Here is a 576,716-nt window from a genome sequence, read left to right on the forward strand (position 1 = left end):
GTCTAGGTCAGTAAAGTCATGTGAGCCTGGTGTAGGACTGACACATCAGGGAACAACAAATGGGAAGGTACCTGCTTTGCATATGGCTCCAGGTGCACTTACTGGTTTAGCTCCCCAGTAATGCTCACATCTCTGTGCTGTGCTTAATATCCCCAAAGTATATATACATCCCTCTTTATATAGCATTCTGGCAGCCTTGTGCTTGCTTTGGGGAGTGCTGAAGTCATGAATCTCAGGCTTCATAGTGAACAAGTTTCAATTGACAGCTGAGAGTAGGTGCTATTTGGGGCACTTGACTGCTACAGATTGCTGTGAGTAAGTTGTCTGCAGATGAATTAACTCTCCTAAGAGGAGCATGAAGAGATGAGACAATTAGTGGATTCAGTGCAAGGTTGAAAAACTTCCTGCTGTCCATTCAGACTCTCGTTTGAGGTACAGCAAACAACTTGAACTGCTACAAGTATAAAATTTGGATATTCCATTTTCTAGGTTATTTAGCCAGAGGTGAGTGGCTAAGAGCAGTTAATATGAAGTTGAATGCTTTAATTATTTATCAACCAGAACATGCATTTGTAGTTCACCAGGGGCAGATGTTCAGATTATATGGATTTTTCCTTGAAAGGAAGAAAGAATATGAGTTATTTTTTATCAGGTTCTTCACACTTTGTCACAAATCCCTTGCTTTCATTAAAGGGAGATGAAAAAAATGTAAGTTGACCCTAAAAGAAAATACTAATTTTAGGTAGTTTAGAGTCTTCATTGCAGTTGGAGTGGCAAGACATATGACACAGTTTCACTGGAGAAAGCAAAGAAGACTGCAGGGAAAAACCTGCCTGGGAATAGCATACACTGTATAAGTACTACACTTGCATTATTTAACTAATGCTCTAATACAGGAAGCTTTCAACAAAGTAGTTTATTCCTATGCAGTAGCTTTAATTGGTTCTTGTATTTGAGGAGTAGCTATCAATTAATGCTCACCTAAGGTAAGTAATTTCAGAGGGTATATCAGTCTGTATTAGCAAAAAATAAAATCATGACAGTTTACATTTGGGGAGAAGTGAGATGGTGGGGTTCCTAATTTTCTGAAGTGGAATTTGTAAGTGATATGATTCATTCCGCAAAAGCAAAGTGGAAGTGAATAGTAGGCAGCAAAATTATTCTGTCTAATGATTTTGAACTCACTAGCTGTTTTTCTCATATGGTTGCCTTTTTTTTTTATCTTGAGTAAAATGAGGTGCAAAGAACTATTCTAAAGTATCAGTTGAAAAAAGTGCATTAGAGATGGTTACTTACTCTGTTCTTAAAAATTAACTTCCCATGTCTTTGTAAGAAGTACAGGGTTTGGGGTTTTTTGTGAGATTCTTTTGTTGGTAACTTCTGTCCTGATCTAAATATTTGTATCTCATTTTTTGGACAGAATTTTTTTTCTGACTTCCAGTTATGTGGGAGATTGTCCTCCTTAACAAAAATAAATAAAAACCAAGTTCTAGTTCTGCTTTCTCCATTATTTTCAGACTACTGACCAATTAAGAAATTTGATAAATTAACAAATTTAAAAAAAATCAACAAATTAACTGGCCAGTCCTATCTCTGGAAAATACTGTGAAATTAATGAAACTAATGAATAGCAACTGTGAAAGCATTCCCATTTTATGTCCAGGGCTGTAACATCACACATACAGGAGCATATTTTGTCTGTTTACTTACAAAGCTTGCTTTACCTACTGAATGGTATTTGGAGGGATGAACAAAGGACAGGGAAAGGCAAATCTTGTAATGCTGCTCAGTTTGTTGTTTACTTATACTGAAAATGGCAAGCTAAGGAATGTCTTTGGAGACTGCCTTGCAGCACAGCACCTGGATTGATGCTCAACTGCGCTAGGAAGTTTTACCTGATACTTCGTTCTTTACCCTTCTTGATATAGCAGACTTAGGCACAGGTCCACAAAAAGACCCAGTAAATCCAGGTATCTGCCTGTGCATGAGTGCAATTTTCAAAACTTTTACTGGCTTATGGTGGGGCATGGGTAGAATGGAGACATAAGAACAAGGGCACAATTCACAAAATCTTTGCCTGATCTCCTAGATTATTTTAAAGGTAAAAATTCATTCTGCTGTGTGTTTGGATTTCTGCTTCCGCGTAGGTAGAAAACTACTTCCTTGTTGCAAGGTCTTGGCTTAGTTTAACACTGAAATCAACAGATTGGGTATCTGGTGTCTCTAAAATCCCTGAAAAGCTTAATTGGTAGCTGTGGTTGTAGGGTGCCTCATCAGCCTTGGTGTGAAAATCCCAATATCTAGCCTGCTACTCAGATGAGACTGGCGATGAAGCTGGGCTGAGGAGAAGGCACTGACTGCTTCTTTGCTGAAGCTGCCCCTTGCTGCAGAATGGGAGGTTCATAAGCCTGAGAGAGATCTCTCTGGGCCTGAGTACTGAGCTCCAGTCAGCTTAAGACCTTGAAATGATGGACCTTGAAATGATGTCAAAACAACTTAAAGAAATTCACCAGCTGAAGTTATTACTGGCTTCCTCAGGAGCCTCACTTTCCACATGTTGGGCTTTAGAACCTTTCCTTTAATTCACACTTCCGTGAGCTTCTGCCAGTCTCTGACTTTGACAAACAGCATGGTATAGTGGCACTAAATCGCCAGCAACACCTTCCAGAACTTAGTTGAATGATGACAAAACTATTATTTTCCTTGGGTCATAAACAGAAAGTGGTGGTGTGTAGGTTGCAAAGGCATATTTGTGAATCGTCATCAACCAGCACAGAATTTTTAACGTTGCTTTTTAACTTCATCCTTTCAACGATTGCTCTCAAGCAACAGTGTGTGTGTGTGTATCGGGGAACCGAGCGGGGAATGGCTCTCGAGTAATACACACACACAGGGGTAGTGAACACTCAAAGGTCTTTATTTCCTGGTTGGGACCAGCCTTAACGGTTCGGATAAGGGAGTGGCTTGGAGGGGATTGGGCAGTACATCTGAGGCCAGGGTTAGGCTCGGGGACAAGGACAGGAGAGGCTTAGGTACTGGGAGGAACCACACGGGGACACCCAGGGTGGGGGAGGAACCACAGGCTGCGAGCAGGGGGCAGGTGGGCACACTGCTGGTCCTGCCAGGGCTTCAGGAACAGCTGCCGCCCTGTGCCACCTCAGGAGTAGTGGGGTCTGATGCAGCAGGTCAGGGGAGGGGTGCAGGACCATCTCAGACTCAGGGAAACCATCGAGGTACCTTTGTGGCATGGAAAAAACACAGAGAGGGGGAAGGAACATGGTGGGGGAGGGTGAGCCTTGGGGGTTGACTCTGACAAATATACACTTATGTATAAGGACATATATGTTTATACACATACACACAGGCTCCTCTGTGGAAATTTTCCATCTGTACTGGTACACACTTTTAAAAAATAACATTTTTGTTTTGATTTGGTTTTAGTTAATTTTCCAAATCAGATCAAGACAGCAAAAATAATGTCAAAGTAAATTACAGGTCTTAATTTAATTACATTGCATAAATAGGAAGTCAAGAAAATAAAAAGGGTCAAACAACACAGACCACCCAAATGTCTCCAATTTATCCTCTTAATATATTGAGTTTATACTCAGTTTTCCTCTGGTATAGATACATAGGATATAGTTATGAATCTTTCAAAGAAAAAGTGACACTGTTCTTGTGTCATCATAACTGTATTTGTACTAGATCCGTGTACCCAACTTTTTTAAAATGAGGCAAATATAAAAAATGTCAGAGGTTTTTGGGATGTTGCCCAAATAAAGTTTTCTGCTTGCAAATGATTAAGATTTCAGCTACATTTAAAATGTATTTTTGTATTTTACACTGGGGGCATTAAGTAGGGGGGAGGGAATTTTAAACCATTATTTGATGTCTTACTGATTGCTAATGGTCCAGAAACCCCTTTCGTGAATAACTTGAATTGTCAGCCTATGTGGCAATACACCTTCCTTTATTATTAGGAAATCACAAAACTATACTTAGAATGAGAAATATAATTTTGACAGTAGTAGCATCATCCGATTAATATTCTTAAGACTTTTCGAGTTAGTTATGGTACAGTGTAATTGCTGTACAGCTTCATGAGATATTAAACCCCTCTACTATGCTATTATGGTTTCCTTATTTATATACTAACTTATACAAGGAGAGGTTAATTAGGTGGATTTTTTTCTTTTAACATAGCAAGTATTGCATCTACTAAACTCCAGTTTTAAATAGTGGCAAAGTTCTCCAAAATGATTGTATGATTTAAATGTTGCATAAAGCATGGTTCTGAGTGTAGTGATTTCTCCTGACTATTGGATTTAATGTGGGCAACTTGGATGTTCCTTACATCTGGCAGGTGCATGTACAGTTTGTGTTGCAAAGAACAGTAAAGGTCCTAAACGTTCCAGTGAATACAATTTGACTAATACACTATTAGGAAGAAATTCTTCACTATGGTAGTAGTGAGACACTAGTACAGGTTGTCCAGAGAAGCTGTGAATGTCCTATCCCTGAAAATGCATTTCAATGCCAGACTGGGTGGAGCTTTGAGCCAACCTGCTCTAGTGGATGGTATCCCTGTGCATCTCGGGGGGCTTGGACTAGAGGATCTCTAAGGTTCCTTTCAACCCAAACCATTATATGATTCAATGATATTATGAAAGAAACAAAAAATTCTAGTGAAGAACTCAATAGGTAAGAAGTTGTCTGAATGGCAGGAGTCAGATGGAAGTGGTTGAGGGGTCTTACTCTGTGCAAAGGCTTGTTTGTCTTGGATCTTTTCCTGTTCAACAAATTTATCAATGACCTGGAGAAGGAGACCGAGACCTATCTCTCAAATGGTACCAAAGGGCATGAACCACGCAATACTGTGGAGGCAAGGCCTGACATTCAGGGCAACCTGGAGAGGCTACAGGAATGGAGTGACAGGACTCCTTTATGAAATTCAACAAGGACACTTAGAGAGATTGGTATCTGGGAAGGAAGCACCCCTTGCAGTGCTAGAGGCTGGTGAGAGCTGGGCTAGGGAGTGGCTCTGCTGAAAGGGACACAGGGCACAGCAAGAACAATAGCCAGTGGCACATCGTGGTAGCAGAGAGGGGCATCAGGTTCCCAGCTGTGTGAACAGGAGTGTGGTCATCAGAACTGAAAGAAGCAGCTCTCCCCTACTTGGCCAACCACTCCAGGTCTGGCAAAAGGTGACCCCAGTGCTTGGGGGCTGGAGTACTTGCCCTGTGAGGAGAGGAAGAAAAAGCAAAGCTTGTTCACCCTGAAGAAGAGAGGGCTGCTGGGGAACTTCAAAGCATCCCCCCAGCATCCTAAGGTCATAGAGAACATGGGTCCAGGCTCTCCATGGTCATGCATGGTGAGAGGTTGATTAAAAATGGGCTCAAATTGAAAGGGGAGGTGCAGGCTAAACATAAATAATACTGCTTTGCCCCACAGTCCAGCAGTGACAAGGGTTGCCCAGAGAGTTTGGTGCATTCTCCTACCTTGGGAGTTTTTAAAGACCCACAGGATAAAGTCCTAAGCAACCTGCTCTAACCCTGCAGGTGGCCTTCCTTTGAGCATCAGGTAAGACTGATGACTTCCTGATGTTCCTACGAATCTGATTTGTTCTGTGCTACAAGATCCAGTGGAGAGGACAAATGGCAAAGATAGAATAGCAAGAGTCACATCAGGGAAGTATCCTGCAATGGTTCCTATGTGTGTTTTTTGTTTTGTTGCTCTTTATAAAGTTTGAAGTACAGCTGAACTTACATCATAGTTAAAATAGTCTTGAAAATTTAGAGAGCCGCACAATACAAAATATTGGTGTTTTAATACCACTCTGTGTTGGTGTCTTGGAGCCAATGCTCCAGAGGACTCTGGGTCCAGTCCTGGTACTATTGGTCAGGTCAGTCATTTGTTCTTAATCCTGGGTGGTGGGAAGTGTTCTAATCGCCACTGGGCCATTCTGCCTTGTAAAACTGCCAGGGGCCTAAACAGACAGAAATATCTCCCCAGATCATGAGCACCTAGTTAGCGGGTTCAGCAGCGGGCCAACCCATAATTGTTTAGTGCTTCCCTTACTGGCGTCAGTGGGAATTTCTGTGGTAGGAACTGCTGCAGGGGACAAATTGATCAGCTAAGAGAGGCTTAAAAGATCTGAGTGCTGAGGTTACTGACAGCAGTTCGGGTTTCTTGAATTAAGTAGAGGACTGCCAGATTCCCAGTTAGATTTATTTTACTCACAGCTGGGGAAGAAGCAGTATGATTCCCCTTTGAGAAAAAAAGTAATTTGCAAGCTCTGATGTGTTATGTTTCTCCTGATCTTAGCATATTATTTAACCACCAGCCCACATTGCTTTCAGCTGCATGTAGGTACCATTTCAACCGGGCCGCAAATACCCAGGAGACTGAGCTGGGATCCAGGTGCTGTGCCACACAGCAACATCTGCAACTTGCTTACATGCTCAGTTGGCATCTCCATATGTTGATATTACACAATTAAATATTTCAGTCTTTGATGAGTTGCCTTCAGTCTTTTCCAGCACTCCCATCAGTAAGATACAATCCTGCAGATGTTTCCAGGGCTCCTGCCTTCCCTTCAAGCCATCTTCTCAGTAACAGTGAAAGTGCCCTCAGTATCTGTCTTTTCCTCAGTGCAGCCACTCTACCTCCAGTGTTCAATAATTCATGATCTTGCAGGAGGTGCACCAAAATGATTTTAGCTACCTCCAACTTTTTTGGACAGAAGGATAATAAAAATGATTTCACAGTAACTAAAGTAACTTAGTTCATTGTGAAAGCACTTAAATATAACTTATTAGCTATTCAGGAGGAAGGTTTTACTGAAGGTACAATGCATTTATGTATTAAAGTGCAGCTCAGCTCCTGAAAAATGACTACGTAAATAAGCACTTGTCACATCTTATTTTTGTTGATTTTTTTTCTTCTCCCTCTAAATTTGTTTTCTGCTGTTAACTCTGTTGCTGACTTGATTTTAACCGTGAAGTAGCTGGATCCTAGTCCCAGTGGAGTTAACTGCCAGTAGGTTACAGTTGTGTGTTGCCAAGGGGGAGGCAGTGTTACCTCTATTTGTTCAAGACAGAAGGCACATGTCATCCAAGGCACAATCTGACACAGACACTTTTTGAATGTGATGCTTGAGATTGAAAGATGAGGTTATGGTCCAGTTTTCTAAGTCTGCGGGGAAAAAAATATAACTGAGGATACTGAGGTAAATCCACAAAATGTTTTAAACTCTTAAGTTCCACTAGACTTGACAGTGTGCCAGAATGTCCAGTGGGGGATCCAGAATCACTTTGGCTTGAATAGCATCCACAGGTCATCTAATTTTCTAGTTTCTTAGTGTCTGTTGGGCATAGGGACAGTTAGCATTAATAGACTTGCACTGTGCAGCAGCAAAACATAGTTCTGGTGAACCAGAGGTTAAATCAAGCAAAAATATAACTAACTGCAGTACTTTTCAGAACTGAGGTGAAGAAGCAGCTAGGGAGGCATTTCTAGAGTATAGGTCTGATTGCAGACATCGCAATTCAAGTTACTCAAATTTTTGTCTCCTTTTATCTATTTTGGATCTAGCTGTTAGCATCTTGCTACTTTTATACAAAGAATACTTGATAGCACAATCACAAAAGCAACAAACAACCATACAAAGGCATAGATCTAAGGTGACTCCTTCAAGTGGAATCTTACTTTAAAAACTATTTCAATGTCGTGTATCATAATTGCATCTAATATTAGAGACTGACTTAATATAACACAATGCCAATGACAATATAAAGGCAATCATGAACAGAGAAGATAAGACTGTTGGGGAGATGGATGGAAGAGAGGATTACACTATATGAAGTCTTCTATAGAGTTTACAAATATTTTCTGGCAACACTCAGAGGGATTTTTTTTTTCTCCTAAGCTTCTGGACACTTTATTCCTGTTTCCATTTTGATACTGGAATCAGCCTGGAATCTCTAAATGTGATTTAGGTTTTTTTTCCCTTCCTCAAACTTGTGAATCTATCTACTGCTAAGCAGTGAAGTTACATATGTAAAGTTGGTTAGCTAGTTGAATAGATTACTAGGTGCTGAGAATTAAATAATTACGAAAGGGTTTTCTTCTTCCTCAGCAGCACATATTCCCCCACCCTCAAAGGGCTATAGTTTAAAAGGCATGAAGCTAGACTATTTTGGCTCTATTGGAGTCTGAAGGCAGAATGAAAATGTCACACATCTTCCTAAATGGCCAGGAGTCTCTGTCAGATTTTCTGTGGATATAAGGTTGTACCAGCATGACCTGCTTATACCAACTTAATAGCATGTAGCTACTGAAGGTCTCCTTGGCTTGCACGTGGTTCCTTCTTGCATTAGTGTTTGTGATGGGGTCTGTAATTTCAATGAATTGAAATTGCATCAGGTGTACTGCACAGTCTCTGGCTTGCCCTGATGTGAATGCATAGATACACACAGAGGTCTCACTGGTTTGTCATGAAAGCCAGGTTGCTACATCTGAATCTGGGGAAAGCTTTAAAAGCTATCCTACTGAAGTCTAGCAACAGCTGAGTTATCAGGATCTCCTGCTAAAGATCTGAATTTCCTTTTTATTTAACTGGGCTTGCCACTCTAATAATACTTTGGATGTCAGCAGTGATAACTATTTCTAATTAGTCCTTCCACTTCAGGGAGGGAGGGAGGGAGGGAGGGAGGGAGGGAGGGAGGAAGGAAGGAAGGAAGGAAGGAAGGAAGGAAGGAAGGAAGGAAGGAAGGAAGGAAGGAAGGAAGGAAGGAAGGAAGGAAGGAAGGAAGGAAGGAAGGAAGGAAGGAAGGAAGGAAGGAAGGAAGGAAGGAAGGAAGGAAGGAAGGAAGGAAGGAAGGAAGGAAGGAAGGAAGGAAGGAAGGAAGGAAGGAAGGAAGGAAGGAAGGAAGGAAGGAAGGAAGGAAGGAAGGATACAAAAGGAATTATAATGAGGGACAAAACTCTTCTTCTAAAAAATGTTGCTTCAAGAGCTGCAGAGACTTGCCCCACTGGGACCTGTCTGACACTTTAGTTTAACACTCGAGAGTTTAAGTGACCCTACAGAATATAAATCAGCTTGTGCTGCTTCAGCATTAGCTGCTGAGCCACCAGTGCATGGGACAGTTGACCTGTTTACTCAGGTTGGCTTGAAGCTTAGCTGGAAAAACAGCCAGGTTTTGTTGGATTAAGAGTGGAAGTGGGGAGGGCTCATAATTTGGTTATATATTATTAAAACTTATTTCTAAAGCCTGATCATAGATGACAAGAAAAAAGCAGAATGCTGAGGAGTCCTTGCTGCATGCTAAGCTCATGGTTTGGGATTTCTGATTGCAAGTCATTTTAGTGAATAAAGGTAAGCTGAAGAATGCAGGGTTTTTTCCGTTGCCCCTTCCTGCTTCTATATCCCTGCTTGCACTTGTGCAAAGACATTGAACAGGTCTATATGCTCTTCATATGTGATACCTGGTAGCCTGTAGCTGTAGGGATGAAGCCTGGTAGAAGGCGGCCTTGCTTTTGTTGCTTTATTAAATACTCCACTTTTATTTTTAGTTTTTCTGCAACCAGAAAATTTCTAAATGCCTCTGACTGGCAAGTAAGATTCCCTGATCCTCATTGCTGAAGTTCTGCTACCAATGCCCAGGGCTGAAGAGAATTTTTAACAGCATGAGAGACAGGCTGAATATGTCTCAGCAGTAGATTTGAGTTTGGATTTTTTTTCCTCAGGACTTTATTTCGATTTCTTATGTGTCATTATTTCTAGGCTTGCAAGTGAGTAAAAAGTTTTTGTTGTTTGTTTTTTGTTGGTTTTTTTTTTTAAAAAAGAAGAATTTATCTTTCCCCTTCTAGTGATTGACATGGTGGACTGTGTTTCCAGAGAGATATCTTTTTAGTTTTCTTTTCTTCAGCGGCCTGTTGGACACCTTTGTGGAGATTCAGAAAACTTCTGTTTCCAGTCAAAAAGAATGGCTACAGCTGCAATCTTAAAACATGGGGTATTCTTAATAACACAGTATAAGCTGCAGAAAGTGAAACCCAAAAGATTATCAGATCATTAAAGCCATGGTATTTCCCATATTTCACATCATTTGAATGTAATAATGAAATCCAGCAACCATCACTCTTGATGCATAAAGAGCAGGTAAGCACTTTAAACAAAAAATACACTGCAAAGTAATCTCTACTATAATGCCCTCAGATTCCCTGGAGTTACAGTGGAGATTAATTTGCTTCATGATGTTTGAGTACTGGAGGAAAAATGAGTTAAAGCTTTCTGCCAGAAATTCCAATCAGTGTTGAAGAGTTGAATGAATACTACTAATCATAAATTTAAAAACCCCAAAACAAACCAAAACAAAAAAACCTACGCCAAACCTGCTCTTACCTGCTCAAACGTTTAAATGGATGTTTCTTATCCATATTTTTCTGCGCAGTGGTTTCGCTTAGTGAAAATTTTACTAGCACAAAAATATTGGAAAAATGAACTTTTGAGCCAGGCACAAGTGTTTAGAGCAAACAATTGGTTTTATTCATAAGTGAACATTTGCTGAAGAGCTCTTGAGATTAACCTCAGTTTAAGTATTCTGCAATAACTGCTAGTTGCAACTACAAAGTAAAAAGAAATATTAGTGAAATAAGTAGAAAAAAAAGGAAATTGCAGGGTGCTTGTAGTTATATTTTTGAGAGCAAAACTAGAAAGTAATTTGTACACATGAATTATTCACTGTGAATTACTCACAAGATTTGGCCCACTATAATGAATTAAGATGAAGAACTGATATACTGCTTTGAAACATGTGCTGTCATTTGTAACCTATTCCAATCAAAATGGAACTATTTTGAATTTTTCTAAACATGTCAATTATGAAATCTGTGACCAGTCGCCTGATGCTAAAAGACCAGTGGGAAACACTGATGATTAAGCTACTTTACGAGCACAGTACTATTCAGCAAGACAGTGGCAACAAGCTTTAGTTTTCGGTGTGGTGCTGTGATAAAGAAAGTGCAATATTCTGTATTGTCCATCTCCTACAGATTCCTTTCTCATGTTCATAATTGAAAAAATTGCTGGAAATTGCTCCAGTATTTTCCTTCTTGGTTTGGGTTTTACCAATCTGCTGAATAAAATACACTGAAATGAGTGGTTTTTTCTAAATACTTTTGACCTTTAAGGTAAAATAACCCCATACATAATCTTCAGTGCAAATTTTTATAACTGCTAAGCAATTTTCCAATGCAGCTGGCCATTTTTATATCTTGAAAAACTAGTCATGATACAAACAGTTGATTATGGTTTACAATGGCAATAAACCTCTCAGTATTGGTTGTTACCAAAATAAATTGCCATTCTGTTAAATGTTAAATAACAAGTCATAAACTGCTGAAAACAACCAATTTCTTGTAGATTATTGCCTGAATAAATTTTAGTAGGAAGTGCAGGTCATGAAGTGATCAGCAGATCAGGCCTAATGAAATTTTATATATTTTAAAAAACTGAAGGATCTTCAGAACACGATGCAATCTGTAACATACGTTAAACAACAGAAAAATTAAATTGGCTGATAGTTTATTTTTTGTAAGACTATTTTTATCTTCCAGCACCAGCTCTTGCTGTTTCCTTTGTTTCTTCAGGTGTTGAAAAACCTAATCCATGGCAGCTCGTTGAGCCCACCGAGAAGGCAGAGAGGAGCTTGTTTAAATACAAAGCATCTATATGAGATGCTGCACAGAAGTAGAGGGGTTAGTATTTGCATTGGAGTAATTATTACTGCTCATATCCAAAGCAAAAATATCATCCAGCATTCATAGCGCAGGCGCCATCTTCCCAACAGTGAGTGACAGAAGATGTCTTCACCATAGCAACGAGTGTTATCTCCCAAGAATAACATTAACCTCCCTTGTTACTAGTTTTACATCCTTGAGTATAAACAGCAGTTGCAAGGCATGTGTGTGTTGATTGTGCATTTTCATTACTTAATAGGTACTGAGTGCATATTAGCTGCAGTAAGACTAAAAAAGACATCACCAGAAGAGGAAGCAATTAAAAGGCTGGAAATACAACCACTAATAATCCAGTCCTGGAAACATGACCAGGGAGAGGTCTCCTGTTCACACTCATGAAAACCAGACATCTCCACAGAAAAGCCTGGCAGAGAGCACTTTTCAGCAGCGACATCCTCCCTGCTGATCCACAGGCTGATTTTGAATTTGGAGAGTGGTAGGAGAGCTAAAGGAGAAATAAAAGAGAGTTATTTCTATTTCTCTCCTTTTCCTTCTGCACCTTCCTCCATGCACACTTTTTTCTCATTGTCTCGGTTTGAGGGGAAAAACCAAAATGTTTTACCCACAAGCAGGGGAGGGGCCTCCTCCTCAATAATCACACCACTCTTTATCAAATTTAAGAAAAGGAATTTTAATACAAGAAGGATAACTGCTATATATATATATATATATATGTAAACAGACTAGTGCAACCCACTTCCCCAACACCATAAGAGGAAAAAAAAAAACAACAACAACAAAAACCCAGCAGGTTTTCCTCCGGGAGAAAAGGTTATACTTAAGTGTCCTTGTCACAGCCCGCTGGCTGCAGAGTGAGTTTCAGTCCCTCTCCAGCGAAACAGACGAGCAGTGGGCTTTCAGATGGACTCAGTCTCTTTCCCTTGTGTTCCCCGTCCAAGAAGCAGACAGGTACGAGCAACCAGCAGCAAATCCAAGGCAGGTAGCAGCACGGCAGGAAAAAGTAATCCGAAGTAGGCAGCGGCAAGACAGCCAGGGAAAACCCCAGCAGTAACCAGCAGGGCAGCCTGCCTCCTTGGAGCCCCCACTCCCCCGTTCCGCCGAGCCAAGACTGAGGAGAATATCCAAAAAAAAACCAAAAGAGACAAACCTGCCCCCACCCCAGCGATCACAGTTAACTACTTCTTTTGTTAACCGCTGGCCTGGGCAGTTAAGTGGCAGGGGAGAGAATTTACATAATAATCCCAAACTACAACATTATCCACCCCTAAATTCTCTTCCATGCCGATACTCTACATTAAACTTAAATTTTCTTTCAAATAATTAAGTGTTTACAAATACAGTAATATGAGTCGTTTACCCAGAGATAAGTTCCCCTTGAGGTACACATCGTGTCTCTCCATCTTCCTGCATCACCCACCAGGTGGAACCAGATCCTTGAGCAAAGACAACCCCACGAATGGGTTTGCCTTTGCCTGAGGCAGGGTTGATCCAGACTGTTTTCCCTAGCATACCTCTCAGGTGTATTACAGGGACTTTGTCTCCATCTACAGTGTGAAGGGGTTCTGATTGGGCAGGGCCGGCTCGATTGACAGAGCCTCTAGTGTTGACTAGCCATGTAGCCTTTGCTAAGTGTTGATCCCAGTGTTTGAAAGTCCCTCCACCCAACGCCTTCAAAGTGGTTTTCAACAGTCCATTACACCGCTCAACTTTCCCGGCAGCTGGTGCATGGTAGGGGATATGATACACCCACTCAATGCCATGTTCTCTCGCCCAGGTAGCAACTAAGCTGTTTTTGAAATGAGTTCCATTATCTGACTCAATTCGTTCTGGGGTGCCATGTCGCCACAGCACTTGTTTTTCCAGGCCTAGGATGGTGTTCCGAGCAGTGGCGTGAGGCACTGGGTGTGTCTCCAGCCACCCTGTGGTTGCTTCCACCATGGTGAGCACATAGCGCTTGCCTTGGCGGGTCTGTGGCAGTGTGATGTAGTCAACCTGCCAGGCCTCCCCGTACTTATACTTATCCCAGCGTCCACCATACCACAGGGGCTTCACTCTCTTAGCCTGCTTAATGGCAGCACATGTCTCACAGTCGTGGATAACCTGAGAGATAATGTCCATGGTTAAATCCACCCCTCGGTCTCGTGCCCATTTATAAGTGGCATCTCTGCCCTGATGGCCCGAGGCATCATGGGCCCATCGAGCCAAGAACAGCTCTCCCTTGTGCTGCCAGTCCAGATCTGTCTGTGATACTTTCACTTGCGCAGCTCGGTCTGCCTGTTGGTTGTTGAGATGTTCCTCATTGGCCCGATTTTTGGGCACGTGTGCGTCTACGTGGCGGACTCTCACAATCAGCTTCTCTACTCGGGTGGCAATATCTTGCCATATATCGGCAGCCCAGATGGGTTTCCCTCTGCGTTTCCAATTGGTTTTCTTCCATCGGTCTAACCATCCCCAGAGAGCATTGGCCACCATCCATGAGTCGGTGTAGAGGTAAAGCTTTGGCCATTTCTCTCGTTCAGCAATGTCCAGGGCCAACTGCACGGCTTTAAGCTCTGCAAACTGACTCGACCCACCTTCTCCTTCAGTAGCTTCTGCAACTTGTCGTGTGGGACTCCATACAGCTGCTTTCCATTTGCGATTAGTCCCTACGATGCGACAGGAGCCATCAGTGAAGAGGGCGTAGCGTATTTCCTCTTTTGGCAATTGATTGTATGGTGGAGCTTCTTCCGCACGTGTCACCTGCTCTTCCTCTTCATCTGCTAGACCAAAATTTTCACCTTCAGGCCAGTTTGTGATGATTTCCAGGATCCCAGGGCGATTTGATTTTCCTATACGGGCGCGCTGCGTAATCAGGGCAATCCACTTGCTCCAGGTAGCATCAGTGGCGTGATGTGTAGAGGCAGCCTGTCCTGACAACATCCACTTCAGCACTGGTAGTCGAGGTGCCAGAAACAGCTGTGCTTCTGTGCCAATCACCTCTGAGGCGGCTTGGACTCCTTCATAGGCGGCTAGGATCTCTTTCTCTGTGGGGGTATAGTTGGCTTCAGATCCTCTGTAGCCTCGGCTCCAGAATCCAAGTGGTCGGCCTCGAGTCTCACCAGGCACCTTCTGCCAAAGGCTCCAAGACAGGCCATTATTCCCGGCGGCGGAGTAGAGCATGTTCTGTACGTCTGGTCCTGTCCTGACTGGTCCAAGGGCTACAGCCTGAGCAATCTCATGCTTGATCTGGTCAAAGGCTTGTTGCTGCTCAGGGCCCCAGTGGAAATCATTCTTCTTACGGGTTACCAAGTAGAGAGGGCTTACGATCTGACTGTATGCTGGGATATGCATCCTCCAGAACCCTATGGCACCCAGGAAGGCTTGTGTTTCCTTTTTGCTGGTAGGTGGAGACATTGCTGTGATCTTATTGATGACTTCTGTTGGAATCTGACGGCGTCCATCCTGCCACTTCACTCCCAGGAACTGGATCTCTTGGGCTGGTCCCTTAACCTTACTCCGTTTGATGGCAAAGCCAGCTCCCAAAAGGATCTGGATGATTTTCTCTCCTTTCTGAAAAACCTCTTCTGCTGTGTCCCCCCACACAATGATGTCATCAATGTATTGCAGGTGTTCTGGAGCCTCACCCTTCTCCAGTGCAGTCTGGATCAGTCCATGACAGATGGTGGGACTGTGTTTCCACCCCTGGGGTAGTCGGTTCCAGGTGTACTGCACGCCCCTCCAGGTGAAAGCAAACTGTGGCCTGCACTCTGGTGCCAGAGGAATGGAGAAGAACGCATTAGCAATGTCAATAGTGGCATACCACTTTGCTGCCCTGGACTCCAGTTCATACTGGAGCTCCAGCATGTCCGGCACAGCGGCACTCAGCGGTGGGGTAACTTCATTCAAGCCACGATAGTCCACAGTCAATCTCCATTCTCCATCAGACTTATGCACAGGCCAGATGGGGCTGTTGAAGGGTGAGTGGGTTTTGCTGACCACCCCTTGGCTCTCCAGTTCACGGATCATCTTATGGATGGGGATCACAGCATCACGGTTCGTTCGGTATTGCCGACGGTGCACTGTTGTGGTGGCAATTGGCACTTGCTGTTCCTCAACTTTCAACAGTCCAACAGCAGAAGGACTTTCTGAGAGACCTGGCAATGAGTTCAATTGTTCAATCCCTTCTGTCTGTACAGTGGCTATTCCAAAAGCCCATCTATGCCCCTTTGGGTCCTTAAAATATCCATTCCTGAGGTAGTCAATGCCCAGGATACATGGGGCGGCTGGACCAGTCACAATGGGGTGTTTCTGCCAATCTCTCCCTGTCAAGCTCACTTCAGCTTCTAGCACAGTCAACTCTTGAGATCCCCCTGTCACCCCAGAAATAGAAATAGTTTCTGAGCCCACATGTCCTGATGGCATTAATGTGCATTGAGCGCCAGTATCAACCAAAGCCTTATACTTTTGTGGGTCTGATGTACCAGGCCATCGAATCCACACAGTCCAATAGACACGGTTGTCCCGTGCCTCTACCTGGCTAGAGGCAGGGCCCCTCTAACACTGATCCTGGTCATAGCGGTCAGAACCTTTTCTCGATGAGTACACCTGGGAGGTGCCCTCCTGTGGGTCAGATTCTTGCCCGTGGGAAACTGGGACTGCACTTACTCTCACTGACCTTCTTCCATTCTCCTTCAGTTCTTGTACTCGGGCTGCAAGGGCACGGGTGGGTTTCCCATCCCACCGTCCCATGTCTTCTCCATGTTTGGCCAGGAAGTACCACATCTCAGTTCGTGAGGTCTGTCCACTTCCTCTGGCTGGGGGGCGTCTGGCTCTGACTTCAGAGGTTCTCATTCGCACTGGTGCCACTTGGAGACTTTCCCTAATTTCCTCTCTGATCGCTTTTACCTCTGCAGGCAGCGTCTTGAGACTCTCAACCAATGTCTCTACAGCAGAAATACGGGCCTGCGTTGGGCTGTGGGTCATGCTTTCATATATCCGGAGCTTATTTGCTACTGCGCCCACTGTTTCATGGTTCTCTTCCCTATACATGGATGCCAGGAAATCGGTGTATTCAGCTGGCCCCGAGCGTGAAAGGTCCCACCACATATGTGGTGTGCATCTGACCTTGTCAGGGTCATTATTGGCTTGCCCACCTCTTCCAAAAAGCACGTCCATCATTGCCATCTCCCTCAGACGTAAAATTCCTTCTTCCATCGTCTTCCAAGTCTTCCTAATATGATGTTCCTGCAGGATTTCTCTATAAACAAACTTCTCTCTTACACTCGTTAGAAGTCGTGCCCAGAGTGAAAGGGGCTTTGATTCCCTCACGAACACCTGTTCAATAGCCACGTCCTGGGCCAGAGCCCCCAAAAACCTGGCTTCAGCACCATCCAGTTGTAAGGTTTCACCCATAAGGTCCCAAACTCGGATCAACCAAGTCAGGATGGGCTCACCCGGGTGTCGAGCAATGTCTTTCCGCAAACTACGGAGATTATCAAATGACAATGACTCAGTGATAATCTCAGGCTCTGGGTCTGCTTGCTGTGGAGGTGCAGCAGCCCCCTCATCGTCTGCTGGATGGTCTAATTTGGTCTTATATTTCCTTTTCTGAATAGGGGCAACTTCCATAGGCTTGGCCTGTCCTCCTGGTTTAGCCTCATCCTTTTCTCCCTTCACTGTGGCATCAGGGGTTTTATTCTCTCGCTTTTCCCCCTTCACTGGGCTAGGTTTCTGAATGCATTCTGGAAAAACCCTGGCCCTACCTTCAAACATTCTGTAAGCTGCAGGGATACAACCCTGCAGAAAAACCATAAAGAGCAAGATATCTCTGGCATCCAGGGAGAATTTAAACATCTCAAAAGCTGTTGTAGCAGACTTGAATGGGGAATGGACAAAGGGTTGGGAGAAGAGATTCCCCTTTGTTCCTTCCCAAGGGTCCGTACTATTATCACTGAATCCCCAGAGGTAGCAGCTTAGGTTGCGGCAGGAAAACAGCCTGGAGAGCACCACCCACATGACATCCAAAGGCATCGAATTCATGGCACCATAAATCCAGAGTAAGAACTCAATAATAATTGCGGCTATTTGAGTTTTGCTCATTGATTTGTTGATAAGACTTAAACCTGCCGCTCCTTTTGGCATGAATTTGTACCAACAAAAAGCCAATATATTATACAGGATGGTCCTGATGAACTCTAAGCTCAAGACCCACATGGTGCCACAAAATAGCAGTTATCCTTCTTTGTTTACAAGCCCCACGTTGGGCGCCAAGAAATGTCTCGGTTTGAGGGGAAAAACCAAAATGTTTTACCCACAAGCAGGGGAGGGGCCTCCTCCTCAATAATCACACCACTCTTTATCAAATTTAAGAAAAGGAATTTTAATACAAGAAGGATAACTGCTATATATATATATATATATATGTAAACAGACTAGTGCAACCCACTTCCCCAACACCATAAGAGGAAAAAAAAAAACAACAACAACAAAAACCCAGCAGGTTTTCCTCCGGGAGAAAAGGTTATACTTAAGTGTCCTTGTCACAGCCCGCTGGCTGCAGAGTGAGTTTCAGTCCCTCTCCAGCGAAACAGACGAGCAGTGGGCTTTCAGATGGACTCAGTCTCTTTCCCTTGTGTTCCCCGTCCAAGAAGCAGAAAGGTACGAGCAACCAGCAGCAAATCCAAGGCAGGTAGCAGCACGGCAGGAAAAAGTAATCCGAAGTAGGCAGCGGCAAGACAGCCAGGGAAAACCCCAGCAGTAACCAGCAGGGCAGCCTGCCTCCTTGGAGCCCCCACTCCCCCGTTCCGCCGAGCCAAGACTGAGGAGAATATCCAAAAAAAAACCAAAAGAGACAAACCTGCCCCCACCCCAGCGATCACAGTTAACTACTTCTTTTGTTAACCGCTGGCCTGGGCAGTTAAGTGGCAGGGGAGAGAATTTACATAATAATCCCAAACTACAACACTCATGAAGTGCTGAAATCCAGGAGACTCGAACCAAATATTTTAGCTATTTTAAATTGCTGCATTATGCATTTTTTTTCAGAATGTCACCAAAGCTTTTTCGAGTAAAGGAGATGAAATTCCCCTCGTAATAGCCCTGTAGGATATGGTGATATCCTGGGAGTGCCATAAAAATACCATTAAGAGACATTTCATTTTGGCTTCCAGGAGCTCTACACTTATCTAGTTTGACTTAAACTCTTTCTTCTATCTCTGCAAGAGAGGAACATGACACAGGAGTTGCACAAAATGAACTCAGATCAGGGAAGACGGATTGTAAATCGAGACTTGCTAGAGCTAAATCATGTTCTCTCTCTTGATCTCTTATCTGATAACTTTTATCTGAAAGGTATTGAGAAAGTTAATTGCAACTGCTAAGATGAATCTTTAGAAAATATCATCCTCCAGGGCCTTCTTTTCCCTGCTCCCCAGACCCTATGTTGCAATTTTTTCAAGGTCTTAGTTATGAAATAGTCATCTTGTGAATTTTAACATCCTTAACCTTTCGTACAGAACTGTTCAGATGAAGAAGAAAACTGCAGCTTTTCATTTGCAAGGTTTAGGAATCCAGACAGGCAGAGCATGAGCGGTAAAGGAGGTGGCTTTCTGAATTCAAATGCTCGCTTTACTTGGCAAGCTAAAGACAGAGGCAGAATAGGATGTTTTCTGTTTAGAGACCGAAGTACTATAGACAGTCTTGGATTAGAAGCAGGATGAAATTCCTGTTGTAAACTTCTAATTACTTTGTGGCTTTTAGATACACTATTTTGCAAAGATAGTGTAGTTGTCAGTATGTGTTAAGACAACTTTATGCATATAAAGAACAGGTGTTAGTAAAGGCTGTGAGAGATCTAGTTACTTTCTGGAAATAGGTATTATAAAATTCTTGGTGGCAAAATATTGCAATTTACCCATTGTCAGTAAGTATTTAAATATTCTTATATCACCAAACTGACAACAGAGCTTGTTGTTACTGAACTGAAAGAACATAGGCACCTACAGACATATGAATGTTTGAAGGAAGGCAAAAATGTAATCAGTAGCTGTGGGGAAAGATCAGGTTATATCACACTCAGAAGGAGAACTCTTCCCTCCTGCTTAAGTCAAATAGTAATGATGGGGTTGTCTGTGTAGGTTACAGTTCTGCTACGCACAGTGGGCATGTACAAAGTGTTTGGTTGTGGTGATGTACAAAGAATTTTATGAAATCAGTTTTGGCTAACCAGCAATGGCAAAGCCTAGTAGTATACACTGGGGAGGTTGGTGTGTATGCAATGAGGTGGGCTAAACACAGGTCACAGGAAGCAGGAGGCCCTGTCTGCTTTGACACCAATGCAAGCACAAACAGCTTTTACTATTTTGCACACTTAAAATCGAGTAACTTACCATCTCGCTGACAACTTCAGTGGCAGCATGAAAGCTGATTGGATTCAGCATCTGATTTTGTGTGTTATCTGCTTCAAGATCCAAGTGGCTTTATATTTTCATGTATCAAAGAAATGGATGAAAGTCTGGATGCTGTGCCAGCGGACACATAAGGATCTTGATTGCTAAGAAGTACCTTACAGTTATGGACATATGGGGATGGAAAGACATTCCTAAAACATTTCTGCTATGTAGTGTAGACATAGGGTAGATAAAGTTTTCAAAAGTAGCATTGGATTCAGTGATCTAGTTTTTTCCTCCCTCATCTTGATAATGTGCACAGTTTTAGGGCCTGTGTGTTTGCTCACACATATAACATCCAGGAAAGATGTGTTGATTGTCCACATGAGGAAGAACAGCCATTGCATCCACTGATCCCAAGCAGAGATCTGTAGAAGTCTAAATTTTTCCCTAGGTGCCGAAGTAGTTTGTATATTCACCTCCAGTATTCATTTAATTTTTGAAATCTAGTTGTATCTGCTGTAGGTACTGATAAGGCATCAAACAGAGTATTGTTTTCACAACACTGCTGGCACGTACAGTGGTTTTGGACAAGAGCATGTTGTTGCTTATAAGCCAAGTAAGATTGTGAGTCCACAAAAACCAGACAGGTAGGGAGGATGCATGGGAAGCAGGCAGGGAGTGTGTGTATGCGTGTTAAAAGTAAGCAGGGGAAAGCAAGAGAGAAGACACTTTTTCTAAAGGAGAAAGATTATCTGGCTTTTATTACAAAAACTTTTCCTTTTGATGTTTTTCTTTTTGCTGAGCACGGCAGAGTCAAGATTTGTTATGGAATCTAGAAAAATAAGTGAGTTTTGCTGAGAGCAGTACGTAATATTTTGTTTGTTCAATGTCTCAAGAGCTGTTCTAAGACTAAGGTTAGAGATCACTAAACAAATGCAGACGCCTGTTGTTTTGAAAAGACTTAATGGCACATATATTTTCCAGTGACATGTTTCTTCTGTGTTGTGTTTTGCACTGACAGTTTCTTCATCCAGAACCATCAATACTTGGGTTGCATGTTTCTTTACATCCAAGTGCAGTCAAGACAAAAACCCAAAATCACAAAAAGTGTTTTTTACAGTTATATTGAGCTGCACCTCTGGCAGTAGGAAGTGAGTTTTCTAGGAGGAAAGCCCTGGATAGGTATTAACATAGTGCCATTTTCTGAATGCTGTTTCTCCATACTCTTTGAAGCAGGTAGATGTTAAAAGGTGAGGCTGGTGAGCCAAATATATTTTCATCTATATATGCAGGTAGGCAATAAAAATCATGTGCTGGAATATTCATTTCCTACCATACATTAGCATTTTTACTGGCTAGTCTGCATTCCTCCTTTGGGGCTCCACCACCCTGTGTTGATATGCAAGGGTGCTCCATGATATGCCATGCCAGGCAGCTCACCCCATTGTAACTTCATGTCTGGTTGAGGTCTGTGGTTCCTCTTGGGAACTTGCATATCCACTGAGGGACTCCTGAATGCGTAAACACAGAATGCTGATAGGGCAGGTGTTCCACCAAGCTGAGCCAGGGTCCTGTCTACCCAGTTTCCAATAATGGTATGTGTATCCCACAACTACAAGTCACGCAACGAGGTACCAGGCAGTGTGCGCTTTCAGTGGAGTTCCAGTAAGAAAAGGGCTTTGCTGTGGAAGCCGAACTTTATGTCCCTTTCCTTTTTTTCATCCATTTTCTCTGTCTTCTCTGTTGTCAGTATCTTTATGAATGCCTCATTCCAGTCCTCTGCTGGATTTCAGAGGGTGGCTGTGATACACAGGACAGGAACTGAAATATATCCTCAGGACCATTCCCAAATTATCCTCATTTTGTGAAGCTGACAGAAACCACAGTAATGGCCTTGCTATGGAAAGGGAGTTTTGAATGGCAGTTTGTTTTATGACTCTTAATTTATTTCTCCTTCAGTTGTTGGTCTTATGACTGACTCCTCCTCCCCTCTCCCACTCACACTGGCCATGTCATTCTGCAACAGCTTTCCTTACATTTCACTGTATGCAACCTTATAATTTTTACCTCTGTGAAATGGTTTGGCATATAGACAGTGAGGAAAAATCTGTGTAAAAAGCCTGATGCCTCAGAAATATTTTGTATGTTCCTCTGCAGAGGATAGAAAGTGTAAAAGCACAGGAGAAACTGCTCTGTGGAAAAGATGTATTGCTGTACGTCACATGAATGCTGTTTCAGAGCTACAAATTCCTGCATGAAAACATAATAAAACACAAAAACCCCACACTCCTGCTAGCAATCTACATGAGAAGACACAGCTCAGCTGCCACGAGGGTTGAGGCTTGGTAGAAAAGGGTCAAGCAGGATATGGGAGAAAGAGAGGAGCCCTCAGACCCTACCAAGCAGGTGGCATTCTGCCTTTCTCATTTGCACGCTCAGTGTATGACATGGGGATCCCACATGCATCCCTGCAAACCCTGAACCCACACTTGAATGACACAAAAAGTTGTAATGGAGATACACCTGACTGTCCCTTTCCCAGGCTTTGCTTGGTAAAAGGAGTTGCAGTTGAGGCTGAGATGTGGTGGGATGGTAGTTTTCCTGTGTTCCTCACTGCATGGCTTCCCTGATGGGGATGCCATCTTGGCCACCCTGGGGCAGGGAGGGAGATCCATCTCCTGCCTGCTCTCTTGCTGTGATAAGGTACCCACCTTTCTTTGCACCATACCTGCCCAAATACCACTTTTTACAGGAAAGCATAGGTGGTATGGGCAATGGAAGTAGACATGGGCTGCTGCTTTGAAGTGTCCTGAGGCTCTTAACTGGTGTGCACACGTCTCGCTCTCCCATCAAACTGTGGAAAGGGAGGTCAAGAGAGCTCAGTTGGAAACAACTGCCAAGTATAGCAAATTCTTACAAATTAGTGTGCCTTTTGGGAAGGAGGAAGTGCAATTTTGATGAGAAAGGCTGCTTTCATTTTGGACTTAATTGTGCAAGGTGCTGAGTGCCTTCAGTCCTCATTCATGTTGATGGGAACTGACTGTCCTCATGCTACCTGGCAGGCATGGCTTCTAGGTCACTTCTCATTCCCCTCTCCCCTGCAGACTGTCACTTCACATCCTAAAGAATGTCTTATTTTATGTCATCTGTAGCACAGGGAATTAATGAGGTTTTCTTTCAGACTCTTCCCATTTATTCCCAGAAAATCAAAGGGACAGGTGCTTTCCTCTGCTAGAAAATAAACCTCTAGGAAGATGAAAGAGAAGAACTGGTGTGTGATGCTTGTACCATCCCCTTCCCAGAGATATCTGAGGGGGTTTGGACCTACTTTGTGTCTCTGAAAAGAAGGGGTGTCTGGTGTCTGACTATCCTTATGAACTGCAGTTCTTCTTTCTCATTTCAAGGTATTGCTACCCCGCAGGGAGCACCTCTGACCACACCATTCCTCAAGAAATGGATGCAAGGCACTGCTTAATGTCAATGACATCTTAATCATCTGGTCTTTGAAAAGGCCAAGACCAGTACTTCTGCTAGCAGAAGAATTGTAGTATTTGCTAAACAAGGACTGCATGCATCTAGTTGAAAATGCCTCTCTGCTGAGCTGTACAAATCATAAAATGTAAATGGGGTGCTTATCAGATGGATTATTTTCTGAAAGCACAGGCAAAATTACAGTAATTACTTTTCCTCCTGCTACATTATCTGTATTCCCAAGAAACTTTATAACTTCATCCAGAAAATAAATAAATATTTACTTAAAAGATCAGAACAGCTGAGTAAAGGTTCCCTTCACTTCCCACAAAATCAGCATTTCTCCTGAACAAAGAGCTGTTCTCGGCAGCATGAGGTTTTCATAGGGGCAGGGAGAAACAGGTACTGTCAGTGGAAACTTTCCAAGGAGAGCACCAGATATTAATCTAGATCTTCAAGAAGCTACAGTTTCCTTAAATTCTCACTTCTATGACATATCTTTGGGTGAGATAGGAGGTTTTTCTATTATTCTTCCTTCAGCAGAATCCTAGGCACAGATTTTTAGATATACCCACCAAGGTTAATACCTGGGAATAATCAATAGGAAGGGCCCACCATTTTTAAGTGAAATAAATCTATTTTGTCAAACCACTTACTCTCCCTTAAGCTGACTCACATACATCATTAGATTATATTTCATGACTTAAAAAGAAAAGTTTGAAAGACTGGCTTTAAAGGAAAAGAAAATCATCTGCCATGGATTGTTCAGCTCATCAAACTGTAGAATATGCTGTTATTCTACCACCAACCAGTTTTACAGTATCGTAGAGCTCTGCAGACAAGTAATAAGCAAACCTTGTAACACTCCCCCATCCATGCCAAATGCAAGAATTTTAATCTGGTTTAGTCACTTTTTTTATTCTCATATATGAAAAGCAAAAAATTTCTTGGGCATTTGTGTCCGTTTTTTACTCCAGTACGATAGTGCCCACAGCCTTTTATGTGTTTGTCCTCAAAATATCCCCCATGCGGTAGAAAGGGCTGTTTTGTTATAACTGAGAAACTGAAGTGCAGAAAAGCTAGTAGACTTTTCTCATGGCGATCTGGGAAAGTCATAAAGGGCCAAAAGCTCAAGCCATGAATTCAGCTGGGACCTTCTCACTTTGTTTCAAGATTGTATTTAAGAAAAATTGTTCACAGCCACTCTCACACATCAGACCTAGGAGTAATGCAGTGTCCTTGTGGGATATGTCTGGATCTAAGACAACCTGGCTGACCATACACTGAAACAGCCTCAGAATGCTCGCCCTGTTGTTATGGGTTTAGCCAGGTGGGCCTAAATTTAGGTTTTAAAGTTCAGCTAGGCCTGGGAATTGTCAGCTGACTTGAGCTGGGCTGAGCTAGCTAACAGCTGACTTCTTTCAGCCAATAATATTGTATTCCATACCATATTGCATCATCTCAAAAGGGGTAAGAGCTGGTGTGTGGGTGTGGCTTGGGCAGTTGCTTCACAGCTGTGGCCTCAGCAAGACACTCTGCTGTCCCAGGAGGGATGGGGAGGCCCAAGCCCGGAGCACCGGCTCACCATCATGTTATCTGAGGGAAGTAAAATGTTTGTTCCTAGCTTTTCTCTCTGCTTAAGTCTGTCTCTGAAGAACCAACTTCTCTAGAATGATTTGTAGTTAAAATGGTAGAATTTGTGTTTACTGAGAAGTAGGAAGTTATTTCTTGTTATACATAACTTGTGTAAGTGTGTGTTACATTGTAGTTTCTTCTTAATTTTCTCTTTTCTGTATAAATACATGTAGTTAGTTTCAGCATAGACCTGGCTTTGGAAGTGTTTTTTTTTTTCCCTCTCTCCCTCTTCTTTTCCCCTTGGCTGGTTGGGGGGAGGAGGAACCCTTTTCACCCTGTCCTGGACAGTTGGCATTTTGCCAGCTCAACCCAGGACACCTGTCCATCACATTCTTCACCTGAGCTGTGAGGATGGGAACAAGCAGCTGGGTGGTGCTACACACTTGAGCAAAAAGACCAGAAGGACATTAATCCCTTTAGTGACAGCACCAGGGTCTGAGAGCTGACTCCAAGTTCTGTAACACTTTGTAGCTGGGCAGAGACTTTATAAGATTAGCAGTGTCATCCCCAAAACACCCATTTGACTTTGAAGAAGTAATCAACACAAAAATTCAACCTCATCCAGTTCAGTCCTTGCTAAGGTCATGGAGGTGTTATGAGAAACATTGCTCTTCTGTAACACATGCGTGCAAATAGCTGGAAAATAGTTCAAAAGATATCAAGTAGCTAATTGAACATCATGATTGCACCATTGCATAAACTCCTTGAAAGAGCAGCAAAGGGTGAAAATTGCTGATGGCAATTTCCACAGTAGAGCAATTTAGCTCAGAGGCAAAGAGAGTGGTGAAGGAGAGAGAGAATATATATGTCAGCGTGGGAGAAGGTGGATTCATACAAGAGGGAGTGCATTAGAGTATGTGTGAGTGTGGAGGAGGGTTTGAAGTGAATTTCTCAGAATTAGGGCAAATTCTGCATCCATAGTAGACCTTGCAGAGAGAAGCTGCATGTGTGCATGTGTATACATATGCAGACATTTGACCTTGGCCATCTCAGGGTCCTTAGTGTTTTTAAGACAATTCTCTGGATTATATTTTCAGTTTTTCTAAGTTTAAGGCAGAAAACCCATGAAGGCAGGATTGAAGGCCAGATGAAAATGGAAAACTCAGAAGATGTAGAAAACATATAAAAGTATTTAGAAAACACATATCAAAGTAGCAAGATTCTTTTTTCAGAGAGAGGAAAGATGAAGAGGGGGAGATGGCAAGGGGGGGCTTGCTATAATTGCCTGCTGGAGAGATGCTGGCTCACAGTCAGCGTTTGTCAAAAGGGGAAATAATAGGGTGGGTGGGCATTCCACCTCCATCACTAGGCAAAGGAAGACATGTAGAGGATCCTGTGCCACTGAGAATAAGGAGTAGGAGCTAAATTGGCACAGATTCATCCTTCCTATTTCACCATACCATTGCCTTCAGGTAGGTAAAAAGAAGATGCTGTTTACTGTAACCCAGGGTTGTTATTGTACTGAGGAGCACACTATTTCTAAAAAATCAAAGGTTAGATCAGTGAGATATGATTTTCTACAGGACTTTAGTAGAAAATGTCTCTTCATTGAGTTGGGCAGTCAAGTAAATCCAAGGTCTTTATGCACACTGCATCTTCCAAAAATGTGTGCCAGGCAGAGTCAGATGTTTAGGCTCTGGTTCCTACTCATTGCTGCTTCCCCTGGTAATCCACTCTAGCAGAATTCCAGCTTTGAGACTCCTAAGCACAAATTTTTGGGCTCCTTTCCAGTCACTTATCTTTCCAGTGGGAACAGTCTATTTCTTACTTCTCCCACTTAGGCACAGCAATGTATACTTCTGATTCATGCTGTGGCAGACCGAGAGGAAGATTTTATAGTGGTAATACCAATTGTCCCTATCCCGCTGTAACTTTAAAGTGCTTAGCAAAACCTCATGAGGTGTGAAAACATATGACAAGAAAATACAGTGTTTATGTAAGTATCAGAATTGTCCTTTACATTTCCCTTAACCTCCAAAAATCATGTTTACAAAACTGAAGTTTCTTCTAATTAAAAAACCACTTCACAAGGCAAGAGTTACTCCTTGAAAAGCTATTTCAAATATATTCATAGAGGTCATTGATCATAAGTCATTGATCCCTTGGTCAGTAGCTGAAAGACTTTCTCTGACCTCAGTAACCTAAGGATGAATTGAAGTGTACATTGAGTTGTCTGTATTTCCTTTTCCATTGCAGTGATTCAGTGCAGTGTTGGCCTAGGATGAACAACATTTATTAGAGCAGTTTGTATGGGAATAGCTATATTCCTCAAATTTTCCACAATTAAAAACTCCTAGCACCAGTAGTTCCTACAGCTAATCTTAGGAACATGTAGAGGATTAAGAAATTCCATCAACCCCTGATTTTGTCCTCCTGTATTAATTCTATAAGGGAAACAGATTACAATTCTGAGATTTGGGCTGTCTGCATGATGACCTTACAGGGTACAGTCAAGTGATTGGAGGTGAATATTTCTCTTCAAGATGCTGTTTTCTATTATCGTCTTCTTTAGGAATGGAAACCATCTGGGATTGACTGTTCAAATGGACCTTGATTTCTAGAAAATATTCAGCTTTACTACGTGTGTGTGGCAATAATTACTTGCAAAATAAAGGCTGTGTGGATTGTGCTTTACCAAACAATTTAGATACTTGAGGTAGATTTTCTCCCTGTTCAAGATTTTATTGCAAATTCACTCTATGCAGGAAAAATATAGAAAAGTATCAACACTGCGTATGTTGTAGTTTGGGATTATTATGTAAATTCTCTCCCCTGCCACTTAACTGCCCAGGCCAGCGGTTAACAAAAGAAGCAGTTAACTGTTGATCGCTTGGGTGGGGGCAGGTTTGTCTCTTTTGGTTTGTTTTTTTTTTTTTTTATTCTTCCCAGTCTTGGCTCGGCGGAAGGCGGGAGTGGGGGCTCAGAGGAGGCAGGCTGCCCTGCTGGTTACTGCTGGGGCTTTCCTCGCTGTCTCGCTGCCGCTGTACCCGGACTGCTTTTCGAGCCGCGCTGCTGCTGCTGCCTACCCTTGACTGCTTTTCGGGCCACGCTGCTGCTGCTGCCTGCCTTGGATTTGCTTCTGGTTGCTCGTACTTTTCTGCTTCTTGGACGGGGAACACAGGGGGAAGAGACTGAGTCCATCTGAAAGCTCACTGCTTGTCTGTCTCGCTGGAGAGGGACTGAAACTCACTCTGCAGCCAGCCGGGCTGTGACATTGACACTTAAGTATAACCTTTCCTCCCGGAGGAAAACCTGCTGGGTTTTGTTGTTGTTTTGTATTTTTTTCTTTCTCTTTTGGTGTTGGGGAAGTGGGTTGCACTAGTCTGTTTACATATATATATATATATATATATATATATATATATATATATATCTCAGTTATCCTTCTTGTATTAAAATTCCTTTTCTTAAATTTGATAAAGAGTGGTGTGATTATCGTGGAGGAGGCCCCTCCCCTGCTTGTGGGTAAAACATTTTGGTTTTTTTCCCCTCAAACCGAGACAGCGTAACTAAGGTAAACATTTCCCAAAGATTGCTTAATTGGTTTCCACTGTTTAAATGTCCTCTTGACTGAGGGCTATCACAATCTCTACATATCAATTTTTAAATTGGTTCAAAGCATTAGGCCACAATCTCTTTGGAATAATTAAAGGAATAATTTAATGGTAATGAAGTTAAAGATAGCACTCAAAATAACCACTTAAAGATGCCAAATCATTAACGCACACTTGCATTAATTCCACTTCCAAATAAAAGCTTTTACAAGATTCTGAAAAATTTTGCATGCTAGTAGTGCCTGAATACATTCATGCACAACTGAAGTGTGACACTGTATAAAATAAACAAGTGATGGAAAAGTCAGCAAGACTCATAGGCCAAAAGATACAAGAACTTCAAAGCACTTTTTGCCTATGGATAAAACTAATTTTTTAAATAGTCTGAAAAACTAAGTGGCTCTCAATTTCCACCATGACTCTGGCAGGCAGATATGGTCCATGATAGTCTAAGCTAAATCCCACACAGATTAACTCATAGGTGTCTGTGTTATAGTTTCAAAATCTTTCATGGAATTTTTTTCTCTCCCTTACCAACACAAATGTTTGAGAACTAAAGCCTTGGTCCCGCTACCTGCTCCTAGAGCCTGCTAACCAAGGATGGCTGATAGTTCTGCATTCTAGCTTGATGGCTGGGGAGGACTGGGGAAGGTGGGTGGAATGGCGGTGGGGAAAGAGGTTTTTTCCAGGTTTTTTGCCACACTTTGCTGCTCAGGCTGTTGTGCAAGTGTGAGTCACTGTTTGCTGGGCTGGTGCAAGCACTTGGAGGGAGCTTCTGTAACTTGGCCCCTCAACTCCCTGTGTCCTGGCTTATTCTTTGGAGGGAGAGAGAGCAGTTACCGCTACCTGGATTTGCTAAAGACTCCTGAGGGTCAATGTCATTTGCAGGGAGTTGCAAAACCCCCACCCCTCAGACACTTTTAGACAAAGGACTAGGAGAGAGTCTCTGCCCTGCCCATGGGAAAGGTTTCACCCTGTCCCCCGAGACTGCTATTTTCCCACATGAGTTTTGAGAACCAGCCTTGCCGGAACTCAGGAGTGACTTTTGCCACTTCTGCCTCCCAAGGCATGGTGTCACCTCCTGCTGTCTGTAGATATAACTGCACTGAAAGGGCAGAGATAGGGCTTAATTGGTTTGAAAGTTTTGGTTATGGTGTTGTTGTTTGGTCTGTTCTGGGTTTGGTTATATATATATTTGTAGTTAAGAACTGTTAGCCTTTTCTACACATTTTTGATTAAAGTCTCTTAATTTCAAATTTTGTGGTGCTTTTTTGGAAGAGGCCACATTACTAGTCTGGATAGATATCTTAGTTTTTTTAAACTGAGACTGTAATGAGGATGACTAAGATCCTATCATACATAGTGGAGTTTGGGGAGCCACTCAGCTGCCTGGATATAGAAATACTTCTCCCTAAAACAGGTATCTGCATAGCTGTACTGATTCTTTCAGTCTGGGTTAATGAGTTGCTTTTCTGTGCCTGTAATTGGAACGTAGTCACTCTGCCCACACACTAACCTTTGGGAGCGTAATCTGGAGTCTCATCCTTTGCAGAACCTACGTGTCTTTGAGCTAGGTGAACAAAGGCTTCTGTTGTGTCTCTATGACTTGCTCCTTGTAGACATGGATGGGTTTGGGTATCATCTGAAAGACACTGCAGTGTGACAGAAACTGAATGCTGTGCCATGCAGTTCCCATGGCCTGACAGCTCCTGCACTAGGGAGCACTAAACCTTAAGGTTCAGATCCCCAGATTCCTTTCCAAGAAAGAAGGAACAAGCAGATCCCAAGTCTTCAGACTTTGTCTCAGGACTCTCTATTTTCTGGTTGGGTTTAGGCAAGCCAAGCTGCTTGATGCACATTGCTGAAGTGGGACTGCTGGGCAGTCCATAGACTAGCTCCAAGTCAGTGCTTCAGAAGAGAGCTGAGGATTTCAGAGAGTCATGAAGATATTTCAGAGTTGTTCTATGGCCCTGAGAAAGGCTTCATGAATTTCTTCCACGTTTTTGTCAGCCCACTCTTTCAGTTTTTGTTGCTGAACTGAGATATTGGCTTCTCTATTGAGAGCAGTGGAGAAGGATACCAACTTCTCTGGAGACTAAGGTCTGACCTTCATATATGGATATACTGAATCCTTATAGAGTTATTTGTTTTACAATTGATTGTATTTTGGTACTTTAAAAAAGGAAACATTCAATCTATCTTGCATGTTGGGACTAGTTCAAACAAATGTGCTTATAATGGTGAGATTGTGATCGGCCTACTTAAAAGGCAGCAATTTGGCAGCAGACTTAGTACAATCGGCTTTGTAACAATTTTTTACGTTGATCAACCACATCTAGTTACATCCAGACTAGCCATTAAAATCACTTTCATTGATCAGATTACCTGCAATGACACCACTGATGTTAGTTGGAAGACCTCCTCACCCTCACAGGGATGAATCATTGCTGGTGCACGTGATGCCTAAGGATTTTAGTATATATTATGTGGATTTTGGGGATTATATAGGTTACATGGATTTTCCTGGGTTACTCCCATATTAGGTGGTATTAGAAGTTGCTAAAGCTCTTTCTCACAGATTTGTGAACTTTCTCATGCCCTGCTAAGGCCATGGTGTTTGTGGGAAACCACCTCTAGATAGCATGAAGACAAAACACAAGAAGAAGGCCTAGATGCTCCAGAACTTCTCCAAGGGGCAGTTCTGAAGACCCCTATGGATGGGGCACAGAGGGAAATGAGAACCATGGTTGACCATAGATATCTCATATGTTAATTGCTGGAGAGGTTATAAAAGCCGTGACCTGCCTGATCCTGAGGGTGCGTGTGTGGGCCCGTGCATGTGTGTGTGCAGACCTTGGGTGTGCATCTTGAAAGCTTTCAATAAAGGTGTATCATCTATCTTTCTCCATTACTATTGTTTCTGAGTGTCTATTTTCACAGAAACTTAGGCAACAGGCAGCACACATGTGCTGATGTAAAAACCATAACAATCTTTGGCTGTGATGACTGAGAAGAGCAGAAGCTGCTGAAAGGGACTGAAACCTCCCTGCAGCTGACATATTACTGGTAAGATTCACCTGCAGACCAACAATGATCCCCTGATCCTCAGACTGCCTTATGAAGGTGCAATCACTGCTTACTCCTTCCAGGAGCACATCATCAGCAAGTCTCCCTTCAATGGATGCAACAATATCTATCACTGCTGTAAGAGGTCTTCACCCTACTGAGGTCAAGGAGACTGTGCCTGGGACCTCTGCTTTTGCTGCACTCTACCAAGCTGAAAGGCTGCCTTAGAATATGAATGCTGACAGCAGTTGGAAGACCACTAGACCTAAGTTTGAGTTCAAATACCTCTTTTGAAAACTACATTGTTCTGTCAGGGTTAATTTCTATTTCCTGACCTCCTTCTGATGGCTGGCATTATGTTTCCATAGGTAAGCTTTTTTGGTTTTGTTTTTGATTTCGGGGTTTTTTGTGTTTGTTTGTTTGTTTGCTTTTGACGTCCGTGGGTTTTTTGGTATGTTCAGGATCATATTTGAGTATCTGTGACACTCTGTTGTTGGACAGGATAGCTCCCTATGCTGCTTCCACATCAGTGAAGCTCAGTGTGGCTGGTTCGCTTTTAGCTTTTTTCACTAGTTCAGCTTTCTCTGCTGATGTTACAGCAAGGCTCTTTTTCTATCCATACTTGGCACTAGTCAATCACTTAAAAAATAATTAGATTAAATCTAAGGAATGGGAAGGAGTTTACAGAATTTGAGCTAGCACAGAACTGTATAAGGTCATTAAACAACTACTTTAAAATTATTTTAAGACACATTTATGATGCGTATATATAGCTTTTTCCCCAAGTGTCTGGGATTGGAAGCAGTATGAAAAGTCATTTAATGATTAAAATACCATCACATTCTCCTGGCTGGTGATAAAAATGGATTTTGACACAAGGGAAATGCTCCTCTATTAATCTGATCAGCTGTTTTCTTTGTTTGTTTTTTAATTTGTCCCCTTAGAAACATTCTCGTAACCCCTTGAACATAATTTTTTGTTTTCCTCCTCAGAGATCCTGAGATGATATTGAGTTACTTGGGAAATTAGATTTGTCAGCTTTATTTCTGGTTGCTGTCTAAATTAATTTTATAATTAAAACCCAAAGATGTGTGTCTAATATGTATGAATCTACAAAAAGCAGAAAGAGGAAAAAGTATGCTTAAGACCATACAAAAGAAGTAGTTTGACACATGTCAGTGTTACGTTTCAGTGCAAGAAAGGAAATGTTTTTTTGGCACAGAGCTCAGAGAACATGTAGGTAAACGAAGCAAAAACTCATGAATCTGAAAATTAGTCTGTAAAGTGTTTGTAGTCACAGTAATTTTTTGCTAAAACATTCAAATACAAATTACTGTATTGCAGATTTAGTATGCGCTACGAGTTTTGCTCATTTATACATTGATTACATATGTTGCATTTTGTGTATAAGGCTGGGATAGGCAAGGAGAAAAAAGTTAATTCAGGGAGCTCCTCTCCTACCTACATCCTCTGGACTTCATTTTCTCCTCGTTCTGATAATTCAATAAATTTTAAGCAAGAGGAAACACACATTTCCCCTTGTCTCCTCTGTTCTACAATACTTATAACAAACCATTTATTTTGTCTGCATCACCGTGACCTTTGTGTGACTTGCCTTTTTTGGAGATGGTGTGAACCTGCATGCATTTCTTCTTTATAAACTGGAGAGATTGATATTTACATGTAGATTTTTCCTTATGTGCATGTATTTTATTATGTTGCTTGGTAGACATTTTTCCATTGCAATTCACCTTTACATATATGACTTGCAATAAAAGAAACAAGTTATATAATGAAAAACTAAAAGATGTGATGTGCTGAGGAAACAAAAAGCTATAGTCCACTTGAATGGTCTGGAGACCTGACACACATATGCACAAATTCAAACCAATCTGTAGACAAGATGAGAAGGCATAAAGGCTGAATTAAGCAGACCTGAAGAAAGGTCTCCAAGAATAATATCCTACCCACCCATGGGCTGTACTTCAGGGCCTCTATTTCTTGTGTTTCCTTATGTTACACAGAATGTAAGCGAGTGACTCTCAGAACTAGAATTCAGAGGATCGTGTTTCTCAGTCATGGCTATACGAAGGTATGCCTTGAAGACATCTGAGGACTATCTGAAAATCCAGTGTTGAGAGTGCTGAGAAGCAAGATGTGTACCTACAGCTTCAAGTAGGGGATCAGTCTCTCAGGTGTCCTCAGAACGTGCTGGATGGGTAAAAACTTGCACAAAGTGAAGGAAACTGGGACAATGGGACATCTATCAATCCAACAGCTGAGCAGATAAAAGTGCTCATGTGGACATGAAAAAATTAGGATCTGCTCTCTGGGAGATAGTATGAAGTACCTCCAGTGAAGGGATATTTTTCAAAGTTAGTTGAGTGGCTGACATATCTCACATCTTTGGCTCCATGTCCACATTCCAGTGAAAATCGTGGTATCTATGGCTTTTAAAAATGAATTCTTGGTATGAAACATGCACTGCATGGCTGAGTTTTGGAGTCTTGTTGGGTAGGTGTAATATTGGGTTTGGTCACAGATTCCCTTGCTTGTGTGTTTGTTTGGTGACAACTCTCAGACACTCAGTAATTAAAAAAATGAAGATCTGAGCACAAGTCTGTATATCATCATGTAATGTGATTAGCAAGAACCTGTGATTAACAAGAACTTTTTACTAGTGAGTTATACTCCATATCATGGCAGAAAGCAGTAATTTCTCAACATTTTTGCTGGGAGAGGAGCCTTGGTACTCATGTGTAGTTTTAAACTTGTCCACCTCCTGCTTAGCTGCAAAACTGAGACTTTGTGTATCCAGAGTTATTTTCTTACTCAGCTCTTGATGTATGCTGTTATGCTGGGTTCTTGTGGGATTTTCTGTTGGTTTTTTTGCGGGCCTAAACATTCTCATTCGATTTGTTTCACAATGCATCAAATAAAGAGAGTTAATGGAAACCTTACTTTAGATTAGTTACACAGAAGAACAGTAGCATTGACCATGGGATTGCCCACAAGGGACCTTTTTATAACCTCCCCAAAACTTTGAATTACTCACATGACTTAAACTCTGGAACCAATCTTGCTTTCCTCTGGATGTTGTTGCATGCTTGGATTGAGAAATGTGTGACAGGTATGGGCCAAATGGGTCTGGGATGTGAAACCTTATTCAGGTTATTTTTGGAAACATTTTTTGCTGCTCATTCTCCCTTGGAAATTGGCAAATAAAGTAATTTCAAGACTTTAAGCAAATTCAGGAAGAAGTTGTCTTGGTTATTTTTGAATTATGATCCACCCATTCTTGCTGCAGATAATTCACAGTTTCCTGTTCACGGTATTACTTGTTAACTGCCTGAAACAGGGCTTGAACTACTTAAAAATAAACTTGCCAGAAGAATAAACCATGTAGACAGAAGTCCAGAAGAAGATGGCTCACATGGTACCATATTGCTTTACCTGGGAGCATTGTGAGGATTGAAGGAAAAGAATGAGGTCACCAGGTTATATTTCTTCATTTGTACTTCAAGAAAGGCTGCCTTTGCCCCCTCAGTAACTGAATAATTTCCTATCTTCCTTAGGACAGTAGTATATCCATTTCACAGACCAGAAATTCAAATCCAGCCCTGAAACTGAAGTTTCAACTAGCAGAAATTCTGTGGCCTCAAATCAGGGTCAAATGTGCATTCTGCTGACATCTCCTTCCTCTGCAGTTTGGACAGATGAGGCAAGGACTTCACAGTGATGGAAATGAAGTGGCAGGTGATTTCTGTAGGCCTGTGCTGGGACAATATTAGATGCCTTCCCTGTCCCGCCCTGTGGACAAATAAAACACCTGTTTTCAGAGCTGTCAATCAAGAACTTCCCAGGGTAGGAAATGTGTTTTAGAAAACTTGTCTGTTGAGACACCGTCTGGCTTCCTTCTCTCTCAGTATGTTTTATTGAGCAAAACAGGCTTCCAGTATCATCCTGCAAAGCAGCTCCTGCCTTGCAATTCTTTCTGAGACAAAACAGCCTTGAACTAGTGGCATGATGTCTATCCATGGCTGTTCATCTTCTGAAGACAAAAGTGTAGATTCCACCCTGATGGGACTTTAGTGGACTCCACCTAACCAAGCAAGAAGTTCCACCCCAGGGTACACTAGTCAAGAGTGGAGGGGTAGAAATGACACCCTGAAATGAATTTTCATTTCCTGACAAATATTTGCTTTCTATGAGTAATGTATATTCTCACTATCCTTCAAGGACAAGGAAAATGTTTTTGCTAACATCACCATTAACCAGTGAACTGTAGAGAGGCAGATATTTCGTGTGGGGAGGGGCTCCTCTGCAACTGGAAGTTAGTATTGGCTGAGCTTATTTTTAGAATAGAACTAAATGCAGAGTAATTTTGGAAGGTTCCTCTTCACAACACCTGACACCATAGGCAGAACCAGCTAAAGAAATGCACACTCATAAATACAATACCACTGTAGTTTACAATTATTTTTTACTATGAAATCTTATCTCTTCTTCTTCCCTGTTCCCCTTCTTAGTTTATAACAGGCTTCCAGAATGTCCTGGGATTTGTATGGGGTTTTTTGATGGAATGCCAGGTTCTAACAAAATCCCTCCAGTCTCTATTTTTAATCCTATTTTATGGCCTTCTGTTGCTTCTCTCCCATTCCTCTCACAAGCATACCATGTCTTTCCCCTGTGAAATGCAAGTCAGCTTTTAACGTCAGCAACCAGATCTGCAGAGTGTACAAGTTTTCCTACCTCCTCCCCAGACACAACCAAGCTAATCAGCTGTATTCAGTAAGGAGCAGTGATAAGAAACAAAAATGCACCAGAGGGTTAATTTTTAAATACAACTACTCTAATATGGGAACTGTGTTTTGTTTTGTTTTGTTTTTTTTCTGGGGAAAGTTAAAAAACAAAAACAAAGAAACAAAAAGAAGAGAGAAAACGAACCTAGCTAAGTGCATATTACTATTAAACTGAGTCATTTCAGAGCAGCTACTTGAGAATGAATATTTTTTTGGTCTTAAGTCCTGGAGCAGCCCTTTAAATTCATAGCCTATCTTCTTCCAAATTAACTGGTCTTTGCAGACAAGCCCTTGGCTAACTTGCTCTAAAACTCTAAAATAGACAAACCAGTGTAAATGCCAATGCCCAAGGGCTTAACTCAACCAGCTTTTCACATTAAAGGCATTATGCTTCGTCTGCATCAGACTTTTAAAATGTATCAGCTAATATGCGCTAATGACACGCATTTAAACCCTAGTCTAGACAAAGCCCGTGCGATTGCCCTCTGAATGCTTGATGCGATCTGCGAACATCCTGACGGCAGATCTGATTAGCCCCTTTTAATCACGAAAGGCTATAAACATCATAGAGTTATGCGACTTTCTCCACAGCAAAGAACAAGGCCACACTTGGGATTCAAGCCTCAGAATACCCTTGTGGGGTGAGACCTTTGCCCTTGCACAAACAAACCTATCAGTGGGGATGGAAAAGCCAGGTCTTAGCAGACAGAAACACATGTGTGCAGAGGAATCTGTTACACCAGAAGGATGAAGAAAATGATGCAACCAACAATTTACTTGTATTACTGCTTTGACATTGGTGATTGGTGTGATAGGAGTAGCAGTCGAAGAGCTGAATTGGAGCAGAGATGTGACTACGTATCTGTATACCGTAAACTGATCAGTTTAATTCACATAACAGTTTTTCTCCACACATTTTAAAGCAGGTTTTGAAAAAGTGGAAAGGATATTAAAAAAAAAAGGATGCAATGATTTGAGGAAGAGAAGATAAATGCTTTATAGCAAAACACTTAAAAGCTCAATCTGCTTAGTTTATGAGAAGGAATACTGAAAAGTAAACAGACTACAATATATAAATATCTTCACGGGGAGAAAATATGCAGTACTAAAGGATTATTTAATCTTGCCAAGAAAAGCAAAACTGGTTGGAAGAAGCCAGAAAAAATGAAGTTAGGAAGCTAGGGCACAATTTTGACAATGCTTATCTCTTCTAACAAATTATCAACCAAAAAATATTTTTTTCGTCACTTGATAACATTCACTGTGTCTGGGTGCTTTTATGGGAGGTGTATTTGAATCCACCATAGTCTATTAGAACTGCTACAGAATTAACTGTGACATGGCTAAGATACAAGTGCAGGAATCTGAAATCCAGCTTACAGCAAAAAGAGCTAGAAATCTTAAACAGCAAGCCTTGGTCAACAAGGCTGAGAGAAATTCCATCACCAAGAACAGAGGAGGCTTGGTAATGCTCATCTTGAAGATAAGCTGTCTCCTACCTTAACATAAGAAAAGAGTCTAGAATGAATGTTATCAGATTGTGTTGTAATCCCCTGCTGTCTTCCCTCCATAAATTCCTGAAATTACCACAACCCTTCCTACCTCTTAGCACGTGTCTCCCTGAAACCTTAAAAAGTGGTCAAGTGTTCAATAAAGTATTCCAGTTTTCTTCCCCATAGCTGGGATCGTGTAGTTTTTTGACCTTCACATACAAGCAGTCCAAATTGATGATTTTTTTAGGCTTCAATGACATGTATATAAAAGTACCTAAATTGACAAGAAGTACTTACAGGCCAGAAGTCTGAGCAAATGGTTATAGCATGTCTGTGGTAGGATTTCAGGAGTGCTTCTGCTAGGTTTAAAGGATTATATATGTTTTTCCTCTCACTGTCACCCAAACGTCCCTATTGAGAAGGAGAATGACAATGGAGTCAGCCCAATAAGTATGAACAGGCACAGTGTTACCCAATGTGAGACAACACTTAATCAAAGGCACACATGAGTGTATCTATTTGATTTTGCTTACAAACTATGATTTCCATGAATTCAGTGTAATGGGATTATATAGTCAGAGGATCTGCACCTTGTAAGCATAATTTCCTGATTTGTCTGCTTTTTCAATTGACTAACTTGTTTATGAAACATTCAGTTTTAACTCAGTAAGTAAATAGTCTCCTTTTGCAGTCCAAGCAGTCACACTGACTGTGCTTTTGGAGAGTCTGGAAGAAGAAATGGCTTCCTCCAGATTGTGTCCTACTTTATAGGCACTTAATGCCAATAAATTTGTCTTTCCTGAGCAGTTGCTTCCAGAAGAGATTGATACAGAATAGAATCAGAAGAGATTTGCTGCTGTTTCCATTTCCTTTTTGAGGGAAAAGTTATGGTAAATGAACCTCAGATCTTAGCAGGATAACAACTTGTACCCTTTCACAATCGAAAAAAAAAAAAGATAAAAAGCTTACATTTCAAATGCTGAACTCTCCCATATGCTCATGTGTAACACCATGTCCCCATGTCTCACTACCTCACCATATGTGTCCTGCTGTCCTCCCACACCAATCTTTCCATGTTTTCCTGCATGTCCTGCCACACTGCCATGGGCCCATGTGCCCCACCACACCCCATGTGCCCCTCTTTACCCTCATTGTCTCCCATGCCCCGACATGCACCTCCCATGAGTCCCACATGTCCCACTACACCTTCTTGAGTGTCCCCATGTTCCATGCCTGCTCCCCACACCTTTCTGATTTTGGGAGAAGCAACAACATTACCATCTAAGATGAAAGGAAAAAAACCTTTCTTCTTGTGACAGGCACTGCTTATTTCAAGCCCATATGAATATAGCCTTGAGTGTTTTGGTGTAAGTTGCCTGCTTGTGGAAGCATGGGGGAGACGTAGGGGTTTGGGGGCCAAGCTGAACTTGTGAGATGCGTTTGTTAATTGACAAAATGGGCATCAGTCCTATATCACACCTGGCTACTATCGATGCTGGAGGAACAAAAAAAATCTCCCAAACCAACTAATTCCTTTCCCTCTTCTTCTCCCCAAACCTTGTTCCCCAAATTAATTCACATCAGTGCAGAACATTTTTATCTTACTAACACTAACTGTCAAAACCATTCTGATTTTAAATAAAACAATGCCTGCAAGACCAGAATTTTGACTTAAACAAACCACCCAGAATAACAAACCACTCAGAATGCTCTTACAACAAATTTTTCAGCTTTAGATTCCACAGCATTACTGCACATCTTGTGTAGCTAAATGTAGCATAGCTAGATACAGGATTTTCTCCAAATCTCAATATAGCTGCTCCTTAAGTGAATGTGATGCTCTGGCAGTCCTGAACATGCGAGTTTTGCCCAAAACACACATACTTCAATAAACAATTGCCTCCACTACATACAATAGTATGAGCAGATATTAAAAATTTCCTTTTCAGTGATGGGGAAAATGCAGTCTTCATCAAACTGATCCAACTTGAAATATCTCCTGTGGACATAAAATACAGTTTAACATAGAGGTTACTCTCATCTCCCTTTAACGTGCAGGGTGAAGTGCACGTTTGCCCAAGAGGTTTTGCACAGTCGATCTCTTAAGCCTTCAAGTGGAAATCGCATACAGTGCAGTAAGAGGCTGGCCCTCTACACTGATGAAAGTTAACCCTGTCGGAAGTCCAAAAAAATTCAAAGCTGAAGATGGTCTAAAAAAGGTCTCCTGGGAGAAGAGTTCGAGCCAACTGAACTTATATCTCTCTGCAAAATATCCTCAGCATGTTGGGAAGTTGGAAACCAAATTTTCTCCTGCTCCACTAGTCCTATTTGAGCACAGGGGGCACTATAACTTCCTTCCATAACTTGCAGTTGTATGTCAGGCTGCTGCAGTCTCATCTCTTGAGCTCATGGCTAGCTCAATGATGGGATGTCTCTTTGGACTTTCCCTTGGTTTTTTCCCCACTACTGTTGTGAAGATACTGCCAATTGTAAATGGCTCTGAGTCTTTGTCAAATGGGCAACTTCCTTCAACCTGACTCAGCTGGACAAACTTCCTTTAGGTCTTGTGGGGACCTATGAGGATCATCTAGTTCAACTGTGTCCTAGTTGAGCTAGGGGTGTAGGGGTGATCAAAGCTGTGTATTCTACCCCCTCGATTCATTCCCCAAGGACAATGGGCCATTAGCAGCAGCTGCCAAGGGAGTCATTATCACCTTCACACTCAGCCTGAGGGGGCGGAGCTGCTAATGGGCCATCAACAGTTCAATACCCCCTGGCTCCCAGAGTTAATCACCCATTGTGTGAGTCCCTGCCCAGGGGGAGGGACTGGGTGCTCCCTGAGGGTACATAAGTGGTGGATAAGAAGACTTTGGTAACTTCTCGTCGGATCCAGAGGAGCAGCAGGACCTCAACAGGAGGAGATCACCGCTCTTGCCCAGACCACAGCCCTCGCCTGCACCAACAGGATTTTCATTTCCTTTTGCTCTGGACTTGGGGGAGCCACAGGGGTCTCAGCACAAGGGTAAACAAACCCAGAACACTGGGTTATACTGCTGGGTTTTTGTGAGTTGAAAGCAATTTCCCTTTTGTGTCAGTGTTTTTATTGTAATATTATTATTAAATTTTAGGTCTGACTTATAATCTCTCTCTCGTGGTGAGTTCATTTCCCCTGCTGGTTTGCCTTTAAACCAGCACATCTTTTTGGCACCCAACGTGGGGCCACGAGAGAGAAGTCAGAATTACAATTTTATTTTGTGTATTTGGATACAGAAACTCCCTGACTACCATGTTGCTTGATGTATTCATGTGGATGGTGTATCTGGGCCTGTTCATATTTCGACACATGGGGAACCATGTGCCTATTTTGATGCTCTCTTTAATACCAGGGAGAAGGATCAAAATTGCTTTATTAATATACTATGTTTATGTTGTCATAACATCAGAAGCAATGAATTTCATTGTGAATGTATATTCAGTCTGGTGTGCCTGTCCTGGTTTGGGTTGTTACCTCTGGGGTCTCATTAAAAATAGCACCCAGACTGTGGGGAAAACAGGCGGAGATGGTTACTTCCACCTTTTCACCTCTGCTACAACAATCATTGAAAATATTGAGCTTCCTTTTGATGTTAGGGACAGCATAATCTTATTGTTAGTGCTGTTAGTGTTGCTTTGTCTCCTCTGTACTGTATACACCATGTTTAGGATCAGAACTGGGCTTTTTAAGGGGGCTTGCTGGAGGCCTGCCCTGGGAGCAGATGATGTTGAGTGGCACGGGAAGTGGGAAGATATGGGCCAGTATTTGGAGACCTTCTCTCCTCAAATGATCTCGAAATTCACCCCGGAACAACTGCAGGACCCTGCCAAAATGCTGAGCTATGTGAAAGGAAGATGCTCTGGTAGTCCCAGAGAGGTGCAGCTCACTGCAACCTGCTGGGCCCTGGCCACTGCATACCGCACACTGCTTGGTGTGGTACAGCATCATCAGGAGGAGGAGAAAAGGAGCAAATCCACAGGCACCATGTCCACCCAAACCACGGCTGAACCAGAGAGGAAAAGAGATACATCAACCACCACCATGCCCACACAAACCATGGCTAAGCCAGAGAGGAAAAGAGATACATCAACCAGCACCATGCCCACACAAACCATGGAGGAGCCGGAAGGACAACAGAAACCGATAGCAGTTGCCCCTGTCCAGAAAAGAAAATCAAAGACCAAATCAGTTCGTATAGTGAATGATGAGGAAGAGTCAGGACCTTCACCTCAAGCAGAAGAAATGGAGCCAGAAATAATCACCCGGTCCCTATCCCTGGGAGAGCTGCGTGAGCTCCGGAGAGAGTTCACACGACAGGCAAATGAGTCCATCTTGACCTGGCTACTTCGAATCTGGGATGCTGCAGCCAATGATACAATTCTAGATGGGAGTGAGGCAAGGCAGCTGGGATCCCTTTCTCGAGATGTTGTCATTGATCAGGGCATTGGAAAGAGACAGGAAACTCTCAGCCTCTGGCGGCGACTGTTGTCAAGCGTGAGGGAGAGATATCTTTGTAAGGAGGACCTCCACGTACAGCAAGGACAGTGGAACACAATGGAACAAGGTATCCAGTGCTTAAGGGAATTAGCCGCACTGGAGATAATCTTTTCAGAGGATGAGAGATTCCCTAAAAGTCCAGATGGTGTCCAGTGCACATCCCAGATGTGGTTAAAATTTGCACGACTTGGGCCAGAAATGTATTCTCGCTACCTTGCAACATTGCAGTGGAGAGAGGGAGAAGACCAAGGTGGGCGCACTGGTCAGCAAACTCAGGATTTATGAAGACACTGTCACTGCTCCATTACGAGCCCACATCTCAGCTGTGGAAACAAAACTGGCTGAACTGGAAGAGAAGATTAAGGAAGGACTCTTCCATATCTCTCCAGAACAAACGAGAGTCTCTGACATCAGAAGCAGGCGTCTTCTGGCTAAGGAGAAAGGGTACACTCCATGTGGCAATCTGTGGTTTTACCTCCATGAGCATGGAGAAGATATGAGGAAGTGGGATGGAAAACCCACCTCTTCCTTAGCAGCTCGGGTATGTGAATTGCAAAGAGGCACAACTAACACAGGGAATTCTTCAAAGTTGAAGGCTGCTCCAGTCTCTTGTGGGCAAGGCTCCAGACAGTATAGGAATGATGATGTTATGCCCGATCCTCTTGAAGGAACCTCCCGGTCATATTCACAGGGAGAGCACAGTGAATACCATGACCAGAACTAGGGGGGCCCTGCCTCTAGCCAGGTAGAGGAGAGGGACAATCGGGTTTATTGGACTGTGTGGATTCGGTGGCCTGGCTCATCAGACCCACAGAAATACAAAGCTTTAGTGGACACTGGTGCACAATGCACGTTGATGCCATCAGGATGCGTCGGGGCAGAATCCATCTCTATTTCTGGGGTGACAGGGGGATCCCAACAGCTGACTGTACTGGAAGCTGAAGTCAGCTTGACAGAAAAAGAATGGCATAGACACCCCATTGTGACTGGTCCAGAAGCCCCATGTATCCTTGGCATAGACTACCTGAGGAATGGGTATTTCAAAGACCCAAAGGGACTGCGTTGGGCCTTTGGCATAGCTGCTGTAGAGACAGAGGAAATCAGACAGCTGAGCACCTTGGCTGGCCTCTCAGAGGACCCTTCTGCTGTGGGACTGCTGAAAGTTGAAGAACAATTGGTACCGCTGGCCACAGCCACAGTGCACCATCGGCAATACCGCACTGACCGAGACTCTATGACCCCCATACACAAGATGATTCGTGAGCTGGAGAGCCAAGAGGTGGTCAGCAAGACTCACTCTCCCTTTAATAGCCCCATATGGCCAGTACAAAAGTCCAGTGGAGAGTGGAGGCTGACGGTGGATTACCGTGGCCTCAATGAGGTCACACCCCCTCTGAGCACCGTTGTGCGGACATGCTGGAGCTTCAGTATGAGCTGGAGTCCAAGGCAGCCAAGTGGTACGCCACCATCGACATTGCCAATGCCTTTTTCTCCATTCCGTTGGCAGCAGAGTGCAGGCCGCAGTTCGCTTTCACCTGGAAGGGGGTGCAGTACACCTGGAATCGACTGCCCCAGGGGTGGAAACACAGTCCCACCATTTGCCATGGACTGATCCAGACTGCACTGGAAAAGGTGAGGCTCCAGAACATCTACAGTACATCAATGACATCATTGTATGGGGGAACACAGCAGGACAAGTTTTTTAGAAAGGAAAGAAGATAATCCAGATTCTCCTAAGAGCTGGTTTTGCCATTAAACGAAGTAAGGTCAAGGGACCTGCTCAGGAAATTCAGTTCCTAGGAGTGAAGTGGCAAGACGGGCGTCGCCAGATTCCAACAGAGGTGATCAACAAAATAGCAGCTATGTCCCCACCGACCAGCAAGAAGGAAACTCAGGCTTTCCTAGCCGCCGTGGGCTTTTGGAGCATGTATATCCCTGAGTACAGTCAGATTGTAGGCCCTCTCTACCTTGTGACACGGAAGAAGAATGATTTCCAGTGGGGCCCTGAACAACAAGCCTTTGAGCAGATTAAACAGGAGATTACCCATGCAGTAGCCCTTGGGCCAGTTAGGACAGGACAAGATGTGAAGAATGTGCTCTACACTGCAGCTGGGGAGAACAGCCCATCCTGGAGCCTCTGGCAGAAAGTACCTGAGGAGACTCGAGGATGACCGCTGGGATTCTGGAGTCGGGGATACAAAGGATCTGAAGCCAGCTACACCCCAACTGAGAAAGAGATCCTGGCAGTTTATGAAGGAGTTCGAGCTGCCTCAGAAGTGATTGGCACTGAGGTACAGCTCATCCTGGCACCCCAACTACCAGTGTTGGGCTGGATGTTCAAAGGAAAAGCTCCTTCTACCCATCACGCCACTGATGCCACATGGAGTAAGTGGATCGCTCTGATCACGCAGCGAACCCGGATAGGGAATCCTAATCGCCCTGGGATTTTGGAAATCATCACCAACTGGCCGGAAGGTGAGAGTTTTGGATTGTCCTCTGAAGAAGAAGAGGAGCAGGTGACACGAGCTGAGGAGGCCCCACCATATAACCAGCTACCTGTCGGGATAGACCAAGATTTTATTAAATGGCAGAGATACTACAAGCGATGGGTCGACGAGGATGCAGAGATTGGAGAGCCTGAGGCTGTGGGCTCAAGCATTTCATGTATTGATTTCTCCCCTGTTAATGGCGCCGGTCATCAGGTCTACCCATAACATTTCCCTCTAGGAGTCCCTGTCCAAGGTCTTCTTCCCAGAACCCGCTCAGGTTTTTCCCGCCAACCCTACCCTGATTGGTCCCTGTTTGGTGCAGTGCACCATTTCCCTTATATGGTTCTGTTCTCCCATTGGTTCTTCCCTTGTTCCACCCCTTCATTTGCATACCCACCAATCAGATGCTTCGCTCCTCCCTGTCTCCTCCCCTTACTCCGCCCAAGTTCTGGAACCTCCCATGCTCCCCTATAAAAGTCCCGGCACCCCAATAAATCTTGCTTCTCTTTGTGGACTCCTGACTCTTGTAGACTTCTTCCTTTGGGAACCGTCGCCGGGTTGGGAGCGGGAGGAGCCTCCCCCAAGCTTCCAAGGAGCTTGCCCCTTGAGAGCATAAGCCGTTGCTCTTCGAGCCCTGCTCCTGGGAGCGCCATTCAATCTGCCGTATCAGTGACTAATTAATCATCTACTGATAGCTACTAGAAGAGGAGAAGCGATATGCTCTCTTCACAGATGGCTCTTGCCGCATTGTAGGGACAAGCCGGAAATGGAAAGCAGCTGTATGGAGTCCTACACGTCGAGTTGCAGAAGCGACTGAAGGACAGGGTGGATCAAGTCAGGTTGCAGAGCTGAAAGCTGTTCAGCTGGCCTTGGATATTGCTGAACGAGAGAAGTGGCCAAGACTCTACCTTTACACTGACTCGTGGATGGTGGCCAATGCTCTGTGGGGATGGCTGGAGCGTTGGAGAAAGGCCGGCTGGCAGCGCAAAGGGAAACTCATCTGGGCGGCTGAGATGTGGCAAGACATCGCTACGCGGGTAAAGAAGCTGAATGTGAAGGTCCGTCACGTAGATGCTCATGTACCCAAGAGCCGGGCTAATGAGGAGCATCGTAACAATGAGCAGGTGGATTGAGCTGCCAGGATTAAAGTCTCTCAGGTTGATCTGGATTGGCAGCACAAGGGAGAATTGTTTCTAGCTCGATGGGCCCATGATGCCTCTGGTCATCAGGGCAGAGATGTGACATACAGATGGGCTCGGGACCGAGGGGTGGATCTAACCATGGACAGTGTCTCACAGGTTATCCAAGACTGTGACACATGTGCTGCCATCAAGCAGGCCAAGCGGGTGAAGCCTCTATGGTATGCTGGACGGTGGTCGAAATACAGGTATGGGGAGGCCTGGCAAGTTGACTACATCACACTTCCCCAAACACGCCAAGGCAAGCGCTATGTGCTGACCATGGTAGAGGCAACCACTGGATGGCTGGAGACATACCCCATATCTCACGCCACTGCCCGGAATACCATCCTGGGCCTTGAGAAACAAGTCCTGTGGAGACACGGCACCCCAGAGAGAATAGAGTCTGACAATGGCACCCACTTCAAGAACAGCCTCATAGACACCTGGGCCAGAGAGCACGGCATTGAGTGGGTGTATCATATCCCCTACCATGCTCCACCTGCCGGGAAAGTTGAGCGATGTAATGGACTGCTGAAAACAACCTTGAAGGCGTTGGGTGGGGGAACTTTCAAACACTGGGAGCTGCATTTGGCAAAGGCCACCTGGTTGGTCAACACCCGGGGCTCCATCAATCGAGCTGGCCCTGCCCAATCAGAACTCTTGAATATTGTAGATGGAGATAAAGTCCCTGTGGTCCATATGAGAAGTATGTTAGGAAAGACTGTTTGGGTTAGTCCCACCTCAAACAAAGGCAAACCCATCCGAGGGATTGTTTTTGCTCAAGGACCTGGTTGCACTTGGTGGGTAATGCAAAAAGAGGAAGAAACACGTTGTGTACCATAAGGGGACCTAATTTTGAGTGAGAAGAGTTTGTAATGTTTCATTGTATATATGTAAAAGGGGAATTAAATTTGGGAATGACTAGATGGTGTAGACTAAGGGGTGGATAATGTCCTAGTTGAGCAGGAGGGACCAGTTGACACTGTGTAGGGGTGATCAAAGCTGTGTATTCTACCCCCTCGATTCATTCCCCAAGGACATGGGGCCATTAGCAGCAGCTGCCCAGGGAGTCATTATCACCTTCACACTCAGCCTGAGGGGTGTGGCTGCTAATGGGCCATCAACAGTTCAATACCCCCTGGCTCCCAGAGTTAATCACCCATTGTGTGAGTCCCTGCCCAGGGGGAGGGACTGGGTGCTCCCTGAGGGTACATAAGTGGTGGGTAAGAAGACTTTGGTAACTTCTCGTCGGATCCAGAGGAGCAGCAGGACCTCAACAGGAGGAGATCACCGCTCTTGCCCAGACCACAGCCCTCGCCTGCACCAACAGGATTTTCATTTCCTTTTGCTCTGGACTTGGGGGAGCCACAGGGGTCTCAGCACAAGGGCAAACAAACCCAGAACACTGGGTTATACTGCTGGGTTTTTGTGAGTTGAAAGCAATTTCCCTTTTGTGTCAGTATTTTTATTGTAATATTATTATTAAATTTTAGGTCTGACTTATAATCTCTCTCTCGTGGTGAGTTCATTTCCCCTGCTGGTTCGCCTTTAAACCAACTCAAACTGCCTGACAACTTCAGTGTTGACCAAAAGTTAAATCATGTCATTAAGGGCATTGTGCAAATGATTCTTACACCCTTGGGCCATTGATCAGAGGGCAGGAAGCCTCTTCTAGTGTTTGTCCACCACCTCAGTAAAGAAATAGTTCCTAATGTGCAGTCTAGATATCTTTCACAGGTGGCTTCCTTGTTATTCATCTCATTCTATTAACTTCAGGATTCCAAGCTGAATACCCCATGGGTCATCATAAGGACATTTTAGCAGCTACATGATAGAGCTGAGCATTTTAATCCAGTTTCCCCCAAAGCCACTGAGTCAGTTCTGGGCCCCAACCTGATACTCATGAGGATGTCCTCGAGTTTCAGGCTCTCAGTTGATATATTACAATACTACAGGATGTCTACAAGCTACTCATACTGAAAGTTTAGATCTTCTTTGTGGCATCTAAAAGCCAGTGACATAGATTCCCTTTTAGCTGGTACTACACAAGGACTAAAGCTTTGATGGTCTAGACAGAGATGAAACACACAAGAAAAAAAGGAAGAGAAAATACATACAAAGCAAATATGGTGTTTAGGTTACAAAGTTCTGTAAAAATTCTTTTGTGACTATTTGGGTTTGGAGTTGTTTTGTGGGAGAAGAGATGAGCTAAAAGGAAAAAAAGGAGGACACAACAAGGACAGAATTAAATGAGTAAGTATGGCATGAAGTAAGCTGAGGTCAAAGTTTTCTCACATCTATTTCCCCAGCCTAAGTGCCATCCATACACATTTATGTTACAGTACTTAAATAAGAGCTGTCAGACCTAACACATTTTTTCCCAAATTATTCATAAAACTGTATGATCACAAGAGAAGGAGTTGTTACTTGGATTAAACTAGTTACTTTTCATTAACATAACTGGAATATAATTACTAGTTTCACCTGAGCGACTTAATACAGGTTCTGTAGCAACCATAATAGAGATGTACTTTATTTTTTACAATTTTGTGTGTACTGCCTAAAAGCCTCAATTTCTCCCATAACTGACCTGCTAAGTCTTTCTTTTTCCCTTTTGTACACAATTAGCATTTCATTTAATATTTCTATATTCCAGGTAGATGCCAGAAGAGAAAGAGGTCCTAAAGTACTAATCACTAAGGGCCATGTAAGAGTGTTCCTTCATTACTAATTGTGTTTGACACTAATTACTGTTTATTGAAGACCCTGAGTGAAACAGAACTCTGACATGTATCTGGATACTCCCTGAATCTGTTTCAATTTGCCATATTTCCTGCTCTTGGTGCCCCACTTCATAGGGTCACCTCTCTTGTGGCTGGTTCCTCTGCGTACACAAATGTGTGACTTGGAGGTGGCTGCTGTTTCGTAGCTGGCACCATGCTAAATGTTGTACTGATGTGCTTCTTTAAAGCAAGGCTCTAGGAGGAGAAATTCCTTCCTTACTCTCCTGGCTGGGTTGGTACACACATTTTAGCTTTTGTTGGCTCTTACAGGAATGCTGGAGTGCTGTGTGTTTGATAGTAGAACTTACATGATAGTTTATATCAATCGTCCTTCTTCAGGGACACCACAAAAAGTGCTTTATTCCTTTCCTTGGCTGGCCAAAGGCCAGAAGCTTTAGCTGGATGTTAGAAGAAGTCACTAATTGGATGCATTGCCATTATCCAACACAACATGGAAAATGAGATATTTGAAGGTGTTCACTTTTTAGTTTTCTGCTTGTTGAAAAAGATCAAATTAAATTTGTTCAGCTAAACAAATGTTCATGCTGATACTTCCTCTACCAATATTTTGAGTATTTTAATCTTACCTAATATTGCAAGATCTTTTTTGATTTGTAATTAGTTTACCAAGTTATCAGAAATTAGTAATTCAGGTAGGAGAAAGATAAATTCCAGGAAACTCTTGCAGGATTGATTACAATTCAAAAGCATGAGAAGAAAAACTTATACAAACAATATGGTAGAAGTCATATTTATTGATAAAAATTAATATATCTGCTATAAAATTTGTAACAGTAATGCAACTGAATATTCATTTTGATGAATAAACCTGAATGTTACATACCAAATACAATACAGTAACACTGGTTTCCTCCTTATTTACATGTTTATGAAAATTGATATGCAATCCATGTTAAAAGAACTTGTAATGGAGAATAGTTACATTAGAAAAATAATATTCTTGATAAAGCATTCTTGAGGACTCCAATCACATTTTCAGGCCTCTTTCAATAAGGCAAAAATCCCTGGTACAGCATATAACTTAATTTACAAAATACAGTAACTTCAGACACATCTTCAAGTTTTCTTTTGGTATGCTTTTCCTCACTGTAAAATTACTCAATTTTTTTACTAAACAGAAAGAACGTTCTATACCAAAACTTAATGAGTTCTACTACATATTATACATACATCGCTGTAGCTTAGCGACCATAACCGGGCAATCTTTCTCCTTAACTGTTGGCTCAATGAGCTTTTCTTAGATGTAGGACATGTAGTATTTTGAAATCATTATGACTGTGGTATCTTTCTCTAGTTTTCATAGGAAACAATCTGTCACATTTTGAAACTTTTTTTTTTTAAATTTGATTTTATTTTAGGAACTGGTGCACAACTACATTTCCACTCACAAGAGAACGTCACAAATGTAACTAAAATTAGGCTTGGATAACTTTGAAAACATACTACTATGTGCCCAACCCCAAATCTCTTACTTTAATACTTTATAACCCTGCCATGCTCTAGGAATTCTTCTGCATAGCTTCATTACTAGTCACAGTCAGACAGTTTTAATTCCTTCAAAGGCACAAAACTTCCACCTCTTTTCCAGTGTTGCTCCTACACCAGTGAATTCTTGTTTAAACATATGTGGCAGTCTCATCAAAAGCATTTCTATCTCATTCGCAGAGATCTGAAAAAGAAAAAAAAAGGTAAAATAAAGTGAGAAAGCTGCTCTGTAGAATGGGAAGAGGAAACACTAAGAACAGAAATGAGAGGTGGGGCTGGGGGAGGCCAGGAGGAGCAAGGAGGAATCCAGGCCAGATGAAAAAAGCCAACTATAATTACTTTTTTTAACTTTAGCCTGACATGAATTTCCAGGCTCCAAAGCAAGTGCAAATTCCTTGTAGGAATAATTCTGCTCTTGTAAGTGGCATTGCACCGTAAAACAATGTCAACTGCTGTGTTGGGGCTGTGCTTACACAGTGAGGTATGAAGTCCATCTAAGAACTACAGTCATGGATGCCTGTGAGGAGGAGGAAGCAGATGGGACCTTCTTCTTCCTTCTCAGCCTGTAAGCTCTTGAATTCTTCTCCCAGCTCTATCAGTTTTTCTCTTTCAAAAAAGCATTAATCAGTTCCCTCTTGTTGCTTAGGGCTGACTATCCATGGAGCCATCTTTTCTCAGTCTGACCCAGTTCAGCAGCCCCAGGTAAATGAGCAGTAAAGTTCCCAATTCTGCATTGGTCAGGATGTTTTTATCATTTTGAAACCTTAAGGACGGGTGACCTTCCTAATGGGAAAGATGCTGTCATGACAGAAAACACTTCTACAAATGCAAACTTTCTGGTATAGTCAGTCAGTAGGCAAGTCAAGAAATGAAGGGTCATAGAAAGTGAACCATTTTATCCTACTGCTACTGCTTCTACAATGGTGGTCATGAAAGGAATGGCAAGCAAATCTATGTTGCCTAATATCCACAGGAATCTCCATGGTTTGATAGACTTCTCTGGCAATAATGATATTTCTGCTTACTCATATTAGTAGGAACATTCCATGGTGAAAACTTTTTAAAACAGTATATAAACATAAAATGTGCTAATTATACCTGAGTACACTCAAGGAAGGTTAGAAAATACATATTGCCTCTTATTTCCTTGTAGAGGTTAGTGCAGCAGAAAGATTAAATGAGTTGTTAAAGGTGGCACCAAAAGTCAGTGTTGGAGGTTGTCTAAAGCCTCAGAATGATCAGATCCATCTTTTAAGTACTTACACGGCAGTAATGGATATCTGCTTACTTTTGGGTAATATATATGAGCTCTATACTGAGCCCTTAGCCTGCACGGGTACGCTGACCTCATCATTCCTATTCAGGTGAAGAATGACAGGCTAACCATGGAAAGTAACTGAAACTCATCTCTGAGATTGCATCTCTGGATTGCACTATTAGGAAGTAATTTTTTTCTACAAGCAGTTACTTCCAAAATAAACCACCAATGTCAAATTTTGCAGATGTTGTTTATTATGCAGCAGAGAGGTCCATAGGTAGCTGCAGAGATGGAGAAAACACTCCTTCCATGAAGGTTCTGTTTGCAAGTTAAGGGTTTGCTCGTGGCAGCCTCATAGAAGCCAACATGTTACTCACATGAGTAGAAATTCAAGGACAGAGCCTACAGTCTTGCACAAGAAAGGACTGCAGTAGTGCAAGGGGCGAAAGTTGAAGAGCTCAGTGGGCATAAGCAATGAGCATCAGGGCTGGAGCCCAAGGAGTCCATATTTTAGATGATTGCTTTTACCATGCAAGAGATACAGAGCTGGAGGGGTCATCCAGGGGGAAAAGCAGTTCAAACTTAGCCAAACACGGTGCTAAGGAACGACTTGAAAGATAACTGACAGATAAGGGAGACTGCGTGCTGCAGGAACTGGGGGCAAGATGAAGGCAAGTGTGGATGTGGGAGAGGCAGGAAACAGAGAAGCAGAACATGAATGGCTGTAGGCATGACGCTCTGGATGCATCAGGTCTATGTAAAACAGACATTTAAAAAAGAAGTGAAATTCACCAGTTTCTCACCTCTTTCTACCATCCTTATCCCCCTTTTCATTGTGGGTGGCAGTGGACTGTAAAATACTAGCAAATCTGAGTTTTCAAGGCCTGAAGCCTGTGCCTAAGAACTTCACCATCCTTTCTCACTCACCAGTGCAACCTCTCTTATTACTAGTGGGCTTTGGCTCAGGCTCTCCTCTGCTTCTAGCTCTACACTTTTTCATAGAAACAGAGGAAGGATCAAGGATCCTCCAGGAACATGAAGCAGCCCATCAAAGCAGTTAGAAGGTGATCTTAGCTTTGGGCTGAAGATACAAAATATTACCAGCATCAAAGGAGTTGTTTTGCAAGAAGATCTGGGAAAGCACCATCATACAAGTATTGGCAGATGTGAGTCAGAGCTGCGGCTGACTGCAGGGTGACCCCTGCAATCCGCTAGGTGTCTTGAAACCTAGCACCCTGCAGAACTGCTGTTTAGCACTTACAGTAGCATTCACCTGATCAAAAGTGGCTATTTCACAGCTGGGCTTCTCACCCTTGATTTGCTTAATATTCAGTGCAGAGGAATAGGCCCTTCTGGGGTTTGATCTCATCTTATCCAACAGTAGATATTAAAAAGTAAGTCAAAGAATCTTATCCTACAGGTATGTATTAACTATGGACTGTACAAACTGATGCATTAAACACTTTGCACACTGTTGTGTGTTGGCCTCACTTTTGTCTCGGCCACAGCTTCTCTGAATTTAGCAGTAAGGTCACTCAGTTTCTTTATGAGGTCCTCTCTGCCTCCATGTGGAGATAAAGGGCATGGTCCACTCATATAATCATTAAAGTTCCAGTTCAGTGTGACCCATGACTAACACCTTTCCAAAGAATGAGGAGCCATCTCCAAAAGCTCTGCACAGTTTGATGGGCTACACCTGCCTTTTGTTCTGCTTTCTTTCTCCTCAGCTATATTTCAGAATCATTAGTCATAAAATCAGCTGCTAGACTTTGCCATTTAAAGCTCTGCTCTTCTTTGCACAAAGAATAGCTAAGCAGTGTGAGGCAAAGACCTCAACACAAGCACGTGCACTGTAATTTGCAAATGAATAAAGACTGCAAACCCCCAAGCCCCACATCCCATTATCTTTCTAATGGAAACGCATGAAGAGTTTAACCTGCAGTAAAGAATAATACAATATTTCTATAGAGAAAACAGATTTTGATTAAATTTTTTTTACCCTAGAGTCCAACTGCTGCATATAAGACCAAAGATATTCTATATTGGCTCCAAAAGGGTGGACGTGAAGAAAAGTGGATATGATTCCTGTATTAAAAACAAATGCAAACAAAGTATTTAAATTACCTCAGACACCGTATCATTAAAATAGGCAAAATAACTCTCAATAGTCTTTTCTTGTAGTTTTTCAGTATAAATTATGGTTCTTATTTTTCTTACACAACCCAATAAACATAACAAAATGGCACATTTTTAACATAGTCATAGTAACATGCTAAATACAATAGCTCATCTTCAGGAATGACAGAAGTAAGCAAGTAAGTGACCAGGATAATATACTGATGAATAAAGGCATTTCTAAACAAAGCCTTTCTGGAAGCATTTCAACTACCAATTTTATGCTTGATTTACCAATATAAAATTCTGGATATTGTAATGGTAAAATTATTGCTTTTTTCCCCTTCACTGGATGCTGTGTTGTGAAAACGTTTCATATAATTGTGTCAGAAACCTCACTCCCTCTAATTTTTCTAGTAATTACGCTGATGCTGGTTTTGAAAAGTGTTTAATCCGTATTACCTCTTACTGCTGCTGAAGAAAACACAAATCCTTTCTGACATATTTGCTTATTTACTTTCTCTTAAAAGAGAGGCTGTTCTGCCTATTTTTATTGTTATTTTCAGGATAATTATAAAACCTATGAGAATAAAAGTGGCTTGGGAGGAATCAGGATCTAAATATAGAGATTTTTTTCTGCAGTGAAAATCAAGTGACAGCATTAATGGTGATGACCAGTGAAAACAAGATTTGGGGCATCAGTACTGCTATTAAAGGCACTATCCAGTTTCTCCTCTTCTAAACAAACAGTGAAAACAGAAAATGGCATGTGTGTTACTCGCTGTTTGGGGAGAGCTGAACTGTAAGAATCAGAACAAATATTTTCAACTCTCTTTGGATGGGTTTCTTAGCTAAACCACCCTAGGGGAAGTTTCTTATACTTAAATCACAAACACCAGGATTAAAAATGCTTACAAATGACAAAAATGGGTCACTGTATCTTGTGTACTGCAGGCCATACTGCTTTCTTGATGCTGAATGAATTAGGATAATCTTGGATTTCATTTTTCCCCAAGTATTGGCCATGGTTGAAACTGATAAGCAATATTTAACTCATTTTTGACTGGCTTTGCAAAGAACACCTTTTTTACTTCCCTAGTTTTTCAAACAGTGTTTACAGACTTCTAGTCCTACATAGGGAGTGGCGTGTATTTAATTTTATACTATGGCAAGTCCTAGCAGCAGTTACCTTCTTTGTGCTATGGATGACTATAAGCAACTACAGAAGAGCTCTACAAAGCAAAAGCCAAGACTATCACACTTCGATGGGTTGACTGGAAATCCAGTTTGTGCGAAAAATCACATATTACCAGTGTCATTGCATTTGTTACGTAGTTCCCAAGGCTTTTCAATTCAGGATGTTCAAAGCCAGGTCTTCCATAAAATGTAAATAATAAGTAATTTGTAAATATTTTGTAGTTATTGACTGGAACTCTGCAGTAACTTTCTAGTAATTTTTATTTTCTTTTATGCTTTTTTCCTCTAAGACAATATTGTATTTTTAAAAATATACACAGACTTAGTGAACAGATGGAAGTAAGGCCGATTTTTCCCTTGCTGTACCTGAACATGCCTCAGAGGAACAGATAACATGAAAGCCATCTTGAGGAATCTTTTGCCTTTGAACTGTAACAATGAGCCAATTGTGGGGGTATTATGCGCAGTAATATCTGAACAGAGATCATTCTGTTTATCAGAGTGTCTCACTGAACAGCTGATGTATGAGACCACTTTGGGACACTCCCACCCCTTGTTACAGTCAAATAATGAGTCACCCATAAAAAAAAGTTTGTTATTTTGTTCTTAAAATCCCGTCTTTGCTGCACTTCTCACTGAACGACCTTTGAATGCCGCAATCAAAAGTTCCAGATTTTATTATAACAAGCAAAAATTCAATCAATTCATACATTTCTGTAGATCCCACTGTTCTGCATTTCACCAATCACACGGAGTTTGTGTACTAAGTCCTTTAAACATTTAAATACATTCTTCACTTTCAAATGACCTTTTTGGTCTGAACTGAATCTGTGAATTGCTGAATCTGTGCATCAGTAATAGACCAACAACTTTCCTGGTGCTTAGGTGATGCAAATACATTTAAACAAATTAAGGTAGTTTTGGAACTATCACCTTCCAGAATAGTGCTGGATTTGTGAAAAGACCAAACCAAAGAAATTAACCCTGTTTTTTCAGGTCAACATTTCTGTTGCCATGCCACAGGGCACGTTTTGGACCTTCAGGCTCAATAAAAACCTGCCCCACTGAAACCAAACGCAAACTATGCACAAGTATAAATGGGGCATGTTCTCTCCAAGGGTAGCATTGGTCCAGTCAGTTTTGTGTGGCTAAAAGCCTGATACCAGTTAGCTAACCCACTGCCTATAAGCTTTAGCTTTAGGCACTCTTCAAGAGTTTATTTTAATGATTTTATTCTAGGTAAAGGATATGACAGTCCTTGTGGTATTCATTATAAATATTCATATTGCTAAGTCTCTCACCTAATGTCAAAAGCATAAATCTGGCTTGCTTAATACATGTAGTATACATATTTTTGCTTGGTAGTTTGCTAATATTATTTCCGTCCCCTTCTCCCACACTATTTTGTCTAATAATAATATAAGAAGCTATACAATTCTAGGCTGCTAAATCTTGATGAAAATACAGTCTTCATACATTCATGCTGCAAGTCTAAATATAGACACTGCAATTTTCTTCATACCTGAAATCCTTTCATTAAACTCTGCAGAATTTTCAGAAAGGCAAAGTTCACTTATATTTTAGGATTTCTCTTACTAAATGCCATTCTGAATACAGATGAAAAAAAATCTATTTTTTCAAAGTTTGTACTTTTATTAGCACAAAACTGTGGGGAAACATATGCAAACCAGAAACCTGTTAAAAGGAATTTTGTTCTCAAAAATCTCCTTTGGGGTTATCTTACCTATTAATAGTGCCTCTTTCTCTGATTTTAGACCCGGGCTTCGTTTCTCTGAGTTTTTTTCTCTGTCTTGGTTGACCAATGCTACTGTCAATACATTGATTTCCTATAAAGTTTAAAAAAACAAACAGGTGGTCATGTAGATTGCATTTACTTCAATTAAACGTGTCTGCTTCCTTTCAACTCTATAAAAAATCGTTACTTTAATTCACATCTAAAGACAAGACAATTATAAATAATTGATTTGTTTACAGAATATTAAGATACATTTTGAACTACCTTTATGCCAAAAGCTGCCAAGAAGAGAAATTTTGCTTGTGGAGTAAGTAATAACTTTGTTGCTAGTGCTTCTTCATTATAACAGCTTGAGAGATTGTGCCATAAATTGTGGGGAGGGTCAGAAAACTAACATTTTCTAGCTATTAAAGCTGTAAACCAAGACTGCCTCTAGGTAACATATATGGAAACATTCAGTTACAGCCATAAGAATAAATTCAGCAGTCACTGGCAATGTTTCTAGCTACTAGACTACAACCACCTACGCTGTTGCACTCTGACCAGTGTCTGGCATGGCACTGGCCCATCCCAAATAATTCTCAGGCACATTTTTGGGGGTCAACATTATTTCAGGAAGACCATTCCTAACTGGTGGTTTGCATAAAGCTACCTTGTTTAAGGACTGAAAGAACACTGACCTTAAGGGCAAACAAATCAAGCCCTCTGCTCTTGAGCTCTTTTTTCTACAACGAGGTGGTCTGAAGCATTCAAATCTCAGCCAAGCGATCACATGTCAGAAGCTCCACCAGAAGTACCCAGGCAGTTGTGTGATAGACTGTTCTTACATTGGTTATATGTGAAGGAAACAAATTACCTCTATTTCCAAGGTACGTAAGCAGCTTCAAAGAGTATTGCATAATATTCAAGTACATACATGGATAGTTTCCACGGAGCAACTGATATGCAATAACTTGTTCATCGGTGAGGCAGTGACTCACACTGCTGCATCTGCTCTGCAAAATGCTCAGCAGTTCCACACAAAACCTTGCAGGTAGAGAGCATGGGGCTGAATTTATGACGGCATCAGGTGGGACTGTGAAGGAATGGTGCTCTTGTTCTGTTTGAGAGAGGTTGCATGGGACTGGGCAGTCTTAAATGCAAGCAGATTTGTATTATTCTGTGCAATAATGTGGCCCATTTAGAACATGCCCTTGGGCTGATGCCTTGCTCCAAAATTCCTGGCATGAATTTTTGGCAATTGGGCTTGGATTGCTCTAAGACATTTCTGAAAGTGTGAATAATATATGCTGAAAAAAGGCAAAAACTCCAAAATATGTCAAATGTGCCTCGTTATAGATGACTAAAGGCTTCACAATGTGAGATTGGTAAAACGAGTCAGGAATTTCTTCCTTCTCAATTGAAAAATGAACAAAAACCAAAAACAACACAACACACACAAAAAGCCCCCAGTGATGTAGTCTGTGCTCTTCATAGGCTGTCTCCAGGGAACAGCTGCCAGATAGCAGTGCCTCATGGCTCAGATACATCATAGGTTCAAATGCTCGCTTGTGTTGTGAAGAGGAACAAGTTGCCTTGTGTCAGCTAAGAAAATCTATGTACATATGAGTGATATATATGAATATGTGTATCCTTAGTCCCTGGCAACAAGGGGCTCTGACAGACCTTAGCCCACAGTGAAGGAAGAGTGAGATCCTTTGAGTCACCTGGGGTTTGTTGCACATCTCCTGTGAGACATCTATGTGTAGTTGTGTACATGTAAGCTAGTCAGCCTTTGCTGCCTTTTTGGTTAGTAGAAATAAAGTAAGTTTTTGGTTGTGTATTTTAGTTTTGGGAGTCTGCAGTTCAAGAGTTGGCAGTGATCCCCTCTTAAAATAATGGTGTTTCTGAGTGCCCTGGCAGCTACATCACCTTGACATTAACACTCCTGTAGTGTTGTAATATACAGGGCACATTATAGCAGCAGCAGTATGTTCTAAGTTGTTCAGTACTGTTGATTTCCCTCCTGGCAGAGCCAAAGGCTAATGCAAATCCTGATCTACTGCTGGCCATGACATACAAAAACAGTGAAAGAAAACCCAGGCAAGAAATAGAAATAAAAGGAGTGTTTACATGAATTTCTCCAACAGGGCAGTAATGACAAGGGGGTTACAGATCAGAACAGAGCTGGATGACAGATTTCATGATACTGCAGCAGAAGAGCAGAGCAGCATATGCCACCAGAGCTTGTATAGGTTAAGATGTAACTTTGACTCCATCAGAGATAGAAAAGCAGTCTAAAAATAACAATTCCTGAGAGGGAAAGGAGAGAGCAGAGATGTGCATTTGATATAACAGGCCTCAAACACAGCACACTAGTAGTTTCAGGTGGGATTAGAAATTTTGTCAAGCAGTGATGCAGAGAAAGAAACTGTAATCCCATTGGGAGCAATGAACAGATGGATTCTCATTTAATGCCTAAATTTGAGTCTGTGAAGAACATTTTGTATGATTTATAGGACAGTGCAAATGGATGCTAAAGGAAGTCACATCAAGTCTTCCTTAGCTGTATGTTTGTACAGAGGATAAAAGAGGAAAAAACTGTTTATGGAGGAGCCTGAGGAAATAAGTGGCAAAGATAGATACTCAGCAAACCACTGGCTTTAGAAGAAGGTCATGGGTTCTAGGAAGTTTGAAAAGATTAGCTTTCTGCCATCCAAAACTATCTACCTCACAGAAAATGATAAATTAGACTACTCTATATATTCAGCTACCAAAAGAAGTTTGCATAGGCCATAAGAAAATCCAGGGTGCGCATAGTCACATAAAGGATTCAGTAGCAATGCTGCTAGGAATCAACAGTGATTTAAGAGAAATGGCATAGTTGTGTCTAAAAAATAAGTGTGAAATTCACCCAGAAACTGGCTAATTATAGTGTAAGTGAAAGCCTTAAGAATCTCACTACACACTGCAGATACCAATCTGGTACCTATGAAGCCTCTACAACAAATCTTCCTGAAGTTAATTTGCACTTCTTTGGAGGCACTACTTATGTCAGCCCACAGAAACAAGACATTTAAGAGCACAAATGTGAATGAGGCAATACATAATTGGAAAAAAAAGTTAGGTCACCTCTCTGACATGAAAAAAAGCCACTGATCACCAGACGCCTGAGGAAAATTACTTAATATATAGTACATTACAGTATTTTCTTTCTTCCTTCCATTCTATATTTGGAAAATTTTATTTTCTGAGGCCCTAAGCAGTCTCCTTCAGCAGGTCTCATTATAAAAGGAATATTTTGCTACCATCTGTCAGTTACTGAATTAAAGGACAAGAATATAGCAATCCAGTACTTAATAGGAACAAACTGACCTTACAAGAACTCAGCAGATTTATGTGGAAAACTTAATCCAGGTAAAATCACACCTGGAATCATTAGGGACCTAGCCCTATTTATTGTTCATGAATTTTGTCAGGTATTGGAAAACATGGACCAATTTGATGATGACAGCTCCAGAGATGCTCAGTATGAATGCAGCTGTTCTGTGTGATGCTCTTACAGTTGCCAGCTTAGAGCTTTTCCTTGTAAATGACACTTTCATCCATCAGAAGATGATGAAAAGACATGAATTTCCTTAATGGGATTAACAAATTCTGATTCTGCAAATATCCCTTGGGAGAAGCACTTTGATTCAGGGCTCCCTGCTTTTGAAACAGGGAGGGAGAGACAGAGTGCCTTTATGGAAAACTTTCAGGAGAACTTGCTGGGTAAAACAGAGGACAGCAAATAACAATTTTATCACGTGGACTATTCATTTCTATGAGCAGATCTCTGACACTACCCTTGATATGGAGCTGATAGCTGTGGAGTCATACATGGCAGTTTTGCACATGGATATACAATGCCTGGCCATGAGGTGGGAGAAAGGTTTGCTTTGCATTATTCATTCATGTATCCTGTTTTGTTTTGGAAGGAAATACAGAGGCATGGGCAAGTGGATTGCTCCAAAAGGTACCTGGTCTCACTGCCCAGCATGGCCCACAACAGCGCAGTTGGGTTCCACACCAGAGAAACAGCAAGTAAGAGAGTGACTTCTGAGAGAAATGCACTCTCCAGAGAGAGACACAGAAGCCTTGAAGAGTAGAAGAGATGTGATGACTTCCTACAGGGGACAGTCACAGATCCTGTAAGAACAAAAGCCTAGCTCTGCATTTCAGGGCTCTAGCAGATTAGAAATGCCCAGATATTTAGGATGGATGACTTGGGTTTTTTACTCCTTTATTGGTTTCTTTTTTCCCCTCCATGGGAAAGTAGAATATTAAATAAAGAGTTCTCAATCTATATGTCATTAATCCTCTTCAGGTCAGTCTTGCACCAATGCAAAAAAGGCAGACAGAATATAAAATATTTGCCCTTGCCAGGAGTTTTTCTCTTTAGCAGAAAAGTTTCTCTTTAGCCTAAAATGTTCTGTGATCCTGAAAATATATGCTATCCAGCACACTTAAAAATGGGAGGAGTGAGGACTTCCTGTTCCCCATGAACACTGAGTGAGAGCCAAACAGGGCTTGCACAGTAGCTGCCCTACCTGGAAACTCCTCCTGCCAGAGTACAGTCCCATATCACCCATTGTTCACGACTCTGCTTGAAATGCAGAATATGGGATTTAATGCATGTGACATTGAAGACCAAGATGCAATGACAAATATCCAAAGAGATGAAATAGTCCCTTCACTCTTGGGGCAAGCCAAATATTTGATAATCACCTTTAAATCAAGGGGGAATGGTGACTGCTTGTGTACTGTCTTCAAAAACCTCATTCTCTTTGTTGTAGTATTTGGCATTCCGCAGAGGATGAGAGTGTAAAAATAATATTGTGTCTTTTGAAAGACCCAGTAAAAAAAATGCATAAGCTTCTGAAAGAGTTCACAGGATATATTGGCATTTTTGCTAAACGTACAAAGCCAATTGTCTGAGGCATTAAAACAGCAGCAGAATAAGAGGTTTGTCACAGCAGGCATATGACAGAGCCACTGCTGAATGTTGTTAGATGTAAGGGATATACCACGCTTTCTCATCAGCCAGGGAATTTATGAGAGAAAATGAGTGGGAGGAGAAAAAACTACACATCTGAAACATAAGCAAAAAACAGCAGGCCACAGAGATGCTGTAAGCTTGAAAAAAAAAGGTAATTTTATGATTTTCATAGAAGAAAGAGCCATGCACACTGAAAGGCATACTTCAGGTGCATTTGCCCAAACTGCTTATTGATTGACTGTGAACTTGGGTAGAAACTGGCCTGTGACATGAAGACTGTATTTATTTCATTTATTTTAATTTCTCTGTGAATCTCTTAAAAGTGTGGCATAGTTGGGTTTGTTTTGCCGGTCTTTCTGTAAATATACTGAAGACCTATATCTGAAAATTTAATCTTGCTGTTTTAACCTAAATGGAACCTAATTCAATTCCCAATCAAGTGAATGGAGGTCTTGCAATAGTTTCAATACACATCAAATCAGGCATCTTAAAATTATGTGGACATGCAAGGTTGAGATATAGGACAACTTCTTAACATGGTTGTCAGTTGAGAATGGGCTACTGTCCTTGTCTATGTTCTTGTCCACGGTGAATTCAAAATTATTCACTCTAAGTTGAACCATACTATAGCAGAAGAGCTTATTTAAATTTAACCTAAATAAAATTTCCTTGCAAATGTAGCAATGTATAAGCGCACTCACAGACAGTGATTGTGACTTGGATGATCACAGAACCACAAAATCATGCAGATGACCTTGGAAGGTCTCTAGTCTAACCTCCTCCTCAAAGCAGGATCAGCTGAAGTGTGAGAGCACATGGATGTGCAAAAAAAAGGGTAATAGTTCAGTGGCTGGATAAGCCTCAGCAGTTTCTCTGCAACATCCCAGTCCTTCACCCTATGGGTGCCTCCATTTCCTACAGAAGGAACTTTCCAACCAACATCACTTGCTCCATCCTTGTGATAGTTATGATTAAAGTTTTACCTTCACAAGCATAAAGGACAGAGGCACCACTACAGATGGGGGAAGTCTGATAACCTCATCAGAGAAAGCAAAGTCCCCTGACCCAGCTTCTCCCAGGGCTGTCACAGGAAAGCATAAGCCCTGGGGGTCGAACGTGACACCTATCAACAGCAGTCCACCTATCCAAAATATTTTACAGACTGAGGGGAACACTGCCTGTAGGAATATGGGACTTTCCAGGCCATGTAGAAGAGCATCGTGGGGTTGTACAAAATTGAGCATCCTTAGCAGGGAAAGAAAAGGCAGGAAAAGGGAAGGATCATGGTGGTTTGGGAGGGGATAAAAAGGACTCGTTGCATACAGACCAGTTGCTAGTCAGTATACTTGTCTGGCCATGTGTTACACAGCCCTTATTCCCATATGCCCTCTTACAGTGACTGTTTCTGAATCTGCTGACTACTCCTCCAAAAATACTCCAATAACTAGAAATTACTCATAATCTTTGAGTAATATAATTCTTTTGTAACTGCAAATTAATCATCTTCTGCTAGTGAATTAACTACTTCCTAGAAAGATTATATTTTACATGGTCCTGGCTCCCCACAGTCTCACAATTAATTTTAGTAAAGTGGGTAGCATTAAGTTAGGTGGCCTTGTGACATACTGTCTATATGCAGAGAGGTTCCTTGGCCTTTTCCATTTGTACTGGGTTAACTCAGTTTACAAAACAAATTACAGTATTGCATCACATATGAAAAGAATAAGACAAGGAATGAGGCATCCAACCACGTGCCCAAAGCCAGGGATCTCACAAGCAGCTAGTGCTATTGCCAACAATTCAGCAAAAAAACCCCCTTGCTTTTTGGTGCCCTTTTCCAGGGTCTCACAGGATCCTTCTCCTTCTACTATCTGTCTAGTGACACAGAAGGACGTATCTACCATATGCTGCACTGTTGGTGAATATGACTGGTCTATCATTAGAAATGATAGACACCAGGTGTCATCTTTTTATTCAGATCAAGCCTAAACTTGGTAACTTATTTTGTACTGTGCAAGAATGCAGCGCTGGTTTTGTCAGCAATAGCACATTGTAATTACTTTTAAAGTACACTCATATAGAAATTTACTTTTAAAATACACTAATCTAAAATTTACCATTATTGTTATCTTAAGAGTGTGCTGCTATTAACAAAAAAACAGTTGACAAGTTGAAAAATTATCTGGCATTAAAATTATAGGAACAATGATGTAGAAAAATTAGAACAGTGAACATTAAGGCCTTGCGAATGAAAAACTTCAAATGGATGGATCTAAGATTTGTTTGTCTGATTTATTCTACATAATAGAAGCATTTTCAGGAGTGAAGATTAATTGTATTATGTTGCTCTTGACATCCTATTTTTCTGATCCATTTGCAGAGAGATGCTTTTAACTTTTTCATTACAAAGCTTTTACTATTATAACTATCACCTGCTGAGTTTAGGAAACTAGCAATAATCTGAAAATGCTTTTCTCATTAAAACTATCTCTTTATATTTTTCTCATTGTATTTGAGCCCATTTATTTTATGGTAATGTACATATGCAAAATACAGATGACTAATCTGAAAGTTACTTCATCCTTATTTTCAAAAGTATGATCAGGTTGCTTCATTTTTGAAACCTGGATTTATGTGTAGGTTCCTGATGACTTAACACAGATGTTTTATGAGATGTGAAGGTGGTTGCTTTGCAAGGGAAGAGGTAATTGTAATTTTGTACACTTTGTGTTAGTGAATTGCAGCAAACCAATGGCTGGCTGAATGAAAGCATTGCCTGCTCACCAGCTCTGCTGAAGTCATTGTAGGACGGGATATTTCATGCTTACTTGAGACTGAGAATTTGTGAAAACCCTTTCAAAAGGTCTTTAGCACAAATATTGCTCTAGCAATCTCTTCTGGAATGATGCAGTTCTGAAAGAAAAGTTAAAGAGAGAAAAAAAGCAGGCAGTTTGTTTCTCTTCTGGGTCTCTAGAAGTTTTGAAAATGTCTTTGTTGAAAAAAAAAAGTAACAGGCAGGGGAAACCAACCTTTTATGTTTTATGAGAGCTAATGTTTTTCATCATGGATTTGTATTTGAAAGATACTAACTTCAGGTGTCTGGAAACCCCTAGCAACTCTTATATTCACAGCAGTCTCCACATCTGAATTCGCAAAAAGTACTTAAACACTGCATCTCTCACTCCTTTGGAGTGGATCTTGAACAGGATGACAAACTCTTTCTGAGGGGTGTTCCCGAGTGTGACTTGGGGGTCTTGTTTGATAAGAAGCTCACCATGACCCAGCAATGTGTGCTTGCAGCCCAGAAAGCCAAATGTACCCTGGGCTGCATCAAAAGCAGTGTGGTCAGCAGGGTGAGGGAGGGAGTGCTGTGCCCTGCTCTGGGGTCCCCAAAACAGGACCTACTGGAGCAAGGTCGGAGGAGAGCCATGAAGATGATCAGAGGGCTGAGCACCTCTCCTGTAAAGACTGGCCAAGACAGTTGAGGTTGCTCAGCCTGGAGAAGATAAGACTCTGGGGAAGATCTTAGAGCATCTTCACGTATCTACAGGGGGCTACAAGAGAGCTACAGAGAGACTTTTTATATGGGCATGTTGGAGTTTGATGTTGGAGGACTGTTTAGATCAGTTGCAAGAAGAAATTATTTACTGTGAGGGTGGTGAGACACGGCACATATTGTCTTGATGTCTAGAGAAGCTGCGGATGCCCCATACCTGGAAGTGTTTAAGTGCAGGCTGGATGGGGCTTTGAGCAATGTGGTCTAGTGAAAGGTGTCCCTGCCTGTGGCAGGAAATTGGAACTCGATGATCTTTAAGGCCCGTTCCAATGCAAATCATTCTATGATTCTATGAAGAGTGGCTCCTGGGGATACTGAAGTTCCTTACTTACTTCAGGCACTTTTTTCTGTGAAAGCAGGTTGGAAGGAACGTGAATGTGGTGTACAACCCCCAGGACTGCAGAAGCAGGCTTGTGGCTGAATCAGAGATGGCCCATCATCCTTCAGGTGGTTGCGGGGGAGCCTGAGTGCTCTGACAAGCCAATCTGCCTTGTACACTGTGTGGGTTAAGCACACAGCTGCATATGTATAAGGCTGAATCTTATTCCTCACCAGAAATGACAGGATGACTCCTGTATACGTGTGCAGTATAAATACTTGGGGAAAATGCTTTGGGATGAAAGGCTGCACATAATGATCAGATATTATTAAAATGTCAGGTAGCTCTGGGCACTGAAGAGCTGTCTCCCTGTGGAGCTCATAAGAAATTTAAAGTCAAAAAAACTTCTGTGATTTGATGAGTGGGTGGCTGAATGGATTTTATCATTTTGTCTCAGAGTTCTCTTTGTCCTACCTCAGATGACAAGAATTCACTGCAATCAAAAGCCAAGTTACTCTAACACTCTTAATTAGGGACAAGGGAAGTGGTGTGATTTCTTGCTGCCCATTAACAAAGGGGTTATTGCTACTGCCCAGATCCACTTCAGGTAGCATATTCTGTGTCAGAACATACATGGATCTGCTCCACCTTTGCTCCCTGTTCGGTTCTTTCATGGCTGAAACCTCAGAGACTGTGATTTAACCAGCAGAGACATATCCACCATGCTAATGAAACTCCTTCTAACATACCATACCAGGACTGGTGTGGCAAGGTGGGGAACTCAAGGAGACTTTATCTACCAGTGTGTAAGAACTTTTGAAGGCTGAACAGGCTTTTTGATAACATCCTAAACAGCTTGTTAACCTCTGCTACTTTTCAGGCTTTGTGGTATTGAATTGAGGAGGTGGTCATTCCTCATGCCTGCAGCAGTAAATAGGAAACCAGCTGATCTATGAATGGTCATAGCTGCTTGAATCTATCATCCTTCATGTGCTTTAAATTGAAGTAAATGAGAATAAATGAGTGATGGAAGGGATACAAATAAATGCCTGAAATGTAAAAGGCTGGGAGTAGAAAGAGGCACAGCCATTCCTCAGCCTCTGGTCCTGACCCCCACCAAGACAGAAGAATGTGGATATAGACAGCAAATGGGTCTCTAGTCCCTGAGTCCAGTCAGGGTACATGGTCCTTGCACCTTCTTTTAATGACATAAAACACTCATGATGAGAAACCAAACCCCACATCTCTCTCTCCTCAAGGAGCTATCCTCATCCCTGCACTGCACTGTTATTCCTGCTTGTTCTCTTTGGACAGCCCACTTGCAAAGAGGAGCAGTTATCAAAAAAAGGGGCTGGAGGGTGCACACAGACCATGCTCTTCTCTAGAAATGCAGTTTTGAACCTTCTCAGGGTAGAGAAACAAACCTCAACTCCCAGCATCCCCAGGGGATGTCACTCCTGAAATCATGGGTACAGAAAGGCTGCCAGCACCTTCCCCCTACTCTCTAATGCACCCAGGTGCCATCACCTCATTTCCTGCCGTGCCCACCTCCTCCCATGTGCTCCACAAATGTCTTCTGCAAGGCCAGAGGACTCCGGTGGGGGGAGCCAAGGAAGGTTGCCAGTGACTTAAAGTCAGCTTGCTGAGGCAAAGGTCCACAGCTGAAAACCTGGGAAGCACAGACAGGGAAGAAACATACAATTCCTGACATGTGCAAGGCCTGCACTGGGGCTTTCTGGCCTGTAACTTTACACCCAAGTAGCTCTTACATTAGTCATGTTGAGCACATTTTTTTTGCAAGCCTATTCAGCTCTGGGAAGAGCAAGCCTTTTGAAGACTGGGATAGCCAGGTAATGGCTGTTGCATACACAAAAAAAGTGAAGCAAAAGAATCAGCAATCAGTTGGAATCTTCATCAGTAAAGGTGACCAACTTTTGTTGTGTAGTCCTGAACCACTGGGATGATTTTGCCCTATTCTAGCTTCCACTCCTCTCCCTGTGTTGAGGCCCCTTTCCATCTCACTCATCCACACTGCCACACTGTACAGAGGTGCCCCATTCAATGAGAGGTGTGTATAACACATACACTGACAACAGGCACCCTTGGGTGCTTCCATTAAAGTTTTGCATACTGAAGTACAAGAACTGAACTTTGATGAGTTTGACGGAATTACAGACTTTTCAAAAAATTGAAGGGGGTTAGGCTTTTAAATATTTGCCTGGCTTGTTGCAAAAATGAGCCTCTCTTAAGAACTGTCTCATCTCTTATGAAGACTATTGGTGATTAACCATACTCTGTAAAAAGAGAAGACTAGGGTGTAGTTAGAAATAACATCACTTTTAGTGTAATATAAAGTCAGCAATTCAGTGAAATACTTTAAATGCTCGGATTTCAACCCCTCCTCAGTCAGGGATCATCTGGTAACTGCTTCAAAAGCAGATACAGAAGAGAAAAATTAAAGGAAGGATCAACATTAATTGTAAGATGCTTGGTTGAACCCAAGAAATGCCCTGATAACAGATTCAAGCATTCACATGGAAAAATGCATCTGTACTTAATGTTATTGATTTCATATCTGGAGAAAAACCCACAGAGTATTGTGTCCAAGCTGCAGAAAATGCTAATTGAAGGTAGGCAGACAAATGAGGTCAAAGTCAGCGCTCTGTTCAAACAATGAAACTCAAACAGAACAAAAAGCTGGGGAAAAAAATCAGTTTCACTCTGAAATATATTACCTTTATTATGTATTTGTGATAATGAGGTAACCCTGAAAGTCTTTTGGCAAAATCCTGGCTTTTTAACCAGATGGGAATTTCATTATTGCCTTACAACAGCATCAGGACTTCACCATTCAGTCGCAATCCAGGCATTCAAAATGCTTCTGTGACCATGACCCATCTCTTGCTTTGGTCTGAACTTGGAGGACTGATACTCCTGATCACCATTTTACAGCACTTTTGCAAAGGGTGGGAGTTATTCACAGCAGCTATCTAAGAAAGGCAGATAGCTGTCAAGGGAGAGCAATAAACTTCTAGATCACTGAGTAGTTCTAAAAGGAGACTTGTGAAAAAAAAAATCTCCCTTTCTCCATTAACAGTATAGCCATACCATGGATGTTAACCTTCCCACTCCCCAAACAGGGATATATTCACTGAGGCTATATACCTGCATTTGCATGCAGTGCCCTATCTATACTGACCTCAGCAGTGAGCAATAGGAGATGTTCCATCAAAACAAAGAATTAACCTGCGTACTGGAGGCTCCACAGAAAGTCACTGAGCTTGCAGAAAGAGTGGAAAAATAAATTATCTTCGTAGAGTTAGTCACAAAACATGGGATTAGCATTTTCAGTTTGCAAAATGGTCTCTATTGGACCACACATCCCAAACTAGATTATTTTTTCATCTTGGGACTATCCAGGTGCCAAGAACCTGGGAGCATTCTAGAAGAGGATTATATCTGAAATTAAGATTGTCCATCAGTCATTGTTTTCTCTTCAGTTAAGACAGAGATCTAAATGAAATACCCTTATATACAGCAATGAAGATGAAATTAAAAGGGTGGCAGATTAAAAGCAAGAAGTAATCTCTTCCTGACCACAGGGCTGAAGGAAACAAGCACTCAGTGACAGCACCTCTGGCAGTCCTGAGTGTTGAAGTTGCGGTTAACACCAGGCCCATATCTCAGGCTCTGTGTACTGCTTGAGCCCAACATTTGGCCTTTCCTGACACAGAGGATAGCTGGGAAATGTCAACAGCCATAACAAATATTACTGCATGTACCTGGCAAGTCACTCATGAAACACACTTATGACTCTGTACAAAGTCTTGTAAGATGGTTTGGTTTTGCTTTCTGGAAGTAACAGATGTACTGGCAATACACTGAAATTTGGGTGTCTCCTGCCCCTGTAGATTTGTGTGTGAACTCCCACACAAGGAATGTGACATTGCAATTGCTCCACCCTCTCAGTAAACCTAGTTAATTCTTCTGAAAAAAAACAAGAGAAAAAAATGTAGGTCAATTTATAGGTTGTAAACCTATAAATTACTTCAGGAGGGATGTTTTTCTTTTTGCAAAGTTGTACAGATCCTTGTTTCCCTTTCAGGATGGTCTCACATAATGGATATATAAAAGACACAACACGATAGGTTTGAATATGTACTTTCATCCATATCTGCTTTTGCTAAGAAAATATTTCCATGTTTTAAGTAACAACATTTTCTAATGTGAAATATGATGCAGGCTAGTACCATCAGGAGAAATCCTGAAGACTGCAGAAAGTAATCTTCTTAAGATTACAACATGGGCTTTCTTGATATGTATGCAGTGTGCCTAAAGTGTCTCCTGTCCTTTCTAGGAGCCTGATTTTCTGCAAAGTAATCTAAATATGCCATACTGTAAAGATTAGATTGTGTGTTCAGTATACAGACATAAGTTGCCATTTTTCCTTACCAACACCTCCCACTATTGCTAGGCATGTAGAGGTATTTAATTTGCTGAATTCAACCCGTCAACTGTAACAAATATGTCCTAATCCCATTATATGCATCACAGTTCACTAACAGCCACGTAGGAGCCACCAAGCCTTCTTCTCTTTGATCATCCCTGATTTGCACTGTGGCCAGGGGCAAGAACCATGGAGTCTGTTGAGAATGTAGGTGGAGAGACAACCTGCAAGGCACAACACCTAAGTGCTACATGTTTGATATAAATGACAATTGTTTAAAAGGTATCTCAGCTTCCATTTTACAAAGTTCATTATTGTAGCAAATGCTTTAACATTAGTTCTTTCCCTCTATTTCTCTATTTCCATTTTTACTGCTATGCTTTCTCTGATTTCATGGTGGCATTATTGTTGAATACAGGGCTGCGACTGTGACTCAGTAATTGAAACTAATTGGTCTCCTTCTTTGCCATTAATTTAGGTATTGACTTGTTTTCTTAAGAGTCATATATTGCTAGGAGATCAGTATGGGAAGAGCCCATGGAAAAGGGGCAGACAACAGAGTTTCTGCCCTATGGAAAATTCAGGCATTTGAAGAACTCCTACAGTTACAAACTGGATCAAATAATAGATTTTGAAAAATTTAGCATTAATCAAAGATTCTGAAATATTTTTCTTAGATATCTGGGAATTATGTACTGAAGCACTCTCCTTACACAATCAAAATGTCTCCTTTTAATGCTATTTCAACATTTATATCATATAAAAATAAAACTTTCAAGCTGTTCTGTTTATCCAGTTACATATGAGCCACAATGATATAAGTTGAAGCATTCAGGTAATTTTCCTTTAAAACATTTCAATACTGCAGAATGTTGTTTCACCCACATTTTTGGTGAGGAAGCAAGTTCCTTTGGAGAGTTTCTAAACCTTACATTTATCTATTCCTTTAGGAAACCTGCAACCAGCTATTGTGAAATGACCAGTTTTTAGGTAGCGTATATGAGTATTTCAAGATCGTCATTGGATTAATGTATTTTTGATTTGCAAACAGAATCTTTCAAGGAACCAATGGGATGCTGTGCAGACAGACTGCAGTTGCAGGTTTGTTGGAGCTATCAGACAATATTGAATGTCTCCTGTCCAAATGCTGAGAGCTATGAGGCTCTATCGACTTCATTGCGGAAACGGACCACAATGAATGAGATTCAGGAAAGGATTAAAAAAAGGAGGACAACATCTCTTTATCACAAAGCAGTTTACAAAATTTTAGCCTTCCATTCAGGTTTAAAATTAAACTGTTTTTCTGGCTGAGCTGTTAGACAACACATGCACTAAAATAGATGCTAAAATACATTAGTGTTCAAATTGTTGCTAGAATTCTCTTTTCCAGGAGGAAAACATCATATGTAATCAGTTTTGGTTTTCATATATTTATGACAAACCACAAGACTGCGTGGTTTGGATGACAAATACAGCAGGAAAGTTTCCCTTTTTTTCTCTCTCCCCTTACGGAAATTGCTATTTTGACTGCAAGCATTAAGGGAATAGAAGCTCTTTTTTTTTTTTTTTTAGCAGGTTTTAAAAAACATGACCTTAACAGTTCTTTCATGTTGATGGGCAAAATAATGATTCGATGAATTAATTTAGTCCTCTTGTGCAAATTAACTATTTCCAAACAATCACCTCACTCAGAACTGAAATATTGCCCAACTTGCCCACCTGTAAGGTGGCAGCCAGAGAGACAAATGGTATAACTTTGTAGCTTGAGTAATCCTGGACAGGACACTGAGAAAAAGCATTTCTTTTGCAGTCGTTTCCATGGTATCTTTAACACCCACATATAGCAAGTAGGACACTGGTTGTTAAAGTCTCATCCAAATAAATCCTACAAAGTAAATTGCATGGAACCCAATTTATCTACCTCGAAATGAAGTTTGCTGGGATTTGAACCTGTGGCTTCAAGAAAAAAACAGACACTTCAAACCTGATGTGCAAATCATTCAGCCATTCTATCAGCTTTAAGACATAAATAGTAAATTTCAGACCATACACATGCATATATCTAAATCTATACATAGACAGCTGTACCTACATTTGCTTGAGATTCATCATGCCCATTGATTTCTGCTAATTCCTTGGCACTTTTTAACTGCAAAGAATGAACAAAAAACAAAGCAAAACAAGCACATTACTTGAGTACTTTACACAGTTATCTTTGATTTATTTGAAAGAGCATTTTATAAAGCTTCCAATGAGAAAAACAGATGGAGCATATAATTCTAATGAGTTTTTGCTCAAACCATTTTGAAAGCAACATACTTAAGGCTTGATAGGTTGGCAAAAAAAAAAAAAGAAAAATAATAAGATTGGGTCATTATTTTTTAAATAATAAGATTAGAAAGTAGTTTCAAGGCATAAAAAGTGTACAGAATTTGCTCTCAAGAATAATAAACAATTTAATTTCCCATTGTTGTTGCTATTAATTTAAACTTCACAATGTTTGCAAGTTGCTACTAGCTAAATAGTGTTTGGTAACGATTACTTTTGAATGATATATATTGAGTTGTTTAAGATGCCAAAGTGCTACTATATGTGTTATTCCTGAGGAAGCATCTAAATAACTGACATGGCTCCTGGGTATGGCGGCAGAGGAGGTAAGGAGAAAAACAGATCTTTTATTTAACCAGTGGCAGGAAGAACTGAAGAGACACTGGAGGAGACACTGCAAATATATGACCTCAACCAAAACCTTTTTTTCCCCTCCTGGATTAGCTTTTTGGGGAAAATCCAGAATTACACTGGATATTGTAAAGATTGCTCTCAAGAGATTTAAGGAAAGTCCCAGCTCACATCTTGGGTGAATATGCTGTCATTCATCCTGTGATTGAGCGAACAGAGCATGGAGGAGACACAGCAGCATTCCTGAGCTTATAAGCCATGGAGGTTTGTACACTTAAATGAAAATCCCAGAAGCATTTGCTCTTTAGGTAAAGCTCTGAAGAGTCATGCTTTTATTCTAACATAATTCAGAATAGATATGTGGGGGCTTGTGGGGAGGGATGGAGAACAATAAACAGAATTCCTTGGGTTTTGCTAAAGAAACTGGGCTTGATGTAACTGTTGATGCTACAGATGTGGCTCTGCATGACAACAGTCCTAAAATCTGGGTGAAATGGAACTCCATTATGTATCACTTAGGTGTTTGACTCAGAAGTGTTGGCGGATTACCGTCCTAGGGTAGCTACGTTACCTCCGTCATATTTTTGCCATGTGGCAGCAACAGCTGAACTGGCTGTGATTCAGTTTCTGACTTTTCACAGTTTCCAATCTATTAAAGGTAAGGAGTCCATGGTCTGTTTATACCTTATTATGCAGGACTGTAAACTGCACCAGTTCACAAGCTACTACTCAAGCTACTAAACCTGTCCTGATGGAGAGGGAAGGGGACAAAAATTCCTGGTAAAGTAGTACAAAGGACAGCTGGGGACTGCAAATTCATCAGGTCTCCTGGTTCAATTCACCAAAGCTTATCTTTCAATACCCTTGAAAAGTCTGTAATTTATACTGACAGCAGGGTGGTGCACTTCCAATAAAGGCTACATGTTTTCCCTATGCTGAAAAAATAACCATCCAGTGAAACCACCTCACTGTGAGGATGGCTGGCAGGAATGAGCCGAGATAGCTGCTTCCAGCCAAGCACCAGAATTAGGTATTTCTGCATCACCGTGTGACCGAAAGAGCTGTTTCCTGATTCTGCCAAGTCTTCACTATAGAAATTCACCTCCCATGAGAAGTCCTGTTGGGTTCAGCTGAATTACTCATCTGAATATGAGGTCAGGAGAGCATGCTCGGTTATGTAAAACTGTTCGGCATGCCAGTGCCACATCCTGAGTGCTCAAGGAACGCTGTTCATTACTTACCTTTCACCTTTCTTTTCCCTGTTAATAAAGTGCTGTCACCCCTTGGTGACTGCTGGCTCCTTGGCAATGCTTTGCATGCATTCTTCTGGTGACATACCACTCTCTCATCAATCACATTTGTGTTTGACAGGAGAGTGGGCTCAGCCCTTAGCCTACATTGGTCTGGTAGGCTTTCATCCCACCAGTTTCTCACCATCATCATACTGGCACTGCTTCACCAGTTAATATAAGGCAGAGAGGATGCGTGAGCCTTTCCATCTCTTATTGCATGCCACACTCTGAAAAGGATGTCAGAGCTCAGGCAAAAAGGTGCTAGCATACATGACTAGACTGGGACCACTGCAGTAAGAGGTGGAGGTGAACCAGTGGGAATAATGGTGGAAAACTTAAGGGTAGAAAGGGTGCAGGCTAAAGGGATGTAGTCTCCTTTTTCTTTTCAGTATTTTTTTTTCTAAATTAATATTTCAATTATATTCTTCTTTCACATGCTAAATAGAGAAATGTTGGAATAGGAAGCTCAGAAAAACATACAATATTGGAAAAATAGGACTTGCCTTATCCCCTAGGCTGACTCCATCTCAGGTCGGTGGCGAGTGTGATGCTACCAGCAGAGAGTATGCTGAGGCAACACACTGAGCTAGTGCCAGTAACAAACAAAAGCCTACCCAGAAGGAGAAGGGATGAGGAGCCTTACAAATCTAATGCTATGGTGGGGTAGGTCTGACTCAAACAAGTGGGGCATGAATCCCTCAGACAACTAGAGCTTATGGCCAGGTGCTGGATCTGGTTCAGAAGTCTTTTGACTACAGCAGTGCAAAATGGTGCACCAGCAATCGGAACCTCTTCCAGCAGGACAGCCCAACTTGGATGTGACTGGGTCGGTGCATGGAGCAACCATGCTCAGACACAGCTGCACTTCTTTGTGCAAACATGCTCTCAGTGAGGCAAGGTGGGATCCCTTTGCCAACCTGGAATGAAAAGGCAGCTTTTACCAAACCTATCACAAAAACAAGCCATTAAGTCAAGGTCAGAGTCCTGTGCTATTTATTTTTGAAAGAAATGTTCTCTTTACTTGGAAGGATTTTCAACATCAATTGTGGATAAAACACACAGAAGCTGTGGTGCTTGTAAAGGAAAGCTGTGAGCCTTGGCAACTGGGGAGTCATTACTATGAGGGCTTCTGCTGTTCTGGAAAATTTTCAAACTTATTCAGGGTTCTTGGAGAAGCACACTGGCTATCCAGCACCCTTCAGGAATTCTGACTACTTACAGTCTTGGCCTTAGGCGTGTTTCAGAGCTAATTCTCATGAGAAACGCAGATCCATCCTGCCTTTCTTCCAGCTACTGTTTCACCTGTCTGCCTAGCATGAGTGCACATTTGATTTGCAATTAGTAGGATTCTGCAGAGATTCAGAAGTCTGCCCTGGTGGTCCCTACTGGGCCTCACATTGCAAGATCTTCCTATATGTTTTCACAGCATTTAATTGCTACAAAGATGTAAAATATCTTCACGCAATTTCTTGTTTTAAGTACTTTATAATGTTATACTTTGAATGCCATATGGAAATGAGATGCAATTAACTCAAGAGGCCTGGTGGATTCTGTGTTTATAAAGATTCTGTCATTACCAAATCAATTCTTCCTCATGGCATTTTCTGTATTACAGTCTTGCATCAACTCATGTAGGTTATCTCTAACTGTAAGTGCTAAAAACATGTATCTGAACATAAAAGCTTCCAGCATCTAAATTATTAGTTTGCAGAATATTTTTGTCACTAGATACGTTCAAAGACAAACGTTAAATGTGAAAAAATGTCACAGCTTTTATAACAAGCATTAAAAACCTGGAAAAGCTTAATTTACTTTTCCCAATATGCACATTAAATGTATACATCTGCCTGATGACATATTCAGAGATATATGTTTAAAAATCTTGAACAAAGGAATCATCAACATTTTGAATCTCTGCCATCTAAGCAATACAGATCCCATGGACTTTAAACTGCAAATACTTAACTAAGTCATGAAAGATTTTAGCTCAAAGTTTATATAGAAAGGATTAAAATAAGGTCTCAAAGCAGAGACTGTGCCTGTGAAAGGTGGGGATTTGCGATTTCAGTGTGCCCAACTTACATGGTCTACAGAGACAACATGTATTCGTGCACACTGTGCTTGCAGACAATGCACTGTTTCTTCTCTATATTTACAGATTTAGGACCAGACTTTCTTTTTGCTGTGCAAGTATCCATCTTACCTTGTTTATAAAACAATACTATCAAAGGTACTTCTCAGTGTCATAGAATAGCTTAGCATCAAAGAAGGAGTGATAATCAGATTTGCAGAGATTTTCTTCTCACTGCTTAAATAAGTGCATTGATAACTAATTTTTAAAGCCATTATGATAATGCCATTTTAAGTTTTTTATATACTCATATAAAAATGTATGGCACAGGAGATTCCAAAATCTTTTTTTCAAAACTAATCTTAAAAGGAAGAGCTGTATTGTTTCACGTATATTTAATTCACCCAACATTTTTTTAAAATTCAGAGTGAAGAGACACATCACTGATATCTATGTAGAATACATTAAAAGAAAATGTTACTTAAGACATGAATTTCAATATTGGATAGCATAAAATAAGGGTCTCTTCTCACTATGTTTTCTCAAACTCTCGTTAGCCTAATCAGAACAGACATGCAGGCCACATAAGGTTATGTTTTGCTCACAGCATATTCTGTGGTCAGAATCCTATGGATTTTGGAGGTGAAGCCATGAGACTTCCACCCCCTTAGCATGCCTAAGCAAGCATTTTTCTCCTACCAAACCACTCACCTGTTCCTGCAGGACTTTAAGCATTGCTTGTGTATGTGTTTGTTCTTCCTTCGCTTGCTCCAGTTCAGATTTTTTGTTATTTAATTCCTCCTGTATGCTCAACAATTGCTGCACAAAGAAAAGAAGTTTCTGGTTAGCATCATCTGGGTCCAAGGCAGTTTTAAATCCTCAGTTTGATAAATCTTCATTTCAAACCATGTTTTGCAGTCTGCTCCTACATTTATTATTGTTGCATAATCTGCTGTGTCTAAATGGACCAGGGGTAAATTATTTTCATCTGCATCTCTTCTGCAGCAGTGCTCCTCAAGTAATGCATCTGTTAATGTGTATTTGTTACATTAAAGCAGAAATTCCTGGTACAGTACATCACCCACAGAGTGACTGTCACATTCATCTGAACCAAAATCTTATTTGTAGAAGTATATGCTATGGGTTTAATAATACTGGGGTAAACACTATGGTACATAAATAATTTAAAAGCACAGCCCTTTAATATAATTAGTCATTGGCCCACAGCCATCTTCATTCTATGCAAAGCAATATTCTGGAAAGCTTTCAGACTGACTTGCCAAGAAGACAAAAGCTTTCTTTTTTTTTTTTTCTTGTGCTGTGATAGTTTATTAGATCAGGAAGACTGATGCCCTACAATCAATATATCAGCCAGGAATACTGCTGATCTACTGTCAAAACAAAAAGCTATGACCAAAATCTATTTTTATGAAGAGAATTCTGGGATGCAGGAGCATATTTAAAAGCCTGAGTCCCCTGGTCTTGGCTGGCTTTAGGTTCTGCATAGATTTATTGTGACTGTCAAGAACAGGTCAGTAGATTTAATTAATTCTGAAGCAGTTATATATTTTTGTATTGATGTGAAGAATGTTAGACACTGCTGAAAAGCAACAGTAGACAAACACAAGATAAAAAAAGGAATTCATGGCATTTTACCTTAGTGATCACGCAAGGAAACTATGTTTGCTGGGGCAACATATTGCTTGTAAGCATACTCCTTTTTAAGGACTAATTGAATGACTAATTGCTTTACTAACATGCATTACTGATCTAACCATGTACCTGCATCTAAAGCTTAGGTTATGGTTGTGCTTAGGACTGGTAACTGACTCAGACTGATGTTGCAGGTGTTGAACACCTTTGTAAGTTACAGATAGCAAACCTAAAAAAAGTGCTTGTTCCTCTGCACTGGAAGTCCCAGGCATCAAGGACATGGTGTCAGGATTGTTTTCAGAGCAGCTTGGAAGCAGATGACATTTCAGGGACTTGTGGAATTATTGGCAGTGTATTTCTGTTGTAAGTGAACATCAGCATGATGGATTAATTCAGCCACTGAAGTAAAAATACATGTGGGTTTATGTCTGATTATATCTCACACACTCTACAATCCAGCTGGGTTAGTTAGCTTTTTGATGGATCTTACCACCTGGACTGCTCCCTGGGAGCCTTCAAGAGACATTCTGGTATGTGTATTCACTCTACCACAGCAGAAAAACATTTCATATCTCAGTATTTTTCCATGAAATAACTAGATCTCTTCCACTGAGGCTCACACCCAACCAACTTTTATGTAAAAAGCTCTACTTTGGCATTTCTTGACCTCGGATGTGTTCATCTTGCCTGCTGGGTACTGCTTCCTACATTTTCAAATGACACACTGAATCAGTGTATGCTGTCACAGGTCACACACTAACACTTATACAGGTTCTGAGAAGGGACCATTTACAGATTCACATAATACACTAAGTTGAAAGGAAGACACAAGGATCATTGAGCCCAACTCCTGGCCCTGTTCAGCACCATCACATCATGTGCCTAAGACTATCATCCAAACACCACTTGAACTCTGAAAAACTTGGTGCCATGGCCACTTCCCTGGGGAGCCTATTCCAGTGCCAAATCAACCTCTGGGAGGAGAATCTTTTTCTAAAATCCAATTTAAACACAACTGCCACAACTTCAGGCCATTCCCTCAGGCCCTGTCACTGGTCACCACAGAGAAGAGATCAGTGTCTGTCCTTCCTCTTCCCCTCACGAGGAAGATATAACTGCAATGAGATCTCCCCTCAGTGTCCTCTTCTCCAGGCTGAACAGACCAAGTGACCTCAGCCACTCCTCATACCCTTCCCCTCAAAGCCCTTCACCATTTTCATAGGCCTCCTTTGGACATTCTCCAAGAGCTCAACATCTTTCTTACATTGCAGTGCGCAAAACTGCACACAGTATTCAAGGTGAGGCTGCCCCAGTGCAGAGCAGAGTGGGACAATTCCCTCCCTTGACTGGTTGGTGATGCTGTGCCTGATGTCCCTCAGGACACAGTTGGCCCTCCTGGCTGCCAGGGCACTGCTGGCTCATATTGCCATTGACCAGGACCCCCAGGTCCCTTTCCATGGCACTGCTTTCCAGCATCTCATTCCCCAGTCTGTACAAACATCCAGAGTTGCTCCATCCCAGGTACAGAATCTGGCACTTTCCCTTGTTGAACTTCGTATGGTTGGTGATTGCCCAGACCTCGAGGTCTCCCTGCAAGGCTGACCTGCCTTCAAGGGAGTCAACAGCTCCTCCCAGTTTTGTGTCATCTGCAAACTTGCTTAGTAACCCCATTTAGTCACCCCATGTAAATTCATATTACAACACACTATTAAGTTTCTCCTAGGATAGCTCTAGCTCATGTCTACAATTTAGAAAAGAATGGACTCCAGTCCTCAGAAGAGAAGCAGAGAACACAACACTGTAAAGATAGCATATGCCCTTTCAAGGCTTACTAGCTGAAACATCTGAGGTTTGAGAAGCAGATGTCACCTAGTAGCAGCTGATGAAATGTCTTTTCCTTTGCAGCTACAACCTGTTTGACTTTACACACCTGAACATGGCAAGGGTTGTTCTGAGAAAGGAGCCTTTGTCCCTATTTTCAGAGTCTTCTCTGAGCAGTTATGTCTCACCAGTGTGTCCAGACTGTACCTTCATCCTGGTCTACAGATTTTGCTCCAGCTTCTGGGAGAAACCCTAGAGGCCATAGTTCTGAACAATGTAAACTCCCATCTGAAAAGACCCCAAGTGAATTTTCAGTCTATTTTGACACTGGGTAGCCTTTTCACTACTTAATGTCTGTAACAAAGGGGAAACCAAATGTGATTTATGGGTTGAACTTGTTACACAACTGAACAGCAATTTCCTTCCCTATCCTACCCATCCCCTCCCCATGGTTTTTCCATGTGGATCAGCTCACAAACTTACACTGTTTTATTTTCACATCTCCCACTGCAATCTCCCACTGTGATTTAGTCTAATTATAAACCTCTTCCTTTGATCCCGACTTTTGCTGTTTTGTGTTTAAGGCAATTTTTCTAAAACTGTCCAAGCATGGGAGGAATTGGTGTGGAAGACCCTGAGACCTTGAGAGAGATATGTAAATGCTCTGCATCTTTGTACTTGGCTCTGGACCAGCGAGGAACAGGAATCCCAGGAAAATACCCAGCATGTTCAGTTTCCCTGGGGTAAGAGAGTGTGCATTCTCATTGCAGTATGAGCTACAAATCGCTTGATATGACACAAAACCTTCCTGCAGTCAGAGTGATTAAACTACTGAAGGCTTCCTGTATATGCACAGGCTCATACTTTCAAAGAGAGTAAATATGTCCTATTTTCACAGGGGTGGAAAGTGGAGCATCTGTAACTCAGGTACCATATTCCTAGTCATACATAGGGTTTTCTATTTACAGAACAAGGACTTTCCCATCCATCCCTCAAAGACGACAAAATTACTTAAAATTTGTAGACATCTCTTAGGGGTTTACTTTCTTTTTCTCTCCCTCATATTTATCTCTAAAAGCTGTAGAACCCGCTAATCTAGCATGGGCCAGGTTCGAATATTTTTTTTTCCTGAGTGGTTGACTCTGCCACCATGAAGTTGTAACAAGGAGTTATACCTGCCAAACAGCGTATATTTCTCTTCTAGCCTCACTTTGGAAAATGAAGAAATAGATTTGACTGAAAAAAAAATAACAGCCTAAGACAGATGAACAGCCTGAAAAATTTCAGCACAAAGTTAGAAGCAAACAGGAAGAGGATCTTCCACTGGCAGGAACGAGACAAGTTTCATAACAGGGACTGCTGTTATGCCTGCTTATAAAAAACCTCTCCATAAAGATTATAATGAATGATGCCAAGATGATGGTATTAATTATTCAAAATTACTTGGTTTTTCTTATATATGTGCTTATTAAAAATTGATCCTATAGTTAATTCTTCTGCCCTTCAGACTGTTTGCAAGTATATATCACAATAAATCAAAATACCCAAATATTCCTGGTTTTGATGATTGTGCTGACTGATACTGTTCCACTGACTTTGCCATCTCACCCAGCCTTTCTGCCAGTTTCTCGCTTGCCCATCTAGCCACACAGCTAATCCACCACAGCCACACAAGAGTCCCTTCTTTATATCTTGTTTCATGTCTCTGGTCATTTCCTTTAAGCCCTGATATCCCCAGCTTTGTGACACAGCCATGGCATTCACACAGCAGTTCCCCAGTTTCACCAGGCAAAGGAGTGGTTTTGTTGTTACATAGCCAGGAAATACCTGGCTCATTCTTCTGTTGTCTTCCATGTCCTCAGTCTGCAATTCTTTGGGTCTCTGACGGTGCCCTGGAAGTTGTGCCAGTGTCTTTTTCCTGAGCCAAAATCCAAGTCAGGAAGCAGAAACTATGTCCCAGCGTCACTGCAGCTCTGATAACCTTGGGGAGAGACACCTGCAGAGCCTAGATCTCAACCAGTACCAGTCTGGAAGCTCATGTGGTCTACATGCAACCAGAAGCATTTGTCATCATGACTTCCAGGTTGACCCTAAGAGGTGAAGCTAGACCAGATCAGTCTGGTAGACATCACCAATTTTCTCTTGCTAGTATTTCCAGAGAGGACATGGGAAAGCAGAAAGAATTAACCTCCTGGTTGTCTCTCGAGAAATCAATCAATGCATTTTAGACACCCCAAAAAATATAAGTAGTTGTTTCCAGTGGCAACTCTAAAACTGCTCTGTGTAGAAACGGTAAATATCCCTCTCCTATGCTAAGCTTCCTTCATTCATGAAGACTAAATTCTCCCTGTACATAATAAGTGGTTAGCTAATTTCATTTTGGGGGAAGGGGGGGGAAGACAGTGCATGTTTTATTTTGGGGTTTTTTTTCACACTTTCCCACCTCCAGTGCAGAATCTCTGCCAGAGACAGTTCAGTACCACCCATATTGCGTAATCTCAGAAGTGCAGACAGAAAATTACCATCTTAAAACAATCTTCACAGCTTTTGAAACATTAAATATAGATGGCATTATTGAAGCCAGCTGAATTACTCAGGCTGTGTACAATGCAGTACCAGTGTGGCCAAGAATGCTAACAACTGAACAACACACACTGGCTCAGAATACATGATAAGCCCTAAAGGGAAAGTAATAGCTTGCTGTTGTGTACCACTGCATAGCCATGAAATACTCCTTTTCTTTCGTCTCCTCTTCCCTGCTCACAGTTCTTCATTGCTCCTCAAAAGCAGTGTACATTTGAATAGAAATTATGGACATATCTAGAAGTGTGGTCACACACCAAACCAGACAAGGATCTCAGAAGGAAAGCATGATTTCCAGCATGAAACCATCAACTTTGCATGCAAACAAATAGGAGGTAGATCAGAAGCAACCACAGGGCCTGAGGCTGTACTTAGGATACTGTAAGGCTGACAGAATAATGATGAAGAAAACCAGCATTTGTCACAAGTTTTGCAGTTATACTGCTGAATGGTTTGGCCCCTACTATTTAGTTTATGATTTTCTCTACAGTTGCTTAAAATGAAGTATGAAAAGATTACAAAGACCTTAAAAAAAGGGCAGTAAAGAAGAGCAGACAAAAGAACACCTCTGAGGTGGGAGTGCTGACTTTGACCACAGGTTGTGCAGGCAGTTTCACCAAGCCCATGGTATTCAGCTACGGGAAGGAGGGACAGACTCTCCCATTTATGGAGTAGTTGCAGAGTGTCCAGAAATGATCTGCAGTAAAGTCTTCTGAAATTAGTATATCAGTCAAAGAGAGAGAGTCTTATAGAGCCTAACTGAACAAACTCAGCTGAATGATCATCTCAGACACACAGTGCACTCAGGCAAACTGAATTCTCCTATCCCTATAATGTGTGGGAGCAGCATCCTCATACTATATAACCCCATACAGGAAAAATGGGGACATCTGCTTCACCAGGTGCCTAAAAGAAAGGTGCAACTTGCACGTCTGCAATAACGCAGGCCATATCCCAATCAAGGTTACTTTTTTCAGTCCCAATGAAACCAAGGTATTCATGTAAAACAGTAACCCTGGAAAGCAGCTCTCATGTGAGCAAAAAGTGGAGTCCTTTCCCCGAAACTACACTACAATCAGAGATCTGAAAAGTGTGAAACCACAGGCATTGAAACGACCTAAATTGAAATTTAGCTACAAATTAAAGCGCTCATTTACAATAGCAGTTTCTGAGGGTTTACTATATTGTTTGCTTTTTCCCCAAGTAAAACCTTGCTCTGTCTTTTCTAACTTTATTTTATATAAAGAAAAGGAAGTTAGAGTTTGTCAAATGGAAAAACACAAAAATCAACAAGGAAAATAAGTGTTTCAATATTCTTAGAAGCTGTTCAGAAATACAAAGGAGAAAGATGGTAAATGTTTCTTTTCAGAATCTTCTGTAGGTAGAAGGAAAAGAAATAATGAATTAAACTGAAATCAACCAATTGCAAAATAAAAATACAAATCCCTCTCCCAGTACTCCTATGCTCCGTGTGGAACAGTGTTTTTCCCTTTTTGAAAGAAGACAAAATTTCATATCACAAATGGCCAGCAAATGGCAGGCTTGAATAATGAGAAAGTGACTTCCCAGCTGAGCAAATATACATTAGTAACAAGACGCTGATGAGGCCTGACAAATCACCAAGGAAACAGAAGAACGTGAAAGACAAGTCAAAGAAGCTTTAGAAATGAGACCTCAAGGAAGTCAGCCACGTTGCAGGAAGGCATTATTAAAATAGAGTATGATTGTGGATTTTTTTCTTTTTTAAGAGATTACAAAGAAACACAGTGCAATGTTTCTCATCCCTCCAACCTCCCAGGGACTGTGTCCCTGGCTGTGTGGATGGCATTATTTAGATGGATCAAGCTCCTGCTTGATGGGCATTCACCTGCAAAGTGAGTTTTCCTGGCTCTCTGGCCAGAGGCAAAGACCATGCTGAACATGATAGCTCCAAAGCCTTGGAGGGGACCAGGAGGCTGGACACACACCTGATGGATGAGTGAGTATAATGACACTAAAGAACTCTGTCAAGGTGCTTCCTTAAGGACATGTTTGCTATGCTTCCCTTCCCCTGCTATTAGATTGTCTGCAGAGGTCCTACAGCTTTATAGCACGCAGAGTAATTGCAGGGAGGCCTGTATCCTAAGAAGTGTGCCAAATGAGAAAACATTCCAAAATGAGGGTGGCCAACCACTTGAACAAAGGCTCAGAGAAGCCGTGGACTCTCCTTCCATGGGGGTACAGAGACCACAGCTGGATAAGGTCCTGAGCAAAACTGAGACAACTGCAGAGATGTACAAAACAACTAGATGTACTTTCTGACTTCAGTTTGGATAGGATTCTGGAGAATATCTAACAGATATCAGAAAATTGCCTCTCCTTTTCTTTTGCTCCTATGAGGCATAGCAATTAAAGCATACCAATTACAAGAAGGAGTGTTAAGGGTTGGGCAGCAGATGAAAAGAGAACATGAATGGTGCAAGGAATGGCTTAAGAGACAGTCTACAGCTGTCTTCTGCCAAGTAAGTTTCAAGTAGACCTCTTAGCCCTCAAGAAAGACAAGCTTTCTTCAGTCAGCCATGGACTATTGCAGCAAATGAGGAAAAGACCCATGTCCTCAGGAACTTTACAGAACCAATCCCTCCTCTCAGAATTTAAATGCTCCCAATTTACTGATAAACATCTGGTGTTAGCATCACAGATCCCTCTGTAGGATCTGTCTTTCACAGCAAATTACACGAGGTCTTTGATTTGATGGTGGCCCCCGGAGGGGAGAAATCTGACCAAAGCCAATTGCACCTCATCAATAAAGTTCCCCCTACCTTTGCTAAATGAGATGATCAGAATAGTACATAGCTCTTGACTTTGCTGGCAATAGGTGAATGGATAAGGTGGGGTTACAGTTTTCTCTGATCCTGATCAAAGAAAGCAGACTGAACCCAGATGAGCATCATGTTCCCTCTGCCCTCATATCTGTCCTACAAGGCACTTGGTATGATGCACAGTCAAAAGAAGACATGATCATGCATTCATCTTCATCTTCTCCAACTGTTCACCAGTACTGTTCATTGTGGATACCTCCTCACCAGTTAATGGCACTCGAACTGTATGATCCCACCTCTACTTTCATGTGACTGCAAATGAGCATGATACAACATGCCTTTTCTCAAGAAACAAAATTAGATCTTTTAAATTTTGATTTCCTATTCAAGAAAAATATTTTATTTTCTTTGAGGAATAATAAAAATTTAATTAGAAGAATGACATTATGGAAGAGAATCAATTTACCCAGTGTAATTTCCACTGAAACACAATTTCTAATAATGGAAACAGAGTTCCTAATATTGATAGCCTCAAACATATTTGGAAACTAATCAGCAAGCCAATGCTAGTATTTAGGATCTTTTGAAAAATTCATGTAAGATCACTGGACTGTAAAACTTAGGAGATTTTGCCTTCACTGCCACTAGACTATACAAGCATGTTAATGAAGATATTAGCTGATTTCTTTCATATTTTAAGTAAAATGTGTGCACCCAATTATTTTTTTCTATGAACGGTTTATTCTCATTGCCAATCTCAGTTTAGCTTTACCAGCATTAGCACTAGAACAGCTGCTGGGAATAAGGTGATTAAAGTATCTGTGTGCCCTTATTACACTTCCCTAGTATTGCTGAAGTGGTGGTCACAGAAGTGGGAAATCAAACACTACTTTCAATAAAGAAAGGTTGTTAAACAGAGAAGAAAACTGATTTGGCATGTCTGAAATCTGGTAAATAAATAGTACTTAATTGCCAGCTGCTCAGAGTTTTTTTAATATAATCAGAAAGATTAAGTGTTTTCTGGAAGTTTAAATGTGCACAGTACTTTACAAAGCCTTGAAAAGCACAAGAGAACAATGATAAACACTTATGTGAACATTTCTCCATCTCTTGGGAGATATTTCTTAAACAGTTTTCAAATATCAGGAACTGGGTGAGAGAAGAGACAGGCCTGGAAGTAAACATCGGGACACTAGGTCCAGTCCCTTACACTTAACTTGTATCCATTGCCTATAAGGTTATCAGTATTGCCATTACTACTCCAGTGCCACTTTTACATGAAAAAAGAAAGATCTAACTGGGATTCATACTGCAAGAGTAGTAAATAAAAACATTTCCAACTTAATTATTCTGGCCTGTTTATTCAGCAGGTAAAACAAGAGATTTTTTTTAATCTCTTATATTTACTCTTCTTTAAAACTGCATTTGGAGAAGAATCAGGTTACAATTGTGTGTAAGTACATTGGGTGGGTTATATGCTGAATAGATGTTTCATGAGCAAGATGTAGATGAAATAAAAAATGACTAAAAATCTCCTCTGCACTTAGGCTATATTAATAAATATAGCCATAACATGCTCTATCTATTCAACAATGATGTTAATTTCAGTGTTAAAATGCTACTAGAACCTGTACACTTAAAGGTAAATGGTTCTTATAATGGTCATGGCAGTCACACAGCATCAGATTCAGCAATCGTCAGCCAACAAACAGCATCTGTGTCGGTGACTTCTGACATTTCAAAAAGTTTGTATGTGACAGAAAGAAATGGCTGTGACTGTAACAACATGTGTGAAGGATCTTAGAGCTGCAGACCTTAATGGCAGCTGAGGCTTATTGGAACTTAATAGCTCATAGATTGGTTGAAAGATGGATGAGGAAAAACAATCCTGAGGATGCCCTATCCTACTACCTGTTGCAACATCCTGCACAGAAACATGTTTTTTGTCTCTGCCCCACTGAAAGAGTCAGTTCTTTTACACGTAGGAGAAAAAGCTATGAAAAAAGTGCAGGAAGAACCTGAGCAATGCCATCTTTGCTTGTGGAAAAAAAATTCTGCTAGGTCCATGAGGACACCTGAAAATGGACTGGTTCTGTTCCAGTGGCTGGGCATGGTAAAAATCCAACTCATTTCAAAGGCAGCATAGTGGGGCCAACACTTAGCTACCTCTGGCTTTTCCACTCAGAACAGTTACTGCATTTTAGGGGTACATGGCCATACTTAAAAAGCTGATAGGTGACTCTTTACTATCTCACTCAGACAAGGCTCCTAACCCATCTCCCAGTGATGGTACTGTGGAAACTATGTGCACCTCACAATCCTCATCACCAAATTTGTACCCTGACTATCCTCCTTTGAGGAAGCAGGGAGTGTAAGGAGGGTGCTGCAATGGGCTCCAGCAGCTCTTCTCACCCTCCCAATGACAACAGTGAGGCATATCACAGACCAAACTGTCCTACCCTGGATGAACACTGAAAGCCTGAAATGAGGTTTAGGTTGATTATTAGGAAAGGCTCTCCACCAAAAGGGTTGTCAAGCATTGGAACATGCTGCCCAGGGAAGTGATGGATTCACCATCCCTGGAGATATTTAGAAGATGTATGGATGAGGTGCTTATGGACATGGTTTAGTGGTGGACTGAGCAGTACTGGGGTAATGGTTGGACTCAATGATTTTAAAGATCCTTTCCAACTGAAATGATTCTGTGACTTTATGATTGCTAGTGCTTTGGCATTTATCAGAGCCCTTTAAAAAAGGTGTGGAAGTCTCAGGTGCATGTGCTGTTTAAATGATTATTAAACTGCAAAAGTTAGTTCTCAGTAGTAGGAAATGTCAGGAACAATATGGCCTTTGCAGAAAGACCTTGAGTTGCATATTGAATAGCAAGGACAGGAAGGTATCGAATAGGTGATGATTAACTGTGTGGTCTCTGCCTGCGGCACTGAACAGGGAAGGGTCTCTGAGGTACACAAAGCAAAATGCACAGGCACTTGTTCTGGCAGTTCCGGCTTCTGAGTATTCAGATTTGCAATCTGAATTGAGATTCAAGTGAAATTGGAATTGTTTGGGGAGAAAAAAAGACAAGACAAAAGTGGACTTTCATCATGCTGCATCAGAGTGACACTGCTTTGGGTCATCGACAGGGCCAGAGTACATTCAGTCTCCTGCTGAGACATGCCGAACTAACCAAGTCGATGGCACCTGCAGCAGTGTATCAGCCTTTATGTCAGCCCTACACCTATCACGCACGATGGTTCTATTGGTTGTTTCTTTTCACCTCAAGCACTAATTTCAAGAGAGGCACTGCTGTGCATCCCCTGCTCATGTAATAACCCCATGGCTAGGTTTTACTGCATCACCGCCAATGAAGGGGAGCTTGTGCTGTCATTGTGTGTTAGGAGTATGATTCCAAGCTCAGCCAATGAATCAGGCCCCTTAGGTGATGGGGGCGACGAGATGCCTCTTAAATGTCCCAGACACACCCCAGCATGTGCAATAGCAGAACTGTAAGCATTTGTGTACATTTCCTGGACATAGCATAGATGGAAGCATAATTTAAATGGGGATTTCTGGATGACACCCTTGCCTGCAGGAGCTTAAATTCAGCCCATCATGATCAGGGAGTTATGAGCAGAAAGAACGTTATCACACATTTGCATGATGCAATGAAGCACCATGCAGAATTACATGTAAATATAAATGTACCAGCTCAGGAATCAGTACAGCTATGCAAGCACAGACTCACACCTTGGCCAGTTAAGCCTGATGAAGAAGGTAGAGGTAACTTGTTAGAGAGCTGTGCTAAAGGTGTGCTTTGTAGACTTAGGATCAACCTGAGGCTTAAAACATTGCACTGATGGCTGTGCTATAGAAGTGGCTCATGAAAAACCCTGAAACACCAGTAAAAATCTAAAATTTACTTGGACATATGCTAATGAGTGTCATCTCCTATGTGGCAAACTGACATTTTTCAAAGGCTTGCTAACATTATCAATTTCAGACAGATTTTATAAAGGATCTGGAAACCACATCATTAATTCAATAGAGAGTTGCTGTCAAATTCAGAGCCCTTGTTTCAAAGAATAAAGGTAGCAAGTGCATTCCCTCAAGAATTATATTTGATGGACAATGGATAATAAAAGTATATATTTCCTGCTTTGTTCTTTGAATGGCTAAAAGATTTTGTTGGGAATTTTTTTCAAAAGAATTTGGCTTGCTATTATGGAATTTGCTAAATGAAATGGTTACAATTTGGAGAAATTATAGACCCACTGAAAATTGGACTTTATAATTGCAAGCATTAAGCAACACTACTAGGTGATATTTTTCTACATTACCTATAGTCATGTATCTGGTAAAACATTTCAGACTGAGAGACAAGATTAAGAAAATTCTTACAGCTGTGCTGTGAAGTGTTGCAAAAAGTTACAACTAAAACATCCTTTCTTGTGATCACAGATTTTGTTAGAGAATACCAAACACTGCTGGAAAAAGAGCCATTCAAAAAGTGATCTTCTTGGTATCTGTGTTCTCATATAGAAATAAATTGAAGGCAATACCACCTATGCAGCAGTGACAAGTTAATTCAATTTCCATCTCAAAATCAGGTAAAGTATATCTCATTTGTTACCATGGATACGGGACATTATTTCCATTTGTTTGAGATCTCACAGTGAGTATGAAATTAAACTGTGACACAGTTTTATGGAGGAAGTTGACTAAAACCTCCATAAGTTCAATGTCATTAGTCCAAAGGATTTTCTTTTTTCAGACGCAGTAAATAATGAGGTTGCTACTACTGCCCATAAGGTATAGTTCATAAGCGAACATCTGTGTAATTATGCTGATGCTACTTTGGATCAGTGGGAGTCCTGTACATATATGAAAAATCCTGAAAAACATCCAGATGGTAGAAGTACATTAAAAATACATCGGAGTTGCATTATTTGCTATTGTTTGGCACCAAATATCTTAATCAAAAATGTCTTGATTCTGAAAATTTATCTGCTTTTTCTCAGATAAATCTGCTTTTCAGGCTGCAGCTTGAATCACTTGTTCTCTGGTTTTGAGAGTTAGAAGAAGTGTATGAAAAACTGGGGGAGAATGGAGAGAAAAGAAAAAGAAGAAATAAATTTTTTTAATGCTGACATATATGAAGGGTTCAGGAATTCAATGGCATTCAGTTTACCTTGTCTGAAATTAATTTTAATATATACAAAAGGATAAAAGGGAATACAGGTCTTCCTGCTAAATTATTTATACTCAAGTCCTGGATATATATTTAATATTTCATAGTGAGACTGATTTCCATAGATGGTGAGCACCTGCTATACTGATAGATTTCAGCTAAGGCTGTCATCTCTCAACATTTACAAAACCCAGCTAAGATAAAACTGAGTCTACCTAAATCAAAGGTTTATTTCTAAATATTCATGCGTGAACTGCATGAAAATCACAAAGGTTATGGGATGTCATGACTATGGCTAATTATTGAAATCCAAAACCATCATCCAGTTGCTTAACTGACTGAGAATTTCCCACCAAATATTCTGAACTCCACCTCCCGTGCTTCTGTGTTGCTGCTCTCCTCAGCATATTGTCAGAGTGGTTTATCTGCAGTGTCTTCTCCAGCTCCTTGGGCCATCTCTAATTATATCCCATTGGGAGTAAGTAGGTCTGACCTTGAGATGGCAAACTAGAAAAACTGAGAACCTCACAGCAGAACTGTCACGAACATAAACTCTCAGAGGAATAGGGACTACAGTGTCCATGGCTAGTTGAACAGAAAGATAAGTCAGTCACTCTCTGTTATTCATTTGCATTATTAGCATTTGCTTGAAGTTCAATAGAAATCTATTTATATTCTATAGACTTATTATCCTTCATCCAAGACTCCAGGTAGGAAATTAGAATAATGCAAAATGGATGCTAGGGCTCTAACACTTTTATTTAGTAGTATTTTTATGGCAAATTTTCACTAGTTTTAATTGACAATTAGCACCAGGATGAAATATAGCACAATCAAGTATTTCTGACTTAATTCCAAAGTTTGGGAAAGATTTTACTCCTGACTTATAAGTTACTTATTTTCTATTTTTAAAGTATTTTGTTCAAAATTATTCTACTATACAATAGTTTACCCTAATATTGTAAAACTCTGCAGGCTTAAAAGGGCTTATGTTCATATAAATGTATGTGTAGGGCTGTCCTGTGCTCTGTCATTTAGTGTTAGCTGGGATTTGCAAACTAGATGGATTCGATGGGTACCATGATAGTCAAGCAACTCCTAACCCAACCAGGCAGCTCATATGCCAATGAGTATCATTGGGTTTTGTCATACAAAAGCAGCTTAGTACTGTCACAAGTGGGTACAGCTTGTCCCCTTCTGGAATCTAATAACTGGGGGTGACAGAGGAGTGCATGTGATTGTTCAGGTCATAGCTGAAGGAAACAAAATTAACCTCTGCAGTGTCATCTCAAGAAATCCATTCTATACAGAAGCTCAACACACTGTTGTGAGGCACCATCCTTGTGTTTTGTCATATATCAGCTGAACACAAGTGCCTGGGCAGGGAAGATGCTGTGCACATACATGTTGGGTGAGGGTTGCTCATGTGTTAATGATGTGCCAGATAAAGCAGTGGAAAACAGTCTGGATGTGCTTGCCAAGACTTGTCCAGCACAACGTCGTGAGCATACTAACAAATAAGGGGTAATACTTACAGTAAACTGACACCCCTTGCCCCTGCAGTGAAACACTGCAGTTTCTCATTCCCTGGTGTCAGAGAAAAAGCTTTTTTGCTGCACTAAACCACTTAAAAAACTGGCTGAATGAAAAGGTTACTTCCATGGGTCGGCATAAATGATAGAAGCTCAGGAGATAGCACTGAGGTTGCTAGCCATTTGCAAGTTAGCAGGAGGTTAGTCTGGACAAACTGCAAATGTCTCAGTCATCTTCAAATGAGGGCAGAAAAAAAGATGCAGATGAACGGAAATGAAGACACCACAGAACATTGAACATGATTCACTGGACAAACTTTTTTTAACTTTTGTGCAAAAACTAGGGCCAACTGAATTAAGTGGTGAGAGTAACAGAGTAATTTGCTCCTAACTAGCAAATGCATAAGGAGTTTTCTTGAATCTTCAGTGGGTTTACAGTTTGCGAATTCCTAAAGTGAATATCCCTAAATATATCCCAAAATCCTCTTCCCTTTCCCCCCATCCAACGTACCTAAGATTTTTGACTCTGAAAAGAAACCAGGACCTTAATAAATAATAGTCTTGAGTACAGCACAGCCCCATGGTACCAACTTCCCTAAAACAAAAGACCTGTTCTTCTCTTCCTTAGCAATACCTGCTGCATGCCTTGCATGGTCTGCTGTAGGAACTGCAGCTGCTGGTCCTTCGTAAGGCTTTCTTCCGTTCTAAAGAGCTGTCCTTTCTCCTGTTTCAGGAGCTCCACTTCATTCCTATAAGCATCCAGCTGCCATCGAAGACTATCATTCTCTTCCTTTAGTGCATACGCTTGAGCAGCTAGAGCTAAGAGAAAATGAAAAATGTGAAGAAATCAGTAAAATGGATTGTTTCCTTACAAATAATACAAAGGACATTGTCTGGGGAGGTGACAATAGAGCTGAAAGCCAGAGAGACATTTCAGAGCTGAGACAAGATCCAGCAGAGCTGAAAATGATTAGGTTCTGGCAAAGACTGTTGCTGGGAAGTTATTTCCTGGGATGGAAGAAGCCACAAAGTGACCCTAGATAATTCAAATGCTACTTGCAATCTGGCTGCTAAATTTAGGCTTGTATTTTTGGAAGAAACTGGCACGAGGTCCAAGGGTAAGGCACCAACCAACTTTACAACATTTTCCCAGTGATGTTATAGGAACTGATACAGCCATTTAGTATTTATACTAGCATAGTGGCCAGATGTTCCAGTTAAGTCCGTGCTAAGGAATTTTCCCAATGTAAAGTTGCTGAATTTAGTCCCACAAGAAAAGAAACACAGAAACTTCTCTTCAGCCTCCTGATGAACTACTTTGTAGCAACGGTTATGAGGAACCATTTAGACAGAAAAATAATGTAATAGAGTAAAATTATATAAAATGCAAATGCTGAAAAAGTGAGAACATTACTACATTAAAGGCATTGAAAGACACTTAAGTAATTTCCTTAGGAAGCTCCATTTGGCCCCTTTTCAATTTAGAATGGCATTTTTATTATCATAACTGATAGCAGGTGTTTGTGAAGAAATCGATTAGTATGCAGGGATGGAAATTACATTTGCCAAATGACTTGCACAGTCTGCAATATAGGCTAAAATTTGTGTAGCAAAAGGCAGAGGGCTATAAACCATGTAGTGGGTACATTATTTAAATAAATTATCCAAACATAAATACCTATAGGGAAGGGTGGCATTCATTAATTAGGGATGTGGTTATCATCCTACCAAAGACCCCACTCCTGCTAGTATTTATACTTGGCCATAGCAGTGGTCTATTGGCACAGGGAACTGCCATACTGTACTATTTTCCTGCTTGGAACCTGGTAACACAACAACATTATAGAGCAGCTGTAATTAAAAAACAACAATCTACTATAGCCAATTCTATCAACATTTGGTAACTGAGGCACATAACTGATTTACATTCCTGATTAAATGATTTCAGGCTTGGTATCACAGAATTCTTTCTTGCCCACCTACAACAGCAATACGGTTAAACTCCCAATTATAGGAAATTGAATATTAACTCCATTTAATGTTAGGTGTCTCTTGACTAGACCTTGCACAGGTAAAGAGTTCCCTGTTCCCTATGGTAACATGATTCAGCACATTTGTGAAAATTGTATCAGCACTTAAGAGAGAATGTTACAATATTTTGTTAGCAATAAAAATGTTTCATGTTTGGTAGGACAAATCTACCTTGAACTCAGATAATTTTTGCCTATTTTAGAATAGTACAAATGTATTATTCAAAATAAAGTACAGTTAGTTACTATTCAAATATAGACATGGATTGGCTACTGTGCTTATTTTGGATATTCTACAGAATGTCTCTGGAAGATTTAGCAACAGTAACAGTATTGTTACATCAAATTAAATTGCTCTGAAAAACATGCAATCATCCTTCCATGACAAAATTTACCCTCAAGAAATTGCACTGATGAGTCCAATGGGCAAATAAGAGAATGATTTTTTTTTCTAAGAGCCAAAAACCTATAATAAAAGAAAGGAGAGGAGAAACAAAAAGAAATAAAAAAAAGAAAGAGCTTGGGAGCAGTAGTTCACCCTCATCTATTCCAGCTCTTAGAAAACTTCGGAGAGAGCTGTACAAGTAGAGGACATAAGGCCTGTGTATTTCCCCACTGAAATGTGGGTTGTGACCCAGATTCAGCTGAGGTTCAGACTCCCCTACCTGGAAAGGCTGCTTGACTATTTTCTGGGTCACACTATAGCCCAGTTGGAGAACTTGTCTGCCTTTTCCTTCTCCTAGGTGAGTTCAGGCTGTTAAGTAGGGCTACACACAGCAAGAGATATCTGCTACAGGGGCAGCAAAACAGGGGAAATGAAAAGGGCCGCAATGTCTCACAAAAGCAAGTAACCTGTAGGTGATGAACCTGTTAAGAGTTTAAAAAATAACTATTCCAAATTGAACAAGTCACAATACATAAAACCAGTGAAGGTAACTCCATTTTCCCTGTAGGAATACAATACACCTTTTTTACTGCTAAAAAACTCCAGAGAAGCACCTCTGAATCCCATCATTTGATGTCATTATTTAAAAATTGTATTTAGCAATCATATTAAAACCTATATGACAATAATTACATTGCAGTGCTACTAAGAAGTTCCATCAAAGAATGCTGCCCTGCTATTTTTTGCAGACACCAGAAGACAAAGGCTGTGCTGCAATCTATTTTAAGACAAAATGGAAACATCCTAAACAACATAAAGAGAGAGAATAAGACTACAGGAGAGGTAAGTGTGTGATATTAGACAGGATTCTCTGAGGTGTACAATGCCTTATCAACATTATTACACACTTTGGTGATTCTCCTAACCATTCATAGTAAGCAATTAACAACATAGTCCAAGACAGAAATATATCCTTAAATAAGGAAGATGCAACACATATAGCAACAGTGTAACAGAATTGTCACAGGCTTTTAAATGAATTAATTATAGATAAGAGTCCATGAACGATATGACATTAAACACATTTAAAGGTAATAATAGTTGGTTCCTAATATGTGGACAGAATGGTTAGCAGAAAAGGAGAGTAAGTCAAAGAAAGACATCTGATAGACCCCAGGCTGTCCAGCTTATTCAACACTGGTAACAGTTTTAAACAAAATCAGAAACATTCTTTGTGTTGACCCAACATAAGTTTAACATATTTACATTTTTGTACGCTAGGATTAAAAAAACTCTGAATTCAGATCAATGTCTCTTTTGATTCCAAGCAAATATCTGCTATATAAAAAACTACTATAATTTATTTTTAATTATATTTCACTTATATTTATTATATAGTACATAAATAAAGGCACTTCATTTAATATTAAATTAAAAATAGAGGGGAATTTTGGGGAGGAGGGAATCTGCATTTTAAAAAGCAAATTTTTTTCAAATTTTGCATAAATTTTTGCTAAGAGCTCATTGACAAAGATGATGAATGTAGTTTGAGTTGAAAAAAACAGAAGTTTGCTCATCTCATCTCATCTCAAGCCACTTTAAGTTTGGTAGTTCAGATACGCATCTGCAAAATCCCTCCCTGAGGCAGGCTAAAAAGCATCTTAGGATAAAAAGACAATGAATGCTGAGAGCATTTACAGATGAACTATATACAAGGAAGCTGTATCAAAAGAAAATTCTGACAACAATCCTAAATAGCTGCCTGTGCTGCGAATAGAAGAAAATCTTCCTACCTAAACAAACGCAGCTGGAAAACAGCTCAATATTCGCTTTACAGCATTTTCACTGAGGGATGCAAAATGATACCTGCCAGCTTCAGAGAAGTGGCTGAAGTAAGATGACACATATATAAGTGGGGGAAATCTTCACATTGATAATTCAAAGACTTCCAAGAGGTTAGTGTGATTCCTTTGTGCTGAGGCAGAAGTGCTATATACAATTTGGCAACAGCCTCTGTGACAAGATAGATTCAATTCAGTAGACCCACACTAGATCCAAATCAAAATGATACCCTTTTTAAAACAAGAAGTGACTGGTTGATGAGAAATCTACTGAAGTTTAAGGACACACTCACCAAAGGATGCCTCAGAAGAAACAAGCAATTAACTTCACTTTTCTAGGGCACTTATCTTGGATAGTTAGGACAGTGCTTTCTTTCTGACTAGTACTGGTCCTTATCTTTGACTTAGCTGGTACTTAGAGATTACATTTAAACTAATACATAGTAACAACCACTGGAGCCAAAGTAGCTAGGTTTTCACAGTTGATACAGGGTAATTGCAGTCTTTTATGACACACATCAGGCCATTGCGACCAGGAAATAACACCACACATCTCTGAATGTATCTATTTTTTAAGGACATTAGGGAGAATTCAAAATTTTCTACCAGTTCTACTAATGTACACATGCACTGTGTAGTTCTCATTAGATAATGCTCTTATAACATTACAATTAACAATAATGACAGTCTACTAATTCACATACTGAGGACACATTGAGTTGTAGGCAGTAGATTTTTATCAAGAATGTGAAGAAATCTGAAAGTAGTATCTGAAAAATAAATAGGTAAAACCTAAAAACATTAACAGAAAATCTGCCCGTAAATTCAGAGGACAGGCTTTCTGTAGGTACCCCTAGAAGAAATTTTTCTATAGTTTTTATTTCCTATAGATTCTTCTATACTTTTATAGAAATAAATCATAAATCTGAGAACTTCTGTAATGTTTGTCTACCTTCAGACTTTTGGTCTAATCTCTTCAGCAGAATTTTCTGGGGTTTTTGATCTTTGGCTCATGTATTGATATAGTGAGGTAGATGAAAACAAAGAGGACAATTCCCAACTTTCCTGACATCTGAGTTCTACTAAAGCCATTATTCTGACATGAAAATGATGCTCCTTTTGATAACAGCAACCGGAAAAGCATCAAAACCTGTCAAAATAATGGATATTATGGTAATTTTTTTCATCACTTCCATTGCAGAGCATTTTCAATGTCAAAAAAAGCCATTTTGCAAGATGCAGATACTTCTTCAAAGAGTTTTCAGTTTGAGGGACTGAAGAAATATGAGTGGAGAGAAATAAGGACACAAAGTTCACAACTATAAATACAAACAATAAAACTTATCCCTGGCCTCTAGCTAGTCTGCTTGTTTTTCAAATAGGTGAACTGTGAAGCAGTACAACCAGGGGAAAATCAGCAAGGAAAATTGTTTCTGGAGGATGTGGAAGGGCATGAATTGCGTTTTAATGCTGTAGAAAACAAGGTAAGTTATGTAATAATGGCATTTTTTTGTGGTAAGGAAGACGATCTTTGCAGAAGTATAGTGTGGATCATCTTCAGAGATACAGTGGGTGGCATCCCTGCCCTTGCAACCCAAGCCATTCTATAATTCTATGATTATAACCAGATGAGGGCACAGGACCCTCATTCATTTTTACCCTATAAGGCTCTATTTAGTGCTCCAGCCCACAGGAAATTTAATTTTATGCCAGAGTCTGAGGATCCCATTATGATCACACAGTGGCAGGGTGTGTGTGAGGAGATGCCAGTCAGTAACCCACAGGCCTTCAGGTGTATGGGAAGGTTGGGTTTGCACGAGGTCTGTAAGGTGGTGGGAAGGAAGGCACATTGCAGATGGCAAGCTGGATGGCCTGTGAGGTGGAGGGACATATGAAGCAGCTTGAGAAGTGTTAACCTTTATCTCTAGTGCAAACTGTTACAGCTGACCCTCTCTCTGTATTCTCCAGTAGCTGCCAGCTCATGGCACAATGAGTTAAGGCCATTATCATCTCTAACTGCCCAGCTATAGATCTACGTATCTCACATGTGACTTTTGCAAACTCTACCATAAAAACTAAACTCTGAGAACAGATTTTAGTTGCATGTGCTCTGTACACAGTTCAAAGGCATTTGGGAAAGCAACTACCATGAGATCTCCAAAGAAGCTGTCTGGAAAACAGACTAAGGTACACCTTGGTCACTTTGAGGCATCTTCTCAGCCCACTTTACAATAACATCAGGAACTTGAGTCATCCAATATATAAAGTGGTTTTAATTCATTGCCTTGAGTTCCCAGAGGCAACTTTCTTTTCTTTATGTACTTGAAGTACTTGACCACTGGCATAAATACTGTTCAGATGCCTAGGATGAGTGCACAGAACTATGTCTGATATTAGCAGGTAAAAGCCACACTGTTCCTATACCACATTCTTTAAAAACTTGTTCTGTCTTGTTTCTGCAAAATTAGGCTATGCCACTTGACTTTTTTTTTTTTTTAAAAACACCCTTCAGTTAAAACTTGAAAACAGCTAGATAACTATCTTGAATAAACTCTAAAAACAAAATTAGAAAGGTATAAAAATAAATAATTTGGGGCAATTACAAGCTAACCTAGCCACAAACAATTTTTTCTTTCCCCCTTCAGACATAATGTAACCAAACAATGAAGTAATTTCCACATTATTTTCAAATGCTAGGCACACTTCATTTGAACATCTCAGTACCTGAAAATTTAAACTCTGAGGGCACTAATTATCCTATAGGAGGAGGGCTTATTGTCATTAATGTTAGTGGGAGTTAGGCTTTGCACACTGGGAGCAAGATTTACTCTTTTACAAACACTGTTTTATTCAGGTGCAGTTGCTTCAAAGTCCTTTCCTTACCATGCAGGCTATGTTCAATGCAGAGAAGCTCATTATACCAGTTACATTCACGATGAGACCAGATGTTCAAACTGAATACTCATGTGAATTATTTTCAGGCTTCCTATTCACATAAAACTTGCTGGCAAACAATTAGTAAATGGAAGGATGCTGTCAAAAAAAAAAAAAAGGAAGAAAAAGGAAAGAAAAAGAAAAAAGAAAGGAAGCCTATAAGAAAGATGGAGAGTGACTATTTAAAAGAGCACATAGTGACATGACAAGGGAGAATGGCTTTAAACTGAGAGCAGGTCTAGATCAGATATTAGGAAGAAATTCTTTACTCTGAGGGTGGTGAGGCACTGGCACAGGTTGCCCAGAGAAGTTGTGGATGCCCCATCCCTGGGAGTATTCAAGGCCAGGCTGGATGGTACTTTCAGCAACCTGATCTAGGGATGATCCTGCCCATAGCAGGGTGTTGGAATAAGAAGAATTAGCCATTTTATGATTCTATGACTCTATAATTCTATGAGAAGTTGCATCACTTATTAACTGCAATTTTATCCATACCATTCAGCACAGACTTCTGTCACATTTGAGAAACCAAGGTGTTTCTCTGAAGAGAGATTTCCTCAGCCTGCAAAACTTCTTCCTGCTTAGAAGACTTCAGCAATATCACTGCTTTTTCCTAGGTTTGCTACACATGTGTCTGACTAGTAATTTATGAAGGCTTATTATTTCTTGTGTAATGAAGCATACCTCTTTGCAAATACAGAGCAGGTATAAGGAAAAGGAGGGCCTATTAGTGTCCAGCTGAGACTAATAACAAAATTTGCTGGCAAATGCTGGTTCTACAGTGGACTAAAATTTCCCCAGAGAGCAGTGCCACCGTTTCCTGTGGTGTTACGATGAGTCCCATGATATCTGACATTTTATTTAAAGCCCTAGAGAGATCATTAACTAAAAACCTCCACTTTAAGTTTCTGGAATAGTGGCTTGCCAACTTTCTAGACTGTGGATCAGTGTCAGCTCTTCCTATTTCACCATGCTCTCATAAACTGACTTCTAATTAAAAACACTAGCAGGGTAATTTAATCTTGCTGTTTTAGCCAGTACAAGGAATAAAGATGCAGATTACTTACTAAGGTCTTGCAAGTGTTCATTGATTCCAGTGATCAGTTTGGGATTATTTGTCTAGACCTTGTGGCTGCAGAAAAAAATGATCCAATTTTCTCTAAAGGGCTTCAAAGATGGAAGGCTAATTTCCCACCTTAAGCCAATTTTTCTACCCCTCTCTTTATACTTTCCTCTCTTTTACCTCTGTACTGGTTCTGTTCAGACCATCTCCTCCTTCAGCTCTAAATGTATGAGTCCATCTAGTTGTTCATTTCTAATTCCCACTTACCTGACATTTCCAGATGGTTCCCTCACTCCAACTTACTTTGCAGTACATTCTCCAGTCCCCTGTGACCCAGTCCCAGGTAAATTGCAGCACTAAATGTTTTGGACTTTTCCTACAAAGATGTCATATCACATTACTAAGAGGAGTATTTTGAATTTGGAAGAGACCACCTTGCTACAATAATATCAAAGCCTGACACACTTCAGGTCTATTTTACTTGACAGCATCTCTTTGGAGAACAGAAATCTACATAGCTTTAAATGATATTTTGACAGTTCCTAGTTAATCTGCCCCATTGAGACGAGTTTCTCCACGTTACCTCTTTAAAGTAAAGGTCCCATTTTAACTCTACATTTTGGGCTGCACTTCTTCTACCACCACCCATGATATGTACCAAACCCAACTGACTTGGCATATGTATAAGGTGAGACAGACAAGAGAAGAGTTGGTTCCGCACAGAGCTCCGATGGGTGGACTTTAGTTGAGTTGGTTAGGAAGCAAACCATCATAGCAACATACAGGGGATATAACTTTGATCAAAAATAGTCACAATTCTCAGATATTTTCAAAATTCAGTCAAAATTGAGTACAATTCTTTTATCTGCTTATTAGTGTATTTGGTTTGTGATAAGGTGAATTTTTCTGATTCTTTATGTTTACTAGTAACTGCTGTCTCAGTTAAATATATAACTAATCAAGATCTGAATCTCTTTTAGCAGTTCTATTTTTTTTCCTAATTGAGAAATAGGACTATTACAACACTTTTACAGAGACTGTGCTTTAAAGATGCCAACAAAGAAGTGACTTTTTCCTCTAATCAAAAAATTACTCTGTTCCTGTAACACTAAAAATGAACAGAGGAGATTTAGTCTCAAGAGTGAAGGAACATGTTCACTCAAATAAAAAAAGTGCTGGTTACTGGGGAGATACCAAGTGGCATTGATGACAGTCTCCCACATCAGTAATGAAAAATGCTGCTTTTATTAATGGTGCCTTGCAACCAAGGGTACAGACATTTGAACTCTGCATAGCAGAAGAGATGTTGATGAATGCTGAGTGTTTCACATGTTATGTTAATCTTATATATATTGCATAAATGGATTGCAGGTATGTGGGTACGTGTGATACATAAATCACTTGGGATATTCAAGCATTATTTTATACAGGTAAACCTTTGTGTAAGTGGGTCACTGATGGTTACTTAAGAGTCAAAGTGCTTGCTATACTTTTACTCAGACTTTAACAATAGATACTGGCCTTTACAAGACACATGGTTGCATCACTGCTGTTGGCATTTGAGCTAGAAATTGCATTCAGGCCCAGCACCATTGTGACAACTCGAAAAAAATAATCTGTAGGACTTACAAAGAAAATGCCATTGCTACTTGAAAACAAACTTGACAGTGTGCACGTGAATCCCTCAATTTGTCACATTCATTAGGGAAGAAAGGGCTGATCTGAGTGGTTTAAATGACAGGTGTTTTGAGATGTTCTGATTTATAATAGGCAAATTTTGTTCATAAACTTAAAATGCTTTCTATAAATGTGAGGATAAACCACTTTTGTACAAAATTCTATTGCCCCTTAAATTGCAAGAGAGCATTTATCCAATTGTCTCTCTGACCTTGTACTGGATTGGAGGATTGAGTTAATTCTTCTTTGAAAATTGTGCATAATACTGAAATAGCAGTTACTTTCACCTTAGATAAAAAAGGATTTTAAATACGAGAATATATTTTTACCCCTTTATGCCTTAAAAGGCATAAGCAAATGATGGCATGAAGCTTCTAAATTTTTGACTCTTACATTCAGAGACAGCATTTCTTGAGCTATTTATCCCTTACGTGAATGGAAGGGTAGTCAGAAGAGCTGTATCTGCAAGCCAAAACCTCCTTTTCCCCCTCGATTCTACCTCCAGAATATTCAGTATGTGCTACTAGAAGCCATTGTGCTTTTCCACAATTTAACATGTTTAGTAGGAATTTTCTCAGCTTCTCGAAAATAAAACAGGTTGCAAACTTGCAGATGACAGGGTTCTACAGAGCTTAGTTCCAGACCTTTCAGAACCAGACATTTTATTGAAATTTGCAAACAGTGTGTAACTTTGAAAAGTTGTGCCAGACTTTTGGAGTAAGCCACTACTTAGGACTTATCTGTGGGTGTTCAGCAGAACATGAGTGCAAACACTCCAACCAGCAGGGAGCAGTTTGTGGGATCAAGGTCCAACAGCAAAGACATCTCAAAATCTTTCAAGAAAACATGATGAGACAGATGACTATCTCATAATAGAACAACATAGGGAGAGTTATTACTTTTTTATAATGTTCTTCCTTGACTGTTAAAAACTCTCACTTGTCTCTAGAGCTCAGATAAATTTAAGAGGGAAGATAGGCTGTACCTGACACATGACAAAGAAACAATGAAGAAATTGGTGTTATGAACTAGCAAGCACCCAAGCACCTCCAGAGAGATACACGGATGACATATGAGGCGGGCACTTGGCAGTCCTAGAAGCAGCTCAGCAATCATCAAATACAAATGCTGTAAAGATATGCTTGCACAATTCTTGCACCTGATGAAATGTGCAATGCATCAAATATTTGGAGGGTTGAACGAATAAACAAAAAGGTTGTAAACTGTTTTGCCCACTGAAAGGCAAACAAACAATAAAAAAGCAATTAGAATTCCTAATTTAAAAAAAAAGCAACAAAACAAAATCAAAAAGCAACACCAACAAAACAAACCACCTTTTTGTATGCTAGTGGAACTAACTGGAGAACTGGAATAAAATGGTATGATATCTAGTTCTTCACTCTGTCATTTTACATCCTAGAGGTCTGTTGTTTGTTTTCTCTTCTCTCTGCCATGAATCTAAATCCAAGTAAGACTAAAAGAAGATCACTCACCGTCCAGCAGCTTTGAATCCACTTGGCTTTCAACTTTATGAATAAAATACAAAAATATATGGGTCACAAAAATGCTGTACTACAGATATGTGTCATTAGTATGAAGCTTATTTTCTTGAGTTGGCCTTTAAGGCTAAACAAAAGAGCAGGATGTCATGAAGCTTCTCTGAATCTAAGATTCATTCACCCAAGTAAAATGGCATCACTAACTAGCAGTAATTTGGGGGTTTCTGTGGCCACTCAACTTCAAGAACGAACCCTGCTGTATGTATTTTTAACTCTTGGAATTTAACCGCATCACAGACTGCCAGTCAGCTGTACACACAAGGAAGAAGCTTCATCCTTTGAAAAGGAAGCTTTTAATGCTTTGGAAGCTTCAAACAGACTTGCATGTCTCATGACATAATGACACTCCCCAAAAGTGGGGAAAAAGACTCTGCTTTCCGATCGTTATATCTTCGGACGTGAGCAATGGCTGATGATTCTTGGATATAACAATGGATAAGAAGGCTTTTAAATCTCCACCTCAAGCAGTATCTGCAAACTTCTCTAACATGCTGGGGTGAAAAGGACTTCTAAAAACAGCTGGGTGTAAAGGGCAGCATGGTTAAGAAAACCTAAAATCAAGATCTTCCTTTAAACACTAATAGAAATGATCTTTCAGAGAGTTCTTGGAGGTCAGAAATAGTGTTTAGGCTAAAGCCACTCCTGAAGGAATCTGTTCTTTTTGCTCTATTCAGAATCAACCACCTTCACTGTTAAAAAGAGGGCTCATTCTCTTGAAGGCTTAATATGAAAGAAAAAGCACAAAAGTTTTATATTGCAGCAGGCCCTATAAGGAAAGTCACTCTATAGAAAGCATGAAATGTAATTTGGAGAAGAATGTTAATACCAGCTATATCAGATTGTGAGGAAGCTGAAAACAGCATATGTTCTAATATTGTCTTTTATTGATTTTGCTGCCAACATCCCACTTCAACAATGTTACAGCCGCACTTCAGGATTCTTAATGGAGGGGGATGGTGAAAATCAATATACAGAGCTTGCTTCTGCTCCCATTGAAGTCAATACGAGTTTCATTATTAACTGCAATGAGCAGAGGACAGAGTTCAGACTGTTTCATCACTTTGTGTTTGTTTATTCTTTCCCTTTTTATTTAACCTCCTAAGGGGCAATGCGTACTTTTATCCTATGTTTTACAAAAGTCCCATTCAAGTATGGCAATGCCCTATCAAACTGTAAGTTTACATGCACAAAAATGATGCCTTGCTTTATGGAACCTAATGAAAAATTATAGCCTGCATCCTGAACTGAGAAAGTTATAATAAAAGATATAGGATTTGAAATAAATTCTAATAACAAAATCATTTCTTTCTTAAAAATATTTTCACTCCAATACAAAGCAAATAAAAGCAGTTTAGCTTTCACTGACTTGTAAAATATTACTTTCAATGCACAGTGTTTTCTCTATTACAAATACATGGGATGTACCTGAACTTCTTTTCACTATTATTTTAATGCTATTTACACAAAATGAAATACGCTAAAATTATCTCCAAGAATTATAAGCATCATCTTCATTCAAACAACATGCTGTTAATTTTGTTCTAGCATGAATGCAAAACATTTTAACATGCTGTCAAAATGAGACACTAAGAATGTCAATAAAATAACACTAAAATAAATGTAAATTTAGATGGCTGTCACAAGTGCCTGCTTGGTTTTCTGAAGATGTTAGGTTGCTATAGCATTTTCCATAGCAACTTTGCATCTTATTACATAAATAATCCCTCAGTGTCCTTAAAGCTTACTAAAAACAGGATTAAATCTATTCTCATATGTAATGATTCTGCATAAAACCTTATCAGTATGAAATACCCAGAAAACGTGATAAAGTGTAATCGAGATAATAGTATTTCTGGCAGTTAAAAAGCATGAAAGCGCAACAGACTTGTTTTGTAGTAAACAGGACATCCTCCTAAACCCCATATTAGGAAAATGCTTTTGAAGTGTCTGCTTCCTCTAAAATCTGAAAGTTAGATTAACCCCTTCACTGCTGCATCTACAAGACCCACACAGACCTTCATCCCAGAGTCTGTGTTGCACATGATCCAGAGAAACTGACCCAGTACCTGGGACAGGATAAGGCTGTTTTTATTCTCCAGGGAAGACAGGCTGGGCAACTACATTCAGCCCTCATTCATCAAGAATTTTCTGTTAAATTCAGCTGCACAAGAAGCACTATTACAGCCAAATGGACTTAAAATCAGGGGCATAAAATTAGGCTTCTGCCTACATGCTTTCTGACCTTCAGCCTATATTCGTAAAAGCTGTGGGAAAATGGAATGCATTTTATGGCACAAAATTGGAGCCTTCCTGATGATAGTAGCTCTGAACTGGCATACTGTGAAAGACACTAGAGCAGTCTTTCCCCGGCATAGAGGGAGTAATCATCTTGTGCTGCTTTCTAATGATCATTCCTGATGGTCCCAGGGAGCAAAGCTGATTGTCTGCTATGTCCAGGGCATTTCCATTTGAAGAGAAGTTACTTTGCTCACAGAGCTCAAAGGGGTTGTTCAGCTGTCTTCTCTGGCCAGAGAGGGGATCCTGTCAGTACGGCGACAATTCCGAGCTTCACATTATAAATACATTCTTTTCTTTGAGATTGCTTCTAAAACCTGGTTGGTAGCTTCTGTTAACAGGGTTTATTTTCCTCTTCATATGCCTTTCTATGTTTATCACCATAGGCCTGATGATGACACCAGCAGCTGATAGCTTTGAAAATGGTACTAATTTATTTGAGGAAAAAAGGCTATGCCAGCCCATTAAGTTCAAAGGTAAACTCACTTCGTTATTTTATGTTATCTTTATCAGTAAGTGTTTAAAAGGAAAATGGGCAAATTATGAGTTTGTTAAACACCAATATCAATTTAAAAAATCTGACACCAAAAAACTATGAGATAGAGAGGTAATAAAAGAAAAATATATCAGACTTTTGTTTAAAACAAAACATCCCTTAAACCCAAAAAATTAGAATTACAAGAAAGCAAGGGAGAAATATCTGATTCCCAGGATCAGGAGGAAGAAGATCTGTCATGAGATCTGCTGTGACGCTCATCAAGTTGGAAAAAAACAAAGAGAGAGTTCAGTTCCACACAGCTGGGGCTCAGCAATTTCTATTCAAAGTTTTAACAAGCTATATAAAGCTTTCCTACATCTATAAGACACAGTTTTCATTCCACGTGTGCATCACTGCATTCACAAAAGCCTTACAGAAAGCAGAAAGAGGATTGAATTGCAGAGAAAAGATGAATAAGCACCACAGAGATCACTTTGGTGTTGTTTCAGGCTTTCCTTGAAAACTTGCTAGGCAAGCAACTTTCAAGACAGACTTAAAAACAATATCCCAAAGCCTGTTTTATGCTGTGTGGACCAAGGCACGATTTTCAAATACAGACTTTCACAAGGCCTTCTGTGAGATGGGCTGCCCACTATTCATTCTTTCTCTGACAGCATGTGACTTAGCTGATGCTGCAAACAGGACAGATCAGTTCAAGAGAGCATTAAGGATCCAGGCTAGTGGATCTTTAATTCAAGACAGAAGAACTTCAATGTTTTAAGTTGGACACCTATTTTAGGTATGTTTGAAAATCCTGCCATAGGGAATGTCCTTCCTAACTTGCAAAGCAGCACCAATCTTACACGTTCAAACTGGGTTTGTACTACATAGCTTGTGATTTATTATTTGTGTAGTCCTTGAGATATTATGAAACTATTTCATCACAGGTAATACAATGGTGGTGAAATGCTTCAGGGACCCAACAAGTAGAGTATGGCAAGTCTATTGAGGTGGAGAGAGCCCTGGACTTATTATTCACCTGGACAGAACAGGCAGTGGCTGAATAAAAGGAAGCATTGTTGCCTCCACCTGATAGTATAGAACTGAGATAACAAAGTTCATTGATTAGTCCATGCAGGAAGCATGCAATGGAGCTGGGATCTGGCCTAGAGCTCTGGGATCCCAGTCAAAAGTCTTAATCATACAACCATCCTTCCTGCACCCCTCTGCAAGCATAGCACATTTTGTTCTCTTCTGCAGTGCCAGCCTCAGTCTCTTGCTGAAGTTGGAGTTGGTAGAATTAATGGCACATCATTGTGAACTGCAAAAGGAAGAGATTAACCCACCTCTCCTTACAGTAAAATTACAGGTGCCTTCTAGGCATAAACTAAACTCCAGCTCCCCTCTACAAAACACATCTTCACTTCACTAATTCTTAAAATTACTTCGGAGGCTTTTACATGTGGTTCCTTTCTCCCAGTGCCAGCAGGTGGGAGAAGAAGCATCCATAAATCCTGATCATTCTGAAGACTTTTGTATATCCTCTAGACTCCAGCACTGAATCTCTTTCCTCTCCCTTGAGCTAATGCTTCAATAGCTGCACCTAGACTTTAAAATATATTGAGTTGCCAATCATCATTATTATTTTTCTTAGTGATCTTCCAGCTTTACTTAAGCAATCTTCTTGTCCCTTTCAAAGTCCAAATCCATATTGCAGAAAAATTATGGTTTAAAGGCTGAATTTTGGGAAAAAAAAATTAAAAAAGACTGTAAAGTAATAACTGGCCTCATAGGTGAGATTCACTGACTCTCAGGTCAGCTTTATGCCACATTTTCCTGTAATGCAAATGACCTTTAGTCTGTGAAACCAGAAGGATTTCCTATAAACTAGGCACATATGATTGTTCAACCAACTTAATGGATTCCCTAGGCGGTTCTTTGGGATGTCCTTGCAGCAGTGTGAGATGCTCTCCAACCTAATCAAGAAGTAGTGAAACCTTCATTTTCCTTGATGATTCAACTTGCACACGATAAACTAGGGTACTGAATATACCCAGGGAGAACGACCTCTGAAACACCTGGATTAGCAGAGGATCTTTGTGCAGAAGGCAGTGACCCAGCTCTGCAATGTGCACTAGAGCACAGAAAGCAAGTTTAGGAGACTGGAGATTCCAGTTCTCATTTCAGCTCTGCCACAGAGTCACTGATATAGGAAATCAAGTTCATAAATAACTAGGAGAAGCAAAATTTGCAGATGAAAGAGGGTTTGAGTCTAGAATAGAGTGACACATTTTGCAATAAGCCTCCGCTGAGATGCTCTGCACTGTCGCAAGACCAAATCTTCCCAAATGATGATGAGTAGATTTCTAATATGCATCACGACTTGATCTCTTGCATGACTTAATAACTACCATGACTTAATATCTACCATGACTTGAAGAAAAATGCAAACTATTCTTAATAATAGCTTTTGCATCTTCTACCCCAGATCTCCAGATCTTACTATGTAGCAAGGCCTCAGCTACCTGTAACATTCCTCTGTGTCCTGCTTTCAAAATGGACAGAGTTAATCTTGTAGCTGCAACAGTGCTGTGTTTTGGATTTAGTATGAAAATAATGTTGATACCACAGTAATACTTTAGTTGTTGCTTACTCTACGCCAAGAACTTTTCAGTTTCTGATGCTCTGACAGTCAGGAGGTGCACAAGAAGTCAGGAAGGAGCATAGTGGGGACCAGAGACCCAAATTAGTCAAGGGGATTTTCCCATATCGGAGTTGCTGGTATGCTCAGTATGTAAACAGGGGGGAGTTGGCCAGAAGGGGCAAACTGCTGTGGAGGGACAGACTGGGCATCAGTCAGTGGGTGGTGAGCAATTGCATTGTGCATCACTTCTTTCTCTTGGGTTTTATTTTCATCTCTCTCTCTCCTTTTCATTACTACTTCTACTACTACTACTATTACTACTACTACTACTATTATTGTATTTTATCCTATTATTAAACTGTTCTTATCTCAACCTACAAGTTATTACTTTTTTCTGATTCTCCTCCCCATTCCACTGGGCTGGGGGACTGAGCAAGCAGCTGAGTCATATTTAGTTGCCAGCTGAGTTAAACCACATCTTAAACCTGAAGTCCAGCAACTCTGGATAAGCATTCAGGCAGTGAGGTACTTTTCCATAGCCTCAGGGCTTAGAGATGTTGCACTGTGTTTTCAAATGCTGGGGCCGGAATTCGTCCTCTTTTTCTCAGGGTGGTGAATAGGTTTCTCTTCAGATATCAGGAGAGTTTTCATTCTAACCAGTCTAGATATGAGAAGATGTGATACACTCAGAAGAAATTATGCTGGGAGACTCCTGAAACTACGTTTTACCAAGACATAATGAGGTCTTATAACCCAGTCTGAATTGTTGAATTAATTAAGCCTTCTTGTACTAGGGGTGACTTAACCAGTGGAACCAGTGAAAAAAGACCTGACACAGGTGTTGAAGCCTGAGGGAATCTCTGTCACTTGTTAAATATCTGGGGATGATAACTTCCCTGAAGTCTTGTTCTCACTGTCAAGAAGGGCAGGCTGAAAAATAATGTCCTCAAGAAAACTGTTGGAATGGCCGAACAGGCAGTCCAGAGCTCTGGAAACATCCAAATCAATTCATCATGTCTCACTGCTTCAGCCATTTTCAGATTTAAACTTTTAAACCTTTATGTGTGCATGCCATACTTAAACTGAAGAGTGCATTACCTTCTATGTGTTATTCAAGCCTTGCTGTTCCCATGGTTAAGTATTTAGACAAATGTTTTATGAAAAGGAGTTAAAAGTAAAGAAAGTGCCAATGTTTTTCTTACTGTGCAGAATTGCTTCTTTGTGACATAACTCTTTATAAGACATTCTTTGTAGAACAGAGGTTACTGTGAATATGAATAGCCACACCAGTGAGATAAAGTGGTGGTTCTCACATAACATATTCAAAAAGAGAGAAAAAAATAGAAAGACAGGTAACACAAATAGTAATTCTAGAAAAATGCTAAAAGAAGAAAGGAAGAATAACTTTTCTGTACTTAAAAATAGTAAAAAGAAGGACTTATTTCAGTTGATCTTCATTTACCAATGTTTTATATCGAATAGCTCTTTTAGTTTAACTCCAAGTTCCCTCTATTGTCATTGACAGAAGATCCAAATCTTGCTTTAGCTGAGAGTGTAACATTGAAAGAAGAAAGCTGTAACATTAATTTTAGAACTGGATGACCACATATGCAGCAGGATGGATCAAATCCACTGAGATCAAGAGGATGATGAATGGTACAATGCACAGTGATAGACAAGCACTCAAATGGATTCATATTGCTAAATTTTGATTTAGAATGCAACACAATATTGGGTTTGCTACTGTTATCACATTGCAGCAGTACAAATAAACTGAAATTATTTTGGAAGGAATGCTGTGGAAATCTCAGATATAAATAATTTTGATAGAAATATCCTTTTTCATGGAAGAAAACCAAACACACTTTCCCATTTGTGATGTTACAAAAAGAATGACCAGTATGGCCTGCATATGTTAAACCTGGCTGCACTGATAGATGTGACAGTTCATAACATTGTTGCTTCTCTTCTGGCATGCAGGCTGTACGTATTTCTGGCTCTATCTTTCTGTTGTTAATTCTAATGACTTTCCTCCATAAGAATGGACACAGTTTAGGTAAAATGATTACAGTCATAAAAGTTGCTGACTGCGAGCAGTTCCTTGTCTGCACTGACCTACTGTCTCAGCTCCAAACACTCTGGTAATGCTGTCTAGAAAATTCAAATTCACACTATTAGCCAAGCAAAAAATAAGGCTGCCCTTTACAGGTTTTATTGTTGCATTTTTCTTCCAGGAAAAATATTAGATCTCCCCTTAAGTGAGATGTCACAGTAAGAAATTCTTTTCTAGAATGACACTCCTTCCTTTGGTCTTTACTTCTAGAATCATTTGACCTCACGCAGCATCTTGTCACAAGAGGAGCCAAAGAGTTATTCTCTGTGTAAGCTTGAATCCACACTTTTTGACTTGCATAATAGGACTTGAAACCATTTAATGGAGGAAATTCTTTCCTTTCCTCACACAGTGACTGTATGCAAAGGACTAGATTAGGATTACCCTAATGGAGAACATGAATTTCTTTTCATATTATTCCTTCCTTCTTTAACTTTCTTGAAGTTCACTGCTGGCTGGCAGTTTCCAGTAATGCTTCGGCTTCAGCTCGTGTAAATTTTCCTTTTGAAGATAAGTGTCTAAACAAGCAAACTCTTGTTAGCTACAAACTTATTAGCCAATGCCAAGAAATAGAGCAAAGCATCCTTCCAGATCGTGTTACCAGTTAGTAACTCAGGCAGCTTCTGAGACATCCTTTTTGTCCATCCTGGATAGCAGTGCATTTGTAGAAAGCTGAAAAAGTTGCTTTTCTTTATTTACATTGCATACACCCTTGTTCTTTCATTCATGTCACCTACCTAATGAGGTAAATTCACGCAGAATGCGGTGCCAAATTGTGAAATAGGTACCCTTAGAAGTGCAGTATGTACCCAAAAAACCACAGCTAAAATGGTATGGCATATTTGTTATAGACATTAGAGATTATTACGCCTTTGTTGAAAAGAAGGGTAAAGCTTAGAGAATACTGACCAAAGCATAAATTCCACTGGTCTCATAATAAGACATTGTTACAACCATGGAACAAAATACTCTCATGCAAAATGGCAGAGAGTGCAGGCAAAAAGCCAAAGCTTTCAGCCAAGAGCTGAACTGGAGAATTTTCTGTGTTATAGAGCATAACAGGTGACAGACGTCTTCTAGAGACACCTTGCATCATTCAAATAACTAATTTATGAGGGTTTAAAATAAGATACTGTCTTATATAATCAGATATTAACATGTCACTTCTTATATGTTAGTTTGCTTTTAATAAAACAACACTTGTATATACTTGACATTACAGAGGGATTGGGATTTACCTGAATCATCTACTCTCAGCTTTTTACTGGGGTTGTCACCACTGTCATCATCGGACATTTCCATCTCCTCTTCCCGGCGGATTCCCATGAGCTGTTCACTGTGAGCATTTCGGAGCTCCTAAAACCCAAAATTACCTTTTGTCAGTATTAACTTCCATAAAGTAATTATCTATTATTTAGTATCTCTTTTTAATACTGCTCTGACTTTAATTATACATCATTTATCATTGTCATCATATTTATTTGTGTATGAATATTTATAACAACAGAAGCACGGGGAATTCTTTCTGTGAAAAGGCTGAGTTTATCAAAGGTAACACTTAGGGAAAACAAGAGAGGAAGTGACTTTCCATGTCAAGTGATCTTTAGTTCTCCTAAACATAGGAAAATGCTTTAACAGCAGCGATCATAGTGAAAATAGTGTATAAAGCAGACTGATAAAGAGATTGTCAGCCTGCATAAGGTATAGCTTATTTTTGCTTCCCTCTGCCACTTGGGATATGATTTATATGACCAAATGTAGATGTTTCTATTAAACACAGTCATATTAACTGCATCCTATGAGTGCTTTGTTCTCTCTGCTGATGGCAAAGTGATCTGATAGCAGCCAGTACAGATGGAGCACCCTGTATTGCAGGTGCTTAATGCTGGCCAAAGGAATCTCGCCCTCTGCCCCATGTCCACATTGTCTCAGGTTTAAAAGACTTAGTCCTGTAACACTGTCCTGCAAATCTTTGCATCTTGATCCAAAATGAGTGCCAGCATGGACAGCTCGGTCTCCGTGTGACCGCTGCAAGGGCAGGCAGTCCTTGCCCATGCTGCTAGGAAAACAATCAGCAGGCAAGCAGGCTTTGGAGGAGTCTAGACAGTCTTTGTTCTGGGTAGAAAAGCTGGCGGGGGTGTAGCGACTGGCTTTTTAATGGCAGCACTGAGAAGATTGAGAGGACTCTATTTTGTCCTAATAATCCTGTCAGGTGTAACATGGGGATGCTGCACTGTGATTAGTGTAGGCTTTGTCCATCCGCAGACAGCTAATTTTTCTGCCAACAAAGAGCTTAATTCCCAAAGAGGTGGTTTGAAATCTTTGAAACAAGGAAGAGTCGCGTGGAAGGAGGAGACAGCATTGAGGAGTGCGACAACTGCTCCATGCAATTAACAAAAAGCTGTCAGAAAGGGACTGCATGAAAAAAGGGAAGGCGTTTCTCTTGAGCTGTCCCCTTGGTTCATCAGCGGATCTCAAATATTCTGAAAAATCTATCTGTGCCCATTAGTCCCAGCAAAGGCGAGGTAGCTAATTAGTGGGCGTTTTACAGGAGAATTCATTTCAAATTTTTTAAAAAAGTGATTAAAAAGGTAAATTGTCAACCAGTGTATCCTGAAATCAGAAGCAACTCAGGAAGAAATCAGCAAACCATTTCGTAATTCCTTATTCAAAAAGGCCACATGCACTTTTTCCTGGGGAAGTATTACTGCATACATGAGCAGACACCCACTTATATTTATTCCCTCATTAGGGGACAACTGTTCTTTTTGCATCAATGTCTACATTACCAGCAAAGTCAACAATTTTCCATGGAGAATGCCTGTGTGCATGAGTGTTTGCTTTGGGCTTGGGTTTCTAGCAAAGTTGCCCTTAATTAAGGAAAACAAGGGAAGGTGATCAAGTAATTAAACAAATCAGCAAATATTATCATGGTTAGGAAATATGATTTAAATCAAAGATACCACTTGGTATATTTCCAACATATTTCATATCTGAAAAGTAGGCAACTCCAAAATATATTGGTGAGAGCCTTCACATGGTTTTGAATTGTTTTAGTTGCCCTCTTAGAAAAACAAAAGGCAATAATGCTTGAAAAAATGAGTAGAAAATTAACATTTCTGGAAAGCGCAACTCTTATACACCTCAGTTTATTAAATTTTTAGAAACCAGCAAATGAATGACACACCATATCCCTTTATAGAAAGTTATTTTAAGCAGGGATGGTCTTAATATAATTAATGTACTAGCAAATCATATTTTTGTATTTCTCTGAAAGATGGAACAAATGTCAAAACCCCCCAATTTCCCAACTTTCAATTGAACAAAGGCTTTATCCACTACGTATAAGAAATATTTGTGAATAAAATGCAAAATACAGTTTGTACCAATAAATTATGCTAACATGCTATTTTAAGTGTCCCATTATTGAAGGCATTTGCTATTCACCATAATAGCACTGATAATAAAGTATTCATTTGGTATTCATGTGGATGTTACAGTTAGTGTCATTGGTATTCAGCTGTAATTTAGCATTAGTTAATGGACACTTAAAATGTTATCCAAATGATTTATATCACAGCACTTTAGTGTTTCTCTAAGTGTACAACACTTATTTTAAAAGTGTACTACAAAATAATTAAATAAGTGCACCTTACCTTCTAAAGTTTTTATTCTGAGACAGAGAAAAATCATTTAGAAGACTTTGATAACAATAAGCCGTACTATATGAAGAAAAGCCACGTGTATGTAAATTGCTCATATTAAAAAAAAAAAGGAAGAAGAAAGAAAGAAAACAAAGACAGTGGTACTTACTTTTTAAAATACAGGCTCATAGCGTATATACTGAATTAAAAACGAAAGCTGGATGACCAAAACACAGGATGAGGTCTAGTGCTTCCTTTGCTGCCATTTGCAGCAAGGGGATTTAGAATCCCATTTCCTCTGTTTATGCTTATGACAGTCACACACGCACTCTGTGTGGTAGCATGATTACATTTGTACTGGCTTCTTTGCAAGCATAATACTCAAAATTAATACAAGTGATGTATCTACTTCTTTAAAGATAAACCTTAAGCAAATGGGAAGGAATATGTCATAATTCTGGACTTAATATGTTTAAATCATTATTTAGGAAAGAAATTTTCTATTCTATTTTCATTCAAAGTCATCTTATAACGATACTATGATGGGACAATGAAAAAGAATAATCTGTGCTATAGAATACTTTTAAAAACAGATCACGATGACTCCTAAAAAGATATTTTTTTCTGGAATAATTCTTAATTCTCTCCTTGGTTGAAAATATTGTTCCTAATTTCACTACTTGAGTTCATTATTTTAGATAGTAAACATAATCTTCCAATGACTTCTCAAATTTTGCATGAAAAATAAAAATACATTGCTCTCTGTCTTAATGTTATTTAATGACTATTATCATAATGAGAGCAATGGGAGCATTTCATACTTTAGATGAGACTGTAAACGGCCAGTTGATTAACAGCTAAAATGGTAGCTGTAAATATTGCTGAATACACTCTGTCCAGCTACAATCACACTCGTTCTGTGTCAATCCAGCTGTGAGATGATGGATAGAAAGTAAAAATAAAATCACCAACCTCAGAATGCTTTCGCCAAATGTCTATGTTCTTTCGCTGGGCTTTCGAGAAATGGTCCCAAGCTTTTTGTCTGGTAGAAGCGTTGAAAACGGCGACAATCTGCTCAACTTTGGTGAACAAGGAAGTCAAACAAGACAAGTAATTTATGTTGTGATCACTATAGATAAGCAAAGCAAAGACACTAGGAGTCTATGGATGATGTCATTACTGAAACAACATCATCAATATCCATCCAATGATGTGTCTTTTGTACTTACATTGTATCAATGTTGGAGATGATTCCCTTCAAGTCTGTCTCCATAACTTTAGTCTACACAACTTATAACTATGTGCCAAAAACCACGCATGCAGCAGCTTCCCCCTGATGTCTGCTACAACTCCCTGTGCTGGCACATACCTTTGCATGTGTGGCTATAGGGGTGTGACTATAGAAATAACACTGAAGACATAAACCTGACATGTTTCCCTGAGGCAGCTGTGTACAGATGAGCAGGCTGTAGGAACGAAAGTGTCAGAGACAAGCAGGCTCTGCTTTGAAGGGTTACTAGCTGATAGTGAGAATTTGTCAGCAGACAGGGAAGGCCAAACCATACATTAACATTGCATTCTGGGCTGTAGCTGCTGCTTCTCTTCAATCTAATATAAATGGGCTCACCTGTGGTGGATCATTCTGTCCTCTGTCCATGGCCTATGTATGGTTACATAAAGTGAACAGACACATATTTTTTGTATAAGATGAAGAAGAGATGTGAAATAGGCTTCCTTCATTCAACTCTATGAATTTGTTCTGAACCCAAACATCAATATTTAGGTCAATTATCTAGGGCAAATAAGAACCTTAAGTTTTTAGCCGTTTGTCTGTCTCAGTTTAGAAAGTTTTACTCTCAACACTCTTTTCTTTCTCTTCACACCAGTTAGAAGTAACATTGTCCTTCCACAACAGTGACCTGTCTAAAATTGGCCAAGATGCAAGTTGCCTTGATCCCGGCACAGTTAACTGAAGGAGCACCAAGAAATTCAAATTTTCTACAAATGACCTGGGCTGTGTTCCTGAATGAGCAGTTGTGACAAACTATGAAAAACTGAAAAATGCTTCAATTCTTTGACAAAGTTCTTGGCTATTTATCTCTTTAGGTTCCTGGCTTAAAAAGATGTCCCCTGTTTTATAAAGCTGCAGCTTGCAGCATCTCCTGCCCCTTTCACTGAAAAATGGTGGCAGGATTGCTGTAGTGATGTCTTATTTGGCCCCTCATTGAGTTGATCAATATCTGCTCTCTTTCTTCCTGTAAGTCAGAGATGTAAAGAATCTTATACATAGCAACCTATCCTTCCTAAAATGGTGAGCTCACCTACAACAGCAGTTACGTATCTTTCACTTCTAGATCTGAAAATTAACCTCACTCATTTGAATAGGAGCACATTTATTCTATTCTCTATTTTTTTATCACTTTTGTTGGCTCCTTTAGTATTCAGGAAGATTATGTTTTGAATCACACATAGAAGTTTTTCTTTCAGGGATGATATAACTTCTAAAGTCATAGAAAATAAATGTAGTTAATTTTCTTTTAAATTAATATGTATATGTAGTTTTACTAAAGAAAATGCCTCAAAACTCCTGTGATGATCTGATCCACTTGTAATCCATTCAAGTTTTAAAGGTAAATGTAATGAATTTGCTTGGTCTAAAGAGTGGATGTATCAAGGAAATTATGCTGTGTATATTTATTCAATTAATTTGAAAAGAATGAAAATGGTAAAGCACTCTACTATTATGTGTATAGAAACTGCAGCTAGAATGTAATTGCTATCGTTGGGATGATGACCCAGGTGCTCAGAAATTTTTGCTTAATTAACAATCTGTTTTCAGTTTGCAAGTGGAAATTCAAGTAGAAAAGATTCACAAAGATATGAGGAAGGGCTGGTTTGCCATTTTCCACTAATAAGTATTAATAAGATCATCTGAATTTTGAAAAACATTTGAACTTTAAAGTGTTTAATTTCCATTATGTGAACAAGTGCTAAGATTTATCAAAAGTCATTATCTGATCATTTTAGAAACTCTCCTCAATGGAAACACAAGCTAGGAAGATGTCAATGTGTTTTTTTCCTTGCAACTGCAGTAGACAAAGAGAACAGAAGAAGCACCTCCCTCACTTACTTAACTGTAGGAAGTAGGATAGTATGAGTATGACATGCTAAAAATCAAGACATTCAAAGAAACTTTATGAAACAGGCAGCTAGGGATAACAAAAAGTGGAAATGTAGAGGAGAATACTAAATCAGCATGTATCAAAGACCAACTTCCCAGCATTCTATTCAAAGAGAGTGTCAATATATGTACAGCCATTTCAATATTCACAGCTATCTAGGCTATGAAGTATTGCAAATGCCTGCAGGTAATACCCAACCATCACAAAAGGTCTCCAAGCACCACGTCAGAGCTAAAAAGAAGCCAAGACCATGGTCTGACAGTACAGGAAAGTGCCTTCACATATTTCAGTACAGCATCAAAATCCTGCATTCATGTGTTATGAGATGGCAATTCCATACAAACCTATTCTGCCAGCTCACATTTGTTCACGTTGCACCAATATTCATTTGCTTTCCCACAGACACCCAGGAAGCCCAAAGCTGGCATAACGCTTGTGCTCTGGGTAATTGGAAGACAAGATACAACATACCCACTCCTGATCAGGATCAAATTTGAATGGGTAAGCGATGCAGCAGCACACAGCCCATAAGGATGACATATTCATCCCTAAGAGGAAACCATGACAGGTTTATATTATGTGACTTACTCTGCAGTTAATTAATTTTTTGTTTATGTCTGGGTAAGATTTGGCCAAAGGCCCCAGATATTGCGTTGATATCTGCAGAATCTGAGTGAAACAGCTATTCCCAGTCTTGCTGCTGACTGTGGTTTTCAGATTATTTCATCATCGCCAGAAAGAAATTTCCAAAACTAAGTAACAGGTCATATCTATCTCTCTAAGCCACCTTGAACTCTAAGACGCACTATACTGTCAACTGTGATTGGTAAGTAGAATTATTAAGTAACATGAAATATTCATGGTCAAACATCTGTGAGTTCTATGCTATATCAAATTTTCATTGACCATATGCAAAGCCGTTTCCTTACTAAATTAGGATTCAAAAACCCACATTTGTCCTGGAAGGGTCCATAATGTCATTGTTTTTCCTATCTATATAACTTACAGGATGTTAAGTAATTACAGCTTTCCTAATGATTTATTCTGTGACTGGTAATTCGCGTGGCATGTTTCAGACAAAGGATTATTATCTAATTGCTTTCTGCTGTATTATAAATAACTAGAAAGATTCAAACAACTAAGCCTAGAGTGATATGCAAGTGTCAATGTGGTGCAACTCCAATACACTTTATTAGAGGTGCCAGCTCATAGTAAGTATATTAAAAGCAAGTTTAAACCTCAGTTTCTGCTGCCATTAAAGATGCTATCAGGATAAGGTATTGTTATCAAGAATAAATGCAAAAACATCCAGAAAAACTAGGCATAACAAGAAAAGTACTTTAAATGAGGCCTGTAGAAGTTGCATAGAAGATTGTATTAAATGGAAAACTAGAATATCTTCAGGGCAAGAGAATATTTTATACATGTTATTTTAAAATTATACTACAAAAGAATAATAGAAATAAATAAGAACCAAAGCATAGCCTCATCTGTTGATTAAGAGGTAGAGAGAACACTTTTAGCTTGCATTACATTTATCAAGCCAGCTATTTTAAATATATGATTGAGCGAAGGATGAAATTTATCCCTGGGTTCAGGAGAAAAGAAGTACTCTATTTTTCCTTTGCTTATTACATTATAAGCTGTCATACATACTATTTTACAGAACATATAATATATAATAAATAAAAAGAAACAAAATAGAAACTAAAAATAATGTGTTAAAATAACAAAAAATAGTCTTTCCTGGCAGATAAAATCATCAGATTTCATGTATAATTTCACTCCAAATTAGGGATACGGGATCAAAAGGGCTTTGCCCTAAATTACTGTAAGAGTAGAATATATGGCAATTTAGCTCAGAAAAATTCTGTAAGAATGTGACAGTTGACATGAAGGGTAAAAGAAAAATTCCACCCATAAAATTACAGTGTAAAGGAAACTGTTACCGTAAATGTATAACATGCTTTTCAAATATAGATTTGCAGTACAGGGAGGATATGGAGTTGGCATGGTTTGGGTCAGAAGCCTTGTTGTTGAATTCTGACTAAGCTACAGTATGCCAATCGATTTGGCTGCAAGCCCAGCAAACCAAGGAATTACAGTTGTCAAGGCTAGATGCTGTATTGAATGCAGTCTCCAGGTCAGTTTTGGATAGGGAAGAGAATACTTTTGGCAACAGTCCTGAGAAGCATTTGTTAATGAAGTGAACAGAACTCAGCATTAAGTCCAAGGCTAAAATTGCACATAGGTAAACAACATATGACATCAGTAAGAGAAATGGTAGACAGATTGCAGAGTAATGAAACATACATTATTTTAATTAATTTGGACCAAACCCTCAGTCTTTTGGTTATGATACTGTTCACTTTCAAAAAAGAATTAGCCTTTCTCACATTTACAGTTGTAAATGTGCAGCCCCTCCCTGTTATTCAATTCACATGTCACAGAGCGAGAAACAGATGTGATTGCCTTTGACTGGCAGAGGAAAACATAAAAGTTGGAAATATCACCCTGGACAAGACTGCAGGTAATGCAAGGGATGGGTCCTAAAGTAAAGCACATCAGAGGTCATCAGCTGGATACATAAACAAATGCCATTACATATTTGTATAATGAAGATACAGATTTTGACAGCTATGCAAAATAACTCATCTGTCACAAATAAATTGCATAGCTGTTTCACTTTGGTTTCGGTTGAGGTTTTGTGTTTGGCTGTGTTTTTAAAAAAAAAACTTAAAAAAAATCACGGGTATCCAAAAGAAGGTGAATTGCAGTGCAACTCCATTAGAGAAATCTACTGTTCTGTCTGCGTACTGTCTGGATGCCAACAGGTTTCTTAAGATGCAGTGTTAAGATATAGCATGATAAAGGAGAAAAACACTAGACTTTGCCATTATATCCCCAAATTCCACCTTTTAGGACAGACCAAAAGAACATTGCCTCCAGTGATTTATCTCCCAAATCGTTTTGCTGTGAGGGTGGTCAGCTTGCAAGGATGCCATTCCTCAACCTGCCCTGCTTCCAACAACTACATCTGTACTAGCAATCAAAACTGGTCAGGGACCATTCTTATTCCCTGAAACCAAATGACACAACATGTGAGTGTCCCTGCAGCAGCAATCCTTCTCTCTCTCCAAAAAGATGCTTTTCTAGGAAACTACTTGGCCTGCATCAAACTCTAAACTATACCTACATTGTGTGGGAAAACGCCAGCTGGCTCAGGGCAAAATCTCTCTTACATTTGAACAGTGTGGGTAAGCCTGTCCTAGCTCAGCTTAATTTAATCATGCAGAGAGAGTCAGTGGGGTCACCCTCACTAGCAGTCTCACCTTTTCTGCTCACAGAATGATGCAGAGGAGTCACTATTGCAGTGAGAAGTTACAAGACTTAATAGAGGAAGAAGGATGTTTTCCTCTCCCATCTACGGTCTCACCTACCCCATTACTAGAACGCATGTCCTCTCCCTAAATTATTTCTACATTTTCCTTTCACTAGGCCTAGAGTGCTTGAGACCGGCAGGAGGTATGCCTTGGTTGATGGTTATCTCCCTTCCTATTCCACCTGATTTAGACTGGTCCTAGTCAATGTGCTTGCATGGGTTATTAAGAGACTGAGTCAGTGTCAGTGGTTCACACTTGAGTGATGCAGGAAGAAATACTTTTTCATAATACAATAAGCAGATTCTTCCACATAGATAAGGGACAAAAAAGTACTTATACAACAACCATCTCTGGTCTTGCAAGAATATCAAACCTCAGCATCAACAGCCATTGTTTTTCTTTCTTCTTTTTTCAGCTAAGGAACCCAGTGAAGAATAGTGAAAGAAGGAGCATTTTGAGGATACTAAAAATGCCCCATTTTCAGAATTTATCCTGAAATCTGCACAGTAATTTCTCTGAGGCATGTATATCAACAACTAATAGTTCTAGAAATAAAAGAACAACTGTTAAACTTTGAAATAAAAGAAAATACAATTTGATTAAAGAGAGCCCAGTTTGCCCTACAAGGTATTGCTAGAAAATCTGTCTACAATTTAAGCTTTGAAAATGTTTTAGGTTGTGAAACGTGGTTTAAATTACAACAAAGAAACTGACAGCTTTGTGTAACTGCAAGAGCTGGCACCATGCCATGTGATAAATCACTCAGACCCAACAAGACCACTTCACCTTCATGTCATTTCTCAACAAACAGGAGCCTGACATCAGACCAGCACAACACAGTAGGGCAGGTGGAAATGTATAGTACCTGCTCTTTCACTGCCACCATCTTACATCATAGAATGGACTTTACAGACCTTGCGTTGACAACCAGAAAAAAACCAGAAAAAAACCCAATCCACACAACCTTCCCACGCAAACTCAAAGAAAGATTAAGTGAACGCTACCTTCTTCATCAGCTTGACAAGATTATAATGTATCACATTTAATTAGCTGTTGGTTTTTTTTATTTATGATTAGGCAAATCTTTCTTTTTAGCCCTCAGATTTAAAAGTAGCAAAAGCAGGTCAGTCTGTCAAAAATGAGAACCCTAAAGGGAACTCTGTGACGAAGGAACATCATAAATGTGACCATGCTCTGGCAGGTCCCATTAAGTGAAGGGACTCTCTCTCAGTAATAATTACACAAGAATCTTGCAGATTAGAATGTTCCTATGAGATATGTTTGTTTGAGGCATAGTATGGTTTCTTTTGCTGAAGAAAAAGAATAGGGAGGTAGATGAGGAGTTTCAACAGACATAGCCTCTTCTGGTAATTGAAACAAAAAATTGTCTCACTCATCTTATGCGGAAACATTTACTTCTCCATTTGTTGTCATACCTTATGTTACCTTGCCTGCTGTGACTTGTCCTCTTCTCTCTTTGTTTACTGCCTCCAGTCTCATCTTCCTTCTGTATTTTTGTTCCCTCATTCTGTGTGTGTTCTTCTTTCTCTCCCACAGAGTCTATTCCTTTCCAGAACTCTTTTCCTGTCCCTGTAACATCCCTGTCATCATCATGAACTACACCATTTGGGACAAATCCAGGGATTTGACATGACGTGTGACTACTGCATAATGAAGGGAGTAAGTATTTCAATCATTCATAGGATTATTCATATTTATAAGGTTTATTCAATCACTTATAAGCAGTCCAAAGAGTTTTAGATGATTGGACCACATGATATGCACAGCCACCTGAAGAACCCTTTAGGGTGAAATCTCCATCTTTCCTTCCTTGCCCCAATGTTGTATTCTCTTCCCTTATCCTTTATTTCCACAACACATTTGCAGATCTGTTCTGTGAAGCATCACGCCCTTACTTCCATCTCTACTCAGCAAAGCATGTCAAAACCAAGCACAGATTTCCATATGATTAAAGAACATGCTTCTTTGCCTTGAACCTTGTGTCAGCATCTTGGAGATCTTCAGATTCCAGGCAAGTGGCATGAGTTGTCAAAATGGGGCCTGAGACTGAAATCTCTTGGAAGGCAGTGCTTTTATTTTGTTATAAAACATCATGCATATTTAATGACCCACATTAAAAAAAAAGCCAAGTCTTAAAAATAACAGAAGAAGAGCTTCTGTTGAAATTCTGGCCACACTTAAATCAATATCAAGATTCATATTGACTTTAGGTGGAATGAAAGCTACAGATAATGGAAGGAATGCAGAAATTCAAAGACAATGAAACACAAAGGAATAAGCTACGTGAAACACTATGAGTTGCAACCATAAAGGGTTATACTGCCAGAAAATGGGGAGGAACTATAAGAACGCAAGGTAAAACGTAAATGGAGTCTTTCATCTCTATTCTCTGCTACTGCCAGAGCATCCTGGATAGAAATGCTTTTGAGAGTACGTGTACATGAGACAGAAAATGGAAGGACAACTGAGAAAGAACAGAGATACCCAGCTGAGCTTTACTGGACAAATTACCAGTACAGAAACAAGCCAAGAGTGCACCGGCTGAATGAGCTAATCAAAAGTTCATGGGTGGATTGTGGAGGTGATTTTGTATTTATTTTTTATTTTTCAGAAATGCATCAAGGTAGAAAGTAATAGTGGCAACTAATGACATGAATGATTCATGTTTTTATTTGTATTATAGTGGCATTCTATGACACCAACTGAGATCTGGGCTGCAATGTAAAAACACATTATATGACCCAATCTCTTTCACAAGCAGCTTAATGATGACCTAAAAATTGCACATAAAGTAAGCTCATATTTTTGAATTAGTCACTGACAAATGAAAGAAAGACTGTAAGACCAGAGAAAGAGTAGGAAAATCCTTTTAAAAGTTGTTAATAAGTGGAGCAATTCAAAGAATACTTGGAAAGTATGACTGTATAAAAAGCCTGACTGCTAACAGAATTTTAACCAGCAGGTTTTCAATATCTGTAATGAAACTGGCATCATTTTTAGTACTGTGAGAACATACTAAAAAGTGAAAGGATTACTGGGAGAAAGGACTGCAGTATGGCATTTAAAGCAAATCAGATAAGATCATGATTTCAGTAATCACCATCATATCAATGTAAATTCTATCTTTTCTAAAGCAAAAGAACAATGTCTGAAGTGAACCTGTAATGAGAAAAACAAAACTGCTGCCAATCATTTTTGAAGAAACCTCAGAAAGGATTTTTAACATTTTCTTACTTTTTAATATTAAAAATGCACATTGTCTGTGAAGGCACTGATAATGTTAAAACAGATTAAATCATATCCAGGGAGATCAGAGAATGAAAAAGAAAAAAAATTGAAAGGAGAAGAATTTCATTCAGTGTGTTGAGAATGCTTTACCCTTCAAAATTATTTAACTTCAATTTTTTTTTGGGGGGGAGAGGAGGGCATGGGGGGAGAATTCATATCAGATACCTACCAGCTATTTGACAAAAAGTCAGTATACTCTAACATACCACTGAAGTCCTTCAGTAGGAACAGAGGGAAAAGTCGAGGTGACAATTCTGATGTTCCCAAAGAGGGACACATGACATACAATCTTCTCTCCAAACCTTTAATTCTTCTTAATGGACAGGCCTACTGAATCAGCTCAAAGTTGTATCTAGCTTCATATCTTGTTTCACAAACAAAGGCTGAAGATACTTAGCAACAAGCTAAGCAAGTAAAATGTATAATCCCATCATTCACATAATTATAGAATGGTTTGGCTTAGAAGGAACATTAAAGACTATCTAGTTTCAACACCCTGCCATAGGCAGGGACACCTTCCTCTGGACCACATTGCTCAAAGCCCCATTCAACCTGATCTTGAATGCTTCCAGGGATGCTGCATCCACAACTTCTATGGGCCACCTGTGCCAGTGCATCACCATCCTCATTGTAAAGATTTTCTTCCTAGTATATAAGCTAAACTTACCCTCTTTCAGTTTAAAGCCATTACCTTCTGTTCATGTTCAATTGGACATCAAGAATAATTTTTTCCCTGAAAGGGTAGTTCAGCATTGGAACAGGCTGCCCATGGAGTCAGAATCAGTGAGAGTGTTCAAGAAGTCACTGGACATGGTAGTTAGTGCTGTGGTTTAGTTGGCGTGGTGGTGTTCATTCGAAGGCTGGGCTCGATGACCTTGGAGGTCTTTTCCAACTGTAATAACTCTGTGATTCTATGACAAGGAAGTAATCTGGCAAGGGGGTTCCATGACAAAATCCACCCTTCCTCCACAGGCACACAAGAGACTGATTCATACACCCTGACGGGAATCTGTTTCCAAAGTCCATTGCAGAGTCACACTTTAGTAAAATGCAGAAAAATAACCAAATAAGTAGGTGTCATAATCTGCTCAGTAACAAGCCATGGGGCACTTCTTTTCATTATGTTCTGTGTATAATCTCTCAACTTGTATGATGGGACACTTCCATCACCTTGTGTGTCTGACTCTTGACATCTCAAATTAATTTTTGAATATGGGACTCTGGATTTTTATTCACCTATAAGTACTTTTGACAATGTTGTCAAGGAAGATTGCACTAAGAGATCTAAAACCTCAATAAGAAGTAGCAAAAGTTTACAGTACACAGAAAACAAAGTCAGAGGAGAGAACTGCAGCTTTGGTGTGGTCCAAAAGCTGCCCACAGCCCAACATGGATTTTTCTAGGGCTTCCACTTTCCTTAAACATGAGGATTGATGCTGGTAAACATTAGACTGAAAAAGTGATTTGGTGGGAAATGAAAAGGAGATGAACAGGAAGTCAGGGAGCAGTGTTGCAAGTACATAAGATGTGGACATATGGTGGAAGAATTTAGAAATCAAATTGCAAATACAGACCTATCCAAAATGCTGGAAACAATCCTTATTTTAAGCCTAGGTTCAAATCTAGAAAAAATAAGTAATTTAATAAAAAGAAGGAAGTGGACATTTTTCTCTCTTTATCCCTTAAATAACTGAAGAAGCACCTTAACAAGGCTAAGACACCTTAAATCAGGTGCTAGAAAATTTGTGGTGTGACAGCAGTAATACACTTTATTTCACAGATCATCCTGGCACAAGTATCTTGCTCAGTAATTAATTCATGTGCTGAACTCTTGACCCAAATTTTTAGGGGTAATCCGCTTTGTAATCTTCTAAATAACTCCAGGCATAAATTTGTAGCAGGGATTTCAATACCTGTACTTCTTCAGTAGTTGGGCTGTAAGCTGAAATGTACTGGCCACTGTAATCCTTCATTAATAAGAAAACACTTTCTACTTAGACCCACCTAGACGCTCTGTGTGTGTGTGCGCACGTGTGTGTGTATGTGTTCCAGATGACTATACTTGAAGTCCATTTTTTCTTTTCCACTCTTCATAGCTTTTGTTGCTCCAATGCTGACATTTTTATCTAACTCCAAGTTCTTCCCTTACACTACATCCTTCTTTATCAAGGCTATACAGAGTAAGTGGTACTAATCTGCTCTGAACAAGGAATGTAAAAGTTGGACATCTGGTTCAGAGCTAGGCCCTCTGCGAATCCTCTATGGGCAGCAAAGAAAAAATGGCACATCCCAGGGATGATTCATCTCATTGGAAGAGCACCACGAGGTCAGTTTGATGACTCATTCCCTGGAGATTCTTATTTTTCTCTCCTAACTGCAAAGAAATGTCAGAATGGTTGGGTCCAAGTTGGACATCTGACCTAGTTCATGACAGAGGAATGTTACATTATATTTTCAAAATACTGTAGTATTTAGATCAAATGGCCATGCAGCTGCAGCATTACCCTAGACTTTTAGATCCTTACTGCAGAACAGTAGAAGTGATTTTTTTTTTGTCAGGCTGCAAAAGTTAATAGACCATACACACCTATTTTGGACATCTAGTATTTATAAATTCTTCTTCATAAAGCAATTGACACATTGTAACCAATTATGCAGGACTGTGAAAAAACAGTGGAAAAGGACACATGAAAAACATTCCTCAGATCAATTCAAATACAGATCAATTCAAAATCCCTTGAAAAAGGGAAGCTCATTTCAGAGTCTTCATGCTTAGCAATTTTAGGCATGTACATGTGTAAAGCAAAAATATCCATCTGTTCGCATCAAGTTTGTAAGGAATTTTAATAAGATATATTAATGCTAATAATGGCCAATGTTTATAAAATAACCAATGGGGAACATCTGGAAAGCTTGAAACATTTGTTCTTATATAATCCACAGCATGTAATACCTTTCCCTGAGGCCAGTTTTTTGCTGACCTTGTCCTCCTAGGCCAGATCTGTCAGAAACTTTTTTCTTCCAGGCATTACTGTGACTCTGAAACTCATGTTTTGAAGCCAGACCTATTTCTGGTTTTGTAAGTTCAGCATTCAGCACATTACAACAGCAAAACAGATAGTCAAATCTGCAAGTTTCCACCTGAAACTACAGGGATCTCTATTTCCAAAGTGACAGATGTTCTACAACAGTTGGTGACAAATGGGCTAATTTAGACTGATTTAACTAAAGTTCAGCCTGCTGACAATGGGGGATTTTTTTTAAATGCAGCTGAAGAAGGCATTTCTGAATGCTAGAGCTGGCTGTGGCACACAAAACTACAGAGGCCCTGGTGTGAACTGAACAGCATGCCATGCGTGGTGCCTGCGTCTCTGTGCCTCACACTGCCTCTTAGATGCTGAGTGGAAGACAGTATTGCCTAGCAAATTACCAAGGGAATTAGCTATCTTTAAAATTTATTCACTGAACAGATGTCCACAGAAATCAAATGGCTTTGGCCCAGAATCTTTCTTTCTAAGTTCAGGCATCTAAGGTCTTAAATTAGAAGGACATATGCCCTAGGGTGAATTGGCCTTCTGAGATGCTGAGCTTACCATCACATAGGCAGGAAGCCTCAGGGGCTTTTCTCCTAAGCTAGGCAAGTCCATCCAAGCTATGCCATCAGCCCTAACTTTTGAAGGATGTCCACTGAGGGACCAGAAATACATTCCAGAAAAGTATCTAGGGCTTATTTTTTATATAAAGATTAGTGGCATGATTCAGAAATTACAATGCAATAATTGCATTATCCTCCATTTGGTAAATTGTCTTGCTTTTTGTTCTCAACTTCAGGCTTCACCCTTATGAGTATCATAAAGCCTCTTGCTTGAGCAACCATGAGTAGGCACATTAAAACTGAGTACAAACTAAATCAGTTTTCTTTCTTCTTTTTGTCTTGCCTTGTCCTTTTTTTACCCTTTCCTTTCTCTCATACTTTTCACCTCTCTTCAATTCCCTTTGACTTTGAAGAAAACTTCTTTTCAAGTATCCTGATTATTGTTTTACGAGGGAACCTCATTAAGGCAACTTCATTGATTATATTTCTGTACCAAGCAAATTGCTGCCAGCAGTAGATATTTAAGACAGTTTATCTGCCAAATTATTACTGGCATTGTATCAACTAAGTAGTCCTGATGCCAGCAGCAGTAGAGCGTATTCTACTGTGGAGGTGGCCTGTATGCTGGATCCTACTGCCTTTTACTTAACTCAAGTTAAAAATATTACCTAATTGTGCTCTGTTCTGTAATTGACATACTTAACTAGCTGCAACACACAGCTACATATCCCTTCTCTCAAAAAATCCATGATCTTTTCTCACAGCAGTGTGGCTTCTGTCTGGTCCATTCTTGAAAGCGTTACGTCTACACAACAGTAGACGTTATGCATAGAGCACGTCTTTGTCTAAGAACAAAAGAACTACTGAAACTTTGCTCACCTTGAATAATAAGCTCTTAGGAATGGTCCTTGATCCTCCAAATTGCCATAGAGTATGGAATAAGATATGAAGTAGAATATGACTGCATTGCAACTACTTACCCCCAAACAAAATGATAAAAAAACCACTACCACCACCACCACCATCACTATAACAAAACTGGACAAAAAGGGAGTTACTTACATTGAGTGAGGATCCCTGTTAAGGCATTTTTGAAACTCTCCTTGGCTTGCTCCATTTCTTGCTCATGAGCTGCCTTTTCGTTCATGAGCCGGCGGACATGGCTGTTGGCCGACTGCACCATTGAATAAAACTGGTTTGCAGAGCGCCGATTCACCTCGCCTCGCTCAATCCAGGTAAGCAGCACTGTGATGGCCTCTGAAAACTTGCTATCATCTAGAACAATCAAAGCACAGGTTTCAAATTGCAGGCATAAATATCCTGCTGTGAACACATTTTCTGCTCCACATCACATTAAAATCACCATAAATCCTTCTTGCAGTATATCATTTTGGGCAACTTTTGTGTCCTTTGTTCTATCAGATGTAAGAAGCCAATACAGCCATGTGAAACTACATAAATCTTCCTTCAGGACTTGTCTTCTTGTTTTAATAGCTTTCTCACAGCTAAAAGCACCCTCCCCCGCTTCCCTGTGGCCCGAGTCCTTGCTTTCACAATGTCTCCCTTAAGCCATTCAGTGATATGAATGACCTTACAGCAGGAGCAAAGAGACCTCTGTGATACTGGACTCACTGAGGAAATGAAATGTGTCTGTTAATCTGCTTGGCTGAAAGCTCAGTCTTGCAGCTTGGGCTCAGCCATACTTTTGTCAACAGATTTCTCTAACATAAGTAATGAACAGTGTTGAAGTTGAACAATTCTTGCTCAAAACACTGATTAATTACAAAGAACTACTTTGAACAGATGACGTGCCTGTATTTGTTTTGTACTATTTGTCTATGTTTTGCTTCATATATTCTTTTAAAGGATTCCAGATGAATCCAGGAAAACACCTGGATTACAGCTTCATGTTTATCATTCAGGTAACAAATGTTCTAATTCTCTGCAGAAAGACTGCCAAAACTGAAGGCTAGATTTTGTGCACTCCCTCCCCAAGTAATCTTCTTTCCTCTGACAGTGTTCTCAGTTTCCTCAGAAGACTCTTAGCACAGCATCCATTACACTTCAGGCTTCATCAGGATTAAGAGAAAACATTTCTTTTTAAGTCCCATTTAGGCTGAACTTCAAGAAATTGTTACTACAACAGTATCTTCCTGCAGAACCATTTTTGTGCAATTCATTCTCCTTTTTTTTTCACCAGGATTCTATTCTATAAACTTCCATTTCCAACAACCCATTTCAAACATCTAATCTAATCCTTTTTGGTTATATTTCTTTATATATATTTTAGATGGTATGTGTACCTTTCTGTAGGAGAAGGTAAGTGGTTATGGTGGGAAGAAGTAGTATAGCTATAACCAACAGACACTGAAAACAAAATCTGGAAAATGCTAAACCCAGCCAGCTGTGTTACAGGATACAGAAACATGGAACATAATTTGTAAGACTCTGCTCTCTATGTACAAAACATAATTAAATACTGATTCTTAAGTGATAATATTGGCTTTTATTCTGAATCAGTAATCACTTCCCTAAAAGGTGAGGAGCCTAAAGTACAGAAAGGATTACTGACATGCTCGGTGCCCACAGCCCACAGCCTCTGAAGAAGAAATTTTTACATTGCCTGATCTTTAGCATCTTATTAACTGAAACATGCTTTCAGCTACAGCAGTAAGATTTGCTCTCCACAGCTGAATAGGCATGTTAACCCAAGATCCCTGGAAAAAATTTGCATAATAAGAGCATCATAACCCCCTCCCTGTGTACAATTACGTAGTGGTTGTAACTTAACATTAACATGCAATACATTATCATCATTCATTAAGTAATTGCCCATGGGGAGAAACAGTCAGATGAGCATCTTTTTGTTCGATATTGTCCCCTTGGATTACACTCCAGTTCTGAGCTTTGCTGGATACATATGCAGCAGGAATGTATTAAGTGGCTCTGATGAGTGAGGTTGGCTGAATACAAGCTTCACAAAACCCAAATATAAACAAGACTCATACAAAACCTCTTCACTGCATGAAAACACAAGGATAAGTCTCTCCAAAAAACTTATGCAAAATCTGTAGGCTGCTGAAATGCATGGGAACTGGATGCCAAATATTCAATACAGACAAGAGGTCATCCCTGGAACACAGTGTTTACTATAATTACAGTAGTAAATAAGAATAACCTGTAATGGCTTCTGGCAGTGTTAGTATGCAATTTCCCACAGTCTGTACCGTTAGGTCACCCTGTGGACAGCACCAGTATGTTAACTGTAAGCATGGGGCTGACTGTGAGTACAGAGAAACTATGGCAGAATGTTCCTCTTTTTACCTTGTAAACATCATTACCTAGATCATCACACATAATTTATCACCCAACATTGTAGTATCATTTAGAGTGAATTATCCCATTCAATCTAGGTCAAGACATGAACCACAAAGTTGAGAGAAATGATCCACAGAAGAGCCTCCAAAAAGGTGCACCTCAATCTGTGAAGAAACAGTGTGCAGAACTAAGCAAAAATGTTTCACAGAGATGCATGAGGAAAAGCAGTTGCACAGAAACATTTGCCCTTTTTCCGGCTTTAATCTCTCCCCAGGACACATTAGTGTGTTGTTCTGCTGCAGAGTTTCTATGGAATAAGAACACAGTAGGTGTCTGTAAGGGATGTTCGTAAACATGCCATCCTTCTGCCACATAGATCCTTCCCCTTTAAAAGGACACGCTGAAAACCTTTTTTCAACGTACTATACTTCCAGGGAGCTGCAGATGTCTGTGGGACTGTTATAGTTAATTCACGGCTCTGTACTAGTAGGAAAAAATCCTTTCATTGGTAAACATCAGCATCTTCATTGATTACATAATTAGAAGACACATTCAGAAATGCTAGAGGGTAATACATGCACAACAGGAGCACATTAGTTACTAAAACCTTTTCTCTACAGTTTTAAAATTTCCCTATTTCACCTTCATTTTTAACTTCTATATTTTTCATTTTACTGCTCAGTGACTGGCATAAGGTAACTCACCATGAATTAATTTTCTTCGTCCAGAATACAGTGACTCTTTCTGAGCAATCAGAGGATCCCTTAGAAAATCAGATTTTTATATCAGATTGTTCATTTATTTTTTAGTTAGTAGATAAATAGTAGAAGAAATGCAGCAATGGAATCTAATTTAAGCAGAGCATGAGCTGCCTTATGATTGCAGCCATTCATTAAAAAAATAAAACAAAACTCCTAATTCTGTTCAAAATTATTCCCTCATGGTAGAATGCACATAATTATACACTGTTTAAAAACACACTCTTCAAATAAATTCCTTTATATAAGACATGTTCCCATATGTAATTGTTCTTTTAAAATGAACACATGGCAAATTATTTCTTACAGTTTTAACTGTACAGGGTAAACTGTACAGCAAGTCAGGCAGGCTTTATCAGTTCTGTTTTAGTTGCCTTTTTAATAGTGATGAACTGTGCTCTAAAAGTGGCAGCTTCCCTCAACTGGCTGTAAAGGGAGCCTGGGGTGGCCTGTTCACATAAGTATCTCTGCAACAGAGGTATACATTTGGTCAGAGTAATCCCAACCATCACACAAGTGCACCTGTTGCAGAAGAGCTATCAGCATTTCTGCACCTGTGTGTTCTTGTACTTGGGTGTTCAGTTCTAACAAAAGCTGCGATGACACTATGTCATTTTAAGATTACCCATCCATTGAGGATGGCTTGTTGGGTGTCTGTATATAGAGATTTTCAGATGCTGCTAGACCCACTCACAAGGCTCTAGAGGTAAGATATTTCAAATTCCTTTTATATCAACTAAAGATATTTGGCATTTAAATCCCAGTTCACAACTTAGATGAATTGAAATATAAAGAAAAGAAAATGCATCCCCAGAGCTTCCCAGAAAATTGTTAATAGGGATATTTCTATGAAAAAGGGACTAATTGTTGACATATGTTTGGCATTTTTCTGCTTGTAATTTGACCATCTCTAAGCAACCTCAAATGGAATAAACTTTTTAATTGAAAAAGCTATGACAAGACCTGTTACAAAATGGTTTACTGGGGAAAGATGACGGAAATAGAAGTGTTACTTTCAGCTTATGGACTTTCCCTGGTGTAACACATGGCAGAATTCAGCTGAGAGTAACCTGAAATGTGACTCTTTATGTCTCAATGTTTTAATCACCTCCATAAGGTGTTTTCACAACTTGGGTGACGGTGTCAAAGGTCTCAGCCATTAGAAAGAAGATAGACTAACCCATCACTCTGAAGCCAGGCATTCAAACATTCTTATTACTGTAATTTTCACATTTATGGATACATTTCAAATATAGCTTACTTTATATGTGTGACATTGTACGCTGGACTTCTAGCTAGGAGAACAAACACTGGGCTACAGTTGCTTTTAGCCTTGTTACTAGATTTTCAACTCTGGGCTTTCTCAGATGTTTGAAAATTACCTGAAATATTTCACACAACATTTGAAGCCTGTCTAAATTACAATAACCCTTGTATTCTGTTCTGTGGGTCATGGTGTTGTCCAGAGTCAGCACTATCTCTTACTCCTAATCTTGCTTCCCTAATGCAATCTCCTAGGCTTGCAAGAAGATGCTGAGAAGACAGAGCTGTTGCTCTTTACTCTAATGACTACACATAGAAAGTTCCTGTGCTGTCTATGTATATTTTGGGTAGCAGTAATGATCTCATTTTTCCCTGGTCTTTGTGTAGTTCTGCTAATTTCTGCCCTAACCAGTAGAGATCCAGTTAACCACCACCCCTTGAAGGTGCAGCAAGGGGCAAGAGTGGTGGGACATATCCCAGGTACTTTGCCTCTGATTGACAGCTTGTCCTCTGTCAGTCGTAGCAGTGACATAGGAAGATGTGTTCCCTGCCTCATCACCATCTGCTCAGCACTATCCCTTTGCTAATGGTTACACTGCCTTCAGGTCTGCCCAGAGCTACTCGGCTGATCAGACTCCAGTTCCAGTTTGTCAAACTGGGCCCAGTCCAGCTTTCACAGGAAGGTGCTCTAGTTCAGTCCAGGATGCAAACTCTTCATTCCATGTAACTGTAGACAGGGTAGGATGTATGGCCAAGGCTACTGTTAATCAGATTTCTGATTTGATAATTTAGGATAACCATAACTAAGATTTCTAAACTTCAGAGACTGAATTCAATACCAAAAAGAATAAACCACAGCAGGTGACTGCTGTGGGTGAATCAGGTCAGGAAAAAGGTTCAGTAACCTCTCTCACCACCAGACTCAGACCAGCTCCCCAGTGCATCAGAAACAATTTGCTTCTCAGCACACAACCACTTATGATGCCAACATGACAACCTATTTTACTCTTGGCTTAAGAGCTTCTCCTGTACTGACTGCCTGTCACTAACCTAGAAATGCAACTCGTCAGTCTACTACCCTCACCTTCTTTCTTTCCCTGCTCAGATTCCTTATATAATTGTGCCATGCAACACATGCATCAGTCTGGTACTTATAGGATTAGTAACATTTTTAACCCAGTGGTGTTGCATAGTAAGTGAGAAACAAGAAATACAAATTCTTACTGCCAAAGAGCTCTTTTAAATAATGATTAATATCCACCTTGCTATTTCTTATACAGCCTTACCTGTATGTTATAACCAAAAATTGTTTTCAGTTATGCAATAAATGACTAGCTGACACAAGATTTGATAAAAATATACACATATTTTAAATAAAAGATATATTAAAACATACTCTTTCTCCCCTGTATTATAAAACTCTTTCAAATTAAATCACACATGATTCTTCTAGAGGTAGGTGTTTCATGCAAGACACAGAAATCCATTATCTTCTCCTGCTGATGCCACTATCTCCAATAAAAAGTAATTATGAGGATATTGAGTTTCCTCCCTATTTCTCAAAATCACAGCACAAACTTTAAGATCAGTGAGCTGCCATTTCCCAGTTCATAGTAATTAACTTGACTCATTTTGCAGTGTGGTATATTTAACCCTGTGGGTTTATATTAAGACCTTAAAATACACATTGATACAATAGAACTCAGGTGAGGAAGGACAATTTTAGTAATGCACTTAACAGTGACTGTATTTCATGTAGTTTTTGGGAGGGAGGTGCCCAGGTAATTGGGTTACCAGGCTGCCAATAGCTGAACCCACCTTATGCTCTTCTGCCAGCAGACAAAAGTGCCCTCGCACTGTGCCTGCTCACAACCCCTGCGTGAGGCTCTTGGAGCCAGATGTATTGTGTCACAGCAGATGTCAGCAACATATGGAAGAAGGAAGAAGAAAATGATAATCTAAAACCAGGAAGGGTGAGTGAACAGATTTGATGCTAAAGCAATGAAACATGTCTGTTGCAGGACTCTGTCCTGATATACCACCAATAAAAAAAGATTGTGCTAAAAAAAGGTCTGGAGTCTTTTAGCAGCAATTAAACCTGGCATTCACTGAATTTGTTTACAGAATCTCACTTTGCCTACCCTTCTGACATAGCCCGGCACTGAATTCAATCCTCTCTGTGCGAGACTTGCCTCTCTGGATAACTGCACAGTTCCTGCAGTGCTCCACAAGTCTGGCTCTCAAGTACAGGACGGTAATGAAAGCAGCCTGATTTTCTTCTCAGTGAAATATCCCATTTCCTGAGTAATTAAATGTTGTTTATATTTCAAATGATGTGCAAGAATTGAGATTCTCAGACTTGATGTTACCTTGTGCAAGATGCATCCCCTGGTTAGTTCATTCTGCTGTAACTGCCATCTATTTATTTAAATTTCCAATCTGTGCTCTCTTCAGGGGATAATACAGTGCCTGGCAAAGAAGCAGCTTCCCAGTTTTTCAAATTATATTTTTTAAAATTGAAAACCACATGAATAACTTCCTTGTGTGCAAAAAGAAATACTGTATTTAAAGGGAGCTAAATTCCAGAATACTCTATATAACTTGGAGACATTTATGTCTCCTTTGCTCAAAATATTTTAAAAACAGATATTCAGATATAAAGAGATATCTTTGTTAGATGATGGAACTATTTAGCTACCAGGAGCAAATAACACAGATATAGTATTTTAAAGAAGCTTATTTGCAAGAAGTGATTTCTGAAGATGATACCATTAGGTACAGATATGCTTGAATTAAGAAACCCACAGTGTTCAAAATTCTGCTTTGAAACGCAAATGTCTTAAGCACACAGATTAAAATGTTTTGTTCCAATGCACCTGACAGAGAAGCATTCCACTTAAAGATAAAAGGTTCAGCCTATCTCCAGTTGGGTGATGTTCTGGGCACCACAATATTCAACTGTTTATAAAGCACCCAGGAAAACAGATGTCAGAGCATGCAAATTCAATCTTAAATATCTAGTGACACATTTCAGTGTGCAGTAATAATGCATCTGATTTAACACTGAGGAATTAAAATCTCAAAGACATACAGAAATGCTGCAATGAACCAGAAGAAAAGAAGGTCACCTTTTTGTAATGTAATAGCAGAAGACATAATATTCTGCAAGTTTTGTCAAAACAAGAACTCAAGGTCTACTCTCAAAGGCTACTTAAGGAGGCAAAAAACATTTACACTTCACTGTAAACGACCTTGGATTCCCAGAATTCACACCTACGAATTTATTGACATATTTCTTCAAGGAAACACAGATGAGAAGGAGTTCATGTTGTTCTTTATGTTACCCATCTGGTTGGAATGCTGGAGCTCATTTCCTTCCACACTGCCAACACAGAGAGAGTTATGAGTGACTTCATTTGCAGGACCCTGAAGATCTTAATGGATTAAAAAAAAAAAAGGATGAAGCAAATAAAGGAAAGGGAAAGGGAAAAGGAATTGGAAAGGGACATACACATAAACCAACACTGTTTGCCATAATATAAAATGGAAAGTGGTGAAAAATTGCAGTGGTCCATAGTTTGATGGGTTTTCTTAATTTCTGCATAAATCAGGTGTTCAAACCAAGTTCTTTGCAGATTTGAAGGGGTTTGTGGTAGTCCACAGGGAGAAAGGGATGGAGACCATGTCATAAACACTCATGTTTTAGCACGTGTACAAGGTCTCATAAGCACTGGGTTCTCAGTCTCAGTCACCAGGTAATGCATTAGGAGGAACTGGTTCTTTGGTTCAATGAAGCTCCATACCAGTAGAGACTACCTGACCAAAATTTTATAATAGACTTTTGTTTCCAACTGGTGCAAAAGTTTCTGTATATTCTATCACCCAGTTACTTCTCTAGGTGACTTAAGCATATGAGATGAATAGGAACATGCTGACAACACCAGGGCAAGAGTTTTCAGCCAAGTCTGGTACACAAAACCAATGATTTCTTAGTCTTATGCTGCAGTTTGCAGAACGTGAAAACAGATACTGCCACCTCTGTTAGAGACTCAATAGATATCCAGGTTGTATTAGGGGAGTGGCTGATGAGCCTACTTCATCTCTGCTCACCATCAGATTTCCTTGCTGTCAGGAATTTCCAAGGTTATTTTGTCGTAAAACTAGGTTTCCAAGGTTATTTTGACATAAAGTTGCTTGGATTCAGACCAAGTTGTCTACAAAGCAAAGCAGTATCTTGGGATGAGAGATGTTTAGCTAATTTGGCTTGCTTTTCAGCTAGTGCTGCTCTGTGAACTTCTGGAGGCACTGCAGGAGCTGAAACCAGCAGGTTGGGTACCTGCAGCTCTGTCTCATAAGCTGGCAAGAAAGCTCAGGAGTCTTTTGAAGTGGGTACCATGGCAAGGTCGTGACTTTCCTTAAGGAAACAACTGCAAAGTATCTGCTAAAAAATCAATCTTTCAAGGTAAATCCTGACAAGTGCAAATATATTGTGATCCTTCTTCACTTTAGGATGAATTGTCCAGGCTTTTGCAGCAGTGCAAATCTAGTGATATACAGAGACCTGAGATTTCAACTCCAAGTTTTATATATCTGTGTGTATGTGTGTACATATATATACATGTACCTATATATGTTTTTATATATATATACATACATACATATATATATATATACACACATGTTATATATACATATATATGTGCTAGCTTCACTGAAATTCACATTGAAATTGTGAGTGTATGATGATGGTTGGACTTGACTTTAGAGGTCTTTTCCAACTTTAATGATTCTATGATTCTATGACATGAACTGCCCTTTGTTACAGTTAAAGAATTTTCTCCAGTGTTGCTTCACTTCTTTTTTTAGGATGTCACAAAGAGCTCATGTGGTGAACCCAAGTTGCCCAAGGGAGGCCATAATGTTAACCCCACTATCTTACAGATACTGGCTATGATGCTTTAGGAAAGCTAAAGTAGATGAGTAGAATGACTGAACCCCACCTCTGCTTTCTACAGTACCAAGAACAGGAAACAACTCATGCCCAGTGGGAAGAGAGGGGGCTTTTCTGCATTCTCCATCCCCAGCTAACTATACAGATCCAGGGCTGGTGCCATTAATCTCACTACAAGGCAACTGTTAATTAGCAAAGCTTTTAAAATTGCAATGTATTCTCTTGCTGGACTTTAATGATTTTTAACCAATAAATAATAAACTTAATTTTTTAATAATTATGTATGTTTCTGAAAGTTTATTCACAGATGAATAGTCACATACATGGTGTTGGTCTGTATCGCACTCAAAATATCTGTATATTAAACTTGCGCATGTATATCAAGCTCTGGTCAAACTTCCCTCAGAAGAACCAAAGATAAAAATGCTTGGAATAGATTTTAATTATGTAAACTTTCCAGAATGAAAAGGAAAATCCTTCTAAATATAGACATCTTGCAAAAACTCACATTCAGTTGCCTCAGGCAATGACTAGCCGTATGAAAGAAATGGCTCAGACTTACTGGATTTTCTGGCTTAGTTCAGGAAACCTGTGGGCTTTACTACATAAAGAAAACTTCCCTACCAAAGATTAACTCCCAAGATATTCAGCTGAAAATAGATGGATCTAAAACAGCATTGAAAGCTAAGTAAGAATTAAAACTTCTTATATTAGAGTCTCTTTGATTAAGAATGGAAACTTCCCAGAATGAAAAGAAAAACCCTTCTATCAATCCACCTGGGTTATTATACCAATCTGTCAGTTACTTCATGAATTATTTAGTAGAAGAGTGCATATGGTGAGACAGCCAGTCAGCCAAACTAATAACAGACTGAGGTAGCAGCAACAGCAGCAACCAATGCAGTATTCAAAGAGACAGTAGGGTGCATCTCTGCTCCATGCTCCAAGGAGGAAACACTTCGCACTGTCCTTCTTTGGCTTCCCAAACATGTTTCATAGTTAGAACAGAGACCACTGTGATGACAGCTAGATAGCCTAAGTCATCTAGATAATGCTGAAACAGTGGCAAGAATCACAGCTTCTTATGACCTGGCACACAGTGAACTAACGTGCTTGGACATCATGGGGGACAGAATGCCAAACACATTTTAAAACATCTAATGAAAACAAACACAGCTCTAAAGGATGTGAAAAGTTGTTTACTTGATTTTTTTTTAAATTTCCATGAATAACTTTATTTCTTTGCTTTTTACTTTCTGTGTTAACCATTAAAGATGAATACTCAAAGTGCACTCTTGAAAATATTAACTCAGTAAGTGTACCTAGAAAAAAATTAAGAAGAAAACAAACACATACCAAAACACAATGCTATCTTGCACAAGTAATTCTAACCCTAAAGAGGGAATGAAAGAATGGATGGCATGTGTCAGAGATAAGTTGTACCGCTGCATCTGAGGAGAATGTTAAAGTGCAGCCTTTGAGGGCAATTTAAATGCCAGGGACAGTCACATGCATGTGATGTAGTAACTTCTTATGTCAAGGATTAAAGATATTTTAAGAATCAGGCCTCTAGTATGAAGAAGGATGCTTGCAACAGGTTGTCTTATTACGAGAGTATTTCCAAGGCAGTACTTTTGAAGGCTGTGTTTTAGCTGTTAAAGCACAGGTAAGATGGACAGACGTCATATATTTCTAGCAGGTGGGTGAGTATCATTACCATTGGCATAGAAATGTCAGAGAAAGCCATTTCAATTGGGGAAAGCTAACAGGGCAAGTAATGAAATACACTGGAGAGAAACCACCTCCCCTGCTCTGACTTCGGCATGGCTCCTGCATTCAAGGAATAATAAAATAAGAAGTAACAAATGCTGCTTACCTTTCAATTTTTCAGCCAGCAAAGCAGCTTCATGTTCAGAATAATGCATTATTGCCGGAGGTGAAGGAGGGCGCAGTCTGTCTTCTTCCATTTTGCGTCTGTGGCGTTCTTCTCTGGCCAGCATTCTTTGTTTGCATTCCCATTCATAAAAGTCATCTCTTGCCTGAGCAAAATCAACGTGGAGGCGACCTGAATCCTTTTTGTCTGTGCTAGATCCTAATCTCATGCGGTAACCTGAAATCAACAAGCAGAACTAACTGTTGCAGGATTTATTTGCTTAAATTTTTCTTACTTTTTTTTCTCCTCTTCAAGTGCAGCTAAGCAAAAATGTACATTATGAGATTCCTACATATCTAGGCAGGATCTATCAATCACCATATTTACACAACAAGATAAACATTCAACCAGTCATTTTTCTTCAAAATTTTCTGCACCACCTATCAACATAGTAGATGAATTGAAAAGTTGACCCAAAGGTACAAAATCAATATTCCTTTTTAGAAGTTATCAAAATATGTAATTTTTCTGTGTGATGCCCCCAGATTTTAAAAGTGCAAAGGTCAGGTAAAAAAAAACCCAACCACTAAAAAGGCATTTGTTTTGGTCTGAACGTAGAGTTGTTCTTCTGATCATGCTCATTTCAGTGTTTTTCTCCAGTCTGCTAAAGGAACTGGAAGTATGGCGTAAGGCTGAATTTCATAAAAACCATGACAACAGGTAAATTTGAAAATTGTGCTACATAAATTCCTGTGCCCCAAAGAGGGTGGTTTCATAACTATATTCATGCTAGATCTCAAATTTTGAGACTTCACAATTGCAAACATGATTTTCTAATTCCACAGTGAAAATAACCTAGCAGCAAATATAAACCATCTACAAATTAACTGAGGTCATCATTCCTTAAAGTAATATTCAAAGTATGGACAGATTTATTAGATATTTGCAAGACCCCATTCAGTCAAAAACCCAATGAAACCCATTGCGATTCATCTTTCGGGATATTCTGCATACTCTTAATTTGGTCAATGTATCATATGATAAACCTAGCACACTGCAAAGGTTCAAATCAGGGACTATGCAGCACTACAAAAGGGCCCTGCTCTAAACTAAAAACCTTTACTACTGTCAGAGGACAAACAAATCATGCCAAAGCTATAAAACAGCTTTTTGTGACCATACTTAGGCACCTATCTTTTTCCAAGTTTTATTTCCAAGGCTGAAAGATATGCACAGAGTAGTCTGTCTATCTTTTAAAATGCCAATTCAGAGAAAGTGTGAGAAAATACTGTGTAGAAAGTTGCAAAGAGGGTCCTAATTTAACAGTAGAATTAATCAATTTACACAGGATAGCTCTTATTTCTCCATGCCAACCCCCTGCAGTGGACTCCAAAGGAGAACAGCAGAGACTTTCCAAATGATGGGATGCTGCAGAGATGAACTCTGTGCTGAGCGGGCACATATGAGGCTCTTCAGAAACACACACTTCTACAATCACTGCACAGTAACTTCAGAGAGAGGAAACTCTCGTTCCAATAGTCAGGAAAAATGGTGTTTGCTGTTTTTGAACTGCAATCCAAGAGAACCTACCTTTCAGTCTTGTGGTTTGTCTGTGGTTTAAAGAGCTTCAGCACCTCACTACCACAGTTAAAACTCAGTTCTGAACTCCCTTCAGGAAGAGCGCAGCTAAGAGTTGTGTAGTAGATTAGGCACATCTTTGCAAAAATGCATATCTAGGCATGCGCTCTTTGTTTTACTGCTGGGAAAACATCCTGCTTTATGAATACAAGGGACTGTCTGTACTACAGCACATGTAAGAAAATAGCTTCAAACACATGAAATATCCATATATATAGTGATCTTTCAAAAAAACAAAAAAACCTGAGTGCCTTCTGATTTGACATTTTCCTTTCAAATGTCTTGTGGAGTTGAGCTAAGGAGCCTGCCAGTCAGGAAGAGATATGACTTTCATTGTCCAGGAAGGAGTCCAAACCCAGAAGTAAAACTTGAGCTAAATATTTCAGAGGTCCTTCAAAACCAAAATGCATCAAAAACTGCCATGGAACCTAACAATAATTGCAAGAGTGGCAAAGGAGAGGATTATATATATATATTACTTTAATGCCTCCTTTACTTTGCTTTGCTTTGTCTGGATGAGATGAGTAAACACCACTCTTTCCCCTCAACAGGCTTTTTGTGGTCGTATATGTAGCTCTAGTCCCGAGGTGCTGAAGAGTTACAGATACAACATATTCAGTGCAACATAACAAGAAGAGTGTGGGTGGCCTTTCAGAGCTGGGCCCTGAACGAATGAGGGAGTAATTATGTGGTTTTATCAACAGTGGTGTAGGCACAAAGGAGTCATCCAAAAGGGGTCAGTGGTGTAGCTAACCTGATCACTGCTCCCCGCCCGTTTGACATGCCAGCTGCATTCCTCAAACAGTGATTGCTCTGTGCCAGAACAGCATTATCAGCAACGTAGAGGACACTGCCAAGGTGCCAGGTCTCATGAACCTAAAATTAGATCTCCCAGCTGGGCTTTACTTTCCAGGAAGACACAATCTCTCTTCCTCTCCCACACCCTGTCTTTCGTCTCCACTGGCAGGAGCACACCAGGTATGGGCAGAGCCAGAAACACAGCACTGCAGAATGCAAAACTCTTGTGAACTTCAAAGTCCCTCACAATACCTGAATACAGAACTGATGAAAAGGCCTGTGCATCTGTAGATTGCGTGTGCACTGGCAAAGCTGAGTTCTATTAAAGTACCCTGTGTAGCACTGGGCAAATGGTTCCCTTTAGGTAACCAGTTTAAGTGCCTCCAAATTAACAGATTTTTGAAATTGACCATGAATCACACTGAAAAAATCTGACTGCTTGTTTAAAGACTGAAGGTGGTCAGCCAGACAGGTTGTTTCCACCAGCACAGAAACTTAGAATAACCTGGGTCAGAAGGGACCTTGGATGTCACCTAGTCCAATGCCTCTCTCAGAGAAGGGCTAGCTTCAAAGTTAGATCAGATAGCTCAGGACTTGGCATCTTTCCCTTAACAAAAACAACAAATGCCTTTGGGACAGCTTCTTGCACCCTCATAAATTAGGGTTTGCAGACACTACAGGACCCATGGCCTGGCCACTGAAAAACAGACTCCTTGATAGGCTGATAACCGCAAGACACTGCATAGCAAGGGGCACAACTGGTAGGTCCTGTTTTATATGAGATCCTCAGGCACTGATCTTTGCTGAAAACTTTGAGCCACAAGGCAGCTGGGAGGCTCTCCCTTTTCCAACACCATGTCTCCTTATTGATGTTTGATTTGAAGGTGTTTGAATGCATGAGAGAAACACCTGGCACTGCCTCCCCTTTAAGCACGGGCAACTAATTTTTTTACCCGTATCTTTTCTCAGGACTGCAGCTAGCGTTAACTTTATACCTGACTTGTAATTTTTAATTTCAGTTTTCCACACGATGGCAGAGGAAAATACTTTGGGACCTTGCCAAGATCCTCGCTTTAAAGGAGCAGGAACAGGAAAAATTAATGAAGGTTCTAAATAAAAATCAAACATTATTTTCATATCACAGGTCCAGTGAAAACTCCATGGCTTGACTTACCTTTGAGTGTTGTTATACTGGGGACTGGACAATATCTGCTCTCTAACTGGGGATCAGAATGTTAATGATGATCAGAGAGAACTTAAAATACAACAAGTACACAGTACTAAAAGGAGAACCATGGGGGAAAATATCAGCACAGGAAAAATGCATACATGGGCTTTTGGGTATAAACAGGTCTGTCTCAAGCCACCTGTTTGTCCTATATTTTCAAGTCCAGGGCCATCAATATTTGCAGGAGTTACTGAATTGTCAGCCACAGGAGAAAAGTACAAATAGTTTTGGAAAAGAGCTTTCTCAAGGGCTGGTATGACAATTTTAGAAAGACTTTTCCTCAGGAGATCAAAATACAACTTTCAAGGCTAAATGAAATTTAGCCTTCCTAAAGTCAACATTTTTATCACAGTCTTCTACCCATCTCCCAGCCTTCCGTTCCATACATGTTTATGTGGGAATACAACGGAAAAAAAAAAGTGATTAAACTACTTGATGGATTTTGTAATCACTTGCACTATTCTAGTGATAAGCACAGGATAAATACAAAGCTTGATGAGATTAGATGGGGTAGACAGATAAAACTGATTAGGTAGACAGAATTATCATTATATCAGAGATATCAAAGGCAAGGCTTTCCCCTAATATTGCACACATACTACATTAACCACAAATTCCATTTTTAAGTCCCTTTTGTCTCTTACAGGGAAAATAAATTGCCTTAACAATAGGCTTTATTCTCATCATTTCAGAATACATTATGTTTGAGAATGGAACAAAGACTGGTTAAAACCCCTCAATATTTCCGCACAAATAAAACATATCCCTGCCTATTGCCTAACCTCCCTCCCTCCACTGGCAGGGAACAGTCCCTGTTTCATCTGCAAAGTTCAGTGATCTTGGTGTGAAACTTGGCTACAGAGTGCCCCTGCACTTCTTCATCCTCCCTGCCAGTTCCACTGGTTCTTTACCTGATCTGGTCAGAGACATCAGGTACAACATTTTGGAAGAATTAAAAGGTGTGGAGGAAAAGACAAATGAGGATGGAGGTTGAAGCACAGATATGAGAGGAAGCACAGACAGCACTGTGACTGTGACAAAAGGAAATAGAAGAAGGGAGGACAGATCAGGAACTTGGAAATAAACTTGCAGAAAATTCAGAATGAGGAAGGGAATCTTTCACTTCCATTTCTACTTGTTTCCCTTTTCTGAATGAGCACTCTATTGCATTACGAATGAGGGAATTTCCTACCTCTAATAATCAAGTCTGGTCTTTCAGGACTTAAGGGAAATAAAATTAAAATAAAAATTGACTTGGAGTGAAGGAAAGGGCGTAGCCAACTGCTGAGAAGCAGGAAACTGAGCTAGACAGACACTGGCTCTGGCTCAGGGTGGCAGTTCATACATTTCGGAGATTTTCTTTGCTCCCTTTCTTGCCACTGTTTTGTTTATCATAATACAGTAATACCAACTCCTCCTGAATCTGGTGTGCCCCGTTTCTGTTCTGTTACTTGTGGAGATAGGGCCCCTGGACAGAAGCTGGAAGCTACTAAATGTGCTACTGCTTGTGATGCCTGTAATCTGATGCAATGAACTACAGTACTTTGGAAGCAATGGGAACGAATGAGAAGGATGGAAATCAGGAAGAGAGAGTGGGTGAGAAGGGAAGAAGAAATGAAGCAAAAAATAAAAAAAGAAAGGAAGAAGTTGGAATGGAGATCTGATACAAACCTGAAAATAAAGCATGTATTTCAAAGAAATCTTTATACAGACCCCAGAAAACTCATGGTTTTCTGTAGCTTTTCAAATAGATACTTAAAGCAAGCAAACAAGTTAGGAGAAAAACAACCCAAAACCACAAGCCCTAACAAAAACTTTTGTAAAACAAAGGAGCAAGGTTTTTCCTGACAACGTATTTCAAAAGTTTAGATGGTTTATTTCTTTCTTTCATTTTAAGATATAGTTGATGGTGATTTGAGAGACACCTTGTTTCTAGCTGCATGAATTTCCTGTGGACACCTACAGGATGTTGAGATTATATCCTTACTGCTGAACAGAAGATGGTCAGGGAGCTCAAACAAGGTATCTCAGATCATTAGCTGCTTCCCAGGCTCAAATGTGAATGGTTCCAGTGGCTCCTTCTGAGGTCATCTTACAAAAGGTGGGTGGATGCAAGCCAGTCTGTGTCAGCTTGTCTAGGCCAAGAATCAGTCCTTGAACCTTGTTTATTCAAGAATACCTTGTATATTAGATTGAAAGTGTTACACTACGCTTGTGGGGCATAACAATGCTTTTGAGTCTCTCCCAAGACCCAGAAAGATGGATGAATCAGCCTGTGGAGTGGAGACAAATACTTACAGGGCATGGGATCTAACTGAGAAAGGTGAAAAAGGACTCAGAAAGCCAATCCTCAAAAAGGGAGACTGTAACCTTAAGAGGGCACTGACAGCCATAGAAACCTGATAAGTGAAAGCAGAGTTGTTTTTCATGTTTTTTCTTTTTTTTTTTTCCCTGGAGGGTTTTTTTGGTCTGTTCCTTTATTGGAAAATGAAGAGATTCTGAAATTTTACACACGAGTTTCTGTAGCACTCGTTGTCCTGGGAGGCAACAGACGCAGCCTACAGATGGGGCTCAGAATCTAACCCATGCAGTAGCTGAACACATGCATGCTTAAAGACAGACTTTATTCAGGCTGCACTGCAAATCTATAAAAATATGCCAATGAAACTGCCAGCCTATCAGAGAAATTGGCACTGGAAAACAGCAGAGTTCCTGGCCTGGTGCCCTCCTCTTTCCACATCCTGTGAGCAGAACTATATAAACCAGTGTAAATCGAAAATAAGACTGTTCTGTAGTGAATTTCAGGATCTGCTGCATTGTTGTGGGATGGCAGGAAATTGCTCCTGGGTAAGTAACATACAAAACCATGCATGAGTCTTGGCAGACACAGAAAAATAACAGAATTGCCCCTTGCCACTCCATACTACAGCCACTGAGCTCAAGAAAGACTTGCTGAGATAAAAGCTAAGAAAATAAGCAAGCATTAGCATCACAAAATACGAATGAGAAGCAAGGAAAATCCATTAAAGAATGTGAAGTACCAGAAAGGTAAATGGCTTTATCAACCATGAACTCCTCTGCAAAACGAATGTGACAAAAATTCTTCTTGCTTTTCCGAATTGCTGTTATATCTCCACACTGCTCAAAGACTTCCTGAATAATTTCCTCCGTTGCGTTTTCTGGTAATCCTCCAACAAACACTGTTTTACACCCAGGAGGTCTCTCTCTTGTTGAAGGTGGTGGAAGATCTAAGTCAAAACAGAAATCACATTGGAATACAAAATTTGTCTTTTGATCCTTTGTCTCTATTCATCCCCTTAATCAGTTTTGGGCAGCAACAGTTGACATAGCATAGAGGCAGAAAAGAGGGACAAGCAAAATAATTGAATATTGTAGAGATTGTCCAAAATTTATTACTTGAATCTATGCCTCTCAATCTTTAGGTGGGGTTTCAGACATTAATTCCTGCCACTGCAGGTTTTTCTCCAGGATAGACAGTGAGATCTAAAAGGATCCTTCTTTCCCCTGAACAGCCACACAAAAAATACAAAAACATTGTGTTTTGAAGCAGGGGAGCTTGTGCAACTGATTTGACCCTGAGCACAGATCTCAAGCACTAGTGCAGTGCATTCAAGGCCTGAACTTCATCATCTCTGGCTCATGCTCACACTCGCCATGCTCCCCAAGTGTGTGGGCTCTCTGCGAGTAAGCCCACGCTACACACACCCTGTGCACTTGGGCTGGAACCTTTCCCTGGTCTTAGCATAATTTCATTTCTGTTTCAGAGTACAGGAGCACAGCAAACAGAAAAACAAAGTGGGAAACACAACAAAGTGACAGCATGATGAAAACGCTCTGCCGGTTATCTGTTTTGTCTTGTTGCCAGATAATGGAGCAGACGCCAACACATGGGAAGGATAACCCCATTGTTTACAAGTGCTCATGAGGTGGAGTAGCTAGAAATGCTGTTTTCATGTATATATATATAGAGAGAACATATACACACTTAAATTGAAAAACTATTAAATTTTCGAAGGGTGTATAAAAAATATGAACTGTCATAACACTTCACCTTGTTTATATGTAGTTTAATAGAGCATTCCTCTGAAACTAATTCTCTAAGAAGGAATGTAACTAATCTGACTTAGCTTTTAGGCCCTTTAACACAGTAAATGGAGTTATAACCTTGAAATGTACATATATATACATACCAGCACACACAGACAGTTTGTTTAAATCGTGATCTGGGTACACACAAATCCATAGTACCAGACTATTTGCTTAACATTCTCATTTGACTTCACAGTGATAGTTAAAGTCACTGGTACCATGGCTCTGAAACCAAACTCATGGGGCAACATACACAAAATCAGGGTTTGTGCCTGAGCGGGTGTCTCGGACAAGTTTTCCACTTGCGCAACGTCACAGAAGGGCAGAAGGAAGCCTGGTCCCTGCTTTCAAAAAGAAGATGGAACTCATCTGCTATGTTGACCCCCCTGAAAAATGGCAAGAGAGAAGCTGTAGGGCCCCTTTCCCTCCATCTCCCCCAAAGAGGGACTGTAGGTTGTCAAATTTTGGGTGCAAGGAATTGTGTTCAGTGACACAAGCCCAGATTGGTTCCATCTAACTATGGGCACTGAAGGGGAGCATGGAGATAAACAGCACCATATAAGCATTATGTTGTGTGACATTCTGATCTTCAAGAAAGACAGATTTCTACTATGAGCAGTGAAGATCTTCAGTCTCTGTTAGTTTCCTTTAAGAATGTTTTTTTTTATACAAGAAGTGTAGGCTTTTTTACATGACCTTACAGGGATAAATAAGGATGCTCTGGATACCATAGCATGCTTTACACACAGAATACATCTTAGAAGGAAACACCATACTTGCCTGTAATCTATTTAAAAACCGTAATTATTTTTTGATAAACGATTTTCATGCAATGTATTTAGGAAAGTAACATTCTTTCATCTGATTTACTTACTTGGGTTTGGAGGGAAGAGAGTGCAGCTTTTGCAGTGAATTATTTCTTTGACTACAGGCACATCTGTTGGTGGTGGTGGCACTAACCCCATGCCTGGTATCATTGGGTTAATCGGAGTGATTCCAGTCATCATGCTAAGGCTTGGATCAAAGCCTGGTACGCAAATAGAATCTGTAAATATATAAGTAAAATCCTGCCTTATAAACCTTGAAACTACTTGTTACAATTTTTTTGCACAGACAGTTTTGCTCTATGTTGGGTTTTTTGTTTCCCCAAGCATCACTGTTAGAATTAGGAGAAGGGAAAAGAAAAAAAAATGGAAAAACAAAAAAAAAGGCAGAGCAATAGGGAGGAGAGAGAGAAGAAAATGGAGAGAGGCGCATTTTCAGCAATAAAACCCAAACTATGCATAAAGAATGGAATGTTACATAATCTAAAAATATTAACATGACTGAGTAAACCACAGCACATTAAAGTGTAAAACCATGCATCATGAATATCTGTTATTATCTGACATGCAATTTTCTGTTTCATAATGCTACCGTGATGTTTACATTGCCTTCTGACCAAAGCATATAAAGAATATAATTTAACACTGTTATGTCCTCTCCATCTAATTGTCAGACTACTTTATCACAACATAGCCTTCTCACATAAGTGACCTTGATTTACAAACAGTACAGAGAAAGATCCATTTCTGACTCTGTTATAGAAGTCTAGTTAGCCAAGACTTCTAACCATTTTACCCTGGATTATAAATTTTCAGCTGCACAGAATGGGGTCTTTTTGAATTGTGGAATTAATTCCCTGTTATTTAATCAGATTAATAGATTCTCTTCAACATACATATTATTAATATATACCACTACAGCCTCATAAAGTAAAATGAATATTTGGCAAACATTATTCTTTCTCCTTCCTGATCTCTTTGCCAAGACTTCCATACATATTACTTAAAGTTGAAAGATTTGCCAGGGAGCACCAGTGCTGTAACACCAAGAATTGTAAAAAGCAGATGTTTCAGAGGAAATGAGAGCCAAGTTTTGAAATTTACTTTCGTTAAAATCAAGGCTTTGGGTTTCTTGAGGCATAATGAATAAAATATTTTCAGAGACCGATCTCTTTGTTGGCATAACACTGCTGCTATTTGGTATCATCAATAATTTAAAAAGAAGAGTTACTTTGTTTTCTACAGATTTTCTGCTGAGTCTTCTGGCTAGCAACTGGAAAGTATTTAATGATACATGTAAACGTGGGGTTTGGTAGCTCAGAAGCCTGTTTATTTTGAAGAAGCAAAAAGGGAAACAATTCCTTGTCAAGACATATATATATATATATATATATATATATATATATATATATATATATACACACATATGAAATTTGAACTAATTTGTTACAAGGCATGGTCAGTGCAATGTGACCTGAAGGATACCAGATTCTTCATCCTGAATCTGCAGCTGAAAAGTTCTGTGGTCCTGGGTCAGCCCTCAGACCTTTCTGTATCTTTATTTCTGCATCTTCAAAACAGGTACAGTAATACATACTCACTGGTGAGTATTAGTTCACATTATTATAGCACTTTGTAGGTGTAAAGCACTCTGTAGGGGCTGAAAATTAGCATTATTATTCGTGTAAAATACCCATAATTGTCTTTTCCAGGAAGGACAACTGAGGTTTGAGAACTTATACTCTAAGAAAGCTTGTATCTCTCTCAACTGCATGCTCCCTGCTCTTCACTCACTGACTCTGAGCCTTCACCACCTTCAGGCAGTTCTGTACACCAAGTGTAGCAAATGCACAGCAAGCAAGGATTTGCTTTAGGCTTATTGAAGACTAGTATTAATCAAAAGTCATGATATTACATTACTTTTTTTAATAAGTGGGCTTATGAAAAATGATTTGCTCTGGGTGTGATGCTTTTTTCCCCCCACTATCGATGCATATGCACTGCTTTTCAGATTAAGCTTTGAAACATGGAGCCTGTCATTTATTCTACTGGATGCAGTGGTGGTCCTATTAAAGATTCATGGTGAATGCTGGGAGATAAAGTCAGAGGTGAAAGGGCAACATACAATCCAAAGAAGTCCTCAGGCTATGCTAACAGTCTTAATCGCATTTTTAAATAAGTCAGGCTTCTGACTGTCACAGAAGACCATCCTGTGCAGCATTCCTTGGCTGTGAGTGGAATTCCATCATTGCTACTTGCTGCTAAAGCATCCTGCAGAGTTTGGTAGCATGAAAAGCGGAGGCACCACACTAAGCACTCACCACACTGGTTCATACCAGTTCTCTCATAGGATCAAGAGATGCCAAGAGAGGCATTTCGTCCATTCCTCTTTGCAAGTGTGTAGCGTCAGCTGCAGTCCTAACCAGATATGAAAATTCATATTGAATCTACTATCCATAGTAGATTTGTAGCATTCTGAAGCAGGTGTACAAAATGATGGACAGAAGGCCAAGTTCTCCCTATCCTGTATGTCCCTTTCAGGCCCCATGTCACAGCCAAGGAAAAAGATCACCATGTAGCAACTGCTACCACTAGTTGCATTTAACCATCCCTTAAGACAACCACTAGATACATCTCAGTTTCACTACAGGATTACAAAACTGAAGTAATAGCAAACTCTGCCCAAATCACAGACACATGTTCTCACCCAAAGCAAAGATGGCAGGTTTGAATAAGGTACAGTTTTCTGAATATTCTTTTGGCAGTGATGGAGATACAAACAAATATAAGGGAGATAGCAACAAGGAAACTCATGTCATGAACACTGCAAATCTGACCATTGGGAGGAAGAGCTTTTAGGCTGCATGCTAATTAAAGCAGGTTTGTGATTTAAGTGGAAGAAAATTATTTGATACTAATCCTGGCACATTCAAGGAAATGTGACTTTGTCAGTATTAAGTAAGTACATGGCTTTGTCATCAGTTTCTTTTACAAATGGAATCAATCTACAAGAGCTTGAGGAAAGTGCTGAGGTCCAACACTCACAAAAGGTCTTTCTAGGTGAGCTGGGACTACGTGCCTTCAGAAGGCTACTGAGCTACACTGAAGATTACTCAGTCAGAAATTCTTGAAATCTAATTCCACATCTTGCAGGCGCTAATCCAAACCTTGCTAAGGTCAATAGCAAGACTACCAAAGGCATGAACAGCTTTTAGCCCTGACCAGGTTGCTCCGTTCTCTTCAATAAGTTGCTTCAGTTTCCCAATGTGTTAAATTGAGAATGAAATGCTTTCATACAGAACATGAGCACTGTGAGGCTGCACCGGTGTTGAGCATCCTGGAAATGAAAATCATTCTCTGAATACTAAAATTGTTACCGTTCATTGGAGTAATGGAAAATTTGGCTGGATTTCTGAACACTGAAGATTTGTTCAGACCCGTGAAGAAATGGGTGATGTTTGCACCTACAGAGAAGCTGATGCATGCCACCTGCTATTTCTGACAAATCATGAAAAGAGACTATAGATGGCGTGTCCAAATACTGGCCTGGACTCTGAGGTGAAGAGAAAAAGGAACTGATAAAGTCACTGGAAAGGAAAGTCAATAAATTTGCCACATATGTGATAGGATCTAGAAGAATCCCAACTTTAACTATATTAATGCTATCAAGTGGTGCAATAATAGAAGTTGGATATATAGCTCTTGTCTAGAAACAAGGGATGATCATCCATCAGCACCACCACTGCAGTCTGCTCCACATCCTGGCATAACGCCTGTTTGGAGCAGGGCCAGGACACCAAAGTTAGCACTGGAGGCAACTACTGTCGAACTTACTGGTAAGATTGTTGGTCTTCAGAATCAAAGAAAATGATAGAGTTATGCTGGATTAAAAAAAAAAAAAAGGAATCAACCCTGCCCATACATGGTTTTAACAGATTGCTTTAGAGACACGATAATTAAGATTTTGTAGACTTGAAATATGTTACATTAAACACAGAGCTATATTACATTTATATACTACACATCTGAAGAGTTAAAGAAGCAGTATTTTATGCTTTCAATGACCATAGTGTTATTTTTAAAGGGATCTATACGTATATTTACGCAGTTAAATAATGGTTTGTGATATCTTGGAATTATAAACAATAACTTGGCAGAAGAGAGAAAAATTTCATTTGAAAAATGTTAATAAATAATTACTAAATAAGATCATCAAAATGGAAAGAAATCAGAGATCTTAAAGGACTTTAAGAATGAAAAAGCACAAGTTGTTCAAGTTAGAATCCCTGTGGATACTATACAAAAGGCTTGAATATTCACACATTTGTATAAGAAAGTAGAAGTATTGAACATCAATATTTTCAGGTCCACATCTGACTAAATTTGGCAAAACAAATTAATTCCTGTTTCATCTGATAAAAAATTGGCATGGTGGAGAACAATGAAACCCTTCAGAAATCAAATATTTGGAATTGTCAGTCAGAGGCAACAAGAAAAATCACTTTGAACACTTAGAGTAGTTTTTAAAGCATCTTTTTCTTTCAAGCAGAATAACAGAAGAACAAAATATTTCACATTAAATTTTTGAGTCTGGAAAAAAACAGAAGAACAATAAAAACCCTTTGAAGATAACTGTATTCTAACACCGTATGCAGTGTAAAACAATTGCTTTTATTCAGGTTCCTTTTGGGAGGGCAGGAATAACTTTGTCATCCATAAAAAACAGCCACACAACTTAGAGAAGCATTCTCCTTTCCTTCTTTGGCAACCACTGCTGTCTCAATCACCTTTTGTTTTTGCCACATTATTGATCTGCTCAAGTAACAGGGATGGAAACTCCTGCCGACTGTGCTTTTGGGCACTGCAATCCACTGCCAATACTGCTACCACCACATTTCCACCAGCCCTTACCATAAGTTATTTATCTGCTCAAAATAACTTTCTAAGGGTATAATCCCCTCTGTGATTCACAGTATTAGACCTTGGATGTGTCATTTGTTTTGCCTGCAACTGCCAATTGTTTCTGTGGTGTTTTACAATGGCTGCCAAGTTGTATTTCTGTTGGCTGCATAAGAACACCCATGTGTGCAAACAAGGATTTATTTGTGTCCCCCTACTCGCAGACATGGAAGGTTTCCACCATGGACATTGCCAGACATGTGGCTCAAACCTGCTGGTCGAACACATACAGAGACGGTGAGCGGTGAAAACAATGACATGAGTGCAAACCAGCTTACAAAAATAATAAACATTGAAAAGGTCCCCATGGCTAAAGAGTGATAATTTTGCACCTACAAAAATAGTCTGCTTTGTTCTAGGGAATGACGTTGACTGCCAACATGTACTGAAAGGATTAGGGCAGTCCAGGCAGCAGCTGGTAATAAAAGTAGTAAGAGAAAAAAAAAAGCTTCGAGAAACTAGAGATTTGGTTGTGTGCTTCAGAAACACCCTTGAGAATTTTGAGACCAAAAATGGAGTTGATTTCTAAAATTTAGAATTTAAATTTTCCTGAAAAGGGCAAATCTCATAGAGTCTGCCTCCCTTATAACAAATATATATACATACATACATATATCTATATATATGTATAAACTGTCAGTAGCAAAGAAAGAGTTGCTATATTTTTAATTTGAAATGAAGGAAGTACCTTATTAAAGTAACCAAAACTTATTTTTAAGACTTCTGGTATTTCCATCTAAAATTCTCCCTCAAATTGCTACAGTTTGCCAGTGTTATCTTCATGTCAATCTCATTTATTCCCTATCAGAATGAATATTCAGCTGCAAGCTAGAGATCAAGGCTGGATCACGGTTTTCACTGGTCACTGAAATCCTACCATCTTCTGGTTTTCAGGAACCTTACGGCAGAAGTGACCCATTCAGTCAATATTATAGGGCTCCTCTCATCAACATCTTCGAGTACATTTCCTTGATCAGTTTACATACCATTAAACTTCTAGACTTCTCTGCCTCTAAAATAGGTGCCACATTGTCTGGTAAACCTCCAGACACATTCCAATAAACAAAGGCAAGATAAAAAGTCTGGCAGCTCCTTCTTGACCAGCATAACCACTATTATCATGCCTCAGAGCAAAGGCCATCTGACTGTGGCCAGTAGTGGATGCCCAGGGCATCAGAAGAAATAGGCAGATAAAGAGCAAGATACTCTTAGCTCATATACACTGAGTGTTTGCATATCACCAGTGATAGAGATCATAATTGAACAATCCTTTCTAGCAGGCATCTATTCCACATGACTTGATTTAAACCTTTTCACTAAATCCTACTATGTACCTACTTATATTTCAAATCCATTGGAACCTGTTTCTATCTCTGGCTTTCACAGTGTGCTAGTGGGTAGCAACTGAGTTGAGAATCATTTACATCCTTTTCTTTGCTAAAATAAGGTAATTGTCAATTCCAGGTACACCTTCTAGTTATTTCATCCTGAGAGACCATGAATCTTATTCACGTTATCCACAAGATTCCAGATTTTATTTCTGCTTTTATAATTTTACCATTTGTTTGGCAAAGGGATCTTTGTCTCTGCAGAACTGCTACAAGGGAATATGCATATGAAACCTCTTGACTGTGGACCCTTTTGAAATCATGAGAAAGTAACTGCAAGGGCAGAGATGTCTTTGTAGGTGCTCATCTAGTCCTGAATTTTTGAAGAACTAAGTATTGAAGACATGGGCAGATATCCTTACACAGGCACTGCACGAACACAATCGACAAAGCATCATGTCAGCTTAGGACTCCTGCAGTAACAGGAGTAAGGCACGTAGGATCAATGTGCATGTGTGTGTGTGTGTGTGTGTGCACAAGTGTACGCGCCTGTTTGTAGGAGTGGAAAGGAGTGACTAGAGAAGGGGCAGGGGATCCATCTTAACACCACTCAGCAAGAGCTATACTCTGTGAAACAGAGCTGGGTCTGTAGCAAACACAAGTCTCTAGGGGAGTTTTGACAAAAACAGGGGTGAGGGGGAATCCAGATGAATGTTTCTCATTAATAATCAATGAAGTAATAATTTATGTGAACTCTACAGTGTCTGCCAGACCCACTTCATAAACAAAGCCCTTGTAGCATCATCAAAACACTTGCCACTTGAAAATTACTTCTACGAGACATATATCACTGACAAAGCTTTAGCGCTGCATTATTGTACTTGCATTTTTAAAGAAAGCACTGTCTCTGCACAGAGGAATAGTTTACAGCAGACAATCCCAAAACTTTAAATGCTGTTCTCCAGAGATGGCTGAAAACAACTAAAAGCAACACTGGCCTCCTCTTGATCCCTGCCCACAAAATCACACAGGCAAACACTATATTTAGAGCAATATACATGACAAAGACTAAATTAAAGAAAACCACCTTCTCTTTTTACAAGCAAATCATGGGGTGAATCTCTCCTGGTTCATCCTTTATTGCTGCAGGGTTTGGCACAACAGGACCTCAATCTTGTCTAGAGCTTTTAATGCAATGCAAATAATAGGAGAGAATAACAAATAATAATAATAATACAACTAAGTGTTACCACAATGGGTGCCAATCTCCTCCAAAGATGCAATTTCAACACTTTTGTGAAAACAAATCTACAAAGTTAATGTTATTTCTATTACTGTTTCTGCCTATGGATAGCCATCAGTTCCATTTTTACCTCAAAGGGGTCTCAGGCACTACTTGTCCATGTCGAATCTATTTAGTTTCCCCTTAGAACAGCTCTGCAAAAAAAGTACCTGACAGGGAAGCCTGAGAAGGAGCTGGAAAACTCAGGACTTAATGTTGAGGGAATCTGATGGTTTGTCAGCTTTTGATGGCTGACAGTTGCATGTGTAAGAAGCTGAGCCAGAAAAAAGTGACTAATCTTAGTCTCCATCCACAATCAGCTGCTCTTCCATGTGTAAAACCCTGTTGCCATTGCAGCAGAAACTTGTCAAGTGAAAATTGAAGGGGCAAAAAGCAGAAAAATAGCTAAGAAGGAAAAATGTAAAGAGAAAAATCAAAATAAATGCAAGGAAAGAGGTGAAGGAGAGGGAAGGATAAGCAGTTAACAATATTGTTTGCACCTTCCGTGCCCATGCTTTATCCAAAGGCAGTTTTGTCTTGTGCCAAGATTTTGAAGGATATTTGAACTTATAGCACCTCACAACATCCAGTGTTGACCTTCCCAAAGTCCCTGCTGCTTAAGAACCCTTCCACGCGGCAGGAACAATAGGCTTCTTCCATATTCTCAGCAATAAATTACTTCCTTGCATGGGGTCAGTCAGCAGTTCATTGTGAAGAAAATAACAAAAATGCAAATTCTGCACAGTGCCACCTGGCCCCCAGTTAATGGTTCCTGGGCTACTTTGTAAAATTATGGGACTGGCCAATATGCAATGTAATACATTGCCTACACACTGTAAAATGTGCACAGCTGTTAATTCCTGACTTTCAAAAGTCATTTTGCATTCACTATATGCTGCTTGGAACAATCCTCTCCAGTTGTGAGATTTTTCCTTCCATTTCTCCAGTTTTGCGCTCATCACAACGGGCTATTTAATAAGGTTAGCCTTTGCCAAATTAAGCAGCCTCTCTAAGCTCCCTCCATTGGAAGCTGTTCAATCTGTTTGCCAAATGAACCTCTTCCTAAAATAAAACTTTGCCATGTTCCTTGAAAATGAGATCACCTTTCACTTCAAAGCTCTAGAAGACGAGAAAAGAAATAAATAAAACATGATTATACAGCCTAGGAACTGTTAATGGATTTTTCTTTGCTTGCTATCCAGGAAAGCGCTGTATTCCAAAAATCTGAGAGGCATTTGTAGAGCCACAAAAAGAAAAAAAGGGTTATTGGAAGATATAAGCTCCTAAGATGTAAATGAATACTGAAAAGAAATTGGAGAAATAAGAAGAAATTCAATTCTCAAGCTAGGCTAATACTGAAATATAACTCTTGTAATAAATGAAACATAAAAAGCCTTCAGTGTGTAAAAGATGGTAAAATACTATCTTCTGGATATTAATATGACCTCAGAGAAAATGGGTGAAAAAAAATAAAATTCAGGCATTCCACTGGACATTTTCCAAATGAAAACAAAAGGGATTCATTTTTCTCATGAATCATGAAAGAAGTTCTGACTATTAAGCTGCAGTTACTGTGTGGATCCTTGAATCTGTGGAATGCATACAAACACTCTCCTTGCTTTTCCAGGGTCACCAGAGTAGTAACAGCCTGCCAAAACTGGAAAGAAGCTGTACAGACCAGAAAGGTACATCAGCTACATGGTCAAGTTCTCACAGGAATACAAGAAAAACTGGGCTCTCTCAGGCTGTAGAATCCTTCTAACTCTCTAACCAGAAACCTGCCTCGAACAGCAAATCCCTAATTTTGCTTAGTACAAGACCAGAACAATTCTGAAGTGACACCTTCATATAATGATCTCCCAGTCTCCAACACTCTGAAAGCTCAGGAGCTTCCTAGGCCAGAGGAAGTTTTGAGCCTCATTCAGGTTTATTTTTGGATGAAAATACCAATGAGCTTTACTGCCTGGGATGTATTTCTCTTGGTGTCATTACAGGAGATGACAGAAAGTTGTCCTGTGAAACCAGCTGGAAAATCTGAGTGACGATATTTCAAACTTTCAAGCAAGTTATTCTACATGCAAGCTTCTCTTTTAAAAGCCTCAGCAAACATGCAAAAGAGAGACTTAAGCCATAATTTTAAATGATTGCTACTGGTACTATTTTCCTAGTTTATTTGGTGCTAAATAATTTAAATAACATGTCCAAATTCCTAAATCCACAGTACCTTTAACCCATGGAGTACTAGAAGGAGGTTAAGTATACTAGATGCAGATTGCATATGAATGCATTAAGAAATCTTGATAGTTTTTATTATCTTGCACTAGAACTGTTTGACCTCCATACAGTTTATGGCAGTAACTTGTAGGACAATATTTGAATGCTCTGTGCATGAGCAGAATACCTGTTGGATTTGAATTTGATTAACTGACTGTTGAGTAAGTAATAGAGTGGTACTTGGTGAATTAATAAACTGTTTATTGGTTAAGAATTAACCAAGAATCCTATCTTGAGAATACTATGCTACATAAAGCATGATCTGAAAAGAATTCAGATTTGATAGCAGCAAGTAATGGTCCTGACTGTCTGTAGAAAGACTTATTTTAATTAAGCTCCAATGCACTAGGACAAAACTATTTTGGTTAGATTTTTGCTTTAAAAGTCATCTAGCACCTGAGCAAGCTGAAAACATTCCTATGTGCTTAGTTCTAACTGCAGATACAGAGTGTTGGTTACTACAGCTCTTCAGGAACATGAGACACTGTTAAGCTTTACATAAGCAGGTACCTTACTTTACGTTTCTTTACTTTACATAAGCAAGTACATTAGCTAATGGCCTCCTCAGGCCATGGGCAGCATATTTCCATTCAAACCAGAAGGATTTGTGAGTTCACAGGGGCCATAGCCTGACATGACCTGAGGACTGGGTAGTCCTGTGGGGAGGAAGAGAGTGATCTGTGGTGATGAGAGCTTGCACTTAGACATGGGTGGCAAAGGATGTAAAATCAGGCACAATGAGCAACTTAATGAACAAGCATTTTGCATTCAGGAGAACGGGATGAAAGTTGTATAAACCAAGAGAACAAAAAGTACCATCCAAAGTACTATTCCATTGACATTCAAGAGAGGAAGAAGGGCAAAAAGACCATGGAATTTAGTCAGTCCTCAGTCAACCATCTCTTCTCCAGCTTTGGATAACCCACAACATCCTCAGCTTTGGATGATTTGCAACACCCTCAGTTCTTAGCTACACCTGCAAGAAGGGAAGGTAAAAAAGTGTGCTAGGCAAAAATGGAGTATGTTCCTTATTAAATGGGAGGGGTTTTTTTATTCTTTCCATTGTTACACCTGTTATTTGACCTGTGTTCCCAAACACAAACAAATAGGAAATATAAAAATAAGCTTCTACATGCTAACATTGTCTTCATCTGCAGCTTGTAAAATTCATGAATGTAGTACTGTGCTTGAGCTAAAAATATTTAGTTTCTGAAAGATCTCTTCATTAGCTAAGGCTTCTTTTGACCACCTCCCCACTTCTCAAATTTCACACGGTTTGAAAATTGCCTGATGCATTCATTGTAATTCAAGATAATGTTTCAAATTCCCCATCCATCTATAAATTTTATGAATTGGTTTTATATCTTGATGATATAAGCACAAGGGCCCTCTCAGCTCTCTGAAGTATCTGTTTTAGGCAGCCAGACACAATGGTCAAATGGCCAGCAATGGTGGTAACTGCAGTACTCAAGGCTGGTAGAGAAATCCCAAATGGGATACCCCAAACTTCATAATAAAACAATTCCCCTTCATGCTATTTGAGTACAGTAATTATTCTGTTGACCAATTTAGAAGAGACTTGACATTAAAACAGTGTCAGGAGAGTGTACGCCATGCTAAGGTAAATAACTGTAGTCCCTATGTCTGAAAGCTGTTATTTCAGGCTTTTATCAGACTTTAGACAGACATTTCTGTATCTTTTGACATATGGGACACAACCATCACATTTTCCAGTACAAGTACAATAATTATAACATTATAAATAGATTTTTCAGCTCATCTCCATTCCTCTTGTATCTCCCACAGAGCGGAAAACCCTTCTTTCCACTATCTGAGTTTATCTCTAGTACAAGGAAGGTCATCAGCAGCACGAGATGCCAGAATAGCCAGCTGCTCTGTGGGCCTCATCCCCCGGGGCCTCACTACTGGAGCCATTATCAATGGAATGGTGCAGACTAATAAACCTTGATTTTGGCAAATAGCCCAGGGGCAGCCAGCTGGGATGGGTTAAATCATTGTGAGGTTCTTTTAAGATATTCTGAGACCCGTGCAGGGCAGTGCACAGAAGAGGCTTAATGCTTTTGGCCCCCAGTGACTCCTTCCATCTCTCCTGTCTCTCACAGCAAGGAGAAATGCATGCCTCAACTAATAATAAACCAGTGCTGAGCATGTGGAAAACACCATGCCAAATATAAAACAGCTGGGGCTCTCTGGCCAGATGTCAACTAGCTCAATCACCACATCGCCTTAAGTCTTCAAGAAAATAGGTAAAAATAAGATGAGTAAATAAGAAACTTTGAAATCACCCAGGAAAAAAAAATCTTAGAACAGCTGTGTAAAGTTATTTTATTACTTATTATGACATAGCTTTTATTTCTGAACAAAAACCTCTCATCATGTTCTTCACCAAAAAAGGGACTAAAAAGATGAGAAATGCTTACATGAGGAAGAAGGAATTTCTCCAAGAACACTTATATTTCGTACCTCCAAAACAACTTAAAGTACAGGCATTGCTCTTGGCTGTCTTTCCGTGTGGGAAAAAAAAGGGCTATATTTCTCCTCAGAAAGTAGCAACCTTGACAACATTCTTACAATGTTGTATTTCATTATTTAGTTTAACAGGGGAAAAATCTTGTCTGACAAGAAACCAGGAGGGTCTATAAATGAAGAGCATACTACAGGAAGCAGAGTGAGACACTGTGTGCACAAAATTATTTCAACTTTAATTTCAATTAAGGAAAAAATCCAGGCTTTGTATCTCCTGTGCATAACACATTTAATTTAGATTGCATTAGTGGTTGTGTGCAAAACTTGTAGCTTAAAATTCTTGTTCTTAGAAAATTTCATCTGTAATTCTTGACAGCCTGCACCAAAGGTTCACCTGCTAATATTTCAGAGCCATGAACTAAAGGCATAGCAATTTCACACATACTCATACACAGAATCGACTCCACCATTCAGAAATGAAATTGGCCTTTTTGGTATTTAGAGTTCACCATCATAACAACACTCTACATGTGATTCTCTTTGACAATGCTTTCAAGCCAGATGCAAGTTTGCAAATACCAAGAACAGATGATAGATTCATGGTTTCAAGAAGTATCCATTTTTTAGAAAATTTATGATAAAGCCAAATGATGTGAGACAGACTTTGTTTCAAGTTGTAATGGTTGTTTATCCCCTTTTTAGTGAAAATGCATTTTTTGTAACATTGTTGGGCTAGATTAAGATGGGGTTTTGCCTTATCATGTACATTTCCACAGCTAGGGTTCTGTCAATAGTTTTATAAGAAAACATTTTTTTCCAGAGGTTTGTGTGTCACCTATAAAAAGAAGTTTCAAGATGAAAATTGCCAAGTGTTGGTTGTCAGTTCAAGGATATGTAATAGTATTGCTCTTAATATATTTTTGGCATCTTTTCTTGAATATGAAAAAGAAAACCCATCTCAATCCTCCCTCACAATCTTTGTTAAGCAATTTTTTACAAGGTGTCCAACTACAATCTCTATCAGTGGGGCAATATAAAAATAACACAAACACACTTGTAGCATGCAAATGTATTGGGGATAAAGGTGTAGTCATATTTGACATTCTACGTACAGCAAATGTTCAGTAAAGAGTGGGCAATTATGTAAGACTGAAAACAAATCTTTGATAAAGTCTTTCCCATGAGGCTGTCAAAGAAACTGTGCAGGCATAAAGTGAGAGACAAGGCCTTGCTGTGATTGATACAGGTCAGAAGCTGGCCAAAGAGATGAAAATCAGAGAACAGCAACTAACAAACACTTTCCCTCTGAGATGAGTGGTGTGATTGGAGGTAATGCTGATAACTGTATGAAAAGAAAGAGAGAAATGTTACAGCAAAACTCCCAAAAGACATAGAATTCATTGCCTGAAAATAAAAATATATATCAAGAGGCATTTTAGAGGAATCAAACATAAAGAAAGCAGAGGAGCACAAAGGTGTCAATACTAACAAATCCCAAATTAATCTCTTTGCAGAGAACAGGCTGAATGGCTCATGCAGTAAAGATCTGGCAGTGCGGCACTCAATTGAAAAGGTCAGGGAAGCCAATTAAAGGTTAGCCTGGATAAAGGCTAAGACAAAAAGGTATGGGAAAATTACTGCAAGACTCTTAGAAAACCCAGACTCTCATTCAACATACCATATTCTGTGTTAGTCACCCCATCTTCTCCCAAGGAATATAAAGGCATAGCAAAAATAGGACAATGAGTATCATCAAGAACATTATAAAGTAGCTTCTAGGAACTATGGCTGAAAAAGCCTCGGATTGCTCACTGGGGAGAAGAGGCAGTTATGTAGGAGCATTACGAAGCTCATGAATTTTATAGGTGGACAGGTACTGTGGACTCTGTTCCATGATACAAAAGTGAGAAGCATTTAGTGACATAAATAACGAGGTTGTAAATGAGGAACAGGTAGGTGGAAACAATTCCTAACTGCAACAAGTACTACTCCCTTGGAACTCCATATTATGTAAAACCTAACTGAATTAAGATCTTACCATAATAAAAAAAAAGCAGGAAATACAGACAAAACCACATGGAGAAATACATCATACACCTTAGCCAACAAAAGTGTTCAAAGCGATCGAACAGGAGGCAGGATCATCTACTATTAAAGTCATCTGACACTTCCTATTACAACACCCTGTTGTCAGTTGCTTTTAGCTTTGCCGATCATTAGCAGTTTGGACTGAAATTTTACACATTGAATATCTGCCTGAGGCTGAAATACTCTGGAAAATTTTAGTCTGAACAATTCAGCTGCTGCACAAATGGAGCCAGAGAAAAGTCCTTGGTTTTTTTTATTTCATTATCGAAAAAAATGGTATTGTATCTCAGCAGTTGTAGCCCCTCCAGAGTTCTGAGGGAAGATGTAACATTTCAGAGGTGAAAAGCCTTTGCATTGTAGCAGTAACATTTTCCATTCCCTTTAAACTCTACCTGGAAATTGAGGCAAATTATGCCTTTGAATAAAATTATATTCACTGATACTCTGAAAAATAGATCTATTTTTGGTTTTAATAGCTGAAATCACAAAGGATTGCATCTTCCATGAATGTGCTGGATTATGTTTGCGCCTTCACTCAGCAAACAAGGAAAAGAGTTAAAGCAGAAAGATCTCAGCTACTGTTAACATTTGAAATTATTTGTTCCAGCTTTTCATAACTTGAAAACTAAAGTTGTCTTCTACTTTCTCTCTTCTTTTTGCCTTCAGTCTGCAAAGATTCCAGCATAGCCATTGAGGATGGATCTAACCTTGTGACACTTGCTGAGATCAGAGTGGTTAAATCAGAAGAGTGTCTGAGCAGCCTGGTTCTCCTAAAAGCCTGTCAAGTATGGAGCAGCTAATTGGATCTTGCCTTACATGTTCTGCCTATGATTTTTCCAGCAACAGAACATAGAGAACAACAGAGCCAGCAAGCAGAATTTTCCCCAAGTTTTGCTATTCTCATCTCTTTCCTCATTTATGGGGAAAAGTATCTTTCATGACGATTCTAGGGGACATTTGCAAAGTTCTGAAAGTTTTGCATTTTTCACTTGCTGGCCATTTCATTTGAAATATCTCCTCCTCGCCGCAGGAGTTTTGAAGAGAAATCAACTTTTCAGACTTTAATCTGCAGTAGGATACCTCATGACCAGGATGTATCTAGTCCACTCTGAACCAGATGTTAGATCACCACCTAAAACCAGTTTCACTGGGAGGCAGAAAACACATTTTCAAACTGTAGTTGAGGGTCAGGCAGGTGATGGTAGATTTTTGCATGTACTCCATGATGAATGAGAGATTGTGTCAGAGCTGATGTCCTAGTTCGGCAGCTGGGACCAGTTTATCACTGTGGGGGTGTGACCAAAGCTGTGCATTCTAAACCCTCTATGTAGTTTCTCATGAGTTGATGACAATGGACCATTTGCAGCAGCTGCCCAGGGCACACCTGATCCCTCAGGCTGTAAGCTGGGTGTTAAAGAAGCCTGTGAGATAAAGAGTGGTGATAACTCCTCTCCGGGAGTCATTAGCACCTTCACACCCAGCCTGAGGGGTCATGTCTACTAATGGGCCATCAATGATTCCAAAAATGTCCCATGATTCACAGACTGAGATCACCCATTGTGGAACTCCCTGCCCTGGGGGAGATACTGTGCATTCCCATCTGAACCTGAGCATATGTAATATTGGGGTTTAGGGATTTCTGGGACCACTCTCCAGATCAAGAGGAGGACCAGTACCTCGACAGGACTGCGACCACCACTCTTGACCAGACTGCGACCATCATCCTCACCAACAGGTTTTTCCCTTCCTTTTACTTTGGACTCAGGGGAACCATGTGGGGGGTCTCAGCACAGGGGCTAACGAACACCATTCTGTTCATGCTCTGGGGTGCTGAGTTATACTTCTGGGTTTTGTGGGTTAAACCCAATTTCTCTTTGTATCATTGCGTTTATTGTAGTATTTTTATTAAATTAAATTGGCTTCATTTTTCCTGTTGGTTTACCTTTAAACCAGCACAGCTGACAATATCATGAACTCTGCCTTGCCCTTCTCTCCATCAGAAGAGGTCCATCTGTCCTTGTGTTCTACCAAGCACTCAGGAAAAGACATTTTGGGAGCTGCTGGTAGGGGAGGAAAAAAGGAATGGTGACTGGCCATGCCATCAGCTTGGTTAGCATGGCATGAATGGATGAAATTTGGATGTGGCCCGTGTGGTTCAGCTAGATGAATTCACTAGTCAGTAGATTTGCCTGTTTTCTTTCACACCAGCTGAACTGGTTAGCTCTGCAGGTTATGTTCTCAGCTGTACTACAGCTGTATTCAGGGGAGCTTAGAGCAAAGGCTTTTAGCACCTGGGACTGCCAGTGACTGCTTTGTCCTTCGTTTTATGCTGAAATGGCCTCAGGGCAGTTTTGAGTTTTGTGGGGCTGCAGTACTTAACAAAAGCTGCTAATGGGCCATGTGCCCTGTTGCCCTGCTCTGCGTAATGCCACCTCTTAACCACCTCTGCCATGCCAGTGAATTTTTGGCCTTTGACATTTTAGGCAGCTTTACAGCTCATTTGCACTGCTGAAATGCGACAGAAGGACCAGGTTAGGAAAGGTCCCTTCTAAGCCTAGTATAAGGACTTTTAACTCAACCGATAAATTTGCTGTTCAGAGAGGTTTCCAACTGGCTTCTTTGGTCTCTGGGTTCCAGTACTGAGAGGATTTATGTTTCACACCATGTACTGTAGTTCCAGATATTTAAATCAAGAACGTACTTGTCTGAGCTTCACAGGAAAGTATAGTACTTCAGATAGAATTATGGCCAGCATCTTTATGTTTTGTTGTCATTTAAGCATTAAACAGCTCCATGCTGCCTTGTATAATTCTCAAAACAGTCAGGTTTCTCAGATTAAATGCCAGTCTCACATTATGAAACAGGTTGTGTTCCTGAGAACTAAATCACAAAGTAACTGGGACTAGGCCAGGAATTCACGTGTATGAATCTTGCACCCACCTTTTCCAGCATTTCTAGATTATAGGTTTTATGTTATCATGAACAGTCATGGTTCCACTCCAAACATGAACTGATGTCATTCTGAATCACAGATGAGATATAGCCCATCCATCAAAAAAACACCCAATGTGGCAGAAGTAATGGAAAACCCGTCCCACTTTATCTGCCACTTTATAAATCTGACTGCACTTGTCTGAATCTTTTTCCCTAGGGCTTGTTGAATTTCAATAGAATTCTCTGTCACGTTGTGAACTCAACATGAAAAAGCAAAGTGACCAAATTGTTACTCAGCAAAGCTAAAATGCATAGGAACACTGATTCTGAATGTCAACAAACCACAAGTTATTAGAATGATTTTATAAGAAAAAAAGGGGAGGGGGAAAAATCTTCTTCAGGAGAGAAATCTCACAGATCTTATAAAGGAACAAAAAAAGGAAAAAAGAGATAAAAGAGAGATAGATGACTGATAGAAGTAAAGATAAAATGTAAACCACCCAGTAACTTCTTTGACACTCTCCTTTGAAGGCAATCTACTGAAAAACAGAATATTCTAAAACAAATATTTTGGGCTGCACTTTGCATCCAGTTCCACTAGTATAACTCCATTGCTACTAGCAGGACTGTGCCAGGGTCCCAGGTGGCAAGGATGAAAACAGAAACTCATTATGGAATAAGACATGTAAGAATGCTTAGGTGAGAGCATGTTCCCTGTAGAGTGCCACACAAGTAAAAAGGACATTTAAATAATACTGGTCCTTGATCCCCTCAAAAGATGAAAGGACATTTATTCAGCTTGAATTCCAAAATCCCAGCCACAGTGTGTAAAATGTGCTTGATTCCTGTGTAGACCCTTTGGCATTTTCTTTCAGCAAAAAGTTCTCCAGATGTTATTTTTACAGTTCATCTTAAGTAAATGTATGTGTTTAGCTAAACAGGCTTAAATGCAAGAGCCACCTCAGAGAACAATGATGAAATGCTTGACTTGATTTATGGACCAACTGTCAAACTCTTGTTTACGAACATCTGGCTTAGAAGGTGATTTGCAAAGTTTTTCTGTCAGTAGATATCAGCACAGTAAGCTATTCTACCTTATAGACAGACCTAAAGTGTGAATGTAATTAATGGAGAAATGGCATCGGAGTGTACATCTAAAGTTACATTCAGCTCACCCATGCTCACAAAACATTCATTTTACAGCACTGCTAATGTGTAATGTGTAACTCGCAACTTTTTAATTAACAAAATATTGGGTTTAGAACCTGAAAGTTGCTACCTACAAGCTGCACAGCCAAGCTCAAGGCTGTCTCTCATGGTAGCCCTCCAAAGTAAGCTCATGCACCTCCCTGACAACTTTCCAGCAGCCACCATAGCCTGCATTCGGCAGCCCAGTTTTCTGCTGCCACTCTGTACCTGTTCTCTCTGGCTTTGTCACACAGGTCCAGCAGGAGTCCCCGGGGGACAGGAACCTCCCCCATACTCTGCCCTCCTCTGTCTATTAGCACAGTTTCTGCAGTTTCCCACTAACACAACAGCTTGCAAGGGCCTAAATGCCATAGCAACATTCCTAATTCAAAGGCTGATATAATCTAAAATCTACAAAGCAAGGCTGATCCCAGGAAAATTGAATTTTCTCTCTGTCTTCAACTGTTTTGCAACAATGTGACAACTCAGAGATGACACAACCCAGGAACCCCTTCTGTAATTCAGTTCTAGTTCCAAAGCAAAAGTGTACTTTCATCTTGGATATAATCTAATATCAGGGAATGATGAGGTTTTTTTCTGAGGAATGTCTTTGTTCACTGAGGGGAAAAAAAGCAGCAGCTTTATTGTAGAAATCCCTTTCAGTTGAAATGAAGATAACGCCAATCTTGGCCTTCACTATAGATTCAGAAAGATTCATATCATCCACATCAAAATGTCTAACCACAGCATCTCAGACGGGCGTCTCCTCACCTCCTCATATGGAAAAAGTGACAAAGGTGAAGATTTTGTAGCGTGATTTGGCCCACTCATAGCAATCTTTGCATCCCCTGAAGGAGATTCTGATTTCTTTCCAAAAGCTATGGCAGAAACCTACTGCCATCACAGTCCTTTCTTTGGCACTCCTGTTGCACACTGAGTATCAGGGAGGCACAACCATGTACATATTTCCTTGTTATAAAGAAACTACTGGGAAATTACTGCAGTACCTCCTTAAGCACCACCAAAAAAAAAGGAATTAAATTTTGAACTCAGCCTTGGTGGGAAATTACTATGAACCACAGCAGCAACTTAGAAGAGTCTTGTTTTGGTAAAGTCACATTAGAAAAAAGCTGTTATATTTTTGAGTGGTTATGCACACAAGCAACAGCTAAGACATATACTGACAAGGACAAGATTTTCAGACATGCATAAAATATTCAAGAGTTTCATCACATGAAAATTTCACAAAAGCTATTGACTAGAAAACTGTTGCAAAAGCGACAGATGAAAAATTTGTCCGACTGAAACAGAAGGGTAGTCCATTTTGAATGAGGCAAAAGGGATTTAGGAGATAGGGAGCACAGGAAGAGAAGCTGGAGCTTTTTTTAAGACATTGTGGTTATAAATGATAAGAAAAATAAGTATGGAAGCAGCATATTTGTTTCAATTTCCAAAAGTATTTGACAAGTTTCCATAGGAGAGATTAATGACTAAGGGGCACAGAACAAGAATAGAGAAATAAAAAAGTCTACTGTGTATAAAAACTAGCTCAAATTGTTGTTTTGCCCTTAGAAGATGACTACCCCTCTTACACAAGAGACCTTTTCCTTATTGCTATAAATCGACCATTATCCTGTGGGTCTGGATTTGGAGGGCTACTTTAAGAATAATGTCACACATTTGTAATAGTATTGCTGTAGCTGTAATGGTCTAAAGGCACAAGCAGGACAAGGTTTACAGGCCTGTATAGTCAGAAAAAAAAAAGAGAAACTCATGTTCAGATCTAAGAAGGAGTGAACTTGCAAAGTACAAGTAGGGAGCGCATCATTTGAATTTGATTAGATATGTTAAGTCAGGTAGACAAAAAAGCCGGTTGGCATCTGTAAAATAGAAGGGAATATTAAAAGGCAAGTGGTGACACTGACTATTCTGTAAAGGGATAGATAGGCAAGCCTATGGCAGATGAAAAGATTAATAAAGAGAGTAAAATTATAATGCACTGCAAAAACTACTCCTTCCTTTGAATTCACCTTTTTTACTGTCTGCTATAATTAAAGTTTTAGTCCCCTGGTTGCCTCAGATAATCAGAGGGCTGGTGGAATATTTTTCCAGCTATACGAATTCGTCCAAGAAGCAATGTAAGTTTTACCCACAAATCTTGCTTCATGCAGAAAGTACGCAGACATAGAGCCTGCTCCTAAAAATGTGCACCAATCGCTTCCTTGCTCTGTGAGCAAATGTATGTTGGAGGGAGGCTGCTGTGACCCTGCCTCTCTCTTCTCCTCCCCTTTGCACTCACAAAGGTTGATTTGTTATTGGCACACAATCTTTGAGGTCAGGGCAGCAGAGGCTGTAAGTGGGCCTGGGCTTTAAATGAGGGAGTTAATCATATATCAAAACTTTTTTTGTTTGTTTGTTTTCCAGGTTTACTAATCTAAAGAACAGATGAAATCTGGTCTTTTATTGTCAGATTCATTTTTCTTTATTTTACTAACACAAGGGGGAAAAAATTACAACCTCATTCCTGCTGGCTCTGCAAACCTCTACAAGTGAAAAAGGAAACTGGATCTTATTCTAGTTTATATTATTGATGGAGAGGCCTTTTCCATCTAGCCCTCAGATCATTCTCTTCTTTGTGTTCATCTCTGGAACTACGGGGGGGACAATCAAGGCTCCAACAACAACATTTGCCCAGAAACATTTTACTACTGTATTTTACTGATGCCAGAGTGAAAACAGGTTTGTTACCCTTTAAATCCTCAAATGTGTTTGCAGAGTAGGAAGTACTTGAAAACCTGCAAACTCTATTTATATGCAGCCATCAAGTAACATGGACTTGGCTGATATTTTCAATCTGTAACACAACTGTAAAAGAAAACTATGATAGGTTGTCACGTTTTGATCATAAAAACATGTTGAGGAATAAAAAAGTCCTCTGGAGGACATCTTTAGTTCATGCTTACTATATACATATGTGGATGAGGCATTAAATACAGTATCTCAAACCTACAGATGAAACAAATCTTGGAAGCACAACAAATAATGGGTCATGTAATCAAGTTTAGTGAGATGCAGCTTTCACACCATGTGGCCCACAGAGGCCAGATGCTGTTCTGCATTGGAAAATGTGAAATAATTGAGCTGGGATAAGGCAAACAATCGAGGAAATGTCTAAAACCCAAACTGTCTTTGAATTCTGACAAGAAAACTGAAAGAACCCACCACTAGATCACAACACAATGCCTGCTAGCATTAGGAAAGGAGAATTACAGTACCCAGGAACAGGGGCTAAAACATGCAGATGTGATGATATTTCTGTTATACGATCCTTAGAATAACAGGATTCCTCTGTTACTACTTGAGGGAGCTGAGACCTTCATGCCCATTAGCAAGTATCTCTAGCATTAAAAAGATTGCATTCAAATCTATGACAATGCTTTGCTGATGAAGAACTAGAGATCAGGGCAATAAGAAAGCACAGGGTTAGGAACACAATTTTCTGTTAAAGAAACTGAGGTAAAAAAGTCCTCCAATGAGAACCTAGGGCCTCAAATTCGTGGATGAATAGTTGAAAGGATGGGTTAGCCCTGGTGACCCTGATGACCTCAATTGCTGAAGTAAAACACTGGAAGAGAGGCAGTCCCTAAAGGATACCAAATGGTATATATGAGTAATTGGATATCATCATTGTGTTTTCTTAGCATTGCACCTTTACATTTCTTTACATTTGTGCAGAGACACGTGCCACCCCATCAGGTGGGGCTGAAGCAATTAGTTATAGCGAAGTATGTGCTGGGATCCTTGATGGAGACATTTATTCACAGTCAAGGCCCTCTACTAGAAACATCCATTATTATATAATAGCTCCCTTGCCTTCAAAAGGACAACCTTTGTCATGATGGTTACATGCAAGCCTGTTTCTGCAGAATCAGATGGTTTGGGTTTGTTTTATCTTAATTCCAGCTTCAACTCCACTCAGACACCACCAATAAAAAAGCAACAGAAATACAGTCAGTTTTCTCTTTTTGAAGGGAAAACATAGGACACATGTTCCAAACCATATTTAGATCTTAAAGCTCAGAAATAATACCTTGAATTGTAGCCAGAAATGATCTTAGTCTTGAGGCTGAAAGTCTTTAGTCTTGAGAGTCGATAAATCAGTCATGACAAGCCTGAACTGGCTCTGGTTTATTATAAAATCAAGCTTGATTATCCACTTGAGGTAATTAGACAGAGCAGAACAAAAGGATAAAAAGTTAAACGGCAACATATGTAAGAAGAACTGGAAGAGAAATCTTGCTTTACAGAGGCTAGTGAATATCAAGAACAAATTTGTACTTGATTCTTTTCATATACTCAGTTCTGGCTAATAATATAAAGGGATCCCACAATATTTACAAGCAGTTAATTAAATCAGTTACTCTGTTTCACAGCTGCAGATTCCTCCCATTCTCTGCTATTGATGCATAGTCCTGAAATCCAGGTGCAGTGTCTGAGCTTTCTCCGCTCTCAACCGATGGCCCTTCTCTAAGTCCCTAGGAGGTTGCTGATGTATTAAAAGCACAGTGAAATAAAAAAAGGATGTTGCAACATTTATTAAATTAAAGGACAGCAGTGCTATGTTTGGGTATAACATACATTTAGTGTGAATTAAAAGATCATAAAATCTGGTCACTTTTATCATTCATTGTGCCTTGATTTAGGTGATTTTATTGTTATTTTTAAATAAATACTTAAATTATTTATGGTGCTGGCTATTTTAGCAGATAAAGTTGTAGGATATTCTGCAATGTCTCAAAAATGCTTCAACAAAGCAGCTTGAGGTGCCAAAATTGTTATCAAAAGTCGCCAGAGAAGAAGGTTTCAATGATTATTCTTGGAAAGGGCTCATTCATGTGAATCCAAGTATAGATCAAGCCCTGAAACAGAAGAGTTCCAACAGAAGGCTTAAGTACATTTGACAGATGCAGCTCAAAAGAGGGTAAAACTTCAACACTGCAGTTGGTTATAATATTCCACATGTATTTCTGGGGAAATGAACTTCTTGAAATACAACTGTATTAGAAAGAAGAAAAAGTGATGGAGAAGCATATAACTTGCCCTCTCCGTTTATTGCAGTCTGGACAAGTCTTTTCTGATACACAGCTTGTGCTACCAGGTCTTTACAAAAAAGGTGACATTAAGTACATCTGCACCTTCTCCCATGGTGCTGTCTTCTCTAAATGCTAGCAAAGCATTTTCCCTTTGTTCTTCCAAATCCTTCTCCGAAGATCACAGCAGCATAGTCAAAGAGGAAGAGAAGGTAGGAACTGTCTGCCTGTTTCTAATGTGCACAATAGTTTCCCTGTTTTTCAGTGCCTGACTCAGAATATCAGATAAAAAGAGTTAAACTGCTTTTTCACTTAGTACCATATTACTGCTGTGCCAAGATACCTACAAAAAAAGTTACATAATAAGCAGGCAGCTCCATAATCATTGTTGCTTTTCATGCCAATCAGTATTATCCCATTGTTTCCATACAGTCCCTTACTTCCCTGGTTTATCTAAGTGAATGCAAACAGATCACGTGCCAATTCTGGACAGGACTGACTCTTAAGTGTTCAAGCAATGTTTAACTTACTGGAGCTCACTATCTCTAAGCCTTTCCTGAATGGAAATAACAAATAATTGCTAAATAATGTAGGCACTGTAGTCAGAAAGAGGAGATTATTTATAAAGGAAAATCTGCTAGAGTCAAGGAAACCATTTTTTAAGAAAAGAAAAATTGGAGTGAGAAATGTGCAAAAACAGGAAGGACAGATAGAGCTGTTCTTGTTCATGAACAGACCTAATCAATTTCTGAAGCCACAGTAACAGAATATCTTTTATATTTGGGCAGAATACAATCTAAATCCCTGGTACAGCATATTAGAGCATACTGTATGTATTATGTTTAATTATCTTTCACCTCCACCTCCACTAACAGAACTTCTCCAGTGACCAGCTGCTTCCCATTACAGAGACATTACTCAAGAGTTGCTGATGTCACGCACATCATTTGTCACTACAAGAGCACGGGAAGGTGTGGAAAATCCATTGTTTATCTGACCAAAGTCAACATTAATGAAATACTCTCTTACAAGCTCCCTCACATGCCCAGGCTTATTTGAAACCCTACTTTCTTCTTCAATGCGGACCGTCAAAAGACATTTTTCCACACTGATTGTCTCTGCTCACATAGCACAGACAGATTCCTGCAGTAAACTGAATGTACATCTTCATGCAGTTTGTGAGACCCAATTCTTATGCAATAAGCAAAGGGTATTTGAAGAATATGTGCCAGAAAGGAAAGAAAGCCATGCTTATGTCCTTCATCTCCAGGTAAAACACAGAAAGCAAGCTCCTCATATTTGCTCTCTAGGGGCCAAGTTCTAAGCATTAACCTAGTCATGCAGGTGAAAAGAGGGTCTGACTGGGGAAGAACAAAAGATTTTATAGCCCTTGATTCAGGGTGGCTGCCTGGGGATTCACTCATATTCAAGTCCTCCCCTCCCAGGGAAGCTTTGATATGGGACCGCCCCAGGTGTTGCTATCTGTGCCATCCTCATCTCTATACCCTCTTGAAAACGCTCTGCACAGACTGAACTAACAGTCCTCTTGGGACTGCTGTGTCTCCCCTATTGACCATCTACAGAACCTGTAAACAGCTTTGGTTTAAGGGCTTCAGGTAGCATCATTGTCACCTTGCCACCTAGACACCAGGACTGTGCTCAGCAGGCCATCTTTGAACAGGCTGCCATCGACAAGGGTTTTTTTCGCACCTTTTGACCTGGTATTGAAACTTTGTCTCTGCTTAGTTAAAATGGCCAATACACTCTTTCTACTGATTTCTATCCATAGTAACTCAACTTTTCCATCATCAAACTGTATGTCACACTGGATTCCCCATTCAGGCAAGGAAACTGGGATCCTTGGGTGGGGAGTGACGTGTGAAGGGAAAGTGCTGCAGACAAGCTGTGCTCCAACAGAAGTAAACAATCAGTAGCAACTGGTTCCCAACAGCCTCTTGGCTTACTTTATGCAGTGGGATGCTCATAATTACTCATGGGCTTTCTTGTCTAGAACAAACACACAGAAAATAATAGGAATGGAGGCTTTCCAAAACATGATAAAAGATAATGAAAACTTCTGCAAAAATAAAATATTTCCTTATGTTACTTTACTATAAAATCAAACAAGAACATGCCAAACAGATTGTTGGTGGCATAATTACCAACAGCCAAGAATCTATAAAACAGAACAAAACAAAGCAAAAGCCCCCCCCAAAAACCCAGCCAAACTGAACCAAACAAAAAAAGCCAAAACACCCAAACCATATGGCTTGCAATGTAAATTTATTCCAGTATTTTGAGACCATTAAGAAGAGTATGCCAAATAGTAATCAGTCTATTTTTCTAAATTGTTAACTGGCTTGGACAAAAGTTTAACAGAAAGACGGATACCATATTCCCAGATACCATAGCCCTTCACTGCACATGCAACACAAGCTTTTTACTTAGCAATTCCCTTTATGTGGCCCTGTTCACCTCTGAGACCTGTTTATTTGGGACATTCAGCCCTTCATACCATCTTAAAAAGCACTATTTATCTTTAAGCACTGAGCAGATTTTAATCATTATCTTCATCCCTGGCCTCAATTAAGCTCTAATATAGAGGAGGCACTTGAATGACCTAAGAGGCACACTTACCCCTGATAGCATGACAAAGGCACTCAGAGTTTCTGCCACATCTCCTATAGCCATCAAATCTCTCTCTCCTTTTTCTGTTGTAAACTGACTGTGTTTGTTCCTAGCACTTTAACGTCCCCTGGTGTGAAATCTCCTTGAGTAACATTCACATGATAGAAAGTGTGATTAACTCTGCAGGAGCTTTTCAGGTCAATGAAAAAAACTACTTGTTACACTACTATATAATGCTTTAGAGATGTTCCCAGCGGCTCTACATATTGGGATTCCCACAGTACTTATTCTCTTTTACCCTTGCTCCTCTCCTGTGTCTTGATAATAAAAATACATAGTATCATCTGGGTTGAAGTTTGATACTAATCCTTTAGAATACATTTCATACAAATGTAATTATTTCGTCTGGTCATTCGGATAATTTAAATGGTGTACCTTTTCCTCTTGACTAAAATGCAATGTTTCTGTAGTGAAGATAAAGGAGAAAGGAACTAGAATAAATTTAGGAAAATTTTATTATTTTCTTCGGAGCCTACCTTACTACATTTCTCTTGCTTTACAGGCTGACTTGTTAACAAAACACAATGTATAAAACAGGTTGTGAAGCCATAATAGCCGAAAAGACATCTTCAGAAGATACCTTGTATCCTTGAGAGGGAAAACTGGATTTTATTAAGACTTTTGATAATCTTCTTTTACTGCCAGATCTCAAGACAGTGCAGTTTTCAGAACACGGGTAAAGATGCCATACACTACTGTGCCACAGGGCTGCTGAACTGCTCAGGGGCTGCTTGTGGTCTGCTGCTTACAAGGGCAGGGGAACCAAAGTGCATGGAGAGCCTTCATCAGCTGCCTGGTGGCACCAAAGCTTACATCTGGAGTGTGCTAAAATTTAGTCACAAATTACAGACGCTCAAGCATTTTTTTGCTAAAAAAAGAGGCTATCCTCAGCTCAGAATACAAGTGGCTCAATTTACAACTTTTGTGGATATACCCTGTAATTAATTAGCAGTAGTTAAGTATTAATTACAGGAAAGGAAGCTGTGTTTTGTTAGGCATGTTTTGGATGATTCGAGTTACATGCTCATTGGCACACTGGTTCAGTGGCTAAGCAATGAAGTGTAGAAAAAGGAAGCTTTAATAGGTAACAAGATAGTTTGGGTGGAATGAAATGAGACTGCCAGATGGCTACCAGTGGCTCCAAGCCTCCAGTAATGGAGAGGCCACAGAAGAAGAGCTATATACATGAGAGTTGGCAGAGTCTTCTGGCCAGCTGACTTCTTAAAGACCTCAGCAAGGCTTAGTGTACAGTCTTCCTTTGGGGAGGTATACATAATCAAATATACCTTGACTTCCTACTTTGACTTTTCTTCATTAATGCTACAAAAATAGTACACAACCAGAACAATGAGGGATATGTTGTTTACAATTTAGTCAGCATAAGATGACCTGCAGTCAACAATAATTAATAAAGCATTCCTGAAAAAAAGACACTGATACTTAAATGACTTTTCCATAGCCAAGGCAGACAGGTGAGGGAATTCTTAAGTCTCAGACCACCCATGATTTTTCTCAGATAATCCCTAGATCTTCTCTTCTCTGTAGGAATCAGTCACCTCTTGAGATACTAGAGTGAGTAGCAGAAGGAAAACCCATCATGCTACTCCTCCCCCTGATATGCCCATCACATGGAAAAACACTTGAGATGAACTGGAATCTGAATATAGTGATTGCCTTTTGAAGAAAGAGTCTGAACATTATGTCTTCAAACACTGGACTTGAGCTCATAAAATTTTGGGAGGGATGTTTCCCCCCGTGTCTTGGGATTTAGGATTATCTTATCAAAATTTCACAAATTTTTGTGTTATCAAAAAGTAAGTCTGTGGTTGCAGTTTCAGGATTGCAACTAATTACTGTTGCAGGCACTGCTTCCAAAAGTGAAGTTTTGCTGAGTTATGACTTGATTTAGATAGATAACCTCTAGTTTGGGGAACCTTATTCTATTTATTAATGATCAAGAGGAGAGCCCATTGGAGAGAGCAGCACTTCAGTGCTGATTTGCCTTGTACATTGCTCCCTATGAAGTATCTGATACCCAGCATTGTCAAAAGCTCAATCCTGAGCAAGGTGAACTGATTGGAACTGACAGTTCCTATGTTCCACTGAAATCAGGTCAAAAGACAAGTGTGTGGGGAAAGTAGAGACAAATGGAAAAACAGAAAGGTTGATGTAAGTGTCTAATACTTCACAACCTTCAGTATCTAAAAAATACATGCCTGAAGCCACAAAAATAGTGTTCTTTTCTTTATCTTTTGGTAAGCAAGATGTTAGGCTTCAAAGTTTCCTAGTCTCTGATTTTACTAGGATTTTGTACAAGTAGTCAAAGACAACTTTAGTAAAAACAGACTATGGGCCACTGAAAATTTTAGTATCTTGAGGCTGAGACATGTTGGCCAGACTCAAATGGAAAAGTGTGCCTTAATAATTATTCTGTAAAAAAAGTACAAGGCATCAGCTTTCAGACATACCCTTGACTTCTAGGCAGATCTGTAACTTTCATATTGGATGTCTGCCATTGTGGTCTTTTATTTTACTCTCTAAGAGCATAAATATGCATCACAGGGCATAAGCTTAAAGTCTAAACGAATTACCACTTGTGTACCACTTCATTTGTACCAGGGAACTTTCTCACATATACCAATTTTGACTCATAAATATTTAGGTCATTTAAGCCATTCTGCAGTAAAGCACCTCAAAATTCCCTCATGTTTTTCAGAGCACTGGTTAATTAGTGAAAGAGAACCAAACTGAACCAGGGAAGTAAGTAAGTTCCTCAGCAGAATATCTTCCTTTAGGAAACAGGTGACTTGATGGCATTTGCTGAAACAAAAGTGCAAGAACACTAAATTCAGGAATAGCAAAATTGCCTTTAAAAGTACAGATACAAAAGCAAAATAAAACATTCTCAGTTGGATTGGGTCACTTCTTCTAGTCCTAAACCAGAACAAAACAGCAGACTTGAATGTACTTGAACATGTGCTTGAATCAGTTGCTGAGTGCAAAAAGAGGATTTAGATCTCAAAAGGATGAACTACAAACTATCCTTTCATTCTCATCTGACTATTTTTCTCAAAGTATAGAAAAGAGCAATTTTAAGTCCTGACTAATTGAAAAGCAGTTGAACAGATTTCCTCCAACTTTTCTAGATATTTTTTTCCCTCTGGGCTGAAACCAACCATGAGAAAATTCAGCCTAAAAGGTAAATTTTTGTAAGAAATTATAACCTGCTGAAGGAGGAGGTTTAGACTGAAAATACTTTTAAGCCATAACTATTGCACATCAATCTTTAACACTTTAACTAATACATTATTAAACCACAATTTATTGCATGAATTATGTATATGTATAAATGCATATATTAGTGTATATGAAATGCAGCAGCCAAATATTATGGAAAAAGGTAAGCTTTCTGAATAACAATAAGTGTAATCAAAATATATGTAGAAACACAAGAGATATTATACAGCTATTAACAAGAACCCATTTTACAAATGAAAGGCTGTGACATTTGCCCAGATCAAAAATCCAATTTTACAGCACTGGGAGATAAGGAATTAAATAGAATGTAGATATCATCTAAACTGGTATTAAAAGGTTAGCAGTGCTTAAATTGATTAGTTACCAAAACCAGACAGCCTGCATCCCAGGCTGTGAGAAGAGTATTGGCCAGATGTTGCAGAAGCTTTAGTTGTCACTTTAACAAACTCAAGCTAGGCAAGAGCTTCACAGATTATAAACTGGGGAGCATAACTGTTACAAGGCAGGCATCCCAGCATGTTGCACAGCAGCAAAGCAAAGAACTGCTGGGGAAAAAAAGTTATCAAAAACCTTTAAAAAGACTGAGTAGTTCATACAGACTCTACAAGTGTGAGAACAAAAATGCACTGCATAGAAATCAGAAACCAGTCAACTTGTGGAATGAATGTCCAAGAGTAGCTAAGTTCTTTGAACTCTGAAAGACCAGAGGACTAAGAGACATGTTAGGATACAGATAAATATCATACACCAATTTTCAGATTATGACAGTTTATGTAAAGATATCCAGGAAAGATCGCACCCTCTTCAATTTTAATGTAAACTACCTACTGCTTTCCTGGCTGTCAACAATACTTTAAAAATAAAAACACAACAAAACAAAACCAAGAAAGGACAAATAGTTAGCACTAGCATATGGAGGGGTGTCATTTTCATCTCAGAGAAATGTAACAGATGACAGTAGCAAAAGCAATACATGGCTCCTGATAAAGCTCAGTTCATTACTAGGATTAACAGCAAAAAAATGAAAACCACCAGAAATACCTAAGGACTACCTTGATATTTGGTTGAATATGGTGATGCAAACTATCATTGAATGCAGATACAGTAAATACGTTAGAGGAAATAAATCTGTAAGTCTTTTCATGGCAAACTGAGGTTTTGTCACTATGGATTTGCCATGAAGAAAATGGGTCAAAAATTTATGAATCTGAAGGAAATATAATGAAGTGTCAAAGCACCTATTTACCTTGAAAATACAAGGGAGTTTCAAACAAAGGAAAACAAAAAGAAAGAAAAGAAGTTATTCTGCACCTGTAGAGAAATCAGGCAGCATTTCAGTAATTAATATTTATTACTTATGGCACCTTTTATACATTGCAAATGCTGAACAAATATGAACTGACTTGTACAACATCTTTTCAATATGTGATACACATAATTATGGGAATTACAGTAGGGGGCTGTCAATGAAATAAAGTCCTGGAGATCCTTTTTTGTGGGTAAAAGCATTGTACCTGAGATGAGGCTGCCATGTAGAGATTGCATAGCACATCTGAGGATTCAATTTACACTGAAACTGAAGAGACAGAATAAAGCAAGACAAAAAGCTGGGCAAACAAAATGCTTATAAATGAAAACAGCAGAAGCTGATTTTGATACATGGCTATTTTCAAGTTGGAGGTAATGGCACTCAAGTTGAGGACAACATCTTCAGGCAAAGCCTCACCAGAAAATAGAAAAAGTTATTTCCCCATCAGCACACAGAATCACTGAATTACAGATTATGTTGAGTTGGAAGGGACTCAGAAGGACCATCAAGTCCACCCTTGGCCCTGACACAGGACCACCCCCAAGACTCACACCATGTGCCTGAGAGTTTTGTCCAAATGCTTCTCGAACTCTACCAGGCTTGGTGCTGTTACCACTTCCCTGGGGAGCCTGTCCCAGTGCCCAACCACCCTCTAGGTGAAGAATCTGTTTCTAATACCCAACCTAAACCTCCCATGACACAACTTCAGGCCATTCCCTTGGATCCTGTTACTGGTCACCACAGAAAAGAGATCATTGCCTGCCCCTCCTCTTCCCTCATCAAGAAATTGTAACTGCAATGATGTTTCCCCTCAGTCTCCTCTTCTTCAGGCTGAACAGACCATGTGACCTCAGCAGCTTCTTATACAGTTTCCCCTCAAGGCCCTTCACCATCTTCATTGTCCTCCTTTGGATGCTCTCTAGTAGCTTAGTATCTTTCTTGTATCACAGTGCCAAAACTGTACACAGTATGCAAGATGAGGCCACATTAAGTGCAGAGCAGAGTGGGATTGAGTTGGAAGGGACCCACAACGATCACTGAATCCAGCTCCTGACTTCACACAGGACAAACAAGGAATTTAACCGTGCATCAAGGAATGTTGTCCAAACACTTCTTGAACAACAGGCCATGACCTGAGGAGCTTGTTCCAGTGCTTGACCACTCTCACAAAGAACTTTTTTCTAATAAAGAATCTGAATATCCCCTGATGCAGCTTTAAGTCATTCCCTGCCATCCTTTCACAGGGAGAAGAGATCAGCACTCACCCTCATAAAGAAGTACTAGATAGCAATTAGGGCCCTCCTCAGCCTCCTTCTTCTGTCTAAGCAGAACAAACCTAGCAACCACAGCTGTTCCTCGTAAGTCTTGCCCTCTAGTGCTTTCATCATCTTTGTTGCCTTTCCTTGAACACATTCTAACATTTTTTATATCCTTCTTACTGCACACAGCACTCAAGGTGAGGCTGCACCAATGTTGAATAAAGTGGGATGAACACTTCTCTTGAGTGGTTATCTGCATTGTGCCTAATGCACCCCAGGTTGGTCCTTTTGGCTGCCAGGACGCATTATTGACTCATACTGGGCTTTCCATTAACCAAACCTACCAGATTCTTTGCTGCAGGACATTCTAGCCGCTTGTCCCAGAGTCCACTCATGCATCCAAGATTACATGATCCTAGGTGCAGAATCTGGCATTTGTCATGATTAAACATCATACAGTTTAGTTGGCAATTGGCCAGCCCTCAAATCTATCCAGATCTCTATATTAGGCCCATCTACTCTGAAGAGAAACAGCAGCTTCTGCTAATTTAGTATCATCAGTAAACTTAGTGTGGACTCAGCTCCTGCATCCAGGTCATTGATAAAAACATTGAAGAAAATTGGATCCAAAGGAGTGGATGGCTTTGCTTGTTTCTTTTAATCGGGAGCATGGGGTTAAAGCCAGAGATCATGAATCAGTTCACAGCCTCCACCAGCTAAACTCTCTGCTTGAGACTGATTCATTATAAATCAGCTTTCTTGCAGCTTAGTTTACCCGCCTGTAAAACAGGTAATTCAGAGCCAGACCATCAGCTGTGAACTGGCACAGCTCCACTCAGTTCCCAGTGTCAGGAGGGGACATATTTGGCCAAAATTAAGCATCATGCATCCCTGGTGAGTGATTTACATCATGACCGGACTCACTGCATCCATGTCTACATGGACAGACACAGATGCGATGGGATGCTGCTCTGATCCAGATATTGAACAGGTCTTTTTAAGCTTGAAGTGGCAATGCAGCTTCCAGAGGGGATCTCTCCTATGCCTAGCATGTGCCTTGTGTCTGCAGAGCACCCACCCATATATAAATAAGTTCTTTCTACATCACAGGAGCAAAGAAGTTTTATTAATCCCAAATAATCAGGCCTCTACTGTTGACAATGAAATCTGCTGTGTCCAGGCTTGTCTGTGAAATATTGCTAGTTTCAAAATACTACTTTTACTGGTGTTAGAATAAGTGATCCCTTCCAATACTCTCCCAAATTATGCTTGGGAAGTGAAATGACAAAGTAAAACAAAAACAGTCTCTTGAAATTCAATTTATGGAGCCAGTCAGAAAGTAAATAAGCACACACCTGACAGGAAAGCTTCACTTCTCTAATATCAACTGAGCATATGAATTGAACTTCATGTTCTTCTGCCCAACTAAGAGAATTTCAAAATCTCCAGTCAGGATTTCTCAGCCCATGGTATTTCTTGGTAAGAACCTCAAGACATTCTGCTTGTACAGAGAAACAAAAGCAAAACATTTCTCTTACATGACCTGTCTCCTGGTCTTGATCCAGTATAAGAATTAATGGTTTAGCTGTTCAATTTCCCCCAAGAGTTTTAGTTTTACCAGGAGGTCAAAATATAATATGGATTATACACCTGCTACAAGAAGAAACTAATACACAGTATGCAATATTAATCATAGGGGATGTTTTCAGAACATAAAACTATAATATCCTCAGAAAACATCCCACATATTTTTTAAAAGGACACAAAGCACTCATGGATGGTGAAAGAGATCTCTAAAAAAGGAAAAACTTACCTGTCACAAGCTGTTGTCCTGCTAGTCCTACTGGAACCATTCCCAGATTATTCATAGCTGTAGCCCAAGCTGTCGGATCAGTGACTGACATGTTAAGCTGTGTGGTATCTATAGCTATGCTTCCCAAACCATCAGCTGCTGCAAGAAAATAAACAAGAGAATTCAATGTACCACAAATTTTAACCAAAACTTTCAATGAAAATGAGGTATCGTCTCTGCTGATTTTGAGTTTGTTTTGTTTCTTAATTATGATCCACCTTTAGAACGTTGATAATAGTGCCTGGTATTGTATAGCAAAGCAAAGAGACATTGGAAACATTCAACAGATGTAAAATGAAATAAGAAAGATTCAGGCTGGTTATATGGAAAACATTTTCACCATGAGGACAGTCAAGCAGTGGAACAGGCTGTGCAGTCACCATCTCTGGCAGCTTTCAAGACTCAACTTGATAAAGCCCTGAGCAGCTGGTCTGCCCCTACAGCTGGCTCTGCTTTAAACAGGAGGTTGGACTGGAGACCTTCTGGGGTCCTTCTCAATCTGAATGGATTGCCCTGCAATACTTTCATATAATTTAATGATTGTGGTAGTTTCGGCCTTAGTTTTAGCTAGGCCTAGGTAAGGCTTTAATTTTAGGGAAAGATTTAAGAATACATTATCCCCTAAATAAAAAGAAATCAAATCTAATCCATACACTATGGGAAATACCAAGTTTTGTTCTAAAAAAAAAAGAGAATTATTGTGAATACGGTCAAAATAGACTAAACTCAGCTATGGATTTTCCTTGGATCGGGAAGGAAGAGTGAGTCGGATAGCTAAAGGATGGTAAGCTTCTGATAGTGAAACAGCAAACACAAGATGTGATCATACATTTGCTTCTCCCCTCCCCTCCCCAGTCACAGCTGAAATCAGCTCTTTGCATCTATTTTCTTATGGTCTTTGAAGACTTGAGATATTTACCAGCAGCCATTGTTTTTCCCCAGTTCCTTTTGCTCCTGTTAGACTTCTTCAGAAAGGAATAATGAACTACTGTATTAGCAGCATCTTGAGATGGGATATCACTAAGCACAGGGCCAACACACAGCTCATTAGGCTCTGAAACAGAAAAGTCAGAAATCAACTATCAGTGCTACAGTCAGAACACAACAACAGACCACTTTGGGAATCCACTCAAAGCTCCTGCCCACTCCCTCTGGATCATCAGCCCCAGCCTCTTTGCATGCATTTAGTGGCCCCTGCAGAGGCGTTTCAGCAAAGGCTCATCCTTGCCTGCTGAAAAAATAGCACCATGTATGAACCTGTCAGACCACTGAAAAGCCCTTCACAAATTAGGTCTTATCAGTAGCTACACAGCCTCCTCAGCATGAAGGCATCTGCTGAAAGAACATATTAAGGGATGAATATGATGATTTTTTTTAAAACTGTTAACAATTAACTGATGTTGCAAGTTTCAAGGAAATAGTTGCCTGTTCTGAGATGAAAAGGGAAAAAAAATACTATGCAATGACTTACAGAATGGAACCTGTAGTAGTGTGGAAAAGAAAACCTAACAAAGCTCAGTACCATGCCTGATCTTTATCTAAGGCCGGATCTTTGTCTCAGAAAGGTTCGTTAGCTCAAAGCAAAAGTGGAGTATCTGTTTCTAGCTAAACCACATTGCACTCATGAGGTATCTGTCAGACCATGAATTTTACATAAGGGCAACTTCTTGCTGTTGCTATTGTCATTTGTGAAGCTGACCATGTCAGCGCATCACTAGTTTAACAGGAGGTGAAATGAGTGGCTGGTAAGAGGGGTGACCAAAGCATGTGAGTTCCCAGCACTCATGGCAGAGGGAGAAAATGCTGGGCTGAGGATAACCATATACACATCCCACATCATTCTTTGTGCATTAGTTACATGGGACTATGGGCGAAGGAGGGCTGCACTACTTTTTTGGCAGTCCAGTAGCTAAGGGGTCTGATGCAGGGTGTTTTGTACCAGGACCCAACAACTGACCAGAAGCTTAGAAGTGTTCAGGGAGATCATTAATGCTGTGCGGGTGTATCTTGGTGACTTTTTCAGCTCTAAAATGGTTGTGCTGACTTTTAAAAAGTACATGAAAGACCTTAATTAAGAGGTTTCCAACATGCAAACCCTACGGATTCATCTTTAGAAAAGACACAATTAACATAATTACACTATATTTTAGCTTAGTACCTCCCACATTCCTTCATGTGATGTGCATAAAGTATGAGCTAGAAAGTTTTATATTACAGTTTCATGACACTGTACAGATCACTTCACAGAACCATGGCCACATCAATGGTTGCAAAAGCAAAGAAAGAGTAGGAATCAGGCAATGCTGTACATTTTTTAGTATGTTGTAATTTACAAATAACCAGTATACCAGTCTAAAAAGCATTTTGTTCAAATCTACAGTCCATCTATTTAAAAGTCAATATTTATCAACTCTTAATATTTGAATTTGCAATTGCAATTCTTATTTGATCTCCACTATTCATTATACATACCATAAAATATTTTTATCATAAAATTAGCCTTTAAATAACATCTATAAGCCCCAAATAAACATTGGATGAAAGTCCTCTGCAGGGAACGTGACTAACATAAGGTAAGACACCCAAGATTTATGTCCAGTTTTTAAAAACTGGGTGTTTCCTGTTCAGCCCCTTAACTTGTACTCAGCTCCTTTCAGTGAGGCTATAAACTTCTGAACACAAATGTCTGTTTCAAGGTTAGGGCTGGCTGAATTATTCCTTATCAATAAGTTATTTCTCCCTGTTGATCTTTGTGAATCATTTCCAGATCAATCCCAATTTACTAACACATGCTGAATAGCTCAGATGAGAGTGGTTCACTTCTTCCTCTGAGCAGCAGCCTTGTTGCCTTGCTGAAGAAAGGTGCATTTAAAAGCCAACAGTGATGAAATACCCTCTTCAAGCCTCACTGTGGGCTTCTCTCCATAATGCATCACCATAACTAATGGGGAGGAAGGAGGTACTGCCCCATGGTTTTGGGGCAAAGGTGTTTCAGATGGGCATGGATTACTGGGATAAGAGGTAGAAAATGGGAATTGTACTCTCTCTGCCACCCTCCTTCCCCCATTTTATTGCTTTGTGAAGTGTGCAGCAGGTGACATAAACAGATCTGCTGCCAAATGCTACAAACTCTTCCACCAAACTCACACTGCAGTAGCACCAGCTCTGCCAGAAATTCAAAGCTGGTGCGTAAAGGATCAGACACTGGGCAAGACAGTACACCTCACCTATTGGGAATTAATAGGTGACTTTTTAGTATTTGCCTTCTGACAGGTTGTCCACATATTTCAAATTTTGGTATACATTCATGAATTAGCCTCAAGTATTTGTTAAAGTCCTTGCAGAGCAACAAGAACACAACACCATGAGTACGAAAGAAAGCAAAATTGGCAAAACTCATGTTGCACTATTTAACACCAGATCTGCCCAATATGCCATGGAAGTCTTTGCTTGAAACACATTCATAGTCCATGCTGGCTCTGGGCAGCTTTGCTTTCTCTCTGACCATCAAGTCTACTGTTTTCTCAGCAAGACCTGGATGAAGTGCTTGCTGAACCAGGGGAAAACTCACAAAAGAGCATGTGAGAACCCTAAAGGGAAACTAGTTCTATCTAACCAAGAACTGCTGCAGGCTATTTTGTCAGTGGAAAAGAGCTGAATAACAAGCATAAACGAACCTCTGAACACTGCATAATTTGCAGTAAGCTGTAGGCAAAACTAATGCTCCATCCTGAAGGACACAGACTGTAGAAACTAGCCCTTTTAAAAAGAAAAACACTCAATGTGAACATTCCTTCTAGTGACAACTCTGTGGTTACATTAACACAGAGCAACATAATACGGCCAAAATAATCTTACAGGCATTTCACACTCGATTTAGACTCAAATATTAGCTTTTGTTTAAGAACTTTTAAAAATTTGGATTGAGAAGTTTTCATTAATTCTTAAAGTAAAATCAGCTTTTGGGCAAATTTCAGCATTTCTTTGTATAGCTCAGACACTGCACTATTATACCCTTCATGACACTGGAAATGAAACAAGCCAGGAGAAAACAAACCCACTGACTAAGTCATATAAAAAGCAAAGTGCTAAGTTCAATGAGAAATACATCTACTAGCAAAGATTCTTGCTTTCTAAATAATAAATGGAATCACTATGCCACTAGTTAAACAGGCAAGAAAATGCAAGCTTATGCAGGGATCTTGTGTAACCTGAGCAGACATTAATCAACACTGTTTCACTGACACTGCACCTTTAGAAAGCATTCCTGATCTACAATTCATTAATACTTCCTCGGGCATTAATGACCTGAAGATATATGTAAAAGAAATCTGTGTTTATGAACACTTGTGCATGGGAGTAGTTCTACTTCAGGGGAGTAACTTCAGAAGCAAATAAAGCCATAATCTTGATTTATTTTCACATTTAGGAGAAAATGTGTAACATATTTTGGTCCCTGCTACTCCTTGCTATTCCTTGAAGTTTGGGAGAAGCAGGGACATAAATACAAACTTCTATATTTGAGAACTTCTGATTAATGAAATGTTAATGCCAAACATTTTGTAAAGTGATTTCATTTTACACTTTTTTGGAAGTCCCTCTTTTTGCAGACACAGTGCAAGTACCGGTCTTTGGATGGTGGATTGCAAGAGACATTAAGACAGGTGGATTGTAAGAGACATTAAGACTTCCCTCAGACAGGTTGTCAGGAAGACAAAGCACCCTCAAGTCCATATCAATGAGCACTTCTCAGTCATAGCAGTCAGAGCAGATTGTATTTAGTGTGCATATTTTATACCAGGCAATTAAATGCAGTTATCCAAATGAACACGGAAGTCGGTTATATATTGTCCATCAATTATCACAGGCAATGAATGCCATGAGACAAAGAAATTAACACAACATAAAACTAATTCAATAACACAGCAGATTGCAAAGTTAAAATCCTACCCTTTAGATATCCATAACACCACAGACAATGAATTACAATAGGGAGTGAAGCTGATTAAATACATCACTGTAATGAGGCTCTGTGGAGTGCCCAATCAGCGGCCAGCCCTGGGATGCAAGGAGAAGGTTCTCTGCCCATTTCTGACACCAGTCTGCTGGGTGACCTTCACTCATTTCACCTCTTTGTCTAATTTTTGTGACCACTAAATTCTCCAAATAGGGATTGATGGCAACAACCTTTCGAAACGTGGAACTACAAATCGCAAAGACATTAAATGCCATTGGTTCTGGTTCTTGAGACAACACAGATGAGGAAGCAGCAATGTGGCATCTTGTGAACTGTTACATCTAGGTGAGTTTTCCAGTTCTTAAAAGAATGGCAATTTCAAAGTGTTTCTAACTGCTCTCTGTGATTCACAGGATAATGGTCATTGGGTTGGTCACACTCCACCTGACCTGCCATTTATTAGGCTAGCTCCAGCTATTTGTTAAGCATTTTGTACTGGTTCTTCCCAGTGTTTTTGTTTGTCTAGCTGAACGTAGGAATCCCAGTAAAGAAGGGGGAAACAGAAAAAAAGCTAGACGAGGATATGCTTTAAGTCACTATGCATTGCTTCCTGATCATCTTACAATAAAGAAGATCGATCGAAGTAGCAATAAAGAAGATGAGACTTTTGTGCCACAGCCATCCTCCCTGGGGTACACAAAAAAAGATCATCTTCGATGTGATTCTGAAGATGGCTGTTATTAACAATAGTGCATGTGCAGTGTTACAAGAGGAGGCATTGTCTCGTATTTTTGCAAGGCTAGCGGTATGTTAACACCTAGAAAACCTCATCAAAATTCTGAAATTCAAAAGGAATTGAAGAAATTTCTTGCAACAATTTGCAAGAAGACACTTACTAATGAAATTAAAAATACATGAAGTATCAGAGCATTTTTGAAAAAAAGCCTTATTTTCTGGGATGGGACACTAACTTAGGCATCTACTGTATGCTTCACTTCCTCACAGCTCTACTGGAAAGGCCAGTTGCTTTCCAGCATCTCCAGAGTCACCCCGTTCACAATGATTTGCCTGTCATGTCTCCCTCTTACAGGAGCCTTTCAAAGGCAAAGACCGATTCTGCAGGAATTGGCACTTTCCTTAAGAAAACAGCTTCATTAGGCACAACCTAGTGAAGATAAGCTCCCTTGGAGCCTAAATGGGAGCTCTGGCTATGTGTTGACTTACATAATATTTTTTGATTTTTTGTTTTATGAATGATTTATAACACCTTGGTTCATTCTATATTATGCCACTAAAAATTACATTGTCATCTTATAAAATATGTGCTGCTGCGTTAAGAGCTTTCACTTTTCAGTTTGTACACTAAATATGTAGGGTTTTGTGTAGTTGCAAAGGATCCTTTTCACCACTTTTCACTGAGAAACAGTTAATGAGTAAATCATGGCCATACTGATAGGACTAAGACAGCTTAGAGAAAAATCACAATATAATTAAGTTTAATATTCCGCAAAGCCAATTTGTACAAAACATATTTTCTGGAAGAACTGCTCGAGATGCTGCATTACTTAAATCCTCTGTCACAGCACTCCTTGAAGGTAACACATGGCACATGCAAAGGCCAGACTTCCCTTGGAAAGCAGAAAAATGAAAGATTTCAATAGAGAAAGAAAAATAAAACAAAGGTCTCCAAGATAAACAGGTGTTCTCTTGCGATGCTCCTTGAAAGGTCACTTGGTAATATTTCATGGTAAATCCTGAACTTCACTGGCATCTCAGAGCAAAGTCTTAACAGGTTACAAATGCACTTTTGTGTGTATTTTAGCAGCTGTAGTCTGAATATGCTGATGTCTATAAATAACAGAATCTGGAGGCACTTTAAGCAAAGCACTATAGAAGTTCAGCTTACTTACTGAAAAAGCATATGCAGTTCCAAAATCATCTGGAACAGAAAAAAAAAACACCAACCCACGTTGCTGGCTAGCAATGCAGCACAGCCTTGATAAAAAGAGGTCTGATTATTCCTTGAACACAAAACACTGTTGTGAATTGATGATTGCATCTCCATTTTTTACCCTGCCAAGATGGCTTGCAATCGTGACTCACTTGCTTCCCATTTAAAAGAGCAGTGACTTACTGACTAAAATAGGACAATTCTTTCTTTAAATGCCTGCATTTTAATTTAATTTATATTTAACAACAACAAGTTATTCTGAAATCTTTAATTACTTACACCAGTATTTTAATATGAAGCCTTGCATCACACTGTTTTAACAAAGGCCAGCGACCACTTTAGAAACATGACATCCCACACCACTGTATTTCACACAAAACACAAAACACCTGAAGCAGGTTTTGAGCAAATACACTTCAGCAACTTCATCAAAAGGCTGAACACTGAAATGAGAGGTGCTGGAATGCCTCCTTGATGGCATGAAGTATCTAGTCCAGTCATTATATATGAGCTATACATGCTATTTCCTATCTTTCTGGGTTTGAGAGAATGAACACATCATACTTATCAAATACCTTCTCTCACTCTGCCACCCGATGTCCTTTCTTCATGTTTACTAGACCTACATCAAGCAGCTGAGATACAAAAGGTTGTTTGGTTGGGTTTTTTAAAATCAAAAACAGACAAGGGGGGAGGGAAGAAGGGGGGCTGGGTGGGGAAAGAAAGGTAAGATAAAAAAAGGCCAAAGCAAGCTGGACACACTTCCAGAAAGAACATGTTCACTTCCTGGCTAACCTAAAGTGAAATCACTCCTGCATTGCCTGCTGAAAAAAATGAACAGCTTGACAGGTAAGCCCTGCCTGTGACAGAGCCCTGGTGACAGTATCATACAGACCACCAGAGACAGGAGTGCCTTATTACTGAATTTCCAAGTGACCACGCAGACTACTAGTCTGTCTACTAGTCCTAGAAGACCAGAATACAGTTCAGTTTCACATGGTAACATTATGTATGTAAAGTCTATTTTAAGTAACTTTTTAGAAGTTTCTAAAATGTATTCATTATCATTTTTCTTCTCCTTCAAAGTATGTATAATTGAACTCCTGGAGTTAAGGCAGCCTGTCTTTTCAGGCAGAGATTCACAAGAAAAAAAACCCCAAACCTGTCAGTCAAACTATTTTCCTATTTTTAAAATACACTTTTATCATTGGGTCAAATTGCAGCAAGAGATGACATCTAAGTGTCCTTGGTTAAGTGCCTGGGTAATCTGCACAGCATTTTTTACAGAATACTGAAGCAATCAAAAGTCATACTGATCAAAATTTTATGCAACACAATCCAGTATTCTCTCAGTGACAGCTGTTAACTGAAACTCTGGGAAAGAGATTTCGGCTTGGTTTGTTTGTTTTAATTTGAGGTTTCTGGTGCTAAATTTTGCTTAAGAGAAAATCTCACTATCTCTTCTATCAACGTCCATCCGTCCTCACTCTGAAAGCTGCCACCCCTTTTAGCACATCACACTCAGGATATTTCCTCCAGCAACAAGCTCTAAATTGCTAGCGTGCTCCCTTCCAATTTTTCCATTCCTCTTAGTTTAGCTCCTGTTCTCCATTTACCTCATAATGCTTTCTTTCTCTTTCTTTATCTTTCTTTCTTTCTCTCTTTCTTTCTCTTTCTTTCTTTCTTTCTTTCTTTCTTTCTTTCTTTCTTTCTTTCTTTCTTTCTTTCTTTCTTTCTTTCTTTCTTTCTTTCTCTTTCTCTCTTTCTTTCTTTCTTTCTTTCTTTCTTTCTTTCTTTCTTTCTTTCTTTCTTTCTTTCTTTCTTTCTTTCTTTCTCTTTCTCTCTTTCTTTCTTTCTTTCTTTCTTTCTCTTTCTTTCTTTCTTTCTTTCTTTCTTTCTTTCTTTCTTTCTTTCTTTCTTTCTTTCTTTCTTTCTTTCTTTCTTTCTTTCTTTCTTTCTTTCTTTCTTTCTTTCTTTCTTTCTTTTCTTTTCTTTTCTTTTCTTTTTTCTTTTCTTTATATTATTTTGTTTCCATCCACTGCCTCCACACTTTACAACAGAGGCACATTTCTTGCCTTAATCTGCTATGGGCCATCCTCTCATCCAAGTATCTCTTCACATTATTGTTTGTTACACTGTGCTGTTTTATTAGGAAAGGGAAGGATTCACCTCACCTAACTTCTGCCAATGCAGACATCTATGCTTCAGCCTTCCTGATGCCATCAGTGCCAGTGGGGAGAACAAGATACTTCTGCCAACTGTTTCAGACACCTTCTTCACCAGGCAGCGAAGCACACCTTGGAGGTGCACATCTCATTCCTCTGACTAGAAGTCTGCACTGCAGTTTTGGATATGAATATCTGTTTTGTCAGACACCCACGGGATGAGATGAGCTGGCCTGAGCAAACTGTGCCTTGGGAGCTCAACCGTCACTCTGCTACCTGCATGCCATATGAATCCCGGCAAGACATTCAGTCCTGAGGGATTTGGCTCCTTTTCTGGATAACTCTGGCATAGTGAACTGCAGGAGAACAGAAAACGTGACTCAGTTTGCAATAACTCATGAGAATGTCCCAAATATAGATACATACAGATATTTAGAGAGAAAGAGAGATGGTTTGCTTTCTGGTATTTTTTCTGCCCATCCCCAGTGATTATACTAACATATGACTATTAGTGTTTGACAACGGGAACTGCCCACCCTAACACATTTCCTGCAACTGTGATGCTCTGCGTCTGCCTTTTCTCTGGAGAGAGAATTCATCCTGGACCTTTAATTCCTACTTCCAAATGAATTCCATCTCCTCAGCCCCACTTCTTTACCAGACACTTAACTTCCTGGCTCCTTGCAATTCCCATTTTGGGAGCCACCTCTTGGCTACCACAGTACCCTGTTTCAGCCCATCAGCCTTGCCAAGGCTCCCAGTGGTTTTCTTTACCATTCATGCCATACCTGGGGGCAGTATCTTTTTTTGAACAGGAAGTGAGGACAGCTACAGGGAGTTTCCCTTTGTCCTTCCTCTTTTCAGAGGTTGTTTGCTGTAGATAAATGAGAGCAAAGAGTATTTCCCACCTCCCACAGGAAAGAGAAGAACTTCCAGGGTCTTTGTGCTCCCTCATACCCAATAGCTTTCAACAGAGGCTGAATTAAGTTGCTAAGCAGTGCCAGGAATTTTGTCTGTTTTCTGAACAGTTGTTTATGGGACTACTGGCAAGTTACATAAACTTAGGATTATCACATACTCTGTGGGAACTGAGGGAGAAGCAATCCCACAGCTAACATAAGGTCAGAGCAGGAAAATAGCAGCTACTGTGCATCAGCTATGATCAGGCAACAAAAATTATTTTGATGCTTCTCCCTTGTAACTAGCTGTCAGGGGGTCAGGATAGAGGAGGCTTGAGATGCAGATCATGGTGAATATAATGATGCTGAAAGCCCTCCCTCCCTCCAGGTGGTCTTTCTGCACCTTTACCCAGACAACAATCCTTCTATGCATCTTTCTCTGAAACACCTTTCCGTATGTGCATTTCTTCAATTTCAGTTATAATTCTTCAGGGCAGAAAATCCTGCAGGTTTTCCCTCAGGCAGGGCTAAAACCTACTAGAAACCCATTGTTCCTTGTGCTGTGACTGAACTGATGTTGGCTTTAGCCAGGAGCCCCCCAAGCAGGGATGTCAGTGAGCCAGCAATGCTCTGAGACTCAGAGGCAAGGCCATCTCTTTGCCAGGCTTTTACATAGCACCTGGTGCAGCAAGGCTTTCATAGCGTTTGAGGCTTTTAAGATGCTACTGGGTTGTAAAACTAGGAATCGTGACCATCATAGCATCCCCCTCTCTCCTCATGAAGGCCTTCCACTCCTTTCACATAATTAATAATCCTCTCAGCCACCATTTTCCAAAGTGTTGTACATCTGTTTGTCTTTTCTTATTTGAATTATAACCTCTTCAGGGCAGAGAATTTGCCTTTATCTATGTTGGTAAAGTACAATGTCAATTGACTGCGCTATATAAATATTTTTTAATAACAAGGGTAATAACAAGAATAATGAATTTACTTTACTGTAACACAGTATTTCTAGCCTTCAAGATACAATAAGAAACATCCCAAAGTCAACAAGACCAAAAGATTTGCAGAACCTTTAACCATGAAGCGGAACCTTGAAGTCACTCTGTGAAACTTTGGTAAATTAGTTACCTATACTCACAAATAGCAGTAAGAATACTTGCAAACTGACCCTCTGGAAAATATAAAGCAGAACATAACCAGTGTAAACCAGTGAGAGCACTGCTTCAGATGTGTACTATAAGGGTCACAAACGGCCTGCTAGTTACTTTTTAAACAAATGCAATGTTAATACTTTCACTGCAATATTATGAATAAAGCATTTAGCCTGTAGCTATGAATATGGTATCTGATGGCTTTTGACTTGTTTGTTTATACTGTCATCTAGAAAATTTATGTACCATGCTCTCTTGGACTCAATCTTGACTTCACTCCTTGAACATGCAGAGGCCATAGTCCATGTGGAGGGCTCTGGGGTTCAGCAGTTCACCTCAGCTTTCCCGATGTACCTTGATGGATACAGGCAATACCCTCCCTATAGGAGCACAGAGCTCTTCTGGCACAGGGCAGGGAGAACAGGGTGCCAGGGTCAGTGTCTATGCCTCTTTGGCAACATCTCTGCTCATGATGCTAATGGTTTCTTTGCTCTTTAAAGGTTCAAGGTATCAAATGAACCAAAATAATGGTGATGATGCAAGAGATTAAACTGACAGGAGTATGAACTGCCCTTGTTTATCCAGGTGATACTACAGGAAGTGCAATGCAGATACATGTAGAGGACAAAGGCCTGTCCTTTGAATTTATAGCATGAATAGAAAACGCTTTGTGAGACTGCTATATTTCTGTCTAAAATATATGGTTTAATTTAGGAGTGCCCGAGTGACACTAGAGGCCTCTGATATATGTGTGGTCAGGTTAAATGACCTTTATGTACCTTCTTTCCTGAAGCAAGTGGAGCATTTTGAATGGGTCCCATTTATTATTCTTTTAATTGCCTACTAATATTTCTTCCAGTAGGAAAGACTAATAGAGCCGTTCTGTCTCCAAATGTCTTCCAAACTATCCAAAATGGCAATACGGCCAAAACAAATAAGGGGTCTTCAGTTCTCTAGAAAAGAAACAGAAAATGGACAGGGATCCAGGAGACTCCTGTTTCTTATATAGCTCTGCAACACACCGTTGGCAACTAATTTAAACTGTCTATGCCTTGATCCCACTCCCTTCATGAAATGGTCTGATTATAGTTTCTTTATCCCAGACTTTATTAGTCTTGCCTAGTCAAGTTGTTTTCTGCTTATGGGGTATGTTCGGCTTAACAGGACCATGTCCTGGGCCTGTAGATAACACAGGATTGCACTAGGTTGAGGAATATTCTTTTTCCCCATAAAAATCAAAACCAAAGCAGAGCAGAATAAACAAAAAAAATCAATAATCATAATTTCCAATGGAATCACTGTCTACCTAAATGTAGAGAAAATAGCAAGTTTCCTTTAAAAGCACTTGCAATGAAATTCACACTCTGTCAGGTGTAAATTACAGCCTATCTCTCATCTTGTTCTATCTACAGCTCCTTTCTTAGTCATGCATAACACCAGCGTACAAAAATATTTCCTGCATGTGATCAAGCGAGTATGGGCACATAAGATGCACACAAAATATGAGACTTAAAAAAAAATGTTTACTGGCATCTTGAAAGAAAACTAAAAGTTTGTAATCATACCATTTCTCACTGATTTACAATTGTGCTTGGGAACACAATTCAAATAAATCTATGAACCATTTTCTTTAAGAAGTTACAGAGAACTGAGATAGCTAAAAATAAATGACAGAAAGAAATAATAATCCCAGAAACATGATTATATTGTGCGATCACAGATATAATAGATCACTTAAATTAAGTCCTGACGATAATACTGTTGCTCAGTGGAAGAGGATGTGAAAGACACTTTTCTTTTTTCCCCCCAGTGTTTTATACATGACCTTCTAATTGCATGTTTTACAACATCTAATAGATTACTTCAGGCAAAATCTACACACCACACTAAACATTGCAGAAACTCAGTTTTATCTACACTCATCTTTGAAACAGTGAACTCCTCCTCGAGTCCAATGGGTTGGCGACACTGCGAAGTGCATCACTGGCACATGGTGAAGCATCACCGAGTCTAGGAAGAGGCACCAGATGGAGGTGCAGCGCACTGCTCTGTTAGTCTGTATTTCAGGGTACAAACAAGATTTCAACCTGGGTAGAAATTCAATGTTCTTAATCTTCTTTAGGACAACTGTGGCTGGGGGCAAGGAAGCCGCATATTTAGTTTAATTCTGTCCTAGTTCAGCAGGAGGGACCAGTTAACACTGTGTGGGGGGTGATCAAAGCTGTGTATTCTACCCTCTCTATTCATTCCCCAAGGACAATGGACCACTAGCAGCAGCTGCCCAGGGAGTCATTATCACCTTCACACCCAGCCTGAGGGGGCGTGGCTGCTAATGGGCCATCAACAGTTCAACAATACCCCATGGCTCCCAGAGTTAATCACCCACTGTGTGAGTCCCCGCCCAGGGGGAGGGACTGGGTGCTCCCTGAGGGTACATAAGTGGTGGGTAAGAAGACCTTGGGAACCTCTTGTTGGATCCAGAGGAGCAGCAGGACCTTGACAGGAGGAGATCACTGCTCTCGACCAGACCATAGCCCTCGCCTGCACCAACAGGTTTTCCACTTCCTTTTGCTCTGGACTTGGGGAAGCCACAGGGGTCTCAGCACAAGGGCAAACAAACCCCCTTGGGTTTGTGCCCCAGGACACTGGGTTATACTGCTGGATTTTTGTGAGTTGAAAGCAATTTCCCTTTTGTGTCAGTGCATTTGTTGTAATATTATTATTAAATTTTAGCTCTGACTTATAATCTCTCCTGTGGTGAGTTCATTTCCCCTGCAGGTTTGCTTTTAAACCAGCACAAATACCATGTCCAAAAATGCCTGAGCTAGGAATTCTCTCTTTCAAGTTAGCAATTTCCTTTCATTCAGGAGCAGTTAAAAAGTCTTAATTGTTAAACTATCTATACAAAGATTATACCTAAGATTTAACACTGATTAGCTCCCCAAATGCTTATCAGTTGATGAAGCCTTGATGTTTGCCACAGCTCAGAGAGAGAAGCAATAGTTTCGTAGATGATAACCAACCACTTTTGTGGGGCACTAGGGTTAGACATTTGTGTGTGAAAAAAAACAGCCTTGTATGATTTCTCAATGAATGAAAAGAGATGCCATACCTGCTTCATATGGCTACAGATGTTCTGAAAAATCTGTGGACAAGGTACCAGACTTCCCTGTCACATCTAGCACAGTTTTTTTTGCACTTTCAAGGATAAGACAATTAAGCTTTGACCATTAGCTTCCTAGTAATCAACATTTGGGCCAGTAAATTCAGTTTAATTGACGTTCACACATGTTTCTAAGGGAAGTTTAATGATGGAAAGATTCATGCTCCATCTCATCTCAGTGGTACTAAGATTCATGTATGCAGGTCCATCACTGAGAATGGCCTGGCCTCTGTTATCATTAATTGGAGCATATTAAGAGACTTAGCAGGAAAAAAATACCCAAATTTGAAATGTCAAGAGGCAGATCCATCTAGTTTCATATCCTGTAGTTATAATATACCTTAATTACAGTTAATTAGGAGATATTGTTCCTGGTGGAAGAGCATCTGACATAGTTTTCGTGGGTGATTAACCATAGAACAGAATTCAATGCATTTGTTGAATGTGGGATCTGTCTATTGTGACTATACAACTCTATCTAGAGTATCATTTCTATTACATAGCAAAATAAAAGAAAGCTGCAGCCAAAAATATTTCCCTGGCCCCATGATGCTTTAATATTCTCTGCTGCCTTTTTAAAATTTCTGCTGCTGGTCCCTTAGGACTCCAGCACATGATGCAGCTCCCACTGAGGAGGGATTCAGTCTTCTCACTGGGCTACAGCTGAGCCATATCAGATCCTAAATGAACAGCAAATAGAGGAAAAGGCTGAGGGAAAACAAGTGCTCCAGGAACTGATCTCTGGGGAAAAACGGTGAAGTTGGGCACAGAATCAGTGAGGGCTTCAATACCATTTGTGAAAGAGTAATCTTTGATTTATTGGAGGAATGCTATTAGCTGGAATCCTTTACCCATACAATGTAAAATAAACAAAGTAGAAACCCAAGCTGAAGGCATGAGCTCAGCTTCTGCTGGTGTTGATATAGTTTGTTCACACTCATTGATCTGTAGCTGTATATGATCCTGAAATATGTTTTGCTGGGCTGCCTGAGATCATTGCTCATGCTTAGAATAGAAATGGCAGGATTGGTTTTATCACTGAAAAGTAAGCAGAGTATGTCTTCTGCCTAAAAAGTGACCAAATTAACATTAATGAAGTAATCTTTCTCCTCAGTTATCCAAAAAAAAAAACAAACTAAAAAAAAAAGAGTAGCAGAATTGGCTAGATTACTTTTACTAGGAAAAGTCTCGGTTTTCACAAACTCTATGCACATTGGTTTCCTAAATGCTTGTTTACTCTGAACTGCAACAATTGTGATAAATCATTTGCTATTTACTCTTTAGTGCAACTACATGCTTTGGGCAAAGATTTTTGTTCATTATTTATTTATTTTTAAAAGCACAACCACTCTTTTAACACATTTTTCCATTCCCAGTGATGGATTTCATCTTTGATATGTGATCCAGTTATTTAACTACCTCTCACTACTTCTCCCATGAATTGTTTATACAGCAACTTGGCAGCATAATTTGCATATCACAGGAAAGATCCCATTACATGTTCCCAGAGGTACAGTTTCACTAGCTTTATCACTTTCTGCCACCTATGCACATCCCAGAAGCAGAGTGCCTGGTTAATACAGAAAGGAACTTCTTGGCTGCCAATAGTAATTAAACATTAATGGTGCAGTTACAACATTTTCAGCCACTCAAAATTTACCTCCCCGTTGTCTTTGAAAAACATAATACCTAAAAAGATATTTTTTCACACAAATTTTCCTGCCATAGAAAAATTACATAGCTTTACCTTTATTGAATTCTGATCAGCTGTTACAGATTTGACCTAAAATAATTAGACAAGGAACAAATGCACAAAGAAAAGAAGTTGGAAAGAAGAGAAACATGCTTAGAAGCAGAGTAACTCAATGTACCACAGAAGAGCTGGAGAAGACTTGGGGCTGGACACGGTATTTGCTCTCTAGACTCTTACTTGGTGACTGAATGGGACAATGGCTCTAACTGCAAGTTTCATGGTGGTAGAAAGCCCATGTTTGGGTGTATTCCAGATTAGTCGTCGCCTGTTTTATAAAACATTAGAAAAATGACAGTAGCGTAACTTTCACTGAGAGGAGCAATTACTCCAAGAGCGCTCTAGGAACATCAAAGCATACAACCACTAGGGATCAGGACACAGGAATTAAAGGGAAACCAGAACCACACCACAGTCAAACAACAATTTCCTTGCACAAAGCACTGCGGCCTCCAGTTTTTTCCCAATAAGCAGAATAACAGTCCCGTGCCTTCAAACAGAGTTGTCTAACATACATTTGGGGGGAACACACATTGCAGGTACCAAATCTTGTTGTCTTTGATTGTACCTGTGTAACTCCACATTGCAGTGAAATTTCAAAACTGCAAATTACATTTGGGTGAAATTTGGAGTCTGAGATCTAGAGTAGAATTATCAACAAAAAGAGCCTTCTCAGAAAGTGACTCATGCAAACATAGTAACACCTGCCAGTTGCATTCAGTGCAATAGCCAACCCAGCATCTTTCTCTCTCGCAATGTGACAAATCCACAAAATCACTAACACCATAGAAGGCTTGAAAAGAGAGAAGGGGTTGATACACTGACAAAACTAATGGGCTACTGAGTCAGTAGCCTTTGAGTCACAATGTCAGCCTCAGTGAAGAGTGATGGTAACTGGTTATATCCCATAGCCCAAGATTGCATTATATAGTGCAATAGCCAGCAGTCACAGTGACAGAGCAAAAGGCAGAATAAGCACAGCTGTGCCCTCAAGTCTAAGGATAGCCTGGTGACCAGGAAGGAAAATCAGAGCTGTTCCTGCCTGTTTAAAAGAGAGCATTTAGTCTTGGAGTCTGTCAGCATGATCCTTTTTGAACGCATTATGTTTACTGACATGCTACCCTGACATTTTCGTTTAGTAGTACAGAAAAAAAAAACCAACCCAAAAACAAAAACCCAAAACAAAAGGTAAGGTTATAAAATCAAGTATGATGTTTTCTGCATGTTTGAAGAAGTATTACTTCCACAGAGACCTGGAAACTGAAACAGCTGCAGCACTGTGACAGTACACGAAAACCAAAAAATGGAACTGACCTGGGTTTCACGGTTCAAGCGTGCTGTGGCAGGGATCCCGGCACTACTTCCAAATTCAAAGCTTGAATAAACACAGTTGTAGTTTCTTGAAGTGGATGCTTTTAATGTAATCTGAAAAGGGTGAGAGAAAGGTCATACTCCTGAAACCTATGTTTCTTAGGTATAAATTCTGCCTGGAGAAGCCCAGCTCGTGACTGTTTGCTATTAAGACTGTACGGGAGAGAGGGAGCGTCTTTGAGTTCACATACTTAATGCTCAGTGCTGTGTCTATGGAGTGGCAGGAAATAAACAACAGTGATGGGGGGTTAACCAGAGACCTGCTGGCTAAAATCTATATGCCTGGGAACAGAAGGGAGAGGGCTGCAAGGTTGGATAGAGTTCAATTTTTTCTAATAAGGGATCAGCCAGAGCTACCAGGCACAAAAACACCTGTCACAAGCTGTACCCACTTTCTATCTCCCCCCTAAACTCAAAATAGCAGTTGTGCATCATGTCATGTCAGTTGTGCTGAACTGATCTAGAACATCCTCATAGTTTCCAAATTCAGCACCACCAGAAAGCACCCGTACATTAAACAGAAGGAAAGCACAGAGAGATTAAATAAGCCACCTATGCATGGATCTCCATCATAATATCTAAAATTCCTCATAGCATCTCAAGATCTATTCTCAAACTTACTTCCTAAGACAGCTGTGTGTCTTCTGAAATAATACCACCATTCTGCCATAACTGCATCAAGGGAACATCCACACAGACAATGAGATAAAAGTAAAAATGTCTCCAAGCCTGATATGAGATGGTAGAAAATCCCTTTACTTGAAACCTGTCTACCAGAATTTCACCACTGCTCCAACACATTTCCTCTTCCTTCATAATTGACTCAGCAGACAGTAAAGGGAATTGCTTTTTGAAGCCACCCACTGTGTATGCAAACAGAGGTATGGAGCTGGGCATGGAGCACACCATGGGTCAGAAAATCCAGATGTGGGGAGGGTTTGAGAGAAGAAGAGAACAACTGCCCATCATACTTGGAAATGTGCAGAGGAAGAATGAGCAAAGCTACGCTTCAGAAGAGCTCATCCTGCTGCAACACGTAAAGGACACAGCAGGCATTTTCCAGAAGATCCATCCCAAGCACCAATATTGGCAAAAATCAGAGATGGCTGAAGACGTTTTGCTTCAGCTTCTTGCTTAGCAGCTTTTCTTAGAGAAGGTAACTTTTCTTAGAGAAAGACCTCTGTAACAGAATTACTGGACACTGAGGAAACATCAATGAAGCAATGAGGAAGCATAAAATAGCACTGTGGTTGCATGCATTTTTTTGCATACAGACTCTTTATAGATGCTAACCCGGGCAATTTTATATCTCTAGATATTTGCTCTATCCTTGTAAAATAAAATGGCACTTTTCACCCCATCTTATCTGGAATGGAGAACATGTTTGAATTATAAATTGTTTAGAATTACCTGTTAATACTGTTGGCTTTTCTATATCTGCTTGTGGGAGGGACAGGAGGGAGAAGATGGATAATACTTTACACATAAAACCATAGAAGATAAAATCAGAAAGCAAGCTTTGTTTTTAGCACATTTAAACTGGTCAAATGACATGAATCAGTGGCCTTGGAAGCAGATCTGCAGCTAAATGAAACCTTTTACCTGTCCAATCTATGAAATATTTATTATCTGAGGGTGACCAGAGATTCAGTAAAGCCAGACATGCAACGCAGAAAGCAGACCCTAGTTCATCACCTCCATGAATTTCTCAGGTCTTGTGGCAGCCAGATTGGATTTTGCCACAGAGAAAGGGAAGTGGGTTCACTAATGCATGTAAGGAGAAATAAAACTAGAGGAAAGCAATTTCTTAACCTTATATTTGATTTAACCAGATTGGTGAAGCAAAATGATGCTCCTATACTGTGTTTATTAAGGCTGGAAAATGTTATTTTCAATTAAGAGAGAAGAGCCCACTCTCTCTTTAGATAATTACTTTTCCAATAAATTATTCTTGGCCATTTGTTTCCCCATAAAAATTGTCTAGTGTTTTTGTCTTGTAAAAGTTGTTGGGTTGTTGCCTTTTTTTTTTCTTACTTTGTGTGAGTTGAAATTAATTTATTTTAGGGCTGAAACTTGGCAAAGGTCCAGACACAACAATCTGAAAAATGTTCACAGTAAAATTCAGTTATGGGACTCCTTGTTTATTTTATCTCAGAGTATCCTTAAGAGTTCGATCCTGTAAAATGGATCACAGTTGATGAAAAAGTGGGCATGTAATCCAGTTCACTTTATTTTTCAGGAAAAAGACTTTAGACATTTCTGTTGCTTCAGAGATAACCCTGACTGTGAACAAAAGCCAGAGCCATTATTTAAGAAAGTGCAAAATAGCTGCTTTCAGCAGTGAATCACACTTTGAAAAACATTTTTGCCCTTTATCACATTCATCTGTTTCTCAAAACCTTTGCCATCCTTACTATTGCTAAACAGCTTTAACATTTGCATTCTAAGGTGATGAAAATGTCTAATTAAGTTAAGGGGTAAAAATAATTACAAAAGTCCACTGTCATTATATCCTAAATTGTACCACAATAATGTATAATATTACTGCTAAATCTGGTGGGGGTGGGGGTGTGGGGGTGTGGGCGGGGGGTGTGTGTGTGTTTCTGTATGAAGTGACTGAAAAGTTGTAGAGAGTTAACACACAACACTAAAGTATGATAATTAATTTCAGTTCATTCAGACAACATAATTTCAATTCAGAATTTCAGGCTCTTGGGTGCTGCACAGGGCTTACCCTGTCCTAAAAATTAAGGCAGAAGTGAGTTATGAACAAGATGGGGAGGAGAGGAAGAAGAGCACAAGGCAAGAGGCAGCATGGTATCTGAATGGTGCCATTGCACAAAACTGAGCCACCAAAAAATCGATGCACAGACTGCTGGAAAATGGGGATTCCTGGCTTCACAGTGGCAGATAACATTTATCTCCAGCCTCTTTCACAACACCACAGACCTTAGAATATTAACAAGTCCTCTGTTCCAGTTATGCTTTTCTGGCACTAGTCCTGTGCCTTAATAGAATGCACCTCTGATCTTGGGCAGGAGCACTTTCCCATACCTAGCACATAATACTTATGCACTGAGGCTTTTCCTAGCCTCAGCCTTCATTTTCATTGCTTCTGTGCAAATTACTTCCTCCACATCTGTTAGTCCTTTTGCCCTCACAGAATGCTGTGCTTATGCTTTTCCAAGTTTGCCAGAAAGAGGTTGCTAGGCTCCAAGTGCACCAAAAAGCACAGAACGTGCCTTCTTTCCTGCCTTTCCATATGCCTGGAATATCCTCCTTCTTTCCCACCGTGGTACATCAAGTACCTTCCCTTTCTTTCAGAAAACTGAGAATCCATCTGTTCAGCAAGGCGCTCCATCTGCAACAACAGCAAGTCCAGTGATGTGCTGCCAATAATTCAACAAAGGGCTCCTCTAAACCCACTCCCCTGAGCCAGTAACACAGCCCACATCCCCAGGGTGGGGATGCTCGCAGACAGGAGGTGTGTGTGGGACAGGCGGGCTCTATTCATTTGGTTTTCCCATTTCAACAAGACACTTTCTCATACCCAAGGAAAAAGTCAGCACCATTTGGTAAATGCATTTCTGTTACATGCCTCCTACCAGAAGTGTTAATACTTGTGTCCTAGGAAGAGAAAAACCAAACCAAACCAACCAACCAACAAAACCCAAACAAAACAAACAGAAAACCAAAACAAAACCCCCACACACTTCATTGTGACAGCCACAAAGTGTGCACTTGGGCAAAATATAAGGGATGAAGATGGTAGGGAAGTATCTGAATCCCTTTAAGGGAGTTCTCAGGACTGTATCTGTGTCAAACAAATTAGTGAAAGGGCCTCGGTTACAAAGAAGGAAATCATGCTAAATTTTCCTTTCAGCATGAACTAGTGAAGGGCTGAGCTTCACAAACATGACTGGTAAGCCTGAGGGCAAGGATGAAGGAAGAGGGCTCAACAGTTTAGGCAGGCAGTTTTTCAGAAGGGACATATACAGCCCTTTTGCCATTCATACTTCTGTATCAGGTCTGAATACATATTATACAGTTTATAAATTATATATGCATATATATATATATGTAAATAAAACATATGTGAATTTAGACAGTTGCTTTTACAAACTTTGGCTGCTGCCATTGCTTCATAAGCTATCCTGTCTCAGGCAATTTTAAAGTCCAGGCTTAATAGTTTTCCATATGTGATTATTCAGGAGTTGATACATGCCGGCCAGAATGCTCCAACTGCATGTACTTTGGATCGTCCACTTTTCTGACGCTGTTTATCGGCTACACAGTGTTACATTTATGACAGTTGCAATCACATAAAAATGGCCAGCTGTTAAATTACATGAAAGTCCTAACATTTCAAAGGTGACAGTGACAGTATTATTATTATTAATATTATTTATTATTTTTCAAATCAGCAATTTCTTAATCATTTGAGCCTCTTCTTGAAAAACAGGAGAACTCTCTTCTCCATTGGAGCATATGATCTATACCACTTCAACTCTCTTATCTTGATATGCTTTTTAAATAATGAAAATTAAATCAAACCGAAACAAAGAACAACAAAAAACTTGGACTCAACAACTCAGTGTTGAGTTCAGCAGATGACTTTCATTGGTTTTGAAGAATAAAGAACACAAGATTGGCAGGAATGGTTGCCATCACATAGTTTAGTTTGATAGCATTAAACTATAATACATGTGCAAATTATAAGACTAAATAATCTCTATTTATATGCCAGGAAATAATCTAATAAATATGTTCAAGTTTCGTCTACTTTGGCTGCCACATAAATGGCAAAGTGTCAAGTCTCTTACCTAAAAATGCAGGCAGCACTAATGTGTCTGTGCCATAATAAGTTCTTCAGAGAAAAATCCTGATCCTTATCTACCAGAGCACAACAGCACATTTTGGAGATCAGCCATCTATGGCAAAACACTTTGGAACACGTTTATGGTCAGTCTGTCTGTTGAGCTGTGGCCTGTCTTGGCCTGTCAAGGTGATCTGCAATGCCCAGAGCTGCCCTGCACAGCCACCCCCTGGCTCCAGCACTCCAAGTCCTCTACCGAATAGATCTAAGGAAGATGCCACATGAAAATAACAAAAGGCAAGTCCAGCTCAAATCAAAGCATCACTGGGAACTTAATTTCCAAGACAGGAAAGACAAAAGCTTTTGAAACAGAGGGCTGATATAGCCCAGGAGGGCTGGAGCACTGCTGACCCATGGCACAGACATACACAGTCCCATAAATCCTACCAGCTAAATTGGTAAGGCATGGCGGTATGGGGGGAATGTAAGGATCATTATCTCTTCTGTTATAGATAGGAAAATGAAGCACAGACAAAACCCCAAAAGTTACCTGTTGACGACCTGCTAAAGCAAAGCTATAAAAGGAATTTGAAATTAATCCAGATCTGCTGAATTTTAGCCTGTTTCTTCAACCATCTGACCAGCATCGCTCCTGGCTCTGAAATAAGCTTTCAAATCATAACTAAAGCCATTTATATGTCCATCATGTTAGCAAGGGAAGGAAGTAAAAAAGCTTTGCAAAGAATTGTTCAAGTTACTTGTCACGACAGAGATGAGCGGAACCAGCAAAGGTGAGGGAGGGATTTTGACACTCACCAGAGCATTTTCCTGTTCCAAAGAGGTGTTAATTGCCTTCTCATTTTTCTCTACTTCCTTCAAATCTCTGAAAATCCCTGTAATGTATCCAGCCCAGATTCCCTTAAATTTTGATCTTAGCAAAGTGTCTTATCAGTCTTTGAAAAGAGGGGTTACATTGGGCCATAAATGGTCCAGTGACTTGATGAGTGGGATGATTTGTACCATCCCATGACTTTGAAACATTCTGTATTTTCAGTCTTGTGAAGAGATATCCATCATACAAGCCAAGCTGGAAACTCCATGAGAGAAACTAGCCGAGTTGTGTTTCCTCTAGCATTCACACTTGAACTCTCCTAACTGTGTCTGCCACTGTGTCACTTTTTGTTCTCAGTGTACTTTGTGTCTACCAATGCCCCTGTGGTTCTTCCCTCCATAGATGTCACAGCCCTCTGCAGGAATGACACTTGGTGTTCTTATCATGAGTTTCTAGTGAGCTACCACTGCAATATCTTCCTTTCCAAATGCTGCTTGGAAAGAGGAGGGAAGATGCCATCAAAATGCATGAGTGGAACTATCTTGTACTAAAATTCTGTGGTAATCATGCTATACTGATCCTTTAAGCTGACCACAAGACTGCAAACCGAGAATGTAAGTGGTGCCAATAGGAGCAAGTCAGTGACACAAGAACTACCCCAGTGTGAGCTCTGTCAACTAAAGAGTGTCAAACTACTCTCTCACCTTCCTTTCTCTAAGAAAAGAACTATTTTCTGAAGTATGTATTTGTTTCCAAAACCACACGTTAGCACTGAAGCTGGATACAATGCAATTACACTGCATGCAATTAAAGTGTCAGCAGCAGCACAGTTTCATCTCCAACACACACCTGAAGGAACCATCCTCTACAGTTTTTTCAACAGTCCTTAAATATCCCAACACTCCAATGCAGTATCTTTCAGGCAAGTCTATATAAACTGTCTCCTAATAAACACAGGCATGGTGCATAGAGATATAACTAGCAAACCAATCAACCAACTAACCAGCAAGCTAACACTCTATACTTATACTTAGTCCCCAGACAGCTCAGTATCCTGTTTTAAATTATCTTTCTTCAAATAATTTCTTCACATTCCCTCGAACTTTTTTACTGCTTTGACTCTGTGTACAGCTGCTTCTTCATGAGACAATTTTGTTGCTCAGTTAACTATCACATTAATCAGGTGAATGTGTCTCCCTAGTATATCTAACAATTGCTCATTAAATCAGGACTCCAGTACTGTTGAAAAATAATTAAAAACCTGTTTCCAATAAACAAGCTATAAAGGCATTAAGGGCAAAATAGTGTGCAGGAAATGTATTGGAAACACAGGACAGAAAATTCTGACCAGGCATAGGCTGGGCCTATTTAGCTGAATACCATATTAATTGCATAGCATCAAGCTAATTGTAAAAAGAAAGTTATAAATATTCACTTCAAATTAACAATAAATGTATTGAGGCTGAACACAAGCTTCTTTTATGTTTGCTTCCTACAAATAGTCATGCAAAGCAAATTCAAAGCTTGCATACTCCATGATTTGACTCCAGAAAGGAGGTATAATTGATATGGGATTTACACAGCTTGATGAAGCAAGGGAGGCCAGACTCCCAAACTCTTTTGGATCCAGTACACAAAGTTAATTAAACAAATGGTAAAGGAACTGCAGTAGTTTTCTGCACCTTCTTCATCTAGCACCATGCATAAGGATACCTCATTACAGTTTGTCAGCAACTGAGGTGATGAGAGAAATCTGCCATCAGGCAATTCAAACAAATATAAACTAGAGATAATAATACTTCCATTGAAAGAACAAGAGACTAAATTTGTTGAGTAAGTAATTCCCTTTCCTTTAATTGCTACACACAAAGTGAAATGACACAGTGAGATCTTAGTGACCAGATAAAATATGTCATTTTCTCCCCACCCAGTGAACCATGCAGCACTGAACAGATGAGTCACCTTCCCCTGCCTGCATTAAAGGAGAACAACCGGAAAAGATTATAACTTCAATTTGTAAACTGAGCAATTTTAAATAAGCTCCAAGTCAATCACCTCATCTCCAAGTCAGTCACTGATGGCAGTAGCAACTTAGCAATAATGAGCTTTTATATTTTGCAATTCTTCTATATGTTTTTAGTTAGGATTGTGGTGGTTAATCTACTGTTCCACTTAATTAAATACTGTTAAAATTGTACTTTAAACTTCATCTCATATCTTACTAGCACAATTACAATCTATAAGTTTCCATTTTATATCAATCACTAATTTGCTCTCTGGCAGTGTAATTTCTTGTTATGAAGTGTTCATCTCTAACAAGTCAAGGTATCCTGAGTGATCCCAACACTACAGCAGCCATTTGCTGTGATGAAAACACGACCCTAGAATAAAGAATCAGTAGCTGTCTTTCTCCTGAAAGCCACAGTGTTGGACCCCAAAAGGAATCCCAGGGCATGTGACAGAAGTCACACAAATAGAGTCTTGGTATGGTCCTCCTAAACCATGAGTGTGCTAATGAGGTACGTGCTGAGGACACCATACCATCCTGTAATGCAGCTGATAAACAAGCAGTGGAACCAGCAAAGCAATGACCAGGCAATAGGCAGATGCTTATCAAAGCCACAGAATTAGCAAACAGAAAGAATACATTCACTATAGATGAACTTTCCCCCTCCTCTAGAAAGCAGATGATTCTTGAAAAATAACAGAAAGAAAAGGGAATGGAGAACAGCCTGACATGGAAGTAATAGATTGAAGTGAGACACTTATCTTGATTTTATATCTGGGTGCTCTTCGCGCATTACTGCAAGGTTTAGCTCGGCATTACCAGCTTACTCAACACTTACTCAACAGTAATTTCTGAGCCACAATGTGCGCTTAGTGTTTTTGTAGGTATTGTTTTACATCTGCACTTAATGTGTAAAGATTCTCTCTGCTGACTTGGATAATCCCAGCCTTTGTCAAAGGCATACATATATATATAAGCATTACCTACACACACATGCATGAGTACGTCTCTTCTGAGGTTTGCTGTTCATTAATATGGGGGCAAAAACTCTTTCAAATGGGATCTAAATACACTGCTTTTGGAAATCAGTTACGTCCTAATGAATAAATGCCAACCATCATCTATCCTAACTTGCAACATCTTGAAAATATTGTAATTCTGTGCAATGGTTACTCAGAGATTAAAACACATAGATACTTAGGGTATTAGGCATTTCTAAACAAAATAGTTAATTTTTCCTATTTTTGCTCAACAAGTAGGTAGAGGAAAAACTATTGAAAATTAAACACTATTGAAAGCAGTGCTTGCCTCAGAGTAACCTGTGTGTATAAAACATCAATATTTTTGTAATGAAAATGCTTCAGAAAGCTTTCATGGAAAACAAATGGAGTCTCTTCAAAATTACAATTTTGGCTGCTTACAGTTAAACTATACAATACATTTTGTTTTATGAAGCCAAAGCTCTATTCCTCAAAAGCTTTATTCAGTAGCCAAGAAAGCCAATGCTCAGAAAGTAAGAGTGAAACTTAACTGATCTGGTCACAATTATTTCATTTTCTTTTATAAACTTACAATGATCTTTATATGGTACTTATAAACAGCCCTTGCTGGCTAAGTTATTAAAACTCATGAAATCCATTTGGCCTTTACTGTACATGTTTCTTGCAAGAAACTTCAGTTTTCACAGCATTTTCTCCCTTCTCCCCAGGAAGGCAGAACTGTGCAAGACCTGTCCCAAATGAAAAGGAAAAAAACCCCAATAATTATAAAACCAGATGTTTCAACCATAGAATAATGTAGTAAGGAAAAAAAATACATACATAGTGTTTGTGGTACCCTGTTCTGGTTCTGTGCTGGTTTCTACTGTTTTCCAGAGAAGGACAGAAACATTTATTCAGATGTCACTAGCTTTAGTAAATTATTTAGACTTCCTTTGCAGCAGTTGAAAGTTTTGGACCCTCAACCTTCCCAGGTTGTTTTATCTAAAGTAGTGTTCCTGGAGTGTCTCTCATGGTTGCAGTCTGCTGAATCCACAGAATTAAGGAAGTTTCAGCTTTTTCTTATTTTCCTTGATCAGACATGTTCGTCCTGTTTCCAGGCTTTCATTATAGAACACATCTACTGAACTCTATTCAGATGGTTTTGGCTGGGATAGAGTTAATTTTCTTCACAGTAGCTAAAATGAATCTATGTTGTGAATTCAGTGTGTTATCAACACTGTTCTCAGCATGATGTTCTTGTTACTGCTGAGTAGTGCTGACATAGAGTCAGGGCCTTTTCTGCCTCTCACCCCACCTCACCAGTGAGTGGACTGGGGGTGCACAAGGAACTGGGAAAGGACACAGCCCAGACAGCTGACCCAGCTGATCAAAGGAATATATCACATATACGGGAAAGCCCTGCTTTCCTGGGGATGGCTGAACACCTGCTTGCTCATGGGAAGTGGTGAATAAATTCCTTATTTTGCCTTCATGCATGGCTTTTGCTTTATTTAGTAAATCTCCTATATCCCAGCACAGGAATTTTTCACTTTAACCCTCTGTACTCTCTCCCCCATCCCACCGGGAGAGGAAGTAAATGAGTGGATGTGTGGGGGCTTAGCTTCCAAATGGAGTTGAAACACAACATCCATATAAAACCTAGTGTTCATATTCTATGTATATATATTCCATATACATATTCCATTCCTTACTGTAAGATACCATAAAACATATTGTGTGTTAAGTAAGAAATAGTTTTCCCATGCTACCAGAGATTTTGACATACAAAGTTTGTGTAACCACCTTAAATCAAGCCAAAATTATTGATTATAATGTTAACACTTTATTAAACTGTAAGGAGAATTTCAGTTCATAATATATTTCATGTTAAAGTTTTAAAAAAAGTTTATAAATTCTCTACCAAAACATTTGTAGCAGAAATGTTTATCTTCCTAACTTTCAAACTCACACCTGGGATATTTCATTGGAAAACTGCTGAAAGCATTGTTGTATCTCCAACAGCATCAGTTTTAATTCTCAGTTTTTAACAAGTTTTTAAAAGTCTTGATGTTAATAACTTGCCAAAGAAAATCTTCTGTGGAAAAAGTATTGCAAAAGCACACTGCACAAAAGACATACTTTCCTAAGATGCAGATTATAAGAACAAGCAAGAAGAGATGCTTAAATTTATATGGAAAAGCTGATCTATCTGTGGCAATAATTACATTTATTAGACTTGAGCTTATTTTCAGCATGAATGCAGGCATGTTTTGATACTCCAAACAACCAAAGAATACTTTTATTTCCTTTGTTCATTAAAAAGAAAAGAGAGGAAAACACTACAAATAAATCTTATTCATGGGTACAGATATCTCAGCTCATAAAAGCAGTGAGCTCCCAGCACATGTTTTCTACTGAGTATTATAAACCAAATGTATAAAATGCATGGTTCCATAGAAAAGTATATGATTTTGCAGTTCACTGAATCCTTTCTTTAGCAACCTTTCTATTTCTCATTTGTGTAAGTAAATGAGAGCAAACCGAGTAGATTCTGAACACAGACAAAACATTTTCCCTTTATTTATGAGTTAGATGAAAACAGCAAACTACATAAAAGGAACAGAATTTATAGAAGCACAGAAGGGAGGCTGGGTGGGGTGGGGGGGGGGAGGAACGTGCATTTTCTGCAGTTAGTTCATGCGGTCCCTTGCTCTGTGGACAACTCTGATCCGGCTGCTCAAGACTGCCAAGTTTGAATATCTCCAAGAATGGAAAGTTCACAGCCTCTTTGTGCAACCTGCTCTAACGCTTGACTAAATTACAGTGATTTTTTTTTTACTTTTCCTAACACCCAATTGAGATTTCCCATATTGCAACTTGTGTCCATCTCCTCTCCTATTACTTTTCCCTTACAAGATACATCTGGTTATATCTTCCTTATATCCCTCTGAAGATAACATTTAAATCCTGAAGATAGCATTTAGATCTTTCCTCAGAATTCTTTTCCGCAAAAATCTCCTATGGCAAAGGTATTGCAAAAGTAATGCTTGTACAAAAGATATAATTTTACTAAGATGCAGAAGGTAACAGCTGAAGATAACAGACAAGGCCAAACAGACTCAGTTGTCTTAGTTTCGTCTTGTGTATCATATGCTCTATCAACACTCAAGAAATTTCTAAAGTGTTTGCTACAAAGACAAAACATACAGATGATATCCAAACAGTAGCCATGCCACTTGACAGATAATCATCTATTTCAAATATATTTGATCAAGTCCTTGGTTTACACATGCACTTGAATGAACAGTAAGAAAGGCAGAAGACAGGGAAAGTTGAGTATATCACAGATCTGTTTAGTTCAAATATCTCTGCTTTCAGTTTAAAGATTTTTTTCATAATTGGAATTTAAGCATCTCAGTCCTTATTATGTCACGAGGTTATACACTGATGGCTTCAGAAAAAAGTGTCGGAATGTCCTGGTACATAATGTGGTTTAAGACAAAATGGTACCTTACATGTATCTGTTCTACAACAGGAGTGAAAATCTTTAGATTCAATTTGCAAAGTGTTTTGTTCTTTCCTGGTTAGTGCACCCTGTGAACAAAGCACGGTGCATACAAATAGCTGGTAAGTGGGAGAGAGCACATTGCCACATTGCTGGCAAAGAACTGATCACTGAATTCTTATTAAAGTTCTAATGTTTAGATATGCCTTAACTTTCAGCTTTTAGCATTGGAATTCATCTATAATTCTGTGTACCTTTATTCTTTGGACATTTCATGATTTCCCTAGAGACTATAAGGAAAAAGAAGCTGTTTATACACACATCAGATTCAAAAATTGATTCACTTTCCAAACAGAAACATGGACTAATAGGACAGTGAAATTGTGAATCACATATTCTGTGGCTTTAAGGTAAGCTAATAAAATCATAAAATGAAGTTCCCTGGAGACACTGAAACCCAGCAAAGCATATCAGAGCATATTTTCTGAGTAATTGGTTATTTTTTGCCCAATGCAATGCGTAGTTTGAGTCAAACTTCGAATAATGTGATTACTTCTGTCATCATCACATAGTGATTTGACTGCATTTTAAAAAGGCAGCTACCAAACAGAGATTTGCAAGTGTTTTTTTAAAAACAACAGAGCTTCCCACCACTGAGCAAATTCCATGTTTTACTGTTCCCATTCCTTTCAAGCAAGAACTGCATTCACTATCTATTAGATATGAAGTGGTTCTAAGTCATTAGTATTACACTTTTTCAAGGATCTTATTTTTTCCCCTGTGTTTAGAGGGCATTCAGCCAGCAACATTATGCTGTGTGAAAGACATCTGCAAGAAATGTGAGCACACACAAAATTCCAGCTTTCAGACATCTCAAGCTAAATTACTAACTTGAAGTTTCAATATAAGCTTGCTGCTGTATGCAGCAAAGACACAGCACAAATAAAGGCAATCCTTTTTCCTGAGGATCATATTAGACATAACTAAAACAAGTTGCTCTTGAAAAAGGAAGTTCTCTTCTGCTGATGTCTCTATTTCTTTTACTAATTATTCCTTGAGTCTGCTGCATCTTCTGCAATATTGTGATAGAGTGAAAATTTGACTAATAAAAGCATTTGAAGGTCTCCTGTAAAAAAGGAGGAGGTTCTTCTGTTATTTTGATAAATTTAGATCAATGAGGGATAAAAAGTGGATTTAGTGGAAATAGAAAGTCTGACACTTGAGACATGGAGATAACAGAAAAATGTATTGTGCTTTATAGTATTCTCTCGTGACTGTGTGGATGACCAGACCTCATAAATATCCAGATGAAAAGGGAGATAACATCTTGCAAGTAAGGACAAAAAATCTTCACATGATTTCTCAGGAAGAGAGCTTACAGTCAGAGAGGAAAGTCACAGAAGGCTCAGATATGTAATTATAGTACTGGCGTATTTGGTTGGCTTGAAATGAAAGACATATTCTTAGCTCTCTAAAAGCTCTTAAGACCCTTCTTAGTTAAGGTCCCATGAACTTATAGTTATTTTGGAACAACTAGGTTTATGGCGAAGCTAACCTGGGAAGTGGCCTGTAGCAGATTCTCTGTCCTTTGCGTAGACAGAAACTTCAAGCTGACACACCGAGAACACACAAGGCAAGACAGGGCAGGGAATATGCTCAGCAAGTTTACTTACCACAGACAGAATGCAAACCAGAAACATGGCTCTGGATGACATAAGACAAACTACGTAACAAGAAATAAATTTGAGAGTTAAAACTACAGAGATAGAGAAGACACTCCACCAGTAATTTAGGTCACCCACGCTGGAGGTATGAAGGGAGGATCCCATGCCTTGTGGGAGTTCAGCTGTATGATGGAACATGAGGAAGAGAAATCCTAAATGAGATGTAAGAATGATGAGAGGAGGAGAACACAACCACAAAAGCAAAGGGAGGAGAAAAGGTCAATAAGACTGGAGGAAAATTAAAGTGAGGGACTTCTGAATATTCTTACAGTTATTATATAAATTACATACTTTATCCATCCTTTAGAAAGCTGTTTAAAGAAGAACTGCTTTATTGGAACAAATATAAAACTGTCAAGGTGCATGGGTAACAACATGGGTAACGTACCTGCCCTGCAACATTTACCATCAATCTGAGCTTAGTAAATCTCATCCATTCAGCCATAAATAACTGCCCAAACCTCTGCCAGATCGGCACTATTTCCAAATTTCAGCTATATTTACACACCCACAGTTAGCAGCTGACAAGTCATATATGAGGGAAATTGCCTCCCTCTAAAAAAGAGCTGCTGTCAGAGCTGCTCTGTTTCACATGGAAATAATTCAAAGGAGTTGTCATGAAAGAGCAGCTATACCCAGAATAGTTACCACAACAGACATTTTTACTCAACACCTATTGCAGTATTTTTGCAATACTTTTGTTCAATTGTTCAATGCTGAGTTAAGCACCAAAGGTAAGTATTGTGGATCTATTTTTTTAAACTCCTCATAACATCAGGAAGCTAGCCAGAAAAACAAAAATTTATTAACAAACCTCAACAAACAAACAAACAAAACCACCCAAAAACACTAAAAAAAAAGTTTTAAAGAACCAGAATAGAGTCAGTGAGTTTACTGTGAACCAAACTCTTTCCTGAGATCCAGGCATTGTTTTTAAGGTAAAACTTCAGACACAGGCAGGTAGACATTGCTCAGAGATGGGCCCTGTCTACCTTATTAGCTTCCTGATAAGCACCGTCAATGCCTGAAAATATGGGAATGAGATAAGGCATTTCACCCTATGCCTTGGTGCTGCAAAGCTGGTGGAGAAGAATAGGCAAACCCTCACATTTCAGTAGCTACCACCTTCACACCTGATTCTGGCAATGACTGCAGTTCCTCCCCTAGGAGGGCCCTCTATGTTTTCTTCTTCTAAATCTTCTTCCTCTTCCACTTTCAGAGTACCAAGAAGGTGAGGAGGCATCACTGTAGATGAATGTGGAGAATAGACAGCCTTTTATGAGCTCAAGTGATAATAAGACACTGGTGGTGAAAAGAGAAGTCTGCAAACTCCAGGAGATACGAGCTTTGAGACTGGTATCCCAAAGACAGAAGGTTGCACAAGGAGAGGGATTTTCTCAGCGAAAAAGAGAGGAAAAGTCTCAAGCACCCACTAATCATAGAATAACAGAATGGTTTGGATTGCAAGGGATCTTAAAGACCTCCTAGTTCCAACTCCCCTGCCACAGGCAGGGACACCTTCACGTAGACCAGGTTGCTCAAAGCACCATCTAACCTGTCCACGAACACATCCACAGATGCATCCACAGCTTCCCTGAGCAACTTGTTCCAGTGCCTGCTACAGCCTCCTGAGCTTAAGCCCCAGCCCCACTGCCTCTGCAAAGCTCCTCACTCCTTTTTCAAAGCTGTTCTTAGCCACGTTGCCTCATCCATTCTCTCTCTACACAGAGCCCATGTCTTGTCTGCCCTAGGGCATCTCCTGTAGCTCAGTCATTGCCTCAAACCGCTTCCCCTTATTGTTTGCATCCTAAGCACATCCTGCTACTGTGGAGTCTCAAGCTCTGTCTAAAGGGCCAGAAAACCATGCAGTGGTCCCTCACAGAACGGAATATCTGAATGGCACATGTCCCTCTTGTGACATGTATCACCCCTTTAGCTGGAGCCTTTGCAGTGACATGGCACATACTAAAATTCAGTTATACAACCCAAAATAGCACTTCATATTTTCTTTTTCTTTTTTCCAATGTAAATCCTGAATGGAAGTTTTCATAGTCTTGCTTTGAAAGTAATTTAAGTAACTGCTTCATTCCCTAATCTAGAAAAAGGGAACACCATAAAAGACACAGTAATTTTAGTTACTTACAAAAACATTTGTGGAGATTTTACTATCATCTACTATATGCGAGCTGTATCACCCCTAAGTAAGTGAATCCATAAAGAACAGATTTTATTATAAGGTAATATTAACCTGGGTGAAATAATCAGTATTCCTGAATCACCTCCAGTGTGGTTAAGGGAGGTACTTGTTCCAGATAAAACTAAGACAAAAAGATGACATGCAACATTGAAGACAACGTTTGAATTTGGGATAGTTACTGAACTTTGGATCCACTGAAAACAGTACAATGACATTAAATATAATACTTCCTTATGTGCCAAATATTATGTCTGGTTTTGTTTGGTTCACATAACAACGCAAAATAGAAGTACCCATTCTTTTCAAAGCAGCAATTCACAATTTCAGATAGCAAATATGAACAACTGATGTTTTACCTATATACATATATATGTATAATATAGGTATATTTATATATATATACACACACACACAACTTTTGGACTGTGCTGTGCCACAAGTTATCACAGCTGTAAAATAGGCTGGATAAACTTTAAAAGAAAACATGGACAGAAACTCTGCTTTGCTGAACAGCATGCCAGTAATGATCTCAGCTCTTAACACAATGACAAAGTTCAGAGGATCTGCAAAATTCCCATCCTGCTGCAACAAAGCAGGTTTCTTTTTCCCTCTTGCAATTTTTCAGTCTTGAGACTGTCACTCAGTGGGTTTGAGGACTCCCATTTCACCCTCTTGTTATCCAGGCAGTCAAGGTGTGAGAAAAGTGGGGAAACAAACTTAGTTATTATCCTATGCTTGTACCCCTCCTTAGGCAAAGCACCTAGTGCCAGCCTTGGCTCACTCTCACAGCTTTTCTAAGCCATGACAGAATAATATGGTCATAATCCTTGGCATTTTTTCACTGCCGTCCAAAAAGTTTTCAGCAGTAACAGCAAATATTGTCCAACATAATCAGACATTGAGTAATGTGAAGCTAAAGTAAGACAGAGACCACCCAATAACAGCCAAGGCTCCCCTCCACAAATGGACCCAGTCCACAAACTGAACCAGATGTACAAAATGCTCTCACAACCAGCATTATGCATCAAACCTGCATCTTCCTACTCCAGGGCTCTGGTAGGGTTTGTCTGCTGTGTGTCTGGCAATCTCTCCCCAAACGTTTAGCTCTTTTGTTCATTTTCTCCTTCAAATGACTGCTAATAGCATGCCCACAATTTGGAGACAGCAGTGGTTATCTGCTGTCAGGAAGAAGAGTGTCTCTCATTTTTTTTTTTTAAATCTATTTGGCACTCTAAAATATGCATTTCTCTGGCTGTCTTGTTCTGACCACACTCTACTTACTCTTGGCCAAGAGGTAAGCCAGGAAACACTCCTTGCAAACTGCAATTAAAAAACAAACCACATGGTATTCTTAGTACCTGGATAAACAGCCATTAATTATTTAGGTGTGCATGCCAGTCCCTGTCTGTCTGAAAGGGGATCCAGAGCACATATTCCAGGAACTGCACTAGATGGGAAGCACTCAGTAATTTTACAAAAGGGTGATATGTGCAAGAGCCTTTAATGAACAACATTTAGGGCCACATCAATGTCTTTGTTAAGCTTTGAACACAGACCTGTTTTATAGCAGGGAAGCTTGATCTGGGTGTTTTAGAGGGCAATAGATAAGTGCTGTGTATCACTCTACAAGACTAACAATTGAAAAAATCTATCATAGTACAGTTTGATCCAAGAGAGTTCTCCTCATTGCAGTGAGAGTATGTTGACAAAACCTGAGGTAAAGCCTGTTGAAATACTCTTGGTTGCATGCTGAAAATAGGAATGAGCCATACACTCAAGCTCCTACCTGCCCAGGATCAGATGAGACATAGTGAGACAGGAGATGTTCACATTGCTCAGGCCACTGCTTCAAGTTCTGTAACACCATGCACTTGCCTTTTTTTTAAAGACCAAGCACAAGCATGGACATACTTAGTCATACCAAGGCTGAGTATTCTTACAGAGCAGCATAAAAAAGAAAGTAATACAAGAAGTCAACAAGCAACTGCTTTTGAAACCACTATCACACCTTTTAGGCTCCTGCTTCTTCCTCCCTCTGATGGCACTGCTTTTGTAACAGGGACTGCTGCACCCACTGAACTTGTACAGCTACACTACAAGTGAGCTCTGGTTTCTGTAAATGAGAAAACAGCAAGCAAGCTAACAGCTTCATGTGGTTATCATTTTTTATCTTTATCCATTTTTTGCCTTTATTATCTGCACAACATCTATGTTGGAACTTCTTGATAATCAATTTAAGTCTAGCAAGTATGATAAAGTAGCTGAGATAAGCTGCCTCTCTCACTTAGACATTACATCAACATGTCCTCTCCAGAAAGGATAAAATATTTATGATGATTAATACAAAAGACATTACAGACACAGCATTTTAGGAACATCAGAACAGATTAAAATTTAAAACAATAACACACCTAATAGTTTTTCCCACTTTGAGATCTGAAGGGCTGTACTGAAGGTCTTTTACCACTTCAGAAATTACACTGGAAGACATTTTTATATAATTTGTATTTAGGTCTGGTGTGAAATTCGAGTCAAAAGCACCCTTAATTCAGATTAGTCTTTTTAAACTCACCATGGCAGGGAAAGTTGATGCCATGTCTAATATCAGCAAGCACTGCCTGTGTAACCTGGAGTCTTGCTTTTATTTTATTGATGTAATGAGAGGCAAGAACCTTTTGAGAATGATAAGCAGCCATTTTAAGTCCTGCTTGATCAATGCCAGCTGAATGTGGTGTAGATCTGCTGTGGTGTGGGATGGAGCCATGAGCCACCTTGCTGAGACCCCATTCCCTCACAGCTGAGCCACTGTGTTTGCACTTAGGCCTGTTCCTCGCTCCCTGCCTGTGCTATGCTGCAGCCAGGCTGTGTCTGACGCCATGTCTTGCTGGCCCCCAGCCCTGCCTGGGAAGGACACTGCTCCTGCCCCTGTCCCTGCATTGCCACCCTCCCAGATACCCTAGCTAGCCCTTAGGATCAGCTCTGACCCAGGGATGTGTGACACATCCTGTATTTCCCATATTATCCCACATACCTGCAACTTCTTAAAAAGGCTCTCTACCCATCTCTTTTTTAATAGAATCACAGAATCATTCAGGTTGTAAAAGACCTTCAAGGTCTACTGTTAACCCAGCACTGCCACTCTGGTAAAGGCCAGAACTTCATGAGCTTGACATTTCCTCTAAGACCGGTATTTCCTGTAAGACTGGTTTGTTCAACCTAGAGAGGCAGAGATTGAGAGGAGACACTGTTGCTGTCCTCAACATCCTTACAAGGGGAAGCAGACAGACATGTACCAATCTCTTCACTCTTATGACCAGTGACAGGACTTGAGGAAATGGCATGAAACTGAGTCAGGGGAGGTTTGGGTTGGTATCAGGAAAAGGTTTTTCACCCAGAGCGTGGCTGGGCACTGGAACAGGCTTCCCAGGGAAGTGGTCACAGAACCAAACATGGCAAGTTCAAGAAGTGTTTGGACAATGCTTTCAGGCACATGGTGGGATCATTGGGGTGTCCTGTGCAGGGCCAGGAGTTGGAGTTGATGATCCTGTTGGGTCCCTTCCAACTCAGGATATTCTATGACTCTATGAAAAATAACAAATCTCTTGAATTAAGTGGTTTTACACACTGACCATAATCCAGTGAAAGCTTTGGTTTCCCGGGGCTGGCTGAGCAATAAAGGCAGGCTGCAGCTGTGGCCCCCAGGATGGAGAAGTGTTTGCTGGACAGAAACAACTGAGTCTTCCTACAGCCCATCCTGGTGTGGTGGAAGGAGGAATATAGAGGCTAAAACAGTTTTTGAATGTAAGGCTGTGCAAGACCAGCAGGGTGATCTCTATTCCAGACCACAAATACACTGAAGAAAATGCTGACAAGGGATTCTTCAAGCATCTGTTTATACTGTGTAGGAGAGAAATCTGAGTTACCACAGAGGACCTAATATCACAAGCTGGAGACTTTGTATTGCCTTGAAATAAAAAAAAACCCAAAACATATTTCTACATATGGACATTTTTTGAACTCAGTAAGAACTGCATTTATTTTGTGGGATTTTTATATTATACCTAATCTTGAATGGTAACATAAAATTTACCATAGAACTAAAAATTAGCAGTTCCTTCTTTATGAATGATAACACTTGCTTATTATGTTTCTTTTTCACAAACAGGATAACATGAAAACAAATATACCTGATGACTTAAAAGGATTGATTTTGCAATCCCAAGAACAATTACGAGCAAATTCAGCTGGGAGAAACAGTTTATTTGAGAAAAAGATGAAAGCTAGGATCTGTTTAAGAACATTTTGCCAGACACTAAAAAAAAGTTGAGGAAAAAGGAATACTTGTCTGAATCCACTGGCTTACTCAAGCAAAAATAGACATAAAAGTAATCTACATCAGGGAACATAAGGAAATGTATTGTAATTAATATACATTAGGTGATTAGGAAAAAAAGTGAAAGAAGGGAAAAAATCAGTATTATGTAACCAAAATGACAGTAACAATTTTCTAAGCATGACAAGCAGAAGAGGAATCTCAGAAGTAACATGAGTCCTTTTCTGAACAGAAATTATAGAAATGCCAATAGAGATGCAGGAAAATTAAACATGCCCAATAAATAGATTGGTTCTGCTTTTGTTGGTGAGAAGCTCCTCTTAAGTCTACTCTTCCACACCAAGTATGTCTGTCTGCCAGATGCACTTCATTATTCTGGTTCTGTACATTGGATTTTCAGGTGTTTTGATAGTCAGTGTTTCCTTTTTTATTGTCTTATACTGTGCTTTTTTAGACTGAGCTTTCCTTCTCTGTGTCACCACTTGAAACGTGAACCTGACATAACTCTACAAGGAAGTAAAGCCTGTGATATTCTCAGGAGATGCTTGAAATCCTTCCATCATTGTCCCCAACCCACCCCTGCCATGATATATAGGTGCAGTTTACTTAGCTACTTCAATGTTTTAAATCATACTCAGCTACAATAAATACTTTCTTTGCTTGGTAAGTTGCTTGGAAGCATATTAAACAGCAGCTGTACCAGCACTTCTGTATAAAAAGCTAGCTTAGGAGGTTTTGAACCACCAACATTGATTTCCAATTAATCTTAGACTACCGGGGAAATTCCAGAGCAGTGGAAGAATGGTAAAACTATGTCAGTTTTGTAAAAGGTAAATAGGATGAACGAGGTCCACACAGACCTATCAGCCCTTCATCAATCCCAACAAAAAAACAGAGTGCTTGCTATCAGATTTCATGCCATAAAGCTATTGTTCATCTTGCCCAAACAAGCTTCACTGATGACAGGGATTTCCTGAACAAGACCACACAAAAAGCCTTAATGGACTTGGTTGAAGCAAAAAACATAGTGAAACTTGGATCAATTCGCAAAAGAAAAGGAGAAACAACCATCAGAAATTTAAAAACAATTCAAAAAAATCCCACAGTGTTATCCTTACCAGTTGATTTGTTACCTTCCCCCAGCATTAGAGTGCCCTTTTCCATTTAAATAGACAAAAACAATAAAAAAGGTAAAATGAATAAATACATGGGAAAAAAATCCCATTTGATGTATTAGGATATCTCCTAAAACACTCTATTTTTATTTAAAAAATATTTCTGGATCCTTTGTACATCTTTAATTTGCCTTTTTTTCTGTTTTTCCAATCAACAAGTAAAATTTAAATATCACATGGAAAAAACATATTGTTTTTTTATTCAACCTTAATTGTTCATGAAGTTCAGAGCTTTTAACTGTAGGTGGGCAAAAGGACATTTTGTGTGTTTCTTCTTGGATTACTTTTATGTATTTGTTGCACATAGTTTATATTCATCTAAGAAGCTAAAAAGCTCCAGTATTATGAAACCAAACAGAAATGGTAAACTTTCTAAAAGTATGCTTTGAGGGAATATTTGGGTCTACAATATTTAGGCTGTATATGTTTGGTGATTCTTTGGTGGGGAAAAGGTGAAACAATCACTGATACAAGAAAGGAAGCTTCCTAACCACAAATATTTATGGGGTGCTACTCGTAGTCATTAGAAGCTTTTGCAAAATGTATGTAGATTAAGATAGACCATAACACAATTAACTATGGTATGAGTTATCTTCCTGTATTTTAGTATGCTGAACATTATTTTCTTTCCCAGCTGAAAACACTTGGCTTTATCACTCAATCAAAAAGGTGAGTCTTGACGCATTCAAAGGCTGTGTTTAGGAAGTATTATTTGCCCATAAGAGTCACAGACTGCTAAGCAGATTTACAGCCTTGTACCTAAGTTATCCTTGCTAATCTTTGCATAAGAGTAAGTTGAGTCTGATACAAAAACTAAGCAGCTTTCACTGTTGTATTGAGTTACGCTTCGTTGCTCATGGTGTCTTTTTTTCTTGCCAAATGATCAATCTCAATTTAGGTTTTGGGGGGGAGAAAGAAAGATGAAAGAGAATTGAGGGAAGACAGTCCTAGTCTTCACTTGATCCTCTGTAAAGCACAATAATTTCCTGACCCACCAATGGTTTCTGTGTTGAACTTGGCTGCAGAGAATTCCAAGAGCCTTGCAGCAGAAGGGCTTGAACAGGGAGTGATTAACCATGTATATCACAGGTACTTGCAGGTAACAGTGCAATACATTTATATATAACTCATATATTCAAAGCATCCAGGAGATTCATTCCTGTGAAAGCTACTAAAAATTTAGATTATTTATAACTAATTATTTACCTGCTTTTTAAAATTATTCTTCAAAACTTCTCTTTTACAGATAGGAAATATTAAGCACCAAATTCTATTTTCCTATCTGTAAGTATGTATGATTTGTAGAAGTAGGGAAAATTTTCAGCATTGATTGGTCTACAAATTTAATTACTGTGATCCTCTCTGTCAGGTGGAGAGGCTCAGTCTGCTACTCTTAGCAAGATATTTTAAAAAAGGAAAAAAGCATTAATTTACCATTTTAAAAAGAATCCTTCTCCTTAGAAAAGTAAATAAACTAAATCTCCCTAGTCATAGCTGCTCAGGCAAAAAAATAGAGGCAGAAAAAGCCTTCATACCTGGGGCAAACCTGAATGCTCTCAGGCCAGTAAAGATGCAACTCTCAAAGCAGAAAATCCTCCCCAGTAACACCATGTCTCCAGGCCTGAGCTCTGTAGAACTAGGACCAGCCAGCAGCTATGCAATTGGCAGTTTTGAAGCCTATGCTAGCAGTCAGAGCTAGCTCTAAATTACACACAACAGCACATTTTCAGGTCTCTCTGTATCACATTCAGCCCTGGATTACACCTGCAAGATTACACAAAGTATGGGAAGCCAATGCATTATGTACCCTTCACATGGTACTACATAAACATTTTGCCTTACCAGCAGTTTGTAAGAATATTAGTCCTGTCTTTGCCTGATGCAAAAAAGGAGACTCGTCTTTGCCTCCAACATGGATTAATTGACTATTCTGAGAAAAAAAACACAACAAAACAAGCAGAAAAGTATTAGCAATGCCAGTACTACAGAACAAATCTTGAAACCCCCATATCAGAATTTTTTATAGAAATACCATTCTTTTTGTAATTATGTATCACTGGAAATTTACTCTGCAGGGTACAACCACCACAGACTCAGTTGCATGTGTACATGCATCCCCACAGTCAGTGGTGGACCTGCCAAAGTCCTGTCCTGCCAGCTAGCATTTGACATGCTGTGAAAAGAGACATTGAAATCAGAGCTGCTGTGCAGCTTGACTTGCTGATAACTGATCTATACGAGATAGCATGACAAAATGTGAACAATGATGCTTGACATCCCATATGTTATCACATGCCAGAAATGTTTGGAGGGTGGAACAGAATGGCATAAAAAGTATGTGGAGCATACTTTTCTTTCCATGGTAGTCAAGTGACATTGTTTTGGCAGTTCAGTCTGACACAGTAAGTACAGTATCCTACATATTTTTAATTTGAAGAGATATAGTAATCTGATAGAGATTTGACTTCTTTTATTCCAGTTGAAGCTGCATATATTTACACGAGAAGAACACATAATTTAGGTATCTGCTTGTAAATAACCTCATAGACTAAACCCCACAGTGTCACACTTGTTTCTCTAAACAAGGTAGAAGACTTCATTCTCTCCACCTGAATTTTCTTAGCCAATTTAAAATAAACACATATCATGCTTTTTCATAGAAGCAACAACTGAGGAACACAGACCTTTTTCCAAACCAGCAACTGATAACATTTTGCAGTCTCTCAGTGAAACAAGCGGCTAAAGCACAGACATTGCAAAGTTTCATTTTTCAGTGATCGATAGCACTTGGATATAGCCTATGCACAGAAAAAGCTCTGCTTCCCTCTCCATTAGGGTCCTGCCTACACTGAAAATCAGACCATAGAAAAGAATGGAGGGGAAACAGAAAATGGTCTTCCTTTTCCCCAAGTAAAAAATGTTTAGCTTTCCTTGGCACAGTTAATTTTTTTCCTTACATTTCCCAGGTTTTAATTTTTGGGGTTTGCTTTACTTTAGTTTGGTTTGGTTTTTTCCTCTCTTCCTTTTCCAGTTCTACCCTCAATCTGAGAAAAATGTCTAATTCCACCCAAATGGCTATTTTCCTATTTAAACATACTAAAGATTGCCTTTCCCACAATATTTTGTTTGATATATTCCTCTCTGCTTTCCCAAGGAGTACCTATTCCTCCTTGCACCTTGAGGGAAACAAATACTTCAAGATGGACAACATCATGATGGCTTCTTTTCAGCTGGCACTGCCAATATATAGATGGTGTGCCATCACCAACTGAGATATGGTTATATTTATTTGGCTTTTACTTAGCAGCAACAACAGTCATTTATCCCCTTGCCAGGCACCTGCCTTTTTCTCTGCACAATCTTAAGTCCAAACACCCCACTAACTACGCTGCAATGGATGAGCTGTATACGCACTAACTCAGGAAGTGATTTGGTAAAATTAACATTTAGAAGCAGGCACCAGTAGTTATTTCACACATTATTAACTTATATTACAATTCAAATAAGCTTACAGCTGGCAAAAAAAGTCACTTCTGTAAAGTGATCTCAAACATAATAGGCTTAATCAGAGATAAATTAAATTAGTCAGTCATGCATACTACAGCATATTAGCACTGAGTAGGTATTAAATACATTTTCTGTTATCAGTTGTGCAGGCAATACTGTAGCAAACAAAATGCATGGAAAACCAGTAAATAAACTTTATGTTTGGGAGGCTACATGTTTGACATTTCCTAGGTTTTATCAAAATGTTACACAATCTTCACCACTACAACTGCCACCAGGTTAAATCCCCATAAATGATTCAACTTCACTCCCAGGCAATTAGCCAAAAGCAGAGCAGACAGAACTAATGAATACCTAGACAGCAGATGTTCAGCGTGGTTTTGTGTTTTGGAGAGGATTTCTTCCATGGCAGTTTTCAGAAAGAAAAAAAGCATGCATGGATGAGTCACAGCCACTACACAGCTGATAAAGAGCAGACAAGCAACATTTCTATTTATTATAAAATTAATCTGTATTTTTAGGCTTTTCAAAATTTATTTTCTCCTTCACTTTCACTACTACAGTTTGAAAAGGTCTTGTAATTGTGTGCAAATATTGAAAAGCATTGCTCTTGCCTTGCTGCTATCGTAACTTTCTTTTGTACTGCTGTTGTAGAAGCCAGCAGCACCACCTTCATCTCTAGCTACAAACTTGTGTGAAAAAGAATACAACACAAAATCACTCACATTTTACATGAGGAATCATTACTTTTGTGATAGGATCCTAAAGCCATTATCTTGTTCTCTCATCCATCTTTCAAAACCCCATTAGTACAGTACCTGGAAATATCATAACTTGCTGAGGCTGACCCAGAAGACTTGGGAGCATGTCTGACATTCTCTTACACTCTGCACATTTAAAACTCAATGTAAGGTGACAAGAACATTAAGCTGCCCACAGACCAAAATGTGAAACTAATCAGTATCTGTTCTCAGCCACAGGTACAATAATTGGAAAATTAAAGTGCCTGTGAACTGCTAGGGCTGGCTGCATCAAAAAGCAACACCTTGAAATGATTAATGAAGACAAATACATGCAACTATTTCTATTGACAACAACTTCAGATAATTGCAGACTAAAAGAATAACAGTAGAGTTGCCATTTATTTTCTCTAAAGCTCACTCATTCCAAGAATCTCCTGCTAAGAAATCTGTAAGCACTCAGTTGTAAAGAGTTTTAACTGGAAACTCCTTTAACTCAGATATGGAAAACACAGGTCCTTTGCTGCACCTACTGTAACCATTGTCTGTGAAAACTGTGGTACAGAGGATATCAGTCACGATGGAGGCACTCACCATCATAACCTTCACCTGAAAATGTTAACTTGACCTGTAAAAGTAAAATGACTCAACTAATAGGTGATGGCATTGCTCAACAGACCTCTTAAGAAAATCATTCATGGCAGTATTGTTCCAAAATGTACCTTTCTTTTTCACTGCTCCCACTGCATCCATCAGTGACCTGGCCAGTCCACTCACTCAAAGAGGTTCTCTTAATGTGCACCATCATGGACAGGGCTACTGCAGCAGCTCTGAACTGTACAAAGCAGGGGCTCCATTTGTTAGGTGTGAGAGAGGGAGTGGGACTAAAACACTTTAAAAGTAAATGGTGCATATATATATATACACACATATATGTGTGTGCGCACACACACACATACACACATATATATAAATATATGAATATAAATATAAATATATATGTAAATTAATGGGATTTTTTCAGAGTTTCCCCCTCCTCTTTAAAAAAATAAATAATTTCTTGAGTCCTCTGGTACATTGGAATTGAGTCCCAAGCAGAAACATACTAAACAGTATCAATTTTTGAAGGGAACTTTCTGAATCTTATTAAGAGAATCCTGACTCCCAGGATTTTCAGAGAATTTTTTAGGTTACAGCATGTCACGTGTTTGGAGGTCACACAGGAAAGAAAGTTAGCACTACAGGCAACAAGTATTAGTTAAGTTTGGAGAAGAAGAAAGACTTCACCACTTTAAAGGCAATCAATCTAAAATACAAATGACCAGTCCTGTATTCAGAGTAGGTTATGACTATGCAAACACAGATATATTCACAAGCTAGCAAACACAACCAACTGTTATGCCTTTATCAGGCATGAACATGGATAGTTGTGCACAGTCTGAGGTTACTTATTCTCATCCTATTGCTTGTTACTTGAGAGAAGAGACTGACCCCTACCTTGCTACAATCTCCTTTCGAGTAGTTGTACAGAGCAGTAAGGTCTGCCCTGATCCTCCTGTTCTCTAGGCTAAATAACCCGTTTTCTCAGCTGCTCCTCATAAGTCTTGTGCTCCAGATTCTTCACCAGCTTCATTCCATCATCCATTAAGTGGGTCCCCTTGTCACAGAAGGAGATCAGTTTGGTCAAGTAGGTCTTGCCTTTCATAAACTCATGCTGGCTGAGCCTGATCCCCAAGTTGTCCTGTACCTGCTCATTGATGGCATTCAAGATGGTCTGCTCCATGACCTTTCCTGGCACTGAAGTCAGCTTGACAGGCCTGTAGTTTCTTAGTTTCTCCTTCCAGCCCTCTCGTAGATCATTGTCACATTTACCGATCTCCAGTTAACTGGGACCTTGAGCCAGGACTGCAGGTAAATGATGAAAAATGGCTTGTTGATCACTTCCACCAGATCCCTTAGCACCCATGGGTGGATCCCATCTGGACTCATATGCTTTTGTGTGTCTAAGTGGTGTAGCAGGTCAATGACCATTTCCCCTTGGATTATGGGAGTTTAATTCTGCTCCCTGTCCTTTTCTACCAGCTCACAGGGCTGGGTATCCTAAGAACAACTGGTCTTACTATTTAAGCCTGAGGCAAAGAAGACTTCACGTACCTCAGCGTTTTCCTCATTCTTTGTCGCTGTTTCCCGCTGCATCCAGTAAAGGATGGAGCTTCTCCTCAGACTTCCTTTTACTGGTGATTTTATGTATTTATAGATACATCACCAACAGGCTACAAGAGATGAGTACTTATGTACATACATCCTCTCCTCACCCATGGTTGCTGTCTTTACTTTGACTCAGAAAACTAAAAGAAACTCTCTTTTCAGAAAACTAAAAATGGCAGAGTCCCATCTTCTGGGAGACACTGGTCCTCTAGTCCAGAAGGGGTGTGAAGCAAGCCCTCATTTCCTCTGCAGTCTTGGAGTAGTTCAAGAAGTACCATAGCATGTCCTCTACTTTACACAACAGGAAAAAAGTCTAGCTTCTTTTGCCCTAATGGCATGGGAGTAGGGAAACTTGTGGTTTTTCTTGCTTGACTGTTTTATGTCTTGAGTATCTTCTCACTGAGAATATGAAAGAGAAGCCACAAAGCTTCTTTACTCAGTACAGAAAGTGAAAGCAATCAGAGAACAGTGAGGAGATACCTTCCTTGCACATTTTGTGCAGACATTCACACAACATATTACATATATATGTATATATGTATGTACACACACATATATTCATATATGCAAACAAAAAATTGAGTTAGTAAGAGAAAGGAGAAAAATATGTGACAGAAGAAGGGTAAAAAGCGAAAATGAGGATGTAGCAAAAGGTAAGAGTGATGAGAACAATGTAAAGGAGTAAACTCAAAGGTAAAATATGCAATCTGACATTTCTCTCACTTGAAGAAAAACATAAAGTATGGAAAGACTGGCCAGTTTTTATTACACTCTTTTCTAGAGCATTCAAATATCAGAGCTCGTTATTCTGAGATACAATTTTATAAGGTCTTTCAAATGCTCAAGGTTCCCAAAATCATAGTGTATGAAGTTTAAACTACAGGCTGTTCCTCCTGAAAGCTCTGTAAAAAAGGGCATTTTCACAAGTATATAGACACAACCTCCCAGCCATCACTGACACATGATTTCCATTAAGTAACATATGAATAAAAAATCTAACCACAGAAAAGGAAAACCTCACTCCTAAAAATTCATTCTGAAGCTCACATCCCGTCATCACTACAGCTTTAATGTTCCAGTCAGAGCTGAATAACAAGTAATAGATTAAAAAGCTCTGGATACGCACTTGATATTCTCCTCTTCCATTACTCTGCTGCACTTTCTCTGCTCTTTTCCCATTCTTAGTCACAGGATAAGACTTACAGGAAGAGATTCTTCTCCCCCAGACATTGCAAATCCAATAGTCCTATTTCCATTATTCAGCTTGATTTCTGTCGCCTCTCTCAATCCATTCTCACTGAAACATAACTTTCTTAACATCCATTACACAAATGTAACTTCCTTATTATTCACAAGCATATTACTGACTTCATTTGCACCTGTTTCTCATCTCCTAGCTAAAACCTCTTTTAAAGAATATCTTCACTTCTCACTCCTTAAATTTTTTCTTTACCCTAAAGCAGCATTTCTAGTTATTAGTTATGATACATTTTCTCAAATCACCTGAAGTACTCCTCAAAACCTCACATTCCGCATTTCCTGTTTTATGCCTGACATGCCTCTACTCTTAGATTCAAGAATTACAGAATATCCCTGGGTTCAGACAAGAAGCATTCAGTGAAACACTGTATGACCACTGCAGGATAAAAAAATCCACTCTAGAAACAGGGTCTGGACAGTTCATCGAAAGTATAATAAACATACGTTTTCTTAGCATAAGCAGTAAGTAAACTGCCTTATGCATACAGATTTTATTGTATGCTTCCAATAAATTTATCTAATTTTCACTAACAATAAAAAATATGGATTTCAGGAGGCATAAAATGAGTTCAAGGAAGAATTTTTAAAACTCTCATAAAAAGATAGATCTACTAAGTAAATACATTGATTTTGAATGCAGAGAAATAGTGAACACTATTCATTGCCTGTGAAGATGTAGACAGGAAAAAGTAATGTCAGGATTTCCCTTAACGTGCACTGTTTTTCATTGATTTCACAATTTGGCCTACAAACTCTTGCTGCAGGAACACTTCAGCCTGTGAGTATTTTCTTGCCACAAATATTTTCAAAATGAATTAAATCTGGGTCATTTTTATGTAGTTATCAGTACAAAGGACATTTTCTTTGCTTGTCAGTGGTCTTCAGAAAAAGGGCTTTGACTTTTAAAAATTTGAAACTTGGCAGGTGATAAATCCATAGAACTGTGCAGTCAAATCATTTGGGGCATTCTGAAGGCAAACTGAGTTAAAAATAAACAAAGGGTTTCACTTAGTCACCTTCTAATTTTTTAACAAAATAATTACAGTTCTTTTTATATGTGAGGCTTTCCAAAGTTATTCCTGTTCTCCGAAAGAGATTTAAAGCAGTCCTTTAGCAATGCAGAAGTTGTAAAAGTGTATTGGAGAGATGACACCAGAGAAAAATAGCCCTCATCATCTCAGCCCATTGCTTTGCTAATCTGCATCGACAAACCAGTTTCAGTACATTTTAATACTAAGAAAAGAAAACTTTAATGTCTATGTTTAGGCTCACCCTGCTGTTCACCAGTGGCTTCATGTGACTTGTCTCATGTTAAATGCAGAAAAAATGGTGAGAGAATTAATTCCCAGCTCTGACTAATCAGAGTGGGATCTGAAAACGACTTAGACACTCCTCTACCTGCATCGTTACTAATATCAAAGGACTGGCAAACAGTATCAGGCTACTGTTTATACTTTAGCTACCCTGCTGATTGCAAAACCTGTAGTCTCTTCAACAGCTGTGCAGACTTTGTCTTCAGCACTTTTGCAGGGGTGAGAATGACTTAAATGTCATGAATGACTGTTGCTATTGCAGTAAAGAAAATCCAGTTTGCTGTCCTGTTGTTGCACTCTCCTATGCACTCAGTAAGAACAAAAAGCCTGAATTTACTGCAGACACTAAAGTGGAGTGAATGTGACACTACAGAAACCAGGAAAGGATCCCTTGAAAGATAAGCCATTTTACAGTTTGACCTGTAAAACACAAATAGATATCTATACCTCCAGCTCTTGCACACAAAAAGTAGGTCAATTCCATATATTACTGCTGTTAACTGTCCCTTTATTCCTCGCTGGCTCTGTGGCAGAGGTAACAGAAGGGGACATATGCCTGTATTCCTCCTACTCAATACCCATCCTACCCAGAAGATCACATAACCACCTCCTCTGTTGGTTCAAGCTAAAACGCCAACCTCTGTGCTGGGGCTTATCAGGTATAAGCAGATGATCCCTCTTCTGCAACTCTTCACTTCTCAGGCAAGGACCTCAGAGAATTATTACTGAATTACTAAGCAATAATTCAATACTTCTGCAAATTAAACCTACTGGAGCCTGTCTACAAGGCCTGAACTCTGGACCCTTTTGTAAGGTTGATGTTTAAGAAAGTATAGTAATTCTGCTGTGACAGACAAAGCCTGCAGCTACGGAGAGTATCCAGGTGCACCTGCGTTTGCATTTAAGTAGATGTATGGGCATGTACTAAACTGGTTGTCATCAAGAGGAAAGTGTGGTATCAGAGAGGGTTCAGCAGCCTGGAGAACCCATAACCATCACCAGACGCCTGCAGTCTTTAAGATCAGTCTATCCATTTGACTCTATAGTGCAGGTGTTGAAAGGCTGGATGGATGGATGGATGGATGGATTAGAGTTTTGTTAGTTTGTGGAACAGCTCTTGGATTCTGGGACAGTTTTGATGGCTAGAAGGACAAAAGGATGTGATTGAAGGTTAAACACCTTGCACAAAAGGTGTCTACATATCAAACTGGATTCTCTGGTGGCTGGTAGTGGAATATCTAGTTGATGCTTTTAAAAGTAAGAACTGTCTCTCACTACATAAATTGGATGCTTGAGGAGTATTTTGGAAGAGCTGGTGGTCATATGCTTTGAAAAAGTCGAGCTTCGAAAAGGATGTCTGTGGCTGACTGCTTTTCAGTGTCACATGAAGGATTATTCTCTCTGGGGAGGCTGGACTGGATTAGGTGGTTTGTCCAGGGTTGACAAGAGTGTTTTTGCAATCAGTGCCAAGGCTGGAATAAACTGGAGCACAGCTATACTGAAAGGAATTAAAATGCCCAGATACTCAGGAGCTTCAAAAGCATTCTGAGGTTTGTGGTATTACAAAAATTACACCAGTAACAACTTTCCCAAGCTTTAGGAGAAACACCTTTAAGAACATATCTTTCTTATGTTTTAAAATAACATAATAACAGTAACATATAAATAGCAGTGACATAAATGTTTCATTTTATCTCTAGGGTGTTTCAAGCTTTATGTAATACTTGCAACAGAAAGGGCTCATTTGGCAATGTGTTCTTTTGTTATGACAAGTGGTACAAACATGTCACATGCAATGTATGGAATTACAGAGATCTACATCTCAACAGTCATGCAAGGACTCTACAGCCTTCTGAGACTACAGTTATTTCTATAGCTACTCTTTTTTAAAAAATAACTCATACTAACATAATGCTTCTATCATTAACATGTGGTTCGGTGCAGGATATTCACAGATGCATTAATCAGTGAGAATAATTGATCTAAATTTGTAGAATAATAAATTAATAGCATGATCTCCAAAGGGGTGCCCATAACATGCAAATCTCATAAACTTCAGTGTTGAGATGTGGAACTTAAACACCTGAAGAAGACAGCGAATAGTGTTTTGGGCAGGCAGTTATAGTGTTCATATATTCATATGAACTGTAAAATGAGAACAGACAACTAAAAATATCTTAATAAGGCACAGTGCCAAAAACAATGAGACAGAAACATTTTTCTGGTGCGAGTACTTTGCAGTAATTTAGAAGGAATGGTTCAAAAAGTAGAAAGAAGTTAATGATTGCAGGCAAGTTACGTTGCAAATGTGCTTTTCCTTAGCAAGCTGTCACTGTGTACAGAGGTGAAATATATACCTGCGAGTAAAGCAAATACATGCCTATATTTTAAAATATTATTTTTATATTTTATTATGTCCTATTTTTCAAATGCTGTTAAAATTATCTAGCATAAAACTAATATTTACTCCTCTATTATGAGCACCAAGATACACTGCAAACCCGGGACTTACAGCTATACAAACACATCTTATTTATGTACACAAGGAGAAATATGTCTTGTTGGGAATTTAGTCCAAGTGTGTGGTCATCAAGCTTTAAATCAGAGACTAATACAAAGATGCCTGTAAAACATTTAATGTTCCAATATTATTTCTTAAATTATTTTTAAGTAGCATTTTTTCACTTCTGATAATTTGCCACTTGTAGAGGTGCACTGGTTTGTGCTCAGTTATTTTTTAAAGTAAATAAATAAAAAGAAAACTCACTCTAGAAGTGGTGATCTGTTAGGGAGAGACAGAATATACCCAAGAGAACTAGACTGCAGAACATTTGCTTTCTCCATAATCAATCTCTAGATCCTGGGCAATTGAAATTACAGACCCTTCCACAGCAGGAACTCCTGTTTTTATTGATACCTTTTATAGTCCATGTCATGTAGACAGAATCCCAGAAGGTTTGATATTTTAAGAGCAAAGCTGGTTGGATTGAAAATGGAAGCAGGTTGAAAAGCCTGGTATTTCTGTCTGCTTCCCCTTAGAAACAACTTTCAGTACATTGAATGAAGAACACAGGAAAAGTTATGGCACTGGCTTGGTTTAACTAATAAAAATCCCAACTGAAAATATGGGTTGTATTCTTGCACCTTGAATTTTATGGGAAAAATACACTACATATTCTACTTAAACCACTTTAATAACATGTATATTTAATATTAAATAATGCCGTAAATCTGTACTTTAGTCTAGAGCTTCAAAAGCCATGAAGGCTGAAGTTTTCCATGTGAGATATCTGTGCCAGGCTCTTCCCCCTCACCTATCTTCTCCTGTCATCCTGCTCCCAGCAGATCAAAAATTAAAATCAACTTGTGTAGGTTCATCTAAACAATTGGGTTGCTTCTGAGAACATAGTTAATAGAGATACCTTTTCTGTATATTTTTTTCCTGCGTATTTTGTTTTTTTTTAAAATGTTGCACAGTCTCCAGAAAAACACACATATTGAGCAGGGTCAAGCAAGGTTGCATTTGCTGTATTTGTGAGAGCCTATTCAAATGTCTGCCTAGAGCTGTGGTCTGAGACACGGTTTTTGCCTGTCCTCAGCAGAGAACTGTACATCCTCGTGCATCAGACTTTTGGTGGTATCAAATTCTCCATAGATGATGCCTGCACTTGTGGGTACCCCAGCCCATAAATCTCCAGTCCTCCAAGTGCATCTTCACATATTAAATTGACCTTATTCCAGGACCACTCCCATTGATCCTGGGCACTGTCTCTAAAATTACAAAGAATATTTTATTTTGTGCCCACTCTTCTCCCTGAACTAATGTCCTGTTGCCATAGAAGAAAAGGAAGCTCCAGATAGGACTCATGTGCCATAGCTTTTGCTTCCTGAAGAAAAGGAGTCAACAGGATCTGGAATAGACTCTTTACAGTCAGTGGAAAAAGGGTTTTTCTTAAGAGTTAACTGATCTTAGGCACTGTATTTTACCTGATTCTTACTTGTGTATTTGATAATAGTAGGAGCTGTCCCTGGAAAGGTTTATTTCTTGGCAAAGAGGAAACTCTGAGAGGCTATGTCAATGTCAATGTCTATGTTTCAGATGACTCAAAAAGGACAGACTAAACTTACTCATCGAGATTGCAAGTAATGAAGTAAATATCGGATGGAACAGAAACTAAGGTGAATATGGGATGTAGGAAAAGGCCAGGTGCAGAAAGAACAAAATAAAAGAAAAAAAAAGGGACAGGGGGTGGGGAGGAAACATTTGAGTGGCAGAATAACCATAAGCTTGGAAGGTATAAAACTCAAACTAGTCTGTAAGTAATGGTCACATGTCTCTCCTCAGCATGTGGAATTGATCCTAGAGAGCTTCAGTTCCTTACATTCCTCTGTTTTAACAAAGTACCTCTGAAACACACACAGAAAATTACTGCCTTAGTCCTCCTTTAATTTCTAGGGTCCACAGAGGGCAGACAGCTTATTCTTACCATCAGTTGCTCCACTAACTCAAATGGGAGAGGAGGTATGAACTATGAATCCAAACATTTCAACCTATGGTTAGCCTGTGGGTAGTAGTATGTAAAATACCTTTTCTTAGTTTGCATTTTAAAAGAAGAGATGCTACAGCAGTCTTAAGTCAAACTCTCAGGAGGTAAGCAATATCCTAGTGCAGACATTTTTTATTATATCCCCTATAATTAGGATATAGATTAGGCATGGGACTGTATGTTAGTGTTTGCTGCTTTCAGCAGTTCAGTATTGGTTATTTTTATTGACCAGGTTTAGGCTGAAAAGTGAAGAAGACCTTACTTCCTTGCAGGACCCACAGCTACTTAGTTGCAGAAAACTGAAGATATATTGGGAATAGGAGATGAAACTACAAAAAAAGGCCATATGTAAAGGCAGTGGGATTTCAGTGGGGAGAGCCAGTTTCTTCATTTGGCAGTTATAAATTATCTCTGAGGTGCTGGATGAGCTACGCAAATCAGATAACTTCACTTTGGGTTGGAGGTGGCATGGCAGGAGCACAGCTGTAGATTGAAATCATCATCCAGTGTGGCTGGAAGATATAAAATGCTATGAAATACCCTGAAAAATCAATATCCCAGCCTGGACACCAAAAAATAGGTCAATGTATTTGATAAAGCTCAACTGGGACAGATACCTCCTAGGAAATTCATACCTCCTGTTAACCTCAGGGATGGTTAATTTCCAGATGATTGAAACCTGTTTAACTTGTTAACCATGCCTCTATTTCCTGTCTACAAAACACAGAAAAAATCTTGCCTTTGTTCCATTCTTTTGTGTCTGATCTGACAGTGACTTTTTTTTGAAGTGGGACCTTTGCATCTGAACAGCGTTTAACACCTCTTCTATTACTTAATATATTTTGCTAATCAATATCTGAGGCAGTATGAGTGTGGTTCATCTTGCTGAACACTGGACATTTGCAAAGCAGGTATTTCACATCTGAGGCCCTTTTTACAGGCACGAGAGAGAAATGGGTGAGTTCTGGCAGTCCTATTTTAGAAATGCCTATTTCTCTTCTATAGCTATGCTGGGTCCTTCAGGCAAGTACCACCATTGTAGACATCTGCATTGAAGAGTCTCAAATGTGGGAAAAACAAAACCCACCTGTCATACTTTCAAACAGAGAGGCCAAAATCACTAAAATTAAATGGGTTTATACCGAAGTAAATTTTCTTCAGGATTTTTAACATCTTCATACACCTTACAATTTTCTACTCCTTTCTCCTTGTTGTCCTTATCTTAGACAGATTTAGTATATTGAACAAGCACAGATAAGCCTCCATGACTACCTACTTTGACAGATACACAGATAACAATGTACTGTTAAAGTGATTTAGCAAGGTTGAGGTATTTAGAAACAGTTTTAAAGGTCCTTCAAAAGTGGTTTAGTACCACAAAGGAATCATTAAAACATTTATAGGGAGCCTAGGGTGGAAAAGAAAGAAAGGAAGCAAGGAAGAAAGAAAGGTAATGAAAGTATAAAACCTCAGCATTAACTAAATGCCAAAAATAAGAAAAGAAGCAGATGAGTACACCCAGGATGCTGTTTTGATTTGGCAGTATAACAATTTTATTAAACTTACAAGGACACACAAACTTCTGAATATTCTCAATATTTCACTTTACCCACAAAATGAATGTGTGTCTTGCTTCTTTTTTCAATCACTGTTATCTGCTGAGAGAACTTACAGGTGGGACACTTAAGGACAGACTTATGAAGCAGCATTTTGTCCACTATTTTACTTTTGCCTTGTACTATTTACTGAGACTTATCATTTCAAACAGAGAATTCTGTACAATGCAAAACTGAAGAGACATTCCTTTGCTTCTGCAGAAGGGGATCCTTCTGGCTTCTCCTGCTGCATGACCTCTGCAAAGAGCTGTCATAAAGGATAGCCTGAAAACTGCGTGTGGTTTACCCACAATATATGTTTAGAGGGTGCTGATTTGACTGACAGAAAGTTTATCTCATGTATTTCGTGTGTATTTTGAAGCTCTATGGCAGAAGTCTTTGGTCAGAGAAGAAGCAAAAGAAGTCTAGCAAACTGAAGATACTCTGAATTTTCTGATATAACATCTTTAATTTTAGTTCACAACAAATCTCCTGCTCATCTGGGGAAGATGAATCAGGTGCTAAACAGAGCAACTGCCTGTGAATGCTGAGGGTCTTTTTCTTCCAAAGGCACCTCCACCTGATTGTAGAAAATAGCTTTTTCCCATTTGGTATTATTTTAATTCTGATAAAGTATACAATTTATTTCACTTAGAAACTGCCTTTACTTTACACAAAACAAATGAAGCAGTAACTTCAACTAACTGATACTCTGTTACACAAATAAAATTACTGTTACAGAGACTCAGAAGTCAACTGTCTCATCTCACTACTGTCAATGTCTTAACTGCAAAAGACTCAATGAGGTTCTGGAAAATCTTCTGAAATAAAAGCTGAAACCCATTAAAAACTTAAAAATGTTAGTCCCTGGGGTGAAAAACAAATTTGAGTACCGTAAGGCTTCACTATGCTAATTTAGGCCTATGCAAACATGATGCACCTACATAAAAGATGCTCACAGGAAGAAAGGATCTTCTGCATCACTGAATAGATCTGACTACAGCCACCACATGTGTGATGTATGGTCAAGATTTTCTTATTTTCTCTGAGACTAATCTAACTAATCTCAGGTGATGCAAGAGTCAAACATTTATTTTTACAGGTTACCAGGAGTCATTCAGAGTTGCATACATAGGAAACATAAGAGATACACTCAGAATTTATTTCTGTCACCATGAAAGTAGGGCAAAATTCTATTTTTTATTTGATGATGGAGGGGAGTTATTAATTTCATTCTATAACATTGCAGAAAAAAGGTACAGACATAGTCCATAAAAGTTTTATGAATACTCTTTATTTACACTGTGCTTAAAAAGAAACAACATCTGTGACTGCTTTATAGTTTCTTTGTTTGCAGGCTAAATTTATCTGGTTTACTCGTTCCTTCCGAAAAGCAACGGAAACATAAAATTCATCATAGCATTGCCTTTCATATCTGCCCTTTTGCTAATACATATCTTGTCAGGCTACAACAATTGAAGAGGACCACAGTTCTTCAAAACAGTACAGGAAAAGCATAGAGGCAAGATTTAAAATGTAGGGAAACTGATTTTCTTTACACAGCCGACAGTGAAATAGTTACTTGCTTGTGCAGTGGCTGCAGTTCCTAAAGAAATGTAACTCCTTGGTTGCTGTGAAGGAGTCCAGTACAAAGCCTGGGATGAGATGAGCGCTGCTCCCTGCGGTGGTGCCCTTTGTGCTTTCCTGTTTGTAACCTGGTGGTGCACAAAGCTGGATTGTGTGGATTATACCATACCATCCACACAAAATCCTAGCATCACTCAGTTCCAGCTCAGTGCAGGATTGAACTGAGGCCATGGAAGATGCATATGTCCAGCACGGGTAAAAGAACTGCACCTGCTTTGCAAACAAGACAGCCTTCTGCATGTCTGCATGTATACCCATGCACATACACATACACACAGGACAGCTTGCAGCTTCCCAGCCACAAATCCTTGCTAGAAATGCTACTTAAATGGTGTCAGCACTGCAGTTGGGCTCCACTTCACTTCTCTCTTTGAAGTAATAGGTAAATGGAACAGCTCCAGTACTTCAATAAATTTTTTACCAAGAGGCACATTTCTGGGAGAAACTACTTAAGCAGCCTTAAACCTTATCAAACTTTCTCCTTGATTCTGGGGTCTTACCAGCCAGCTCACAGCGTGCTTTGAATCATGAAGAAAGCCACTTTGTGTTATGTTCTTCAGTTATAGTCTTTACCTATGAGTTAAAAAAGGTTTGGGACATGTTGCAAAATTTCAAGATGCCAGAAATGCCTGCAAACAAGAAGCACCACATGATGACAGATGTATTTTCAAGAAAGACTTGACATTCAGAGTAAAAGGGCAACACAGATTTGGAAAGAGATAAATATAAAATGGCAGAGCTCATCTTTGTATTTAGATGAGCATTCAAATCTGATGCTTTGAAGCCACAGGGGATAGATGATATTAAGTCTGCTGGCCTGTAAAAATGACTGAGTTTTTTTTAGTTTTAGTGTATATTGCTTCTGCAAGAGAGCAGGTATATATACATTCCCAAAAACCTGAAGGCTGCACTCTACGAAGAGTGAGACATGTTTCAGTCACTCACTTGCATATCATTGAAAAATCTGGAAGGCTTTTTGGGGTTTCAGAGTAGTAAAGTTGAGATGATCTACGCATTGCAATGAATGTTGCTCAAGCCTGGGGCTCCACTGCTATATTCCAAGATGCCCACAGGGATATTCCAGCTACAAAGTGACCTTAGCAACAAGGGACATGAACTTTTCTCTCACTACTCTGGCAGCTTTTCAATGGATTTTGACAGGGAGTCCTAATTAATAAAATTGTATTTCACCATTAAGAGTGGTTCAATATCTTTATTTGAAGACTCCAGTGCAGTTATTTTTTTCCTGCCAACCAAACTCAGTTCAGAAGTCTCTTTACTTTTTCTATTGATCTTTTTTCCTCTTGAAGAATGCCTTTACTCACTTCCATTAATGCAGGCTGGATTAAAAACCTTTTTATGCTACTGGTATTAATGGTAGAATGTACCATGTTTTGATTAGGACAACATCTCAGGGCAATTTAGGAATTTGTGTAGCTGTATCTTGTAAAGGGAGTCCTCTTTTTGCCTGCCCCTAGAAATCTTCATTTGCCTGGGATGTATGTGATTGAGTCTAGCCTTAGCTGGAGAGCTTTGGAACAAGGTGGGTTGGAACAAGGTAGGTTTTGCTTAGCCTCCATATCTCTTCAACAGAGTCAGAAACCATCACACATTTCTGAGTTCTGTGATCCTGCACTTCTTGTAGAGGAAATGAGGGAATCTTGCGGCAAATTGCGGCACTATAGCCCCAAATCCTGACACAACTGATGTTCTCAGTTGGACTGAGGAGCACTGCTCCTAATAATGACCCAACCCCATGTGTTCTAAGTGAAATATTTTCAGTTCATCAAATTGGTATTTTCTAGATCAGTTGAAAAAGTTCTGGCAATTCTGAAAGTCAACAGCAACTGTGTGGGTCCATTTTGCCCACTCATGTTCTTTCCAGCCTCGTCCTTCACTCTGCCTTGGATGCACAATGGCCACTGCACTGGCACACAAGGCAGGGGATGATTTTAGCTTTGTAAATAGAACATTCAGAACCACTCTATTGACAGGTGAAAAGCAATAGAAAGCTCACGTTTAGTAATGTTGACTCTGCTATGCTAACACAAATAAAATACAAGGGGAAAAACCCTTTTATTTTTTATTGTTAGCTTTGGAAGATAGCACACTGAATACACTCTGGGATTAGATCTCCTGAGTCAAAGAGCACTGTATTTACCAACACTTTCCAGAGAAGAATGGCCTTTTAAGTGATGCTTCGCAGCTGCATCTTCCATTCTATTCTGTCTGTTAGTTTTAACACTTTCATATTTATTTTTCCTTTCTAGTGAAAAATACATACGAGAAGAATTCCATTCATACTTTGAATGCCAGCACATTCAGATGTATGGCACGAGGCATGGGAAGACTTTCTGCAACTTTGACATTGCATTCCAAAAGTCAAAGTCTCCCAATGCCGCAATTGATATCAGTCACCTTAAAATGGATGGGCTTTTCAGTGCTCTCAGTTAGCTTATACTTTGTCCAGAAACAGATGGCTGCCAGATTGAAGGATGGACAGTCAACTTCCAAAGACCAGGATGAACCACAGCCTACGAGAAGTTATGCATCCATATATCCCAGCAGTAGAAGTAGACAGAGGTATGCTGATCAAAGTCTCTCAGGAATGACCATGAATGCATGGCACTTCAGAAACACAACAAGGAATGAGACTTAATATTGCAAAAAGATAATCACATTCAGCTAATTCACTTGTACCTAGAAATTGAGGAAGCTGTGTACCTCAAACAGCAGGCTTAGAGTCAAACAGATCTGAGCTATTTGTAAGCAACACAGCAAACAGTGAGGCACTGCTTCTCATTCTGGAGCTCTCCTATGAAACACGAGCAGTCAGAATTCTCATCCCACTCTATTCTGATCTACAACTATTCTGATTTAAATATAGGTACTAAGTAATTTATGCTTGTATCAGATATCAAATACATAATGGAAAAGAATCAGAGAAGAAAAGAAAGCCTTTTCCTGGGTTCATAGACTGGTCTACACTCATCATGGCAGAGACCACCACTGAACTGAACAGGAAAACCAAAATTCTTCCTTCATTGCCGTTTCAAGTACTTTCATTTCTATTTCTTACTATATAACTGGACATGTGTTACTACAAACCACATTTATTAGGACTGTCATGTGAGTCTGCTGTGTGTTTTAATACAATTCTTTACCAGATAAACTAAAAAATCAACTACTTTGATCAGGACTAAGTCATGAAATCAGAGTTCACACATAATACTTAACCTAAATAAAGAATTCATGGGAAACAGAATCTTGCTATCATAATATTTATTGGAAAGGTATACAGAAAGAAAAAATCCATACATGCTTCTTAGGAAAGCATAATTTCCCATAGGATATTGCTCTATTCGACTTGAATCTAAACTAACACTGTAGATTCTAACAGCACTTGGCAAGCTGCAGACACATCATTTTTTAACTTAGGCTTGTGTTTGAATTACCTGGAACTCAAATTTCCAATGTGACCTTTTCAGGGCTTTGTTTAGGAATAAAAAGAGTTCTCACTGGAGAGAGAAAATACCTTTTAGAGAACAAGACATATTGTTGAGGGTAGAGGCTAAAATAGGACAGTGCTGCTGCTAGTCTAGATTTAAATAAAACAATGACTATGTATGTAAGCTTTGTTGCCTTCAAATGACAAAAGAGAAAATAATTTTTTTTACATTCAACCCAAAATTCTTCATCTTTTGTACTGTGCTTTCAAGTACATATTTATTCACCTATGTCTGAAGCTTATAAAATTCAGGAAGGTAGATAATTTTCTGCCTACAGCAATGGACACACTAAAGATGTATATGACATTTTTATTTGTCTGTTCAATTCTGCAAGGAGTTCTGCACCAAAGAACATAAACAATGAAAGCCAAACCATTTCTCACCTTTGAAAAGAGACACTGCAGTCCTTAATGATCATCTAAAATTCCAGCATGTTATGCTCTCTACTCACTGGATTTTTATTTTTCTCTTCCTCTAGGTCTGCTTACAGAAGTGCAGAAAATCTGACTTACAAAATGCAGCTATCCTGTTCTGGTGTGTAACCACATTTATACTGGAGCTATAGACTGATTTGTTCTTCATTTCCTTTGTACCTCCCTAAGCTGAACAGCCTGGCTTTGAAACTGCCTTTTCACTGCTGAGTCCAGAAATATACAAGATGAAATTTCAACTGCATATGTACACAGAAAAAAGTGGAAAGCACGGGAGAGCCAAACACAGTTTTGAGTCTTTTTGTGGTGTGCTCAAAGACACAAGTGGAGAAAAAAGCCAAAATATATATGATACCTAATTGCTAAATATTTACTTAATGCAACCATCATTTATTGAGGAAGGAGAAGAGTTCAAACATTTATGAGAGATTATAGTATCATTTACTACAGATGGTCTTTAACACTAATTTGGGGTAGGAAGATGGCTGTGACAGATCAGAAATCCATACAGGCAATAAAACCACCACCCTCATAAAGAAATTGGATGATCCTTTGACTGGGAAGGGAAAATTGGAGTAGGTGTGTTCACAACACAAGGAACGCAACATGATAAAATTAGGACAATGATGGAAAGCTACAAGCATCTGCTCAGAGTGGCTGCGGGAATTAGCAAACAAGCCAATTAGTAGCATATGCCTACAAAACATCACTTTTGTCATATTTAATGTACGTAATTTAGGCAGTTAAATGCCACCCTGACACACGATCCCATCAGATCCCGGAAGCAAACGAGGGTCAGCCCCGGTTACTACTTGGATGGGAGACCTCATGGGAATACCGGGGGCTGTAGGTTCTAGTCCTGAGGACTTCACTGTCACCGCCCAAGCTCACTTGGCCATGGCAGATGAACCTGAGGAGTTAAAGGGTGCGGCCAGTTTCATGCACACTGTGCCTCACCTAAAAAATCCACTGCGCAGGCTGGAAGAGTCCTTCCCAAATCTTCATTCACGAAGCCCAGCCATGATGAATGTATCTAATTTATATGAAGTGTATTCAAAGCATCACTTAAGGTTATTACCACATCTCTGAAATAATTTCATTCAACTGACTGACTGAAACGCTTTATGTACCTTCTATTAATGCATAAACATGATTAACTTGCACTTCACCCATCTGAAATATTAAAATGTTAAAAGGAGCATAAACCCAGAAAATTACTGGACATTTCCTGGTTCCTGCTGAGTAAGACAGGCAGGTAGAATGAACCATGACCAACCTGCGACCCTTCCCTTCAATACTAATGCCCCTAATGAAATCTGATGTCAATCAGAAACCCTCATCAAAACAGCATGATCATTTGTCATCAGTTCCTTACAACAACATAACAATCTGAAAATTGAATAGGAAAGAAGTGTTTTGTTAAAGATTGTCTCAGCAAATTGACTGCCTTTATATCCAGCTTATATAGCTAATGCTGCATCTGCTTTTGGTGGATTACAGTTGGATTAAATTTAGATATAACATGAGGTACATACTACTATACAGTCAACTCCAGCTGAGATTCCATACAGTGTTGTCAGAAATACATAATTTTTTCAAAGATGCAGTGTGAAAGCAATGTTTTAATGCTCTAATACAATTGAAACTTCTATTTCCCTTCCAAACAATGCTTTCCAACACTGTGGTAACAGGAATTACATAAAACTTCTCCAGGTCAGAAAATCGTGCTTGAAGAATAAGCAGCACAAACTCAAGAATTCTGCTTCAGATCACTAAAAGTCACAAAAGCTGTGGGTTTTGTGAATAGTTTAACTAGGTAAGGAAAGAGGAATGACAGAGAGGAGTAAAAATTTAAGGAAAGATGATTATTTCAAATCATAATAATAAAAAAACACACAAAAAACCAAGAAAGGATAAACTAAATGTTATATTAGTATTGATGGAGCTATGATACGGTTACAAGTAGGTCTGCGCTGTCCCATCTGCAGAGACTGGCTTTCCAGACTTTCCACTTCCATAGGCTTTTAACTGGCTCCTTTTATTGACTGCATGCAAACACTTTGGTTAACTGTTGCTTCAATTCTTACATGGTTTTCAGTACATCATATACATATAAGGAAACTGTTCATCAGCAGCTTATGAGGATTTGTCAGTTAGCCACATAGGTTCTTTTTTAATAATACAATAAACATGTTTAAATTATGCATGCTGCTCTGTGACGGTAGAACTGTTCAGGCAGGACACACTTAGATCCTTTCAAGTTGCTGGAAAGAGAACACCCTGCAGCGAACTGAGAGGGGAGCACAGCAGAAAGAAAGACTCGGTTTCCCCAGTCATACTGAGCTAGAGCTACCCCTAATGCAAGCAAGGTGTAAGCAGACAAGGCCTCTCTCATCGACAGCCCTAGTGTGGCAGTCACTTCAGGGAATCAGAGACACAGCAGAATTCTGTCTCAACCACCCTGCCAATATCTACAAGGAGAGCACGGAGAATAGCAGGTGCCTAATGCTGTTTGTACATCAAGAGAGATGTGGGGGGAGCTAACATCATGGCTGCAATCCCCTTGCAGCACACATCCCCTGAATTCTGTCCAAGCACTGCAGCATTGTCTTTGCAGCACAGACTTTGTTTTAGAAGTCATCTCCCAGCACTCAATTTGCAGAATAGCTGGCTGTTTGGCACCCTCCACACCAGATGTTATCTTGTAAACCAAATGCACAAATGCCTATTCCATTCTCACAATAGAAGAATAATCAGGGTTACCACTTAATTCTGTGATTCGAAGTTAATGATATTTAAAATCTATAAATATGCAAGAGAAGCATGTTAATTCTGTAACTGTACTAAGAAAAAAAGGCATGTAGCTCAGGAATGAAGCAAAGCATATCATAAATATGCCTAACAATAAGGATTTAATTTATTAAGGTTTTTGGCAGAACAACTGCAAAGAAGATTGTGGCTGTGAAGTACGTTTGTCATATGACAAAGAAGAGGTTAGTAACAGGAGAGGCTCATAACAAAGGAGAGGATAATAACAATACTACGTTTATTTTCTTTTAAGCATTAAAAAAATACCTGCCGGAAAAATTCTCAGGATCAGATTGTTTGCTTCAAATCTCAATGTGGAACTCACACCAAACTTAAAAGCTTAACAGATCCGACAGCAAGGAACAATGTATCACAGATCCTATTGTATTTATGAGGCCAGTTATGATTTCACAGCAATCAGAAGTTTCATGGAAGAAGGGGGAGTTCTCAGACCCTGGTTTCATAGACGGAGAACTAGAGTACACACATTCATATGCCTTTTTTTTACTCCTCCACCGTGGCTACTTCTATCCCAAGTGTGATAGATGAGAAACACTACACATCAAAACAGCGGAAGGTTAAATTAATCATAAATCATTGCACTTCAGCAATTTATGCATTTATCCCACTGTGCATATCTAAAGTTGAAAAAAGTGCCTGGAGGTTTTTGGTTGAGCAAACTGAAGTAATGAAAACAATTTCCTAAATAAAATATAAGCATTGTCAAGAGGGCGTAAATAGAAGTCCAGCAAGATGAGTTTCCATCTCAAAAGGAGCAGAAAATTGGTTCCTTCAGATCCCCAATCAAATGAGCCAATAAGTGAAATTTTGTCTATTGAAACAGAAAGACAGAGCACTGAAAAATGTGATAATCTTGCAATTTAAAAAGGTTTTATATCATAATCACTGCTGTCACCACAAGGTTAGTGAAACACTTTATATAAACTACATGAACTTGTTCATCACTTCTCAACATCGTATTTATTCAAGACCACCCTGTTTTTCTTCCCTATTAAATCAAATATTGAAGATCAATTATCAATTACAACAATTTTCAAGAATCTACCATGGCTCCAAACTTATGTACTTCTTTTGGCAACTTCTCTTTCATTGAAAAATAATAATATAAAGCAGATAGTGAAATATTCATCCTGAGTATTCAATTTCAGACAACTACAGGAAATAACCAAGATTTTTAAAAATTATTGTTAATTAATTCTTAAGGAAAAACATCAAAGTGTCAGACCCAGTAGTAGCAGGAAAACAGTAACTGGTAAGAAATGGTACATATATGACGATCTAAAAGGAAAATACATCCCTTCTCAGTGATATTGGTCTAATATCTCAAACCCAAACTGCATGATATTTGCTTCTTTTTAAGACTCTGTAGATGGCAGTAATTTGCTCTGGAAAATAAAGGTAAGGGCAATTGGTGAAGTACTGCCATAGGACTTGAAGCCATGTTAAAATTAGGAAGAACTGAGGATCAACAGGAATAGAACTACACAGTGAAATAGTTGCTGCTGAAGATCACACATGATCCACATTTCATGATTTTTTTGTGTCCTTTTTTTTATTATTTACTTAATTTGGACTCTTTTCAGTCTACTCCTATGGGTTGAATGTCTGAGGACAGGACACTCAAGCTGAACTTCCGGACCTTACCTTTTGGTTTAATTACATCTGAAAGGAGTCAAGTTCGTGGGCTCTCAGAACATCTTCTGTGTGTACAAAGTACCCTCCTGTTCCTTCACCACCAATACTGGTGCACTGTATGTAGCTCAGAACCCAAGCAATGAAATAGCAGGTAAAATTGAAGACATACAGAGTGCTGGACATGTGAAAAAAAGCCAACAATCACAACCTTATGCATAGCGTGATGAAGTCCTGGGAAGACTATTGTCAGGCACAAATGAGATCTCAGAGTCACAAGTGTTAGCCCTTCAAACAGCTCATCTTGGTGCTCATTAAAGTAAATGTGTTAGGTTTGGCTGGGATAGAGTTAATTTTCTTCACAGTAGCTGGTGTGGGGCTGTTTTGAATTTGTGCTGAAAACAGTGCTGATAACACAGAGATGATTTCATTACTGCTGAGCAGTGCTCACACAAACTCAGGGCCTTTTCTGTCTATTATTCCACCCCATCAGCAAGTGGTATGGAGGTGCACAAGGAGTTGGGAGGGGACATAGGCAGGACAGCCAACACCAGCTCACCAAAGGGATATTCCATACAGTATGGCATCATGCTCGGCATATAAAACTGGAGAAAGAAGAAAGGGGAAGATGTTTGGAGTTATAGTGTTTGTCTTTCTAAGTCACCATTAGGCATGATGGAGCCCTGCTTTTCTGGAGACACTGTATATGGTTGAGCATGCGAAGTGATATGTTCTGATTTGCTTGTGTGTGTAGCTTTTGCTTTTAAACTGTCTTTGTCTCAACTGATGAGATTTCCCAGTTTACTCTTCCAATTTGCTTTCTCATTCTACCAGGAGAAAGTAAGTGAACAGCTGTGTGGTATCTACTTGCCACCTGGGGTTAAACCAGAACAGTAAATCAAATTACTAGCAAAAGAGGAGAAAACAAGAAATATTCTCTCATTGTGAAAGTTTCAGCCTTATCTCCTGGTTTCTCTACACCAAAAAGACATGGCAAAACCATATAGACCAATAGAAGGGTGGTAAGTACACTCAATGGCAAGGACTATCTTCCCGGTGAAAATAACTACACAGAGTTATTTTTAGCCTGGGAAAGTGATGACTAATGATGGGATGTGACAGGCATTCACAAAATCATCCGAGGAATGAAGAGCGTGGAAAGGAACAATTATCTGTTCAGTCTATCTGAAGACACATCATGTGGTGGATGAGCAATCTGCTCACAGGTTGAGCACAGAGCATAACAGTGCATGGGGTAACATCAGACTGGAGACCTGTCACTAGTGGTGTTCCACAGGGCTCCATCTTAGGCCTTGTGCTCTTCAACATCTTCTTAAATAACTTGAACACAGAGCTGGAAGGGATACTAACAAGTTTGCAGATAATACAAAACTTGGAGTAGCTGTTGACTTCCTCAAAGACAAGAAAGGCCTGCAGAGAGACCTCAGCAAATGGAGGACTGGGCAATCACCAACCAAATGAAGTTCAAGAACACAAAGTGCTGGATTCTGCACCTGGGACGGGGCAACCCTGGCTGTTTGTACACACTGGGGAATGAGATGCTGGAAAGCAGTGCCACGGAAAGGGACCTGGTGGTGCTGGTCTACAGCAAGTTGGATATGAGTCAGCAGTACCCTGGCAGCCAGGAGGGCCAACCATGTCCTGGGGGCATCAGGCACAGCATCGCCAGCCGGTCAAGGGTGGGGACTGTCCCGCTCTGTTCTGCACTGGGATGTTATCACCTTGAATATTGTGTGCAGTTTTGGGTGCCACAATGTAAGAAAAACATTAAGCTCTTTAGAGAGAGTCCAAAGGAGGACAACGAAGATGGTGAAGGGCCTTGAGGGGAAGCCGTATGAGGAGCAGCTGAGGGCACTTGGTCTGTTCAGCCTGAAGAAGAGGAGACTGAGGGAAGAACTCATTGCAGTCCACAACATCCTCATGAGGGGAAGAGGAGGGGCAGGCACTGATCTCTTCTCTGTGGTGACCAGTGACAGGACCCTGAAGCTGTGTCAGGGGAGGTTTGGGTTAGATATTAGAAAAAGGTTCTTCACCCAGAGGGTGGCTGGGCAGTGGAACAGGCTCCCCAGGAAAGTGATTGCAGCACCAAGCCTGACAGAACTCAAGAAGCATTTGGATGATACTCTCAGGCACATGGTGTGACTCTTGGAGATGGTCCTGTGGCAGGGCTAAGGGTGGGATTCGATGATCTTTGTTGGTCCGTTTCAACTCAGCATATTCTGTGATTCTGTAAACTGAAAAGAACTGGGACATATCACATGAAACTAGCATGTTACAGAACTAGCAAAAAGATGTGGTTCTTCATACAGCACATCATTAAATTGTGTGAAGTCCTTGCCATGGGAAGCTGTAACAGTTTATGTACTCCAAAAAGCTGACTGGACCAATTCATAGGAATGATAACCTGTCAAGGGCTGTCACCTCTGGCTCAGTTAGACTTTGAGCAATAAGTGCAGCAATACAAAGTATTTTTTGGAAATAGCTATATCTGCCTGTCCTCTTGCACTCTTTCCTAGGCATTCATTTCAGAGCTGAAGACCAAGTACTGGATTAGACCAACTTTTGATCTGACCCAGCATGGCTGTTCCTGTATTAGCCTTTCAGTCACTAGTCAGTGGGACTAGTCCACTAAATCAAAAATTGGAAGTTGACTCTGAACAGAAAAAAAGGCAAGTTGCAGAAATTTGATTTCTCTTTATTTACTCTGGAACTTGATATTGCAGACTTAGATTTACAACCCAAATTTGTGCTGGAAAAAGAGTTTACATATCGAAGTCCTACACTAAGATGATGGAAAACTGTAACAGTCACAGAAAATACATTTCCAGAAGTTTAAAATTGTCTTTGATTAGTCAGAATTATTATTTCTTGATGTATTTATTCCTGCACAATGAAATTTCTTAGCAAATGATCATGCTTTTAGCAGGCTAAGACCAATTTGATTAAAATTTCAAATACATGATGGAAAAAGAAATATGTCAGTAAAGTGTGTCAGTTATTAATGATAAACTCTAAATCATGGTAGGTTGAACAGTCTCAGCAGGCTGAAGGATTTGATTGTAGTGTTTTGAGTCTGTCTTACAGAATTGCACATTTTGCGTTTTGGACAATATTTATTATACCTCAGAGTGCACAACCACAAAATCAAATACTTTTACAAAAACAATCAGTTAATAGTAGTTACTCCTCTCCCTTCCCTTCCCTTCCCTTCCCTTCCCTTCCCTTCCCTTCCCTTCCCTTCCCTTCCCTTCCCTTCCCTTCCCTTCCCTTCCCTTCCCTTCCCTTCCCTTCCCTTCCCTTCCCTTCCCTTCCCTTCCCTTCCCTTCCCTTCCCTTCCCTTCCCTTCCCTTCCCTTCCCTTCCCTTCCCTCCCCTCCCCTCCCCTCCCCTCCCCTCCCCTCCCCTCCCCTCCCCTCCCCTCCCCTCCCATTCTTTCTGCCTTGCTCTCTTTTTCTTCCTTTTCCCCCCTTTACAAATACTTCCCTCTTTTGTGTCTTCCTCTATTCCTTTCTCCTCTCAAAGGTGTATTTGGGAACAATTTGCAAAAGTCCTAGTTTTCCCCCATCTCTTGAAACCCACATGGTAATTATACTAGTCTAAAATTATCCAGTGTTGTGATGTCCTCATTTACAGCTTAAAAAAATATGACAAAGGGATGAGTTATTATAAAAAACATTTGGCCCCTGCATTTGGTGAACTGTGATGTTTTGCAGATTTATACTGGAGTCCAAAAGACTGCATAGGTTGGCTGAGTGTCTAATACTACTAACTATTGCTGCCAGCTATTTTTTCTTGAAATACAGAACATAGCTGAAATAAGAACTGCATCTGCCACCACTGGGCTTCCCTGCTTTTGAGAGGAAATCATAAATGTCCTGATTAACTGTGAACATGATTACTTTATTCAACAAGTTCCATACACAAACCAGCAAAACATAATTAAAAAAAAAAGATGACTCCACCTTAATGGAAGTGGTTATTTCAGGTAAACTGGGATCTCCTGGTTGTTTTTTCCCCACTTTTTTTAGCCATTACCACTAGCTAAAATTCTAATTTTGTAGAGCTGTTATGAACAAGCAGTTAATAAGGCAGCTGTCTATGGCTTCAGCTGCTCTATGGAAACTAAGCTATCATTTTGCAAGTGATGACATAATTCACAAGGAAATGGTGATTAATCCATCATACAATCTAGGCCATTTTAGACTATGAGTAAAAATATGCATTATTCATTTGATCCAGTTATCATTCCGAGTATCATCCTACAGTAAAGACTTTCCATTTTGTTTTCCTAAATTTTAAATTTAAAGCTTTATATGAAGAAGAAGAGGAAAAGATGGGAAAAATCCCCAAATCAGAGGTGCAGTTAGAGAAAGTAAGTGTGAAGTGGCATTATAGCTGCCACACAATACTATGTCTCAGCAGCTTTGCCACAGTCGTATGGAAGAGACATTTGAATATCATTGAACAAGTGACATCAACTACTAGAGCTTAGATCTTGATCAACCACAAGCATAGAAAAGACCAAGTCATGCCATGCATTAGACTCAGCCTTGCTAGTTCCTCAGGATATGTTTCATATCTACCTCTGGGATACCCCAATCCCTCAGTCAATACACTGTCCTGACTTCAGTCTTTGGCTACTACTGGATTATAAATGCTGCTGTGGGAGCAGTTTCAGGCCCCAAAAGTGTCTCCTGCCATGCTGAAGTCCCTTCCTTACTCCCTGAGGCATTCCTTGGACAAAGCCTCTGAAGGGAAGGGTGTCTGCACTGCTTGTAGCCTGCATAAGAAAATTATTATTATCTTCAGCATCCCTCATATCACTTACTAGGTGAAAAGAAATTGTTTGGGTCCAAACAAATGCTTGCAGTGACACTGTATCAGTGATTTAATTGCTTTGCAATGCAGGACAAAGGCTGAGGTCTATAGATACAAGGATCTCGCTGCTCACTGGCTAAGAAGCAGCCAGCCATTGGCAGCCCTGAGGGCAGTCATCATGATCATGGCATGAAAGTTTTAAATGGTGGTAAATTAAGCACAGGTTAGTTGAGGAGCTGTAATCACGTACATGAAGGTTGCAACTGAGAGTTTGGAAATCTGGGCTGACAAAGCCATGAAAATATCCAGTGCTATACATACAGCATGTGTATACACGCAGATATAATAAGAGTTGCTTGTTACACACTCAAGAGATTTGTTTCACTTCTCACATTATAGGATGGCTGTGCCTTATACAAAAGTGTTATTCTTCATTGCCATGACTTCATGAACTTTTCAGGGAGACAGACTTACATTCTAAACTTTGGCACACCCCAATATACTCCAGCAAACTGGAAATCCTATGTTATCCAGGCTCCCTGTGTCACCTGGGCTCCTCTAACAGGGTTGTACTTTTCTATGAGACATTAGAAAGAGACCCCCGAATAAAGTAAACTAGAAGTCTGAATTGATCACTGTACCATCTTGGAATGGCAATGGTATCTCAGGCACAATCAGGAGTAAAGTAGGAAAACTGAAAGAACTTTTTAAACACAGACATTGCCCCAGCTTTTACTAAGCATCCAGCTGCAGAGGATTGATTGTTAACACATGTACATTCTTAAACATATTCGCTATTTAAATTTTACAAAAAATGGATTTGGACTTTTGTTCATATAAAAAGAATTGTAACAAAGAAACAGGAGACTGAATTTATGATTAAGAAAAGGAGACACATTCATTTTCTTTTTCAAAGCAAAGCACCATAGGAAAACCAGGCTATAGCTGCTGAAGTTCTTCAGTGATGAAGGGTTTAGATTAGCATGCAAACAATAAAATGTTTGACTACATAAAAGATAACCTGAGTACCAGGACTATATTTTATGCAAAAAACTAGTTATAAAACTGCTGCATAAATGATCCCCACAGGGATAATTTAAGGAAAAATAATCTGAGATATTTACGTACCTGACAAACACTCCAGACTCTGGGAGATTTTTTCTCCTGTTTATATGCCCATCATCTAAGCCTGCAATGCTTGGCTGTAATATCCAAAGTCAGGGTGATCACAGCTGCCAGTCTTGATGCTGAAAGCAGCCTGGCTATGTGAGAAAGGATAATCAGCCCAGGTGGAATATCACGCCTCCCGGTGCCACGGCTGGTGTGTTCACACAGCTCAGGTGTTACTGCAACCTGTCATATAGACACATTCCAAGGTGCTAAGAGCTGTGCTCCAGACTATCTATATTAACATTTCATCTGAGCAATGGTGCCTAAGTCCCCTGCAAAATGGTCATAGCCCAAAGGATGCATCCCCCTCACCTTCACATTTTGTGCCCTACACCTCTCCGACATACTGCTTCAAGCTTACCAGCCTCTCTCCTTTTACTCATCTTCCTGATGAAATATCATGTCCTACCTCATTCTTGCATCCTCGATCTGGAGCTTCTGCCAGCACAGTGGAATATACAGGAGAGCTGGAAGCTGCTGCTTTATACCAGAAGCATCACACATATCAGGGCATTGTACATTGATCCTGTGACTATTACATTTTCTTACCTTGTAGTGCTGGCAACACACTTCTCTTGCATTTTGGGCAACACTGATTAATCAGCAAAAGAGACACATTGCAAGAGCTTATGAGCCACATGCATTTTGTAAGCTGGAGTTTGGCCATTGACATCAAAAAATGAAAATAGACCAGGTGTAGGAAAAGTCTGCAAAAATCAGTTTGGAGAGAGCTTTTCATTTCTTCAAGGGAGATTAGAGAAGCTTAGATTGTTTAGTCTAGCAAAATGAAGAGGAACAGCTAAGGGGAAAGGTAAGGGAGGATATGTTTGCTCTCTATTAAATATTAATTAACACTCTATTAATTATTAATAAGGAACTATTCAAGATAAAAGGTAATGGTGTCACAAAACAAATGGATAAAAGTTGTTCATGAATATATTTAGGTTAGGAATGCAAATAAAGTTCCTAGCCATTAACTGGGTTTGGAATCAGTCTTCCAATGGGAAAAGTGGAAGGAAAATACCTCAAACTCTTTTAAAATAAAGCCTCTATCAAGAGACTGTATGTCCCTAAACTCCATGCACCAAGAGACAGTTCAAGTCTTATATCCCAAATCTGTTCTTTCATCTCACTTCTAAGCAATAATGTTAAGCCCTAGTTTTTAATGTCCTTTCCTAAATCTCAGGCAAACAGAAAGTCAGAACATTTCCTTTTCTAAATACAGGGGGAAAATCCCCACAGTTTCAGAGGGTTTTGATAACTGCTATTTGTATGTTATGTCATGAAGTTCATTTACACTACAAGGTGGAATAAATCTCTATGTGGTCATCTGACCTGCTGGCAGATGTTTACAGCACTTCACAGCTATCGCCCTGGATGTCTTTAAATTAGGAGTCTCTGAACCTTATTTTCAGTATCTATCACTTCACAATTCTCCCAAGATCCATGGACCCATCACCAGAAGCATAAAAGAGACATGTGATTACAATGGCAGTGTAGTACACTGACAAGCTTGCCTACTGAAACATATTGTGGTCAGTACTCTGTCATAAACAACTGATCTCTATAACACAGGAGTGGCATTTAATATTTACACAAAATATATATGTTACAAAAAGTTGTTTCCTGATATGAGTCATCCAGCAAGAAGTAAGGATTCACTGTGAATGATGGGTAAAATGCACTGGGATATATCATCACATCGAAATACAAACCTTTACTTCTGCTGTGCTCAGTTGGCACAGTATTTAAATTCTGTGTGAAAAGCAAAAGAGAGAGTAGAAATGTGAAAGACATTTGGAATAGAAGGGGAAGTACACCAGAAAGATCAATAAAAGAGATCAAAAAGAAAAGTCAAGTTTTCACCAATAATTTTAAAGAAGAGTGTTAAGAAAATAAATGTGGGTATAGCCATATGGGAAATGGACTGTGGTAGTTTAAGGAATCTAAGGGATCTTTAAAGACTGAATCTTGGACTTGACCCCATTTAGAAAAAATATTTGCCTAATAACAGTTTCATAAACCTCTTAGAAGTCTGACAACAGTTCCTAGTGAGAAAAGAATCCACAGAATGAGCTAATATGTGGCAATTTATGTGATCAAAAGGATCATATAATCAGAGAAATCCTTGCAGTTGTGGCTAGTCCCTACCCAGCAAAGGATACTTTCAAAGCAAGGTTGAGGTGCACCATTTCACTGCTAAGAACGATTTTCCATTGCATTTGCTTTCTGATTCAACAACTGACTACAGGTAATACATATAATTTAAATGTACTAAAGAAACATATCCCAGGTTAGCCACACAGATCCCTTGGTCAGGTTTTATGACTGAAATTCAGTTCAGTCATCCCACTTTCAAGGTGGTTAAGTGGACAAAAGAATTTCCACCTTTTTTCATATACAGGGTCACCAGCCAGGATTAGTGTGATACTAATCTTTTCTGTGGAAGCAGAGCTGTCAGTCACTCTATCTCCTGGTTCTGTGCCTGGTGTTCAGCAATAGCTGTGCCTGGAAGTTTTATGGGATAACCAATGAACACTAGTAGGTAACAAAAAAAAAAAAACAAAACCAAAAATCCCCCAAAAACCCCCAACACAACCCAGAAAACCAAACCCATATAATGCTAGAAAATGCACAAACTATTCAATTTTCATCATTTTCAGGAGGAGGTTTTTGTTTGTTTTTTTGCATTCTTTCTGCATGTAGGTCCTATAGGAGTATTATCCCCTAAAGATTAAGAAAAACTGCTTCTAAACCAGCATTTCTATACTGGGATTTCTGACTGAAAAATATGATGGATATACAAAATGAAGGCAGCAAATTGCTAAACTCTGCTTACAAACATGTTCCCCACAGAAACCACAGATGTGCATTGAGATGGGTAGATTCAGCAGGCAGTATAGAAATCCAGAAGTCTTTAGTCTTCACACATTATATCACTTGTACTTACACACGACTGCCTAGTGAAGTGTATTAAACTAAATGCCTCAACTCTTTCAAAACTTGCCCTTGTTGAAGTTTGGTTTCTCGCCATACAGAACAGGTGTTTCTTTTGTCTTCTCAAGAAAAGTGGTGTTATGACAACAGCTCTACTCCACCACCAGGGTATGTGCAACTGGTTTCTAGAACCATCGTTCAATTTAGTTGATCATGTCCTACCCTCACTTATATACTTATCATTGCAAACAAACTGAAAAATGAACGGGAAAAGGGGAAAAGAAAGAGCTGCTGCAATGAGAAAAGGGAGCAGGTCCTGATCTTCCAAGGTGCTGAGCACCTTGCAATGCCTATGTGACAGACCAGGAGTGGAGGCAGCATACTAAAACTGAAAAGGACAGTTTAGCCACTTACCAGGTATTTTTGACAGACTACTGACCAACTCCAAGATAAACTGCAATACTGTATCGAGAAGAGTTTCCAGTCAGGAATGAATGTAACTGCGAACTGGCTGTTTGTTTTTAAATTACTAAAATACCAAAGTAATCTCAGGAACTCCTCTGGGAAATGTGATTTATAATGAAAAATATTTGCTGACCCATAGAAAAGTGGGACTATAGTTTGCCTTCCCATTTGTCTTTTATGGTGCTTGACAAATTGACACACAATTGTTAATTATGGGCACGGAGTGCCACATGATTATGAATAAAATATTCCAACTGATCGAAGCATAAGTCTAATAGCATTTGCAGGAAATTAAGTAGCATTCTTACAGATACCAAAGCCTACAAATTTTGAATCATGACATAATTAAATTTCTCAAGCAGATACTCGAAATGTTCTTAAGTTTTAGTTAGAATTTAACCATATCACAACCTGAGAGTGTTCTCTGGAGAAATGTTTTGGATGTAGGCTTTAACAGCCGCCATGTGACACAAAACTGCAGATTGCTGAAAACAATGCAAAAGAATCTAATCTTCGACATTTATTTATGTAGGACATTTTCTGATTTTTTCTCTAAAATGGAAAAAAGAGACAAGTCAATCTCCACTTTGAAGGTGTCAAAAAAATGGGAAAACACCTAGTAGACCTGGGATGAAACTGCTGCAACAACACACTAGCCAAAAGTGGAGAAAGCCATACACAATGATTGTTTTTCCTCCTTAATAAAACCTCTGAAAATGTGTCCCTGATCTCTGCTTCCCTGACCTCCACCTCCTGACCAAGGATGGACTGTGTCCTTTCCCTAGACAGGTCAAGTCCCTTTGCTGGCATGATCTGCTTGCAGGCAGGATAAGGGTGGAGAGGGTCACTTACAGGAATGTAGTACCTAAGCACCTCATGCTTAGTGAAGAGGGAGATCACTGGCACCTCATTTTCCATCTCCACCTCCTGTGCAGTGCTGCTCTATGTGAAAGGAGCAGCACATTAAAAGAGAGATCAAATCCATTATATACAGAAAAACATTAAATTTTTTCACATGTTGGGAACAAGCTTCAGGAGACAAATACTATGGTATCATGAGAGAGTGTAAGGCAAAGCATGTTAAAAAGGAAAACAGTGATTGAACCCCAAGGCACATAAAATAAAATTTGCATTGCAGCCTTAAAGGGGAAGTGTCTTCTGAAGTGAAAATCGAAAATTTAAAAAAAAATGTAGACTTTTGAGAGACTTATTTCCTCCATGTGACAACTCAGTTGTGTCAAGTAACAGGAATACACACTGTTTTCATGTGTTAATTGTAAACTAAATATTTTATGAATCTACATGATTTTCTCATCTCTGGAAGGTCCCAGTTGTTCCTTCATCTTTGGCATGCCAGTCTGAACACATCTATTCAAAGGGTGAGCCAGATATACAGCGCAGAGAAAACAGTGTCGTGGAATGTCTGTGGCTTGCAAGGTCACTTGGAATTCACAATTTTTTTAGTTCCTTACTCAAGAACAGGGATAGCTGAACCTGTCCATTCCAGAAGGTGGTTGCACACATTTTTTAGTGACCACCAAACCTCTAGGTCTAAGAAGCACAAACAATGATCACTATTCCTTCTGCAAAGTGCACACTGGCTTGTTTGTCTGGTGTTGCTCAGCTCTGAGGAGTAAGTGACTCTGCTAACAAAATACTTTTGAAGAGAACAAATATAGATAAGCTGCTCAGCCACAATCAAGGGCCTTATACTCAGCACAGTAGACCTCAAGATGAAGATACAATTCAATAGCGTTAAGATAAACTCTTGCAGAGAGACAAATACTTAAATATTCTGCTTTAGGTAATGCACCTTGTGTGTCCTAAACTCCCTTTGCCTTGAGACAGTTGCAAAGGATCTCTGTTAGGTTCCCTCTACACTCAGCACTGCCAACACTACAGATCAGCTATGGCCTCAATGGCTTGATCTTGATGAAGCACAAAGATTGTCAGTGCACACCAAGAGATGCCAGGAGACAGACAGCTTGCTAGAATGACTGTAAATCCTCCAAAATAAACCACAGAGGCACAAAGGTACCTCCACTCTATACTTATCTCCTTCTAAGGAAGCTTCATCCTGATCAAAATATTGCTAAAACATTTCACTATTCAATATCATGTTCTCAGGTGCTTGGGACCCCCAAACATGGGTTTTTGAAAGACCTCAATTAATTTCTCATTGCGTTTTCCACACTAAAGTAGTATCTTTCAATAAAGCAGATCTCCCCACAGTTCCTTCATCAATATTTATAAAGAGGATTTCTGGATAGCCAAACCTTCTCCTTTGCATCCTTTTGAAACTCCCAGATGCATGGTGAGGGCTTGGGCTGGAAAATGAACCTTCCTGGAAGATGCCTCCTGCTGTGACCTTTGGGCATATTTAAAAACAGGCAGGTAATCAGATTACCTCCTCAGCAAAACCAATGAAAGCACTGCCATCTATTTCAGTGACGGTAAGATATGGAAAGCAATGAGTGTTTAGGAAGGAAAAAACCCCTCTGCTTTCCAAACAGCTTGGTTTTAGCAGATAACTGTAGGATTTTAACAGCTATCTGCAACCACTTTTGACCTACGGTGTAAAGCACTGGATATATTGTAGTCAACACTGCTTAGTTTCTGTAGCATCCTATTAACAGAACTTGAGGAGATAAATAATGTTTAGGAGGAGATCATCGGAAAGAAGATGTGCAAAATGGATGCAGGCTGGGAGGAGAAGGGAGAAGGAAGAACTCCATGCCTAGTGGGGGGACTCGGCAGGAAAAGGGGAGAAGGATGAAGGAAAGAGACAGAATGCACAAAAAGTAGGCGAAGACATATTATTGAAGATCAGATGGTCAATAGTTCAGAAGAATGATACAGTGCTATCACTTCCCCCCCCCCCCCCCCCCCCGTATTATTTGAGAATGGGAATTACTGAAATAAATAGTCTTGTAAAAACACTTGTTCACCCTGCAGCCAGTTTATATCACTGCATGGCTCGTCCATACAGGGTGACAATGGCAAGTGTTAATGAGCAGTTTGCAAAATACAGTGTCAACTTGTGAGCACAGGTTCAGAGGGAACCAGGCTCCAGAATGACATGGGCACTGTGCATAAACAGCTGCCCAGCAGTCAATTCCACTCTTGTACCAAGAATAATTAAATTCTGGTACTTTTAAACCATCAAATTTATTTTGTCGGAGTCAGATTTTCTAATCTTCAGATATTTTTAAAAGGCTCTACTCAGCTGAAAAAATTCTCAGCATGAAATACAAATATTTATAAACAAAAGTCATGCTGTCTCCATGTCGTTCATTTTTCACTGCACTTTTTACAAACTGTAAGAAATATTTTATCTATTTGTAGCAAACTCAGAGGCTTTTTTTTCCCCTGTAGTCAGTTCAACATAATTTCATTCATTTAAATTTTACAGATCTGGATTAAAACAAAATCCATCACTCCTCCAAGTGCTGCAAGGGTAAAGTAAAAAGTCCTCCAAAAATCCATCAATCCTCAGCCCATGTCCAAGGACAGAGACCTGTGATTCCTGTTGAAGTTGAATGTTCTCCCCCCATTTGCAGACCCATTCTTCCCCCAGGTAACCACCTGAGTGTCTCAGCACCAGTCTGCATGGCAGACCGCCAGGGTCTGAAGCCAAGGAGAAGACTCCATTTTAGCTAAGCCCTCTTGGTTGGTCATGTAGGCATTAGAGAAATAATTGGCCTGTGTGCAGAGAAAATCTCAGCAAAATGGAAGTGAAATAGCTGAGGTGCAAGGTTAAAAAAAAAAAAAAGACATTTACTGAAGAGAATTTCACTTTTGTCTCCAACCTACTGGGAAAAATATATCCTAGGAAGTTGGGGTTTATTTTTTAGGCTGCTTCCCCTTAAAGTTACTACGTCTTTCCCACATGAGACACTACCTTGGTATCTCACGTATCTATTTCCTCATGTTGCTGCCCAGACTGTCTACAATGAACATCCATCACCGTGGGATCTGCACACTTTTTGGTCTATCATGGGAAACATCATTTATGAAAGACACTGTGGCTTTCTACCATGAAAATGTCTACAAAACTACATACAGTAGAATTATGACTTCTATAAAGAGAGAGAAAAAAATAACCCAAACAGGATATGAGGAACATCTGTTTATATGAACACCCTTAGGATTGGCAGTCTGAGCATGAGAACCCTCAATATATAGCAGACAAAAGGCACTTAAAACGCACATGAAGGAATGAGACTTGAAAGGTAACATTTTTAAATAAATTGTTTCTTCTTAGATCTGAATTAAACCCAGATGATCACTTTAGGTTAATATAGCAACATCATGTAAAAGTGATTTATCCTTTAATTGCCATAATATTGTGATTTACAAAAAGTACATATGATTGGTAAATCAGATTTTGTGTATATCCTGAACAAGTCAATTAGTACAATCTCCTACAATCACTCTCTAGCCAATTGCTTCCCATCAAATTTTTCACAGAAACCGTCTGTACTCATAGCTCTTAATGAAGCAGGTAACTAGTTTTGCATTTCAGTAATCATTTCCCTCAGCTAGAAAAGTTTACACATTTCAGTTCATCCAATCTTCTGCTGATTTACTTCCATGCACATCAAAATATAAATTTTACTAAACCACATTTATTGCTATGAGAATAGGCATTTAATATGCACATGGCATTTAGACATGAGTGAAAATTATAACACTGTTTACAGACAGTATCAATAAAACTCTCTTGTTTTTAGAATGGCTGTAAAGCAGTGATCGTATCTGCTGACTAAGACGGCTAAATCCCTGAGAGAAATTGCCAGAATAACTAACTTTCTTCACACATTTGTCTGAAAGTGGAGAAAAGCTTACTTTGACTGTTTTGCTAATTTCTTTCCAGTCTGCTTCTCATTCCTCAAATCTTTAAGAAACAATTCTGGAACTCTAAAATGATACTGCAGAAGTCTTGAGGAAAACACATTTTGATTTTTGCATATTCATTTATCCCAGAGGTCAGTAAATTCTATTCAGCTGGGAGACCCAAACCAGTTACCACATACCCAATTAACAGCACAAAACCTGTATGTTTTAGTATCTGTATAAGTCACTAAAGTTCATGAGAAATTCAGCAGTCAGATTTGTTTATTTATGTTTTCATGTGTCAAATTCTGAAAAACAAACAGCACTGCTGAAATTATGATCTGTTCACAGATAAATGACAAAGAAGAAATGAGGCCAACCTAATAAATTATTTGTTCCCTGTATATAATTGACCCTCTTCTGCCATGTCCTCAAGCAAATATCCCATCACTTTCAGCCTACAGAACAGCTGTTCCACTGCCTCCTGGCTGTCTACAGGAAGTTTGTTTAAATAAGGAGCAAGAATTGAGGAGAAATTTCAAAACAAGAGTAGAAAAAGTTATTACTCTGCTCTTTAAAGAATTCTGTACTCATTTTATTAAAATACAATATATCACTTTTTCTTTGCATGGTGAATCTTCAATTTACAAAGTGACCCATTTAGCATTATTATGAAAATAGACTTCATGGCTTTTAATTGGTTTCCTTATCAGTCTCAGAAAAACAGTTTTTAATAAACTAGGAATGGACTAACTCATTCTGCTAATTTCAAATTCATGCTCTGCAGAGTAGAACTCATAATGTGTCTTCTTTCAGCTTAGACAGGAATGAGGAATACAGAAGAGAGGGACAACAAATAAAATACCAAAAATACAAACCAACTGCAAAGTGGATAAAACTGTACCACCTTCTTCAACCAGAACAACCTCTCAGATATATTTCGGAGTGTGGTTGGATTCCTAGAGGATGCAAGACCACAGGTAGAGCTGGGAGTTTGCAGGCTGCTCCTCAGACCTGCTGAGGCGTGTGGAGAAACACAGATGAAACCTGACTGAAAGGGACCAGTAGAAACAGGAGAGATGTTTGGGTTAGCTCAGTCCCTGCCATCACATGCCTTGCACTAGCAGGGTGACACTTCTGCCCTGGGATGTGCTGGAGAGGGAACCACAACATACCGACTGGAATGGTCTCGGGCAGGGGATGGTAGTTTGCTCCTTCCAATCATGCCACATTTGCTTCCTCTTCTGTCCACACTCTGCTGTGTCAGCAAAGAGGTAAATGCAGCTCTTTGTTGCTTTTCCTGCCCAGACTCAAGTAATTTCTGGAGAACAGGACATCTGTACTCACTATATTGGGTCATGCAAATTCAGTCACACACCTGCTCTGTATTTTAGCAAGAACCAGTGACTAAAAGCACAAGGATCCAGGCTTTGCTGAGTCTTACCTTGTGTTATTCAAGCCTGTCAGTAGGATCCGTGTCTGCATTCACATTCATGCTCTAAGCAATCAGCAATGTAATGGCCAAGTCCTGCTTGGAATGTCTCAATGACTGATACATTATCTGTGCTCAAGATGACAGTATTTTGTATGGAAAGGGAGATTGCACTGGAGAGCAGAGCTTGCTGAATATGATTTTTAAAAGCCCTTACCACACCCGTAGCACAATAGCATGTCCTGGCTCCAAGCATGCAATGAGCACCCTGAATGTGTCTGGCATGTAGGAGATGCAATTCTGCAAACCTGAACCCTTAGATTAACTCCTGTGTCTCTCAGACATGATGATAAACAGCTTTTTCTGAGCAATTAACCTTCTTTTTATTAATTTAAAAAAAAAACCAAAAAAACCCAAATGCATCAGAATGTAAGAAATTTCTAAATACACCAGAAGGGTCCCACTCTGCCAGACTTACTCCCTGGCACTGCAGGGTTTTAATGTGACTACCTGGGATTAGACAGCCTTGATACAGCCTGGGATCCTTGTTAGCATAGTACCAGTTTTAGCTATTAATTTCAACTCTGTTTTGAAAGCATGGAATGCAGGTTCCAGCCTTTCCTTACAAAGGCATTAAACCAGTTTACGACCTGAATGTTTAGGAAATCTGTGATACTGCTGCCTATTCCAGGAGACAAAAGCCCATGGGTATTATTAAACAGAAGTTTCTGGGCTCTATGCTCTTCAACATAATTTGCTGGCTCATGAACATGGACTCAAAAGATAAGGACTTTTTGCAGTCTGGCAGTCTTCTGGATTTTGCAGGTGTTTTTTGTTTTGATTTGGTTTAAGTCATGTTTGGCTTTTGATGTTTCTATTTGTTTCCCTTAGCTTGGAAAACGGCCCTCAGCTAAGGACATGATATCACCTTTATTCAGTGTCTGCACTGGGTTCACTTCTTTAAGAAAGTTAGACTCCTGTGGAAAGTCAGCTTTCTGTCCTTAAGATGGATGCCAAGAGATGCGGACAGAGAGGGAAGAGATGGGGAAAACTATGTTTTTTTCTCAGAAGATACCTGCATCAGATTCCTACGCCATTTATGCCTTCTTTAGACTAACTAAAGGCACAAGCGTAATACACAACAGGGTTACCCTTAGGAAAGACTGCCCTGCAGTGAGGCACTGGGGAGATTCCCACAGCACTAGTGTCTGAGGTACAGCCGGATAGACCCACAATGTCAAATCCTGCTGGGACTCCAGCTAGCAGAGAACAGGTAATGCACTGATGTAATTTAAAATATGCTTTTGGGCTCAGTTCCAGCAGGCACCAATTAATTCCCCCTGAGCAAATCAATACTGAGACAGCACATCAGTCCCCAAACAGACCTAAGAGCCTTACACATTCTTTCCATTGTCTCTTGTCAACAAAATATCAAACCCAATCAAAATATCAAAAGCAGTACAGAAAACACACGTTTTACCAAGAGGAGCATAGCAAATAAATGACATAATACAGTCACCAAAATGTGTGCATGTGTAAGCCAACTACATACACTTTTTTTTTTTTGCTGGCTTGCTAAATCGAATGGCATACAACAAGTCTAGCAAAATGAAATGTAATTTTTCCCTTACATGTAAAACTGTTAGAGTTTAGGACAAATAATCCCACTTGGTGACATCTGACTCTCCCATTTGCAATGAAACATTACAAAGAATTTATCAGACTTTATCATGTATTTGGTTTAAGTTTCCTTTTTCTTTTTTTTCTTTCTTTAAGACTTGAAAAAAACAAAATGCTGCTGAGTCTAAGGTTTGTAAAAATGAAAATGTCAAGGTTGAGAGTGAAGCACACATCTATTGAAAAGCTGAGGAACTTTAGCACAGAAAAGAAATGTAAAAAAGAAATGTAGAAATAGTATGTTGAAATTTACCAAACATCTTCTCCCTAAAACACTACCCCCAAAAAGAGCTGGGGTCTCTTTGTTTAAAAAGCAGAAAGCCCTGCCTTGGATACATGTGAATTTCATTATAATTCATTTACATTATCAGCTCAAATTGCATCACCCCTGCAGAATGCATAGCTCAGGGATTAGAAATGGTTTTAATTGTGTGTTTCTTATAGGACAGATACTCTGGGAAGTATTAATGAAAATAATTTGTTCGATGTCCTCTATCTAGTTTTCACTGACGTATGTAATAGAAACAGATCATGGCTAAAGAACTGAACAACTAAGGGATCTGGTTATCACTTCATACAAGACGGAATTTCCCTGAACAAGATTTTAATGCTGCTGAGCATTAATGCAAAATATCTACTGCATCACCCACAGTGCACTAAAGCATACAGTCTGACAAACTATCCATTACCAGCATTTCTGTTCTTCAGTAAAAAGGTTCCTGCCAGCATCATGAAAGGATGGAAACTGGTTCATCCAAGGCACTAGGCTTAAAACCAGGTGACATCTGTGATCCCACCCACCACTGCAAACATGCTCTCCCTAAGTCACAAACAAATGTTACTAGTGTCACAGCAGATTAAATTGAGTTTAAATGTCACAGGTGACATTTCTCATGCTGCTGCATACCTCTGCTCCAACGATTGTTTTTTCTACTTGCTCACTTTGGAAGGTATTAAGAGCACAAGCTTTGCTGTGGCTCCCTAGAAACTGTAGTTAAAGTATCAAGGTTAATTCAAAGTTTTCAGACTGCTTTGAAAAATAATGCACGGCAGATGTTACAAAGAATTTCTAAATGGTGGTTTTCCCTATGAGTAATCCACCATCTTACTCATATGTCTAAAGTTTCTACCTTAGTAAAAATCCTCACGTTTAGCAGGTGCGTGACATATGTGCTGAATGTAAAATAATTCCTCTGCCACTGTAAACAAAACCAAATATTAACCTCAAGGCTGTATTTATGATCTTTCGTTGTAAGGCGGCACTTGTTCCTTAGCAGAGGCAGCTTCTCCCTGTTAGAGGAGGATCATGATTTCGGCTGACGTGGTGGGTAAAGTTCAGCCCTGACCTAAAGTCATTTGCAAAATTCCCCTTTCAATGGGGCAGGCTTGTGCCTCTCCTCAAAGCACTGTGCTGCTCATATGAAAATGCACCAAGTGGGCCTTGGGAAAGGGCACGTGACAGATTATAATGAGATAAGTGACTTGGAAAGAAGACTTGGAGCTAAATTACAGTTGCTGGGAAATAGTGTCTGTGTTATACGGTACTGCTTCCTCCCTGCCTCCAAATCTAACATCCTGCTGGACTGTGATCTGTTTTTTCAACTTTGGCAGTAATTTTGGTTGATTTTTTTTTTTGTTTTCCTTGGGAGGTAAGGTTGTCTGGACTTTGCTTTTTAATTTTCTGCACACAGTTCTTCAAGTGGCCAAATTCTCTCTTTTTCCAAAATTTGAAAACATACCTAACTTTTCAGTTTTCTTCAGTTTTTACCAATGGCATGTTAGTGAATTCAGTATAAAGAGGAAGAAAGGCAATGTGCAGGAAAAAGGAGATATGAGAAGCTGCCAAACCCTAGGAATTGGAACTTCCAACTGCTCATGTGCATGGGGGCCAAAGAGCTCATAGGACAAAGAAAACAGGAAAGAACTTGGAAGCTTCCTCCTCAAGAGGCATGGAGTACATGAGCAAAAGGGGTAGTAAAATCCAGCAGTGGCCACAACTGAACCCATAATAGCCCATTTGAGTATAGCTAGCCCACACCAAAGCCTGTCTCGCCACACCTTCCTTCACTGCTTTGGTTGCTGAGCTGTCTGGAGGGAAACATTTTCAGGCTGGTTCCCATGAACTCAAGCATTGCAGACTGAGCCCTGCCTGCTGTGTGGATGTACCCATGATTTTGCAGATTCCTTCCAATTAATGTATCTCAGATGCACCTCTCACTCCCAGTCCTACTGCTGAATTCTTATCTAGGCTCTCATCGTCTCATGTCTCAATTACTGCAACATCCTTTTCCTGGCCACTGACAAACTCAGTTGTGCCTTGATGGTGTATTGATCCACAATGCTGCCGCAGAGATCATTCCCCAGCCTCACATCTGCCTTTTTTTTTTTGCTCATCTTCCTTGTGGCTCCTTTCCCCTGTCATATCAAACAATCAACTGGCTTTCAGTTTCAAGGACTCTTCCACCATATTGCTCATTTCATTCAGAATCCAAAGGTCAACTCTCACACCTGAACAGTCCAAAGTCCTTGCTTCTACTCATCACTTGCCAACTTTGGCATGTCTCCTGAGACTCCTTCATGTGAGAATTTCTCTGTAAAAGTGGAACATTACCTTGTTGCAGACCCTCAATCTCTTCCCAGAAATAGCTTCTGGCCAAAAGAAGTCTTGCGAACAGTTATGCTTGAGCTGGGCTCAAGTGGCTGTGCATGAAATCCTTTTATTAAAGCTAATTTTACAAGAGAGGAGATGCCCCAACATCAGAAACTTACAGAAGCACCACATGAAGTCTCTTCACAAAATAACCAGGAACAGGTTAGGGGACACTGACCTACAACTTTTAGTCTCAAAATGCAGCTATTTCAGATGGTTACACTTTCCTTTGCCTGTTTGTGCTGCTTCTACCAGCATCTTTTCCCTGTCTGTGACTTAGATCCCACAAAAATGCAGCAGACAACCTCCAACAGGTCTCTGATGAGTTGTCATACAAGAAGCTAATAGAGGAGCTAACCAGCCATGAATTCATGAAGCATAATGGCATAGATGAAAAATGGGCAGGACGCAGAAAAAAGGAATACTGTTTAATTGATAGCTTCCATCTTGGAGGGGGGGGAAGAACAGTTCCTTTGAGATTTCCTCTTGTCTTACGACATTTCATAAATATATGACAGAGGAGGGAAGTGTGTGTGTGTGTGGTGAGCACTGCAAGATAACGAAAGCTGCAGATAACTTTCATTTACCAGCTGAGAATTTTATGAAAAACTTTAAGAGACTTAAATTAAGGCCACATAATTAAAAGACAATTCCAAGCAATACATACTGGAGGACACTGTGCGCCAACACACATCACATGGTTCAGCATTAGGTGGGCCAGTTTTCAGACCAAGGAAAGTGCTTGCACCCCTCTATTCAGCCCTCACAAGGCCACATCTGGGATGGGTCCAGCTTTGAGGCTCACAGTACAAGAAAGACCCTGGCAAACTGGAGTACAGTACAAAGCAACTATGACAGCAGGTGTAGCTCATGGTACACATAAAGCGAGGCTGAAGGAGCTGGGCTAGAGCAAGGGTGAAGCCAGACCCTTTTAGAAGTCCACAGTGAAAAGACAGAAGCCAGCAATCACAAGGTATATCAAGGGACATTACAGCTGGATATAGAAAAAATTTTCTCTCTGATGAGACTGATGCAGCACTGGCACAAAGGCTTAAAGAGATTTTCAGTCTAGAGAATAGGACAAGAGGCAAAGGGCACAGACTGAAATACAAAAAATTCCATCTGAAAAAAAAAACCCACACCATTTTACTATATGGGTGGCTGATAACTGACACAAGTTCATCAGAAATGTCGCAGTCTAGTCTTCATTCCTGGAGATATTCAAAACCTGACTGGACACAGTCCTCTTTTGAGTAGGGGTCCTGGATTCTATGATCTCCAGAGGTGCTTCCAGCCTTCACCAGATGATGTGATTTTATCACTCTGTATATATTAATGAGACTATGAAGATTATATGACTACAACAAATTTTGAAATAGGAATATACAAAACCTCATTCTTCCAGGGTTTGAGGTGAAATCTAATAGGCAATTTCTTAGCTCCTTTCTGACTTGCTTCACCCTTTTTCTCAGCTACTTTGACAGTTAGCTCACAACTCCAGGACATCGAAATTATGTGTCAGTTCCTGTGATTCTACGAAAGCCCCTTCCTTTTTCTCTCTCCAGAGAGTTGTGTGAGGTTCAGCCTGGGCAGGCAGACATCTGTGATCCAGAGAAATTCCCCACCAGCAGGATTACCAAAGATGTGGACAATGTAATAGTCTTTCATGGCCCATTCAGTGTCATGCAGCTTTCTGCCCTGTTGCAGCAACAGCTCACACATAAAAAAACAGCATTTAAAGAAGAATATAAGTTCAAATATAAAGTTGCAAATTCAAGGTCAGAACGGCATTCTCAATCATCTCTCCAACCTCTCCCACAAAGTTCTTCATTCAACAGGGAAAAAAAATCACGGCAAGCTTGCACATGTCTGAGTTAGTAGATTATGATAGGAAATGCTGTCTTATCTTCTGCTTTTCAGCAACACACATTACAAATTGTCTGGCAGCTATTCACTCATTCACCCTCTCTGTAAATAACTATTCAGCAAAATTTGACGGAGCTGTGCAAGTCACCAAAGTCTTACTGAGATTTTCTGCACACAACTGCCTGTCCAGAAAATCAGCAAGTCTCAAGGGCAAATTGCATGCAGGCAAGGAGAGGCTGGTGGGCCCTCCTAAAGGTCTGCTGAGTTTTGGTCAAGTAAAATTTGCCTGCTTGCTTGTTGCATGTGCTTTCATTACTATTATCATGTCCCCTTGGGTGACTGGTGAATCTGCACTGCTGACACAGAAGCCAGCTCTGTGTCTCCTGGACTGCTGTGCGACAGAACAGCTCAGGACAGCATCGAGGGAGGGATGTGCAGCTCCTCTCATAAAACCTTGGCTCTGATCCAGGCCTGCAAAAGCTCCTTGACCAGTCGCTGGGAATGCTGATGCCTCTGAGACTGCAAGAAAAAACTCCGCGTTTTGCTGGCTTTCATACAGAGAAGTCATTTGTCCCAAAGCCCAGAACCTGGAGCAATCTCTGGTGTATTTGGTTCTATTAGAGAATGTGTTAATTACGGTAATAATGCAACTAATATGACTTGGAGAAGTGAGTCTCAAATGGTGCTTATGATTTCCTGCTTTTCCTTTGTATGCTGCCTAAACAGACGGTTGATGAGAAATGAGCAGAAATTTAGGTATTGAGGTTTTCAATTTTTGTTAAGTGGCCATTTACATTTCACATGACTGCAATTTTTTCTCTGTTGTGTGGATAAACCTTCTGTACCTGGAAAAGGGGATAAGGTAATCCAACACCTGCAATTTTCTGTGTTTACTGAAGCTTTTCAGGTTGCAGCATAATTATATATATTTTCTAACTATGAAACAAAATTTGGGAAAAGACCTCTTATGATAGGGTGAAAAAACCCTATCTAGATGTCTAAGGCTGTCTCCCACTTTTTAAAATAATAGAGTTGTTCCCTCTTTCTTAAATCACTGTGTTGCTGACCCAAAAGTGACATCTACTGTCTTTTCTGTCTGTGAATCTCACCTTCAAGAAACAATTTTTTTGTAAAGTTTTTCTCACATTTCCATTCTCATCTGGTTTTCTGTGTAGTCAGAGGAAGAGGTAGAAGACAGTTATTACAGTTACAGCAGGGAGGAGAAACTTGTGTGTGTAGTCACTGCCAGAAAACACAAAGCCCACTGCAGACAAAATAGGACCAAGAAAAGATCTCATCCTAGGAAATGAAGCACCGTCATCATGCTCCTTACGCCTCCCGGTTTGAGGCTGGGACTTGGAAAGCATGCACTTGACACTATCTTTCTTGGCGGTTGAAAGGGTAAGAACTGACAAGAAACTAAAGGAGTTTAGAATTAATGTCCATGCAATGCAAGGATGTGAAAAGATGCTAAGAATGAGAAAAAGAGCAATCCAGACTCTCTGGAAAGGATAGCTACCCCAGCAGAACAATATATTTCTTAAACACTGACATCCATTGGCTTCCTTATTTTTAGCCTATAAATCTTGCCAACTACCCTGACCTACTCAGACCTTTCATGGAACTACAGTAATTTAGTTCCAACATAATCCATTCTTTAATGATAGAGCAGGCAGGAAAAGCTTACACAGGCTTGCTTGTACATGTAATTAGTAGATCTGAAGAATAAAACAATTAATTTTTCTTTGACCAGTTCAAGGAGATAAATGTTTATTTAATCCAAATTAAAATGTTTCTTACTTATTCCTTCTTCTAGCCAAAACACTGGTATATGATTAGAGCTGAGTAAGAAGCAGTATTTGTATCCCAAAAAGGCCGGCTAATTAGAAAAGAATCAAAGGAATCTACATTGTGGTGAAATCACTGATTTCAGTAGTTCAAGATTTTTGTGAAGAACCTTTTATTGAAGTCTGCAACTTGCCAGTTGCCATTGCACAATTCAGGTGAGTGCTGTGCACCTAAGCACAAATTAGCAGGTATTCCCAGGACAGACAGTTACTCATGGGTTATGACTAGAAATTCCACCCTGGATTAGATAGATCTTTCCACAATAGAAATGTCATGGCAGCTGCTATGATTTTCCACCTCCTTTTCCTTTCCTCTGAGGAAAACATCTGTTTCTAAAATATTGAGAGGTGAATGAAGCTCCCATCTGGCCGAGGACTGGGCAGCTGCAATTATGTCAGGCAGAGAGGAGAGACAGTTCCCCTCATCGGACAGTGCTGAATGCGAATGCAGGAGCAGACAAAATCCTTCTGGAACAGTAGATATATGTCAAAAATGATGACAATGAGGATTTTCTCTGATGAGAAATTCATTCCTCACACTGACCAGCTCTAAAAGTCACCTCTCAATGTTAAGAGATAAAACAATGCTGTTGGGAGTTACAGTCTCTTCAACTTGCATGAATACCAAATTTTTTCTTCTTTCAGGGAAAAGAAAAGAAGAGAAAAAATTCCCACACATCAGCAACTAAAGCATTATGTTGGGAATCTGTGCCATACATTCCAGGAATTTTAGAATTGATATGAATGGTAGACAAGGAACAAGAGAGATGAAGAGATGATGATTTTAAAGGCAGAACACTGTTTAAAAAATAAATTAGTGCACAGCACATCTGAATGCAAAAAGGCTTAGCCAGTGCTTCACAGGGTAAGCCCCACTGTAAGTGAAATGAAAAGAAATATCTTCTAGCTATTCTGGGCAGCTGTTGACAGGTAAGATTTCCTGTAAAAGGTATGACAACATTGACCTTTAGAAAATTAACACCAGATAGCACAGCAAAGCTTTCCTTTGTTTATCCTTGGGGGACTAGGAGCTGCACACAGACATGATGCCAAAACAAGACAAAAAACTTTTGGTATTTTTTCGGTGTGCTGAGCAGCTGCATGCACCCCAAGACAATCAGACTTGAAATTAGGCTTTAGGAACACAGGAATAACATGCTCATGAAATGTCCTGATTTTTATAAGCACCAGCACTCTGGGCAGAACCCTGTCTACAGAAAGGGCTCCATTAACTCCTGTTAATGGAGTTGCCTCTCTCCAAAGGTGATTTTCAGGCAGACTGAAAAATTAAAAGGGAAATTTGTCCCCTGACACCAGGAACCTTTGCTGACTGCACATAAAGAAACCAGGAGAGAACTGTGCTAAAATTACACCCTATGGCAACTTCTTTTAACAATAGGCAAGCAGGCATATGAAGTTCAGGAGAAATTCTTTTAATTACTTGTACAGTCTCTATGGATGAATTAGCAATTTCCTGTTATGCGATCTGTACCTCTAGCAATCCTTATAGCCTTTAAGATGCAGACTCTGAAGTATCATCAACTAAGCATCCCATATCAGTAGGGAACAGTGAAGTCCGAACTCAGACTTTTTGTCTCCTGACATCTGTCTACCTGACTACTGAAAGGAAAGATGTTCTTAAAAGCATTCTCATTTAACGGTCTTGCTCCTTTTCTTTGTGAAGTATATAGAGCGTAATTCTAAAGAGTAAGAACTCCTTTTTCTTTTTTATTCCATTTGATGAGAGGCTTGTCTAAACCTGCCCTTTACAGAAGCACGGCAGAAACTAGTAGCTGTGCATACTGGTACCAATGACCCCTTGTGGAAGCATATTATCTTCTCCTGGTCCATAAATCTACCTGTCAACCCTACGTGGAGAGCAGACAACTCATCAGTATGGATTACTGAAACCACTTGCTACAGAACTAAAGCTATAGTAAGATAGATTAAAAAATAAAACAAAGGTTCCCCTTGGGATGTGACAATTCCTTAACCTCAGTGTCAAAAAAAAATACAACCTTGAAATGGAGAAGAGTGATCTGTAGAACCAGATGCTTAGAAAAATGGTGAAGGAGCTTCAGCATCGATGCTTGATCCAATCTGGTTCAGAGCACAGATTTACTTTATGGCTCATATTTATCACAGCCAACAAAGCTGAAACTGTACTTTTCAAGGTTGCATCTATATTTCAAACTACAAATCCCTATGGCTGGGGGATTTAAAATTCCACCATAAAATCTTGGTCAATGTGATCACAGGCCAAGGATACTCTTCTTCCTTTAATGTAATAATAAAATATTTTGCTTATGACATGGGTAACTTATAAGTGGATTTAAAATAAAAACCTCAGAAAGAAAAAAAAAACAAGTCAACAAACCACACAAGAGTGATTTCCAGTGTCATCTATGCATTCAAAACTGCTTGCCCAAATGTTTGCTACTAAAACAGCTTTGATCAATGACATGGCGCAGTGGCTGGCAACAGAGGCTATTTAAGTCAGGCTAGAAGGATCTTAAATTTAGCACTTCTTTTTCTTTGGTTTCTGCACAGTGAATTTTTCACATTACAACACATAACACATAGCTCTATGGTTCCCTAACAGAGAAATTCATCTAGTCCTGTCCAGGTAGAAGAAAAATGACCAATTAAAAACCCAGCTCTTCTGGAAGGACAAGAGATTCATGAAGACAAAGGTTGGTCCAGGTATGTGGTCTGGGCATGTCTAGTTGGCCCTGCCTGTCTACCTAAAGCAGGCAAGCAGAGAAGCCCAGTTTCTACCCCCTTCTTTTCAAATCACAAGGAGAAATCTGGTCTCCTTTCATGCTCAAGTTGATATTTCTCTAGCAGTGTATGTCCAAAGGTACATAAAAAATGAAATTTTACAGTATTAATTAACCAAGAATGGCTAAATATAGAGATCCTAGGCTGCACATGCTATGTCAGCACAAGTCCACTGCCTTCCATATAGGCTTATTAGCTCACCTGAGTCAGCATAACATTACAGACGATCTCGAATTTCCTGACCTTTTCATTGTGTGATAATGTTGACATAAACTTAAAGGAACTTTCATTTCTCTTTTTGAAAACCCTTTTTCTCTTTAGTTTGCAAGATCCTGAATCACAGGAAAAAGAAGAAGTTTTTCTCAATTTCCTAGAAGAAAGTGACACCAGAAGCCAGCCTGATGAATGCAAGGACATCTTCCATTATACCTAAAGGGAAGGACATTGCCCAGATTGCTGATATATTGCAAGTTTAGATTAATAAAACCAAAGCATTGCTTCATAAAACTAAAGCACAGCTTTTGTCTATAGTCTTCCTCTGAAACTTTTAATATAATTTTGAAAAGAGTTTCTCTTTTAAATAAATATTGGGATCATTTAGGCTGTTTTCAAAATCATCCAATGTCATCGGAGCTTCCTAATACCAATAAATTCTTGCCTGGGTTAAGTCTGTTTGGAGCACAGTAATTGTTTTGTCTCATTTTACAGAACTGGAGTAGATCAGGGTTAAATCACTTGCAAGGGAACACATGTCAGAACAATGAACTGAAAAATGCGACCAAATGCTGCTGAGCTCCACTAACTCCTGTTTACATGTTATCAGCATCTCTGCAAAACCCCTAAACATACATACTCCTAGAATAACAGTATTTAATGACTGGTGATCGTGTAGAAAGTGGGGACATAAATAAACCTCATTAGGGAAAGTTATGGTGAGAATCAGATGTGCATTGACTGCCGTGTTACCAGCCCAAAGTAAAGAAAACCCAAAGCATTTTGCTGTTTCACTGAGGAATCAACCACTTCAAATTGCTTTCATTTACTGGGGGGTGACGTTGTGTGTGGATCCTATCTTGCCCTGTAGACATTTCTTTGCTGAATTACATTCAGCAATGGTTGCTGTTTGCCACTATAACCAATGTAAGTGCCACCTTCCTGGTTGTTTCCTTTTAAAAAAGCATAATTTCATCACCTTCGTTTAATCTCATTTTTAAGAGGCTGACCTTAAATTCAGATCAACTCTAATATTAAGCACCTCTGGCAGAGATGTTTGTACTGTATTTCAAACAAAAGGAGGAACATACAAGCCAACAGAGTCAAAAGAGAGCTCAAGAGGATGTCCTCGCTTTGAAAATTTCATCCCTAATGTGCACTGATGCACTTTTATCTACAGTCATCTTTTTTAAGGGATCCAATCTTAAAAAGCCTTCCTCTTACAAACAGCCTGACAAGCTCATTGGAAAAGCCTCTGAATATAAAGACATCTTATGAGCTGAGGTTTGGAAGACAGGGTGTTTATATCTTATGAGCTCAGACTACAAGCACACAGATGCTGAGTACATCTGATTTATCTTAACACCTATGTCTATACTATCCAAACAACATGACCAGGTAAATGAAGTGATGAGACATCCACATATCAGCACATCCCAAACTCAGAATTTCTCCCTCAGGGGCCACTCCTGGGCAGCTTTGCACCAACATGAACAGGGCATCCTGTGAGTCAATGAACCATGTGAGCCCAGCTACAAGAAAGCAGCTCCACGTGGGAATGCTGAGTACCCTAACTGAGATTCACACTATCAGGGATTAGGGCCAATGAGCAATGCATTAAAGTCAGCACTGTCAGCACCACAGGCCAAATGTGCTCCATCCTGCCTAAAAGCCTTCATGGCTGCCTGAGTCCATTTAAAATAAGTTAGCAAAGCAAAACAACCACTTTTTCTTTTACAAGGAAAATGAAGTAATCTCTCCAGGTCAATTCCAAATGGCAGAGAACAATCTCATTTTACCCAAATGTGAGCAGCACCTCCAGACTTCCCTAAGGTTCTCTCCCCACTACTTACAGCATATAAAAAGGGCAATTGAACTGAAGGAGTTTATATTTTGGGCTTTTTTCAGCACTGTTTACAGAAAATAGCAGATGTCAGTTAATGATCTTTAGACATTAGATCATAAACCACATTCATTTCAGACACTGCAATCGGAGCGATTATTCATATAACATTAAGCAACATTCTCAGAACAAGCCCAGTATATTTCCTTATTGTTTCATTCAAACATTCCTTTTTGTTTCATTGAAATACAAAAACTTTTTATTTCCTATTTTTAAATTTACAGACTATTGGCAAGGGTCTTATCTTCCCATCATTCCCTCTTCTCAGCAAAGCAATATATAAGCACAGTGTCATTACAAACTGCAGTATTTCTTCAGCTTCACAACACACCAACACAAACTGGATGACATTTGTCTGCACTAAAACTCTGGATGAGCATTAAAACTGATTCTTACAAGTTCCTTCCTCACAGTTATACCGCACACTGGTCCCCTCAAGGGGAATACTCTGTTTTAAACTCTAGACATTGAATAACATTGTTTATTTGAAAGTGAAGATAGATGGGTTTGAGTCAGGTATACCGGGATTTGCAAATATTTTAGAAAATAAAGTAACTGCCTTTCTTTTCAAACACATAGAATCTGTGCATCTATATAAAGAACATACACACACACACACACACACACACACACACACAGAGGTATGAAGAGAGTAAGCCTTACATTCACTTACATGCACATATATATCTGTATAGGCCCAGCTATGTATACATATCTATAACTACTTACATACATATAATAACAATAAACAATATAAACAATATAGTTAAATATTGATAACAATATGTTAAACAATATAATACATATTAGCACACATACATAAAGTAAGATTCTCTTTCATAACATGAACTCAGATTCAGTTTTATGTAAATCTTTACTGGAAATATTAGCTAGGCCTCTGTATCTCAAGAACCACACTTTAAAAAATTAATTACAAAATATATGCCGAGAAATGTCTAGATACATGACAGATAATTAGTTTCATTTGAACACATGTAGTATATTAAATAAATTAATTCAATAAACATTGTGGCTCTCATCCTGCAAAAGCATATGTAAGTCCCAGGGAGTTCAGTTGTAATAACTAAAATTATTCATGGCAAAAGAGTTTGCAGATCAAGGCTATATATGCAATTTGGTTGTTACATTATGTTAATTTTGGATCTACTATTTCACCATAAAATCTGACAAGGCAGAATCATTTATGAGACATAAATACAGAGAACTGAATTATAGGGAGTCTTCTACATGCATAACATGATCAATTATTAATTAACATTCAGAGATGAAGATATGTAGCTAATGCAGATAATGTGGAGGATCAAAGGACATCACACAATGAACCAATGTGTTTTTAGGTAGAATCCCATTTATTGATACAATGCAAGCGGTTTATACAGGGTCAAAGCTACGTGCTAATTTGCTATAGTAATTTTCACACCATAAAGCAACATTTCTTATTGGTTATATTCCATATCTCACAAGTCCAGTGTTTTGATAAAAAAATCCTGATGGTTCCCAGGTGAATCTCAAGAGTCTTGTGAGAAACTTTCAAGAGTTCTTGTGTGAAAGTCTGGGGAGCTGCTGTGTGAACTCCTGGGGAGTGGTTTCTTCTATACCTCTCAGCAGCAGCTGTGCCTTTGTTTATTCTTTGCTAGTTGCTGCTTCAATCTCACACAGTCCATACAGTCTGGATAACTCACATGGCCATTTTCTGTAAGAGATTCCTCTACATGTAGCTGTCGAGAAATCTTTGAAGGGCAGCTGTGGACAACGTTGGTCGTGGGCTAGGATCCTTTCCATTCACTCTATATGGGCTGCAGTGATTTAAAGGCAGCACCCCAGAAACAGCCATGCCCTGAGTATCATCCATCCCCTTGCAGTTACTGCAAAGGGGATCCCCATTCCCTTGTCCTTCCATCTGTTACAGCCAGTTACTGTAGCTGGAACCATGCAAAGCCATGCATCACGTTGCCTTGTTTAAAGGAAGATATAATCTGACCCTCTGACTGCTGCTGTAAATCAGGTAGAGAATTACCTTTCCACTGATCAGATCCCGTGTTGATGTAGTTAGTAGAGCTCTGCTGGCATTAATGGAGCTGTAGAGTTCTACATCTGTGAGAGCCCCATCTTGTACATTCATATGAGACCTAGACCAGCAGCAACCTGGCACATCAGTCATGCAGGAGAGACTTCAGCTGATTTAGATAACCTACAAAATTGGGATTGAGTTGAGCGTGCTACCTAGGCCTTCTCAGCAACATCTTTTCTTCTTTGGGGACTTAGAAGAGGTAAATCCTCCCACATACCACATCAGTATGGGTTCCTCTCACTGAACTGTGAACACCTCTCTCCGAGCTACTCGCTCCCAGCTCCCTTCACTGATGACAGAGAGAAACACTTTTAGGGTGCAATGAATCTGATTTATTTTGCATATCTATTTAAGTCTGAGATGATTCCTGTCCTAGAAATGCCTACTTGTCTCTGCCAGCTATGCAGGGTGACTAGCTCACACGTGGGTGACAAAGTCACCTCACCTATTTGACAGCTTCATTAGCAATAGTGCTTACACTGAGCAAAATAAAACACAAGTACCAAAATGTTAACTAAAAACAAATATTGAACAGACTAATCCTTGCATATTTAGAGATGTAGATCTTAATGCAAGGCAATATTAATACTCTCCTACTCTGTGTTTTTTGGCCAGTCTTGGGGGTATGTGATTGCCCAGGAGGAAGTGACATTTCCGAACAGCAGCAAAACTTGCTTTGTGTCCTGTCTTCATCAGTTTTTACTAGAGGAAATTTTTTAAAAGATTACAAAAAACCCGATTTCTCATAATCTTCCCCCCACAGAAATTAGCTCCAACTGTGAAGCATAAAAATTAACACACCTCTACTAATGTGTTTTCACTAACTGTTATAACTTTGGAACACAAATCTACAGATGCCCCAACAGGGCAAAACAAGATAAAACAGGATGCCCTAACAAGACAAAACAGAGGAAACTTTTTCGTAATGCTGCATCCACAACCTTACATTGCCCATTGGAGAGACCAGTCCGCAGGTAATCAGGTCATGTCCATCCCCATCTAGCTTCATTGAGGTGAACTCTTAAAAGCCCAGTCCTATGTTTTCCATGGAGCTCTCCCCTATTCCCCTTCCGCGTTTGTGGTTAACATAGGAATAATGCATATTCCTAGGTGGTTTATATAAACTACAAAAGGAATCAACGCCAGATGGGTAACAAAATTGATGCCTTCACCATGACATTGCAAGCATTAACATTAGAAAGCTTTCATAAGAAAGAGAAGGTTAGACTAGATGACAGAGAATACTGTGGAAAATACCAGTGAAATGTAAGCATAAATGCCATTAATAAATCACAGGCCCAGCACAGAACTCCACATAGCAATTCCCAGAAAGACTGTCCTGATCGATAATAAACACATAGTTTCTCTGACTTTGCTAAATTGTTTCTGAACAGTATGGACCCAATCCCTAAATTCAAAGCACTGTCCAACAACTCTTTGTGCTTTGTAAAGTACACATTTGGACATGCTGAAATCTCTAATTAGTCTATAAATACTTGACTTTTACCCACTGCTTTGGTAAGTGTGATAATTGCTGGGGAAAGACCAAAGCATTTATGGTCAATCAGATGATGAGGAAAGGAATATAGCCCTTTCAGCGAGTAAAATGTAAGGCATTCTGTGGCAAGGCAGAAGCTATTAACAGGATCAATATTTCTCCTAGTACCTTAATAAATCATTATATCAAAGAACAGTTGCAGGATGAAGAAAGCCTCATTCTACCAACAAGGATGCTTCCAAATCAGCAAATAAAATATCATGTAAATTACAAAGACCTAATTGGTGTACAAAGGCAAATGCCAAGCATAGAATACAGCCCTCTGATTCTAGGCATGTAAGCATTTTGAATCATCAGTGAAGGAAGAAAAGCAGAAAGACAAAGAAACAGCTATGCTAAGAGCTCTCCGTGCATAATTTGCAAATTGGTAAATATGCATGAATCCACCACACCGTAGCTGACTGATGGCACCATGTTTGGTGTAGATATCATAATTGGCAGAAACAGAACAGCACCTGGAAAACACGATGGCCTTTGGCATCTTCATTATTGTACTCAAAAGGAAATCCCTTGCTGTTATTTGCATTGAGGCTCTTTTCTCCTCCTCCTCTCCTTAACTAGCTAAGAAAAAGCTAAGATTTGTAAACATTAGAATAAGGGAAAGGAAGAAATATTCTAATGGCTACTTTCAAGCAAGGGAACTTCTCTCAGCAGACATTGTACATCACTGCTTACCCAATATAGCTATCATCTCACATATCCATACAGCTGTCTCACTCTCATGATCCAGAGGAAAACTCCAAGCAGAGCTAGCTAGGAGTTTTGTCCAACAAGTGAATGGGGGAACATGACCATGTTCATGTCCCCCAGTAGGTAACTCGCCTTCTATACATATATGGCCGTGAGAAGAAGATACAGCATATAGCGTTGCAAACCTACATGTTGCTATGGAGCACACTAGTGCACAGCCTGTGAGCAAGCAGCCACCAGCACCTTTTTGGAAATTTCAACTCACAGCACTTTTGTTTTACAGTGTTACCTTTCAATCTAATAGAGAAATTATGAAACCTAGTGGGAAAAGAGTCACTAGAATAACAACCGCATGGGTTTCACCAGGAGAAAAATGTAATATACTGTTGTATAACTGAATAAACTGGGTTTATTCTTTTGTTCCAATACTCTGCATTTAACTCTTTATTGAAGAATTATTATAGAAAAGAAAATGCTTCTCAGTTGTTTAGTCACTATTTTTGATTCCTATCACACCTCTGAAAGCTTGTTCCTAATTTATTCAGAGGCAACAATTGTTGACTTTGTAAGGAAGACTCAGCTGTTGAAGGAATTTCATTGTGGAAGTCAAAGTGGGTTCTCTTTGGTTCTCCAGTTCATATTTCATAAGCTTCTAAGCTGATATTTTAGAAAATCAAGGGTCATGTGTCTGGAAAGCTGACACCTCAAGAAAGTAAATAATGCCAAAGAGGAGGGGAGAAGAAGCACCCTGTTGCTATATGACATCTCCTCTCCCCACTTCATGCCAGCAGAGACCTTACCCACCTGTCAAAATTCTCTAGAAAAGCAGTTTTGGCCATATGGCATTGACCTTACGGGGTACTGGACATATGCCTTTCCACCATACAACTGGCTCTTGAGTTAAATGCATACATAAAAATGCCCAAATGTGTCATGCTCTGAGCTCTCTATAAAGATGTATTTAGTTTCTCAAACTGTAGTTTATTCCAGAAAGTAAAATGGATCAGTCTCTCCAGAAGTTACATCTCAAATCAGTTTGTTGGCTGATCCTTCTGTTGTAGAAAACATATCAATCCTGCTTTACAGAGCATAATATGCAATTTTAGTAATAAGGAAACTGCTGTAGTTTGTATACTTAACTGCCTATAGGCATCCCAAGAGTTCTTCCTCTCTTCCTGGGGAGATTACATATTCAACTTATCTCATGCCTACTAACACATATCAATATAGTATCTCTGGTAGCATCCCAGGACTATTTTAAAAAGCAATTGGAAATACCCTTTCTGCCTGGATCCTAAGGTATTACTTTTTCCTTGGCATGTATCAGCTTTGTAGACTGTAAACCTTGAGGCAGGGACTATTCCTATTTGTTTATGTCCTTAGTGGCCTAAAGGCCACTAAGGACATAAACAGCTTTATTCATCAAATTATCAGCAGCAGAGGGGATCATTGTGAGCATGACCCAAACTTTTGCGATCATGTCCAGCAGGATCACAGGGGAAGGCTAATGAAGTCTGTGTGCCCTTTTAATTCTATTATCATAAACATCTTTTTTTTCCAGTACAGTAAAAAGATGCACTAATTTCAAACAAATAACCAAGAGCTATTGGGATTTTAGAAAATGGATTGAGCAAAGATCCAGGATTTTCTTATTCTAGTCAGCCCAAACAATTAATTAACAGCTTCCTTCTTTGTCATTAATTTTGTTGCCATAGTAGCCTCTGTAAGTGCTTTCTAACAAACCAGGAAGATTTATCTGCCACACTCCAAACTGATCAAAACCCAAATGATTTCACATTCATTTTTATTCCATAATGAAGGGTAAAGCACAGCGAATCATTACAACAGGGTTTTCTGAGAAGTATATGGTGTCAGTTATCTTAAAAAGCAATCTTAAAAACAGACCCAGAGATTAAAAAGGCAAGTGCCAGTTCTGTGCAAATGAAAATACTATCTCCACTAAGAAGTGACCAAAATTTACAAATAATACATAGAAATAAGTTTCTAGAATTTTTAACTCAAATTAAGCATATTTTACTTCAATAGAAATACTTCCATGCAGTTATTTTTTACTCCAAATTCACAAGTGGTGAGAAACCATAGAGAAAACATTGTAAGAGAATTTCCTAAATAATAGAGTTAATATTTGTTAGTTGAAACAGAGGAATTTTTCTTCTACTTTAGGCTGCTTGGATTGTAAAGAAAAGAGCAGCCCACAAGACAGAAAGCAGGGGGAGGAACAGACCTGCAAACTAAATGCAGACTAAGTTCTGGCCACCATCATGTGCTAGGGGTTTGGACATGTTTAGAGAACTACAGGCTGCAACCTGCAAATTGGATCAATATGTTTCCTGCCTGATAAATTTTAGGAAGGAAGATAACGGGTGCATTATTGGAAAAGATTGTTGTTGCCTTTCTTCTAGAGGACAAGGTGACAGATTCGCTTAAAGCAGTAACTGCTCTTTGCTTCTTCACAAAACAATGCTTTGAAAAAGGAGAGTCATTTCAAACCTTGTCCAGTCTATAACCTGTCTCAGCTGGAGTGGGGAGCAGAGAAGAGTTGGCAATGTAGTCAAATTATTCAGATTTCCTTGACTAAGAAGTTAGTAATAATCCCAGGGGTAAAATGCTCTAGTCACACCCATCAACTCTTTCCACCAAGGAAAACAAAACTAACAGGAAGGCAATGGGCCTTATGTTCCTCATTATATTAGTCATTTTCTACAGCCAAACCCAAGTGGCCTTGCATATTTTGTCATACTATTGATACCCAAAGTAATTAACTCAGCTACAGACTATAACACAGTTAAATCTTATTGAGATCAATTTTTTTTGCTCTTTATCTCAGTTATCGGAAGACATAAGGTGCACATTTTTGGTCATCTCCCTAACTGATCAATGAGTATGAACAGCAGAGTGTGGTGGAGATCATGCAGTCATGAAAGCTGCGATGTCACAAATATAAAATGACATCAAGAACATGCAGAATTCCCAATTTTCTAGTAAAAATGTTTCCATCAGTTTAAACATTCCCTTTTTTCATTGCTCAATTTCTCTCTTGGGACAGGTTCCTATAAGCTACCAAACTATGGAGATAAAACATGTTAAAATAAGGGGACTAAGGAGGAGGGATTTGCATCTGTGATAACAGCACTGCACTGAGGGATATAATGCTCCAGATGTTGGTGAGTAGCACAGGGCCTTGTTCCTGACCCATTCCGCCCTCCACCACAGTCCCCTCAGTTGCTTCAGTTCAAGCATTTCCCTGGCCATACGCAAAACCATACTAGGGTCATTAAAAAAATAATTTTAAAAAATGCTTCTTCTAACATGAACAATTTCTCAGATCCCATTTACAAAGAAATCTACTCAGTCTTTAAGCTCTGACGAAGGGAGGGCAACATCTGGTGATGAGTCTGGAAATGAGAGCTTGAAAGCAGTATGCTCCAAGATCAGATCTGTATAATGCTGTATCAAAATGATACAAAAATGCAGCCTAAGAGCAAAGAGCAACTCTGAGTTTCATTCACTGTGGTTATTTTTAACTGTACCTCTGCCTGTCCATCTATTACACCTTTACTGGCAGAGCAGGGGCAGTAGCAAATTTGAACTCACTTTTGAGCCAGAATAAAAGTTGGAGAGAAGTCACAAGAGGTAATTTCATTACTGGAAATTTAATGAAAAACAGCAGCTGTATGGCAAAGGAACACACAACTTGCTGCCTAGGGAGCGGGAGGGAGGCAGAACAACCCGCGTGTGCTTTGCCTGGGAGCAGCTGATGGGCAGGTGTGGGCAGACCTGCCAGCTGGCACATTGTGCTTCACAGCACAGGCTGCCCCTCGCCTGCAGGAACCTGAGGGAGAGCCAGGAATCTGAGGTGCAAGTTTTAAGGGCCAGGGGGCATTAATCCATTACAAGAGGCTGCCCTGCTCACACAGCAGTTTGTTTCCAGGGATCTGTGGTGCTTTAAGGTTGGGCAAAGTATTCTATAGTATGTGCCTGCATTGGTGATGACACCAGCCTGCTGGACTCACACTGAATGAACTGAGAATTGTTCTGCTCTGGGTCAGAGACAACTGGAAGCCAGATAAACTCACTAGTACTGCTGAGGCCAAGGTAACAGCACTGAGTCAGAGCTAATGAACACTGCCAATCATGGCAATTTATTAGCTTGTACTCAGCATCATGCTAAGTATGCTACACAGCTTCTGATTGGCTTGGAAAATGGACAGAGGGAACTCCTCTGCTGCCTAGAGATAAGTCCTTAGCTGTAGGTCTATGGACTCTCACTGAGCACTTGAATCATGGCAAACTGAAGTATAAACTAAGGATTCCAACTTTTGGAGAAATTCTGCAGAAGGGAATACAAATGGAGAACCAAGGGAGTGAGGAAAAGTCTCTGCACCAAGGTCATAGGCTGCTAAGTTACAGCTCTCTGATTTAGGCTCCACAGTCTTAAGCACATCATGCATTCAGTGGTAAGACTGTCAGTAGTCCAGTGAATCCTCAGCAGATGCAGTGAAACATCTTCAAAGAAACAAAATGCTGTCATGAAGGACATTCGTGTAGACTTGTGGCGATTTTTACAACTTAAAGACCTTAAGTATGTTGCATTCATCTTTTAAACACTGACTTTTTCTGAAAGCTTGTCCTGTGGCACTGCAAGCTTCCTGCTGACTTTATGGCTCTTGACAAACATTCCAACAGAAATCCCAACTCTCACTTCACCCTACAGAGCCATGGAGGTGGAAAAATCAAAGATGCATTAATGGTGGAAGGATTGCAGGAGTGACCATTATAAAATCTGGCATCAAAGACCTCTAGCATTAAAAGAGAATGCTCCTGGAAAGATTATAGAAAGATCAGAGACACAAAATTCTTCATGCTCCAGAAAAAGAGAACAACCAGCCTTCCCTGTATATCTACACTTCATCGGGAACAGATAGTGCATTTGGTTGATCTCACTCATGTGTGACAGACACGAGAACCTGACAAGAGCTGGTCTGCAGAACTTTGGCCAGGATTTCAGAAATGTTGCTGAATAGCTCACACCCCCTCCTCACCAAAAAAAAAAAAACCCCAAACAGCAAAAGAGGAGGAATACTGGACAAATATATGAAAGCTTGTTACAAAGTAAGCTGTCTTTAACCTGTTACTCTGTAATAATCTTCTTTCCCTTCTCCCCTCCTTTCTTTGTCACCTCAAAAGAATAAAAAAGCTGCGTGAAGAGACAATAAAAAACGTAAGAACACTCAGGATATTTTCATGGAATGATAGAAATACATAACATTGCTATTAACTACAAAGGAAAGTGGTGGCCCTAAAACATTAAAAGGACAGGATTATGAAGAAATTAGGTCTTCTCTAAGCAAAACATTCTGGTATCAGTTTTACAAGCAGGGTACACATTTCAGACTCAACCCTCTCTTGGATTTAATATATGACCTTTGCTTTCAGGATCAATTATCCCTCTGAAAAGTTGTCCTTTATTTTCTTTGGTACTGGTTCTTGTTTCAATTAGATCAAATCAGGTTTACACTGAGACTGTAAGTATATCTATGTGCTACCTGTCAAGTGCTGTTGTAACCATCTTCAGCTGCTCTTGCAAGTCTAGTGCCTCTGTGAAATCTTGTATTATGAAAATTGTACTCTGTCTTTCAAAGTCCTTCCTCTAGTTTGTGTAACATTTCCATACACTTTTGATGGAGGCTGTAAAGGTAGATTACAGAGAACACATAACTTAAAATTTTTCAACTGTCTGGATCTTAGGAATTTCATCTTAGAATACATAGAACAGTGACTGAGAAAATCTTAGAGCTGTTGGCAATTAACTTTGAGAGGTGAGGTCAGAAACAGTCAACTCACTTAATGGGTAAAAACCAAGTAGGATTAGTTTTACTATGAAGGACCTGCAGTAGATCAGAAGCTCCAACAGAATCACTGTCATGTATATTTGAGTATCAGATTGGAAATATAAAGGAGAATGTTCTCTACAAGACACAAGGGAATTAATCTTTTTTGCTTCATTTTGGAAAGACTTCAACCACAACCTTAGTTGAAGTGTTGGATGCCACATCTTAAGGAGGATGTGGCCAGCTGAGTACTCTACAAAACATGACCAAAAAATGAAAGAATAATTTGTTGATTAATGCAAAGAAGACAAAACTGGATGAAACATGACAAAAGACCCTGAACATATCAAATATGGTTGCAAGGAAAAAGGCAATAACCTATTCCGGTTCATTGCAGGTAGTACAGAAGTAGCTTGCATATTAATAAAAGAAAAAGAGCATTTTTCTTATGGTAAGGAAAATTAGGCATTTGAATGAATTGCCCAGAGAACCTCCATCAGTGGAGGCCCTCAGAAACGGATCAGCCACAGCTCTGATGGGAAGAGTGTCTGTACAGCTGAAGTAGCTGCAGGGCCCTCAAGCTACTTCTTAATTTCCTAGGACAATTTTAGGGAAAAAACCTGTGGCTACTTAGCGGCAGAACAATTTTTTTTAGTTCAAGGATATTTTGGGCAACAGCATGTATTACCTTCTCCTTGGTTAATTTTTAATAGTGTTCTCAAAGCTCAAAGTTAATGAGTAGCTTGACCCAAGATATTCTTTCATCTTTCTACTTTAATTTTTGCTCTGAGCAAATGGCCTGGCCAAGCTTTCCTCAGATTCTTAGAATGCCTCTTGAACACAATATTCAGTGGTCTTTTGGGTTTTTTCCTGAATGCAGGATCAATGACTTTAAGTAGGAACACACTCTTTCCTGAACGGTTGCCTATAGCCATTTTTGAATCATTTCTTCTGTAGAGTCAACCAATCATATTGAAGTTGATGTGGTTTCCTTTAAGTTTGCTTTTTGGTTTTGGTTGGTTTTTTCCACTTGTGGCATCTAGTAGTTACTTCCTTTTTATTTCCCTTTTCTGAAATGGTAATTGACCCCAGAAACCTCAGTCATTCTGGAGCAGTATATCTTGGAACTCTCTATCCCAAAAGTGCTATCTATGTGTGTCCATGTGGCACTTAGGGACATGGTTTAGTGGCAAACTTGGCAGTGCTAGATTAACGGTTGGACTTGATGATCTTAAAGGTCTTTTTCAACCTAAAAGATTCTAAGATTCTATGATTTGCTATGATGTTCACTAATCCAAAAAAATCCATTAATGTTTATTATTTGAACAGATAAACTTTCTTCATATTTTACCTAAAAAGCAGGAGAGAAAGGACATGAACCTGCCAATACTGTGCTGAGCTGTGGTGAACAAAAATAAAGGATTGGTTTTTAACTGTTCATTTTGGTTGTTGCTTGGCCATCTGAACAGTCCTTGTTTTTTAAGCACTATCTCTTCAAATTTCACTGCTGTTTCTGGAGACTTGGACAGTAGTGGTGACAGTGGGTTCTCCTCTTAACTGGAAAAGATGTTTTAACTGCCTTTCAGGATTGAAATCAATTCGTATCATTCTGTATAGGGCAACAAACTTTTACTGGAGCTGTGCTTTATGACTTCTATCTTGCTGTGACACCTGCTTTGGTCAAGGGGATTACTCCTCCTGGAAGGTGTCAATACTGATGATGTTCATCTGAGCAGCTGCCCTCCCTCTTCTATTATTATTATGCATGATGTGTGACTGATTCCTCTGAGGGCCTCAGGCATAGAAAACTTAACAGTTCTTTGCTGTCCTTCTTTTAAAGAGATCTCAATGGACAATTATTGTTTCTGAAATGTGCTATGGCCACCATTTCACCTCATCTATTGTTCAGATATCACTGTGCAGCCAGAATGTGGACAATGAAAAGGTGGAAGATGTGTCATTATCCATATGCTGAGAGCTATCAGTTGCACACTTAGTGCTTCTCCAACAATGTCATTCATTACCTACTATCATACTGAAAGGGTTTAACAGACGGAACAGGGAAAAGACACTAGCAGTGACACCACCTAGACAAAGCTGAGGCACAGTATGGATTGGGGTCATTTTAATTTGATGGTGTAGCTCCATAACTAATTACTGAGTTTTTAAATTCTGGTTTTATTTTACCTAATTTGTATCCATCTGAAAGTCATATTGACTATATTCAGCTTTTTAATGCTGGTACTTGTGCCAAGAAGTTAGCAATACATGGAAGGATGCAGGTAAATGGGAGGAAGACAGGAAAAAAGGTGTTAGGAATGGGATGTGTAAGACCTGCAAATGCTTATTCTGAAAAACGAATAAACAAATTTAATCAGTTACAACGTAAAGTCATTTTTCCTTTTAGTATTTGACAGATTATCATGAAGAAAGCTGTGTTCAGTGGTGTATGGATTCATATGGAGCAAATAGAGTATATCCAATTTAAGCCTTTCCTAATATCCTATTTAAACCTTCTCTGGTGCACCTTGAGGCTTTTTCCTCTCACCCTACTGCTAGTTACATGGGAGAAGAGACTAACTCTTATTTTGCTTCAGCCTTCTTTCAGGTAGATGTAGAGAGCAGTAAGATCTCCCTGTGCCTCCCTTTCTCCAGACTAAACACCCCCAGCTCCCACAGTTTCTCCTCCTAAGACTTGTGCTTAAGTTCTTGCACCAGCTTTGTTGTGTTTATATTAGCTTGTACACACAACTCATGATTTGGATACAACAGTCTTTATAAAATCACAGTCTGGCTTCAATTTCTGTTCTTATAAATACAACTGTCCCTCCATGGCAACTTTGTGAGATTTACTTCTCCCACCCTCTCATTTTATTCTCACGTATTTCCTTCAAGTATCTAGCTTACAGATTTTCTCTAGCTACCCAACTATTTGGTTTCACCTTTTCAGTAATTCAAATATATGCATCAAATGCACACATGGAACATTTCCAGGTATCAAGATCCCTTTTTTTTTTTCTTCCTTCTTGTAGCCAGGTAATTTACACATAAAGTACACAACAATAACAGACTCCTCTGTGGTTCTGGTTTGTGCATCAGCTCCCCTTGCTTCCACTTTGCAGCCCACCATGAAGACTCTGATGAAACAGCTGAGCCTTGAGCAAAGCCTGATGGCACTGAGGGTTTGGCCTTTCTGGCAGCATGGCTTTAAGGCAGGCATGTGTATCTAATGCAGCGGCAGCAGGTCCACGTGCAGTGCTGGTACAGAGATCAAAGGTATGATTGGAAAAGAGTCCTCCCTAGGCTCTTCCCTTCCTTTCTCCTTCTCCCTCCCATGTTTTTTGAAAGATTGGTATTTGCCAGTTGTGATTTCTTCACTGAAGAAGTAGCAAGACAATGGAGCAGTTCTGCCTCCACCAAACTCCCCCAAGAGTCAGCCCAGGCTGGACCATGTGCCCGTGAGGTTGGAACAGGAGGACAGAGCAGAGGAGCCCAGCCCCAGGAGTCAGAGGCTTCCCATCCCATGTGGTGGCCAGGAACTGTTTTCACCATTTTTGTTTTTCCCTGCTCCCCATAAAACCAAGACACTTAACCATAGGAATGCCAAGGGCAAAGGTCTGAGGACACCCCAAGAGGCATTTAGTGACCCCAACAGAAAAGCTTAAGAAACTTCAAAAAAGCAAGAATAAGTAATAAAGATGTCAGGGGAAAAGAGGCTTCTCTGCAGAATGGGTTGAGGGTTCATAGGCAGGAAATAAAAGAGATTAAAAAAACAAGAATTGTTGAAGAGGAAGAGATACTTATGAAGAAAATACACAAAATTTGCAGTGAAAGACATGAGAACATGGGATAAATGGAAAAAGCTGACCTAGCTTAAAGTAATTATTTAGCTAGATCACTATCCTGTTTTCCTTCAATGTCAATATCAGATGCTGCAAAGAAGTGGTACAAGAGATACCTACACAGCTGCAGAAGAAGCTTCACCCAAACCCCAGGCTGAGGATCGGTGAGCTCAACCTCCCATCAGAAAACTGCTCTGTAACTGCTTTATAAATGTGTAATAGGAAAAATACATTTGTAATGGCATTCCTATTGATGTAAATACCTATTTCTTGCAATCCTTTTTGATAATGCCTCAGGACAATACTTTCCAAGGGGAAGTTACACCTTCTATCTTCTTTTCTGTAGAACGGTCTTGACTTTTAACTCAGTTGGCTTTCCTTTGCTTCAGCATGATAATAAAGGTGCAAAACACCCATACCCAAACAACTTCATGCCACTTACTACATGTACATCTATTATGACATATATCAAATTAATATAATATTTCTTTTCTTTTTAAACAAAACAATACTAATTTGCATGCACATCACAATTCTTCAGGAATATGAACAAGGACATTTTTTAAAATGTGTTCTAGACAAATAATGCTTAAGCTTTCTCCACATAGCAGCTGTTGACTGCATTTGTATCGAATTATTAAAACACAGGCACAACTACACTTTGCTTTGGCAATGTCAGCAGTAACTCTTGGAAGTCTTAGGTGAGCTGTGATTCAAAAAACACTCACAGACAGGTCTGGAAAGGAAGATTTTCTAAAGCTGCTGTTGCTGCTAGTAAGGGATTTACAACCCAAATGCCCATACTGCAACTAGTTTTCTCCCTTTATCCTAAATATCTATCAGTGCTTGCACTTCTTTCTCTCCACCCTCTGCTAAAGAAAACCACAAATTTTGCCCTAAGGGATATCATCATTAAAGAAAGAAACAGTGCAGTCAAAGCCTTAGGATGACACAGATCATTCAACAGTTGTTCAATTACACTAAAAAGCTACTTATTTTTGAACACAGAGCTTTCACTCAACACAGGCCCAAGGCATCACTATCAGATTTATCTCTGCAGTATCTCAAACAGTCTGAGGTAGGGCTGTTGCTCATTACAGGAGCTGTAGCTTTGTGTGAGGTTTACATCTAGTTCAAAGAGTTTCTAAAGTGTCTTGGAGCTGTGTTGGCTTTAAAAGGTATTACCAAATTATAATAATTTCCAATAACAAATTAAAAGTTGTTTTAGATACATCTTATCCCCTAAATCCACCTGATTTTGGTTTTGTTTACAGTTTATAGGCCACTTTCCTTGTAGAATTCCTACAGGCTAATAGAACAGTATGTGTCTACAGAGCCAACAACAAAAGCAGTAACACCCAAAGTACTCCAAGGTAAACTAAGCAAGTGAATGAACATATTCCAAAATGAACATTTTTGAAAATTAATATTTAGGACTGCATTCAACTCCCACAGACCCTGAGTGTAACCAATAGCTGGGTATGACCATCCAGATTGAAAAGTTGATTCTCACAGGTTTTTCAGAGATTTCTATAAAAGTGTTGTTCAGTACTACCTTTGAAAGCAGTAAGAAATCAAATTTTTCTCTGTTACACAGCTGAATCAAAAAACATATTGAAATGCAGGGGAGTATTTTCTACCCTCTAAATCAGAGTGATCGTGGGCCACAGTGCTTATAACACTATCATTCCAGCTGACAAGGACATAGCATTAGCTACAGGCTCCTCATTGCTCCTTGCCATGCTGTCAAGGAGTTGAACCATTATTATTCTGCTTTTATTATTTCTTTCTTAAATATAAACTGGGGTTTTTTTTACTTTTCTTAAACTTTCCATGAACCTGAGCTCCTCCTAACCCAAAAGCCTCAGTAATTCTGCTGACCCTTTGCTAAGTGTGCTTCTCAAAGCCTCCACAGCTCTAACTGCAGGTCAGCTGCTCACATATTAGCAACCTGGGTGGGAGCAATCGATTGCAGGGCCTTTTAGGATAATGCAGTTTCAAAACACACTGACAAGAGTGTGTGACAGTGACAAGAAAATGACGTACAGGCCCAATTCCTTTCTGCAGTTCAACTCTATAAACTGCAATAATTCACTTCAAAGCAAAGACAAATGGGTTACTCTACATCTACACAACTGTAACAGAAGAGAGTTACGTCCTGAGCATATTGCAAGAAACAAATATAATTTTTCACAACACTTTCTCCAGAATATAATTTAATTTGCTTTGCATGCATTCAAGATAAAAAAGATAACAAGTTAGCACAGGAGTCTACATGCTGAAAAGATGTCCTGGTTCCATCCAGGACAGGGTTAATTTTTGCAGTAGTCAGGAGAGGGTATGGCTAGGACCCAGAGGTTATTCTGTAACACCTCACATCATTTTCCAGGGATGGGGGAAAGGCTCACTTCAGTGTCAGGGTGGCATGGCAGAAGGAGCATTTTTGTATTTTGGGGGGTTTCTGAAGAGTGAGCAATAATGTTTCTTTTTCTCGTACACTTTTTTATTAGTTTCGTTGCTGTTACTGATCGATTTCTTATCTTGTTGCTGTTTCCAGTAAATTTTTCTTATCTCAACCTTTTGAGCTTCCAATTCTCCTCTCCAGCCCCTCACAGGGGAGGGAAAGAGGAAAGGGGAGTGAGTGAGCGGCACATGGTTTGGAGTGGTTTCAGTGGCAACACTAAATTGGAGACCACCATTCCTAAACCACAACAAAAAGCCAGAATGCAGTACAGTTTACAGACCTGTATGCAGGAAGGTAACTTCTCAGTCGACCCATCACAATATTTCCAAAGAAACATTACAAATTCTCATGGCCAATCCTGCAAGAAGTGGAAAGATAGTTAAAACTAGACAGTTTCCAAAGGAAAAGCAAATAAGATCAGCTGTTTCCTTGGATACACAGTGCTAAGTGTCAGTGTAGATTTGGTTTAGAGGATGTTCAATATTGTAAACCACAGAAGCAGCTAGATTATAACAATTACTTAAATACAGACAAGTCCAAGTTAAATAAAATACAAAGTGGTAAGTTGTTTTTAATGACAAGTTATTGAAGACCATCAGGGTAAAAATGTAATGAATATGTGGGAATTGATCAGAAAGAAAAGTAAAAAGAGAAAATACTGCACCAATTTATATTCCCTTTCAACCGTCTGTAATACAGACTTAAAGTGCATTTTCAAACATATAGCATATCGAAGAAGCAGACATTTATTTCTAGCCATGGCACTTCTAGAGTTTTGGTAAATGAAACAAGAAGTAGTCTAGTGGAACTGTCATGTGTGAAAAAGCATGTGCTGATGGGTTCTGCCCAACATCACTAAACAATTGTTTTTTCCTTTAAATAAAGGAAGGAATTTCAGCAGTAAGCAAATGCCTAACATCATGCATGAATTCTTCAACAGAGTCAAAGAAAACCTGTCTTTTCACACCTCCTGCATGTGCTATTCCAGATCAAAATGTAAGTCATATTCCCTGAGATCTATCAGTTGCTGAGTTCGAACATGCCAAGCATGATACCATCATACAAAAGGGATGATGATACACAGGACACTAAAGATTTCTGCTCTAATCCACTCTGAAATCCACACCTGTTGTTGTAAGGATAATTATCTGGGTATCCCTGAGGCCAATTTTTGCAGTTCTCATATAAAAATCACCTCTTGCGCAAGACATGAAATTTAAAATCATCCCCTTCATGGATATCATTGAGTCACTCCATTACCTCTGGGACAGATATAAATTATGTATTCTTTGATTCTATTTAAAATTTTAGATGCACAAGGGGACAGAGAAACATGTAAATGGTACTGAAAATATAAAGCATTCAAGAAAGAAACAATAACTTGTATGGTATTATCTGCTACAGTGCTCCAAAGGCTCCCTGCCTGGTCAAGAAAAGCACTGAAACGTAACAGCAGGTCTCCATGCTAATGGCTGCTAGTGACAAGGACTCATTGAATGTCACTGCTTCACATACTGTGTACTGTTCATTTTTCTTATCTATGTGACCTCTCCTTTGAAATGACTGATGAAACTCCCCTGAATTAGCATCTCCGCTTCTGGGCATTTGCCAGCAAGAAGGCATTTAGCAACATTGCTAATGAATACATAAGTAAAGCAAGGGAAAGAAAAATCATAATCTTAACAAAAAACAGTCATTATGTCTGTTGAAGAATACTCAGTGTGTACTGCAGAAGGGCTGCTTCTCTGAAGGCTCCTTGTTAGGTTATTTTTTACCTTTATGCCCTTTAAGAGTAGTGCCTTGACACAATACATGCATTCACATTTCAGACTTGGTTAACATTTTCTTAATTGGTGTGAATAAAAAGAAATAGCTGTTACTGCAAGAAAAAAAGAAATGTCTCTGTTCTGATGCCCTGCTGCTATGATGACCTATTTCACACGAGCATCTGTTCCCTTCTCATGAACCACTCCAGATGTAAGCTGGCAAAACAGCACTGCAAGTATGTTACCCAGACGTCCACTGAGTGCTGCAGATGTTTTCTTCCATGCTTCACATTTAATGTGTGCCTGATTAATTTTTTCATTATTATTTCAGCTGCTTGGCCCACAGATTTTCCTATGAAGTTCGCAGAATCCAGACTCTAATCTGCATCCATAAGGAGCAGCTCCCTTTGTGTGAACAGGTTCATTAATGTCTATAATAACCAGACAACAGAGCCTGGGTATGAACTGCCAAAAGAAATGCAAACTTCAGTGATCTATTATGCCTTAATAATATTTGCCTGAGGATTTAACACAATGTTCATTTCAAGTTCAAAATTACAGATATTTGTAATATTCAGATGCATCTGTCTGACCAAAAATATTATGCCCAATCTCTGCCTCAAGCCCTTGACCTGAATGAGGTTAGTGACAGGGATATGAATGACTTGAGCGGAAAATGAAACACAAAAGTAGTTTTATCGTGAAGTACAATATTTCTTCTGTCACTTAACCATTTTTTTTCTCTCAAAATTACAGGGCAGACTGCAAATCTCCAAGTCTAGCAGCCACTACGACAGCCTAAGTGCCATTTAAAAGAATAATAATTTATGAGGCGCCTTGGTAGAATAGCAAAGGTCACAGAGAAGACTCTCCAGGGAGGACAGAATGACAAAGGTTACAGAGATGACTAAAGACTCGCCTACAGAAAGGGATTTGCTTGCAAGGAAGATGTTTTCTTGCAACAGCTTCATCCTACCTAACACACAGTCACCTTACCCAGATGAACAGTTTGCCTTTAAGTTAGCTAGAAGGCATTACTTACAAAATACACTTCTGAAATTTGTGGCTTAGCAGCTTGGCCTTGCACCCAGGGCCCACTGAGGTGCTGGTAGATGGAAGACACTTGGCCAGTCCCATGGGGCACAAGGGGATGCCTAGTGACTGATTTGATCCCACCTGGGACATCAAGCTTGACAAATCTCTGAAGTCTTTGAAAGCCAGTCCCCACATAAATGCTGTCAGTACCATTTGCAGACCTCTGACAGACCACCACAGACTGGTGCAGTTTCTCTTAGAAGCAATGGGAAGCGTTGGCAGATGAAGAGCATAAGACACACAATGGACACATTGCTCCCAGGCAGTTGTAAATTTGTGCTCCAGCCATCACACTACAAAGCAGTTTGGACAGCTTTTTCTTTACACAGCTACAGCATTTCCCTCCTTCAGCTGCTTCAAGTACAGGAAAAAAAAAAAAGGATGAAGACAAGTAGGAACAACTCTTTTTGGCACAGCTCCACTCTCTGCAGCATCATATCTGGGCTCATAAAATACACATTAAGTGGTGGGAGAAGCTGGCACTGCAAAGCTGGGGGTAACCAGTGGTATCTGTAGAACATCAGAATGATAAAGAATAGCTTAACCTGAAGCCAACATGCAACACAAACACAACTCTTATCTCTTCAGAAATGTGTGGCCATAAACATTTTGAAAACTGACAGTTTCCAACTATTCACAGTCAGTTGTGGGAAGTTTCTGCAGCCAGATCAATTCTAGCACTTGTGGAGGGGCTTGGCACAGCTCTGAAGGGTACAGTTGTAGTATGTACTGGTAAACAAGAGGTTACTGAGTGTTTTGAGCATAAATGATCGTGTTTAATTGCTGTAGGGTAACTGCTAGAGCCCATCTTCCTTGTATTTAACATCCAAGTCAGTCCTCCCAGTTCATAAAGAGGTATGTGAGAACTGTGTAATAATTTAGGTACATGATCCAAGCAATATTTGGAGATTCTTATCTATTTTCTGTACGAAAATAGGGCAATTTTCTGAAGGGGACAAATGCCACAGACATTCATACTATCTTCATGCCCTTGCTCCAGTAATCCCTGGCCCATCACAACAGCTGATGAAGCCTTTGGCTGGCTGTTCAGATCACAGAACATTTTTACGGACCCATAACTGCATGCTGATGACAGCAGAGTGTGCCTTTGGGAAAGGGAAGAGCATAAGGCAAGTGGTAGGCAGGATGCAGCTGAGCAAGACTCCAAGTGTAACAGCATCTTTTATTCTGCACATCACCTGCAGGAAGGAGGGACTATCATAGAAATGTTGCAAAGACAACAATAACTCAGGAAATGCCCACTCCTGAGTGACAAATCCACCCACCATGCTGCCAGCAGCCCTCTTGAACCTGCCCAAGAAAGGGAACCGGCATTTTTCAACACATGCTTTGCCCAACTCCTACAGCCACTTTCTCCAGCACAGCAGCCTGCCCTTGGTGCCAAGCCTTGGTGGGATCTGCGTGTGGGGTTTTATACTCTCCTGTGTTGGTTTTGTATGCTTCGTCTTCCTTTATTAATTTTAAACAGAATGGGGGAGATGTTAATTCACCACTGGGGATATGTCACTGTTTGCTCAACATGCTCTATATACCTTTATTAATTTTGTATTGAATAGTGGATGCAATTTCACTCTAGGGGGAAATCAGGGATAGCAAAAGGTCTTTCCCACAGCAGGACAGCAATGGGAAGGGGAGGTTATTTCTTCGTGGGTTTATTTTGAGTGATTTATATGCATTCATGAGTATCTAAAGCTGAAGAATTTGAGCTTTCATGAACAGGCAGTTTCAGGGCCATGACCCACTGGTCTAAAAAGGCTGATTATCTTAATGTAGCATTTGTTACTCAAGTCTTACAGCTTACAGTATACTTTAAAAGCAGCAGATTATGCCTTTTTATAGTGCAAGATCAGTATGTAAAGAGAGAAATTTAAAAGCTTTCAAAATTAAGACTTATTCTTCTACAGTACAAATACATAAACACCACATGAACTACAACAGGGTTGTTGTTTGAGACAAGGTTTAATGAGGTTGAACTCTTGGCCACAGAGTTTAACTCTTGTCTCATTGCAAAAAATGCCTCTATACATGAGAACAGCTTGGCAGCCTGTCATTTCCAACACTTTGATTCCTCTCTCCCCAAAACCCAACACTTGGCTTGGAGCATGCAGGGACACTCAATGCCCTGGACTGCTGGAGATGTTGCAGAGTTGCTTACTTGTATATATCTCTTTGCTATCTAGTTCTAATTCACATGTCAAGTTTACACTCCACCACAGCATATCCTGTTGTTTACAGACTCTTGATTCTAGTATATCTTTACTCACCAGCATCATGACAATGAAGGGAATATCCCCTCAGTGTCCTACTTCCTTTTCTGGAAAATAATTTCCAGTGGCAAAAGGAAATTCATGCCATGCTCAATTTCCAGACATTTCCAGGTTGCAACTTTTCCATACTCAGCTTTGCCAAACGCTTGGAAATAGTAAACGGTATCCTGAAGGGTCTGGACCTTTCATATATGACAGTCAAAAAGCAAAGAAACAACAGATGTTTGTTTACTGTTAGTTTTTCACTGCAACAAATTTCACCCTCATTTCAGCATGTATTTTTTCACCCACATTTTAGCAACACCAGGTACAGAGGCTGTTCCACTTGTAGAGACCCCTGAATATGACAGGTCTCTATTCTTCTACTGACTTTCAGAGCACAAAGCCTGGGAGTTAGTAGCTCTTCTCCAGCTCCAGCAGCAGCCAGAGGATGAAAGCCAGCCTCATGTTTACTGCACATGAAAATTCAGATTGTGACTCCACTGTACTGTTGAGTCCTCTGTGACTCCTTGGTACAGGAACCTGCTGTGACAAGGGGACCACGGAGTGAAGCTATCAATGAACAGCAATTTGGGACAGCTTGCTGTGTAAGAAGGGAAGATAAATATTCTCTTGGGCAGTCCAATATTTTTTACCCTTCGCCAGGCAGCTGTGACATGAAGAACATCTGACCAGACAAGAAAGACCTGTTTTACTGATCAGAAGATGCCACAGTAAGATTTATACTTATTAATACAGACTTCCTAGGATTTGTGCTGCTGAACAGTGCCTTACTGAGACTGCTCCTCATAACAAACTTCAAATGGTGAACTGAATTATTTGTTTAAGCAAAGCATATTATACACTTGAAAACAAGCTAGCTCTTGCTGCCCAGGTACAAGTTATTCTTTTCCCAATCTGGTACACGAACTTATTGTGTGACTGATGGCAAGGGCAGAAAGTTTCTGCACTGAGAAGCACAGTTCCCGTTTTGAGCACCAGAAGGAGCAGAACTGCTTGAACTGAAAAATGAGGGAGGGACACAGGAGAGAACAGGGCTCAGAGACTGCAGCTGGCTGCCATGGGCTCTGTAGGTCAGCACTTTTATACCTGCTGAATACAGCTGGATTTTGAACAAGTGGGAGGAAAATAGGAAGGGCAGGATTTGGAAACTGGCTCACAACCATCCAAGATGGTAACACATAAGCCAGGGAGAAAGCCAGGTATATGTCACAACACACAATGCCAATAGCCTTTAATAAAGGCTAATGCAATGATACACACCAGCCTCCCTGCTGTGCCACCAGCAGCCTGGGTGTTCACAGGGACTGAAGGCAGGCAGGCAGGCAGGCAAGAAGCAAAGGAAGACAGCCCTGCCTAACTGTGAGCATCTTATTTGGGATCCTGCTTACTGACTCTATGCAGGGACAAAAAGTCAGCCAGAGCTCCACGTCGTTTGTCTATTAGCTGTGTCCTTGTCCTCATTTCAGGTAGGGTACAGTTAATTTTCTTCCTAGTAGCCAGTACAATGTTGTTTTGGATTTAGTATGAGAATGTTGATAACACACTGATGTTTAAGTTGCTAAGTAGTGCTTTCTCTGAGTCAAGGACTTTTCAGGTTCCCATGCTCTGCCAATCAGCAGGGGCACAAGAAGTTGGGAGGAAGCGTGGCCAGGACAGCTGACCTAAACTGCTCAAAGTGATATTCCAAACCACAGAACATCATGCCTAGTATATAAACTGGAGGAAGTTGGTCAGGAGAGGCCAATTGCTGCTCAGGAACAGGCTGGGTCAGTGAGTGGTAAGCACTTGTATTGTGGGCCACTTGTTTTTCTTGGTATTTATTTTCTCTCTTTTTCATTACAATTGTAGCTGTTATTATTATTATTATAAATATTATTAGATTTTATTTTACTTCATTTATTAAATTGTTCTTATCTCAATTAATATGTATTGCTTTTTCCCCAATTCTCCCCTCCACAGGGAACAGTGTTGGGAGGTGGGCTGAGTGGCTTCATGGTACTTAGTTGCTGCCTGAGGTTAAACCACAGCAGTGCTGGACAAGCTGCAGGTCAGCAGTGGTACTCTGTGCCCAGTTCCTCTTCAAGTCCTCCAAAAATAGAAGAGGAACTGGCTCGAGTTACAGTTTCTGTCCTTCATCTTCTTGCAAGCTATCTTGCCCTTCTCTCTTTCAGTGCCCCTCTTTATGAAACTCTGGAGGCAAATTACATTCAGTCATTGCATCTCTTCATCCTGGAGAAGAAAACGCACGGGGGACTCCATCACAGTATGCCAGTACTTAAAGGGCAGCTACAAAGAAGATGGAGGCTCTCTCTTCATGAGGAGATAAATGGAAAAGACAAAGAGCTACAAGTAAAAGTTGTAGCAAGAGGTTTCATCTTGACATAAGAAATAAATTTTTTACTATGGGAACAATGAACCAGTGCAAGAGCCTTCCCAGGGATATGATAGAGTTCCTGTCTCTGGAGGTTTTCCAGATGCAAATGGAGAGGGTGCTACATAACCTCCTCTAGGCTTCTTTTCCCCCAAAAGGTTGTACTGAAGGTCTTTCGAGGTCTCTTCCAATCTGGGTTGTTCTGATTCTGTAATTAGCTATCTCCCCAAATACTGTTTTTCTGGAGACTGATTCCCAGAGCTTTCCATCAAGACCTTCAAGGCTGCCCATACCATCTATTGACTGCAGAGGCATTTCTGCAACACAGTATCTATATCTGTATATCTATAAAACTGCAATCCATGCAGTCTTTGTCAAGAGATTACATATTTGCATCTATGATCCAGACCAATGGTACCCTGCAAATCAAATAATTCAATGCTTGACAAAGCTGCATCTCCAATATACAATACTGCAACCTCCACATACTTTGAAATAAGACCACTAATAAAAGGAGGGAAGAACTTCTAAGAGGTACCTGGAAGGAAGTACACATGCACATAAGAGGAAAAACAGTGATATGTCTACCACCTTTGCGAGTAACTCCCTCAGGAAAGAGTCATGTTAGTATTAAGACCATGAAGTCTGCCTGAGACACGATAGCAGTAGCAAGTGTGGAGCAAACAACAGCCCAGAGGAGAATTCTTTTATCAGGACTGCGAATTCTGGCTGTACTAACGAAAAATCATTTTTGCATTACCACTGTTTTTTTACAGTGGTAACAGCAGCATGGATTGAGTCCATATCAAGAGCTGATCATAATGTAAGGCAAAACAATGTAAGGCAAAACAATGTAAGGCAAAACTTGAGTTTCTTCTTAATTTGTTACTGGACAAAAAGCATGAAGGAGGCTCTTACATCAGGAACTGTGCTCAAAGCACTGGAGCAGCTGGCAAAAGTTCCTGATCAGTTCAGTGATTTGGGAAATCTGCACATGAAAAAGAAATTCTGGTTACCATTTAAGATATTATTCAGATGAGTAACACTCTGCCATGGATACTTTTCTGCCATGGATTTACTATGTGGACAAGACTTTCCACAAGTACTTCTAGATCATTGTCTGCTTCTTCCATTTTCCTTGGAGGGAAGGCATTAAAATGTCAGAAGTTAATGAGTTATACAAACTTACTAATTTGTTTGTTTTTCTTTTTCTTTTCTTTTTTTTTTTAATTTTGTCCTCTCTCACAAGAGGCATGTTCTAATTTCCTTTGGTACGGGTTTCTTATAGAGAGTTACTTGAGAAAAAGTCTTGCCCTGGACCCAGCAAAATTTGTGCAGTGATGGTATCAGACAAACAATTTTATGCAAAGGGGGAAGTGGTCTTTTGGACTGAACTGCCTTCTGTTAGACCAGGGTCCATGACTCTGGATAATAAACTGTGTCTAGCACAGTTTAAGTATAAGCACTTGCCACGTTTGCATTTATTTAAAGTACTCTGATGGGACTGAGGCCGCAAAGTGATTTTTGTGGCTGGGAAAGGTTAACAGCACAACTGAACTGAAAATTGCTGTCTTAATCTTAGACTAGAGAAGAGCAAAGCCACAATTTGGAAATACATTCTTTTTTGGACTACAGACTAGAGGAATGAGCAGCGCTTGTGAGGGTTCCACAAGGCTTTTTCTGACTACAAAAACTGCTAGGATGGAGATTTGCTTGAGCTTCTTGCTGGCCTCCACTTTCATTCACAGTTATGTGTCACATAATTAAGTCTGGAGGGGGTTAACGTGTGTCTCATCATGCCAACATTAACAAACAACAAGGGTCTGCTTGAGAGGAGTGGAGGTTTTCTGGCTATCTATCAGCAGGAATCAGTGAGGACACCTGAGGGATTCTGTGACTCCATGTCATCGCAGTAACAAGCAGGCAGATGCCCTTGATGGAAGGAAGGGTCATTATTTTTCTGAATAGTTTTTCTATCCATGTCACCAGTCAGCTCACTTTCAGTTGGCAAGCTGCTCTTCAGGCAGAAATCAGCCTGACGGAGACTTTAAAAACAAAAGTATAATTAGGATCTGTTAGATTTGGGATGTGTCTTTGCTATGTTACCATTGACTCTGGAGCCTGCAATTACTGGCAAAAAGCTTTCAGCAAATTGAAACTTGGACAAAATAAAAATAAACAACTTCCCCCCATCCGCCCAAAGCAATCATGTATCAAGGGATGCCTCCAAGGGAGAATCTTAATGGCATACTTACACTCCTGTATAGCCTTGCACATAGTAGGATTGTGCAAAACCAGCCTGTGACCACTGAACATCAATGAACAGCAAGAATTCTGTATTGGAATAAATTCTTCAAGCACTTGTTCTTGCACAAACACTAAAATTGCAAAGTGTCTGCACTCCAACAACTACAGATATGCAAATTAAGGTCGTTTTGAACAAAACAGTTTCCTCTTGTGCCTGCAAGTGACTTGTACGTGCAGTTTTAATATGCTCATTGCTAAAGCAACTGTGCCATGAGCTAATAATGGAAATAATAACAAAATAATGGAAAAGCTGCATGCACAGGCAGCTCTTGCACTGAAGATGTAAGTACAAACAGAGGTCACCTCTGAAAAAGATGGAGATAGCCTCATCCTAAGAGCCATACTCTTAAAAGAACAGCAGCCATTTGTGCAGCTGAACTTCTGTGTTTGCAAGTACACATGCATATTAAAAATCTTAAAATCAGGAAGTAAGTGAGGGATGAGACATCTCATAAAGCATTTCCAAAATCAGGGATGGTCTGCATGCAAGGCAACCTACAATAGATTTTGTACCCTGCAAAAAGAAGTGAGGCTCTTCCATGAAATACAAGCTTCTACTTTCTTGCATGCTGTCCATTTAGACTGAAATAATTTAGTTTTTTAAGCTTTGGAACATAAAATATGTTAAAAAATGAGAAAAGTATATCCATGGGATGCAAGGGGGTCACACAGAAAGCCTGGGTCCATTTTGAGAACTGGTCCAAAAAACAATCCTTATACATCCTTTGACTACAAGTTTGCAAAGGCAATTCTCCAGATTTCTGCGAGGTCATTTCAAGTAAAGGTTTGGAAATCATACTGTTTCTTTAGATATTTAAGTTTATATCCAGTAGGAATTAGAATAGCAAGAAAATCTGTTTTGTTTTGTCTGCCTGGAATCCGCCACCTTTAAAGTCAACTTGTTAAAAACACTAGTTTCCATCTGTCAACAGCACCACAATATATATATAGTGCTTTAAGTGCAAAACAGGATATGAAGTCCATCAGAAATCCTATGCTATTTTGTTTAGGACATATTTTGAGGATGTTTCCTACAAGTTTCCAAGTGATGGCTGGGGCAGCAAGTGCTGGCACAAAACAGCAGCCAGTTGGGTGTGGACTAGACAGCATGTGGACAGGAGTCAGGCTAAGAACAGCACTGGAGCCAGAATGGTTGTATCTGCACTGGAAATATGGCTCTAATTTCTAAAGCATCTGCAGGATACACTCCCTGAAGAAAAAAAAATGAAGAAGCAGCAAAAAGGGAAACATTTGATGTTACATTTAGGACTGAGATGGGAATTAAAAAAAAGCTTCTAAATTATTAGCTGCAATTTTGAGGAGGATATCAGAGAAACCCTGTTTAAAGGTCCACATACATGTAAATTGTTCTGTACAGCTCAGTAGCACCCACTTGCATGAACAACAATAAGTAGCTACAGACAGGCTGGTAGGTTTAAACTGGTTGCATTATTAGTGGCATAAATTTCCTCCAATTAGTCAGAGAGCTGGAAACGTCCTGCTTCAAATAAAACCCAAGAACATGTAATAGTTAATATATATTGTAGGAGAGCTTGGAAAATCTTCTGAAAGAATGTTTTTAATTTTTTTTTCCTCCACTGAACAGCTCATAGAAGTGTGTCCCTGACAAAGGTCCATAAGGGCCAAAACCACTAGTTATTTGTTCTCTTTTGCTCTTTACAAATGAAGCAAACTACAGTTAATACATTATGCATGTCTTTCAGCATATTTTTATTTTGCCTGTTCCGGTTTGCTGTGCCTTGGGAACTTTCACTTTGTTTTGTTGTGCCTTGGGAACCTTGATTCTATTTTGTTTTTCTGGTTAATAACAAAAGTGAAATATTAGAGCAGGACATCAACCAATCTACAGCATGTGAGATTTGTTTAAGTTCCAGTGAAACAGTCTCTCAACGTCTCTTTTCCACTCCCTTATCTTATCAGTGCCCAAACCACTCTCAACAAGCTGGCTTGTCACAGGAACAGTGCAGGCCAGTTGTTATTAGTAATTTCATTTTCTGTTAACATAAGCTCTGCTTTCACCTGCAGGAATAAGATAGACTTTTCTAGTAACACGCTACAGGGTCTCAGTACTGTACAGTTTGGGTACAGAGACTATTCTGTGCCTTATACTATTTGAATTAAGGTTGTGCTTCAAACAGATAAGCCCATTAAGCAAAAGACTTCTCTGTTGTGCCGATTTTATTCCTACTGCAGAAGTGAAAGAATGAGAGTGAACAGCAAAGCCTATGGGAGAAAGAAGAAGAAGAGATGACAATTGCTATGCGATTAGACAGCTAATTACAGTCACTACTTTCATAACTCAGTAGGACTTTTTATTTTATTTTTGGATAGGTGGTATCTTTTGGCATTTAGCAGCAATTTGCGCTCCCTTGGGAACATATGGAAAAGGCGAGGAGAAAGAATGGCTTAAGGAAAGCAAGACTAAAGAGATGGGCAAGAGGGTAGAGGTTGAAGGGGTTTGATGGCTGAAAATTAAGTTCGGAGTATATAACCAACAGAGTGAGGCAGAGAGCTAAAAAAAAGGTTAGAAATGATGATTTGCAAGGGCAGGAATACAAGAATGAGTGGTCACATAGCAGCACTCAGGGATAGGTAGGCTTTCTCCTGGCAGCATTCCTCTCTGTCCTGCTCTACTCTACCAGCTGGAGGGCAGCATCTATAGACCACTGCTACAATAAACTGGTATTGTTGGGCAGGTAATTTCCCCCTTCCTCTGTTCCCAAGAGAATATTGTCAGTCATTCCCTAACTGTCCTATTTTCTGAAAGATGCACAGAAATTTTCAGTCTGTTTCCATGTTTAGACAGCAATGAAAAAATGTGCTGCCCTCCTCCATATAAAGCTGCAAGACAATCTGGACTAAACAAGCCCTGTTCCTGGCTCTTTCGAGGCTTCAAGCCTATAGATCCCATGCAGCAGAATAAGTTATTCTGAAATTCTCAGTGGAGAAACTGTTCCAGTCCTTCAAAAGGTAGTGGAAGACTGTTCCAGGATGTCAATCTCCTCTTTCCTGCACTTTGACCACCAAATCAGAGGAGTTCCTCTACTGAGAACATCACCCTGAGGTGGAAATAATCTGCTATGGAACAAGAAATTTGCAGTCTCTCCTATATGTGACCCACCTACAAATAAGTCTTCCCCCTTCCTACCACTGATTCTGTTTTTCTGGTAGTGATTTTGATTTGTTTCATGTTCTGGGGAGTTTTCATTTATTTATGTCTGTATTTATTTACTTCCCCTGGGTCTGGTGGGACCTGAAAAGGTGCAAATTAAGTGCTGAAGAAAAGCTCCTCAGATGCAAGCTGAAGGGACTGCCTGGCTGCCCAGGTGCGGGAAAAGAGAACGGCTTCAGTGTCCCACAACTGAACTGTCTAGTCCTGTCAGTTACCATCCTGCCCCTCTCTCTGCACTCTGTTCAGCTGTACTTGGTTGTACAGTTGTCCTCTTACCATGAGGCATCCCCTGACATGGTTAAAATATCTGAGAATCACACTTTGGTATGTTTGAACTGAACAGGAACTTTCCTGGCTCACAGTCCAGGACTGAATTGGAAAGGGCTTGGAAAATGGTACGGTAACCCTCAGTGGCTATTGCCACTGGCATCTTGGTATCCCTCCTCTTATAAAGCTTCTCAGGGTATCTCACATGACTCCTATAAGAGCCATAGGAAATTTAAAAGACAATTGCTAAAGATGTACTGAAATGCAAGATGCTGAAGAACACTTTTGGTGACAATACTTATTGCTGGGTCTGACAGTTCTCAGCAGCATGGACTGTAAATGCTGACAGCTGAGATGAGGCTGGCAAACCTAGTTCTGAAAGACAGCTAGCAGAATTGCGGAGGTTAACCCCAGGCTGCTCACCAACAGTGCATGTCTTCGAGTGAGGATTGCAAGTGTCTGTCAGGCATAGAGTAACTGTAAAAAGGTAAAAACTATTGGGAGTCCTTTGGAGAAAAACATACCTTTTCGTAGTTCTGAAAATAGTGTCTTTTGGCTGATTTAGCCCTAAACCTTATTGGTGACATAAGCATTTTGAGACTGAAAGGTATAAGCTGTCCAATCAATAGCCCTGAAGCTGGACAGCACTGCAGAGACATCAACTGGCTGCCCTCAAAGGGGCCAGCCAGAAGCCAGCATCAGGGATTGGCTGGCAACATGTGGTAGGATCATGTCTTCAAACTACTGCTTCTGCCATCACTGCTGCAGAAAAGCATGGGACAGTGCTGCTAAGAGCTGTGTTGCCAAGACCTCACTTTTTGCTTTGTGATGTTGGTTGCAAAATGAAAAATCTCAGGATGTTTTCCTGCCACTCCTCTTGCATTAAAGACAGATTCATTTAATAAAACAAAAAATGGTGTAGTCATTATTAGACTACAGATCTGACTCAAACCCTATGTCCACGCTTAGATAAGAGAGTTTTTCATTTGCTCCAGCTTCACCTGTAACTTAAATAAAGTTTTCAGGGAAACATCCTTTATACCTTTCCTTTTCTGCCAAACCTAGCATCTGGCACCTGAAAGGATTCTCTCTACCCTTCAATGCTAGTTGGAATTCATTCTAATTGGTCCTCCTATACAGGCGTTTGGAAGTCTAACTACACCATACTCACAGGAGGTTTGCCCAAGCTAAGAAGTCATGAGAAATATCAACCACCTCCAGCTGTTACACAGCCTCAGCATAGGCCCTCCTAACTCCAAATGAGCTGCCATAGTCCAAGGGTACAGTGCCATACTGGCTTAACTTGGACCATGAAAGTTGCTCATTTGCATCAGTGTACCACTGCACCTGATAGCATTAGATCTGTGTCTTAATAATAAGCTAAAATGAGGCTGGGATGGCAGTACTGGAGCGTCACATCCTGCCATGGAGATGCTATTTCAGGTTGGAAAATAATCAGTGCAGTTGTGACTCCTATTTACTCTGCTGCTATACTTGGGATGTAGAAGCTCAAAGGTGAGGCAAGAACTAACAGCTCTGGCTCTGCCATTCTTCCAGTTCTTCCCTTATCCTCAATGTATAGTCTGTTGCCTTAGTAGAATAAAAGCCATTTCAAACTTTCCAGGCTATTCTACTAGGAGAAAAGAAAACCTTGTTAGTAAGTGATATTCCATAAAACACTACTGGGTATTACACTTTCATCAGCTTTAAATTCATGCACTCAATACTTCACAGCATCTTCTTTTTAAGCAAGTAACACAGCCATCATATGCTTATGCTAATAAAGCACATGTAATATCATCTTCCTCCCTGTTTTCGTTTCTCCCTGGGGTCCATATATTAGAAAAGGGATTCTCTAAATGACGTTTAGAAGAGCTTTCAACTATTTGTTTACTTTCCTTTATCACTGTGCTAAGGTTGCACCCAGCTAATACAGAGGTTGTTTTTCCATCTGGGAATCAGACCAGCAGTAGAAGCAGCAGTAGTCAGATCCCACCAGCAAGACACAGACTTTCAAAGCTGTTGTGAGTATGAACTCATTTAAAAATCATTTAAGAACCATTTAAATTAATTACAAGAAAAAAAGAGTTAGAAAGCTTACCTTACTAACAGCTTTAGCGTCTGTACTACATCTCATGTCTCAGCCTGGACCCCAGATGGTCAAAGCACCAAATTGCTATTTGAGTTTTAATTTATTCTTGCATTATATTCAAGATATGTCGGGAGACAAATTATGAATCTCCTTATGAGTGGTCAGGAAGTAGGCACACATAAAGAGCATCAAAAGGTCTTGCCATACCTTGCACCGTGGCAAGGCTCAGGTCACCAAACTGCCCCATGCAGATCCATCATGATTAGAAAAGCCAGAGCTGAACAAGCATCTGAAAACTTTGCCCAGCTAAGATCCATGCATCATGCTCCCTGTTGCAGATTATTCTGGGACCTGGGTTTGTTTACAACACTCCTTAAACACTTGCAGAGGTTCTCAAGCTGGCCAGATATGGCCGTGGGTGAAGCTGACTACTGAACTGATTAGAGATGCTGGCTTCAGTCTTAATACCATTCCACTTCACCCATACTGAGCGAGTTAAGTGCAAGATGACGGCATACAGGATGAAATGCTGGTTTCCTGCCATTCCTCTGTTACCTGACCCTCATCCCACATTCAAAACCACACCATTATTGATATAATTCATTCACCAGGCTCTATATGCCTTAACTAGCTCCAGGGTGTAGCAGGGCCAGGAGAAAACGTCACCCCTGAGGAGAGAAACAGAGCTTGAACTCAAGCCTCAGGCAGAGGCAAGCAAACCAGCAGACAGGCACCCACTTCAAAATCTTGTTTGGCTGATACATCAGAGGTGCTTCAGTTGCCTTTGCCATATTATTAATTCATGCCTTCTTCACACATCATTGCCCGATTTAGAGTTTTATAGAACCTAAACATATATTAAAAACACTATGATTGCATAAACAGCTCATTAAAATGGATTTTAAATGGAGACTATAAAACTAAAATAAACAAATCTAAACCAAGGGTAGAATGCCCTTAAACTTAGAGATTTATGCTTGACTGGAGAAACAAATGAGAGACAGTTCTCTCATTTCAGCCCTACAGATGTGCCTACCCAACAGTATATCCTGTAATAACTTAAAAGGCAGATTCAATGTGATTCCTCTGTAGGCAAACAGTAATCTCCTTACTTTCACAGACAATGGAAAATAAAGTTGAGTATTTGGTAGTTTAGCTAGATTATTCTGCACAGACTCTATTTTCCCTAATTCCTCAAACTAGATCCCTTTAAGGAAATATTTATGTGCTCAGCGGTTGCTCTCTGCTTCGTCTGCCCGTTATCTGAGCTGCAAGGTATGAGACAGAGACTGTTCCACTTGATAAAAAAGACTGGTCTGAAGCTTTACTGTAAGACGGTGCCCATGAAAATAAAGTCTGTTGTGAGCTGATTTTCCTGTCTCAGTGGGCATATATCATGGAATGATTTGGGTTGGAAGGGACCTCAAAGATCATCTAGTTACAACCCCCCTACCACAGGCAGGTGTACCTTCCAGTAGACCAGGTTGCTTAAAGTCCCACACAACCCGACCTTGAACACTTCCAGGAATGTTGCAACCAAAATTTCTCTGGGCAACCAGTGCCAGTGTCTCACCATCCTCACAGTAAAGACCTTCATGCTGGTATCCAATCTAATCCTAACCTCTTTCAGTTTAAGGCCATTCACCCTTGTCCTATTCACTTGTCTTTGTCAAAGTCCCTCTCTAGCTTTCTTGTACACCCTCTTTAGTTACTGGAAGGTGCTGTAAGGCTTCCCCAGGGCCTTCTCTTTTCCAAGCTGAACAATCCCAACTCTCTCAGTCTGTCTTCATCAGAGAGGTACCTCAGCCCTCTGATCATATTTGTGGCACTCCTTTGAAGCCACTCCAACAGGTCCATTTCCTTCTTTTCTGGGAGCCCCAGAGATGGACACAGTATTCAACATTACTAAAAATCCTCAGAGACTCTGTTTCAGCTTTTGTGCAACAGAAGTGACCTGGATTTTCCAGCACTATTCACTTCAAAATGCATAGATGTAGAAGCATTTTGAAGTGTTCAGGATTTCACAATAAGTGATTGACTCTGTCCATTAGGATTGCAAATACAGGATTTGATTTTTCTGTCAGTATTTAAAAGAAATACTTATAACTGGATTTACAGATCACAATTAATGGATAAGCAAACTAGCCAAAATAGATTCTTTAACACAGCAAGTTCAATATTACATGTAATGCTTTGGAAATCTTCCCTTCTGTCTGGCAGCCAGGATCAACATCTGCCTATTAATCTTTTTGTAACAATAAACACATCAGTTTGAGGCATCGTACTATATGATTTTGTGACTGGCTATCAGACGGTATCTGGCAACAATAAAAACTCAAGAGTACTTACTGCTTAATATGCTTGAGCTTTTTCAGCTTAATGCACTACTACTGGGAACATCAGTTTCAACATCTAATTTCTGAGTGATGTGAAATGTTCAAACCCAAGGCGACAAAATTAGCTAGTGCAAACCATAAGATTTTGAACAGTAGTTTAAAATAACATGTTTTTTCCATTCTAAACTGTAATATCTAATGTACAATATATCCATGATTCTGAAAAAAATACTGCATTTTGCCTTCTTTCTTACTCAGTATCCCATTTTGGAAAGGATGGATGACAACAATCTTTTCTAGATTGTTTTAAGAAATAAAGCATTTTCAGACATTTTAATAGTGTCACACTAAGAGCTAAATTTCCCAGCATCTATAACAAGAGAAATCACAATTTGATTTCCCCACTGTTTGTTTTTATAACTTCATTTTCATTTGGACCTTTAGTAAACCACTATCCTTCCCACACAAGAGTTAGAAACCAAACATGAAGAGAGAAGAGGAGCATGAATTTCCAAACTCTGAAGCTCTGGTGTGAATCACAAAGGAAATTGTATGCCTCTTTCCAAACAGATGTCATGGCAGAAGAAGTGGACACACCCTAAGCAGATGGATCTTCAAATATCTTGATGCTGACAAAATATGTTTCCATGAAATTTTACATCCAGAATGACCCATTTCCCCTTCTCATACAACTATTGCAGCAACCATACAAGGGCTGTTCAACTTTCCCTTTAACTGCAATAAGCTTAGAAGAATTGGAAAAGGCCTATTAGGCTAAAAGGACCTAAAGTTCAGTGCTCCTCCCAGAAGAAATTCTTTAAACACTTCTACATTAAAAATGGATGATTTCACACTTGTGTAATGCTTTAATCTGAACTAAATGTGTCAGATAACAGAGGAATATCTGTTACCACACTCAGTGCTATCAGTAGGAAGTTCACTGCTCTGAACATCACAAGCTTTTTCTCCCAAATGATGCTTTTTGGTTTTGTGGGTTTTTTTCATGGGAGACCTGAACAAAACTACTCTTGGTTAGAGACTCTCTCAGAAATCTGTCACAAGTCTCTTCAAGTCCTGTAGTACTTGAATGCCACAGAACTAACACTGTTGCTGATAAAAAGGGGAACAATCCTTTTAATGTCAGTGATGGTTCACCCTCTCAGAGATAATGAAAAGCTGTCATGTGCTGGAGACACCAAATAACTACATTGCCTTTATTTTCTTCATCTGTCATGTCCACTCTCCACTTCAGCACAGAAACTTATCCAGTTTGGAGGTGGTTGGTATTTATAGTATTGTCTTAGCACACCATGGAAAAGCAATAGCCATAATACATTGGATTATAGAGCTGTAATATCTACCTCAACTCCTCACAAACTTCATCCATGAGAGCTGCTGTCTTCAGAAGAGTTGAGAGCTCACGAGGAAGATCATATGTAAACATTTAATTAGGTTCTTTCAGTTAATAAAACAGCACTGCAAAAATCAAGATTGCTTCTGGCTGCCTAAAGATATTTTAACAAAATGGAGAATATCTTTTAACCCACCTGTGAGTGATCCACATTTGCTCTGTTGATAACAGCCCATGTTGACTGTCACTCTTGCACAGCTTGAGAAGATTTGTACCACTCCTACTTCCTAAGCTCCTTTTGAAGAAAAATACTACTCAGGTTGCATGAGTTCAAAAACATGAACCTAAAGATAAAGCAATCTACCTTTAGCCTGACCACATATTTGGTAGCACATTAAGTGTGCTGAGCTAACTAGGAGCTGGTGATTCTTCTCCACAGCTTCTATTATGGGAAAATTCATATTCTACCTGGTAAAGGTAACTAGTATGGGATGGAGGAACACAACAAAACAAAAAAAATTGTAAGAACTGTAGTAGAAGTTATTCAATAATGATGCTCTTTTTACAAAACCCCCAAATATCCAGAAAGTGGCGATCAACTTCTACGTCACGCAATACATCTGCTACACAATCTGCTGGCTGTCTTTGATGTTCTGAAAAACAGCAGTAACTGTCAAAAATAAATCCTCTCCAGTTATTCAGCAGCATAGCTCAACGAATATTTCATACAATACCATCAGTATAAAACCCCACTGATTCTCTGACCTGCTGGTATAATTGGATTAAAATGATTACGTTTGGAGGGTACTTCAGCTTGCAGTTTGGTGTATGATGGGGACCTCCATCTTTCCTTTCAGTCAGCAAACAGCTCTGCTACATGTCCCAAGGAACATTTGTCTTTCGTGACAAAGCCATGTCCTTATTATAGTTTTGCACAGTAATTTCATACAATGTCAGAAGTGCTGCTTTACATCTTGTGAATACTTTGTCTGGACAAATAGAAACCATAAAGCAATATGGAGAAACATTTTATCAAGGACAAATGACTTTTTGTGAAGTTTTTTAGACTACTACTAATTATTTCTGTGTTCTTTTCTTCCTTGGCCCCAAAAGAGGACTTTTACATAATGTTATTAAGTTGATATACTTGTTCTCAGAAGAAGGAAGACAGAAACCACTGTTTCACATCTGTTGGTTTTCATTTTGTGGTTTTCAGTTCCTGGGCTTCTTGCCGACTGTGGAGCACAAAGTCCCTCCTGCTTTCTCTTCCCTTCCTCTCAACCAAAAACAAGGAAAAAAATAATCCACATCAAACCATTAAAATATATTTAACTTGTACTATCTTGCAAATACTTCTCTTAATATTTTGAAAGCTTTATAAAAATTTCAAGATTTTGTGCCTTTATTTGTTTTTTCCAATAAGGCCCTGAAGACAATATACTAAAACATATAGTTATTTTTAAACAACTCTGTGTTGCTATTGGTAAACGTTTAAGCAATGTCTTTTGCCACATTTTCTGCCAACATCAACTGGCTGGCTCCTTCTCAGGGGGCTTACAGTCTCGAAAATGTACTCACCCATAAATGCTGGGGAAAAGGAAGGGAAACTATTAAAATTGTTAAGTTAAAGAGCAAACATGGAAGATCAATATTGCTTATGGTACTGCTAGCATCCTTCAGCATAAGTCATATTAATCCAGTACAGATCATACACAGTACCTTTAGATGAAGAAGCTACAGCATCTTGCAGTCCTAACACTTTTATAGCACGTCCTTGAAGTGTCCTGTTCCTTTCATCACTGCTGAGAAAATATCACAATCCCTTTACATTTTCTACCCATAATGAGAGGGTGAGCAGTGCTGAGAAAAAAAAATGCAATCACAATAACAGAGGGAAAAAAACATGATGCATAGGCATAGAAAGTAAATCACTAGGAAAGCCTGTCTTGTCCTCCTCTTTATTTTGCTCATAGGTCAAACAATCTTAATGAAGCCTCCTCAACACTCAATTTATTGTCTGTTCTCATATAGAGCACAGTCTTTCCAAACTCCTTAGTTCTATTTTTAAAAGCTATGCTGAAAGTCCTGTGTGGGTTATACTGGGCATTTGCAGAAGACCTGCTACAATTACAAGTATCAAAGCTACAGGACAGCACCATGATCTGCTCTGTGATTTACCTGCCAGTGCCAGGTAAAGTTGCCAGTGGAAAAGGATGAATGATGATTACTCCCTCTTAGTAATTCACATCAGAAAGGGAAAGGTACTGCTATCTAACTGCCTAACTTCCCCCTAACTTTCAATACACAAATGAAGGTTGGTAGCTGCCTGCAATTTTATCACTTTACCTGAATAAAGGTGATAAATTACCCTATTACATTTTCATATGCAAATTTGAAGCTGGATTGAAGTCAGGTCAAGAATCTGTTTCAGCAAGTCTTCCTTGCTACATATTTAGTCAGGGGCCCTTACCTGGTAGAAGAAGCAGAGGATAAAAAGCCTTTGGTTAAAGGGGAGGAAAGGGTGGAAAGGAGGAGGGAACTAAGGTGCATTTGCAGCACAGAGATATTTGTTGCTTTAATCTGCCTTTCCTGGTTGGTAAGGGTTGTTGCAACAAAGTAAACAGACATCAGCATGGTAGCATCCAAAATACTTCCTAGGATACCTGAACAGCCAAGGTAAAGTCTTTGCCATTGCATCTTCATTGCTCCCTGGAGCTACTCAAACCAGCTAGACATAATTGCTAGCCTGGAGAAAGCTGCCTTTAAGTGCAAAGCACAGATTCACAGTGTCTAGCAGGGGCTTTACCACATTTCCTCTAGCCTTTTTCTCCAGCTCTTGGCAAACTCGTTCCACCTATTCTCCCTTGGTTTCTTTTTCCCTCTGAATGATCTCTCTCTCTGTGTCTCCTTCTCTTTTGCTACTCTTCACATACAGCATAATGGTGATGAAGATGAAATAACTGCTGCATCTGAACATCATTCAAACTAATTCCCTCCTTCACTCTATTGACAAGGCCAAAGTCCAGTCCCACCCATTCCTGCCACTTCAAACAGTTGCTCTTCTCCTTTTAGACAAAAACGTTCTCCCAGACACAGTTTGAAATTACAGAGATACTAGTATTGACTGTGGAACCCAGTTAGAACCATATGCAAACAGAACTATCAGCACAAAAATGTTGGATATTGAAATTTAAATGGCTAGCACTAATCAAGACAGCAAATTTTTCAGACCACTGTAGAGATAATTCAGAGATCCCAAAAATAAGAGGTCACTAGTTAACTCCAACCAAGAAACAAATCTAGGTCAAACCCTATCCCAAAATAGCCATACCTATTCCTCACCGGGTCAGAGTGTCTAGATGAACATACAACTCAAGTTTTAACCTTGTTTAACACTCTGAACGGGGGTAATCTAATAACAACTAGCAGGATCTTTTTGCCTGATGTCCAAAGAAAATGAGCAGAGTATTCTCTGCTAGACAACCTGTCTTTGTTCAACATCTTCTCCAGGGATGTTGAGTCTCTTGGGCTTGTGCAAAGCATATCAAGGAAATACCTTATACTAACCCAGAAGATCTACAAAGTGAAAATCCCTAACAGCTAAAGCTGAATGGCTTAAATCTATTGATTTTAGGAAGACCTGTGGTGGTGAAATTCTTGCATAAGCTATACTACTACAGTACTATTTTTTCTTTAGTATCCTTTCCTGTTTATGGAACCATCTATTGACCACGGACAGGCATAATCCACTAAATTTTTACTGCAGTTTTTTTTTTTTTAATATATGTTTATTATAACAAAAAATTCCCTAACTCTGAATTTATCTGGCTGTTTTGGGAAGTTGATGCGAAACTAAAAGAACAACATGTCCTTCTACATTATCTTCAGACATGTTCCTGAAGAACTGAGTTTCCTTCTGTCCTTTCAATCCACTTCCATCCAGAACATCAGAAAGAAACTCAAAGTTATGCTTTCTTCCTCCCAACCACTGAAAAACCCAGTAATTTCACAAATTTCTCTTTCAGACTAAAAACCTTGAAACCTTTAAGGACACACAAAATACAGAAGTGATCCCATACAAATACATCAGATAACATTAATAACAGAGAGAGCTATGGCAGCAGCTTCTCAGACAATGTTAGTTATGTTAAGAGGAATAGATGACTGTGGTAACCCTCCAGAATTCTGTTATAAATCCCTGTGGCATTTAGAACCATTTAAAGGTGTTTATTTCATGAAAACAAAATACTTTCTATATAAGCCCTGCAAAATTTCCAACAGCAGTAGACAAGAAACAGATCTGTTTTCCTTGAACCTGTAAAAATAAGATGCCTTTAAATAATTGCACTCCTGGGTTTTTTGCAGTTTTTTTCCCATCTTCCTGTAATCTTGAAATTGAATGAATATCTGCTTCATATTTCCCTGGAACTACATTTCAAATAAACAGTGACAGCTCTTTCCAAGTCTTTCCAGACTATTGTGGATATACCAAGTACTTTTGGACTTCTTTGGAAGGGTGACACACCCAGAATCACTGAGGACTTGCACTGTTGCTCTGAGCACATTTCCATCACCTCTGGAAAAGCTGTGTTTGTCTTCTTTGAGTGTTTAACCCATTTTCTAAACTCCTGCCATCAGTCACGATCATTCTTTAAAAAACAGCTATTATTCACTTTGCAAAACAACATTTCCAGGGATATGAAGCTTTTCCCAGAGTCTTAGAGGCTCAACCTCTTTCAGTCCTTACTGAGATCTGCCACCATGCAACATGTCATTCCTGCTCAGTACTTTCAATTTCCATTGACAGAACACAAGTAGTTCCAAGTTTTAAAAATATTTTAGCATAATTTTCCATGTTTTTTTTTAATTCCCCTTCTGCACATTTAGAAAATTGTGTTTCTTAGGTTAGAGTGGGTTAAAGAAAACCTAGAAACCCAGATTTCTTTCTATAACTGCTGGCAGGCAGCGGGAACAGGTGCCAGTGGCATTTGGAAGTCATTGTTATAGGCAGCAATAGGTTCAGGGATAATGTCAGCTGCATCCAGTCAAAGCAAAGGACTCTCGTGAGAAAGAATACTGTTCTTCCACCCCCAGAAAGATACCAGCTCTGTGGTCGCCTTACTGTGTAATGCTACTCCTGCCATTTTGGAGAGCTCCAGGGCTCCCTTCACATGCTGTCCTCCCACCCTTCGCCTTGAGCTGTGGGTGGGGATTTCATTGCAATTTACTTGTGCTCTCTTCCTTATAAGTATCATTAAAGAATCCATGTAGGAGAAGTCTTATTTAAATCCTTCTACATTTCAGCAATGGCAATAAAATATCATTGCATGGTTAAGCTTATAGAAAGCCAACCAGAAGACCTGGACCAGTATTCTTTTAATCAAATAATTGCTATCCAGGCGAGACTTTCTGTGCAACAATTATTTCTTTTTAAAAGCCCTGAAAACATATGAATGAACTTCTATGATTTCATTTAATTCCCATCATAATACTATATTATTAATATACTGGAATATTTCTTAAGCTTTGTCTATATTTTGTTTTGTAATCATACCACTAGAAAAATAATATCACACTCTGTGATAGAAGAAAAACACTATTGTTGGGAAGAAGCCGCTTCTTTAGCTTGCCAAGAGGCTACCAGCCTTCCAAGCAGCAGAAATGGCATACAGTAGTATTGCTATACAACATAATCAGTGGGATTTGGAGAGTTGCTTTGCCATTTTCAAACTATAATGACTGTTCTGAAATGATTGTACTTTGCATGAGGAGGATTTGAAGGGAAGCAGGTGGCTACCAACAACAGTAAATATCATGCTGCTGTTAGGAATGGGGTAGGAGGAAGGCAAGAGCCTGATGACAGGGTATTTTCTTTTCCCGTGACCATCTCAAAGAAGCATTTGCAGGGAGAAAAGATGACTCTGCTGTGATACATTATCAGCCCACTGAAACTCTAGTCTCCAAAGGTTACCTTTTTTAAAACACAGTAATAACTATATATCTAGATTGATTTCTTGTTTTCCCTTGATGATTTCATCATCATAAAATTTCACACAGTGCGGTGCTACACATGAAGGGTCATAAAAGACTTTTGTATTGTTAAAATTCAGGTAACAGAGAGCAAAGAAAAGGAGGGAGAGAAGAAAAAGGAACGGAAAGGACAGGAGGGGAGAAATTTGAGATTACTTGGTTTTACCAGGCTTGGATTACTTCCTGAGTATAAAAAAAATCTACCAAACCACTGAGACATGACAGTGTCTATGCTTCATCAAAATGTTTTTAAACAGCAGCCTCTTTTATCTATAGAATGGATCAAGTTCTATTCACCACAAGATAATTTCAGAAAGATTTATCACAAAGGGATCTCAGACCCCACAAAATATATTTTACCTGCCCCACTCACATTTCAAATTACCTAGTCTAAATACTACCAGTAAATCAAATATGTATGCACAAACATATGTATTTCCTTTTTGAAGAAAGAATTGCAGCAGTCCAGCTCTGTTAACCTACAGTATTCCCTGGAAAAATCCCACCAAATCCAACTCCCACCACCAAAATCCCGCTCTCACCAAAGGGAAGAACTGCAGAGCTGGGAAATGATTTACAAAGACAGTCAACCATGCCATTGGCAGGAGGTGAGCTGTGTGCTCTCCTCCTCTAATAACCCAAAGTGATTCTTCTATTTAATTAACTTACACCCGCTGTCATTTTGGGGGGATTGTGCCCACTTGTGCAGACCACCAAGATTACAGAATAGCACAAACACAGCCAGCAAAGTTCCCTTAACAGGAATTTGCTTGCCAAAAGAGAACAATCTATATTCTCAGTTAGAGTTAGGAGAAAGTATTTGTATTTAAATGGGAAAACATATTAATAGTTTCCCTGTTTCTTCTCCTCTGCAGTCTAAAGTACTCCAGAAAACAGATTTTGATTCAAAAGAGTAGGAATATATCTGGAAAAGCTCATTGTTAAACTGCTGGCTACATGCAGATAATACCATCCTGGGGACAATTTTTTCTGCTACTTTTAATCTGAAGTAGCATTTTCAAAATCATTTTGTCAGACAGCTCTTCCACATGTGAAGGGCTTGAATTTTGATGGCCCCAAAGTAACAGTAATATTGTCTATGCTGTAGAGAAAGCTCTGAAAGATACTAAATATCCTTGACATTCATTACTTAAAAGAACACCTTTCCTGGTAGGATTTAATACTGAAAATAATACTTTAGGAATGCAGAGGATCCATTTGGAATGCAGAAAAATAATAGTAGTGATATTAATAATAATTCTAATAACAAGCACTTTATTGACCCTAGCAGAATTTTACCTTACAAGAAGATGTCCCATATCTTGGCTTATGTAGCACTATATCAACATTTCAGCCCTGAAGTAGTCAGGCAGTTTGACTAGAAGACCATTGTAGGTGCCTTCCAACTGAACTGTTCTATTCTAGTACATGAGCAGCCATCACTATCAGTGTTCCCACATAAGAGACAGTGGCAAGTCAGGGGATGAGTTTGTGAGAGAGCAAGGAAGAAATGTCCAAACATTTGAACTCTAGGCTTTAGTTGGTAGACCTGTGTTCCTCCATACCAAAACACAAGACTTCAGATGTTTTGAGCAGAAGTGTGCAAAGACAGCCTCAGTTGTAGTCCAAATCAGAAGACGGTACAAGAGGAAGAGCAGTGACAGAAACACTGGTGTAAAATTGCCCTGGAGAATCTTGGCCTATAAAAAGAAAAATTAGCAGGCAGGAATCTCTGGACACCATGAATTGGTCTTATGAGACAAAGTATCACTGTTCACATTAAACCCAGTCAGCTCAGGCTCCTTTCACACTTACCAGGAAGAAACTGGCACACACTGATGTTCACTGCTTGTAGAAGTGCATGTTTGCTCATGCCATGGCAGGAAATTCTCCTCCTAAAGCAGCATGAGAAACTTTATCTCTTTCACAAGCAGATGTCTACACTCCTTCAGAGGGAATCCAGTATGGATCAGCTAAAATGTAGATGAAGAGACAACACCTCAAGAGCCAGCTAAGATACACAGCACCTCCTACTTGAGAGTCAACGTTGATATTTTGGAAATAACAATTATTCTATTAACTGACACATGATAAAGACTAGAAAATGAGGCAAGGGTTCACATTTACTCTTTCTTACACATTCAGATATGCTAATAGAGCTAACTTAAGTCATGTTGTCTCTGAGCTTTTTGAACTGTTTTGTAACCCTTCTGGTTTTGTATGCTCCCACTGTGCATTGCATAAATATCACTTCCTCAGTGAGGAGAAGGCAGGGGAGTGTGATGAACCTCCATTAAAATGGAAAACACGACCCTGGAATAGTTCATGTTAAGCATACAGAGAAATTTGTTTTCTGATGAGAAATAAAACAGACCCTTGAACTTAAAAGTCAATGACAGAAAAAAACCCAAACATGAAGATATGATTTAGAGTAGTAAAAGAAAGTCATTCAGGAGTCAATTTTTCAAAAGGATTAACAGAGCATATGCAACATTACCCATAATGAGATAGGGTGAGTATAGAAAGCTCAATTTGCATGCTATTTAGATTCAACAGATAGTTAAACTGTTGATATCTAAAGTGCTGTTGTTGTGACAGTAAAGGTGGAGGTCCTGTACATCCTCTGAAAATTAATACAGTTTAGAGAAAATGGTTAAAATTGCAATCCTTTTGGTATCTAGTGAGATTTAAACTATTTAAGAAAAATGGTTCTTCAGATGACTAAATTTCCTTTTTTTATCATCAGGCCACAGGGGCTGGCTAAGAAAGGCATCAAGGTAACTTTCTGAATTCAGACATATCTGCCTCTGGGATTCAACTAGGAATTTAATGCCAAATGGAAAACAGTAGGTAAGCATGAAAGCTGAAGCAATTTATCACTGCTATCTTTTCAACAGATAAGCATTTCTTTGTTTGAACAAACATGCATTACAATACACGAAAAGAAAAATGTTTTGAACAGCACAGCTTCCGTAGGGCTTCTACCTAATGAAATTTCAGAAAACATTCAGTGCAAAAGTTTTGGTGCACAAAGAAGATTATTAATTTTTCTTCCGCATGACAAATAGATAAATACCTCTATGCTAAACATAATTTTAAAGTACCATACACTATTCAGGTTCATATTTTCCATGCTTCAGAAGAAATGTACTTATATTAACAATTTCTTGGCACATAAAGTTAAAAAAAGCCCAAACAATTCAATTGAAAACCAGTTTGCTTGATAGATAATAACAACTGTTTTTCTCTAGACTGCCACTTACAAACCCAACATTGATTCTGAAACAATCTGATTTCTTTCCATCTCATACATCAGTACAAGTCATAACGATTGCTCAGATCCTCTTGCTGCAACATCACTGTCTTATATTTGTGCTGTCAGCAGCAGACTTATCACAAATCTATGTTTCACTTTTGGTCATCTTCATGACTGATCGATCAGAATTTAGTGTTTGGCTCTTTGGATGGTGCAAGCCCCATCCTAACTCCTTTGGCTCCTCAAAGCAAGGAATAAAGAGCTATACAGTCCATTCTCCTTTCCAGATAAATAGGACAGAACAGTAGAATTCCAAATGACATACAAAATCCAGCTACCATGAATAATAAGAAGTAGAAATAAAGGTGATTGTATTTGTACCTATCAGATAAAAGAGGAGTTTTACTATATATTCAGATGGGGCATATAAGCTGATAGACATGACTGGAATCTATAGGCATTAGTATCAGAGGAAATAAATTATTATGTGGGTTTTCTCTTGTTTTCCCTTCTATATGATTAATTAGAGGCAGACAGATAATCTACTGCATTTTGACACTTGTGCCAGATGTGACTGCTGATACACTGATCAAACAGTCGATCAAAATGGAAGGGAAAAAAAGAAGCTTTAAGTTGAATAAGAGTTTATAGCAAACCAAAACCAACCACCATATCAAATGTTTACATAAATGTAACAAATCTGCAAAGAGATGAAAAGTAGGTTGCACAATCAACCCTTTGCCTGCTACTGCTAGTGGCTATTGGAAGGAAAAGGAGAGATGAGTTTTCTTAAGAGAAATGAGATCTATTAAGAGTAAAGGCAAGCACATAAAGTAAGGAAATAAAGAAGACTGTCTATACAGAGTTTACTGGGGAAGAAGAAAAGGTCAACAGAAAAGATCCTAGAGGGTCTTCACTGTATTGTTGAATCTTCAAGGAAACAAAAGAATTTATAAAGGAACAAAGAAAACCTTTTGGAGGAAGCATGGATTTTACAATGCGAAGAAAGCCCCAGGGAAGACTGGGAGCTAAATGTGGAAGCCCAATACAAAGGAAGGTAAATCAGGGAGAGGAGAGAGAAGCTGCAGAGATGTGCACAGTATCTCCTCTGTTTTATTTCCAGGTTCTCAAAAGCAGCATCAAAACTACTTCGCTTTAAAAAAAGTAAAGGTCTAGTCCAGGCTACCAGCCCATGCACATCTCATATGGTGCTAACTTCCCTTTTGTCTTGGGCCTCCAAAAATACTTAGTGCTGGTATTCAAACTTTAGGGTAGAAGTAGAGCTCTGAAGAAGACCATTCCTCTTCTAATCCTTTTAAGACCTCTTGACCAGAGAAGGTATTTTCTGCATGCTTAAAATCTTGCAAGGATTCATATTTGAGCTTTAAGCTTACGGCCCCCAGAACAGGCAGGATTCAGGAAACTCAACCCATAGGCTGGCAAATTCATCATAAGCTTCTTGAGATATTCACTACTTACAAGTATGGTAAAGTGTATATTCTTCCATGGATGATAATCCCTTGTTCCTCTGGCATAACATGACACAGCTCTGCACACCCGACAAGGCAAAGTCCGGCACAATCCCAAACCAGAATGCAAAGGGTCTAGACATCTTCACCAAAGAGAAATTTAGGAATGACGGATGGATGGATGGATGGATGGATGGATGGATGGATGGATGGATGGATGGATGGATGGATGGATGGATGGATGGATTTATAGCTGTGTCATACCCACACTAGAAGAAGTTCAGAACAATTTTTTCCCTTTCAGATTTTCAAAAGAATAACATGAAAATTCACGTCTGCTGAACTGGAGACAAAGAGAAGTGCAAGAAAGATGATGATGTGGCATAATGAGGCTACAAACCAGACAACAATACATCTGCAGGGTAAGAAAATTATATAACCATTTTCTAAGTTGCCGGTACTTTCTGTAAAACTCAGAAAAAAACCTAGTCTATACCAAGAGAGCATATTGAAGCAAGTTCCCTCACTGATTTAGGACAGTAGCATTTACCATTCCTTATAAGCCATCAGAGAGGCAATTGTATGTTGTGTAAATACAGTTGGGACATGAACTAATTTCAAACCTATCACATAATCTGATGAGATTTCCCTTGAGATTCCCTAACACTTTGCAGGACTGTAAGCCATTATTTCCATACTTATTGGAAATAACGTCTGAGCCCAGGCAGGGCACGATATTCCCACCGAGAATTGTCATGACAGGAGTGGAATTAATTCATATTGTCACAGTATGTATCTAAAGTCTTTTTGGCATTATACCACATACCCCAAAATACATTTAAATCCATGATGATACAGTACACCATATAACAGTATCATCTGGTGATCCTTTTGGGGGTTCTTTCTGCCTCGTTGGTGCTGTGTGTTGTCTGGATGCAGTCTGCAATGGCATGATGATTCTCCTAGTCCTGGAGGTTATTCCATAACCTAGGAGACAATGTGCTCCCTGCCTTCCCTGGCCATGTGGTCCCTGGGAGCCCCTTGAGAAGGACACACAAAGACCACCCAGAGAGGGAGAAGAACAAAGAGAGCATTTATTCGTGGTCAGGGGTTTATATGGACCCACCAATAAGAGACAAGAGGGGAGTTTGGCTCTGGGCCAATGGGAGTAAGGGGATTTACATTCAGTAGGAGAGGGGTTCAGGTAACGTGATGTCGCAACCTTCCTCCAGATCCTGAGATTACAGGGTATTCTGGGAAGAAGAAGCAGGGACTTTGCAAAAAGACACTTTACCAGACATTCCGTACATTCAAACAACATTAAAACCATCAGTTGTCAAAGCATTATCAGTGGCTTGTTGATGCTCTTTACAAATCCATTTCTGGCAGGACTTCCTCCATGCTAGATATTGTGAATCAATTCCGACAATCTGTGACATCCTAAATTTAAACATATGTTACTTTTTCCCTAAAGAGAACATAAGTTACATTTCACCTATATTTGCATAGGCCTGAGGCAACTTCATCATCTTCAGTGGCTGAGCTCCTGGCTTGTACCAGTATGAAATCAAAACTGAATCTGTGACATAACAGAAGTACTCAAGATCCTTTTAAGATGCAATTTATTAGGGACATAGACCTTAATCACAATGAGTTGTGATGCTGGTTGACATATTTTAGAGGATGGGCAAGAAGCTACCTTTTCTTTTTAATTGCAGTTAAATTAATTCATTCCTATAATGGAGTTACTCAAGTATTTTAAGCATTCCCCAGGTGGCTGATGTTACCAGATGTGGACAGATCCCTTTGTACTTCACTATAAAACCAGCCATGCTGGAGTTTTTGGGTATAATGAAGACTCACCTCTGTTAAAATAACTTTTTTATTTCCAAGCCATTTTCCAGCAAACTTTTACCAAATATTTCTGGGTTACTTTTGCAAGGAAATTTTCTCCCTTTATTTTTGTGCTGTTTTTCTTACCCAATTCATACAAGCATGCTTATAACACTGCAATTTGTCACCACGGAAACAACTGTTTGGTCACCATAGACGACGTCACTATATGAATCAAGTAAGAAAATAATGGAAATTATTTAAAAAAAAACCCCACAAAAACATAAGCAAACAGCCTTCAAATTCAGTAACAATCTGGAACAACCCAGAAAGAAATTCAAATAAATGTGATGCCTTAATTTCAGTTCTCAAAAATTTTCATTGTTTTTTAACTTTTTATGTCTCATTGTGGGTAGCAGCCACTGACTAAAATCCTGTAAAGTGGGTTCTAGCAAGCTCATCTCATAACCAGCACCACATCTCACAATGAGATTGCTGCAGCTTCAAACCTGTCTCTCCCTCCCAAAACTTCCACAGGAAGCTGAGACACAGCAGTCTTCTCCCTAAGGGCATACAGAGACCTGACATGTCCACTTAATTAGCCACTTAGCCATTCTAGCAAAAGAGGCTGAACATGCAGCTGTCTGCAAAGAGCCTATCACTGCCCAGCAGCTTTAAATATCATATATCCATATCTTTATCTATCTTCATTTGCCTGACAAAAATAACCGTAGGCCAGAATCTTTTCAGTTGTTGTGTCCTACCCATGTGGATGCTACAGTGATGTCTATTTTCTGGATCAATGATGATTTTCACCCAGGATTCTGTAAAGCTTTTAGGCAAAAACCCTGGAAAGGGAAAGAGCAATACCATTTCATAATCCAAGGCAGCCTTTTGGAAATTCATCTGTTACTCAAGTTCAAATTCAGAATAATCACATTTTTATTTAAATAATATATTTTTGTATTTAGTAAGAAAGTAGATAAACTCATTTATGATTCTGGCTAACTAACAAATTTCTTCTAGCTACTGGTAACACATCACTAAAAATGCCATTCCAAGGTGACGCTAACTTTAGAAATAATAATAAATCATATTTATCATATTAGTCTTAAAGCTTTATAATTTTGTCACATTTTGCAAAACAATAACATCAATTTTATTTTTGAAACTGTATCATTGATACTGACTTAGAAGAAGCCACTTTCATCACTATCACACTTGAAATCTCTTTCACACAGGAAGCACTTTCACAAAAAGAAGCACCTCTTTTATAGCCTTACTAATTAAATGTAATTAATTTGCTAGCACCCCAGAATTGCAGGTATTAAAAAAAACAATAAAATACTCAAGCATTTTTGCTTTGCATGTGATAAATGCTAGAATCACCCTTTTCAGTGAAAATACAGAGGAAATGATATTATGTGGCAGCAAAGTTCATTGCAGCAGGTCAACTGAGATTGTCAGGATTCATTAGCATGTATGTGACTAGTAAATAATTGAGTTAATTTTAGGTTGAGTGACATATTTAGAAAACTATGATTCACCTTATTTTGTGAATTTAATCAACCTTTGCTCTTCACTGGATAATTCAGTGTTCCTCTGCAATATTAAGCTGGATCTGAGTCTTCACTCTGCAGCCCTTACAAAGGCCAGTGGTTTGAAAAATTTCAAAACATCAACTGTATTAAATACTGAACTCCTTGCTGGAGGATAACACAAATACAGTATCATAACCACAGGAAAAAAAATAAAAAAGGAAGAAGTGGATACTTTCTTCAATTGAAGTTTTATGCTGAAATATCAATTTGCTTTGTTTCTAAGAATAGAAATGCTAAAGTACACAAGATACTAAAGCAGAGAGATTATTACTAAGGACACTTTCAAAAAAAAAATAGCTCCTGTTTGAAAAATTCAGTAAATCCTCAAATGCTTCTTAGTGTCGCTTTCTCAGCCCAATTAAATCACATTACAAAACAAAAAATCGCACTGCATGTTCCTGCTTTAGCTCTGAAAAATGCTATTTTCAAAGGCAGGAAACATCTTTTTTTCAAAACTTAAGCTTTATTTGAAAATAAGTCACAATTCCTAGCTAATGTGAGCTATTCATTTATTTTTCATCAGATGTCTTCTGATCTCTTGGCACAATGTTTTCTTCATTTCTGAAAGACATTCTATTAGCACTAGTTTTGATATTGAACATGACAATGTTTAGGTAACACAGTGGGCTTTTCTATGCAAAATTTAAGCTGTGAAGATATGCATTTCCAAAAAGGGCAATTACTCTTCAGTTTCATATTTTGAATATGCAGACAAGTTGCTTGTGGATTACTGGCAGCTACAGCTTGGGCTCTGACACTGAACAGTTATTAATACACAGAGCAATAAATGTAATTAAAAATATGGGGAAAATATTAACACTATTTACATTAGTTAGTTACTAGAACTTAAAATACTTTGTCAGCTGTAATACAATACAAATTGTTGTAAAGTGTGCAATACAATTATAACACATATATATTTAAATCACTACAGTTTATATTCTAGGTCTGTCCTCTTGGGATCAATTTATGATACTCCATGCCTAGTATTTTGCCTTGACAAAACAAGGATACTTCGTTTGCATGTTGCTACATTTGCCTACCACACACAGTTTATGTGCTGGTAGGATTATAGATCCAATGAAAAGGGATACACCTCTCCGGGATGCACAGGGACAGGAAGCATTACTATCTATACTGAAAGCACCACATGAGTGTTCAACTGCATCTCCAATTTGGAAACATTTTCCTCAAGTAAATGCAGTAAAATGGCATAACAGAATCAACAGTAGGATGTATCCATTTCTTCACTGTTGCCATTGGTTTCTTGAGTGTTCAAACTAAAAATCGCTACTTAGACATTAACCATCTTTACCCCGCGAACGCACGAGATGTAGTGACAGGCAGTGACTCTGCAGTAGAGGTTTAGGAGATCTACAGAAAATATCCCTACAGGTGCCAGCCAGCTAGGTGAGTAGTGTAACGTGGACAAACACACTCACATCTTAAGAGGTCTGCTGTTTTCTTCCATGCTCAGATTCGTTAATCCATTTAACCAGAAAAGGTGCCTTCATTTTTCTTTGCTTTCTTGCACTTGGGAGTTAAACTTGTGTTCAGAATTAGTGGTGCTATAAACAGTAACCAATCTTCAACAAGACCATTTCAAAGCTCTTTATTAGTCCTTTATTTTTTAAACCTGACAGTTCTGTAATATGTTATTGACATCCTCAATTAATAACACCATGTGTTACTTGGTAGCATACAGCACATTTAGCAGCCTGACTTAGCCACAATTTGTTCAGTCAATTAAAGGAAGCTGCTCCCAAGTTTCCAGGTATCAAAGTAGTGTCCGTGTAAACACACATTTACACACATGTAAGCACATGTTTCCTAAATCTGCAAAGGCAGACAACCAGTTGCAACAACACACCAATTCAGAAAAGTGAAACAGCTTTAAACGTAACTTCTTAGCATAACTGATAAACAGAAAGGACAATAGCTGCAGTGCACATTACTAAATACAACACAGTGCCTAGACAGGGAAGCAAATTAAAAATGAACAGGGAATTGCTGAAAGCTGACACTTTCCCAAACCAAATCAAATTGCTACTGCTGAGTTCATATTGACTGATGTACAGTCCTGCTTTATTTCCCATGCTCCATGAGGCTGATTCAAAGCTCACTGAGAGCATTAACGTCCTTTTTTTGGATGCAGCCTCAAGTAAGAACAAGAATAGACAAAACACCTCCGTTTAATTGACTGAACCAGTTCTGTTTATTGTCATCAATGGTCTGGATGAGGGGATCGAGTGCATCCTCTGCAGAGGAGGCCAAGTTGAGTGGGAGGGTTGATCTGTTGGAGCAGATAGGAAGGTTCTGCAGAGAGATCTGGACAGGCTAGATTGATTAGCCAAGGACAATTGTATGAGGTTCAACGAGACCAAGTGATGGGTCCTGTACTTGTATCACAACAATCCCATACAGTGCTACAGGCTTGGGGAAGAGTAGGTGAAAGCTGCCCCATGGAAAAAGACCTGGGGGTGCTGGCTGACAGCAGCTGCACATGAGCCAACAGTGTCCAGAGAGACTTTTCTATGAAACAGTGCTAGGATAAGGGTGGAGTCCTTCTGTACTGGTGTTGTGGTTACAAGCCAGGGAAGAGAGCTATACCAAAGAATATTCATACCATTACAGCATCTGAAGGGGGGCACACCCCACCCAGCACAGGGACTTGGAGGGAGCAGGGTTTTTCTGCAAGTAGAAGTTGTTCTGGGGTCTCAGCTGCCACTGGAAACAGTCACTGCCTCATGGGGACACAAGCAAAGCTGGGACCCACTGCCTTGCCCCTATAGCCCACTCAGGACCACCACCGCTGGACCATCACCAGAGTGCTGCCACTGCCTACTCACTGCACAGAACCACTGCCTGGGCCAGAACCCCTGCCAGTGCCAGGACCACCAAATTGGAGAGAGTAAAAGTGAATCAAATGGCTACGGCCCACAGCCCAGCCAAGCCAAGTGAGCCAATATGTGGCAGGGAACAAAGAGATTCCAAACTGGTACCACTGCTGCAATTTAGACCAGAACCTAACCAGGTGGCGTGGAGTGGCCTCTTTGGTAGTGTGGCTCTTTATGGGTGGTGCAGTTTTCCTGGGTTTTTGCTTTTGCCTCTGTTCTCCCATTGTTTTCTTTTGTTTTGTTCAGTGGACAAGGGTGGTAGCAGGGAGGACTTTCTGCCATTCTTTTCCCCTTCATGCCCAGGGGACCATGTGATGCAGTGAAGTCCTTTTATGGTGGATAAGCTGCTCTTTCCCTTGTATCTTTGTGGTGCTACTATTTTTCTTTGTTAGTAAACTGTTATTTTTTCACTTACAACCTGCTTGCATTTTCTGTCTCTCTATATTAGCGGAGGGAGAATAAAAAGGGGAGAGAGTTCCTTTTATTTGAGTTCTCTTCCCAATATCTGCATTTAAACCAAGGCAACTAGTTACAGAAAAGAAGATCCATACATGACTTTTTCCTGACAACAATACTAAGCACAAAGGCAGTTTGAAAGTGCTTCTGACAAGGTAAAATATTCATGTTTTTCAAAAAAACTCATTCTAGAATTCAGACAATTCAATTGGTATCTGTAAGTTCTTTGTCTGATCGGAATATGCTCTTTTTCTTTGAAGAAGACTATTTTGCTTAGTTGGTATATGACATGTATTCAGTGTCCACCTTCCAGGTGTCACTTCTGAACATGGTGTAACTCACTCTGCACCTCTGGAGGGGCCTTGTGAGCCATATACACCTGCAAGATTACCAACCACCTTCCTGGCCCCTACATCAGACCACGCGACACATTGTGTGACCCAGCTGCAGGGGACAGCCAAGGGACTTGCCCCCACAGTGAGTAACTGCTTCCTGCTGTCAATCAACAGCAATGCCCTTGCAGCAGTGCTAAAATGCTCCATGCCCTGTGCCAGGGCTTTGTTCCACGGACAGAGGGTGAACAACCATTCCAATTGCACTTCCCAGTTTCTGACTGCTTGTCACAATTTAACGTTACTTTATGTGTTTAATGTTTCAGATTTCTATGTAGTTTAAAACAACAGAAGTTGGAGCATGCCATTTATTCCTCAGAGGTTTCAGAACACAAATTTTGCAGTTCTTCTTCTGTTTGGCATAGGCTGCCGCAGATGGAAGATAGATATCTGTTCGCCAACATTTAAAGAGAACCAGACTTCCTTGTTTAGAAATTTTAGCTGTTTAGCACTTGCAGCTGTGCAATCAGTCAGACCAACCTTTCCCCCTGTAACAAGTGCATACACAAATGAACAAGGCAGACCACTGCCTGCACAGGATTCAGACACACCCATTGGGACTACCTTGATGGTTACTTTCAAAAAGGAAAGGACTGACGTTTTCCAACCTGACTTGAAAAGCTCTGAAACTCACACACACTTTCACCATTTACTGAAAAGAAAGGAAAAGGTTGTCTGGTAGCCTTTTCAGCTAATGTCAGCCAGCAAGTTTTGCTAATTCTGAGTCCTTCCAACCCAGACATCTAAGGAAGCGAAGTTGTCAAACTAGTGAATTCTCTTGTTAAACCAGCTGTGCTCCTTTGCCGGCTGATGGTTGCTGACTTGACTGACCTCAAACACTCCAGCTTCCTCCCCTGCAGTGTTACAGTTGCTCTCTGCTATCACACCTGATCTTTCACAAAAGTTTCTGCACCTTCCAGGCTTGTCTCAACAGCCCTTCCAGCAAAAGATGAAGTCAACTTGGCACAACAGATTTTGTTTTTCTCTTGGAGACACACATATGCCACAAAGACTGCAGTTCATCACCTACATGCTTCAAACGCTCCTGAGCATAGCCAAGTCGGATAGCACTTTTACAAATGGGGCAGCAGTGCTGCATCCTTTTCTTCACCCCCTTTTTTTTTTTTCAAGTAAAAAGCTGCTTAAAGCAACTCTGAGGTTAAGTTCCTAATTTATGCTCCAGAAGTTGTCTTGTGCTGTGTCCAAAATTGGCACAGAACCATACTTGACTTTTCCTGGAACCCTCTGCACAGACTTGGGAATGAAGCTTCCTCTTCTGCTCCAGCATCCCTTGAGCCTGAATATTTCAAGGCTTGAAGATTTCTTCCTTATGTAGAAGGGTGGTGCCTGCATGACTGTGTACCTGTAGGGAGAAGATTCCAGGAGGAACGTAAAATATGCTATGCCCTACAGTGCTTACTCCTTTCTGCACATTTTGGGAGAACATTTAGCAAGAAAATGAATGCTGACAACTGTCAGGCACTGTGCAGTGTCTTGAGGAAAGCAGAGAAATGTGCTACCCAATGGACAAGGGCATGGCTGGTGGGAGGGGAGAAACCAGATGGCTGGTTTGATCCCAGCTGGGGATTAAGAAGTCGCAGGTGAATCAAGGCCACGTGTCCTACTAATAGCAGCAGCTTCCTGCTCAAAATAAGAAGCAGATTCACACATTTGCTCTCCAGTTGGGTTCAGACATAAGCTGCAACACAGATGTTCACAGGGCACAAAGGGGACACCCAGCAGTGCTGGCTGCAAAAGAAAATTTACAGGAATGACAGCAAGTTGCCTTCTACAGCAGGCTCTCTAGAGAGGCAGTAAAAGGGAAGCTCATCTGCTATGAATTTTTTTCTGAAGCTCCTCCTTGTGTAAGGTCTCACTGCTGCCAATCTCCAGAGACTGCAAAAGAATTAAGAGGAGGAGGAAAAGGCAAAAAAACATGGAAAAACAAAATAAAGAAGCAAAGGAGAAAACAAAGCAGAACAAATGAGACCAAAGAAATGTACCACAAAGGCAAATAGATAAAAAGGAGAGTAAAAAGGGCATACCAACAGATACAAGAAATACTAGGAAAACATAAACATCAGAAACACTGAGATCTTTTGCACACATTCTGAAAAAATGATTAGACACAGAATACTCTGACAGGCCTGAACACAGATCTGAACATCCAGATCATCTAGCAGTGAGACATTAAGTGATCCAGGCAGGTAGCTGACCCAAACATAAAACTAACACAGTGGTTCTTCTCCAGCTTTTGCCAAATATCTTGGGACCTAGAGGTGAAGCACACTATGAAGATACACTGCTTTCTAATTCTTACAGAATAAGCAAATTGTTGCAAAACCCATTTTTGCAGAAGAGTCCTCTACATCAAGAACTGCTCCTGGATTTTATTCATAAGAATTCAATCTCTCCCCAGTTGTAAATCTCTTCCAAGCTTCTCACACAGATCAAGTTAAGTTTAACTGTTACATCCATGTATTCAAGAAACATTTTACTCTTTTAAGCTGAGACTCAAAAAAGTTGTCTAGGTCTATAAACTCTTTGGAAAGAATAAAAACTTCTAAATCTTCTCTCATTTATATTTCTCCATTGCGAGGAGATCAGCAGAGTTTCAAGCACCATAAAGTGTGACCTGACTTTTAAAAAATAAATTACCTAAAAATTGCTTTGTTATATGCAAGAATGTATTTCTGAAATTGCCTGAATATTTTCTGTAAATGACTGTACTGAGACACTAGTTTCACTGAAACATATGAGAAAATTTCCAGGAACTTCAATGTACCCAAGTTTTCTACCTTTATGTCCATTTTCTTCCTAGTATTCAGTTACAGTTGTACCTTTACTACCTTCAACAGTTGCGAAGAAAACCAAAGGAAACCCAGATGTAAAGCCAGAAGAACATAGCCTCAAGTATGGAGGGATCAAGAGTAGAGCTACTTCTTCTAACCCATTGATTTTATCTTCAAAAATTCTACTTGCTCATAGACACTCACCTTTTTGTTCATCTGAAGTTAAATTTGTGTGTTTGGCTACCCATTTATTTCTGAGTTACTGTGAACATCATACTCTTCCCATTTTCTGCCCTACAAAAACAACATGTGCTATTGAAAATTCAGCCTATAAAGATCCATCATTCTGTACCATTCATGGCAACTCAGATCTATCAAGAGCTTTTAGATGTTCAGCATTAAACTGTCAATAAAACTCACAGACTTCAAATCATCCAACACAAACCATGAAGGTATCCACTACACTTACCTATTTATTGCAGATACTTTCGAATTTTCAAGAAGCATATAATCAAGAGTTGCTTCAAGTTCAGAATCCAAGATCTGAAAAAAAGATTATATATTTAAAGTCATTACAAGTATAAGGCTTAAACACATAAAATAAAAAAAATAATATTGTGCAAGTTTTCTATTTAAAAATGAGTGTCTGAACTGGTACTTCTGAAGTTATGCATCGCCTGGGAAATATTCTGGGTAATAACAATGATGGCATGATAATTTATAGCACGTTAAATTTAAGGTATGTAACATTGTCTAGATTCTTAAGCAACTTACACACTAGTGAAATATTAGTAAAATACTCTGAAAAAAATATCAAATTTTCAAATAGCAATTCTGCTACAATTATATGCAATTAAGAAAAACAAACCCACCATATTAAATATGAAAAACTGCCAGTGGCATACCAGAAAATATAAATTATTTTGGAAACCATAAGCATCCGTGTGTAAATCTAAGCAATATTCTGCCTTTAGCTTGCAACAAGACAGTGGCATGATTACAGAAACTGCACAAAAATCAAGACTATCATTAACTGCATTACTTCTTTACTGTCCAAAAATGCTGAACACGGCAGTTCTGTTACAGGTGTGAAATTCTGCACATATGTTCTTGTAAGGATACATGTAACACCTAATCACAATTAGTCCCAGAGACAGTAAATTTTCCTGGTGATTCTCACTCAGTGACTCTGAGTGTAAGGCATTTGATAAATATACTGTACTTAAGACAACAAAAAGGAGGACGAAGATTCATTGGTGGAAAGCAACAGCCTCAGCAGCCCAAGGCAAGACACAAAGGAAAAAGAAAAAAAAAATGAAGAATGTTCATGTCTTCAAATGGACTTGGTCCAATCTCTGTTCTGCATAATCACCATCATGACTATGTGCTGTATGAGTATTTCTGTGGCACCATTAGCATCTTTGCATTCTGCAACAAGAAACACCATTTCACACAAGGCTGCTATGCAGCCCTAGCTCTTAAGTCTAATTAAGAGTCTATTTTAGAAAAAGTGTTGCCTCTTTTCCTCCTCCCCAGTTTTGCCCAAGCTTTCCCCAGCAGCTGCACTACTGGTACCTACAACATGATTCCCAGTGGAGGAGAAGAGAATCAGTTATGGAACACTCTACACCAACTACATATCAGTGGTCACCTGGCTGAGAGCACCTAAGTGCCCCAGCTAAAGAGCAGGCATTTTCTTCTCCAGAGGCTCAGACCACTGAGAGTCCTAGACTCTCTCTGTTCCCTTCTCTGAGCTGATAATTTCAAGCAGAGATGAAATGTAAATATCAGCATGGATAATTATTTCACTGCTCATTCTTTGCAAGATAATCAGACAGAAAAGATAAGCCTCACTCTGAGAAACAGAAGCAGTAGGATTTTTTATTCACCAAGAACATGAAAGATTCTGCCAATTCTTCTTATAAAAGCAACAGTTCGTTGATTTGTAGCTGCTGCCTACTTTCATGTGCAAGAACAAGAACAGAAATCCCTCACTGGTCTTCTCAACATATTTTCAGGCAATCGCTACAAACATGACAACTTCTAGGATTATTTATTCCATGCACTATGTTCCCATTCCTGCTGTTGATGTCAACTGCAGACAAGCCAGACTTAGAAGCTCAGATTCAATCACAAAGCCAGGAGTAACACCACTACATCCACCCTTTGTATCTCCTACTCAATTCCCCAGAAGAGATTTCCACAATAACATGTAGAGTAATCACAAAGAGAATGTCAATAAAGTTAATGTGAAAATCTGCCAAATACCACCTCTGGAAGGAGGGGGAGCTATTTACTAGATAATACTGATAAAAATCTGCAAGAGCAGAGGGTGGCTCAAAGTTTTTCCTTTATTTTTTTCACAGTAATGTCCTCCAGTTTCTCTACAAATTCGTCTTCATCAGTTAGCCTGGTAGCAGCTTTTCCCCACAGAATCATAGAAACACAGAAAATCTACAGTTGGAAAGGCTCTGTAAGAATCATTGAGCCCAACTCTCCTCCTCACAGGACTACCTAAATCTAGACCCAATGACTAAGAGCACTGTCCGGACTTTCCTTGAATTGTGACAAGCTTGATGCTGTGCCCAGTTTCCTGAGGAGCCTGTTGCAATGACTGACCATCCACTCAGTGAAGAACCTTTTCCTAATGTCCAGTCTGACCTTCCCTGGATGCAACTTCATTCCACGTCTTTGTATCCCATCATTGGTCACCAGAGAGGAGATCAGTACCGCCACCTCTGCTGCCTCTTGAAACATTCCCTAAGTTGTGCTTCACCTCTTGCTTATGCCCTTCATTTCTTACCCAATTCATAGCTGCTGCCCATTTTACCTTCACTTGAAAGACCTCTACAGTTGACTACAAGCACTCACCTTACCACACATCCTGACAGATGAAGCACATTAACCACCCTGGCTGTAACATCTTCAGCCAAGTGACCTTCATGACAAGGAGATTACAGGGACTGAACTGTGACATCCAGCAAAAGTGATGTCATAAAGGTAAACTTCAAACACCAACCAGGTATAAAATTCTACTAATTCTGTAATGCATTAAATTATATGGCTCAAATACACATCTCAAAGGATTTTTGACCTGAGAATTTCTTATGACACATTTACTGAGAAATGCTATGAATTATTGCATGGCTGAGATAGCTCTGTGACAGAACATTTGCAACCAAAGATAAGAACAATTGTGTGTAAGTACAAGCACACAATTTGCTGTGCATAATATTAGCAACACTTATTTTAGAAATGATCACCCACCTGACTGTCCCAAAAAACCTCCTAGAGTTGCTAGAAGATGCCAGGGAAAGTTTTCACTTGTAGCAGACTTTCCGTCTTTAATAACACCAGCTGTCACTTTTACAAACACATCATGCCCTTCACAGTTACCCCATATTCTGCAAACACCAAAAAAACCCAAACTCTCTCACAGTTATTAACATCTGCTTCATTTACTGATTCTGACAAACTGAAGGACAAAGGCATGATTTAACAGATTGCTCTGCGTAAAGAAACCATGCAGTTCATGAAAGGATTCATCAAATGCCCCTGTCAGAGAGCTTTACAAAGCACAGCTTAATGAACTCATGCAAATTACTGTAATATATAAAATGCCTTATACCACTTCAACAAGTAATGTGCTTATGAAATCTATGGAGAATGGTAAGATAGATCAATCTAATTTGTGTTTGAAATAAAGTGATTTGGTTTTCTCCAGGTAATTTCAATCTCTTTTTTTTTTTTGCCTTAAAGCATGCATTACATACAGTGAAACACTGCTTCAGATCCTAGAAGATGTGATTATTCAATAGAAAAAACATTCAGCAACAGACAAACTGGAAGCACACTGGTACACTTCAATATTTTCCTTCAATGTTTTGACAGGGTGGCATTTTTTAAAAAATGGGTTTTTTCCAAGGCTTGCTGCATTTAAACAGCCCCTATTTTTTTGCTATTGCCTGATGTGAGGTTGAATCCTGAGTATAAGTCAGACTGATATTTACAGCATGAGGAAATGCTCAGATATGAAAGAACATCAGAAAACAACACGCATCCAGGATGATCACTGTTGATGCTGTTTTCAACATTATTGATCTAGAAATCTGATCTTTTTCTCCCATCAAGATAAGGAAAGAATAGCTTATGAGCTAAAATGATTTTCAATGAAAAAACATTTTCTAGAGCTTTATCCCTCCTGAGAACTGAAAGTTCTTTTAGCCAACTGACCTGGAAAAAAACCCCAAACAAACAACTTTTGCAGTGTTTTGTCAAAGAAGGTAAAACCCACAATCAGCCTTTAAAAATCTGTGTAAAAATAAACAGAGCTCTCATTTTTTAATTTAAGAAACCAAACCAAACCAAACCAAACCACATGAAAAAGAACATAGCACAATAAGTGCATCAGAAACAAGAACGTGCAAAGTTTCTGGATCTTGGCTTTACTGTTTAGGTCAGGCAGTGTGAAAGAGAAAGAGGATTGTGAAGGACCATGATTATCTCTTTGTAAAGACCTTGTTTACCCTGAAAATATCAGTCAGAAGAGTTCCTAGCTACAGATAGAACTCTCTGGGGACCCCGGTGAGTAGAACCTCTTCTAAAAAATAATGTTGAAACAGGGATGACTTGGAGCTGAGATGGATTGTATCACTGTTTCTGCACTCTTTATTTTTCAGTAGAGGAGCTACTCACAGTTTTTAAAGAAGTCCTCAGATCATCATGTGTACTAACATATCACTGATTCTTGCTGGTGTGTAGTTTTCAACCACCTTCTTATACCTTCAGCATCCCCACCTATCTACAAACTATGAATATAGAAGATAAGCTGCCTGGTCTCTTTATCATGTCTTCAGTGACACTCCTCTGAGGTTTGTGATGGACAAGGTCCAAGCTGCAGCTTAATAGTCCTTTTACATGCTATTTATTGGGTCTACAACTCTCCAGATGGAGAGTGTCCATCCCATTCTACAGAATACAAGTTTTCTTAGGAAATCAGAGGAACTCTTATGCTGGGATCACAAAAGGAAAACAAACACTAAGTAACACTTTCTTGGATGGTTCTTAGTTATGTTAGGCTAGTAGTCTAACAGGTAAAATAAACATTTTTAACTTTCATTTTATATCATAGAATGACAAAATAATTTAAGTTGGAAAAGACCTCTGAGATCAGCAAGTCCAAATTAATCCAGCACTGCCAAACCCACCATTAAACAGTGTCCCTAAGCATCACATCTGGTCATCTTTTAGATACCTTCAGGACTGATGACTCAAGCACTTCCCTGGGCAGCCTGTTTGAATGCCTGACCACCCTTTTGCTGAAGAAATTTTTCCTCATATCCAATCTAAACCTCTTCTGGCACAACTTGAGGCCATTTCTTCTTGTCCTATTGCTTGTTACCTGAGAGAAGAGACTGAACCCAATCTGTTTGCAACTTCCTTTCAGGTAGTTGTGGAGAGCGATAACGTCCCCCTGAGCCTCCTTTTTTTTTTCCAGGTTAAACAACTCCAGTTCCCTCAGACACTACTAAGATTTGTGCTCTAGGCCCTTCATCCATTATAAGTTTCTTGTTACTACAGAAGGAATTGCTGTTACTGTCAAAGCTAGACACAAGTTTTGCTTGGTGCCTTAGGCAAAATGAGCAGTACTTGGTGCAGGATTCTTACATCTTTGTACCACAGGACCAAAGTTTATGCATTGAGAATTAACTAAACTTTAAAATAAGAGTCCAGCTTGGAAAATCATTTAAGAAATGTATTGTGATCTCCTCATTTTAAAGGCATTAACTTATAAAATCCTTTCCATTCTGTTACACAAAATTTCAGTTTGTGCCAGGCACTAGGGAAAATGCTTTTATTTCTGTGCAAATGAATATACATTAGAGCGTTTATAACATCTTTCTAGATTTGGGTTTATATAACTGACAATTAAGGGGTGATATCTTTAACACTATGTATCATTTCTAGATGCCAGTTAGCAATATTTAACAAAGCAGGCTCTTCTTATTTTTACATCTTTTTTTTGTATTCAAATTTGCAAGATTGTGGAGTTCTCTGGCTTTGCATTCAAAGACAAAAATGGGAATAAATGAACATGACAAACCTTCCTTTATTATACCTCATTTCTCAAAATATCTCTTCCAGGTTCCACCATTATCATCTCTATTTTAAATCTGTTCTTTTTAACATAAATCTACAAGTACAGAAAAATGTCTCCCCTTTTTGACTGTGCATCAAGGCCAAGAGATTCACAGATGATGTAGGTAATAAAGGCAAATTAACGGAGCTCCATATCACACCTCCTCTCTTATCTCCTGAACTCATATAAAATTATACTAATTATTGTAAGTAAAATTAAACATTCTAAATTTTCCCTGAAATAGAGAGAAAATTATTATTCTTGGGAGTCAATCTTCTTACAGTTCCCTTAAGATGTAACATCTAATAGATTTTAGAGTAAAAAACAGCCTCTTATATATATTTCAGTTTCAGTCTAATAGAACAGCTTCAATAAAGTATATTAACCTGCAGACCATCAGTGACAAAATTATAGTCACACTGTGTGCAATGGAGTGCGCTACATGATAATGCAAGAAAATATTTTTAAACCTGTTACCTTTTGGGGGCAGGGGGCAAAGGGGGTTTCATCAGGGATATCAGCTGGGGTGCACCACTTTAAAAAAATAGGTGAGAAGGAGAGCCAGTCCACCCAGGCCCACATGCCTACCCACTAACAAATTCCTGCCATCCATTGCAGCAACGATAGTCATCCATAGGTGCTACAGACAAACTACCTCTACTGGACAGCAGCATAACCCATAATCAGCAACAGCAAAAGGATCCAGGACAATCCTGAACTCACAGGGAGGTAGACAAGAAAGTGAAATCCTTGCTTTAATTGACAAGCTAGTAAAAACCCACATTTCCCATTAAAAAAAATAGGAGGTTTGCAAGATTTCAGACCTTTTCCTACACAAAGAAAGCAAATTTCCAGTGGCTTTAAATGCCCTCTTTTCACTGACCTGTGGGAAAATGAGAGAAAGAACTCACTGCTCTGAAGTCAAGTCTCAAAAGTAGCATCCAAGGTGCAAAGACTCCCAACATGACATACTTCTGTGAAAGTACAGAGTATTGAGCAACTTTACAGTGGTAGACACTTCTGAAGGGAAGGGTTCCCGCCTGCCCTGACACAGGCAGCAGAGGCACACAACACAGCCACTGCTTTTGGTTTGGTAATGTTAAGCCTGTCACCTTCCCCCATCTCCACAGAGTGTCTGAAACACACAGAAATATGCTGCCATTATTGCAGTCTAGAGGTTGGAATAGAAATTTCATAAGGAATGTACTAAAAGCAAGGCAGAAGCACTAAGCTGCACTATTTAATCCCAGTGAAAGACTGGATAAAGCAGCTGAATGCAAGAGATGCAATAAATCTCTAACCCCTTCCCTTTTCTCATCAAAGAGACAACTGTTGGAAAAGCCTATTCAAATAATCATAATAAATGTAAAAAGGGATTCCAGTGATAATATTTTTACAAAACTTATGAGGACAACATGGGTAAGTTCAGCATTGACCATGACTTTCACATATGAAGATTATACCGCATTCCTGCATAAAGGGAGGAATTACTCAGAACTATCCACCTGTAACATCCCATCCCAGAATAACACAAACATTTAGGTTGGAAAAAGCCTTTGAGATCAAGTCCAATCACTACCCCACTACTGCCAAGTCCATCACTAAACCATGCCCCTCAGTGCCACCTACAAGGCTGGTTATTCAAGCACTGTCCTGGGAAGTTTGTTCCAAAGCTTGACCACTCCTCATAGGACTTGCATTCTAGACCCTTCAACAGGTGACTCAAAAAAATCCAGAGGAGAAACAAGAGGACCATCATGTCCTCCTTGAAACAGACATCCATTGTAACAGAGGCCAGCTCCAATTCACACATGTTTGTCCACATCACTTGAAAGAAAGAAAAGGATAAATGTTCCCTCTTGTCTCAGAAACAAACACGGAGGCTGAAGCTGTGAAGAGGAGCAAGATCAAACAACTTGAGAGGAGTCTAGGAAGCCTTCCTAAGCAGTCAGTCAGTCAGTCAGTCAGTCAGTCAGCCTGCTGCTCGAAGTGGACAACAGGCACTAAGATTCTCTAAAAAGTCAGAAATAATACGGAATAGCTTATCATGATAGAGCTTATTAGCTGACAGGCTAGTGGCAAAATTAGTTCACCATGGTGATGATAAAACTGTATTAGGAAAGCAGAGCAATTTTAAGAAAAGGCAACTAAAAATACCTGCCTAACACACTGCTCCAAGTCCTTTTCATCTCCAGTATGGTGATACTTTAAAGTTAACTGTCCCAACAGACAATGCTGTTTTCTGTCTGCTAGCATCATGGTGAAGTATAGCATGTAGTGGAAGTCTTGCAGTCTCTGAGGATTGTGTGTCTCTGTGAATAATGAGGATAGCTGCATTTTGTTCCAGTTACTGTGAATTAGGAGCAGAATCCCACTGCCTGGCAAGCTTTCAGCGCAATCTTCAGCTGAGAAAAGTCTAAATACAGTGCTTGGGCAGAAGCATTGAAGAAATACACTACTCAGAAGAATAAACTGGGTTTTGTCCAGTTCTCTGTTCCTGCTTTGCCCAATGTCTTTTCCATAAAGACACATGAACACCATACAAGCCCTTCCTAGCATCAGCGACAAAAGACCAAGACCAATGTCCTAAATGTTTTTCAGGAAGGGAGCTGACATCGCCAGCTCCAAGAATCTGGCAAAAGTAAGGAAATTCTTACACTGACCTTGGACTGTAACCTTCTGGCATCTGTTGACAACCAGTAGACACCACTAACCACTGCATTAAACATAAACTAGATGATAATGCAAACACATGAGCAGTGGCCGATTTCCTTTTTAGCCCCTTTGGTAAAAAAATGACTTCAGATCACATGCATAGTTTATTTTTTCCAACCTCTGTAAATGGTTCTACGCATTCTCAAATACACTTCCCTAAATTTACCAAATTCTGTCTTCAAGTTATTTTGGTTTTCTATCCAGCTACTGCATTTAGAGTTTCTTCCAGAACTTCACCTCTTGGAACATTTGAAAAAATTCTTTTAATGTTCAGTCTAAATTTATTCAGGACTAATTAATCAACATATCATCTTGAGCAGTTATTATCCTTCCATTTCAACAGCTCTCCTCCTTGGTGTTTGTCAAAGGAATTTAGAAAAAAAGTTTTTTCTGGAACATTACATACACAACTTATAAGGAAGGTAAGGTTAGTGGATCTTGGCAGGAAGTCTGACAGAAGGCAACCAATCACTAGGAAAATGTATTTAACTTATTTTTATACTAATAAACAAAAGGCAGATGCTGATTTCTTTTCCTAGTTCCTCTAGTATAAGCCAGGAACGATTACACCTGTATGGAGAGCAAACCATAACCTATGGCCAGCTGAGAGGTAAGAATAGCATCTGAGCAGGCATCTGCCTAGGGCTGCAGTGAGGACTGTGAACACTAAGCTGTCAGCAGAGAATAAATACCTAATAAGGGAGGGGAGAACAGTAGGCATCTGTCATGTAAGAGTCATTTTTTAGAGGACTTGGAAAATGAAAGGCATTGACCGTGTATTCCCTTCAGTTCAAAGAGAGTTGAAAAGCAATGTGTATCAGGGATCTAGACCTCCTACTCCCAAGGTAATGGTACATCTGCTTCAGTTCAAATTGGACACTAGGAAAAGGTTCACTGAGAGGGTAGTCCGTCACTGGAACAGGCTCCCTAAGAAAGTGGTCACAGCACCAAGCCTGTCAGAGTTCAAGGAGTGTCTGGACAATACTCTGTCATACAGCTGAGTTTTAGCTAGCCCTGAAAAACTCAGGAAATTGGGCTCAATGCTGCTTATGGCTTCCTTTCAACTGGAGATATTCTGCGATTCTATGTCTATCAAAAGGCAAATTTTATCTAATCCCTGTTTTTCAGTGTTACCATCATACTTTTGTGTTGAATTCACTACCATTTAAATGTGTTAGGAATGGTCTCAAGACACACAATGTATCAAGCCTCTCAGAGTGCCAAACCATTCCCATGCTCTTTCAAAGCTGTGGTGGCATTGCCATGGACAACACTGAGATTCTCACTTCTTGTACCACAATGTCTGAACATCCACAGATCCCATTTTAAATATTCAAGGAAGTCTGAGGTCCAGGACAGAGCTACTAGATGGAGAGAAATGGGTGCCTCTGGGGCTCAGTTGCTCTCATCCTAAATGTGGATACCTAAAACAGCTTAGATGAATTGCACACAGCTATAGGGTCTAATTATCATAAAAGGAATCTAGGGAAAATAGCTTTGATGTAGGCACTTATGCTGTAGATAAGGTAGTTGAGACAAATCTTACTGATGTAGTCTGCCTCAGGAGAGCTGGTATTCAGACAGATCTGAAAGCACAAACAGTGGTTCAAAGGATGGGTTTTCAATGACACCATGATCTAATCTGTAAGTCTTTATTCAGTCCAGCCTTTTCTATTTGAATATTAAATAAAAGAATTTAAGATTTGGCTCAATGATAGCAGCAATAAAAGTCATCAGGAAGAGTGATTTATAAGAAAATATTAAAATAACTAAATAGAGCCATGTATAGCTTGACTAAAGCCACTACTGAAAGAGAAATATGATAATTATCCACTATCTCTGGAAGGATACACACACTAAGGATTTTTTTTAATAGGGTTTTTCAGGAAACCATACTAAGAGTAATGTGATTATACTGAGCAAAGTAAAATTCAGGCTGACAGGGAAAAAATTCCTAATAATGGACTGTCTTCTATTGTAGAATAATCTTCCAAAAGAAATTGGCTGAAGTCCAAACACATCTAAAGCCTGGACAAAGCCTGTCCAAGACTGGACAAAGATCTGCAGAGAACAATTCTGTTGCAAGATGGACTTAGATGACTCAACAGTGCTTTTTCATTTTTAAATTCCAAATATTCCACTGTATAAAATAATCCAATAAGTCAAAGGGAAGAGGGAAATAGGCTTAGCAACAACTGCACAGCTGTCTCCAAGGTCTGCAGGCTGCAATCAGTGCAAGATACACTGATTGCATTGAGGAAGGAAACATCTGTATGCGGTCAGAGCACTGAGCTAATTCAGGGTTACAGTCATAAGCCTGATGTCCCCTTTTTCCCCCTTAATAAAATAACATTAGCAAAAGAATCGACCCTGTGTTGTATACGTATCAATCATGATTTTTGCTGCACCAGCTACTCATAATTGGCTTAAGCTTTCTTGACCTCTGATGTCAACTGGTGTTAAACAAAATACAAAAAAATACACAACCTGTGGGCATGTATTTCCACTAAAATAATCATGCCACAGGTTAATCTACAAGGAATAGGGTAACAGTGTTTTCTTTAAGTTGGGATACCCATTTTTAAAGCTGGGCAATAGTTTCCTCTTTCATTTTGAAGAGGCTTTGACATTTTATAGCTACAATAACTTGCTGAGAGTCTGTGCTAATATACTATCTGTTTTCTGTTACACTTAAGCCTCAAATAACAGAAGCCTTCTTAAAGAATGACAATTCAATTTAATTGTGGATTTGGTTTCCCTCTTCAGAGAGTATTAGATTGTCTTAACAATATGTATATATACATAAAAATCTGTGCTAAGAAGAAAGTGCTTTCAAAGTTTAAAATTAGTTTTCTACAACCCATTGCAGCTCCACTTTTCCAACAGCAGTTATACTCTATAACACTGGCCAAATCCCTTCTACCTCTTTCACAGAGAGGTCTGAGATTTCAGAGAATCTAGTTAGGATGTACAGCAGAGGACAACTTTCCTAATAAAAAAATTTAAACAAACATCATTTCAAGAATAAATCTTCGTGCCATAGGGCCTTTTGTTTTGCTTTGTTTTATTTTTTGTCATGAGGGTTTTTTTCTGCCTCAAGTGCTCAATTAGCATAGAACAACAGAGACATGATTTCTGGTTTTCAAAAGAAGGAATATTAATGGAAATCCATGTCTGCATAACAAAACAGTGATCAACAGCTCACAGCTTACACCACTGATTCTGAATTATTCACATAATTTTTCCTTAATTTCTTCCCCTTTTTCAACAAACTTTCCAAATCAGAACTCAAATTACTAGTTTCCTACTTTCTTTCCTTTGTAAAATAAGTTAGGAAAAAGCAAATATTAGAATTTTACCTTGCACGATCTTTCTAAATGTGTGTACATTTGAAATTTTTATCTTCTCTCCTTAAGATAATACTCAACATAAAACATCAACCACCCTTTAACCAATACAGCTGCTAATTCCTACTCCTGACGATACAGCTAAGGCAATAAAGTGGTAGCTGTGTCCTTGCAGTCTACCTGCACCTTGCCTTAGTAGTTCCTAACTTGTCTGAACATATACTGAGAGAAAAACTGTCTGCCACATTACAGTTCAAAGGGGTTGGACACATATTGCTTGGGACAGGGTTCAAAGAGCAACCGGAGATGCCGTAAATGATGGAAGACAATCAATGGGAAGGCACTGGGGGCCAAGAGACAGGTCTGTGGACTGCAGGGGTGCAGGTACATGACTGGGGCAGCAAGCAGGGATAGGAAAGGAAGCAGACAGGGAATGGGCCCACATGAAGCAGCATTTTATCACCTTCAAATGACCACAAGGCAGAAGATACTGCCTACCAGAATGTCCTAAGAATGTGAAGAACTCATTTCATCCTGCAGCTTTCCTGGCAACTTGGGCAGAGCTTTGTATGCAAACTCAGCAAGGAAATTTTTGCTGTTGCCCTTGGGCTTCTTTTCCACTTGTTGTCTAAGCATAGAACACACAAAAACCAAGTAACAAGACCAGGACATGATGAGACAGAAGAATGGAAAAGCTGATTAAAGTTATTTTCTAAATCCCACACAGAGGGGCAGATCAAGGAAGAAGGGGAATGGCTCTAGTATCATGCACTTTCTCTGACACTCAGCATTAGGTATTAAAAAATTTTGGGCTCATTGATTCAGTGTGCTCACTATTAGGAAAACAAAACTGTCTGATATGAAGTCCCACCACAAACTCAGACTATTATGGAAAAGATAAATGAAAAATTAAAAAACTGAAAAGAAAAATGAAAACAAACCCAACCCTTCCCCCAAAAAACATCACACCAAACCACTTTTATTTGACTGAAAAGAGTAACTGGAAAGGTAGAAGAAGCATTTGGGGTCTTGGGATTTTGGACAATAGCATTTAATAGTTCTACTTCAGCAGGAAATCCAGGGGACCAAGTGGTGAAATGGGATAGAGGAAGCAGGACAGTGAGAAAAGCATGCAACAGTTGTCCTTCTCTTAGGGAGCAAAAGGAAATCATCTCAGCTGGAGATATCAGGGAAGGCTTACAATTAAAGGTGCACTTTTCAGCTTCTAATAACCTCCCACCTCTTCACATGCACAGCAAGACAAGTTATGGGATATTAAAATACATAAAATTTGAGGGGAAAAAACCTTTCCTTTCTCTTAAAATCTTCTGATTTGGGACTTTGAGTCTTGAGTTTAAAGCTTGGATACCTATTAATGGCACCTCTCTTGTTTTGTTTTGAGATGCACGTTTTAAGCTACTGCCTTGAGGACTCCTGAAAGGCTTTGTTTGGATGCTTTTGAGTTTGGAGGATGAGGGGCACAAAAGGGAGCAAAAGGGGATAACCATCTGTAGAAAATATTCATATATCCCTGCAGTTCGTCCCCGGTGTTTTTAAGGATTAAGGCTTTTCATTTGTCGCAGGTGACACATTCAGATTCTTGTAAAGCCAAAATGCTTTCTAGGCTTCCCCCATCCATTTTGTAACTCTATTGGGTCTGGCTGAGATGGACTTCATTTCCCCAAAGCAGCCCTCACAGTGCTGTGCTTTGCATTGTTAACTAGAAAGGTGTTGGTAACGCACCAGGGTTTTGGCTACTGCTGAGCAGAGCTGGCACAGCATCAGCACTATTAGTCAGCATTCCTCTCCCACTACCGGGGGAAAGATCCTGGGCATGGACACAACCAGGTCAGCTGACCCAGACTAACCAAAGGGACATTCCATACCATATAATATCAACTCTGATATAAAAGCTAAGGAAAGGAGTTGCAAGGTGAGGTACATTTGTGATTTACCCTGTTTGCTAATGCGAGGAAGAGTATAAACCTTGTTATTTTCTTCTTTGCTTGTGTGCACACAAACTTTTGCTTTTGCTTCAGTAAACTGCCTTATCTCAACCTACAAGTTGTTCTCCATCTTATTCTCTCTCCCCTGTGTGGCTGGGAAGGGAAGTGATAGAGCAGCTTGGTGGTGTTATTTACGAAAGTAACATTGAGCAGATTTAACCATTATAGGCCTTTTTTAAACCAGAAACATTTACAAGAGGCTATCAAAATTTGCTTGGCATTCTGAATTAGAAGAAAAGACTAATTCATTAGATATGAGATTCTTAAATAACTACACACAAAAATCCAGTACATTTATATGCATTGATTATTGTCACAATGTTGAAGTGTCTGTGAGTGCAATTGTGTTACCCAATTAAGGCTCAAATTGTCAAATGTCTTCATGCAGTGCAGGCGTATCATATTTTAAAATTATTCAAATCAGTTAGATAACCCTCCTTGTTTGCACATGGAGCCATTCAACAAATGTAGAAAAAAATCTTAACAGTTTTTCTTTAGATCCCAGAGTGGGTTGGATTTTTTTCAGATTAAGCCTTTCCAAAACACAGAAGACTAAATATTGAAAGCACTGTAGAATCTCTGTAATTCAGAAAATGGGGGTTTAGAGGTACATGTCTCAAAACTTCATCAAGAGTAAGGCCTATGTTCCTTAAACACCACAGGTTCTTTATCAAACATTCCCAATGCAATCTGAAAATATTGTATTACAGTTCTTTTGCATTAGATGCCTCTATGAGTTCAGGTAACGGAAGAACAGTTGTCCACAAACTGTGAATTTACAATATGTGTAATTAATCAAGATTAATCATAGATACAGAAGACTAAAGAGTCCCACCTTTTACTTGGGAAAAAAAGGCACTCTCTGACACACCAGCTTTTGAAAGATTTACAACCCAAGCATAGGATCGTAAGGTCTGCTGGCTACACAATGTTTTCACGTGACTGAAAGAGATTTTCCTGCCACTAATAACACCAGTTTAAATTTTAATGGAGCTGTTCTGAAGAAAAATAATTAACATATGGTTGACTTCCCATATATTAGAGAAAACAATAATAGCAACTAAATCAGCATCTTCTGTATAATTTCAGCTGTCTTGGTCATGATGAGTTGTGCGTCTGACTCATCTCACAGACATGCATCACATAATGAGAATGAACACAAATCGTCTGCAATGTCAAGGATCAGATTTTATCTAGGACAGAGGAAACAGGACCATATTATGAAGGACTACCTAGAAAGCAGCAGCCAGCCAACCGTTACCTCTTTGAGTCACAGGAAATCCCTGACAGGTGGTTAATTGATAATACAGTATCACAAGGCAATCTCTACGCTCTTGGCTTGATTGCTAAGCTTCAAGTGAGGGCACATTATCTTGGATTTTCACAGTGACTCTGTTTAAGGTGTCATTGACTTCCAAGGCCTACATCCCTGCAGAGTTAAGATCTTATGAGAATTTTTTATCTGCTACAAAGGGGGCTCAAAGCAGTCTCAATGCCATAGAGGACTTCTTGGGATGCTATGTCCTACTAGTTATGGCCACCAGCCCAACACTAGTAGATGTCAAAGACAAATCAGGACACTGAATCCATTCAACAAGCTCTTGTCAGGACATGATGTGTAGGGATGTTAGCTGACATAAACAAAACAGGGAAATGATTAATGCTATCGAGTCTGGCAGGGAGGTTATTATCCTGGCAGACACTCATCAGACTGTGGGTTCGACTTAGTCACAAAAGGAGGATGTGAAGAAGCCCAATCAGATAACAAAAATAGTCCTCAAAACATATGCCTCTACTTCGGATATTTATTAACACAGCAATTCAAGCAGTCTTATTCTTAGAACAAGAACTAAAATAAACAGAACCCCAACTGTCACAGTACCACCAATTAATCATGAGGTTTCCTGTGTTTCAAGAAAAACAGAGAGGGATCTAAACAATTGTCCACCCCTTGTCTAGGTTCCCCACAATTTAAGTGGAGCAAAGCAAGGAGCTTGTAGCAATTGGACTCCTGACTAAAATGGCTGGTGAAGAACCTGGAAGTAGATGAAGTAAATCCAAGCTGTTGATGTATCACATTTCCATACAGTGTGGGGAGAGACAGGTAATGCCAAAATGCAATGCAAAAGATATCTGGGCTGAATCACTCTCTGAAGCTGTCCTCTTAGTTGCATGGGAAGAACAAGCACCTAACAAACATCTACAGGATCAGATCTGGATTCATTCCACCTCCATCTTGGCAAAGCAAACTCTATAAAAATTTACCATGTCAAAGGATTAACCCAGCCATCATTGAACTCAGATGTCCATAAAATGATAGCCAGGGTTCAGAAAATACGAGTGGTGTGGTAGACAAACTTCTGCTTCCATCAATCAGCTTTTCATTAGCATCATTCATCCTATCCTCTATATTCTGAATAAAATCTGCTTTCTCTCTTTACCATGCAAACACCTCTTACATAATAAATACTGCAACACAATAAATCCTTCAGTGTCCCTTTTCCTAGCAGGGAAACTGTCTCTGCACTGCTTTATGCTGAAAATATTTTTCAGACCTCAGCACAGGCAGTAACTGTGATATCTCCTTCCTGTGCAAGCACATCTAAAGAGTCCCTTTTTTATTTTCTCCCTCGTAAGGAAAGGTATTGCCATCAGAGATCTTCAGCTCCACCCATTGGGCTGTGAGTCACTGCATGGATGAAAGCTCCTCCTAGGACTGTCCTAGTTATGAAAACCCCAACTCAGACCTTCCTTCAAAATGAATGAAACAAGAACGGTAGGCTGTTTTGAGGGGGTTTTGTTTCTCTGCCCTCCTATTTGGTTCCCTGAAATATTTTCAGATATAATTTAAAGGGAAATAACAGAACCAAAAGAAAACAGCTTTGAACTGTCTTCTTCTAGGAGTGTTGGCATAGCCAGAAAATGTGATCCTCTCCTCACAGAAAATGGGTGAATTTCAAAAATAAAATCCAAGCTTGGACCCATCTCTAATTTCATTCATCCATTCTCAATTTGTCTATACACTGAAGGAAAAAATAAAAATCTCTGTGTGCAAGTGAAGGCAACCATTTGTAAGCAAAAGGACATTATATGAGTGTAACAAAGAAAAGGCAACAGAAGGATCTGCTCCTGTAGTAATTGTTGTCTGCTGTTACAGTGCCATTTTCAGATGTCAAAATCTGGGACCTAAAATAACCTCCTCCAAGATTTCTTCAAGGCTTTCCTGTGTCCCATTAGTTCTTTGCTGAATTGTCTTCATAAATTCCAGTTCCTCAACAGCCCTGTTACAGACTTTCAGGAAAAATGTCAGAGAGACAGATTTTCATATGCAGCTCCAAGACACTTCCTTATCCTGCATTATTACCTCCTCTACTGCAAGAACACTGCTACTCCTGGGAAGAATTTTGATTTCCTTACTTATCAACACCTTCCTCTGCACATCAACGTGTTTTCTCTCACCCTCCTTCAGTCACATAGTGCAAAAATCCTAGAAAAGATGAAGTGTTGCATGTGTTAATGAAAGGCTGATTAGGAATTGACTACTAATAGCATAGATGCTGCATCCCATAGTGCTGTGGGATTTGCTACCAACTATCAAGCCAGAACACGTGTGCACAGGTAGCAAATATACCATGGAGAGGCACTTGTGTACCTCGCTATTAGCCTGAAACAGATTTTCCAGCATCTGAGCAGTGACCCGTTAATAGCTTACATAATGAAAAGCAACACCAAAATGAGTCAGTGTGCTTGGCAAATTCAGATCATTAACCACAAGAAAGCACTTCAAGTAGAGCAAGGGAGAAACACATACCCCAGAGATCATTAAATAGAGAAGACTTATTAGTGATGAGTAAACAGGTGCAACATCCCTCTAGATGTGGCAGGATGGGCCCCTTTATTTCCCACAGAAAATTCCCCTCTGAAAGACTAGGTCCCACCTTTTGCAGCAGAGAACAAGATGGACTCTTGATATCCTTTCCCAAGTGCCTACTTGCCAAAAGGGAACTCCATAAGAAATAAACAGGAGGGTAAAGTACATGGCTCCTACAGCTGCAGACACCACTGTGCCATCTCAGCAGGAGTATGCAGAGATTAAGAGCTACCCAGGCACACACCCATACTGTACACCCATACTGTGATAAGGGAAGACTGGGGCTCTCTGGGAGGCACTCCAATGGTCTGCAAGCCAACTGAGCTTCAGTGGGTGGGGCCTGTGGTGCTTTTCAGTAGAAAGCTGGACCAGAAGTAAAACAGACAAATTAGTTTTTCATCCCATAAAAAAAAAAAAACCAAATCAAACTGAAGCTACAGACAAATCATTCCAGTAATTACTGTTACCAGAAAAAAAAGAAGACAAGCAAAATTCAAGTCTACACCAGGCTGCTACTGTTCCACTTGGGCAGTGGTGACAACTCACAGCCAATATATGCACATAGAGTGGTATCTGACTATTGCAGGTGTAGCTGTGTACCACTTCGAAATATCTGGAGAGGTTCTTACACCACAGCTTTGGAAAGCCCAGTCTAAACATTTTGACTATTTCAATGAGATATTTCAAACACATTTTTTAAAACTTTTAAAAATAAAGGCAAAAAAAACTGCAAGACCAATTGCAGGTTTCCATTGACTCAAACCAGTATTTACTATGTTCTACATGAAAATATAAATCAAAGTAGATTCCATGCTAACCCAAAATGTTTTTGTTTAAAGCATGCTCTAACAAGTTTTTTTTTAATCACTTGCATTGCAATATAAGGGAACACAGCACATAAACAGCACATTTCATTCTATGTGAAACAGTTTAAATCAAAGGGTTTCCAGAGAGTTTCCAAGATATACCGAAGCTACTTGAAGAACTTACATTTCATACTTTCCGCAATCCTCCACTTCTGTTCAGGGTTCTCCACCCTCACAGTTTTATCCTCAAGATGTGACATATATGTAGCACTTCCCCATATTTCATTTTTATGAAATTGGAGTGATTCCTTTGATATAAAATATGCAATTTCTTCTCATAAAAGGCCAATACAAGGGGCATTTGACAGGACAGGATGTTGCACTACTGTTTGAGATGCCTATCTTGGCAAACAAGTCTGACAGTACACACAATGCTCACTTGGCGTCATTTCCTTATCTATTTTATGTGCATGAACAGCTGGATTTGGACGTATAGAGGCTTTAACCTTCTGTGCCACATCTAAAAAAATACACAACCAGAATCTATGCAGCTGTGAATGCCACAAAGCCATCTGTATACAAGTTAATTGCTTTTGGTTTGAATAGTTTCCATTTTTATCCTGCCATCTACATTTGCACCTATTCAGTGGTTCAATTTGGACGCAGCAGGGGAACATGAGCCACACTCCAACCCAGCTCTTCTATCTTCCAGGGCTGCTTCACTGCAAGCCTTCCCTCAAAATCATTCCCTTCCTTGAGCATTTTTTCCCCTCCATTTGCCTCAGAAATCAACCAAACCAACCTAAGGATTGCTATTTACACCAACAGTTTTGTGGAGTGAATTACTGGGATGAGTTGATGACAGGAGCAAAGTGCAGGCTTTTTTTCTGATTTCCCAACTTCACTTACTTTCCAGTGACAAACTTAGAGCTGTTCAGAAGCAACAAATGCAGCCCCAAGCAGAAGGAACAGCAGTGTCAGCCTATGAAGCACCTTTAACTGATTGGTTTGATAAACAACCAGCTGTTCCTTTTGTTCATTAAATCTGCACATACGCATACGCATGCATGTATAGTAAATTAACAATGCAAATCTTATAACAAAAAACCCTCCAACTTCTACCGAAAATCTTGCTACTAATACAGATATGATTCAGACGAGTGATGTACTACTAATTAGCAAAAATAAGCAGTCCTGTTTTCCTTGGAGGAAATAAGTACGACCTAACTAGGGGAAATAATCCTGAATTTAACACTAAACATTTCTGCTTTGTACCCTCCAAACAGTTTTCGTTAACTCTTACAGGTCTTTATTAATGACCCTATAAAAGCATCAATATTATCTAAGGAAATCCACTATTTCCTTCAGATATCTTCATCTGTAGATCTCATCTCAGAATACAGTTTTTGTCAGAGATTGCATGAAAAGACAGGAAGTTGTTTTATAGGCAGGCTTAAGCTTGCAATATTTACTGAAACCAAAACAAGTACATGAAAATGCTACTAAAGAAACACATGCAGCAACTTTTCTATATTTACACAAAGTGTTATTGAAAAAAAAAACAGCCAGGTCATCCAAAGCTGTCTCTTTACAAATATATAAAATAAGTCTTCTAAACATTGCTTACTAGCTATAGAACAGTAACAACAGCCCTGAAGTAAGCCACTGAGGTCTTCTAAACATTAAACTAAAATGTCATTTATCATGACCTTGCCCATTTACTTTACAAGTACTGGTCAAAAGTACAGTGTCATTCTGCAGACACGCATAATCAACTTTATTTTCCAATCTAATTGAGAAATGGAGCTGTTAATGTTAAGAAACATTAAGAAGAATCTGCTCCACTGAATCTGCTCTGTTCAGCTACCTGGTGTTAAGATTGTTGTGGTAAAAAAAACTGCTCTGCACACACCCAAAGGAGCACAGGGGATCACAGTTGCTGGGGAGGGACCCAAATCTTCCCCTGCTCCACTTCTCCCAAGCCCACCACTGGAGCCCTCCCATCTGCAGCCCACAGGGAGTCTGAAGGCACTGTGGCAGCTCAGGGAGCCTCAATAATCCCTGGAGACATGAACATCAACAGAGGCACACCAAGGCAGCCTCAGCCTTGGGGATCAGATGAGTCATTCATCACCAGGATCACATGGGAGAGGCTATTTGGGTCACCCCATGGCCTGTCCTCATGAGCAAGGCCACCAGAGGAGGTGGCTGTCACAGAGACTAGGGGAGTCCCAGTCAGCTGGGCATAGATTGGGAAACCTGTGTGGAGAAACAGGATCCAGAACAAGCTACTGGATGAATGGTGTGTGTAAGACTAGCTGCTGGTGGGTCTGTAGTGTGCACTTGTGTCCATGTCTCTGTGTCACGGGTTTGTTCTGGCAGCTGGACCAAAACAGAGGCTTTAGCAGCTCAAATGTTCAGGTGCCAGCACCAGCAGAGGCATAATATTTAGGGCCGGATGCTGGGGGCAGTGATTGTCTAAACCCAGCTGCTGGAGGGATCCATACTGTACATACATATATACATTATATACTCTCCACTAGCAGGTGTTAATCCTGAGCAGAAAGCGAGGGGAGCAGGATGTGGTCATTGCTGCTATTCATCTTTGCGTGAGTACACAACATGTCTGTTGATCTCTGAAGCTGGCCATGTGTATAATGTACATACACACGTGCATGTGTGTGTGCCTACTAGCACACTGTTGTAGGAGTACAGCCTTGCCTCGCTGCTGTGTGGACCCAGGGACACGGAGTTGTGGGAGCCTCATCTTGACTGGACTGCTGGATTTAGCCTCCCCATAACATTTGGTAGTTCTCAATAAAGGTGGTTTCCATCATGCACAAGGTAACACTTATTTAGAAATAAATGGATGTGATAGAACTCTCTGAAAATTAACAACTGTGATCTTCTCACAGTAGCTGTGACATAAGACAGAAAGTTCAGACTGAAAGATTGTCATAACAGTCTCCATAGGACCTTTAGTTTAGAAACAGTGAAATGATTGTTTTTCTTTTTTTGGTCAAAAAAATGTTCATTAATTGCTTAGCATCTGCTCTTGTGGTCCTCTGTCATTTCCTTGTCTACACACAACAGCACATTATTCTAACATGCACCAAAAAGGAAATGAAAGGTTTTAGGTCAGACCACTGCACCACAGCACCAACTTGCATTTTACTTTTTTTCTCATTTAAAACTATGCTTCAGGATATACCAACTTATAAGGAAACATGTTCTACATAAGAATACTGGACAATTTTGATGTAATTTATGTACTATTCTATTTTTCCTATCTGCAGTAACAGGGAACTTCAAGAGAGACAGGTCATGAGAGTCTAATATTTAGGGATGACTCAAAGACAGATAATCTGATCTGCCTCTCAACAGCCTTATGCTTCACCTACTTTAACAGAGCTACTTCTAATTAATACCAAAACAAGATCAGCATCAGGTCTCTGGTTTCAAGCAACAAATTGTCCCACAGCACCAGGACAATGTTTTAAAGTATCATACACCACATGCACTTTGAGGTAATCAAGAGTCCTTTTGCTAAGTAAACAATAAATGACCAAAGGGGATTACAGATGATGACTTCATGCTTTTCACTGTATGGAAGAAATATCATTTTTTGGAAAGCAGACTCAATATGCATTTTCCCCCCAGGACAGGAGTAGAGATATTCCCTCACCATGAAAAACAACAGCACTGGCTGAATAAGGAGAGTCTACAAAGACATCATGAATTAGCAGAAAACTAGTTTGGAAAGATAAGATATTAAACATTTTCCGTGGGGAATAAGAACACTGGAGATTATTTACTTTGCTTTAATTACTTTGGCACACTGCTAGATTAGTTTTTGTACGCTACTAGATTTCCATACCATCATTTAACAAATGCAAAGAAGCAAGTTCACGTTCTGAATATTTAAAGTTCACCCTATCCATATTATCTTTTCCTGTGTTGGAGGTTTTGCCACTCATTTTACAAATAAATAAGAGGGCTACAGCTTCACTTTAAAAAATATTATTATTACAGTAATGCAAGCAGCAACCTCAATTTCTAGGCATGTCTTTCTTGCTTGCCTTGCATCTATCTAGATGTATTTTGACAAGAATCCACTGTTAACATATACAATTATCAAAACAAGGATAATCACCAGATTTCACAGATGCTTTCAATCTAGATTACTTTAGGTCATCTTCCACTCCCCTGAACACTTTGCTCTGATGAAAAACTGATAATCAGCCAATTTCCAGGGGGGAAACACAATGTAACATTTGAAAGAAGTTTCCCTGAAGGCTTTATGAAGTGTTTAATAGGCTTTATAGTTATGGACCATATTACCACACAACAGTAATAAAATACCAGTTTAGACTCCCCAGTTACTAGAGCACGAAGAAAACTGTGATAAAAGGGGGGCGGTGGGGGGGGGGAACCAAAATAAAACAAAAACAAACCACAAAAACCACCTACCACCAAACAGAAAAAAAATCAACAAACAAAAAAATCCTTCGAAAAACCCATGTATCCCACTCTTTTGATACTAACATGAGATTTATGAGAGCCTGTGCTGAAATAAAGATCCTATCTTTTCCTTGGCTCTGTCCTATTACAAACTGTTTAAAGAATGCCATTTAAAAGAAATCCAAAATTTTCCTGCCTTGAAAAGAGCTGTCCGTACCTAAACCAACTGCAAACAATACCATTTAAATACATCTAAGTAAACAACAGTCTATTCAAGAAACAAAGCTCTGTTAGCAACAGGATTTTGACCTGAAATTCCCTCAATCTAATTTGCCACATTTTGGACACAAGTACTGTTAAAAAGTTTTGGACTTCCCTGCAGTACTGACAGAGTCAGGACTTTCCTTTTCTCTTCTCCACATGTGCAGTATCTAAAATGAGTTCTCCACAAACACGAAAATTTCCAAAATAATGAACAGCATTATAATAATAAACCAAAAACTTACCAAACAGTAAATACCCATGCACTCATAAACAATTTAAATTGTAGTGTACCCAGAGATGCCTGAAGGATTACTCCATGCAACATGACAACAGAGTTAATTTAAAGCCAACTGGGAGAAATTAAAAGGCTCAGGTTAATTATTGCTTTACAGCTGAGCTGGAAGCATGAAAAACAGAGCAACTGAGTAGAGTGTGGAGATAAGCAACCATGGTTTCAGCTTGCCTCGTCCCTACTCCTCATCTGGTCTCAGGTTGGGCACCACGACAGGGCTCTTCAGCAAGCAAAGAGGCCACTTCAGAAGTCCCTCTCTTCCAATAGCTCATCTCTTTGCTCTGCTCTTCATTGCACACCCCATGCTCGATGCCAAACCTGCCTATGCTTCATGTTAAAAAGCCAAGAGGGGGTCTCACCAAGAACGCTGCTGAGAGCCTTTGCTGCCACTGCTATCAAAGCGTGAGGTAAAACTAGTAAAACTGGGAAGCATTATAAAAGCACCAATTTGTAAAGGAGATGTCGAGAAAGATGGTTTATTGCCAAGGTTCTGAAGATAGGCCTTTATGGGGTTCTTCGCCAAAAATATGAGCTTTGCAGTATTTGGTGAGAGAAACATGAAACCAAACAACAAATTCACCAGACTACAGTAAGAAAAGTGGGAAAGAATGAGCCCAGAAATACGGTAACATACACAGATTTAATATATCTCTACCTAGTTGAGTATCAGTATTCTGAAAATAATAGGTACAGTTAACATCACATTACATACTACTAAAAAGGTAACGTGCTATAAAAGTGCAAATATTTGTTTGAAACTAGTTTGAAGCATGTAGGAAGCAGACATCTTACCAGACACATACTTAAATGTTTTATGTAAAAGGAACCAAAACTTTCATGTTGAAAGGATGCACATTTAGATGCTATAACAGGTTATACTTTCCAGCAAAATTTAAGAACTGCGGAGAGGAAAAGGAATTTGATTGATTTTTTTTTTCAATGAGAGCTAGAAGATAAAGAGTATGTGGTACACATAAAGGTCCTTCCAAATGGGAAAAAAAAATTATCTGTAAATGAGTAGGGCTTCGTAAAGGAATCTGCAGATCAGGTATTTCCTTGCTATGAGTGTGGATAACTCAGTTGCAAGTCATTGATCTCTGAAATGGCTGTGATCCATCTGCTAGATCAGGGAATTGGAAGTTCATGTGTTAACTCCTGGCTTTTTCATATTTAAGTAATAAAGTCTGTGCTAAAAACCAAAGGCTTGCAGGAGGTTCAAGGACAGCATCAAAAATTGTCTTCTCTGAAAAAGCATTAGTTAGCAAGGCCTTATATACAGAAGGCAGCCTAAAGATTCTGAGTACTTGCAACTGCATTACCTAGAAAACAGCAGCATACATATCTAAGGTGAAATTTAAAGTATCTATTATCTTCAATTTAAATTTGCAAACCTGAGCATCAAAGTCCTTAGTTTGGTCAGCAGACTCTTCAGATTCCTTGAATATGCACTTCAGCCTGCAGCCTCCTCATCTTTCTAGCAGAGCTGCATAATGCTGCAGTGGAATGGTCTCCTGCCCACCTTTGGGTCTGGTGGCGGAAGCAGAATTCAGCCGTTCTGTTGACAACAAACGATCCAGAGCTGGTAAGAGTTGCCAAGGAGAGCTCAGCAATTTCTAATTGTTAATCCCAACAGTAGCACTGACTCTGATTAGCTCTCAGAGGAATCCAGGTAAAGATCATGTCCTCCAAACTGAACAGAAGAAATCATCAACAGGGGATGCTGTACTTGTGGTGAAATAAAACCTCAAGGACAGGGCTGTTTTCCCTCTCTCTTATATCATGCTGTTGTAGATTTATAGACAGGTGGATATAATACACTACTATAGATATCCATTTTATATTATTTTAATGGTTATTGACAAAAAAGAAGATTTAGAATTCCTGTAACATTAATTACAATGTTCTCCTTACAGTAATTTAGAGGAATTTAAAAAACATACAGTAACATATATGCTCTACAAAAAACCAAACGCTCACAACAGTAATCTACAATTTCCAACCAATTTCCTTCATAAAGGACATATCCTCAAACATATAGGTTCCATTTGAAGATTTCTTTTGCATTTTTAAAAATAAAAATTAAAAGTTATATTATATTATACTTTTGTCTGAGAAACAAATTAACTTCTGTAGAAAATTACATACAGGATGAAGCTGTGAAACTTGGGGGTTTTCAGCCTTTAGAAAAGGATGCTAAGGAGAGATTTTACTGCTGTCTATAGCTACCTAACAGTAGGGTATAGAGAAGACAAAGCCAAACTCTACACAAAGATGCACAGTAGTAACACAAAAGGCAACAAACACATTTTACAATAAAGGACATTCTCACTGAATATACATGGTTGGAAAAACAGCCTTAAGAAGGGTCATGCAATGACAGTAGTGCCTTATCTACCCACAAAAGCTGGGATCTCCATCCTTGGAAACGCTCAAAATCCAACCAACGCTCTGAGCAATTTGATCTAGTTCGTCCTACTTTGAGAAGCAGCTGGATCAGATGGCCTTCAAAAATCCATTCACACCTGAAAGAGTTCCAGTTCTATGATTCCGTGAGCAGAATAAAAGGAGCATGTAGGGAAAAGGCTGTTCAAAGAGCCTGATCTTTTGTGGTATCTCAAAAGACTTCATGTAAAATTGCAGCAGTTTACTGCTGCTAATATCCTTCTGCATCTAATATAATAGAAATGCACCTCTTGAGTAAATCATACATGACAGAACATTAGGACTTTAAATAACATAGTGAACATCAGAGATCACACAGGAAAGTCATCTTTTAGGCTGTTATTAATAGAAGCAAAACCACAGTGTGCATCCTCCCACTAATTTCAAATTTGATTAAACATGTCGTAAGCATACACAGGTTCTTTGAGCCACGAAAAGGGAAAGGACCCCACTTTGCACAGCTCTCCCTAGGACTGGTGAATTAAGCAGTTTAAAGAGAGAAATTACACAGTTTCACAACTTGAGACTCCCAAACTAAACTTGGGCAATGCCCAAGATGGAGATAGAGCCTTTGCAGCTAAAAGTTAGTGTGTTACAAATGAGCTAAGGGATAGGACTTTATACTTATAAGAAAGGAAATAAGAGAATTAAGGTTATCTGAGCATCAGTTTCAGAAAAAAAACATAAAATGTGTCTTTGTCCATAACTTACAATTTCACTTCTGCTTTATCCAGCTTTCAAGACATATACTCCAACTTAAGTGCCTTGGCCCTGTACAAAGGGACTGAATGTTGCCGAGTCTGGCTGTTGTTTCACCTTGCTGTCGTGGAGGTCCGTGCTCAAGGCCCTCTTTAGATGGCAACACCAGAGAACTAACTACAGCTGTCCTAAATGTCAGCATTGTTAACTATTTCACTGCTGTTCAAGATAGATATTATGGTATTTCACGTATGTCTGCTGGCGAGCCAAAAGTCAGTTGTCAAAACCACAAGGTTCAAACCATCCCAGTGCAGTGAAATTTCTTCAGCACAACACCCACTTCTCCTAAGATCAAGCAAACCTAAAGTCTGGCACCATGACCTCATCAGAATAATGCAAAATCAATTTATTCAAATGGAAAATAAATACTTAGAGATCAAGTATCCTAGCTGCAACTTCACATCTTACATTATGAAACCCTTGTATCATAAAATTCTAAAATGAGACACAATTCTCAATCTGTCACATCAAAAGCATGACTGCTTTCTAAACTCTTGATGAGGAAACCAGTTTGAGCACAAGGAGCCTGGGTTAAGAGTTGCAGGGCTCTTATTTTCACTGTCACAAGTGCTGACTGAAATTATATATGCTGAAATGAAACTAGAAGATCAAAGAAGTAACTTTCATAGGGAAATCTGAAAGACAACATTCCAGTCCTGTGCAAAACACAGTGTCTGAGAAAGTCGCATCTCCAACACAAACTGGCTCCAGCTTAGGAGCACAAAGGAGTAGAAACACAGTGGATGATACTCATTTAACTGTTTCAATAACCACTGCCAGTGCCACCACTGCAGCAACTGGGAGCTTGCTAGGCTTAGAAATAAAAAGACTTTTAACATCCTATTCATGATGAGACATTTTTCTATTTGAGATTTTGAAGATGCTGAGGAATTTGGCTTCCATAGCAAGTGAGCAGCGCTGTGAGAGCAAATGGATGGGAGTGGAGCTGATCTCATGGAAGAGAAGAAAGCATCTTTAAACCTTGATTTATCACATTAAGTGAAAAATACTTTTAAGTCTAGATTGGTGTGGAGAATAATAAAATCCTTTGGGGATCTACGAGAAGGAATGATGTTGAGGTCTGAAGGGTTTGAAAGCTACTTGAAATAAACTAATTAAGAACATAAAGAAAGAACAGTGAATGAGTTTACTAAAAGTTCCATGGGCACACTATGCTACTGGAAACAAACTGGAGAATCCATATATTTAAAGAAATTATTATTTAATTGAAGTAACAGAGACTTGGATAACCCATGTGGGTAAAGTATGAATATACAGAAGTACTGCTCTTTCAGAAGGACCAGCAGTGGGAAAAGGGTACTGCATTGTACATCAATAACACACATAGTTGCTGTAGTTTCAGGACATAAGGAAATTCAGATCTTGGGAAAAACCTCCATGTAATGATTACAAAGTCAGAGATGAATAAAGCAGGGACATTCCCATGGTGGGGATCTATTGCAAATCACCAAGGCCAGGGAGATCAGGCAGAAAAGATTTTTCAAAACAACTGCCAGAACCATCCAGAGTACAGAACTGGAATAGTGTGTATTTTAACTACTCCCACATCTGGGAGTAGTTGAGAAAGAAATACATCAGGACATTTTGTTCTGCAAAAATTCAGAATAAACTGAAGTGAGCTTTTGATATAGAAGGTAAAGAGAGCAGCTAGTAAAGAGAGGAAGGGAATAGGATGGTTCTCCTAATGTCAGTGTAAAGTAACAGAGTTCATAATCCTGAGGATTCAAAACCACAAAACAGCAAAGCATTTTTCAACAGCAGGCCTAAATAAATTATTAACGTATGAACATGGTTGCCGTCTAGTTGAAGAAACACTCAGAAAACAATTGCTGCAATCACAGCGGAGAAGCATATTCTATAGGGCTCCACAGGGTTGTGTTTCAGGTCCAGTGTCATTCAATATTTATATCTATGGCTTCAACACAGGAATAGAAGCTAACATTTATGGAATTCACAGATGATACTGAACTCTAAGAGACTGCAAGTACCTTTGAAGGCAGTATTAGAATTCAGAATGACAAGGGTAAATTGGATAGATGGAATGGGATTCAGGTCCACATTGTAAACAAATTATTTTTAGAGTTAATGGAGGACAAGTCAATACAGTCATTGGTGTTTGGGGACTTGAATGAGACTCTTCATCTGACCCTCAGTAAGGCATGCCCAATTGGCCAGGCTCCATTGACTGGATTGGGAATTCAGTGACACAGCTAACATACAATGTACATTTAGGCACCTACATTCAAATGTTTACAAGCCGATGGTGGATCCAAGCTACAATCTGGGGGCAGCATAGGAGTCAATTAGTAGGAACACATGCAAGATACTTGGGTATCTTGATAATTAACTGTATTGATGCCTAAGGATGTGATTAATGCAATTTAAGAAAGGTTTTAGAATCACAGAGACTTTGCTGAGTTTCCTTGATCTTATGTCTGAATATTAAAGTGTCTTTCCCACCAGCTAGCAAGCTTTGTCAAGGACGAGCTGTTTTTCAGCAGACACCTGCAAGATAACAGAAGACAAACAACAGAAGGCCTAACTGCCTCCCCATCATGAAGGGGGTAGATTGGCAGGACTTTTGGGTGGGCTTTAGAGAGAAATGGAAACTTCGGATTGGATGTCCGTAAGGGGTATTTCACCCTGAGACTTCCTGACCGAGGGGTCAAACCCGCCTGGGTTTGATCATGGAAGGTCCTTCTAATAAAACCCTATATCTTTCTCCATTAACTTGTCTGCAGTGTGTCTCTGTTCACAGGGGTACGCAATCTACAAGGCAATCTACAGGCATCAGAATTGGATAACTAAGGAACTGTATAAATGTAGGAAGAACCACCACTTTTTCCATTGCATTTCTGTAGGAGAGGATCTCAAGTAAGGAATACCTATCTTACAGTTGCATAAATATAAAAAACCATTACAAAATTATGGCATTAGTGAAATAATCCTCTGTGAACAGAGCTGTCTTACATTCGGTTTGGCGCATGACACTCCATGAAAGCTACATAATGACTGCAGAGAAAGATTTCTAGAAAATGTAACCTGTAAGGAAACATGGATGGAGTGAGGATTGTTCAATGTATGAAAACAGACAGCAAGAAGGAACTCTGTAAGTTGCTACATACCAATCTGGCTGCTGAAAATAGGAGACATCCACAAAAGACAGGGTGAAAAGTAGCATGTTCAAGATGCAGCAAGGAAGATTTTTATTTTATAACAGTAAGAACAGTGCCTCATTGGAATAGAATGGCTTTACGAACAAACCAGCAATCTGACAGATTATGACTGAACCTGGCTTGGGATGCCACGATAGCCTAGATCTCTGAAATTTCTTTTCCATGAGTGCTCTTGGGGGTTAAAAAACATCAGTTACTCATCCCTAGGTCAGATGCATAATCATGTGCCAATGATGTTCAGCAATTCCCAGGGCCAGTTCACAGAGGAACAGCTGTCAGATTGATTTTTTTTTTCCACCAGCAATTCATAAAGGCTAGAACTTGTGGTAGACATGCAATGATTACCATACCTCCACAGAGTACGCCCTCTCAGTGTCCCAACATAGACTTCCAGAACCCCCAGTGACAGCAAAGGAGATGGGTGGAGCACCACTGAGCTCCCTTATGCTTTCTTGCAAAGGTAGAGAAGAGTTGGAAGAGACCCACAAGGATCATCAAGTCAAAGCCTTAGCCCTGCACAGGACCATCCTCAAGTCACACCATGTGGCCAAGAGTATCATCCAAACCCTTTAGGACATTCCCTCTGGTCCTGTCACTTGTCACCACAGAGAAGAGATCACTGCCTGTCCCTCCTCTTCCCCTCAGGAGGAAGTTGTATAGCCATGTGGCAGCTCTTTTTGTCTTACTTATGAATAACTGAAGTGAGACCATAACAATTTAACATATACCCCGCTAATGCAGGTCCTTCATCAAAGTTGCTATGATTTAAATAATCAGGCTCTCCTTATGGCAGACATTGTTATTAATTCAGTGGTAGCTGTTACCTCTCAGATTTATTAGAGGGACAGCACAGGAAAGACTGAAATATCAAATCTGATTCAAATATTACACCAATGTACATTACACTTTACCAAGATCTTCATAGTTCAATATTTTGCTCTGTTGCAGTCAGGTGATGTATGTGAGACAGGTGATAGGTGAGAAAACCCTTACAGAATCCTCACAATAACCACACCTTTTAGACCACAAAAGTTGTCAAAAGACAAAAGTTATCCGAGTGTTTTCATCATCACTAATATACTTACCAAAATGGGAAAAAAAGAAATTGGCACATGAACTTTTTTGTGTATCCACTATATATACTTTAAACTTGACTCTGTGTGTCCACATTATGCTTTCATGGGCAATAAAATTTTCAGAAAGGAATCCAGTCCAACTAGCCAGAGTTGCTATATTTGCCAAATTCCTGCCCTGAAGTAAAATAGTAGAACAAATTCACCTTTTTAATAGTAGAGAATGCAAATGTAACTGTAAAAATTTTACCTATTCCTAAAGCCAGGGGCAATTCTGGAGCAGGAAATAACATCTTTAGTAATGTTTTTAAAAGATGGCCTATTGTACACAGACTGCTTCTGAAGAAAACATCCTAACAAATCTCAGCTGGTCTTCATGAACCCTCTCGGATGCACTTTCAAGAATGCTTGAAAAAAATAATCATTTAAATTTGGATGCAACAAAGACAGATGACAACATGCTGAAAGATCTTCATCAAACAGAGTGCTGAGGTAACAGAACTTTTCCTCACCGCAACTATTTATAAAATGCAGGACCTAGTAATTTACTCTCTTTTTTCTGTATGAGCAAAAATTCTAAAGGGTCTTCAGAATTTACATTTCAAACTAGCAAACAGGGCCTTCTTCATTGGCCTTATTTATTTTAAATTATTCACCCAACTTCAAATGCTCCAGGATATTCCTCCTGAAGTCAGGTGGTAGAAATTTATAAGCTTCATATAAAGCCATCAAAATGCCTCATAAACTCTTTTCCTCCCCAGGAACGTTGTCTCCAACAGCTATATATGTATCTATACATATCTCTCTATCTATATATAGCTGAAACTTTATTTTCAGTTTTCTTAGAATTAATTCAGTTCATTAACTTCTGAACACCTCACACAAGCCGCTGCAAGCTGCATTAAGTCCTTGCTTAGTCAGTTTGATGAAACTCACACACTAAGGACACAGGAGGAAGTCACTGTGTTCAGGTGAATTTCACTGCCTTATCATAATGGTCCTCAGCTGTGAAAATGCCAAGAAACATTTCAATCTCCATCAGCTATCCAGTGCAGTTTTTATTTCCCCCTCCACTCCCATTTTTACCAACAGCAGATCCTGAATGATCTCATATGAAGGCCCAGACAAAAGAACATCTTTGAAAAAAGGCTTGCTATCAAGTGGACAAAGTTTTAAGGTAGGTTCATGAGGGAATGGTATCTAAATACATAAGTAAGTGATGGAGCAGTGCAGATAAAGAGGAAGTACTTACTGGAGGAGGCCATGAAACAGAAGCATTCAGACTTCTCAAACAGCTGTACACCACTGCATAGAGTTTGAGCAACAAAACAGGTAGAACTGGAAGTGTGTCTATGATAGCAGAGTTGCATAATCAGAATCACAAATCAGGGGCAGCATACAAGACCAGAGCATGGTCATGGATGCAGGCCTTTTGAAAAGGAAATGCAGAAACAAAAAGAAGAGAGAGCTGTTTTCTGTAAAGAAAGGTTTCTCGTCTGCTCAACTGTCCAGCATACAAAACCATCTGTCCAACGTACGCCAATGAAAGCCTGGCTGACCTAAGGTGTGTTATTAATAGTGCTACTTTGAGCAGGAACCTTGAGTACAAACCTCCAGAGGTCCTCTACATCTAGCATTTCTATGACACTATAGGGAAACTCAGTCTGTTGATTTTGCCAGCAAAATACATGGATTTTAAGCTTTTTTCTACAGTGTTTTGGGGTTTGGGTTTTGTGCTGTTTGGGGCAAGGATGTTTGTTTGGTTTTAGGGGGGTTATTTTTTATTTTTATTTCCTTATTTTTATATATTGTCCAACCTCTGAAAGCAGGACTGAATCATTCTTGCTGTAAAGCAGGTAAGTCCAGTTGATGGGGCAGAGAGATGGAGAAACAGAACAACAAGCCACCTGGAGATCCCTTCTTGTTCAACTTTGAGATTAGTTAGACATAGGGAAAGGTCTGGAATAAAGCCAGAAATGCCAGCTTTAGCCCACTGATGGTCCCTTACAGATGGTAAGCTTTCAGACCATACTGAAAGGGCCCTTTCATACTGCTCTGCAATATTTATCAGGGGCTGGCTCTCCATGGCATTCACTAATCATTCAAAATCCCTGACACAAAAATTGATATACAAAGCAAATAGATACAATAAAATAAATGTCTCTGTATAACCCTTCTGATTCAAACACTCTCATTGTTCAGCTTGTTAAATTAAAAATTATACTACATTCACCAGCACACTATTAAAGCAGAACTTATAAAAACAAGTAAAAGAACAGCTGCATAAAGACTGTGGAATCTTATAGTCTTTCTCAAAAACCTGGATGTTTTTTCTACTCACCAACTTTAAAAAGTTACTTATTTTCCACAAATTACTATGATTTGGCATAAAGTCTGGGGTTTGAGGTTGTTTTTTCAGAAGTTTCATGCTTTGATTCTCTTTATTGGCAAAAATTCTTTAAAAAGCATCACTGGAAACATAAGTTAGGTTTTTCTCAATTTACTTAGCTGCTATTTTATGAATTAGAGTACTGAACAGAACTTACTTCCTTAGTCTAGCCATAATCAAATCTGGAACTACAACTGGCTAATCTCATGCCCCAAGTTATTACACCATGTATTTGTTTTAAAGTGTCACTTAGGACCTTCTACACACACACAGACACGCACGCCAAATCTCAGATTTAAGGCTCACATAATAAAAGAAAATCTCTGGGCAACTGAAACAATAACTGGGTGGGTCTTTAACATAATTCTGCTCCAAACCCACTTTTTAATGTACATTATCAGTTCTTCTGCACTCTTCAACATCTTCATGCCAGTTCATGTGAAGTGACAATGTAAATGCCAGAAATTAGTGAAATCTAAAAAAAACATAGTGAATTCTAAAGTACTCCTTGTTTTCCTGAATATACCTGAAATCTCAGGGGAGGTTGTGCTCTCTTTCCTGTTTTTTGAAGTCTGTATCACAGGAATAATCATTCAAAAGAGGAAAGAAACATGCTTATCACCTTTAAATTTATATATCTATATATTTACTTAGCTGCTAATATGATTTATGCTAAAGTTCTGACCTTTGGTTATTTGCAGTACAGGATGATTTGGAGAGAATTTTATTTTTTAGTTCTCGTGGTTATCTTCAAAAAGAGTTTATTCTCATCTCAAGTACAGTTCCAACAAGTGTGTAATCTTCTGACAGTCATCATTGTTCCCTAAAGCACACACTACTACTCCAAATTAGTTTTAATCAGTCTTCTAAAGGTTTCCCCAAATCTAAATGTTTCTGGCAATAAAATCATCTGGTTTCAAAAATTATCTCAAAATGTATTATATCCTAGGGTCCTGAGTTAAAGATACATGATAAAATATACATGAAACCTTCACAGATATTTCATCCTGAAAGTCCTTCTTAATCAATAGAATGCCAAATTTCAAGTGGCTCTGCCAGCTTCCTATGGGAAACTCAAAGCAGCTCTGTCCTTCACCTCCTTTCATCCATGCCTTATCTCTGCACATCAGCAAACAGAAATTACCAGCGGATGATCCATAAATTACCATTTTTGCTCTTGGCCTGCCTCCCTTCTACTGTTCCCATTAACACCAGATTAAGTAAAATTCTCAGCTCTCCACATCCTTCTCTAATCACGCTGGACAATAGCACTGTCCTGCTTGTCATGCAAGTCACAACATGGATAACATGTTTAACTCAGATATTCTCTGAAATTCCAATTATGTGTCAGTTGAGTTGACTTGTCCTACACAACATCTCTGTAATACAGTTTTTCCTATCCATTCACAAAGCTCACATTCCTGGCCAAAAATCTTATCAGATCCATCATTACAGGCATCCTCTTCTCTATAATCAATACACAAAATCTTGCCTCATGCAAAGGTTGTTTTCTTTTGTCATTCACTTTATCCATGTCATTCCTCTTTGTGTTTGTGTATCTAATATCATTTACAGTAACTTTTAAAGATTCTTTACTGTTCATCTCACACTGGATGCATTTTCTCACTTTTTATGGTGGTGTCAATTTCCACTGTGCTAGCTAAACATTTTCAAGCAGATCCACCAAAATATGCTTTATTGAGATGTCTCCAAATAAATTTTTTAAAATATGTGCTGAAAACTACTGCTTATCATGCTGGTCAATACTGCCTCACCATTCCCTTGTACTCCTCCAATCTGCCTGTAGCCATCTGTTACCTCTTACCTCACAGTCCTTTGGTTGCTTTCATAAATGGCTTACAGACATCTCTGCCTTGTGCCCCCACAAAGAGAGGTTCCTAGATACTAAGACCAGTAAATACTATTGGTAGCCCAGGAGAGCTCATACATGGAAATATGGAAATGAGGATTACTATGAGACACCGAGAAGCATCCACCTGTCAAAAGGCAAGATGGGTTTTGTTGATGCTCTTCTCAAAGTCAAGCAAATAGTTTTATTGGCAATGTGAGAAGACACAAGCCTAGCAATCAGACCAGAACAAGGAAGGCACAAAATAGCTATCCTATACCTACAAATGATTTTATAAAATACATATAAACCTACATATGTACAGATATTTTTGTGGCTACATATACCTATGTAATCTCAGGAAAACAAAACCTAGTAGATACACTCTTGCTTTCCATTTCAGCATATATCATCTAAAGAAGGGAACACATTTTCAAGTATCAGAAAGTGCAAAATCATCTATACGTTTAGAATAATTTCAGGTAAACCCAGTTCCAGCTCAGTAACAGACCAGCAGTGATTCACCACTTATGAACCAGCAGAAACTGTAGGGAGATGAAAGAAATTTATACCACAATTTCATACACGACTAATTTTAAAACATTCTGGGCTGGACTACATCCCATTAATTGCCAACTTGGCAGGTCTTTCTTAAGGCAAGTAATTTAATGACTGGTCAAGGACCTTGCAAGAGTTACCAGACTTGATTTTTACCTTCTTGCAAATGATGAGCAGACAATATAATCTTTAACTTCACCTTACTACCTCAGTTTTAACAATTCTGTCTTACACCTGTGTATATATGTAGGTCTTCTTCCCTCACTGTCAAGCAGCACTGAATGTGTCACAGTTTGAGCCCCGGTCACTAAGAGAAAACGACATAAATTACAATTGACTGCATAAGGGCATGCATGCATAGTAAAAGACAGCATACACTTAATTGGCTGTGTAAGACAGTTTAACTCTTTGCTTCAAGAAGTAAATTCCCTCTGTGTGAGATACTAGGAAGCCTTCCCATCTTCCCCTGTTCATTCCTCCTAAGCCATTCTACATACAAAAGAGGGGGGAAGAAGAAGGCAAAATGGCAATCTTTTAAGGGAAATGCAAACAGTGTAGATAGAATATAATGAAAATTAAGACTGAGAATAGGAACAAAATTCTGGCAGGTTTGTGTTCTCCCTGGAGAACATGCAGCAGAGACCAAGACTATTTCAAATACTAGGATACATTCTGCACTAAAAAAAGCCTTTAATGTTGTAGAGGTTACAGGTCACTTTCTGCCATCATGTGCACTGCATGCCCATACCTAACATGCATATGCTCAAATAAACCACTATGAAATATTTAAAAAACTGTTCCAAAAATACATAACCACCACATATAAGTACGTCTGGTCAGACACATGCATTCTCAGCATTTACAGACCTACTCAAATATGCAGGTAGCTGTTTCACTTCCCTATGCTTTATTGGAATCCCTAGAAAATGCCAGAAAGGCAAATGGCTTTCAGGCATAAAGTGTTTCTTTTTGTTAAATCATTGCCATGTATTAAGAACTGGTTTTTTGGCATAAAGTACATCAGTCACATTTATAAACAGAAAACAGAGATCAACTATATGTATTCTCAAAATTGGCTGATGATATCAAAGCAGCAATGCACAGGCACAGGAAGGAGTACTGACATTCCATTTGTTTTGAATGAAATTACTTTGCCAATCTCCAAAACTCATTTAGCAAAGTACTCTGCTCCACCAAGTATATATCCAGATATGAAGTAGTTAAACATAATGGAAAGCATGACATTTAAGATTATTGTCTGGTAAAAATATGACCTTTACAGAACAGTTACAAAACAGAAGGTAGTTACTGAACAGAAAAAAAAAAAGAAAAATATTTTTAACCATATGGTGGCAATGCAATTAATAACACACATTATCAGCGCTTACAAAAGAGAAGCAAAAAGCTGAATTTTTACATTCACTTTGACAAGCTATTTTCTTCAAAGAAGAATCAGAACCAGAGACAAACTGCATTTAGCAGGAAATATTTCTGCTGTTAGAAATATCAGAGAAATACAGCATGACAAAAAGAACCTTTGTTAGAAAAAAAACCCCAAAACATGAAGTCAGAGAAAAATCTAAATTCAAGTATTAGCAGTTCAACACAAACCCACAACAATGTGCAACTGGGCAATTGAAAGGCAATAACAACTACTACATCTGACACTGTCCTCATTTAACTCTATTATGCCTAAGGACTATAGCATGCGTAATATATGAGATCACACATCTTGGACACTAATGTAATCACCACCACCAAAATGTGCTGAATATTTTATTTTAAGACTCAATTTTCAACTCTTGATTTGCATTTCCAAATTTAGCCAAAGCTGAAATGTTGGTTATAACTACTTTTTCTGGTTACATTCTTTTGAGAACAAAATAAAACTAAAAAAGAGAAAAACCACACCATACACAAGAAAAATTTAAGTGTTCTGTTGGAACCAACTGTCGGTTTAGGGACTTCTAATATTGAGCATATTCACAACACATAGGTATACAGAATAAAAAACAAAATGCAAAGATGGATCTATTTGGAGTAAACTTCTGAAAGACATGAAAATCTACTCAGTAAACATGTGGCACCCAACAATTTTGGTTTGGAATCCTCAAGACTCTTTCTCACTTAGAGCAGGAAGCTATTTCTGTAGAGAGTATCATTTGCTATAAAAAGGGACTGAAAGCCTACTGGTGAGGACCGAGGAAAGTACCATTCTAAGCAAGAAGTGTTTGCGGCAGACTGGAACTGCCTCTGCCTGCTCTCTTGCCCACACTCCTGCCCCCTGGACTACAGAAGTATCAGGTTGTTCTATTCAAGATCTTTAATAAACATAACAGCATTTTCAAACTTATACCAACCAACATGGAAGAAATACTACATTCGCCTTCCTTGGCAGATACATTACATTAGCAAAAAGTCAGACAGGTGTGGAGAAAAGACAAGATTTCTAGCTTTTCTAGACAAAGGAGCACATGGAGAGGGTGAGATGAACTTTACCTGGCACAGCCTCTTTCAGAAAACTGCTGCTTCCAGGTTGAGGAAACCTAAAATGACCACTGAAAAACAACAGAGACTGCATTTCACTTCTCCCTTGGAAGCTGTATATTGAAGGCAAAATTAATTTGGAATGCTGAGAGGCAAATTATGGAGATGAGTGCCACACTGCAGAATAACTGCTTCTAGATATCTGTCAGGCTCTAACCTCAAAACTGTCTTTCAACAGGGAGAAATGTGCTCTTCTAAAAGCCTTCTACTCTGTTCTCTGGCAGTCACGCATGGTCAGTAGCTATCCAGCTTGGTGCTGAAACTGTTCTCCCAAATTAATGATTTGCAGTAAAGAAAATAATGCTGCCATCACTTACAAAACTGCCAAAGTTTTAAACTCCTACAGAATTTGTGGGGAGAGGACAGGGAGAGGTTTCTGTGTTTCTCATTCTTCTGAGATCACTGACATGCCATTGCATGGTTCTTGTGACCCATACCATGAATCACTGTTCTTAAACAAAAGAAGTTTCTCAACAGCATGCTAATCATAGAATATCAGAGAGGTTTGTGTGTGAAGGAATCTTAAACATCATCTAGTTCCAAACCAGTTCCAACTCCCTCACATGAACTGGGACCTTCCACTAGACCAGACCTCAAAACCCCTTCCAATCTGGCTAGACTACTTCCAGGTATCAGATATTCACAGCTTCTCTAGGCAAAACCACACCAGATTTTCCCATTTATACAACTCTTATCCTTTTATTATGGCAGCTATACTTACAACCTTTCACTTTTAGCATACTTATATTATAGAATCATAGAATCATAGAATCATAGAATCGATTGGGTTGGAAAAGACCTCCAAGATCATCGAGTCCAACCCTTGGTCCAACTCTAGCTCATTTACTAGATCATGGCACCCAGCGCCACATCCAATCTGCATTTAAAGATCTCTAGGGATGGTGAATCCACCACCTCTCCGGGCAGCCCATTCCAATGCCTGATTACTCTCTCTGTAAAAAATTTTTTTCTGATATCCAACTTAAATTTCCCCTGGCAGAGCTTAAGCCCATGCCCCCTTGTTCTATTGCTGAGTGCCTGGGAGAAGAGACCAGCCCCCACCTGGCTATAACTTCCCTTCTAAATTTTAGTGGAACCATTGACTAGGCATTTGGATGCAAGAAAACAAGAAGTTTTGGATTCTACTTGATATTCACATCTACTCTAGGCAGCCACAGATTGAGATATGAGCATGTCTGCAAGGCTGAGAAGAAAATAGTTGCAGTACTGTAATTAGCAGCTCCTCACCCATAACTCATTCACAATGGCAGTATTTTTTAAACTCACTGATGAAGTAGGATATAGAAATACAAGATACTGACCACATAGAGGTTAAATACAGCAAAGGCAGCTTTCTAAGCAAATTATCAGGGCCCTCCTATGTATGCCCTGTTTAGAAACTTTGCAACAGATTGAAAGAATGGAAATGAAAACTTGTGTTACAACGCCTGGTAGATTTTCATTACTTTCTGTGTACATCCCTTCAGCAGTAACTTACTGAAAGGGTATTTTATCATAAGCTGATGGGTAATTTCATGAAACTGTGGCACTTTAGTCAAAAATAACTGACTAAAGAAACAGCATGAGTAATAGTGCCATTTACCACACAAATAAATATGTGCAGATTTTTCTTGTAGTAACTACGCACACCACGGAATAGCTCAAAGTTTATTCCACATCTATACGGTATTTTCAAACATTGGTCATGATCATGCTGTTTGACAACAAGCATCTGTAAGTGCAGGATTTTTGCTTGCTGCCTTTTCCTTTGAATGGTGAACACTACTGTCAGGGGCCATCATGATTAACTACACAAGTTTAAGTCCTTGAATTTACAATCATTACTAGGTCCAGGCATCAAGTGTTGAAAATATTGCACATCTGCTGAAAACCTTGAACAACCATTGACTTCTTATGAAAATTGCTTTGTGGAGACTGCAAGACATGGCTATACAAATGCTGGATGGCACTCATACTCACCACTTGCACCTATTCTTTCTCTGTACAACTCCACAAGCTGCTTCTGTACATAGAAACCTGCTTGGTACTGCTCCTGCTTTTTCTATCTTTCTCTGTCTTCTGACTCTTCATGGAAAGACTACTTTCCTTTCTGTAGTTGGTCTAGCTGGGATGGAGCTAACACTCCATACAGCATAACTCACAGTGCTGTGCTTTGCACTTGTGTCTCTGAGGGTGTTGGTAACCCACTCGTGTTGGCTGCTGCTGAGCAGCATCCACAAAGCACAAAGGCTGTCTCTCCAACACCCCAAAGGCTGGTAGGCTGGAGATAGGGCAAGAAGTTGAAGAGGAGGCAACCAGGAGAGTTGAACCCAACTAACCAAAGGGATAACCCATGCCATATGGTGTCAGCAATAAAAGTTCAGGAAAGGAGAAGGAGAAGTGTATTTATTATTAAAGCATTTGTCTTCTGAAGCAGGTGCTATGTGTACTGGGGTTTCTGTTTCTCCTGAGTGGTTGTACATTACCTGCTGATGAGAGAAGTAGAGAATAAATCACTTTGCTTCCATATGCAGCCTTTTCTTCATTAGTCTGCCTTGAACTCAACCTATAATTTCTTCATCTCATTTCCTCCCCCTGTTCTGCTGAAGAGGGGGAGCGAAAGAGCAGCTGGGTGGGCACCAGGGTGCAACAGTTTTCCTTTCTTCTGTCTTTATATTGGAGTGTACAGGCCAGGAAGGCTCCTCCTATAATGCCACCAAGAGATCACCAAACACCTAATCGCTGGAGCTTCTCCCACTTTTCCCAGGGATGTCACATATTTTATAGTTGATAATCTTCCTTCCCTTGTGTGCTCTGGATGTTAAATGTAAAGGCTAAGGAAAAGGGTAAACAGCTGCTGTACTGATGCCAGTCTTTGTGGCAGCACTGATAAAGCACTGCTTTCCTGAACAGTGCTGGAAGACTCATCACTTTGTCCTCTGTGTTGCATATACTTGGAGATCATCCCAAGCCATGGCCTAACTTTACTTTTCTTTACAGCCCATTTTAATCCTAGCTTGTTAGTGACACACAGGTAGGCTAATATTTTGCATACTTTATATGGCAGGACTCAGGCACTTCATGCTACTAAGAGACAAGGAACTTGTTAAAACAACATCAAACACACCAGATACACATATGAGCTGATATATATACTGGTATCTTATTTCATCAGAGATTATGGAAGCATCAATATTTGAACACAGGTTGCTTGGAGAGAGCTCCTGCACCTCACAACATTCATGCGGGATTTAGGCTAGGAGCATAACTACTGCTTATCAATAACAGCATTACTATCTCAGTGTATTCTTTTAATAAACCTATCTACTTCTGATATATGTCGCCACAAAATATTAAACCAGTTGATCAAATTTGTTCTGCTTTTCCCCCTTACTTGGTGATTCTTGATCAAGTAACTTACTTGATGAACATAATCACACTTCTTTGAAAGAAGAAATAGGCAACTGGGTACCACCAGTCCAACCTTGTGAAACAGGAGGGACAGATGTATCAGCAGGGTGATGGTTGGAATGCAAAATGAGATTAAAAGAGGAAGTTGCAATGGTTCTTCCCTGGAGAGGAGCTGAAATTTGAAAGGAAACATTTGTCACTATGCCAAAATTGCCAGGCACAGATGTGTCACTTGGAGAACAAAGAAGGTGGGAAAAGTAGAACTACTGCAGAAAACAAACAACAACAAAAACTTGTGGTTTCTTTCTGTACAAAAAGTCATCTGCCACTGGATATTTAGAACAAAATCTTTCAGTCCTCTCCATGAAGTCCTACAGCATTATCATGTATTTATGCTTTTATTTATGCTTTACTTGCGTAAGTGCCCTTCATCATATTGCTGTGTTGTGTTCCTGGCTAGGTATTAGTGTCAATCTGTTCCCCAAAGTGGAGTCAGAGGGAACACTGGGTTTTTCCATGACACAAAGATCTCACCCTTTGTTTGATGGTGCTTAGGGACCATTGCATCATTACTGCTTTTACCATCAAGAACATACTAATCTTCACTAGTTCCACCTTAGAAGAACATTTAAGTTCTTGCCAACTTCTCAAAGAACCAAGTTCTTGGAGAGTACAAAGCCTCTGCTCTGCTCAAGGTAGCTAATATGATTCTATGATAACTATGCAATTCCAAGTAAACCATTTTCAACTCTCCAGTGAAAGACACTTTTTGCAGGAAATACATCTTCCCCTGCATGAACATAGAATTCCTGAGCAGATGTACTGTAGAAAAGAAAAGTCCTTGGTAAACTGTTTCAATTGTGAGAAAAGTCTGTCCAAAAATGCCCCCAATTTGATCTCAGCATGTAGAAAATGTTGTTTTTGTAGAAATTACTTAGGGCTCTTTGTATATCCTAGGCAATGCACAGCAGCTTGCTTTTTATGGTTGTTAATTCTTTCATCTTCTTCTTCCTCATGGTCTTTCTCCCCTCCCCCATACCATGTATAGGTATTTTTATTCCGTCAGCTCTATTCAGTTTTCGTCTTGATTTTTAATGTTCCTATTTTGTTTCTTCTCTTTTCTTTCTGAACAACCCAATTCACCTTTATTTTTTAATGTTTTGCTTCCAGAAATACCCAGAGATCCTACTAAAAGGCACTCCAACTTCCACCCTATTTGTAAAAAGGAAGCAACATCACTATCAAGTCTGTTGAAATTAATAAAGCTTCCCTAGGGGCAAAAGGAGATAGGGGTGAGGAATCACCTTTTCAGAAGAAAATTTTCAGTAATTAGTAACAAAGTTTAATGGGCAATATTATTATTTAATAGTTACACCAGATAGCTATTAAAATATATTATCATATATTAAAACATCTTATTAGGTAGTGCAATTTACCAACCAAAAAAAAAAAAGCTGATTGCTACAGATGAACCATCAAATTTAAGCAGCAAGATTTTGTTGCTCTACTGCTGCCGTCAGCTGTGGATAGAAGCACCATCAGCTCTAAAATGGACCCTACACAGCATCTTTCAAACTGTCAGATTCATGACACAAGAAGACCTTGCTTCCCTCTAACGTTTTTCCTATTAGTTCAGTTAAAAAAACATACACCCCTACCATTAGGAAGCCACATTCTGGCAATAATGAATTTCAGAGGCAAGTGAGGGACTGTGCACTTACTGCTCAGAAACTTCTATTCATTTCTCTAGCTTCGAAAACAGACTTGTCAAGTTTACCAGAAGTGCCTCTGTGCTTAAAATATCTGTACATGTGTTTATAGATCTAAGCTGTGCAGGGCTTTCAGGATGTACAGCATATATTTTCTACATTTGTTTAACATTTTAACTTCCCTGGAAAACTGCTAAGTGAAATGACAAAGTCCAAACTCCAACAGGAACAAATTCACCACTATAGTTACATAAATGATTAAAGTAAAACAGTTTAATTAAAGGTGTATGAAGTAGCAAACAAATAAAAATAAATGAAGGAAGTATTGCCCTGGAAACAAAGCTATTTCAATTACAGTGCATTTTGATCCCTTTATGATGAATATACATTGTAAATGAAAAAAAAATAACTTGTACAATACCAGCTAAAGAAAGTTATATCAAAGGATTTTTACTAAGTGATCAAAACCATGTTTATAACACAGAACAGTTTTTGTAAATATAAAACAAGAGCTTTATTAAAATATAATACTCTATTTGCAGTTAATTAGAGAATCTTTTGAAATATAAAGTGAGCATCAAATAGACTTCTACTAAAACAATAAACACTTATGTAACTATACCCTGTACACAAACCTGAAAGCCTACTTCAAGGTCCATTTCCTATTTATTTTCTAGTATTTAGACACGTTCAATCTGGGTTGAATCCAAGATGACAAGAGCTGTCAATTGGCATATTTTAACTAAGTTTGTGGCACTTTAAATTAGATTCTGTACCTCTTGGCACATGTTCAAATTCATATCCCTACACTTGGACAACTCACTTGTAAAAAGTGTCCAGAGATAGCTTTTCTTCATTATTACCTGGCAGAAGTTCATCTGCTCCACCAAAATGCAGACTGGACCACAACAATCCATCCCACTGTCACTTCCATAACGTTTCCCATTTATGGCTAACAATGGAAGGCACAGCCATATGTCTTCAAATCTGAGCTAGTGGATATTGACCAAAAATGTATGTATTATATAATTTATATATATATATATATATATATATATATATATATATATATATATACACACACACACACATAAAAATCACTTTCAAGTTGCATGCTAAAAAATTCTTCCATAACTAGTAGAGAATTAGGATCTGACTGTCCTATAAGAAAATGTGTTCACACATCACTAAACCCAGTGTTGATCACATTTATAAAACAACTCAAAATATGTAACCTCAAGCTGTTGAGCTGGGACATTTCCACTGAAGACATACAGAAGAATCTTTCAAAGTTTCCTTATTTAAGAAGCAACACAAGGTACTTGCCATAACTGAAGCCACAATCTCAGAAGTGGAAAGTTCACTTCCTTCTGCAACTGATCTCTCCGTGAGAAACCACGATTGGTGTGTGATCGCTTCTTCATAGTGAGCAAAACTGTGGTCTTAAAGGAGAGGCTGTGTACACACGTTCTAGACTAACATGCTGAAGACATAAATACCAACAGACCTCATTTGTTATGGACGCCCATAAGGATGCTGCAATCTGAACTGCAGCCATAAATCACAATTAAAGCTACACTACTCTATGTAAAGCCCCTTGAATCTAAGCCAGCAATGAAATCTAGAGCTTTAAACCACACATATAAATGTGTTCACACCGGCCAGTCCAAATCAGCAACTGGCAGTCAACAGCCTGCAACACCTGACATTTCTTTCTCTCTCTCAAGTGGTTAGCAAAGATATATTCGTGGGTAAGCCACTGTAACAAGCCAGATTTCTGTACCAAACAGAAATCTGTACAATAGGAATTTCATATTCACAAGAAATACTTGTAATCTAAAAAAAAAAAAAAAAGAAAGATGGAAATGTGCATTCATGACGAATGTCCACAAGGACTCTAAAGAGCACCCATAAAATAAACATCCTCAATGTGGAAAAGTGGAGGGAAAGGGCGAGACAAGGCAGAAAGAAACTCCCTCTCCCTTTGCCAAGCCCTCTACTTGTTTTAACAAATGAGCCATTAGCATCTCCAAATTATCTGGCCCAAGCTACAGCCAGCTCCCTTTTATCCAAGCTCAGGCTCCAGCCAAACATTAGGAAATAAGCAGCTGGGTCCAGCACGAGGGCAGCAGGCCTGCATATCATCAGCACTGCGACATCAGTGAGTCCCAAGCTGCACTCTCCTTCACCACCTTTGTCTATACATTAACTGCACATGGCCATGGAAAGGAGCCTCCTTGCCTGAACCATTGACTACGAAGCCTGAAGGCAAATTACTACCCACCAGGATTTCTCTGTGAAGCAGAGGAACCTGTGAAGCAGAAAAAAATATGAGATTCTTAACTACAGTTCTAGGTATCCTTACCAGCAAGCATATTTAAGGAAAGTTCTGCATTACCCCTTGAATTACTGTGAATAATAGTCTGATCTTTTCCAAGAGAAGTCCACAAAAAAGGCATGAAGGGTCTCCATAGTTGCACTGTGCACAGGTGTGAACCTGACTAGCAGAGAATAAAGAAAGAGAATTTCCCAAATACTGACAAATCTCTCACTATCTCTTCTTAATATCTTCGTCCCAGAAAGTATAGACAGGTCAATTAACTCTAATGGTACATTAGTTTACCTGATAACTAAATGATGGCAATAACCCAGAAGGCATGTAAGAAATTATTTTCCAAAGACCAAAAAACCAAATATTAGATGTTTTTGTACTTATTATGCTTCTGCTCACTTAGACAGCCCCTCAGTTGCACATCCTCACAGATGTTAAATGTAGTGACTTCCTACATTTCAGGACAGTTAGAGAAAAAAAATGGACATATTCATACACAATGCAGCATTCCAGCTGAAAACCTCAGATTTCTAACTTACAAGTCAACATTACTTAGCTGTAAAGTGGTATACCTTTTATGACACTGCAGAGTACATAAGACCCAGGGCAAAAGAAGTCCTCACATTAAAAACAATCAGATTAGCATAATAAGAGGAGAAAGCAAAGCTGCGGGAACATTTGGGGAGCTTTTAATTTTTTTTTCCTTTAAAGCATTTCAATTCCTCCAGCCAAAGTAAACACATCACAGATTAGTTCTCAGAAGTGCTCTCAGGCAAAAAGTAAGTTATTGTAAAATGAGAAATGATACTGTGAGCTAAGCTAAGTTTTAAAAGTCTCCATGGCATAAAATAGATTTGGAGGGCTAAGAACAGACTGCAACAAGTACATGTTGAAGTTTTCAGACTTAATAAAGAATTCAAAATACATACTCCTCTTACTGCCATTGTGGAATTAAGAAAGCATGATCCTAGTTTTCACTCTGATCATTCCTGTAACAGAAAAGGCCCTCTACAAAACACAGCCCCCTTGACCTCACTCAACTCCCCTTATTGCTGAAAGATATGGAAATGCAGCATGTCAGCATCCTGGGACACTCACCACTACCATCTGTGAATGATTAAGAAATTAAAAGCCCCAGACATTCAAAAAGTGTATCTTCTTTACAAAACAGTTTACAGGAGGGGAAAACTTGAGAAACCTCTCAAATTAGTTTCATTCTAATTTGGAACATGACTTAATATTTAATTACTTAATATTGATTCTTAAAGAGATTATCCAATTCTGCATCTTAACAATGTACCAGAATTTCTGAGGAAGACTAGACCAATGTCCTACTACCAGAAATCAAATGAGAAAGAAAAATACCTAGATGAAGCAGTTAAAAAAATTATCTGTCTACTTGAAGTTAAGAGGAAACTGCTTCTGGATGTTGCACCCTCATAAAATCATTGAAGTTGGAAAATACTCTAAAGACCAAAAAATCCAGTCATCAATCTAGTGCCATGTTAACACTCAACCATGCCCCTAATTGCCACACCTACACATCTTTTAAATACCTCCAGGGATGGCAAGTCTACTTCCTCTGGGTAGCCTGCTCCAATGCTTGACAACCCTTTCATTGAAGAAATTTTTCCTAATATCTGATCTAGACCTCCCCTGACACAACTGGAGCCTGTTCCTCTTGTCCTGTTTTCTGTTACTTGGGAGAACAGACCAATCCTCACCTCACTACACCCTCCTTTCAGGTAGTTGTAGAGCACAATAAGGTCCCCCTTGAGCCTTCTTTTTCCCAGGCTAAACAAAAATAATATAATGGGTTGAATTATGCCCTGAGTGTTACTGCATGCCTGTCAACAAGCAGAGAGTCTGTCTCTGCATTCAGAATACAGAGGGCTATTGTTTCCTACTGGTAAATGGTGCAGCATAATGCACAGCCTCTTAATAGGACGAGGAAAACCCTAAAATGCATACCTCAACTACAGCTCCTAATGGATCTCCAAATGCCTGGGACTTTGGAAAATACTGGATGGTTTTATATTTCTTTTGCTGTATGGTATTAGAATTTATATTATTCTCAGTATAATGGAAGCAAAGTTAGTTTCAGAGATGGACTGCACTCACAGAACCACAGAATCATTTAGGCTGGAAAAGACCTCTGAGGTCATCAAGTTCAACCATCAACCCAGCACTACCACCATGTTCACCATTAAAACATATCCTCAAGTTCCATGTCCATACAATTTTGAACACTTCCAGGGATGATGACTCTACCGCTTCCTTGGGCAGTCTGTTCCAATGTTTCACAACACTTTGAACAAAGAATTTTTCCTAATATCCAATCTACACTTCCCCTGGCACAACTGGAGGCCATTTATTCTTGTCCTGTCGGTTTTTACTTGGGAGAAGAGGCCGACCCCCAACTACCTACAATCTCCTTTCAGGTAGTTGTAGAGAGAAATAAGGCTTCCCCTAAGCCTCCTTTTCTCCAGACTAAACAACTCCAGATCTCTCAGCACCTCCTCATAAGACTTGTGCTCCAAACCCTTCCCTAGCTTCATCGCTCTTCTCCAGATACACTTCAACACCTCAATGTCTTTCTTGTAGTGAGGGGCCCAAAACTGAAGGCAGGATTCAACGTGTGGCCTCACTAGTGCTGAGTACAGAGAGGATCACTTCCCCAGTGCAGCTGCTCACACCATTTCTGATACAAATCAGGATGCCACTGGCCTACTTGGCCACATGGGCACACTTCAGGCTCATGTTCAGCCACTGTTTACCAGCACCTCCAGGTCCTTTTCTGCAGAGCAGCTTTTCAGCCTCTCTGCCTCAGCCTGTAGTACTGTATGGGGTTGTTATTGCAGAGCCTTCCTGACTGCTCTAGCAGATCAACACTCCCACCAATCTGGTGTGCTCTTCAAACTGAATGAGGGTGCACTCAATCCCCTAGTAAAGATCATTTATAAACATCAAACAGGACCAGCACCAATACAGAGCCCTGCAAAACATAACTGCTGACCAGCCACCAGATGGATGTTTCTCCATTTACCACCACTCTCTGGGCTCAGCCATCCAGTTAGTTTTTTATTCATTAAGCAGTGCATCTGTCTAAGCCATGTTTCTCCAGAAGAATACAGTGGGAAATGGTGCCAAAAGCTTTGCTAAATATAAACAAAACCCATAGCCTTTCCCTTGTCCACTAAGTGGATGATCTTTTCATAGAGGGAGATCAAGTCGGTCAAGCAGGGCCTGCCTCTCATAAACCTATGCTGGATGGGTCTGATCCTCTGGCTTTTCCTATACATGCCATGTGATGGCACTCAAGATGATGTGCTCCATGACCTTCCCCAGCAGTGAGATGACACTGACAGGTCTGTAGTTCCCCCCAGGTCCTCCTTAAGACCCTTCATGGAAGCTGGTAAATGTGACGCCCATCTACATTTGTGTGGGACTTCCCCAGTTAGACAGGGCTGCTGTACATTATGCCACGTAACAGACTCCCACTTTGTTGGCCTTCCCCTTGATTGTTATCTACAAACACTCAAACTCCTCATCACCATCATCCAGCTTCAGATAAACACTCACCTAAATACAGGACTACAGTCCACCGCCCCTCCTTTCTTGCCTAGCCCTTCTGAAGAATTTACAGCCATACATTGCAGCACTCCAACTGTGCAAGTCACCTGCCTGTGTCTCCATGATGGTAACCATGGCATAGTTTTCCTGCCACACAATGACTTCTATTTCCTTCCGGGTTTTGCCCAAGTTGCGTGCTTTGGTGTAGATGCACTTCAGTTGTGTTATGAATCCCAAGACCTTTTGGAGGAAAGCAGCTTTAATTCCTGTTTGCACATAATCAGAAGTTTCCATAGTTTCTAGCACCCTATAGCCGCAAGCCCTCCATTCCCTACCCTAGACTGAAGTACCACCATTTCTCAAACAGTAGCATGTCACTCTCAGGCTTATCTCTAGTGACCTTGGTTTCATTTCCTCCCTCCTTCAAATCTAGTTTAAAGCTCTCTCAAGAACACCTGCTAAATCCTGAGTAAAGATTTTTTTCCCCACTTTAAGACAGGTGTATCCAGTCTGTTGCCAGCAGGATCAGTGTCTTGTAAACTGACCCATGATTAAAAAATCCAACATTCTGCTGGTAACACCAGGCTCAGAGCCAGGAATTCATCTGTACGACTTTCCTGGTTCTACCAGCATCATTCCCTACAACTGGCACAGTTTGAGCCTGATCCTGATGGCTCTCTGATCTCAGGGCATCCCTGTCCCCACTCCTGGGTCACGGACCTCATCTGAGTGAGCTACCTGAGCCCAGGCTGGTTGAGAGCATCAGCCCCATGCTCTCTCTTTCAGATATACACTTCTCCCAGGCCAGCAGAAAAGATAAGCCTGATTTCCAGAAACATCCTGCTCTGCTTGTGTTGGGGACAGTAAAAACTCCTATCAGATACAAAGTACATAGTAGAAAAAGTGCTCACTCAACTCCAGTTGTGTGAGAATAGCCTTCAGACTCATTCCTAAATATCAGTGTAAGATGTACCCCATAGGCACTTCAAATTAAATTGTATCCCTTCTACACTTTAAATTAAGATAGTTGAACCTGTACCTACCTCCTAGTTGCCTATATACATCAGAGTTCTGGACCAGCAGTGTTTGTTTTCTGATGGATTTTGTTTTCTTTATGATTTTCTCTAATGAACTCTCAATTACTCAGAAATAACCTTGAGTTGATTTAATGCCTGCTAGTGAATACAAAGGAGTCCAGACACTTTAGAGGAAAGAGCTAACAGAGTCTGAACTTGGGGAAACAAGCTGCTTGGAATCTGTCTGAGGGAGGTCACCTAGGGACCCATGGCCCTACTGATGTTACTAACTTAGCAACTTCCTGTTCCCATACCTCATACTACTTAGGAGGAATAGAAAAATAGGAAAGAAGCATGGAAGATGTGCTCTGATCACACACCTACAACATTACGCTCAGAAAACTTCATGCACTAAAGTATGACTGGACTTGCCTATCCCACATTGGCCTTTTTAGCCATCAGCCACTTGCAGCAAGCGTGGGTAGTGCCCTTCCCAAATCTTCGTTCACAAAGCCTAGCCATGATGATGAATCTTGTATTGGGACTCCTAACAAACATTAGTATTCATACACAAAATACTACATGATAAACTTATCTTGCCTAAGCTAGAGATTGACTCAAGGGAACTGTAAGAGAACCTGAAATAGATTAACTGATGAAAATTTCTATTGCAGGGAGCATTAGATGTGGTTTGGTTCTGCTTTGAAACAAGAAAAACTAGGTCAGGATCTGGGATAATGAGAAAAGATGCAGCTAGAACTTCTCTGCTATAGGTGAACTGTCAGATCGTTCTTTGCAAAGAGTGGTCAAATTCAGAATAGCTGTAAAGCTGTTTTAAGCCAAGCTTGTGCTTCTGGCAGAGGATGAGTCTGCTGTGGTTTCAGAAATGGTTGGTTTTTGAGGAACCATCACCCAGTCTGAGGGTTACACTAAATATTCCCAAATAAAAGGTTCTGAAATGCTCATTCCAAATATCTAACCAGAACAGATTTACAGTTTTCAGGACAGGTAGTATTTAATTTTGTGTGGTAACATTTCCTTGTGCCATTTTTGTATATTTGAGTCAGAATGCAGTCCAGGTTCTAGAACAGATAGTGTTTTCCTTGCAAAGAAACTTGTTTTGGGAATAGTGGAAGAGCAAAACTCTCTTTAGCTTTGCCGTTTACTTTATGAAATCTTGCTTGGTGTTTCTGTCTTTCTGTTTATGCCACAGATTTTTTTTTTAATTACAAATAAGGCAGTAGTTGAGTTAGTGTTGGAACATGTTCTTTCTTTATCGTTTGAGCTTCCAGTTCCGAAATAACAAGATCAGGATAAGAACATTTACAGGATCAACACACTCCTCTGGGTTGTCATTACAGTCACAGAATAGAGATGTATAGTGGAACTTCACTTCTGTGGGCTCTGTGTGGTGTCATTCCCTTAAATGATATGAATGGGAGAATTATCCCTCTGGATGTTTGCTATGATTCGTCTCTCTGTAAAGGTCATTGATAATTGCTGTTTATTGTCTTGGAGAGAATTTTTTCAAATATATCCTTGAGTATTCATTTTCCATAGATTTATGTTTAGGGGACTCAAAAGTGACAAGAAGAGTGCATGATAGAAAATAGCCATTTGGTAAAAAGCAATTTTCAGTTCTTAGAAGTGAAGGAAGGAAATAAGAGGGAGAGTTCTTTTCATGATCTTTTTACTGACTTCAGCTCTTCAGTTCCTGCCTCAAAACCATTTCTACCCCTCTACATCCCTGGTTCTGGTTAAGGGAAAGAGGACTTTTCACTTGGTGGAAGGCAAGGAAAGCTCAGTAGCATTTATAAGAACTTTGTAGTCAAGTATTTTCCTCTGTGTGCAGTAAGTACTTATTTTTCTCTATTCTATTTAAAAATTTTATTGTCAGTTTTTAAGTGTTTTGACTGAATCTTCAATGTTCTTTACATCAAAAATATTGGTGTTTCTTTTTCAAGCTCTTAGAAATAACATGTCCAAAGGGAGGAAAAACAATCTATAGTTTGTGTCTTCAGAATGCTGTTGTATTGTGATAAGAGTATCATTCTGACTAAGGTTTGATTTCTAATCTCATTTGTTTGGCTGCACAAACTTGTGTGTCATATAAATATCATGGAGGATTATTTGCCTCAGTGCAAAGAGATTTTTCTTCTGAAAGTGCTCAATTTTTCAGAAACTCCTTGAGCAATAAGTGAAAGTTGGTCTGGAAACTGTTGTATTTATGTAGTCTCAGCATTCAGTTTATGAATTCTGGTTCAGTTGCTTTATCATGGGATGCCTCAGGCAATGCACTGTTGGAGCCCGGAGCAGGAGTGATAGATGACCATTAGCATTGATGGTGGCCACCAAAGGGGGAACAACTAGTGCTGGAGTCTTTGGAAAAGTCTTCAGCTGAATTACTCTGCAGGGAAAGCAGTGGGAACATGCATTATTTTTCAGAAGCAGAACAAAATAAGTTTATAAATAAGACCCTGGGGTACTTGCTGAGCTTCACGAATCTAGGCTGACTTCCGCAGGAAAGAAGTTTGCTTTGCTCAACTGTCTGTCCTAGAAGGAAGGAAATGTCCCATATGGGTGATAAGGCAATGTGATGTGATTCAGTAGAGGAGTTGTATAGGGGAAAAATGATCCCATATTCCTGTTAGGTTTCTTGTTTTAGGAAAGGGAAGCAGAGAAATACAGGTCTAGGTAAGGTAAAACTGATTGTGTTAGGTCTGAGTTATAAATCCTGTGTGTTTGTAAGAACATAATCCTGGGGAAAGACTGTGATTTATCTGGCATGATGTTCTTGGTGTATTTGCATTCCCAGATCACGTTTCTTTGATGAAATAAAGACTGGGAGGGCTACCCCAAACACAGGTGCTGCATGGATCAGGTAAAGAGCAAGGACTGCATACTAAAGGCTGCTTAGGGGCACCCTAGCTGAGTGTGTTGGTACCTGAATGCAGTCATCTGGGATACTCTATCCACTCTTTTTGAAAATGTGTGAAAATTCACTGTCCAGTTCAGATCAATTCACCTAGAGAAATGTAAGGCATTTTACTGCAAATTCTGTTTTGAATGATACAGATTGAAAATGTATGCTCTTACTTATCATAGAAAAGCAAGTTGGAAGGGACCACAAGGATCATCTGGTCCAAGCAAGCTTTCATGCAAAAGCACAGTCTAGAAAAGATGGCCCAGCACCCTGTTCAGCTGAATCTAACAAATGTGGTGATATTGGAGAATCCACCATTTCTCTGGTGAGATTATTTCAATGGGTGATTGTTTTCATTGTGAAAAATGTTTCTCTTGTGTCCAAGTGTAATCTCCCCAGGAGTAACTTGTACCCTTTACCCCTTGTCTTTTCCATGCAAGTCACTGTAAAAGGGATCTCCATCATCTTTGTAGCCACCCTTTAAATACTGGAACATGGTGATAATGTCTCACTTAGCCTCCTTTCCTCAGGCTAAACAAAGCCTCAGGAAAGGCTGAGAGAACTGCCTTTCTCCATATGTCAGATTCCCAGTCTTTTCGGTTTTTTTGTGGTCCTTCTCCGGGCCCTCTCCAGTCTGTCCACAACTATTTGCATAGCAGGGACCAAAACTGAACACAGTGTTCCAGGTGTGGCCTGGCAATTGCTGAATAGAATGGGACAAGGCCTTCTTAATCCCTGCTGGTGATGCCCTTGATGATGCTTCCTTTGCCACAGCAGCAAATGTTCACCATACTGATGTGCTTGACCACGAGCACCCCTAGCTCCCTTTCCACAGAGCTGCCCCCAAGCCAGGTAGATCCCAACCAGTGTTGCATTCCCAGCTTATGCTTTCCCATGTGCAAGTTTTTACATTTGTCTTTGTTGAACTTCATAAGGTTCTTGTTAGCTGAGGCTTACAGCTTATTCAGGTCTTCCTGCAGGATGACTCTGTCCCTTCTGGTGTCCACTTCCCTGCTCAGTTTGGTATCACTGGCAAACCTCATCTGGGCACTTGAAGCCATCATACAGATCAATTATGAGGATATTACGCAGTGTTAAGCCCTGTATTGACCCCTGGGAGAGCCCACTTGTGAAAGGTTGCCGGTTTGGAAAGGGGTGTTAACCATAACCCTCTGGGTGCTGCCTGTCAGCCAGTTCCCCACTCACCACATGGAGCTCTCTTAACTCCCTCGGGTAAATATTGTCAGGGCCCATTTATTTGTACGGTCAAACTGCTGTTCAAAAACCATCTCTTCCTTCACTGACAGTGGCTCTGTGTTTCCATCAACCTGGATTTTTGTTTCCAGGGCCTGGGGGCCAACATTACCAATGAGGACAGAGGTGAAGAAAGAGTTGAGAACCTGTGCCTTGTAAGCATTGTTGGTGACTAATTCATCTTTGCTATTTAACAGCAGGTCAATATTTTCCTTCACTTTCTGCTTGTTGTTTCTTCACCTGAAGAGCCCTTTCTTACAGTTTTTTAAATCTCTGGCCTATTTCTGTTTAAGCTGAGCTGTTATTTTTGTGTTTGAATTTTTACATACCCCGGTATTGCCCACATGGTTCTGAACTGGTATTTGTTTACTTGTCCATTTCTGGTGCACTTCTCTTTCTTTTGAGCAGACTTAGAAATGGTTTTGAGCAGACTCAGAAACTCATGTTTAAGCCAAGGGGGTCTCTCACTTCATCTGTTTCCCTCACCTTTGAAGGGTGAACTCTTTTTGTGCTTCCAGGAGTGCATTCTTGAAAAACTCTCAGTGCTTGCTAGCTCCTTTATGCTCCATGGAAGCTTTCCATGGAATCTCTCACAAACATTGCCTAGTTCTGAATACCTGCTTTGCCAAGAATTAAAAAAACGACCTTTCTTTAACCAAAGATATTCCTATAATAAAAAAGCAGGTAGAAGGAGAGTTGTGTTTGTCATACACTAAATATAAATCTGAAACAAATGGTTTTACAGACTCTGTTAGTTCCTTCTGTGGCTCAGAAATGTGGAATCCTTTTTGAAGTGTACACTTGCCAAAAACCAGGGCTTCCATAGTGCAAACCCTATCAATCATCTGCTTGTATTTCTGCAGCATACAACACAGCCAACAGGGCATGAAAATCTAGACTGCCATTTCTTGGAATTAAGGGAGGTAGCAAAAGAGGCAGCATATTTATTGAGAGGCTGTGTGTGAAGATGTCATCACAGCCTTCTTATTTTTCTTGGTTGTTAGGAATTTTTTTTAACTTGTCCTATGCGTCAGTCTCTAAGATGTCTAGTAAACTACATGACCAAAACTGTTATGTGTCCTAGATACTCATGATGTCTTTGACATTGCTGAGAAAATGAGGAGTTAGTTTGGATCTTGAAAAAGAGTAGCCTGAATTCATCCCAAGTGACTTTTGAAGTGTTTAACAGGGCCATCTATTCCAGAAATATGTCACCCAACTTTCCCATATGTGAAGAGCTGCAGATACCTTTATAGGTATCTGTAGGTATAGATGCTGGTCTTAGCATGGCTGACATCTTCTAAAGATATCTGTTTCTCTGCATTGACTAGACAAATAGTCTAGGATGCTTGCATATTGAGTTTAGGTCCTTCAGCTGGGAACAGCATGTAGGTGGAATCTCTGATACTGTGGAAGTGGTGATATCACCTTCTTACAGCCTTTCTTCACCAGCTATATACAGTTGTGAAACAATTGGAAAAAATATGGACTGCCTATACAACTGAGATAGCTAATGGTCAACCTTCAGCTGTATTGACAAAGAAACAGGTGGAGATTGAGAAGAAATGCTGACCATCCAGGGCCTATTGCAAGTAGAAGCAAGAAAGAAAAGGTAGTGTCTGTACCTAATTCATGCTTTCTGACAATCTCTAAAGATAGAGAGCAGAAAAGAACTGATACCGGAGCAGTGAAGTAACTACTTTGCTGTAAATTTGCTTGAAAATTTCGGAGGTTGACTTTTAAGGCTGAAGAATGATATGTTCAGGGCAATATGCTTTTGGTCTGCTCAACTCTCTTGGAAGAAATGATGATTCCATTTTGAGAAGAAGTAAGGAAAGACATACCACTGAATCATTTCCATCCAAAGAGGTCATTTGCCTTTTAAGTGCACTCAAAGATCCACTGTAGAGGGGAATACATAAATAAGTAGGGGTACCTTTTCTGGGTGTACAGTTCAGAATTTGGGTGTAACAGCAATACTGTTCATATATTTCATATTGTGTTGAGTTAGGATTTTTTAAAAGACGCTCATTAGCAATTTTAAGTTAAAGAAATCACACTTTAAAGTACACTACAAAAGTAGTACTTTTACTACTATTTTATTGAAGACAGTATTCACTAACTATAAAGGCACTGGCAGTACTCACATGATTAACAATTTATTTGTATAATCACTGCATAAAATACAGAATTACAGCGGAAAGTCTCCTTAGGCAATATTGGCGAGGAACGGTTCTTTCTGTGTTGTCTTTTCTCCTTAGTGTGACTCTGCCTGCATTCTCAAACGAAGCAGCAGCGTCGTGAATGTGTCTCCATGAATCCCGATTGGAGGCCAGAGTGGACCACTGATGGCAGTCAATACGGCCAAGGCTGAGGTGTTGTTTCAGGGAGTTCTTGTATCTCCTCTTCGGGGCTCCTCTCTTGCGGCAGCCAGTGGCGAGTTCACCATAGACCACAATCTTCGGGAGGCAGTGATCCTCCATCCTGGAGACGTGCCCTGCCCAGAGCAGCTGCGTTCTCATCAGCATGGCCTCGATACTGGTGACCCCTGCCTGTTCAAGAACAGACATATCGGTCACGTAATCAGTCCAGTGGATGTTTAGGATTGAACAGAAGCAGTGCTGATGGAAGCATTTGAGTAGCCGCAGGTAGTGGCAGTAGATGACCCATGATTCAGATCCATAAAAGAGCAGACAGTACAATGGCTCTGTAGACACTGATCTTTGTACTTTTCTTCAGGCATTTATTGCACCAGACTCTTTTATGGAGTTTTCCAAAAGCTCTGTATGCCTTTGCTAGCCTGTTGTCTATCTCTTTGTCAGTCTTACCATCTGAGGAAATGATGCTTCCCAGACAGGTGAACTGCTGGACTGACTTAAGCTCTGAATTGCCTATGGTGATGTGGGGATGATGAAAGACTTCCTGAGGTGCAAGTTGATAGAGAACTTCCATCTTCTTCAGGCTGACTTCCAGCCCAAAAAGCTCAGCAGCCTCTGCAAAGCAGGATGTTAAGCGCTGCAGAACTGCTTCTGTGTGAGCAACAAGGGTGGCATTGTCAGCAAAAAGCAGCTCACAGACAAGGTGATTCAGGGTCTTGGTGTGGGCCTTCAGTTGCCTTAGGTTGAATAGGCTTCCATCAGCATGATATCGGATGTAGATGCTGTTTTCTTCATCGAGGTCTGCTGTGGCTCTTTGGAGCATCATGCTGAAGAAGATTGTGAATAGAGTTGGTGCAAGAACGCAACCTTGTTTCACACCATTGGTTACTGGAAAAGGCCGAAAGAGTGCATCGCTATATCTGACTTGTCCATGCTGATCCTCATGTAACAGGATGATAATTGTGAGGAACTTGGGGGGACATCCTAAATGTTCCAAGATCTCCCCCAGGCCTTTTCTGCTCACAGTGTCAAAAGCTTTGGTGTGGTCAACGTAGGTTACACAGAGACCTTTGTTCTGTTCCCTACACTTCTCTTGCAGTTGTCTGAGAACAAATATCATGTCTATGGTACTCCTATTGGCTCTGAAACCACATTGGCTTTCAGGCAGAAGTTCTTCTGTGATAGCGGGTACTAATCTGTTCAAAACTATTCTTGCAAGGATTTTACCAGCAATGGAGAGTAAAGTAATACCTTGGTAATTTCAGCAGTCTGATTTTTCTCCTTTCTTCTTGTACAGGGTGATGATGACTGCATCACAGCAATCTGGAGGTAGTTCCCCTTGTTCCCAACAACGCACAACAAGCTCATGGAATTTGGCATGGAGTGCTTGACCTCCATGCTTCCAGACTTCAGGTTGAATTCCATCAACCCCAGCTGCCTTTCCAGTTTTCACCTGCTGTATGGCCTTTAATGTCTCTTCCATAATAGGAGCTATATCCAATTAATTTTTCACTGGTTGTTGTGTAATGTGCTGAATTGCTGAGCCTTGGACTACAAAGTTGCCACTGAAGAGAGTCTGAAAATGTTCAGAACATCCGTTCAGGATGGGGGTTTTATCTGTGAGAAGCATCTGGCCATCAGCGCTTTGAACCTGGTGTGTGAGTTCATACACTGCTTTCAGGGCCTCATAGAATCCTCTGTGGTCACCCAAATCTGAGCATAGTTGAGTCTTTTCTGCTAGGCTGAGCCACCATTTGTTCTGGATGTCTCAAAGTTTCTGTTGGAGTTTACTGCATGCAAGACGAAAGGCAGCTTTTCTTACATGGCAAGATGGCTGAGCAAGGTGTGCTTGGTGAGCAGTTTTCTTCTTCAACAATTCCTGGATCTCTTGATTGTTTTCATCAAACCAGTCTGTTTTTCTAGGAGGAGGACCCCTAGGACTCTTTAGAGGACTGAAGGATGCTATTTTTAATATGTTGCCAAAGTGCTTCAGGAGAGGGATCTATGGGATTATCTTTAAGTCTAGTTTGAAGGTTTACCTGGAAGCTGTCTCTCACTGTAGCTGTTTGAAGATTTTTAACTTGTAGCCTCCTCCTTGGAATGCTGTCTCTCTTAGGTTTGGGCTTGAAGTGGAGGTTAAGTTTGCAACGTACAAGGTGGTGGTCTGTTTGACATTCTGCACTCGGCATCACTCGAGTATGACGGACATCACTGACATTTCTCTGTTGTACTAAGATATAGTCAATGAGGTGCCAGTGCTTGGATCGAGGATGCATCCAGGTTGTCTTCAGGCTGTCTTTCTGTTGAAAGATAGTGTTGGTGATGGTGACCTGCTGTTCTGCACAAAACTGTGGCAGGAGGCGTCCACTGTTGCAGTTTCCAACACCATGCTTGTCCAGTACCCCTTTCCAGGCTTCAGAGTTCTTTCCTACTCTGGTGTTGAAGTCCCCAAGGATTATGATCTTATCATCTGCAGGAACATTTTGGGTGAGGCAGCGCAGGGCTGTGTAGAATTTGTCTTCTTCCGCTGGGTCAGCTTGGAGAGTTGGGGCATATACGCTGAAAAGAACAACATGTTTCTTGTTGTGTAGTGGAAGACGTAAGGACATAATACAATCGGAATGACCTGTCAGCAAATTTTCAAGTTTGGAGGCAATGGAGTTTTTAATCATGAAGCCAACTCCTGAAAGGTGTCTTTCGGTTTTGGGTTTGCCTTACAAGCAAAGTGTGTAGCCGGCACCATATTCTTTAAAGCTGCCCTCCCTATGAAGATGAACTTCATTGAGAGCAGCAATGTGGATGTTGAGTCGTGACAGTTCGTGGGCAATTAAAGCAGAATGACACTCAGGACGTCCACTATCCACCGTATCAAGCATGGTTCTGATGTTCCAATATGCAAGTGTCAATCTGAACACACCTTTGGAGGCAGGTGTATGGCTTTGTCTGTCTTTCTTTGACTGCATCAGAAGGTGCCCGTTGGCCACAGTTATCCAACCGGGTGCGGGATGGAGATGAGCTTTTGTTAGGCCACCTTTTCTAGGCCCCTCTCCGGGTGGAGCAAGCAGTGCTCTCCTTAAAAAAGGCTGCTTGGTCGTTCAGGATGCTGCCACACGAGTCTGTCATCTCCAGGGTCAAGTCTAGAAAGACCAATATCCTGAACTGCCTGCATGCAGGGTTGGGTCTGCGGCTTCCAGCTGCTTCCTATCACCTGCCATTTTGACCCTCACCTGTCGTTACAGGGCTTCGCAATGTGGGTGAACCCTTTGAGCCTGCACAATGGATTTTTCAGGTGAGGCACTGCATTCACGGAACTGGTCCAACCCTTTACTCCTAAAGTTCATCCTGTCCATGGACACACTTTGTCTGATCCTTCATCTGAGACCTGTCTGGCATGGGAGACCCCACTAGAGGCACATACCACCGCCAGCACAGCACACAACCTCATGAGGGCACACAGGCCTCTCCCCCGCAACAAAGGGGTGTCCACGAAAAAGAATACAAGATCACAGATCAACAAAATATATGGAACTATTTCAAATACAGTGAAAGGCTTGACAGCATCCACCATGCAAAACACAGATACAGTTGCAGTCAAAGTCATTGCTTTGCCAGAAAATTTCAGATCAAACTGAAATTGCAATTCTTGCCTGAAGAATGGAGGAAAGCACGTGCACATGCAGGCACAAACCCTGCCTTTTCTCTTCCTTCCACCTGAGCACCCACTGCTGCTAAGTGCCTAAGCACTTGTAGGGATAATCCCTAAGTCTCTCAGAATTGGTAAGGCAGTACACATGCCTTTGCAAAGAAGGCCAGCAACCAAGCAATAAGCTTTCATAAGTTCTCTTTTCAATTATAAATGGTGGCAGATATGATGACAAACACATGTTTCAGAAAGCTTGAATGTGCTGTTTTATCAGAATACTATGGGTTATCGAACATTTCCCTTTCCACCTCAGATTACATAAAAATATCAATACTCAATTTCCCACATAAATGGCTTGTTTCATTTTTAAAAGCTTGATTTTTTAATTCTTTGTGTGGTACGGTATTTTTTAAAATCTTAACTGTTTCCTCCTGGTGTTATGTTTATTTTGGGATACACTGGGAGTCTTTTGGCCCTAGAGGAATGGTATAAAGATTATCTCTCTAACCAACTCCTGGCAGGGGACTGAAGCAAAGGAGAGTAAATTGTTCCATGTGGAAGTGCAAAGGGGACTTCAGAACAGACTGGACATACAGCTGGCAATCAAATGACATGGCAAAACCAACTCCACTGCATTGGTTAATTTTCATTTTTGACTCCTTGCTTATACACTAATGCAGCAACAACCATCCCCACCTCATACCACAAGATAAGGACATATTACAACAATTTTTGATGCGGGGAAGCAAGATGAAAGTTCTCACTGAGTCAAGTCAAGCCTCTTTTTTTTTTTTTCCACATGGAACCCACTGAATGTCACACTATATAACAGCAAGGGTTTCATTAGTGGGCAATTCTCACCCAGTACTTGCAGAGATGGTGAATGCACAGCATACGTTGATATGGACAACCCTCTTTAGGTTGTACTTGTGTGACAGCTACAGACACTGCACACTTCAGGATCCTGACTCCACAGACCAAACAAAAACTCACACATGTTCTTTAAAATCTGAGCTGTCATCTTCTTCACCCTGACAGTGGTGAGACACTGAACAGGTGGATGTTCCATTTCTGGAAGAGCTCAAGGCCAGATTGGTTGGGGCTTGGAGCAACCCAGTCTAGTGGAAGGTGTTTCTGTCCATGGCAGGCAAGTTGCAACTAGAAGGTCTTTAAGGTTCCTTTCAACCCAAAACACTCTATGATTCCATAACTATCAGAAGCCAATGTTTTAAGCGCAATAACATTCTGAAAGCTGGTTTTATACAGTTAAATGATCAGAGTTGAGAGTTTTATATTCATCTTACAGAGATTTTAAAAGTCATGTTGTATTACCCTCTGGTAAGCAAAACCAAAAAAGTAGAACAAAGAAATAAGCAAAACAAACAAACAAAAAAAAACCTGCCCCAGCCACCTCTTCCAGAAACACGTAGGTGATACATGTAATTGATGTTAAGGTAGAAAGCAAATTTCCATGCCAAAACATGCAATTTCTACTACTGGGCAAACCAAAGGAAGGTAATACTTGCATAAATCTTCCTGCTACACTCATCACTCTAAGTAGGAGGTGCTTTTAAAAAATTTGATATTGGTCAGTAATTTTGTAAAACTCACTGTGCTTTTTTTTTTTTTGAGGGAACTGCTTAGCAGCACTTGCTAGTTGGGTCTAGCTGGTGTTTTTTCCCATTTCTTCCAAAAATGTAGAATAAATGCAACTGGATCTACTGCTCAGTGTTATGCAGCAGGAAATTACAGAATAGTTAATGTGTATTAATGCAAGTGTGACAGATACAACTATTGAGTGATGCCTGGAGGGATTGCTCAGTGTTCATGGAACTGCAAGGAACTTGGCAACAGTCCCTAGTAAGCAAGAAGTCCTTAAATTAATATTGCCCAGTTGCAGGACTCAGGCAACTGAAATCAGCTTACAGACAGGATTGCACACGAACTGTTCAACTTAGACAATTCCACATATACTGGTGTTTCTTTTTCCCCTTTTAACAGGCACAGCTTTCTCTGAGCAGTCCAAAGTGCTGACTGATGCAAGACACCAATTATTATCATACATGTTACACAATGGAAGTTTTGAAATTAAGGTAAAGCACAGCATTTTTGTAAAAGAGTGATAAACAAACAGATATGATAAAAGAAATTCAGAACTCACAACTGTTCTCTTAAGGATTTTTAAAGGAAGGGAGAAAAATGACGAAGTATATAGCTAGCCAGACTTCTGACTAGCACGAATGAAGCCATTCAAGTACTCGCTATTTATAACAGAAACACCAACAAGCACCTTTAACTGCAACATCACTGCCAAACGCCACTATAATTAGGCTAGAAATGCTGTTAACTTTGAGTCATGAATAGGATGTGCTTGGCCTTGTTTTCTATATAGGATCATGCCATCCAAGCGCAGGCAGCGGCATTTATTGAGAAATTCACTGAAAGATAACAACTGATTATAAAAGGGGTTCATGTAAGTTTATTTAAGAGCAACTTCAGACATTATTTTCAATTACTGAGATAAAATCATGGCTTCTCTCAGGAGAAAAAAGGAAAGTGTTTTTCCTATACACTACATAGAGCATATGAAAGCTTTAAGAATAGTCCACATTCACAAACAGTATCAGCTTCTTACTAATATTCCTTAACTCTGCTTTTCCCTCCCTAAAGTAATTTTTCCTGTTATTTTTAACATTTCATTTGATTGAGAAATAAAAAGCAGCTTTCCTGATGCAGATAACACGTCACAGAATTCCCTTTACATTGAACAGGTTTACTCTGCTCTTAAGAATACCAATAGTTTTATTTTCTTTCACCAAATCTGCGGGGCTCTGACAAGGTATGGACTTTTTCTGCACCACTCTTCAGTGATTTCAGAGAATATAAGCATGACAGCAGGACACATCCACAAAGTTCCAGTCCTTCTAAATTTGCACAAGGATCTGCAGTTAATTAACCACTAAGACTGTTAACTTACATTAAAAAAAAAAAGGCAGCTTTACCAAATTGTCTTGAAAGGCTGCAGATATGGGGAAAAGCATCATCTAATCTTCAGCTCCTCTGAATTCACTATCAAACAGATTAGCATCATTATTTAATAAGCTACACATGCATCCTGATCTGATGTGAGGGAATACATCTACACTGTCTACTTTAGACATGTAACTCTGCTATGACTTAACCTTGTAACTGTAGGGTTCCTGTACACAGAGCAGATCCTCAAGACACCTGAAGCTGGCAACTCGAAGCCTAAGGGGTTGTACTACACATTCTGTGTAAGCTATTTCTTGCACTTATGTTACATGCTCAGAGCAAGCCATCGTGCTCCCTCTACACATTTCAGCACAGCACCATGCTTCATGCACACTGTACATATGAATGGAGTGCCTTTGCTACTTCAGCCTTGCCACCTTATTTCATTAGCTGCACCTTCATGAGTAAGAAAAACAAATCTACATATGCATTATGCTTCTTTGGGCAACAGAAAACCTCAGGAGTTCAAGAGCAGAATACATACAGAAATAAATAAAGAAATTACATTTATTCCCTTCGACACAGAAACCTGGAGACATGTCATGGACACATATCAGTCCTCTTAAGATAACTACTCAAGATACTGACGGAGTTGACAGTGCAATCTTGTCACTCTCCCATCAGACCACTGTCACACTCACGCACAGCAGACCTGCAGCTCCAGAGAAGTCTAGCCCTTCTACTACATTCCATTTGTCTTCCAAGGGACACCTTATTAGTTTAGGAAAAAAAATAATCTATATTCCAAATAGTAAAGTCACTAATACCACACAGATCTTCTAAAGGCAAAACAGGAAAGCACATATGCCAGAACATTTAAGTGCTTACTAGACTGAGGAAAAAAAGCCCACCTATGTTGAGAAAGTACCATCTGTATCCCTTTAAAGACAAAACCAGAAGTTTTCTAGTCATAAGCCCTCATAAAATTACTGGTTCATCACCGGCTGTCTTGCTGTACATCAAGCTGTTTTTCCAGCAAGATTTGTTCACTTACACTGGCCAAATGAATGTCTCTCTTAAAATAAAAAAACTGGTCCGTTGCAAGTAACTCCCTAATCTGCCATCCTTTCGATAGGACTGAAGTGCTCTTCACAGACATAGTATACAAGCATCTTGAATTAGCAGGGAACTATTTTTAAATACATGAAGGATAAAATACAAAATTAGTTTCATGGGGAATGAGAACCTCAGAGATTATTTACTTTCCCTTAATTACTTTGACTCACCACTCACTTAGCTTTCCAATAGTACTACCTATTTCACACTCAAATTTTTGATAATAAAGACACGTGAGTATGTTTTTTGAACATTTAGGATTACGGACCTTAATGATGCATAACCACATTTCTCAAACAGACTTACCCACATAAAAATAATTAAATATACTGTATAGTAGAAATATCTCTTTCTTTGGAACAACTGCTTCAAAGTTAAGGATCCCTACATAAAAGCAAGAACCTTTCCTTGTGGAAAAACATTAAAATTTTGACAACTCTACAAAACTATTAAACTTAAGAGGCATGGTAGCCTCTTATACTACTTATATAATGTAAGGAGCAAAAGAGAGATTTTTATTTGAAAATTATTCTTGAGAGCAAGGAATTTCCGATGATGGAAGAAGAGCCCACCTGAGTCCTGAACTCAGGAGAAAAGCTTGAGTTTCTAAGCCTTAGAACAAAAAGAAATTAAGTGTGGCCATACAGCACTGTTTGGCTACATCCACTACCCATCTTTGCTTCATATGACATGGGCATATTTCTGTCACTTGCACAGGATACAAAAAAGGAAAGCTAGAGCAGTCTCCAGTACTATCCCTGCAGGAATAAATTAATTAAGATCTTTAGAACAGAGCGGCATAATATAAAATACTGGGAAAAGTAAGTAGAAAGGATGAAGGGAGCAAAGAAATGGAAAGTAACAGAGAGGACAGTGCATTGAACAGAAAATAGCACATCTGAGAAATAAATGAAATGGAGGTTGCAGTAAAGAGACATGGGACAGATTGACACAGAGAAGGAGAAAGGAAGGTTATAAAAATGAAAGGAGAGAAGGTAAGACAAAAAGCACTGGGGAGACAGGCATACAGAAGGGACCACTTAGAATTTAGAAAAAGAAAAACAAAACCAACCAACCAAAACAAACCAAAAAAACCCCCACAACCCAAACAAACCAAAAGAACCCCTACATGCAACCAAAGATCTACATTCATCCCCCAAAATTACTCTAGAAACCAGAGCTGGAACAAAAGTAAGTGAAATTAATTTCAGTGGCTAATCAAGCTTCATTTGATACTGACAGCCCAGGGCTCAGTCCTGTCTCTGTCAAGCAATGGGAATTTTTGCCAGAACTTCTCAGCTCACATGGGATTCAAGCTGAGCAGAAGTAATGCCTGCATTATCTTCTGCACTGAGACACCCGAGATACTGCATACCATAGCATCAGCTCTGGATTTATGACTAGCCTTTGCTAGGCAAGAAAATGAAGGGGTAGAAATCCCTACACAGTACTACTTGTAACAGTACATACTACTACCACCATGTAAAGGAACCCTCCCTGTAAGATGAGTTAGCAAGCAATTTATTTATTATGTCATAAAGTACTAATAATTCTTCTTTCAGCTGACAATGACTAATTTAGCTTTAGAAAAATAGGGACTGTTAAAGAAATTACCAAAGGAGTCATGAAGTAGAAGTGGATCTGCTGAAAGCTTTCTAGGAAAGACAGTAAGAAACTTTGGATTCTACTTCCCACCAGTGGGAATATTTCACTGTTCTAAACAAACAACCATTGCAGTGGAGAAAAAGAAGCAGGAGGGATGCTGGAAAGAATTTATCAAATTGCTTATTAGAATATAATGAATATTAACAAAAGACACTACAAATTCTCCTGAGAACTGGGTATTCCTGGAGTTTGGATCCCTTCTTCTAAGCAGTTCAGGTTGCTAGGGAATTTCAGTTAATGGTCTATTTCCATATGAATGTTTGAAAAAGGGGGAAGGGTTTGCAAAACTGAATCTTAAGCATGGAGTTTTCTTTGTGCTTCAGAGAGAAGAATCTGATGTTCTTCTAAAACTGAAATAAGAAGCTTTCAGATTTAACTACAGATTATCAATGATTTTTAGCAGAAAACCATACACAGACAACATTTCAAGACGGACCAAGAGGAAGAAGTTGCTTCTCTTACTATGGTTAGTAGCAATGCACCGGACTTGCCATAACACACAGTCTAAGGGCAACAGGTACTCTACAAACAACAGCAGCTTTGTTCTAACAGATAGAAGCAACAAGTTTATTTTGTTTTAAACAGATTATATGTCCATTTTTCATAAACCATTTAGAAAGCACGTTGCTGTGGGCTTCTCAATGAAAAATACACTGAGGCACCAGCAAGTGATAACACACTTTGTACTCTTTGACATGGATGAAAGAATTCAATTCAACTATTCTTTTTTTAATCTGGAAAGAGAAATGTCTGAGAAACATATTTTTTAGCCCTACTTCCTGAAAACGAAGCTCTGTCTGCATCATCATCTGTTTCTCCTCCCTTCCCTAACTTTGGTGGCATTGGTCAAGACCAACCAAAACGGACAGAGGGCCGAGTTCCTTCATTTTAATGAAAATAAGTGTCTGATTAAAGGGCAAAAATAATAAACATGCCATGGCTTAAATGCTAGGCTTAAATCCATGGAGCAATCACTGCTAAAGGAGAACCTGTGGAAACCAAGGTGAGGCTGGCTCCATGCTCACACCACCATTTATCTATTTTCCCCCATCTTTAGTATTCAAAGCATCCCAACTCAAGCTACATTTATTTACTGCAAGCATATAGTAAATACAGACATGATTTCATGTGCAACTGCTGTGACAGTTGATCTTCACACCGCAGTATTATCTTAATAAACTGTCTCCCAGCCTCAGGGTCTTTGTTCTCATATAAATGACCTACAGTTGGTCACCCTGGATCTTACATAAAGCATGACGAGCAGAGAGGTTATATGAGTTAATTGTACAGTGACTGCAAAAATAGCATGCTTTCTTCTTTTGAGCACTGTGGTCTTTGTGTCCTGAAAACAAGTGGAGTTACACCGTAATTCAAGTTAATGATAGAACTGTATATCTGGATAACTCTATCATTAGTTCATGTTACTACCACGCCAGCTTGTCTGTACAGTATTTGACAAAGAAATCCAAGTTAAACAGCTTACTCCAGAATGAAGACAATATTGGATTAATTAGGTAACTTGCTACGCATTTAGAAAATGAAGATTAATATCCCTTTTATAACTATATTAAAATCCTATGGAATAAGAACCAGATTGCAATCTGTTATAGAAGCATAACTCATGAATATCTTTTGAATTACTCAAAATTTAAATCACTGGAGATCTGAATCTGGCCCCATACATCTTAAAAGAACATTTGACTCATTACTCATGTAGAAAGGATGCAATCTCCATGAACACTAAATGCACAGGAACTAATTTGTTTCCTAGGAGAGTTCAAAATTCTCTGCCAAAAGAACTCAAATTCTGGTACTCGTAACATACTATGTTATTTGTATTGGTCTACGTGCTACTTTTACTACTAGTTATGGAGTGAACATCTGGAGAAAAGGAGAAACTGGGATCTAAGGGGCCCTCAGTCCTTTTCCCCACACGCTACCCATAACTCAGACAAATTTCTTCTTCTGACTGAAGACAGCCACTGGAAATACTGAAAGAAGTCCATGAAGCTTTTACTAGCTGAAACACCAACCACAGTCTACCAAATTAATTTTGTAACATGATTATTTCTCCAACATGGTGCAAAACTGAAATGACGTAATTCTAAATCAAACACACAAAAACATAGTAGCTGAGTCATAAGTCTCTAAACAGTCTGGTCTACCATTCTTTTAGTCTATTCTCAATTGTGCCTTAACAACTTGGGATACATCTACGCAAACTATTTGAAGACAGATTTGTTTTCTCTCTACCTATGCTTTATGATGTTCTTGCAGCAGCCAGGTCCGAACCTCAACTTGTGTTAGCACATGTGACAAAGTGAATTTATCAAAATGTCTCAAGCCTAACAGTGCTACATGGAAAAATGCCCCACAATTACCTGGGCTAGGAATAAAATATTTTCAAGCTTGAAACATGCATGTTCAACTACCAGTGTCTCCTATAACTCTACTGCTACGTATTTCAGTGTTTTGACACAAATGGGGATAACAGACTGATCATCTGGATTTCAGCTGAAGTTAGGAAACCATGCTACTTCTGACTGTCCCACTTCCTTTTATCCCACTCACTGTACTGGAATCAACTATGCAACAGGATCATTTGCATTCTTTACAGACAACACAGTTATATCTATCAAGTTCTTGAAGACTTCAACTGGTAAAGCCCACAGTGCTCACACAATCCCTCTGCATCCCTAGCACTAGAAACACTTTTCTAAACTTTTGATTTCTTGCAATATATTCAGCCTATTACTTTTACTATACTCACTGTGGGTATTGCAGACTTTTTTCCTTCTCTATCTTCACTTAAAGCATTAATCTTGAGATTCAGTTTTAACAGCTGCTGAGACCAACTTTAATATTTTTCTCAAATATTTGGTAATAGTTATGTGCAAGTCAGATGAAGAAAGTTTCCATTTCAAATGGAGTGTCATCAGGCTGTATATGATGAAAATCCTTCTGAAACCATTATAAGCTTTCCTAAGATTTCTGCTTCTCTGAGGAATTTTTACATTTATATGAAAATACAAAAGAATTACACAACTCCGTATAAAAATTCCTTACAAAAGTCTCATTCAATTTCAGTTTGAATAAATTTGCATTATTGAGGACTACATAGTAGAGGCAAAAATAAAGATATTACCTTCTTCAGATGATGTCCACAAGTAACTGAAGGAAGGAAGCATAAATGCTCTTTTTTTCCCAGTCAATTCCTGATTACACAGATGGTTCTTTCTCACCAAGATGAACTCAGCATCAGGACAAAGCTACCTCAGAAGTTCTCATTTCAATTTGTTCCTGTCACTGCTACTCTTGCTCCTCAGGCACTTACAGGATACCTCCTTGTTGTACAGTTATTCCACGGCATCCCTTAGAGACATGCCTGAGACTGCTACAAAGGTCTCTGTTTTACCTTGCATGAACGTTTATAGCTATTCTCTCAACATCCCTCATGTTGACTGAACCACCTTTCATTAACAGAAGTGCTTTTTATTTTAGGTTTGGGGTTTTAGTTTAGCAATTCCCTTTTCCTTCATTCACTTAACAGAGAACTACTGAATTTAAATGTCTTTAAAAGGGCAGTATACACAGGCTTACACCTCACTCCTACATTGCTCATTTTACATTGTGCTGACAGTAATGTTAGCATGAAAGGAAGTTTCTCCCCAAGTCTGAAAGCTTTCATTTTCCTAGTGCTTCAGACATGAGCAGCTATTTCTCTCTGTCCTCCCCGATAACAAAATAACTCCGCTCTAACAAAATGACACTGAAGACCACTGAAACAACGAGAACAGTGACTCCAGCGATCATCATAGCTATACTTCAATGATGCCAGGGTTGTCAAAGGACCTCATCTTCAGGATTATCAAATTCAACCTTCTGCTTTCAATTCAATATTCAGTTTCATCTGGCAGCACGTCTGACATTGAAGAACCAAAAGAAACTGATTTTCTTCGTGATTTCAAGATGGCCACTAGTCCTTTCTGCCTAGCTACTCATGTAGCATCTATACTTTGGATATGGAAGAATTGTTTGATTACAGTGAGTTGACTGACTCATTTCACACTTCTCCCTCTATTCTTGGGCAACATGAGCATGAAAATTATTACCTTTATTATTTCTATTTTAATTTTATTATTTAGTACTGCACAGAATCAACTTTGTTAATATACAAAAGCGAAACCTAGGTGTGAGAGCAGCAAGCTGGCCTTACACAGACCTGCCCTGCGGATGTGCTGCCTACTTCTAGATTTGAACAAATGAAGCCTGGTCTGACCACGCAGGTCTCCCTTCTCACCACTATCCATGGAGAGCGGATTACACTAAGCAGCTACTCCATTCTTTCACTATCAGCAAGCCTTCTCTTTCCTTTTCCCCAGAGACTTTATGCAGTTACATAATCTCCCTTGGTATTTTTCAAGAAACTGGAAAAAGAAATTCCAATTTTCTAGCCTTTCCCTTTTACTTAAAGGAACACTAATAGTTTCTTTCCTAGGCTGAATTTACAGCTGCCTTCTCTTTTGCAAAGAAAATAACATAAACCACACATCACATATGTTCTGTAAAATGGTAAGGAAGTTAAACAAATTCATCATGAAAAATAAAACTGCAAAACACAACTAATGACATAGGCACCACACCTGGTTTCACGTGTTTTTCCATAACAGTATTAAGCTTACAGAATTGGCAAGAAATTGGATAGCTAAGTAGATTGGAAACAGTACACTGAGGCTTTTAGCTCAAGTTTAGCCCAGTCCCTCTAGGAACTGAAATGGCATGTTCTCTCACAGGCTGTCAATGAAAGAAAATGGTACTGGCTACGTGGTTCATACAAAATAGGAGATTACACTTCAGAAAAAGATTCATCAGCATAAATGGTATTTCCTGTTACTCTCAAGCTACGAATAAACTTGGACAAAAAAAATGGCCAAGGGTGCCCTTTTGCTAAAATGAAATTAACCAAATAGGTGTTCATTTTAGGCAAGCTAATGGAATAGTAACATATAGAAGATTCTAAATTAAATGTACTTTCCAGGACCTTTAAATATTCAGCTTTCTCATGGAATAGTCAGCCACTAATACCTCCATTTATGCTCTGTCTGAAGACAGTAGAGGCCAAGTGGGCATGTGTATAGGTAGCAGGAGGATGCATGAATAGACCACCCATTTATGGCTAGTAAATCCAGGCAGAGTGCTTGTTCACATCCAGGTGCCTGTCATCCTTATTTGCCAGTAGAGGACCATAAACATGTATCTGTATGATGCATCTGTAACCAAACTACCCTGGGCTGTGATCTGAGCAGATTTCACTGCCAAGCAAGGATCCAACCTCCAAGAAAAACTCTAAACTAAGTGGATCACTTATACAGTAAATGCAGCTCTTTATTCTGAGTCACACCAACAACCATTAAAAGTCATCAGAAGAGATTAATCCATGGATCTCTGCCACTGAAATACCTCTAGGACTGCAGAATGAGAGGGAACTGCTTCACTTGGTAGAAAATAGCAAGCACTTATTCTATATACAGAGCAGCCACTGAATTAGGATATAACACAATTTCACAGAATGTCAGACCAGCAAAATATTAGGAAGCAATCTGCTGCTTTCAGATGAAACAAAGTTATTCGTCATTGCTGAAATACTTCTTATAAGGGCACAAGAACCAGTGCTCTTTCTAAGAGCATCCTCTCATTCTGGTTATTGCATTCCACCTCCCTAAATTCACCCCACGCCTTTATCAGCTCTTTCTATTTCATTTCTTCTTTGCTTCCATGACAAAATGCTTCCTAACAGGAATGGATAAATCTAAACAGAATACTTAAAAATACTATTAAACCCTCACTGTGTTCTACCCCAGGCACAGCTATTATGTCCTGAAAGATTTTTACAATTCGCATAAGGTACAGGCCTGTCCTGGGTTGAGCTGGCAAAATGCCAACTGTCCAGGACAGAGTGAAAGAGGTTCCTCCTCCCCCCAACCAGCTAAGGGAAAAAAGAAGAGGGAGAGAGGAAAAAAAACCCAACTTCTAAAACAGGTTTATGCTGAAACTAACTACATGTATTTATACAGAAAAGAGAAAAATAAGAGGAAACTACGATATAACACACACTTACACAAGTTACATATATATAACAAGGAATAACTTCCCACTCCCCAATTAATACAAAGCAAAGTCTGTTACACTAGATCTTTAAGTACTTTAAGAGACACATAGCAATAAAGAGAAGGAATAGCAACAAAAATATTTCTACTTCCCTGAATGCAAACAAATTGCAAGTAGTGGCACCAGGAGCAGGGCCTAACAGATGAGAGCAACTGTGGCACGTCTTCTCTGTACTCTAGCCATGGTGGAACTAACCAAGCCACTCCCACACACTGGATTTTACACCCTTTGAGATGATGCAGTATGGTATGGAATACAATATTATTAGCTAGAAGAAGTCAGCTGTTAGCTCGCTCAGCCCAGCTCAAGTCAACTGACAATTCTCAGGCCTAGCTGAACTTTTAAAACCTAAGTTTAGGCCCATCTGGCCAAACTCATAACAAGGCCCCTGTAAAATCTACATACAGACAAGTTGTCAAATCAGAATAGTTGTATAATATCCACTTGAGACATGGAGGACCTGTTCCTCATCAAGTATTGTTCAGATCTAGTATACCAAACCCCACATCCCAAATGGTAACACTATGTTAAAAGCACCTGTGTTAAAAAACACTTTCAAGCCTCATTTACCTTAACTCTAAAAATAAAGATCTATTAACAGAAACAAGTTGTTAATTAAGACTACTGTTGACCTAGGTTCTCTCTGCAAAGGGAAGATAATAATCTTACATTTACACAGTACCTTTCAGCCTGAAGTATCCCATTCAACAAGCTGGATCTTAGACATGCTTGCACAGAAGAGTGTTTTTAACATGGAAAAGTAATCCTAAGTAAACACAATTTGATTACCAGCACATGCCAAGCTTCATCTACTCAATTATCTGAGTTCTTTTTATCTACCTTATCCATCCACCAGCAAATTATCCACCCATCAGAAAACCATCCACCACCCCCAAGATAAGCACCAGCAAGGATTGAACCTGGCTTACCTCTCAAAGCAGTTCTTATGCAGCCACCTGGGGTGTCTACTGGTTTTTAATACACAGACCAACTTTTTCCATGTTATACTGCACACAGAAGATGTAAACCTCGCTGCCAGTACTTGAAAACACCCCCTTCTTGCACCATCAAGTATTTAAACAAAAGGTTAGTCTTACCAACCAAGCTGTACCCCAGATCAGCTTTCCCATTTGGTGGGTACTCCTGCAGGATTACCATTTTAATCACTAAAGATGGGTTATTCTGAATCACTTCTTTTTACCTTATGATTGCCAAAATAGGCGTTATTTAAACAGTTGGCTGTCAGGTATTCACAAAGCACAGCAGAGGGAAATCCACCTCCTCCTCTGCAATTGGCATGGCTGTTGAAAAACATTCCCTGATGATATCAGTCTGTACAACAATTTTTTTTTCCGAATACTTGCTTGGAGTAAAACAAATTGTAATAAACCAATGTCATAACATCATTCCAGGAAAATGCTCCTCAAGAATACTGCCATTACACCTTGAACATGCATCTTCTCTGGCTAAGTTTTCTCCTAGTTTACATGGATGATAGAGACAATTAAAGCAATACACCGGTCAATCTCTCCCCTTTCTCAGTCTCTTCCAGAAAACACACCACTGATGGCAGTAATCATCAGGACATGCACTGCACACTGACTAGACAGATCACAGAAGACAGCTGTTAGTAGATCAGCGCATTATGATGGGGGGACAGGAAGGAAACAGTAGTACCTGCTATCCATCACTGCTACCCGATGGCAGTAAGCATTTTTAGATGATAAAACAAAATGCTGCAGAAACAAGAAACTGTCACCTCTGTGCCCTGTGTAACACCTGGATGTTCATTGTTTTCAAAAGGAAAAAACCCAAATCAATAAACTACAGCTGTTAACTAAAAATATCTACTGCAACTAATTCTTGCATATCCACCATCCCAGCACTGACTCATACTGAGCCCATAAGATGACCCTCTTCAGAGTTACGCATTTATAAAAGCATGAAACACAACAGTCTTAAGACTGGAGGCCAAGTCAAGTTGGTTGGCCCAGTATCTGACCTAGCTTCTCTTGTAACCTTCAGCTGAAACAAAAACAAAGTAGAAACATGAAAAAGGGCTGTTGGATCTTGTAGTCCATCTACTTGAAAATGCAGAATTGCCTGCTCCAGTACATCTACTAGTAATCTGCCTACTCTTACTTTAAACATCTGAAGAGTCACAGGGGGCTCACACTATACGTGGACTAATTTAGGCTACAATACATTTTTTTATTATTTCATTCTGGCCCAGAATTCATCCTAAACCTTTATTTCCTCTAGTTCTTCACTTAATCCTAAGTATTCTCTCACATAATGCATGAAAAGAATCTGATTGCTTTGACATTGCAGCTATAGAGATGTAGTTAACCTATCTCCCCATGTTCAGTGCCAGACTAGAAACATGTCTATTTTTGTATATTTTCCCTCAAGCTACTTCTTCTAGACCCCCGAGTATTTTGTTGCTTTTCTTTGAGCTTCACTCAGATTGTCAATACCTTCCTGTTAATATGATACTCAGAGTTTTCACATGTGTTCACGGCAGATTCTTATAAAAAGGGAGTCCCACCTTTTTCTTTGCTCAAGCACAAACCATGCTGTTCTGTAATCAAGTCACATTCCAGACTCGCATATTAATTCTTGATCCCTTCCAGCATCACTATTACCACCAAGAAGTTCCCAATTTGATACCCCTTGTCCCACGATCTTGCCTTTTGCTCATACTTGTTCCCTACTACCCTGTATGAATTCTCCTGAAGCTCTGTTTACGCCAAAGCAAAGACATTATTTTCAAAGGTTATAGGTTTTGCTCAAGTCCCCTATTCAACAAAGCATTTAATTACAAGCCTAACTTTCACCACCTGCTTAAATCCAGTTGATCTCAGCAAGCAGAGATGAGCTTAAGCACACATTTAAGAAAGAAGTTGGATGTGCAAGTCAGTGCTCTGCTGAGCCAAATCCTCAGTTTTTGTAATCACTTGGATGGTTTATTTTCCATATTGGCAAGAATTGACAGCTCAATGCTTTAAGGTTACAGGATTTTAAAAATGAAGCTTCAAGAGAGTCCACAACTGACATCATGTTTTGTTTCTTTCTTAAAACGAGAAAAGGAAATAAATACCTAAGTAAATATGCCTCAGTAATCATTAAGCTTATAGGATTAAAACATGCAGTAAGTATATATTCTCGTTACTGCACTACCCTCTTAAAAAAAAAAGCCCTGTGAAAAACCTGAAAAAGCACATGTATATCAGCAAGATACGCAGCACATTCCTTGGTAGCTCATTAGCCATGACTATCATTGCATAGTTAAATGAAGAAAACAAAGCTATCCATTTCTTAATTCCTATCTACTAAATGCCTTTAAATGGAATGGGCATAACCCACTGTTCTGCAAAAGATGATCTTTAGTGCGGAGAAGGGAGAAAAAGGCACTAGTCTTTGGTTTTAGTCATGGGTTGACTATTTCCATCAGTGGACAACCCACATCACAGCAGATGTAAATTTTATATTCATCACCAGCAACAAACGCAGTTGGCACAACAGAGAAGTTTCATGGAGAGTATTTAAAATCACTTCCAAATGCCTTCCATTGTTTACACACAGAATACTTCATGACCTTTCTCTCACCCCATTTTATTCTTTGTACTTTTTGTTTTCCTTGCCTTCCCTCATTCTGCTGCCTTGTAAACACAGGCAGAGGCTAAGTGGGGACTGCAATTAGGCAGCCATATCAAGCTTCATCTGTGGACTACCTAATTGTAAGACTCAAGGTTTGGGAGGACTCCCATCTGAGAAAGAAACGGAAAAGACAAATTGGAAAATGACTACTTCCTCTCAATTCATAGAGCCTTCCAAAATTCAATTAACATGTTCTAAACTAAACCATCCACACATGCTATGGCACTAAAATGCATGATTTCAAATATAGACAAGAAAGTAGCGACTCACAGATATTTATCAGAATTATAATATTCTCTTATCATTCCACTTCCACCTTTTTTATTGAAGTGGCACCTGTTGTAACCCCCTTGTACCTTAGTACCTGAGATGACCCATAAAAATACCTATAGACAATATAAAGAAATTGTCTATGACTGCATATGGGATCTCTTAAATAATGCTGTGAATGCCACAGTCACTTGGTGAACACCACTCCCATGCCTAGCGCAAATGCTGTTGTTTAATAATGCATACATGATTAAGTTCTCTGTCTTCCCCACAGCAAATTTTTCTTGTGATTTTACAGTTTCTCAGACTGGAATAACACCTTCATTTTCACAGATTCACTGGTGCAGCCAATAGGAAAACTACCTCTGTTTCAATTTACAGTGTGACGTCTGTAAATACCACTGGATAGCAAGACTTGTAGCTAAAACTCTGTGACCAACGTTTTGCCATTTTTTCTTATAAAAGCAAGAAAAAGCATAGAAACTCCTTTGCTGCATTGTACATACAGCTGTGCCTGCTCACCTCCTTTCACCTCCTATGGCACTTCAGCATCTCCAGCAGCTTCCTGAGCAGTAACACCTGCACCCATCCTGGGTCACATCTCACTTGCACGAATGGATTTTTTCAAGATAGATGGCAATGCACAGAGTGCTACTGCATTATCAAAAGCACTTTAGAAAGATCATGGTTTAGGACCCAATCCTGCTGCACAGTGATAGTGCTGGCTCTTCGAAAAGGCTGAACTGGGTGCCAAGAATGCAAACATGGCAAAGCAGAACTTAAGAGTTTTACTTTCCATTCCTAGGATCTACAAAGGATTTTTCTTTCAATACATTTTAACATACATAGTTACGTTCTAAAACACAAAGCTAAAGGATGACTAACAAGACTAAATCCAAAAAGATAATCCAGGAGATGATTTATCTGATTTTCAAGAGTCTGTAGCAGTATAGATTTAGAAACAGTCCTGCAATAACAACATGCTATTCCAAATCACTTTTATTGGCAAAAATTCTGCAGTTATGACTTAATTTTGTGCCCTCTTCATTCTAATAGACAGTTATTAAGAGAGCAGAGTGAAATTTTAACCATTTAGCTGCACTTACTGTAGCAAATTGCTTTCTCACGAAAGAAAAATATTAACAAACCAGGTGAAACAAACAGGAGTGAGTCTTCCTGCACAATTAGTAGTTTGGTACCTACTACTTGGAGATTTCTGCATATAGCTATCATGATGTAGAAGCATCCACCACGGTTTTGTTTTCTGTTTGCACTAGGGGGTTGCTAGGAAACAAAATACTATTGTCTGATTTCATGATCTATTGCCCGGTTTGCCTGGCAATAGTCTTCGAAATCTATTATCAGATTATTTTACATTTTACAGTGAGATTAAGACTAACATTAAAACACATGCAGACAGAGGTGAACAGTAAACAACGTCCAAAATTCAGGTGAAAGAATGCATATATTTCAGGTTGAAGAAGACAAACTATTTGGAGGAAAAATGAACTCACGCAGTCTGGTGATATTTATGTATGCACACACTCACACGTGTATCAGCGTTCCTCAATTGTATCTATAGTTTTGCTGACTTGTCAAAGACTCTCTCACTTCTGAGGGATACAAAACGTTCTCGTACTACTCGAGAGCTACTGTACACTGCAAGTTCTGTAAACACCACATGCTGCAGAATGCCTGGTGCGGGCGAGCACACATGCCACAATTCATTTTTTGTTCTTGGAATTCAGCTCTGGGTTGTATCAGTGCCTCGAATTTCTCTATGCAGGTTTTATTTGTTGGTTTTTTGGGGTTTTTTTCATACATTTGGGCAGATAGATGAGTCAGAGAAAATTCCCTACTCTCGCCCTCACCCTCTCCTCTTTGGTTTAACATAAATAAATAAATAAATAATCAAATAGAAAAATAAATATAAGCACCAAGAAAAGAGAACCACAACAGCAAATTTCACATACTTCCAACAGCAGCAAGTCTTTGCAAAGTGAGAGGTTGAAAGATAATGAAAACCAGGCAAATGTGGATGCCCATTAGGCAATCTCACAACATGACAAGAGACCTCAACTGAAAAAACCAATCATAATTAAAAGCTGAGAGATAGATGAAGAGAGCTCACCACAAAGTCATAAAGATTTTAAATAAAACCTGCAGTAGCTATTACTCTCTTACGTGTAGCTGTAATTTCACACCATGCACTACATGCAGGATTTCAAAGTCCTTTCAACTTATTTATTAATATCTATGCATTTATCACTCCACTTTAAATTTGAGAAAAAAATGAATGGGGTACCTTGCAAAAAAAAAATCAAAGCTTTTGACATGTTACAACAGAACTCCCAGTGACAACAAAAAAAGAAGTCATAACACACAACATAGGAAATACACGATTCATGGGAAGGATCTGAGAGCATCCTGTCTTTCCTGCCCAGAGATGGCTTTATTCAGCCTCTAACCTTCCTATCAGAAACTAGGCGCTCCCACCACATTTAGAATTAAAGAAAGAACAAAAGAGTAAATGCAAGACAGCTTCTTCAACCCCAAACAATACCATGCTAGTTCTAGCGATTAGATCAAAGCAGCGAGAGGATGGACGCGACCCACAACCAATCCCTCTCCTCGCCAGGTTCGGATACGGCTGCTCCCCAGCTAGTAAACCACCCAGCTAGTAACACTGCTAGTTACAAAACGGTGCCCGGGTCTGGGTGACACCAGGATCATGTCACCTTGCAGCTTCACTCAACCTGTTCTAAAGCACGCACTCAAGGAACGTGAAGAAAGAAGAGAGGCATGGGACAGTGTCTTCCGGAGCTGCTACCAAAAACTGTTCTGCCAACTGCAGGGGGGCTGCCGGAAACCTCGCAGCCGCAGCCACCCAGCTCTCGGGGGCGGACAGAGCAAGAGGGACCCCTGGTCCGGCCCCGGCTGCCCTGAGTGCGCTGCCCGCCTGCCCACGCGTGTGCCCCGGGGAAGGCTGCCCAGCGCGGCGGGGGCAGCGCCGGGCGCGGGAGCCCCGCTCGCCCCGTGTTGCAGCAGCGACTGCAATTAAAAAAAAAAAAGGGACGAAAATATAAATAAATAAATATATAAATAAATAAATAGCCCTCTAGCGGGAATGGGAAAATAAAAGCCCAGCCTAAACAGGCGGACCCCAAACAACAACAAACACCGGGCTCCCAAGAGAGCAAACTTTCTGACTCACCGGGGAGAGCCAGTGCCCGGGTGACTCCGGGCAGCGGCGGAGGCGGCCCCGCAGCGCCGGGGGAGCGCAGCCCGAGCAGGAGCTGAAGCCGGAGCAGGAGCTCAGTGAGGCGGGCGCCGCCGCCGGGGCTGGGGCAGCGCGTCTCGCCCCGCTCCCGCAGCCCTTCCCTCCCTCCCTCCTTCCCAGTCCCTCCGCAGCGCCGGGAGCCGCCCGGGGCGGGCTGCCGCCGCGGGACCGCCGTACCTACCGGCTGCCGGTGCGGGGCCGCGGAGCAGCGGAGCCGCCGCCCCCTTCGGCGGCTCCGGGCCCGGCGGCGCTGCAGCAGGCGAAGGACGCCCCGCGGCGGCGGGGAGCGCGGGGCCGGGGTGCGGAGAGGCGGCGGCCGCCCAGGAACAGGCAGCGCGGTGGCTCTGCCCGTCCGTGTGTGTGAGCGGCTGTGTATATGTGTGTGTGTGTGTGTGTGTGTGTGTGTGTGTATGTGTGTGCCGGGGAGGGATGCTTCAAGGGACCGAGGGAAAATTCTCCCCTCCTAGCTAAGCCGCCGACAAATGGCAAGGCAGGTGTGCAGGGGAGGCAAGGCTCCCGGAGGAGGAGGAGGAGGAGGAAAGAGGAGAGGGGCGGTGAGAAGGGCGGGGAGCGCACACCCGTCACGGCGTCCCGAGGACAGTGGCCCTGCCGAGGAGGTGCCGGGCGCGGCCCCTGGGGCGGGCGCTGGGGCCGCACAGAGCGCAGTGAAGCGCCGCCGGCAGCCGCGGGAGGGGCGGGGACCGGCCGTGGGTGGGCAGCGGGCCCGACGGAGCCGCCAGGGCAGGCGACGGGAGGAGTGCGAGAAGGGAATGCTCCAGGCATCGCGGGCAGAGCATCCTGCCTCAAGTTTCCCCCGAGGCCTGCCCCATCAAACGTCCCCGGTCGGTACGTACGGCTCCCTGTGCAGATTGAGGAGCTGCACCCCATCCGATAGGATCCGTGCTTCATTTGGAAATCTTCCCGTGAGGAATAGCTGCATGTGTTATCTGCAGAGGATCCCACTTCCCAGTTACCTGTGGCTTCAAACTAGCACCCTTCAGGGGACAGCCTTACAGGGTCTATTTTTTCACTTATTCATCTCTCTGGCAGGAGACAACCCTCAAGTGTGGCAAGAGCACCTGACCTTACCTTTCATCCATGAAGCCACGGGGCAGGGGCCGAGGACAGCTCTTACCAGGACAAGGTGCTGGGCTCAGGGGTGCTGGAAGCAACAAGTGCTTCACCAGAGGCAAGCCCTGCTCCCAGAGAGGCTGCCAAAATGCCTTGTCTGAGCAGAGAGTTAGGGAAGGCTTTTGCAGCTGCATCTCTGCTCCCACAGAAGTTCCTGGCTAATCTGAACTCTTCTTCCTATTTCAGTGGGGAAAACGTGTTCCTTTCCTGGCTGAAATTACCATGCAGGGCTGCTGTAAGCAGTCCCTTTCCTCTGTAGAGATGGTTGTGATTTAGTGCCAGAGAAAGCCTGTGTATGCCCATTTATAATGCGTTTCAGCACACTTCTGGGTGACGATTAGTTGGTAAGTGAAAAGTGGCTGTGGCTGAAAGGTGGAAACTAACATCAGGTATTAAATATTGCATGCAGCAGCTATGATTTCTAGTGGTAGGAAGAAAATATGATAGAAAAATCTCCTGCCTCTTATTTTCCACAGTATTTCTTTACCCAAACCAGTCCGGAATTACATCCACAGGTATTGGGCCAATTATGCATGCTTACCAGCCCATCAGTTTGGGTCTACCAGCAAGCACACTTATGCAACAGAAGCAATTTCCACACCACTGGGTTCATCTGATTTAAACAATACTGGCGTGTGTTGCCTCTATGTGTAGTTTTTTTCCCTTGGCTGGCAGGGTTAGTGTCACAGCTTCAGTTTGAAAAGTGACAACAAATAATACTGACACATATTATACCGAGCAACACAAGGACATGCGTGGAGGACGAAACATAGAAATTAATGCACTGATTTAGGTAAGGAGCAGGAGCCACTCTTGGTCCAGCTCTCAAGATATGGACTAGTTATTTCCAGACTGGTTCTTGCTTTGCTTTTTAGGGGTAATACAGTTAGCTGAAAAAAGCAAAAGTTGCTGAAGGTATTTCTGTTAAATGTAGCCCTGATGAAAGTAAGATGTAATTATAACTTCAGCATCTTCTTATGTATTATTTAGGGTAAAACACCTTTTCAGTCTATTAAAGCATAGGCCCTAAGCCTGTTCATCCTTAAGCAAACACCTTTTAAAAAGCACACAGAAAACCTGTGGGGAAGTTCATGTACAAGTTGTACTTCACCTATAAACTAACTTGCAAAATCAAGGACTAGAAAAAAGACCACACAAACTCCAGTGTCTGAATATATTTCTGAAGTGTTTTGTCTTTAGCATGTTAAGTTTGCTTCTTCATCTCTTTCTCCTAAGACCGAATGCAATTGTACTTAGAAACACACATGGATAACAACATAACATAGTTTAAATACGCTTTTCTGGACTGTTGCATAAGCCTTGGTATAAGACAGAGGTAAAAGAAAGTATTTCTGCGAATGGTGGCCTTGTTTAATGTAACTGACTGAAGAAGGAAGACACCTGATAAGGGTGTTTCATTGCAGAAATTTAGCGGTGTCCCCTTCTTCCCTCCCACAGAGCTGCCTGGACAAGTGCAAACACAAATACAAAATTCTGCAGAAGAAGGTGTTACTGTCTTTGTGTGATTCTCACTAACATATTCAGCGTTTATTTGCTATTTGTACGTTGGTACAGAGATGAGTTCCAGCCAAGACCTCACTTTGTTGTGTTCTGAATAGCTCTTGGGAAGTTGCTGGTTTGACCCTGGAGACTCTACAGTCTAATTTTTTAATAACTGAAGGATTATTTTTTTTAATTTAAAAAAGGACTCATTTTAGCTGTCGCATAAGCATGCATTGTATCCCAAGACTTCAATCGGAGCTGTACAGACATATCTGAGAGCACAATTAGGCCCTCTGGACCTTTTAAATCTTCAAAAATAGTCATGTGTAATTCCTTCTTCTGTGGATCCTGCATGCTTTAAGAGAATTTTTGAAAGCTGTAAATTCCTGTTTATCCACTAAGAGGCTCACAGGCAATCTTCCCCTAATGGAAATAGAACTGTAAAGCTGAAACATTAATATACTCAATATGATACATTACGTGGGGAGACTCATCGGAGCCAAGAGGACACTGTGGCTGTGCTGCTACAAAACCAGAGCCCAGCAGGTTCCCTCTGCTTCGTTCACTTTCTGTGCACAGGTTTTGCTATCTGATTTATATTAGTACTGCACAGTTCTCTCTTTAAAAAAAAAAAAAAAGAAAAGAAACCAACAACAAACCCATCTGACCTTTCAGTCCCTCATCTGCATTGGCTGGCAGCCGGTATTGGCGAATCGGAAGGCACAGTTTGGTCTAAATGCAAGACAGCTATTCTTCAATAACTGCACTGTTAATATGCAAATCTCAGTCCTCCGCTGACTGTAATCTCCTGCCTCTGATTGGCTTCAGTGATGAAAAAGATTCTGGTTATTCGTTAGCAGGGAAAATATGCTCTTCAGGTTCCCCCTTAAGATGAAGCATTATAAAGCCTTGAGAACGTACAGGCTAGAGACAAACAACAACAAAGCAAGACAAAGAGAAGCCAATCAAATAGGATTAGAAACAAGATAAAATGAGAAACTGTGCATTAAAAAATTTCCTGATTCCTTTTCCTCTTCCTAGCTTTCTCTAGTTTTCACAGTAGCTGCAGATGGGTCATTTTTGGTTTGGTTTTATTTCAACCCTTGCCTTCTACATATGATGTTGTGCTTGAGTTCACAGCAGTAAACTTGAATTTGAACTGAGAATGTAATTTCTGTAGTGGAAGACATGCATGTGTCTGTCTTCATGTGTCAGCTTTGTTGGCTGGCAAATAGAATGCTAGGAAGCAATATATTGATATGTATTGATAAATATCTTGATACCAAAAAGGTGAATGGAGCAACTGAGAAAGGAGTCATCCATGGTTCAGCTCTTCAAAAGCCATTGCAAAAGCCAGCCACGAATATCAGCATCAATATTGGCATATTCTTCACAGAAGGTCACTTAGCTAACCTCTGAACTTGGAACGTTTCCTGCATGACATGAGCTGATGGGAATATTCATGCAAACTGAACTATCAATACATTTCATTTTCCATCAGAGTCCAATAAGGCATAATAGAGTAAGATGTGTTCTGTATTACATGGTATTAAAATTAAATAATTCAACCAACTCTGATAATGTTAAATTCTGAGGAATCTTTGGAGAGCTGCATTGGGCTGGGGAGTCTCCAAAGACCCTGAGATTAGCTCCATTGGTTGAAGCATAGTGCTAAAACCACCAAGTTTGCATGTTCTATGCCTGTATGGGCTAATTGCTTTAAGAGTTGGACTTGATGGTCCTTGTGGGTCCCTTCCAATTCAGGATATTCTGTGATTCTGTGAAAGCAGATGTGCAGCCACACTGGTCCTTCGTCTTTGGTTTTATTTTGTAAATTTTCCTTCATTCTCGCAATTCAGCACCTGATGAGGTGCATTGTTTTCATTCCTGTTACAAATGCATCCAGCTCTCCTGCTTCCTGCTCCAAGGTGGCAGAGGAGATGAAGTTGGTAATTTCTTAGGTCAGTGTATCTGGGCTGAAATTGTGAAATCAATGTTAATCCCAGTGAAATCAGTATTAATTTTATCATCAATTTTGTCGCAATGGTAATTTTGCTTCTCAGTGTTGGCAGCAGAGTATTTTTGGAGGACTGGACGTTGACTCTAATTTCCAGATAAGATGAAGCCCAGGTGCTGTTAGCATTCAATGAGTGACCCTTTTCTTCCTCCACGCTTTTTGCCCAAGGGGGAACTAGATAATTCTGTGTGGGTGGACAAACCCTGTGACCAAAAAGAAACAGTGCTCTGAGAAGTAAGATAATCTTGCCTGTGTTTCCCACAAAAAAGATAAGGCAGTTCCTTGTACAAATTACTAAACAAAAAGTGAGCACACGCACCTGTGGGGAACCTGCAGTGAGAGTGTGATAGGGGCTACCTGACTGCAAGTCCTTGAACACCTGGGAAGGATGGAGGGCAGAGCTCAGAGAGGACTTCACACAGGGCTTGTGATTAACTTGCCACAAAGAGAGAAGTTCTAAAAAACACAGAGCTATGCCATAAAGCCACTTTCCCTTTCTGTCTCATTCATTTCAGATACAAAGATAATGGGAATAGCACAGAGAAATGCAGGCAGATATCTGAAACTAAAGGTTAGAAGAAGATTTTGACAAGAACCACACAGGCTTCCCACAGCAAAGGTCAAACAGCGACCTCCACACAAATTAATGCCTCTTCAGCTGTTATAAAGGAACTGTAGTGTTTCAGTTTCAGCAAAAAGTCTGAAAAAATGCATTATACAATCCATTTATTCTGTTGGAGTTTTTTTCCCAAGGGACATGACTATCTCTTTTAATTATATATAAGGATTCTCATTTAATAAATAATAATAAAGCTAGGAAATAATTAACTCTTAAATGCATTCTCCCTGGTCTTGCTTTTGAGAAGAAGGGAAGAAAAATCTACATGGTTCAGCAGGCAGAGCTACAAAAACGTCCAACCAGATAATTGACACAGCCGTTGAGCCAGCACAGTGTTAACTCTGTTTTAAGCTTCCTCAAATCATCTAGCTTTAGAAACCATGTAACTTAATTGGATTGCTACAGACCTGACAGCTCCCAGTGTACCACATGCTAAGGGATTGTATCGCTACTGTATGATCCAATACGTGAGCTAATGCTGTCTGTCCAGAGAACTGTCAGCAGCCCTGAAGCTTGTTTCTCATTTTCCAGTCACTATCAAAAAATGAAAACAACTGTGTTCCTCTCCTAAATGTGAAAAATTAAATTTGGGAGAATTTAAAACCACCATCCTGGGAAGCAGGGTATTTGGGCCAAACCTCATATCCTTGGTCACATCTGAAACTCCAGTTAACTCAAACAGGCTTGTCAAAATAGTCACTCTTACTTAAATAAGGACAAGTCTGTTGAGAACAATGTCTTTATAATCCCACTGGAGAAGACATGAAGACATTTTACACGGCAACAATACGTAACAGGTAGAGAGACACAGTTAGAGAGACAGTGTGGATAATACAAGCTAAATAGCAGACTGAAAAATTAAAAATGCAGTTTCAGTTTCCACTTTAATGAAGCAAAAGCTAAGAACATTTGTAAGCTGGAGATGTCCAGAAGTTATGAGTGACAGGTAGGTGCCAAATCACCATCAAAAGTCTATGAGAATTAGCTACCTCTCTGCCATTTGAGTTAGCACACACCTCTCTGGCTTCAGAAATCTTGCAAAAGAGAAGATTGGTATTTTGACCCTTATCCTGTCTCTTAGCTATTGATTTCCTGAATGCCCATTATACTCTATCTCTGTTCTGCTTATTTTGTGATTTTTATTTAGAAGTCATCCAAAGCAAGCATAAGCCTTGTTCTTAACTCTTACATGGACTATTTAGATATTGCCTCATCTTGGAGTGGGGGGGAAGTGAGTGCTAATGTCGATAAATACTGAGTTAAGCTGCTACTGATTATTTTGTAGACAAATGTCTGTTTTTTCAACAACACCATGGGCAATTTTCAAAACAGACAAAAGCAGGCATTCTGGAAGAACCAATTGCAGTAGGGTAGTCTTATTTTTTTTCTTTCCTCTCTATGTGTATTGTGCCTGAGGTAGCGCTTTTCATGGTTTGGGTTCTTTGCTGGGTTTTTTGGTTGTTGTTTCAGGTTTTTTTAAACTGTTCATAATGACATCTCTGCAGAAAATGATGTATAAAATTACTATGTCCAGACACTCTTCTCTGAGGGCATTATCATCATTTTTTCAGCAACTGTCCCTCTTCTTTTTGCCTTAGGTGATAAGTAGTCCTTGTACAAACCTATCAGATAGGCTGTTAAAGGATTATATTTCCCAAACGGGACCATTCTTCAAGTCAAAGACTCAGCCTAGGCTAACTTGCTTGTGAAGATCTGCCTGGAGGAGACTATAAAATCCCTCCACTGTTCTTTGCCATAAACACATCACTATGCAAAGTTTCCACAAGCCATTAACTATTGATACAGTCCATCCACACTTTCCATGCATACTTCCATCAAATAATCCTTAATTCAAGCAACTCTCAACCCCAACATTGAACTTTGATGTTGTAAATAGTCTAGAATTTTACAATTTTACTAGGAGGAGAGATACTGATTTTTTTCCATAGTTCAGCATTACTATAATGTAGCCATAGGGTGGGTGGCTCTTTAGCAATACAGAGCAGTGCTATATTATATGATGATCAGGAATGGAAAATAAAGACTAATGTATTCAGCTGAAATGGCAACTGAAATTTCCATAGGCAGAATATAATTACCAAACCTGGCACTCTGCCAGGACACTGGTGTTAACATTATTACTCCTATAATACTGCTATTTATGAGTAATATGGGAAAAAAGTAACAACAGGATTTTTTAATTGAACCAGTGTGAACCCAACTACAGTAGCTTGCAGTCCAATTAAAATTGACAACCCAGTGGAGTGGATACACATAACACAGAGATAAATATAGAAAATCCAAGTTGTTCTCATTTCCTTTGTCCTCTCCTCTTGGTGGTTTGGTTTGGGTTTGTTTTTTTTCGTTTTTCTTTTTTTTCCTTTTCTGCTGGATATTTCATTTCATTTTGTGAATCTTTTGATGCCAGGAAACTATCATTGACTGGAAACACTTACTAGCTTTTTGCAGCCAGCTTTCATGACTTAAAATAAAGATGGAAAAATATATCCTGTTAAATGTTACAGCATTGCATTTTTTTCCTTTTCTACAGCACACAGTATTAAAATTACATTGGCTGTGCAGCAGGAGATTAGAAAGAGCAACTGCTTTTAACCGTTAATAGTAAATGATGTTGAAGTCACTAAATTTGTCTTTGAATCACACAAAGTGTATACACTATCAATTGGAAACTTGTAGCTAACCTTCAAGCAAGTGGTCTGATCCCCCACCAAAAACACTGCAAAGGCTAACTCCTGAAAGGCAAAACTACATCCTTTTCTCTCTCTCTCTCTTTTTTTAAATGCTTGAAATTACATAAAATATATTACATTTTTTACTCCTTTTTCTCTATTTTTTACTCACATGAGTGCCTTTCTCAGACACACAGAACCAGGCAAGCACCCACTGAGGTCAGTGGGACTCCTGGGGAATTAATATTCCCAGTCTGAGGTGTTGCGAGGCATGCTTCATTAGTGAAGCACTCTGAGAGCCCTAGATAACAGCTGCTATATGTTGTAATAAAATAGTACTATTCATTATTACAGAAGAGCTAAACCATGTTTGTAATTGACCATTGCCTGAATCTTTTCTGAAGTTATTGAGTTTGGAGGTATGCCTCAAAGTAAATCTGTTAGTTAATAGAATGAAGAAAGTAAAGCAGGAACGGCATATGTTTTAAGAGCAAAACAGAAGAAAGCTCCCCTGGGCTGTATCCTATTGACCTTTAGTTCCATTATTGTTTCAAAAATGTTTTTCCATTTAAGACATTGCCACTGAATCCTTCCCAGGAAGCTACGGGAAAGGATATAAAGTGAGGTCTCTACTAAGCTTTGTAAATGACATCTCTGAAAATGGAGGGTTGATTTATGTTTTACTGACAGCCAGGTTTAAGGGGGGAAACCCTCAAGGCTTTGGTTATGAATCTCTTATAATATAATAAATGGTGCCATCTACTGGCTCTCTTTTGCTTTTGATCAGTGTCAGGGTTTGATTGTGCAGTATAGCTCCTCCAGATAGCATTAAAGCACAAAAAAAATCAAGACAATATGACTGTAGCCAGCATGCTTCCTGGTACTTGGAATGATTTACAGGGGTTTCTGTAAAGCAAACAAGCCTAAAATGAAGTAAGAGTAGTAGGAGAAAGAAGATGCAAGATGCAAGCAAGGGAGAAAAGGCAGCATTGCAGCAGTCATGTGAAACTGGATTAAGGGTCGATACTGAAGACGGATACAGCTAAGCTGAACCAGATGCAACCATCCCAGAGGACAAATCAGTGATGAGGCTCCTCAGAGAGAAGAGGAGAGCTTCTCCAAACCCTCACAATTAATTTTCTGTTAGAAAAAGAACAGTCAGTCATGATGGGTTTTTTCCCTTCCGCCCACTCCAGTTCCTACTATTAAACAAAGTAGAAAATGTAAACAGCCCTGACAGAAGAAATATACAGATAGACAAAGATGTTATGAGTCAGTTTCTTTCTCAGAATTAAATATTTTTCCTGATTGACACCAGAAGCAAGATTTGACTCTCTGACATGCCTTAGAAAACTACATGAACTGTGACATATTCTACTCTTAGCTACACTATGCGATCTTGGCAACTCCTGTGGTGTCAAATGGGACTCACTAAGTAAAGGAACTGCCACAGTTATTTTTTATTGTTGCTCTGGATAAATTATCTGGATAAATTACTTAGAAAAGCAAAATTGGATATAGAGATATCTTAGTCTGATTTCTGAAGAAAAAGAGACTAGTGCAATCACAGCATCTGGCAACAGGGAAGCCATCTCAAAATTACACAATTATGTCAAGTGCTTCACAAAAATCAGAGGGACTGTTAGTGCTACTTTGGAAGAAAAAGCATGAGTGAATGTTCTTAGGTATCACACAACCCCAACAGGCAGAAATCCAAATGAAAGTGCTCTCCTTCAGTTTGACTTTTTCTAAGGTATGTTTTGTCATGAAAGTCTTCACCTGGTAAGAAACATAAGCAGGAAGGGATGAAAATGCAGGTTATCAGGGCTTTTATTGCTACAAATGGAACCTGCATCTGAGTAAGTTACAGCTTCTTGGCCTTCAGTTTTATCTCCTATCAATGAAAATCGTGTTTATCTGTGCCCCATGGAGTGCTTTTAGACTTTAAAAATATAAGAAATTGTGGAAACCATATCTTGACACAGATGTAGATTTCTCAGAATATTCTGAGTTGGAAGGGACCCATAAGTCAAGTCCCAGAGCTTAAGTGAATGGCTCATACAGGGGGGGATCAAACCTGCAACCTTAGCATTATTAGCATCATACTCTAACCAGGTGCGAATCAGAATTGCAGAGTCAAGCAGTTCTCACAGCAGAGTCCCATCTCCACTCCTAGACCCCAAGTTAAGATTTTTATGTAGCCCTCAAGAGTATGAGTTTTGGCAGCAGCCACATATAGGGATTTCAGGCAATACAACTCCATTTGGAGTTGTGCTGGGAACATTGGACTTGCTGTGGAAAGCCTCTCAGGCAGCCCCTAAAATGAAAGGCTTCTGGAATGTAAAATCTCAAAACACAGGTTAAGAATCCTATTGCCACATGTGTAGTCAAGACTTTCAAAAGGGTGTAACTGAGAGCCACAAAGAAGCTCATGACAATAAAAGTGGTACACATTTTGTGATTAGGATGCAAACCCACTCTAACAGACTGTGTTTTCATGTCAACATGTGCAAACATTTTCTTAGTTCAGTTTATCCAGTAGTGGATGGCCTGATATTGCAAACCTGAAGTTCTAAGGATTTGGTATCCTGTTAGATACACAATAAAGCTTATAACAGGCTTTCATTAGTCTCCTTTACATTTTTCATTAGTCTCAGACCAGTGTAAGATTTTAACCCAGTGAAGAGAATATGCAGCACACTGATTCCTCCCACCAGGCAGGGCAGTTTCTGTTCCAGCACAGATGTGCAAGGGTAAAAGATCTCTTTCTGGCACCAACTCCAACCTTCTGTCTCAAACAGACCCCAAGTAGTCTGTGGTGATCTTTCGCACAATTAAGAGAAAAGGCCTAACTCCTGTAACAAAGGTGATGACAATACTTCCATTCTCCAGTTCCTGTAAAAACTTCTTTGGACATTGGGGATATTGGCTACTTGCTGCTGTGCATGAAGCCCATGGCTTCCAGTTCAATTCCTGGCTCCAGGAGCAGACAGGGAACAAACATGAGCCTGGGCAGCAGATGGGGACGTTGCTAATTGGTCTGTTTTGATGCTGCGCCATCCACTGACAGTAACTTTGCACTTCTCTCTCAGCAGTGATTTGCCATGTCAAAGAACTACAGATATGGGAATGATAACAAAGAAACTGGAAAACAGCAGTGTAGACAATCCCTTTTACTCTACTGTGCTAACCAAATCTGCTGCAGAATGTTGTGTGGCAGCTTGGATTTGGCAGGCTCTTTGCAGACCAAAAGATGTGATTTGTATTTCTTACAGTGTCAAGTGACAATGATTTTACATCAGTGTTGTCATTTCTAATGCATTTTTGCAGCTTTCTTAAAAGGTCTGGTGATGGTTATAAATGAAGGAAAGCCTAATGGGCTACCATATGTGCAAAATAATATGCTGGGTGAAAACTACAGCGCCTCATAAACAAGGGATTAGAGCTCAGTAAAGGTTGTGAGCGTGACAGAAGTTTTATTGCAAAAGCAGGATTCACAACCAGGAGCTGGAATAAAAGGCTGCAGTTGAAGCTGGAAGAGAATTCAGGACCATGTTGGAACCAGCGGCAAAGTTTGGGAGCTGTTACATCAAACTGTTCCAGTTTGAAAAATGGCAGCAGATTACAATCCTTATAGAATGTCATGGGTTCACCTAGGTGGGCCTAGATTTGGGCTCTGGAGTTTGGACTAGGCCGAAGCTGTCAGCTGACTCGAGCTGGGCTGAGCTAACAGCTGACCTCTTCTAGTCAGTAATTTTGTATTCCATACCACATTATGACATCATCTCCAGGAAAGTAGGAATCAGTGTGGGAGTGGTTAAGTCAGTCGCTTCTCAGCCCTCCTCTTGGGAGGACACACGATGCTGTCCCAGGGGGGATGGAGAGGACCAGGCCCACCACTGGCTCACAGGGTATCTCAGGAGAGTAAAATGTGTTGTTCGGGGTCTCTCCTTTCTGCTTGAGTTTGTCTCCCTGGGGAATAAGTCTTTTCTTAAGTAATGTGTAGTTAAGACAGTAGAATTTGTGTGTTCGTTATGAAGTTGAGGTGGGGAACTTTTTGTTGCAGACTTGTGTGAGTGTATATTTGTACTCTCTTCTAATTGTCTCTTTCTGTGAAAAATATATGTAGATTTAGTATAAATGCGGTTTGAAGTGTTTTTTTTCTTTCCCCTCTCTTTTCCTCCCTTTCCCTGGTGTTAGGAGGGAGGCTTTTCTCTCTGTGCTTGGGAGGGTTGGCAGTTGCTTATCTCAAACCAAGACTTCAAGGTAAGACTTCAACTTCCACATTTTCTTCTTCTCCAGAGATTTATGACTACAAATCTTAGTAATTTTGCAGTAACAACTGTAACAATTCCATGATGTCTCTGCCATATTTTACAGGTTCTGGGACAGTAAATGACTGTGATCATACTGCTTTAGGGGAGGTACAATACCAGAGATTCTGTCTGCATTTTACTTTTGAGCAGAGTTGCTAAATTATGTGGGGTTTTTAAATAATTTTTCTGTTTCATTCAAATGAAAGAAAATTACTCATTACAGATCAGCCATTTAAAATGCAGTAAAAGAAGCAAAATGTTTATTGAACTGAAGGAATATAAAACTACAGGTGCCTAAAAAAGGAATTTTACTGTCCATGTGGATCTAATTATCTCACATGGAAAAATATCACCCTCTACAAGGCCAAGTTCTATTCTTTCATTTTTGATAGAGCTGTATACTTCTAAATATAGAAGATTGTTAGGAAAGTTCTGGCAGAACAATCAGTGGAGTACCTCAACACAAAAGGTAACTTGAAATTTAAAAGCAAGTTTTTGCCTTGACTTTTCTGAATGTCACTATGAGAAATAAATAAACAGTTTTATTACAAGCAAATGGATTAAACAAGCGTTATTAATATAAGGGGATGCATGCATGTTAAGGGATTTTCTTTTTTACTAATCTATAGGCATATTGCGAAGTTGTAAGGTACTTGGACATTTCTGGACAAGTATTAGGGACCATGAGACCAGGGATAGGGGAATTGCGAAATAAATGTAAATAAGGCAATCCCCCCACCACGTGGTCAGCCATGGGGGCTGCCATGTTGGTCAGGGCTCCGCCTCCCAACACAACCAATCAGAGAGGAGGGAACACCCCTTCTGTTACATGATGGGGTGGGACTTCAGAAGCTTTAAGTGAGGGAAATTTGGTTTCAGGGGTGTGCTTTTGGGACCTGTGTGGCCAGAGCATCCCAACACGTGTGGTAAATACATTTTCCTACTTGTTATTTTTTTTGTTTCACACACTTTGTAATTTTCGTAAATTCAATAAAAAGAGAAATTTTCTCACATCACCACTTCTATCCCAGACAAACACAGGAAGAAAGACTATTTGCTGTGGTATTTCCAACACAACCAAACAACTCTAGTGAAGGGCATCACTGTAGGGAAATTCTGCTTTCTTAGAGCACTTAATTTTACCAAAACACTTCTCTAAGGAAAGGGTAAATCACGTTCTTAAGGTACCTCTCTTTCACATAGGAAATCTAGATACTCACTTACAGGCTTGGTGTGGCCAAGGTTAGACAAGAGGAATCCCACACAGATTCTGCATGCTTCGCTGCAAGTGGTCTCCTGCCTTCAATGGCACTACTGAAAATCTGTTTGCTGTGCTGGAGAGGGGGCTGATCAGCTAACACAAACAACATCAAATGCAGACTGTGGAAGAAGGTGTTCTGCAGACAAATTACTTGCAATTCCAGCACTGAAGAACTGCACTAGTATATCTACTAAGGAGTAGTAGTTGGAGTTCATTAGGCACATCTGCAAAAGTAAGAGGTTTAATGGCTGTGAAACAGACCATTCACTTTCATGACTGCGAAATCCCCACTGGAAGAGTACTCCCATTTGGCTATTGATTCAAATTCACTATTAGGTTAAACAAACATATCCTAAACTATGCCCCAAAGACAATTGTCACATATGAATGAGGAGGAAATAAACCGGAGACATATTTCACACTGGTAATTTAGCCTCAATAGCCAAAATTTTCCTTTTGTTATCCCTAACAAGTATGCCTCATTTTCCATTCAGGATAGAACAAAACCTCAATAAATGTATTTCCAATCAAACATTTAATCGGAACTCTCTGGTTTTGTATTGCACGTTTCTAAACTTCTATTTTTAGTGTACTAGCATATGTTTTCTATTAACAGATCTTCTCTTTCTCATTTATATTTGACCTTCTATACATCATTAAAATTGTTAGCATCACAATATGTCAGCTCTTCATGTGTTCAGTTTCTTCTGAAAAGAATGCTGCATTGTTGTTTCTCTGATCAACTCCTCTTTAGGCTTTTATGACAGCTTTTGTGTTGTTTGTTTCCCAATGTACACTATTTTCCAGATTCTGAGTATTAAAAGCAAACATAATTACACTAAATGGTATCAGAAAATTAAAGCATTTGGGAAATATACTAACGAAAGTTCAACACTCTCATTGTATGAGAAAATTAGCACTCTTGAAGGTCCAAATAAGCATGGTTAGGAATGTCTCTGGTGCCAATAACCTAAAAAGTAGTCAAAATTCCCTGTGCCATTATTTAGTAATGTAACACCCAGACCAAAAAAAAAAAAGGAAAAGAAGAAAAAGTAAGCAAGTACTGAGCAAATATCCCAAATATTGCAAAGCCATTCAAATGCAAAGAAAGCCATCTGCAGCTGCCTGGGCAATATGAAAGCAAAGTGGGTTAGATTAAGTTTTCAAAGTGACATCTAAAACACTCCACAGGTGTAAATGCCGAGGTATTGTTCCTTTTTCAGCTCCAGACTTACTGAACTGAGAGGGGTTAGACTAGACAAAAGCTGCAGTGAATCAGCAACTGATCTATTAGCTTCTACTTTTCAACAGAAAACGAAAAAGGCTTTGAAATTCTTAATAATTGTATTTCTGAAAATAGAATAAGCATGCTTTGTATCTTCATTTTAGGTATTAAAGGAAAGGAGTCAAACCCACCAAAACACTATGATTGGTATTTTAAGAACTGAAGTCGTGTTATTGTAATGATTTACTTCTGTAATGACTTACTTGTGATTTCATAGTTTGATCCCTCTTTGAATAGTGAGGTGTTTCTTTGTTGTTTTGTGAGTGCTAATTGCTGCAATGGTGTGTTAAATCATTGTTGTGCTGGTTTTCTTGAGCAGGAGGGTGAATAATTGAATAATTACTAAGAAGAAATTCATTAAAACTGGTATGCCTATAGAAATAACGCTTTCCAGAAATTCAGTGAGGGGTTTTGTACAGTTATGCAAACAATCTGTTGAAAAACAGTATTTTTCCTATTTAGAAGATCAAATCTTTCATGTACACAGCTTCTCTCATAAGCAGACCAGGAAATGACAACTGCACTGGTGTGACTTTCCTCTCCATATGCTTCTCTGAGTATACTTAATCCTGGTATGATTCAAAGTTCAGCCACAGGGTTCTGCTGTTATTATGGGTAACTCATCAAAACTCAAATTCCACATATAAAACTAGCTCTCAAGTGTATTATAGGTGTAGGAACTACCATACACCATTGCAGAATAACAGAATACTGTACAGAGCTTGCAGAATAACATAGAACATTAATGACAAAACTCTCTTCCATCATGGACTTTCAAGACATTTCTTTTCCAGTGCACAGGACAGAAAAATGTTGGGTCCCGTGATGCTGTATACACTTGAGCCATTATATCACAAAGTGAAGGAGTAGCTGTAGTGCTGAGCTGCAATAGGGTCTAGGTGCTACCTTTCCAGCTCTGTACTTAGTGCCTTTAAAAAATTTAAGCAACTCCTGCACCCTCTGAGGAAGCAGTGGAGGTGTCATGAGGAAGAAAAAGAAGCTCCATGGAAAACTGAGCATCAAATAAATCTCGAAGCTTAGTTCAAAGAATCAGTTAACAAAAAGTAAACTTGTGAGATTCGTAGGGTCAACAATAGAATCAGTACTTTAGACCTTTAGCATAGGTCTCTGTCAGCTAAGTGAATAGAAACTGACAGCAATGTGGATTATTACTGTTCCCAGTGGCTGGAGTAATTATCTGTTGACCATGGAGGATTTTTCAGAATAAGGAACCTCACAATACAGTACAGGTTCTGCAGTATAAAATGAACACAGGCTCCTGTACTATTATTCTCCTCTTCCCAATTTACTTCCACTCATTACAGCCTGTGTCTGTCTCCCATTTGCATTCCCCTGCTATCTTTGTCTAAGTTTATGACTTTTTTTTTCCAACCTCATTTTCAAGGAACTGCTCAGTGTTTTTCTGGTCATTAGGTACTAATTTTAAAAGTCTAGGTGACAAAGAAGAGACTGAAAATTCTCATTGATGCAAGTATTATTAGCAACTGGTGAAATAGTTCACATGACTGGAATGCTAAGGATTTTTAGGTAAGATTTGTTTAGGGAAAGAGGTGAAAATAGTGAATAATGTAGTGGTGGTACTACAAAGACACTGCTAGCCCGTCTGTATTCCTTGATAATCCAGAAATGAATTGTGAATGTTATAAAGCGCAAAAGACAGGAAAGAAATACAGCAGAGTGGGAAGGAAGGAGGGAAGTCTTTATAGACCATGAAACCATAGCAGATCTATTTCCCATAACTTGTCTGCAGTGAGAGGCAGACTGCAGGGGAGCAATTGTCTTGCCATGGGAGAATTCAATTTCAGAAAAGTAGCATGGAGGTCACACAACTTATTAGAGTTTCTAAAATTATTCCTTGTGATCCTTTAATACAGGAAGTATTATTGCTCTCAGTGCAGAGTAACTCAATTACTGTCTCGCTACGATGGATAGAGCTGTATTAATTCCTGGCCTGGAGTCAGTGAGGGATAACTGGAGATAATAGATGGGATTTATGTCATGTAATTTTAATCATCTACCATGAGTTTAGAACTACTTGCCCTGGACTCCTTCTTCAGGCAACAGAGGCAACTTGCTAAAGGCAAGTCATGCAACCTATCTTAGAGCCCTAGGAAGTTTCATCTTACCTCATGTTAGTTATCCAGGAGGTAGATTTCTTCTTATCCAGATCCCCTCCGTAGTCAATAAAAAGAGCAAGGCAACACCACAATGTGAGTTACTAAATCCTAAATAGGTGTCCAAGACAGGTAAGGTGATTTGCCTGAACATGAACAGGATGCAAAATGGCTAATTCCCCATGGCTGATGAAAATTGTAAGTAAACTTTGCTGGGGAGAAGCAGATAGAAAAAAGCAAACAACAGATGGGAGTTCTATGAAAGAAACTAAAACGATGCTTATAAAGCAAAGAGTACTCCACCAGGAAAGAGAAAATCTTTAGCTAAAAGCCTGCTCTGGTTCACTGGCAAATGGAAATAACTGCTAAAGCCAGCCTCTCACTGCTCCCTAGTGTAACATATGGAAAACATGACAATATTGAATAGTTAAATTATTGAATATAATATATAAATGAGAAGCTTGCAGCCCAGGAAATCAATAGGGAAAGCTACAGAAATGCAAAGGAAAATATGTGGCCAGCAATAAGACAATAAAGAGCCTTTACTAATAATGCTGCTGTGGCTGTGGTAACTTAAGAATTTAGTGCTTGAATGCATCTTACCTTACTTTAGACATCAGAATATAGTTATTTACATATGAGCTAGTGACCCTTCACTCCCTTTACAGTCATTTGAGAGAAATGGGACTTTTGAGGGCACAATTCCTGTCATCCTAATGTGACTAGATAAAGCAGTCCAGATTAAGCATCCTCTATAAGTGTTTCTTTCCTTCCATGGCTACAAAGGAAGAACCAACAGATGTAAATAGGAAAAATCTTGAGACACCCAAGCTCTATTCTGCAAAAATACTTGCTTGCTTTCCCAACAGCATCAACTAATCTAAAACAAATGCCTTAGCAATTAAAGAAGTCTTAGCAACAATGTGAACTCAAAATTTGAGAGATGATAATAATTTGAGTAGAACAGCACAAAAGGTAGATAGCATATTTGTACTGAACCTGAGGCAGGGCATTCCAATCCTTTAGTAACTGCAACAGATATGACAAAGCCTGAGGATAAAATTTTAATCACAAGCCTCTGATAGCTTTTATCCAAGTTGTTCGAAAAGGCCATTGGTCTACTTTTAGTAGTAAATTTTATATCAATGTTATAAAGTCAGTATTCAATAGATTAGAATTCTGTGCCCGTACTGAAAAAGAGAAAGATTATAAAAGTGAGTAATTACATGACGGTTAACCTGAAATTGTCCTCCCTCTCTCCTTAAAATCCCCTGCCAAAGCTCAGTCCTTTGCTCTAGAGCATGTAGCCATAAAATAAACCTTTGAATATGGGTAAAACAACAGACTGGCTGTGCTGTTTCTGGAATTATATCACACAAACCAGGCATTTAATTGAGTCTTTTAATTAAAGGGTAGTTGCTCTAGGATTTCCTTCAAGTGTCTGGGAAGAGCCAGACCCTGCCATAAGGCATGCAAGGACTGAATGAGCTGTGGGATGGCCTTCTCTTGTCAAGTATATTGGAAGCCTCAAGCACTAACATTCCTACCTTATGTTTAAACTTTCCAGGACACTGACCTTGAGACACAACGGTAGTTTCAGGCCAAAAGCTTCTGTTCATGAGCTGTTATTTAAGAAGCCTGAAAACAAAGGTTTATATAATATGTTGTAAATCTGTAAGTACCAGCCATCATCAGTTTTAGTCAGCTGTAAGTCTGATCTAATAATTCTGAAATACATTCCTCAGCAAACAGCAGGAAGCTAATGATCTTAAACAGAATAATTCTTACTAAGAAGATAGTGACCTAAGGAAAAATTTGTAGCACACTACTTTTAGCTCACAAAACAAATTTTTTTTTGTTATTTTTGTTTGTTTCTTTCTTTCTTTTTTTAAGAAAAAAAATGTGAAGTCCTTCTGTTTGGAGTGGACCTGCATTATTACTGAGACTAGAGGAGGGAGAAAATTCGCCCAATTCTTCCTCTTTAAAAACAGATCAAAAATTAGCAATAAATACATTGAATCCTCCAGTTGTCATTAGAATGGGAATACACAGCATCTCTTTTTCATCCTGAAATTTTAGAAATAAAATAGCATTTATGATTATACATCGTGTTTTTTTAAAATGTGAACTATTCTCACGAGTACTGAGCTTCAAAACCGAAACATGGAAGGTGCCTTTACCATGTAAGAAGACATTTTACCACTAGAGGGAACTATTAGACTTTATTGTCAGCAGGGGAAAGAAGCATCTGCATTTCAAACTGCCGGTGCTAGTTCCACTGGAGAAAAATCTTCATAACTTCGCTGAAATCACTGCAAGTGATAGATTACATTAATTAATGCAACGTGAAGATGACAGAACAACATTAAAGCTTTTAGGTGATATTTAGTCAATAAGTATTGAATATATGTTATATGATATTAATTATGAAAGGAGAGATTAAGAAGCTTGCTCCACTTGGAAAGATTTATTGTAGTGTTATTGTAGCAACCATTTTTAACCGGAATTATATTTAGTGATACGGTAAAGTTGTCTCCTCTGTTTGCTTTCATAGAATCATAGAATGGTTTGGGTTGGAAGGGTTCTTTAAAGGCCATGTAGTCCAACCCCTGCAGCAATAAGAAGGAACATCTCCAACTAGATTAGGTTGCTCAAAGCCCCGTACAACCTGATGCTGAAAGTTTCCAGGGATGAAGCATCTTCCACCTCTATGTGCAAATGCCTTACCACCCTCACTGTGAAAAACTTCTTCCTTATATGTAGTCTGAATCAACACTCTTTCACTTTAAAAGTCACTGCCACTTCATTCTGTCATTATATGCCCTTGTAAAAATTCTCTCTCTGTCTCTTGTAGCCCCACTGAGGTACTGGAAGGCTGCTTTAAGGTCTCTCCAGAGCCTTCCCTTATCTAGGCTGAACAACTCTAGCTCTCTCAGCCTATCCTCATATAAGAGGTGCTCCCGCCCTCTTGATGATCTTGGGGGCCCTCCTCTGGACTTGTTCCAGCAGGTTTATGTCCTTCTTATGCTGGGGGCCCCAGATCTGGATGAAGTACTCCAGAAAGGGTCTCTTGAGAGCAGAGTAGAGGGACAGAATCTCCTCCTGCTGGCCATACTGCTTTTGATGCAGCCCAGAATACATTTGGCTTTCTGGGCTGCATGGGAGGTTGCTGTGTCATATTCAGCCTCTCATCCACTAGCACTCCCAAGTCTTTCTCAGTAGGGTTGCTCTTGATCTGTTCATCTTCCAGTCTGTGTTGATATGGGGGTTGCCCAAGCGCAGGTGCAGCACCTTGCATCTGGTCTTGTTGAACCTCATGAGGCTCCCATGGGCCCCCTGTTCAAGCCTGTCCAGGTCCCTCTGGATCATCCCCTTTCATCCAGATGGGGCATGTGAAATTCAATTTCTTTTCAGGGGTAGGGAGGGTAGAGATATTTTTCTTTGTCTTGGTTTGCCCTTTGCAGTTAGTGGTTCATTTTTTTTTCTTGATTTTCTTAAGTCATTACAAGTTGCTTCCTCTAAATGCTAGAAAAAGCCAAATTAAAGAATTAAGTGTGGTACTTTAAAGAGGATGTGAATTGGTTTTGCTCAATCCATGTTTCTGAGGCAGTTCATTGCACTGCCTTAACCCTGCTCCGTTTGCCTGCTGCACAGAAGACAATGAAAAGAAAAATATTTCAGTACTGTTTGGAATTCCTCAAGAAGTCACTACCTCCACATGACTCAGAGCTACATGCTACAGCCGCATTTTAACAAAGGATCTAATAATTACTTTGGTAAAGATATATTCATGCATTTCAGAAAATCAAGTAAGAGTGCTGAAAGCTGGGTTTTCCCCAACCTCAGCAGCAATGATGTACCATCAGTGCATGGTGTGGTCGTGATTTCTTCTTCCTCTGAAGAAGCACAGCACTCTTCTGTTGTTTATCTCATGTAGCCTTGGTGAAGCAGTGATCTTAGCAGGTATGTCTGCATTATCTGACACATTTCCTCTGCTTCAGCACCTGAGGTTGTTGGGTCACTGAAAGGGTTTCCTGTGGAGCACCTGCTTAAAGCATGGGGAAATCCTGACCTTTATCATACATCAGTATATTCCCTGCATGACATGAATGATTCAACAGTTGTATTGTTTCCCTGTCAAGTGTGGGGTTCCCCCAGTATTTTCCTCCTCATTTACATTATATTGTTGGAATAAATCCAGTTTCCTGTGCTTTAGACTTTTGCTGAGTGGTGGATAGGACCCGTTGGTTGATAAGTTTTTCCACATTCTTAGTGATTTACATGCCCATTGCTCTTATGCTGTTCAGAGCAGGCAGTTGCTCCCCTTGCCATTGCCTGGAGAGAACTGAAGTCAGATATTCTTCCCTTAGCCCCACACCCATCCTCAGTAATGACTGTCATGGGTTTGGCAGCACGGTTCTCCAACAGGAGCTGGGAGAGCTTCATGTAATAAGCATATAAAGTGCATTCACTGGGTTATTTCCCAAAAATAATAAATAATTCTCCTACTGTCTGTGCTTGCTTGCTAAGGGGAAAAATAATGCCCTGAGATTAACGTGCTACATTGTACCAAGAAAAACTGGCCTCAGCAGGTTGCCAGGATTTGTTGGAATTAGACATTTTTATAAAAAGCTACACACATTTCTTTTTTTCATATGTTGCAAAGAATGCTGGTAATGTAGAGAAGGCAGTAATTAATATTTCCTTGTTTCAGCTGACTTTTTTTTCAAAATGAGGTTTTCTCTCAATTAACTGCAATTCCCGAGTAAAATGTTTATACCTCTCTTATATTTACTATCTGTTAAACACTGAATGTTAAATGTGAAATGCTGCACCTGGGAAAATATATAATTACTGTGTGATACAAAATTCTGTTAAAGTGTGCAAAATGTATTTGATCCTCTAAAATGTGGTGTTTAGCACTGAATACAGATTTCAGTGTAGTCAATGACTAAAGGAGAAGCTTGGTGCGCACTGAGGACAAAACTTCCAAGATTAGAAATTAAGCAACTCAGATGTTGAAGCAGTTGAGTTAAACCCATGAATGGTGTGTTCATGTGGGATGAGAGATTATAATTGTGGCAATTAACCATAACAGTGATGCAGGATGATAGTAACAGTCAGCATCCATATCTTGTAACAAATCATTTCAGAGAGGGAACAGACTCTGCAACATGGTGCACTAAACAACACTTGCAATTAAAGAGTTCATGATCTATATACTCAGTAAATCATAAGTCAAATGGATTAAGAACTAGATAAAACATTTCCAAAAATTTACTAAAGAAATACCAACTTATGAATGGGTTATTCATAAGAGAATTCCATAAGCATTGGTACGATGACCAACAATAGTATTTTTGTTTGATAGGGGATTAAAGACAAAAATCGCTCTAGCAAATTTCTTATTTAAATGAGAGCAGAACAATTATACATATTCCAGACACATATTAAGTACTTGAACTATAGTTACATTTTGTGGTAAGAAAGCTGAGAAGCTGAGGTGTACTTTAATTTCTAAAGTTCCCACCATTCATATAGGGATACAGCTAAACCATGCAGCAGCTCCTTTCTGGCCTGCACAGATGAGTTTCTTGAGAAAATCGGGATGTGAATTGGAGATAATATTTTTGATAGGGAGTTCAGCTATTACCAGGGAATCCCTGGTATTTACCAGAGTATTTGAGACACAACTGAGATAAGCTTAGTCCATTTCAATATGTGTATTGATAAAGCAAGTATTGCACTGAAGAAAGAAGAGGAATACATCTTTGGCAGCTGAGATCCCATGAAGGGCCCTAGTAAAGCAGGTGAGCAATCTTGCAAAGATTAAAAAGGAGTATCAGAAAATTTAAGCCTGGAATGATAGGAAGGCCTCTGTATAGGAGAAGGGAATAACTTCCTCTGCATGTGGCACTAACAGGAGTATTACTACAGCTCTTGTACGCACATCTGTTAAATTATATTAAATTATTTCAAAACATGTACAGAGAACCATAAAAGTAATTAGAGATACTGAAACTTAAAGACATTTATGGAAAGGAACAAAGAAAATGTAAGTCCAAGGAATTTACCTGATAAAAGCGAGTCATGCTGTATGTGTATTACTACACAGAAACCACCCTAATACCCAGGGAAGCAATAATGAACATATTCATTGGTCAAAATAAAAACAAAGGTGTGATGTTTTTGTTACATGACAAGTTTGGATTGTTTTCAACTGGTAATTAAGTGTAAGGTTCAACTGTGATGCTATAACCATGGTAATAAATGTCAAAGCAAATTTGATTGAAGTAATTTGTGTGGCTGATACAAAACAAATTTTGATGCCTTAATTGTTCTGGATCTTAAATAATTAGAAACTAAACATGAAGACAAGATAATATCAGTGGTAAAAGGCACACTTAAGGGCATATAGTCTTAATGGCCTGAAAATGTCAGATCTTTTACTACTTTTGGGGGTATACATTAAGCTAAAGCTCTTAGTCAGATGTGACAGTCAATAACTTTGGAAGGCTTGAACTACTTAACTAATCAAGAAGACACAAGAGAATACGTATTTTTATGGAGAGAAACTGCTTGATATATTAATTTCTCCAGATGGCTGAATAAGGTGAAATTAGAAATCAAGCAAAACAAGAGAAAAGCAGTTAATGACTGAAACTAACAGTAACAGTAAATTCTCTGATTTTTGAAACTTGGATTCCTTTCTAGGAGATGCATGCTATTTTGGTCTGTGTAGGGATGAACAGTTGTAATGTTACAGTAATGCTTGATAAGACTCAATATTCTGGACATACTATCGCATAGAATATTGCGTTTTTCACTTCTACTTTATTTTTTTAATGAAAGCAGCCTGGTTGATATTGCAAAGGAAAAAGACCAAGCCAAAAAACCTTGAGAGTGTAACAATGTTGAGAGAGAGCCTTCACAAGTCAGGATATTGCTTAAAATAACCTTGTATTACGTGAAATAACATATTAAGGGGGGAAATGCAAATATACACGAATATATGAATGTAATAATAGTACTGCATTTTAAGCTTTGCTTTCCTCAGCTAACAATATATAGGCAGGTTAGCATTTTTTCAGAGTAAATAGTCAAATTGCTTAAGTCTTCATTTTATGTTCATGAGTAAAGGCAAATCTAAATTATTCAAGATGACACCTTAAATAAAAAGCTACATTCATAAAAGAGATACATTTTTACAGGTTATGTTCAAACAGAACTACTACCTTAAGTGTAAGACTAGAGAAAGTACTGTAAACTCTTCAAATGCCAAGTACATAAGAAAAAGAAGGCAAAGAAAAATGGCTACTGTTCACTACTATTTTAGTAAGAATTTTTGATAGATTGTCATTTTAATAGGTTGCCATTGATGTTGAGTCATCTTACCAAATATTAAGCACTGAGATGCTAGATAGCTGATACTAGATACTTAAGATTCTCTATACAAAAAGTTCCTCTATAATCAATCATCTATAACACATGCCTATTTCTTGAGGGGGAGTTGTTCCATTTTAAAAGATATCCAGATGTAGCACTCTCTAACCTACTCCTTCCTCTTTGCTAACATATATTAGAGCAGTTGAAGTCAAATTATTTGAAGCCCAGTTCTGAGCGTATTTGTTCCTAAGCCTTTTAAGGCTGGACAGCCTATGTCCTCCTTGTCCCCCATGCTAGGACATCCTGGCAGCCACCAGACAAACAGCCTGTAACATCAGCTATTCTAGTTTCCCACACAGCAAAATACAGGCCATCAGAGCTTTCAGAGTTCAGTAAGTTGCAATAAAAAGGGGTATGGATAGAAGATTAGAATTTTGGTCTCTCAGGAATGTAAATATACACAAGGTATTAATTTCTTTGCAGCAAAAACAATGTAGATCTCAATCTTCAGAGAACAAATGAAATAAACAGTAGCTTCTCAAATCTTCTTTAGTTGACTTTTAAATAAAATACTTCTTGAACCGCCTTTGGTTACGTTAAAAACAAACAAACAAACAAACAAACAAACAAACAAACCCCAAAGTTATTCCAGAGCATTACAGATTGATCCCAGCCTAGTTTATGCCACAAAATGAAAGGGAGAAAAACTTTAAAAAACAAAGAAATCAATGAGCCCTGGCTCAGCTATGAGGCTATTTAAGATGTGTAGTATTTCCAGAATAAAAGCTCCCCTGCCTGGAAAAGATTACCTACAATCTAGCTTTGTTGTATCTGTTACATGATATTTTCTAGCTCCACTACTCCAAGACACTTTCTTAGTTCTGCTGCCTTCTTCTCCAGCTGCTGAATGTTCCAGTGCCATTGTCTTTTGTTGGAATGGACTTTGTTCAGTTGGCAATGCAAACGTTTTAAAATAGCATCGTATCTTTTATTCTGTACCTAAAAAATGGAAAATAAAATTCACTTCAAAATTTCATTCAAGTAAAACTATGTCCAGAGGTGGGTTCAGCTCACTTAGCTCTGTCCAAGTGTTTATTCTGGCATTTGATGAAGTCATTTCATGTTTACATTCAGCTGCTGCGGAGACACAGACATCTAGGAAGCCATTTGTCTAAGTCTGCTTTAGGACAATATGAATCATACCTCACTAACCCAGTAAGGAAGTAAGTTAGGATTTCAGTGTGGGTACCTGCTCTTAGATGTCTAAAGTTTAACAGAGTAAATCTCACTCAAAGAGCATCTCCCATTGTGGCAACACTGTTACATGAAAGATTTCAGACTCTAGAACGAGAGGAGAGAAAAGAGAAAATTTTCATTCTTTGACAAGTGTGTTTAGGTATAAATGAGAATACAAATGAGGTAACCTAGATGTCTGTAGTAGCAGCTTTGTAGTTGCATTGCATTTAAAATAGTACATTTTTCTTAAGCACACATGGAGAACAATGGTTGCTGCAGACAATCCTCTGAAGATTTGCATTCTGGAGTGTAAAAGCATGAAAAATTCACTATAATAAAAATAGAAAGGATATTCCCTTAATGAAAATTTGGGCTTGCTTTGAATGGCATATGAGTGCTAGTGTATAATTAGTCTTGTGTCTGCTTATAGAAATGTTATTACACTGTATTTAACAAACACATGATGGTGTACAGCTGTGTCAGAACTACAGCACTGCCAGTGACTTCCTGCAAGTCTCACTGCCTAAATTTCACATACAACTAAGTAACTTTCTCACTGATGTTTTATAAATTACACTGCCTTCTTTTACTGCTGATGGACTGTCTTCCTTCACCTTGCCTTGCTCTTCACTATAATCATTCGCAAATTTTCGAGGGATGCCATCAGATTCATTCATCTGAATGAGCGCTATGGGGATCTGAACATCACTATATTGTACAACACTGAAACAACTATGATCAATATTATCTGCTTTATTAGAAACATCGCTATTGGGAACAGTCTGGTACGTCTGCTGAGGAAGGGAGCACTAGTATGTTTTCTGGAGAGAGGGAAGCAAGAACATTGCTCTTTTTACTGGGCCTTGTGTACCTATAAGTCAATCTGAAAAAATTGTGTGGGCACTCATAGTATCTCCACCAGCGGGTCATTTAAGGACAGGATAGGTAAGAATTAGCCAAGAATAATATAGTCACACACTAATGTAGGGGAGAGAGCAGCAGGGGAATAGATAGTCTTTGGAGCCTTCTTTTTCGTATTATTTCTATGTAACGATGGATTTTATTTATTTGTGGACATCTTGAATTAGTCCTAATGACTGAAGTCTTGTCCCTACACAGGTAACCACCCTGATTTATTGCTGACTAAGTCTAAGACTGGGATCATGCTCTGCTCTTCAAGAGATGGAGGGTGGGCCTGGTGCTCAGGAAAGGGAGTGAGAGAAGGTCCACAAGCTGCCTTAAGGGTCTCTCAGTACCCTGCCTGATGAGAAGCATACCAGGTATGAATTAGTCGTTGATTTCATTATTTAGCAATGTCAGATCACAGACTTTCCTTGGAGAGAAAAAAAAAAGACGCTTAGGCATCAATTTCCATGCAGAAAGATATTTATAAAAAAAATTTTTAAATTTCCAAAATTCGGCTGCTTTAGAAAGGTGTTCTGAATTACATTCCTGCACGATGTGCTTTGTTGGGGAACTATTTGTGGAGACCAGAAATAATATTGAGACAAAGTGGGAGCACCAGGGCTGTGAGGGTCAATCCATTCTGTTTGAGTGGCAGCTTAGCCATTAACAAGGCTTCCACAGCAATTCTGTAGGCATTTAAGTATAAGGCTTTAGAGGGGCAGATTTAGATGAGTGCTTAATATGATTGCTGAGTAAAGGCTCCAGAAGTCCTAAAGCAACAGCAAACTCATTGATCAGATGCAATGACCTGCTTATATCTGAAGAGTCAGAAACCTGGAAGCTCATATATTCTTTGCAACTTTATTAATCATGGAATCACAGAACAGTTTGCGTTGGAAGGGGCCTTCAAAGACTGTCCTGCCCAACCCCCTGTCATGGGCAGGGACATCTTTCACTAGAACACTTTGCTCGAAGCCTCATCCAATCCAGCTTTGAACACTTTCAATTACGTCAACTTTCTGTGCAAGCTGTTGAAGTGTCTTACCAATTCACTATAAAAAAATAAATATCCTTATGTCCAATTTAGGTTAATTCTCTCTTAACCATTTAAAACCACTGTCCCTTGTCCTGTTAGTACAGGACCTGGTAAAAAGTCTTTGTCCATCTTTCTTAAAAGCCTCCTTTTTATGGTCTCCCTGGAGCAATTTTTTCTTCAGGCTCAGCAACTTCAACTCTCTGTTTATAGGAGAGTCACTTAAGCCCTCTAATCATCTTCATGTCTTCTGGACCTGTTCTGACAGGTCCATGTCCTTCCTATGCTGAGGACCCCAGAGATGGATGCAGCAGGTCCTGTGGGTTCTCACAAGAGTGAAGCAGACAGGCAGAATCTCCTCCCTAATCCTGCTGGCCACACCGCTTTTGGTGCAGACCAGGATACAGGCAGCTTTGTGGGCTGCAAGCACACATTCCTGGCTCATCCCACATTTCTCATCTATTAACACCCCAAATTAGTAGATGAAAGATCCATGTACATCTTGGGGATCCAAGTTCTTCTCTACAGGGCTCATCCCAATAAATTCATCATCCAGTCTGTACTGATATTGGGGACTGCCCCAAATCAGATGCAGGACCTTGCATTTGGCCTTTGTTGAACTTCATAAGGTTATATGCCAGTTACTTTTATCCCATGTAGTGCTAGAAGCTAAGAATCCGTACCATATGTGAAAGTCCTATGACAAGCACTGAAGCCTTGAGGTGGGAGAGTCTGCAGACTAAGACACCTAGCCTTACAGGTCTATGTGTGACCTACAATGTTTGCCTGTTTTGATCAACAGACATCTACCCCATGCATGGTATAAAGTCTAGAAAGACCATACAGTGCAACTTGCCCTACTGTAAATATGTAGGCTTATGACCAACTGAATTATCTCTAGAATACATCAACCACACTGACCACAGCTCCAGTGATTATAGTGGGAACCTTTCTGACTCATGTAGTTATAGTCACCTGCATTCAACCAACCACATTTTGGGTGTCAGCAGTCTGTAGCTGAATTCCACCACTGCAGCTCAATGGAACCTCGTCCATGTGACCAGTATCTCACTTTATTCCTGTGCTTGACTTGAGTGTCCTTTCCCAAGTTGTGCTGAGGACTGCTGGGTATAAATATCTCTTATATACATATAAATTGTCAGGTTTTATATTAAAAATTGGACTGTTTTCAAGAGAATTCTTAATAGAAAATAATACCCTGAAAGATTTAATTATTGAATTTGCTTCCTTCTGAGACAAAAAGATTGCCTAACCCAAACAACGGAAGAACAGGTTAACCTTCACTTTTTAATTAAATTGATTTTGATAACAGAACAAAACTTTACTTTTAGGCTGCCTAATAAAACTTGAGTTTAGAGAACTTTCTTAGGAGAATGTTGCCATGGTAATGAAATATTTTCTCAAAAGCTGAATAGCACAGACCTATTCTACAGTAGCTGTGTTTTGCTTTTCAGGTTAAAAATTCTCTGCCCTTCCCTATCTTATGAAAAATGATTCTTTCTTCCTCTTGCATTTTACAGTGGGCAATAGAGCTAACCTTAGATCAGTTAATCTTTATATTATCAAGCTTTGCTCATTACATTTTGTGGCATTTATTTGAACTAACCTGATAAATGACATGAAACTTCCAAACTAAAAACTATCTAGACATACAGAGTATTTTAGTAAGGGACAAAATATAATATATAGCTCAATTATTTAAAAGAGAAGGTTTTAACTATTTATCAGAATTTTATCTTGGCAGCTAATTAGGAGCTTCTGTGTTATTCCTAATTTAATGTCAGCTCAAATCAGAGAGATTCATGGGAAATCCATTTTCTTGGTGCAATTCATTCTCCCATTGATGAGTTATCAGGAACCATGAGATAAGTCAGGAATAATCAAGTTAGCAGTGAAATTTAAAGTATTTCAGAAGTATTGCAGAAATTTTAAAAGGTGAGTTATGCTCTATTACCTTTCAGTGACCTCTTTCTTTCCAGGACATCATCCAAAAATTTCACAGCTGAACTCCTTCTTCATAAAAAATGTTCTTAACTTAAATTTTTCTCAAGACAGCAATAAAACTCTGAATTTTAGAAAGACTATCAGTACCCAGACTTTAGGATAACACGGTTAGTGTATATACTTGAACAATGTATGACCAGCAATGGTGTATAAAGTACTTCAAACTTCATTTCCACTATCTACATTCTGTCGGGAGAACTGTAATTAAATTTTATTTAAATTACTCACCTCAATTTCTTTTCTAAGCTTAGCATGCTTTTTTTTCTCTTCTTCCAGAAAATCTGTTTTTTTATTGATGAACCCTTTGAATGTTGTGATTTCACTTTTTAAAAGTGTAATTTCTTCCTGTAAGCCAAGATACAGAAACCCACTCCTTGAAAATGGGCACAGTACATCTGTTAAACTTATTAAAAATGTCACATTTTAACAGTCTCACTCCATTATTAGAAATTAAATGGAGGGAAAAATTAAAATTAAAAAAATCACTATAAACCTAATAATAATAATTAATAACAATTTAGGAAAACTAATTAAAATTAATAATTAAATATTTTATAGCATGGGTTTAGACACGGAAGAATATACATTCTTGATGTGAAATTATCAAAAGTACAACAATATAGGCCTTTGAACTCATTTTGACAGGGTTTATTTTGTTTAAATTGTAATTTGTTGAAAATCAAAGAATATTTAATGTCATATTTTAGATATGTTTTCCTTCCCGAAGGTAAATCAATGTTAATAAGTGTTTATTTATCAGTTATACAAACACATTTTCATCAATTTACATTAATAGAGTAACACCAAATTTTCAACAATGCAGGTCACATCAGAGTTGAAATCTGTGATCACATTCCAACTTCATACTTGTATTTGTTCCTACACTGGCAAAATTTTGTGGTGAAAAATTCATATGTGATAGTGTTTAGTAAGTATTGCAATTAGGGTCAAGTGAAAACAACAGTGAGTGTTCCCCTCTTCTTTTTTCTATCACCATCTCATAAAATCTGCTCTCACTGGCAAAGAGCTCAGCTGTAGTTTGTTGACAGGAAAGTTGTTTAAAAAATAGTGTGCTCTTACATGAAAAAGATAACACTACAGCAATCTTCCACAGAATTATGAAAAGTGTCCGTGTAAGTTTATCCAATGATAAAGGTTAATTTACAGCTCTGTAATTTTTTTCATGTCTGAGTTAATTCGATCACACAGAATGAACCTGTCTTTACAAGAATATACAGATAACAACTGATGATGATTTTTTCACTGCATACTGAAGTCAAACTTTAATTAGTGTAGCATTATAAATTGTCTGTATCCCCTTGTAGTTACTCTCTCATGAACCACAAACATATTAGACAAAAGAATTGTATTATAAAAACGATATTGAATTTATTTCACATAAAAGGAAAAAAAAAAACAAATGAAATATAATACCTGTACTTGTTTTATAACAGATCCTTCCGGATTCTGGAGATCACGCATTAACTCCTCTTTCTTTGTCTTTAATTCTTCAACAACAGCTTTCTTTTTAACAAGGTCTATCATAACTGGCATTTTATTTTCCATCTCCCAAAAGAGATGTTTATGACCCTTTATTTTTTCCCGATATTCATTATTTCTTGCAAGTATCATCTCAAACTCTTCTTGTACTGTTTCTGCATCACACCTCAACTTTAAATTTTCAGAATACAGGGCTCTGACTTGGGCCTCCAGATTTTCACAGTGGTATTTTGTCACTTCTATGGCACCATCTTGCAGATGTATTTCCCTTTCTGTTGTCCTTATTTCTAGCAGAATGGAATTCATTTCCTTTTCTAGTTCCTGACGCTTTGCCTGTTAAAATATTTCAGTGTTCTCTTAAGAACATTTTTTTGGGTGGATATGAATTGTCTAGTTAAACACTGTAATTTGTATTTATTCAATAGGGTCTTCTTTTTCACTTGCCTAATGTGGTTTGAATGGATGATAATTAGAGTTCCATTTTTAATATCATCACCTTAGAGGCACAATGCAAGAATACTACCTTAGTCATCTCCCCTTAGAGTGAGTCTAAAATATGAAATAGGGTATTCTTAAACTTAAATTCCTCATATTGCAAGATACATAGGATATGGTAGAACAAACTCAATCCTAGTGTTTGTTTAGAGCTGAAATCTGGTGAAGTTCTAACTGGACTAAAAATATCTAAAGATTCCAAAAATCAGTTACAAACCCACACAAACACATAGAGTGGTGTTTCAGGTGATGAAGCTTAACTAGCCTGTTCTACTGAGGTTTTTAATTCTGCCTTCATCACAGTAGCATTTGAGAGTTGGATTCATCCCAGCTATATTCAGTCCCACAAGAAATATGTATCTAGTCCAAAAAAGGCCTCTACATCTCACTGATAAGAACCGAACAAAAATAGGAAGTAGTACTTCAACACATCGTCAGAAATCACTGAATCATTGAGGTTGGAAAGGACCTTGAAGATCATTGAGTCCAACCCTTAAAGCAGCACTGCTGAGTCCACCACTAAACCAGGTCTCTGAGTGCTACATCTACATGTAAATCTAAGACGGGAGGGCTGAAGTGCTGCCTCAGAAATGTTTCTCTCTTAGATGACTGGCAAGGGAGCCGAGATGACTAATACAGGCTTAGCATCTGATTTGTAGGCCATGCAAATTAGCTATGATGAATCCCACTCAAAGTTCCAGCCAACAGTAATGCACTGAGATAATTAGCATTGTGATTTATGTGACCTATTATCTTTCCCCTAATGGAAGCATTACGAGTGGTATGAAATCTCTTACTCAATGTCTTGAATGGATTAAGACATTATTAGCTATTAAGAACAAAAGTTTCTGCATAATTTTTAATTTGGAAATCTTAGGCTACAGTTTTACAGGATTTGTATCACTGCCAGCTACCATCTACTGAGGATAGGAAAGCAAAAGATCTTAATTGCAAAGATGTTAAATTTTGGAAAGGAAATTATTGTTTCCCATGTCTTCTGTGACATGCACACATGGGAATAGATGTAAAGATGAAAAAGCAGTTCTGCATTTTGACTTTAGGTTTCTAATTATTTAACTTTGCCGTTCTAACATTAACATTTGCACAGAATTCCCTAGAGTTTGGGCTCTTTGAAAGACAAAGAAATAGGTGCACAAGAGGAAACAATAAATGAACCAACTGCATTACACAGGGCTGTAAAGCTTTGTGGCCTTTTCTGAAAACAAATGCCTTTGTCTAAATTCATCACAAATTATTGTTGCAGCATCATCATACTGTATTATGGGATGTTTCATCACTAGGAGAAAGCTTCTTGCAGAATGTGGCTGGTCTACTGACAGTGCTAAGCAAGTTTTCACTGCTACTTCATGGAAGCTGTCTTTGTGCAAAATTTCAAATATCAATTATTTCAGTTTCCATTTTCATTTGCCCATACTGAAAAATGTCAAATGGTATCGTGTCTTTCCTCAGAATTAAAAGTAAGTAGCTCAGAAGAAATTTGATCTCAAAGGTTAAATAATAATTGAAAGCCAAATAAATTTTCTGAGAGATTAGGAAAGAAATCACAGTCTTCACAAAAACTACATGTACCCAGTGTTCTACATAATAGTACTGAATAAAGCCAATATTAATGTCTATTTATGATACTCACTTCAAAAACACAGGTGAAAAAAAAGCATTTTGTGTCAAAAAGATGCTATAAAACAACAATGCACATCCACAGTTTTGACAAAAGGAACAGAATATATTTGCACTCAGCCAGAAAAGATTTAACTACCATCAGCTTGTCTTGTTCATAGGAACACCTCCTCATCTAATGAAAAAAAAAATTGATTCAACTACTCTAAACAAGGTTTATTACCTGCAATTGGAAAAGAACTGTTTTGCTTTTTTCTATCTCTGACGCCTGTGAGTGCTGCCGCTCTGCAACTTGTTTTACGACTTCAATGAGCGATGGAGAATTATGCTTGGCCATTTTAGGCGAAGGTGAAGAACTGGGGGGGGGGGGGGGGGGGGGGCAGGGGAAGAAATGGATTATTTTATCTTCATTCCATTTAATTCCTATTAATGAAACAACATTAAGGGATTTCCTGTGGGATTGCAGATCAACACATTATTTCATTTGGTTCATTTTTAATTAGTAACAGCAGGTTCCTAATGGGTGGACGCACAAAGGGAGTCACTGAGAATTAGAATGCTTTCTTGCAGACTTCTACATGTTTGCCTGCAGCACGGATGCCTTAGTGTGTGCATGCAGTCCCAAGCCTTAGGTGCATCTCAGGATCACCTCAGGGTCACCTCTGGAGCACATTAGGGGCCCCTCAGAGTACCTATCGGGAACCTCAGGAGCACCTCAAGAGCTCCTCGGGGCACCTCAGAGCATCTCAGGGGCACCTCAGAATACCTATGGGGCACCTCAGAGTACTTCAGAGGCATCTCAGGGGTACCTCAGGAGCACCTCAGAGTACGTCAGGAGCACTTAAGGGGCACCCCAGAGTACCTCAGAGTACCCCAGGGGAACCTCAAGAGTACTTCAGGGGCCCGTCAGAGTACCTCAGGGGCACCTCAGGAGCACCTCAAGAGCTCCTTGGGGCACCTCAGAGTACTTCAGGAGCACCTCAGGGGCACTTCAGAGTACCTCAGGGGCACCCCAGAGTACCTCAAGGGCACCTCTGAAGCACCTCACGGGCACCCCAGAGTACTTCAGTGGCACCTCAGAGTGCCTCAGCAGCACCTCTGAAGCACCTCAGGGGCACCTCAGAGTACCTCAAGGGCACTACTGAAGCCTCTCAGGGGCACCCCAGAGCACCTTAGAAGCACCTCAGAGTACCCCAAGGCCACCTCAGCGGCACCTCGGGCGTGAGCGGCTACGCTCCTTCACCGGGGGTGACGGCAGTTCCGGCACCCCAGCACCGCCCCCGCGGGCCTGGCAGTGCCACCGCCCCTCCATCCACTCCGCTCCGCCCGGCCAGCGCCTCAGGGAGCCACGGGGGAGCGCGGCGGGGCACGAGCGCCGGAGTGGGGCTGATCCCTACAGGAACCCGGGGAAAAAATGGTGGGAATAGCCCACAGCGTCCGAAATTGGTGGCTGCTGCACCGCCCCCAGCGGTTCATCGCGCCGGGGCTGAGGGTGCTCTGCTCCCCTTCCTATGGCTCCCAAGTCCCCCGAGTTACCTCATTCCGTGTATTGATTTGCATTGGCTGCCGGGATGTGTTATGCAGAAAACACGGGCTTTGCTGAGCGTCACGGGGTTGCGAGGGAGAAGAGACGAGGCCCAGTGTCTCCTGCTCGATGCCCTTCCCTGGGCTGGAGCCACGGACTGCCCTTGTGCCCCTCATAGTCCTCTGAAACTCCAGGGCAGGGCATTTTAACCCTAAGTCGGACTGCTTCCATAATTTAATTTTAGAATTTATTTTACAACTATTCTATATTTATATTATGACATCTATAACAAATATTTACATATATTAAACAACTTATATATAAAATACATGTTGTATATTAAATATCTATAAATATGAATTATCTATAAGTATATATCATTATGGGGCGGTCCCATGGTGTAAAGGAGAGCACTCTGGACTCTGAATCCCGAGGACCTGAGTTCGAGTCTCAGTGGGACCGTCCCCTGGCAGTTCAATGCCTCCCTGCCATCCCATCCCATCACATCTCGGAAGATCAGCAGGGTCAGCCCCAGTTAGTACCGGGTGCTGTGACAGTCCCGAGGACTTCACTGTCACTGTCCAAGCTCGCTCGGCCGTGGCAGATGGACCTCAGGACTTAAAGGGTGGGGCCAGTTCTGCGCACGCTGTGCCTCACCTAAAAAATCCACTGCGCAGGCTGGAAGGGCACACCCACGTGGGGAGAGCCCTGCCCAAATCTGCGTTCATGAAGTCTGGCCATACATATATGCATATACATATAATTATAAAAACGATCCTGGTTTCATATTTATATATATATATATATATATATATATATATATATATATATATAATGTAAAATATATATAATATTTATAAATATATATATTCTATTATATATATTTATCCGATCTCTTCTCAACTGCTATATATATATTCATCTTAACTGCTCATCCCTTCCTATGATCTGTTTATTTCATCCCTTTTGTTTTAAATGGCATAAGCTGAGTATAATTCTTCAGTCATAGTTGTCAATTTTTCAATATTGTTTTGTACCCTGGATATTTTCTGACTATTTCCTTCTCAGCATTCTGCACCAAAAATAGCCGTGGTAATTAGTTTTTCTTCCTTAGTCTGCATGAAGGGAAGAAAATCATTGTGTTGTTCTCTCTCCACCAAGTGCCCCTGTGAATTTTTAATGACCTACTTCAGCCACATTTGACAGTGGGTGCAAAGCCTCAGAGACGACCCATTTCTGCAAAGCTCATGAAAGGAGATGTCTGGTTGGGGAAGAACAAGATAACTCCATCTATTCCCTTCGGGAGGGAGAACCAGGAGAATTCAGTTCTCATCCCTTTGCCTAGCACAAGCTGGAAGTAAAAGCAAGAGGGGAAATAGCAGGGCACTCCTCAGGTGTGTTCTGGACCTGGCAGTAATGTAGATTTACTGCAGGTGCAGGGAATGGAGGAAGGGAAGACAGCAATTCATGGGAAATCAGATTTTATTAATTCCTCTATTCCTGAATAAATTGCTTTCCTTTTTTTCTTTTGCTTTTTCTTCTGTTGTCGTATACTTAACTGTCATGATTTTAACACAGCTGAGAAAACATATTTATTACCATTTGATTTTTGTACAAAGCCTGATATATATTCCTTATTTCCACACTTGCCTTTTAACCTTTGCATTGTCCTGTCAAAGGATTAAGACCTTTTCACTAAGCTCTGCGAAATTTCCAACTGCTGCAGCCAGAAATTGTCATCCCCTTCTGGGGCCTGTGGCCCCTAAGGCAAACCTCTCATAACCTCTCTGTCTGCATCGAGAACATACTTGGCCTTGGCTGACGGCCAAATTCTTCACCGGAACACGCAGCTACAGCTCAGAGAAGGAAACTCCTTCGGTCTGCAAACTTGTAACTTCTTTGCCTTCTTGTTCTGCTTCGCTGCACCATACGTTTGTGAGTCGGTTTGCGGTTTTGCAATGCTGGTACAGTAGAAGGTGTGATTGCAGCAGGGAGTTCCATGGCAGGGTTAACGCTGCTCCTTCCGGGTTCAGCGCTACCCAGACACTTGTTAATCATGTTGGTGCCTTGCGGTACAGTTCGTTCTTTCCGGTGGAATGAGCAACAAAGCAGGGTCCCATCAAAAAGAAGAAATACAGGTCCTCAGTGTTATCTTACATAGAATGGGAGTTTCCATCTTGTACAAATCAGTTCCAAGGCTTAAAGAAGTGAGATATATAAAGCTGGAAATGTGTATTGTATCAGCTGGTATCTTCCAGGAGTTTAAAAGGATTGGCCACCTGTGTAAGTTAATTCCTGTATTTTGAACTTTGAGTTTATTTATGAAAACTGCATGTACTTCAATGTTTTCATTGAATGTGGTTATCTCTGTTTCTTCAACCTTGCCTAAATACAACTAAGTTAAGAGAGGCAGAATGTTTTATTGTAATCCAGTTTAAGAGGTTAAAATTCTTTTCCTGCTGTTTTTTTGCTTGATGGTGGGGTTTGTTGGTTTGTTTGTTTGGGGTTTTTTCTTTTCTGTTGTTGAAATTTTATTACAAACGTGCTCTTATCCCTGTTCATTTGGGCAGCTTTAATGACCTTTTTTCTTTCTCGGGGCATCTCTCTCTAGCAAATGTTAATTTTCCAAAAATGGTGTAATTTCTCTGAGTTTCTGTACAAATATGAAGTGACCAGCAGGATTCAAAGTTGCAGGAAATGATCAGCAATCTTGTCTTGACTAACAGAGAACTTCTAGAATTGGATTTCTGGGGTTTTTGATAATTGCTTTTTTGTATCTTTTTTCTACCCTAGGCTGTCTTTTCTCTGCAGCCAGCTTTTACTTCCTTCATTGTCACTTTTCTATATTCACTTTGCCCATCTGCTTTTCACTCTTGTTACCCTCCTTACCTCTTTTCTCATTATTGATAATTTTCTTTGATTTTCTTGATATCTGTGCAAGAGAATCTCTTTAGCCTCCAAATGTTTGTACTGACAGTTTCAGGGAGTGAAAAAAACAGCTAATGGGTGGCCTTGACTTCAAGTTTGTGCAAGTATTTGATCAACTCCTTAATAAACAGTTTTTCAAGTGCAGTTACATGCACTGAGGCTTTCCATGGAATGCTGGGACTGCAGAGCATGTTAATTAAAACCTGAATAACCATGAATGCATTTCCATAAGCTAAAACACTGCTCTGCTTGGCAAACCTGTATTTTCAGAAGTGGTTGGTTTTGTTTCTTTTTGGTTTTGTTTTTGGGGTTTTTTGGTGGGTGGAGGGGAGCTTATAAAGGAATCAGTTTTGCTATTATTGCAAGCAAATTAATTTCTGATACCACTGACCTCACTAGGACTCCCTGATGCAAAACTGGAAGGATACAAGGGTGAATCAGCCCCATTGTTCCTATGTGTACATCCCAATAATTGCCCTTGTGAACTTTTTGCACGACAAACACAACAATATAGGCAATTACCTCTCCCTCAGCAAACACTTTCCTTCCACCTTTTCCTTGGTGGTATTTTACTGGGCAAGTATGAGGACAGCAATAAACTCTACTTAGCTTCCTCTACTGACAAATCTGAAGTGGAGCAATAATCTGTTTTTCCTGTACACCCTTCTGTAGTCCTGTCTTTCCTGTGGCTATTAGCTGTACCTAGATTGGGATCATGTCATACTGTGACAGGCCTCCCACAGAGTGTGTCAGGGTAGGAAAGGAAATACTCTGATTTCCTAAGTCATGGTCTTTGACATGAGCCTGTTTCGTCACTGTTTTCTTAGCAAGCTGTTTTCTGTAAAAGCCATTATCAGCTGTATCGAAATAATACTGTGAGCAAAATCAAGAGTCATAAATTCCTTGGCAGATGCTTTTATCTACTGTCATATTTTGATACTTTCAGTCTACCTGTTTTGATAGTCACTAACTAATCATTGTAACTGTTCAGTTCACAGAAAGGAAAACATCATTTTCAGTCAGGATTATTTTTCTTCCAGTCTGGGGGAAAGAACAATGAAGAAAATACAGAATGTTTTCTGTAAAACCTTCTTTGAATAAACTGTTCATTTAAACCAGAAAGGTCTTTGGCCTTTCATTTGAGTGTAGAAACTCTCGGAATCCATTCTAAACTGTAAAATGCCAAGGAGTATTCTCACGCACACACAGAAGCAGTATTTTTGCAGAATAATGTAGTGTTGTGAAGCCAGAGCATGCATGTAGTTACAGAAGAATGAGGATTTGGGGCAGAAAAATAGTGCTGGGCATTATCTGATGCAGTTATCTCTGGTAGCAGAGCATTGCTCACAGAATCATGGAATGTTAAGGGTTGGAAGAGACCTTAAAGATCATGTAGTCCCAATCCCCGTGCCTTAGGCAGGGACACATTCCACTAGACCAGGTTCCTCAAAGCCCCACCAAATCTAGCTTTGAACACTGCCAGGACTGGGTTATCCACAAACCTCCCTGAGCAACCTGTTCCAGTATCTCACCACCCTCACAGTAAAGAATTGCTTCCTGTTATCTCGCCTAAATTTCCCTTCTTTCAGTTTGTGCCAATTAGTCCTTGTACTCCTGATGGTTACTACTGTACCCATTACTTCTTGATTTCAAAGTCTTACAAGACTTCTCAATTTCTTTGTTTCTGTAAAGATATGAATTTTCCTACAAATAAATTATATTCATGCACAATTTGTTGCTATGCAAAAAATAACAGTGTTAAAGAATATTCTAAATTATTATGAGGTCTCACAACTGCTGGTAAAGCTGCATATATTTCTTCTAGATCAAGCACAATGCCTTCGAGGTTCCCAAAACAGAGGAATCTATCCTTTTGTTCCAGACCTTGGGAGGCTTCCACTGGAAAGTGAAGGATTAGCAAAGAGGGAGAAAAGAAAGTAAGACACTTCTGAGAGGATATACAAAATAGGCTCTCATAGCAAGAGGCAGAATAGATGTATTGACAAGTCTTCATGGGTAGGCCTAGCTGGGCTTGGATCAACAAAGTTCCAAAAAGGGAAAAAACAAACCACTAAACCTGTCATTACACCAAGGGCCACAGGACAAAACATGAATGATAGGATGATTTGAGATAAGCTCAATATATCGTGATTTCAGAGCAAAGAGTGCAGCTAGCAGTGTGATAAAGCTGAGGCAGGAAGTTGTACACAGTATTTAATTATTTGAATTTAGTTCTAAGTACTTTTTGTGTTAGGTAAAGTTTCATTAACCTGTGCTGAGTTCCTGTGCATGCTGAAAAGAAGAACTATACTGATCATGTGCCCTTTCACAGAGAAGTCAGAAAGTAGCAAGTCAACACTTTTGGTAACACAAAAGGGAGAAGTACAAAAGGTCTTGTGGGTAAAAGTGTCATTGCACTCATAGCCCAGCACCCTGCATCCAGGAGGGGTAGCAGACGTGAGCTCCGCCTCAGTGATAAGTGTCTTAAACACTTCCAAAAAGATTGTTACAGAAACTCCTCAAGTCCCAGCAAGCTAAGAGACCTCTGTATTTGCTTGCCCTCATGGAAGCTGGAGGAGGGCCCATCAATCAGATGTCAAGAGGATCGATTAGGCTAATGTGGGTTAATTGATTCAATCTAATCTTATGTATCAATCTTTCATCATCCCTGACCTGGGAAAAACCTGAAGTAGGTGGGGTGGTAGGGAAATACCTAAATGCTTAAATAAATACATAATAATTCCTATTTCTACTAGTTTTATTTTGCTGCAATTTCTTTTGGTGCAGCCAGGAAATCCTGAGTTAGTAATTAGCTGCTATGTACCTTCTCTACACAGTATCACTGAATTAATTGCCTCAATATTCTGTGTTTGGACTAACAGTGCTGTCATGCCTTTTTGTTTGTTTTTCATGTTTTGCTACTGCTTGGCAGTTGTAGAAACTTTAAAATATCCTGGAATATGGTGGAAGCGGTACTGGTAGATCTGTTCAGCCTCCCAGCCAACTTGCAGGACAACATACAAGGATCACTATGCAACACACTGGAAACTATTGAGAAATGCTCTTCCATCTGTGCTCCATTTGTTTATGTCATGTGTTGCCAGAGGCAGGGGAGTGAAAGGAAAGGTGAACAAGAGTTCTTGCTTCCACCTCTGGGAGGTTTTCAGAGTCTGGAGAGAACACTGGAGGTGGTATTTGCTCCGACTACAGCTGCTGCTTTGTACACCATCAAACAGAGACTGGATGAAAAAGATCTAAGCATCATTAAAGTTATTCTCCCTACCTTAAGAAAAGACTCAATGAAAGTATATATAGACTATCTCTTTACAGCAGTCTACCAGTTTGAATTTGAGGATTTACAGATGGTATCTAACTGTGAAAACATACAGATATCTGAACCTCAGGGTGAAGGGCAAACACTCCTTTCACAGGACATTGCACTCATCCGAAGTGAGATTGAGATGCACTTGGAAAGCCTGCCAAGCCTGAAAGGGGAGCTCACTATCTTCAGCTCTTCCCTGATCCCAGGTAAAGAGAGTTCAAGTTAATAGTTTTTGCAGATTGTTACCAAGCATATTTCTTCAAGGGAATTGCTAAATGGGTAAGATTTGGAAATGTCCTCAGGCAGCAAATAACTATATGATGTTGTAATAGTGTATCATAGTCTATAAGAGGGAGAAGTGTCAATAGAATTAAAGTAAAAGACTGGCAAGTCTGTTCCAGGCCTGGGACACGATCAGAGGAAAGACAGTCCTGGTTTTAGTGAAAGCATTACTGCAGACAGTAAAATCTCCTCCCTCATCATCTGGAAAGGCAGGCCAAGAGTTTCTCCTGGTCTGCAGCCCCACACATGCCTGATGTCTCTGTGTCCCTGCCATGGCATGATTATGAGCAAGAAGGAAATTAGAATCATTAAATTTAAATGCCACAGCTAAAGACAAGGTAAACCAATACTCAACTTGAGTGGCTGATTCCAGGTCTCTTCAGTATAAAGCTGTGTATAAAATCAGTATAAAACCTGGTCTTGTGTTGAAGGCAATTGTTTGTTGTCTCTTTTTGCCTTGCCAGATGATATTTTCCTGCATGGGTTCACCACAAGGACAGGTGGGATCTCCTATATACCAACTCTAAGCTCCTGTAATCTCTTCAGCAGTTCCAAGCGGAGGGACCCACAAGTTGTTGTTAAAGAAAATCTCCGTCGGCTAGCTAATGCTGCAGGATTTAACCCAGAGGCTTTTCACAGAGTGAAGGTATCTTATAAATTAATGGATTTAAGTAAATGGGTCAGATCTTCCTGCTTGTATCCCTGGCATTATTCTTAACTTTGTCAGCAAGAACTTGTGAGAGGCAGCTGGCAGCTTATCTGAGGGAATAGCCATTCAAACTATAAGCCATTTGTCACAATATGGAGAAGCAGCGCTGATTCTTCCAAGTTGTTCTAGCATTTAACTTATCACAGAGTAGAATAATCAGAAAAATGATCAGAGCAGTTCCTCCTAAAAGAAAAATACACTATTGCTTCTACAGGGGCTTTCTACTGACACATCTGCATGATATTTGAACAAGGGAGTGCCTGATTTTCATGCATAATCAGCTGGCACAGAAGAGTTGGTGCCAAAGAAAAAACATTGTACTAGACAGAACTGGGTTGTTTTGCTGCCACATCACTGTCCGTGCCTGGTTTTGTTTTGACAGGTTGATCACGCTAATGCTGTGTGTATTATGGGAAAGACAGAGCCTGACAGCTATGATGGAATAGTTACGGATCAGAAAGGTGTTACTCTAGCAGCTCCAGGTGCTGATTGCATACCCGTGCTGTTTGCTGATCCTGTCAGAAAAGCCTGTGGTGCTGCTCATTCTGGTAGGAATTGCACTCACTGGGCAATGCAAAGATTTTCCAGGACTCAAACTGAGATTTCTTCAATCTATTCCAAACAATGCCCAAGTGCAAATTTGGTGTCTGTCTTTTCCAAACAATTTCTCTAGCTTGAACCTCTTTTTTGTCCCCCCTAAAATAACATTAAACCACTTTCACCATACTAGAAAAATACATTTCTGACATATTTCTATTGTCATATTCCTATTTAAATGTTTCAAACACAGAGGAGCTGTAAGGTATGCTTTAGTTGCCCAAACCAGGACACTGAGAAAAAAAGAATTCTGGAATTCTAATCTGAAGTCTTCTCTCTAGTTTCCATCTCCGCAGAATTATATCAGCAAATTGATAGCGGGTAATATATATAGTTTGGGTATTTTAAAAAACATAATTTATTATTAGATATAATTTTGTAATTTTAGGAGTAGGTATATTTCCTAATTTATACCTTTAATAATAGCATATATTTTTAGCTACTAAAAAATTAAAGAGACAATTTATACAATTTTTTTTCAATCATTTCTCACAGGATGGAAAGGCACATTGTTAGGAGTGTCCATGGCCACTGTAAATGCCATGGTATCTGCATATGGCTGTAATGTGAAAGATATCCTTGTGGTGCTTGGCCCATCCGTAGGACCTTGCTGCTATAAACTTCCTTATGAATCAGCAAAAGAATTTCACAGAATTGATCCAAAGTGTGTGAGACTATTTGACTCTGCAACTCCTTATGTTGATATTAGAAGAGCAACACGGTAAGCCTCCTGAGGGAACAAAAGACTAATTCCACATTAGTTATCAATAATTATTTTGATATTGTATTGTTCACCACTAATACAGCGAGGGTCCTCACCATCTTAAAGTACTCTCTAGTACTTTGCAGATCAACAAATGATGCCTTTGAATGAATGGCATCTGCTCACTTTTGCTGTGTCAACTATTATTTTATTGTTATACTGGTAGTTTATGGATTATAGAGAAAAGTTCAAATGTAATGTGGTTTTATTGATTTCAGGAAAGCAATTATATTAGTCTAATACTGGAAGAAAGAAAAAAGAAAAGCAAATGAAAGTCCCAGTCACAATATTGGCACAGTTTGTTCAGTTGGTACTTGAGGTTCTGTCTTAATGATAGTGCCTTATGGAATGTGAGGATGTACAAAAAATATTATTTTCTGTTTCTTTTTAAAGGATTCTTCTTGAAAGAGGTGGAGTTCTTCCTGAGAACATCCAAGATGATTCTATCACAGACCAGAACCAAAATATCACTTTCTGTACTGCATGCCACCCTGATAAATTTTATTCTCACTTTCGTGATGGCACTAACTTTGGAACACAGATTGGCTTCATATCAATAAGAGACTGAGACAGTGTCTCTTATTGTAGAATAGTATTTAGACAATAAGTCTGGTGCATTGTCTGGCATCCTGCTCTCCTCATAGAAGTTCTTCCTCCTTCCTTTCACAGACTTCCAATACAGAATGCATGAGTCTTTGAGATCCTCCTGCTTCTTCCCTTCCCTGCCATTCTGAGGCAAGAATAAATATCTAGGGTGTGGAGGCAACAGTTCTTATGTGAGAGAGGGTGCAAAGGAAACAAGGACAAGCCACACAACTGGCAAAACTCTTCTGCAACACCAGATGCAAGCTTCAAGTTTTTGGATCCTCCTTGACCAAATATTTTCCAGCAACTTCACTGTCTTAAGGTGATGAAAGCACAAAACCCCTCAGACTTCATTAACTTCTCTGTGAGAGTGTTAAGTCAAGTTAAGTAGGATATTAGTAATAGAAGAAGAAAAGCCTGTATGGCATGTTAACTGTTTGAGAGCAGCCAACTTTTGTAGTTTCAGCTGAAGCCTTATGGAATTTTCTGCATGGGATTGTTTTAAGTTGGATTAAAGAAGAGCTCCAAAACACTTACAGGACTTTTCCTATGGAAAATAACTTGAGAGTGAAAAGCAAGCAAACTACTTTGGGGCACACATTGAAAATATATGAACATTCACCATTCTGTACTTCTTGATTGTAAATAAAAGAAGGCTAAGATTCTTAATATATGACGTATGTTCATGTTTGCTTAGTATTGGGGTTTTTTTTTAACATCAGTGCTTTGATAATGCACATAGACACAGTCTCAGCAATGCCAAGTTATTTAATAAAAGTCTAAAAAGTTGAGTGAATTTAGCCTCAAGTAATTTTACTAACCAGTAATTGGACTTCTGTGTCATACTAAGCAAATTTTAAGTGTGCACTGTTTTCTTTTGGCCATGAAAAATAGACATGATGTTTTCTGACACATGAACAGTGAGAGATTGCTCATGGTAGAACTATGCTGACTGTAACTTGCAGAGGTGCCAAGCACAAGCCTTGGGCCAGCGATGAGCATGACGTACTTTCTATTTGAATTCAGCGATCTGTCGCAGGTCTGACTGTTGTGTCCGCTAGAGGTCAGTGCTCGCTCGCACTGCGCTCCTATCCCTGGCGGCGCGGATAGATAGGAATTCAAACCATGCAGTTTGCAAAGCACTGCACGGCATAGGCTGCTACTTTTGCATCTATAATCATCTGCCAAGTTACTCTAGTATCCGTGTTTGAAGAGGAATCTGTTTTTCATTTTGTTGGGTTCTGATTCGGAGCTGACCAAATTGGAACTTTCCTTGTCCTCTGCAAGAACAGACTTTTTAAAAAGTACTTTCTCTTACCTTTAAATGTTATGTCTTGGAGAACAGCCTGGTTCTGAGTATGTTATCCTCTGTCTGTAACCATCTACCAAAAAAATTTCATCTGCCAACTGTCCTACTTCTTCGGAAATATTATTTCTCTTCTGCTATGGCTCTGCAGCTCTGCAGTCCTTGACAAAAAAAAAAAAAAAGGACCAAAAATCCTTACATTTTCAGTTACATTTTAGAAACTTCACCATTCTTTTACCATTCTAGGTTTCTTTTGTAACTGCATCATGGTGATGTTCACAGCTGGCTGCAAACTGGAGGTTCAGGATCCAATAGGGGTCGCACTCACACTCCTTAGTTTAATGCTGCCAAGCACATTACTGCACACCAGCTAATGGTGTATATGGTATGTATATGTATTATGTATTATATGGACACTGACAGGCTTACCTTACTGCTCTAGGTAAAAAAACCCAACCCAACCCAACAGCCTGCCTTCACCTTTTAGTTCTGTCCCTTTGCCCCAGTATCTATGTGTGAACCACTTTATGAATACTGACATAGTAGTGAGGTGAGTAAAGTATCTTTCCTTCATCTGTGGGGGCAGTAGCACCATGTATTCTTCAGTTCCTGCACCTGAAGCTCAGCCAAAGCTTAACCCGCTTCCCTTGTGGATTAAGAGCATGACATCAGAAACAGCTGAGTTTTTTGGTTTTTCAATGCACTTGACAGCTGAAGCATCATAGATGCCCATGTGCCTGCTGTGGTCCCATCTGACCTCAAAGATTGTTTTAAACTAATGCATTCATCTTTGCAATAAGCAGAAAGACTCTGCAGCCATGCTACTTACCACAGTTCAAGTGCCCTCAGCAGTATATTAAGTCACAGTAACATGATACTGATAGTAAGCCCTGGCTTGTTTGTACCTGCTCAAGAATTATAACAGAGACTTTCTCTTTAGAAAAATACCATTTACAGGTCATGCTAGGACTGTGCAAGCCGGAGGATTATCAGAATGAGCATAAACACCAAAGGCTTCACCTTTTAGAAGACTAATCATTACTGCAATTGTTGGTTGTTTTTTTTTTCTTTTACATGCATTACCTAGATTATAAACCTGTCAAGGCAGGAAACAGTCTTTTACACATGGATGAGTGAGGTAAAGCACTCCACAACCAGTAAGAAAATATAAAGTTGAGTCCCAAATCAGGCCTGGGCTCTGGATCATAGTTTCTTCCAAAAATCCTCTACAAAGGCATTTTAATTCTGGTATTGATAAAAAAGAAGTTTAGATGAAGGGCATGATAAAAAGGAGACTAGGCTATTTCACATTTCTATTTACTTTTCATTCCTGTTGCTCACTAAAGGAGGCAAGCACAGCAGTCCTGATTCACCACCACTAGGGAAGGTCTTAAAGTGCTTCATAAATTGTTCAGCTCTACCTAAGTAATTATCAGATCCTGTTTATTAACCTTGCCATTGAATTTATTTGCATATGTTGCATTTGCCCTATTATTGTTATTAAATAATATTACTAATTATGATAGTGGTATGCCCTGAGGTGAGCACAAGACATGATCACATTGAATATTCTCTTTCTTGGCTATTTCTGTGCAATTAACATTTGCTAGTATTGTAGATTCTGAATATGGGCCTCTTTATTCACATTATATACTTGAATGGAGTGTGCTAGAACATGTGCGAGAAAGGCTTCATTCCAGTAGAACAAGGCAGTTCCAACACAGACTTCTAGTTCCAGCGCCTGGGGAAGCAGTGTGCAACTTCAGAGGCATAGATCAAAGCCTGAGAGAATTAGTAAAATGTTTATCCAAACCATGACATTTGTTGCCACAGGTATGGGGAAGGTGAAAACTATTAAGGAAGTTAAATGAAAAATGTTTTTAATAAATTTGTAGAGGTTAGTTCCATTGGTGACTGCTAGTCTATTTCTACTGACAACCTGAGGAGACAGGATGAGGGCAAGGCAGTTCTACATTTGATGACTTGTTTGAGATTGGCTGCAAACTCATAAGCCATGGGCCTGGATGTTCAACAAAGCATTTGGCATATCTTGACTCACAGAAAGTATGTAATCCCTCCCAAATAACAACCATTCAGTTATAGAAAGATGTCTCCTTTCCCTAGCAGTAACATGGCTTGCGAAGTGGTCATCTTTGCCTCCAGTCTTATTTTGCTCATGTTTATCTCCTGTGCCTTGCTCTCCTTGTGTCCAGCACCACGCACAGTCACTCTACAAGGACTGTGAATCTGGTCACAGGATGTTGAAGGACACGGGTGCCATTCTGCACAGAGCAGCATCAGTATTGCTTTCTCTTGTATACATGTGCCTTCTGTTCTTTCAGCAGTAGTGTGAAACATCTTGTTCTCAGCACAGGGTCTTTATCAGTATCCTCCAACCCACTGTTATTTTACAGGTTTCTGTAAGAGCTCCCAGTTTCCAAACTACATGGCAAAGCTGTCAATAGTCCTGGGTCCTCTCATTGCTGTCCTCATTTCCACTCCATGCTTAATTTGCTGCTGGGCAATGCAAAGAGGGAGATGAGCTGCACTCATTTGTCCCAAGGCCCAGAGGGGCTGCGTGTGTGCACTCGACTTGATGTCATGTATATGAAGCTTTTGTTCTCTGAGTACCAAAGCCCTTCCTGAAGTCCAGCCTCTTGTGCAACAATATTAACAGGACAGTGCAGTGATGGGAGCAGTAAATCCTATATGTGACAGAGGAAATAATGTATTGACCTGCTGAGGGATTTACATACCTCCACAGACTGACAACAAGCTCTGCCTGTAAGGCTGACTTGTTCTACTTTCCATTTCCAGCAGATACTATCCAGCATTTGCAGATGAATGATTTGTATAGATATGCATGTGGCTTTAAGAACCGTCCCAATCAAGTACATTCTTATATATCCAGAATGTTACAAATAATTATCCAATTTTACACCTTTGTATAAGACACAGATATTTTGCTGCTGTGCTTGCTTTAAATATACAGTGCCTGTGGCAGTGCTGCTAAAAAGCATGACTGTGTATTTCCCAAAGGCATGCAGAGAAATAGGAAGCTAGCCTTTTAAAGTGATCCTTCTGATCTTTCATTAGAATGTGTTTAATTTACATTAGCATCTCATGTTACAAATACTTGACTGGCTGTCTTTGCAAGCTCTCAGGGGTCAGATGAAGCCCACAAAAGAATTTCGGGAGTGTAGTCCCCAAAGAATAGCAGGGCTGAGTTCTCTCTGTTATCCTTCCATGAATGCAGCATCATGTCTCCAGGGCAACCTGAATTCTGACAGCCATGGGGGCAAGGACATGGCACAGATTTCCATTTGATTCCTGTGACTGAAAAGAGATCTGATACAAAAGTCAATAACTATTGATTGACTAAGCTATGAGAGTTTGTATCACAATTATTTCATCTAAGAGTTAATTTCCTCTCTTTTTGTGCAAATGTAATTCACAACTACTAACTATTGTGTTTGTTTTTCTGATGTTGCCTCTTCTACATGTAGCAAAGGTCCAAACATCTGAAATAGTTTGCAACCTAAAAATGAGTGCACCTATCATAAAACTGAGCAAGTGTTTTATAAGGGATCTTGAAAGCAATGTTTGTATTTCAGGTTGTATATTTTTTTTTCATGAGATGCATTATTTTTAGGCAGTAAATCATAGTTCTGGTCAGATGTATCAATTCAAAGGGATTTTACCAAAGGCAACTGTAGAAAACCCTGTCTGTCTGCAATAAATACTTTAGCATTTCTCTTTGAGTCACTGAGCTCTACCCTAAAGCAATATTCAAGCATATGTTCCTGCTATAAGAAAACTTTTCTGTTCTGCTTTAGTTATCTTTCTTTGAAAAATATGAGCTTGATTTTCCTGCCCAAGAATGAATCACAAAAAACACAGTTGTAAAAACAGCATTGTGACAGGTGACTCAAACTCTTTCAGTTGATTTTAATAGGTGCTTTTAGTAAGTGCTTCATAAAATTGATATTAAATAAACCTGGATTTTGCAGATGGTTTTATTTTGACTCTCTGCTGTCTTCTTTATATCATCTACATGAAAAAGCTGCAGGACATGAGAGGTGAGTCAAGCAAGAAGCTCATTAGAGAGGCTCCTTTAGGCTTGTGGATGTTTGTTGCTATATTTTATACTTAGATCTTCCTCAGTTCCCTCAATTACCCTGCAACTTGGATCCATGAGTTCCACCAGCACTAAAACATGCCAGCTCATGTAACTGTGTTGGCAGTGGCAGAAACACAAATGTAGAGTTGATAGTGATGTTTATGTTGTAGCTTTTCTTCTGACAACATGGTGCTGGCATAAATGACATTGCGACAAAAATATTATGCCACGATGGTGAGATATTTTGTGAAAAATCTCCTGAGCAGCCCTGCATTCACTTAAGATTTTAGGGGCTAGGTCAGTAGCAATTTTTTGCTTTTCATGAGATGGGGAAAGGTAATTTTTCAAACTCTCCTTATCTAGTAGATGTGTTCATCAGAGCAACATGGCTTGGGTTCTGTGTATATTTCTGTAATTTCCTTCAGTAATGGCTTCTTAAGAAGGGGATGACTGCATGTACATTGGCTTGGAAGCGCAAAATTCAGCTGACCGCTCTTCATTAGTTTCATTACTATTTAACACAAAAGTCTGTCAGAAAATACAGGCATCACAAAATGGGAAAATCAGACTGTTCAAGCTAAATTGTTCTTGTAGGAGAAAAAGTTAAGAGTCAGACAAGGCTAATGGCTGGTTTAAAGATCTCCAGCATGGCAGACACACTTCAATAACTTTTGAAACAGCTCCTCATTTCCTGTTTTGAATATTAAGAACATTTTGAGATAAATTTTAAAACAGAAGAAGTGCCATTGCTAATTAAAACAAATATTAAAACCACAATTGACACTGAAAAGAAAGAGCCTGTCTTCCACAGAGGTTGTCTTACTATTTATGATTATCTATCTGCATGAGCCAGTCCTCTTATTTCTCCAGTAAATATTTCCTTCATAGATTGTAGATTATGTTCCCTTCGATAAATGTTAAGTTTTACATCCGATATTTAGCTGCATTAGTCTTTCCTGAGATGATCCTTCAGCTCCTCATTCTCTAAATTCTGCCTTATTAATGTCAATTAGGTGATAATCAGTTTTCACTTACATGCTCTTTTAGAAAGAGAGTGACATTTGAACTTTGTACAGGGGCTTATTTTTTCTGGTAGGCTTGTGAAGTTGTGCTTTTCAGTAAAAAAACCCCTTGAAGCAGCCTTAATTGAATGACCTTTGTCTCCCTCTATTCCCTCTTTTTCAAAAGAGTCATAACCTATTGCACTTCAATTAGGATTTATTTTTGGCTTCCCAGCTATAACTCATATTCCATCACATTGTTCCAGAAGCAATCTTCATGAAGGAGGCTCAACCCAGAAAGTGAAAAATGGTCTGCATTTTTGAGGCTAATATAGGATTTATGGTAGAAGAGCCTTTATAACTTCAGCAAAAACTTTAAAAATATCTGATGTTGGAAAGCTGACATAAGGAAACTAAAATATGGAAATAATTTCACAGTTTTTGCAGGGAGAAAAAATATCCTAATGTGTAATGCCAAATATTCATCCCTTGAATTATATTCATGTCAGGACTAGATGCCTTTGTATATAATCATTTATCCCCAGTAAACTGGGTAGAGGGTAGAAGAAAAGAGAGAGGTTATTTGCCTGCTGTAATAAATTATATCAGAAAAAAGTGATACAGAAGCATTCCTTTTAGCAAGTGAGTTAAAGAGTGCTCATGTTAATGATGAACAACTTTCTACTGAGCCAATATCTGAGACTGAAAAAGCAGCCAGTCATTCCTTGGCTCTGCAGCAGTCTTGGAGGCTGTTATACACAAACAGAAGCAGGGAACAAAAATCTCCTTTGGGATGCAGCTGGCCTGAAACAGATATCCATGGTGAGACAGCATTGGACAGAACAGGCAGAAAAATACAGAATCATGATGATGAAGAATTTCTACACCTGCCTATTAAAGATTTAGTTCAAGAGAGTTTACCCATATGGAAACATGGCCCCCTACCATAGTGTCTGAGCAGAGAGTGGTTCTGCTAAACATCTTCTTATGTGTAGCTATTTACCACAGCTGCTAAAGCTATTGAGGCTTCACTGTGCGGTCAGGATTTTTCCCCACAACCTGGAAGGGTTGGAGTACTGAATGCTTATGAACATGTCTCAGTTCTCCTCTTTCTTCATCCCTAATTTAAACCCTGCTACAGGCATACCATTCACTCACAAGCTTCCAATCTACGCAAGCTGGGAGAGGACCACAGTTAATTGTGGGAGGTAGATAATGATGACTGTATATACTGTCTGAATGCAGGACTCTGGGATCTCATTGGGTCCAGAATAATTGCAGTGACAGGCAAATCTACCTTTGCCCACTGCAGATTTATTTCTGGACTGAAAATACGGAAGAGAAGCTGCTTTTTTGAAATTTCACTCAGTTTGGCTAATAGCCCAATTCAGCAGACTTGAAAGATTTTCTATCATAATATTTCTCTGAAGCTAACTGTAAGAATAAATGGCATAATGTATATTTGTCTGAAGAGATGAGAGTTCAAAAATTTTGAAGAATCTTTTCTTGTTTGTTATGGAACAAATCCCAAATTTCTTGCTTAGAAGTCGAGGTTCCCTGCTGCTATGAGGCCCCAGGTGAGCATCTTGAGTATAGGGTACAAGTACCCTCCTGTGTGAATACTTATTACCATTTCTAATCTCAGCTGTACTAATTACTATGGCAGAAGTTATTTCACAGTGGACAAGGCAGATTGACCTCCTGGGAAGTCTAGGAAAGCAGAGAGGAAAAGGGGGATAAATATGTTAAAACTACTCCTTAATTACATGACAGCTACCTAAGACTCTGGGCAAGGCTGTGATGCTGGGAAAAGGCAGAACTTGAAGGGGGATTAATCCATTATCTTGCGTTCTGATAGAAACACATGGAATAGGCAAAGTTTTTTCCACCTGTCTACTAGATTTTTTGCTCCAGTTTGTGCAGTAGAAAATTACTAAGCATCTTGAGCACTACTGTTTTTGAAGCAATAGACATTTCTGATATTCTTGATCCTACCTAGCTCTAGGGGATAGTCTCAGCTGTCTTGGTAGTAGTAGATTCTTCAAGATTTTGAGTAGTCACCTAAATATCCTAATTTATTCCACACTTCTCATAAGAAAGCATTAAGGAGAAACTTGTAATCTGTGAATTTATGGTCGTTTTACTCTCCTTTCTGGGAAATGCCACTAGTAGAAACAACAATGCTATTAGTATAGCTCACAAGATATGCAACTCTGCAGACATTGCTAAAAAGTCTGAAGGGATCCCCCTCTAGATATTTAAGATGTACAGACCAAGAGGCCTGTAGGGTTGTGCCACACTTCCAGGTCCTGAAAGCACCATCCCAAAATTTCAAAGGCATGAGACACATACCAGATGCTCTCCAATCTGAGGGAAGAGAGAGGGAGATTTCTAGGAGACACCTAAAGAGTGGAAATCCCCTGGCTTTGCCTGATATGTGTTTCAGTGATGTCTGCAGCATCTACAATGAAAAAACAATGCCTTTTCATGTGTCTTGGGAGACAGAGTTGGTTTTGGAGCTGTGCAGTAAGAGATTGTGACCCTCATGCCTCTCAAAAGTCATAGCTGTCTACCCTTGGATGCTGTAATGCTCTTTCACCTTTTAAGACTGGCTACTGATGCTGTTAGGAGGCCCACTAGGTGAAGTGCACACTTTTTTAGGAGACAACAGTATCAGGATACATTTTTGTTCTAGGAAGAAACACACTATAAAAAAATTCTGCAAGCAGTCAAAATTTCCAGCTGTAGGTATGGCCCTTCATCTTAGTAAAAGTCAGTAATCACATTCTGAGTTACTATTTTCACAAATCATCTGATTTAATGAACAAAGCAAAACTGACCAATTTGTTCTCAGATTGTGAGTATGCAGTTTTTACAGACCAACTCATGAAATTATGGACTGTTTCCTACTTCCTGCCTTATTCACTGTGGAAAACAGCATTTTAATTCTTATTTATTTTGAAATGAGAAGAGGGAACAATTTAAAATTGATGTAGCATTTTTTCTTCTATTTGCAGATTGCAGATTTCATAGATGTGCTTTACATTGGAGAGTATTTAAAATGTTCAGCTTGGAGGATTGATCACCAGCAAATGTTTTGTGGATGTCACTGTTTATATGTTTTAAATTTACCAATCTGCTGTGATTAATCCAGTTAGTCCTTTGACTGGAGGAGTGCGAATTACCTTCCCCCATGTATAGAAGCTTGAGAACTGAAAGTGTGTTTATGGATATGAGTTCAAAATCCTCCTGATGGGAGAATAAGTGTCAACAAAAAATAAATAAAAGCTTGTGAAAACAAAAATACAAAAAATAAAATCACTACCAAAGGGAATGTGTTTAGATACTGAAGTGAACAATCCTGGATAGTCTGGAGTGGAAAATTCACTTTGTTTATAGGAAGTGCAACATCTTACATAAAAAAACCAGGAGGAGGATGAAGTATTATTAGCCAAAAGCCTAATGGTGGCCTGAGGACCACACAGGAGAAGAGCAGTGTTGTGTCTTGTTTTCACATGGATTTGAAAAACAGGATGCAGAGGGCCATTTCCTTTCTCTCTCCATGCAGAACCTCGTCTTAATGCAAGAAGTGGAAGAGAGCACTAATAGTACATTTGATCCTAAAAGGAACGGGCATAAAATGTATTCTCATCACACTTGGAGTGCAGCATACTCTCTCAAGGAACCCAAATTTGCCCAGTTCTGCCTTCTTCTACAGGCATCGCAGAGACTTGGTGTGACCCTTTGGGTTCAAATATGGCAATAATTTCACTAAATGGGGAAAAATGGAACTGTATTAGACTAAAGACTAGTAGTTCATCTTGACTGCTAAGCCTTATAGTTAAGTCAAGCAGACCCTGGTCTTTCAGCCATACAGGATGTATACTCTGAAGTTCTTTGGTGCATTTGTTGAAGATTGGGAGACCTAGTTAGACTGATGGTCATGAGGACCTTGTCAACGGACAAGATGAGGGCAAGCTGCAAACAAAGAGTGGATTAAAAACGAAAACCACCTTCTGGATATTATCCTCCCAAGTTTGGCTAAGGACCTATGAGAAAAGGAGAGAACTTAGATGCTTGAAAATAAGATCCCTTTTAAACACTTTTTTCTGCCCTTAAAGGTTGTCCAGGATTTACAGACTGAGATGACTATTAGAGATGAGATTCTGATGAAAGCTTACCCTGATATGTCAGTTATACTGTAGCACTGCTGCACTGGAACTAATTGGAAAATTGCTTCATACTGTTAATTTAATGAAATCAGCTTTCTTCATTTCCAGTTGCTGGAGTGCCTGAATCAATATTTAGCATCTAATACAATGTACTTATTTGTTTGTGAGTAAAGTAGTCTGATGTTTCTTCTATATTCATTTTACAGTAGTTTCATTTAACAGTATTCCTGTCTGTTAAGATGAATTAGACCAATTAGTCCTCCGGTGTCCCTGTACATGCCTGTTGTCATATTTTGCCCTGTGGAACTGACAGTAACAATTACAATATTTTATTTACTCTGTTACATTTCCTTAACATTTTCCAAGTGCTCATTTTTACCAGCAAAGGATCACAAAGAAATCTGCCAAGGCCTTTCTGTTGTTATTTCTTTGTTTAATGATGTGTCTTCTTTCTCCATTATCTAGAATCAACTTCTAATTTTTTTAATCATATCTTATATAAACTGAGATGATATTAGTTTCTAATGGTGATGATGATGATGATGATTCTACTCAAGCCACTACATTGGGAACTAGGCCTGGATTTTGAAGGGCTTTCTGTGAGCTGGACCTGGAAAATCTATAGTTTCATCAGTTTATAGGGGGATATCTTCAAGAGGCCAAACTCTGCTCCATACTGATTAACAAAAAGTTAATCCTGAATGAAAACAAGTGCTAGTGCTTTTGTGGAAGAATACAGTGGTAAGTCTCGCATGAAAAACATTTTGAGCAGGAGCACAGAATTATTGGCAGAAAATGTGAAACGTAGCATTGAAGTTGAAGGTCTCCAGTAGACATTGTTTTGTGTTTGAGAACATACAGAAAAGTCCAGGAAGAAAGATTCTTGGAAATTAAAGGAAATCATGGCACATATGATTTCTCTGCTCCTTGAATAAAGATGCCAGCTCATTTGAATGCATATGCTTCCATCCATATTTTTATTACTTATTTGCATACATAGGCACACACTTTCAGCTATACATCTGTGTTTAAAAATGCACACAAGAACCATGTATGACTCCAAGCATGTTTTTTTTAATATATGTGTGTGTGTATCTATATCTACATCTATATATATATCAGGCCAGCCAGCCAAACAGCAATAATATTTCTCTTGCTTGCGCATTCTTGGATGGCTCATTTACATATTTATGCAGATCCTATTTTCTTTTTAAAATAAAACCCTATGAAATGATCTGCCTAGGCATTTACAAGGACAAAAATCACTGATATGATTTTTTAAATTATTTCTCTCCACTTAATTTTTGCAATTCTTGACTTTCCTGGGTGTGAGGCTATGCCGTCATTCATTTGCTTTCAGCCAAGGCATAATGGCTGCCGAACAAGCTCTTACATGTGGCCAGAATGTATGTCAACAGCATCCATAATAAAACAAAAATTGACTGAATATCAGCATTTTTATATTTACCTTGTAGAGCTGGCTTACTGCAGTATCCTACTAAGTTACCTAACAGAAACAGGAATAGATTAGGATTAGTTTTGGATTGGTTTTACATGTTTATTCATTTTCTTTGAAACAACAATCAGGTCACTGCTAGAAGAAGAAAAGAAATTGAACTACAACTTAAAATCAAAGTACGCTCCCAGGATTCATTACACAGTCACACAGTCATGTAGTTGTGACCTGTGTGCTCTTTCTATCTGCTTTGTACGCAGCTATACTGTCCTTTATATAGATTGAAAGATCTACAGGAAAAGAGTTATATCCTGGATTGCTGAACAGCCTTTGTGCTATGTCTCCAAGAGCAAAACACGTTTGTACCAACATCAAATTATACCAAGAGGTGTAAATCCAGCTCAGCTATCAAAGCAAGGATGAACCCAAAACAGAAAATAAATTAGTGGCCTAGCATAGATCTTCCTACTTCAACACTGGTGCTGGATATAAATTCTGATGGACAAAAAAGCTTTTCTGGGGAATCACAGTATTTGAGCATGTGCTACTTAATCTGAAACATTTTGGGGGTTTCTGAGTTATAAAATAATATGCAGCTTATTATTGCCCCATGACTAGGGAACTGAGGATGGGATTTGCTTCCACCTTTTATAGCCCTCCCTAATGGAGGATTTTAGAGAAATTCAGAGACAGACTAAGTCTGAGTGAAAGGATCTCATGCTGCACAGTGAAGGAACAAGGGACAGCAGTTACCAGTTATGTCAAAGGAAATTCCGATTGCATGGAAGCTGGGTTTTTTTCCTTCCCAGTGAGAGTATTACTCAGCAAGGCAATGATACCTCCAGCCATGGAAATTTAAAAACTCAGCTGGACAAGGACTTCAGCAGCTTCATATAACCTTGAAGCTAGCCTTGCACTGAGTAGGGCTGTGAAGCTCCAGATTAGCCTAAATCATTCTGTGACTTTGACTTCAGACAGATGAAATACTGATATTTCCACTTGATTTAGCCAACCAAGATGTCCTTTATAGCCAGGAGAGAAAAGCTGGATGCTGCTCATTTTCATCCTATGCTCTTTAGATCTGACAAGTTGCACCACTGTCTACAAAAGCTGTACCCAGCTCATGTGTGGGCAGCTACACAGCAGACAACAGCATTTAGAGAAGAGCAGCACATTTTTTACCTCCTCTGAAGATGTTTTGGCCATGGGGATCTAGAACTCACAGGCTGCTTGACTTCAGAGGAATGTGATGGGATATGGGAACTGTAGAAGCCTTCAGCAGATGCTCAGTGAAACCCATAGTCTCACTTATATATTCTGAATGTTTTTAGTTCTATATCATGATAGACGTGGAAGGGCTCTGCAAAGGTCCTTTTATTGAATTAATTTGGCTAAAACTAATGTTTTGATAATTTGAGTGAGCTGATGCATCCTCTGAGGAATTTCTGGTTTGATTTCAGTCTCATTCAAGGAAGAGAAGTTTTAGAACAGAGTTCTCATGAAATTCTACTTTTTTTGAAACTTGGAGGGCCCAAATGAGGGATGAATGGAGAAGACAGGTTTTTGAAGCTCTTTTATTCATATTCAAATGAGATTATCATTATGTTAGTTCCACTGCAGGTCTGCAAGAAAGGGAAACTGAGAATAAGAAATGTATGCATCACAGTCAATTTGTGAACCTGACTGATAAAGTAATAGCTAATGCAGAAGGATCATCCTGCTTTGTACCTGGTTGAAAAAAACATTATATTTAGAGACATATACATGTGTAGTGGAAAGAAGGGTAGAACATAAATACATAACAAATACCATGCTAAAAGTGTGACCTGTATCTTTAACCCCTAGAGGGGCTTTCTTACCAAGCTAGTTGTGAAGAATAAAGTTATTTTCTGCAGCCAAGGGACCCTCTGCCAAGAAGAGTCAGAGTCCTTTTACTGCCTTTTTTCTGAACTCCATTTTGACTATGAGAAACGGAGATTTGGCATTTGCTAAAACAAGGACAGTAACAGGAATTTTTGTCAGTATGTGGGAGCAAAGCCATTAAGATTCTTTTTTCTAGGAGATAGTGGTATGTCTCTACAATTTTACACAGATTTTTAATTAAGATGTGATGTTTACTACCATCTTTCTGAGCCAGAACAGATGTTGCACTCCAGCAAAAGGCTCTTCCAAGATGACTGGAGAATTCAGTGACATATGGAAATTAATGGGATTTTTGTGGTCAAATTTATCACAGTATTGCTTGCCACAAGGAGGTCTTGAATCATGAGTACAGACTTTGGGGCTCTTCCACCAGCTAAGTCCAATGGTATTACTAAAAGTAATGATGAAACCACTTCTCTCAAGGTGCTTAGAAAAATTAGTGACTATGAATAACACCTGAGTGGTGAAAAAACCTCTGTATGCCAATAAGTAAACTCTCTTTCTCCTAGATGAATAGAGAGAACCTTGCCTCAAGTGTGGAAACATTCTGGTAGGAGCAGTAGGAATAGTCTTGACTAGTATTTGAGTGTGGGTGGATGCCAAGCTGTGCACTTCGCACTGGTGGATGGGCTGAGACCTCCATGAGAGGCCAAGGCACCAAGCTGCACTGGGCTCTGTATCCTTTTCTCCCTATATGGTTAGCCTGCACCAAAAAGCCTATGCCTTAGCTCAGCCTGGCAGCCTCTGTGTTGGTAGGACCAGCACCAGCTCTGATGTAAAAGCTGGGGACTTCTGCTGGTGCTGAGCCCCAGCTCCCCCATCCCAGCTGCCAGCAGGACTCCTTGGAGAGCATCTGCCCAGAGCACAGGTAACACTGGCATACGTACACAACATACCACGCACCCTGCTAAAATCAGGGAGAATTTTTCCTCTTCTCTATGTGGACTCCACAATGAAGGAGAAAACATTTTATGGCATTAATAAGAACACAGCTTGGTTCCCTGGTTTTGAAGCACACAAATGTCAAATGTGTGCAACTAAAGGAGCACTTGTTTTGAAGACAGATCAGCTGCAAATAATGAACTGGCTTTGCTTTTCACATCCGCCTACTAGTCCCCAGAATAACTGGTGTGGTTTGCAGTTATGCCATCCTTTTCCTGAGCATGTTTTCCTCTCTTTTGTACTGATAAAAAAAAAGTCCTCTTCATCAAGAGAAACAAGAGTCTCCATATGCTTCATCTGGGTAAAATCAAAGGGGAGTATATGCAGGTACCACTGTTTTACAGCTACATGCATCTCCGTCACAGGATAAAGAGAGGTTTTGTAAATAGCCTGGTGTTCCTGTATTGACATTTCCTCTGCAGGCAGTGCTCCAGCTTTGTGCGGGCGCCTGGCACTTGCACACAGCTCTGCTCTGTTATGGAAAGCCAGGCATGCGTGAGCTGATCAGTGGAGACAGGCAAGGAAAAGGGGGATCTCGGTGAAGATGAGTCAGTTGGGGACAGGGAACACTGCATCTTTTGTGGAGCAGTGTTAAGAGGGAGAGGGAGACAAGGGAGATGCTTGCACGGCATCCCCAGGACCCCCCCTCGCTCCCCAAACCAGTGTCAGCAAAAGGCAGACCTGCTGGAGCACAGCAAAACTGTGCATCAGAAAAATGAAAGCCTTGAGGTGAAATATAACTCCTATGCATTTGTGGAATACAAGTCCTGGGGAGGAAGAGGGGGGGAGAAATCACACTGTTGCTGCTATGGAAACCAAATCCTCCCCATTGCAGGGAGGAGATGTGCCAAAGTCCTGGACAGTCTGGCTGCTGCTCACATCACAAATCAGACCCCCTCCCTGTTCCCCACCTCTCTGTTCTCTCCTAAGACATTAACAGTTTCAAGGCCTCTTGTACAGAAATGAAGGGTTATGGAGCTGGAGCAGTGTTCAACCAACCATCCTGGAAAAATTATTCAGGTCTTTCTCTGAGGAATGCCAGAGGCTTTCTAGTTATTATTTGCCATTACAGGCATACGCTGAAGGTTTTGCTCCCCTCTGAATCAGATTGAGGGGGAGAAAAAGGGTTTAGAGGCGTCACCTGTGATTCAGGGCTGTTTCTGTGGCTTTTTCTGCTGCTGAGGTTGCATGAGAGAGATTGGCTGGAGAATTAATTTTGGAATGGGGCTCCAGGGTGCAAGAAACCTAGCACAGAAAAACATGCTTCCTATCCATGTTGTTTCTGCTGCGTCCGTGTCTGAGGAAATGAGGGCAGGGTTTTACTGTGGAAGCAAGGGGGAGTGAGGACCAAGGAAAAGAAAGCAAAAGAAAAAGCATGATAAGGACTGAGCAGACCTCTCATTATCTTCTCTTGGTCTGTGCCTGTGACAGGCTATGGAGTATGAAAAGCAATTGCTCTTCAAGCCCTGGATATAGAAATATGTCTTTTTTTTTTTTTTTAACAACAGCTGTGTGCTCATTACAGTGTATGTTCATGGCAGTTTTGTATTCATCAGTTTTCTTATACCAGAGCCAGAAGCATTTTGCTCAGTGAGTTCCTGCAGATAGGAAAAGCTGGTAGTCATATATTTACTGCATCATCCATCCTTTATTTCAGAGAAACCTCTTGAACAGGCTAATCTGCAAATATAAGTGAAGTAGAGCACATGGCATAAAATGATCACGGTTGAGATCTCTTCTTGAAGGGAATCCTGGAACCTTCTGGGATGAGGATAGATATGCCTGCTGAATTTCTCAGGAGGTAAAAGAACATTCCCTCTATTAGGAACCCAAAATCCAGGTACTGTGCCAGTGGCATAAATGTTGCTGGAATGTGGGAAAACACATCAGGGAGGTATGTCTACCCTATTCTTTTATTGCTCCCTTTATCCATGACTATCTGCTTTTGGAAAGCCTCAGTGCAGCTATTCTGATAGTCTGACACAGTTCCCTCTGCAAGGAGTAGTTCCATTGCACCAAATAGCACCAGTCATGGGTATATTATTATGCATTACTGACAAGTATTTAAAGGATTTTGACTTCAGTGAGGCTTACAGGATTTCTGCATTGTTGTAGCTCTTTGGATATCAGTGGAGATAACCCATGGTCATTGTGAATGCCAGCATCAGCCCTGCTTGCTGCTATCAGAAGTTTCTGAGGGCACACTTAGCAGGCCTTGCTGTGTACATATTTTAAGGCTGTTGCATATTTGAACCATGAATAAAAGGGGAAAAAAAACATCTGAAGGCAGAGACGTGGCTGAGTCCCAAGAGATGAGCTGAAGCTGGGAGGAATTTCACTGCTCTAATGATCAGAATCTTCCTCAATGATAGGAGCAGGAAAAATGTTAAGTATTTGTCATATCTGCATCATTCTGTGACAGGAGATTCACCCTGTGTTATGAGCCCATTTTGGTTAGAGTAAAACTCCTGCATGCCTCACTTCAGTGATTTTCAGTGAAGGATCAGGAGGAGGTGGGCAGTGGAGCAGATAATTCAGTGATTGTGCAGTACCCGCTCTTAGATTCTTGGGGTTTTATTCTATATTAAAAATAAGAAGCAGTTGTTTACTCCGGGATTACTGAATGGCCTCTGTTCCCATGATACCTAGAGAAGGCTATTATTCTCCCTGGGTTCTCCCTGGAGCTATTTTCTTTGCTGGCGGGGAGGAAATTGTTCATGTTTCATTTGCACTACCGTTGTTCCAGCTGCCAGTGTAGGAATGTTTGTCTGCCAGCCTGCATTGGTGGCAGTGGCTCCTCTTCAGACCTACCATCTGTTAGCGTTATTCCTATTGTCATCTGCGCCTAGATGGATGTGCCTCTGTACTGGGCACTGCTTCAGCATGTCAGCAACAGCAGAGGGGCAGAATGGAGACAGGTAAGGAACACAAGGGACTGGAGAGGGGACTTGTCTCCACCACTCCTCTCGGCAAGCTGGGAACAGGACCTTGAACTACATCCTGTCTCTGGCTCCTCTTGGTCTCTTACTGAAATATCCCCTTAAATATCCACTGTAAATAGCAGCTGCAGCACAACACAAGGGTATGCAAGTCCCTGGTTTACGAAACAAGGCTTCTTATAAACATCCTCATCCTGAATCCTTTTATGATCTGGGCAGATAAAAAAAAAAGAATTTTCATTTAATTTCACTTGGTTCTTAGCCAGCTGGGATCCTGTAGAACATGGGGGTCTCACTGCTCTGACTCATGCGTTGACTTGTGCGTTCCCACAAAGAACCCTTTCAAGCCTGGAGTTATGGATGCTACAGGCTAAGCTTGAGCACCATCATGCTGCGCCCGTCTTTTAAGAAACAAAACCCACCCCAGGCTGGCCAACCATTGCGTGACGGCGCTCAGATACATCCTTGGAGCCCGCCCGTGCTGGAATCCCCGCTCGGAGATAACACCTGTCATTGCACCTCGGGCCTGTCGCCCTCCCTTTGTCCGGAGCAGGGGAGGCTGCCAGGGCCAGGTGCATTACACAGAGTCTGCAGTGCCCGCGCGGCACCACAGAGCGGCACCGTCCGCCCGGCCAGGGGGGCGCGACCGGCGGGTGACGGCACCGCGACCGCCCGGGGTCCAAATCGCGACCGCTCGGGGATCAAACAGCGACCGCCCGGGGATCCATCGCAGGGCTGCTCTGAGCGGGAGGCAGGAGCCCACACACCTCGGCTGGGAGCACACACAGACAAAATAGAGCATTTCCCTGCAAACTCAGCCCCAAATGTCGAGCGGCTTTGCACGTTAAGTCTATGAAACACTCGTGTTTGCATCACAGGTGTCTGTGAAGAGTGAGTGGCTGGGTAACTCAAAACACTACTAAACCACCCAGCGTTGAATCCAAACACGGCAATGAATTTTTCCTCATTTACAACATTTGGATTTGGTAGGAAGTGTTTGGTTTGCTTGGTTTCTTCCTCTCCTGTCTTGCTTTTGGTTTTGAAATTACATTTGTTCTTGCAGATGTTCAAATGATTTAATATTAAAATGTTCCCAGCAATATTTTCTCTTTTTTTTTTTCTGTTTTGTTTTAGGTTTTGAGATGAAACTTAGCAGCACAATTTTTCAACTTTCAATTAATCCAGCGTTTGCTGTTTGCCATGCTATGAACAATGTTTCTAGCTAACGGCTTTATAAAGGTTGATATGTAAATCATGTCTTTCTCATTTTCTGAAAATTATGGCTGTTTTTTTAACTTGGAAATGTGGATATTTAATGATTAGCAGTTAAGATTTTAGGCCAATTTAATAAGTCTTAAGAAGGATATAAAAATAAACTAGTAAAAAGACAAACATTTCAAATCCTGTCAAACAGAAATTGGATCTACACTTTCCATTAGTTCAGTTCCTTCATTTTTTGACCACACATCATCCCAGTAGTCCTCCCAATCCTTATTTGAGCACTGCTGTGGCAGGTGTGGGGCTAGCTGTGGCTACATAGGAAGGTAAGCCAGTGTCCCAGCCCTCACATCATGCAGACTAGGGACACGCCTGCAGAATACCATATTTTGTTTTCAGAGGAGACTGAGGTGATGGGAATGACTTTAAGGGTGCTTCACCATCCCACGTGGTGATGTTTGAGTCCAGCCTCAGAAACTGGAGTCTCCCACAATTACCAGTTTTCATGTGGCCACTCCGTCTGCTTTGCCTGGCAGAGCCTCTTCCCTCCTCCACCTTTCCCAGCCCAGAACTGCAAATTCTGTGTTTATTTCTCTGTGTGTTTTGGAGGAGTCAGTTGTACATGATGTTTTGCTGTTTTGGAGAGCAGGCTTGCTCCTGCAGCCTAGGGGTGACCCTGATGCATTTTGAAACAAAGTGCTTCAAGCAAGACAAAGGAGGGTTTTCCGGTCCTTTGGTAACAAAATGGTTTTATTTTGCATACATTCTGTGGTTGACAGCCTGAGGAATGTTTAGTTTTTGTGGTCAGATGACTTGATATTTCACACACACACACACACATACACCTCTCAGTCATCAATAGCTTAAAATCAGACATCATGCTTGGAGAAGAGACTCAGAGCTACACCAGCCAGGGAGACACATCAAGTCCAATTTCCCCAAATTATATAGGGTACCTAAATACCACCGAAGTCAGTATCCCTATGTTATTCGTGGGCATCTTGCATGAAGCCAATTGCAATGTTTTAATTGTCTTTGCTCTCTGTTTCAGCGAGTTACAAGTGGACTGGGCCAGGCTGACCCAAGCAGTCACAGGCTGGATGGGCGCCCCATGGATACATATGGGAGTTTGTGACTGCACATCCATGCTATATAATAATGTGCGTTGTTTTCTCTGTCTTTCATGTCCTAAGGAAAAAAAAAACAAACAAAACCACACAAATAGAATGTGGCCTGCTTTCTCTTTCCTCTCAAGCTCAGAGTCAAATTCTTGTAGTTCTGTCCTCTTCCTTCAAAGGCTCTTGCCACAAGACTGGTGGCACAACAAACAAGGTTTTTCTAAAGAAACACAGGCAGCAAAGACTCCTTTTGCCAGTCCCATCCTTTCATTGGCTTTGAAAATAGAGAATAAGGGAGTGACCTAGCTGTCTGTCCAAAATTACTTGGGAAAGTAAAAACCCTTTGTGTACACTGTGTTTTTTTAGGATGTCTTTGTATTTGTGTTTCTTATGACGACTGGAGGGCCCATTTGAGGCTATATTAGGAATTGTGCCAGCACTTCATAAAAAGTTGGATGTGTCCTGAGAACCCTCCCAGGAGGTAATGACAATCAATACAAATCGATGAGAGCATAGACAGGATGTCTAATAAAGCACACTGAAATGATAATCTGCTTTTTGGCAGAGGTTTTATGTAAATAAAGTAAAACTTGGTTATCTCTGATCTCTGTGCAGTCATTGTTTCTTTCATATATCATAACTGCGAAGGCAATTTGAGAGGGGAGGAAGAGCTCATTTCTATCATTGTGGCTGAAAAAACTATTACAGCAGTAATAGTAGAAATGGATTTTTTGTCTTTTTAAATTTTCAAGTTAGCAATTCCTATCTTCTGAAAATACAAATGCAAGTCATTGAGCTCACCTGGAATTGCAAAATCATGGGATAATTTAGGTTGAAAGTGGCCTCACCAGGTCATCTCATCCAACCTCCTGCCCAGAGCAGCACCAAGCTACATCAGGTTGCTCAAAGCTGCGCCCAGTAAAGCTCTGAATATCTCCAAATGTAGTACCTTTGGAGACAGCTCCTCTGCAACATCTATGCCAATATTTTACCACCCTCAGAATAATCTTTTCTTTCTGACATATGATCAGAATGAGCATGTTGCAGCATGTCTTTGTCCTGGGTCTGTGCAGCTCTGAGAAGAAAGTCTTCTCTATACTTTTCTTTCAAGTAGTCGTAATGAACCGTAACACTAAATTCCCCTCAACAAATTTCAGCCTTTTCTCATATGCAGAGTGCTCCAGCCCCCTGACCATCTTACCATCTTGGTTGCTGTCCTCTGGGCTCACTTTTGTATATCCAAAACTGGAGACATTACTATAGATGTGGTCTCCCCAGGTTCTGCTGCTGACTTTCTGGCTATGTTTTTGTTGACAGATCCCTGTATGTAGCTGTCCCTTTTCGTGGAAAGGGCACTTTGTTGGCTTATGTTTGACTTGCTATCCAAGAAATCAATCCAATCCTTCCCTACAAAGATGCTTTCTATCCAGTTGACCCCTTGCCTATACTGGGATATGATGTGACTGTGCCCTAGATGCAGCACTTTGGTTTTGCCTTTGTTGAAGTTTGTGGTTCTTGTCAGCTCATTTCTCCAGCCTGCTGTTTTCCTTTCAAACAATACCCAAACTCTCCAGCTTATCAAGTGCTCAAATTTGACATCATCCCTGAATTTGTTGAGAGTGCGCTCAGTCCTATCATTCAGGTCATTCATAAAGACATTGAACATAGGGACAACCAGAGTTCCATGGCCTGGCTGCTAGCTGGACTTCATGCTGCTCTTCACAAGCCTTTGAACCTAAAGGTCAAGCCAATTTTTAGTCTGTCTTGTTGTCCACTTAATACAGCCAATGTCTGAACAATTTAGCTGTAAGGTTACTTTGGGAGACTGTGTCAAAGATCCTCTGCTCTCTCCCATTGTCCTCTGAAACTATAGTTTCATCACAGAGGAAAACTAGGTAGGTAAGGCATGATCTGCTCTTGGTAAATCCATGCTGACTGATCCAAATCACCCTGTTGTCCTTTGTGTGCCTGAAATCATCCTCCATAACCTTTCTGGAGACTGAAACGGGAGACTGGCTGTCTTGGTTTGAGATAAGCAACTGCCAACCCCCCCCAAGCACAGAGAGAAAAGCCTCCCTCCTAACACCAGGGAAAGGGAGGAAAAGAGAGGGGAAAGGAAAAAAACACTTCAAACTGCATTTATACTAAATCTACATATATTTTTTCACAGAAAGAAAGAGACAATTAGAAGAGAGTACAAATATACAATCACACAAGTCTGCAACAACAACAAAGTCCAGTTCCCCACCTCAACTTCTGAACGAACACACAAATTCTACTGTCTTAACTACACATTACTTAAGAAGAAGCTTATTCCCCAGGGAGACAAACTCAAGCAGAAAGGAGAGACCCAGAACAACACATTTTACTTTCCTGAGATACCCTGTGAGCCAGTGGTGGGCCTGGTCCTCTCCATGCCCCCTGGGGCAGCATCGTGGGTCCTCCCAAGAGGAGGGCTGAGAAGTGACTGCCTTAACCACTCCCACACTGGTTCCTACTTCCCTGGAGATGATGTCATAATGTGGTATGGAATACAAAATTACTGGCTAGAAGAGGTCAGCTGTTAAGTCAGCCCAGCTCAAGTCAGCTGGCAGCTTCGGCCTAGTCCAGACTTCAGAGCCCAAATTTAGGCCCACCTAGGTGAACCCATAACACTGGCTTGTAGGGCAGAAGGTCTCACCTCTCAAGAAGGTCTTGCCTCCTCAAGATGGCTCCTCCTTCTTGACTTTTTTTTTAAGAAGACATTTGTGACATTTGCCTTTTTCCAATTATGAAAAATCTTCTCTGACTACCACAGCCTCTCAAGGACAATAGGGAATGCACCTGCGGGGACATTCACACCTCTCTTGGCCTCATTTTATCAATCATATCTTGTCCTAGGGACTTGTGCATGTCTGATTGACTCAGGTGATCACCTTTATCAAAGGTTCTGTTTCCACAACTTTGCCACATTTGTTCATGCCATAGAATAAAACCAGCAACTGCTACCTATCCACCCCACAGTCATTTTAGATGTCTAATCAGGGGTGAAAGTTTGATTGTAAACAGCAGCTGGGATTGTTTAAAATTGTCCTCCCAAAACTATTCTGTGGCTGTATCTTCATTTTTTGTTAGTTGATGTCCCAACATTTTTTTCTATCCCCAGCAAAAAAAACAGGAAACAAATTAAATACCTCAGAACATTGAACCTGTCTGGGTAAGCAGCCTCTTTATCAGCTTCAGACCTTCTGTCATGTCATTCAGATGCTCTGTGGAAGTGTCCACAAACTTCATTGTCCTCTCACCCTAAAGATCAAATAATTCTGATGCCAATAGGCTGGTTTTGAATTACCATATGATGATAACTGGAGATCAGGAGCAAATGGCTGCTAAAAGCAGAGATACGCCTGGGAAAATAAATTAGTTCTGAGTTAGCAAACACATACACACACACAAGATCGCTTTCAAAGATTCAAAGGACATTCAAAAGAATACATGTTACTTTCCTCAGAGTACAAGTGAGATCAAACAGTTCCTAAATTCACACAGGACAGGACTCAGTAAAACCATATGGTCTTGGTTAAAATTATTTTATATTGTAACAAAAGCAAAACCATCCCACTGAAAGCAGACCTTGAGCCAATTATGTGAGTGCTGCTGAGGGAGTGAGAAACCTGAATTTGATTTCCTGACTGACCGTAGTGTGAGTCACTTTGTCAAGATACCTTATCTGTATCCTTTAATAGCTTTGAGATTTGGACTTTTATTTCTTCATCTGTAAAATTTTGATATTGGTAATAGCACCTCTGTGTTGTCAACTAGTTGGATACTGTGCTACTGATAATCCAATGCATATAATAATATAAATTCAATAGAAATGAAACTGCTTTACTCCAGACTGCTTTACCATAGTCTAAATGCAGCTCTTAAGATCAGAAGGTGGTTATGCTCATTTTTAATATATAGTTTCCTATTAATTAATTGGGTTTTTTCCTTCTTCCAGTAAATATTGCCAGAAGTGTCACACCAGAGAACTGGTCTCCTTAACTCTGAGGAAAATAGGACTTATTCTGCAACTTCCTGATTGTTTTCACTGTAAGAACTACTCTGACTATATACATTTAGAATAATACAGCTTTTTAATGAATGCCAGCAAAATATTATATTGCTTTATATCACTCAGTGTCCTGACTCTATTTTGCTATCAGAAGCATAGTAGTCTTTGTTCTGAAAATGAATTTAGAAAATTATAGCCATACTATGCTTGGCCTTAGTTGGCTTTTAGCCATGGCCATTGCTTGGCTTTTGAACAGGGTAGGAACTATGTCAGGGAAGTAATTATTCTAAGTAAAGAAAAACCTGACTGTGTAGAACAGTTCCTATTGTAGAACTGCATCTATTATTTCCAATATTGCTATAATCACAAAATGCAAAAGCAGTGGTGTGGGGTAGATGAAATAGGGGACCAGTGGTTGGAACATCTGCCTTCTGTTTCTGTGTGTGGTGACACTTTCTTCAGCTCTAGCATGGGCAATCACTGTTAGCGTGTCTCCTTGGAGGGTTATTTTTTTATTAGCTGTGGGTGATGTGCTTGCTGATCTGTGGGTTCAGTGCTGAGGTACTTTATAAAAAGCAGCCAATTTTTTCTCTTTGCAAACCCAAAGATCTGTCTTAAATTGTGGTTTGTAACCAAAAAAAAATTTGAACATTTCTTGATTAGGCAAGTTGGGGAGTTATTCCTGTTATTACAACAGGGTTCAGAAGCCACTCCCAAACCTAAATCCACTCCTAATATGGTGCTCCATGCTTCTGAGAGAAGCACATCCAATAAGGCATTCTAAAGTCTATTTTTTATTCTCAGTCTTTACTTTAGTGTAAACAGAATTCAGCGCTTTGCATAGGGAGGAGCATGAGCTTCAAGAGCTGATGAGCCATTAGAGAGGATAATTGGAGTTTCTGGCTGTGCATAGAGACACACACACACAAATCCCCACTGCAAACAGAGTACAGCCTGAGCTGCACTTATGAATGTCATTGCTCTGTGCTCATTTTCATTTCTAGCCAGTAAAATAATTCACTATGTCAATAGTACATGGGAGGCATGGATGCTAATTTACATTCCTTTGTAAAGGGTTTAAAATGATTATACTTCCCTCACAGCCAATCCTATGCTAATGAGAACTCTGATTCCAAAACACTGCCAGGATTAATGTTCGTGGACTCTGCACCAGGGTAAATGACCTGTGGCATAGCTTTAATTAAGGAAGACAGCCACATAATTAGAATAACAACAGCTTCCTATCAATTTCTGCAGCAAGTCTCGGCCCCCGGGTGATACGTCATTTGTGTGCACAGCCTGCATGTGGGTGGACTACTACATGAAAGGCTCAGGAAAGAAAGCTTTGTCATTTTTAAATGGATATTACATAAACTGCACACTTTGTAGAATCCCTGAAGCAGCAGTTGTAGCTTATTACTGCAAGAAGAGGAACAGAAACCAGCATTGCACAACAGAGACCTGAGGAGAGATTCATATGAACTGCTCCCTGCTCTTTTGGCCTGCCTTTCTGAGCAGATACAGTAAAAGATTTGGTGATGTCTCATCCTAGAAGCTGGCAGCTCTCTGGAAAAAGGATTGCATCTCAAAATAGCTGGGTGTCTGGCCCCACTCTTCTCCTTCCTGCTTGGTATGGCACATTTTGCAGTGACAGAGTCTACCCTTGGTATTTTTGTCTGAGTTTTTACTTGACAACTGTGTGAGCAGGGATCTGCTTCTTAGAAAAATTAGTCACCATTATCCATTAACCATTGTGCTTTGCAAATAAAACTTTGTATGAGGCTGATTTGGTCTCAGCACTGTGGTACTGAAGAAATTGCTTGTGGACCCTTCTCTGGCAGTGACTAGCTTACTTTTTTGTGTTTGCACAGCACCAGAGTCAGATAAAGGTCTGCTTTTCAAACATAGCATGTGGACTCAAATTCCTTTGCAACCTATATTCTTTAAAAATGCATTTTAGACATTGGCAAACCCCAAATCTTATCCTAAAGTAGCTCCTCTCCTAACATTCCATAACTAGAGCCTCCTGCCAGCACCTGTCCTAGTGACCCTAGACAGGTCTACTGTTCTTCCTACCCTCCTCCATCTCAGAATATGTCTACTTCGCTGCCTTGACAGCAGGCTCAGCCATCCCATACAGTCACAAAGCAGAAGGAATCTTCAGGGGTCATCTAATCTTATCCCTCAAAGGCATCCACAATGAGGGCAGATGTCTAACTTGAAGAAAACATTATCCGCAGTCTTCCTGGAAAGCCTATTCCACTGCCTCACTGTCCTTTCAGTAAGAGAGGTTTTTTCCTCATGTCTCAACGAAATCTTCATTGCTGCAGGTTAATTCTTGTCATATCTAAAATGAATACTGGAAGGGAGATTAAGTCCTTTGTTATTTGGAACAATATTTCATGTGCTTGAAAAAGTTTATCATGTCCCTTCCCAGATGTTTGATCATTTTCTTTGGTCTACTTGAGGGCTTTGGTATTGATTCATGTATCTTTTCTACTGGACATTATCTGCTTTTCATGCTTTTGACTTCAGCTTCAAGTTTCCCTGGATTTTTGAATTAACCTTTTTTGTCTGTGCACACAGGATCTTGTAGACCCTACAGAAATAAAAAAAAAACCAATAATGTCATAACATATAATAGAAAAAGGGACAAAAATCATTACAGCAGCATCTTAGCTCTACAATGAGACTTTTGTGGAAAAGATGGTACAGAGATAAATGAAAGTAGTCAGTCTTTTCATATGGTATCCAGATGAGTTGCATCATTGTCAAGCCTTCAAACCTTAAAAAATAGCATTTCAGTGATTTGGTTACAATGTGACACAAGACTGTCTAATGTTCCAATTAGTCTGCTGGACAACATACTTGTTCTTACAGAACAGGAAGCTAATCATTTTTGCTTATAATAAACTCCTCAGGTTTCACTATTAACATCTGCTCTTCAGCACTGGCAAAAACACAACACACAGAAAATGAATAATTATGTTAACATCACAGTGTTACCAGAAGCGGGGTTTTATTCCAAAATAAGACTTCATTAGTCAACACTGTAATAAAAAACAGAGAGTTAAGTGCATTAAACTCAGTTATGAGTTGCCTAATGGTGAGTGCTTCATACAGAAATTAGGGAGCCTGTAGTTAGTTTTCCTGGTACTCTGTGATATGGATAGCATTTCTTCATGAAAAGAACAGATCTTTAATACAGAGACAGGCCAAACTCTCAATCTCTTCTTGCTTGTCTGTCTGCCTACTATGTAGAAAACAAAACTTTGCTACAATATAGTGATGTGTGCTGAGAAGTAAATTTTTCCTAAATGATGTATGAGCATATGAGCTGCCTAGTACTTACTACCCTGTGTCAGGGTGTGTCTTGGATACTCCAAGATAGAATCAGCAATTTCATGATCTCAGACAGTCTTGTGTGCAGTGATGGGTAAGAGAAAGGACTCAGAAAAGTACCACAGGTGACAGTGTGCCCATGCCCTTGCTTGTATGTCTGTAATGGAAGTTAAGATTAACTTACATTACTAGGCATGGGTTAGAGTCAGAGCTCTGCTTTGACTTAGTGGAACTTCCCTCCTTTTCAGATCACTTGGGTGGTGATAGCCCTGCTTGTTCTCTTCCATAAAGGACAGACAACTTCTCACATGATCACCTGAAGAGGACACCTAGAGAAGTGGTTTCCAAATGTTTGGACAAGCAGATCACAAGTAGCCTTCAGGTTTTCCATGGATCTGTGGCCCATCCAATAAGAAAGTTATCAATAGTTACTATTTCAATCTGCTCACTTTGTGAGCAATCACCCCTAACTTCTGAGGACAGAAATCTGTGGAATGTGTCCTACGCACACACAAACGAGTGCAAATCCATTGAGGATAACAGAGGGAAGGTTTTTTGCCACAGCCATGCTCACCCCTGCATCAGGCTATATCAGATGTAAGCAGCCACTCCCCTCATTAAGTGGAAGATAAAAACATGTGTTCACTGTTAATATGGGGATGAAAAAAAGGTAAATATGGCATTCATGGATGCTCACTTGTTTGTGTACTTCTTCTAATACCAGAGCAAACTGCCCTTGCCAAGGTGAAATTTGGGGGTTTCTTTATTCGGGTGCATATACCTATATTTCTCATCACTTTGGGATTCCCCAGCTTTCATCTCTTTGTCTTCCTTGCTTTAGGCCATATGCATGACTAACCTGTCCTTCCAGCTCACATATATTAATCACAACTCCTCCCTTAAACCATCAGCTGCAGTCTTCAGACCTGCCAGGTCCTGTGTGTTTTAGTATGAAGCTCCCACCTGGCTCCCTCACTATCCACCTTTGCTTAATGCATTTACAATGCAGAATGGTGGTGTCTCTCCCACCCCAGGATATGCCATGCCAGTATCAGTGGTCACAGGATCCTCTGATCTGCTGACAGCTGGTTTAGGAAAGGCAGGTTGCCCGGGCACTGCGCTGGTGTGCCCATTGCACCTTCTTCAAAGGAGCCCTCTTAAGGTGCATGTGATCCACCAGGAGCATCTGGAGCTCCTCATCATCCTGTGACCCAGTGTGGCAGTGGGAGGACATGGTCTGTGATCAGCTTTCTCAAGTTCAGATATGTGACAAGTCAGATTTTGGGGTGGGAGGGGGTGGCAGGTTGATAGACAAGCACAGTTAGCCATTTTGATAGTCAGAGTTCACTGCCTCTGTGGTGCTTCTGGACAGTGACAGCAATGCAGATGGGGATTAGTGCAAGGTATCCAAGTGTGGATCTCATTTTTAGACACATGGCCCTGCCAACAGGTTCCTTTAGTGCTAATTTATGGTGCAGTATAGGTGATGTTCAAGGGATAATCTTAAAAGCATTACTTAGTGAAAGAAGCTATCTAATAAAGTAAAAGATGATCTTTACTGGGATACTTTCTAGCAGATTGCATTTATTGCAGATTCATTATAGGTCTATGACAGGTTTTACTTTGTGAGGATTAGAGAACGATCACTGGAGGTGTAAGTCACTGGAAGTTCGATTTGTCTCAGCCTGCAGAGGTCTTTTACAATGGATAGGTGAACAATGCATTGGGAGTACCTCTTTCTCTCCATCGACAATAATTTGGAGAGCATAGTCTGTTTGGCTTACATATGTATCCCAGAAGTTAAATAAGCCAAATCCCACACTTAAAGCACAATAACCAAACCTAAATCTCAGATATGGATGTTCCCATCTCTCCCACTGCTGCATGAAATGATATGATCCTTGTGTTGTGAAGTATGTCTATAAATACAGATCCATTTTCCAATACTGTCTTTTCAATCTGCTATGAATTAGAGATCCATATCCATTTATTCCTCCATCTGTAGATTCCCAAGGTTGCCATGGAATGCTGTACCAGTGACCTGCCCTTCCTTGTCTCGGACCTGTGAAAGCAGAAAGCCCCAACATGTGACAAACACATTTCCCAAGCAACTGACTCACTCAACCCTGTGCCAACCAGACAGAATACCCTTGTTTTGCTCAGTTTCTCAGGAACTTGCTGTGGACAGGCAAAAGCGAAGGGAAATGCCACTGGGCTACTTCTCCATGCCACAATGGAGAAGGCATCAAGGAAAACAGATATCAAAACTAAACGAAAAAGCCCAAATGGTATAGAAATCTTGGTTGTTTGTAAATCTTAGAGCCAGGACAGTGTCTATTTGAAAATATTTGCCATGGCTTTGATATTGATCTCAGTTCTCAGGTCCCCGTGGAGGCAATCCCAGCGCAGACAGGTGTTAAATGTCACTGGATCATGAGGGCGAACGTTTCTTTCCCACTTTGTCCCAGGACAGATGACCACCACAGGATGGAGAGGGGAGGAAAAGGCTCCTTGAGCTTTTGCATTGCTTCTGCAGTTGTCTCTGCTCTCTGCCAGAGGAACAAAACACTGGACTATGCTCATATACACAGTAAACTCACTGACCTCCACCACAATGAGATACTTCCATGTTTCCCAAAGCTTAGCAAGACACTGTTTACTCTGAATCAGTGAAGATTTTGATCAGAAATACTTGCTTCACAGGAAGCAGCAAAAGCAGAGGAGAAAATCACCTTATTGAAGGAGAAGGATAAACTATGCTTGTATAGCTTGGCTTTGTCCTGATTTCACTGATTCACAACAAGATGAATTACCTACCACATCAGTAAGAAAGTCACTTTCCCTTTCCCTGGAGAAGTTAACCTGGTACTATGGTGTGTGTGTATCAGGATCCGTGCTGAGATAGCACTGGAGAGGAATGTTGGACTTTGATTTGTGGATGAACATCTGGTACCTGGTGCCTTGTTTAGAACAGGCACTGTTAACGATTCTGTTATATCCCAAAGGCATAGTTTCAACCATCCAGTCCAGAGATATGTGGTGGGAGGAGTATCAGAGGCTTCTTCTCTATAAAATTTGTGAAGTGGACTCACTTGGGCAGGTGGTTTTCAGAAATAAAAACCTCTGTGAAATGGGAACCAATGTAAGATCTTTTGAGAAAATCCCTTCCTCCTCAGAGGAAGGCTCCCTTTATCTCAGTTGAACTGGCAATGATATAAGTGATAAGGCAGAACCAAAATGGAGATAAACTGGATGGAATTTTTTAGTTTACACAATTGTCAGGGTATGTGAACATCTTTTGTGTTGCACTTCATCATGTAAAACAGTGCAAAGGACTCTGAAAATAGGTAGGAACTCTGTCAAACAGAACGATGTTTTTTTCTCTCTCATCCTCTCTGAAATAAATCAGTCCATACAGAAACAGGGCAACAAAGAAGCAGTCCCACTTTCTGAAACTTATTTTCTTGACTTTATCTTGTATTACAACATTGAATGAGAAACAATTGTGCTGTCTTTCAGGATGGTAAGAGTTCTGGTGGGATTAGCCTTCAGTCTAGCACCCTCCTGGTTTTTCTTTTTTCTTGAAATAGGATACAGTGTCAAAATCATCTCTGAAGAACAAGGTACAGACAATAAGCAATTTGTGTTATAAGTACTTTTGTAATGCTTTCTCATCCCTGTTCCCGACAACCCCACGTGATTCATTTTGCCTTCCTGCTGTGAGTGCTACTGGTCCTACATGCAAAATTAAACTCTGGGAAGCATTTCACAGTAAGAGGGATTTGCTTTTTGAATTCAAGCTCTTCCTTTTGTTAGGAGGCATGTGTTTAGTGTTTAAAGGCTAACTGGTTTCACTTGCTGAACCTGTTCTTATTTATAAGCAAAGCTGATCAAAGCTCAGAGACTGAAAGGGTAGATGAGGTTACTCACTCCACTCCTTTGCCAGGCAAGCTCATACACAGCTGTCTGTTCTGTGTCTGGGGCAGTAAACATTTGAAGAAATAGGATATCCAGCACTTCTTGGGAGACTTTTGGCTGAAGAAGGAAATGATGATTTCTGTCACATTTCACCCAGTTTTTTCAAATCCTGTGGCATCTGTACACACAAAACTTAATATCACACGGGCATAAATATGAAGCTCACAAAGAGATTAAAACAAATGGCTCAAGCATTGCTAGATGCTGGGTTAGGTGTAATGAAGTGACTGAAAATGCTGGTTTTTTCTGGAATCTACATTAACCTCTCATCCACTCAGTTCTCCCTGTCCCTCTTCCCTCTGCATCATGCACTGAAGTTTGTTAAAATTAAACAAGGATTTTTGTTTTTATGGCCTATCCATGAGGTTTTTTCTTTCTCTTAAATCAAATATAACAGAGAACTCATTTTACTAGTACTCCGATGAAATTTTCCTTAAGAAAAGACTATGTCCATGTTTCAGTACCACTAATATGGGATTCAATTTACTTTAGTTCTGCTCTGCTTTGGATACATTAGATTCCCTCTCTTTCAATAGAGCAGATTTAATCTCTTCCCTGCTTGAGGCATCTGGGAGCAATTGGAATGACTTTGTACCCCTGTTTGGATTCACACTTTTGCCTCATTTTCTGATGTTGGCTAGACAGTTTGAGTGTGTTGTATTTTACTTTCTAGAGCTCTTAGCATGGTGACAGCTTCAATTCTTGTGTGTGTTGTTGGTATAATTTATGAATTTTTTGTTTTTCCCCCACTAGCTGTCAGTGTCAATCTTTTTCCTGTGCCATAAATGTTCCCTTCTCCTATGACATTATGTATGCCACCATTTGCATATTGTTTAGGACTGTGGCACAGCTTCATTTTGATTTCCTGTGAAAACTCAGTTAATGCAGTTTGCTTCACAACTTCATTGAGCCAAACTCTTATTTGTAGATAATGATTTAAGTACATAGTTACATTTGAATAAAACAAATGTTCTTAAGCATATGTTTAAATATACAGGTAAATAATCTTTGCAGAATTGAGACCATACACTGTAGTGACAAAAATTGGTTTGAAACACAGAGCCATGAGCTTTAGTTCTACTTTTTCTCATCTCAAGACCCTTTCACAAAACAAGACCACACAAACTGGAATTTGCAGTCCTGCATTTTAGCTTGGATGTAATCAAAAAGCTCAGAACAATAAAATCAACCTGAGACTTCCTGAACAATAGAGATGTACAAAGCATCCCTGATGAGGTAACAGCAGGTGGAGTTTATTAAACTATGACTGCTTACTGAGCTCTGGAACAATTAGGTGCTCTTAGCAGATTGACAGAGCTGGAGGGTTTTTTTTAAATGATTTTTTTCTTGCTTATTAAATAGTAAATCTCCTGACTGGGAACATAGAAAAGCGTACAGCTTTCACCACATTCATTGCATCTTGGTTTGCAAGAGAAGGTCATCAATGGCTCTCACACACAGAATTGCATTATACAGGAACATGTAGCCTGAGAGCATTTTAAAGCAATTTGCATTGAGATAAAAACATGCCTACAGTAACTTAACTGCAAAAATACGCATATGCAGTAAATATACGCAAGCATAAATACAAGTCTCATAATGCCTTGAGAGGGACAGTCTGTATCCTGTATTGTTGATGTATGAGAAAAGTAACTCATTTAAAAAAAAGGCTGATACGTCAATTTTTGGCTGTGCTGAATTCCAGAGCATCCTGAAGACATAGACAGATTAGTGTTTGATCTCATTCTGCTTTATAGGTGGCACTGGCAATCTCTGCTATAAATTCATGTGCTGCCCGGGGGTCCTCTTTAATTTTATTCATTTGAGTTTCCCACTAGAAGTTCTGGTTCAAGCTACAAACCTGAAAAGCAAACTGATTTGTAACATAGATAAATTGCAGCACTGACATCCCATTAAAGGATCCCAGGAGGTGGTGAATATATTCAGAAACCCTGAAATTAAAAGAAGAGAAAAGAAAGAAAATAAACTTTAAAAAAATGTAAATGTTTAATTACTATTAGTGCTGTCTTAAAATAGAGCCATCCTACAACTAAACCAAAACTATCATAATCAGTTAGTTCCACAACAGGCTATACCATTTATCTGCAACTGCTTAAGGTTTGAAATACCACCTCTGTCTTCTAACATACTGGGATAGAATCATGATATTCTTTGGGAGATTGTGTATGTATATAAGTACATACATGCAACATGTATGTACATGTATAAGTGAAAATTGATGTCTCTGTGTGTGTGCATGAATTTATAAGTGTACATGATTCAGATATGCCCTGACATGTATCTTTATGTGCCTAAGTCAAGTAAAATAAATTTGTGTGTGTATATGAAAAACCAAATATATAATTACATATCTCCTCCCACTCCTACTGTGGACTTTTCCATGCTTACTTTCCAAGATATAATGTCAGTTAAAATGATAAGGGTTGGCTCCTCTTCTCCTGGGAATGGGACCAATATCTTGATGTTGGCTCTGATGTGCTGTGACAAGTGTGGTGCTGTATCTATGGAGGAAGCATACCAAATTCCAGCACAAGCAATAATGAACAGCCAATGATATCACATACTAAAACCACATCCAATTTTGCAAAACAAAAAGTCCAGCAAATACTATCCAATCAATCCAAGGTACCACCAAGTGATGGCTACTCAGAATAGACATAGTTCTCCTCCACCATGCCTGCACAGCCAAGTAAACAAAGCAAAAGTTACGTAATGGAAATGTTGCTTCCTTCAGTAATGCCATACTGGGTGGTGGCTCACATCAGCTTAGCCCTGCCTGAAGTATTTCCCACCCTTCCAAAGGAGCAACTGGTGCTCAAAATCACCCTTCTCTGCATTGTCCTGCTAGTCACAGGGTGAGGAGGTCCGGAAAGATCACACTCCTAGCCTCATCTTCCCACTCTTCAGTCAAAACATGTTTGCCAGACTTACTCAATTGTGCAGGAGAGACGTGGCTCAGAAGCTGATAGCAGAATTATTAGAGTTTAAGAACATCTACTCAATCAAAGGTTTAGAGTTGAGTTTGCAGGATTTCAGGAACTGGGGCAATTATTCTCTACAACACCAGCTAGCTTTTTGTCATGACACTTAGCTGGAAATACAGCTACAGCATAGCTATGACCAGGAGCTACCACAGGATTAGCAGTAGTTTACACACCTTCAAACTCCCTGTGCAAGTACAGTCCCTGACTAAAGGAGATAACACTTTAAAAATTTTTCACTTTAGAATGGCCTTAGTGCCATGAGAGAAGTTTTCACTAGTAGATAGTGCTGCTGTGGGATGCACTTTCTGACATTAGTAGTCGGAACTGGGTGGGCAAAAGGACCACCCATTTTGAAGCACTGCCATTAATCTCCCAACTGTAAACACCCATCTAGTATTTAATCTGTCAGCTGAAGTTGTTCTGTAAGGGCAAACTTGCTCCTGGAATCGTTCAGCTTGTCTCAACTGCATTCAGATTCTGCACAAACATCAGCATTTTGGAAGGAGCATCTGGTTGAATTCTACAAAAGAGGTTTTGCTCCTGTGACAAAGTAGGCTGGAGGATAAAATAGTATATTTTTAAAACTATACCCAGAGAAAAGCAAGGCAGCCAGATGACAGTCTCCAACTCTTGAACGTAAATCAAGTTCATTAACATCAGTGAAAAATTTCATTTTAACATAATGAGCTCAGAACACACTTATAATTACTATCTATGGGCAAGAATTAAACTTCAGGTGTGCGCTAATAGTAAAGAGTTAGTACAATACCCACATTGGTGTAAACAGATGTCTGAGACATCCTGAAAGTTTAAAGAATCTTTGCAAAGATTCTGTCTCCCGTTAGAACTGAATTTCATTTAATCAAATGCCCATTGGAGAAAGAATCCCAGGGTTTGTTTTAATCAGGTCTCATGAGTTTCCAGGGAAGATGAAACTTCATAGAAGACAGAATAACATTGCGTCTTATTTCTAAGACATAACCCAGAGGACCAGCTCTGCTGATTCCTAGCAGGGCTCAGTACTGCTCCATTCTGGATTCTGGGACTGTGCAGCAGGCTGCTCTGTTGCCATAGGACTGAGAATGCACAGAAATGAGAAGGGCAGTTCCAGTTTCTTCCCAGTAAAAGTTCAGCCCATTTTTATTGTTAATTATTCCATCAATCTTCTTTGCCCTTTTGGTGGCCCTGCTTTTGGCAAACGAAAACGGAAGCTGCTGTCTCTTTTGAGTCAGGCCATTGGTGGCTCTCAATAAATAGTCCTTTCTACCAGTGCCAAATATTGTAAGAAAGGGATATTGTGAAAGAGCAAGTCAAGGTGAGATCAGACACACTGGCTTTAATTGCTGCTCCAGCTTTGTAAAGGTTCTCATTACAATTGCAAGACTTGTTTTTAAAGCAGGACAGTAGCTAGGAGGAAGGACTCTTTAGCTCATTTTCAGGAAACAGATGGAGGACTGGGGTCATACTGTAGTTCGTGATAAATTGTACAGGATACTGCTGAATACTGGACTCATGGACTGCATTAGCCTTGACAGATAGCTCCTTGCCAACAGATGATAACGCAGCATTCAGCATCCCTGTTCTGCTTTGCTAGATCGCTTCCTCAGGAGAGCTTGAAACTCAGGAGAGCTGGCTGCATAGTCCTGCTTGTCATGAGGTTCCTGTGGCTGCTTTGCACACCACAAGGCAGGTACCCAGGGCTGCACAGCCTTCCCAGGGTGAAGCAAGCCTGAGGACCACACTGTCATTTCCCTGTAGCAAGGGCCAGAGAATCATCCACACACATGTGACCCCCATCCTCAGTCAAATGGTTTCTTCCTGGGGTTATACAGAGCAATTATATCTCTCACCACAGAAGGGGGTGGAGACACTTTTGAGATAGAAAGGAGGTGATAGTTCTTTAGGTTGGATAAGAGGTCCAAACTACATCTGGGCCCCACTAGGCAGTATCAGTGCAAAGTGACAAGACAAAACCTGCCCCAAAGTGTTCATGCCATTTGTCATGGTTAGAAGGTGGGTGAAAGAAAGGCTGGCAACCAGAGGCACAAAGACCTGCTGGGACCCTCACACTCAAGGTTTCCTCTCATTGGAAACTGGGATGGGGGAATGAAGAGAGGGAGGAGGACTGGGGGGCTTGTGCCCCACAGGAAAGCAGTGCACAGCTGAAGGCATTCCTGGGCTGAGGAACCAGAAGCCCTACCAGGTCCTCCATCTACTACAGAAACAGCCAGGGGATGAGAGAGCTGCCTCCAGGGGCTGGGCCCTGACTCAGCTGGCTATGGCCACTTAGTGGTACTCAGCCCTTGTAATAGTGCTTTAAGGGATTTCTGTAATTTCTACAGGGATATGCCTTTTACATCTTATCTGTCCCCTGTTGACAGGTACTTAAAATTGCTTAGATCCAGAGTGGTAGTAATTTAGTATATCCTCATCCCATCACCAGGACATTTCAGCCCCTCATTTGGCACTATTTGTTGTGACAACTTAATAAAACAGTACTGTAGATTATTTTTTTATGGTTGTCTTAATGTATGCTGTGCATAACCGATATAACCAAGACATTAACCCAAAAGAAAAGTTCAGAGGTTAAGAGCAGCTTTTAAGCCTTAGGAAATGCTGAAATGGAAACAAAGCAGGAGTTGTCAGACATGTAGGAAATAATTTCTGCTTCAAATTCATTGAAGACATTGGAATTGTCCCAAAGAGAAGCTGGTCCATCAAATCATAGAAGAGTGGCTGAACTGAGTCAAATCAAAAGCCCATCAAGACAGTATCATGTCTTTGACAGCTATCAGTAACAGCTACTGAAAAAGTGTAAAAGAAAGAGGACAGGAAGAGGGGACCTATCTAATCTCTAACAAAATCTGTGCATTAGGGAAATCTGGAGCTATTCTCTACCTTATTCTTTCAGTCTCAAAAGTCACACACTCTTTGATTGACTTATTTTTACTTTTGCCGTTCCAAAAGTTTATGATGGTGAATTTATTGCAGTGAAAAATTTATGACAGTGACTCCTTTCTGAATTATGATCTGTGTGAAAGAGTTTAGTTTGCTTGAAATGTTCTACCTGATCTTTTAGTTTAGTGTCCCCAGCTCCTCCCCTGTAGTGAGCAATTACAAACTTTCTGACCTATCTGGAAAACTGCGGGATTTTACTTTCCACATAATTTTCTTTTCCATACTGGAGAATCCCAGCCTATTTACTTTCCATGTAAACAGGAGCTGATCACCCTTTGGTCTACCCTTATCCTTTTCCTGTAGTTTGATTATAAGGCCCTCAAGAATATGAGAGTCCTGCCTCATCCATATAAAGCACCTTGCACATCAGTGTTGCCTTCTTCTGACACAGCTGATATTACAGACAGCTGGGAGCAAAGCACAAGCTGCAGAATTTCTGTAGGTAGATTTTATGCAAATGAGTGCAGTTTCTGCATTGCAGACTGGAAAAAAGATAATGCCACTCCACCAGTGATAAAATCTATTTCTAGTCATGACAGGCCATGCAGCAGCCCAGTGACATTGCATTGCTGAAAGTTGCATAGGGCAGGATTAAGGAGATACTTTAATGAAAGCCAAGCACCGGGAAAGCAGTGATGTGTTTGGATTTGTTTTATAGCCTAAGATGCAAAGCAGGTAGGAATACCCTGGACTGATTCCAGCTATATTCCAAAGATATCAGCACTAAAGTGCCCTTTTTTTTTTTCAAAGCCATGCCTCAGCAGCCAGGAGAACTTGTTCAGTGGGCCTGCAGCCAAAAGGCCCAACCATCTCACTTTCCAGAGTTGATGTTTACTATCCCTTGTATCACAAAACTGCTGCCTGGAGAGCAGCTGGCTGGAGGTGTCTGGAACAATCCCAGCCACCGTTTCATAAGAAACTCTTTCTATGTTTCTGCTTTTCCACAAAGGCTCATATTTTATGATTGCTGGTGGGCAGGAGGCTGATGAAATGCATAGCTGATCTGAAAACATAAAAAGGCAAGAAGCAAGATTTAAAAAATATACCAGTCATGGTAAGGCCTGTGAAATCAGTAACACACATAGTCATTGTGCAATGAGGAACAACAAACTCATTGCCCCCTCCACCAGCTGGCTTCCTGTCTGTGGTGTAATGGGTGCGAGTCTGGGTGGTAAATTTACACCTCACTAAGAGCCAGGTTATAAACTCATTGTCCTCTCACTTCATCCCCCTCTTCCATGTCCTCTCCAGAACTAAGAGGTCGATTCTACCAGAATCATTTTAACTGCATATTTATTCTTAGAAAGCCTCAAATGTCACTTTCTTGTCCCTGAGAACAAAAGCTTTTTGAAACAGAATCCCCCTTTGAATCCGAAATGGGGTGAAATGCAGTAGTGTCAGCTTTGACACCCTGGAAACTGAACTCTACTTCTCTCCTGGTGGTCCCTTTCAGTTTGGGTGAACAAGTTGAGGAGTGAAACCAAATAAACCAACACCTTGTTTGTTCCCAGTCCCCATGCAGAAAAGTGGGATTTGAATCTCCCATGCACACAACCTGGCAGATGAACACCCTCCCAAAACCAAACTGAAAATCAGTGAAAACTGATGAGTCAGTAATTACTCATCTGTGTCAAAATTATCCACATGCCTGCTGCTGTCTCTGTGCCACCTCCTTTGTCCCTAGGCAACAGTTTGGGGAACCTCCTGAAGCATTAGAGACCTGCTGTGGAGCCCTTGTGACTGTTGTGGGTGCTCCACAGCCCACCTGCATAGATCTGTCTGGGGATGAATGCTGTAGCTGTCCCTCCACAACATGTTGATAACATTGCCTGGGAGTCACGAGTGCTCAGATGCATCTTCAGGCTGACATGAAGGAAAGCAGATTGCAAAGGTGGTTTTAAAAGTTGTGCTGTGACTGGAAGGACAGCTTCTTTCCCTCTGACTCTCCTCTGATGTTCACAGGCCGTGCCAGCCAAAAAAAAAATTATTAGGGCCTGAGTCCCAGGTGTACAAAGGCCAGTTTACCAGATCAGTTTGTTAAGGACACTTCACCTTCCTATGGTCAGAACACTGAAATTCTCCCAAGTGTTCAAGAGTCACAGATCACCTAATACATTTCCTGAAGAGTCAACAGGAAGGGATGGTAGATGTCCCATTCCCTTTATGACACATTTGAGTTGTGAGGATAAGAGACAGATGTTGTGTCTTCTGCCTCACTTTCTTAACCACAAGAGGTGCAGAAGACTCAGGAGCCCCATGGTGTCACAGGGTGGAGGTACTTCTATGGAGCCTGCTCAGCTCAGGACGTAGGTCTGAGGTGCTTTGAGCCACTTTCACCTGCAGACCATCTCTTAGTGGATGAGAAATAGACTTTAGCCTACACAAGACCAGGGACCCGGTTAGCTAGCAGGATTTCCTCAAAACCTCCCAAATATGAGTAAACAGGTCATATGAAGAAAACATAATGGGTTAGAAGAACTCCAACCTCCTGGGGCTACCTCAGCTACCTGAATATTGCTGTGCATTGCAATAGCAAGACAACTGTCAGCAAGGTTGTTCCTCAGACACAGATGTGGCAGTGTTTATTTTGGTGGTTACAGGCACAGCCTGTGTATGTGATTCATGACAGATATGCTTATCTAATAAAAACTTCTTTGAGTAGCTGGAAACTCATTCCAGTTGATATGTTAACTGGTGATGATAAGTGTAAAGAGAAACCAAGTGCACCAGTTTATTTATGAATACTTGTGTTTTTCACATGAAGAGACATGAAGATTCTGTTTTGTAATCTTCTCTCCTCTTGGAGACAGGAGAGTACAGTTGCTTTTTGTCGAGTAAACCATTGTCAGTGCACAGCCCAGAAGTCTCCAGCTACCCTGGCAAGCAGTCAGACAAACAAGGTTGCTCCATTTTGAGCTTCAAGTGTCACTGAAGTGTGACATATTAGAAATAATAGCCTTGGATGGAAAATATACCTTGACCTGTGACTCAGCAAGATGGGCAACAGAAGCTTCTTTCTCTGTCTTCTAATTTTTACAGTCTGGGAGAATCTCTGTTTCTGATAGCATGGACCTCATCTCAGCAGTGAAATTGCTCTCTGAGCAGCTTTCCTAATTACATCACATATGGCCTTCTGCTCCCTTTCACTGATAATCACCCAAGCACCTTGTGGCTAACAAGCAGATGCAGATTTTGCTTCTGTGGGAAGCACCGTTAGAGAAGTATTAACATACTTTGGCTTTTTGTAATATAATAAAGAGGTTTATTGTCCTTTGTATAAAGTTGACCATGGATGCCTGCTTTTATTTCGTATTCCATTCCATCACACCCATCTGTTCTTCTTTGCAGTAGAAATAAAGAAGTAGGTTGGCATCTGATTAGCTAGGGCTTCAACAGACAAGCACTGGCTCACTTCCAGTCCCAGGATTCTTGTTCCTGTACACAACCTTCAGATGTGTTCAATGCTGTGCTATGCTATGTTCTGTTATGCTACACTATGTATTCTATTTTGTTTTCTCATATTCTAATTTCTCACCCTTGCCTGGATTCCAGGTCAGATGATGTGTACTCCAGACTCTGTGCATCATATATATCAGATGTCTGTAGATCAGACTTATTACATAAATGTGTACACCATGGCAAAAAGCCTCTTCTTTCCCACCTTCTGACTAAGGCCTCATCTGGAGCACTCAGTACCACCACTAGGATGCAGGCAGAGTCCCACCCAGCTGGTGTGCTGCTGATTCAATGATTGCAGGAACAGCACCCATTGCCAACTGTTTCGTGGATTAGATACAGAGAAATTGCCATACCAGAACAGACTGCTGGTCCATCTAGCGGCTAATGTATGATTTTTGAGAGAAAGACATAAAAGGCTTATAACAAATCTAATATTAGTCAGTATTATACCAGTGGGGGATATTTCTTCCTGACCTCAGGTGGTGATCAGATTATGTACCCTGAAGCACAAGGATTGATAGCCCTTGTCATTTCAGTGTATCCAGAGTAGCTGCAGATGCTCTGTTTATTCATATTTATGTTTAGGAACAAATATAACTTGTATACAAGAACGTGCAGCTCCTCTAATTTCAGTGGAGTCAAACTAGCAGTGAATCAGATAAATTTATTGATTAAAGACATGTCTTTGAACATGGAAGAATAATGTCAAGCTTTGTTTTCTTTTTTCTCCACACTAGGAAATAGATCAGTTTCTACAGAAGAGTAATGCTTACCCTGGGCTATTCTTAAGCAGATTTTTTTAATGTGTGCACAGCAATTTTAAAGGAAACAACAAAACAAAACAGCTGACTTTTTCTGAGGTAGAGTTTACTCAGGAGTGAGATCAATCTTAGGAAAGTAAACCTCAAGTGTCTGCATGTGTTTGTGTATTTATGGATCTGGCATCAACCTGGTCTGCTGAAAGCTGTACACAGGGACCAGTTTCTCTGAAGAATTTAGCCAGCCCTTCTTGTGGTACTCAGTGTGACCCACTGGCTGGTATGTGGGAACATAATTCATCCTGCAGCTTTCTCCTAGTTTTTGCTGTGATTATTAATTTGAGTATTCACTGATTTATAAATTAAGACCTGTACTCATCTCCTAAATCTCATGATTATCTATCTACTCCCTGATGAGGACTCACCAAAGTCATCTAGGGGTTTTCAGGAGAAACACATGTACAATATGTATTGCTATTTGGGAAGAGTATCCATTAGTAAAAGTTGTGCATAGTATGGATTTGGCATTACTGACATATCCATTTTTTAAGAGGTAGGCAACAGGAGAGGTGCTGTATGAATCAGATGACGAAGTGTTTGCTATAGAAACTACTTCTCATGCAATTAATAAATGAAACATTTGTTACTACCTGGCAAACACCTGCATATACTATTCCTAAGAATAACATTTAATTCCAGTTTCTCCAGAAGAAATATTACAGAGCCATGCCTCTTTCCTGTGATGTGGTACATTTGAAAATAAAACAGTGTGGTGCTTGGAAGAGTTCCTAAAGCTTTACCAGTTCATTATTTGCCCTTCTTAATGCCTCTGTGTTCATTCCCTGGTATGTCATTGTGTTGCAATGCTTTTCTGCAGCTGTCTTGCCTGCCTTCAGGCAGAACTTAAGTGACACACTTCAGCCAAGGCCCCTTACAGGGTTTCAGATGGTCAATTACACTTGTGCCAAGGGGATGCACAAGGTGGGTATTTGCAGCACCTGCTATTAGCACATAGGAGCACAGTGTCCTCAGAATGCCTCTTTCCTACTGGAGAAGGAGGAGAAGAGATTATTCAGAGACCAGTACAGAAGCCAGTCTTGTCCTTGGGTGCATGGGATGGCATGTCCTGATTTGATCCACGCACCACCCTCATTGGGGATTCATTCACAGCAGACTACTGTCACTGTCTAATTTGGGTTGCCTCTCTGTGCAAAGATGTGTGACAGTAAAGTTCAGAGTCCGATGAGCACCTGGACTAGGACATGTCTAGAGTGTGGCTCCAGATGAGGAGCTTGGAGGTGCGCTCAGGTACAGTAAGACAGCTACAACTGTAGAGTGTCTGAACTACCAGCTGGAGGAATCTTTCTGCAAATTAAGCCTAAAAGTTGGAGACAGACAAAAACAACCCACCGCAACATAACCATGGGGAGAGACAGGGCATTTTGGCTTGCTGGAATTCTGGACAGACTTTCCACTGGTGGTGCGCTGTGATAGTAATAAATGTTTGAGTTGCCCTTACAGCCTATAACTCAGGAGCCTATCCATCTGTTCTAAAAATTCGATGAACAACCAAAATGTGGACTGAAAATCAAAGATAATGTAGGATGATGTCTGTCTCCTTCTCACAAGCATTCATCTTCATCTGTTTTCTGAATATTTCAAAGTGTTTTGGCATGTATTATCCTGAAATGTTTGTTTCAACTCTAGCAGTTAATGAAAACTCATCAAATGCAGTATTATAATCACATTTAGATGCATGCCATCTATAGTAGTTGTTCTTCTCTATTCATTTTCTTGAGCATAACAGTTAAGAAGTTGAGCCTTAGTTTCTGATTTACGTACTGCTTGTTCCAAGCACAAGGACTGTTGTAGAAAACAAATTGCAGCAAATGAATTCTGAGCAGAGTCCCAGTAAAGCTACTGCAATGACCCCAGACACTAATTTGTCCCACCATATCTACTTTGAATTTTTGACTATTTACAAAGGATTTGGCTGAAAAAGCTCTTGGCTTGAATATGTCTAAAGTTCAGTTTATTTTTACTGACTCAGGTCCTGCAGGACTCCTAAGGATTGCAGGCACCAGACAGCTGTGTTTAGCCTTGCCTGTTACAGTAACGTCAAAGAAACCTATCATAACTGGCAAGCCTTCTAAAAACATGAGTGCTTATGGATTACAAAAGGAGAAAACAGGCAGATTAAAATAAACTGTTACTAGACAGAAAGACACCCACCCTTTTCCCCTATAACTACTTTAAAAAAGCCCCAGGAATTTTGCTTTGATCAGACTTTAAGGTGAGAGCAGATCGTCTGGAGATTATCTTCAAGCTAAGAAAATAGTGATAAGCAAGGGAGGAAATGGAACCAAGATATGTCATGTTTGTTAAAAGACAAAATCTGGCAATTGTGACAAACTCTTGTAAGATCTTACAGAGAGGACATTGCAGAAAAAACCTAGCTGATCTTTGAACAGGATTTCCATTCCTGCACTGTCGGTCTGTTTGCGTGGCTTTGGATTCAGGCTTCTCTGGAGGAGACACAGAGCAACTTGAAAATTCAGCCACCTCTGGCTGGCTTTCCCCTTGCTGGGACAGAGTCAATGTATAGAATGCAAGTGGAAAAACTAATTAAAAAAGCAAACAAAAACAAATCCCAAACCAACTATCCAACACAAAACCACCCAAACTCTCCTTCGCCATTGATCTCTGTTGAGGAGTTGAGCCACTGAGTGATTTCAAGGCCAGCACATGCTGTGTCCAGACTTCTTGAGACACCAGGAGAATGAGTTTTGCAAGAAAACACCTCATGCTATGACAAAAAAGGCTATAAACCCCCCAAAAGTTGTGGGGAATTTGGTCTGCTCAGACAATGCTACACTAGTATTCATCACTTTATCAGGCTTCTATAAACCCATCTTCGCCAGCCACTTGACAGAGGGTTTGTGTTAAGCAGCTGAAAGACCTTCATGAACCCGAGCCTTTAATTTTCATAGAGAGCTTCCAGGTTTAAAATGGAATGAGTGAGACAAGAATTTGCAGTGAAAGAGTGTTGCTCCATCAGTCTGCAGCCATCAGGAAATGGAAAGTCTCCCTGGCACAGGAGGAGCAGCCAGGTTTGTTATCAAAATGGGAGTCACCTCCAAAAGTGAGTAACTCCATCCTTAAAAAGGTGGCCAGGAAAGATGGGATGCATCTGCTTTGTGGAGTCCCTCCCTCTTTACGTTGTCTGCAAGAGAAACACAAGTAACATTTTTGCTTCATTGCTGAGCTTTATATCCCTAAAATCTGTGTCTGATTAAACAACTAAAGGAAAATGGCTTATTACCTCTGCAGATGCTAAGGCCATGGGGCAGATAAGCAGAGGACTCCATTGTGTTATTGGTCAGGGCTCCTCCACCAAGCTATATTTAGAGTAAAGAAGCCCAACAGCACAAACAGGATTTGTGTGTGCAGTTATCTTGTTTGCCTGGATTTTAGTAGCAGCAAATTGCTTGACAGGACATTCAAAGGAAGGTGAAAACAAACAGTCTTCCATCTGGAGTTTCCCTGCTGGTACAGATTTTTTAATCTGAGAACTCAGAGTAACTTAAAGTCACATGGAGAAAAGGTCAGAAGTGGTCATGGCTCTGAAAGAAACTGGATGCTTGTAAGCTGCTCATCAGCAAGGACTTCAGCCCAACACATGATTTCCACAGTTCTCACCTGTGCTGGATATAATGCTTAGGTAAGAACTAGAAAACACAGACAGTAAAAGGACTTTCCATTTGAACTTGTGCTCGATACACTAAGGATAACTCAGGTCTTACCTGGTATATTGAGGGTAAGGAGTAAATACCAGTAAAAAGGGGTGTGCCTTGCACATCAACTCATAACATTTTGCTTTTATTTGCTGCTTGCTAGTGCCTAAGAACCATCTAAAAGACAGGGAAACATTCCTGCAGGTAGTTTGTCATGTGTCCTGAGTGCCAGGATCCCTTTGGATGCTATTGATGTTCAGGCAATGACCTGGTCCTTTCAAAGCTTGCTGTTTACTAGGTCTGATGCGCATCTGTAATTGTGAATTAATATGCTATTAATCACTGCCACTGTTGCTTAAAAGTGTTTTTCTCTAATTCCACACAATGTCTTGCAGCTTCTGCATCTTGGGATAAAGTAAAGAAGTACATTTTAATGGTGCCATTTATGTACTCTTTGAATGTTACATCAGTCCTTGGCTTTGCTTCCCCTGACTTGGCAGCAGAATTGTTTTGCTTAATTCCTGTTTTCTTCTAAGCCTTTACCAGGCACTGAGTCTGGGCTGTCAAGGAAGGTAAGAGAGGGAATTTACTGAGAGTTGTCATAGTCCTTGGCATGGGGCACCTTGGTTCCATCACCATTTCAGAGCAGGAGCAAAAAGGTAGCACAGGCAGCATGTGCACCAGAGGAAGCAGTGAAACAGGGCACTTTGTCCAGACAAGTGCTGCCAGCTACGTTAGAAAACAAGAACAGTCAGGCCTCGCTTTCCTTCACAATCTGATGGCCTGCACACCCATCTTGCAGCCCCTGGTTTTCCAGTTTTATGTTCCTCCTCACGTTGCTACTTCCTCTATCCCATCACATCCCTGCCATCTGGCCCCAGGCAACTCAAACCACAGGCTTAGGGCAGACAGCCTTTCCCTGTCCAGGTGCACTGCGGCTGCTGTTCCCTCACCTTTCCTAGCCAGCCAACACGCCTACATCCAACTGCCGCTAAGCAAAGCAGCACAAAGCCAGCAGATTTGCATACATCTGTGCAAACTTTCTGTGAGGTCTGAGGGGCTGAGTTTCACCTCAGGTTTCGGGCTAATGTGAAGCCAGATAGTGGAAGATATCAGCAAGTGTGCAGAAGTGATGTGTTTAGTCACTTCTGCTTACCAGTTTGGGTAAGCACTGTTGGAAGATTCACTCTCTGCTTATATTTAAAAGTTCCCTTTAATGAGACTAAAATTATTGTCGACTTTGCAGCTTTTGGCATTGATACCTGTGAGGGAAGTCTCTGGGGTTGTTCAGTCTGCACAAGAAATAACCAAAGGGGTAGTGAGGATGGTGGTGGTGGGATGGATATAGTACAAGTTTTCAAATAGGATCAATATTGCATCCTAGGAGAAGGGCATGCTCTCCATGTCCTTGGAGACTCAGACTAAATGGAAGGGGCTTAAATTACCAATACAGTAATTTTGTTTTGGTAGTAGGTAAGGCTTTCATGGTAAAGATGATAGCAAAGCTATGGAACAGTTTATCAGGGAAAATTGTGTAGCCTCCATCATGCTGCCAGAGCAGGAGGTGGCAGAAGTCCAGCACAGATTAGATCAGTGCCTGACTCTGTTGGAACAGGCAGATGGACCTGATGACCTCTCAAGGTCTCTTCCAACCCTGTTTTCTCTAACACATTTATGGTAAGTAGTACCAAGAAACTTTAATCAATGCAGTTTTGGAGGCTGTATTAAGATGTGTAAGAGAGGACCTCTACCCAGGAGAACACAGAGAGTCAACAGAGAGAAAACATGCCTTAGGGGAGAGGGAGACAGAAAGAAGGGAGCCAAGTTTCCTAAAGCTGCCTACTGTCAAGACAGTGGGGAGGAATCTGTATTTCTGGAGCCAACATCTACAGGCTGTCTGACCAGAGACTGGCCCAAACCATTAAATTTTTGTATTGCCAGTGAGTCTCAAGTTTGTTGAATTTTATATAGCTTTCAAATACTTTGAATATTTTGTAATCTTTGTCAGAAGGCTACAGAACTTCCCATTCTGCCTTTCAGAGGCCAAGGTATATAAATAAATATATATATATATATGTGTATATATATATATATAAGTACTTCAAATCCCTTATAAAGCTCATACTACACAAGGTTTTGCTCAGATAGTCCCAGTGTGAGATATTCAGGTGATGATTTTTTGTAGAGGAGCGCAAGAGCTGAGGCAGGTATCAATCTGATTTCATGAAACCTCAAATTTCTCTCTTTGTCCTTCCCTTTTCTCCATGAGAGAGCAACTGGCTGGTCATCTGTGAGCTGAAATCCCAAACCATGCAGGATACTGTCTCATGGTATGGTAAAGGGGCTGTAGAATAATCAGGCTGCAGCAGCAGCTGCAAAGCAACTGAGACTGCTCCTTCAGCTTTATTTGTGGAGCTAGGAGAATTTAACCAACTAGGGAAAATAATATTTATACTAATCATTTGGTCCTGATCTTTTGGTGCTCTGAGTCACTGTTGCTACCTGAGACACTTGCACAGGCTTAGCTGGAGCTGTCATATTTGGCATTTGAGTTTGGAGCACCGAAACCAAACACACATGGACAGACGCGTGCTCAGAGGCAAACACACCTGTCCCTGGTCATCCCCTGTCAGCAGGGATGGTTGCTCCCAGAGGAATGTTGTCTCCTGGAGCTGGGGAAGATGCAGAGGGGACTGGTAGGAAGCATGATGCAGGGAACCTGCCTTTGTTCTTGTAATTCCCTGATTCACAAGACAAGCTGTGCCCAATCCCTGCTTATCAGAGGGGAGTTAGAGGTAAGTCACGCTTCTTGTGCTGAAGAGCCTCAGCCGCAAAGGCAGTGGGCAAAGGTAGGCTGCAGCACTTCACACCAGTGGCTGCCCTGCTGGGGCAGCAGGAGGAGGGTACTGCCAGGTCTCATGGCACCACTGGCACGACAGGATGAGCCCCTGCAGTCTGGCAGGTGGCCGGGCTTTGCCAGATTGCCTGCGAACCAGCAAACAAATCAAGCGGAGTTGATGGTGTCTCCAGGCAGCTCAGCTCCCGCAGGTGCTGTTTTTATTTCCAACATCAGGGGAGCAATGCTGAGGCTCTGCAGAGAGGTGGAGGAGGGGGGCAGCTTGCCTTTGTTTGCTCTGATTTCTTGTGGAGGCACCAGAACAGCCTTTCCCAGCACTGGCTTTATTGCGTTCTGTGTGAAGGCAAAAGCTGCCTAATTAAGAAGTCGTGTCAATAGATTTTTGCCCTATTTTTCTTTCTAGGAATTAATCTGACTCACCAACATGCTGTATGGTCATTTGCTCCTTACAGACCAGCTCATTTCTGTTTACCCAGTGCAGTGCACAGCCCTGCACTCTCTTCTGGCTGTGAAACCACAGCACCCAACTGGAACTCTGTGACTTCCCAGTAGCTTCATCAGCCATCCCAGAGTTTCCTCACTGGGCTGTGCTCCCTCCCCAGCAGACTCACTGCTGAGAGCCCACTGTGCTTGGCCCAGCTACTCTGCATTTACATGGGGAAGCTCAGGAATTGGGCTGGAATAAACTACTTTCAGTAGTGATTGATTTTTCTTCTTTAGTGGGCAGTGGTGGCATTTCTGGGGGATATCACAATCTGCAGGACAGCAGAGTATCCTCCAGTCCAACTGCTGTTTGTCTCTTGGCATTTATTAGTGGCAATGAATAACAGGGAGAACTAAGTCCATCCTGTCCCCTGGGAGCCAGTGGTGCTATTTAAAATAGCAGAACCACCAAATCAGACCAGGAGCACTCTTAAGGATATCAACTCTTAAAGACAACACCACAGCAATACTCAAGCCTTTCAAATAACCTTCAGTATTGTACACCAGCCTGTTTCAATGAACAGCCACCCTTGCAGAATTCCCCAAAGACCGGTAATCTCTGGTTACTTCCAGCAATTAGTGTTTGATAAAAGTTCTCTCTACACTAAGGGAAGCTTGCAGATACAGCATCTTCAGGCTAAACATTAATCTATTTGTAAAGTATTTAACTTAATCAACTGCAAGGTGGTGGACAAATTGGCTTCTGAGAAGATGACAATTTGTTGTGTCCCAAAAAGCTCCCCCAAGTAACTCTGAGGAGTTGGCTTAAATGAGTCACCACACAAGCCCATGTGATCTGGAAGTGGCAGTTGGTATCAGTATAATAAAATCTACTTGATTTGTGTAAATTTGACCCCTCTGCTTCTTTGCTAACCAAGGTCTTCATGTCATGAAGAACAAAGGAAGGCCTATGAAGGACAGTTAGGTGATGTTACTATGATGGCTCTATCAGAACACTACTGACAATTCATAGGAAACACGCAGGATCTAAAGTCTCTTATGGAAGAAAAGCATAACATCTGTCTGACTTTTCCCTAACTACTGAATACAAACCTACAGATAACCCAGATACCATAGGCTGTGGTCATTCATGGCTACAGATAAGCACTGAGCACTTTGGATGGTTCCCCCCTGAATGCTGACTGAAACACACACAACAGCCTGTGTGGTAAAGCTGTGCCCCATTGAAGTTCTCAACACACAGGCTAACAGCGTGTGATTGCTTCAGATGTGACCTGCACAGTGGCAGGCCTGTGCAGGGCAGAAGGGTACCTGCTGATAACCAGCAGCGGAAGGATGCTCATGTCCAACATCATCTGGCATAGCTGGAGCTGGCCCTAGCCGTTTGTTATTCTGAAGGAAACCCAAGAAAAATATGTATCCCTCTGTGTTTCACTGATCTATCAGGAAAGATGAAATGACAAGCTGAGGGCATCTTGGCTAATGATACAACAAAGTAGCCTCTGGGTCAATGCTATGACTGTTAAGGACACTACCCTTGGATATAACTTCAGAAATGTGGGATATTAGTTTTAAATTATTGAGGTGACAAAGGATTTTATTATTCTTGTTGTATGAAACTGAGAAAACATCTAAGCTTTAGAAGCATCACTTTCCAGATCCAGGCATTAATGATAATTATGATACAATGATAAGAAAATTGAAGTTGTTGAGATGTGATCAAAATTCAGGCCTCCATGTAGGGCACAGTCCACATTAATTGAGTCTAATTAAAGATATTTACTTGGCTACAGATGAAAAAGAAATGATGATAGCATTGACACAAATACTTCAAGAAGAAGCAGGGGAGTAGGAATAGTTTAAGCTGGCATTCACTGCAGAAAAATATCTGTTATATCTCAACATAAGTATTTGCCAGTGTTGAGCCAATTACTGCAGCGGTAATATCTTCTTGAGGCGTGTTAATAGAAGTTATTAAAATATAAAATAAATATTTATAAATAACATTTTCATAAACAGGAACAATGGATGCACATGCAAAAACTTGTTTGGGGGAAAACAAAGAGTAGTTGCAGCTGCTGGTACACATGAATAGCTGCTGGAATTTACCTTGAACACAAAAATGTTAATTTGCATAGTTAAATGTTGGCTTCAAGCAAGCACCTGGATTTGATGCAGTTAATGGATCTGGTGGATGCTATCCAGTCACACCAACACGAAGGAGACCAACCTACTAAGTGAAAAGGCTTAGTAAAGGGTTTTCTTCCAAGTATGTTTTATTGCTTTACTTACCATCTCATTTAAAAGCTTTTCTGGCTTATTGGGCCATGTCTGTCACTCTTCAATAACCCAAAGAAGTTTAGGATTCTTCTCTTTTTTAGTAATTAGAAATTGCAATTCCATAGTTATCAATGATTTACAGGACCTAGGATTTCAGGAGTGCTTGGTTCAGGACCTAGTGAGGTTAGAGGGCTAACAACCACACCATGTCGTTACTTCTTTGGGAAACATTGGTATTAAAGCAAGGCAGGATGGTCCCTTCTTACACTCTGGTCATGGCAGGAGTGTGTCTCAGAGTTGGAAATCAGTGTCTGACCAGGGATTGTTCTTCATCCTGGCTCTTTCCAAGTGCAGAGATAGTCTGAAATAAAGAAAGGTTTCATTTTGGTGATTCAAAGTGATGACTCTACGTTTACGCTTCAGCAACAGCCATGGAAGGAAAAATTCCCACATCCTGGAAATCAGAGGCTCCTATATTGGTAATACTTGAAGGTGTTGCTAATCAAACATGGAAATCCTACCTCAACTGCAATTCTCAAGTGTGTGGAAATCCCAGCTGTTGAAGGCAGAACAAAATTCAAGTCTCCTGAGACCTGATCACTTTTAATAATAAGTCTGGGACTCAAAAGCTACCCAGGTGTAGGTAATGCTAGTGAAAAGAAGCTGAATTCTGACTTCTTTACATGCAGCTGGAAGCAGACCTAAGCAACACACATGAAGCTTTCTTTAGGAAGAACCTGGTGCTTCCTGGTACTTGGAGTCTCTGGAAGGTACTAGTTGAATTTGGTTTCCAAAAACTGTGTTATAGCATTGGATTCCCTCTTGCAGCATATGTAAACCTTACTGAAGGTTTGTCTATTAGCAGATCATATTCTGCAACTGCATGTATGTGGCTGAAAAGCTAATGAGTCCCTTTGACCACAAGGCCCATGGCACGTGTGTGACATGTTGTGGCTGAGTGTTAGATAGAAAATAAATTGCTACTACTGCATATTAATTTTCTGAGTCAGTCTGCTGGCATCACCTGTATGTCCATATACAACAAGTGGTGGAGAAATACTCAAATCTTGGTTTTGGAGTGACCAGGTACCATCTGTACAGCAGAGTGCCCAGGGCACACCATAAACAGAAGGTATGTCTTACTGGTTTGCCTCCATCACCTGCTCTGAGCAGATCCGTCCTGGGCAGATGATGAACACAATGTTTGAGGAGTTCTGTGACAGGAGAACCCTGAGAAGCAGGTAGAAAACATCCCAAACCTCTGTAAGTTGCCTTTCCACTATGACTGTGTCCTGAGCCTGTTTTGCATAGGGAATTGAGTAGTACCTGACTGGTGCCTTCATGGCTAAGACTGCGGGTCTCAAGCTCCACTTTTTGTGTGAGAAGAACAGACTTCAGCACAGAGACAAATACAACCTGGAGATGTCAAATCTATGCAGCTGTCTTGGAGCTCCAGCTTCTATCCTGAATCTGTATGTAGCTGGACCTTAGAATTTCACAGGCTCATATTAAGGCAGCATAGTTCAGATTGGAGACTCAGAGCAGCCAGCAGGCATTATTTCCCAGCTTCAGAGCTCTATGCTGAGTGACATCCAGCACCATCTCCTTGTATTCCTGCCAGGAGGTCTCCTGGTATCAGCAGCAAGGTGTGTTGGCCTTATCCAAACAAGTATCAAAAAAATCTTGTTTAGGAGTGTCTGTTTCAAGGCCAGATAACTTTTTAACCCTTCACACTCATGTTTAAGTGATGTGCATCTATGTGCCAGGGCTTTGTGTGAGGTTTTGAAAGCCTCTGGTGCCTACAGAGCAGTAATGGAGGATGATGACACCATGAAGAAACTTATTGTGGCACTTTTCACAGCTGCTCTGTAGCATCCACATCCCAGTGTGAGCTCTCTTCTAGCCCACATCTGATTCACCCCACAGTGTAATTTTTAATTCACCTTAGAGTGTGGGTTGTATACAATAACATGTATAGGCATTGAAAGGCTGGCAAGTAGCAAGGGAGTCTTTATTTGGCTTTATAGCAACATTGTGCTAACACCTGGCTCTTGCTGTTCACAACCTCTGCATACAGACCTTTTTTTTTGCCAGGTACCCCTTAGATTTTGGCCCAAATCAGTGTGAGTAGTCCTTTTCTCTGGTTTTCTTCCTTCAGCACCATCCAAAAAAAAGTGTGGCTAATCTCTCACCCTTCTGTTTCTGCCTGTGCCACTGATGATGTGCTGCTGGTGTAGCTTCATTTGCACATCATAGCCAAAATAATCAACTAAAGACTCACTCCTGGCTGGAGAAGTAAGCTCTATAAGAAAATTCTGAATATGCTTCTAAAAATTCTCTTATTAATTGACTGGATTTTCAAGTGAATTTAATTTCATTTTACAACTTGTTACTTAATTTCAGATTATTTCATGAGTTTTTTTACGTATTCTAATTTTGTGAAGTTTTATGTGCAAAACTAATTCTTATTTAGAATACAAATTATTATGCAGTAGTCAAAATATAAAATATTTAGAGTGTATATAACTATGATTAAATAAAACCCCTTATATTCTAGAAGCTGGTGGCTCCTGTTGATTTGAAAAGAAATGATTTGTTACCTTGCTCATGGAAAGATGAGCTCTGAGCATAACACCTACAGGGATTTTAACTTCTTATTTAATTAGAATATGAGTTAGGTGCATGAATATGAATTATGTATCTGGTAGCAGCTGTTTCAAATTTCCTAGCATTCAGTTGCTACCATTACCCTTATAGCTTAGATAATGTCACAAGCTTCTAGGTAATTTTTATCCTGTTTTTTTTCAGGTAAACTCTATGAAAGAATTGAAATTGATAATCTCTCTTTAGCTTCTGGGAGAGAAAAGCATAGGAATGGCAAACAGAACAGAGTATGAGTGTGACCTAACTAAAGACTCAATGTGCTTCAAACAAAGTTTTGATGGATTTGGCTAATGTACTCCCCTGAATCTGTTTATTACTCACCCCTGGAAACAGTCAAGCTCAGGTTGGGTTGAGCTTTGAGCAGCCTGGGCTAATTGAAGAGTTTCCTTGCAAGGGGTTTGGACTAGATGACTCTTAAAAAGTCCCTTTCAACAAAAACCATTTTATAATTCATTCTATTAGAAAACATGGTAAATTTGCCACTCATTAAATTGGTTTTTATATTATTTGTCGTTGATTATCAACCCTGTAGCACCTTGTATTCTGATAATCAGAGATTAAGCTCATTTCCTACCTCCCTTCTGAAATGACCATAGCCTAGTACTGAAGCCTTCCCTGTCTGTCTTGGATTGTACACATGCAGTAATCCTCAGGAGAAAACAGACTTAATATAAACAATATTTCAAGTCTTTGTATCAACAGTGTATCTAATTATACAACACTTTTTTAAGACCAAGACAATAATTAGGAAAAGCCTGACTCCTCTCTGTCACTGGCTTTCCATTAATTTTGAATCATCAGTTTTTAATGGGCAGCTTCAAACTCAGCTTTGCTTATATGTCTCTTTGCCCATGAACAGCTGGAGTGGGACTTATCTCACATGATTTCTGGTGTCCAGGGTCATCAGTGAGTTTTCTTAGAGTTAATGGAGAAAAACAGGTACATCTGCAGTGCTTTGTCTCATCCTCCTCTGCCTGCATTTACAGTCCCTTTCTCTTAGTATGTTTTGTTCACTGAATAGCAAGTGTAAAATAAAGTGGGACCGGTGCTCCATGTACCTTTCCTCCAGTGCAGAAGAGATGAGCCATATGGCCCTAGCTACAGAGCCTTGGCTGATACCTCGAACTGTTTTGTTTGAAGTCTTTTTGTTTGAGAGGTTGTCTGATCCCATCTCTCATGATGCAGGCAGGACAATAGCCCATAAGTGCCCTGAATCCTGCTTGCTGCCAGATGCTGCTCCACGAGATCAGCAAGCTTCTCAGAGGCAATATAGCACCTTAGGAACCTCCTAAAATTTTGTGCCTCTAGCTACCAAATGGTATGCACAATGCCTAGTGCCACTGATTTCTTTCCTTGACCATGATAAGGACAGGGCTTGTAACCAGACAGACCATCAGGAGGCATTTCATTTAATTACCCTACTCTTTTCAGTTGTGCATTCAGCTTTTACCATGCTGAAATGTGAAAAACATAGCCAGGAGGTGCCTTTAGCTATTGTAGCTGTTGGCTCACTCTTCGGAGAGGCAGAACTGCATAATTTATCTGATGTTTCTTCTGAGTAAGAAGAACATATTTTCAAAATCAAAACTCAAGATAGGTTTGTGGTAACAGTGATGAGATTCCTGAGATAGTTCTATGCTAGTACCCTGGCTGTCTGTCTGATAAACTCCACTAAAGTTGCTCTTGGCACCCTCTGACTGGCTGGCAAGTGGGTATATTCCTCTCAATGCAGCGTTTTTCCAGTATCAGGAAAAAGAACCTGGAGGTGCAACTCATTGGCCAAGTGCCTGTGGAATGTGAAAGGAATCCAGACTTTTAATTCCCTGGTAGCTCTCTGGAAAATCCCTGCATTGCTGCTGTCAGTAGCTTCAGCATGTAACCCTGAGCAGCTGGCATTGCCAGTGGGCACCAGAACAGCTAGAAGAGGGCATATTCATGGGGCATTTCTGTTTGCAAATGCTTTGTCACACAGCAGACATGCTGTTTCAGAGACCTGTTATTTTCCTGGCAAAGCTGTGGTGAAGGCCGTTGATCTTAGTAATTATGAAAAAATTGTCATAAAAAATGGAGCGATATGGCTGATGAAATCCTCTGTAAAAAAATCCTGGTCTTTTTAGCAGGTGTGACATGTTGGGTTGTGATCCCTTCTGTTGGTACCCTGCAAAGGAAGCAAAAGGCACACACACATCTCTGTGAGCATTTGTCTCTCTAATCTTGTCAGTGACACCCTTTTTACAACTCACAAGGATACCCCAAAGGGCAATTCACCCAATCTTGTCATCGTATCTGGGTTAGCAAAGTGAATCACCATTTGTACTGCTGTGTCTTAGATGCTGATATGGAAGGAGCCAACTCCTGACTGAAAAGGACCACATTTCAGTGAGATGAACCCACCCACTCATGTGCATAAATATTTAGCTCACATGGCTGAAGCATATGGACTGTTTTGCTTATAAGTTCAGTACCCAGCTTATATACCAAAGAAGACAAGTCTAGTTAAAATATACAGAGCAAAAAAGGGATCTTTTTTCTCATGTCACCACCCCTCTCCAGCACCACTGCAAACATCACAAATATCACTACATACAAGTAGCTCAAGTGGCCCCAAGATGTTGTGAATTTACTCTCACCTCCAGCTACAATATTAAACCAGCAGCCGTGCCTCTGGAGTCAAGGTTCACCATTACTCAGAAGGCTCCTGCAGTGGCTTCTAAATCAACAGATTCCCTATAGAAAAATAAACTCTTTTAGGAATAAGCAATTCACTGATCAGCTGATGCCTGGCCAGTACACAGACAGATGCTAATGACTTCTAACGGGTAAAATTCAAAAATCCCCTAAATTTCCTAACCTAGAGGAGAGTGATCTCATCATGGTTGAGAATGGTATCACCATTAAGACCCCCAATTAGTGATTATTGTCATGTTTAGCACTGACGAGACATATCCATTAAATCTGTTTAATATTTCTTGGTATAAAGCATGATTGCCAGTGTGTGTGTTGCAGGAAATTACATTTATTGAGCAGATTCCAATATGAGGTTGGAGTATGACTTCACCAGGTGGGAAAGAATTTTATCCTAACAAAAGTTAATGACTTGCTGACAGTTCAGCCAGGTCATTACCAGTGATATCTGTGTGCTACCAGGGTGGGAAAGGATGGTCCCTGCCCACCAAAAAAGCCATCAGAGTCCCTAGACAGCTGAAAGCAGACACTAGCCTTGGGGCAGCAGTGTGGAAAATATTTCCCAAATAAATGGATACAGAGAAGTGACTTGAAGAGGAGGCCAGAGGACCCCAGGGAAGGGGAAGTAAATGAAATGAGGTTTTCTGTCAGGAAAGAATATTAAAGACATGAATCTTAGGTTAAAAGTGGATCCTTGGAAATGGCTCATTAGCTGAGAGTGAAAGAAGTCCTTGGAGCTGATCCGCTGATAAGCAAATAAGTGCTTGTGATTTTGTCTTCCCTTGTCTCTAGGTCCTTTCAGGGTGTTGTTTGCATTTAGGCTCTGTAAATAGGCATAAGCGTCTGCTGTGTGTTAGACTGGTGTTAAGGATGATGAGAATGTGTCTGAGGCACCTGGCAAACAGCAAAGCTATTCCCTGTTGCATGGCTGTTGCAATCCTTAACCTTATATACTAGGGCCCCGGCTGTGTGCTAAAATTCATTTTGTGGGCATTCAGATGGAAAAAGAGGACTTCCCCACACAAGTGCAGGGGCTGTATATTTAGGAATGAGAACGGGAACGGTCTGTTTGGAGGTTTCCAGTGACCTGTATTAGCTGGGAAAGGGCATAACTCTCCGGCAAAAGAGTGTGTCCATACCCCTAGACATATGTTAGCAAATAACATTGCATTTCAAGTAACAAGACTCCAGTGAAATGAATAATAATGTAAAAGTGGAAGATTGACTGATTTTCTTTTTCTATGACAATTTGACTTAGAAGAATTCAGCAGGTTGCCATGGTTTAGCTTACCACATTTATGACAATATCTTTAAGGTGATCCTGACTTCCTAAGTCTGTAATAATGTCTCTACATAACTCTCACTTGCAGGCATGATGAGTACATGCAGTTTGCATGGAAATGCCTCTGAAAAAAATACAGCTGTTTCTACCTGTACTGTGAGTTTGTGCATGTATACAGGATGATATTACACTGACATTGTGATCCCAGCTAGCCAAAACTTCAAACTAAGCCTTATCTTTTCCCCCTCTTTTAGCAGAGACACATCAACATGTGTCAGTTGAACGGTGCCCCACATCATGTAACTGCTGACACCCAGGTAGTGACACCCAGCCATGTCTGACTGGAATGGGTTAACATTCCCCATAGAAGTGCTGTGTTTTGCACTTGTGTCTAGGATGGTGTTGGCTGCTGCTGAGCAGCACCCAGACAGCACCAAGGCTGTTGCTCCAACACTCCCAAGGGCTGGTAGGCTGGGGATGGGCAAGAGATTGGGAGAGGACACAGCCAGATGTTCAAAGGGATATTCCATACCATACAGCAATAACAATTAAAGCTAATAGAGAATGGTTTGGTCGGATTATCCATTATTGAAGTGTTTGTCTTCTGAAGCAGCCAGTTTGCATACAGGGACCCAGTTTTCCAGGAAAGTGTCTGGATATTGCTTGCTTATGGGAATTAGAGCATACATCTCCTTTGGTTTTTCTTTGCTTCTGCACACAACCTTTGTTGTTTTGTGTTTGTTTGTTTTTAATTTAACTGCCTTTATCTTGACTATGTAGTTTTTTATGTCTTATTTTGTCCCTGTGTCCTGCTGAGGAGGGGGAATAAGGGCATGAGATAGCAATGGGGTGGACATTTGCCATCCAGGCAAGATCAGCCCACCGCACCAGCCTATGGTACCTTTGGTCCTGGATGAATGAGTGTGATATTTGTCATGTTCCCATATGAGTGACTGGGGACAGTCCATGCTCAGAAAGACAACTTACAATTCTTTAAAAACTAAAGCAAACGTACAGGAGAGAGAGCACTTCCATCCTATGTTCAGCCGAGCAAGACTATCTATATAGGACTGAGTTACTCACTGATTTCTTCCCCTCATGACAACAATATGAGTAGCCACATGTACTAAGAAGGCAGCCAGAGGAGTGATGTGAGAGGGAACTATCCCATCTTGCACACCTGTTCTTGTGACCCCATGGGAATTCTAGAGCACCTACCCATGACCACGTGTATTTGCCCTGAGCAAAAATATGAAGAACATAATGAAATACAGTTTTAGCACAGTTAAACTGAAACAATGTAAATCTAATACTGTTTATTTAGTATTTAGTATTTAGTATAGTGATCTGAAAACCTAATCCAAATTTATCATTTTGTTACAGGTTGGTTTGGATTTCTTTTTTCTTTTCATAATGCAGCTTCTTTAACCCAGATGAATCGTTATGTGATTAAAGGACCTGTTCAGAGACAAGAGATGAGAAATTTGCCATCCCCATAGATTAGCAATGTGCAATTAACTGAGTAATTCTAGCATCTTAGTACCTCAGTTTTTTTATTTATACAGAGAGTGTATTTTCCCCTTGTGTCCTTGGAGGGTGTTGCATAGAATGCAACAAACACCTGTGATGATTTTTGATCATTTCAGTTGCTATAAAACTCATAGTATAAATGGACCCTCAAAATGTTGCCCCAATGAAATTAAGGACATAGAAAAAAATAATCTTAAGGAGTGCGTGTTCCCAGCTTTAAGCTGTATTTGAGGTCTATATTAAAGACTCCCCTAAAGTCCAATGGGTCTTATTGGTATTTTCCTTTTCACTCAGTGGGATTGACTCCATATGCCTCATACTCTCTATTATCCCAGGCTGGAGGAGTTGCTGCTCTTTCCTTTTTGCCATAAATATGTAGCTGGAGCCTGCTTGTGAGGTCCTTGGCTGCCTGGCAGGGCTTCAAAATAAGGAAGGCAAACTGGAGGAGTGTAGCTTCTTTCTTGCTCTTCATGCGTAGCCTGTTTGGATTCCCATGCCAAAGCCACTGATGGTTACTGAGTTTTTCTCTAGTACAGCAGTCTTAACAAACACTGAAAGATGCCAGCTGCCTGCCTGTGTATCTGCAGTGGTGAACCTCATCCCAAAATTTCTGGTGCTTTCTCAACTCCCCTTTGTGATTTATGGATGCACATGGAGAGTAAAACCCTAAACATAACAGTGCTTTGGAGAGACATGATTTCAAATTCACATCTGCAAACGTTGCCGGCAGCAGAAACACTAAGGAAATTCGGCTCTGATCTCAGTCCTCAAGTCTTTGGCTTGCTGTGGCGTGGTAAGTCATTTGAACACCTACAGCCTTGAAGTAACTAAGTGGGTATGAGAGTGTCTGTGGCTCCTGGGCACCTGTTTGTTTCAGAGTCAGAACCAGAAGAGGCTTATTAAAAGGCATGATGTAGTACATTTATGTTAGTCAAGATTTTTCAGCCATGCCATTTGATTTGCCTGTGGGTGACAGTTTGTACTGGACAATTTCTTATTCAGCTCCAGTCTTCTAATGTTGTAGATCACAACCTTATGTTGTTTGTTCCACAGCCCTCCATGCAGTTCACCCTCCTACACCAGCATATAGTTGCTTTATTTTTAGATAATTAACCTTTTCTTTTGCCAGCAGTAGATAAAGTGCAGAGTTTCATAATTGATGTGCTGTTGTCTCTGACTTCTCCACATACCCGTGGGGGCGTTCAATCATTGTTAAGAGCTGGAGTCTCGGTTTGAATCCATGACACAATGCTGCCTTATTATTTACTCTGGGTAGAAATGCAGCAGAAATCGATGACATTAATGATCATTATTACTCCAAACTGACTGGAATTTATATGCTGAATGATGCACCCAAATGAATTTTTAAAAAGACAGAGGTGCACAGTGGCTGTGTAACACCAAGTAATGCTCGAAAACATAGCTTCTCATTAGGAGGTGAACATCTGACTGTAACTGGATTTTCAGTGCCTAGTTAGCAGGAAAATGAGAAAGATTTTATTGACTAAAACATTTCTCAGGAGGCATGTTCATTAAAGCAGCACCTAAATATTGAAATTAAAGCAGTGCCCAAGTCTTCATGCAGAGCCAAGAAGATAAGCAATGTCCTAGGAAAGTCCTGTCCTGCAAGCCTGATTTCAACAAGCAGGCTTCAGAAATCAGTTTATTTGATATTGACTGAATAGAACTTTTATATTGAGACAAAGGGGCTTTTAATCTTCAGATCACTGAGGGGTTGGCTTTTATGAGAGCTGTAAATAGGATGTGATTCATGAACGTACATTATCCTTTCTTTGTACTTATGAACACTTGGAAAGTCAGAGTGACCTGAGATTTTGTCTGATTTTTCTAGGAAACAAGATTCTGTACTATATCAGAGTCTGACATTGCAGGTGTAATGTAATATGTTATGCAGCTATCATAACATCTGCTGCTGACTCTGTTCCCTTGAGTTAATGTGCAATTTGCTTAGAAGTAAACAGTCTGTGCAGAAGGAGAAAAGGGAAATCCTTTGCTTTGTTCACCCATGGGCAAGAGAATTCACAAGGTATCTCTGGATTCCTTTCCAAACTCATTATTGTTCCCAGTCCTCTGGACAAATATATGAGTTTACTGCAGTTGTCAGCACCTGTGGAGGCTCCCAGGCCCAGTTCACTGGAAAGTGAAGGCAACATTATGTCAGAGCGAGATGCTGACGCCCAAGAGACCTAAGTACAGTCTTTGTTTCTGCTGTAAATGGTCATTCCCTGATGTAGGAAAGAGAGAGAAGACCGTTCACTGGGCTGACCCCAAAATGCAGCTAAGCCTTCATGCCAAACCCCTAAATTCAAATGCTCAGTACATCTTCTCTTTGCCATGCCTCTGCAGAGAGCAAGTTTGCCAGCAGCAGCTATGACCTAGTGAAGGTGCCAGAGTGGAAAACAAGAAACTATGTGAGCTGTTCTTCATCACCTCCAGGTCTCTCTATCTTCATAGCCCTTACATTTACCAGCCCCATCGCAGTGACAACACAGGGTGACAGGGAGAAACCATGCTAATGGGAAGAGAGAGAGGCCTTTGCCTCAGCTTTGGTCTGCAAAGCCTGTCTGGCATGCCTGCCCCACTAAGGAATTGAATTTGTTGTGGTTGTTATAAAATACACTGGAAACATATGTGCGATTAAACTCCTGCATCTCAGTCAGTATGCATTTTTTTTGGCTGTTTTATTTCAATGTAACAGGCCAAAGGAGACATTTCAATGAGGAGCTGTGGCTCTCTTTTAGTTCTCTGTTTTCTTCAATGAGCTGCAGAAACGCGTATCAGTGTCAGAGCAAACAGAGGGCTGCTACAGATTCAAAGGGAGTATTTTGTTCTGGGTAAATCACCCCAAATTGCAACTCAGGATAGCATCCCCTCCCTCTTGAATATTTCCAGGTGGCTTTTGAAAAGGAGGTTCATCTCTAGGGGAGAATTTGGTGTCGGGCAATACCTAATGAGAAATGTCAGTCTTTCTCAGTAGTGCTTTGTGGATATTCTATCTTTCAGAGTCACATTACCATAACTACTCATGGGATAAGTTTTCTCTATTGCCTAGGGCTTCTGGCTACCTATCTGGCTATCTGAGTGGGTTATCTCTTTGTTATTGACAGCAGCACTTAGGGCCTGATTCTGTGTAAAGCACCTAGGAGCAACCTGAGGTTTTGCAGGATCAGTCCATGAGTTTATGGACCATCTTCCCTTTGCTGGGTTCCAATTTGTGCCCTGGCAATCAGGAGCTGATCAAGGAAAGAAGTGGGATATGTCAGGTTTCATTATCTCCCCAGTTCCTGATAAAGGATGGGGATTGAACAGCCTAGTTCTCACAGTTTTCAGCTTTCACTGGCCTCTGTGCAAAAAGCAGTGTTTAAAATGTTGCTTATACTAACCCCTTCAAATAAGAGAAGCCTGTGCCTCAGAGAGAAGGTTTAAAGTATTTTGTTTATTCAGTGAAAGATAGCAATCATGAGCATTAGGTTGGGTTTAAAAGCCTTGGACTTTATTAGGAAAATTTACTTCAGTTTAATAGGAAAGAAAGGGAGAGGTGGAGGAGGTGAGAGGAACAAGAAGGAAATTTCAAACAAAAGTATTCCAAGATCTCTTTAGATGACTTTAACTCTTGCCTGTTAAGCTTAAACAACTTTCCATTAACATTCCTTATTGAGTATTGTGAATGGAAAAAGCAAATAAACATTAGTCCTTGGGCTGATGTGTTGTCAGTGATGCTGTTCATGATCTTTGTTTTTCTCTGTCAGTGAAAGGGAAGGTGGCAGCACCACCACTACTTGCCAGCCAGGGCAGACTCTGGGCTACATCTCTGTACAAAGCAGGCAAGAGAAAAAGGTTTGTTTCACCTCCATGTTGCCTAGACTGGGGACTGTTGTGGGGATTTACAAACTGCACCTAATGGCTGTTGAAGGAAAGCCTTCTACCATCACATCCTACACTACCTTTCCTGAGTTGCTCAAGCTCTGTTTTGAAAAGTCAGTAGGGTTTTTTGGAATGCACCATTTTCATCTGAAGACCTTCACAGCTATAATGAGCAAGGACATATCTTTAATTTTCAGTCTACATTTTATTAATCTACTTGTTCTTATGCCAGGATTCACCATAGTAGTTCCTTTCTCTCTCTCTTTCATGTTTGTGCCCTCCTCCTCTGCATTGGCTTGAAATACATTGACATCAGTTATATCCCTTTTCAAGACTTTACACTGAACTAGGAAAAATCCTCTAGACCCTTCTTATGAAAGAATGTCTCACCACCACACTCAGATCCCTAGCAGGACTCAACAGACTCATATCGCCAAGTGCTTTACTCTCTCATAAAAACTTGTACTTTTCATTTCTTCTCTGGGTGTTTGTCCTACCATTCACATTGTTTTCTCCATTTCTGTATCTTCCTTTATCTTGCTTTCCTCTCTCAGTCTGCACAAAGTGATGCATGGGAAAGACAGTTCCAGTCTAGCCTTTTCATCTCTTAGTTTAAATTTCTTCTTATCAGAAACAATATTTGAAGGTGAGTGAAAGAAACTTTCTTACACAGAAATCATGTTTAGGAACATCCCATACTTGTTTCAGTCTTCTCCAGCTTCTTAACATAAAAATTTAGGTATATGAATATAGGTGTCTTCACAAGCACAAGGTGACAAAGGCCTCCATATATTTATTGGAAAGCTAGAGCCTGATTCAGATGCTTAAGTGTAGATGTCTAATACAATTTATGTTGTCAGAGGTCATCTAAGACATCTTCACTAAGCTTGCAGACCTACAGGAGTGCCACACAGGACCTACAGGACCTACAGGAGTGCCACATCATTCTGGAAAATCATCTCAAACATGCTTATAGGCATCTCAAGGACTTGGGATTCCTATTCTTCACTAACAGAATCACAGCAAAAAGCACAGAGCTATTCAGGTCACCTACACCTGTCTTCCAAATAGCTCTGCAGACTCTGCTGACAGTGGAGTCCAGTATTAATGAGCAACAGGAGCTGTTGTTTAGGCAGCGACACGAGCTCTGTCACACAGTTCCCATGTGTGCATGCAAGTTGAAGGCACTCAAATAACTTATGCCAGGGCTGAATGTCAGTGTGTGGGGGTTTAGCTTAGGCTGGGGGCTTTGTGGAGGCAGTTCAGAACATCCAGTAACTGGATAAGGCATTCTTGCACTTGAAAGTAGATGCTTCCAGTGAGATGGTATTTCTACAGAGGAGTGAATGAGAGCAGGAGGAAGACAGCTACAACAGCAGGAATGGAGCTGTTTTACAGGATCCTGGGTTATAAAACAGCTGGCCATGGCAAATATTTGTGGAGGAGTGGATTATCAGTCAGTTACATTCAATTAAAATATAGTATAGGCAAAGGTGAGCTGCTAAGTAAGATTTTTTAATTATTTTTTTAAAAGGCAGAATTCTTGATGAGGACCCAATTAGCAAATACTGCTAATTTTAGGATTTGAATGTGTGTGTCAATTTCAACCAACTATAGGAAATATCTTAAACTTCTATTCCAAGAAAGAAGAGAGAAAAACAAGCAAAGAAGGACTGCTGACACAACTGAATGAATAATCCAGGGGTAAAGAATCCTGGAAACAAACAGGCAAAAAAGAGGGAAAAATGGAAAAATGAAAACAAGGCAATTCTCTTAAAAGTTATAGAGGTAAAAACAAGACTTTACAAGCTCCAAGTGAACTTAAGACTTCAAAATTTGTGAGAAAAGGATGAAATCTTCATTGGTTATATAAAAAGTGAGGAAGTAAGGAAGTTGAGCACTACAGAGTGAACATTAAAGCTATTGTATCTTTGTTTCCCAGACCTAAGTGACTGTGTTGCCTCTGTTTTCAAGAACTAGGGGAGAAAGGCAGTGGTTAATGGAAATGAAGTTATCTATATGGAGGTCAGGCACTTATGAATCGATGAAGAGATGACCTCCATCACTGGACTTTGAAAGAACCAGCCAAAACCACTTGGTTTGGTTCCAAGGTTTTTAAATAAAATTCTCAGTTTAGAGGTGATATTACAGAAATAGAGAACAGCAATTATAGTATCTATGTTTTAGAAATGTGAAAAATGTGATATGGAAAACCACAAGCTTGATCATGTGATCCCAATCAACTGCAGGTCCTTACAATGAAATAAAAGAATGTGGATAAAAGGTAAATGAGAGAAATGCATAATTTCAAAGGAGACTACATAGGAAATTATCAGGTGAACAGAAGGAGGGGATTAGCAGAAGAAATGTTATAGAGAACCAGCAAAAGATGTCATAAATGGGGCTCCTACTGAAAGTCAAGGCATTATAAGGGAGGCACTGTCGCTGATCTGGTTGGTGATTTAAATATTTCTTGCCAATGCAGAGAAAAGTCAGTGAATCTGAACAAAATGGGATGTGACTCAAGGTTCAAATAACAGAAGTTTTTGCTATCAGGAGTGAGCTTTTCTGAAATCAATAACGGAAAGGCCATCTGACTAAAAGCCAACTATAGTGAGAAGCTGAGAGAAAGATGAGTGTAATCTTAAAAATATCAATATATCCAACAAAAATAGGAAAACCAGTATGCCATTTTAGAAGACATTGGTGAACTTTTAGTTGCAATATCTCAAATAGGTACAACTAGAATTTTTTGTTGGGTTGTTTGTTTGTTGGTTTGTGGTTTTGTCTTAGTTAGATCAGGTGACCAGGATGCTCTACAGCATGTTAGATTACTTTGTTCAACCAGTGTTAGTTTTGCTCACCCCAGTTTTCTTCATGTGATTCAGATTCTCTCCTTTGCACATTGAACCCAGTAGATTCTGCTAGCGCTGCCTGGTAACAGCTTGCCACCTTTGTCCTACCTCTGCTTTTTACATGATTTTATGTCCCAGATATCAACCGTTACTCGGCTGGGAAATGGTAAATCATAACTGTGGACTGACACACCGTATTTATAACTGCAATGAAAGTTATTTTAAAAGCATCCCTGCCTCTCCTACTCACTGCATTACAGGGGAAGTGCAGATTACAGTGCATCTGGGGCATGTTAGTGGCAGTGGGCTAGGCTGGTTCTCATTCAGGCTTTTGCCCTTCTGCATTTCTCTTGCTCACCCATCATATCCTGATACAACACTGCAGGAAAAAAACATTTGCCTTGGCTGGCTTTGCAGACTATTTGACTTCATGATATGTGGTAATAAAACCATCCTAAAACATTTTCTACCAAAGATTACTGTGTGGATTTGTGTCTGCTGTTCCTAAATTACTTCACAGTATTAAAAACCCCAAATTATATTTTCAGGTTTTAAACCTGAAATTGAGACTCTTCCGGTAAGACTAAACATAGCTATGAAATCACTAGAGATAAAAATTAATGGCTGGCACAAATTTTGGTGCAAAGGTGAACCACAGATTTATCTGCAGGTCTTCTGGTACACTAGGTGTCTTAAAAAAGGAAGGATTAGGATAGGAGCCAAGAGTGAAACTCAGCAAAATTTAGCTACAAGAAACAAGGCACCACCTGAGAAACAGAGGACAGCCTCTTGGAAGCAGTGACGAGTTCTCATGCAAGTGCATGGTAAGGAAAACTAAAAAAATAGTTCTTGCTTATATAAACAGGTGGGTGACGAGTAAGGAACATTGTTCACTCCTGAGAAAATATGTCTGGTGCTGGTAGTCACAACTTCAGCATCAATTTGAAGGGAGGAGACAAGAAAGAAAAGCAATTAAAATTTACTCAAGGGCTGGGAAAAATGCCTGCAAATGAGACGCTGTAAATTTATCAAAGAAAGGACTGGGAAGTAACTGTACTAGAGCATTCAATTCCATAGAGTCAATAAAAGATGTTTGTATCTAGTTGCAACATGAGATACAAAGAGATACTTGAGAGAAATGCAAGTTCCTGACCCCAGTGACAGAATATATGTGTGAACTGGTGTATATGGTGCACAGGTGGCCCAACTATATCATCTACTGGTTGTTCTTAATCCTAAACTCTGTGAACCTTTGAATCCGAAAGAACTTTCTTCATTCAGAGTTCCTATCTCTCACCAGAAGAAAGAGCAAAGTCCTCTGGAAGACTTTCCACTGACTTCAGGGGCTGTGGACAAAGGCCACAACATAGCAGTGACACACTTCTCCTTAGAAAAGTATCAAATAACAATAGTGACCTGAGAAATATCTATTCTTCCAGGCATGTGAAATTAAGATTTTTGAGAGAGACATCAGTGCTGTCTTTCCAAAAACAAAGGCTTGGAAAACCTCACACCCCCCACCATGGAAACCCTTACATACCCTGAATGACATGCTAGGCCTCTGTCACTGTATTTCTGAGGGAATTAGCTCTTCCCACTAGTTTTCTAGCAGGCAGCTTAGGACCAATCTCTTCTATACATTAACTTTGATTTGCAATGTTATTTTTTGCCAGGGCTTAGCTCACTGCATTGCCATATCATCCGGTAAAACCATGTGAGCTCCGTTGTGCTGCACAGCTGGGGAGATGTGCTTCTCCTCATGACCCTTGCACAAAGCCCGAGGGTCAAAGCAGTTAGGAGCTCCTCACTGGGACTGACTAGCTAATTATCAACTTCAATTTCATGCACTGTTATTATCCATTTAGCTTCTAACGAAAGACTTTGATGCTGCATTTAACAAAAAAATTCCAGTTTGTGCTCACCGGCTTTACAAATCTCCTTTGCCATGAGAGAAGAGAGGCACTTTTTCAGGAGGCTGAGAACACTCTCTATTCTGAGTTGTTATATCCCGTGTAAGGTACTTTAGCAACAAGAGTACATTGTATTTTTCACAATCAGGGCTTTAAAACAGCCTGGTCCTACTTACATACGTGCCACAGAAAAAGATGAGGATGAGGTGCAGATTTCTCTGTCCAAGCCCTACACTGCAGTGGGACACAAGAGGTGGATGAAGTGGCACAGTTCCTGTTATGGTCAGTGGTGGAAGATGTCAGAGAAGGTTGCTTTCTGGAGGTCTCTCACTCTCCACAGTCATTGTGCTTTTAAATGACATGCCAAATTTAGGCAATTGAACTGTTAAAAATGGTAAATGATGCAAGAACAAAACCAGCAGTTGTAGTCTAGTGCATCCCCACTCTATAAAATACATTAGAATTTCAACAGACTTGCTTCTTTGAAGAGTGTATTCTTAGGACCATGTATAGGACAGCATAGGGTTAAACATGTGTTTAATTCTAAGTGCATAGATGTTTTAGCCCTGTTCATTGGGTGCAACAAGGAGAGGGAACTGATTCCTTACAGCACTCTGCTGGATGTGGCCAAGAAAGATTATAGGTAACCTCTGTCTGCTGGCAATGATCACCATCCAGGCTCATGATCCTGATTTTCCTCAATTATGTCATGAGGATGATTATTTTTCCCCCATTCTGCCTGAAGACACATTTCAGTTCCAATCTGTCCCAGCTGAAACAGCTCAGTTTGGTCTGGCAAAGAGCAGGCGGAACAGTTCATTACATTGAATATTTAACTCTGATACTGAGTATCTGAATGAACCCTTTCTTTCTCTTTATATCTGTAAATGTAATGCGACCTCCTAAATACTATCTTCCACTACTTTCACAGCACTGCACAAGGAGTCCTTGACAACAACATCATCAGCTGACAGTGGGAAAATCTCCATGTGATTTCATAAAATCAATATGAAGAAGCAGAAAGTCTCCTGCTGTTGCCAGGAGAAACGTCTAGGGTGCTAGTGCGTCTGGAGGCTGAGATTTTCAAATGCTGGTGTGGGATGGAGATAGGCTTGGAGCGGTTTGGAGCTGGGTTATGTCTGCACGTGAGGCACAGTGATGTCTTCTCCCCTGGTAGGTGGTTCTTTACTGGGGTTTCTTTCCAAGGAAACTTCAAATAGAAAGTTAGCCCTTTTTTGTCCCTTGCTGCAGACAAAAAGGGCCAAGCAGCATATGGAGATCAGTACCAAGGTCTCTGTGCTGTGTTATTTTTTTAACTAAACCACCAGAGTTTGAAGGTTTTAGTAAATCCTTCTATTTCAGCACCATTTCAAATCAAGACTAAGAGTCCTAGGGCTTACCTAGGACCTAAATGCTCAGAAGTGCAATTTTGTTTCCTTAAAATTCAGAACCAACAGTTTCAAGCTCCCAGAGAATTTAGTTAAGTCTTGTCAGTTTATGAATTAATATTGAAAAAGGTAAATAATCTTTAGTAAAATGACTGTCTACCCTGAACAGGTGTATGGTAGGGGCAATTAAAAGCAGAGACACAATTGCCTTTGGGTAGTACCCTCTCAACACCTCACAAAGTGCCTGTCTCCTCCTGACTGAGTAACACTACTTGATAGTCTACAGCACTCTCACTTTCTGTGTATATTCTGGGGGAATAAAGGACAAAGGAGAGACAAAGTGAAATGAACTGCTCCTGAAAATGGCTGGAAAACTGCAGTCAATCTGCCACAGCCCACTCCCACCCAGACCCACAGCAAGGGTTAACAAAATCAGAGTGGATCACAACACTCCTCTAGAGCGGAGTGCCTGTGTGCTGCCTTTCAGCAGCTGTGTCCTGTGAAGGAAAGGTTTGAAGCCTTAACTGCAACAAGAAAACCTTCGCTACAAAGAAATCATAGAACCAAAAAGGTGAGAGCTTAAACTTTGACACCAGTGACTTTAAGCCATGTCTCAATAAGTCAGGCAGAATGTCTGGCCAGTATGCTGTTCAGAGGTGATATCAAGTATTGATTTATTTCCAAGAAACCTTAATTACATTGTTCAAAGTCTTGAAAAAAAAGAAAGTCTTGGAGTTATCAGCAATTGGACACCAGACAATAGATAACAAAACCCATCAGTGATTTTGAACTGTTTTAATATACTTTCTTGGTATGTTTCTCAGAAAGAAAAAAAAACAACCACCAAAAACCAGAAGACAATCATCACCAGATATTCTCTTTTAATCTAACCAACCAGCACAGCAAACTGGCAGCAACTTGTTCCATTTTCTCCTCACACTGTTGATGCATTACACTGCCCTTATCTGAAGAGATGAGCAGATAACCTCTACTTCCAGAGCATTCTTCGGATTTTTTTTTTGAAGGTGTTTTGAGTTAGAGATGCAAATTAAATTTTCCGTAACAGGCCTACACTACATTACTGAAGAAGCACTTTCTATTTGGATCAACAAGGCTGCATTGTGTCACTGCCTGATGTAAGGTGCAGAAATGCCCAATTTATCAGAATATTAAATGCAAGAGCCTGTTGTGGTTTCTGTCTAACCTACAGAATGTACATTTGCAGTTCTGCAGCTGAACTCCCTTCATCAAACACCTCATTACCTTGGCAAAGTGAAGGGAAATAGCAGCTTAAATACTTCAGGAATAGACTGGTTATACATTAACCCATGAGTCTGTTGCTGTAGGTCTCAGACAAGCATCACATGAATGGTTTGTCTTATATAGATCAGTGTAGGTAATTTTTGTCTACTTAGCAAACATGTTTGAAGTGGAACAAAAATTGGAAATGACAGATACTCCAACAGAAGAAAGCACCTAAATACACAGGAGCAATCTTTGGGATCTTGCAAACCAACATGCCAGCCCTTGTGATATTGTCCATTTGCAGTGGGATTGCCAAAGAGGAGAGAACTAAATTGCAAAATGTCTGTGCAATGGGCATAATGCATAATCCCTATGGCACAGGATGACTAGGGTCAGGATACAGGTTTACTGAGGCTTCAGAACTGATATTTTATCTGTAAAGTCCTCTGCTTCAGAGGAATAACTACACAGAAATTCTGCACCTCTCAAAACAGAAAATGCTCCCAAATTCATCTGGAAAGCCTTTGTTGTTGTAAACATTTTAGCTGTGACAATCAGGGAATTGTTGCCAGAAATCAGGTGAACAGCTGCCTTACCAGATGAGAAAGCTGGATAGGATGACAAACTCTGATTTTGTGGCTCATATACTGTAAAGCTCTGCTGTGTTTGGGACTGATATACCTGCAACATGCACAGGAAATAACAGTGTAGTGGGCTGCTATGTGCAAACCCAGTGCTGATATGCAAGATTTACTTCTACAGAGAACTGTAAACTCCAGTGAACTGTGTATCTTCTCTGTCTGTTGTTGTTTATGTGCCTATTGATTTATCTATCCATCCATCCGCTCAAAAGAAGCTCACAGCTAGAGACTTTTCAAATGTGATACAAATATTTTCATGTTCCTATTTCCATTCTCCCAGGAATTATTATTCTGGCAGTTCACAAAACTCATTTTTCAGCATCTATAAAGTGAAAATCTTAATTGTGTAGAACAGGTAGTTATTTGCTATTGGCATTCTGTCTGCTGGTTATGAAGATGGTCACAATTTACAAGCAACTTACTTTTAGGGTAAAAATTGGAACAGACACAGTGGATGTTTATTGCACTGGAACAAAATTCACTGCATTTTCAAAATGTGTCTTCATTTGTATGTTCCGCTAATCACTCATTTAAGGGGAGAGCTACTGCAGCAAACCATATGGACTTGAAACAACAGGAAGGAAAAGGGTCTTTTTGTGACAGAAATGATGGGAATAGGTATAGATCAAGTTCTTTGTTTCATCTGGTCTGCCCTACAGCAGATTCTGTGGGGATGCAAGGAGCAGAGGGGATCCTCAAAGATACCCAAATCTCACTTTAAATCCCTTTAAAGTTCCTTCCCGGTGCAGAAACATTTGAGCATCCCAGCAAATCCTATCTGTGCCAGTGAACTTTGAAGACCTGACCTTGAGGGTCCTTGGCCCAGACTGGTAGACACATATAACTCTCACTGAAATAGGACTAAACAGGAGTCAGTGGGGTGATAAAGGGAACCTCTGATGTAATTTTCTTATTTTCACTGTCTAACTCAAAAAGGTATGGGCACATAAAATTGGGACACTATCAATTGCAAATCGTTATTTGAGATCAGCACTGAAGCTAAGGCAGGCAGATCTAGTGGTACATCACTCATAGAAAGTGGACAATAAAATGTTCTTGATCTTTGAAGATATTATGTACTCATATACTTGCATAAAAATACTCTTAAAGGGGATGCAACTAGTTTTTGATGTCCTTAAGCTGGATCTGGGCAGGTGCAAGTGGCAAATTGTATTTCTGCAAGTGCTTCAGACTTTTCAACATAATACATTGTTGGAATTTGTGATTATCCTGAGAACATTAGTTCAGTTGGCATCCTGGCAGATCAAACCTGAGTAGAATAAAATCTAATGAGTGTGGAGGTCGAATAAAGCAGTTAGCAATTTCTGCTTGAAGAAAGCAGCCCATGGAAAGACACAGGGTTTGTTTTGTTTTATTTTGTTTTGGGTTTGGTTTGTATTTTTTTTTTTACTAAATTGCGTTTGATCCTTTGCCAGGCTTAATCTCTTAATCTCTTTGTGTGGTTTTCCTCAAGACCAGTTTGTATTATGCAGACTTCACTAAGTGTGCACTGGCTCCTCTTCTTTCTTGTTCCTGGTGTGCTTTCCATTTGTACCTATCCTGGGCAGAGGTACAAGATTACCTAAGCAGCATCACAGGTTTTATTCACTCAACTGGTCTAAGTGCAAATGACAGTATGAAATTAAAAGTCAGAAGTGTTAGGTCATATATCACAATTTGTTCCCTGTCTTAAGGCTCTGAAAAACAAATAAAAATTATGTTTTCTGAAACCATGACTCTTATCCCAATTGCTGAAGATTAATTTCTATGTTCCCTTCCTTCCTCCCCTACAGGCTTCTGGGCTCAACTGCCTGAAATGTTTCTTATCTCTCTTCCTAAAATGGACCATATCTCCCTCCTGCCTCCCTTCTCACAAGCATTTGGCACGCACTCCTCTCCATGGCAGAAAGCCCCAGAGGGGTCTGTTCTCAGGACGATTGACAGAAGAATCGAGTTGTTAATTTCTGCTTTGAATTCATTTGCTGACCCTGCTTGACAATCTGTTGAGGCTCTCTGAGAGTAAGATTCAGATGCTATGAGGGGAAGCCCTGGGACAGTGACCAGCCTGTCCACAGGGAATGGTTACCTCACCTATTGTCTGCAATCATGCTCTGGCATTAACTGAAAATGCACAGGTCATTGCTCACAGGAACTGCAGGCAGAGGCACAGCTGCCTCAAATCTGTTTGGAAGGCCCATAGTGGCAGGCCTGAGAGAAATGTTGCCTCTCACCTTGATCTTGCCAGTTCTTTACACAGTGTGAGAGCTATCTCCATTGCAGAGCCACAAGAGGGGAAGACATACAGGACTTCTCTGAAGTCAGCTGCATGTGGATTGTATTGCAGTACAAAAATCTGGGAGTGGTACTGGATGCTGCAGCATGCATGCTAGAGAAGTCCACTTGGAAACACTCATAACACTCCTGCATCCAAAGCAGAAAGGAACATGTGCACTGAAACCACTTATGCCGTGGACAGGAAAGGAACATAAACAACTGGCTCAGGGCTTGCTTTTGTATAGTTTAGAAGCAGATTTCCTGTGTGATAAAGAAAACTGCTGTGGAGTTTACGGCTTGATCCTGATCTACTCATACCTCCAGGTTTCCAGGAACTTCCGTGGTGATTTGCCGAAGGGACCAGCTGCTCTGCCATCACCCAGTTGCTCATATTTGCATTGTGTTAATTAACACATTCAACACTGAGACATTTTTCAATCATCTCTTCAGCTGATTATATAAAGCCAGAATTTGAAAGGCATCAAATTAGCTAAGTGGATCCCTTCATTTGAGGATGGCTTGTCATTCTCACTTCTGTGAGAAAGCAACATTCTGTAGAAGAGTGACAAATAAGGTTATAGGAAGTAATTTTTGTTAAAATCCTTTTAAACTCCTGTTAAGTTTTGAAACTGAGAAGCCCGTTTAAATTCATTCAATTTCACCCATTTCTAATTTTGTTGATGCTGCAATACTTTCAAATATTTAACCAGCATGCAAGCAATACATGTGTAGATGGTAGGTAGGTAGAAAGATAATTTATGATTCAGAGGAAGTTGTAAACCAGCTCTACCAATTATAAATGATGCTCTGTGTCTTATGGGTCTTTGACACTTGAAAGCCTAGTTAACATATATGATGATTTAGCCCATAAACTATTTCCACCCTGAGACAACGCATGTCCTTGATTAAAGAGTTTCTTAAGACAATATTTAATTTATTATATAACAGTAAAATCCTTTTACCTAGCAAATAATTCCAGAAATCCAAAACTATGTCAAACCAATGTGGTACTTGCAATCCTGTATCTGCTTCATAGAAGGCGTATTTCTCCTTTTTAAACTAATTTTTAGAAAGTAATAATAACATATTGGGAAATGTGCATAACATCAAAATAGTCAAGCCTTTCTTGGAAAAAATAAAAATACTGTATATGTAGCTGGACGTATTTTCAGGTATGTGGATGCATGCCATTAGTTCACAGAAACTAGGATATGTAGCACTGGAAGGGATCTCAAGACATTTTCTGCGTTCGGTGTTCCTAGTCTGTGGGATGTTTATCACAGGAGATACACAAAATCATGTCTAGGATATTCATGAGGGCAGCTTGCCTATTTTTTGAGATAATCTATTAAAAAAGCCCAATAGGTAATGCTGAAAAACTTGGGCAATATTAAATACACCTGGAGTGTAAGACAGTGGTAGGAAGCCAGAGAGAATGGGACTGGGATCTTAATTTCAGTCGGGTGCATACATATCATAAGAGGAGGATAAAAGACCAGAAGCAAATATCTTGCTCATTACACTATTGTGACACCAGCAAACTGACCCAAAAATCTCTTAGGAGAGATTTCTCTAAGGACTATTCTCTAGCCAGTTGTTAAAAAACTCAGTAAAGGTGACTGCTGTATTACTTTAGCCTTTTTCTTTCCAGTGCCTTTCCTGATGATGCCTTATTCCTTAGGGCTTGATGCAGAAAAGTGTTAGGCAAGGGATTCAAACAGTTTTCTCCACTAGCTCCTCTTGGATTGCATTGATTTCCTGGCTGTACTCATGCATCTGTGAGCCACCAAGTGTAGCTGTTTTTGTCTGTGTGCAATGACAGAAAAGGAGGTCTCCTGTTCAGCCCAAGTCAGGGCCTGCTCCCTTTTGCCCTCTTCTTTGCCTCAGGTTCCTGTGGGCTCTGCTTCCATCCTGTCACTGTAGGATTAAATGCCCATATTTCTCAGGACTGGAAACCTGGCTCAGGTCAGTGTGTTCCAGAGAATTCCCTCAGTTTACACCTGTGCACAGTGATACTGAAATGCTGTTTTGTGGATCAGCATCTCTGTTCAGTGATTCTGTTTGTGGAGCAGGTACCAGACAGTGTTACAAGCTCTGTGAAGTCTTTGCCATGGATGTGCAATAGCAGCAGTGACCCCAAACCTTAGTGGGTGCTTTGGGGAACTCCTGATGTGTTACCTTTGGACTAAGAAAGCTGTGAGATGTGATATATGTCCATGCGGAAGGACAGGACCAACCACCATAAAGACACGCACAGAAAGAGGTCAAGTTGGTCAGTTAAACCAGACATAACTTTTTCTAACCATTGTCTCTTCCTCATTCTATTTTTGCATTTACAAACTTCTGATTTCCTTTTGTGCTATTTAAATAACTATCTATTTACTTTAAGCAACAAACTGCATTTTTCTTCCTTTAAAGAAAACTGGATTGGTATCCAAGTCTAACTGAGGGGTTTTCCTGAATTTATTTTCTTTCAGTGACTTTTCAGTATAAGCCTCAGTCTCACTTCCTCCTTTGTATTCCCTTTTCATTCTCCAACTCTGATGTTTTCAGTAATATCTAATTTTTTGCCCATTTAACATTTTGTGTGGTTTTAATGTACACTGAACTGGTGTCCAATGGCAGTCCAGCCACATTTCTTAACTACCTTTTGGAGACTGCGTGATAATAATTTATGAGCCATAAGATGAAAGCTGCTGCTCTACCATCTTCTCTCTGTTTTACTAACAGCAAAATTTGACTCATTTGCAGTTGAGACTGTGTATGTTACAAAACACCACAGGAGCAGAACTTGTCAGAAAATGCCTGGGAAATACAGTAATCATATGGAATAATCTTATTTAAAAAACAAAACCAAAACCGGAAAATCAAACCAAACCAAACCGAAAAACCACAAAAAGCGCCCCTGTTTCTGGTCAGTTTTGGTGCTTTGAAGGTGCTCCCCAATTTACACTGTGCACCCATATTTTATTCAGTCTGACGCATTTTCAAAAAGCCCTATTCCCAGAAATCCAGGGATGGGAATGCAGAGGTTAGTGATGGTGCTCCTTGTGATGGAGAGAGAGGTCAGTGACAGGTCTCTCCATGAGACAGCCTGCTGGAAATGATGGTCAAGCTCTTGCCTTGTCCTTCCTATGACACAGCAATCTTGGAGCAGGAAAGCCGCATCTCTCACAAGCTCATGTTTGCTGTGCCCATCCTCAGGTGGCTGATGGAGATGAGATTTCTCAGCTCAGCAGCTGTTTTTTTCCTGCCAAGTGGAAATGGACGCAACTGCTTTCTTGCAGGCAGGCTTTACCTTGCCTACGTACCTTTAAATCAAAGCATTTGCAATTCATAAAAGCAAAGCATAAGTACAATGAAATCCAGGAGATCCTTTCAATATGGAAATGTTTACCCAATTGACTCAAATTAAATTTCATAAGAAGAAAACCATAGTTCCATGAAATTTATAGGTGCATTATAAAAAAGAAGTATATTGCAGGTTACTTGATTTACTGTTGATTGTTTGGGCAGCACTCAGCAGAGTAAAGAAGGAATGTGATTTGGAAATACACTGGAGGGGTTTTAGCAGTATGCTGGCAGCATCAAGTTTCATCCAATTTGAGGGAATTTTCACTCTGCTTGGTTACTGTAGCTAACTGGGTTTACTATGGAATTTTATTTTGCTGGATCTCCTGTAAATCTGAGAACTAATAAAAATAAAAGCAAACATAGTGACTTTTGCCTCATTTGCACTCCCATTAAGCCTTCAGCTATTCTGACATAATTTGTTTTTCTTTTATCATCTGTTTTTATGGGTTTCGTATGGAGACCAAAGCTTCTATACTGCAGGAAGACACACAGAGAAATAGTTCATAGGGGAGGAATCAGAAAAGTGCCGTGAGTTGGGTTTCAAATAAAGCCTTTTGTTTGTGACCGGTTACTGGGTCTGTGCATGCAGGTAGATCAAGCTGATCTTAGGTAATAGACAAAAAAACAGGCTGTGGGAGGTTTGACTGTATTTGGGCCCTTGGTCAACACCTTGCATTTGAAACCAGGACATGTCCATCTTGGAGTTACAACAGGTTTGCTTGTCATGTGTACTGGGCACAGCACTGGGTGTTGGCACCAGCAGGTTATGTAGTAGGTGTTGCTGTCCCATAGAGCATAAGCTGGCATTAAAGATAAGTGTGAGTCTGAGTGACTCTTCCTGCCCACTATGGTGGATGCATTCAGAAAAAATAAAAATCCTGTATTTCTCAATTCCATGAATGAGACAGCTCATCTCCCATAAGGTACCACAAGCAGAGAGCCAAAGGAGTCTGATCCTAGTGATTGCCACACAGACAGACTTGCTTAAGGTAGCGTGCAAAAAGCTTGCAAAAGCAAACTCCGAAGCCCGTGGCAGAGGTAATGGTAAACAGACACTTGAAAAGGCTGAGTGCTTGTTAATGTTTAACAAGCAAGTCCTCATCTGACTCGATGGCATTGTGCTTTGTTTATCTAATCCCTAAATTCTCCAAGAGAAAAAACCCCTCTCTTTATTAGCCTATGACAAACAAGTAAAGTGGAGGACCTGGAAGAATCTCAGTGAATTTTCTGTTTAATAGTAAAGCATCCTGTTCTACGCAGTCTTCCCTTTGAGATGAAGCAATATTTTAGACTGATTTAAGCAAATCTTCTTCCCTCAAACTTGATAGTAAAAGAGGTAATATTTGTCTACCCTGAGGTTTGCAACTGGATTTGAGAACTGTCTTCAAATTACCATTTCTGCCAGACTCATCTGTGATGGAACTCAGGAATAAGTGAGGAAGCAATGTTTTGAACCAGACTTAGTTTGATTTTAGGCAGGGACTCATAGTTCAAATCTAAGGCCAAACCATGCGTTAAGGGAATAGAGCTGTGGAAAATGTGCAGCTTTTCTAGCTACTTTTCAATAACCAGACTTCTATTATGTGGAAAATACAGGATTATCTCTTCTCCTGAAAAATTTTTGTGGAATTCTATAAGTTCATTCTCCCAGCTGAGGCATCTGGGCAAAGGTACTCTCAATGTAGGATGACAACAAAATCATGGCTGACCAAGGAAGTTCTTTCAAACTCAGTTAGATAACAAGTCTCAACCAAGTCTACTGGAGTAGGATGCAAAGTGTTGCATTCAGGGCCTAAATTTTAGCATTTATTTGAAGTCTCACTTTCATGGCAAAGCTCAGGCAGAGTGAGTATTGCAGTGTTCATAGATCTGTTTCATAAAACCCAGGTCAATTGTGAGACCACAAATGATTTTCTTGGAAGCAATCTGTGCTGTAGGACATATTCCCCTGTGAAGGAGGATGGAGAAACATCATCCCTGTCAAAGGGAGAGTACTCCATTCCTGGTGTCTGCTGTAACAGGGTTTATAAGAGCTATTGCCCTTAGTGAAGCCAGAAGCGCTATTTTTAGACTATGGCACCAGTAATTCTACTAGGTTTCTTTAATACAGAACAGTCATTTCCTTTAAAAGACCATGCATGGTTTTACAGTCTCAGTGCCCATCCATAATTCAGCTAAAGGTTTTGGGTTTTAGTCTGTATTCTTACTTTCATCTGTTCTGGTTGCCATGATGATAGCAATACAAATATCTCCAAAGGATGAGCTACTTCCCTTGGAAGAAGAAAGGCTTACTGTACACATCAGGACTGTAGAAATGTTTAATGAAATTTTGACCACATGGTAAGCTAATTTGGTGGGTCATAAAGCAGAAATCACCATTTGGGTCCAAGTCATGTCAGTTCCATTGACGTTTTATTTTATTCTCTCCAGTTCTGAAGACTACATTTAATTTCTTGCTCAGGCCAATTCAGGAGTATAACTTACAAAGGGTATTGGGTGACCTAAAGTTATGTATGGAATAAGTAGAATATTTACTGTGAAAAGAAGTTTTTTCTCAGATTCAAATCTAAATCAGCTTAATTATATTCTTTCAGAAACATATTTTATCTTCTTATCCTCCTGTTCACAGTGTTCTTCACGTAAGAGGTTGAACAAATCTTCTCAGCCCCTCCACAGAGGACAGGTAGTTGTCACCACACACCACAAATGCAATTCTATGTCTGATGAAGCTGGGGGAAACTGTGCAAATAACTTGATCAAAGTGTACATAGGAGATGAGTGCCAGAACCTGAAAAGGGCCACTGCATGGACTGCATGGTACCCAGTCCTGTGCTCAGACTGCCTGAACACAATACTCTTCAGCAAACATGTCATACAGTGTTGATCTCCAAAGCAGCTTTAACAAGACCAGCAGAGATCTTGCAATGTTCTTGACTAAGAATAGCATCTCAGTACTGGATGTATGGTACAGAATGGTATGCAGCAACCTTCCCACCACTGAATTTCTGCAGGGTTAAAAAATCTTGAACTGTTCCCGAGAATGGGCTTCTTCTGAGCTTCTGCATTACAGTCCTTTGGAAGGGAATTCTAGGACTATAGTTGTTTTTGGAAAAAAAAATATTTATTGCAAATAAATACTCAGTTTGGAGTCAGAAGAAAAAAATCATTGCAACACAAAGACAGGCAGCCTCATCCCTTGCAATCTAGAGACAAACCCAGGATAGTATCCCTTCTCTTTTTCAACATGTAAAGAGTTAATACAATACACTTTCAAATGCCCCTAGCTTTAGTCTCACCTTCTCCCATTTCTGGTCCCTGCCCTGTATTCTGGAACTGTAACTGGTATCAAAGACACAATACGAAAACAGAAGGAACAATATTATTCTCATTTCGAAAATGTAATAAATGTTGTTTCCTTAGGCAATTACTTGAGTGACACAACGGAAAAAAGCCACAGGGACATGTCTTTCCTGCATCATCTGCCTCCACCCCTAATGCAAAGGCCCCATGCCTTCCAATAGAATTAAGTCTACACTTCTTGTTGCACAAGTGGTATAGGTCTAGCAGAGATCTTTCTTAGCTATGAATATGTCCCAAATCAGATGCTGTAGTTCAGCAGTAGAGAATTAAGCTTATCCTGTGACAAATTTGACAACAAATATTCTTCATCTATCTTTGCTGTTCTGATTTATAATTTTATAATAAATTCTAAAAAAAACCCAAAACCAAATAAGTGAAATATTATTAAATATCATGTCAAAGATAGAAAACATTCTTGGATGTATGTACATGTAACCACAAATGTATATTATTACTATATTTATTTTGAGGCAGATATATAGGGTAAAAATGAACATACTATTCAAAGGTTTAAAATATTTTGAAAACACCTCCAAAAATATTTCAGTTGTGTATAGAAGTACTTTTAAATCTCCTTATGTATTTGTGAAAAAGCCAGTTAGAAGGTGGCTTTTTTAAATCCACTTTGTAAAAAATTTTAATAGCAGCAGCTGTCCAAACATGCTGCAAGATGCCCTTACAAAAATATACAACACCTACTGAGAGAATTAAACTTCTGGATTGGTATTTTGTTTACAAGCAAACCCAGTTGCTCTTGTACTCCTATCACATACTGCCTTTTGCAGATAGATGGTTGTGAGGTTTTTTTGTTTTAAAGAGTTTTGGGGGGTTCTGAGGGGGAGAATGTGAAGACTGCAGCACAAAAGAAAAAACTGATGTGTCAGTGCTCAACACAGCCACTTTATAATTACTGTGACTTCATTGCTTTTCAAAGATCTCCTAATGCAGGGTGCATGGCAGTTGAGGGCAGAGAAGTTACTCTGATTTTGTATGCATGCAAGTATTGGAGAGCTGTATTACAGCAGCACAGCTGGTGACTGTCCCCAGTTTAACCACACCCCACACCACCTTCACCATCAATCCCTGCCCATTGCTCCTCATCAGCATTCATGGCCCCAAACCCAGAGAGCAGCACCCCATGTCTCAGGGCATCACAGTGGTGGGGCACTGAGAGAGCCCCCCTGCACAGAAGCTCTTGCTGCATGCTTATCCCTCATACAAACCATGTTTTTCTTTTTCTGTCCAGCTCTCCTTTGCCACACATAACCGCTAATTTCAGGGAGGTCAGAAGGTGCCAAACCATCGTCACCCTGTATTTGATGGACTCTTCTTTGATCAGCTCCTGACCCTTAGCTTTGCCAATGGGGAACACAAGGTACTGGCAGGTTGGGGATAACCAACTCCAATGGTATCTAGATCTGTTTATGAGTTTTTGCGTCTTTATGATCTTCCAGGACAGAGAGGATCTTTATTTAATCATTGATTGAAAAAGATCTTGTGATGTGCTGGGTGTCAATAAGTTGTCACTTAGATTCTGCTCTTCACACTGCTGCTGGGACATATTGAAGCAAGCCAGACCATCATCATCTCAGGAGCACTGCAGCACCCAGGCTGGATTACAAAGGGCTCCAGACTCTTCTCAGAAACTGTTTCTGAGAATCATCAAGTTTTCACAGATAGAGCTGACTAAAATAATTTCCTTTGATATTCACATTCCTGTCTCTCACAAAAAAGCTGGATTTACCAGATTTTTTTTTTCAGGTCTTAAACCTTCATCTCAGTAAGGTGTACAAACCTCATGGGAACACTTTGTGCCTCCTGGGGGTAAACAATGATTAACACCAGCCATACTGCAAATAAGCACAATGCAAAAGCCCCTACTGTCACTCCTGTGCTGTTATTGGCTCCTTTAATTCTTACAACCTCTTGACTACCCAGTCATACCATGCATCTTTACTTTTAGCTGTATTTTGCAAACTTTTTGCTATCCAACCACATCATGCAATCTCTCTGCTGGTCTAGTCCAGACTCTTAGTAACTGCCATACTCAGGAATCTTCCAAAGTTGAGAAAAGCTTCAGATAATACTGATAGCCAGGTGGCTACCCTGGAAGTTTTAAGGATCTGCTGGATGTATGTATGTATGGTCAGACTTCATGAACGCAGATTTGGGCAGGGCTCTCCCCACGTGGGTGTGCCCTTCCAGCCCGTGCAGTGGATTTTTTAGGTGAGGCACAGTGTGCGCAGAACTGACCCCACCATTTAAGTCCCGAGGTCCATTTGCCACGGCCAAGTGAGCTTGGACAGTGACAGTGAAGTCCTCGGGACTGTCACAGCACCCGGTACTAACCGGGGCTGACCCTGCTGAGCTCCCGAGATGTGACGGGATGGGATGGCAGGGAGGCATTGAACTGCCAGGGGACGGTTCCACTGAGACTCGAACTCAGGTCCTTGGGATTCGGAGTCCAGAGTGCTCTCCATTACACTACAGGACCCCCCTATCTGCTGGATAGAAAGGGACACAATGATTCCATCCTTTCAGAGATAAGGGCCCTTAGGTTTCCATGGTGTGACCATTTTGCACCAGTGCTCCAATGATCCCTCTTTCATACAACATGGCTTGTGTCTGCCAGCTGCAAATGCTCTATCTCTCACAGTCCTTTGTACAATGGCTTGGGGAATCACCCAAGGTCACTTTTTATGAGGACTGGCTGGTGGATAGCTACTCCTGTGCGGCCAAAGGAGGGCCCACGCAAAAGCATCTCTCAGGAAAGACATGGAGTGAGATGAGGCTGTACACAGACTCTGGTTCTTGGAGAATCGTAATAAGGAAATAACCATTTTCTGAGGGGCTCCACTGAAATCAGCAAACCCACATCCAACTGTTCCAATAACCAATAAGAATATACCTGCTTTAGAAATAACAGAAAAGAAAATAACTTAAACAGGGAAAGAAGGAAGAAGAAATACTTCAAGAAAAGAAAGGGAAAGAACAAAGCACTGAATGCTGGAAAGAGAAATGCAACAAGTGAGCCAGAGTCATACAAACATCAGTTTTAGTCTGTTGCTGAGAAACTGAGAATTCATCTGGTCCAACTCTCACTGAGAACTACGTAAGTGGTGGGTTTCCGTGAAGGAATGAAAGCTCATTATGAAGCAGCATTAGGTTCAAGGGTAAATTTTCAGATAGGAGTAAAGCTAAGGTATTGAGTTGTCACCCAGAAAGTAATTTTGCCCCCACCTCACTGCATTTCTCACACTGTCATTCAATGTTTTTCTTATACGAAAGCAAGACCTGTCTGAAGATCATCAGGTAGTCAGCTTGGTGGCATCTGAGCATGGACTAAGTGTAAGCATTCACCTGCTTTTCTTATCCATGGAGCTGAGATTCAACACTTTTGTGAAAATAAAAAGATTTATAACTTAGACATCTATGTATATTCCTACTCAGTAGCCTAGCATTCCCTCTCAGCCATGTATCAGCTTAGACAGCTCTGAGAATGGCATAGAGGTAACCACAGTTGTAAGTGCATTAAAATGGTTATAGTCATGAAAAGCTTAACAACTTAAAACAAACAGTTGTGTAAATCTGGCCTAATTCTAATAAAATCCTCCAAAGTCTGGCAACCTAAAAATAGAAAGATTTAAAAGAAGAAAGAACAACAACAACAAAAAACCCATCCACCCACTCAAAATTAGTTCTGCCTTAAAGAGAATATGTGTTTTTCAGCTAGATCTACATTCTGCTTCTCCAGGAGACAGGGCTTTGTGTCACAAGTTCATTGTTATATTTTTAGACCCAGACATTGAAAGGTAGGGCCTGAATATAAACCTCATTGTACTTTGGCAGCAAACAGGAAGGAAATTATACCTCAAGGAGGTCAAGTTCAGCTGAAGTTCTCTGGAAGGCTGGGGTCTGTTAGTTCATTTGTTTGCTTTGATTTTCCCAGACACTACAGTTTTCTCATTACTTTCTTTCACAGAAAGTTTTTAGTAGGTCTTCATGTGCTCATCATGGTGGTGACAGTGTGGAGGGTTTTAAACACTTCAAGTGACTTTCTGGAAGAGCACCAGGAGTGGGTTAAATAACCACTCTGATAATTTAACTTCGGTCTTCTGCCACTGCAAGCCCCAAGTCATCCTTTGTGTGTCAAGATGTCAATATCCACAGCTTCACTTTGCTTTTGAGAAAGGTATTTGTACACCTGTCCACACTTCCTGTTATAATAAGACAGAGTTGTGCAGTACAGAGATAAAAAAGAGATATTATGCAAGGTCTAGATCTGGAGCTTGTGTGCAGGACCAGCTCCTCCCAACCACATACGGGCAGTATGTGCTTCCAGCTATCTAAGGATCTGTGTTTATGAGGAAATAGTGTGTTTTCCTGTTCTCTTAGGAACCCACCAGGATTCATGCTCTGTCCACCTCCCAGCTCCATTTATATATTTCTTATGTTTGAGCATCCAAGAGAACCTTCAGCTTCCCATGTTTGAAAAACAGCCATGATAATGAGGTGTTGGTATGTTTGGAGTACTACCTGCTATGATAATAGAAATTATTAACAGTGATAGATCATTTTCCACACCCACACAGATAATAGCACCTCTCCTGGGACAGCTGACAATCTAATTGTGGCAGAATGCAGCGAGGCCTGAAACATATTTCATTAGAAGTTATTGACTGGGCTAGTCTGTCTTGTCCTTCAGGAAAAATAATAAATTACAAAAAACACCTGACAGGAAAAAGGAAAAGTCTGTGCAGCACTTTTTAAAAATCATCACGGACATAATTAAGGATAACAATGTAGCAGCGAGTCAGTGCAACTGATCGACATTCTCTTGTTCCACTGTGCACGACAACATATTTTCCCCAAGAGACATTTTTTGAGGTGCAAAAGTTCACCTGCAGTCTGGTAATTCACTTTGAGCTGGGACTGTGATCACTTAATGGATTCTTCTGGTGCTGGCTGCTATGGTAACTGCTACATCACACTCTCCATAGGCTTGTTTTTGGAGGAGAGTGTAAACTGTGAGAGCAAATCTCAGATGGGTTTGTTACTGGAATCAAAATCCCAGGACAGATTTGCAAGTCTACTCGCAGTCTTGGCCCATTATGCTCTCCTTTCATGGGCATGTTTGCTGATTTGGCTTAAATTTCAACCTAGTCCTTCAGCATTGTGTGTTCAAGACACTTCTTCGAGTTGAAGTCTTTTGGGTTTGGGCTGGGTTGGAAGTCTGTGCAGGATGTGTTAAAAAAAAAAAAAAGGAACAGAGAAAATCCTAAAAGAAGAGATAAACAGAGTAGAGATTGGGTTAAAACATTCAGCCCATCTGACCTGGTCAGAAGGAAAGCCCTGTCCAAAACCAAGTAAAGACATATCCTCAGGAGCTGGGAAAAAGAGCTACCAAGTCTTAATCAAATATAACCAAAGCGGGAGTGACTAGGCAAACAGTCTGGAGCAAGGATTCAGAGACCTGGGAGTGTAGTGATGATTCTGAGACCTGGGAGTAGAGATTTCTGTTCCATCCTCTTGGTACAAGCTTTACCATGAAAGGTTACAATTGCCATCCCCTTGGGGGATCTCTTTTACAGAGAGGGGCAAGACAAGGTGTCAGGTTCAAGACAGTGAGGTTTGCAGTGAGTGGGAAGAAGTAAAGTGCAGAGGAAAAGAAAGGGAAAGAGACAAGGAAAAAAGTGACAGAAAAATATAAGACAGAAAACTGGTGGATTCCAGTGATCTGCTAGAAGCTGGCAAGCATGTGCCTGCAAAAGGATAAGAGAGTGCGGGCTGAGTTCAGACTGTGGGAGACATACAGGATAGAGGGAATAGCAGAAGGTGCAGATTCATGTCTGGGCAGGAAGTGGATTGGGAGCTAGAAGGATCCTCAAGAAATCAAGAAGGTTATGCCTCTGCCCACAGCAGAATCCTTCCTGTCAGGTTCATGTCTCATAGATGCATGCCTGACCCACTGATAAAGCTCTCCAGCAGCAGATGCTGCAGGACTTCCCCAAACCTTCCAGAGTTTCACCCTCCTCCTCATTAACATGTTTATCTCAGAGACAAGTGTTGAACCTTCCCATTCTTTCCCAGATGAATGAGGACAGATTGATCATATATTCTTTTCAACAGTGTTTGAAGATGATTTAATCTATTTCTCTGCATTTTTCTGCTAGATTTCTTAAAGTATAATGCTGAAGCATTCCAGCTGATACCTTACCAATGAGCTTCAGAAAAATCTTCTTATACGTGCTATGCATATCTCAGATTTCAGTATCATACCATGCTTTTTAATAACAACATAAAGTTCCTGACCCACAGTCAGATTGTGACTTACCATGACTTTCATATGGTCCTCTCCAAAACTGCTACCAACTGATTTTAGGCAACCGTATAATCATACAGTTGATTATTCTAGCCAGAGTACTGTACCTTTTGTGCCTGCTAAATGCCATAAGAATTTTTTTCAGACTTTTTTTCAATTTGTTAAGTTAATTTTAAATGTTAACTCTTTCTTTCAAAGTATTTTCCATCAGTTTGATCTTCAAATTCAATTTGTGATTTTTCTCATCTAATTTGTTAATGAAAGTACTGAATAGACATAATTCAAGACAGACTCTTACAAAGCTATATTGAATCCTTTCACTTTAGCATGCATCTGCTTCCTCTACAAATGAAGAAGAACAGACAGCAGAATGAAGAAGAAAGTGGGAGTAGGTCAGTTAGGGTGAAAAATCTTTTAGGTGGATAAAGTTAAATACATAGGGAAGTGGTCTGTTGAGTTATTACTCCTTAAAGCCATAACAAGACACAAGAGTGAGTGAAAGTACAAATCCAAAGAGGCTGAAAATCAAGGAAACCATAAATTAACTGATGAGTTCACAAAGCATTCAATAAAATCAATGAATCAAGCAATTTTTTTTGAAAAATCAGTACTACCATCAGTGAAATCCAGAAACATGCTGGTTGTTCAATTAAAAGGAAAACATATTTGAGAAAAGGCAGACAGGTGGTTGTGGGCTAGTCCTACAGCCACATCAGCCAATCTGGCAAGGGTAACAGTGCTGGAGTAGCAGTTCATACAGGACTGGGCTGTGCTGTTCTCTGGTGTCTGCGCCTGCAAACTGCTCCAGTCACATGCATGGGAGCAGCCCAAGGAGAAAGGAATATAGTATGAGTAAATATCCAGTAAAACACAGAGTAGGAGAGTGAAAGCTGATACCAGCCATCAGCAGAAAATGATCGAGAGCTGTTTTTCTCCTGGCTTCTGCATTGTTGCAACCTGCCATATGTAAAAGCAAGGGTGTCAAAACAGGATCAATCTGCATAGCCCCAAGGAAGACAGGGAATCGGGAGAGAGGGTGGTGTAATTCACATGCTGCCCTCCCTTGATGCCCCTTTCCAGCTGAGGCAATCAGCCACTGCTGTAGGTTAGCTAAGCTGTGGTAGCTGGGATGCCCTGACTGTCTTTGTCACGTGGCAGGAGCTATTTAGACTATATGATGACTTCTGAGGTGACAAGAGCAGCCCAGTGTGAGTGGCAGGGCTAGAGGGCTGGTGGGGGTGGACTACCATAGTGAGATCTTCCTGGTGTGCATCACCACATCTGAGACTGTGGTAGCATAATGACAGGTGACCAGGCAGGAATTCAGGTCATGGGTGTGGAAATGACCACCCCAGAGTTTCCAGAAACATGCACCTGCTCCTGCCTGTCCCAAAAGGCGTGATACATCAGCAAGGACAGACTTCAGCCACTTGGAACTGCACCACAGCATAGTTCCTGACAGTGATTCATATGCTGAGCTCCTTTTGCTCATCGTGCATGTACGTCTTGATGTGATGTACATTACCCAAAATAGGAAGTCCTTTTTAGCAACATGGTTTTCTCTGGAGTCACGTTTGGGCCTCACTCAGCTCAGCTCAGCTCCTGAGACAGTAAGCTCACATTCCTTGGAGACACAGAGCTTCTCTTTCTCAGCCTACAGATGCTGCAAACATCCCAGGAAGCTTTCAGCCATACAGAGCAGACAAGCTGTGATAACACCCTCTTCCCACCTATTTTGCCAATTGACAACTCTTAGTTGCCACCAGCAATTGTTTTTCTGCCATGTTGTCGCTCGATGGAAATTCTCCCAGTGGGACACAGTATGAGACATATCTGAGCCTGGTCTGCAACTGCAGGAGAGTCTGTGGTTGCAACAGGTGGAACACAGGGGTGAGGAACATGAAGATGACACTGAGAAGGTACCCTCTGTGGTAATGAAAGACATCGCTCTGGAATTGCAGTCCTTCAGGGACTCTGCTGCTTTACATCCTTTCAAATGAACACATGGAAAGGGACTCCTTTGCTCTGGAATATGTTAGCAGCTGCTCATCATCAAAAAGAAATCCCATACCTGTTGTTTCAGAGACCTTGAACTTCCTATCAACCACTGTCCCCCAAAACAAGAACATATAAAAATTGTGCAAACAAACAAGGCCTAGGCTTCTCCAGCCTCTGATTTACGCTTTTATTCATGAGCTATACCTCAATGTACCCAAAAGAAACACAAATTAGCCTGAAGCATGTATTTTTCAAGGTACCTGGACACAGACTTCAGCAAGAGAAATCTGAGCCGTCTGTTATTTCCTGTGAAATATCTCCCCTGTCTGACAGGGCTGACTGCTGGACTTCTTACTTCCTTTACGCATGCAGATACAAAAAAAGGCAGCTCATGGCCACCCGCACTTTCAGGTCTGTTTACTGATCTCCACAGTTTCCTCATGAGCCTCTGTCAGAAAGGCAGTTCAGCTGACTACAGGCAGTTCTCTTTAATTCCCCTTATCTAAACAAGATGCAGAATGGAAAATCGCAAAGCAGGAAAGCCAACAAATTGCATCAAAGCAACATTTTCGGAAACCTAAGCAAGACACTTCTTGCAGCATGCCCCCCTTGATGAGCAGTTGTTTCTGAGGAGTTGTTTTTGCCAGTCCAAAACACACAGATTTGTATGCCTGTATGGACATTTGGAACATCTCTGGAAGGGCACTTTCTTCCTTCTGTGTACCCACTGCTGTTCACTAGTTTCCACTGCATTCAAGACATTAATTAGCTGACCAAGGACACTGACCCTTCTTATTTCTACCTTTGTAAAATCGTTAGCACTTCAGAGAAGCTGATAAGAGGCAACAGTGGCAATGCTGCAAGCAGAAGAGAAGCTATGACATTGCTACTGTGCTTCTTAATACCTCCTCTGGCCGTTCTTGTGTTCAAAAACACAGCAAGAGGGATGGGATAGCCCGTTTTTGTCTCCATTCCCCTTAGCCAACACTGCCATGGGGAAAACCTCCATCTCACCCCACTGGATGTCTGGTTCATTTCCCTGTTTGCATAGCTTATGGTTGAGATGATGTAGGAGGAACCTACATTGCACAGACAGCCTGGAGAGCAGGCTGGGCTTCTGACCTGTGGGAGGTGGAGGACCAGGCAGACCCCTTGGCAGGTGCTCCTGGCATGGCTGTGTTCTTTTGGCTCCCACAGAAAGGGGGACTCTTTACAAAGAGCAAAGCCATTTCATGGGATCAGATTATAACAGCTGATATTGACAGGGACCCCTGCTCAGAGCAGGGACAGCTACCTCTCAGGGCAACCTGTGTCAATGTTCAATCACCTTCATAGTAATAAATTTATTATCCACAAGTTTCCTGTGTTTTGATTTGTCCCCATTGCTTTTTGTCCTGTCACTGGGCACCACTGAGAACAGCCTGGTCCTGTCGTCCTTACTCCACTCTCAGGTATTTATGCATATGGATAAGATTCCCTCTTAGCCTTCTCTCCTTCAGGCCAAGCAGTTCAAGCCCTCTCAGCCTCTCCTTGTATGAAAGATACTCCAGTCCCTTCATTATCTTCGTGGCCCTTCATGAGACATTGCTAGCAAGGCTGCCAATGACTGGCAGTTCAGAGTTCTGCATTCTGCCCTCTGATTAGCTTCTCTTGTGCTGTAACCACTCTGTCAGGCTGGAGAAGCCCAGCTCATATGCTGATGTCTGTATGAAAAATCTCCCAGCACATGAACATGACGCTTCCCTGACAGCATGCCAGAGTCAGATCACTCAACTTGCTTTTTGTTTTCCTTTCTCTGCCAAACTTGCAGACTCAGCAGCCACAGAAATATAGCCTCCAAGGCATGAAGTCAGGTTTTTGGTAAAGACACAGAAATCAGTGTTCATTTATTTGTCCTTGTTTTAGCAAGTGATGTTGCCCATTGCTCATATGCCCTGTCTCCACTGGCAGTACAACAAGCAGGGAGCTGACTGCCTGCATCCTTAGAAACTCATTCCTTTTTTGAGCTTAAGCATTGAAATCGCTGATACATCTAAGACAGGCAGTTCTTGTAGATGTATTGGAAACAAGTGGGTGATCTTCCTATGCTTTATTTCAATAGCAGTAACCATGATTCCATCTCCTTTATTTTTCTTACTTTTTTAAGTTTGCAATTTCTACAGAGCATTTCTTCTCTAGTCAGGGTTAACCTAAATATAATAATAAAAAAACCCCAGCCATGGTGATATGATATTATGGGATACAAAGAATGTATTAGAATGCCAGATAGACAGGTAGTTACATACTTACATACTTGCATACATACATGCATGCATATATGCATACATGCATATATTCATACATGTTATGAAGTCTAGCAACCAAAATACATGTTCTTTTTCCCTTGAGCTATTCCTACGAGGAGCACCCAGAGTGCACTTCTTCCTGCTTTTTCTTAAATGAAATTACCAAAACATGCTTCTGAACTCCTTGCCTTTTCAGAATAATGGTCGTGCACCAGGGACAGCTTCAGGACCTCCCAGGCTTCCTGTAAGACATATCTGCACTGGTTGCAACAGTATCCATAAATGCAGGTGTGCTGGGAAAGGGTTTGAATGAAACTGTGCATTGCTGAAAATCCAAACAAAGCCAAGTCAGACTGATCTAAGAGGATGTAACTTTGTGGCATTTCCATTTCAAAGTTTTCAGGCAAAAAAGTGTTGGTAGTTTGGTAAACAGTGTTATAGCCCTGAAAAATCCTGGCCAATTTTCCCAAGCTTAGGAGAAAGAAGGAAACCAAGACAGTTCAAATAGAAAGTAAATTCCTTACTAGTCAATCCTTCTGATGGGAAAGAAAATTATTATATAGACCTGGCCAGGGAGGAACACATATTCCATCAGTGTAATTTTTGTGGGCAAAGACCCAAAACCCTACAGTTTGAAGGGACAGATGAAGAGACCACCATGCCCGCTGGAAGGATTACAGACCAGCGCTTTATAGCTACACGCTGCTTTGCCAGCCCAACTGAGGTTACAGCATTTCTGTAATCCACGCAATGCACGGAAGAGTTATTAAGTTTGAGTAGACCAAACAGCAGTGGGTGTGACAGCCGTGTGGTAAGTGCTTGACTCAGATGTCTACCACAGAACTTTAGTTTCTCATATATTTCTGCCCTCAGTGAAGACAACAAGCAAGGCTGGAACTTAACTGGTCGAGGGCTCAGTGTGAGGATGTGTCAGTATGACTAAACACTTACCCTGACTGTGGCATCACTCCCTGACTAATCTCTCCATGTCTGAGGTTTAAGTCTTTCCAATTGCTTTGTTCTCAGGAATTACTCACAGCAGGAGAAGAGTAATATTGTTTCTGGACTTCAATTGATCCAAGATTCAGTTAAATGTGTTGTAAGTGATATAGCAATACAAAAACATGAGGAAAAGTGGGAAGTTGATCAAATCTGCTACAAACAACTACTGTCTGCAGCCTGCGTGTACTGACAGGATACAGCACAGTTTCTGACAGGACAGATTGGATGTGTCCTCTCATTCTGCAGATCCAGGTCAATAAGTCTTATAGCATAGAGTGGCAGACACACTTAGTTGTTTCCAGGAGCTAGATCTTAGCTGTGATACTGGAAATGCTCAGATGACTGTACTATTATGTGGAGCCATATAAACAACGAATGTCAAGAAGAAATTCAAAGATCCTGGAGACAGAGTGAAGCATAGCACAAAACCACTCTTGGGTGTCCTGCTGCTTATAGACTCTGTCCATTCAAGCGTGGCAAAACCTCTCTTTCTGGGGCAACTGTTATTCTTTAAGCTCTCCAGTGTTACTTGCCTTCAATAATTAACTCTGCTTATTGATGTAGCTGTTTTGGTTTGATTAGTTTAAAATCTGGGGATTTTTCAGACTATTTGGTAAATCATCTCTTTACTCAGTAGAATGTAGAGTAGTGGGTAACATCCAAGTAAACAGGCTTTGGGCTTTGACTGTCTTTTAAGGAACATTTTGCCATACAAGTAGCAGCAGAATTCTGTTCCCATTTTTCAGTATGAAGGTTTGTTGGTCGTTTCTTCCAAAGCTGTGGCAGTGGGAGAAAATGGATAAACACAAACCTTGTTTTCTTATGTGTGGATGATGTGTTCAATAAAGTGTGATCCAAAATCAGCTGTTACAGTACACAAGCTAAGGACCCTAAAAGTAACTAGATCTCATTCTATATCAGGCCAAAAGAGGGGATTTTGAGTCCCCCCCAAAATTTTCCAAATGGAAATGGTCTTAAGGAAAGATGAGAACACTTTCTATATGTATTGTTTGCCAGTGGTTTTGGATCATCACAGCTATAATAACTCTACCAGTAAACTTTGTGTTGTAAACTCTGATGTCAATTTAAATCTTGAGCTGAGCTGCAGATCGTGGAGAGAGTTGAATGTTTGCTAACACAGAGAATGCCTCATAATGAGCTAGTGCCTATCAGTAACAGCAGTTACTGATTTAGCCATGTGTGATTAGCTGCCATCTGTGAGAAACTACCTTTCAATAAGTAACTAGAAAGAGGATTAAAGCCTTTGTCTGTAGTTTGTTTTCTTGTTATCCTTTAAAGGTTTTGATTCTCCACCACTCTTAAAAATACCAGCTAAACCAAATTTTACTCTGATGCTTATTTCTTTGAAATGCCTTTCAGCACGTATCTGTGAGAGATGGGGTTAAACCCCAGCATTTATACAGGAGAAGCTATTATGCTGACTTTGTTCTTAAGAATTCTTTGATATTCTTAATGAGATATAAAAAAGTGATAAAATAAGAAGCAAAACTGTTCTGAATACATTGCCATCTGCAGGTCCCCCTAGAATCCTCCTACAATATTGGAATGCAAAGAAAACACTGAGTCTGGGGCATCAGACACCATTATCCTCCTCTGTTATGCAAGAAAATGATTGCAAGGCATGTTTGTAAGGAGATCATCATTATACACTCAGAGTGAACCTAAGCTGGTGTTTGGGAAAATTTAAACTGCCATTAGAACCTGAAGCTCTAGCTAATATATTTCAGAGATGTTCTAACACAAGCCCTGAAGGAAACTACCATAAGTGAATTTTGTCTGGTTCTATATGCTGGGATATGCAATATAGCTGATCTGTGGTATTGCAAAGATGGAACATCAATAATGTATTCAGGAAAAGAGTATCTCTGTAGCACAGATAGATACTTCTGTTTGAGCCTCTAGGTTTGTTCTACCTGCCTTCCCAGTAACTTCTAGCCTAAGCTCTATGAAGCATGAGCACTAGAATTCCTGCATTCACTCTTGTTGAAACAAAGATAATTTTTGTCTAAAAGCCAATCCAGTCTTGATTTGGAAATTGACAGTGATGGAAGAATCAATCACAAGCCTGGATAAATGTTTCCAGTGGTTAACTGTCTCTGTGGTTAAAAAACATTCCTTACTTCTAATCTGAATCTTTCCAGCTACCATTTTCAATCACTGGATCTCATTGTATATCATCAGCTATGTTAAAGAATCCATTTTCTTTTTCTCTTATCCATGTAGACATTGACATGTGAGATTAAGCTTACTTGGCTTTAGCTGCTGAGCTCTCACTCTATAAACTAAATTAATTCAGTAGGTCCTTTACACTCAATGCAGAGAGACAGCCACCTCTTGTCCACACTCCTTGCTGCTAGCAGGTATGTCTGCTTTATGTGACATAGCTGGGGATCAATTCACCTTCTCTCTGCTACTCTTTGACATTGTATAATGTCACAGTGCATGGATGACTTTTGCTGGGACTCTTCTATGTTTGGCCATAAACAGAACAGAGGTTTTATACAGGTGATGTTCCTGATGGGGCATTTAAACCTCCAGGTTCTTGTCTAGCCTCCTTGAAGTCCCAGATGTATTTGCTGGTGACCTGATTCCTGTAGTCTGCCCACTCATCATTTCATAGAATCATATACAATGGTTTAGGTTAGAAGGGACATAGAAGATCATATAGTTCCAAGCCTCCTGCAAGGGGCAGGAACACCTTTCCTCGGAGTTCCAGTTGCTCAGAACTCCATCCAAACTGGCATCCAGAGATGGGGCATCCACAACTTCTGTGGAAAATCCATGCCAGTGCCTCACTACCCTCACAGCAAAGGATTTTTTCCTTTTACCTAATCTAAACCTACTCTCTTTCATCTTGAAACTATTTTCTTTTGTCCTATCACTACATGCTCTTGCAAAAGTCCCTCTCATCTTTCTGTAGGCTCCCTTCAGGTACTGGAAAGCTGCAATTAGGCCACCCCTAAGCCTTCTCTTTTCCAAGCTGAACAAACACATTTCTGTTAGTCTTTCCTTGTAGGAAATGTGCTCCATCCCTCTAAACATCTTGGTGACCCTCCTTTTAACTTGCTTCAACAGGCCAATGTCCTTCCTGTTTTGGGGACTCCAGACCTGAACACAGTACTTGAGGTGGGGTCTCACCAGAGTGGAATAGAATCCCCTCCCTAGACCTGCTGGCCATGTTGTTGATGACACAGCCCAGGGCTTTCTGGGCTGCAAGTTCACATTGCCAGCTCATGACCAGCCTCTCATCCACCAGCATCCCCAAGTCAGGGATGCTCTTGATCATCCCCCAGCCTGTATTGATATTGTGAGTTACTAGAATCCAGGTGCAGATACGTGTACTTGGCCTTATTAAACCTCATGAGGTTCCCATGGGCCCACTTCTTGAGCTTGTCCGGGTCCCTCTGGATGGCATCCTGTCCTTCAAGTGTGCTAATGACACCACTCAGCTTGGTGTCATCTGCAAATTTGCTGAGAGTACACTCAATGCCTTCATCTGTGTCATTAATGAAGACATTAAATAACACTGGTGCCAGTACAGACCCCTGATGGACACCACTTGTCACTGATATCTATTGGGACTCTGAGCCATTGACCACTACCCTCTGGATGTGACCATCCAACCACTTTATTATACATCTAACAATCCACTCATCAAACCCATCTCTCTCCAATTTAGAAAGAAGGATATCATGAGTGACCTTGTCAAAGGTTTTACAGAGATTCAGATAAATGGCATCTGTAACCCTTCTCTTGTCCACTGATGTAGTCACTCCATCATAGAAAGCAAATAGGTTGGTCAAGCAGGACTTGCCTTTAGTGAAGCTGAGCTGGCTGTCCTGAATCACCTCCCTGTCTTCTGTGCACCTCAGCACAGCTTCTAGGGAGATCTGTTCCATGATCTTCCCAGGCACAGAGGTGAGGGTGACAGGTCAGTAGTCCCCAGGTCCTCCTTTCTACCCTTTTTAAAGATAGTCACAATGTTTCTGCTTTATCAGTCACCTGGGACTTCACCTGACTGTCATGACTTTTCAAATATCATGGAAAGTGGCTTGGCAACTACATCAGCCAGTTCCCTCAGGACTCTGAGATGCATCTCACCAGGTCCTTAGACTTATGTACCTTTTGGTTCCTCAGGTTGTCATGAACTTGATCTTTACTTACAGTGGGAGTGACTTTGTTCCCCCAGTCCCTATCCTGCTGTCCGTTCACTTGAGAAGTGTGGGGAGAGAAATGAGGAGAAAGAGTTGCCAAGTACCTCAGCCTGGATCTGTTGTAACCAGTTTTCCTGCCTTGTTTACTGGTGGGGGGTACACCTTCTTCAACCTTCTTTTTCTGGTTAACATACCTGCAGAAGCCCTTCCTGTTATGCTTTGCATCCTTTGCTGAGTTTAGTTCCAGCTTCTCCTAGGCTTTCCTCACCCCATTCCTACACAACCATTCTTCATCTCTAAACTACCCATCCAACTCTGGCCAGCTTAGTTCCCAAACTACCCCCACAGCCTGCCTCTCTTCTTATAGAGAAATCAGGTTGTTTTCTAGACTTGTCCACTTCCATCTCATGATTTCTTGCTGAGCTGCAGGGGAAAGAGTGATGTCACTCCTTGACTCAACAGAAATCACACTAGTTTAAAAGCAGTCTTTCAGATGCAGAGCAATTGCACTGAGTCAGGTCACTAAGCTAGGGAATATCTACAACAGCGATTTGAATGATTCTGGAACTTACGTGCATCTCAGAGTAGCATATTTTTGCTTTTGCAAATATAAAATTTGAAAGGTGAATATAATGAATGGAATAGTAGTATCACAATGAGAAGAAATATCTCAGTAATGAAAACTTGAAAGTTTCTACCACTTGTATTCTTAGACCAGTGAGAACCATTTGTAGTTTTAGTGTCAGAGATACAGCAGACACTGGAACAAAAAAAAAATTATGTAGAGAAGAATGTCCAGCCCAGGAACATTGAAAAACGTTAGCTGAGATTTGAGTCCCTGTTAGTAAACAGATTGGGATCTGCAAGACACTGGAGTGGTTACATCATGCTTCACCCGATGGCTAATGGCAAGGAATTCTGCTGCAGTGGCAATTTAGCCCTTGAGACCTCACTGGAAATGCGCTGTTGTTTACAGAGAAATTCACCCTAAATCAGTGAGCGTGTCTGTGTTTATGTGTGCGTGATCATAGGCCCAGCCCATGATGGATATCACACTAGCAGAGTTACTTTCACCACTGCTCATAGATGTGCCAAAAGCTGTAATCCAGAGGGAAGATGTCAAAGGCTGAGTGAGAACAGTTAATCCTTCACATTTATCCCATATTTTCCACTGTAATTGCCTGCAGGAGTGCTGCCTATCACCAGCTGTGGCAGGGTGTGTAGGCGAGAAGTGAGTCGGAGTATCTTAGATCACCACAACTCCCTCCATGATAGCTTCAGCACCGTGACAGTAACATCCTGTAGGTGAAACCAGCGCAGCCTGGATTTGCACTACAGTCAGATGCCATGTTCAGATGGCATAATTTGTGGTAAATCTTCATTGCTGTCCCCCAAAGAAGTGTCATAGTCTCTGCTCCAATGCCCACAGTGCAACATCTTTCTGGGTGGCATCATAGTTTGGTGGAAATTCCCTGATGGGGTTAAAACAGGTCACGCAGACTACTCTGAGGTGTAAGACCATAAAGTCTAACAAAATTGGTATTTAGGAAGATTTTGAGGGAAAAGCTGAATATGACCTAAACTTGTACTTGATCTTCACGGTTTGATGCTGAAAGGTAATACAGTGGGCAGAGGGTTTCCTTCTTCATGACAGAGATCTGAACAATGGGCCTGTGCCCTCCTCACAAGAGTATTTCTCTGGAACAGCTTCATAGCTTACAAATATTTGCACATGATGGAGCTAGAATAAGACTTTTAAAGATTTGTAAATTGTTTAGGCAGATAACTCCTGGTCATTTAATGTAATTCTCTAGGAAGCATTCAAAAAATCCCAGTCATGGTTTTTAGGAGAAACTTTTTCTGTGCTGGTAAACCTTTACATTGCTACTGCCAATACTACTGTGGAAATAATAACACTGTATGATTTCAAAATCATGTTTATAAGCAGAAGCCACTATCCAGTGATTCACCAGCACTGTTGTTATGGTTAATTTTCCTGGAAAAGTACGTTATTGCAACAATTTCTCTTTTTTTTTTCTCATCACAGTGTTTGTTTCATTATCTGTTTGTTTTTACTGCTGGATCTTAGTTTGGCACAGAGATCTTTGTTTCTAAGAAAGGATTTTGAAAACCATCAGCATTTTGAAACATATACAAATTACCAAGGGATTTTATTTTTGGCTTTTTGTGTAATGTTGTGTTTTTGTAATTTTAGCAGCAAAGAGCAACCCTCCCTCTCAAAAAACAGTATTTTTAAGTGATGTTTCAACTTTTGTGGCTGCAGTGCACTCTTCTGTAATGTGGGAAATGCCCTGCCTCTGAACTGTATAAGTGATACGTCATATTGTCCCAGTCTGTTTTTTAACGGAAAGGAGTAAACACCTCCAAGGTCCTGAGGATGTGTTTTCAAACTGTGTCCAATACTTGCAAAGATTGAGCTAATGATAGCTGATGAGTCAGGAGAGAGAAAACACCAGGTCAGGAAAGAGTTGCTGAGGACAGGGCAAGAGGAGCAACTTGAAATAATAGCATAAAATGAAGCAAAGGAAAATTACAGCTTAATTGCCCAGAAGCTGCTAGACTGCCAGCTAAGGCCCCTGGGGGAGATGGTGTGAGTCCCAGAGGATAAGCAGTAAATACAGGCCTGGACAAAGCACTGAAAAATGTGCTGCCTAACAGCAACCCTCCTTCTAGATGATGGAAATAGGATAGGTGGCCTAAAATATCTCAAAAGCCATCTGTGAAGCATCTCTTGAGGTGGATAGGAAGTTGGAGATGGTGGCAAATCCCTCCAGCTCCTCTTGTTGTTATAGCCTTCTCAGTACTTCCTGCCGTTCCTCCTCCTGCTGATTTCTCTGCTTCCTTTCTACCTTCCCCTGTAAGACCGCTCTTAAGTAGTTCTCTAGTTTGTTGTAACTCCCTCTAAGAAGTTTGATAGCATGTTGACAGTCTGGGTTATCACAGTACACAAGGTCACTCATCATGATCATGGAATGATACATTCCTTCATCATCTTGTATACCAGTTTGTAAGATAGCCATAGCTCAGCTTAAGGTTTCCCTGACAGAAAGTGGGCATGGGGGTTTGAAGCAAGGCCCTGCCATCGTGGGATGGATGAGACACATGGGTGCAGCGGGCCCATATCCTACTCACTGCATGTATGTGGATCTCTGCTCATAGACAAGCAGGATGGAATTTTCAGTGTTATGAGAGATGTTTCCAGACATCCATCACAAGATTGGTTCCACATGATGTGGACACCTGGGGAGCTTGGAATGAGGAAAGGTGCAGGATAAACATCCTCTTTTTTTCATAATGAACAAGGAAGGCACAGAGAGAAGCCTTTTAAGAGTGACATCAAAATTTTCTCACCCATAAACAATCTCTCTGGGTCAAATTCCTCTAAACAAATTAACACATCTACATCTAGGCATCCTGGGTGTCTGTGCATTAGCTGGAATAATAAGCACACCCAGAGGTGTACTTCTCATCTGTAGGTAGACATTTCAAATGTGCCATATATTCTTTTGCATTGACTCAATAGGGATGCAAGACTGATTAGCTCAGATGTAAATAGTTGTGTTGCAGACATACAGTGGCAGGGCAGGTGACATGGATTCTGCCTCCGTGCCTTGACATGCCTTGCTTTCCCCCTTCACCAGGGCTGTAGGAAGCAAAGCTTCACACTAATCTTGCTTCTATAGTTTAATTTCTCTTTGTCTTTCAATTAATTTTTGATTTATGCCAGGACTTTGTGTCTTCTTCCTTGCAACTCCCTACAGGCAGAGCATTTCTCCAGCTGAGATTTGACAAATATTCTTATTCTTAAAACAGCCCAGAGCACACCTGCTTTGTGGAATACCACAGCTGCAGCAGACCCATACTGAGCATGGTTTGCTTAGCCCTATGGTGCACTGCTGACACTGCCAAGAGTGTTTCTCCTCTCGCTCCTATTTCATCAGATTCTGATTTCAAGAAGGTGTTGAATCCCACAGACAATATAATAAATTTCCCTCTCTAAAATTTGGAAGGTCAAGACAGTCACCATTACAGATTGGAAGATGAGGGAAAATCAAAAGCAGATATGAGAACTTTCGTGACTGTCATTGGGTAAATGACTCCTACCAAAATGGGGAAATAAATTGCTCTCTGTGGACATTGAAGGTTGGATAAGAAGCAATATACTAAAATTACAACAAAAGGCTAGCTGTTAGGAAAAGATTTCTGAAGGAAAAGGTAATGGAGATCTGCAGTATGTTACTTAGATGGCAGAGACTCTGTAATAGCTCATTTTAAGATGAAGCCTGAGAAACATGTGCCACTGCAGTCACAGATAAGGAGCAGGGTGATGGGTAAAATGGCTGCTCATGACCTGTTTCCCAGAAGCAGATAAGTATCCAAATGTCGTGAGTCTCAGGGCCAGAATCTCAGCTCATCCTGGGGCAGAACAAGGGTAGAGGGGGAAGAACTGGGGATGTAGTTTTGTAGCCCTGGGGAAGGTTGTTGTTGAGGTCATGGCCCTGTCTGATTTTTCATGAAGCTGCTTTGTTCTGCAGAGCTCACAAAGAGAACTCCCACTGAGCTTAAGAACAGTTGGAATTCAGGAGAGAGTACAGAGCTGTTGAAAATGTCAAATAAAAATTCAGATGCATTTGTTGCTCCTACTTGTTTTTCCAAAAGATCTAGAAAATGCAGATCTGACAGGTGATTTTCTCATTTCAAGAACAGTTTTCTAAGTATTCTTTGTGTAGTTATGAGTCACATCCCATTCCTATATGACAAAGAGCTGCCATTTCAACAGGCTTGTAGGTAGACTGGAGAAATATCTGGTTTGAACTGGGAAATCCAGGTTTAAAGTAGGCACAGGAGGTGAGATGCTACCAAAGTTGTAGTAAAAGCTACAGCACTAAGTCATAATGGTTCCCTGGGGACACAGTTGAAAGATAAGGTGAGTTCTGTCTCACCATCTGTTTCCCACTCCCAGTCCTGGAACCACTGCAAGCCACAGCTCTTCTCATCTTCTTCCTGTTTCCTCAGCCTCATGCAAATCCATAGGTAGGTTCAAATGCTCCTTCAGGCTTTGATATCCCTCCTGACCAAAGCTGAGCCTCCAAAGCAAAGGATACTTTCATTGTCTCTAATGTCTTCTGCAGTCTACCCCAAACACCACGTTGCAGTTGCTAATAGGTAGCAGTACCAAAGCCATGTGGACTGTGTCAGATTTGTCTCCATGGACTTCCATTACAGCCATATGCTACATATAGTCTAATCCTGGCACAAAACAGTACTCTCATTAGGTCTCTTACATACCCTCTGTGTCTCTGTCCTTTGCCAATGAAGATTTAATGAGTACATTTCCTGTGACAATAAGAATTTGATGACATAAAGAAAATAAATATTTTTGATTCCTATTTTCCCCAGAAGCATCCAAGATCTGTTACATGTCTAGCCTGTCTGTGGGGCAGACACAAGAGAGACATCTCATACTTCTGTTTCCTCCCAATCACCAAGATCAGACCATTTTGAACATGTCGTAACTCCTTTCTATCTCTGCTTCTTTTCATGGAAATAGCTTTGCTGAGTCACATCCTTGTGATGAGCAGGGATTTGGCTAGGGGTCACACCTGGAAATATGAGCTGAGAAACATATGCAAGGACACTGACCCAGCAAGCATGCTTTAGCAGAGTCTACACTTGCTCTGACACCCTGTTCCTCTGCCAAATGGTCATTATTACAGCATTTGCTCAACTTCTTTCTGCTGTAAGGTCCAGTCTGGCCTGTCCATTTCTACAACCTAAGGAGTAAGATCCTGACACTCTTCCAGAGGAGTGTCCTCTTTGGAGGCAAAGCTGTGCTGCTTGCGTGTGTGTCATGATGTGTGATGTCCCTCACATGATGTCAGTGAGTGGCTGGACAGGGAGTCAGACTGTCATATGCCATAGCTATCTCTGTGGTGCTGTGATGGCTTCTGTGGCCCAACTCACACAGACTGCACTAAGCCATGTCACTGCTTCCTGAGGCTCCAAAGATGACATGGACGTACAGCAGTATGTGTTATCCTGCTGCAGGAACCAGGCTGCAAAGAAGACATTGTCCTGAGAGGGAAAAAAGTCTCAGAATTGGTTGGAACAAAGGAAAGGAAGGCATTCCCTAGGCTGGACCAGTAATTTGTCCTTATGCATTTTGGGCATAGACATCATTGGTCCAGCCAAGGTCATCCACCTAAAACAATTCAAACAGCCTGTTGCGTTATTGTAAATATCCCAGCAACACACTCCTTCACATCACATCTTGTTAGGTATCATCTCCTGCATGGAGGTCTGAAGCTAACCCAAACCTGTGGACCTGGACAGGTTCAAGCACTGCTGTAACCCTCCCACCAGTCCTTCCAGGACTGGCAGAAGAAACCCCTCTGAGAAGGCGATGTGAAACAGCCTCAGGAGAGGAGGTGGAAAGAGGGAAGGACTATCAAGGGAGTTGGCTGAGCCAGGCAAGTCAGATGAGGTGATGATGAACGCGTCATTCCCTGAGCAACCACAAGACAACTCCCCATGTGGTTGCCCTTCCCAGGCAAGAGCATGTGCACAATGTACGTGGATTGCTGCTGCAGATGAATCCCCTCTCAGGACCCAGGGGATGAGTCAGAGCTGACTCAGGTCTTCACAGTCTTCCTTGCTCAAGTGGTACTGGGTAGAGGCGGCAAAATATGAAGCCTGTTTATATTTTTTCTTTGGGAATCCTAGTCTTGCTATACACTGTAAAAACTGCACAGGGGCATTTTTTCTGGACAGACTTGCCTGCTGCATGCGCACATTAAGCTGTAAATCCAGTCTAACATAGGAAGAAACAACTTCATTTATAAGTGTCCCATTAAGCAGGAGCATGCTTCATTATTTGTGGGGAGACCATTCTGACCACATGTTGAGGTATCTTGGAAGCAGTCCTTTTTTAGGACTTATTATTAATTTGAATTTGTTGAGTGCTGGCAGACATGTGTGGTACTATATGGCCACATAAGGGAACCCTTGTGGCTGCAAAGTTTCAAAAGAAAACTCCTATGAAATGGTGAAAGCCCTCTTGGCTTAAAGACGCTGCTATAGTTTTTGAAATGCTGGCCTCGAAGGCACTCCACAACAAAGTGTGATAAACACCAATAGGAGTAAGCAAGGAGTGCAATCAGCTAGGTAACATTTGCTACACTGATTCTGCTCTGCCTGAGCTATATCTGAGGAGCGCAAAGATTCTTGTTACACAGAAATAAAATGTGGTTAATTTTCATCTACGTACCCATGAGAAGACTTTACCTTCTCATTCTGAAGCCAGTTTGTGGGTTTCAGGTTTTCAGGTCTTCTGCATTGTGTTGTCCCATCACCCTGACAAAGGGAATGACATCTCCTTTGAGTCTGTGGTTGCTAAAGAAGGTGTCATAATAGAGAAAAAAACATATTCCCAAACTATTTTATTTTAAATTATATTTCTGTCACTCTGTTTCAGCAGTGATGAGTCACAATTCAGTTAATACTGGTACTTGATCATAAAATTCTGGATCTGGACTTCACACTACAGAGTAGTAAAACATCCAGGCACACATGGAGAGTTTTTCTTCTGTAAAACAAAACTGAGTTCTCTACATGAGTAGATACGCTTGTGTTACCAGGCTGTCTGTGAGGTATTTTTGTTGTAATCTCACCAAACTCTACATCTCATGAAAAAAGCCTCAAGATAGTTACAATACTTAAACTGCTGTAAAGGCAAAGAGCAAATAGTCTCCCTTCTTGCTATAGATGGAAAGAAAGGTGAGACCCAAAAGGGCCCTCACACATATTCTCTTTAAAACTAATGAGTCATTGACATGTGCAATGGAGTCCGGGAAATCATGTTGCTAACCTTTTCCAGGTTCTGAAGCCTGGTGTGTGATGGTGAGAGTAATAATGATTAAAAGGAGAATCTATTATGTTTGAGAAAACATTGTGGGTTTTTTTCTTTCCCCTCCCACAGGTTAGATGACACTATAAAGAAAGAATTTACCCAAAGGTAGATAATGCTTAAACCATTTAGAAATAATTAATACATTAGAGTCACTGCATACTACAGAAACTGTCCTGAAAGGCTACACAATAACTTTCCTTGTTAGAGTAAAGGATGTTTGTTTAGGCTTAGTTAGTGCTTCTGACTACTTAATTACCCAGAAATGAGACAGCTGTGCTCTTATGGAAGTCAGAAATGCACACTGATGAATGCTGGGCAGCACAGGCCACATAGTTTTCAGAAAAATGTCCAATATTTTGACAGATTAGGTTTTCAGGTGGGAGCAGTGGGTCTGTTTTCTTCTTTAAATGTTTGTCTTCTGTGTTTTCTGAAAGATCAATATAGCATTGCATTTCATCTGCAAAATCAATTCCTTCATTTTGTGACATCATGCATTAAAGTAGCACCTTAAAAGCAGCTGATTCCTCTGCTTAGAATATACCAGGAGAATTCTTCTGGCCATGGCCAGCAACAGGACCTCCCTTATTACTCATGGGTAAGCACCATTCCTCTCTTCAAACACCACGTGCCCAAGGCAATCACATAAAACGCAAGAAGTCATAGAACCATACAATCACGAAGGTTGGAAAAGACCTCTAGTGTCATCAAGTTCAACTATTAACACCACCGTGTTCATTATTAAACCCCAGGTGCCACATCCACATACTTTTTGAATACTTGCAGGGAAGGTAATTCCACCACTTCCCTGCACAGCTTGTTCCATGCCTGACCACACTTTCATGGAAGAACTTTTTTCCCACTATTCAATCTAAATTTCCCCTCATGCAATTTGAGATCACTTCCTCTCATCCTAGCAGTCATTACTTGGAAGAAGAGACCAACCCCCATCTCACTGCAACCTTCTTTCAGGTAGTTGTAGATAGTGATATGGTCCCCTCTGAGCTTCCTTTTCTTCAGGCTAAACACCGCCAGTTCTCTCAGCTGCTCCTCATAAGGCTTGTACTCTAGAACCTTCACCAGCTTTGCTGCCCTTCTCTGGACTTCAGCACTGCAGCATCTTCCTTGCAGTGAGGGGCCTAAAACTGAACACAGGATTTGAGGTGCAGCATCACCAATGCTAAGTACAGGTGGAGAAACCCCTCTCCTCATGCTCATTTTGGCTGTCCACTCTCCCAGGACATGGGAAGTGCTGCTACTTGGCTGCTGGAAAGCCTTGTACCCCAGGGACAGTGCAGCTGGCAGAAAGAGAAGCTAAACAAGTCCCAGCCCCTTTGCTTGTTAAATAGCACCATGGGGGTGGAAGGGGATACATCCGCTTGTGAGTTTTTGCAGAGGAGGTTGGAAACATCCCTTTTTCCCCTGAGATTCCTTGCAGCTGCAGTCGTAAGGCCCAACCATGTCACACGCTGGCAGCACAGCTCAGCCAAGCCTCCTTCTGTCAGTGCCGCTTCCTACCTCATGCTGCTTACAGCTCTGGCACACAAGTCTTGGTTTGGCTTGAAATGGGAAAGGTCTGTCCCACTGAGCTGAGATGTAAACAGCAGCTTAGCTTTACAGCAGCTGGAAGCCAACTTTCTGGATTTGCTCCTGTTGTTTGCCAAATACTTTCTATTCATGGGAAGATGATGAAAAACATTTAGATGAGATTGTGGCAGTCTAGTTCCTAGTAAGCTGTTATTATTAGGGAGGGGAGGAAAACCCAAACCTCAAAACCCTGGACAACTTACAAACCTTCTCTACAGCTTAAATAGAGGCTTGGTCTAATTCCTTTAATTGAGTGGAGCTGTTCTTGCCATTTCCCAGACAGTTACTTAAGTGCATGTTACCTCTTTAACTGCTATGCCTGTTATCGTGGTGTGTTCCTTTCGGCCTGGTTGACATGCAGCAGTGAAGCTACCTAGGTCTGACATTACAAACCACAACACTGAATCCAGAGAAGGAATGTAAAAGGCAATAAATACTCTACTAATCTCTCCAGCAACACAAAAGCTATAGCAGCAACACTTTGTTTCAGGAAACTCAAGATGGTGTTTGTTAAGGCTTTTTTGTTAGTTCTTAGAGTTCACATCCTTCCAGTGTTGGAATATACACATACATTTCAGTCTAAATGATTCATAAAGTAAGGCCCAAGCTTTTCCCTTGGACCCCAGGACTGCATTTGCCTGTGACTCTGATGTGCCACTTAACATCTCTCTGTTACTAAAGTCCCCATCTGTGAAATAAATTTGACACATTTTATTGAATTCTCGATGTGTAGACTATGAAGATCTTCAGTGTAAAAGGACTTCTACTTCTCTATGGTATCCAGCATAGTGTCTTCCAAGCTTGCTTCAGGTCTTTTAGGGAGAATGTAGTACAGAGAAGAAGCCAGTTATCTTCCATAAATTAAAAGTTGTGTTCTCTCAACATACAATCAGGCATTTTACCAGTCAGTTGTTGGGGAAGTAGCAAATGTTGTCTCCATTCTCTGAAAAATGTCTATTTTTTATTATTTGTGCAGTTAAATATTTTATTATCTTACATTCATCCTGTTCTCAGTCTTGTAATGTACTTCATACATTCATTAGATGCTGAAACAGTATTTTCATCCTCTCACTACTTGAGCAGCTTCTCAGTTGTTCAAAAAAAGGTTTCAAGCCAGGTTTCATCTATCTGGCCCAGTATTCAGCAGGACTGGCACCACAGTCTTGCCTTGCCTTGCCTTGCCTTCCCTTTTCATAGCAAGGATGCTATACTTTCCCTCATTGAAATGATTTACTGGTTTTCCCTTTGTTTCACTGTTGTTCAATTTATTTATTTCTGCCACTTATTTACTTAAACTTGCATTTAGAGTAGAAACAAGAAAACATTGATAGTTCACAGCAGAAGCTTATACTGGGAGCATATACTTACTGTATTTTAGCATTCTTAAAGAGAGACCAGATACGTGTTTCTCATGCTCTTGTAGCAAATTAGATCTGTTTACAAGCTACTGCTTTGATTGATATTTCACAATGAAGACATCTGATCTTGGGACAGTAAGGTGGTTATTTTTCTTTCAGCATGGCACTTTGGCCACCAAACCGGGAATGTTCCCTTTCCCAGCACCCCTCAAAATAGTGATCTCTCTGAAGGATGTCTCCACTCCCAGACTATCCAGCTAACCACCAACGGAGCCTCTCAGCACCTTTCTTACCTAGAGGCTTTTAGGAGTGGAGCTATGCTCAGATGACTCTCACAATGACGGTTTCCTGTCGCTGAGGTCCAGGTCCTGCTCCCTGTGCCCCTCAAAGCCCTCTGACATCCTCCCTTCCCATCCTGCTGCAGTTTGGTTCAAAAGCCTAGACTAAACACTTACCTCGGCAAGGAAACAGCTGGGATGTCTGTCATCTGCTGCTCATGTGGAGCAGGAATGCTTGTGTGTGACTCCAGTGTTGGCTCATACTGTCTTCTACTCTGTCCCTCTTACACAAACACCTCTCTCTCCTCCAGAACTTTTGGAAATGGAAAACAAAGATTCAGGCTGTCTTGAATCCATGCATGGGAACATGGCAGGATGATGTCTATAAATATCCAAAAAATAATAGCGTCATTTAACTTTCAGTCAAAGACTTATTTATCTCTGAAGAGATTATACCAAGTCTCTCCAGGCAGAGCAGAGCAGGGCAGTGGAGTAGATACAAAACCATGACAGGAAACTACACAAAAAATAAAATTGTAAATTTCTGGTGTAAAGCTATGGATTACATCCATAAGACAGTAAATCAGATGGTTCTGGTTTACATCTACTAGAGGTCATTGACAGCAGCATGCTCCATCTCCAAGAGCCAGTTGCATTCAGGAGGCATGGCATGGGACCCCAGCTTGCCAGAGAGCCTGGGATGCACCTGTGACCAACCACAGCATCTCAAAGGAAGGAATGGTGGTTGTGTGTAACTTGGCTGCACTGTGTGAGCTCCTTTGGACACTGCAGCTAATTCTGTGTGGCAGAATAAAGGGAAGGATCAAGAAAAATGCCTAAATTCACTGAGCCCAAAGCTGCAGTTGGCCCTCTGGTGTGTGTATGCATGCCAGGAATGCAGAGGGTCATCGGCTCTGGACTGGAGAATGGTCTGGACCATGCTTCAGTAGTGGAGCAGATGCACCCTTGCCCTGGGAACAGTGACAGTTTCCAAGCAGAAGGAGATGGGTAATGCTCATTAATAACCTTCAGGATACAGAGCTTGAGTCTCATCTCACTTGCTGCAGTCTGTTAGTCATAGGACACAGCTCCTGGAAGCCCAATGACTTAGAGAGTGTCCCAAGTCAGTAAGACACCTGTCCCCAACCTCCTTCTCCAGAACAAGGGTACTAAATGTATGACAACAACTGCTGGGTTTCTCACACAGAGAGAAGGGTCCTTGTCAGCAAAATGTAAGAGAAATGACAGGCCAACTTCCTATTGAAAATTAAACAGATGACAGATTGACCAGGGTATGCTGGAAATGCCCAGAAATTAATTAGGAAAAGTTCATTGCTAATATCTCCTGCTCCTTTCTCAAATAACACTTTCATTTGCATGAAGTAGCATCTCATGCCATTGAGGTCAATGTATATTTGTGGGATATTCCTGAACCAAAGTGACCCAATCCCTGTTTTTGGGATAGAAATTACCCAACACCTTCTCACACCCTGAAAAAACCCCGAACAAATCAACAACCACTGCTTCCCCCACTTGGAAAACCAAAAGAAAACCAAACAAAACCCAACCAAACAAGGAAACAAAGAAACAAAACCAGAGGAAAATAGTGATACCCTGTGGGGCAGCAAAAGGGATGTGAGAAACACCATTACAATCTTTGGACACTGGTTGAGTGGATAAAGCCTTAGCTGTTTCTGCTGAGCCATCCTAGCATTGAGGGCTCTGTGACAGGAGAGTAGAAGTGTTTCAGCTGGGATATTCCAGAATTACGGCAGGTGGGTGCACTTGTTGGGTGAGTAGAAGAGACAGATCCTACAGGGTTTAGTTGATCATATAAAGAACTTACATGTTCTGATCTCTTTTCCAGGATGTCTTCAGTGCTGTTATTTAAGAAGAACATGTGGTAGCCAAGTATAATGGTAATTTACAGTTATTGTAGTGACACTCATAAGTCTACTTTGACTCAGAACTGAACATACACATGAGCATTTAATAAGACATATTTCCTGTCCTGAAGAAGTTTTGGTCCAAATACACATGTCAGGTCAAGGATGGGAATAGAAATGAAGGTCAGGCAAGCCTTGTGGCCACCCAGCCCATGGAGGTAGTACAGTCAAGGGAGAAGGCAGCCCTGCTGCTCTCCTCACACTGGTGCACAGCTGCAGCCCACACTGCTTCCTTGGGAAAACTCCATGATTGAAGTAATATCTGACTTCTGAACTTCTCTGCACTAGATGATGAGTCTGGAGTCAAAACTCCATGGACTTCTGTTCAGGTAGTTTTAGTTACCTGTTTCCTGGGAAAAATGGATGAAGGTAAACACCTTGAGGTACTTCCATCGTCAAAATTACGCATTTATAGGACCACCATAGTCATCTATCACTGCTGCACACAAGCAATACAAGTGACTTGAAGCTTACAGGTGCCCTTCAATTTAGTAATGGTTTAGCAGCCCTGAATTACACTATGGGAAGGAGGGAAAGTGAAACTTTTTAACAGCCATTTTAAGCAAAGCAGAATCCCTACCAATCCATTCTGCACTCTACGTTTGTTCCCCAGGCCCTTAGTGTAATACTACTCTCTCTTCCCATGTGCCTGTTTCAGAGCAGGGCAAAAGTAAGCTTTTCCCACTTGCTGTCTCCTGCAGTTAAGCTCTGTAGAGATTAGGGATCATAACTCTTGCTTATGCAGGTGCAAGCCAGTGCAGTCACAGGGAAGTGACTTGGGTCTTGGCAGTGCTGTGATTTGCTCCATTGTGCAAATGGGATCCCAGGACACAGCAGGCTTCTGACTCCTTATTCAGTCAGTGGTTTGTCCTGGACTGACCTGGATGTAGCAAGTGAGAAAAATACCCGACAAAGCCTCATTTAATCCTTGGTTCTCCCTTAACTACTAACCAAGCCGCCTTTGTACCATCATGGTACATTGAGAGGATGTGGACAAATATATCTGTGCTGAGGAGTGGCAGAGGCAGCAGTCCACATTTAGAAATGCTGAGCAGTGTGTTTTTCTAAGCTGGCTAATTAGTATGGGCTTGAAACTAACGGCTGCATTTAACTGACAAGGCAATATGCCCTTCACCCATCCCTTGAGAAGTCAGGAGAACTATTTCTTTTGAACAGTGTGCTTGTTAACTCGTTTCTCTCTATCCACTTTGATCTTCTTCATATAATCTTTTCCCTCTGCACTTTGTTTCTCCCTATGGAGGAAACCATGAAAGCAAATCATACTGATTTGCAAATGGCTTTTCCTCACTTGCCCCCTGGGTTGCATGGCAGGGTTTCTGTGCCAGTGACCCTGGTCTCACATGAGAAGCTGGGGAAAAGACAACACTGTGATCACAAAGTGTTAGCACTGCTGCAATCTCAAAAAGATATTGTTAGAGAAATTGAACTGCTGCAGATGCCTATGTCCTTCTCCAAGGCAGAGAGGAGATCAGGAAGGGAAAATGATTCAGCAAGTCACAATTTTTCTCCCAAGTTGTTCTGCTGGAATCTGGATTGTACTAAAAATTGATGACCTGGCCTTTAAAATGAAAGGAGGGTAGAGTTTTCTGACAAGTCCCAGTATGATCCAAGTACCATGCAACCCTACTGCAGTATACACCTGTACACACAGATACTTGTGATATTTTCTCACACAAAGGTCCTTGATAATACCTGATGAAAACAGGGCAGAGTCTAAAGGTAAATAGTGGGAAAGACAAATAATGGAATATAGAAATATATATGCACTGATAGGGCCAAATCTTGTCCTCACTTTGAAGGGTTCTGTATAACAGTAGGAAATGTATGTGTCTATCTGCAGTTGGATACATTTTTCAGTATATTCAATAATTGAAAAGTTAATTGCCAAATTGGCAAATGCTGCACTTCTTGGTCTTGGTACTAGTGGTGAATCTGGCTTTGAAAGGAAGTCGTGGGAGATTTTCAGTGCTTAGCTTGCCCTTGGGGTATGAGAGGCATCATTTTGCAAGGTAAATATTTATCTTTTGCTTTTCCAGAAATATGCTTGAAGACACTTTTTTCCCTCCCACAAGGGTCTGTTTTGGCACTTGAAGAGACTTGCTAGCTTTGCATTTCCAAAGAGGGATGCCTTTATTTTGGCTTCCACATTGAGGGAATGGGCTAACAGTAGCTGTAATTCCAGGAGTGCTGAGCTCTTCTCCACACTATTTACAGTTGCTACAGGATGCAGATATTTAGGACTTCACAAGGTCAAGTCACCAGGTCTTAAAACACTGCAGCATGGAATTAGTCCTATTTTGAGACACTAACATTTTTGTTAATTTTGCTTCAAGCCAGCAATTGCCTGCAGTACCATAGCAAATTTAAAAAAAAAAGGCATAAGGGAATAAAATAAGTTTGGCTGTGAATAATGTTGCTGCACATTTGCACCAAAAACACCAAAAGGAGATGACTTCAGGGGCAAATGACAGGATTCCCCAAATCACAGGATGTCAATTTCTTCTTTGAAGGCACCTACTATGTATTGCAAAGGACCGATGCGAAAAAGTGCATGCTGTCCCTAGACTAAATAAATGTTGCCTTGTTTTCAACCCAGAAAAGACAGAAAGAAAGATGGAAAGGAAGGGAGGGAGAGAGAAAGCGTGTCACAGATGAAAGCACGTTCTCAAAGGTCACACCAGAGTGTCCTTACCTCAGCAAATACTCTGGCTTAAGTTCATAATGAAATAATCCTGCTATCTGATACTGCCTGAGAAATAGTATTCTTTTAAAGTTCTTGCCCATTTCACAGCACTTCCCTATGACACTGTAATAAAGTAGGTTGCAGCAAGTATCCTGCATGCCATGCCTCCAAATGTACCAGTTAATTACTGAGCCCTTTAAACCTACTAACAAGACAAGCCTTGTTCTTTCAACCTATTGCTTTTTGCCAAAAAAAAGGGAAAAAAAAGAAGAAAAAAAAAGAAAGGAAAAAAAGTCTGTTGGGCAAATAAATCTTTCCAGAGAAAACAGATTTGTTTCCAAATCAGTCAACTGTGCTGAACTGGAACGGAAAAAATGTTATTTTTTCCAGGATGAAAGCAAAACAAGATTTCTCCCTATTTACCCTGTCTCACCCATTTCTAAAGAAGGTCAGTTTAATTCCTTCATTACTTTTCCTGCTGTCTTATTTATCCTGAAGTCCTCTACTCTTTTTAAATTTCACTGGCAAAGCCCAGCCTAGTTAGTCCAACATAGGAGTGCACTGTGCTTTGCTTTTCACAGCCATGTGAAGATGCTGAATAGAGCTGGGTGAACTGTAAACATCCAGGCATTCTCTTTTTTTACTTGCATTATCTATGTTTCTGAATAAAAACATAAATCTCAAGTGCTTATTGTTGATTTAGTTTCCTCAATATCGTATTCATGACAGATGTTCTGAAGCCTGTAAAAGCAATCGCAAATTCATACTGCACCAGCCCTGTGTGTTGTGTCATGCTAAAATACAAACCCTTGTACCATAAGCATCTTTCAATACTGGTGCCTGGAACTGAGTTTGGAAGGAAGGAATGGCAGTAGAAATATAAGGCAATATAGTAAGCCAGAGGAAAGAGCTTTCCTACTCTCATAACAGGTAGCTTTTGATCTCTGGCTCAGAGAACCTAGAGCAGCTCCTGAGGGGTGACTACACTTCAGTTACAGTCAGTTACAGGCCATCATGTTTGCTTATATCAGCCTGGATAGCATACAAGGTGTGCTTTGCATGCCATAGAGTCAAACACAGAAGTTAGGTATAAATTTCTTTTATAGCCATGGGCTGTAAGAGAGGGTCATTAGATCAGTTAGTTTGATCTAGTAGATGACACCTTAACAGAAGAAAAGTCTGCCGAATTCTCCTTTAAGTGTTCTTAGTGTGTTGAGTTGGTTGCACCAACTTAACCTCTTCTGTGGTCACGTACACTCCATTGAGTTTAGAGCACCAGCATCAACAAAACAGCCTGAAGGGAGGTGTATGCTACATGCCCATATACAGGTTTTAGAATAAAAGGCTCTGACATATGACCAAGTGCCCATGCCTTATCTACAGCCTTTTCCACCCTTGTATTACCTCATTCTTGCCTCAGGCACTGAACATACAGACTATACAGCAGCTTCACAGGAGGAAGGGAGCAGTGAAGTGATGACTCAGTCACTGTAACCTGACCAGGGTCCTGTGCCCTGAATGCGTCTGGACAAGTCTAGAGGCAAACCAGGTTCTTATGGTGCACACACCAAAGAAGCTGCGAGAGCCTCCATGGCTAAAGACTCTTTGTGAAACTGCACTGATGTGTTGAATGCATAGTTGAACTCAGTTCTCAACTTTGCTTCTACACAGACCCGTTGTACTATGAAATATCCTACTTTTAAAACCAGAAAACTACAGGATATGATAAGTGGCAGTCTCTAAGGGACTCCACAGCTTTGCTAGCAAAATGAATAGTAATTTCAAATCTTTCATTGCAATTTCAGTTCAAGAGCCAAAGTTGGGTGTAGCAGTCCTTTCCAAACAAACCAGCTCTCCTCCATGCCTCCCTTTGATGACAAGCCGGATTTTATCCACTGTCCTGGAGCTGCCAGTGGATTCATTTCACAATGCTGTTCTTCATTTGCCCAGACACTACAAAATTAGTTACTCATTTTTCTCTTTTCTGATTTTGGTGGCACAGGATGCAGACCTTCCAACATCCACTTTGCATCAGAAGTGCTTTCCATGTTTTCAGTGTTTGTCCCTTTCAGAAGCGGTGCAGAGCTTTCTGAAGTTGCCTCCTGCTGAACGCAGAACCTTACAGGATGAGATCAGCTGCTTATTTCCAGGGAAAAATATCAGACCAGGAAGCACAGTACTCTTTCCCAGAGTGATGCATTTCCCAACAGGGCAGCACTCTGTTAGGGTGAGGCCCATCTGCTTCTACACAGCTCTGGCACATAGGTTACTGTTAGAAGTAATTGCCTGGGTGACACTGTCTCCAAACTGGATTCTGTGATGAGAAACACTGATCCCATAATACCAAAACAATTTAGAAAATGCTACCTACCTCATCTTATCTCAGGCACCCACTTCTGGGATATACAGACATACTGTACATGATACAGATATACTGTGGAAATTGTCACACTCCCATAGAAGTTAACAGGAGTTTTCTGAGTGGGAGCAGATGGCACCTGCTTTTTCTTTATAACCTGTGTTTATTCACTCACTCTAGATGCCCCTAAATTCTTTACACTGCCAACCCCTCTCTACATAGATCCAGTCCAGCCTGTGTGAAAGCAGCATTTGCCAGCTGGGCAAGAAATTACACTGTGCAAATAATTACCCTAGAGGAGAATGGCCTTGGCAGCAACTACCTGAGTACTGGAGAAATGCAAGTAGTCAAAGGGCAAGGCTTTGGAGAGCACTACTCTAAACTATCTGGTGGAACCTATTAGAGAGACATTCAGCAAATGTGACTGAGACCTCTGATTCTCTGCCAGCTGTCAGGTTTGGAATTACAACCATAACAATTAGCCATGATTACTTCCCGATGTTGTTAAGTACAGTGAAAAGATCACCAATTGGAGTAGTTTCTTTCTGTGATATTTAAATGCAGAGCCAAAGAGGAGTATCAGATCTCAGGACTGAAGACTAGAGATGTATTGGGAGGTGTGCTCAGGGAAAAGACAGGAGGATCAATATTTACTGTTTATGCTTAGCAGATCTCCTGTCAGACATGCACTGACAGTATCTGTTAAAACATTATCTTATAGATAAATATAGGCAGTAACCCTAAGTAGTGTTGTAGAGGATACAGAGCCATCCTATAACCATAGTAGTCCAGCCAGATGCCCTGTAGTTTGACCTAGCCAACCGTAAGCTATTCCCTTATCAAAAGCATGAAAGAACAATCAATTTCGATACATAAACAAAAGACTTACATGTTAATATATTATTGGGCTTTACCTAGAACTGATGTCCACCATTGGAAGGCCACTGATTTAGACTCTTAAGATTTCATAGACCAAACTGATGAGAAAATGTCAGAATCAAAGACAAGGGTACTTCTGTATGAGCTCCCTTGATTCCAGGTATTCGAAAAAAATGTTTCCAGTTGAGGTCCTCTGCAGTTCATATTCAAATTTAGGAGAGAACACCTCTCTAGGTAAGTTGGGATACTGGTTACTAACTACTACATCAGTAGTATCTGATAGCATACCCTATGCAAAGGTACTGTGATTTGAAGCAGGGTTAAACAAAATAGTCTAAGTTCACTACACCTGAATTTTGCATTTGAGTTTCACACTTTCAGTGAGTGTAGAATGAGGGCTATTTACTCTGAAGGTACTGGGTAATACCACCGCAACCAGTCTTTCCCCTCTTTATTTAAGTACTCCCCTACTCCTACCTCATATCCTCAAGGCTTTCCTGAAGATTTTTGAAGAGTGAAGATAGGGTTTGTGTGAAGAGCTGAATCAGTTCGGCAGATCATGTTGAAAGACTTGCTTACCTTTGTTGACATCAAAACCTGGTGTAATGTCAAGGTGTTCACCTAGAGTTGTCACGACTGCAGTCATGAATAGTTTGCAAAGTCTGAAGGTGAGGTGTTTGAGCCTAGGCTATTGCGGTCTGTAAAAACAGTTGATGGACACAGAATTATTGTTTTTAAGACCTGGCCAAATAACATACAATCAGTAAATAATTCAAAGCATTCTTGAGTACCTTGGTTGCTGGACACCTGTTATCCAAGAGAAGTGATACGGAGCTGTTCGGTTACAAGTGATCATGGGAGGCAAAATCATTGTTTGCCTTCCCTGACAGATGTGACTGTTACAGTAAGACTTTGGTTAAATGCTTAGGGAAAGAACATTTCTGCCAGATCAAGTGAATGCCCATGGAAACCAACCGTGGCAGAAATTAGTTTAGTTAAACATCTGAACTAATCCTCTCTGAAATTCTTTTGGCACTGTTTACTCAGCTGTAATTGTTTCACGAACACACAACAGTTTAAACAGGGCCTTAGAACCTGTGTCAAGCCCATACAGTTCATTTGATACAATTTAATTTGACCACTTGAGAGGCATAAACATTCTTAGCATGTAAATTAAAGGTGTCTCTAGAAGGCATTCAACTTTACACTGAATGTTGTTAAGAAGTAGCCAGAAGCCAAACAGAAGACTGTTATACAGAGTTAGTAATCTGATATTCTGCTATCATTACCATGAAGCCCTTTTTCACAGTAAAAACACCTTAGACTTGAGATTCCAGAAAGGGTGATTTTTTTTTAAAATGAAAGAGTAGATGCTTTGTTCTTCCATAATTAATGGAAGAAAAATCTTGCTGAAGTTGGCATAAGTTATACAAGATTTGGAGTTATAGAACTCCCTTACAGGATACAACCTTGTAAGTTATTGTTCCCAGTGTTGCTAAAAATTGTGTGGTACTGTAAAATTTGAAAGTACACAGCAAACTGATTTTCTGTCTTCTCTTGAGACAGAAGAAATCAGTGGATAAAAGAAATTACCCTTAAATAATCCCTTAGCTCAAGCAGAAAACTTTTTAACTCTACATCAAGGTGAAGGCGCAAGTTTTCATTAAGTTATATTGAAGAAAAAGGCTTCAAAGACTTCTCTGATGCTTTATTGTTCAGGAAGAAGTAAAACGGTGTCCTATGACTGCCCAGCACAGTTTGTCATAACGGAGGTATGGGCATGCATAGCTTAGGGCAAAAACTTTGTGCACAAACTAAGAGGTACAGAAACACCTTCACAAGGACAACACTGCCTTCAGGTTCCGGATTTCCTCTTGGTTTGTCCCTGCTAACCAATGTAGCTGGAGAGATACATTTGCCTCTGAAAATCCCAGGCACTAACAAAGTGTAAGTGGCAAAAGGAACTGACATTTATAGGGTATAAAGTCACTGGTGGATCAGCCTTACAGAGACTTCTGAATCTGCTGAGGAGAAACACCTTGGAGGGCAGGAAAGCTCAATATAGCAAAATGCACCTTGTACGTTTGGCCTCTGGTAGGTTTGGGTCTGGGAGAAATGTGGCATAAATACATGTAAAGGGTGCTTCAACCCAAGGTAAAGTGCTTCCAGAATTCTCACCTGATCAGTGGGGGTATCTAAGGGCAATTAAACTACTGTCTTAAATGCCTCAGCATGGGCTGAAAGACAGGACAAATCTTGGTTCTGAAGTCCACAAAAATTCCTAGGTAGGCCAGTGGTTACCACCTTAATTTATTACACAAAGAGGAAGAGAAAGAGATAAAACAGGAAAGGAGAATAATCTGCCTTCTGAGCTCCTTAAAGTGAAAGGACATTAGTCAGTCAGGCATTTGAAGAGCAAACTCAGCATAATGCTGAGAACTGAGAGGAAAAAAGTTAGAAAAAAATTGCACATTTTCATCCATTTAGCCACTGTTCTCTTCATGAGAACCTTTTCTTGCCTGCTCTAGAGTGACTTGTGGCTTACAATTAGTTGCCAATAAACACTAGTTTTGTGACAGCAGTGCAGTTTGTCCACAGAAAGATGGCTGTGGAGATGCTCAAACACAGCCCAGACTTCCTAGAAGCATATCTAAACAAATACATAATGACAACTAAATCTTGATATAGCACCTCTCATCTTCAGATTAGGATCCCCATTTTCTATCCGGACATGTTCTATTTTCCTCTAGATCTGTTTGGGTGGATTTCTCTCCCTGGGGGAGCCAGATAACAGGAAAATGTGCCCACCTCTTTGGCAAAGGGAAGAGCAGCACTGAAGTCCTTCAAGGTACAGGGTGGATGCAGAGAGGTGGACCTCAGGGAGCTGCTGACTGAGAGTCTGAGACAGTCCAGATTAGAGGGAGTAGGTAGAAAGAGTAGGAAATGAATGGAAGAACAAAGTTATAGAGGTTTGTGATGGGGTGGTACAGCAGAGGTAGGATTGAGCAAACTCTGAGATAAACGCTAAAGACTTGTTGGGAAGACTAGGTGGGAATGAGAACAGCAGGTCAGGAAGTTGCAGGCTGTGGCTGGGAACAGAGAAAAAGAGAAAAACAAAGTGCTCTGGGCTCTCAGAGGGCTGAGCACAGAGAAATTACAGGGTAGCTCTCTGCTCCCCCAGGTTTAACAGGAATTTTTCTTGTGAGCAGAACAACATGAATGCATAAGATCTCTCTATTCTCTCCAAATCCATGACAAAAATGCCCACTGTGGTCTCTTTTCACTTTGACCAGTGTGTTAATAATACTTTAAGTCTCAAAGACCTTCTGTGAGAGCAATACTACTGTTGGCCTACGGGAACAACAAGACTATATAGGTGTATTTATCACTTCTTCAGGGTAGGTCTGCTCTACAGACATGTCTGCAGGTGGCTCGTGCAGACTGCGAGGGATATGTGCTTGCTTCTGTCAACTGCAAACTCAGCAGCAAAAGCACAGAGCTCAGTTCAGGCTGCAAAAACTCAAAATGAGAGCTTGAGCAACTGGAACAACTTGCAGCACAGAGACACAAGGGGTCTCGTTCTTTAAAAGTGGACTTGTAATGCCATTTCAGATCCCTGAGGGTACCCAAGAGTTCTGGGCAGCCTGACAGATACTACAGAGGTCTTATGTGCAACATTTCCCTTTGGAAGAAACAGATGGAAGCCACATGGGATATATTTTGGCACCTCACATAGCACTGGATGCCTCTGCATGAGTAAGCTGTCCTAGTAGTTTCTATAAGATTACATCTCTATTGCTAAGAAAGAAGGTAAGACTTCTGCCAAGGCCAAACAGCATATATTGACTCCTGCCCCTACTGCTTAGCTCTTGGACCCTCCAGTCTAGGCTGCTTGGTCTTGGATCTTATTTGAAGATGATGGGGTCTTCCTGTGACACTAAGAGAGAAATGCATCTTTTTTCTTGTTTTTTTTAACTTGGAAGTGTCTGAGATACTGTGGTAGTTTTGGCTTTAGGCCTCAGCTAGGCCTAAATTTAGCAGGCCCGAAGGATGTGATATAGATCAGAAGGGACAAGCATCACCTGACTTAAGCAACCAAAGAGGTATTTCATATCATCTGGCATCATCAAGAAGTGTCAAGAAGTATAAAAAGAGAGAGAGGAGTAGCTTCTGTCTCTTTTGCCCATCGCCTTGGACCTATAAAGATGCACTGCCTGCCTCTGCTGCGATTAGGCCTTGTCGCTATCCCCGCTGTTGTTATCTAGAGAGGTGAACATATTCTTGTTAATTTTTCTCCTCTCTTGCTGGGAGTATTCTGTGGAAGAGTTGTTGGGAGGTTTTGTGGGGTTTGGGTGGTCAGAATCTATATTATTTGGTTGGGTGACTTGGTAGTTGTTGTTTTTCTTTTCTCACATTTGCATATATATGAATTATATCATAATCTGTTTTTAATTTTCTTTCTTTTGTATAATATAAGAAGCTTGCTACTTTGGGTTTTGTTTTTTTTTTTTTTCTCGCCCTCCTTTTCCCTTGGCTGGGGGGGACCCTTTCTCTCTGGGCTGGGCAGTTGGCATTTTGCCAGATCAACCTAACACAGATAACCTACTGGTTTTGCCTCAGCTCACCTAAGAGGTGTTTTTACAGAATGCCTGCAAACATACATTGCATGCCCGGAGGTGTGCTGTTAGAACATGAGAGTGACAACACAGAGCGTGGGTATGATAGAGAGCTACTTAGGGTAGAGGAAGCCAAACCTGGAGCATTCTTATCTATCCTGCATCTGGGAGGGCTCCACAGGTTTTTTTCAGAGTAATATGTATCTGGGATCACCATGTGCATGAGGTTTGGACAGCAAACATGGACCAACACTAACATCAGATGACACTTTGGATTTGAAATTAATTGCTGCCATTGCTGTCCATTTTTCTTAACTGCAGTCAGTCTCACTAAACAAACACTCACTTGTTTGGCTAGTCAGGTAACCAAAAAAAAAAAGGGGAACGAAAAAATAGTTGCTTAACAGCTACTGCTTTTTGAGGGCTTGGGAGTTTCATTACTTTTGCTGGTTAGCAAAACCCACTAAGCAGAACCAGACAGCTGTGACCCCTGTGCACTGCTGTTGGTTTGATTTGGAACATGTCACCTCAGCGTGCATAACCCAGACGTGAGAACGAGCCTCACTGCCCTGCAAACCCCGCTGAGCCTGTGTTTTAGAGCTTAATGCAGTTCTTGGCCTGCCGTCATTTTGGCAGCACATCAACTGCAGACCTCAATTTAATGCAATTATTAAATGTAAGATGAATACCATGTACTGTCATCAAATCCTAGGCTACAGGTCTGGATCTCAAGAGCTGACTTTGCTAGTCCCCATGTTCAGAGAGACAAACACATGCCACACTACCCAAGGTGATGTTTGTTCAATTTCTTCTTAAAATCTCCAGCAACAGAAGGAACTTTGGTAGCTCTGTAGGTCCCAGACCCATAGCAATGACAAAGTGAGCCACACTACCCCTGTGCTCATGAAATGCTGCTCTGGAAATCAGGAGAACTAAGCATTGCTTCCCAATTTCCTTGATGATCTATTTGGCAACCTTTATAGACTTCCCAAAATTATGAAAGAAAAAATGATAATATTGACTTTACCTGACAAACCACTTTTGTGAAAAGCATTTTTGATAAAAATCTACAGACTAAAAGGTTCCTAAGATCATTAGCATCTAATAGTGTTAATTATTTAAAATAATCACTATTATTAAAGTCAGATAACCCGATTTAATATTCTTGGAACCCAAAGCCTCTAATTAATTTTTTTTCTCTCTTTTGGAGGTAACAATTTAGGGGACTGGTCCCATTTCCTTGACTTCTAGAAGAAGAAGAAAAG

General features: G+C 40.1%; 3 protein-coding genes and 2 non-coding genes across 16 annotated transcripts; 2 read left to right on the forward strand and 3 right to left on the reverse strand.

Annotated features, from left to right (window-relative positions):
- Positions 1-49,872: 49,872 nt before the first annotated feature.
- On the reverse strand, positions 49,873-412,498 carry ENOX1 (ecto-NOX disulfide-thiol exchanger 1). Of its 9 annotated transcripts, none has more exons than XM_071550658.1 (18): positions 412,191-412,498; positions 332,393-332,466; positions 292,409-292,486; positions 200,171-200,281; positions 183,737-183,871; positions 182,779-182,916; positions 148,872-149,042; positions 146,929-147,135; positions 140,227-140,460; positions 129,123-129,335; positions 115,564-115,670; positions 112,186-112,303; positions 92,563-92,747; positions 77,062-77,169; positions 72,401-72,457; positions 56,958-57,060; positions 53,901-53,986; positions 49,873-50,827 (listed from the first exon to the last, which is right to left on the reverse strand). In XM_071550658.1, exons 5-18 carry the CDS (start codon positions 183,744-183,746, stop codon positions 50,696-50,698), a joined length of 1,869 nt encoding a protein of 622 aa, XP_071406759.1. In that variant the 5' UTR covers positions 183,747-183,871; positions 200,171-200,281; positions 292,409-292,486; positions 332,393-332,466; positions 412,191-412,498; the 3' UTR covers positions 49,873-50,695. The 9 variants fall into 9 exon arrangements, with proteins under 9 accessions (XP_071406759.1, XP_071406777.1, XP_071406781.1 ...); XM_071550676.1 differs by lacking the exon at positions 412,191-412,498 and adding an exon at positions 411,944-412,122; XM_071550680.1 differs by lacking the exon at positions 412,191-412,498 and adding an exon at positions 357,216-357,300.
- A 24,688-nt stretch (positions 412,499-437,186) lies between these two features.
- On the reverse strand, positions 437,187-445,522 carry CCDC122 (coiled-coil domain containing 122). The gene is made up of 4 exons (XM_071570722.1): positions 445,409-445,522; positions 442,987-443,385; positions 441,781-441,897; positions 437,187-437,351 (listed from the first exon to the last, which is right to left on the reverse strand). Exons 1-4 carry the CDS (start codon positions 445,520-445,522, stop codon positions 437,187-437,189), a joined length of 795 nt encoding a protein of 264 aa, XP_071426823.1.
- A 1,577-nt stretch (positions 445,523-447,099) lies between these two features.
- Positions 447,100-447,172, forward strand: TRNAQ-CUG (transfer RNA glutamine (anticodon CUG)). The gene has a single exon. It is a non-coding gene; the product is annotated as a tRNA-Gln (tRNA).
- Positions 447,173-448,747: 1,575 nt separating this feature from the next.
- LACC1 (laccase domain containing 1) lies at positions 448,748-456,687 on the forward strand. Of its 4 annotated transcripts, none has more exons than XM_071550739.1 (6): positions 448,904-448,993; positions 452,571-453,166; positions 453,707-453,888; positions 454,334-454,499; positions 455,044-455,269; positions 455,705-456,687. In XM_071550739.1, the coding sequence occupies exons 2-6, from the start codon at positions 452,599-452,601 to the stop codon at positions 455,877-455,879; spliced, it is 1,317 nt and encodes a 438-aa protein (XP_071406840.1). In that variant the 5' UTR covers positions 448,904-448,993; positions 452,571-452,598; the 3' UTR covers positions 455,880-456,687. The 4 variants fall into 4 exon arrangements, with proteins under 4 accessions (XP_071406859.1, XP_071406840.1, XP_071406850.1 ...); XM_071550749.1 differs by having other exon boundaries at positions 455,981-456,687; XM_071550767.1 differs by having other exon boundaries at positions 453,070-453,166.
- An 81,749-nt stretch (positions 456,688-538,436) lies between these two features.
- Positions 538,437-538,509, reverse strand: TRNAR-CCG (transfer RNA arginine (anticodon CCG)). The gene has a single exon. It is a non-coding gene; the product is annotated as a tRNA-Arg (tRNA).
- Positions 538,510-576,716: the final 38,207 nt, after the last annotated feature.

The sequence above is a fragment of the Pithys albifrons genome, chromosome 1 (genome assembly GCF_047495875.1).
Source record: "Pithys albifrons albifrons isolate INPA30051 chromosome 1, PitAlb_v1, whole genome shotgun sequence".
Taxonomy (NCBI): Eukaryota; Metazoa; Chordata; class Aves; order Passeriformes; family Thamnophilidae; genus Pithys; species Pithys albifrons.

Excerpts from the sequence above, each read along its gene's own strand:
- ENOX1 (XM_071550707.1), bottom strand. Across the intron at positions 57,061-72,400 it reads ATGATGAATCTCAAGCAAAT|GAAATCAATGTATTGACAGT; the intron begins GTAGGTACAGCT and ends TAAACTTTATAG. Across the intron at positions 53,987-56,957 it reads GAAAGAGGCACTATTAATAG|GAATCATATCCACTTTTCTT; the intron begins GTAAGATAACCC and ends TTTTTAATACAG.
- CCDC122 (XM_071570722.1), bottom strand. The coding sequence starts at position 445,522 with ATGGCCAAGCATAATTCTCCATCGCTCATTGAAGTCGTAAAACAAGTT. Across the intron at positions 443,386-445,408 it reads CAGTTCTTTTCCAATTGCAG|GCAAAGCGTCAGGAACTAGA; the intron begins GTAATAAACCTT and ends ATATTTTAACAG. Across the intron at positions 441,898-442,986 it reads CTGTTATAAAACAAGTACAG|GAAGAAATTACACTTTTAAA; the intron begins GTATTATATTTC and ends CTTGGCTTACAG.
- LACC1 (XM_071550739.1), top strand. The coding sequence starts at position 452,599 with ATGGTGGAAGCGGTACTGGTAGATCTGTTCAGCCTCCCAGCCAACTTG. Across the intron at positions 453,167-453,706 it reads CAGCTCTTCCCTGATCCCAG|ATGATATTTTCCTGCATGGG; the intron begins GTAAAGAGAGTT and ends TTGCCTTGCCAG. Across the intron at positions 453,889-454,333 it reads AGGCTTTTCACAGAGTGAAG|GTTGATCACGCTAATGCTGT; the intron begins GTATCTTATAAA and ends TTGTTTTGACAG.